The 576,716-nt window shown below is 44.5% G+C and overlaps 2 protein-coding genes, 2 long non-coding RNA genes and 1 pseudogene across 8 annotated transcripts; 4 read left to right on the top strand and 1 right to left on the bottom strand.

Annotated features, from left to right (window-relative positions):
• Positions 1-43,074: 43,074 nt before the first annotated feature.
• On the top strand, positions 43,075-54,849 carry LOC145539937 (uncharacterized). Its single transcript, XR_014078079.1, has 4 exons — positions 43,075-44,197; positions 44,857-44,989; positions 53,600-53,684; positions 54,548-54,849. It is a non-coding gene; the product is annotated as an uncharacterized LOC145539937 (long non-coding RNA).
• On the top strand, positions 45,854-46,793 carry LOC145539936 (CBY1-interacting BAR domain-containing protein 1 pseudogene; annotated as a pseudogene).
• A 93,018-nt stretch (positions 54,850-147,867) lies between the features above and the next one.
• LOC145539223 (uncharacterized) lies at positions 147,868-148,349 on the top strand. The gene is made up of 2 exons (XR_014077645.1): positions 147,868-148,156; positions 148,283-148,349. It is a non-coding gene; the product is annotated as an uncharacterized LOC145539223 (long non-coding RNA).
• Positions 148,350-211,260: 62,911 nt separating this feature from the next.
• GALNT2 (polypeptide N-acetylgalactosaminyltransferase 2) lies at positions 211,261-394,271 on the top strand. Of its 2 annotated transcripts, XR_014078078.1 has the most exons (17): positions 211,261-211,444; positions 306,289-306,382; positions 323,571-323,724; positions 352,082-352,180; positions 352,438-352,505; positions 352,751-352,816; positions 361,988-362,109; positions 363,347-363,434; positions 366,911-366,998; positions 368,023-368,126; positions 372,184-372,310; positions 379,547-379,639; positions 379,954-380,037; positions 382,053-382,179; positions 385,857-385,976; positions 391,754-392,514; positions 393,346-394,271. XR_014078078.1 is itself a non-coding variant. In XM_081574387.1 (16 exons), exons 1-16 carry the CDS (start codon positions 211,319-211,321, stop codon positions 391,907-391,909), a joined length of 1,716 nt encoding a protein of 571 aa, XP_081430513.1. In that variant the 5' UTR covers positions 211,261-211,318; the 3' UTR covers positions 391,910-394,271. The 2 variants fall into 2 exon arrangements, 1 of the variants encoding a protein (XP_081430513.1); XM_081574387.1 differs by having other exon boundaries at positions 391,754-394,271.
• A 5,641-nt stretch (positions 394,272-399,912) lies between these two features.
• Positions 399,913-524,346, bottom strand: PGBD5 (piggyBac transposable element derived 5). 4 transcript variants are annotated; one of them, XM_081574384.1, is made up of 8 exons: positions 523,666-523,999; positions 460,410-460,837; positions 455,189-455,323; positions 438,210-438,390; positions 435,015-435,212; positions 425,154-425,259; positions 423,595-423,814; positions 399,913-401,786 (listed from the first exon to the last, which is right to left on the bottom strand). In XM_081574384.1, the coding sequence occupies exons 1-7, from the start codon at positions 523,997-523,999 to the stop codon at positions 423,619-423,621; spliced, it is 1,578 nt and encodes a 525-aa protein (XP_081430510.1). In that variant the 3' UTR covers positions 399,913-401,786; positions 423,595-423,618. The 4 variants fall into 4 exon arrangements, with proteins under 4 accessions (XP_081430510.1, XP_081430511.1, XP_081430509.1 ...); XM_081574385.1 differs by lacking the exon at positions 399,913-401,786 and adding an exon at positions 524,336-524,346 and having other exon boundaries at positions 421,863-423,814; positions 523,666-523,859; XM_081574383.1 differs by lacking the exon at positions 399,913-401,786 and having other exon boundaries at positions 421,863-423,814.
• Positions 524,347-576,716: the final 52,370 nt, after the last annotated feature.

Here is a 576,716-nt window from a genome sequence, read left to right as displayed (position 1 = left end):
ATGCCTTGTATGGTTTAATAACCATAGATTGTAATTCACCCAGTCTACAGAATTAAAAAGGAAAGAAAAAAACACCACATAATAAGCTCAATAGATGCAGAAAAAACATTTGGCAAATTTCAACTTCTATTTGTGATTTAAACACTCAGAAAACTATGAATGGGCAAGAACTTCTTCAATCTGACAAAGAGAATCTATAAGATAACTATAGCTAACCTCATACATATTTAATGATGAAAGACTGAATACTTTACCCCTAAGACTGAACAAGGAAAGGATGTTTACTGTTACAGTCTTGTACTGGAGACCTTCGCCAGCACAATGGGTAAAGAATGTGAAACGAAAGAAAGAAAGAAGCCTATCTTTAATCACAGGCAACACTCTCTTTTATGTAGGAAGCTCAAAGAATCTAGAAAAAAAGCTGAAAATAATAAGTGGATTTTGCAAGTTCATAAGATAAAAAGTCAATATAAAAATAAATTTTGTTTCTGCATACTAGCAACAAACCATCAGAAATTGAAATTTAAAACATCATTTATAATAGCTTTAAACATATAACATTTAGGGGTAAATCTAACAAGATGGACAAAACTTGGATGCCAAAAATTATGAAACACTGCTGATAGAAATTAAAGAAAATCTAAATAAATGTATATAATATATACAAATGTATATAATAAAGGCATATCACATTTATGAAGAGGAAAATTCAATATTATCAGGATGTCAGTTCTCCCCAAATTGGTCTACATATTGAATGCAAACCCAATCAAAATTCCAGCAGACTTTTTTTTCTTCCCCTGTAGACATCGACAAGGAGATTGTAAAATATATTTGAAATACAGATGCTTTGAAAAAGAGCAACAAAGTTAGAGGATCCCCAACGTCTGATTTCAAGTTTTACTATGAAGGTACAGTAATCAAAAGAATGGAGTTTTGGCATAAGAATAGATATGTAGAAACAGAGTGCCTAGAAATAGACACACATATGTGGGCTGTTGTATTTTGACAAAGTTGCCAAGATAATTCAACGGAGAAATGATAGTCTTTTCCATAAACTTTTAAAAGATCTTGAGCACTTACAACATATACAAAAATTAACTCAAAGTCATAGAACTAAATGGAAGAGCTAAACTATAAAATTAATAGAAGAAAACTTAGGGAAACCTTTGTCACTTGGGTTAGGCAAAGTATTTTTAGACAAGACACTAAAAGTATGAACTATAAAAGGAGAAATGGCAAACTGGATTTCATCAAAATTTTAAATATCTGCTCTTTAACATGAAAAAACAAGCTATAGACTTAGAAAATATTTCTATAACACATAAAAACATAAAAGATATGTATACAAACTATATAAATGAATCTTCCAATTAAATTATAAGGAGGAAACTCTACAAAAACTGAGTATATCTGAATAGATACTTCACTAAAGAAGTTATAAGTATTACAAATAAGCACATGAAAATATACCTAGTATTATTTTTCAATAGAAGTGTGCATATTAAAACCCCTAATGGAGGAAAAGATAATTGGAAGTTTGGGATTGATACCTATACACTGCCACATTTAAAACAAGTAACTAACAAGGTCCATCTAGTCAAAATTATGGTTTTTCCTGTAGTCATGTATGGATGTGAGAGTTGAACCATAAAGAAGGCTGAGCGCTGAAGAATTGATGCTTTTGAATTGTGGTGTTGGAGAAGACTCTTGAGAGTCCCTTGGACTGCAAGGAGATCTAACCAGTCAATTCTAAAGGAAATCAATCCTGAATGTTCATTGGAAGGAATGATGCTGAAGCTCCAATACTTTGGCCACCTAATGCGAAGAGCCAACTCATTAGAAAAGACCCTGGTTCAGGGAAAGATTGAAGGCAGGAGGAGAAAGGGATAACAGAAGATGAGATGAGATGGTTGGATGGCATCACTGATTCAGTGGACATGAATTTGAGTAAACTCTGGGAGATGGTGATGGACAGGTAGGCCTGGCGTGCTGCAGTCCATGGGGTCACGGAGTCAGACACAGCTCAGCAACTGTACAACTATATATATATATAACTGAATCACTTTGCTGTATACCTGAAACTAACATAACATTGTAAATTGACTATAACATAAAATAAAACAATTTTAAATAAATAAAACTAATTAGCTGATAAAAAAAATAAAACCCCAAACTCAAATAGTTGTTTTTTTCCAAACCTACAATATCAAGTATTGAGGAGGATACTGATGACAATGTAAAATATTATAGCCTCTTTGGAAAAGTTTGGTTATTTCTTATAAAGTGAAACATACACTCCTCATATGACCCAGCAATCCCACTCCTAAGGATTTATAACCCCTCTCCAGGTATATACTCCTAGGTAAATTTACATAAAGACCTGTACACGAATGTTTTGAGTCACCTTTTCATAACAGCCCAAACCAGAAACAACTCAAATGACCATATACTGCTGACTGAATAAACAAAAGGGGATACTTTCGTTTGCCTGACCAGCAACACTCAGCAGTCAAGAGGAGCAAACTCCTGACAGAGGCCACAACCAGGTGAGTCTCGCAGGCATTGTGCTTGTCAAGGAGTCAGACTCAGAAGATTGTATGTTTATGACTGCATTGGTGTGGCATCCTGGAAAAGGTAAGTAACAGAGACAGAAAGCTGAGCAATAGTTGCCTGAAACTGGGATGAAGGGAGGGAATTGATGACAAAATGGAGAAGGGAACTTTCTAATATGATGGAAAGATTCTGTGTACTCATTCTGGTGGCAGCTTCACACTTAAGAAAACTTATTGAACTATACATACTTAAAAAATATACATATTAAAATACTTAAGAATATATATATATATTCTTAAACTTTATAAATTATACTGAAAAAATATTAGTATATCGGTAAAGATAACCCTGTATGCGAGACAGCAAAAGAGACACAGATATATAGAACAGTATTATGGACTCTATGGGAGAGGGCGAGGGCGGGATGCTATGGGAGAATGGCATGGAAGCATGTAAATTATCATATGTGAAATGAATCGCCAGTCCAGGTTCGATGCATGATACAGGGTGCTCGGGGCTGGTGCACCGGGATGACCTGGAGGGATGGGATGGGGAGGGAGGTGGGAGGGGGGTTCTGGAAGGTGAACACATGTGCACCCATGGTGTATTCATGTCAATGTATGGCAAAACCAATACATTATTGTACAGTTAAAAAATAGATAAATAAACTAATTAAAAAAAATACTTTAAAATATTCTTTCCACAAAGGAAATTGCAGTCCTGGATGACATCACTTTGCCGGATTTTACCTACTATCTAAGTAAAAGTAATGCCTATCTACAGAGAACAAAAACTTGCCAAAAATAATAGAAAAAGAGGAAACTTCTCTTAACTTGTTCTATCAGGCCAGTGTAACTTTGATCCCCAAACCCACAAAATGGTATATATATATATAGTTTTATATATAAATTAAAAAATATTTCTATATATATAATTTTTTACATATAAAAATCATATATATAAATATGTAGACTAATCTCACTCATGAATTGTCCAAAATTCCTAAATAAAATACCAGCAAATCTAATCCAACAGTACATATAAAAAAGATAACACATCATTAGCAAGTTTGGTTAATTCTAAGAATGCAAGACAAGCTTTACATTTGAAAACAAATCAATGTTATTCACTATGTAGAATAAAAAAGAAAAATCTTACATTTATCTCAATATATGCAGAAAAAGCACTTGATAGCATTCCGTATCCATTTATTTTTTAAAACTCTTCAGCAAACATTATACTTAACACTGAGATATGTAAAGCTTTCTTTCTGAGGTAAGGATAAGGATGTCTGCTATCACCACCAATATTTAACATTATATTAGTGATTCAAACCGATGCAATAAAGCAATGAAAATAAATATTGGGTATGAAAATTGGAAAGCAAACATTACAACTGTTTTTTCTCAAATAACATAATTGTGTATGCATAAAATTTTTAATTTACAAAATACATTATTGCAATAAATTGCCAGATACAGGGTCAATACAGAAAATTAAAAAAAATAATTGTATTCTTATACAGCAGCAATAAATATAAAATAAACTCTAAAATCAATATTATATATGTAGCATATTAAATCATATGGAACCAAATCTAATGAAAGATATTCAAGACAAGGAAACAATATTAAGGGAAACTAAAGACGATTTAGATAAAGGGAGGAAAGTACAATGATCATGAATAAAATAGACCAAACAATAGAAAAAATCAGAGAATGGAGAAAACTTGTAGAGATACTATACTCAGATTGATTGATAGATTCAATAAAATCCCAATAAAAATTCCCACCGATGTGTGGGTGTGTTTTTGTGTAGAAATCAACAAGCTGATTCTAAAATTTATGGGGAAATGCAGAAGTTATGATATTCTAAAGAAGCACAATGTAAAGGACTTACTTTATCATTCTTACTTATTATAGAGCTAGAATGAGTGATATTAGAGCAAGAACAGACAAATAAGCCAATGGGACAGAATATGAACTGAAAACAGATTCATAAATATGTGTGTGTAGAAGTAGCACTTGGAAACAGCAAGGGAAAAACAGAGTTTTAGTAAATGATGATGCATCAGTTAGGTATCCAGATGGGGATAAGATGAAACTTGACCCTTCTTACCACCTCACACCACATACAAAATTAAATTCCGAGTGAACTATAGATTTAACTGTGAAAAGATAAAACAGTAAATCTTCATGAACATACACAGGAGAATTTCTTTGTGACTCTGATGTAGGCAAGACGCAGAAACCACTAACCATATCAGAAGGGATGGTAACAGTACCCTCATGAAAATTAAGTGGAACTGGTTATTGACTTAGGTATGAGGAACAATTAACACCTGTGCAACTGTTATATATAAGCAGTGTAAAGATGAAGAGCATTGCCTTAAATCTAAACTACAGTGTGATACCACCTCACACCGGGGGCTTCCCAGTTGGTGCAGTGGTAAAGAATTCACCTGCCAGTGCAGGAGATGCAAAAGATGAGGGTTCAATCCCTGGGTCAGGAAGATCCCCTGGAGTGTCAACCCACTGCAATATTCTTGCCTGGAAAATTCCATGAACAGAGGAGGCTGGAGGGCTACTGTTCATGGGGTTGCAAAGAGTCAGAGATGACTGAGCGACTGAGCATCCATGCACCACCTCACACTGATCAGAATGGCCATCATCAAAAAGTCTACAAATAGAAAATGCTGGAGAGGGTGTGGAGAAAAGATAAACCTCCTATGTTCTTGGTGGGAATATAAATTGGTGAAGCTACTGTGGAGAACAGTATGGAAGTTCCTTAAAAATCTAAAAATAGACTTACCATATGATCCAGCAATCCCACACTTGGGCAAACATCCAGAGAAAACTCTAATTCAAAAAGATATATGCACACCAATGTTCATAGTAGCACTATCTATAATAGTCAAGACATGGAAACAATATAAGTGTCCATTGACAGATAAATGGGTAAAGAAGACATGGTATATACACACAATGGATACTACTGAACTATAGAAAAGAGTGAAATAATGCCATTTTGCAGCAACATGGATGACTTACAGATTATCATATTAAGTGAAGTAAGTTAGACAAAGAAAGGCAAATATCATATGATATCACTTACAGGTGGCATTTAAAAAAAAGATACTAATGAACTTATTTACAAAACAGAAATAGACTCAAAGAATTTATGGTTACCAAAGGGCAAATGAGGGGAGGGATAAATTAGGAGCTAAGATCAACATGTACACACTACTGTATATAAAATATATAACCAACAATGACCCACTGTATAGCACAGGAAACTCTACTCAATGTTTTACAATGACTCATAAGGGAAAATAATCTAAAAAAGGATATATATGTATGTATAACTGAATCACTGTGGTATATACTTGAAACTGAAACAACACTGTAAATTAACTATACCTCAATTACAATAAACTGTGGACGATTCTGAAAGAGATGGGAATACCAGACCACCTGACCTGCCTCTTGAGAAACCTGTATGCAGGTCAGGAAGCAACAGTTAGAACTGGACATGGAACAACAGACTGGTTCCAAATAGGAAAAGGAGTATGTCAAGGCTGTATATTGTCACCCTGCTTGTTTAACTTATATGCAGAGTACATAATGGGAAATGCTGGGCTGGAGGAAGCACAAGCTGGAATCAAGATTGCCGGGAGAAATATCAATAACCTCAGATATGCAGATGACACCACTCTTATGGCAGAAAGTGAAGAAGAACTAAACAGCCTATTGAAAGTGAAAGAGGAGAGTGAAAAAGTTGGCTTAAAGCTCAACATTCAGAAAACTAAAATCATGGCATCCAGTCCCATCACTTCATGGCAGATAGATGGGGGAAACAGTGGAAACAGTGGCTGACTTTATTTTTCTGGGCTCCAATATCACTGCTGATGGTGATTGCAGCCATGAAATTAAGACGCTTACTCCTTGGAAGGAAAGTTATGACCAACCTAGACAGCACATTAAAAAGCAGAGACATCACTTCGCCAACAAAGGTCTGTCTAGTCAAGGCTATGGTTTTTCCAGTGGTCATGTATGTATGTGAGAGTTAGACTATAAAGAAAGCTGAGGGCAGAAGAATTGATGCTTTTGAACTGTGGTGTTGGAGAAGACTCTTGAGAGTCCCTTGGACTGCAAGGAGATCCAACCAGTCCATTCTAAAGGAAATCAGTCCTGGGTATTCATTGGAAGGACTGATGTTCAAGCTGAAACTTCAATATTTGGGCCACCTGATGCGAAGAGCTGACTCATTTGAAAAGACCTTGATGTTGGGAGAGATTGAAGGCAAGAAGAAAAGGAGATGACAGAGGATGAGATGGTTAGATGGCATCACCAATTCAATGGACATGAGTTTGAGTAAACTCCAGGAGTTGGTGATGGACAGGGAGGCCTGGCGTGCTGCGGTTCATGGGGGTCGCGAAGAGTCGGACACAACTAAATGACTGAACTGAACTGATTGCCTTTTCAAAAAAAGTTGTCTGTAATTCAATTCTCACAAGGAAACAAGTAAGAAACATTTCCCAGACTTTAAGGACAAATGTAGGAGTGACAGGAGGTAGGGACATTTATCTCATCTGGGAAACTCAATTTTCCATAGTCTCCTGGGTCCAAGCTGAGATGCCTTTCCATAAACCTCTTCTCATCAAGCTTGCTCAGGGTTTCTGCTCCATGGTCATGGCCATGGGTCTCCCAAAAGAGCAAATGTTTTAAATACCAACCTGAACAAGTTGAAGACATAGAAGGGTGAGCTGGCAGTTAAGACTGAAGAAGCTGGGGCAAGGGCTGGGTGTCACACTTCAGTAAACTTACACAAAGCTTCAGCGCCCAGTCACTGAACTTGTGTAGCAAAAATAGCAAGTCGAATCGAGCCAGATTAGATCAATGAAGTCATTATCTAAACAACCTTGTGAGCATAAAAGGGGACATAAGACTTCAGGAGTGAAGTCCAGAAATTATCTCTAACTTCAGAGAGAGTGAATGGCTCTCACATCACTACCTTGACATATAACATTTCCAGAAAATTTTATTCCTGCCCCCCATATGCACACACTTTTTTTTCTTTCATCTCCTCGCTCGCTAACTCTATCTTCCTTTTGTCTCTGTTATATTTTATTTCTCATTTCCTCCCTATCTTTCTATCTCTTGACTCCTAATTCTTCCTACACTTCTAGCTCTTTCTCCTTAGAGTAATCATTTTCCATCTTTTTACTGTCTTTCTCTTCTACTCTGTCTAGGTATCTTTCCCCTTTGTTTTTCATTCATTTTCTATCCCTTACAAGCACTTCCTTTGTGCATCTCTGCTTCTCTGTCACCCTCCTTCCACTTCTTGTTCTGTCACATTCAGGGTAACATTAGGGGAGGTCACATCAGAACTGCCATCCACCTGGTTCTCACTTTGCTCACCTCTGCAGACACATGACCCTATAAACCTCCTATGACCCCTCTGGATCCTTTCCAGATATATATATCTGGAAGGATATATATAAGGTATAAAGGGGAGGGGGGTGGAGATGGGTGGGTGGGATGACAGCTTATCTACATCCAGGAGACCCGGCATCATCTAGCAGCTGGAGGGAGTTTGCTGTCAGGCTGTAAACCACCCCCCAGCACCATGTGGCTGGTAGATTTTATGCATGATCGTGATGGGCTCTCTCAGGTTTATCAACTTCTGAGTTACTGCATCTCCATGACACAGTCTTCAAGCAGAATGTGTGAGATGATGCAAGAGGGGAAGAAGAAGAAAGGAAAGAAATTCAGCTTTTGATTTGACTTTGCAACCCTGGGCCAAAGATTGCTGCCTTGCAGGTCTATTTTTCTGTCACACATTTCACTCCAGATCAGAACCTAAGTCGATTCACTTGATTTTTTTTTTTCATACATTTATGCACTTTTTTGTTATTGATAGAAAAATAAATAGTACAGAATCCAATTGCAGTGTGGTTCATTAAAACAATTTTAAAAATTGCTTAAGCAATTAGCCAAGAGATCTTTTGTGCTAAAGGCACGCCTGAACAATTTATGAGTTGGTGAAGTCTTCATTAAATCAGTTAATCAGGCGTCCATTGCTTTAGCTGTCAGGCCTGTCTTAGATGATTGCTGCTGTCATATGAAACTGTTGACAGTTTGCTCTGAGTCAGTCAGACGTGATTTATCATCTTGGTCAGAGACCCGCCTGCCCATTAGAGTAAGGAGCTCCTGGAAATGGGTTCAGAACCTGTTTGAGTGGGAGCAGAGTAGTCCATGAGAACAATGAACTGTCACCACAGAACTAGGACAGGCTCAGGTCAGACAGGCAGGGCCCAGGGAGCAGCAATGGTGGGATGGAGAAGAGGCAGCATAAGGGAGAGGGGAGGGAAAGACCAGCAACCTCACAGTTGCCATTTCTGTGAACCTGGTCCATACACCACCCACTCAGTCACACAGCTCAAAAGTCCTGAAGAGTGACTGCTAATATTCCCATTCCACGGGTGAGGAAACTGAGTTCCTAGAAGTTCACAGAGCATGAACCTCACAGTTTATATACTTCATGAATCTTATCTCTTGTAATCACCACAACCCTCTTTGAAGGCTTTTACAAATGGGAAAATGGAATAGCTTGCAGTTGTTTAAGAACTTGCCTAGGATCAAATAGCTGGACACTGCAGAGCATGGCTGAGCATAGCTGCAGACACTATCACACAGCCTTCCTTGCTTTCCTGGGAACAGAGGGTAGAGGCCAGTAGAGGGAAAACCTCACCCACCTTACAGTCTACCCAGTGTTATCCCTGATTCATGGCTACAAATTTATTGCTCAAGACCAGGCTTCCTTCAGTGGCTTCCTGGAGGTTTAGCTGTGATGAGGAATCTTGATGCTGATAAAGTTAAGTTTAAATTCTGCTTGTAGAATTTTCTGTCTTTTTGGCTTTGGGTGAGTCCCTTACCTTCCCTGAGCTTCAGTTTCCTCAAGATTGCAGCTTGGAGACTGCAAGTGGGGGTAGGGAGTGGAGGTGGGGGTTAAGAACTGGGAGAGGTCAAGCATCTAATCCGTGATAGAGTCTCAATCATGGGCTCATTTTATTATTGTAACTAGTGTATGGACTGAGCTGTATCCCCTCAAATTCTTAGGTCAAAGCCCTAACCCCAAGGACCTCAGAATGTGACTGTGTTTGGAGATGTAGCCTTTACAGAGTGATTAAGTTAAGATGGAATGGACCCTGATCCAATCTGACTGGTGTCCTTATAAGAGCAGATCAGGACACAGACATGCACAGAGGGAGGACAGTGTGAGGATACAGGGAGATGACCATCTCCAGGCCAAGGAAAGAACCCTCAGGAGGAACTGGCCCTGAAGACACCTTGATCTTGGGCTTCCACCCTCCAGAACCACGAGACAATAAACACCTTTGCTGAAGCCACTTTATCTGTAGTCCTGTGTCAAGGCAGTCCTAGCAAACTTACATAACTAGCAATACACAACTAGAGAGGTCTCCCAGATTCCCCAGTATCTTTTCCATAGGTGAATGCCTCTAGAGAGGCTTTATGTCATAACACACTAGTTTGGACCCCACCTCAATTACCCTCCAGCATCTTCCCCTTATTGGTGTCTTCCCCACTAGGAGACGGACTCCATGAAGGACCTTGCAGGTGTCTCCAAAGTTCACCCAGTTCCTGGCCCCAGGCAAGCTCTACCAAATAGATGGACTAATTTACTAATTCACCTCTTTAAAGCATTCAGAGAGCAAACATGAATGTGATTCCATCTGTCAAGATATTTTGAGGATCTGGCTTCTGCTGGTCAGTCTCTTTCTCATTCCTACAAGTGAAATACCCGTCACTCCCTATTTTGTGGAGTGTCCCTGAATAAAGGGCTGTCAACTCTGCAAAACACATCTCCTCTGACACACAGTGTGCAGCAGACTTAACACTTCAATTTGTCTCCTTCTAATAGTGATCCCTGTGAGTCCAGAGTATCACTGGAAATGTCACTTTCACACCATCTTCCCCATTGGAGCACCCAGAGGCTGTCTTTGTGTATCATAAGGACTGAGGAGCAGCAACAAGAGTGAGATATGAGACAGAACACCTGTGCAGTCCTCTTTCACTTATGAATTTCCCCTTTTGAAAAAAAATGTAGGAGGTTGTCCATAAGGACACAAGAAATAATTTTTAAATGTATTATGAGCTCATCTAAGTAGGAATTTCTCCTTATTTTAAGAAAAGTGTAGGAAGTTGTCCATAAAGAAACAACAGCTATTTTTAAATGTTTTATGAGGTCATGTAGGTAGTTGCAGAGAGGAAACAGTTTGTCTTAACTAAATCCTAGAGTGACACATATTTCTTCCTGTGCTCTTAGAGGTCTCTGTTTCAGGGGTCTTACCAATTAATGGAACTCATGATTTACTAGAGAAAAAGTGGGAGGGGAAGGTAAGTGGAAGCTCCTGCCCACACTTTGTACCCCAGTGCTCTCATTGCTCCTCCTCCCTTGATTGGCACTAACGTTGACCACAAAGATGCCTGCCATTCCTTTGGGCCACACCTCCACCTCTCTTCCCTTTGCAATCTGAGGCCCTAAGGGATGAGATCAAATATATTCCTTTATACACTCACCACCTATCTCAGTGCTCAGCACACCATAGGGTGCCATCTGTGGGCCGCTGAACTGAAATTCAGCAGATGTGAATGAATGCCCAGAGAGAATGAATTTTCTGGAGCCCTTTCAAGGTGAAGGAGTAAGTGAAGTGAGTGAAAGTCACTTGGTGGTATCTGACTCTTTGTGACCCCATGGACTATACAGTCCATGGAATTCTCCAGGCCAGAATACTGGAGTGGGTAGCCTTTCCCTTCTCCAGGGAATCTTCCCAACCCAGGGATAAAACCCAGGTCTCCCACATTGCAGGCGATTCTCTACCAGCTCAGTCACAAGGGAAGCCCAAGAATACTGGAGTGGGTAACCTATCCCTTCTCCAGGGGATCTTCCCGACCCAGGAATTGAAACAGGGTCTCCTGCATTGCAGGCGGATTCTTTACCAACTGAGCTTTGAGGGAGTAAAGGGATGACTTAAAGGCAGAATACTGGCAAGTGAAAAGGAGGTAAAGAGGGGATGGTCTGCAGGCTCCTGTCAGTGGTAAATGGTGAAATTGGTTCTTGTGGTATTATCCAAGTTTCATGCATGCTCAGTCACGTTTGACTCTTTGCAACCCCATGGACTGTAGCCCACCAGGCTCCTCTGTCCATGGAATTTCCCAGACAAGAATACTGGAATGGGTTGCCATTTCCTTCTCCAGGGGATCTTCCCCACCCAGGGATTGAACCTAGGTATCCTGCATTATCGTATGCTTTATTTTGCTTTCGTGGAATTTCACAGCTCATAGTCCAAATCATGAGTTTGGGACTTTCACAGGTATCAGAATTGATTTGATGCATGCTTTGGTTCTGATAAAAAAGGGAAGTCTAGAGAGAGGTAAGAGAACAAGAATTCAGTGCTACAATGATGAATGAATGTTTTATTGGGCCATGCCCCTCCCAAGTTGCTATGCACAAGCACATATAGCAAAAGCACATGCTGTGAATGCCAAAATAGAAATCTACTAAGGTCACTCTCATAAAACTGCCAAGATAGATGGAGCACCACTGGAATGGACAGGATTGTTTACAAATATGGGTAAACACAGTTGTAGCTAATAGATTTTTCCATCTCTGTGTGAGTATATGTCTGTGTTGTGTATGGTATGTATGTGTTTGTGAGTGTGCATGAGTGCAGATGTGTGTGTGATGCAAGAGACCAGAGTGGGAGAGTCTTGCGGGTGCTCAAACTTGCAGGTTTCTCAAATGTGATAATTAAGGATCTCAGGGAGAAAGATTCACAAGCCCACAGAGATAAAGTGCCATGCCCCAGACAGAGGCTACCCCACAGTTGCCCAAGTTTGGTTGCATGTGGAGACACATAGCCTACGAGATGCTCTCACCTTTCCCCATGAAAGCCACATCTGACTTCTCCATAAAAAACTCTGTCTGTTCAACGCTGTGGTTTCCACACAGGAGAGCATAGAAACAGTAGTGGGTGTCAATGGCATTATAAATCATTGTTATGAACTATCAGAAAAGCAATGTGAAAATATTTATCAAGAGCATTAAAAATGCTTCTACTATTTATTCTAGTCATTTCCCTCCTAGGTAATCTAACCTAGGAAAACAATCCAACATACAAATCAATACTTCATACAAGATTTTGACCAAAAATTCATTTATTATATGGAAAAATTATGAACAACCTAAATTTCCAATACAGTGCAACCACTGTGTGAAACATTGTGAGTTTCAAAAAGGATACTTAAAAAGACCTTTTATACATGTAAAATTCTTAAGAGACAGTTTGCTATAAGAAGGATGATTTTTAAAGCTATTATAGGATGACAAATATAGAAAAATACAAAGAAAAAATATAAAAGGAAATAATCAAAATGTGAGCAGTGATGGCTTCTAGTTGATGAGATACTGAAATTTCTACCTTTTCAAATTTTACTCTACACTTCTAATTTTCTGTAATGATCTTGTGTTATTTTGTAATCATACAAAAATAAATGTAAGTATTCATGGTCAGCTTGCTCTCCAAGAGAGCTCTTTTCTCTATTCAGGTCTCCTAAAGCTGTGTGATTGTGATTGGAACCTTGCCATCAATAGGGAGATAGCAACTTTGTTTTTGTCCTACATCTAATGCCTGAAGAAAAAAAAAAAACAAACCCTGAAAATAGTACAACAAAAATTGTACAGCTCAATAAATCACTACAAAGCGAACAGCAATGTAACCTGACACGGGTCAAGAAAAAGAACACTGCAGCATCCAGATTCAGTCTTCATGCATTTGCCTAATCATTGTATTTTCCCTCCAGCTCAAACCATTATATCACTTTTAACATTCTTTTTGTATTTCCTATTTGTTAAATTGTAGAAATAGAATCAGGAGAAGGCAATGGCACCCTGCTCCAGTACTCTTGCCTGGAAAATCCCATGGATGGAGGAGCCTGGTGGGCTGCGGTCCATGGGGTCGCTAAGAGTTGGACACGACTAAGCGACTTCACTTTCACTTTTCTCTTTCATGCATTGGAGAAGGAAATGGCAACCCATTCCAGTGTTCTTGCCTGGAGAATCCCAGGGACGGGAGAGCCTGGTGGGCTGCCGTCTATGGGGTCACACAGAGTCGAACACGACTGAAGCGACTTATCAGCAGCAGCAGCAGAAATAGAATCATATAGTTTTACTCTCTTGCATATGATTTCCTACACTCATTGTTTGTGAGATCGCTTCATGTCTCATATAGCCGTGGTTTGTTCTATTTCACTGCAGTACTATGAATTCATTTTATTATAGGAATATTCATCGATTCTATTATCTGTTCTTCTACCCTGCCCCTCACCTACTCTATTCATGTCAAATATAAGTATGGCCTGGCATGCTGCAATTCATGAGGTCGCAGAGTCGGACACGATTGAGCGACTGAACTGAACTGATACTCATACTTATATTATAAATATAAATATGACTATGAACATTTTAATGTAGTCTCTTGTGGTACCTGCGCATACATTTATATTGTGTATATAACTAGGAGTGGGTTGCCAGGTCAAAGGCTAAGCATATACTCCACTTGTATAGCTTATTATTTATTTTCAAAAGTTGTGCTGATTCACACTCACTAGAGGTGGTAGGGGTGACTAATGTGCCATATCCTCATCAGCATCAGGTGTTATCTCATTTAATTTTAGGCATTCTGAAGGGAGGGTGGTTGAAAATCTAATATCATACATTTCAATTGCATTTCCTTGATTATCAATGGGGTTGCAGACATGTTTATCAGTCATTCAGATATCCTCTTTGTGACTTGTCCTTTCAAGTCACTTGTCCATTTTTTCTATTGGGTTATATATCTTTTTCTCACTGATATATATAAATATTTCATGTCTTTTAGATATGCACCCTTCATTGGTTATTTCAAATGTTGAAACATCTCTTCACATTCTGTGGCTTGCATTTTCATTCTTTTTACAGTGCCTTCCAATGAACAGAAGCTCTTAAATGTAATGGAATCCAGTTTGTCAATATTTTCCTTTATGGCTAGTGATTTTGTGTCTTCTGTAAGTTTTCCCTATCATGAATTCATGAGGTTATCTTCATAGATCATTTTCTAAAAGCTTTGCTTTTTGTCTTTCACATTTAGAGCTTCCATCAAAGTGGAATTAATTTTTTTTACGTTTTATGGAAGAGGTCATTTTCCCAAATGGATATTCAATTATCTTGGCCCCATTTACAAAGACACTGTTCTTTTCCATCCCTCTGTGGTGCCAAAATAGTCATAAATCAAGTGTCCATATATACACTGGGAAGTTTCTGGGTTCTCTTTTCCATCACAGTGGACTATCTGTCTATCTTTGAGCCAAATCACACTTTATTAGTTACTATAGCTTTATGATACATCTTAACATCTGATGTAACAAGTTTATCTACCTTGTTTTGGCCATCTGAATTTTTTTATACACACTTTAATTATAACAGAATGGGGCAGCAAGGCTAGGGTGAGAGTACTGTAGAGATTTTGATTAGAATCTCATTGAATCTACTTATCTATTTGGGGATGATTCACTCTTGACAATATGGAATCTTTCAATCGATCCACTCTGTATTCTGTTCAACTAGGCCTCCTTTATTTTCTTGATTTTTGTTTCTGATAGCTTGTTATTTGTGTATAGAAACATCACAGATTTATGAGTATTAATTAAGCATCTTGCAACTTGACTGAATTCATTAATAGTTTCTGGTTGCATCTTTATGATTTTCTAGCATATCATCTGCAAGCAGTGACAGTTGTACTGTATTTTTTCCAATTTGGATTCCTTTTATTTATTTTTTGTGTTTCATTGCTGTGGCTGGGACCTCCAATACTATATTAAATACAAGTGGCAAGAGTTGGTATCCTTATCCTGTTCCTGATCTTAAAAAAAATCTTTCAGATTTTCCCATCAAATAGAATGTTGCCTGTGGGTTTTTCATATACAGTCTTCATTATGTTGAAGTATGTTCCCGCTATACCCACTTTGTTGAGGCCTAGTTTGTTTGAGCATTGAGTTTTATCAAAACCTTTTTCTGTATCAGATATTGAGATGGATAAATGGTTTTTACCTTTCAATCTATTAATGTGATGTATCATGTTTATTGATTTGTATTGTTGGACCATCCTTGCATCCTAGGGATAAATCCCACTTGATCACAGTGAAAATGTATTGTTGAATTCAGTTTGTTAATGTTTTGTTCAGAATTTTTTCATCTGTATTCATCAGGAACATTGTTCTTTAGTTTTGTTTTCTTGTAGTATTCTTATCTGGCGTGGTGTGAGGGAAATGCTGGCCTTGTAAAATGAACTGGGAAAAGTTCTCTTCTATGTTTTGAAAGAATTTGAGAAAGGTTGACGTTAATTCTTCTTTAAATACTTGATAGAATTCACCAGAAGACAATCTCATTCTGGATTTTTCTTTGTTGGGAGTTTCTTGATTATTGATTCAATCTTCTTACTCATTAATAAGAATTTCTGTTCTTTATTTAGTCTTGGTAGTTTGTATGTTTCTAGGGATATGCCCATAGGAAGCCTGTTAATAATACAGAGTACCCAATTTGTTGACATATTATTGTTCATAGGGATCTCTTATGATCTTTTGTATTTCTGTGGTTCAGTTATAATGTCACTTCTTTCCTTTTTTATTTTCTCATTTCTGATTTTATCTATTTGGATCTTTTTCTTTTTTTCTTACTATAGTTAAAGATTTGTCAATTTTGCTTATTTTTTTTAAAAAAAGGTTAGTTTCATTGATCTTTCCTACTGTGTTTCTGATCTCTATTTCATTTTTTCCTCACACACAGCTCTGTTTATATGCTCAGTCATGTCCAACTCTTGGTGACCCCATGCACTGTAGTCTGCCAGGCTCCTCTGTCCATGGATTCTCTCAGCAAGAATACTGGAGAGGGGTGCCATTTCCTTCTAAATGGCAGGATATCTTCCTGACTCTGGGATTGAACTCGAATCTCTTACATCTCCTGCTTTGACAGACAGAGCCTTTACTGCTAGCGCTCCCTGGGAAGCCCCTCGTTTGTTCTGCTCTAATCTTAATTATTTCCTTTTTTCTAACTTTGACTTTAGATTTGTCCTTGTTTTTCTAGTTCCTTGAAGTATATAGTTAGGTTGCTTATTGGAGATTGTTTTTTCAATGTAGGTTTTTATTGTAGTAAACTTCCCTATTAGGACTGTTTTTGCTGCATCCCATAAATTTTGGCATGTTTTATTTTCATTTTTATTTGTTTCAAGGTACTCTTACTTGTGATTTAACTTTCCATAGCTTCAGTTACCCTGGTCAAACATGGTTTGAAAATATTAAATGGAAAATTCCAGAAATAAATGATTCATAAGTTTTTAATTGTGTGCCATTTTGGTAGTGTGATGAAATTTTGCACTGTCCTGCTCTGTCTTGTCTGGGATGTAAATCATCCCTTTGTTCAGCATATCCTTCCCATTAGTCACTTAGCAACTATTTAGGTTAGCAGATCCACTGTTGTAGTATCGCAGGGTTTGTGACCAAGAAACCCTTGTTTTACTTAATAATGGCTCTGAAACACAAGAGCAGTGATACCATAAAGTGCTTCCTTTAATTGAAAAGGTGAAAGTTTTCAATAAGATAAGGAAAGAAAAAGAATTGTATATTGAAATTGTTAAGCTCTATGGAAGAATGAATTTCTATGGTGATACTGTAACAAAAGTAAAAGAAATTCCTTTTTGCCATCACACCTAAAACTGCAAAAACTAAGTGCCACAGTGCATGAAAACTGCTTAATTAGAGGGAAAAGGCATTAAACTTGTGCAATAAGATATTTTTAGAGAGATATATACCACATTCACATAACTTTTATTACAGTATTTTGTTATAGTTTTTCCATTTTATTATTAGTTATTGTTGTTAACCACTTACTGTGCCTAATTTATAAGTTAAGCTTTATCATAGGTATGTATATACTAGCAAAAACATAGTATATAAAGGGTCCAGTACTCTGTGGTTTCAGGCATCTACTGAGGGTCTTGGAAAGTATCTCTCATGAATGAAAGGGAATTACTGTATGTTTTACTTCCTTATTGATTTCTTTTTTTGACCCATTGGTTACTCAGAAGTGTGCTGTTGATTTGCACATATTAGTGAATTTCCCAATTTTCCTATTATTAATTTGTAGTTTCATATCACTGTGTTTGAAAAAGGCAGTTGGTATGATTTCAGTTTTCTTAAAATTGCTCAGACTTGCTTTGTGATCTAATATATGATCTATTCTGGGGAATGTTTCATGCACACTTGAGGAGAGTGTGTTTTCTGCTGCTGTTGTGTGGAATACTCTGTATATGTCTGTTAGGTTAATTTGATTTAAAGTACGGTTGAAGTCCAATATTCTTTGTTGATTTTCTGTCTGAATAATCTATCCATTGTTGAGAGTAAGGTAATGAAGTATTGTTGTATGGTTATCTATTTCTCCCTTCACACCTATTTTGTTGTTGTTCAGTCTCTAAGTTGTGTCTGACTCTTTGTGTCCCCATGGACTGCAGCATGCCAGGCTTCTCTGTCCTTCACTCTCTCCCTGTGTTTGCTCAAACTCATGTCCATTGAATAAGTGATGCCATCCAACCATCTCATCCTCTAACACCCCCTTCTCCTCTTGCCTTCATCTTGCCTTCAACCTTTCCAGCATCAGGGTCTTTTCCAATGAGTCAGCTCTTTGCAGCAGGTGGCCAAAGTATTGGAGCTTCAGCTATAGCATCAGTCCTTCCAATGAATATTCAGGACTGATTTCCTCTAGGATGGACTCGTTTGATCTCCTTGGAGTTCAAGGGACTCTCAAGAGTCTTCTCAAGCACCACAATGAAAGCATCAATTCTTCGGTGCTTAGCCTTCTTTATGGTCTAATTCTCTCATCTGTACATGACTACTGGAAAAACAATAGCTTTGACTGTATGGACCTTTATCAGCAAAATAGTATCTCTGCTTTTTAATAATGCTGTCTAGGTTTGTCTTAGCAAGCAACTTTTAATTTCATAGCTGCAGTCACCATCTGCAGTGACTTTGAAGCCCCCAAAAATAAAGTGTCACTATAGCCGTTGTTTCCCCATCTATTTGCCATGAAGTGATGGGACTGGATGCCATGATCTTAGTTTTTTTAATGTTGAATTTTAAACCAGGTTTTTCACTCTCCTCTTTCACCCTCATAAGAGGCTCTTTAGTTCCTTTTCGCTTTCTGCCATTAAAGTGGTATCATCTTTATGTCTGAGGTTGTTGATATTTCTCCCAGCAATCTTGATTCCAGTTTATGATTCATCTAGCCCAGCATTTAGCATGATGTACTCTGCATATAAGGGCTTCCCATGTGGTGCTAGTGGTAAAGAACCTGCCTGCCGATGCAGAAGACATAAGAGATGTGGGTTCGATCCCTGGGTTGGGAAGAGACTCTGGTGGAGGAAATGGCAACTCACTACAGTATTCTTGCTGGAGAATCCCATGGACAGAGGAGCCTGGTGGGCTACAGTCCGTAGGATCGCAGAGTCAGACATGACTGAAGTGACTTAGCACGCACTCTGAATATAAGTTAAACAAGCAGGGTGACAACATACAGGCTTGATGTAGTCCTTCCCCAATTTTGAACCTGTTAGTTGTTCCATGTCCAGTTCTAAGTGTTGCTTCTTGTCCTGCATACAGGTTTCTCAGGAGACAGGTAAGGTGCTCTGGTATTCCTAGGAGATAGGTAAGGTGATCTGGTATTCTCACACCTGTTAATATTTGCTCAATCTATTTATGTTCTCCAATGTTGAGTGTGTATATATTTTCAGTTGTTCTATCCTTTTGGTGAATTGACTGCTTTATCATTATATAATGACCTTCCCTGTCTCTTGTTACAGTTTTTTACTAAGAGTCTCTTTTGTGCAATATAATATAGCTATTTATATTCTCTTTTAGTTCCATTTGCATGTAATATTTTTCCATCCCCTTACTTTGGGTCTATTTGTTTTCTTAAAGCTGATATGACCCTCTTGTGGGCAGCATATAGTTGGATATTGCTTTTTTATCCATTCACTCTATTCCTTTTGATTCATTTATATTAAAATTATTATTGATAAGTAAGTACTTACTAATCCTCTCTTATTAACTATTTTATGGCTAATTTGTTGTTCCTTTCTTGTTTTCTTTCGTTGGGAACTGGTCATTTTTCATAGTGGTATGCTTTCATTCTCTTTATCTTTTTGTATCTACTGTAGATTTTTTGTTTACAGTTACTATAAAGCTTAAATAAAATATGTTATGGGTATAAAATTTCATTTTAAGCTGGCAATTCAACTTCAACTGTGTTCAAAACCTTACCCTTTTCCACCCTTTTGCACATTTCATATATTCTTATGCCATAATTTTCACAATATAAGAACTTGTGTGCTCATTATCAAATTAGCAATAGTCTGTAGCTATAATTCGGAGAAGGCAATGGCAACCCACTCCAGTACTCTTGCCTGGAAAATCCCATGGACAGAGGAGCCTGGTAGGCTGCAGTCCATGGGGTCGCGAAGAGTCGGACACGACTGAGCAGCTTCACTTTCACTTTTCACTTTCATGCATTGGAGAAGGAAATGGCAACCCACTCCAGTGTTCTTGCCTGGAGAATCCCATGGACGGCGGAGCCTGGTGGGCTGTTGTCTATGGGGTCGCCCAGAGTCGGACACGACTGAAGCGACTTAGCAGCAGCAGCAGTAGCTATAATTATAGCTATAATTATTTTTGATACTTTTATTCTTTAACGTTTAAACTAGAGTTAAGTGATTAATACACGATTATATAAAGTATTTCTATTTGACTATGTATTTATCTTTACCACTGTGTTTTATATTTTCATACACTTTCATGTTACTAATTGCATCCATTCATTTTAGCTTGAAGAACTACTTTGAGCATTTTTTATCAAGCTGGTTTAGTCATGATAAGCCACCTCAACTTTTGTTTTTCTAAGAAAGTTTTTCTCTCCCTTATTTCTAAAAGAAAACTTTGATGAGATATTCTTGATTGCCAGTTTTTCTTTCCAGCACTTTGACTATATCATCCCACTCTCTCCTGGCCTGCAGGGTTTCTTCTGAGAAATTCACTGTTAGAGTTCTGTTAGAGTTCTCTTGAATGTAAGGAAATATTTTTTTTCTTGTTGCTTAAAATTCTTTTTGTCTTTGATTTTAGACAATTTTGTTATAATGTGTCTGGGAGAAGAACATTTTGAGTTGAAATTTTAGGGGACTTAGAGACTTCATGAACTTGGATGTCTAAATCTCTTCCCAGATTTGCGAGGTCCTCAGTCTAACTCAATGAAACTAAGCCATGCTGTGTGGGGCCACCCAAGATGGACAGGTCATGGTGGAGAGGTCTGACAGAATGTGGTCCACTGGAGAAGGAAATGGCAAACCACTTCAGTATTCTTGCCTTGAGAACCCCATGAACAGTAGGAAAAGGCAAAAAGATAGGACACTGAAAGATGAACTCCCCAGGTCGGTAGGTGCCCAATGTGCTACTGGAGATCAGTGGAGAAATAACTACAGAAAGAATGATGGGAAGGGGCCAAAGCAAAAACAACACCCAGTTGTGAATGGGACTGGTGATAGAAGCAAGATTCAATGCTGTGAAGAGCAATATTGCATAGGAACCTGGAATGTTAGGTCCGTGAATCAGGGCAAATTGGAAGTGGTCAAACAGGAGATGACAAGAGTGAACATCGACATTCTAGGAATCAGTGAACTAAGATGGACTGGAATGGGTAAATTTAACTCAGATGACCATTATATCTACTACTGTGGGCAGGAATCCCTTAGAAGAAATGGAGTAGCCATCATAGTCAACAAAAGAGTCCAAAATGCAGTACTTGGATGCAATCTAGAGGAAAACAATAGAATGGGAAAGACTAGAGATCTCTTCAAGAAAATCAGAGATACCAAGAGAACATTTCATGCAAAGATGGGCTCAATAAAGGACAGAAATGGTAGGGACCTAACAGAAGCAGAAGACATTAAGAAGACCTGGCAAGAATACACAGAAGAATTGTACAAAAAAGTTCTTCACGACCCAGACAATCAAGATGGTGTGATCATTCACCTAGAGCCAGACATCCTGGAATGTGAAGTCAAGTGGGCCTTAGGAAGCATCACTACGAACAAAGCTAGTGGAGGTGATGGAATTCCAGTTGAGCTATTTCAAATCCTGAAAGATGACACTGTGAACGTGCTGCACGCAATATGCCAGCAAATCTGGAAAGCTCAGCAGTGGCCACAGGACTGGAAAATGTCAGTTTTCATTCCAATCCTAAAGAAAGGAAATGCCAAAGAATGCTCAAACTACCGCACAATTGCACTCATCTTACAAGCTAGTAAAGTAATGCTTAAAATTCTCCAAGCCAGGCTTCAGCAATACGTGAACCATGAACTTCCAGATGTTCAAGCTGGTTTTAAAAAAGGCAGAGGAACCAGAGATCAAATTGCCAACATCCACTGGATCATCGAAAAAGCAAGAGAGTTCCAGAAAAACATCTATTTCTGCTTTATTGACTATGCCAAAGCCTTTGACAGTGTAGATCACAATAAACTGTGGAAAATCCTGTAAGAGATGGGAATACCAGACGACCTGACCTACCTCTTGAGAAACCTGTATGCAGGTCAGGAAGCAACAGTTAGAACTGGACATGGAACAACAGACTGGTTCCAAATAGGAAAAGGAGTACGTCAAGGCTGTATATTGTCACCCTGCTTATTTAACTTATATGCAGAGTACATCATGAGAAACGCTGGGCTGAGGGAAGCACAAGCTGGAATCAAGATTGCTGAGAGAAATATCAATAACCTCAGATACGCAGATGGCACCACCCTTATGGCAGAAAGTGAAGAAGAACTAAAGAGCCTCTTGATGAAAGTGAAAGAGGAGAGTGAAAAAGTTGGCTTAAAGCTCAACATTCAGAAAACTAAAATCATGACATCCGGTCCCATCACTTCATGGCAGACAGATGGGGAAACAGTGGCTGACTTTATTTTTCTGGGCTCCAAAATCGCTGCAGATGATGACTGCAGCCATGAAATTAAAAGACGCTTACTCCTTGGAAGGAAAGTTATGACCAACCTAGATAGCATATTAAAAAGCAGAGACATTACTTTGCCAACAAAGGTCTGTCTAGTCAAGGCTATGGTTTTTCCAGTGGTCATGTATGGATGTGAGAGTTGGACTATAAAGAAAGCTGAGGTCAGAAGAATTGATGCTTTTGAACTGTGGTGTTGGAGAAGACTCTTGAGAGTCCCTTGGACTGCAAGGAGATCCAGCCAGTCCATCCTAAAGGAGACCAGTCCTGGGTGTTCATTGGAAGGACTGATGTTGAAGCTGAAACTCCAGTACTTTGGCCACCTGATGCGAAGAGCTGACTCATTGGAAAAGACCCTGATGCTGGGAAAGATTGAGGGCAGGAGGAGCGGGGGACGACAGAGGATGAGATGGCTGAATGGCATTATCGACTCAATGGACACGGGTTTGGGTGGACTCAGGGAGTTGGTGATGGACAAGGAGGCCTGGCGTGCTGGGGTTCATGGAGTCGCAAAGAGTCGGACATGACTGAGCAACTGAACTGAACTGAGCAGCCACTATTTGGACTTCCCAGGTGGTGTTAGTGGTAAAGAACATGCCTGCCAATGCAGGAGATGTAAGAGATACAGGTTTGATCCCTGGGTCAGGAAGATCCCCTGAAGGTGGGCATGACAACCCACTCCATTATTCTTGCCTGCAGAATCCCATGGACAGAGGAGCCTAGTAGACTACAGTCGATAGTGTTACAAAGAGTCTGACTTGACTGAAGTGACTTAGCAGCAGCAGCAGCAGCAGAAATCTTCAAGATTTCTGCCCCGTTCTCCCTCTCTTCTTCTTCTAAGAAACTAATAATGTGTAGATTGTTCTCTTAATAGTATTGCATAGTTCATGTAGGCTTTCTTTACTTCTTTTCACTCTTTTTTCTTTGTTTTCCTCTGACTGGATAATTCCAAATTGTCTGTCTTCAGAGATTCTTTCTTCTGCTTGATCCAATCTACTGCTGATGCTCTGTATTACATTTTTTTCATTTCATACATTGTTGTCTTCTGCTCCAGAATTTCTGTTTGATTCTTTCATGATTTCTACCTCTGTGTTAAACTTGTGTTGTTTGTGGATTTCATTGAATTGCCTTTCTGTGTTTTCTTGTAACTCATTGAGCTCTTCAGTATTCTTGCCTTGAGAACCCCATGAACAGTATGTGCTTCCTTAAGACTATATTAAACTCTTTGTTGGGAAAATTGGTGATCACCATTTCTTTGCGTCAGCCACCGGAAAGTTATTTTGTACCTCTGGTGGTGTCATTTTTCATTGAGTTTTCATGTTCCTTAACGTTTTGTATTGCTGTCTTCACATTTAAAGAAGCAGTCATCTCCTCCAGTCTTTACTGACTGGCCCCTTCAATAGATCCTAGCTCAGATTTTTTTTCTCCAACGGTGTGCTGAATCTTCTCCACTGACTCCCAGACTTCCTCAAAGGTACTCTCATCCTTAGATGACTGTTAGAAACAGTCTTCTTTCAGAAGAAGACAACAGGAAACTCTTATTCTGCCATTTTGATGACATCTGCCTTAAGCAGTGGCTTCAGGTCTTTAATCAGTTTTGGAGAATACTTAGCCTTTAACATTGTTTTGAAGATTGCTTTTGCACCATTCTCTATCTTTTCCACTTTTGAACTGGTAGGATTTCCTCTCTGTCCTGTGTTTTGTGTGGCCTTTATGCTCTGTTTTCTCAAAACAGTCATGGTTTATGTCTATTAATATTATGTGTCACCCTATTTAGCACTTTTTCCATATTTAATCAAGTATTTGTATTAATTATGTCAAAATGAGCCAGGACATATTTGACAAATCTCTATAGTTCAATTCCTGCCATAGACTTTTGAGAGATTCAAATGAATTTAAGAAAATTTTCACTTCCCTAGGTGGTTAAATTTGAAATAGGAACAGCAGCAACCTATTTTCTTGACACTTTTCCAGATGTGATTCAATACACCCCTTCCTTTTAAGAACAATATTCAGGGGAATCTGCATGGGAAAAAAAAGTGTGCTTTGTTCCAAGGAGCTAGGGTCAACTAACTCTCCTCACTTTCTAGAGGCAATGGTAAAAGTAGTTGGCATCCCTGTACTAGCTGATTACTTGTTGCATTGCCAGTAGAGCCATTTCCCATGATGTGCCCTCTTGAGGGTACAGAGCTGCCAGGACACTGTTAGAGGAGTTGGTGGGAATGTGGAAAATTACATATTGGATGTATGTTACAGATGTGTGCAGACTGAGCAGGCCAGTCATTAAGCAGTAGAGCATAATTTGAATGCTGTTACTACTGCTGTTTTGTCTTATTGTCTGGTGTAAGTTTAGAAGTGCTTATTTTATTGTATGGCAATGTTTTATTTTTATTTTATTTTACAATAAGCCCTTTTGTCAGCAATGAGTGAAAGTGTTAGTCACTTAGCCATGTCTGATTCTTTGTGACTGCATGGACTATAGCCCACCAGGCTCCTCTGTCCATGTAATTATCTAAGCAAGAATATTGGAGGGGGTAGTCATTCCATTCCCCAGGGGACCTTCCCGACCCAGGGATCAAACCTAGGTCTTCTGCATTGCAGGTGGATTCTTTACTGTCTGAGCCACAGGGAAGCCCTAAACAATAATAAGTGTATATTTAATAAAATTAAGTAGCAAACTTTTCATTTCTCAAGACAGTCGATGGCTTGTGTGACTCATGTATAATGTTTGTCATTAATATGCACTATAAGGGCTGTGGGCTTCCCTGGTGGCTCAGTGCTAAAGAATCCACCTGCCATTGCAGGAGTCACAGGTTTAATCTCTGGGTCGGGAAGATCTCCTGGAGAAAGAAATGGTAACCCACTTCAGTATTCCTGCCTGGGAAATCCCATGGACAAGGAACCCTGATGGGCTATAGTCTGTGTGGTCAAAAAGAGTCAGACAACTTAGCAACTAAACAGCAACAACAATAGGGGCTGTATCACTGACCACATGGAATTCAGGGGACGAAACATGCTGAAAGGGCACCAGCATCTACTTTGAAAGTTAATCACCACTTTAAGATGACTATGTCCTAAAATGACACTTTAATATTACATGAGCAGAAGTTTTGTTTACATGAACTGTATGAAGCAAGACTCATTTACCTCAAATAACTGACCTTCTAAATTAATTTTACTTTTTGGTTTGAAAAGTAAAATTACGTGATTCTTTTACTTTGGCAAAAGAGAAACTTTGAAAACAGATAAGTAATACCAGTAGTATAAGAGTGTCATCAGATTCTTCAAAAAGAAAATCTCAGCAATGATGTGTATTTCATACTCTTTCTTGCATCAAAGTAGAGCTTTTGGAAGTTTACTCCATCATGATGAAACATCTGACATCATTGTAAATGCTACTGTAACTCAGTAAAAAAAAAATTCCACATTAAAAAGAAAATCATTTGTATGGTGATTATACAGATATAAATTTTGACAAAACATGGTATTTTCTTATGAATGATTCTCTTACTAATTAAGAAACCATATTTGGCACTACTTGTGGCTCACAAATACTTCATAAATATATCTGTAAAAGCTATGCTATAGAGAAATGGTAAGCATCAAAAATTTTTAAATCATATTGTATAGAGTAACTAAACTAAAACACTTAGCTGTACAAAGCTGATGTAGATCCTTCAGCAGGGCTGTATGAACTTTCTCTCTTTACTGGCCATCACTAATCAGACATTAGAAAAAGCTAAACCTTTGAAGAATTAATTTGTAAATTTATCTGTGTATTTGGCAATGACACTGAAGTCTTTTTTAAGTCCTCTAAATTCGAAATGCAATTTTTCTTTTCAAAATTACTTGGAAATATTTGCTCTCAGAAATCAATGCATGGAGCACCAAAAGCTTCTGTTAAGAGTTTTTTATATTTTCAGAAAATTGCATTTATTCAAAATAATATCTGCAAATAAGAAGACAGTAAATATATCTCCCCAGAAGTGAGGGAGACCCTCAATAAATGAAACGATAAGAGCTCAAATAGTAAACAAGATTTAATTTTGAAATTGTTTTCTTGATCTTTGCAATATTCATCTCAATTGATGCAGAAAAAGCTTTTGACAAAATTCAACCACACCAGTGTATGATTAAAAACTCTCCAGAAAGTAAGTATGGAGGGAACATACCTCAACATAATAAAGGCCACATATGACAAACCTACAGGGCTTCCCAGGTGGTGCTAGTGGTTAAGAACCAGCCTGCCAATGTAGGAAACATAAGAAACATGGGTTCAATACCTGGGTTGGAAAGATTCCCTGGAGGAGGGCATGGCAACCCATTCCACTATTCTTGCCTAGAGAATCCCCATGGACAGAGTAGCCTGGCAGGCTACAGTCCATAGAGTCACAAAGAGTTGGCCACAACTGAAGTGACTTAGCACACACACATGCAGGACAAACCTACAGCCAATGTTATATTCAACCGTGAAAAGGTGAAAGCATTTCCTCTAAGATCAGGAACAATACAAGGATGTCCACTCTTACCACTTTTATTCAATATAGTTTTGGAAGTTCTAGCTAGGAAAATCAGAGAAGAAAAAAATAAAAATAAAAGGAATTCAAATTGGAAAGCAAGAAATTAAACTGTCACTGTTTGCAGATGATGTGATACTATACATAGAAAATCCTAAAGATGCTACCAGAAAACTGCTAGAGCTCATCAGTGAATTTGGTTAAGTTTCAGGTTACAAAATTAATACACAGAAATCTGTTTCATTTCTAAACACTAATGACAAACAGTCAGAAAGAGAAATTAAGGAAACAATCTTATTTATCAATGCATCAGAAAGAATAAAATACCTAGGAATAAACCTACCTAAGGAGACAAAAGATCTGTACTCCACAAACTATAAGACAGTGATGAGAGAGTCAATTCCTAGGCAGGTTGATAAGAAGTCCAGGGTCCCCGGGGAGGAGAAAGGGGTCTGGAATTCTCAAGGAGGAGGAAAAGACAACACTTTTTCTCCCTCTACATTCATTAGTCTTAGTCACATAAAGTGTTTTTTTTTCTTTAAGCCCGGAACTGATGATTACACAACAAACAACTTAGTTCAAACTCTGTATTAAGGATTATATAACAACAGTGTATCCTGCTTGAGGACAGTTTCTGCTTCTTGAAAACCTTCTGACTAATCCTGTTATTTTAGAATGCATATTATGGGAGTGGGTCTGGTAAGATCTTTCTATTGTTAGTTCTAATCCTGTCATTTAAAATGTAAATTATGGGAGTGGGTCTAGTAAGACCTTTACAACCTTGAGACATTCTTTTGATTTATTGTAATAACCAATTTAAAAAGTATACAACTCCATTGCTTAGACTAGCGAGGGGACACTCTCCACCCCCTTCTGAGTCTGTGTCAGAGGATTTTTCTGTCCCTTTTCTTACTTTAATAAAACTCTGCTGCACACAAGCTCTTGAGTGATCAAGCCTGGTCCCTGGTCCTGAATCTTCTTCTTATGAGATCATGAATCAGACACTCTGCACCATAAGCTATCAGTGATGAAAGTAATTGAAAATGACACAAACAATTGGAAAAATATACCTTGTTATTGTATTGGAAGAATCAATATTGTCAAAAGAGAAATATCATCTGATACTGATTATATGTGGAAACTTAAAAAAATGATACAAATGAACTTATTTACAGAACAGAGAATGAACCTATGGGAAAGTTGAGGCAAGGAGTGGGAATGGAGAGGGATAGTTAGAGAGTTTGGGGATGACAAGTACACACTGCTATATTTAAAATGGATAACCAACAAGGACCTACTTCACAGCACAGGGAACTCTGCTTAATAATATATAGCAACCTAAATGGGAAAAGAATTTGAAAAAGAATAGATACATGTATCTATAACTGAACCACTCTGCTGTGCACCTGAAACTAACACAACATTATTAATCAAGTATACTACAATATAAAATAAAACAGTTTAAAAATAATAGAATAAAATTTTGCTCCAGTGAATATCTTTTATTTTTAGCGAGAATTTTCCCCTAAAAGTGTTTTTCAAAATAATGTATATCCATCAATGTAAGAAACCAATTTTCAGTTCATAATTTTAATCATTACAATATACTCTCAAAATTGTATTGAATGTCGGACACGACTGAGCAACTGAACTGAACTGAAGTAGTTAAATTAAATGGTCACATATCTATAGTCTCTGATGCTTCCTCCTGCATTTTGCATCCTCAGCCTCTAGGGTTCTGAGCTCTATCCCCCTTCCTCTTCTGCCTCCTCATTGACACCTTGCTTCACAGACCTTTCAGGGATAGACTCATTTACACATGCTGGTATCAGAATATAGCTTTACATCTTTTTTTCCTTCTTACTCTCTGAGGTGTAGGAATCAATAGATTCATCGCCCACTCTTTGATTCATTCAATGATCCAGCTCCTGTATTCCAGGTGCAAAGAGAACTTAGGAAAGTGAGACGCAGGCCCTCCCTTTGAGGAATGTGCTCCGAGGTGCTGGGGGCAACTAAGGGTTTTTCCTGCTGCCCTGAAGCATGCATTTCTCTGCCTACAGCCAGGCCATCCCAGCAGACTGCAGGACAGGTGTCTCTATTGAAACATCACTGCAAATCACTCACCTACAGGAAAAAGAAAAACAATCACAGACAAACCCTCATCCACCTTTTCCTCAGGGTCACTGAAGTGGAGGAGTTGCACAATCTCATGGTGTCACCCCACCCCAGCACATCCTCTTGTCACCTGCCTTCCTGCCGCCTTGGCCTGCAGGGTCCTTTGTGCGGCAAGGTGTCACCTCTGGATGTGAAGAACACAAAGTCCTGGTCACAGGGCCATTCATTCACCTCCGCCCTTGGGCAGGGGTATTTCTCTCTAGCCTGAAGTTACAGCTGTCAGGGCCCTGGGTGAGCAGCAGACCCGGGAGCACACTCCCCATTCACTTCAAGTTGTGCTCATCCTCTGCTTTAGCTGAGCCTCCATAATGCCCATTCCCATTGTAACCAGACAACTTACCAGGTGACCCTCCTCCTCCCTGCTGGTCTGGACTCAGTGCCTGTCCAGGACCCCAAAACTTAGCTCTCATTTTTTTCCCTCCCGCACAGGCTGGGTAGTTGTTTCACAAGTTAGCTTTGGTTCCTGTGCACCGCCCCCCTCTTTTTTTAAAAGGCTCTGCTTTGTTTACTAAGGATGCTTGTCAATATCATAGTAAGAAGCATGAGAAAAAGTCCATGAAAAAGCCCCATAGCGCTATCAAAGAAAGTGAATTAAATGCATCAAAGTCTGTGTTTAGGAATTTTAAAAGGAAATAGTAGAACAGAGAACAAAAGTAAACAGACCCTACCCTTGAGGAAAATCCTGCACAGGAGAGTGAAAGAGCTACAGGTGATGGAGAGGGAGATAATCCCACAGCACCTGATCCCCACCCACACTGGTGCAGGTCCACAGGCAGCCTGACCCCAAGGCCACAGTCAAGCCTGAGGCAGCCCTGAGGCTCAGCAGTAAGGAGTTTTGGCTAAGGGTCCTTGGAGCCTCTGGGATTGTGTCTTGTTTTTATCCCCTTTTCCTTGCTTGTACATGTTTCCTGACTTCTGTACAGGAGACATATGCTCTCTGAAAAAAATGTAAAGTTATTTTCTAGAATGAACTTTCTTTTGATCTTATTTATATTGCTGGCCCCATTCCAATCACATTTCACATATTAAATTGCTCTTCAAAAGAGCACTATTCAGAGACTATGATTACTATTACCCCATTTTCAGATGGGGAAGATGAGGCACAGAGTGTCAGTGATTAGCACAAGGCCACACAGCTAGTAAGTGTCAGGGCCAGAAATATGAAGCAAGTGGTCTGGCTTGCTTGGTGAGTTCTTGCTTGGTGAAAAGGGTGGAAATGAGAAGAGAATATGGCAAAGTGAACTACTGTTTGCCAAGGAAAGGACAAGGATGAAAGGACCAGTTAAGATGTGAGCCTCAAAACAGTTGTGGTTGTGTTCAATAACCATCTGGCGGCTGTTGATTGCGAGAGAACATGATGGAAAAGAAGGGATAGAAAAGAGACAGTAATGATACTATGTAGGAGAAATAGATGGAAGCGTATCGAAAAACACTTTCTTTTACCTGGAAATTGTTTATAGTGAAACTCTACTTCTGAAGACCTTTATGATTAGACTGTAAGAATCACTGAGCTCACATTTCAGGGTCCCTCTAGCTGTCTAGAAAATGCTTGTGTCTCTACCAATCCTGGCTCAAAAGTGATGAAGCCAGAGGCATGTCCTTCTTTAACTCTTCCCATGAGAACAATGTCTGGTGTCTTAAAGTCCACTGTTGGGCCCCGCTGGGTGGAGAATCAGGATGCCCGCTAACATTCATAGGAACACATTTCTTGTGCTTCTGCCTCCACCCAGCATGAAGCATCATTCACAGCCACTGTGTTCTTCCCTCTCCCCTCCAGGCTCTGGTCACCACATAAACCACTAATTCTTTTCCAGAAGGAAATGAAAGTAATAGTCATTTCTTTATTTTCACTCACCAAAGGAAGTTATGCAAGGGTCAAATGAGGGCATCTACAATGTTTTTCTAATGCCTCCACCTAAGACTCACTTTTTTGTTGTTAACAAGTTATTGGTTTTTTTCTGGAGTTTTTCTTCCCTGCCTACTTCCATTTATTCCTTGTCATATTATAGCTGAGTTTGGGGACTTAGGTTATTCATATATATTTTTAAATCAATATGTGATTTTTTTTCTCTGAACAATATCAAAAAATAGATTTTTCTTTTGGCAAGAAGGAAGAATGTGATTTACTACTGGAGCTTGATCAGCTACATATATTTGACCATAAAGGATAGCATCTATGGTGTTCTAGACTAATAACTTGTCTCAAGTAGAATTCATAGCTTTTGATAAATTAATGATCTTGTTTGACAGTTTAATTAAGTTACCACCCTAAGCTCACAAAAAAGTGGGTTTAGCCTAATGCTTCTTGTATTCCTTTGTCATTCTTAGAAACCAACAATTTCCTTTTACTTTTTAAAGAAAAAAAGCAAATTCTTAGAGGAGGCAATAGATTGCTTTGTCCTGAATCCTGAGACCCTTACGCTTAAGAACAGAGTGGCTTGTGACTGAAAGACACAGGCTGGCTATAATGGTGAGTACATGGGATTGGTGGGAGTCTCTGCGATTCTATGAGCAGGTTAAGTCAGGAAGCCACTGCTGTTTCTATGTCTGATCCCTAGAAGAGGAAAAATAGAAGAGAATAACATCACAGAGACAAATACTCTATGATCATCTGGGTTAGTTCAACATTAAAAAAAATTTGTTTCAGTTGAAATATAGTTGATTTACAATGTTGTGTTAATTCCTATTGTATAGGAAAGTGATTCAGTTATACATGCTGAATATATATATATATATATGTGTGTGTGTGTATATATATATATATATTCCATTTTTAAAATATTATTTTCCAATGTGGTTTATCATAGGATACAGAATATAGTTCTCTGGGCTATACAGTAAGACCTTGTTTGCCCATTCTATATATAATAGCTTACATCTGCTAACCCCAACCTCCCACTCCATCCCTCCCCCAACCCCCTCCCCCTTGGCAACTTAGCTCTGTTCTCTATGTCCATGTTTCTGTTTCCTAGATAAATTCATTTGTGTCATATTTTAGATTCTACATATAAATGATATCCTATGGTATTAGTCTTTCACTTAGTATGATAATCTCTAGTTGCATCCATGTTGCTGTAAATGGCATTATTTGGTCCTTTTTATGGCTGAGTAACATTCCATTGTGTATACATGTGCCATATCTTCCTTATCCATTCCTCTGTCAATGGGCATTTAAGGTGTGTTCATGTTAGTCCAGCATTCACAGGTGGGTCTGGGGAGGATGCTTGAGACCTTTGTCATATTGAAGAGCAGGAAAGCAAACACATGCCCAGGAAGGCATCACATGGGTGTTTATCAGATGCTTTATTGGCACAGAACTGTTGTGACTGCCATCAGCACCCCCCAGCTCTCACCCTCAAGCATCACTGCAACCTAGAAACCCCAAAGGATAAAGAATCCACGAAAAGAGAGCCGCTGGCCTCTCCAGAAGGAATGCTTAGCTTAAAGGAATGGATTATACATAAATATTCAGGAAAGCCAGGGTGGCTGGGAATAATTAAGATTCTATTTAATTCAAGAAAAGACTATCTCACAGGACCCCTGCTACACACCAGGCAGTTGGTGGCTTGGATGAGGAACACAGATGCGTTTGCCCTCAAAATGATCACGATCTCCTCTGGCTGCCTGTCTGCTCCCCTTCTTCCCCATCAAAGGGGATCAGGGTTCCAGTCAGCATCCATCAGAGTTTCCCTGAGATTTCAGAGGGGCAAGGTCTCACTCCTTTATGACTCACAAAGTAATAATAAAGATGCAGGTGTCAGTGTTTGGATTTCCCAGCATGAGAAGACACATCTGTTCATGTAAAGCCCAAAGGAGTGGTGGAGGAAGTGAGGTGGGGGGTCAGCCTCTAGATTAAGCCTTTCCAAGCCTTTCTACACATCCTGGATTTGCCAGTCCCTTGAGCTAGTTTGAGTGGAATTTCTGGAAGTGTCATCAGCTGGGCCCTGGCTCTTGTTGCTTCTGAAGCTCGAGAGGCAGAGAAGAGCCCTGTGAACAACTTGGGGTCCAGAAGAGTGGAACCTGTGAAAATGCCTTGGGCTTTTTGGAGAGAGAGGAGAGCAGTGGGTCTCATCTGCAGGACAGTCAGCTCAGGAAAGAAAGACTAGACCAGGTGCAACCCCTGCCAATCCCACCTGAGACGCCAGTGCCCCCAGGCCCCTCCCTCAGACAGGAACACTCCCACCCCATGCTTCCACCTCATAATACTTCTGATCTTACATAAACTGAGATGCAAACTCTGACTCATGCTCCAGGATTCTGGTGACAATTTTGAAAAGTCTGGCCAGGGCTGCCAATATATGTGGCCAGATCTGACTGCTGTTTCAGTGGAAAAAAACATATTGGTGGTTTAACTAAGTTGACCTTTTGGTGATATGGCAAAGTTAATTATTGCTATGGACAATCCAATTACATGTATTGATAGAGCCTATAGTGAACTCTATTGTCTGCAAGTAAATAGAATTTTAAATAGGTCGCTCAACTTTTCTCAGCCCGACTTTTTTCCGTAGATCTTAAGGAGCAAATGGAAAATATCTGGCACAATCAGAAAAGTGTATAAGGATCCCCCTGTAGCACTTTGAATAATAGCAAAACATTGTTACATATGCATCCAAAGGTGTATCTATAGTACAGTCAGATACATCATTGAAAAAGATGTAGTCTGTACATTGGCATGGAAAGCTACTTATGATATATGTGTGAAATGGGAATAAAACTATGTTACATGATACTATGAGCCCTATATATACATATATATGTTTATAAATGAAGAAGAGGGCTCACCCACTTCTTCTGGTAAAAGTGGGGGAAGGGTGGAAAGAGGTTTACATATACTTCTGTATTGCTTTATTTCTGTTTTACAACCAGTTTGTGGGCTTTCTTTATAATTTAAAAAGCATGATAAATATATTTACATTTTAGAAAGAATAACTTACTCATTTTTTCATGTGAAGATAGTACACATAAAGCCTTTACACAGGCCTGGACCTTAGAAAGTGTCTCACTGATGGCACCCATTGCTGTCACTACTATACTGCCTTCCTTTGTGTTCCACTCGCTAAACTTCCATGTCTTTATGCAGACATTACCGTCTTAGTGAAGCTTTCCCTGAGCTCCCTATTTGAATGGCCAACTCTTTCACCACACACACACACACACACACACACACACACACTCTACACCTCTCCTCTGTTTGACTCTGTCCTTGGGACACCACTGCCTCATGTGCTCTTTTATTTACTTTTTGCTTTGTGTACTGTCTCTTTCCTCCTGTAGGAATGCTAGCTCTAAGAGAACAGGGTACTTGAGTCAACTTTGCTCAAGCCTGCTTCTCTAGTACTTAGAACAGGGCCAGCATGTCAGAAGCCCTGAAAAACTATTTGTAAAATGACTCACAATGCATGCCCTAGAATGCCATTGCAAACATGGGATTAGGTCATCTACATGCAATCAAAACTGTGCCAGAAGTGACATAAATATTAGAAAGGGCAGATAAGGACTTTAAAAGAGTCACTATAATTTTATTCCATATGCTTAAAGAGTTAAGCAGAGGTAAGAAAGATATTAAAAACATCAAATCAAACTTTATTGTATTTCTCAATAAGCTAAATCTCAGTGCAAGATAAATAAGAAAAATTACTACAATTGCCAAAAAACAGTAATAAAAAGAAAATCTTAGAAGCAGTCAAGTTATTAAAATAGAATTCTATACCCGGAAAAAGTAGCTTTCAAAAATAATAGCAAAACAGAGACTTTTTCAGAACTACAAAAGCCGAAAAAATTTATAACCAGCAGATCTGTATTACAAAAAATAGTAAAGGAGTCATTCAGGCTTAAAGTGATAATACCAAATGGAAATACAAACATGTGCACAGTTTGAAGAGCAGTGGAAATGGTAATATGAGTGATGACATAGGATTTTAAAATTATTTAAATGTCCTTAAAAGGTAAGCGATTGTTCGAAAGTAATGACAATGTAGCATGGGGTTTAAAACATATGACAAGGTGAAATACATGACAACAATCGCATAAAGACTGGGAGGAGAGATACAGGAGTATACTGCTTGCTATAAGATACTACAGGTAAATAGAATAAAATCACTTGAAGTGAAACTGTAATAAGCTATAAATATATACTTTGAACTCTAAATTCACCATTAAAATGAAGAGTAATTTTAAGTAAACCCAAAAAAAGAGCTAAAAAGGAATAATAAAACTATTCAATTAATTCAAAAGAAGGCAAGAAAAGAGAAAAGGAGGAAGAAAGAATCAGTGGGCCAAATAGAAAACAAATAGCAAGATGATGGATTTAAAGCTAACCATATAAATAATTACAGTAAATATAAAACAAATGTTCTTTTTAAAATTTTAATAGTATATTTTATTTAACTCAATATACCCCAAATATCTTAATTTCAGTATGTAATCAATGTAAAAATTACTAATGAGATAATTGATATTTTTGATACTAGGTCTTTAAAATACAATGCAAATGTTCTTAATACCCCCATTAAAAGGTAGAGATTGTCAGAATGACCTACTATATGCTGCCTACAAGAAAGTCACTTCAAATACTAACAACAATTAAGTTAAAATGATGGAAAAAGATTAATGGTTCTCACACTGATGGAAAGAAAGCAATTACTTATATTTATATCACACAAAGTAGATTTCAGGAGAAATAATATTAATTGGGGTAAAGGGGTTATTTCATAACGACAGAGGAAATCAGTTCATCAAGAGGAAATTACAATACGAAATATGTATGCACCTAATGAACGAGCTTTAAAATATATGAATCAAAGATTTATAGAACTACAAGGAGAAACAGATAAACACACAATGATAGAGATTTCAACATCCTATTCTTGATAACTGATAGAACTAGAAGAGAGAAAATTAGTAAGGACATGGAGGATTTTTAAAAATACTAGCAACCAATGAGGTAGTTGACATTTATAGAACACTCTATACAAGAACAGCAGAATATTCATTTTTTTCAAATGCACACAGAACATGAATCAAGACAAGTAAATGGGCCATAAAACAAATCTAAATTAATATTAAAGGATTTTCATACAAAAGGATTTTCTGATGATAGTGGAATTAAAACATAAATGAATTAACAAAAGATCACTGGCAAATCTCCAAATATCTGGAAACTAAGCAACATACTGCTAAATAAGCCAAGGGTCAAAGAAAAAATCATAAGAAAAATTAGAAAGCATTTTGAACTGAATTAAAATGAAAACATAAAATGCCCAAATGTGTAGGATATTGCTAAACAGTACTGAGAAAAAATTTTATTACACTAATCCAAAATACTAGAAGAGAAGAAAGGTCTCAAATCAATGACCTCTGATTTTACATTAAGAAACTCTATGGGGGGAAAGCAAACTAAACACATGGTAGTAGAAGAAAGGAAGTAATAAATATTAAAGTACAAATCAGTGGAAGAGAAAACAGGCAAGCAATAGAGAAAAACCAGTGGAATGAAAGTTGGTTCCTTGCAAAGATAAATGAAATTGATATATCTCAAAACAGAGTGCTTAGGAAAAATGAAAGAGGAGATATAAATTACTAACATCAGGAATGAGAGGGGGTGATATTCATACAGATTTCACAGATATTAAAAGGATAACAAAGGAATTGTTATTATATTCATTTCCTAGGGCTACCATAAAAAAGTATCATAAGCTGGACAGCTGAAAACAACAGAAATGCATTCTTTCATGGTTCTGGAAGCTAGAAGTCCAAAACCTAGGTATCAGCAGGACCATTTTCCCTCTGAGACTGAGTAGAATCCTTCCTGGACTCTCTTAGCTGCTGATGGTAGCCAGAGATTCTTGGCAGTCTTTGCCTTGCCGTGTTGTCACCCCAGACTTTGCCTGTGTCATCATGTGGCATTTCCCTTGTGTCCATGTATCCTTCTTCTTCCAAAAACTTTAATCATATTAGATTTAAGGATCACCCTAATCCAGTGTGACCTCTTCTTAGTTAATTCCATCTGCAAAGAATCCCATTTCCAAATAAGTTTACAGTGGACATGAATTTCAACCTAGTACAATCATGAACAACCTTGTGCCAATAAATTTAACAAGTTAGATGAGATGGTCAAATTCCTTAAAAGATACAAACTGTCAAATGTCACTGAAGAAGAAATAGATAACTTGAGTTGCCATATATTTATTAGAGAAATTAAAGTTGTAAACAACCCCTTTCCACCACCACCCCCCCAAAAAACAACAGAGAACAGAAAACAAAAATCTCCAGGACCAGATAGTTCATCAATAAATTCTATCAAACATTTTAGAAAGAAATAACACCAAATAGCTACAAATGCTTCCAGAATACCTACCAATTCTATAAATTGAAAAGGAAGGATTTCCTCCATTCATCCTGAAGCCAGTCTTGATACCATGCCCTATACTTAAACCAGGTAAAGAAAACTACCGACAAACATCTTTCATGAATACAGATGCTAATTTCTCAAGAAAATTTTAGTTAATTGAATCCAAAACACCTAGAAAGGATAATTCCTCTGACCACGATGATTATTTCGACTGTAAAATTAATTTAATATTGGAAAATCAACCCACATAATTCACCATACTAACAAACTAAAAAAGAAAATCCATATGGAAATACCTTGAATCTTAAATAGCCTAAACAGTGTTGACAAAGTAGAACAGATCTGTAATGGTGTGAAGATAGATAAATAGATGCCTGGACTAGAATAGAGAATCCAGAAATAGACCACATGTAGTAAACTGATTTTTGATCAAAATACAATGGCAATTCAGTAAAGTACTCTCTTTTCAACAAAAAGTGTCAGAACAATGGATACACATATGCAAAAAAATTCTTCAATCCATATTTTGTACTATATATAAAAATTAATGCAAAATACTTCATAAACCTAAATGCAAAGCCTATAACTATAAAAATTCTAAAAGACAACAGAGGAGAAACCTTTGACATCTAGGGTAAGGCAAAGATATTTTGGATGCAACACCAAAAACAGAGCACATAAAAAATTAAAGAACTGGACTTCATCAAAATCAAAAACTTCTGTTCTTCAAATGGTATCATAGACTGGAATAAAATATTTTCAAATAATATACATGATAAAGAACTAGTATGCACAATATATTAAGAATTCTCTTGGTCCTCTGTAATGACCTATATGGGAATGGAGTCTAGAAGAGAGTAGATATATGTATATGTGCGGCTGATTCACTGCTGTACAACAAAAAATAACACAACCTTGTAAATCCACTATACACCAATAAAATATTATTAAAAATAATTCTCAAAACTAAATAATAATAAAGCAAATAACATAAAACTTAAAATAGGAAGAAGATTTTAACATCAGTTCAGTTCAGTCGCTCAGTCATGTCCGACTCTTTGTGACCCCATAAATTGCAGCACGCCAGGCCTCTCTGTCCGTCACCAACTCCCGGAGTCTACCCAAACCCATGTCCATCGAGTCAGTGATGCCATCTAACCATTTCATCCTTGGTCGTCCCCTTCTCCTCCTGCCTCCAATCCTGTCCAGCACTAGGGTATTTTCCAATGAGTCAACTCTTCACATGAGGTGGCTAAAGTATTGGAGTTTCAGCTTCAGCATCAGTCCTTCCAATGAACACCCAGGATTGATCTCCTTTAGGATGGATTGATTGGATCTCCTTGCAGTCCAAGGGACTCTCAAGAGTCTTCTCCAACACCACAGTTCAAAAGCACCAATTCTGCGGCGCTCAGCTTTCTTCACCATCCAACTCTCACATCCATACATGACCACTGGAAAAACCATAGCCTTGACTAGACGGAACTTTGTTGGCAGAGTACTGTCTCTGCTTTTCAATATGCTATCTAGGTTGGGCATAACCTTCCTTCCAAGGAGTAAGTGTCTTTTAATTTCATGGCTGCAATCACCATCAGCAGTGATTTTGGAGGCCAAAAATATAAAGTCTGACACTGTTTGCACTGTTTCCCCATCTATTTCCCATGAGGTGATGGGACCAGATGCCATGATCTTAGTTTTCTGAATGTTGAGTATTAAGCCAACTTTTTCACTCTCCTCTTTCACCTTCATCAAGAGGCTCTTGAGTTCTTCTTCACTTTCTGCCATAAGGGTGGTGTCATCCGCATATCTGAGGTTATTGATGTTTCTCCTGGCAGTCTTCATTCTAGCTTGCATTTCTTCCAGCCCAGCAGTTCTCATGATGTACTCTGCATATAAGTTAAATAAGCAGGGTAACAATATACAGCCTTGACGTACTCCTCTTCCTATTTGGAACCAGTCTGTTGTTCCATGTACAGTTCTAGCTGTTGCTTTCTGACCTGCATACAGGTTTCTCACGAGACAGGTCAGATGGTCTGGTATTCCCATCACTTTCAGAATTTTCCACAGTTTATTGTGATCCACACAGTCAAAGGCTTTGGCATAGTCAATAAGGCCGAACTAGATATTTTTTTGGAACTCTCTTGCTTTTTCGATGATCCAGCGGATATTGGCAATTTGATCTCTGGTTCTTCTGCCTTTTCTAAAACCAGCTTGAACATCTGGAAGTTCACGGTTCACCTATTGCTGAAGCCTGGCTTGGAGAATTTTGAGCATTACTTTACTAGCATGTGAGATGAGTGCAATTGCGCCGTAGTTTGAGCATTCGTTGGCATTACCTTTCTTTGGGATTGGAATGAAAACTGACCTTTTCCAGTCCTGTGGCCACTGCTGAGTTTTCCAGATTTGCTGGCATATTGAGTGCAGCACTTTCACAGCATCATCTTTCAGGATTTGAGATAGCTCAACTGGAATTCCATCACCTCCACTAGCTTTGTTCATAGTGATGCTTTCTAAGGCCCACTTGATTTCACATTCCAGGATGTCTGGTTCTAGGTGAGTGATCACACCGTCGTGATTATCTGGGTCGTGAAGATATTTTTTGTACAGTGCTTCTGTGTATTCTTGCAACCTCTTCTTAATATCTTCTGCTTCTGTTAGGTCCCCACCATTTCTGTCCTTTATCGAGCCCATCTTTGCATAAAATGTTCACTTGGTGTCTCTAATTTTCTTGAAGAGATCTCTAGTCTTTCCCATTCTGTTGTTTTCCTCTCTTTCTTTGCATTGATCGCTGAGGAAGGCTTTCTTATCTCGTCTTGCTATTCTTTGGAACTCTACATTCAAATGGGAATCTCTTTCCTTTCCTCCTTTGCTTTTTGCTTCTCTTCTTTTCACAGCTACTTGTAAGGCCCCCTCAGACAGCCATTTTGCTTTTTTGCATTTCTTTTCCATGGGGATGGGCTTGATCCCTGTCTCCTGTACAATGTCACGAACCTCTGTCCATAGTTCATCAGGCACTCTGTCTATCAGGTCTAGTCCCTGAAATCTATTTGTCACTTCCACTGTATACTCATAAGGGATTTGATCTAAATCATACCTGAATGGTTTAGTGGTTTTCCCTACTTTCTTCAATTTAAGTCTGAATTTGGCAATAAGCAGTTCATGATCTGAGCCACAGTCTGCTCCTGGTCTTGTTTTTGCTGACTGTACAGAGCTTCTCCATCTTTGGCTGCAAAGAATATAATCAATCTGATTTCAGTGTTGACCATCTGGTGATATCCATGTGTAGAGTCTTCTCTTGTGTTGTTGGAAGAGGGTGTTTGCTATGACCAGTGCATCTTCTTGGCCAAACTCTTTTAGCCTTTCCCCTGCTTCATTCTGTACTCCAAGGCCAAATTTGCCTGTTACGCCAGGCATTTCCTGACTTCCTACTTTTGCATTCCAGTCCCCTATAATGAAAAGGACATCTTTTTTGGGTGTCAGTTCTAATAGGTCTTGTAGGTCTTCATAGAACCATTCAAGTTCAGCTTCTTCAGCATTACTGGTCAGGGCATAGACTTGGATTACTGTGATATTGAATGGTTTGCCTTGGAAACGAACAGAGATCATTCTGTCGTTTTTGAGACTGCATCCAAGTACTGCATTTCAGACTTTTTTGTTGATCATGATGGCTACTCCATTTCTTCTAAGGGATTCCTGCCCATGCTGCTGGTGCTGCTAAGTCGCTTCAGTCGTGTCCGACTCTGTGCGACCCCATAGACGGTAGCCCATCAGGCTCCGCCCTCCCTGGGATTCTCCAGGCAAGAATACTGGAGTGGATTGCCATTTCCTTCTCGAGTGCATGAAAGGGAAAAGTGAAAGTGAAGTTGCTCAGTCGTGTCCGACTCTTAGCGACCCCATGGACTGTAGCCTACCAGGCTCCTCCGTCCATGGGATTTTCCAGGCAAGAGTACTGGAGTGTTCCTGCCCATAGTAGTAGATATAATGGTCATCTGAGTTAAATTCACCCATCATTAGTCATTAGGAAAATGCAAATTGGAACCACAACGGGAAACCACTAAACACCCGTTAGGATGGTTAGCGATTGCACAAGCGTTGGTAAAAATGAGCAGGAACTCGGATTCTCATACCTTAATGTTGGAAATGTGAAATCCAACATCCATCTTTGAAATAAATTTTACAGTTTCTTAAAAAGTTCATCATTTGATCCAGCCATTCTCCTCTTACGTATTCACTCAAAAGAAATGCATGAATTCATACAGATATGTGTACAAAAAGGTTCTCAGAAGATTTATTTATAACCATCCCAAACTGGAAACATTCCAACTGTCCACCAACAGGTGAGAAGACAAAGTATGTCACTGAATACTCTTCAGCAGTGAGGAGGAATTAGGCATGACTCAAGTTATGTAAAATTATGTAAAATCGAAGAAAATGCAAACTAATGTGTAGTGCCCAAAAGCAAACCAGTGGGTGCCTGAGGCAGGGGAGGGGTGGGGAAGGAGTAAGGAAGGATGGGCATGGGAGGTGGATTGTCAAGAAGCATGAGAAAACTTGAGGGTGGCATATGTGCTCAACCTCTTGATGGTTGTCATGATTACATAGGTGTTTACATAGATCAAGACAATAAATTTTATCAGTTAAATATAGGTAGTTTATTTTGTCTATTATACCTCAATTAAGATGTTTTTAAAGTCTCAAAGGAGAAGGCAATGGCACCCCACCCCAGTACTCTTGCCTGGAAAATCCCATGGATGGAGGAGCCTGGTGGGCTTCAGTCCATGGGGTTGCTAAGAATCAGACACGACTGAGAAACTTCACTTTCACATTTCCCTTTCATGCACTGGAGAAGGAAATGGCAACCCACTCCAGTATTCTTGCCTGGAGAATCCCAGGGACGGGGGAGCCTGGTGGGCTGCCGTCTATGGGGTCACACAGAGTCGGACACGACTGAAGTGACTTAGCAAAGTCTCAAAACTTTGACCACATATTGTAAGCAATACAAATAATTATATATATTAATCCTAGCATGTATTATTTAAATCCTAGTTATTGTGTCATTAGTAGATACTGTTCTTCCACCATCTTTCTATTTATTTACCTCTTTGGGGGGAATTAACTAATATCATGTAAATTGCATAGATATTAAATGTATAATCCTTTCATGGATCACAGCCCTTGTCTTGGAAAAGGTGCTTGCACAACTCATTGAAGTTATAAGCCATGCCGTCAGGGCCACCCAAGATGGATGGGTCATAATGAAGGATTGTGACAAAACATGGTCCACTGGAGGAGGAAATGGCAACCCAGTATTCTTGCCTGGAGGTTACCATGGACAGTGTGAAAAGGCAAAAATAAATGGGACCAGAGGAGAGCCCTCTGGGTCAGAAAGCGTCCAATATGCTACTGGGGAAGAGCAGAGGGCAATTACTAATAGCTCTGGAAAGAATGAAATGACTGGACCAAAGCAGAAACAACTCTCAGTTGCGGATGTGTCTGGTGGTGAAAGCAAAGTCTAGTGCTGTAAAGAACAATATTGCATAGGAACCTGGAATGTTAGGTCCATGAATCACGGTAAATTGGGCATGGTCAAGCAGGAGATGGCAAGAGTGAGCATCGACATCTTAGGAATCAGTGAACAAAAATGGGTGGGAATAGGTCAATTCAATTCAGATGACCATTATATCTACTACTGTGAGCAAGAATCCCTTAGAAGAAATGGAGTAGCCCTCCTAGTCAATAAATGAGTCAGAAATGAAATACTTGGGTGCATTCTAAAAAATGACAGAATGATCTCAGTTGGCTTCCAAGGCAAACCATTCAACATCACAATTAATCCAAGTCTAGGCTCCAGATACTGATGGTGAAGAAGCTGAAGTTGACTTGCTATGTGAATATCTATAACACCATCTAGAACTAACACCAAAAAAGATGTCCTTGATACAAATGGCTAACAAACACATGAAAAGATGCTCAACATTGCTCATTATTAGAGAAATGCAAATCAAAACCACAGTGAGATATCACCTCACACACAGAATGGCCATCATCAAAAAGTCTACAAACTAAATGCTGGAGAGGGTGTGAAGAAAAGGGAATCCTATTGCACTGTTGGCGGGAATGTAAGTTGATACAGCCACTATGGAAGATGGTATGGAGATTCCTTAAAAAACTAGGAATAAAACCATCACATGACCCAGCAATACCACTCCTAGGCATATACCCTGAGGAAACCAAAATTGAAAGAGACACATGTATCCCATTCATTACAGCACTATTTGCAATAGCTAGAACATGGAAGCAACCTAGATGTCCATTGACAGATGAATGGATAAAGAAGTTTTGGTACCTATACTCAATGGAATATTACTCAGCCATAGAAAGGAATGCATGTGAATCAGTTCTAATGAGTTGGATGAACCTAGAGCCTATTATACAGAGTGAAGTAAGTCAGAAAGAGAAAGATAAATATATACTAATGCATATATATGGAATTTAGAAAGATGGTACCAAAGAATTTATTTGCAGGGCAGCAATAGAGAAACAGATGTAGAGAACAGACTTATGGACATGGGGAGAGGGGAGTAGAAGGTAGGATGTATGGACAGAGTAACACGGCAACTTACATTACCATATGTAAAATAGATAGCCAGCAGGAATTTGCTATATGTCTCAGGAAACTCAAACAGGGGCTCTGTATCAAACTAGAGGGGTGGGATAGGGAGGGAGATAGGAGGGAGGTTCAAAAAGGAGGGGATATTACATATACCTATGTCTGATTCATGTTGAGGTTTGACAGAAAACAACAAAATTCTGTGAAGCAATTATCCTTCAATTAAAAAATAAATAAATTTTTTTTAAAAAGATGTCCATTTCATCATAGGGGACTGGAATGCAAAAGTAGGAAGTCAAGAGATACCTGGAGTTAACAGGCAAATTTGGCCTTGGAGTACAAAATGAAGGGGGACAAAAGCTAACAGAGTTTTGTAAAGAGAACACCCTGGTCATAGCAAATACCCTCTTCCAATAACCCAAGAGATGACTTTACACATGGACATCCCCAGATGGTCAATACTGAAATCATATTGATTATGTTCTTTGCAGCCAAAGATAGAGAAGCTCTATACAGTCATCAAAAACAAGACCTGGAGTTGACTGTGGCTCAGATCATCAGCTCCTTATTGCAAGATTAAGAAGAAACATTGAAGAAAGTGGGGAAAACCACTAGACCGTTCAGGTATGACCTAAATCAGATCTCTTGTGATTATATAGTAGAGGTGACAAATAGATTCAAGCGATTAGATTTGATAGACTGCCTAAAGAACTATGGATGGAGGTTTGTAACATTGTACAGAAAGAAAGAAAGTGAAGTAGCTCAGTCGTGTCCAACTCTTTGCGACCCCATGGACTGTAGCCTGCCAGGCTCCTCTTCCATCCACGGAATTTTCCAAGCAAGAATACTGGAGTAGGTTGCCATTTCCTTCTCCAGGGGATTTTCCTGATCCAGGAATTGAACCCTGGTCTACCCGCATTATAGGCAGACGCCACCAGGGAAGGCAATGACCAAAACCATCTTCAACAAAAAGAAATGCAAAAAGGCAAAGTGGTTGTCTGAGGAGACTTTACAAATAGCTGAGGAAAGAAGAGAAGTGAAAGGCAAGGGAGAAAGGGAAAGATATGGTGAACTGAATGCAGGGCTCCAGAGATTTCAAGGAGAGATAAGAAGGCCTTCTTAAATGAACAATGAAAAGAAATAGAAGAAAACAATAGAATGGGAAAAGCCAGAGAGCTCTAAAAAACTGGAGATTTACCAAGAGAACATTTCATGTAAGGGTGGGCACGATAAAGGACAGAAACAGTAAGGGCCTAACAGAAGTAGAAGAGATTAAGAAGAGGTGGCAATACACAGAAGAACTATATAAGGAAGGTCTTAATGACCCGAGTAACCACAATGGTATGGTCACTTACCTACAGGCAAGCATCCTGGAGTGTGAAATCAAGTGGGCCTTAAGAAGGATCACTATGGGGAGGCGCGCGGGGCGAGCGCCGAGACCCTGTCGTTGGGCCTCAGCCCGGGGTCTCCAGCCGTGAGCAAGGCAGCATGTTGAGGTGCAGCTTGGAAAACCGGGATGCTCAGACCAGACAACTGCAAGATGCTGTCACCAATGTGGAGAAACATTTCGGAGAGCTGTGCCAGATCTTTGCTGCTTACGTGCGGAAAACCGTCCTACTGCGAGACAAAGCAGACCTCCTGGTGAACGAAATCAACGTGTATGCCTCTACGGAGACCCTGCACTTAAAGCAGGGCCTGAAAAACTGCGGACGAATTTGCCAAACCTCAGGATTATCAACAAGCCGAGATTGAAAAACCTGAAGGCAAAGTAGTTGAACCTTTGAAAGCCTGTGGAACCATTGTTGAAATGAAGCGAGATGATCTCAAAGCAACATTAACAGCAAGGAATCGAGAAGCTAAACAGTTAACTAAGTTAGAAAGAACACGTCAGAGAAACCCATCTGATCGACATGTTATTTCACAGGCAGAAACTGAATTACAAAGAGCTACAATGGATGCTACCCGAACACTCGTCATCTGGAGGAAACCATTGACAATTTTGAAAAGCAGAAAATAAAGGATATAAAGACTATATTTTCAGAATTTATCACTATTGAAATGTTATTTCACGGCAAAGCGTTAGAGGTCTACACTGCTGCCTACCAAAATATACAAAAGATTGATGAAGAAGAAGATTTAGATGTTTTCTGACTTTCTCTGTATCCGCAAGATCATTCATCCCGTTTAGATATTGTAAGAGCAAATTTGAAGTCACCTCTTCAAAGATCATTGTCAGCTAAGTGTGTATCTGGAACAGGACAGGTATTGACTTGTCAACTAAGAAAGGATCAGCAAACAGAAGATGATGATGAAGAGGATGAAGACTTAGATGTTACAGAAGAAGAAAATTAAATTTCTTAAGTAAACTTTGCATTTCCATTTTCATCTTAAATGACGTGGAATCCAGAATTACTAAAATTGCAAAACATAATACTGGCTTGATATGTTAAACCTCAAAATTAAATCCTATTGGAAATGTAGAAATTATTAAAGGAAATTTATGCCAACCAAAAATGGAAGAAAAAAAAAAAAGAAGGATCACTACGAACAAAGCTAGTGGAGGTGATGGAATTCCAGCTGAGCTACTTCAAACCCTAAAAGGTGATGCTGTTTAAGTGCTGCATTCGATATTTCAGCAAATTTGGAAAACTCAGCAGTGGCCACAGGGCTGGAAAAGGTCAATTTTCATTCCAATCCCAAAGAAGAGCAATGCAAAGGTTGTTCAAACTATTTTACAATTGCGCTCATTTCACATACTAACAAGGTTACACTCAAAATCCTTCAAGCTAGACTTCAGCAGTACATGAACCAAGAACTTCCAGCTCTACAAGCTGAATTTAGAAAAGGCAGAGGAACCAGGGATCAAACTGCCAGCATTCGTTGGATCATGGAGAAAGCAAGGGAGTTCCAGAAAAACATCTACGTCTGCTTCATTGACTATGCTAAAGCCTTTGACTGTATGGGTCACAACAAAGTGTGGAAAAATTCTTCAAAAGACAGAAGTACTAGACTACCTTCCCTGTCTCCTGAGAAACCTGTATGCAGATCAAGAACCAATAGTCAGAATAAGACATGGAACGATGGACTGGTTCAAAATTGGGAAAGGAATACAAGGCTGTATATTATCACCCTGCTTATTCAACTTTATGCTGAGTACATCATGTGAAATGCTGGGCAGGGTGAATTACAAGCTGGCAGAAAGTAAAGAGGAACTAAAGAGCCTCTTGATGCATGTAAAAGAGAAGAGTGAGAAAGCTGGCTTAAAACTCAACATTCAAAAAAATAAGTTCATGACATCTAGTCCCATCACTTCATGGCAAATAGAAGGGGGAAAGTAGAAGCAGTGACAGATTTTATTTTCTTGGGCTCTAAAATCACTGCAGATGGTGACTGCAGCCGTGAAATTAAAAAGACAATTGCTCCTTGGAAGAAAACCTATGACAAACCTAGACAGTGAATTAAAAAAGCAGAGACATTACTTTGCCAACAAAGGTCCATCTAGTCAAAGCTATGGTTTTTCCAGTAGTCATGTATGGATGTGAGATTTGGACCATATAGGAGGCTGAGTACCGAAGAATTGATGCTTTCAAAGTGTGATGCTGGAGAAGACCTTGAGAGTTCCTTGGACTACAAGCGTATCAAATCAGTCAATCCTAAAGGATATCAACCCTGAATATTCACTGGATGGACTAATGCTGAAACTGAAGCTACAATCCTTTGGCCACCTGAGGCAAAAGAGCCGACTCATTGGAAAAGACCCTGATGCTGGGGAAGATTGAAGGCAAAAAGAGAAGGGGGGCAGAGGACAAGATGGTTAGATAGCATCATGGACTCAATGGACAAAAATTTGAGTAGACTCTAGGAAATACTAGAGGACAGAGGAGCCTGGCCTATTGCAGTCATGAGGTCTCAAGGAGTTGGACACGACTTAGTGACTGAATGACAACATATAAATGTATAGCTTGATAACATTTTTGTTCATTTACAGAACCTGAAAAAGTTCCTTCATGTCCTTGCCCTGTTAATACTCCCCCCAGTACAACTAGCATGTTGAAATCTCACACCAGAGTTTAGTTTTGCCTGAGCTTCAAATAAGTGGAATCACAAGATGTACTTGTGTCAACCTTTTTTCATTCAACATTAGGACTGTGAGATTCATCCATGTTGTTACACAGTCATTATTAAATCTTTTTCCTCATTTTCTCATACTCCACTGTATGACTATACCACAGTTCATTTATCTATTCTGCTGGTGTACAGTTAGCTGATTTCCAGTTTGTCGCCATCCTGCTGTTGTGAATAATCTTATATGTGTTTTTTTTGTGACAAACCAAGCTTCTGCTTCCTCCCTTAAGTTCACATTTTCAGTTTCATGAGGAGGAGGTGGGCTCTGCTTCTCTCCAAGACTCATTAAGTGAGTGCTCCTCCAAGTCCAGGGTGTTCAGAGGCTGGGTAGCTGGAACCAATGGAAAACATTCCCTACCAGTCTCTTCGTGGCTTATTACAGCAGAATTTATAAGAAGCAATAATTAGAAGGATCCACACCATCCTAACTTCCAGATGTTCAAGCTGGTTTTAGAAAAGGCAGAGGAACCAGAGATCAAATTGCCAATATCCGCTGGATCATCGAAAAAGCAAGAGAATTCCAGAAAAACATCTATTTCTGCTTTATTGACTATGCCAAAGCCTTTGACTGTGTGGATCACAATAAACTGTGGAAAATTCTGAAAGAGATGGGAATACCAGACCATCTGACCTGTCTCTTGAGAAACCTGTATGCAGGTCAGGAAGCAACAGTTAGAACTGGACATGGAACAACAGACTGGTTCCAAATAGGAAAAGGAGTACGTCAAGGCTGTATATTGTCACCCTGCTTATTTAACTTATATGCAGAGTACATCATGAGAAACGCTGGGCTGGAAGAAACACAAGCTGGAATCAAGATTGCCGGGAGAAATATCAATAACCTCAGATATGCGGATGACACCACCCTTATGGCAGAAAGTGAAGAAGAACTAAAGAGCCTCTTGATGAAGGTGAAGGAGGAGAGTGAAAAAGTTGGCTTAAAGCTCAACGTTCAGAAAACTAAGATCATGGCATCTGGTCCCATCACTCCATGGGAAATAGATGGGGAAACAGTGGAAACAGTGTCAGACTTTACTTTTTTGGGCTCCAGAATCACTGCTGATGGTGACTGCAGCCATGAAATTAAAAGACGCTTACTCCTTGGAAGGAAGGTTATGGCCAACCTAGATAGCATATTTAAAAGCAGAGACATTACTTTGCCAACAAAAGTCCGTCTAGTCAAGGCTATGGTTTTTCCAGTGGTCATGTATGGATGTGAGAGTTGGACGGTGAAGAAAGCTGAGTGCCGCAGAATTGGTGCTTTTGAACTGTGGTGTTGGAGAAGACTCTTGAGAGTTTCTTGGACTGCAAGGAGATCCAATCAATCCATCCTAAAAGAGATCAATCCTGGGTGTTCATTGGAAGGTCTGATGTTGAAGCTGAAGCTCCAATACTTTGGCCACCTCATGCGAAGGGTTGACTCATTGGAAAAGACCCTAATGCTGGGTAGGATTGGGGGCGGGAGGAGAAGGGGACAACAGAGGATGAGATGATTGGATGGCATCACCGACTCGATGAACATGGGTTTGGGTAAACTCCGGGAGTTGGTGATGGACAGAGAGGCCTGGCGTGCTGCAATTCATGGGGCCGCAGAGAGTCGGACACGACTGAGCGACTGAACTGAACTGAACTGACACCATCCTATGGAGAAGGCAATGGCACCCCACCCCAGTACTCTTGCCTGGAAAATCCCATGGACGGAGGAGCCTGGTAGGCTGCAGTCCATGGGGTCACTGAGAGTCGGACACGATGGAGCAACTTCACTTTCACTTTTCACTTTCATGCATTGGAGAAGGAAATGGCAACCCACTCCAGTGTTCTTGCCTGGAGAATCCCAGGGATGAGGGAGCCAGGTGGGCTTCCATCTATGGGGTCGCACAGGGTCGGCCACGACTGAAGCAACTTAGAAGCAGTAGCAGCACACCATCCTAACATTCTGCCTACCTCCCTGCCTCCCTCATTAAGAATAATCAGCAAAATCAAGTCCTGAACCCTACCAAATCCAACTGCTGCAATGTTGCCTTCACTTGCATTCCCATATGGGTTCATCTCAAACTCTTCTTCTTGAAGAAGAAACACCCTCAAAGTCTGATAAATTTGGGACTAATGCATCTTCCAGCCCCCCATTGGAGATTCACAACCTACCTTAGCATATTAGGGATTCAGAGAAATCCCCCAGAACATAATCTGTTTTTTTCTAGCATTTCCCAAACAAATTTTCAGCCTGCAGTCACAGGTTTCTATGGAGGCGGCGTATCAGGTAACATGCTTTAGGAAATAGTTCTGTGATCCTGGATATGCTTTTTCATGCTCTTCTTCAGATGTTCTTCCTCACACATAATAGTGATCACCAGATCATCTCAGCAGTGCAGAGGGCATTCCACATGTGGAAAGTGAGAAATTTAGGAAAAGACTTTGCCCCAAATGCTTGGCATCTGAAGACCTACTTTCAAGGACTGGTCTGCTTTAAAAATCCACAGCTTTCAATCTGGAAGTTTTTCATAAAAATCAGTGTTTTATTTTCTATAGGGTATCTATTGAGTCTCAGTTCCATAGTTTTGAGACACTCTAGCAGGCAGAAGGAGAGTAAAGAATCCAGAGAGAGAAGATTTGAAAGAGAGGGAACATGGAGTGGGGGCAAACTACCCTTCCGAACTTAGGCATACTAGCCACAACAAAGAGGAGTAGAGCCCTTGGCATCCCTTGATCAGGCTCTGGGACCTGGAGTGGCCCAGGGAGAAGTGGTGGGAAAACCAGTCTGCAGAGGAACTTACTCACGGTGAGTGGAGCTGAAGAATTCTAGTCACAGGTGCATTTGCCATTGACCTGGGAGGCTGAAGCATCACAGTCCACACTTACCCTGACCTCTTCCAAGATCGGATGTAATTTATCATTGTCTGCAGTGCATTCTTTATCTTATAGAGGATACATACATTTTATTTTTACTATTTTATTCTTATTTTTATACTTTAAAAAATTTTATCAAAATATAGTTGATTTACAATGGGGTGTTAACTTCAAGTGTATGTCAAAGTGATTCAGATATATATATTTATATATATATATGTATATATATATACATATATATATTCTTTTTTAGATTCTTTTCCATTATAGGTTATTACAAGATAGTGACTATAGCTCCCTGTGTTATACAGTAGATTCCTGTTGGCTATGTATTTTATGTGTAGTAGTGCATGGGTGCATGCTAAGTCACTTCAGTCATGTCTGACTCTTCACGACACTATGGACTGCAGCCCACCAGGCTCCTTCATCCATGGCATTCTCCAAGCAGGAACACTGGATTGGGTTGCCATGTCTGCCTCCAGGGAATCTTCCCAACCCAGGGATCCAACCTGCATCTCCTATGTCTCCTGTGTTGGCAGGCGGGTTCTTTACCATTAACGCCACCTGGGAAATCCATGTGTAGTAGTGGGTGTATTTTACTCCTAAGTTCCTAATTTATCCCTCCCCCTCGCCCCCTTTGGGAGCCATAAGTTTGTTTTCTATATGAGTCTATTTCTGATTCGTAAATAAATTCACTTGTATCACATTTTTAGATTCCACGTAAAAGTGATATCATATGATATTTGTCTTTTCCACTCTCAATGATTGCACTTAGTATGATAAACTCTAGGTCTGCCCATGTTGCTGCAAATAGCATTATTTAAGTTTTTTAAATAACTGAGTAATATTTCATTGTATATATGTACCAGGTCTTCTTTACCCATTCCTCTGTCGATGGACATTTAGGTTGCTTCCATGTCTGGCTACTGTAAATAGTGCTACTATGAACATAAGGGTGTATGCATCTTTTCAAATTAGTTTTCTCTGGCTATATTCCCAGGAGTAGGATCAAGTTACAGTCATCAAAACAGTATGGTATTGGCACAAAAACAGACATATAGATCAATGGAACAGTATATATGACAAACAAACTTCAGATCCACCGCTCTCTGGGTTTTTGAACTGAAGACACTGTTTTCTTGAAAGATTCTTTCCTATATACATTTCCCTTTTCCTCCTTCCCTCTCTGACCTTTGTGTTCATATCCATTTGAGTAATGGTTGTGTGTTTGAGTGTATATGTGCACATGTGCATTTGTGTACTGAGATCATGGCATCTTATCCCATCACTTCATGGGAAATAGATGGGGAAACAGTGGAAACAGTGTCAGACTTTATTCTTTTGGGCTCCAAAATCACTGCTGATGGTGATTGCAGCCATGAAATTAAAAGACGCTTATTCCTTGGAAGGAAGGTTATGACCAACCTAGATAGCATATTTAAAAGCAGAGACATTACTTTGCCAACAAAAGTCCATTTAGTTAAGGCTATGGTTTTTCCAGTGGTCATGTATGGATGTGAGAGTTGGATGGTGAAGAAAGCTGAGTGCCGCAGAATTGATGCTTTTGAACTGTGGTGTTGGAGAAGACTCTTGAGAGTCCCTTAGACTGCAAGGAGATCCAACCAGTCCATCCTAAAGGAGATCAGTCCTGGGTGTTCATTGGAAGGACTGATGTTGAAGCTGAAACTCCAATACTTTGGCCACCTCATGCAAAGAGTTGACTTATTGGAAAAGACCCAAATGCTGGGAAGGATTGGGGGCAGGAGGAGAAGGGGATGACAGAGGATGAGACGGTTGGATGGCATCACTGACTCGATGGACATGTGTTTAGGTAAACTCTGGGAGTTGGTGATGGACAGGGAGGCCTGCTAGGCGTGCTGCGATTCATGGGGTCACAAAGAGTCGGACACGACTGAGCGACTGAACTGAACTGAAGTATGTGTGTGTACATATGTGCTCATATATGTTTTTGTGTGTTTACACAATGTGAACTCGTGTGTGTGGGGGGGGTGCAGCCATGCACATGTGTACTAGGACCAATAGAAGGTTTGTGTTTTCATTGAAATTGCCACACATTTTCAAGATTTCACAGTGTTGTTCTGAATGCATTTCTTCCAACTTGACAAAGTCTAGCCATACGGCACAAATCTCTCAGCCCATTTCCCCAGAACAATCCAAACTTATTTCAGTCTCCCTGAAAATGACTCTAAACATAATTAATCCACTTTTCCCTCAGCTCCCTGAACATTTTTCTGTTTCCAGATAATGTCTTGCAAATGGCCCAGAAGTTGGCAGAGTCATGAAGGGAACAGGATCTTTGGCATGGTCATATTTCAAAGATGCCTAGGTAGGTTTATTACCTCAAGAAGAAAAAGAAAGCAAGCCTGATTTCTACGGCTGCACCCCTCACATCTCCAGCCACTCCACTGAAAGTGTTATTCGCTCAGTTGTTTCCGACTCTTTGAGACCCTATGAACTGTAGTCCGCCAGGCTCCTCTGTCCATGGAATTCTCCAGGCAAGAATATTGGAGTGGATTGCCATTTCCTTCTCCAGGAGATTTTTCTGATCCAGGCATTGAACCCGGGTCTCTTGCACTGTAGGCAGATCCTTTGCTATCTGAGCTACCCAGAAAGGTATCTGCAAATCTGGAACGAATTCTGGGTCAACCCCAGGCAACCTCACATTCGTTTGAAGCAACATCTTAAATAAGATTTCATCCTGCAGCAAAGTTACCTGGCTTTTCCCGCCAGCTGAGCTATGCTTCATCCCAGGATATTTGCTAGCAAAGGGAAGTGTGTTCTGAGAGCTAATTAAGGGTGTTTCAAAATGGGAAATGAAAGTGTGTTTCTGTTTGGAGGGGCTAAGGTAATGGGAGCTCAGCCTCTCCACCCAGGATTAATTTGCCTGGTGTTTGGAGAGGGGCAGACAGCACAAGGAGTGGGAGGGGGGCACAGTTGGGAGGGCAGGGCCAAGAGGAGAGCAACGGGCTCCCTGCTATTTATTAATTTGCTCTGACTACTACCCAAAAGGATTTGAGAAGGTTTCAGTCACACGAGGCAACTTTTGCAAAACTAATGGATTAAATTATCCCCAAATCTACAACAGGGAAAGCTACCAAAGATAACAACAAACTTCAGCTCTGAGCTTCCAGAAGTTCTGGGGGTGGGGGATGGGGAGCATCCTGTATCAGAGATGTTCTTGCTTCCTAGGAAGCAGAGGGAGCAAGGTGCCTGCCTCCTGAGTCCCTGGCAGCCAGCACTATGCCCACACACAGTAAGTTCCTGCTAAGTATGTGTTGATTGAATACTTGGGCCAAGAATCCTGCAGGTTTTGCCTGTGGGGAGCTTGCTGAAATTGCTTTTTATGGCTGGTGAACAAAGCAATGTTTGGAATTCTTCCTTAAAAGGACTGCTTGCGGAATTTTAACTTGTATGATTTCTTTAAAAAAAAAAAAACAACTTTTTTTTTAAATTATGAAATAGAACATAGAAAAATAAAAGTGCACAAGATGTATGTGGACAATTTAATTAATAAATAAAAAGCAAACACTTGTAGCCACTGACTAGGGGAAGAAACAGAATATTACCACCCTCAGTCCCACGTGTCCCTCCTTTCCAGAGGAAATATACTATCTTATTTAGCCTAATAACTTCCGTACTTTTTTAAAAAATAGTTTTTGTTTAAAACCTTAAAAATGTGGTTCTATTTTGCCTGGGTTTCAGTGAATGGAATTACATGCCTGTATTCTTTGGGGTCCTCATTCTTTCTCTCAGTAGTACATTTGCAGGCTCTGCCATGTTTTCACAGCTGTAGTTTGGTCATTTGGTTGCTGCCTTGTGCAAGCCACACTTTATCCACACACTCTCTTGTCAAAGGACACTTGGGTTTTGTTCTGGTCCTTTGGCAGCCTGCCTGGGTTTTCAAGCCAACTCCAAACTCTCACTTCTGGCTGATACTTACTTGCTGAACCACCAGGTCGGAGCTGCTCCACGGAGAACATCGTTGGTTTCTGCCTAGCAGCTCTAGGGCTGTGGCCAGATTCTGTTGCCAGCCCAGTGCTCAGTCCCTTTGTTCTGGGCGCCAGTGACTAACCTGTGACCTCAGAGCTGAGGCTACCTTGCTGGCTTAGCACCTCAACTTTGACTCAAGTTTACTTGATTTTCTTATTCTAGTTTGGCTCTGCTCCCTGATTTCTAGCTCTTGGGCTAAAATCATCCAGCCCACCCTGTAACTGTGGCCAGGCCTGGCCTCCCATAATTGACACAAGGCATTCCAACCCTTTGTCTGTCCTGTCCCTGAGTCCCACTCTCTGCTTGGGCTCTTTGAATTGGATCACGTAGGTTTATTAATTCTGAGGACGTGAACTGGAAAATGATCAATTGACTAGCCTTGATCAACTCCAAAGTTAGAAGACAGAAATGAAAAAGTTTCCCATCATCTCATGCAGCCACCATCTCAATTATTTCATTAAACAAATTACAGATACTGTTTTATCTCTCATCAAGATTGAATAGCAAAGGATATTAGGTTCATTAATTAAGTCCAGCAACATCACTGCACATTTCACATGTCCCAGACACCGTTGTTAAATGCTTTGAATTTAATCATAAGTGAAGAAAAAAAAAAAAGCATATGTGAAGGGTAGTTTTTTTAAATCACAGGTCCTATATTCTAAGGGTGGTACTAGAATTTGTATTTGGAATATCCATTAAGTTGTCTTACTTCTGCTAAGGTATGGCAGGGGGTGACTGAGAGGGGTGCAGACCACTGAGCACACTCTACAGAGAGCCTGTCATCCAAGCGGGTGGGTGGCATGGTGACAGAAAAAGATCACAATGTCCAGAGCACCAGCAGAGGGAGGCTTTAACAGGGAGACTCTTGTATGGGCTAGAGTGTATCACAGGAAGCATGGCTGCCAGCCACAATTAAGAATATTGATGATTGGAGGAAAACTCCCAGAGACAGAGCCAGGTGGAGGACTTCAGGAGCATTGGTATCTGATCTTGAGAGGCTAGTTTTCTGCAGCTTTCTGTTCCTAGGTTTTTTATTAACCCAATGTTACCCTTGGCCTTTAATAGTGTTTCCTGAGACACCCTGACTTATTGTTAGCTGGGCTGTGCAGAAGCAAAGGCTGGGGATGGGTCAGAGGGAAAAAAGAGGCAGGGGGTCCACTGGTACCAACTCACTCAGAGCAGCAGCTGGAGCAGGAAGTAGACAGAGTTGGTAGGAGATGTTGAGCATCTGGGGGTCCTGCCTTCCTCCATGCATACTCAGTGGGGCCTGAGTTACAGCCATGTGACTTAAGAGTGTAGAGAACTTGGGCTTCTGGGCTAAACATAAATGAATATGGTGAAGTCCTGCCCTCAGGAGCTGAGTCAGGGTAGAGAAATCAACTTGAAAACAGGCAGAGTACAAAGAGCTGGGTAGGAGGCTGTGTGCTTGGAGCAGGGAGGACGGTGCACCTGGGAAGGCTTCCTGGAGGAAGCAATGCCTGGCAGGTGGTGTGCAGGTAGTAGTGAGTATGCCTGGGGTGATGGGCTCTGTGGGGAACAGCAGTAGCAGAGGAGAGGAAGTGGTCAATGTTTAAGTGATGAGGAAGCAGTCCTTTGATTCCATGGGTTCTGTGCGCTGTCTTCCTTTTCTATGGAGCTCCAAGGCTCTGGATGGTGCTTCCCTGGAGAATGGGCACAGGAAACCAAACTTGAATGCCTCATATCTGTGCCTTGTGCAGCTCTAGTAGGATGCTGAATGGTGCAAGAGGCTGACATCTTAGTCTCGGAGAGCTTTTTGATTGCTGGTGGGCCACATGTCTGTCTAACCCTTGACCTGGTGGCCATGAGGCTGCCCATGCACTCTGGGCATCACATGGTGCTGGCTACCCCAGAGCTTAACCTCTCACTTCTCTTTCCTCCCCCAACTCTCTCCCACCCCACCTTCCCAGGGTTTTCTGGAGGATGTCCCTGATGGTACGCCCTTTATGGCCACTGACCAGGCTCTGATCAAATCACCCAGTGAGATCCGAGCTCTGCATCACCTGCTGGGCTGGCTACCTACTTAGTGCTCCAGGGCCACTGCTTGAAGCTGCTCTTCCTGCAATTGGTGAATAATTTTCAGATGCCACACTAACTCATGCTTTATTACTTTCTTTTTTTTTTTTTTTTATAAATTTATTTATTTTAGTTGGGGGCTAATTACTTTACAATATTGTAATAGTTTTTGCCATACATTGACATGAATCAGCCATGGGTTTACATGTGTTCCCCTTCCCGGACCCCCCACCCACCTCCCTCCCCATCCCATCCTTCTGGATCATCCCATTGCCCCGGCCCTGAGCCCTTGTCACATGCATCGAACATGGAATGGTGCTCTGTTTCACATATGACAATACACATGTCTCAATGCCATTCTCCCAGAACGTCCCACCCTCACCTTCTCCCTCAGAGTCCATATAATTGTTCCATGCATCTGTGTCTCTTATTCTGTCTCGCATATAGGGTTATCGTTACCATCTTTCAAATTCCATATATATGCATTAGTATACTGTATTGTTGTTTTTCTTTCTGGCTTACTTCACTCTGTATAATGGGCTCCAGTTTCATCCATCTCAGTAGAACCGATTCAAATGTATTTTTTTTAATGGCTGAGTAATATTCCATTGTGTATATGTACCACAGCTTCCTTATCCATTCGTCTGCTGATGGACATCTAGGTTGCTTCCATGTCCCGGCTATTGTAAACAGTGCTGCGATGAACATTGGGGTACACGCGTCTCTTTCAATTCTGGTTTCCTCGGTGTATATGCCCAGCAGTGGGATTGCTGGGTCATATGGCAGTTCTATTCCCAGTTTTTTAAGGAATCTCCACACTGTTCTCCATAGTGGCTGTACTAGTTTGCATTCCCACCAACAGTGTAAGAGGGTTCCCTTTTCTCCACACCCTCTCCAGCATTTATTGCTTGTAGACTTTTGGATAGCAGCCATTCTGACTGGTGTGAAATGATACCTCATTGTGGTTTTGATTTGCATTTCTCTAATAATGAGTGATGTTGAGCATCTTTTCATGTGTTTGTTAGCCATCTGTATGTCTTCTTTGGAGAAATGTCTGTTTAGTTCTTTGGCCCATTTTTTGATCGGGTCGTTTATTTTTCGGGAATACAGCTGCAGAAGTTGCTTGTATATTTTTGAGATTAATTGTTTGTCTGTTGCTTCATTTGCTATTATTTTCTCCCATTCTGAAGGCTGTCTTTTCACTTTGTTTATAGTTTCCTTTGTTGTGCAAAAGCTTTTAATTTTAATTAGGTCCCATTTGTTTATTTTTGCTTTTATTTCCAATATTCTAGGAGGTGGGTCATGGAGGATCCTGCTGTGATTTATGTCGGAGAGTGTTTTGCCTATGTTTTCCTCTAGGAGTTTTATTGTTTCTGGTCTTACGTTTAGATCTTTAATCCATTTTGAGTTTATTTTTGTGTACGGTGTTAGGAAGTGTTCTAGTTTCATTCTTTTACAAGTGGTTGACCAGTTTTCCCAGCACCACTTGTTAAAGAGATTGTCTTTTCTCCATTGTATATTCTTGCCTCCTTTGTCGAAGATAAGGTGTCCATATGTGCGTGGGTTTATCTCTGGGCTTTCTATTTTGTTCCATTGATCTATATTTCTATCTTTGTGCCAATACCATACTGTCTTGATGACTGTGGCTTTGTAGTAGAGCCTGAAGTCAGGCAGGTTGATTCCTCCAGTTCCATTCTTCTTCCTCAAGATTGCTTTGGCTATTCGAGGTTTCTTATATTTCCATACAAATTGTGAGATGATTTGTTCTAGTTCTGTGAAAAATACCATTGGTAGCTTGATAGGGATTGCATTGAATCTGTAGATTGCTTTGGGTAGAATACTCATTTTCACTATATTAATTCTTCCAATCCATGAACACGGTATATTTCTCCATCTGTTTGTGTCCTTTTTGATTTCTTTCATCAGTGTTTTATAGTTTTCTATATATAAGTCTTTTGTTTCTTTAGGTAGATATATTCCTAAGTATTTTATTCTTTTTGATGCAGTGGTGAATGGTATTGTTTCCTTAATTTCTCTTTCTGTTTTCTCAATATTGGAGTATAGGAATGCAAGGGATTTCTGTGTGTTAATTTTATATCCTGCAACTTTACTATATTCATTGATCAACTCTAGTAATTTTCTAGTAGAGTCTTTAGGGTTTTCTATGTAGAGGATCATGTCATCTGCAAACAGTGAGAGTTTTACTTCTTCTTTTCCTATCTGTATTCCTTTTATTTCTTTTTCCGCTCTGATTGCTGTGGCCAAAACTTCCAAAACTATGTTGAATAGTAGTGGTGAAAGTGGGCCTCCTTGCCTTGTTCCTGACTTTAGGGGAAATGCTTTCAATTTTTCACCATTGAGGATAATGTTTGCTGTGGGTTTGTCATATATAGCTTTTATTATGTTGAGATATGTTCCTTCTATTCCTGCTTTCTGGAGGGTTTTAATCATAAATGGATGCTGAATTTTGTCAAAGGCTTTTTCTGCATCTATTGAGATAACCATATGGTTTTTTTCTTTCAATTTGTTAATGTGGTGTATTACATTGATTGATTTGCGGATGTTAAAAAAACCTTGCATTCCTGGGATAAAGCCCACTTGGTCATGATGTATGATCTTTTTAATATGATGTTGGATTCTGTTTGCTAGAATTTTATTAAGGATTTTTGCATCTATGTTCATCAGTGATATTGGCCTGTAGTTTTCCTTTTTTGTGACATCTTTGTCCGGTTTTGGAATTAGGGTGATGGTGGCCTCATAGAATGAGTTTGGAAGTTTACCATCTTCTGCAATTTTCTGGAAGAGTTTGAGTAGGATAGGTGTTAGCTCTTCTCTAAATTTTTGGTAGAATTCCGCTGTGAAGCCGTCTGGTCCTGGGCTTTTGTTTGCTGGAAGATTTCTGATTACAGTTTCGATTTCCGTGCTTGTGATGGGTCTGTTAAGATCTTCTATTTCTTCCTGGTTCAGTTTTGGAAAGTTATACTTTTCTAAGAATTTGTCCATTTCTTCCAAGTTGTCCATTTTATTGGCATATAGCTGTTGGTAGTAGTCTCTTATGATCCTTTGTATTTCTGTGGAGTCTGTTGTGATCTCTCCATTTTCATTTCTAATTTTGTTGATCTGATTCTTCTCCCTTTGTTTCTTGATGAGTCTGGCTAATGGCTTATCAATTTTGTTTATCTTCTCGAAAAACCAGCTTTTAGTTTTGTTGATTTTTGCTATGGTCTCTTTTGTTTCTTTTGCATTTATTTCTGCCCTAATTTTTAAGATTTCTTTCCTTCTACTGACCCTGGGGTTTTTCATTTCTTCCTTTTCTAGTTGCTTTAGGTGTAGAGTTAGTTGATTTATTTGATTTTTTTCTTGTTTCTTGAGGTACGCCTGTATTGCTATGAACCTTCCCCTTAGTATTGCTTTTACAGTGTCCCATAGGTTTTGGGTTGTTGTGCTTTCATTTTCATTCGTTTCTATGCATAATTTTATTTCTTTTTTGATTTCTTCTGTGATTTGTTGGTTATTCAGAAGCGTGTTGTTTAGCCTCCATATGTTGGAACTTTTAATAGTTTTTTTCCTGTAATTGAGGTCTAATCTTACTGCATTGTGGTCAGAGAAGATGGCTGGGATGATTTCAATTTTTTTGAATTTACCAAGGCTAGATTTATGGCCCAGGATGTGATCTATCCTGGAGAAAGTTCCATGTGCACTTGAGAAAAAGGTAAAATTGATTGTTTTGGGGTGGAAACTCCTGTAAATATCAATTAAACCTAATTTGTCTATTGTATCATTTAAAGTTTGTGTTTCCTTGTTAATTTTCTGTTTAGTTGATCTATCCATATGCGTGAGTGGAGTATTAAAGTCTCCCACTATTATTGTGTTGTTGTTAATTTCTCCTTTCATACTTGTTAGTATTTGCCTTATATATTGTGGTGCTCCTATGTTGGGTGCATATATATTTATGATTGTTACGTCTTCTTCTTGAATTGATCCTTTGATCTTTATGTAGTGTCCTTTTTTGTCCCTTTTCACATCCTTTATTTTAAAGTCTATTTTATCTGAAATGAGTATTGCGACTCCTGCTTTCTTTTGGTCTCCGTTTGCATGGAATATGTTTTTCCATCCTTTCACTTTCAGCCTGTGTGTGTCCCTAGTTTTGAGGTGGGTCTCTTGTAGACAGCATATATAGGGGTCTTGTTTTTGTATCCATTCAGCAACCCTTTGTCTTTTGGTTGGGGCATTCAACCCATTTACATTTAAGGTAATTATTGATAAGTATGATCCCGTTGCCATTTACTTTGTTGTTTTGAGTTCGTGTTGAAACATCCTTTCTGTGTTTCCTGTTTAGAGAAGATCCTTTAGCATTTGCTGGAGAGCTGGTTTGGTGGTGCTGAATTCCCTCAGCTCTTGCTTGTCTGTAAAGATTTTGAATTCTCCTTCATATCTGAATGAGATCCTTGCTGGGTACAGTAATCTGGGTTGTAGATTATTCTCTTTCATTACTTTAAGTATGTCCTGCCATTCCCTTCTAGCCTGAAGGGTTTCTATTGAAAGATCAGCTGTTATCCTTATGGGGATCCCCTTGTGTGTTATTTGTTGTTTTTCCCTTGCTGCTTTTAATATTTGTTCTTTGTGTTTGATCTTTGTTAATTTGATTAATATGTGTCTTGGGGTGTTTCGCCTTGGGTTTATCCTGTTTGGAACTCTCTGGGTTTCTTGGACTTCTGTGACTATTTCTTTCCTCAATTTAGGGAAATTCTCAACTATTATCTCCTCGAGTATTTTTTCATGGCCTTTCCTTTTATCTTCTTCTTCTGGGACTCCTATGATTCGAATGTTGGGGCGTTTCATATTGTCCCAGAGGTCCCGGAGGTTTTCCTCATTTCTTTTGATTCTTTTTTCTTTTTTCCTCTCTGCTTCGTTTATTTCCATCATTCTATCTTCTACCTCACTTATCCTATCTTCTGCCTCCGTTATTCTACTGTTGGTTCCCTCCAGAGTGTCTTTTATCTCCTTTATTTCATTATTCATTCTATATTGATTCCTTTTTATTTCTTCTAAGTCCCTGATAAACATTTCTTGCATCTTCTCAATCTTTGTCTCCAGGCTATTTATCTGTAACTCCATTTTGCTTTCAAGATTTTGGATCATTTTTATTATCCTTATTCTAAATTCTTTTTCAGATAGATTCCCTATCTCCTCCTCTTTTGTTTGGCTTTGTGGGCATTTCTCATTTTCCTTTACTTGCTGAGTATTTCTCTGCCTTTTCATCTTGTTTAGATTGCTGTGTTAGGCGTGGCCCTTCTGTATTCTGGTAGTATGAAGTTCCTCTTTGTTGTGGAGGTTCCTCACTGCGGCTGGGGTTGGACAGGTGGCTTGTCAAGGTTTCCTGGTTGGGGGAGCTTGTGTCGGTGTTCTGGTGGGTGGAGCTGGATTTCTGCTCTCTAGAGTGTAATTGAGTGACCAGTATTAATTTTTGAGATGTCTATGGATTTGGTGTGCCTCTGGGCAGCCTGTATATTGATGCTCAGGTCTATGTTCCTTCGTTGCTGGAGAATTTGTGTGGTATGTCTTGCTCTGGAACTTATTGTCTCTTGGGTGGAGCTTGGTTTCAGTGAATTTATGGAAGCTATTGGATGGTCTCTTATTAATTAATGTTTCCCCTGGCTTTCAGTCTTATTCTTGCAGTAGCCTTAAGACTTCTCCTTCCATACAGCCTCAATAATAAAACTTTTAGGTTAATGGTGAAAAGATTCTCCACAGTGAGGGATACCCAGAAAGGTTCACTGAGTTACATGGAGAGATGAGGTGGGGGGGGGGGTTGAGGTGACCAGGAGGGGAAGAGGGGAATTCAAATGTGGAGAGAGTAATCTAGCCAGTAAGCACTTCCCTCTGTGCTTTCCACAGTTTGGAACCCTCAGAGTGATTCACAGAGATACATAGAGAGGGGGGAGGAAGGTAATAGAGGTGAGCATGAGTAGAAAGGGAGGAATTAAGAGGGGAGAGAGAGATCTGGGCAGTATCTTGTTCCTGAAGTGTTCTCCGGTACCCAGAACACCCTCAGAGATTCACAGAATTGGGTTGAGAAGAGAAGGAGGAGAGTGGGAGATAGAGGTTCCCTGGGGGAGAAGAAAGAGCATCAATAGGGGGAGAGAGTGATCAGGCCAGTGATCACACTCCTGAGTAAAAATGGGTCCTAAAGATTGGGTTCTTAAATGTACAAAGTTGATATCAAATATGTAAAACAAAGATTAAAAATCTAGAGTAGAGGTTAGACTCTTATAAAACTTACAATCTAAAAAAAAAGAAAAAAGGAAACTGTAAAAAGAAAAAAAACAGTAAAACAGTAAAAAAAGAAACAGTAAAAAAATGTAGAACAGGAAAAAAAACATTAAAAAAAAGAAAACACAAAAGATATAAGATATATGTATGTAGTTTGCTTCAAAAATAGGGTTTTTTTTTTTTTTGCAAGTTAATAGTGGGTTATGAAAATGAAAGTTAAAGGTGTAATAGAGGACTCTTTTGAAGATAATGCGCAGTTTTTGTGAAAGCCTGACGTCCTCAGCCAGCCTTCAGAAGTAGTTTTGTGAAGTTTGGTCAGCGTTCAGATGTTCTTTCGATAAATTTGTAGAGGAGAGAGTGGTCTCTCCGTCCTATTCCTCTGCCATCTTAGCCCCGCCTCCGCTTTATTACTTTCTTGAAAGATGGACTCTCCTCTTGCCCATGGGCAGGGCTGTGCCATAACTGAGGCCCTTTTGAAGGAGACGACAGTGGAATACATTTTCAGGGTCATTAGACTTTGAAAGGAAATAAATGGAGCCCTTGAAGTTGGCAGTCCAGGCTGGGCTGAAATGGGGTGATGGAGTCTTGATCCCATTGACTCTTCTTTGTTTGACTTAGTTTTCCCGTTTATAAACTGGAGATAACAATGTAGTTCCCAGCCTCTACTTTCCTAAAAGGGTGTTAAAATCCAAACTTTTGGTAACCTCACCCCCAAAGTTCTCCATTTCTTAACATACAAATTTCTGACAATGATGCTCTGACTCTCCCAGGCACAAGCCTGAGTGCATTCTTGACTCTTTGCCATCTCCTGTTTCCAAGTTGTCAGCCTCTGAGCCCTGCCCACACTTCCCTGTGAGATCTGACCTCCATGCTGCCCACAGCAGTTCTGCCCCTGGGACACCAGCCACACTCACCCCTAGGCAGTCCCTGAATCTGCTTGCCCACCAGTCACCTCCTCAGTGGTTCTCTGCCAACCACCTCAGAGACAGGTGCCAGAGTCATCAGTCTGTTTTCACAGATTGTCCATTATACCCAATGGTCACCCTCACCCCCTAGGGAGATTCTGCCCCCAGGGGACATATGGCAATGTCTGGAGACATCTGTTGATGTCACAACTGGGGTGCTCAGCAAAGAATCATCTGGCCCCAAATGTCAGTAGTGCCAAAGTTGAGGAACACTGTTTTCATCTATGTGAAAAAACTTTAGTGGCTTCCTAAAATCTCTAAGAAAAAGTCCAAACTTACCCTGGCTTCAAGCGATTGGAAGGGGCATCAGGGCTATCTAGGCTACTCTCTTCACTGTGCACACTGGTTATATGGTATTTTCAGATTGTGATGATTCATTGAGCTGTTGTGCATTTTTCCAAGTGCATCTTTATTAACAGTAATTCCTATTTAGACTTTTTCTCAGACTGTCTCCTTAAAAGAATGGCCTGACTTACCTAAAGTCAGGAACTGCCAGTGGTCCTCTGAGTGGGCAAAGGAAACTAACATTTGGAACTTGTTGAACCAACGTAATGCTCAGTGGAGACTGCAGCTGCTCCTACAGCCTTGTAGTGAGTTGGTATGTCAACAGTTGTTTATTAAATGCTCTCCATTCTCATGAACTTTGGGTCCAGTCAGCGGTCAGACAGCAATCTAGCTAAGCAGCTGTGTAAAGGATTTTCAGTTGCTGAAGCCAGACAAGAAACTCAGAGCCTCTCCCTGACACTCTTTCGGGGGTTTCTCCTCCCCTCTCTATCTTGAGATGTACTCTGAGGTGATGGAGAATCTGTAAAAAGGAACAACTGAAGCAAAATATCTGGAGGAGAGGCAGGAGGCTAGAGAAGCACTCTTACAAGATTTCAGAGAGTAAAAGCAAGTGATTTATAAAGTAAGACTAAGAATGCTCAAATTACCGCACAATTGCACTCATCTCATATGCTAGTAAAGTAATGCTTAAAATTCTCCAAGCCAAGCTTCAGGAATACGTGAACCGTGAACTTCCAGATGTTCAAGCTGGTTTTAGAAAAGGCAGAGGAACCGGAGATCAAATTGCCAACATCCACTGGGTCATCGAAAAAGCAAGAGAGTTCCAGAAAAACATCTATTTTTGCTTTATTGACTATGCCAAAGCCTTTGACTGTGTGGATCACAATAAACTGTGGAAAATCCTGAAAGAGATGGGAATACCAGACCACTTGACCTACCTCTTGAGAAACCTGTATGCAGGTCAGGATGCAACAGTTAGAACTGGACATGGAACAACAGACTGGTTCCAAATAGGAAAAGGAGTACGTCAAGGCTGTATATTGTCACCCTGCTTATTTAACTTATATGCACAGTACATCATGAGAAACGCTGGGCTGGAAGAAACACAAGCTGGAATCAAGATTGCCAGGAGAAATATCAATAACCTCAGATATGCAGATGACACCACCCTTACGGCAGAAAGTGAAGAACTAAAGAGCCTCTTGATGAAAGTGAAAGAGGAGAGTGAGAAAGTTGGCTTAAAGCTCAACGTTCAGAAAACTAAGATCATGGCATCTGGTCCCACCACTTCATGGCAGATAGATGGGGAAACAGTGAGAGGCTTTATTTTTCTGGGCTCCAAAATCACTGCTGATGGTGATTGCAGCCATGAAATTAAAAGACGCTTACTCCTTGGAAGGAAAGTTATGACCAACCTAGATAGCATATTAAAAAGCAGAGACATGATTTTGCCAACAAAGGTCCATCTAGTCAAGGCTGTGGTTTTTCCAGTGGTCATGTATGGATGTGAGAGTTGGATGGTGAAGAAAGCCGAGCGTCAAAGAATTGATGCTTTTGAACTGTGGTGTTGGAGGAGACTCTTGAGAGTCCCTTGGACTGTAAGGATATCCTGCCAGTCCATCCTAAGGGAGATCAATCCTGGGTGTTCATTGGAAGGACCGATGTTGAAGCTGAAACTCTAATACTTTGGCCACCTGATGCGAAGAGCTGACTCATTGGAAAAGACCCTGATGCTGGGAAAGATGGAAAGGGAGGCCTGGCTTGCTGCAGTTCATGGGGTGGCAACGAGTAGGACATGACTGAACTGAACTGAACTTCAGATTGGCAGCAGATTTCTTGCATTGCTTGGAGACTAGAATATGGTAATTTAGCAACTATAGGCTATAAAAAGAACAAACTTGCAACCCAAGTATCCTCTTCTCAGCCAAGATATTATTAAGAAATATATTTTATAATATCCAAGAACTTGGAGTATATATACTCCCCCCACAACTTTGGCTGCTACATGGTACAGCTTCAATCAGCAAACTTTTATAAACTCCATCCAACAAGAAACACCTCAGAGTCCTGACCAAATAAAAACTAACTCAAAACAAAGACCTCAAAACAAACAAAAAACTCTGAAGTCCTCAGTTTTGGAAATACAAAGGCAAAAGTAAGCAAGATACACCAAGGTGTATCTTTTCTCACTTAGCCGCAATAGAATCATTAAATTAAAAAAAGAAAAAGTAGAAGCTTTACAAACTATATTATTTAGTCACAAGTCAATAAAGCTAGGAAAAAATAAGAAAAAGAAGGACATAAAAAACTTTATTATAAAATTAAGAGCCCACCTGTGGAGCAAAGAGGAAATCAAAAGTGAAATTATAAGTGATAAAGCAATGTAAAAAAGTATACTTCTGTCAAAATCTATGTACATAGCAAAAGTTATTTATGACTTTAAATGTCTTTTTTTGAAAGAAAAAATCTAAAAATGAATGTTGTGTTTTTCTATAAAAAAGAGGTTAAAATACAGCAAACTAATCTAAAATGGTAAGAAGTAATTAAATAGAAAACAAAAATAATTTTGAGAGAATAAATAGTTTCCAAAGCTGGTCTTTGAAAAGACGGAGGCATGGAGGGAGGAAGGAAAAACAGAAAAAGCACAAATAAATAATTCAAATAAATAATTCTAAGATAATAATCGGGCAACAAATTTAAATCTCCAAGCAGAATGGATGATTTTCAATGAAATATATATTAGCAAAATTAAGAAGAAATGGAAATCTTGAATAGACCAGTTACCATAGTTGAGATAGGAAAAGTGAATAAAAATCTTACCTCTAAAAATGTTACTGGGAACAAATGGCTTTTGAGTTTGATTCTAGCCAAACTTTAAAGAATAGATAATTCCAATAATGTATCATTCCAAGCTGTAGAAAAGATTAAAGGTCTTCACATTTATTTTATATGGTTAATACAGAAACTTAATATAGTACAGAAGGAAAAAAAAAAACTACAGCCTAATCTCATTCTGAATATAAAAACCAACATTTGTTTCAGTCGTGTCTGATTCTTTGAGACCCCATGGACTGTAGCCCGCCAGGCTCCTCTGTCCTTGGAATTCTCCAGGCAAAAATACTGGAGTGGGTTGCTGTACCTTCCTCCAGGGGATCTTCCTGATCCAAAGATCAAACCTTTGTTTCCTGTGTCTCCTGCATTGCATGTGGATTCTTTACCAGTGAGCCACCAGGAAAGCCCATTTGCTACAATATTGGCAAATAAAATAGCAATGCCTCAGAAGAAATATACTATGACCAAGTAAAATTTTTTGTGGAAATGCAGGCATGGTTCAAATTTCAGAAAATCTGTACACAAGATTGATTACAGCAACACATTAAAAGACAAAACCCAGAGTCATATAGACAGATGTTGAAAAGGCACTTAATACAAGTTCAGAAGTCATTTTTCAAAAGAATTTTAAATAAGATAAGAGAAAGAATCAACTTAAATATGTTACAGGCTGTTTACAGTTTCATCAGACAATAACATCCCAAATAGCAAATCACTAAAACCATTTCAATTACCATAAAAAAATAGACAGGATGCCAACTCTGTTATTTTTCTTGAACAGTGCCTTGGAGGTTTTAGCAAATGCAATTACAGAAGAAAATACAACTGGCACAAATATTAAGTAAGAAAAAATAAAATTTTCTTTTGCCGATGACATAATATTTTTTACCTAAGAAGCAAATTTAGCAAAGTAACTAGATATAAGAAAAATATACAAAAATTTATAGCTTTTCTCTCGGCTGCTTTTCATACAGAAAAAAGAAATTAATAAAATATACTCTGATTATAATTGTAACAAAACTATCAATGTAAAATTCATGTAAATAAATATGGTGAAAGTACAATAGCTATATAAAGAAAAAGTTAAAATATATTTGAAAGATATAAAATGAGTTCTAAATAATAGAAGATATATCTTTTTATGGATGGGAAGACCTAATATCATAAAGTTAATTCCCCTAAAGTTTTTATGTAAAGTTACTATAATTTCAATTGAAATGCTGACAAAATTTCTTCACTCTAAAATTAGATAAAATTATCTTAAAGTGCATTTGAAAGAACAAATAGGTGAAAGTAACCAAGTGAAATTTGGAAGAAAAATATGAGGACTTGTTTTTCTAAAGATCCAAACAGTTAAGTAACTGTACTCAAATCAATATTATATTGGCAGAGGAATAAGCACACAAATCTGTTAGAAAAAAATATGATCAAGAATTAGATCCTCATTTCAAATGAGAATTTCATATATGACAAAGTTTGTATGTCGGTGAGCATGGAGTCTTTTTGCTGTGTGACTCAGGGAACTCAAATAGGGACTCTATAACAACCTAGAGGGGTGGAATGTGGTGGAAGACAGGAGGGAGGGTCAGGAGAGAGGGGACATATGTATACCTATGGTTGATGCATGTTGATGTTTGGCAGAAACCAACAAAATTCTGTAAGGAATTATCCTTCAATTAAAAACTAAATTAATTAAAAAAATACTATTGAGTTGTTCACATGTGTTATCATTGGAGGGTGGGAGGGGACAGTACATTATGCAGTTGAAGAGGGGAAAACGAGAGAGAGGTGTGAGGCAAGCATATATAACAATGACAATAATAACAATAGTACTGATAGGGCTTTCTCGCTGTCAGACACTGTTCCATGGGTGTAGATAGACATAGATACGGTATAGAAGAAGGTAATCAAGGGTATAGATGATACAGATGCAGTAGATACACGTGTGTGCAAATCTTCCTTGATTTATGATGGGGTTCTGTCCTGATAAGCTCATAGGAAGGTGAAAATAGCCTAAGTTAATACTCTTGACCTATTGAACATCATGATTTAGCCCAGTTAACTCATGGGCTAAATCATACACATATCATATATTCGATCTTCTAAATTACATATATATGTATTTTTTGTAACACATGAATGGAGTAAATGCTATCAGCTTCTATTACTGACCCATTTTACCAGATGCTAAAACTGCAGCACAGAGGGTCAAGTTGCCCAAGTCTGTACCACAGTAGGGTCAGGACTCAAGTCTGGCAATCTGGTTCCAGAGTCTGTGCTCTTACCTACTCATATGTTGCCTCCTAAAAGTAAAAGGACTCCCCGAAGGACAAAAAGTATGATGCAACTTCACTCATCAGGCGTGACCCCCACATGAGCACCTCCCTCGATTTTGCTCCCTCGGCACTCGGCCTGACCCACCCCAGTTCCAGCCCTGCTGTTCACATAAACTTATTTATAGATGTACCTGTGCAGAAGAAATTTCAAAAAAAGAGTTGTGTCTATGTTTATGGACCTGTAGGGATATATATGATATTGACAAGTGAAAAGGACAAGTTATAGTAATTCAATTTTTCTGAAAACAAACATGTAACAAAATGTTAAATGAGGAGCTGTGTCATTTACTCTCAGATGATAGATATCAGAGCGCAAGAATCAGTTAAATGACAACCCCACAGGGAATAAATTTAAAAAGCTACAAAACTAGGAAGGATTACGAAGAAGGAGAGGATCTGTAAAGAGATTTCTTTGGAGAGAGCTGCTGCCCTTTTGTGATCACCCCTCCCCAAACCCGCCACCACCACTTTTCAAGGGGAGGGCATTGAGAGTGTCACCTTGCTCTCCCTCACCTAAAGAGAGCCAGCTTCAACAGAGCCTCAAGCGGGCCAGATCTCCTGCTCCCAGACATAGTGAAGCATAGGGAAACCAACCACAACACACCCCTGAGACAACAGACTGCTGGGTACAACAGCAGGGAACACTACTTCCATGGCATTTTTTTGGGCAGCAGCCCCTCTGCATGAGTTGGGTAGCACCCAGGCTACCCTGGACAGGGGTTAGGGTGCTAGAAGCCCAGGCACCAGATGGGGAGCCTGCAAAAGGAATAGCTCCTGGAGTTCAAAAGATGAGTGGCCTCTTGTTGCATAGTCTGTCGACGGATGGCCAACAAGCCTACACAACGGGGGAGGACAGCAGCTCACCCAGGAAAGAGAGAACAAGGAAGCCTTCCATGAACCTGACAAAATGCTCTAGGGAGAAAGAGAGCACTTTATGTATTTATTTTGATTTATACTGGGTGATTTTTTTATTGAATATAGTTGACTTACAATGTTATGTTAGACAAAGTGATTCAGTTATACACATATATACAATCTTTTAAAATATTTTTAATATTCTTTCCCATTATGGTTAATCACAGGATATTGAATATAGTTTTCTTGTGTTTATTCATCCTGTGTATAATAGCTTACATGTGCTAAACCCAACCCTATCCTTCCCTCAAACCATCCCCCTTGGCAACCACAAGTCTGCTCTCTATGTCTGTGGATCTGTTTCTGTTTCATAGGTAGGTTCATTTGTGTCATATTTTAGATTTCACATATAAGAAACACCAGCTTGAGCAAGAGTGCATGGGACCATCGGCACCAGCTCCAGCCAAGGAAGAACTTCTCCGCCCCGCTCTGTCCTCCTGCCTGTGGCCCTAGAAGAACGAATGTGGGGGGGGGGGGGTGCGGGTGGTGGGTAGCAGAATGAGTAGAAATCTGAACTTTGAATGAACAATGCATAACCCCCAAAAGATATAGCTATGTGTGTGTTTTGTGAACAAGAGGGGACCATGGGACCAGGCAAGGATGGTAAGACTGTGACCTTTGGGAGGATAGGGGATAGGAGGAGGAAGCAAGAGAGCTAGAGAGAGTGGGTGCTGAGGCCGGGGTGGGATGGACAGAGGGGCTGAGCATCCCAGCAGGCACATCAAAATGGCTGCACAATTTTGCCCAGGTCGTACCTGTCATATTTACTGAACTTCTGGCCGCCCTGAAGGCTTGTGGAGAAGCCAGAAGCCCCGAGGACTGTCCTCAGCTCCCCAGTCTCCATGGTCAGCCTCAGCCCAGGAGGACTCCTGGGCCCCGAATGGCTCAGCCTCTTTGGGTGGGCTGACTCTGCCAGACATGGTCACACTGGACCCTAGTCTTCCTATCTGTGTTGCAGAGCTAGTTAGAATCCTGGAAAGGGAGGACAGGGAAAGGTTTATCTGTGTGTCCTCCATACCCTTCAGTTCCTGATTCTATCACAGGCAGCACTTTCCATATTTTATTAAAATCTTATATCTTATGCCTGCTTATTAGAAGCAGAAAGTAAGTCCCTTAGGCAAAGGACAGTCATATTCATCTTTGCATATTCAATAGTTGACTCATAAGTACTAATAAATATTGTTTGTACTGAAACACAACCATACAGGTTTCTTGTTAGAAGATTCTGAACCAACTCAGTGATAGATGACAGCAGGAACACTTGTTTATGGTTGAGTTTTGTGGGGTCAGTGGCAAGCACACAGTGCTCTGCTCCACCAGGACGTCTGAGTATCCCAGGGCCACATGGGCACTGCCCAGGGCTAATGGTTCATCTCTCTCCTCCTCTAGAATCCAAGTTGACCAACATTGTCTGATTTGTCTCCTGCTGTCACCAGTATCCAGAAGGGTGTGTCATAGGATTAAGTGAATGAACAAATAAATGGATGGATTTTTTTTTTAGATGAACATTTATTCATCACTAGCCCTGACTACCCAATGGGCCCTTTTAATCCAGACTTTGCATTTTTCATTTCTCTATTTCAACAAGTCTATTTTCAAATCATTCTACTGAGTTTCCAATTTCTGGTACATTTGTTTTTGTTTGCTTGAAATTTTAGTTTTCTGATTGTTTGGAGGTTTGTGACGAGGGGTATTATTTTTGCTTCACAGTTTCAATATCTTCTCTAATATCTCTAAAGATATTAAAGATAACTTTTGGAGGGGTTAAAAATTGAGGCAAGCCTAATGAATTTTCTAACTTTCTATTTTATACTGAAGTATAGTTGATTAACAATGTTGTGTTAGTTTCAGGTTTACAGCAAAGTGATTCAGTTATACATATACATGTATCTAGTCTTTTTAAAATTCTTTTTCCATTTAGGTTGTTACATAATATTGAGCAAAATTCTCTGTGCTATACAGTAGGTCCTTATTGGTTATCCATTTTAAATATAGCAATGTGTACATGTCAATCCCAAACTTCCTAACTATCCCTCCCCACCAAATTTTCCCCAGTAACTATAAGTTGATTCTCTAAGTCTGTGAGTCTGTTTGCTTTATAAGTAAGTTCACTTGTATCATTTTAGATTCTACATATAAGAGAGGTCATATGATATTTCTCTTTCTCTGTCTGACCTACTTCAGTCTGTATGACACCCTGAAGAATCATTCACAAATTCTATCAGACATTTAGATAATATCATTCTTAATTTATAGAGCATTCCATCCAAAAGCAAGAGAATACACATTCTTCTCACGTGTGCATGGAACATTCTCCAGGATTGACCACATGCTGGGCCACAAAGCAAGCCTTGGGAAATTTAAGAAAACCAAAATTATAACAGGTATCTTTTCCGATCACAACGTTATGAGATTAGAAATAAACTACAAGAAAAAAAACTATAAAAAAAAAACACAAACACATGGCAGCTAAACAATATGCTACTAAACAACCAATGGATCACTGCAGAAATCAAAGAGGAAGTAAAAAAATACTTAGAGACAAATGAAAGCACAGTGATTCAAAACCTATGGGATGCAGCAAAGGCAGTTCCAAGAGGGAAGTTTACAGGAATATAATCTTTCTTTAGAAAACAAGAAAAATCTCAAATAAACAACCTAATCTTACACCTACAGCAACTACAGAAGGAACAAATTAAACCTAGAGTTAGTAAAAGGAAAGAAATCATAAATATCAGAGCAGAAATAATAATAGTTTACTGAAGATTTCCATTTCTTGAAGTTTGTCTTCTTTAAGATTCTTGTTTGCAAGTTTTCCCCAAGTGTCTGGTACTCCTTGACTGCTTGCTGGCATTTTTGAATGAGAACCACAAGTGTGATCAGCAGCTCTGAGCATGTGAGTGGGCTTTTCCATGGTGGGCTCACTATGGCTTAGTCATTTTGTTAGGAAAGACATTTCATTGGTGAATGAAACCCCTTGCTTTGTGATAGCACTGAAGAGGGCAGTTATCCGAATAATCAAAGTTAGAAAGGATATTTAGAACTCTAACTTCTTCTTAAAGATATACCCAGCCTCTACACCTTATTTTAGCATCCTGTGTTAGTCACACAACAGGGGGTACCTGGTGCCTCCAGTTCCAAGACTTTGAGGATTCTGCAATCTAAATGAATTATCTTCTCAGCTCTCCCCTTTGTTGATTTAAGAATTATTCTTTTCCAGACTTCTTTAAACATTTTATTCCTTTCAGCTTCCAAATTTTGCTGTCATTACTTTAACTACAGTATTATCCCTCCTTCTGGGAAGTATGCTTATTTTATAATTTCAAACTTCTAATTTCTAACTGTGGTTATCAAAAGAATGATCCCCAAATGTCCACATCCTAATCCCCCACAACCTATGAATATGTAGGTTATATAGCAAAGGGGAATTGTGTTGCAGATAGCATGATTTGCAAATCATCAGACCTTAAAATAGGAAAATTTTCCTGGATTACCCAGGGCCCCAATAATCACAAAAGTCCTACAAGATAGAAGAGGCAGATGCTGACAGAAGAGGAGGTCAGAGTGATGTGATGTGAGGGCGGATTCAACCTGCCATCTTGGGCTTTGAGGAAGGAGAATGGGGCCCAGAGGGAATACAGGTGGCCTCTAGAAAAAGCAAGAAAATGAATTCTTACCAGAGCTTCCTGGAAGAAATCCAAACTCGTTAACACCTTGATTTTTGTCCAATGAGACCCTTGAACTTCTAACCTACAGAACCGTTAGGATAATACTTTTGTGTTGTTATGTGTTTAAATCATAACTTTGTGGCATTAGTAATTTGTTACAGCAGGAGTAGGAAGCCAATACACAAACCATAAAAAATTAACTGCTATGTGGCTTGCCCTCTGTCCATAAATAACTAGGAAGTTGGACCAAATGTATGAAACAACTCTTTTTTAGACATTGGCAACAGTAGTGCCAGACTGATTCCCCAAGACGGGGAACTCAAAGTGAGCCTTTTGATTGTCCCGGCTTTCTGGCTGGAGGCCATTTGCAGACTACAGCACAGAGGGAAATCCAGCAAAGCTCAGCAGGCTCACAGAATTGAAGAGTCAGAGATCAGAGTTTAAGGAGGCGACAAGGAGGGACAGAGTACCAGGGAGCTTGGAAGTTACACAGAGAAAGAGACCTGGAGCCTGCATGGCAATCCCCCTGCAGCGCCTGTAAGAACACCAATCTGCACACAAGTGGGGCTGGCTTAACTCCATTAAGCTGTGCAAAACCAACTTGGGAAGAAAGAAAAATTCTGGGAAGCTGTCAATTGAGCAATTCCCAGAATTCATAATGGAATCACACAGGCAGAAAATCATTGAGTTCCCACAAGTGGAGAAACCTGAAAGAATACATGGGGCTCTGAAAATGAAATGCTTTACAAGGGAAACTAAACTAGACTTGGAATAAAAGATATCCTAGGCTGACTCAAAAATAAGACCTGAAAACAAGACTCAGAAGGATCAAGTACCTTACCTATGGGGCAGATCTAAGTCCAAAGCATAAAATTCACAAGGTACTACATCCAATAACAAACTATTGGATATATAAAAAAGCAGGAATGCATGACTTAAAACCAGGAGAAAAATCAGCCAGTAGAAACAGTCAACAGAAATGATGGGATGGAAACAGCAAAGATTTTAGTCACTTATTTACATGTTACAAATACATATAAGGATTAAAAAAAAAAACAGAATAAAGAGAGAATTTGAAGATGTAATAAGAATAGATTGAACTTTTAAAAGTAAAATGGAGTGTCTAAAATTAAAAAAAACTAATTAAATTCATGGCAAATTAGACACTGCAGAAAAAAATGATGAGTGAACTTGAAATCATAATAATAGAAGACTACCCAGTGAAATACAGAGGAAGAACTGAAAGCAAGGAACAAAGCATCAGTGGGAAATCAGTGTAACATACAAGTAGTTGGGGTCCCATTTAGGAAAAACTGCAGTTTTTCCGAGTCTAATGAAAGTTATAAACCCATAGGTCCAAAAGGGAAACAAGGCCCAAGCAAGATAATCACAAAAAAAAACACACCAAATCACATCATGATCAAATGGCTGAAGCTGGTGATAAATAGAAAACACTAAAAACATTCAGAGAAAATGACATATTGAGGAGTAAAGACGAATTATTTCAGACTTGTTAGAAATTATGCTATCAGAAGAAAATGAAATAACATGTGTAGAGTGATAAAAGAAAAACCATGTCAAACAGAATTCTCTACCCAGAAAACAAACGTTTAAAATTTATAGGAGAAGTAATTAAACAAAAGCAATTTAACAAAATCTGCAAGAATTCTTTGCCAGTAGACCTGCACAATAAGAAATGTAAAAGTCCTACAGGTAGAAAAAAATCTATACTATGTTAAAATTTGGATCAATACAAAAGAGAACAGGAGGGCGGCATTAAAAAGTGTCCTAAGGAAACTCTGGACTTTGAATGGTGATGGATATATCCATTTGATGGTGGTGATGGCTTTATGAGAGTGTGTGTTGTACATATATATATATATATATATATATACACATATCAAAACTCTTCTAATTATAATTTTAAATATGTGGAGCTTGGTGCATAGTAGTTATACCTCAATAAAGCTATAAACAATAGGCTTGGAGAAAGTATTTGTAACATAGACTTGGGAAAGTATTTATAACACATATATTTGAAAAAGAATTATATGATTTTTATGTATGTATATATATATATATATATATTTACAACTGAATAATAAGATGATCAAATAGCCCTTTGCAAATGGGCAAAAGTCAAACAGATATTTTACAAAAGAAGATACAGAGATGGCAAATAAGCATATGAAAAATATTCAACATCATTGATAGTTAAAGCCACAATGAGATGTCACTACACACCCATTGAAATTGAAGGGACTGGCCTTGCCAAGGGTTATTGATAATGCAGAGGAATTAGAATCCCTGAATAATGCTGATACGGCAAATTTGGAGAAACTGCTGTTCCTTTAAACATTAACATATACTTACCATATGACCCAGCATTTCTGCTCACTTGAGAATGAAAACAAATCCTCACAAATTCTTGTACTTAAATGTCTTAGTCATGAGAGCAAGGACTTCAACAACAGGTGAAGGGGTGAACAAGTTGTCGTCAATCCAAACTGTAATATATCACACAGTAATAAAAGACAAGAAACTACTGGTGCTTTCAACAACTTGTATGAATCTCAAAACATGCTGAGTGGAAGAAGCCAGGTCCAAAAGACTTCACACTGTATGATTCCTTTGATAGGAAATTCTCAAAAAGGCAACACTAACCTATAGTGACAGAGGCAGATTAGCGGTTCCCTGGGAACAGAGTTATTAGTGGGCTGCCTGTCAAAAGGCATAAGGGAGCTTTCTGAATGATATAAATATTCAATGTTTTGGTTGTGGTGGTGGTTACAGCAATATACACATTAATGAAAACTCATCTAACTTTATAAAAAAGAGGTGCATTTGATTGTATTTAAATTATACCTCAACAAGGTTTTCTTTTTTTTTTTTTTAATCCCTTTATTATCTCTTTGGACTTTCCTGGTGGCTCAGATGGTAAAGAATCCGCCTGCAATGTGGGAGACCTGGTTTAATCTCTGGTTTGAGAAGATCCCCTGGAGGAGAGCATGGCAACCCACTTCAGTAGTCTCACCTGGAGACTCCCCATGGACAGAGGAGCCTGGTGGGCTACAGTCCATAGGGTCACAAAGAGTAAGACATGACTGAGAGACTAAGCACACAATATATTATCTCTTTAGTAAGGTTTGAAGTGAGAAAGAAATTATATGTGTGTTTTAAATCTACTATTTTGACTAACAGTTTTTTGTTAATTTTTGAAACATCCTTATAGGGCTTGGCTGCATGTCTGATGTTCAAGTACTTACATAACTGCTAACATTTTTATACCACTTCATAGTTTACAAGGACTTTCTTCTTGTTATCTTCAAAAATACCTTAAGAGACTTGGCATTGACTTCTTGGATATGACACTAGAATCACAGAAACAAAAGTAAAATTGATAAACTGGACTACATGAAAATGAAAAGCTTTTGCACATCAAAGGACACAATCAACAGAATGAAAAGGCAAAGTTTGGAATACAAGAAAGTACTTTCAAATCACATGTCTGATAAGGGGTTAATTCCAGAATATATAAAGAACCCCTACAACTCAACAACAAGACAAATAACTTGATTAAAAAATGAGTAAAAGACTTGAATTAGACATTTGAATAGACTTGGATAGACATTTCTCCAAAGAAAATATACAAATAGACAAGCAGCATACCCATTCTCAACATGAACAATTATTAAGGAAGTTCAACTCAAAACCATACTCATCCATCCAAATGACTGCCAGAAATAAACGTTGGTGAAGTGCTGAAGAAACCTTATATGCTATTGGTAGGAATGTAAAGTGGTGCAACCACTATGGAAAATAGTATAGCAGGTCCACAAAAAATTAAAAGTAGAATTACCATAGGTTCCAGAAATTCCATCTTTGATATTTATCCAAAAGAATTGAAATCAGGGACTCTAACAGGTGTTTGTAAATCCAAGTTCATACTTGCATTATAGCCTAGAGGAGGGGCAACCTAGTGTTTATAGAAAGATGAGTGGATAGACAAAATTTGGTGCATCCATATGACAGAAAATCATTCAACCTTGAAACAAAAGGAAATTCTGACACATGCTGCAACATAGATGAACCTTGAGGACACTATGCTAAGAGAAGTAAGCCAGTCACAAAAGGACACATACTATATGATTCCACTTACCTGAGGTCCCTAAAGTAGTCAAATTCATTGAGGCAGAAAGTGGATTGGTGGCTGCCAGAGAGGAAGCATGGGGAGTCAGTATTTAATAGGTATGGATGATCAGTTTTATAAGATGAAAAATGTTCTGGAAATAGATAGTGGTGATGGCTGAACAAAAATGTGAATGTACTTAATGCCTCTGAACTGCTCACTTTAAAATGTTTAAGATGGTAAGTTTTATGTTATGTGTGTTTTACCATAATCTTTTTAAACCTCGGAAGACAGATTTTCACCTGCATTCTACTAATGAGAAATTGTGGTTCAGAGGGGTTAAATAGCTGCCAAAGGTCACACATCACACAGGTAGTGATGCCCAAATCTGAACCCAGATCTTAATTTGGACTCTGGCCTTTTTCACTTCCTGCTAAACCGGCATTTTTAAAAAACGTGCTTGATTAACTGCAGTGGAACATGAGCAGTGTTATGAATGTCATTTGGTGCAGGAAGGTCCGGAAGTCATGTCCCACCTGAGAAGGGGACATGAGGACACTGCAGCGTTCTCATGATCACAGGTAGGAAACCCAAGAGGAAGAGGGCAGAGCCCTGGGAAAGGAGAGCTAGCTGTGGTCCCTGGGAAGGCTGACTGGGCCAGTAGATGCCATCTTCCTTCCTGGGTAAGAAGAATCCAGTGGCTGTAGCATGAGTCATCCCACTAGGATAAGTCGGAATGTTTGCTTCTGTGGGAACCTCATTAAAAAGCCCTAAGGACACACTTCTTTGCCACAGAGATTCATCCAGTTCCAATTTGAGCCCCTCCCCCTGCATCCCGATGTGTACATCCCACAAGAGTCCCTGCCTTTCCAGCTTGGCCACCCCTGAGGGCTCCAAGCGATTGTTCTGACATCTGTGTAGCTGGGCACCCAGCTTCACTCTGGACCTTTCTGATTCTGCCAGCACCACTGTACTGTGCAAGCCAAGGACAAGCATAGGCGCTCTGTGCCCTCAACCACACCAACCTAGTCTGCAGGTCCCTGGGTTCTTCTTACCCAAGAAGGAAAACGGCATCTCCTGGCCCAGTCAGCCTTCCCAGGGATCACAGCCAGCTCTCCTTTCCCAGGGCTCCGCCCTCCTCCTCTTGGGTTTCCTACCAGTGCTCCTCTCTTAAGGATCTTAGAAAACAATAAGACCCTCTGAGGTAAGAAACAGATGGCCTCCAGGCTGGGCAGCTACAACCAGTCTCCTGCTGACGCTTCAAGATAAGATCCTAGCAGGAGCATCTGGCTCTGATTGGGTGGAAGACAAAACTTCATCATTCTTGTGATCAAGGGGATTTCCCAGCCCACTCATGCACAGAAAAGGCCCTCAGTCTGCGGAGGGACCAAAAGTGGGAGGGGGGCACCAGCCCATAATATGTCCTGCCAGCCCCCCAGAAACCTTAGTGATGAAATCCACCTTGGCTGAGAGATATGCACCCCCACCAGAAAGGACCCTGAGTCAGACCAGATATGGGCATAAGCAAGATGACTGGCCAGAGACAACCCAGAAGGCTGCCATTCCTACTGGGCACAACTCACTCTGTTTGCCCATGTGTTCTTCCACACATATTTTACTTCTAATGAACACTTAATCTGTTTCCCAATCTTGGTCTCTTTCTTCAAAGACAAGGAGAGAGGTTCCCTTTCTTCCCTCTCAGGACCACCTCATGCTTGTAAAGTGTTGATACACTTTCCCCAGCACTTAGCAACTCCCTGTTGCAACCTCAGTGATAGCACAGGATGCCACCCTGCTCTGTGTCAGAACACAGCTGCCTCCCACCCTGCCACCCGCTGGTGTGGGACCTGGTCAGAACCTCCCCTGACAGGCGCCTGCATAGCGGGCTTCACTCCTCTTCCCTCTGTCCCTACAACGACCACCCAAATGTGAGGGCTTAGGCCTAAACAACCAGGTCGCATTTCAGAAACATGCCAGTCTCCATCAGAAGAAAGAAGGAGAGAGACATTTCTATTACCATAGCACATATTTGAAGGGGGCTTTAAATAACTCACAGCAAATACCCAGCCAAACAGTGGTCACAGAGGCCTACGACAGGGCCTTGCCTGAGCAGCACTGGGCTACATCACCCACTCGAATCTGAGGACCCAGTGATAACTCAAAGCTCTTTGGAACAAATTTGGTTCCCCACCCAGAGTCCAAGCCTGCCAACCTGCTGTGTCTTCTGAAGGGAATTGTTATTCTTGTCCCCAGTGAGTCAATAACAAACTCTACCATCCCTTGGAAAATCAAAATTGGTAAACAGAGGAGATGCGGACTGGAAGCTGTAAAACCCTCCAGAGTTTCCCTGGCTCCAGGGATAGCGGATGGCACCAGTCACCGTCACTTCCTGTCATGGCTGCCATCCTGGCCCCACAGATCATGCAGGCTGGGCCTCTGCAGCCCTGGTTGGGACCCAAGGCTGCAGTCTCTGCACCTGTGCAGAAGCAGCACCCACACCACTGAGCGTGAGCCTTTGCTGTGCCCCTGATTAGGCTCCAACTCTTTCTTGTCCATTCAAAATAAGGAAGAAATCCAACATTACACCACACAGAGCCGGGCCTGGCTGCCTCCGCAGCTCCACAGCAGAATGGCAAAAGGAAGATTGTTTACTGGCCCTTGCCCCCCTCCCAAGCTCCCAGGATGGCTGGACAATCTGCAAATTCCCCTTGACAATGCCCCACCTCCCCCCATCCTCCAGTTCCCAGCCCTTCCCCCACCCAGCACTCATGATGCACTGCAATCAGGGCTCCACTATTCAGAACTGACTTTTCACAGTCCCCCCAAACTCAAAGCCACTGGAGCCCAGTGTGCACCACCTCCTGGGGCATCAGCAGCCTAACTCCAGAGAGACACCTGTCAGAAGGCTCCAAGCAGATGGCACTCTCCATTCAGGCTGTGGGCTATTGTGGTTTTTCTTTTCCAGAAGCAACACAAGATCATTTAAAATACACATTTTTAATATTCCAGTGCCTTGCTACAACACACAGAGCAACAGTTTCAAAATAACTCAGCATCTGTAATCCATAACTTATCATCCAAATTTGTTGTGTTCAATTATTCATATCTTGCAACAGTGTGTCCCCAAATAGGCAAACAAACTTGAAAGAAAACTCACAAAATGAAGAAAATGAAAAAACAACCCAAGCGTTGCCATGAAGTTTTCAGGATCCAGTGGGAGAGTACAGGTTGCTGGGTAGGGAAGCACAGGTTGTGGTCAGAAAAAATTTCATAGAAGACTTTTCTCCAAGGCCTGACAATGTTGTCTTCTGCTGTCCTATTCTCTTTGGGGGGCTGGGGCAGTGGTGGGCATATACCATTTTTTATTCTGTACAGATAGCACCAAATGTTTCTTCTAGCTATTTGGGGGCACCAAATTCAATCAACATTTATATAGATATTATTAAGCATTTGTGATGTACCAGGCACTATGCTTTGCATAAAAAGAGGAGTAAGATGCAGCTCTTGATTCTGAAGAACCTGCCTGATAGACAGGGACCAGAAGATGGAGAGGAATTTGATTCATTCTGAATCTCACGCTGCACTCAATATGCCAGCAAATTTGGAAAACTCAGCCGTGGCCACGGGACTGGAAAAGGTCAGTTTTCATTCCAATCCCAAAGAAAGCCAATGCCAAAGAATGCTCAAACTACTGCACAAATGCACTCATCTCACACACTAGCAAAGTAATGCTCAAAATTCTCCAAGCCAGGCTTCAACAATACGTCAACCATGAACTTCCAGGTGTTCAACCTGGATTTAGAAAAGGCAGAGGAACCAGAGATCAAATTGCCAACATCTGCTGGATCATCGAAAAAGCAAGAGAGTTCCAGAAAAACATCTATTTCTGTTTTATTGACTATGCCAAAGCCTTTGACTGTGTGGATCACAATAAACTGTGGAAAATTCTGAAAGAGATGGGCATACCAGAACACCTGACCTGCCTCTTGAGAAACCTGTATGTAGGTCAGGAAGCAACAGTTAGAACTGGGCATGGAACAATAGACTGGTTCCAAATAGGAAAAGGAGTATGTCAAGGTTGTATATTGTCATCCTGCTTATTTAACTTATATGCAGAGTACATCATGAGAAATGCTGGGCTGGCGGAAGCACAAGCTGGAATCAAGATTGCCGGGAGAAATATCAATAACCTCAGATATACAGATGACACCACCCTTATGGCAGAAAGTGAAGAACTGAAGAGCCTCTTGATGAAAGTGAAAGAAGAGAGTGAAAAATTTGGCTTAAACCTCAATATTCAGAAAACTAGGATCATGGCATCCAGTCCCGTCACTTCATGGCAAATAGATGGAGAAACAGTCGAAATAGTTTCAGACTTTATTTTTGGGGGCTCCAAAATCACTGCAGATGGTGATTGCAGCCATGAAATAAAAAGATGCTTACTCCTTGGAAGAAAAGTTATGACCAGCCTAGACAGCATATTAAAAAGCAGAGACATTACTTTGCCAACAAAGGTCCATCTAGTCAAGGCTATGGTTTTTCCAGCAGTCATGTATGGATGTGAGAATTGATGTATAAAGAAAGCTGAGTGCCAAAGAATTGATGCTTTTGAACTGTGGTGTTGGAGAAGACTCTTGAGAGTCCCTTGGACTGCAAGGAGATCCAACCAGTCCATCCTAAAGGAAATCAGTCCTGAATATTCATTGGAAGGACTGATGTTGAAGCTGAAACTCCAATACTTTGACCACCTGATGCGAAGAACTGACGCATTTGCAAAGACCCTGATGCTGGGAAAGATTGAAAGCGGGAAGAGAAGGGGACGACAGAGGAGAAGATGGTTGGATGGCATCATTGACTCGATGGACATGGGTTTGAGTGGACTCTGGGAGTTGGTGATGTACCGGGAGGCCTGGCATTCTGCAGTCCATGGGGTCACAAAGAGTTGAACATGAATGAGCGACTGAACTGAACTGAACTGAATCTCATGAAGAACTTTGGAAGGTTTCAAGCAAGAATATGACATATTATTAAGCTACTAAAAAATTCTTCTAAATACTGTTAGGAGATTTGATTGTCAAATACAAGCACAGAAAGATGGAGAGGAGTTTGGAAGTTGCCCTGGTGTCTGGGTGAGAGTTGGTGGTCTATGTGTGTGGTAGCGGGGTATAGGACAAGGAAGTTGCAAGGGTGGTAGCACGTGATCAGATGCAAGGTATGGAGTCTCCAGCATTTGCTGCTGGTGTGAATGTGGGGTATGAGAGGGACAGAGTTCAGCATGACTCTTAGATCTGGGCCCCAGCATTTCGGTGAATAATGAAGGTGCCATTTACTGAAAAGGAAACTGAGGGGGAGGGTTCATTTCAAGCGTGAAATGAAGAGGTCTGCTTTGGACGTCTTGGCTTGTGCTGCTTCTTAGTCATCCATAAGAAGGTGCTGAGGTGGCTGCTGTGTCTACAAAGCTGAAGCTCTAGAGAGAGAAACTGAAGTGGCCAATTTATAGATGACATTTAAAGTCCTGTGATTGGACAAGACTATCTGGGAATTAAACGTATTAGAGATGAGAAGAGATGTAAGGACCAACCCTTAGACATGCCCCGATGTATACAGGAAATAAAGAGCAGACAAACCCAGAAAGTCGTCAGCTCCCTTTAAAGATCTGGTGAAAGTGCCACTCAACAACTTACAGTTTACTCTCATTTGGGGTTATACTCAGCTGAGCCCATTGTTACTCTGAAGAATCAAGAAGGCACAGGGGGAGAATGCCTCCATCCCCAGCAAGACTCTGCACATCCCCATTCCCACCCATTTCCCCACATGTTTCTTGCCCAGGCAGAGCTGCCATGCCATACGAGGCAAGGGAAGAAAACAGTCCAAGAAGACTATCCAATGCTCCCCAGAGACAAGACCATGACAGACTATATCCAGTGACTGGCACACCAAGGAACTTCAGCTAGGGAATTATAGAAAGAAGAAAGAGAGATCGGGGAGGCGGAGGGAGAGGATCCAGGTAATCGAGTAATTTTCATAGATTTTCTAAGCAAAAGAACATAGGACCAGGAATCAGGGGACTGGAATGCACATACCAGCCACAGGCAGTCATCTGGTCAACCTGAGTCTCTGTTACCAGAGTGGAATATTTCTCATAAGTTTCTGCAGTAAAACAAGGACTCTGACACATTGCCAGTGACATTATGAATCCAACTGGGAAAGCAGTATATCGACGAATCAAGAGTCCACCAAAATATGCATATTTTAAATCAACTCTGAGTGTCTATTTTAAGAAAATAATTCCAAATATTCTCAAAAGTGTCTGTTTAAATATGAAAATAGCCTGGGTCCCTGATGACAGATACTGTGGGATAATAAAGCATTAATTTTTTAACCATTGTGGTCTGGTCACTATCACTAGCAGCTGGACACAGTTCCTACCTGAATCCCAGGCTGTGGAGTCTGGCTGATTTGGGATAATCTGGATGTCAGAGTGTGGTGACAGGGGGAAATAGGAAAATAGCATGTAATAAGTAATACAATTAGTCCTGCTGATCTTTTAGGGGAAAGTGAAATAAGCAGTTCTAATTTTAGTTTCCAGCATGCAAATGATACAGAGAGCCATGTGGTGTGGGGATATCGGGAAATGAATATCTTCCTTGGAATTGGGGTGCTTTAAAATGCTGCAAGAGCCACTGCTAAGGACTCTGTGGGGTGAAACTGTGACAGCAAAAGGCAAGTCTCTGTGTATAATATTCATTCTGATTATAACTATGCAGAAATATGTTGGAGATATTATAATGTTTTCTATTAAGTTATAATTTACACAAAGAAAAACTCACATGTTTAGTGAACAGCTCTAAGTTTTGTGACAAATGCATACAGTCATGTGACCATTACCACAATCAAAATATGGCACTGTTCCCTTATTCTGAAGATTCCCTTCATACACTATTGTAGTCAATTCTTTCCCCCAACCCCACAGACAAAGACTGACATGTTTTCTGTCTCTGTAACTTTTCTTTGTCCAGAACTTCATACAAATGGAATCACAAAACATATAGACTTTTGAGCCTGGCTTTTCCCACTTAGCATGAGGCTCACTCATGTTATCTTATGTTTGTTCCTTTTATTTCTGCGTTCACTGGATGGATGGACTACAGTTTATTCATCCATTTATCAGTTAAGATATTTGCATTGTTTCCAGTTTGGGCAGCAAATAAGGAATAAACGTTTGTGTGCAGGTTTTGTATTTGATAAGTGTATGTTTAAAGAAACTGCCAAGCGATTTTTCAGAGTGGCTAAACCATTTTGCATTGTCACCAGCAACTGAGAAGAGTTTCAGTTGCTCCACAGTATCACCAACACTTACTATTGCATTCTTGTTTTTGTTGTCGTTGTTTTAGCCATTCTAAAAACTGAGGGTGGTATCTCATTCAGTTTTAAATTGCTTTTCCTTAATAGCTAGATGTTGAGTATCTTTTCATGTGCTTATTTGTCATTTGCATATCTTCTGGGGTGCACTGTCTTTTTTTCCCTATTCCTTTCTTTCTTATTATTGAATTTTGAGTGTTCTCTATATATTCTATGTCCTATGCCTTTATCAGGCATGGAATTTGAAAACATGTTATCCCACTCTGTGGTTTGTCTATGGATATTTAAAAATCAGAGAAGAAAAATTCACATTATAAACCCTAGTCCTGGTCCCAGCTCTTCAGAATGAGCCTTCAGCTATAAATACTTTTACCACCATCCTACTCAAGGGAATCCAGGATAATGTCATCTTCCTCTCTTATCGGTGGCACTTGGAAGTAATCATGGCTCTCCTACACGCCACTCTTCAACAACAAACGTTTGTGGAGCTTCTGAGGCTCTGAATGTCTATAAGGGTTAGAGATGCTTCCTCCCTGGGTGTCCTGGGCTCCCAGGAGGTGCTTGGTCTCCTCGTCAACTCCCAGTCACAGGGCAAACCATAGGAGTCTGTACCCTGTGCTCAAGTTAATGAAACATTATCCTGAAGTTTCCTTAATCATTTCCTTGTTGTTATTCTTTTTTGAATCATATATATGTATGTGATTCACATACATATATACATGTATCCCTATGTAAATACATTGTGCTACTTTCGAATTGCTTATGTCTGGGATCACACTGTAACATTCTTTGTGATCTGCTCCTTCTACTCAAAATTATGTTTTCAAGACTCATCCTCAAGGACACAGCAACAATCTCGTGTTTTTGTTTTTTTTTTCACTTTTCCAATTCTGTAATGGTTCTTTTTGTAAAATAGCACTATTTGGTTATCCATTCTACTCTTGATAAATATATAATCTAATCTTTATGGGCAAACTTTATGTCCTTCTCCTTCAAGAATTTTGTCTTTTTATTTGCATAATCTTTTCTGTCTCTTTCTCTCTCTCAAGAACCTGAGTTTATGCATATCAAAAGTTTTAGCCTTCCAAGCTATTGAATTTGAAATTAGCTTCAGATGTCTGCTTTGGTAGTCACATTTTGTTGCTTTGTAACAATTCTGAATCTTCAGAGGCAATGGATGCCCCTGCACAAGGAGAAGGGCATTTATGAAGAAGTGCAAATAAGAAGAGTACATTCATATTATTTTGTCTTACTTCTAAAATTAAAACACAAATAAAATACGGCTTCTGGAGCATAAATCTTGAACCAGTACTGGAGGTGAAAAACCTGAACAGTAACTGATAAATGCCTGGAGGCTCAGTGTGGACCAATCTGAGAGTTAAAAGCTCTGGGGGACCCATTTTCTTTGGATGCAGTCACCACACTTTTGTGTTTTACATCCAGGAGCCTATGAGGTTCTCACATTGGTTATTGGGGGGAAACATCTCATGCTTCTGGCAAGGGGAAGAGAAAAGTAACCATTCTGAGATAGATAGAACCTTCTATTGTTCTTAAAAAAGCCTGTTCTCAAGAGAAACTACTTTATCAGAGCCTAAACTGCTCTGGAGAAGGAAATGGCAGCCCACTCCAGTACTCTTGCCTGGAAAATCCCATGGATGGAGGAGCCTGGTAGGCTACAGTCCACAGGGTCACAAAGACTTGGACATGACTGACTGACTTCATTTTCACTTTCAAACTGCTCTTAGGGTTTTATCAAACCCTAAGTAACCTGAGCAAAGACAGATACTCAACTCCAACCCCTACTACAGATTTCCATGTGGAAGAAGGGAAATACACAGCTCTAGCCCCTCTAGCCATTTTGTCTCATTGAAGGGTGGAGTGGGGGTGCTGAGAAGCACTTGAGAAGGACACAGACCAGGGACACGGAGGGAAGAGGAGAGGATTGGATGAAAGTGGTCAAAGAAGACAAACTTTCAGTTGTAACATAAGTACTGGTGATATAATGTACACCATGATAAATATAATTAACACTGTTGTTGTTCAGTCACTCAGTCATGTCCGACTCTTTGTGACCCCATGGACTGCAGCACTCCAGGCTTCCCTGTCCTTTACCACCTCTTGGAGTTTGCTCAAACTCATGTCCATTGAGCTGGTGATGCCATCCAACCATCTCATCCTCTGTTGTCCCCTTCTCCTCCTGCCTTCAATCTTTCCCAGCATCAGGGTCTTTTCCAATGAGTCAGTTCTTGGCATCAGGTGGCCAAATGATTAGAGCTTCAGCTTCAGCATCAATCCTTTCAATGAACATTCAGGGTTGATTTCCTTTAGGATGGACTGGTTGGATCTCCTTGCAGTCCAAGGGACTCTCAAGAGTCTTCTCCAACACCACAGTTCAAAAGCATCAGTTCTTCAGTGCTCAGCTTTCTGTATGGTTCAAATCTCACATTCCTACATGACAACTGGAAAAACAATAGTTTTGACTGAATGGATTTTTGTCAGCAAAGTGATGTCTCTGCTTTTTAATATGCTATCTAGGTTGGTCATAGCTTTTCTTCCAAGGGGCAAGTGTCCTTTAATTTCATGGCTGCAGTCACCATCTGCAGTTATTTTGGAGCCCAAGAAAATAAAGTTTCTCACTGTTTCCATTGTTTCCCCAACTATTTGCCATGAAGTGATGGGACTAGAAGCCATGATCTTCATTTTTTTAATGCTGAATTTTAATCCAGCTTTTTCACTCTCCTCTTTCACTTTCATCAAGAGGCTCTTTAGCTCCTCTTCGCTCTCTGCCATAAGGATGGTGTCATCTGCATATCTGAGGTTACTGATATTTTCCTGGCAATGTTGATTCCAGCTTGTGCTTCATCCAGCCTGGCATTTCTCATGAAATACTCTGCATTTAAGTTAAATGAGCAGGGTGACAATACACAGCCTTGACATACTCCTTTCCCAATTTGGAATCAGTCTGTTGTTCCATGCCCAGTTCTAACTGTTGCTTCTTGACCTGCTTACAGGTTTCTCAGGAGACAGATAAGGTGGTCTGGTATTCCATCTCTTCAAGAATTTTCCAGTTTGTTGTGATTCACACAGCCAAAAGTCTTAGCGTAGTCAATGAAGCAGAAGTAGATGCTTTTCTGGAATTCTCTTGCTTTCTCTATGACCCAACAGGTGTTGGCAGTTTGATCTCTGGTTCCTTTGCCTTTTTTAAATCCAGCTTGTACATCTATAAGTTCTTGGTTCATGTACTGTTGAAGCCTATCTTGAAGGATTTTGAGCATAATTAACACTGGTATATGTTATATATGAAAGTTCTTAACAGAGAGTGAATCCTAAGAGTTTTCATTACAAAGAAAATTTTTTCTATTTCCTTAACTTTGTAGCTATATGAGATGGTGGATGTACACTGAACTTGTGATAATCACTTCATGATGTAAGTCAAATCATTATGCTGTGCAACTTAAACTTATACAGTGCTGTATGTCAGTTACATCTTAGTGAAACTGGAAGAAAAAAGATTTAAAAAAAAACACATACAGAGACTGTCAAATGCTTTTAAAAAAAACAAATACATTAATATTTTGTCTGCAAAAATCCACTTTAAATATAAAACACAAATTTAAAATAGAAAGATGGAGAAAGATATATCATCAAAATAAAGTGGTAATAGCTGTATTAATTTCAGACTAGGCAGACTTTAGAGCAAAAAAATTATCAGAGATAAAGAGGGGAATTAAGTAATGATAAAAAGGTCAATCATCCAAGAAGACAAAATAATTATTAATGTTTATGCATTTAAAAACAGCTTCAAAATATGTTATGCAAAAACTGATAAAACTATAAAGGAAAATATACTATTATAATTGGAGATTTCAACATCTCTCTTTCATGAATATACCAATTCAGCCAGTGAAAAACCAATAGGATATAACTGAACTGAGCAACACCTTCAATCAATTGATTTAGTTGAAATATATAGAATATGTAGAAAATATAGAATATATCATCCAACAAAAGCATAGTACGTTCTTCTCAAACTAACACAGAACATTCACCAAAATAGGTCACAATCTGAGCCATAAAATACAACTTGTTATTTATTGTTTTAGTCAGTAAATCATGTCTGACTCCTTGCAACCCCACGGACTGGAGAGCCCATCAGGGAAATCTCAGGAAATCCATGAGATTTCCCAGGCAAGAATACTGGAGTAGATTGCCATTTCCTTCTCCAAAAGATCTTCAGAACCTAGAGATTGAACCCATGTCTCCTGCACTGGCAGGTGGATTCTTTACTGGCTAGCCACCAGGGAAGCCCCAAAACACACTGTAGTGAATTTTAAAGAATGGAAATTATATGAAGTATTCTCCCAAACCACAATGGAAGTAAGCTAGAAACTGATAACAGAAAGATAGCTTGAAAAACCAAAACTTCGAGATTACAATACATGTCCAAATAAATATGGATCAAGAATTCTCAAGAGAAATTTTAAATATTTCAAAATAAATAAAACAGAATGCAACTTAACAAGTTTTGTAGGATACAGTAAAAGCAGTCCTTAGTGGGATATTGGTAGCACTGAATACATATATTAGAAAGGGAAGCAAGATTTAAAGTTAATAATCAAAAGTTCCACCATAGGAAACTAGGAAGGGAAAAAAGAGAAGAGAAAATCAACTCCAAAAATCAATGAATTTGGAACAGGAATTTAGGAGAAAAAGTCAATAAATCAAAACTGATTTTTTTAAAAGATCAACAAAATTAATCTCTCTAGCCAGGCTGATAACCAAACAAATAAAAAAATGCAAAGACTCAAACTACTCTTAGAATTGAAAGATGGCCATTGTTACTCAACCCATTGATATTTAAAATAATTATTTAAAAATAATGAAAGAATAGTATGAATGGTATCAATTTTTTCATTAATTTATTTTTAATTGAAGGATAATTGCTTTACAGAATTTTGTTGTTTTCTGTCAAAGCTCGACATGAATCAGCCATAGGTATACATACATCCCTCCGTTTTGAAACTCCCTCACATCTCCCTGCCCATCCCAACCCTCTAGGTTGATATAGAGCCCCTGTTTGAGTTTCCTGAGCCATTCAGCAAATTCCCGTTGGCTATCTCTATTACATATGATAATGTAAGTTTCCATGATACTCTTTCCATACATCTCACCCTCTCTTCCACTCTCCCAATGTCCATAAGTCTATTCTCTCTGTCTGTTTCTCCATGGTTGCCCTGTAAACTAATTCTTCAGTACCATTTTTCTGGATTTTGTATATATATCCATTAGAATATGATATTTACCTATCTCTTTCAACTTACTTCACTCTGTATAATAGGCTCTAGGTTCATCCATCTCATTAGAACTGACTCAAATGCATTCCTTTTTATGGATGAGTAATATTCCATTGTGTATATGTATCACAGCTTCTTTGTCCATTAATCTGTCCATGGATACCTGGGTTGCTTCTATGTTCTAGCTATTGCAAATAGTGCTGCAAAGAACAATGGGATACATGTGTCTTTTTCAATTTTGGTTTCCTCAGGGTATATGCCTAGGAGTGGGATTGCTGGGTCATATGATGGTTTTATTCCCAGTTTTTTAAGGAATCTCCATAACATTTTCCATAGTGGTTGTATCAATTTACATTCCCACCAACAGTGCAAGAGTGTTCCCTTTTCTCCACACTCTCTCCAGCATTTAATGTTTGTAGACTTTTTGATAATGGCCGTTCTGTCCTGTGTGAGGTGATATCTCATTGTAGTTTGATTTGCGTTTCTCTAATAATGAGCAATGTTAAGCATCTTTTCATGTGTTTGTTACCCATCTATGTCTTCTTTGGAGAAATGTCTGTTTAGGTCTTTTCCCCACTTTTTGATTGGGTTGTTTGTTTTACTGGTATTGAGTTGTGTGAGCTGCTTCCACAGTAGTGGAAATTAATCCTTTGTCAGTTGTCAGTTGTTTCAGTTGCTATTATTTTCTCCCAGTCTGAGGGTTGTCTTTCACCTTGCTTATAGTTTCTTTTGCTATCCAAAATATTTTAAGTTTAATCAGGTCCCACTTGTTTACTTTTGGTTTTATTTCCATTACTCTAGGAGGTGGGTTGGAGAAGGCAATGGCACCCCACTCCAGTACTCTTGCCTGGAAAATCCCATGGACGGAGGAGCCTCGTGGGCTGCAGTCCATGGAGTTGCTACGAGTCGGACACGACTGAGCGACTTCACTTTAACTTTTCACTTTTGTGCATTGGAGAAGGAAATGGCAACCCACTCCAGTGTTCTTGCCTGGAGAATCCCAGGGACGGCAGAGCCTGGTGGGCTTCCATCTATGGGGTGGTACAGAGTTGGGCACGACTGAAGCGACTTAGCAGCAGCAGCAGCAGCAGCAGGAGATGGGTCATAGAGGATCTTGCTTTGATTTATGTCATCCAGTGTTCTGCCTATGTTTTCCTGTAAGAGTTTTATAGTTTCTGGTCTTACATTTAGGTCTTTAATCCATTTTGAGTTTATCTTTGTGTATGATGTTAGCAAATGTTCTAATTTCATTCATTTACATGGAGATGCCCAGTTTTCCCAGTAGCATTTATTGAGGAGACTATCTTTGTCCCATTGTATATTCTTGCCTCCTTTGTCAAAAATAAGATACCCATAGGTGCATGGGCTTATTTCTGGGCCTTCTATCTTGTTCCATTGGTCTATATTTCTGTTTTTGTGCCAGTACTATACTATCTTGATGACTGTAGCTTTGTAGTATAATCTGAAGTCAGGAAGGTTGATTCCTCCAGCTCCATTTTTCTCAAGACTGCTTTGGCTATTCGGGGTCTTTTGTGTTTCCATATGAATTGTGAAATTTTTGTTCTAGTCCTGTGAAAAATGCCACTGGTAATTTGGTAGGGATCACATTGAATCTGTAGATGGCATTGGGTAGTATAGTCATTTTCACAAAATTGATTCTTCCTACCTAGGAACATGGAATATATCTCCATCTGTTTATGTCATCTTTGATTTCTTTCATCGGTGTCTTATAATTTTGGGGGTACAGTTTTTTTGTCTTCTTAGCTAAGTTTATTCCTAGATATTTAATTATTTTTGTTGCAGTGGTGAATGGGATTGATTCCTTAATTTATCTTTCTGATTTTTCATTATTAGTATATAGAAATGAAAATGATTTCTGTGTATTGATATCATATCCTGAAACTTTGCTAAATTCACTGATTAGCTCTAGCAATTTTCTAATACTATCTTTAGGGTTTTCTGTGTACAGTATCATGTCATCTGCAGACTGTGACAGTTTTAATTCTTTTCCAATCTGGATTCCTTTTATTTCTTTTTCTTTTCTGATTGCTGTAGCTAGGACTTCCAGAGCTATGTTGAATAATAGTGGTGAAAGTGGACACCCTTGTCTTGCTCCTGATCTTAGGGGGAATGATTTCAGTTTTTCACCATTGAGAATAATGTTTTCTGTAGGCTTATCATATATGGCCTTTACTATGTTGAGGTAGGTTCTTTCTACATCCATTCTTTGAAGAATTTTAATCGTAAATGGGTGCTGAATGTTGTCAAAGGCTTTTTCTGTATCTATTGAGATGATCACATGGTTTTTATCTTTCAGTTTGTTAATATGGTGTATCACATTGATTGATTTGTGTATATTGAAGAATCCTTGCATCCCTAGAATAAATCCAACTTGATCATGGTGTATGAGCTTTTTGACATGTTGCTGAATTCTGTTTGCTAAAATTTTGTTGAGGATTTTTGCATCTATGATCATCAATGATATTGACCTGTAGTTTTCTTTTTTGTGTGTTGTCTCTGTCTGGTTTTGGTATCAGGGTGATAGTGGCCTTGAGGAATGAGTTTGGAAGTGCTCGTTCCTCTGCAATTTTTTGAAAGAGTTTTAGAAAGATAGGCACTAGGTCTTCTCTAAATGTTTGATAGAATTTTCCTGTGAAGCCATCTGGTCCTGGGCTCTTGTTTTGAGGAGATTTTTGATCACAGCTGCAATTTCAGTGCTTATAATTTGGTTGTTCATAATTTCTATTTCTTCCTGGTTCAGTCTTGAAGATTGAACTTTTCTAAGAATCTGTCCATTTCTTCCAGGTTATCCATTTTATTGCCATACAGTTGTTCATAATAGTCTCTTACAATCCTTTGTATTTCTGCTGAAGATTGAACTTTTCTAAGAATCTGTCCATTTCTTCCAGGTTATCCATTTTATTGCCATACAGTTGTTCATAATAGTCTCTTACAATCCTTTGTATTTCTGCATTGTCTGTTGTAACCTTTCCTTTATCATTTCTACTTTTGTTGATTTGATTCATCTCTTTTTTCCTTGATGAGTCTGGCTAAAGGGTTCTTCTCAAAGAACTAGCTTTTAGTTTTATTAATCTTTACTATTGTTTCTTTCATTTCTTTTTCATTTATTTCTGCTCGGATCTTTATGATTTCTTTCCTTCTGCTAATTTTGGGAATCTTTTATTTTTCCAGTTGTTCTAGGTGTAAAGTTAGGTTGTCTATTCGACGTTTTCCTTGTTTCTTGAGGAAGGATTGTATTGCTATAAATTTCCCTCTTAGAACTGCTTTTGCTGCATCCCATAGGTTTTGAGTTGTTGTGTTCTCATTGTCATTTGTCTCTAGAAATTTTTTGATTTCCCTTTTGATTTCTACAGTAACCTGTTGGTTATTTTGAAGCATATTGTTTAATCTCCATGTGTATGTGTTTCTTACAGTTTTTTTCCTCATAATTGATATCTAGTCTCATAGCGTTGTGGTCGGAGAAGATGCTTGATATGATTTCAATTTTATTAAATTTACTGAGGTTTGATTTGTGACCCAAAAGGTGGTCTATCCTGGAGAATGTTCCATGTGCACTTGAGAAGAAGGTGTATTCTTCTGCATTTGGATGGAATGTCCTGAAGATATCAATGAGATCCATCTCATCTTATGTGTCATTTAAGACTTGTGTTTCCTTATTGCTGTACTGTTTTGATCATCTGTCCATTGGAGTGAGTGGGGTGTTAAAATCTCCTACTATTATTGTGTTACTGTCAATTTCTCCTTTTATGTCTGTTAGTGTTTGTCTTATTTATTGAGGAGCTCCTATGTTGGGTGCATAGATATTTACAATTGTTATGTCTTTCCTCTTGGATTGTTCCCTTGATCATTACGTAGTATCCTTCCTTACCTCTTGTAATCTTCTTTACTTTAAGGTCTATTTTGTCTGATATGAGGATTGCTACTCCAGCTTCCTTTTGCTTCCCATTTGCATGGAATATATTTTTCCATTCTCTCACTTTCAATCTATATGTCTCTTTAGAGCTTCCCTTGTGGTTCAGATGGTAAAGCGTCTGCTTGCAATGCGGAAAACCCAGGTTTGATCCCTGGGTTGGGAAGATCTCTTGGAGAAGGAAATGGCAACCCACTCCAGTATTCTTGCCTGGAGAATCCCACGGATGGAGGAGCCTGGTAGGTTACAGTCCATGGGATCGCAAAGAGTCAGACACAACTGAGCGACTTCACTTTCACTTTAGGTCTGAAGTGGATTTCTTGTAAACAACATGTATATGGGCCTTGTTTTTTTCTCCATTCAGCCAGCCTGTGTCTTTTGGTTGGAGCATTTAATCCGTTTACATTTAAAGTAATTATTGATATCTATGTTCCTATTGCCATTTTCTTAATTGTTTGGGATTCATTTTGTATATCTTTTTCTTCTCTTGTATTTCTTGACTATGTAAGTCCATTTAACATTTGTTGTAAAGCTGATTTGGTGGTACTGAATTCGGTTAAATTTTGCTTGTCAGAAAAGCTTTTTATTTCTCTATCAATTTTGAATGAGATCCTTGCCAGGTACAGTAATCTTGGTTGTAGATTTTTCCCTTTCAGTACTTTAAATACATCCTGCCATTCCCTTCTGGCCTGCAGAGTTTCTGGTGAAAGATCAGCTGTTAAATGTATGGGGTTTCCCTTGTATGTTACCTGTTGCTTTTCTCCTGCTGCTTTTAATATTCTTTCTTTGTAGTTAGTTTTTGTCAGTTTGATTGGTATGTGTCTTGGCTTGGCGTGTTTCTCCTTGGGTTTGTCTTTATAGGACTCTTTGCACCTCTTGAACTTGATTGACTATTTCCTTTTCCATGTTGGGGAAATTTTCAACTATAATCTCTTCAAAAATTTTCTCATACCCTTTCTTTTTCTCTTCTTCTTCTGGAACCCCTATTATTCGAATGTTGCTGCATTTGATATTGTCCCAAAGGTCTCTGAGACTATCCTCAGTTCTTTTCATCCTTTTTACTTTATTCTGCTCTTCAGAGGTTTTTTTTCACCATTTTATCTTCCAGCGCACTGATTCGTTCTTCTGCTTCAGATATGCTGCTATTGATTCCTTCCAGAGTACTTTTAATTTCAGTAATTGTGTTGTTTGTCTCTGCATGTTTATTCTTTAATCCTTCTAGGTCTTTGTTAATGGATTCTTGCATTTTCTCTGTTCTGTTTTTAAGGTTTTTGATCATCTTTACTATCATTATTATGAATTCTTTTTCAGGTAGTTTGCCTATTTCCTCCTCATTTATTTTGACTTCTGTGTTTTTAGTTTGTTCCTTCATTTGTCTAGTATTTCTCTGTTTTTCCTTTTTTTTTTTTTAAGTTATTGTGTTTGAGGTCTCCTTTTCCCAGGCTTCAAGGTTGAATTCTTTTTGTCTTTTGGTTTCTGCCCACCTAAGGTTGGTGCAGTGGTTTATGTAAGCTTCCTATAGGGTGAGATTTGTGCTGAGTTTTTTTCTGTTTGTTTGTTTGTTTGTTTTTCCTCTGATGGGCAAGGCTGAGTGAAGTGGCAATCCTGTCTGCTGATAATTGGATTTGTATTTTTGTTTTGTTTGTTGTTTAGATTAGGTATCCTGCACAGGGTACTACTGGTGGTTGGGTGATATGGGTATGCTTCTTTGAGAGTAAAATTACTTGCAAATACTTGTTAGTATTTAAAAGTAAATACGGGTTATGTGAATGAGTGTGGAGGGTTGAGAACTGCTCCAAGAATTGATAAGAGAAAGGACACATGTAGAAAGATCTATTTCTCTCTCTCTCTTTTTGAAAACAAATATTCTAATGAATTAGTGTATGATTTTGTCCTGGATTACATAATTGGTTAGATGCAGATACATGTTCAGAACCCAAGTGCTCTGATTATTAGCCCAGGCCTTTTTCCATAAAACTTTTAAAATTAAACATTTAATCTTTGCTTAGGTCTTTAAAACCTAAACCTGTTCTTGGGATCAGAAGTTGCAAGAATTAGTGGTTGAACCTATAGGTTTCACATGCCTCACATCTTCTCACTTCAACAGTTTGAGGGCCATCTGAATGCTAGGAGGCCTGGTTTGGACTCAGTCAGAGGTCCTCCCCTGTACTGAAGATGCCAAATTTGCCACATCAGTGGCACCCATGTCTGCCACTGCACCACAAGGCCAGGGTCCCCACTGATTTGCAAGGCTATGTGAAATAGGATTCAACAAACTAAATCAGAAATAACTTCTGATATTTTTTTAGAGCCCTCAAGATGAATTCAGAGAAGTTGTGAAGAGGGACCAGACTGGGAAGAGGACAGTCCCTCCTCATCTCAACTCAGCCACTGTCTGGCTGTGGGCCTTGGACTTTGACATCAGAATCTAACTGAAGGACTCCATTTATGCTAACTCAAGAGCCATGTCCTTTCTCTGGGAAGGTCATTTTCTCCAACCAATATGTGTGGACACAATGCAAAGAGGGTGTTCACGGCAAAGTTAGACTAGCATGTTGTCTTCTAATCCAGTTTTGAAGATCCACTTAATTGTCCATTCTTTTGTTTACTAAATACTCACAGTGAACTGGGGATATGCTATATCTGAATTGGTGGGAAATTCTAAACAGTTCTCAAACATGTGTGGTAGAGATTAAAACCTTTGGTAATCATCCACAGCGTTGGCCCAGCATGAAGCCTGTTGTTGATCCCCCAAGAAGCAGCTGCTGAGTGGAAATCTCCATGCAGTCTGTGTCTTAAGGAACAGCCTCAGTACTGGCACTATGGATGAGAGGGTAGGGAAGCAGGAAACTGGATTCAGGCCCAACAACAGACTCAACCAACCCCGCAAGTAACTCTGCAACTAAACCCATCCTTCCTCAGATGCGTCACACCTTGGGCCAAGATGGCCAGGCCTTTATACCTCAAATCAGCCTCTGTGCTAAAAAGGAACCTGATATGGTGAGATGCCTCCTGCAGAAAGGCAGCCCTGAAGGTGACCATATCTGCTGACAGAACCCCCAGCAACTAGGTGGCAGAAATCGAATCTGGGTGCACATCTCGGTGCCTGCTACACAGGTGAATGTTGAAGGAATGACAAATACTTTGAAAATACTGTTATTTTATAATAATCAGAGCTTCCATAATTCAGAGTAATTTTCAATAAGCAGTCACTATGCTTGCCATCTACTGTCTATAAGAGAAACCCTTTTCTAACCCCAAAGATGTCTCCATCCTTCCTTAGCAGGAATGTCATGCCAACTCGATACACAGTTCTCTCTTTGTGTGCTATCTGCATAAAGAACAATGCACAAACCCACTACGTCAGCTGTCACACAACCTGCCCCTAAAGCCACATACTGTCTCTGCTTCTGACTCATTTACAAAAAAATCTGACCCCTAGTGATCAACTGGCAACATTTAGTTGATCTCTAGGCCTTATCTGTTTGACCTCCAAGCCAAATCTATTGTCAGTCCATTCCCTGGGTCCCCTGGGGATTCCCAAAGAGATGGAAGCAGAGTTGTAGTTGGAAACTGTTGGTCCCAGGGCCCCTTCCCTCCACTCTGCCCCTGGATAAAGGCTTTGGGAGATAGGGAGAACTCTCTGGAAGATTCTGAATGTTTGCCTGAATTGAGGTGGCTTTTGAAGGGGTAGTGGGATTTGTAGACCCAGTGATGAGGGTCAGGGGGATCTTTCCAAGCACAGGAAGAGCTTGAGCTAAGCTGGGAGGACAGAAGATATGGGGCAGGTTGGAAAAGTCAGCAGTTCTGCTGGCTCAGGGCATATGTGAAGTGGAGTGCATTTATGGAAGTAGAATTTTGAGTGCCATGCTGAGAACATTCATGCTGGAGGCAAATGGCACACACATGCCAGACAGCTGACGGGGCCCAGGGGCATGCCCCAGTGTCTGGCACACCACAAATTACTGTCTGCTCAGAGAGCACTTGGCAGTGAACTCCACAGGCAGCAAAGGCTGGGACTCCCTCTGGTAAAATGAGGGTAGAAAGTCAACAAGAAGATAAGCAAGCTTATTTTCTAAGCAGAAGGATTTATCAGTAGCAGAACAGATCAATATCAAGCCACAGAACCAGCTCTCTAGCCTGAACCACTAGCACCTCCCTCTCCTGGTCTCTATTTATATCTTTCCTCAGGAGAGCTGTCTGCCCTCCAAGATCTCTATGGCAGCTCGAGCCTCACCCTTGGGACTCCATCGGCTTCACCAGGCCAAGGCCGCCCTTTGCCAAGACCTCTGCCCCAGGACAAGCCCATCAGACGCTGGCCACGTGCCAGCGTTTCTTATCTCAGCTGAATGCACATCACCAAGAGCCTCTATCAGCTGCACAGTGAGCGCTGCCTCTCCCTGTGAATTCAACGTCTGCTTATTCTGTCTGTTGTCCTTGAGAGTGCTTTGCTCCCATGTCTTCAAATTGATTGGCGTAACTAATGCTTAGCAGAGGTCCGCCGTGCTGGGCACACTCCCCAAACCCTGCTGCGCGGGCCACTCAGCCCCCGCCCCCACCCCAGCACTCTACCTGCTCTCTGCCTCCTGCTGCTCATTCTTCTGGTCTCCTCATGACCCAACCTTCATTCTCGTCCCGTTCGCTCCACCTCACCTGACCCGGCTCGGGGATGGACAAGCAATTCAGAGCACAGTCCGATCTGGTCACCTGGAGCTGGATCACCAGCAGCTGGACTTGGGGAAGGAGCAGGAGACTCTATTCCCAAACCCGCCAGTGGGGGCGGTGTGGAGCCAGGTCACCAGGATGCCCAGACTGAGAACACCCCAAACTGAGAGCATCTCACAGCGGGGAGGCGGAGTCCGCATCATCACTGGAACAGCATCGTTGACTCACTCATTCATTCACTGACTTGAGCCCCACACAGCCAGGCCACAGACATGCCCTGCTGGCTCCCTGCCGACACAGCACCAGCCGGGAACGGCCTCGTGGCAGTCTTCATGACAGCAGCTCCACTGGGCCCCCACTCACCCCCAACCTCATTGGAGCTCAGTGGCCCCTCAGCCCGCTCCTAGTTCACACAGGCTGCTGACACCCTGCCTGGAACGCCTCTCCCACCCTCTTGGCAAATCCTTTCAAGACTGGGGTCAAGACCACCTTCTTGCAGGAAGTTTCCCTGACTGACTCCAGTAGCTCTCATCACCACCACAGTGGGCTGTGCGTGCTCACGTCCCCCTCCGGGGCTGCCCTGCTCCTGTGGCATCCCCTTCCACTCCCACCTATTCTCACATACCTGGACACACGCATGCACCCATCTAGAAGTCCTAGTTGAGCGTTTATTGTGTCAGAGACTTCTAAGGCTCTGCTCAGCACACTGCATGTGCTGGGGCTACTTGTAGATTCCTGCCTGTGAGACCAGGCCAGGCCGAGGCTGCACTGAGGGGAGAGCTGGGGAAGGCAGAGAGGGTGGGAGAGGGCCTCACATGCACTTGGCCCTTCCCACTTACTGCTTCACATGACCTGTCCTTCTGCCTGCTCCTGCAGGGCACCAGCTCCTCACAGGCAGTGTAATGACCATGTCTCACAAGTTATTGTATGCATTTGTAATAAACAGCATGGACCACGCACACAGTGGTTGGTAAATAATGTCTGTGGCATGCTTGGTTGTTATGACTCAAAAGCAGGCAGCATTATAGAATCACACATTGAAAATTCACCTTGCCCATCTTCTCACCTTCAAGCAGCTACACAAAGATGATTCACTTCGACCTTCAAGGAAGACACTCCATCATTCATCAGCACTCCATCTCCGCACGAGATGGAGACCCACAGACCTTCCTGAATGATTAGTGTAGCCCAGTATGTGCAACCTTCTGTCTCAAAATCAAGCATGCAGCCTCATGCTCTAACTTACTAAAAAATATGACACAAGTAATGCTTGATTGTTACAAACATATACCACTCCATAATTTCCTTCAATGCATACTGCAAACACAGATAGAAAGCACTTGGAATTGAACATTAAAGAAAATGTACATGCACTTTGTAAAATGTGCCTTCAGAGAGATTACACTTTAATAAAGAGATACAGGGTGAGTTTCAATACAGATTCCATTGCTAATTGGAAACTTCACATTTGGCAAGGTTATGAACTGCTTTTTCTTTACTTTCTTTTTAAAAATATTTATTTATTTGGCTGCATCAGATCTTAGTTGCAGCATGTGGACTTCTCTAGTTGCAGCTCATTGGCTACTCTCCAGTTGTGCTGAGCAGGCTTAGTTGCTCTGAGGCATGTGGGATCCTAGCTCCCCATCCAGAGATTGAACCCACGTCCTCTGCATTCAAGGCAGATTCTTAACCACTGGGCCATCAAGGAAATCCCTGCTCTTTCTTTATGTATGTATTAACTTCAGTTCAGTTCAGTTCAGTCGCTCAGTCGTCTCCGACTCTTTGCGGCCCCACGGACTGCAGCACACCAGGCTTCCCTGTCCATCACCAACTCCCAGAGCCTACTCAAACTCATGTCCATTGAGTCGGTGATGCCACAGAACCATCTCATCCTCTGTTGTCCCCTTCTCCTCCCGCCTTCAATCTTTCCCAGCATCAGGGTCTTTACCAATGAGTCAGTTCTTTGCATCAGGTGGCTGAAATTTGGAGTTTCAGTTTCAGCATCAGTTCTTCCAATGAACACTCAGCACTGATTTCCTTTGGGATGGACTGGTTGGATCTCCTTGCTGTCCAAGGGACTCTCAAGAGTCTTCTCCAACACCACAGTTCAAAAGCATCAATTCTTCAGCGCTCAGCTTTCTTTATAGCCCAACTCTCACATCCATACATGACTACTGGAAAAACCATAACTTTGACTAGATGGAGCTTTATTGGCAAAGTAATGTCTCTGCTTTTTAATATGCTGTCTAGGTTAGTCATAATTTTTCTTCCAAGGAGCAAGTGTCTTTTAATTTCATGGCTGCAGTTACCATCTGCAGTGACTTTGGAGCCCAAGAAAATAAAGTATCTCACTGTTTCCATTGTTTCCCCATCTATTTGCAATGAAGTGATGAGACCAGATGCCATGCTCTTCTTTTTCTGAATGTCGAGTTTTAAGCCAGCTTTTTCACTCTCCTCTTTCACTTTCATCAAGAGATTCTTTAGTTCTTCACTTTCTGCTATAAGAGTGGTGTCATCTGCATATCTGAGGTTATTGATATTTCTCCTGGCAATCCTGATTCCAGCGTGTGCTTCTTCCAGCCCAGTGTTTCTCATGATGTACTCTGCGTATAAGTTAAATAAGCAGGGTGACAATATACAGCCTTGACGTACTCCTTTTCCTATTTGGAACCAGTCTGTTGTTCCATGTCCAGTTCTAAATAATACTAGAAAGTATTAGCTAGCAAGTGGTAAATTCAGTTAACTTGGTATAATATTAAGAAACATTTTTTGATGCAAATCAAAACCACAACGAGGTACCATTTCACGCCAGTCAGAATGACTGCTATCCAAAAGACTACAAGCAATAAATGCTGGAGAGGGTGTGGAGAAAAGGGAACCCTCTTACACTGTTGGTGAGAATGCAAACTAGTACAGCCACTATGGAGAATAGTGTGGAGATTCCTCAAAAAACGGGAAATAGAACTGCCATATGACCCAGCAATCCCACTGCTGGGCATACACACCGAGGAAACCAGAATTGAAAGAGACAAATGTACCCCAATGTTCATCGCGGCACTGTTTATAATAGCCAGGACATGGAAGCAACCTAGATGCCCATCAGCAGACGAATGGATAAGGAAGCTGTGGTACATATACACAGTGGAATATTACTCAGCCATTAAAAAGAATACATTCGAATCAATTCTAATGAGGTGGATGAAACTGGAGCCTATTATACAGAGTGAAGTAAGCCAGAAAGAAAAACACCAATACAGTATACTAACACATATATATGGTATTTAGTCAATTGGTAAAGATAACCCTATATGCGAGACATCAAAAGAGACACAGATAAATACAACAGTATTATGGACTCTATGGGAGAGGGCGAGGGCGGGATGATATGGGAGAATGGCGTGGAAGCACGTAAATTATCATATGTGAAACGCATCACCAGTCCAGTTTCAATGCATGATACAGGGTGCTCGGGGCTGGTGCACCGGGATGACCCAGAGGGATGGGATGCGGAGGGAGGTGGAAGGGGGGTCCTGGAAGGGGAAAACATGTACACCCATGGTGGATTTATGTCAATGTATGGCAAAACATATAAAATTAATTAATTAATTAATTAATTTTAAAAAGAAACATTTTTTGGTAAAACAGAATGGTAAGTACCATCTTCTTTGTAAACCTTTTCCTTGTCAACCTGGTGGTACTTAAGATCACTTCCTGCTAATTTCTGTGACACTAGAGATCTTTCCTGTGTCTCCTTGTCCTTCATCTTAGGTTCATTCAACAAACACAAAGTGACTATCTGTTACTGCTCACCACTGTCCCAGGTGCTAGCCACATATCAGCGAGCAAGGCAGAGATTTCTGCCCTGCGGGGACTCACAACCCAGTGAAGGAGGCACATCAGAGACAGATACCAGAGGCTGTCTCCTCTGCCCCAGGGGACTACAAGCATCTTGAAGGAGGAACCACACCCTAAAGAAACCAAATAAGGAACAAAATAATAGAAAAACTTGTGAAAGTTCAGCTTCTACTACATGGGCTGCGTTCCTGGAATTTGCAGTTCAGCAGCTGAGGAGAACTGAGCCCGAAGCTGCAATACTCACCCCAGAACCCCAGGTCCCCAGGACTTGGGTTTCAGAGGCACTAGGCAGCCCAAGACCTTCCTGGAACATAGGCTGCTCCCTTGCCCTAAGATGGGAACAGGAGGCTGAATTAACAGGTCAGAGAAAAGGACCTTGGGAATGTAAATGTAAGCTGGTTCCTTGACCTATTATCTAAAATCTTCCTGTGATTTACATGAAAATAATTAAGGTTTGGGGTGAATATTAACAAGCTTGAAAGTCATTAAAAGGGTCTTCACCCCCTCTGTAGGCACCAGGAATAAGAGGGGCCTTCCCTTACCCACCCTACCTTTGTCAAATTTCCCTCTTCTAACCTCAAGAAGAATGGCAACTCACAGCCTTGTGAAAAAGATGGGAAGTGAAACAGGAGGGCAGGGTTGGGCTTTGCTTCCTAAATAGCCCCTTATGCTTTGTTGGGGGTCCTTTAATTCCTGAGCCCCTGATCTCCAGGGAAGGGAAGAAGCAGATGGATTGGGGGTGATTGCCCAGTGCAACACTCAGCCCCCTTGGACCTCCCAACTCGATGAGTCTCCTCTTCCTAGAGTGTGTATGTTAGTCACTCAACTGTGCCCAATTCTTTATGACCCCATGGACTGTAGCTCACCAGGCTCCTCTGTCCTTGGAATTCTCCAGGCAAGGATGCTGAAGTGGGTTGCTGTTCCCTTCTCCAGGGGATCTTCCTGACCCAGGGACTGAACCGGTGTCTCCTGCATTGCAGGCAAATTCTTTACCATCTGAGCCACCAGGGCTGGGTGCATTCTCTTTGGGATTCTCCCAGCCACCCTTCCTACCTGTAGAAATCATCTTGAATCCACCATCACCGAAGCCCTTTCACTGTCCAGGCAGACACTGTTCAAAAAGTTCTCAGAGGAGATCTTCTGCATGCACCACTCTTGGGGTGGTGAGCTCATCAGAGCCTTACGTCTCAAATACTCACCAATTTCTGGAGGGGGTTCTTGTTTTGTGAAATTTGAATGTTAAGTTTGGTATCCTTGAGCTGCTAAGTGTGTAGAAGTATTCTAGCACAGAAAAGGGTGTCATAAGTTTTTCACCTGGAGATCACCAAGGGACTGACAATTAAGAGCTGTTTTATCCTCTGACTTTCTCAATACTGTCTTCTATTTCCTGTAAACTTTAGCATCTGTTGTTGAAGATCTTAGAATCCAGTTTTCTAAATGTCTTCTTTTCTAGTTGACTGAAACCCCTAAGGTCCAAGACATTGTGATATATTATTTCATTTACAATTTTTTTTTTCCTCACCCTTGTCTGTATCCCAGGCTCAACTGGCAACAAGTTTGAGGCCTCAGATGGACTATCTTTTCTTTTAGACAGCATAAAATGTGGACTCTTCTCTGCTCAGGGCTTGTTCTGGAGAGAGTGTGGGTCTGCTTGCCTGCTGAGCAGTAAAGCCAGCCTACTGATGCTGGACTGTGGGGAAGGAAAGCACAGACAGCATTTGTTACAGGGTACGAAGCAAGGAGAACGGCAGCTCATGCTCAAAAGACCCAAACTCCCTTCTGGCTTGTGGTGAGGGGCTTTTAAAGGCAACATTTGGGGTGAGGGTTGGAAGGGGCATGAATTTCTTCTGATTGGCTGGTGGTGAGGGGATGGGATGGTGTTCCAAGAATTTTAATCATTAATCTTCTGGTTCCAACCAATCTAGGGTTTACAAGCTTGTGGTCACCATCCTCCAGCTGGGTGAGAGTCTTAGTTTCTGCCGAACAACTCAAAGATATGTGTCAGATTATTATGTATATTCCTGGAGGAGGAACTAGGTCTCTGTTTTGTCCCTGAACTACTGTTTTTTGACTGCTTTTTCTTAGTTTCTGCACTCTCGCTTCTCTAATTAGTAGCTGCTTAAGTCTGCTTACTGGAACTCAGGGAAGGCTGAAGAGACTGGAGCCTTTTCCTATGAATAGGAAATAGAGGACATAGAGGGAATTTTGTACTCAGGAAAGCTTACAGGATCCTTCCTAGTTTCAAGCTTCCTCCAGAAATTTCTAGAGCCAAATCCCTTCACAGAATATAGAACTCCAGCCATAAACACTGCTGTCTCTGGCCATCTGCCACTTTCCCATTGCCTTCAGGAAAACCCTGTGTTGCCTCAGTTGGCGTGTCTGTATAATAGAGACAATACTGTAGTATCTAACTTGTGGCTATGGTGGGAATTAAATGAGATGATTCATGTGAAGCTCTTGGTCAGAGCCTGACATAAGTTCTCAAAGAATGTTCACTGTTCACTTTTATTGCTGCTACTTGCTCATGAGTGGTGTTGACTTGGGGACATGCCACCTACATAGATTTGTTTCTGTGAAGCAAGGAGAAGCCAACAAAGGCTCTCAAGGTACTTGGTGTTCCCTGAAAAATATTTTTGAGTCTGACTTAGATAGTGCAAGCCATAAATGGAACACAGAGCTACATGTGCCTTTTGAATGGACATCATCTAGTTTCCTGGTAGATTTTCATGCATTCTTTTACTGAGATTTTTTATTTCCTCTTTTAAATTCTAAAAGAGGTGGATGTACAAACTATATTTTGAAATTCACATATCTGAAGAAATCCCATAATAACAAAGCATTCATTTTCTTAATTTTAATACAGATGTTAATAAAGGAAATAGCACTTGGCACTTATGCAACTGAGTTTCCCATCTTCAAAAGGATTTGCAAGTTTTTGTTTTAAATTAGTTTATTCATATATGTTTTAACTTTATAATATCGTATTTGTTTTGCCATACATTGACATGAATCCACCATGGGTGCACATGTGTTCCCCTTCCAGAACCCCCCTCCCACCACCCTCCCCATCCCATCCCTCCAGGTCATCCTGGTGCACCAGCCCTGAGCACCCTGTATCATGCATCAAACCTGGACTGGTGATTTGTTTCACATATAATTTACATGCTTCAATGCCATTCTCCCATATCATCCCGCCCTCACCCTCTCCCATAGAGTCCATAATACTGTTGTATTTATCTGTGTCTCTTTTGATGTCTCACATACAGGGTTATCTTTACTGATTAACTAAATACTATATATATGAGTTACTATACTGTATTGGTGTTATTCTTTCTGGCTTACTTCACTCTGTATAATAGGCTCTAGTTTCATCCACCTCATTAGAATTGATTTGAATGTATTCTTTTTAATGGCTGAGTAATATTCCATTGTGTATATGTACCATAGCTTCCCTATCCACTCGTCTGCCAGTGGGCATCTAGGTTGCTTCCATGTCCTGGCTATTATAAACAGTGCTGTGATGAATTTTGGGGTACACGTGTCTCTTTCAATTCTGGTTTCCTCGGTGTGTATGCCCAGCAGTGGGATTGCTGGGTCATATGGCAGTTCTATTTCCCGTTTTTTGAGGAATCTCCACACTGTTCTCCACAGTAGCTGTATCAGTTTGCATTCCCACCAAGAGTGTAAGAGGGTTCCCTTTTCTCCACACCCTCTCCAGCATTTATTGCTTGTAGTCTTTTGGATAGCAGCCATTCTGACTGGCATGAAATGGTACCTCATTGTGGTTTTGATTTGCATTTCTCTGATAATGAGTGATGTTGAGCATCTTTTCATGTGTTTGTTAGCCATCTGTATGTCTTCTTTGGAGAAGTGTCTGTTTAGTTCTTTGGCCCACTTTTTGATTGGGTCATTTATTTTTCTGGAATTGAGCTGCAGGAGTTGGATTTGCAAGTATTAACCAGTTCTTCCAAGCATTGTTTCCATAAAATAGGGAAAGCATGGTCTCTACTCCAATAGTCAAAATAAAAGAAACACCCACTAAGTGAACCTCAGGCTTTTTTGTTGTTCTTTTTGTTTGTTTGTTTGTAACAGGGAAGAAAGGGAGAAAGTTCCTTCTTGGCTTTGCATATATTCAATACTTAAATTTTGATTATTTTTAACTATTGAGTATCCCTACTAAAGAAATATCAACCAAAGCGTGAGTCAGAAAATTCTGCTTCTAGTGTCTTGCTCCTTTGTGTGTGGGAGGGAAGCAGGGGATGTTATGGTCTGTTTGTTTTCACACAAAAAGCACCAGGCAAAACTGAAGCAGAAGTGACCAGTAGAACTTTCCAAGTAGTGGAACCACTCCATAATCTGTAGTCTTGATTACAGCAGCCACCAGCCACACATGGCCCCTGAGCACTTAAAATGTGGCTGATGTGCCACTGAAGGACTGAATTTTTAATTTAGTTTCACATGAATTACCTTGAACTTAGGTTTAAATAGACACATGTGGCTACCACATCAGACTGCACGGCTCTAACACCATGGAAACAACCTCAATATCCAGAATCAGGTAAGTGGATAAAGAAAATGTGGTATGTATGGTATGTCAGTCTCTCCCATCAGGAAGCTTCCATAAGCCTCTTATCCTTCTCCATCAGAGGACTGACAGACTGAAAACCACAATAATAGATAACTAACCAGTCTGATCACATGGACCACAGCCTTGTCTAACTCAATGAAACTATGAGCCATGCAGTGTAAGGCCACCCAAGACAGACAGGTCATGGTGGAGAGTTCTGACAAAATGTGGTCCACTGGAGAAGGAAATGGCAAAACACTTCAGTATTTTTGCCTTGAGAACCCCATGAACAGTATGAAAAGGCAAAAAGATAAGACACTGAAAGATGAAATCCACAGGTCTGTGGTGCCCAATATGCCACTGGAGATCAGTGGAGAAACAATTCCAGAAAGAATGAAGAGACGGAGCCAAAGCAAAAACAACAACCAGTTGTGGTTGTGACTGGTGATTGAAGTAAAGTCTGAGGCTGTAAAGAGCAATATTGCATAGGAACCTGGAATGTTAGGTCCATGAATCAAGGCAAATTGGAAGTGGTCAAACAGGAGACGGCAAGAGTGAATGTTGACATTTTAGGAATCAACTAACTAAAAGGACTGGAATGGGTGAATTTAACTCAGATGGCCATTATATCTACTACTGTGGGCAGGAATCCCTTAGAAGAAATGGAGTTGCCATCACAGTCAACAAAAGAGTCCAAAATGCAGTACTTGGATGCAATCTCAAAAATGACAGGATGATCTCTACATGTTTCCAAGGCAAAGCATTCAGTATCACAGTAATCCAAGTCTATGCCCCAACCAGTAATGCTGAAGAAGCTGGAGTTGAATGGCCCTATGAAGATCTTCTAGAACTAACACCCAAAAAAGATGTCTTTTTCTTTTTAGGGGATTGGGATGCAAAAGTAGGAAGTCAAGAAATACCTGGCGTAACAGGCAAATTTAGCCTTGGAGTACAGAATGAAGCAGGGCAAAGGCTAATAGAGTTTTGCCAAGAGAACACACTGATCATAGCAAACACAAGAAAAGACTCTACACATGGACATCACCAGATGGTAAATACCGAAGTCAGATTGATTATACTCTTTGCAGCCAAAGATGGTGAAGCTCTACACAGTCAGGAAAAACAAGACTGGGAGCTGACTGTGGCTCAGATCATGAATTCCTTATTGCCAAATTCAGACTTAAATTGAAGAAAGTAGGGAAAACCACTGGACCTTTCAGGTATGACCTAAATAAAATCCCTTATGATTATCGAGTGGAAGTGACAAATAGATTCAAGGGATTAGATCTGATAGACAGAGTGCCTGAAGAATTATGGATGGAGATTCATGACATTGTACAGGAGGCAGGGATCAAGATCATCCCCAAGAAAAATAAATGCAAAATGGTTGCCTGAGGAGGTCTTACAAACAGCTGAGAAAAGAAAAGTGAAAGGCAAAGGAGAAAAGGAAAGATACACCATTTGAATGCAGAATTCCAAAGAATAGCAAGGAGAGATAAGAAAGCCTTCCTTAGTGATCAATGCAAAGAAATAGAGAAAAACAGTAGAATGAGAAAGATTAGACATGTCTTCAAGAAAATTAGAGATGCCAAGGGAACATTTCATCCAAAGATGGGCATCATAAAGGACAGAAACTGTATGGACCTAACAGAAGCAGAAGATATTAAGAAGTGACAAGAATACTCAGAACTATACAAAAAAGATCTTCATGACCCAGAAAATCATGACGATATGATCACTCACCTAGAGCCAAATATGCTGGAATGTGAAGTCAAGTGGGCCTTAAGAAGGATCACTACAAACAATGCTATTGGAGGTGATGGAATTCCAGTTGAGCTATTTCAAATCCTAAAAGATGATACTGTGAAAATGCTGCACTCAGTATGCCAGCAAATCTGGAAAACTCAGCAGTGGCCACAGGACTGGAAAAGGTCAGCTTTCATTCCAATCCCAAAGGAAGGCAATGCCAAAGAATGTTTAAACTACCACACAGCACTCATCACACACACTAGTAAAGTAATGCTTAAAATTCTCCAAACCAGGCTTCAACAATATGTGAGCCATGAACTTCCAGATGTTCAAGCTGGATTTAGAAAAGGCAGAGGAACCAGAGATCAAATTGTCAACATCTGTTGGATCACAGAAAAAGCAAGAGAGTTCCAGAAAAAATATCTACTTCTGCTTTATTGACTATGCCAAAGCCTTTGACTGTGTGGATCACAACAAACTGTGGAAAATTCTGAAAGAGATGGGAATACTAGACCACCTGACCTACCACTTGAAAAATCTGTATGCAGGTCAGGAAGCAACAGCTAGAACTGGACATGGAACAATAGACTGGTTCCAAATAGGAAAAGGAGTACGTCAAGCCTGTATATTGTCACCCTGCTTATCTAACTTATATGTAGAGTACATCATGAGAAACGCTGGGCTGGAGGAAGCACAAGCTGGAATCAAGATTGCCGGGAGAAATATCAATAACCTCACATATGCAGATGACACCACCCTTATGGCAGAAAGTGAAGAACTAAAGAGCCTTTTGATCAAAGTGAAAGAGAAGAGTGAAGAAGTTGGCTTAAAACTCAACATTCAGAAAACTAAGATCATGGCATCCAGTCCCATCACTTCATGGCAAATAGATGGGGAAACAATGGAAACAGTGAGAAATTTTATTTTCTTGGGTTCCAAAATCACTGCAGATGATGACTGCAGCCATGAAATTAAAAGACACTTGCTCCTTGGAAGAAAATTTATGACAGCATATTAAAATGCAGAGACATTACTTTGCCAACAAAGCTCCATCTACTCAAAGGTATAGTTTTTCCAGTAGTCATGTATGGATGTGAGAATCAGACTATGAAGAAAGCTGAGTGCTGAAGAATTGATGCTTTTGGACTGAGGTGTTGGAGAAGACTCTGGAGAGTCCCTTGGACTGCAAGGAGATCCAAACAGTCCATCCTAAAGGAGATCAGTCCTGAATATTCATTGGAAGAACTATGCTGAAGCTGAAACTCCAATACTTTGGCCACTTGATGCAAAGAACTGACTCATTGGAAAAGACCCTGATGCTGGGAAAAACTGAGGATCACAATAAACTGTGGAAAATTGTGAAAGAGATGGGAATACCAGACCATCTGACCTGTCTCTTGAGAAACCTATATGCAGATCAGGAAGCAACAGTTAGAACTGGACATGGAACAACAGACTGGTTCCAAATAGGAAAAGGAGTATGTCAAGGCTGTATATTGTCACCCTGCTTATTTAACTTATATGCAGAGTACATCATGAGAAACGCTGGGCTGGAGGAAACAGAAGCTGGAATCAATATTGCCGAGAGAAATATCAATAACCTCAGATATGCAGATGACACCACCCTTATGGCAGAAAGTGAAGAAGAACTAAAGAATCTCTTGATGAAAGTGAAAGAGGAGAGTGAAAAAGTTGGCTTAAAGCTCAACGTTCAGAAAACTAAGATCATGGCATCTGGTCCCATCACTTCATGAGAAATAGATGGGGAAACAGTGGAAACAGTGTCAGACTTTCTTTTTTTGGGCTCCAAAATCACTGCTGATGGTGATTGCAGCCATGAAATTAAAAGACACTTACTCCTTGGAAGGAGGGTTATGACCAACCTAGATAGCATATTTAAAAGCAGAGACATTACTTTGCCAACAAAAGTCCATCTAGTTAAGGCTATGGTTTTTCCAGTGGTCATGTATGGATGTGAGAGTTGGACGGTGAAGAAAGCTGAGTGCCGCAGAATTGATGCTTTTGGAACTGTGGTGTTGGAGGATACTCTTGAGAGTCCCTTGGACAGCAAGGAGATCCAACCAATCCATCCTAAAGGAGATCAATCCTGGGTGTTCATTGGAAGGACTGATGTTGAAGCTGACACTCCAATACTTTGGGCACCTCATGTGAAGAGTTGACTCGTTGGAAAAGACCCTAATGCTGAGTAGGATTGGGGGCAAGAGCAGAAGGGGACGACAGAGGATGAGATGATTGGATGGCATCACTGACTCGATGGACATGGGTTTGGGTAGACTCCGGGAGTTGGTGATGGACAGAGAGGCCTGGCGTGCTGCAATTCATGGGGTCGCAAAGAGTCGGACACGACTGAGCGACTGAACTGAACTGAACTGGAGGAGAAGGAGACGACAGAGGATGAGATGGTTCTATGGCATTACTGACTTGATGAACATGAGTTTGAGTAGGCTCCGGGAATCGGTGATGGACAGAGAGGCCTGGCGTGCTGCAGTCCGTGGGATCGCAAAGAGTTGAAAACGACTGAGCGACTGAACTGAACTGATGTATGCAAAATGGAAATTACCCATATAGGTAATAAAATAATGCCATTTGGAGCAACATAGGTGGAGCTAGAGATTAGCATCCTAAGTCAGGTAAGTCAGACAAAGAACAAATACCGTGTATCACTTTTATGTGGAATCTAAAATATGACACAAATGCACTTTTCTATGAAATAGAAAGACACTCGCAGACGCAGAGAACAGATTTATAGTTCGCCAAGAGGGTGGAGAGTGGGGAAGGATCGATTGGGAATTTGGGATTAGCAGATGCAAACTATCATATTTAGAATGGATAAACAAGGGATACTGCATACCACAGGAAACTATATTCAGTGTTCTGTGATAAACCTTAGTGAAAAGAATATTAAAAATGAATATATATGTATATACATGTATAACTGAATCACTTTTCTGTACAGCAGAAACTAACACAACATTGTAAATCAACTATATATTAATTTAAAAAAGGAAGTCCTCTATACATACGAAGGAGTTGTAGCCACAAGGAAAGGATTTGTCTGTCGCTGTTTTCAACTTCACTTTTAAAATGAGTTCTATCGCTTCTTGGCCTTTTGGCTAAGATCAAGTGTAAAATGAGCTCTGGATCATTAAAATACACAATTTTGGCCTCTCTGAAAAGTCCCTAGAAAAGTCAGGCTTGAAAACTCCTGGACCCCTGAAAAGGAGTCCATGCTCTGTTCAAAATGACACTGTATCCTGGTCACCTCCACATGCAGGGAGTGTATTTACTGACAAGCATTCTCACAGGCTGGCTAGGAACCTTTAGAGAACATTTCTTTTTTTCAGGCTCTTCCATAACTGTGTTGCTTCTTTAAACTCTAAACTGTGGCTGTAAATTAATAGCTTTCCTGACAAAAGAGCCTGCCAGAGCCAACTACTGATTTTCCATTCATTATCAATTTGTTGTTAAACTGTACTCGTGAGTATGAAATACTGAGGACGGCTCAGGGAAGAAAAGCCGAGACGGCGGGTCCTGCCCTGGAGAGACTATTTGGACAGAAACAAAGCAAAATACAATCTTTGTGCCTCTTGGAAGGGAAACAATCACAAGCAATTTGGGCCACCTCCAGAATGTAGAACTACTTGTACCAGAAATGCAATTCCATGGGGCAGAGGTCGGGAGCCCCCAGGAAGGGGGACACGATGGGTGGGCAACATCCTCTTCCAGCAACATCATCACAACCAAAGAGGCAAAGTGACGCCTGCTGTCAGGTCAGCAGGAATCAGGGTGGCAGTCCTGACTCCTGCCTCCTGAGATGGCAAAGTTTGCCAGCTTGGGAGCCAAGAATGAGATGTCACTCCCCATGCCACGTGAGGAGGGCAGGCAGGTACGTTATAATTTATTCTTAAAGCAAGAAGATGAGGCAACATGCTTTATGACCTTGTCTTGAAGTCATGCATGCTGCACCTACTGTGTTCCATCAGGTATGCAGGCAGCCCTGATTCACAGGAGGAGAGCATACAGCAGGGTGAGAACCATTGTGGAAACACAACATTACTACAACGAGAAATGTTTTTTTTTTTTTTTATAAATTTATTTATTTTAGTTGGGGGCTAATTACTTTACAATATTGTAATAGTTTTTGCCATACATTGACATGAATCAGCCATGGGTTTACATGTGCTCCCCTTCCTGGACCCCCCACCCACCTCCCTCCCCATCCCATCCCTCTGGGTCATCCCATTGCCCCGGCCCTGAGCCCTTGTCTCATGCATCGAACATGGAATGGTGTTCTGTTTCACATATGATAATATACATGTTTCAATGCTATTCTCCCAGAACGTCCCACCCTCACCTTCTCCCTCAGAGTCCATAAAATTGTTCTATGCATCTGTGTAGAAATGTGTTTTTAAAATAAAAGCATAATTGGTGACAACTTGAAAGTTTAATGAGATGCCATTTTTAATACTTCAGATATGCAAAATTAAAAAGAATAATGGCCCAATTAGGAAGGGAAGAGATTGGGGAGGGAGGGTCTTCTCCCTCAAGGTGATAAATTAGTACAGTCCACTTGGAGAACAAGGCAGACCCAAAATCTCTGTGTGTGTCCTTTCAGTCTTGCTGCTCTTCCGTTCCTAGCTGTTTGTCCTAGAGAAGGACTCAGGCCTGTGCACAGAGAGGTATAAACAAGAGTGTTTCTGCCACTTTTTTTCTTTGTAATAGTGACAGATTAGAAGTAAGTTGTTTCTTCATAGGTGATTGGTTGAAAGCTATGATACTGTGTGAAGATTGTACATCTCTAAATGCACTGCAAATCTTACCAATGCTAGGTGGTGGTATTTTATGGTATATGAATCATATCTCAATAAAACTGTTTAAAAAAAAAACTGGTGAATCGACAGAACTATACACAATGCATCTCTAAAAAAATTATTGAAGAAACTCTCTGAAACCTCGTAAGTGAAAAGATAAAACAGAGAGTGGTATGTTTACTATACTGCCTTTGATGCAAAAAGGGCAGAAAATAACAATATGTGTTCATATTTGTTTATACCTGCATGAGGAAGTGCTGTAAGGATTTGTAAGAGACAAAATGAAGTCAGGGCAGATGGCACAGAGACAGAGAGGGATGGGTTATAAAAAGGCCTCTTGATATGTTATATATTTGTTATATCATTTTTACTTTGAACCAAGTGTATGTATGACCTAATGAGAAACACAATAAAACAATGAAATATCATGAAATTCCTGCAATGTCTATTTCTGACTCAGATACTAGCTCTACAGTCTTAGAAATACCATTGTGCTTTTCTAATTTTCAGTTTTTTTCTTCTGTAAAATGGATTCACTGGTCTTTGTTGTCTGGGTTGCCACTACAAGTATTTCCTTCCTACATATACCTGGCAAAATCTTCGCTTGAGTGTCCCTCCAACCACACTCCACCTGTTACCTGGATCACAGGTTTGGTGTCTAAGAAACAAGGAAGCCCAAAGCACTCGATCCACAGAACAAGCTTACCATGTGACTATGGGGCCAAGGGACCTTGGTGACTAAGAGCAAGAGCCCATCTGGTCCTATAGGTAAAATCAGTAAAAACATAAATGGGAGGAAACACAACTTTGCAACAGCAGGAGGTGGCTAGAACAGGATGGGAACCGGGACGTCTGGGGTATTAGAGTGACAAGGCGGAGATGTCTCAGATTCAGGGTTGACTGTAGACCCCAAGAGGGTACCAAAGCTGCAGAGACCCTCCAAGGCCTTCCCTGAAGCCAATGCTTGCCCTTTCTGCACATCACCTGCATCCCCCACACCTCTCTGCACAGCAGCACCTACAGAATCTAGGCTGTGCTACCAGAAGGCTCCTGTTCACAGCAGATGAGTAGCCAAGCGACATGCTGATCTTATCTGCTGGCACTCTTTTTTAAATTAATTAATTAATTTTAATTGGAGGCTAATTACTTTACAATATTGTGGTTGTTTAAGTGCATCAGCACCATGACAGCAGAGCCTTTAGTTAGCACCAACATGGAAGGAAGCAGGGACCTGAGTGGAAAGGGGAAACAGGTATGGGGAGGTCTGGGGGCACCTCTGAGAGGCAGCTGAGAGACAGAAAGAAGGACCCAGTGCTCCAGGAGGAGCTTGGAGGGTGGCAAAAGTCTGCCTGATAGACATTTATTACTTGGAAGGCTGAGTTTTGTTTTCCAGAAGGCACACTGAGCTTATGGGAATCAGCAGGCGGAGGTGCAGGGGAAAGAGTTTTCTGCCAGGCCTGTGACATCAGACAGGCTGGCTCGTGGTCTAGGGGGCTTCCTGCCACTCGGCACAAGCACCCTGGGCGCCTGCCTTCTGTCACAGGTCACTGGCAGCAGTGTCCACCCCCGGAGGCCAGTCGGAATCACCCAAGGAACTCATCACACATCAGCTTCCCAAGCCTCGCCCCTGGGGGTACAAGGGACGTCCCCAGCAGGTCTCAGGGGGCCCAGAATGTGTGTGCTCAATAAGCACCCTGGAGGCTCTAGTGCAGCCAGGTGGGAGCTGGCATTCGGAAGAGACTCAGATAAATCATCTAAAAATGGTTCCTTTCAAGGTTTCATTTTTGCTAGAATTTGCCCTGCTCCATGGAGAGGTCAATTATAATAATCCTTTCTGTTTCGTTCAAGAAAGAAAAGGACTTGCTCCTGCCACCTTTGTTTGTTTGGGTGCTCTTTCTCGTTGGGTTCTGTGATTCACCCCGGCCCCTCAAGAGGACACAGGGCCCTCAAGCGCTCTTCAGAGGAGCCCTGCGGTCACCCGGGGCAGGCTCAGAAACGGTGCACGTGGCCCCAGTACAGCGGTGCCCTTACTGGAAAGGACACCTGTCCTCCTCCAAGGGAGCTTGTCACTGCCTCTGGCATCCAGACATGGTTCTGCGACCAGGAGACCAGGGCCTGCATCTTTTGTGACCCAGCTCTGGGTACATCACCATATTTTCCTGAGCCCTGTTTTCCAGTCGTTGTATGAGATAACTTTTTAGATAGATTTCAGTTAATTCTGAAACTATGTGCTGTGCTGTGCCTAGTCGCTCTTTGAGACCCCATGGACTGTAGCCCGCCAGCCTGCTCTGTCCATGGGATTCTCCAGGCAAGAATACTGAAGTGGGTTGCCATGCCCTCCTCAAGGGGACCTTCCCAACCCAGGGATCGAACTGGGGTTTCCTGCACTGCAGGTGGATTCTTTACCAGCTGAGATACCAGGAAGTCCTCTGAAACTATCAGTTCAGTCACTCAGTCGTGTCTGACTCTGTGACCCCATGGACTGCAGCACGCCAGGCTTCCCTGCCCATCATCAACTCCTGGAGCTTGCTCAAACTCATGTCTATCGAGTCGATGATGCCATAAAACATCTTATCCTTTGCCATCCCCTTCTCCTCCTGCCTTCAATCTTTCCCAACATAAATCTTTTTCAACATATCTGAAACTATAGTGACTATCATTTTTCTTTTTTCTTTTTTTTTATAAATTTATTTATTTTAGTTGGGGGCTAATTACTTTACAATATTGTAATAGTTTTTGCCACACATTGACATGAATCAGCCATGGGTTTACATGTGTTCCCCTTCCTGGACCCCCCACCCACCTCCCTCCCCATCCCATCCTTCTGGATCATCCCATTGCCCCGGCCCTGAGCCCTTGTCACATGCATCGAACATGGAATGGTGCTCTGTTTCACATATGACAATACACATGTCTCAATGCCATTCTCCCAGAACGTCCCACCCTCCTCCCTCAGAGTCCATAAAATTGTTCCATGCATCTGTGTCTCTTATTCTGTCTCGCATATAGGGTTATCGTTACCATCTTTCAAATTCCATATATATGCATTAGTATACTGTATTGTTTTTCTTTCTGGCTTACTTCACTCTGTATAATGGGCTCCAGTTTCATCCATCTCAGTAGAACCGATTCAAATGTATTTTTTTTAATGGCTGAGTAATATTCCATTGTGTATATGTACCACAGCTTCCTTATCCATTCGTCTGCTGATGGACATCTAGGTTGCTTCCATGTCCTGGCTATTGTAAACAGTGCTGCGATGAACATTGGGGTACACGCGTCTCTTTCAATTCTGGTTTCCTCGGTGTATATGCCCAGCAGTGGGATTGCTGGGTCATATGGCAGTTCTATTCCCAGTTTTTTAAGGAATCTCCACACTGTTCTCCATAGTGGCTGTACTAGTTTGCATTCCCACCAACAGTGTAAGAGGGTTCCCTTTTCTCCACACCCTCTCCAGCATTTATTGCTTGTAGACTTTTGGATAGCAGCCATTCTGACTGGTGTGAAATGATACCTCATTGTGGTTTTGATTTGCATTTCTCTAATAATGAGTGATGTTGAGCATCTTTTCATGTGTTTGTTAGCCATCTGTATGTCTTCTTTGGAGAAATGTCTGTTTAGTTCTTTGGCCCATTTTTTGATTGGGTCGTTTATTTTTCGGGAATTCAGCTGCAGAAGTTGCTTGTATATTTTTGAGATTAATTGTTTGTCTGTTGCTTCATTTGCTATTATTTTCTCCCATTCTGAAGGTTGTCTTTTCACCTTGTTTATAGTTTCCTTTGTTGTGCAAAAGCTTTTAATTTTAATTAGGTCCCATTTGTTTATTTTTGCTTTTATTTCCGATATTCTGGGAGGTGGGTCATGGAGGATCCTGCTGTGATTTATGTCGGAGAGTGTTTTGCCTATGTTTTCCTCTAGGAGTTTTATTGTTTCTGGTCTTACATTTAGATCTTTAATCCATTTTGAGTTTATTTTTGTGTACGGTGTTAGGAAGTGTTCTAATTTCATTCTTTTACAAGTGGTTGACCAGTTTTCCCAGCACCACTTGTTAAAGAGATTGTCTTTTCTCCATTGTATATTCTTGCCTCCTTTGTCGAAGATAAGGTGTCCATATGTGCGTGGGTTTATCTCTGGGCTTTCTATTTTGTTCCATTGATCTATATTTCTATCTTTGTGCCAGTACCATACTGTCTTGATGACTGTGGCTTTGTAGTAGAGCCTGAAGTCAGGCAGGTTGATTCCTCCAGTTCCATTCTTCTTCCTCAAGATTGCTTTGGCTATTCGAGGTTTCTTATATTTCCATACAAATTGTGAGATGATTTGTTCTAGTTCTGTGAAAAATACCATTGGTAGCTTGATAGGGATTGCATTGAATCTGTAGATTGCTTTGGGTAGAATACTCATTTTCACTATATTAATTCTTCCAATCCATGAACACGGTATATTTCTCCATCTGTTTGTGTCCTCTTTGATTTCTTTCATCAGTGTTTTATAGTTTTCTATATATAAGTCTTTTGTTTCTTTAGGTAGATATATTCCTAAGTATTTTATTCTTTTTGATGCAATGGTGAATGGTATTGTTTCCTTAATTTCTCTTTCTGTTTTCTCATTATTGGAGTATAGGAATGCAAGGGATTTCTGTGTGTTAATTTTATATCCTGCAACTTTACTATATTCATTGATCAACTCTAGTAATTTTCTAGTAGAGTCTTTAGGGTTTTCTATGTAGAGGATCATGTCATCTGCAAACAGTGAGAGTTTTACTTCTTCTTTTCCTATCTGTATTCCTTTTATTTCTTTTTCAGCTCTGATTGCTGTGGCCAAAACTTCCAAAACTATGTTGAATAGTAGTGGTGAAAGTGGGCATCCTTGCCTCGTTCCTGATTTTAGGGGAAATGCTTTCAATTTTTCACCATTGAGGATAATGTTTGCTGTGGGTTTGTCATATATAGCTTTTATTATGTTGAGATATGTTCCTTCTATTCCTGCTTTCTGGAGGGTTTTAATCATAAATGGATGCTGAATTTTGTCAAAGGCTTTTTCTGCATCTATTGAGATAACCATATGGTTTTTTTCTTTCAATTTGTTAATGTGGTGTATTACATTGATTGATTTGCGGATGTTAAAAAAAGCTTGCATTCCTGGGATAAAGCCCACTTGGTCATGATGTATGATCTTTTTAATATGATGTTGGATTCTGTTTGCTAGAATTTTATTAAGGATTTTTGCATCTATGTTCATCAGTGATATTGGCCTGTAGTTTTCCTTTTTTGTGACATCTTTGTCTGGTTTTGGAATTAGGGTGATGGTGGCCTCATAGAATGAGTTTGGAAGTTTACCATCTTCTGCAATTTTCTGGAAGAGTTTGAGTAGGATAGGTGTTAGCTCTTCTCTAAATTTTTGGTAGAATTCCGCTGTGAAGCCGTCTGGTCCTGGGCTTTTGTTTGCTGGAAGATTTCTGATGACAGTTTCGATTTCCGTGCTTGTGATGGGTCTGTTAAGATCTTCTATTTCTTCCTGGTTCAGTTTTGGAAAGTTATACTTTTCTAAGAATTTGTCCATTTCTTCCAAGTTGTCCATTTTATTGGCATATAGCTGTTGGTAGTAGTCTCTTATGATCCTTTGTATTTCTGTGGAGTCTGTTGTGATCTCTCCATTTTCATTTCTAATTTTGTTGATCTGATTCTTCTCCCTTTGTTTCTTGATGAGTCTGGCTAATGGCTTATCAATTTTGTTTATCTTCTCGAAAAACCAGCTTTTAGTTTTGTTGATTTTTGCTATGGTCTCTTTTGTTTCTTTTGCATTTATTTCTGCCCTAATTTTTAAGATTTCTTTCCTTCTACTGACCCTGGGGTTTTTCATTTCTTCCTTCTCTAGTTGCTTTAGGTGTAGAGTTAGTTGATTTATTTGATTTTTTTCTTGTTTCTTGAGGTACGCCTGTATTGCTATGAACCTTCCCCTTAGTATTGCTTTTACAGTGTCCCATAGGTTTTGGGTTGTTGTGTTTTCATTTTCATTCGTTTCTATGCATAATTTGATTTCTTTTTTGATTTCTTCTGTGATTTGTTGGTTATTCAGAAGCGTGTTGTTTAGTCTCCATATGTTGGAACTTTTAATAGTTTTTTTCCTGTAATTGAGGTCTAATCTTACTGCATTGTGGTCAGAGAAGATGGCTGGGATGATTTCAATTTTTTTGAATTTACCAAGGCTAGATTTATGGCCCAGGATGTGATCTATCCTGGAGAAAGTTCCATGTGCACTTGAGAAAAAGGTAAAATTGATTGTTTTGGGGTGGAAACTCCTGTAAATATCAATTAAACCTAATTTGTCTATTGTATCATTTAAAGTTTGTGTTTCCTTGTTAATTTTCTGTTTAGTTGATCTATCCATATGCGTGAGTGGAGTATTAAAGTCTCCCACTATTATTGTGTTATTGTTAATTTCCCCTTTCATACTTGTTAGTATTTGCCTTATATATTGTGGTGCTCCTATGTTGGGTGCATATATATTTATGATTGTTACGTCTTCTTCTTGAATTGATCCTTTGATCTTTATGTAGTGTCCTTCTTTGTCCCTTTTCACATCCTTTATTTTAAAGTCTATTTTATCTGAAATGAGTATTGCGACTCCTGCTTTCTTTTGGTCTCCGTTTGCATGGAATATGTTTTTCCATCCTTTCACTTTCAGCCTGTGTGTGTCCCTAGTTTTGAGGTGGGTCTCTTGTAGACAGCATATATAGGGGTCTTGTTTTTGTATCCATTCAGCAACCCTTTGCCTTTTGGTTGGGGCATTCAACCCATTTACATTTAAGGTAATTATTGATAAGTATGATCCCGTTGCCATTTACTTTGTTGTTTTGAGTTCGTGTTGAAACATCCTTTCTGTGTTTCCTGTTTAGAGAAGATCCTTTAGCATTTGCTGGAGAGCTGGTTTGGTGGTGCTGAATTCCCTCAGCTCTTGCTTGTCTGTAAAGCTTTTGAATTCTCCTTCATATCTGAATGAGATCCTTGCTGGGTACAGTAATCTGGGTTGTAGATTATTCTCTTTCATTACTTTAAGTATGTCCTGCCATTCCCTTCTAGCCTGAAGGGTTTCTATTGAAAGATCAGCTGTTATCCTTATGGGGATCCCCTTGTGTGTTATTTGTTGTTTTTCCCTTGCTGCTTTTAATATTTGTTCTTTGTGTTTGATCTTTGTTAATTTGATTAATATGTGTCTTGGGGTGTTTCGCCTTGGGTTTATCCTGTTTGGAACTCTCTGGGTTTCTTGGACTTCTGTGACTATTTCTTTCCTCAATTTAGGGAAATTCTCAACTATTATCTCCTCGAGTATTTTTTCATGGGCTTTCCTTTTATCTTCTTCTTCTGGGACTCCTATGATTCGAATGTTGGGGGCGTTTCATATTGTCCCAGAGGTCCCGGAGGTTTTCCTCATTTCTTTTGATTCTTTTTTCTTTTTTCCTCTCTGCTTCGTTTATTTCCATCATTCTATCTTCTACCTCACTTATCCTATCTTCTGCCTCCGTTATTCTACTGTTGGTTCCCTCCAGAGTGTCTTTTATCTCCTTTATTTCATTATTCATTCTATATTGATTCCTTTTTATTTCTTCTAAGTCCTTGATAAACATTTCTTGCATCTTCTCAATCTTTGTCTCCAGGCTATTTATCTGTAACTCCATTTTGCTTTCAAGATTTTGGATCATTTTTATTATCCTTATTCTAAATTCTTTTTCAGATAGATTCCCTATCTCCTCCTCTTTTGTTTGGCTTTGTGGGCATTTCTCATTTTCCTTTACTTGCTGAGTATTTCTCTGCCTTTTCATCTTGTTTAGATTGCTGTGTTAGGCGTGGCCCTTCTGTATTCTGGTAGTATGAAGTTCCTCTTTGTTGTGGAGGTTCCTCACTGCGGTTGGGGTTGGACAGGTGGCTTGTCAAGGTTTCCTGGTTGGGGGAGCTTGTGTCGGTGTTCTGGTGGGTGGAGCTGGATTTCTGCTCTCTAGAGTGCAATGGAGTGACCAGTATTAATTTTTGAGATGTCTATGGATTTGGTGTGCCTCTGGGCAGCCTGTATATTGATGCTCAGGTCTATGTTCCTGCGTTGCTGGAGAATTTGCGTGGTATGTCTTGCTCTGGAACTTATTGGCTCTTGGGTGGAGCTTGGTTTCAGTGAATTTATGGAGGCTATTGGATGGTCTCTTATTAATTAATGTTTCCCCTGGCTTTCAGTCTTATTCTTGCAGTAGCCTCAAGACTTCTCCTTCCATACAGCCTCAATAATAAAACTTTTAGGTTAATGGTGAAAAGATTGTCCACAGTGAGGGATACCCAGAAAGGTTCACTGAGTTACATGGAGAGATGAGGTGGGGGGGGTGGGTTGAGGTGACCAGGAGGGGAAGAGGGGAATTCAAATGTGGAGAGAGCAATCTAGCCAGTAAGCACTTCCCCCTGTGCTTTCCACAGTTTGGAACCCTCAGAGTGATTCACAGAGATACATAGAGAGGGGGGAGGAAGGTAACAGAGGTGAGCATGAGTAGAAAGGGAGGAATTAAGAGGGGAGAGAGAGATCTGGGCAGTATCCTGTTCCTGTAGTGTTCTCCGGTACCCAGAACACCCTCAGAGATTCACAGAATTGGGTTGAGAAGAGAAGGAGGAGGGTGGGAGATAGAGGTTCCCTGGGGGAGAAGAAAGAGCATCAATAGGGGGAGAGAGTGATCAGGCCAGTGATCACACTCCTGAGTAAAAATGGGTCCCAAAGATTGGGTTCTTAAATGTACAAAGTTGGTATCAAATATGTAAAACAAAGATTAAAAATCTAGAGTAGAGGTTAGACTCTTATAAAACTTACAATCTTAAAAAAAAAAAAAAAGAAAAAAGGGAACAGTGTAAAAAGAAAAAAAACAGTAAAACAGTAAAAAAAGAAACAGTAAAAAAATGTAGAACAGGCAAAAAACATTAAAAAAAAAGAAAACACAAAAGTTATAAGATATATGTATGTAGTTTGCTTCAAAAATAGGGGTTTTTTTTTTTTTTTTGCAAGTTAATAGTGGGTTATGAAAATGAAAGTTAAAGGTGTAATAGAGGACTTGAAGAAAAAGGAAAGAAGAGAAAAAAAAATTTTTTTTTAATTAAAAAAAAAAAAAAAAAAAATAATAGTAATAGTAAAAAATATATGTATCCCGGACTTTCTCTGGAGCTGTTGTGAGCAGTGTGGGATCTGCTCAGTTTTAGATAGATCCTTATTCCTGCTTATACTTTTCAAGATCTATAGGTCCTTTTTAATGCAGTCGGTATTAACTACAGGGATCTTAATCTGTTGGCCTGTCCCTTCCAAAGCGCTTCCCTCTGTTTATTTGGCTTCTGTTTGGAGATCTCTTCAGTATCTAATTTCCGCCCTGCAACAAAGCGGTGGAGGTGATCTCTTTAGGTTCGCTTGTTCAATCGTGCTGTGGGGAGGAAGGAACACTGCAAATCTGGCGTGTGTGTGGTAAGCTCGCAGTGTCTCGGCCGCACTGGGTTCGCCCCCGCTCACCGCGTGTGTGCTTTCCCCGTCTACCCTGCTCAGGCTTCAGGTTACTCGGCCGGGGAGCGGGCCCTGAGCTGCGTGCACTTCCCAGGTCTAAGCCGCTCAGGTTCAGGCTCCCGGTTACTCCACAAAGGCGCAGACTCGGTTTCGCCCGCGGCTTGTGCCGTTCCCGGTCGGAGCTGCCCAGGCGGCCAGGAGTTTGGCGAGGGCGCTGTCCCCTGTTGGGGCGGTGCGGCTTATCACCTCCCTGGTCCCCGCCTCGGTTTACGGGCTCGCCCGGCTCCGGTGTGCTTTGTGTCGGTTCTGGGGGGCTGGTCTCTGGCTGCGACCCTCCTGGCGGCTGTCGACCCTCCGGGATCTCAGGCAGTCTTTGCTTAGAAACTGGGAGCCTGTTTGCAGTTTGGTAGGGGGTGCCCTCTCTGGAGCCGAGTTTGCCCCTTTCCGGCTCTGGCGGGCCCCGCCTGCCCGCTGTGTCCGGCGGGGGATGGGGCGGTCTGCAGCCGGCTAGCTCTCCTCTGTTATCGCTCAGTCCTTTGTTCTGTGAGCGGGCCGGCAGTGCCTTAGAGTTGGGCTTTTCGCGGGATAGTTCTCTCTCTCTCGCTGTCCCACAGTTTAGGTTACTATCTCACGTTAGCTCCCTCAGATTGCCCTCGGGGCACTCGGGCCCGGTCCTTACCCTAGGCAATGCCGCCCGCTCCTCTCCGTTCAGCCCCCACTTGCTGGTGGCGGATGATGCGAGCGTCTGGGGTTCTTTGCTGGGAGTTGCTTTAGGCACGTAATCTGTGGATTTTATTTATTTTTTCCTCCCAGTTACGTTGCCCTCCGAGATAAAAAATCCTCCCCCACACCCGCCGGTGAGAGGGTTTCCTGGTGCTTGGAAATTCCTCCTCTTTTACGACTCCCTCCCCGGGACGGGTCTCCGTCCCTAACTCTTTTGTCTCTCTTTTTATCTTTTATAATTTCTCCTACCTCTTTTGAAGATAATGGGCAGTTTTTGTGAAAGCCTGACGTCCTCAGCCAGCCTTCAGAAGTAGTTTTGTGAAGTTTGGTCAGCGTTCAGATGTTCTTTCGATAAATTTGTGGAGGAGAGAGTGGTCTCCCCGTCCTATTCCTCCGCCATCTTAGCCCCGCCTCCCGTGACTATCATTTTTCAAGTACCTACCATGTACAAGGCACATGAGGCACACACAATATGTGTGTGTGAATATATTTATATGTAGGTGAGTTACACAATGTATATGCACATCCATTTGTGCATACACATATGTGCTGTGTGTATACATACCATATTTGGGTATATGCATACATGTAGATGCACAAACCTGTGTCTGTAAGTTGTTGTTTTTCAGTCACTAAGTTGAGTCTGACTCTTTTGTGACCCCATGGACTGCAGTATGCCAGGTTTCTCTGTCCTTCACAGTCTCCTGGAATTTGTTCAAATTCATGTCCATTGAGTCTGTGATGCCATCTAACCATCTCATCCTCTGCCGCCCCCTTCTCCTTTTTCTTTCAATCTTTTCCAGCATCATATATATTTTATTTATATATATATATAAGTATACATGCATATATGTGTGAAATAAAATTCGTATTTTATGACAAGAACAATTTAAACATAAAAAATCTTTCCTACACTTTGGTCTCCTCTCCCCACACTGTACATGTGTGTCTGCATCAGACATCCCCCAAATCTCCCCTGTGGACAGAAATACCTGCTCACCCATTAGGAGCAACATTCTCACAGCATCAACAAGACAGTTCCTTAAAGATAGCATTCCTTCTTGATCTCATAAGGGGCCACGATATCTCTTAGATCTGGATTGTGTAAACTGTCAATAATATGTCATTTGATGTCCAGCCTTCTGTCTCAAAAAACTGACATAACTGTGCCTGGACTGCTAACAGATGAGACAATTCTTGGTGCTTTCTGAGATGCTTTCCTCCATTTTTAAGCCTCAAATATGGCTCAAATAAAGTTTTCCGTTTCTTTCTTAGATCAATTGACATACACCTATGGATGTATATATATATATATATGTCTTTTTATTTCTCATTCTTACACTAGGCCCAAAGTTGTCATCATTCTTGTTTTCTGGCTCAGAAAGTGAAGGTCCAAGCCTGCAGTGCTCATGAGGCAAGTCTCACAGCTGGTGAACAACTGGGTCCAAACTGAGTTCATAGTCCAGGCTCTTTCTCCACTGCCCCTGAGCTTTGCACTGGCTGCTCCGATGGCCTGAGATTTGAGCACAGCTCAGAGTCAGCAATCCTCTGACCTGTTCCCAGCAGGGCAGGAGAGCCGGTACGGAAGCTGCCCAGAGGCTGCCTGGCTGGTTGGGCTGTAAGCTGCCCCTCCCCTGGGCTTCCTCCTGTCAGCTTTGTCCTGTCCCTTAGGGCCCTCAGTTCCCACCCTCTCATCCACTTTCCTCTCCTGGCTTGGCAGGACAAGGAGAGCATGAGGCTTCTGTTTCCCATCTTGAATGGACCCCATCCTCTCTGGGGCTGAGCTCTGGTTTGTTCAGAGTCACCTGCTTGGTAACTTCCCTTCCTTCCTTGCACTATCTTCCTTTCACAGCCAGGTCCAACCTTGGGGCTTCTTACAAAGCCCTGTCATCTGCACCTCACTGTCTCAGGAGCTCCTGGGCTCAGCTGCACAGACACACACTCTGCACCACATCCCCCAGTCTCTCACAGCCGGTTTAAGACTGTTCTGTCCTCCCGGGGCCCTCAAGGAGACAGCACAGGACCCCTCCTTTGTGCCCACCTGGTCTCAGGTTGCTGACTTTAGTCTCCCTTGGCTGGACATGTCCTGGCCCCAGGTCCCCCTGCCTGACCTTCCCTACCCATCTCTCACTGCACAGGAGGAGAAATTGAGTTGTCCCTCTAGCGTGTTTGATAGCAGCAGTCCCCAGGAGAGCTCTGGCACTTTCCATCAGGAACCTTTCCCCTCCCATAACTACTCCAGGTAGACCTAGAATCTAAATGGAAGCAGAGGTCTTGCTTCAGAACTGTAAGTTCAGTGCACTCTCCTGTATCTAACTGGGAAAGATCAGAGTTTGATTACATACTGAGTGGGTGAAGATATGGGAACAGTCCCTCATACATAGTTGGTGAGATTGCAAATTGGCTATATTTCCAAGGAGAGCAATTTGACAGGATCTATCAAAATGTCAGGTGCGAAAACCCTTTGAGCCAGTGATTCTATTTGTAGATATTCAGCAGTGCATTCCTTTCTGATAGCTTCTGTAATAGATGACCACAACTATGGTGTTGAAAATAACACAGATGTATCATCTCACAGTTCTGTAGCTCAGAAAGTCTGAAGGCTTCACTGATTTCTCTGCTCCAGGTCCCACAAGGCTGAAATCCAGGGGGTGGCAGCCTGGCCTCTTACACAGAGGTTCGCAGGGAGAACAGCACCAAGCTCACTCAGGTTGTTGGCAGAATTCAGTTCCATGCGATTGTGATGCTGAAATCCCTGCATCCTTGCTGGCTGTGGGCCAGGGTGCATTCTCAGCCTCTAGAGGCTGCCCACATTCCTTGGCTCATAGTCCCCACCACCTTCCAAGCCAGTAATAGTGGGCTGAGTCCTTCTCATGATTCACATCTCTCTGGCATCTCCTCATCTCTTCCACCTCCAGCTGAAAAAACTTCTGTGCTTTTAAGGGTTGATATGTTTCAACTGTGCACCCAGAAAATCCAGAACAGTCTCCCTTTGTTAAGGTCCAGACTGTAATTCCATCTGAAAGTCCCTATGTCATGTAAAGCAATATCCTCACAAGTATGAAGGATTAGAGCATGAACATTTAGGGGGTGGGCATGGACAGTCTGCCTGCCACAGCCTCGCTTGTGCAAAATGGTGTATCAACCAGAACATTCCTTGTAATTACAAAGTAACAGCAACAACCTAAATGTGAATCAGCAGGTGATAGTTTATATATTAAGGTTTATACAGTGGAATATACTATGCAGTTGTTAAAAAGAAAATGGATTGATATGGAAAGATCACTTTTTTGTATTTGGTGCAAGGAAGCTGTCAGGACCTCAAGGTGAAGGGCAAGCAGTGGGAGAGGGGTGTAGCGGGGAGGCAGCCTGAATTTCAACTCTATCCTTACTCCCTGAGTTTGGGAAGGTCATCTTTCTGTGTCTTAATCTCTTAACCTGTTCACTTCTAATCTTCATCTCTCTGGCCTCACGTCCTCCTCTGTAAGAGGGGGCTCTAGGGCTGTTGGAAGGCTTAGATGAATGAATGTATGCAAAGGGCCTGACACAGAGTAGAAGATGCCATGTGCATGTTTGTACTATGACCTGTTCGTATAAATAAATGAAGCGTAAAGGGTGGGGGGAGACATGGCTACACCCAGCAGCTTTTCTATGGAATTTTGGGTCCCCCTGCTGACGTGCCATTTCAGGGTGAGGCTCCGAGACAGAGGTGACTCACTGAAGTCACCAGGGGACAGAGGAGGGTGGGTTGTGGTGGGCTGGGCCGGGAGGGTCTCCTGGTTTTGGATCTTGTGGCTCACCCCCGACCCCTCTATCAGTAGTGAGAATAGGCACCCAAGAAGCAGTGAGCCTCTGCTCTGTCACGTCTCATCAACCAAGGCTTACCTGGGGTTTCAGCAACTGTAACAACAACTGTTAAGAGAGGACATGCCAACCTAAGGCCTTGCTCCTTCTCCTCCTCATTCATTCCTCTGAAAGCCTTCAGGTCTCAGGAGGTGCAGGCCAGACCTACTTGAAGGGGCCTTTCATCTCATTCTGTCTGGCTTTTCAGCCACACAAAGTGGTTGTGGATCCTCAGGAAGATCTGCACAGCCTGAGCCTGAGTCTCTTGGGTTCTGCACAGTTTTCTGAAGCTCTGAGAAATGGCTGCAAGGAAATATGAAACCCTTTTTAGAAGCAGTTATAACTGACTGCCAAGGAAAGGTCTGGGCCGTGATCCTTTAAGGGGGAAATCCAGACATTCTCATGATGAATCAAAAGGGAAGTAAGGGAAATGGAAATAAAGAATTTGTACTGTCTCTATACTTGGAGCAGACTCTTTAATCTTGGCAACTCTTCAGCCCTAGTTCTACGGAAGGAAAAAAAAAAAGAAATAACATGCTGAAAATTTTCTTCTCCTTTACTCTCTTTCTCCTGATTTCTCATTTTTGTCTTCTAAAGATCAAACATAGGGCTTCCCAGGTGGCACTAATGGTTAAAAAAAAAAAAAAAAAACCACCTGCCAATGCAAAAGACATAAGAGATTCCTAGGTCAGGGAGATCCCCTGGAGGAGAGCATGGCAACTCACTCTAGTATTCTTGCCTGGAGAATCTCATGGACAGAGGAGCCTGGTGGGCTACAGTCCATAGGATCACAAAGTGTCAGACACGTGCTAAAAATTTTCTTCTCCTTTCCTCTCTTGATTTCTTATTTTTTCTTCTAAAGGTCAAACATATCATCTTAGCCACCTCAAGAAATATTAATACCTGCCTTCTCCTCAGAAATTGACATGGCTTTGCTGAAAACGAGGCAACCTGGTGAAAGTGGGAAGACCTCAGCTGGTGAGCATCCTGGTGACCAGCCCATCAGGGATATCCACCCTCTGAGGCCTGGGGATAGTCCGCACAGAAGCAGATCCTGTCACCAAGTATGCAAGACCCTTCTCCATAGATTCCTCTCTTTTGAGAACACATTTTACTTCAACCTATTGCGAATTATTTATCTGGAGTGAATGCAGAAAAGTGAGGCTAATTAGGCACCTTGGAGGGCCCCGAGAAGGTAAACGGACACACCCCAGAGCACTCTTTCCAGCTGGGTAACAGAAGACATGAGTCTCTTTGTAAAATCTTACTGAAGCACAGGTACAGTCACGGATACTTGTGAAAGTGGGGCTTTTGTCACACTGCCAATATGTGGCAACAATCCACCAGGAGGTGCCCAAGCCTGGGGGACACACAGCATCCCAGTAGAAGAGAGGCTCAGGCTCTTCATCTGGGTGTGAGCTCCTCTTTGGCAGAACCAGCTTGATAGAGCAAAGAAAGGACCTGGAATTTGCCCATTTCCCACCATTTTGCAGTTCCAAACAGGACCTATCCCAGCACCTGCCCAGGTCAAGGACTCCGCCAGATGCCCACTGCTGGGGGGTCAAGTGCCCCAGAAAAACTCCATCCCAAATGGGTGAACACAACCTCCCCAAACTCACAAACCTCACCAGCAGTGAGAGTCACTGCTTCCATTTGAATGATGAGTAGCAGCCAATGCTAATTTTTGTCCCATTTCCAAGGTTTGCCCAACATGAGGTAAGTCACAGCTTTTCTTCTGAGGCTCTAAAATAAAACTTTATTTATTTTTATTTATTTAATTTTTGGCTGCCCTGGGTCTTCATTGCTTTGCAAGGGCTTTCTCTAGTTTTGGAGAACAAGGGCTACTCTTCATTGTGGGTGAGCCATGCAGTGCTTTCTCTCGTTGCAAAGCATGGACTCTAGGCAAGTGGGCTTTGGTAGTTGCAGCTCATGGGCTTAATTGTTTCATGGCATGTGGGATCTTCCCGGATCAGGGAATGAACCTGTATCCTTTGTACTAGCGGGCAGATTCTTATCCACTGCGCCTCCTGGGAAGTCCCTCTGCTGAGGTTTTGAGTTATTTTCTCTGGAAGCTCTGTGCTGTGTGCTGGATGGAAGGTGCTAGTGGATGGGTCTGGGGAGCGCCTCAGGGAATGCAGAGAGCTGAAGGGTGAGGCAGACAGCCCCAGAGAACCCCGTTCTTCTGCTCAGTGGCCAAATAGAAGTCCTGGCTGAGAGTTACATCCAGAGGGCAATCCACTTTTGTTTCTGTGTCTCACGGCCAGGAAGATGAGGTTTATGATGAAGAATATAGACTTGCCATAGAGTTTTTCTGGTTGCATTTATTCAGAATCAGACTACCTGTGTTTGAATCCCTGCTTGCATGTTTGCTAACTCTGTGGGCTTTAGCACTTAATGTACACAAACTCTTCAGACTTCATAGCAGGTGCTAGAAGTATCCCCATTGTACAGACTGAACAATGAAAGCTTAGAAAAGGTAGATGACTTGCTCAGGATCACAAAGTTAGTGAAGGACTGGACCTCAGGCAATCTGATTCTAAAAAGAATGTAACCAGAATGGGTTCTGGAATAGTTGCAGTTGCAGACACCCCTGTCTCAGTCCTCCAGGCTGCCATAACCATATACCACAACTGGGGGGCTTAAACAGTAGAAATTTATTGCTCTGGAGACTGTAAGTCCAAGGTCAGGGTGTCAGCAGAACAGTTCCTCCCGAGGCCTCTATCCTGGATACGCACACGGCTGCCACCTGGCTGTGTCCTCACATGACTTTCCCTCTGCAGGCACACTTCCTTGATGGCTTTTTGTATATTTAAATTTCCTCTTCTTATAAGGACACCAGTCAGCTTGGTTAGGACCCACCCTAATTGGCCTCATTTTAACTTAATCATTTCTTTGAAACACGGTCTCCAAATACAGTCCCATCCTGAGACACTGGGGGTTATGGCTTCAACATGAATTTTGGAAAGACATAACAAAACACCCCCATTTCTCAGATGAGAAAACCAAGGATCAGATCAGTTAGATCACATTGAGAGCAGTGGTAGGACCAGTATTTGGCTGCAGGCAGAGCAGTTCCAGGGTCCCACTGTTATCACCACACCAACCTCTCGTGCTGAGTCAGGCCATTCCTTTCCATCTTTGGTGCCATGACACTGGATGTTAGAAGAAGAGGATGCTGGGATTAAGAGGGTTGGGTATTGGTACTCTATATGCAAGGAAAAAAGTAAAAGATGCCTCAGGAAAGTAGATTTTTGATCTAAGTTCCTACAATAAAGTCTACAGAGAGAAAAGAGGGTTCTAGAAAGCAAGCCCTTTGGGTCAGCTTCTTTCAAGTAGCCCAGGTATCCAGACCCTAAAGCCTGGTTCTATTAAGAGCTCAGGCCAGACTCTGACAGAGCGTTTCTAAGGGCCCCCCGCAAGCTGCTTGAGCATTTGGTGAGGAAGACACATAAAGTTGATGATGAGTATGACCTGAGATGATGATGCCCCACATGCAGCGGGCTGCTGACTGTAGTGAGTTCTACGAGCCCATCTCCCAGGTCCCCTTCCTGTGCAGCAGGAGGTGCTGGGAGGGTGGTGGTGCCCAGACTGTGAGGAAGTGACTTCGGGCTGCAGCCTCGAGCCTTGATCTGAATCACAGCCTCCCGGGTGCAAGGACCTGGGAGGATGACTCTCCTGCTCCCAGGGGCTGCAGGCTGGGCCAGATCTGCTGAGAAGCTTGAATTCCAGATGGCTCTCTTTCTTCCCTCCAGTGGTTTGCAAAAGCTGTGAGTTTAAAAAGAAATAAACTCAAGCTCTGAGTGTGAGAGGGGGCAGTGGTCCATGAGAGGGGGACGTGTGAGGACATTGATGGAAGTTTCCCAGCTAAGACTAGGGTGGCTCAGGCGGCGTCTTGCTTTTACTGCTGCTGTGGGGGACTGCAAGGTGGCCTTGGCCTGGAGCCTGGCTTACCCTGGTTTCCTGCCTCAGGATCTCAGGGGGCTAGAACAAGATGTTGGTCCATGGGAGAGAAAGAGGAGCCCCAGGAAACCTGTCCGCAAGGGCTGTGAGTTGTGATGGGACTTCCCTGTTCCCCAGACACAACAGAAGGCTTCCTGCCAGGGTTCTGGGTGGAGCAGGTTCTCCAGTCAATTGCCCTGTGGCCCAGGGGAGGCCTTTATCTCCTTCCCCAGAGGTACCCCTCCTGGTCCAGGAAGCCAGGCTGACGCCTCCTGACTCTAGGTGTTCTAAATAAGATCAAGTGAGTACAAAGACTTATGAAAATAACAAAAAGGTGCCCCACAGACTCCAAGATGTTCCTGTCATCTGGCATTTGGGCATCCTCCAACAAAGCTGCCCAGCCATCTGGGACTCCCCACACCCAAGCTACAGGGCTCTAAACGGTTTATGTTGCCTGAAATAGTCAGAAAATACAATTGTCATGAGCTCAGGGCAGGGTGTTCTCCTTTATTCTCTCCCATAGGAAGTTGGTAAGAATAATGACAAAAAATAAGATTATTATAATCACAAGCTCCATCAAGTTAACACTTTACCAACATTCACTGAGAAGCAACAAGATGTAAGACCATGCTGGTTACTGCAGAGGAGTCTGGAGTAGAGGTGGCTTCTGCTATACCCATTTGTCTACTCTTCCTTTATTCAGTCCATAAGCATCTATTTAGTACTTACGCCAAGTTCTGGCGGTTCATGCACTATCAAACAAACATATGTGAACATGATAAATGGTTTGATAGAGCAAAAAAGTACCAAGAGAAGCACACAGAAGGGAGTTAATTCTGACTTAGGAAATCGGAGAAAACTTCCTAGAGAAGGCAACACTTGAGCTGGTCTTAAGTGATGCTGGTCTTTTATTTAGCACTTAGAGCTGGAGAAGAGCTGTGTGGACAGAGGGAAATATGAACATAAGCAATGAGTCAGGGGGCCCCCAGTGCCTGTCATGGAGTAGCAGAAGCTGAGACAAGAGCTCAGAGTCCTCAGTTAGCCTCAGCTCCTCATCCTCCAGCTCCACCCTGCACCCTCCTTCTCTCTTTCCCCAGATTCCAGCCACAGGCAAGCAATAAAGGGAATCTTTAACCCCACTACCGCTGCCCTCCACCCATCACCTCTGCTTCCTTTAAGGACCTGGGACAGACCCTCCTGCTGGGTGTCTTCATAGGCCCCCACCCGACGTTGCATCACTGCCTCCTAGGAAAGTGAGGGGCCACGTGGGTGCCCTTGTCTCCCTGGCCTGTCCCAGCTCTTGGGATGCCCCAGTGCTGGGCCTGCCTGGGTCCACTTTGCTTCTCTCTCTCCCCCTCCTTCAGACATCTCAGAGTGGAGTAGGTGTGCACCCACTGTGCCCCTCCTTGGAACACAGTCCTAGGACAGCATTATACTAACAGGGGAGCAATTTCTTTCCTCTCTTTTGTCAAAACCTCCCACAAGGGGCAGGTGGAGGAATAAAATCCAGCTCACCACACATGCCGTGCTGATTCCAGCCCAGGTTGAGAGCGTCTCATATACAGCACTCAGGGGGTGCTGAGGGGATCTGGGCTGCGCAGCTGCGCTTTCTGAAGGTGACTCAAAGTCCAGGGCCAAAGGATCGGGGGTTGGCAGCAAGGAAGTCTGGAGGCCTCTGCATTGTCAAAAGGGGACAAGGTGAAGACCTGGCCTCTGGAAAAGCTAAATGAAATGGAAAGAAATGAAGACATGAGAGAAGCAGCCTGTAGTTGGCAGATTCAGAGGGTGCAAAACTCACAGATTACGCTGAGGTTTCTGAAGCTGGAGGATGCTTGTGCTGCTGAGTAAAGAAAGAAGGGGAAGGAGGACAGCCTGAGTGTGTGTGTGGCAGGGAGAGGGCCAAGAAGGCAGGCAAGTTGGTTGGGGCCTAGCTGAGGTGGAGCAGGTCTCAGCCATGCTCTGAAAGAGGCTGACAAGTTGGATGGCCACCGGGGGCCATAGGTTCTCCACACTCCATACAAGATCCAGCCACAGGCTGGGGAGGGACGATGGAGGAGGCCAAGCTTGCAGGCTTCAGCACTGGAGGTCCAATGTCCCCGCCCTCTGTCTACCACTCAGAGGGGACTCCCAGCAAAGTCTGGCGTCAGAGGAGGCAGTGCTCTGTAACTTCTGCGCATCATGGATGTCTGTCCTGCAGAATCACCTTCAGCACTCCAGGATTTTCCTATGAACTCCAGTGTGAAACTATAATTCTAAAGAATGAAATATCTTCAGGGAGACTCTTTGGAAAAGTAGTGAATCATCATAAAGGTTTTTCCACATGGCAAGAGAACCGAAATTCATCAGAAAATCCAAAAAGAAGGCAGGTTGGAGGCAGAAAAAACAAGTTTTGCCCAAAGTGGGCTGGATGTGACTAGAGTTCCCATTTCTTCTCAGGGCTGGTTGTCACCCGCAGTGTTTGTCATGTTGGCCTCAGAGAGCAGTGAGTCGCCTGAACTTCCTGCTCTCAGCAGGAGAAGATTGCCTGAGGGAGGTGGGAGGAGCCTAGCTTTCCTCTAGATGGGTGGGTGTTCAGTCAATGAGACAGAGGAGGCAAACTTTCTCCCCACCCCCTGGCCTGGCTGGAAACAGCCTGGTCCTGACTGTCCCCCTGGACTGCTTGCTTCGTGGGTTACCAAGCCCAAGCAGTCTGCCCCATGGTCCCAGCCTCCCAGGTGTGGCTTCTGTCCTCCTGTGTACTCTACCGTGGTCCACACCCCTTGTATTGTTAGTCAGCTCAGGCAACAGGGAAGAACACATCTGACTCCATATTGGATGTCTCTTTTACTTTAACCTTTGTATTCTGTTGCTTTTGCTACAAGAATGTCGGCTGTAGTCTGAAATAGACAGAGAGCCCATTGTCAGCTCTCTGACCTTTAAGGGTATAACATTTTTCCATTCGTATAGAGATAAAAAGCTGCAGAACAGAGAACAACATTTGCCTTGTTGGAGCTTTCCAGGAACATTATGACCTGACCTACATGGACAGCTGCAAGAACAAAGGTTTCCCGCACCAAAGTTTGCACCAACCAGCCACACCCCCTTCCCGTTTCGGTGTAAAAGAAGGCTGAATTCTGACTCAGGAAAGATGGTTCTTTGGGACACTAGTCTGCCATGTTCTCTGACTGCTGTCTTTCCAAATAAAGTCTCTATTCCTTTCCCCCAGCAATTTGTCTCCTGATTCATTGGCCTGTCATGTGGTGAGCAGTACAAGCCTGGACTCTGTAACACTAGAGCTATGGTAACAGGGAACCACAGACTGGGTGACAGCAGAAATTGACTGGCACATAGAAGTCAGAGACCAAGATGACAATGGCGTTGGTTTCTCTCAAGAGTGGAGGGGAAAATCTGTGCCAGGACTCTCCTCTAGTTTCTGAGGTTTTGTTGGCAATCTTTGGTGATCCTTGGCTATAGTGGCATCACCCTGACATCTGCCTTTATCGTCATGTGCTGTTTTCTCCATTTGTGTGCCTGTGTCCAAATTTCCCCATTTTATAAGAACGCCAGTCATACTGGATTAAGGATCCAGTCTCATCTTAATGAAGTACATCTGCAACAGCCTTATTTCTGATTAAAGTCACATTCTGAGGTACTGGGGACTTCAACATGTGGATCTGGGTAGCACAATTCAACCTATAACATCTCTCCTCCTTCTCTTTCAAAACCTTTTCTCAAAGCCCTCATTCCAAGCAGGAATAAAGGGTTGCTAACAGCCACAGTACCCCATGCCCTGCCAGTATTTGCACTCTAAAGGAGGATCAGAACCTTCCAGCTACTGGAGAAAGCTCCAGGCTAGAAAACTAGGCATCTGTCAGGGTTTATCTGAGCTTTAACCTTTGGGGAGCACCTGAAAATTTAATGCACCAGGGTGTTGCCAGCCCAGCTGTGTTTCCCTTCTCTGGACACTGTAGAGGCAGGACTCACATCCAGGATTATTTCCCCTGAGAGAATCTGAGTCAATCCTGGGTTCAGCTGTTTGCTTGTCTATCCACTTAAAACATCCCTCTGAATAAATATTATTCAAAGAATACTTGGAGCCTTGATCAGTGAAAAAGAATAAATAATCTGTTCCTGGCATTTTCTGCTAATAAAATTCTTTCCCCTTGTTTTTCCAAACTCCCCTCCTACTTGCACCTTTCTCAGACCCCTCATCTATGAGATTTTGGAAGGATCCCCTGTGGTTTAGGGTAAGGAATTTGCAAGGAGCAGCAGCTCTCATCTTAGATTCAGGGGGCCGTCTGCAGAGACATGGCTTGTGTGATGCCTGTAGAGATCCCAGCCCCAGGAAAATCAGGCCAGGTGTGTGTGACGTTGGCAGGCAGGGAGCCACCCCCACAGGACCACCTCCGCCCTATTGGCCTCAGCCCAGAAGGCTTGCCCCCTCAGCCTTGTTGCTGCTGCTGCTGCTGCTGCTAAGTCGCTTCAGTCGTGTCTGACTCTGTGCGACCCCATAGACGGCAGCCCACCAGGCTCTGCTGGCCCTGGGATTCTCCAGGCAAGAACACTGGAGTAGTGCCGGAGTCCAGCTCCAGCAGGTCCAGAATTCCCTCAGGATGGACGGTGTCGGTGATGCGAATGAGAAGACACAGCAAGTCTCGGTGTTTCCAACTGTCTATCCACTTTATTGTTTTTTAAGACAGCTTTTATATTTTTAGTGGTACATAGAAACAAATGTAAAGTATAGAGTCATACCAACTCAGCTTAGTGGGCATACCAATTCAACTTAATGGGCAAACCAATTCAGCTTAATGGGCAAACCAATTCAGCCGAATGGGCAAACCAATTCAGCCTAATGGGCCAGCAGTTTTGACCCTCATCGAAACCGTTTGCATGTCTTTAGTTACCAAAAGCCTCATTTTGTTTACATCATCTTCTGCCCTGGTGGCCTGCTAACATCTCATGACTCTCCATTGACAAGGGTTGATCGGTCAGAACATTTTTGCATCAGGCACAGCAGGAAAGAATTCATCAATAGAAAGTTTTAAGGTAAAACCTGTTTTTGGCAATTTATTCTACTCCTTGAGCTTAACAGAAAAGAATGTGGTTCCATAAAGTCATAGAACAGCAAGCTGAAGCTCAACTCTAAGTAAGAATCACCAGTTAAATCAACAATTGTCTTATTGTTTGTATTAAAGCTAAACTTTTATTTATATAAATTTTTAACTATTATGCTTTCATTATATAGGCTAAATACGCTAAGAGTAAAAACATAGTGAGTAAATATAGACTAAGTAACAGTTTCATAAAGCAATATTTTTTATATTTCCTAACAAGCCTTTTTTCCTGCGAAGGGTTTTGTGCCCATAGGGGCTTTCTGTGTGGAGGCTCTCAGTATTGTTTAGTGTTAAGAAGCAGTCATGCACACTAGCTCCAAAGGCACAGGTACATTTACTAAACAAACCAATATGCTAGCAAAAGGAATTTAGATTAGCATACTCTATATCCCAGATAATTTTATTAGGGTGCTACCATTCAGGGGCCTTGTTGATTTGAGGTTTCAGAATGATCTATTTTAGAAGGAAATCAGGAAAGGCCTTTTGCCTAAGTCATAGAAAATAAGAAGAGGTTTATTATAGTAAACATCAGAAAGACAGATATCATCTTTAAGGTGAGCGCTGAGGCAGCCTTCCGAGAATCCTTGAGGCCTGAGAAGCCTTGCTCGATCAGTCCTTCTCCTCATGACCCTGTCATGGGTGGGATCTCATGAGCTGGCTCCCGGAAGAGTAGGTTGCCATTTTCTTCTCCAATGCATTAAAGTGAAAAGTGAAAGTGAAGTTGCTCAGTCGTGTCCGACTCTTAGCGACCTCATGAACTGCAGCCCACCAGGCTCCTCTGTCCATTGGATTTTCCAGGAAAGAGTACTAGAGTGGATTGCCAGTGTCTTTTCCTCTGAACAGAGCAAGACCAGTTTGCTGAGCACCCCACCCCCACCCCATCTCTAAAGGAAGCTCCAAATTATCATTGGGGAGGGGAGATAAGAGGTGGCATCAGGGCTGGAGGCAGAGTAAGGGATTTATCTTGAAGCTACATTTGCAAACACAGTGGTTTTGCTTGCCAAATAGTCTTCTTTATCTGACAGGTGATTAAGGCAGGAGTTCAAGTCCACAAGAGCTTTGGCAGAGCTGTAGTGGTTGTTATTGTTGTTTAGTTGCTTAGGCGTGTCCAAATCTTTTGGGACCCCTAGGACTATAGCCCATCAGGATCCTCTGTCAATGGGATTTCCCCAGCCATTTCCTTCTCTGAAGGATATTCCCAACCCACAGATCAAACCCACGTCTCTTACATCTCCTGCATTGGTTGGCAGATTCTTTACCACTAACCCACCAGTAAAGTCCAGCGGAGATGTGAACCCCTCCTCAAACTGTGATCTTGTTCTCAGGCTCCAGTTTTTCTCTGAAAGCCCAATACCCAGAGTAACAGCTGCTGGTGGTCAGGCTGACTAACTGTTCCCACGCCATGTTCCACTCTTTTTGCAGACCATACCCAGGCCCATGCCTAATGATGTGGACATAGTGTAGAGGGGTGATTCCCTGGACCCCCACTGAAGCATTCCTCCAGAGTTTGCCTTTCTCCTTCCTGAGATGAAATGCTTTCTCTATCTTCACCCTTCAGTTCCCAACTGCTTGACTCTAGCATTTTAAACTGGTTTTTCCCAGTTTAGATTTGCTAATCAGCCTCTTATCTCTGCTGAGTGGGAGCCCCACAGGACGTGACCTGTGAGCCCCTTACTGTACAAGCAAGAGCCCAAGGAGCATGAGCTGGCCCATCTAAAGCTAGGGGGGCTGCTCCTCATCCACCTCAGCTTTCTGAGACTCGGTAAACTCAGTTACCCCAGTTTTCTCGAGTGTAAAATGAAGATCAGACTAGCATACACCTCACAGGTCGATGGGGATTTCCCAGGTATCACTAGAGGTAAAGGACCTGCCTACCTACGCAGGAGACCTAAGAGACATGGGTTCGATCCCTGGGTCAGAAACATCCCCTGGAGGAGGGCATGGCAACTCACTCAAGTATTCCTGCCTGGAGAATCCCCATGGACAGAGGATCCTGGCAGGCTACAGTCAATAGCATTGCAAAGAGTCAGACACGACTGAAGAGACTGAGCGCACACACACACACACGCACTCATGCATACATGCACAGGCGGATGGAATGATGAAATGAGGTGGTCCTGGAGAGCTCCTGGTGGAGGGCCTACCACGATGCTGAATCTTGGTCATTGAACATCACAGTGTTGTCAGTGGTGCTATAGCAGAAACTGAAGCATCCCATTTTGTTAGCTCCTTATCCAGCCCTTGTTCTATCTACCTATTTAACCCACAGATGTTTGCTCTCCCTCTCTTTCTTGCTTAATTGCACTCTGAAAATGATTGCCCTCTAGATATACCTGATGTTTACCCCTGCAAGACAACACTGCCTAACACTCATTTCCTCTGGGAGCATTCTCCATTCCAGAAAGAATGTCACCCGACAGTGACCTCAAGAGCCACCAGAACCTGTCCTGGAATCACGTGATATCAGCTCTCAGGATCTCAATGCTCCCAGGAGGAGGAGAAGAATGCAAGACCACATCAGCCCTGATCCTTATCTTCAGCCTCAGTTTTCCATCCTAAAACTATAAGACCTCTTCCAACTTCCTAGGAAGGGGGGCACAGTCTTGAAAGTGTTAGCTTGTTATTGTCCCCCTTTGCCTGGCAAAGTAATGAAGATACTCCCTCCTGCTCCTTCAAAACTGTCTCCATGTTTATATTCTGCATTGGTGAACAGAGGCCAGTTTTTTGGCAGCATGCTCTCAACACGGCCTCGCCAGAGCCCTAAGAAAAGGACCTCCAAGGGTGTGAAGTTCTGACAGGGTTCCCTGCAAGGCAGACTCTCAGCCAGCTTCCCGAGCGCAGTGGTTTATTTAGGTGTCTACCTAGAGCATGGGTGCAGGAGGGAAGAGAGAAGGTGGTGGGCCCCTCTGAGAAGAGCACGGAGCCTTTCCTTGAGCTGAGGCTCCACCCACCCGGTTCCCATCAACGCTGCTCTTGGGGCTTTGAGTCCCTCAGACCTCAGACTCAGGACACCTGTCAGGGTCTGGGGTGGAAAGCAGAAAGACACAGGCCTGTGGCGAGTGCTCCCTGCTGGAGGTGAGTCTGACTTCACTGTGGAAATATGTAGGGTGGGCCCGTGTCAGCTCCAGAGACAGCGGCTGCAGGGGGAGAGACCCCAGAATGAGGCCACCATTCTCACAGCCGCTGCATATGTTTACAGCTGAGCTTTTACTTCCCTTACTTTGGTTTAATTCCCTTATTTTGTTTTATAAAAGTAATATATGCTCATGGTAAAATTCAAATCATTTATAAGATTGTCAAATGAAAACTAAATAAAAAATGCCTCTCTTATCAAAATCTTATTCCCATTCTCTAAAAACTTTACTTTACAGTTTCTTACATTCCTTTCTCAGTGTTCTGTGCACATATAAACACAAATACCTATTTCTACCCACTTTGGTTTTACCCAAAATGAATTCCAGCCATATATATTGCTTTTTTGTGTGTGTGAAATAGCATCTCCAGACCCTGTTCCATGTCAGCATATATAGATCAGAGTCATTCTTTCTTTTTCTTTTTATTTTTTGAGTCATTCTTCTTAACAGTTGAATTGTTATTGTCTGTTCTGTGGTTCTGCCACCTATTAAAGGACATTTAGGTCATTTCCAGATCTTGCTATGATAAACAATGCTGCAAGGACCATTTTTATGCATATATGTTTGACTTGCTTCCTCAAATACCTGTGTATTTGAGTAAAACCCTTGGAATCATTTCATGAAAACTGCCTGTGCCTGTTAAGTCACTTTAATTGTGTCTGACTCTATGAAACTCTATGGACTGTGCCTACAAGGCTTCTCTGTCCTTGGGATTCTTCAGGCAAGAATACTGGAGGGGGTTGCCATTTCCCCCTCCAGGGGATCTTCCCAACCCAGGGATCGAACTTGCATCTCTCATGTCTCCTGCTTTGGCAGGCAAGTTCTTTACCACTAGTGCCACCTGGGAAACCCCAAGGCTTCATGAAAGCTACATTTACTTTAAAATTTGACTTTCATTTAAAAGCTCCCTAAACAGGTGGCATCATTTACGGTTCCACCAACAGAGTGCAAGAGTGTGGGTCTTGCCATATCCTCCCACACTAACAACAATCCAATGTTTCCATCTTTGCCAATTTGTTGTGTAGAAACAATTGCATCTGGTTGCTTCTTTAGTAGTAAGGATGAACATCTTTCCAAGTAAGTATTGACCGTTTGTGTTTTTTAAAATAAAACGGCCTTGTCCATATTTCCATGTGATTGCCATATTTTCCATATTGATTTGGAAGAGTGCTTTCTGTGCCAATATAATTCTGATGAATGAATTGCCAGTGTGAGACTTCCTGTTGGATTCCACATATCATGCTTTCCTTGACCAGGCTTATCATCTGAATCACCAAGGAAATTTGATAAAACACACGATCCTGGACTCTGCCAGAATCTCTGATCTGGTGTTTCTGGGGTGGGGCCAATATCTGCCTGTTTTCTTCAGGCTCCCCAGGTGGTGCTGGTGATCAGATTCCTCAGGATTTGGCTCCAGGACAGCAGAAAGTGCTCATTCCAGTTTCCGTTTTTGTCACACAAACTCCTGTCTCCTTGAGTCAGATACAAGCCTTGGGTTTCAAGATCCAAGTCCCCAGCTCCATCTATGGTGGCCCTTCCCAGATGTGTTCTTACAAGAGCTCAGAGGACACAGAGAACTGAGCCTGAGCACAGTCCCCACCCCGACTCACACTCCACCCATCATGTAAACTCCCAGAGGAGAGCTTGCCCCTCGGGATGCAGGGGTGCCCACCTCCCAGCGCTCCTTCTCCTCCAGGATGTTGCGTGCACCCCACTCCCTCCTACAGGAGGCAGAACCCATTGAAGTTGCTTCCAGGGTAAAATTAGGATGTGACTGACCTCTTTTGTTTGGCTTACCCCCTCGGTGGTAAGAGTGATTCATTCTCCTTGGCATGACTGGAATGAGCTTCTTCCCCTCCCCAACCTGGAGGGGTCCAGCTCTTCAAGAAAACGCTGAGAAATCTGGGGGTTGCGATCATAGCAATTCCCTCAATGAAGCTATGAATCGTCCGCCTTGATCATCTGTCATTGTCATCTGATTTTGCATCTCTCTCATGTGGGTATGAATTGCAAAAATTAATTGAATTCAGCTGTTTGTAACTCAGAGTTTGTTTTCTCTTGGAGACACTATTTGGACCATTTCTCACACAGAGTGGTGGAGGTCAGTTCCAAGGAGCCTCATGGGCAGGGCAATGCTGTACTCCCTCTGTCCCTGGCTCTGGGGCATCAGCTGAGACTGGGAAGTGCTCCCCACCTGGCTGAGCACAGTAGGACCTGCACAGGGAGGGAAGTGCCCAGAAGTGTGTCAGAGGAACGGTGCCTGTATCCTAGAAAACCGTTCATAAATATTGTTTATAAATTAGACAAATTCGAACTTTACAAGTTGGAGAACTCTGATATTGCACAATTGTTCTGCTTCACAGTTTGAGTCACACAAGGCAATCTCAGCCTATTTGATGGAAAGGAACAGGAAGAAAATAGATCAAGCTTAAGTTCATAAATAAAACTGATTTATAGATTGTAAAATCCACTTTTCAAAACTCTGGCATTAAAACAGGTTTACAACTGGCCACAACCCACAAAATCTCTTACTCACTTTCCCTCAGAAGAGTTTGATTTAAACATTCTTCTTCCCAAACTCTTCCAAATGCTAAATTCTAATATCTCTCCAACTTACCAGGACCCTCTCAGTCCTGTGGGCTTCTGCCCAATTAAGTTGTTGCATTTTCCTTAAAGTTGGGAAGAACCGGATTGGCTGTAGACAACCTCCACTGCCAAACTGTCTGAGGGTCACTGTGTTTACCTCCCATGGCTTTGCCACTTGCACTAATCTTCACAGATTGTCCCTTTAGAAGGAGGTTGGAGAAGGGCATGGCAACCCACTCCAGTATTCTTGCCTGGAGAATCCCATGGGTAGAGGAGCCTGGTGGGCTATAGTCCATGGGGTCTCAAAGAGCCAGACATGACTGAAACGACTTAGCACACACGCACAAGGGTGGCTGCTCATAGTGTCCTTTTTCTTTTTTTTAAGTCACTTTGGATGAGAAAAAAAAAAAGTGATCTTGCCTCTAAGAAGATGAACGCAGAGACAGGAACAAAGTATCTTACCCTCAGCCTCCAGTTGGCTTATTATCCTTTGAGTTGACTGGACTTCAAGGTGAGGATGGAGCTTTGTTTATCCCTGTCCCCCTTCCCCCTCCCTGACTTAATTTTTCACTATTGCATGTATCCCCCTGCAGCATGCTAAGTATTTTATCTATTTATTTATAATTCTCACGAGGATAGGCATTTTTGGTCTTTTTTATTCATCATTATTTTACTAACACTTAAAAGAGTTGCTGGCACATTTTACACAGTCAATAAATATTTATTGAATGAGCAAATGTTGAGAATATTGCTCAAGCTCTATCTGTGTTTGTTGTACATGGAGTGTTTCTGTAGATTCGCTTCTTTGTTGATAGATCTCCTTCTTTCCTCCTTTGCTCACTCTTTCCTTGTGGATTCAGCTTCTTTACTCCTGAAACATATACTCAGTCATTCTTTCAGTGAGGGTCTGCTAGCAGAAAATCATTTTAATCCTTGTTTGTCTGGAAATATCTTTGTTTTCCCCTGATTCTTGAATGATGTTTATATTGACATAGATTTCTAGGATATCAGCTATTTTCTCTTAGTACTTGAAATGAAATTCCACTGTATTCAATCGTCTGTTGCTGCTATCAAGAATTGTATTGTCAATCTAATAGTATTTACTTTTTATTCTCTCTTTTTTTCTGTGGTTGTTTCTAAGATGTTTATGGTGGGATTTCTGTGGGTTCTGTATGCTGGGTCGACATGCGAATTTCTCTTGATCTTGCTTGGGACACATTATACTCAGTGAATCTGAAAACATGTGTCTTAAATCGATTCTAGAAAATTCTCAGCCACTTTGGACATCAATTTTCCCCTATTCTCTCTTGAAACTCCTATTAGATACACTTGATTCCTGTTGTTTGTGGTAGTCACCTTCTGAAAAGTTGAGAATCACTGAATCACTGAATACTGAACTACTGTTCCCAGGGGAACTACAGTTAGATTCCTATAAGCCTCTGGTCACAGTATTTTCATCAGCTGATCAACACATAATTGTTCTCTTCCCTTGTTCTCTTTATGTGTGTTTAAGGATACTTTAAAAAATAGTATTGTGGATTCACTAACATTGAATTTACAACCAACAATCCTGTAACTCATAGGGTTGAATGAATGAAGCTATTTGAAACATATATTTTCTCTATAAGGCACAACATACCTCTCTTAAACTTAGCAACACCAGATTGCACTTCAGCACTACATTTGGGGGCCATTTTAAACAGTGAAAGCAACGACACAAAGGACTTACATGTGAAAATGTAGCACTAAGCAGCCTGTGGAAAGGGCACCTGTCTAGTGTGAGAGCTGAGATGAGAGTACCACCTTGACCAACCTCAGCTGGACATGCACACAGAGTGACTCACATTTTTCTGTGGCTCTGTACACATGGCATCTGGTCCCATTACCTCATGGCAAAAAGAGGGGGAAACAATGGAAATAGTGAGAGACTTTATTTTCTTGGGCTCCAAAATCACTGCAGATGGTGAGTGCAGCCATGAAATTAAAAGACACTTACCCCTTGGAAGAAAAACTATGACCAGCCTAGACAGCATATTAAAAAACATTACTTTGCCAACAAAGGTCCATCTAGTCAAAGCTATGGTTTTTCCAGTAGTCACGTATGGATGTGAGAGTTGGACTATAAAGAAAACCGAGCACCGAAGAATTGATGCATTTGAACTGTGGTGTTAGAAAAGACTCTTGAGAGTCCCTTAGACTGCAAGGAAATCAAAGCAGTTAATCCTAAAGGAAATCAACCCTGGATATTCATTGGAAGGACTGATGCTGAAGCTGAAACTCCAATACTTTGGCCACCTGATGCAAAGAACTGACTCATTGGAAAAGACCCTGGTGATGGGAAAGATTGAAGGCAGGAGGAGAAGTGGACAACAGAGGATGAGATGCTTGGATGGCATCACCGACTCGATGGGCGTGTATTTGAGTAAGCTCTGGGAGTTGGTGATGGACAGGGAGGCCTGACGTGCTGTAGTCCATGGGGTCACAGAGTCGGACAGGACTGAGTGACTGAACTGAACTGAACTGAACACATCTGCAAATGACTATGAAGGCTCCCCAGGTATTGATTTGGGAGTTACAAATAAATTCTGTAATTAAGCTATTTACCAAATACAGAATTCACGAATAAAGAAGATCAACTGTAACTATTTGGTTTTGTCCCTGGGAAGACTCCTTACTTTCTTGAAATCTCAATTAATCATCTCAATAAACAGTGTGTCACTGAACGAGACTTGGGTCCACTCGCCTGTACAAAGTAAAGCCCATCAACTGACACCAGTTTGCAATGAAGGAAAATGCATTTATTGCAGGTGCCAAAAAGAAGTGTTGGCAGCTAATGCTTAAAGAACCCTAACTCCCCAGTGGGTTTCAGGGAAGGTCTTTTCAGGTCATGTGAGGGCGGGGCTTCAGGGTGTGTGATCAGCTCATGCATGACCCTTTGGTTATCAGAGAGGTGACAAGGTGGTGTCACAAGGGTTAACATCATCAGTCTCAGGCTCCAGCAGTTACCTTCTTCCATCTGGTGGGGGGTTTAGCATCTGTAAAATAACTAAGAAATGTGCATCAGGCACTGCTACCCATGTCCTCCAAGGAGGAACTAAAAAGTCTATGACTGCTGTACAGCTGATCTGTCTATTGTTTAAATTGTCATTGTTTCTTGTGGTCCAACTGCTATTTTTTGTTTTTGTTGCTGCTACATGTTCTCATTAATTCTTGAGTCAGGTTTTGTGACTCAGGGGAGGTCTGGAAAACTAGAGCTTTTCTACAAACAAGAGACAGGCAGAGGACATGGGGGGGTCTCTGTCTCGGGAAGACCCCATAGGGTCCCATTCACTTACAGTTGTAACATTTTGATCATTATTTGCAGGTGCTCTATAAGCAGGAAAATCTTCAAGTTGTCTAATCTGGCATATTACCAGAAAAGAAAGTCTTTGCTATCACAAGTGAGTGATGAACAAATGAAATGGTGTCATCCAGGTTGGAGCACCTTGGTTTCACTGTATTTGAACAAGCAGCACAGGAAAGTGTCTTGCAAGTCAAGTGGGCCCACTTGTGAAATAATCCAGATGGTCTACCCATCCCGTCTGCAGGCTGCATGCATTCATTCACCACATGACAGTACATGTTCACTGAGCACCTACTATATGCCAGACTCTGAGCTAATAACTAGGAAAAAAGGAAATGCTCTGCATCCTCAGGGTCCTCGCAGCCTAGCTATGAACATATTGTGGAGACAAGAGTGAATCAGTCACTTGGGGAACACACAGCTGTGCAAATCACTCTAGAAGTTGAACTTGGAATTGCAAACCTGGGTTCAGCACCTACTTCCCTCCAGGCACTATGCTGGGCCTGGCAACAAGGTATAAATCAGGCAGACGCAGTCTCTGCCTGGAAGATGTTTCTGGTCTAGATGGGGACCTAGGTCAGATGTAGCTCCAGACCTCTCTGTTCCAACACCCCCTGGACCTTCCATGGACAGACCAGTAAACTGCCGTTGGAATGCCAGCCCTCTCTCTGGGCTCAGAGTTGATGTCTTCTCTTGCCACTTCCAGACTTGAGTTAAAAATACCACCACACTGGTCGGAAGGTCCAGCACCACGTTGTCAGATCAGGCAGCCCAGAATGTGAAGGAGCACTGACCCATGGAGTGAGAACAGGAGGGGAGAGCCTGCCTTCCCTTGTCTCCATGCAGTCTGTCTGGCAGCTGTGTGCTGGGAGTGGAACAGGGGCTCCTGCTGAGTGGCCGCCTGCAGCCCCCAGAAGCTGCCCCAGCAGAGCAGTATGTCTTCACTGGGCAGATGACGCCTCCCTCTCTACCTCGCTTCCCTTCTCTCTCTCACTGCCTCAACTCTTCCCTCCCAAATAGAATATTGCCACTAAATCTTTGCCTCACTCTGTTTTCCAGGAACTGCAGCTAAGGCAATAATCTTAACTCATGCTGACTTCTTTGAAAGAAATAAAAGGAAAAGCCTTCCCTGCCCATTGTCTCCTTTAAGGAGGTAGGTTTTTAGGCTGAATCTGGAAGGAGGAGAAGGTGGAGCTAAGAGGACCAAAGGTGTGTTAATCATGATTTTTATTTTTTGTTTTCTGATGTGTTGACATCTGGGCCTTCTGACCCTGGAGGCACTGCCCCTTCCTCGGCTTCCCTGTTCCCACAGAGTGGACAGCTCTCCTAGACAGCACCTTTCAAATGCAAACCAACCACCCAGAGCCCACAGCCCACCACCTCTGTGGTTCTCACTCTCGAGAACCACTATCAATCTGACCTCATTGCCCAGGGCAGGTACCAGGCAACCAGGGAGTCCCTATGCCCCAGAGCCCGGAAATGATCCAAACCAGCCAGTCCTGAGCCCACTGACCCTGCGCTGCCTGTTCCTTCCCCTAGAAACCACAGTAAATGTTCTTGCCCACATTTCCCCTTCCCTCTGTCACCTTGAGCACCCTGGAGCTTTCCCCATGTGTCTCCCACCCACCCATGGCATGGTGTACCCCCTCCTCTAGGGATCTGTGAGTGCTATTATCTGAGCATATCTATCTTGAGGCTGTTATAACAAAATACCACACAGACTAGGTGGCTCATAAATAAGAGACATTTATTTCTTTTTTTAATCATTTTTATTATTTATTGATTTTTGGCTGCCCTGGGTCTTCAGTGCTGCGTGTGGGCTTTCTCTGGTTGTAACCAGCAGGGGCTACTTTTTGTTGCAGTGAGCAGCCTTCTCATGGCAGGGGCTTCCCTGGTTGTGGAGCACAAGCTCTAGGCACTCAGGCTTCAGCAGTTGTGGCTCACAGGCTCTAGAACACAAGCTCAGTAGTTGTGGTGCATGAGCTTAGTTGCCCCATGGCATGTGGAATCTTCCTAGACCAGGGATCAAACTCATGTCCCCTGCATTGGCAGATGGATTCTTATCCACTGTACCACCAAGGAAGTCCAAGAGACATTTATTTCTCACAGTTCTGGGGACTGGAAGTCTAAGATCAGCTGCCAATAGATTCAGTGTCCGGTGAAACCCACTTCCTGGTTCTTCTCACTGTATCCTCGGGTAGAGAAGGGGGAGGGAGCTCTCAAGGGTCTCTTTTTTCAGGGCATCTAATGACATTCTTGGGGGCTCCACCCTTATGACCTGATCACCTCCTAGTAGCCCCATCTCCTAACACCTTCAAATTGGGCATTAGGTTTTCAACCTAGGAGTTGAAGGAGAGACACAAATGTTCAGTCCACAGCAATAATAGACTCTTTCCAACAACAGTCATCTCCTGATCTGTTGGTCTCACCACACATGAATACTGATGAAACCTAAAATAAAGGGAGGAAAGCACTCCTGACACCTGGAGCACTAAGATCAAAGAACCTGGGGTAGTCCAGAAACTGTCAAGCCCAGTGCAGCTGCAATAGAGAGAGGCCAGTCCCTGGAGCACTGGGAACGCTCCAGCTGAGATGAGACCAGGGACCCCTCTTCTTATCTTTCTACATCAACTCTACCAAATTCCACTACTTCCCAGACTCCATTGATTTTATGTTTTCAGAGGTTTTTTGTTCTTGGCCCTCACTAAGCCTGTCGCAGGCTGGATCCTGGAATCATGCCCTGTTACGGGTCTTCCTCTTCCCCGACCCACTTCTTCTTCCCCTAGAAAAGTCTGTGATCTTTGTCCCCACAAGTCTATCATAAATTTCTAGGGTGACTTCATCCAGTCTTAATTTATTGTTGGACACCACTGGGTTATTGGCACATTGCTGGTCCGGTAGACACATTTATCCTTCCTTTCAAAGACTATATTAACATTTTAATTAAACACATACTGTAGGAGGGCCATATCACACAGTTACAAGAGGGCATTCCAGAAAGAAAATAAAACATAAAAACAAAAAACACCTGCATTCAAAACAGTGACCCTAATTGGAGAAGAATAGCAGATGCTTTGGGAGTAGACGCCTAAATACACAAAGGATCTGCCCTGCATGCCATTCTCCACTGCTCACAATGTTCCCAGGAGGCTCACTCATCCTCTGGTCCTTGTGAATCCTCTGTATCTCTACTTGTCTCCTTATTTAAAAAACAAACCCACCCTCATCAAAAAATCTCAAACAATACACTCTGGAGAGGGTCTGGAGAAAAGGGAACACTCCTATACTGTTGATGGGAATGTAAATTGGTGCAGCCACTATGGAGAACACATACTGTAGGAGGTTCCTTATAAAAGTAAAAGTAGAGCTACCTTATGACCCAGCAACCTCACTACTGGGCATATATCCAGAGAAAACCGTAATTTGAAAAGATACATGTACCCCAGTGTTTGTTGCAGCACTATTTACAAAGGCCAGAACTTGGAAGCAACCTAAATGTCCATCAACAGAGCAATGTATAAAGAAGATGTGGTGTGTGTATATACAATGGAATATTATTCAGTCACTAAAAAGAATGAGCTCTCAAGATGGCAGAGTAGAAGGACATGCATTCATCTTCTGCAAGAACTCCAAAATTACAACTCACTGCTGAACAACCATCAACAGGAGAATGTTGGATCCCACCAAAAAAAGATATCCCACATCCAAGGGCAAAGGAGAAGCCCCAGTAAGATGGTAGGAGGGGCAAAATTGCGTTTAGAATCAAACCCCATACCCGCCAGAGATGCTCAGAGGGCTCAAACAAAACCTTGTGTGCACCAGGACCCAGAGACCCCACAGAGACTGAGGCAGACCTGTGTTTGAGCAGGTATTCTGGGGACAGCTACCTGGGTCACACAGCCTGTGGCATAAGCCCTCTTGGAGGACGTCACCATTAACCCTACCATAGAGCTGCCGAGCAGATGACTCACAAACTGCAGAACAATTATACCAAAGAAATTCTCCCACTGTTAAGAGAGTTCTAGGACCCACAACAGATTTCTCAACCCGAGGATCTGGCAAACGGACTGAAAACCTCCAGAGAATTTGACTTTGGAGACCCATGAGATTTGGTTATGGAACTCACAAGACTGGGGAAACAGACTCTTGGAGGGCACAAACTAAACCTTGTGCGCACCAGAACCCAGGAGAAAGAAGCAACGACCCCACAAGAGACTGACCCAGACTTGCCTGTGAGAGGCAGGAGTCTCTGGCGGAAGTGTGGGTCAGCGGTGGCCTGCTGCAGGGTTGGGGGCACTGAGTGCAGCAGTGCATCCACAAGACCTTTTGAAGGAGGTCGCCTTTATCTTCATTACCACCACAATGAAAGAACGAAAACCACAAGCACAGGAAACTAATCAAACTGATCACAAGGACCACAGCCTTTTCTAACTCAATGAAACTATGAGCCATGCCGTGTAGGGCCACCCATAATAGATGAGTCTTGGTGGAGAGTTCTGACAAAACATGGTCCACTGGAGAAGGGAATAGCAAAACACTTCAGTATTCTTGCCTTGAAAACCCCATGAACAGTATGAAAAGGCAAAAAGATAGGACACTAAAAGATGAAACCCACAGGTCAGTAGATGCCCTATAATATTCTGCTGGAGAAGAGTGGAGAAATAACTCCAGAAAGAATGAAGAGATGGAGGCAAAGCCAAAACAATACCCAGTTGTGGATGTGACTGGTGATGGAAGTAACGTCCGATGCTGTAAAGACCAATATTGCATAGGAACCTGGAATATTAGGTCCATGAATAAAGGTAAATTAGAAGTGGTCAAACAGGAGATGGCAAGAGTGAACGTTGACATTTTAGGAATCAGTGAGCTAAAATGGACTGGAATGGGCGAATTTAACTCAGATGACCATTATATCTACTACTGTGGGAAAAAATCCCTTAGAAGAAATGGAGTAGCCTCATGGTCAACAAAAGAGTCTGAAATGCAGTACTTGGGTGCAATCTCAAAAATGACAGAATGATCTCTGTTCATTTCCAAGGCAAATCATTCAATATCACAATAATCCACGTCTATTCCCCAACCAGTAATGCTGAAGAAGCTTAAGTTGAATGGTTCTATGAACACCTACAACACCTTCTAGAACTAGCAGCAAAAAAAAGGTGTCCTTTTCATCATGGGGGACTGGAATGCAAAAGTAGGAAGTCAAGAGATACCTGGAATAACAGACAAATTTGGCCTTGGAAAACAAAATGAAGGAAGGCAAAGGCTAACAGAGTTTTGCCAAGAGAACACACTGGTCATAGCAAACACCCTCTTCCAGCAACGCAAGAGAAGACTCTACACATGGACATCACCAGATGGTCAATACTGAAATCAGACTGACTATATTCTTTGCAGCAAAAGATGAAGAAGCTCTATACAGTCAGCAAAAACAAGACCGAGAACTGACTGTAACTCAGATCATGAACTCCTTATTGCCAAATTCAGACTTAAATTGAAGAAAGTAGGGAAAACTACTAGACCTTTCAGGTATAACTTAAATCAAATCCCTTATGATTATACAGAGGAAGTGACAAATAGATTCAAGGGATTAGATCTGATAGACAGAATGCCTGAAGAACTAGGACAGAGGTTCATGACATTGTACAGGAGGCAGGGATCAAAACAATCCCCAAGAAAAAGAAATGCAAAAAGGCAAAATGGTTGTCTGAGGAGGCCTTACATATAGCTGAGAAAGAAGAGAAGCAAAAGGCAAAGGAGAAAAGATATACCCATTTGAATGCAGAGTTCCAAAGAGTAACAAGGAGAGAAAAGAAGGCCTTCCTCGGTGATCAATGCAAAGAAATACAGGAAAACAATAGAATGCGAAAGACTAGAGATCTCTTCAAGAAAATTAGAGATACCAGGGGAATATTTCATGCAAAGATGGGTACAATAAAGGACAGAAACAGTGTGGACCTAAGAGAAGCAGAAGATATTAAGAAAAGGTGACAAGAATACACAGAATAACTGTACAAAAAAGATCTTCACGACCCAGATAATCACGATGGTGTGATCACTCACCTAGAGCCAGACATCCTGGAATGTGAAGTCAAGTGAGCCTTAGGAAGCATCACTATGAGCAAAGCTAGTGGAGGTGATGGAATTCCAGATGAGCTATTTCAAATCCTAAAAGGTGATGCTGTTAAAGTGCCGCACTTAGTTCAGTTCAGTTCAGTTCAGTCGCTCAGTCGTGTCTGACTCTCTGCGACCCCATGAATTGCAGCACGCCAGGCCTCTCTGTCCATCACCAACTCCCGGAGTCTACCCAAACCCATGTTCATCGAGTCGGTGATGCCATCCAACCATCTCATCCTCTGTCGTCCCTTTCTCCTCCCGCCCCCAATCCTACCCAGCATTAGGGTCTTTTCCAATGAGTCAACCCCTCGCATGAGGTGGCCAAAGTATTGGAGCTTCAGCTTCAACATCAGACCTTCCAATGAACACCCAGGATTGATCTCTTTTAGGATGGATTGATTGGATCTCCTTGCAGTCCAAGGGACTCTCAAGTCATCAGCTGCACTTAATATGCCAGCAAATTTGGAAAACTCAGCATTGGCCACAGGACTGGAAAAGGTCAGTTTTCATCCCAATCTCAAAGAAAGGCAATGTCAAAGAATGTTCAAACTACTGCACAATTGCACTCATCTCACACACTAGAAAAGTAATGCTCAAAATTCTCCAAGCCAGGTTTCAACAGTACATGAACCGTGAACTTCCAGATGTTCAAGCTTGATTTAGAAAAGGTAGAGGAACCAGAGATCAAATCGCCAACATCCATTGGATCATCAAAAAAGCAAGAGAATTCCAGAAAAACATCTACTTCTGCTTTATTGACTATGCCAAAGCCTTTGACTGTGTAGATCATAACAAACTGTGGAAAATTCTTAAAGAGACGGGAATACCAGACCACCTGACCTGCCTCCTGAGAAATCTGTATGCAGCTCAAGAAGCAACAGTTTGTACTGGACATGGAACAATGGACTGGTTCCAAACTGGGAAAGGAGTACGTCAAGGCTATATGTTGTCACCTTGCTTATTTAACTTATATGCAGAGTACATCATGAGAAACTCTGGGCTGGATGAAGCACAAGCTGGATACAAGACTGCCAGGAGAAATATCAATAACCTCAGATATGCAGGTGACACCACCCTTATGGCAGAAAGTGAAGAAGAACTAAAGAGCCTCTTGATGAAAGTGAAAGAGAAGAGTGAAAAGGTTGGCTTAAATCTCAACATTCAGAAAACTAAGATCATGGCATCCAGTCCCATCACTTCATGGCAAATAGATGGGGAAACAATGGAAACAGTGAGAGATTTTATTTTCTTGGTCTTCAATATCACTGCAGATGGTGACTGCAGCCATGAAATTAAAAGACACTTGCTCTTTGGAAGAAAAGCTATGATCAGCCTAGACAGCATATTAAAAAGCAGAGACATTATTTTGCCAACAAAGTCTGTCTAGTCAAAGCTATAATTTTTTCTAGTAGTCATGTATGGATGTGAGAGTTGGACTATAAAGAAAGCTGAGCACTGAAGAATTGAAGCTTTTGAACTGTGGTGTTGGAGAAGACTCTTGAGAGTCCCTTGGACTGCAAGGAGATCAAACCAGTCCATCCTAAAGGAAATTAGTGCTGAATATTCATTGGAAGGACTGATGTGGAAGCTGAAACTCCAATACTTTGACTACCTGATGTGAAGAACTGACTCATTGGACAAGACCTTGATGCTGGGAAAGATCGAAGGCAGGAGGAGAAGGGGATGACAGAGGATGAGATGTTTGGATAGCATCACCGGCTCAATGGACATGAATTTGAGCAGGCTCTGGGAGTTTGCAATGGACAGGGAGGCCTGGCGTGCAGCGGTTCATGGGGTCGCAAAGAGTCGAACATAACTGAGCGACTGAAATGACTGACTGACTGAGAAGGAATGAAATAATGTCATTTGCAGTGATGTGGGTGGACCTAGAGACTGTCATACTGAGTTAAGCAAGTCAGATAGACTATGACAAATGTTATATAATATCACTTACATGTGGAATCTTAATAAAAGGGTACAATAAACTTATTTACAAAACAGAGATAGAGTTGTTGATGTAGAACAGAAACTTTTGGTTACCAGGGAGAAAGGAGGAGGGATAAGTTGGGAAATTGGGATTGACACATACGCGCTACTATATACAAAATATATTACAAATAAGAATATCCTGTATAGCACAGGGAGCTACTCAATATTCTGAAATGGCCTATGTAGGAAAAGAATCTTAAAAAGAGTGGATATATGTATATGTATAACTGATTCTGTGCTGTACAGCAGAAACTAACACAATATTGTAAATCAACTATCCGCAGATAATTTTTTTAGTTAAAAATCAATCAATCAGTAAAAAGCAAATTCAAACTCTTTACACTGACTGTTGCCCCAGACAACATGCATCAGAGGGCGCTGTCGAGCTTGGATACCACTGGGTCTCTTGCAGTCTTACATTATTCAAATGAGAAGAGCCTCTTACCCCTAAGGTTTGGGTTTCAGATCTACAGGAGTCAATAGGAAGCTATGGAAGGGTTTAAACTCCAGGAGTAGCTTCAGGGATTTCATGCCGGCAGCACCGCAGAGCATCCTGGAGGAGAGTGACGAGGCCTCAGAGAAGGCTTGTGTGGCGAATGAAGAGGAGGTGGCCAGGCAGAAGCTGAATGCAGGTGATAAATGGTCACGAACAATCATGGCATTCATTAAAAGAGAAAAATGTGCTGCAAGATTTAGAAAAAACAGCAACAAATTCAATCTGGGGCAGATTGAGCTCGAAATGCCTGGTGGCCATTTTGTAGATTTACAGGTACTGAGCTTTGGGGGCCTTAAATTCCATGGGGAGGTTCTGGGTCTCACACTGAGGTTTGAAAATTGTAAGAAAATGGAAGGCAGCTAGAATTCAGAGAGCAGACAAGAAATACTGTCATCTAAGAGGCAGAGAATTTGGGAAGGAACAGCCTATGGCTTAGAGAAAAGCAAGGATTGCTTCTGCCTCAGGAGCCTGAAGTGGCAAATGAAAAAGAATTTAAGCTCTGCATTGGATGTAGCAACTGGAGGGCAGTGAGGACTTGGGGAGGGCTATTTCAGAGGAAGGTATTGTGGGCAGCGAGTGGGAGTGAGAGTGAGCAAGGGGCTAAGGATGCTGATGAGATGCAGGGAATTTCCAGCTTTTCCAGGTGGGAATGATGGGGAGAAGGGAGGTCAGAGGGCAGGCTGAGGGCAGCAGGAAAAAGTTCAGAGGACTGTTCTTCTGGGGCACCGAGAGCATTTCCTTCTAATGGGGAGTTTTCTTCCCCCTTACTCTGCCCTGGAGATGCATTCATCCCTCCCTCGTGCCAAAGAAGGAAAGTGAAAAGAGTTTGATCAAAGAGAGAAAAAGACAGTCTCACTGAACAGAATCACACTGAGAATATTAAGAGATCATGGTTTGCATCATGTCTGCTTCATCTGGGGGCTAGACCACACTGGGCATTCCCCCCCACTTCCTTCCACCCTCAGGACTCAGAACTATGGAGCCTCCTCCAGCTTGTGTGAGAGAGTAGGTGGCTCCATGGAGCCAGCACCAGGGCCTTGGGCCCAGAGCAAGGGCCTGCAGGACCTGAGGGCTGAGGGCTGGAGGGAGGGGCCACAGCCAGAGGAGGGGCCGGATGGAGGGGCCAGAGGGGTCCTGTCAAGGTGGGCTTCCTCTGCTCAAGGGGACTGGAGGTGGTGGACGAGGCTGCCCTGCCTTGTGGTTGCAGGTCTCTGATCTCCAGACATAGAGCTTTCCCTGTTAGCACACAGTTTAAATTTCTTTAAATTTCCATGGGCCGTGTACTCCTGAGCTGAAGGGGCTGAGGCAGTTGAAGGAGGGAGTCCAGAGTGCAAGCCCTGAGGCTGGAGGGCTAGACATCTGGAGGGGTCGGGCACAGTGGGGCCCTGGTTGGTCTGGGGAGCAGGGCGGTCGAGAGAATGTTGCTTCTAGATGAGCCCTGCCTTCTCTGTGGAGTAAGAGGCCAGGCTGCTCTGTGCAGAAGACATAGGGAGGTTTGAGGAAAGGGATGAAGGCTGGGAAGCTTGATGGGAAGGGGTGAGAGAAAGAACTGGACTAGGTGAGTAGGGCCCTGGGGACCTGGCTAGGGGCCCACTGTCTTGGGAGCCAGGGGAGGGCAGGAAGGACAGGCAAAGAAGACAGCCCAGCCATGGGACTGTGTGGGGAGGGAGGAGGCAGAGGCCAGAAGGGTGGATCCCACACTGCAGAGGTTGTGGAAGCTGGAACCAAAGCCAGAGAGGAGGCTGGGTTTGAAATTGTCCCCGCCAACTCCAAGAAGGCTTGCGAGTTGTCACTCCCTAGGTTGGTGCCAAGTTGGGGAGGGGGCGGTGTGAATTTTCAGTTTAGTGTCAGGGCTACCAATCAATTTAATTGTTTCAATTATAACTTTGTGATGTTTTGAAATTTGGAGATTAATGGTTTGTTTTCAGCATCCTCGCAGATTGAAGATTCAACTGTTTCCTGGAAAACGTCACTTTTTTATTGATTTCTTCTTTTGGAGACAGGAAGATCAATTCTACTGTACTTGCCTTAGGAGTGATAATGATCAGTTGTGAGACGGTCTGGAGTTTAAAAAGTTAACATGGGTTTTATGGCAGCAGGGTGAGGTGACATGTTACCTGGGGCCCCAACTTCCTCACCTTCATCCAGCCAACACCCTTCCAGCAGAGTCCACACCCACCTATCCCACCTTCCTCCAAGGGGCGGACTCTGCATCCCTCCACCACCACCTTCCAGGTGAGGACCACAGCTCTAAGCCAACACCTCCCATTTACAAACAAGTAAACTGAGGCCCAGAAGGACAAGGCAACTTCCCACGGTCATAAGCCCAGCCAATCAGGGAGCAGTGAGGGACTCCAGGCCTCCTGATCCTCCAGCCTCTGGTCTTCACAATGTACCAATTCAGCCACCAGTGAAAACCCTCCCTTACTTCCACCCAGTGCTTTTGGGGGATGGAGGAACACATGGGGAATGGAGGAACAGCTTGGGTTGTTCCCATCGTATTTTCAGACCAAGCTCACATTGGGAGCAAGAAGGTTTGAGCCTCTCTGCCCATTCTTGGGCTGTTGGTGCCACTCACTTGCCTACCTAGGCCACCAGGACCTCGATTTTACCTCAATGGCAAGGTGTCACCTCTCAAAAGATGTGAAAGAGGATTCCTTGTATCCTCTCCATCCTAAGCCAAGTAGTCAATGCTTCAGGTGCTGGGACCAGGACTTCCGCTATGTCAAGGATCATAGAATTAGGTCCCAGGCTTGAGCCAGCCATGTGGTGTGTGTGTGTGCACGTGTGTGTGTGTGTGTGTGTGTGTGTGAGACAGAGAGAGAGATCCAGCTGCCTGGCAGCTGAACTGGCCCAGAACCTCTCCTGGGTTCTGTCTGGGAACCCTCAGAAGCGCCTCTGCTCCAGGCACCCTGCTGCTCAACTGCCTCCAAATCCACTGCCTGAATCAGCCCCGTCAGCGAGGTGAGCATCCACCAAAACAGAGGGAAGACTTATTCATTCTCCTTGGGTCTGTCTTCAAGGGCAGCGGCTCTGAACCTCTGAATCAAAGCCAGGCACACAGGCAGACTCCTTGATCCACTACAACCTGCCTGCTCTCTCCCTCTCTCCCCTCTCTCTCCTCATGTTCCCATAGCTCTATTCAGAGGCTCCCAGCATGCGCTGCACGGCTTTGCCTCGCGGCTTTGCTCCTCTGCCTAATCTAGATCAAACACACAATAGACATTTGTTGAGCAAATAATTTTTTAAATGAAGGAGTGAATCCTGAGCTCCTTCCTCATCCTTGCAGATTTAAACTCCTCACTCTGCCCAGACATCATCTCAGCACTCATCGACACCCACTGCCCAAACTTATCCTGCGACCTATTTCCAAAAGGGCTGTGCACACTGTGGCATGAGCCCTCGGGTGTCCTGTGTCCCTGAGCTCTGACAATGCGAGGTGTCCCACATCAACTGTTGATCAATTGATGCATCTGCTTTCTATGATTGTTTACTGCATAAACACTCTCCTTTGATTAAAAATAATAATAATAACTAGCACCTGCAGAGTGCTTTTGTGCTTATGACCAGCTTGGGCTGTGACCCAGGTGGTGCCCATAACTACCATGATGGGTAGGGAAGGGTCCCCACTGGCCAGATAAGAGAACTGAGGCTCCCACAGGGAGTCATCAATGATGAGACAGACCTTCCACGGCAAAATTAACTGCCTTTTCCGCTGAACCAGGACTGACTATCAGAGGAGCCTGTTAGGATCCCATATGGACACCCAAACCTATTCTCAGTGTCCTTGCCAGGGTGTCACCAGCTCTTCTCTCTGCCTGTGTCAGGGGTTCTGGTCAGCAAGTAGATACCTCATCATCCCCCAGCAGCAGGTAATCCATCACATACATGATCTTCCCCCAAGTTTTTCCCTATGCTGTAAAGTGTTGTTCCCTAATTATTCTGGTAAACACATTTTTCTTGTTTGTACACTATGCAGAGGAAATCATGGATTTCCATATTGTGTTGATTGCTTCACCTGATTAAGTTTTAAATTAGATTAAATTTTGCACTAGTCAGATGGAAGGCAGAAATAAATTGACTGGCTAATGAGGGAGTTCAAACTTAACTGCTGATTGGAGGGGAGGAAGAATAGGACATAAAAATGGTATCCATTTATATCAGCTTTAGTTGAGCCACTCAAAAAAGGGGACTCTCAGTCATTTTTATTTGGAATCATCTTGGGCTATATGGAAGTGGATCAGCAGCTGAGGAAGCCTAGTAAACCCCAAGAGTCTGGGAGGCTGAGGGAGATCTCCTTCTCCCAGATAAGTCTTCGGTTTGATGGTTTAAGACAGTAAAATGCAAAGTCTCAGGAGTAGCAACACCTAAGGGTGTTATCAGTCATCCTCTGGCCTTGGTGGGATTTAGGGATGGGGCACAGGGCCCCCAGTTTTGTACCACCAGTCCAGTTCGGTGTACATCCTTTCTTAGGTACCTAACCTGCACCTTACAAAGGTAAAGAATTAGGCCTTGGTTAAATTTAATATTTTTCCTCCAATGGTCTCATTTTTTGAAGCCAATGGAGGTGAGAAGGATGTCAGCATTGTGGTTACTTCTCTTCCAAAAGCAATTTTAAAAAGAGTTAGGCTTCCTGACGGTCTTCGCTGGTATCTTCCTGACCCTTTGTTGGCAAGTCTCAATATATACTCTACCCCTCTGGAGAAAGCCCACTTCTTAGAAGATTCCATATTTATTCATTGCATTCTATTAACTGTCTGCTCCCTGGAGTTTCAAATGCCCCCAGAATGGGATGGGGAACAGAGAGAAAAGTCTGATTCTTCCATGTTCTGGATGTCTCAGGAGGGCTGAGTATTCTGTTAGCATGTGGATAGGGATCTCCTTGACATTCTAGAGCACTGGGTCTGTAAACCTGAGTCTCGGTGTCCACAAGTCTGTGCCCAGCACTGGGGACAAGCTGTCTTTCTCACCTGGCCACTCAACAGCTTAGTTCTCTCAGTAAACCTCATACCACGTTGATTTAAGGAAATCTCACTGTGACATATCAACCAATAGAAGAAGCAGAACCCAGTCCTCCTAAGATCACCTCAAGGCTGAGCTCTCCTCTGACCCCCTGTCAGCTTACTCTGTGCTCCACATTTTATCTTAGGAGTAAGCACTGTGCAAAACGAATTACCTTCTTTCTTGCTCTGGTATTTTCTGTTTGCTAATATCTGGTCCTGATCTCAGTTCCCCTGATGTGATGATGACCAGCCTGGTACAAGCACAAGTGTTATATTCTCACAATCTTCTTGTGAGCAGGGCACCCTCCAACAGCTGTTACCTCATCCTAGAGAGCACAGTTTTAACTGCAAAGAGTCACCAGTAAGCTGGGAAACCCCCAAACAATCCCCAGGGAAGACTTGTGTTGCTTAAGTCTTTTATCAGCCAGATCTCCCCACTCCCAGTTTTATTGAGATATGACTGACATATAACATTGTATTCATCAAAGGGGTACAGTGTAAGGTTTTGATATATTTATGTAACATGAAATAATTACCACAATAAATTTAGTTAACATATATCATCGAGTTAAAAATTGACTTTTCTTGTTATGAGAACTTTTAAGATCTCTTAACAACTTTCAAATATATAATATAGTATTGTTAACTATAGTTATCATGCTGTATGTTACATCCCCAGAACTTATTTCTCCTAAAACTGAAAATTTGTACCTTTTGATCACTATTCCAGCCCCTGCTGCCCCAAACACCTGCCCTGGAAATCAGCAGTATGTTCTCTGTAGCTATGAGCTCAATTTCTTAAGGTTCCACATGTAAATGAGATCATATTAGTATTTGTCTTTCTCTGATGGCATTTCATTTAGCATAATGCCCTCAAAATCCATCCATGTTGTTGCAGATGACAAGATTTCCTTCTTTTTATGGCTCAATAATATTCCATTGTATGTATGCAACATTTTCTTTATTCATTCTTCCATCAATAGAAACATTGTTTCCAAGTCTTGGCTATTGTAAATAATGCTGCAAAGAATATAGGGGTTCAGATGTCTTTTTGAGATAATGATTTCATTTCCTTCATATAAATACCCAGATGTTGAATTGCTGGATCATGTGACAGTTCTACATTTATTTTTTTGAGGAACCTCCACACTGTTTTCTGTACTGCCCGAAACCAGTTTACATTCCCAACAGCGCACAAGGGTTCCCTTTTCTCCTCATCCTCCTCACCAATGTTTATGATCTCTCAACTTTTTGATAAAAGTTATTCAAACAGGTGAGAGGTAATACCTCACTGTGGTCTTGATTTGTATTTCCCTGATATTTAGTGGTGTTGAGAGTCTTTTCATGTTATCAATTGATCATTTGATTGTTTTCTTCAGAAAATTGTCTGTTCAGTTCCTCTGCTTACTTTTTTATTGGATTATTTGTTTTATTGCTATTGAATTGTATAGATTCTTCAACTTTTTAGATATTAACCCCTTTATTAGATACACAATTTGCAAATATTTTCTTCCATTCAGTAGGTTACCTTTTCATTTCCTTGATAGTTTCCTTTGCTATGCAGAAGTATTTTAATTTGATGTAGTCTCACTTGTTTATTTTTGCTTTTGTTGCCTTTGCTTTTGGTGTCAAATCCAAAGAAAGAAAGAAAGAAAGAAAGAAAGAAAAACCATTGTCAAGACCAATGTCTAGGAAATTACCCCTAGAAGTGTTTTCTTCTAGAAGTGTTATGATTTTAGGTCTTTATGTTCAGGTTTTTAACCCATTTTGAGTTCATTTTTGTGTATGGTGTAAGATAGAGATCCAGTCTCATTCTTTTGCATGTGGCTGTCCAGTTTTCCCAACACCATTTATGGAAGAGACTATCCCTTCCCCCAGCATATTTGTGGCTCTTTTGTTATAAATTAATTGACCATATATGTGTAGGTTCACTTCTGGGCTCTCTATTCTGACCCATTCATTTATGTGTCTATTTTACACCAATACCACACCTTTTTGTTGAGAGGTTTTATATTGAATGGGTGATGAATTTTGTTGAATATTTTTTCTGTATCTGCTGAGATGATCATATGATCTTTATCCCTCATTTGGTTAATGTGGTATATCACACTGACTGATTTGCAGGTATTGAACCATCCTTGCATCCCTGGAATAAACCCCACTTGATCATGGTACCTGATCTTCTTAATATATTGTTGAATTTGATTTTCTAATATTTGGTTGAAGATTTTTGCATCTATGTTCATCAGGTATATTGGCCTATAACTTTCATTTCTTTGTGATGTTTTTGTCTGCTTTTGGTATCAGGGTAATGCTGACTTCATAAATTGAGTTTGGAAGTGTTCCCTCCTATTCTATCTTTTGGAAGAGTTTGAGAAGTTATTAAGTTTTCTTTAAATGTTTGGTAGAATTCACTAGTGAAGTCATCTCATCCTAGACTTTTGTTTGTTGGAAGGTTTTTGGTTTCTGATTCAATCTCCTTACAAATTAGTCTTTTCAGATTTTCTATTTCTTCATCATTCAATCTTGGTAGGTTATATGTTTCTAGCAGATACCTCTGATTACTCTCAGATCTGATCTCTGATTTCTACTTGACTCCTAAAAGACCTCAAGGCTCATTTGCCCCTCTGCACCTAAGCATTGCCTCAGAGCTCTGGCTATTACTAACTGATATGGACGTATGGAAACCTGTTTTCCTTCTTTGAAATAACCTCTTTAATGACGAGAAGCACTCAGTCATCATAGCCAGAGAAATGTATTTTAGTATCGTGCAGCATAACAGTAATTTTTGCAGAGAGGCAGTATGTTAACCAGAAGAAAGGTAAAGGTATAGATTAACATTGCGTGTGTGCTAAGTCACTTCAGTCATATCCAACTGTGTGCGACCCTGTGGACTGTACCCTGCCAGGCTCCTCTGTCCATGGGATTCTCCAGGCAAGAATACTGGAGTGGTTTGCCATGCCCTCCTCCAGGGAATCTTCCCAACCCAGGGATAGAACTCACATCTCCTGTGGTTCCTGCACTGCATATGGATTCTTTACTGCTGAGCTGCCAGGGAAGCCCCAAGATTAACATTAACTTATGATAAATTGAGAACATACATTATGATTCCAAGGGTAGCCACTAAAAGAATAAAAACAGACTGCATAACATCCCGACTAAGAAGAAAATTGTGAAAGCCTGAGAGCTGGCAACTGAGCTCAAATTTAATAAGAGGTCAGAAATCAAAGGTCAGAACAAATTGCTGATGTTCTGATCTCTTATCAAATTTGACCTCAGTCCAGCTTTCAGGTCCATCTAGCCAAAGCTATAGTTTTTCCAGTAGTCATGTATGGATGTAAGAGTTGGACTATAAAGAAAGCTGAGCACCGAAGAATTGATGCTTTTGAACTATGGTTTTGGAGAAGACTCTTGAGAGTCCCTGGACTGCAAGGAGAACCAGACAGTCCATCCTAAAGGAAATAAGTCCTGAATGTTCATTGGAAGGGCTGATGCTGAAGCTGAAACTCCAATACTTTGGCCACCTGATGCGAAGAACTGAATCATTGGAAAAGACCTTGATGCTGGGAAAGATTGAAGGCAGGAGAAGAAGGGGACAGCAGGGGATGAGATGGTTGGATGGCATCACTGACTCAACGAACATGAGTTTGAGTAAACTCTGGGAGTTGGTGATAGACAGGGAAGCCCGACTGAACTGAACTGAACTGATGGGATGGATGGCAGCCATATTGCCCTTTGGGATGGGAACAGAAGTTCCAGGGAAACAAGAAGTGTAACTGGACAGCAGCAGTTTCCCTGGTTTTACTTATACCTGGCCACCCCTCTGGATGTAACACTAACAGCCAAACAGGTCTATTCTTGTGGCCTCAAGATGCCTTCAGCAAAGTGTTTGTTGTTGGCCTCAGTGTTTCTCACAAACAGTTTGACTTTTGGAGAAATTTTAAAGGGCCATTTTCCAGGAGTTGTTTTCTCCTTTATTTTTATAAGATTTATCTGTATCTGTACTTTTTGACCCAGAGCTTAGAGTTCAATAATCACTACTACTACCCTCACCCATTAGCACCACCAATGAGAAGACTAATCTTACGAAATTATTCCTGATTGTACCAAATAACATCCAGAGAGAGTCCACACAGCTTTTCACTCAGATATCAAAGAGGGGACAGTTAAGCAAATGTCTAGTGACTAATTGTGATTCGTAAGTGTTGGCATTCACTTAAGTAATGCTCAGTGGCTATCATGTAAAATTAGAAAAACTAGCATTTTTTGAGCATTTGCTTTGCTCCAGACACAATTCCAAACACATTACATATATTGATGCATTTGATCCCCCAACAAATCTACGAATAGGTCTTATTACCATGTCCACTTTACGATGAAAAACTGGGTTGCAGAGAACTTAACAAAGGGGCGGGGCTGGGATTAAACAGGGGCTCTCTGGCATTGTCTTTGCAGTGTCCTTCACACTGTGTGCGTGACAGTTCTCAGGACAGTCTCTTCCCTCAGCAAGCTTTTGGTTTAGTAAGGAAGTCAGCAAGTATACACAAACTCTGAAATAAGACAGACAGGATGAAAAATATAAAAGAGTTACAGGTAGTGTAGTAGAAAGGAAGAGATCATGAACAATAAGGAAGAGAATGGCTTTGGGAGGATAAGGAGGATTTATTTCACCAGCATCGCCAATAAATATTAGCCATAAAGTCAACTGTATGAAGATGGAGCAAGCATGCCAAGTGTAGAAAACAGTGTGAGCAGAACAGATCAATGACGAACCTGTGTTTGGAAAATGGCCAGTAATGCTGGTTTGCCTGGAATGTAATAGCAGAAACAATGACAATGATGACAAGTGCAATTAATATTTCCAATGCCCCAGGCACAAGTCTAAGCATTAACTAATCTAGCTCACTGCACATCCCTGTGGGTACTGTTCTTATCCGTATTTTGTAAATGAAGAAGCAAATACCAACAAGGACAATATTTGTATGAAGTCACAAGGCTAGACATAACGATGGGCTCCAATCTAGACAGGCCAGCTCCTGCAGCACAATGCGCGTCCCTCTTCTGGAGTGTGGGTGGAGCCTTAGTGAGAGTCATTTAGGAAAAGAACACACGCTTCACTAACCTGGATCCAAAGTCCCATCTATTAGTGTTTATGACCTTGGGTAAGGGATTGTATCTCTCTCAATTTCCATACTTATAACTTGAAAACAATAGCATCTGCCTTGGTCCTCTGTAAGGACTGGTAGAGAGCCCAATACATAACTAGAAGGCAGGTCCTAGAATGCCAGCTTTGAGAATAAACACCTAATTCTTAAGACTTTTGCAAACAATGGGATTGCGACTGGGCTCTAAGAAGAATCATTGGAGAGTTTATTAAATGCACAGGGTCTTAACTGGCAAGTCCTAGATCTTCAGGGGCATTTCAGAATCCTAGGTTTATCTTACCAAAAATTATAGTGTATCATCCAAGAATTCATCCTGTGGAAATAGAGATATATTAAAATAAATATACAAGCATGTATTATTTATAAGCAAATAAATAGAAACAACTGAAACATTAAAAAAAATAAGATCTGTGTTATATAAATGATACAAGGCATATAATGGAATGCTATAAAGACATTAAAAATACTATATGATCACTAAATGCTCACAGTGAATTATTAAATGAAATAGATTATAGAACAGTATATATTGTATGACCTCATAAACATGCAAATCTGTGTGCATGTCCATTAAAAAAACTGAATAGCTATAAAATAATATTTGCAGTGATTCTTCACCAGTGTAATTATAGGTATTGCAGTTTTCTTCTTCATATATTTTCTATTTTCCAAATTTTCAGAGGGAATGTTTATTACTGTTTATATTTTTAAAAGTTTATATATTTTTAATGTAATAAAACCTTGGATATGAGACTTCCCTGGCAGTCCAGTGCTTAAGACTCTGAGATTCCACTGCAGGGGGCACGGGTTCAATCCCTGGTGCTACACAGCTCCCCCACACCCAAACAACAACAAAACCCTTGGATATATTGCTTTAATTGGGAAAATTTTAGTGACAATAATAAACCCACAAGAGGGAAAGTAATTCTGGAGTATCTATCCGGTCAGTGTGGCAGGATATTAGGTGCTTAGTTTTGCTTTTATCTTGTTACTTTTGTATTTAGGTTAAGGATTCAGAATTTGAAAAAAAAACACTATATAAGTTAGTTAGGTCAAATGCAAATACTGAAATCTTTTTTCTTTGCTAAACCTTTCAAGAACTGGGCCTTTCATCCTGATCAGCCTGGAGGAGATGGGCATCCCAAATCAGTGCCCTGATATGAAGAAACTTTACACAGAGAAGTATCTTAAAGGTGGCAAAAGAGACAATAGTTCTGCTGCCATGAAAATGGGGTAGACGTAGGCTTCATCTTACTGTGGACTTTCTGTTTCTGTCACAGCAGAAAAAACGTTAAATTATTAAAGCCTGTGCTTCAGAAGCTGAGGAGAGGTGTTTTATGAATACCACTGTGACCACTAAATCCATTTTACTGTGGACAGTGATTTTATTTTCTTAAATTCATAGTGACTTGCTCCTTTGACTCACATAGGGTAGCAGGCACATTGCTTTATGAGGTAGTTCCCGGGTCTGCAAAGCACCCTGGATCCAAAAGGATATTGAATAGTAAAGGGAGGCTTGCTCATCTGGGAAAATGTCTCAGTGGGCAGGTTGCCTCATGATCAGCTCTGCACATGTGCCAAAGACTGAGCTGAAGAAGGGGTGGAGCCATCATGGGGACAGAGCAGTGGTTGCAAGGAACATTAATGCTCTCATATGATGGAAGGTGGGGTGGTCTCCTCTGTGTGGCTGTAAAGCTTGGGCTGGATTAGATTGGGAGATGGTGATTATAAACTTCCGTTGGACTTGCAACACTAGTGTTCATTTGATTTTTACTCTAACCATGTATTTCTCACACATCCCTTCTACTTGTGTGATACAGATTGGGTTTAAATTAAAGCAAATTTAAACTTCTTTCTCTTCAGGTTTTCTTATAGCCCTTGACAGTGTAAGACCCCCTGGGCTGCCAAGACTAGATTGGGCCTGGATTGTTATATTTGGAAGTGATGAGTGAGATTCTGTAGGGGGTAGGATAACATGCCCAGCACTCACTAAGGACAGAACCAAAGCAAGAAACATCCTGGTAGAGGCCCACGTCTAAGGGGTGAAGGAGGAGAGGCTTGGAAAGAAAACCAAAAGGGAGAAGTCAAAAAGGTGAGAGCAGTGCAGAAGAGAGGGAGATTGCATGAGCCAGCAAAGAGCACACACCAAGAAGAAGGAAGAGATTGAAAATGTGAAATGTTACGGCAAGGTGAACCTGACCAAGACTGAAGCTAGAGGCAACCTGCAGGAGTCTCATAGAAAGGTGGAGCAAAACACATGGCTGTTTGTGCTGAACTGTGGGGGAGGAAGGAGAAACAGGGGTTGTGTTTCTCGCTCTGTGTTTATTTCATTTGTTTAATTTATGTAGTGATAATTGCCACAAAGAAATAATGCAGGGTAAAAATTAGGCTTCCCTGGTAGCTCAGCAGTAGAATACACCTGCAATGGAGGAGACGTGGGTTCTATCCCTGGGTTAGACACCTGGATCAGTAAGATCCCCTGGAGAAGGCAATGATAACCCACTCTAGTATTCTTGCCTGAGAAATCTCATGGACAGAGGAGCCTGGAAGGCTACAGTCTCTGGGGTCACAAGAGTCAGCTATGACATAGCAACTCAACAACAAAAGAGCAACAAAAGATAGATAAAGCAGAGGTGCTATCTATCTATCTGTGTATATATTTGGCTACCATGCAGCATGCAGGATCTTAGTTCCCCCAAGAGGAATCCCACATCTGATTCAGTGGAGGGGCAGAGTCCTAACCACTGGACCACCTGGGAAGTCCTAGGGGTTCTATTTTTAAGAGAGGGGACAGAGAAGGCCCCCAGGACAGGTGGAGCTTGTGCAGGGAGCTGACTGCAGTGAGGGAGTGTGCCACACAGATTTCTGTGAGAAGGTCCAGAGTGAACTTTAAGTTCAAAGGCCCCAAGAAGGGACCTCTGTTGTATGTGTTTTTAAGTCAACCTTGTTGTGTGTGTGTTTTTAAGTCTGTCTTGTTGAGGCATAATTTTAAAACTAATTAAACCCACTAATTTTACATGTACATGTTGATGACTTTTGAAAAATGTATATATACAATCATCCCTCAGGATCCTTGGAGGATTGATTCCAGACCCTTCCCCACCCCACACCCTGATCCTTCCTTTCAGATTCTCAAGTCCCTTAAATAAAATGATGTAGAATGGCACATAACCTCCACAGCCTCTGAATACTTTAAATCATTTCTAGATTACTTTTAATACCTAATACAATGTAAACAACATGTAATTAGTGTGAGGCAAAGCTTAACTTTCTAGAAGTTTATGTAATTTTTCTTTGCAAATATTTTGGATCCACAGTTGATTGGAATCCAAGGATGCAGAACCTGTGGATATGAAGGGTTGACTGTAGTTGTATAACTGCCACTATAATCATGTTACAGAGCACTTTATTTTTCCAAAAAGTTCCCTTGTGCTCTTTTCAGTCAAACCTCTGTTTCCATCCCAGGGCCCTAGCAACTGATCTATTTTCTGTCACTATAGTTTGGCCTTTTCTAGAATTTCATGTAAATGGAATCATGTTTTCTGTTTTGTTTTTTTTTTCTAATTTTCTCCACTTAGCATAATGCTGTAGAGATACATTCATGTTGTTGTGTTTCAGCAGTCTGCTCCTTTTTCTTGCTGAATAGTATTCCTTAGCATGAATATACTAGAAAGTGTTAACCCTTTCAAGACATTTCATTGTTACCAGTTTGGGGCAATTGTGAATAAAACTGCTAGATATAAATGAGAACATGTAGACATTTTTTTTTCATTTCTCTTAAACACTTAGTAAAAAGATTTCTAGAAATAAAGCAGAGTTACATAAAACTTTATAAGAAATTGCCAAACTGTATTCACCAAAGTGACTGCATCATTTTACATACTCAACAGCAATGGGTGTGAGTTCCACCAAAAACACCAAGCTTTGACAAAGTTGCCACACATCTTTGCTAAAAATTGACATTGACAATCTCTTTAATTTAGCTCTTCAAATGGGATATGTAGTAGACTATCACTGAGATTTTAATTCACATCCCCTAATGATAGATAATCTGAACATTTTTCCATAGGCTTATTATATATCTAATTTGGTAATGTGTCAATAAAAATTTTACCCACTTTTTCATTGAGTTGTAAAAGTTCTTTGTATATTCTAGATTCAAACTCTTTATCAAATATATGCTTACAAATATTCTTTCCCAGGCTGTGATTTGCCTTTTTGTTTTCTTATAAGCATTTTTTAAGTTTTATGATGCTTGACATAACAATTTATTCTTTCATGGTTCATGCTTTTTCCCTTCTAGGAGATTCCTCTATAGTTTTATTATTTATTTATTTATTTATTTGGCTGGTCGAATCTTAGTTTCAGCACATGGGAACTTTCATTGCAGTGTATAGATTCTCTAGTTGTGGTGCTCAGGCTCAGTAGTTGCAGTGCATGGACTCAGTTCCTCCACGGCATGTGGGATCTTAGTTCCCTGACCAGGGATGGAACCAATGTTCCCTGCATTGGAAGGTGGATTCTTAACCACTGGACCACCAGGGAAGTTCCTATAATTTTACACCTTAAGTTCAGGTTTATTATCCAACTTGAATTAATTTTGAATATGATCTAAGAGTCATTTTTTATGATGTTCTAATATTTGTTAAAGAGACAATCTACTCCCCCATTGAATTGATACCTTTGCTAAAATTCAATTCAGCATATTCCAGTGATTATATTTCTGGTCTTAATTTTTTCCATTTGATCTAATTATTGATTTCTGCAGTTGTACTTTAAATCAATTGAGGAAAAAATTAATTAAAAATACATTTGTATAGTCTTTTATATCTACCATTACTGGAGCTCCTTGTTTCTTCATGTTGCTTTGAATCACTGTTAAGTGTCCTTTATTTCAGCTTGAAAGGTTCCCTTCAGTAGCTCTTGGAGGGTAGATTGGCTAGAAACAAATTCCCTCAAGTTTTGTTGTATGATTATGTCTTATTTTTCCTTTATTTTTGAAGAATTGCTTTGTTAGTTGTAGACTTCTTGATTAAAAATCTTTTGCTTTGTTATGGGACTCTATGTGTATGTTGGGAATACATTCAACACTCAGCCAGTCAGTCTACATTTCTGCTTTGGCCTTTACTTGCTGTTTTCACACAGCCTCAAGATCAACCCGAAGGGAGCCTCCTCAAGTTTTTCCTGAGGATGCACATAGCTCTGAGCATGCATACAGCCCTACATGGACATGTGACCTTATAGATTCCCAGAAATATGCCAGAGCTTTTCAAAGCCTCCCATAGACATCTCATTATCCAGCTTTTACTTTAATGCTTCTGGAGAACACACTCTTTACCCTAAATGCTAAACCAGTTCTTCAGATAGTTGCAATATTAGACAATTGCCTCTGACTGTCTCCAACAAACATTCCTGGGCAAAGGTTTTTTGCACTAGGCAAGCTCCTAGTCAGGTCAAATGAAGAAGAATTTTGTGACTGGTCTCTTAGAGAACCACCAAATGGGTCAGATAATGACAGTTCTCTGGGAATGAGGTTTCAAATAAGTTCCATCTCCATTCTGCCCTCTCTGATCACTGCCAGGCTGCTGGTTTTCACTGTGAATGTGGGCTTGTTTGTTTTCAAAGCTACTTCACAATTGGGGAAATGGGTATGGAAATTGGGTAATGCGTTCTTACAAAGATTCAGCTATTTTTCTTGAATAGACTCCTCAATTTGCTGCAAGTCCTTGGATGATTTCCAGAAATAGGAAAAAGTTGAATCTGACAATTTTCCCAGTGGTCTCATTGCCCTTAAAGACGAGTTTTGGAGGTTCTTACTCTGCCATTCTTGCTTACATTGTGTCTCTGTGATCTATACATTTATCTAAATAGAAATGTCACATTCTCTTGAATACTGTATCTTTACAGTAAATCTTAAAATATGTGTGGGTATTCCAGTTTGGTTCTTACTTTTCAAAATTGTTTTGGCTATTTTAGGTCATTTACATTTACATATAAATATTAGATGTGACTTGTAAATGTTTACCCAATGAGCAGCTACAAATTTGATTATGATTCTCTAAATCTATAAATAAATTTTGGCAAAAGTGACATTAAAAAATATTGAGTCTCCAATTCATGAGCATGATGTTCTCTCCATTTATTTAGATTTCCTTTAATTTTTCTCAACACTATTTTATAGTCTTCAGTGTACAGATCTTGCATGTATTTTCTGAAATTTATCACTAAATATTGATGTAATTGTAAATGACATTATATTTTAAATTTAATTGTTCATTGCTAGTATACATAAATACAATTGCTTTTTAATACCAATATTTCTAAATTCACCTAAAAGGTTAGCTACCACTTTTGTAAATTCAGTAGTATTTATACATGGTCAATCATGTCACATCATCCATGAATATAATCTTTTATTTTTTTTCTTTTGATGTCTACACATTTGACTTGTTTTTTCTGGAGAAAAGAAGTGCTCATTGGTTCACTTTTACTGAACCAATGAGCACTTCCAGTACAAAGTAAAATGGAGAAAGCAAGAGCAGATAATCCTGTTTTACTCTAAATATTAGGGGTGAAATTAGGGGTGATGCATTCAGTTTTTCATCACCAAGTATAATAGTTAGATGTATCCGGCTGAGGAAATTCTCTTCCTTTCCTGCTTTCCATTCCACTTCATTTGTTGCTGAGTTTTTCTAAATCATGTTGTCATTCAGTCGCTAAGTCATGTCTGACTCATTTCCAAATCATAAATGAATACTAAATTTTTGTCAAGTGCTTTTTCAGCATCTATTGAGATGATCATATGATTTTTCTTTTTAAATCTGTTAACATGGTGAATTCCATTGATTTTTACATGGTAACTAAGCTTTGCATTCCTGGCATAAACCCTACTTGGTAATGATGTATTCTGGACCATGCTTTTGCTAAATTTTTGCTAAGAAATTTTCCTATGTTCCTGAAAGATATTAATCTGCAAATTCTTTTCTTGTAATGTCTTTGTATTGTTTTATTATCAGGACAACATTGGCCTCATAGAATAATTTGGAGAATGTTCCTTCCTCTTTTGTTTTCTTGAAGAGATTGTAAATTGGTGTTATTCCTTTTCTAAATGGTTATTAGAATTCATCAGCGAAGGCCTCTGGGCCTGGAGTTTTCTTTGTGTGTTTTTTTTAAACACCCTTTTTATTTTAGAATAGTTTTAGATTTATAGAAAAGCTATGAAGATAGTACAGAGAGTTTCCATATACTCTACATCAAATTTACCTAATTAACATTTTGCATTAATATGGTACATTTATCATAATTATTAGCTGATACTGATACACTATTATTAACTAAAGTTCATAATCTATTCATATTTAAATTTTTTTCTTAATGTCCTTTTTTTGTTCCAAGATCACATAGGGCACCATGATACTGCTAGTTTTTGTGTCACTTTAAAATCTTGTTGGATTTGCTGTATGTCTCAGGAAACTCAAATAGGGGCTCTGTATCTACCTAGAGGGGTGGGGTGGGGAGGGAGATGGGAGAGAGTCTCAAAAGGGAGGGGATATATGTATACCTATGGCTGATTCATGTTGAGGTTTGACAGAAAACAACAAAATTCTGTAAACCAATTATTCTTCTATTTAAATAAATTAAAAAAAAATCTTGTTGGCTAAGACAGTTTCTAAGATCTTCCTTCTTTTGATCATCTTGAAGGTTTTGAGGAATACTGCTCAAGGTATTTTATTGAATGTCCCTAAACTGGGGCTTGTTTTATGATTTTTTCATGATTAGATCTGGATGATGAGTTTTGGGGAGGAAGACCACAGAGTTAAAACTATTATTTTCGTCTCATTATACTAAGGGCACATGCTATTAACATATATTATCGCTATTGATACTAATTTTGATTACCTACCTGAGATAATGTTTTTCAGATTTCTTCACTGTAAATTTACTCTTTCATTCTCAGGAATGTTTAAACTATAAATTTAATTTCATTAGTAGTTACAGGGCTATTAATAAATTATTTCTTCATAAGTTATGTTTCTGTTTTTCAAGAACTTTGTCCATTTTATTTAATTTGTTGATTTATAGATATAAATTGTTTATACTATTCCTTTATATTCTCTTCATCTTTGTAGAATCTGAAATACTGCTCCTTTTTCATTCCTAATATTAGTAATTTGCATCTTTTTGCTTTTTAATTTTTTTCTCTATCTTTTCTTATTCTTTTTATGTCTTATTTATCAGTCAGGCTGAGGGGGTTATAGATTTTATACTTCTCACAGAATTAGCTTTTGGTCTCATTGGTTATGCTCTATTGTTATATTTTCCACTCAATTCATTTCATTTCATTACTATTTATTTTCTTTTTTCTGATTAGTTTGACTCTTCCTTTTATAGTCTCTTCAGAAGGAAGCCTAGGGTTCATTGATTTTGGAGAGCTATCTATATCATATAAGCATATAATGCTATATATTTCCCTCTAAGCACTGTTTTAACTGAAACCAACAAATTTTGATGTGTTATATTTCCTTTTATTTCCTCAGATATCTTCTAATTTCCTTTGTGATTTCTTCATTGACCTATGGACTATTTAGAAATATGTTATTTAATATCTAAATGTTTCTGCATTCTTCATTCCTTTGTCTTGCTTCAACTTTTCATCTGGAACCGTTTTCTTCCTAAAGAATTAACTTCCTGTAATATCTTTTATTACAAGAAACTAAGATCATGGCATCTGGTCCCATCACTTCATAGCAAATAGATGGGGAAACAATGGAAACAGTGGCTGACTTTATTTTCTTGGGTTCCAAAATCACTGCAGATGGTCACTGCAGCCATTAAATTAAAAGACACTTGCTCCTTGGAAGAAAAGCTATGCCCAATCTAGAGAGCATATTAAGAAGCAGAGACATTACTTTGCCAACAAAGCTCCATCTAGTCAAAGCTATGATTTTTTCAGTAGTCATGTATGGATGTGAGAGTTGGACTATAAAGAAAGCTGAGCCCCAAAGAATTGATGCTTTTGACCTGTGGTGTTGGAGAAGACTCTTGGACTGCAAGGAGATCCAACCAATCTATCCTAAAGGAAATCAGTCCTGAATATTCATCGGAAGGGCTGATGCTGAAACTGAAACTCCAATACTTTGGCCACCTAATGCGAAGAACTGACTCGCTGGAAAAGACCCTGTTGCTGGGAAAGATTGAAGGCAGGAGGAGAGTGAGATTGTTGGATGGCATCACTGACTCGATGGACATGAGTTTGAGCAAGCTTCAGAAGTTAGACAGGGAAGCCTGGCATGCTTCAGTCCATGGGGTCTCCAAGAGTTGAACACAAGTGAGCAAATGAACTGAACTGAATATCTCTTATGGTGCAGGTTTGATGGTGATAAATAGTTCAGAGTTTGTTTATCTGAAAAAGTGTTTATTTCTATTTCACTTCTGAAGCTATTTTTCCTGCATATGATATTCCAGATTAACAGTTTTCTTTTTTCAGTGTTTTAAATATGTCATTCCAGTGTCATCTGGCTGACATAGTTTCTACCAAGAATTCTTCTGACATTCTTATTTTTCTTTCTCTGTGTCTTTTTCTTTTAGTTGTTTGAAAAAAATCCCCTCTATTTCTGGATCTCAGCAATTTTGTTATTACCCTTCATGTAATTTTGTTTCTTCTGTTTGAGTTTTATTGAGATTCTTGAATCTCTGGTTTATAGATTTCATCAAGTTTCGAAAAACTTTGACCATTATTTCTTTATTTTTCTCTCTCCCTCTCTTTTCCACAACTTCTGGGACCCCAGATAGATATTTTCTCACACATTATTGATATTCTGACTTTTTCCCCAAAACTTTTTTTCTTTGGGTACTTGATTTTGAAGGGTTTCTGTTGCCATGTCTTTATTAACATTCATTAACATTTCTTCCTGATATATCTAATCTCCTGTTAATTCTACTGTGTTTCTAAATTTTGGATATTGTATTCCTCATCTTTAGATGTTCCATTCAGATATTCTTATACTTTCCATTTATTTTCTCATCACATTTGTCTTTTCCTGTATTTTATTAAACAATGAAGCATAATTATAATTCTTAATATCCTTGTCTGCTATTCCTATCATATCTATCATTTCTAGGTATGTTTCTACTGATTATTATTCCTTCTAACAATAGTTCGTATTTTTCCCATTTTTGCATGCCTAGTAATTTTTGGTTAGATAGTGGATATTGTGATTTTTACATTTTGAGAGTACTAGATTTTTTTGTGTTGCTTTAAAATTGTAGGACTTAGTTATAAAAGGCTGTTAAGTTCCCTGGAATATCTTTGCTCCTTTTATGCTTTGCTGCTAAGTTTTCTTAGGGCTGGTCTCAAGCAGTCTTTAGTCTAGATCTAATTTATCCCAACTACTAAGGTATATCTTCCTAAGGATTGTACCTGATATTCTGCATATTACAAAGTCTTTCCGGTCTCAGTGTTGGAAACATAACTTATTCTTACCCACATGTGAACTCTAAGAATGTTTAGCCTTCTGTTTGCAGGATTCTTTTCTCAGATTCAGGTAACTCCCTTTTCATACAGAGGCAGATCAGTATCCATCTAGACACTTGAGTGGTTCCTTCTACAGATATCCTGAACTCTTTTTCTGTTAAGCTCTTATTTTTTCCCTTCAGTATTCTGTCCCACAAATTCTAGTCATCTTGGCCCCCCCGCCCAATTTTGACCTCTTTATCCTGAACTCAGCATGATCATCAGACTGTTTGGGACCCCTTCCCTCCAAAACATCCTGAAAATTGTCTCCAGGCACTAAGTTGGGGCAATATCTGGTTTGATTCCCTTCTCTCAGCAATATCAATCATGTATTGCTTGTTGTCTAAAGTCTAAAAAATATTAAAAAAATAATTTTGTACAATTTTCTATGATATTTTGCTTAAGACTTGAGAGTAAATCCAGTCCCTATATTCTATCATGGGATGAAGTAGAAGTCTATGATATTCTTTTAAGAAATTTTGTGCTGAGAGAGAGAGAAGGAGAAATAGGAGCTTAAAATTTTGACTGAAGCAAGGGAAAATTTTTCTTTCTGTCGAATAACATATTTCCTTCTGCAGGCAAGAGAGAATGAACAAAGGATAAACACGGTTAGAGCAAACGTTTGCAAGGAAAACAAAAAAAACTGTTTTTCTCTACTCCCACAGTACTTCTGACACCATGTGTGTGGGGAGAAAGGGGAACATTTCCTTATATTAGACAATTCTTACACTAACTACCTGTCTGGGTTAGCACACCCCACAGGTTAAGGGCTCAACCCCACAAAGCTGCTCCCACATTAGACATCAATTGTGAGGTCTAGGTTGTGACCTGTACTTCTGGCCAAGGAGCTGTAAATCAGAGCTTCCACAATTATTTCCTTGGGTTCAATAATTTGCTAGAAAAGTTCACAGAACTCAGGGAGACATTTACTTATGTATGTATTTTACATATTATAAAGGCTACAACTTGGGAACAGTCAGTGGATGAGATGCATAGGGCTAGTCTGGGAGTCAAGATACACAGAACTTGCACACCATTTCCAGGTGCACCACTCTCCAGGTCAGGAACCTGGAAGCAACTCCCTGAACCCCTTCAGTTAGGGTTTTATGGAGGCTTCATGATGTAACACAACTGATTAAATCATTGGCTATCAGTGATCAATCAATTCAACCTCCTGCCCCTCTCCCCTCCCTTTCAGGTGGGGCTGAAAGTTCCCACCTTCTAATCATATGCTGGTTGCAAATAGTCCCCCATCCTCAGAGACCAGCCAAAAGTCACCTCATTAGCATAAACTCAGGCATGGTTGAAAGGGGCTCCTTTCACTTTTATCACTCCACTCCAAATATTACAACAAAAGATGCAAGAGCATATTTTCACTTAGGAGATTATATGGGTTTTAGGAGCTCTGGCCAGGAGCCAGGGACAAAGACCAAAATGCACACTTCTTATTATATCACAATATCACAGCAATACTGGGCAGAAAGTTCCAAGATGCCCATTTCTGGTGACATTTATTTTCTCTGTGATGTGGGATGTACAGTAATCCAGTAAAAATGGTATAAGACGTAAGGTTTAAAGAGCAGTTGGGAGAGGCAAGGGGTACGAAGAATACAGGGAGCACCAACAAAAGCTTCCAGGATGGCCTCATCCACCAGACATCCAAGAAAGGTCAGTGCACCATTTGTGGAAGGGCTGCATTCCCAGCCCCATTCCCAGATCCGGCTATAAAGCTTTCTCAAGATTCTTGGCTGCTGTTACTCTATTAAAAATAGAAAAGAGTTCATACATGGTCAGACGTTGAGGTCAGAACCATGCCTTTAACTCATGGGAAAGAGCCCCTACTGGGAGGTGGGGGTGTGGAGCTTTCAGAGAGACACCATGTGGGGAGCCTGGCTGGCTTCACCTGGATGACATGAGGCCTTCTCTCTGGGCCTTGTTCACCTGGCGGTCTCCACCAGCTCTCTCTTTGGATTTGCCTATATTCTCAGCTTTTACACAAGATTTGTCCAAATTTCATATAAGGTGTCTGAATGTCCCCAACCAGGTCCCCATTCTTCCCTTCACAAGCTAAGGTCTGATGTCCCATCAGAGCCTCTTCCAGATTTTCCATGAGTTAGTAAAAAGCGCCCCTTTTCATAAGTGTGCACAGCCCCTCTATGAGGGCCTCTATCTTCACAAGTGGAACTTAGCCTAGATCTGAGTCCCTGCCCGCCTCCTTGGCCGGGCACCCTGGCACAGTGTATGACCCACACACCTGTGCATGGCTGCTATGTGCCTGTGATCTTCTTACCTTGTTTTCCTGACTTCTTTCTTGCTATTAACAATTAATAGCAGCTTTGCCTTATGAGGCAGACTCTGGCCTCTTAATTTGCTGGTTGTTGTAAATCAGTATAGCTGACCCCCTAGGTTGGCCCCAACCCCACCCAGGTGTACAAATGATACCTGCAGTCTATCTGTTTTGCACTGCTAATCCTTGAGCCAGTGATGGTCAGGACAAGGATTACCTTAGGAGAAACCACCTCTCTACTGGGAGTATGAATCTTGAGGTGACCTGAGTTCCTGCGACCCCTTACAGGAACTGGGCTTCTACTTCCCCACTCATCCCACAACAGGCTGTCAGTCCAAACAACCAGCCAGGCCTTCCACCCTTCCATGTTCCTACTAGTCATTTCCATCTCCAAAAGGGCCTGAGCCATGCCCTTCAAACACACACTGGTCAGCAGGCCTTGTTCTGACACCTCTCCAGATGCTGTCAGACCTCCCCTGACCCTGAGCCTGCCCTGCGGTGTCTCTGTGGGAGGACTTCATGGCGGGTGGAGTCTGGGCTTTTCCTGACCCTACTGTGTACTTTGGGATCCTCCTCTGCTCCTCAGAGCCACCTTAGAACCTGGTGTGGTTCATTGAGAAAGTGTTGGTAGGAGAAGAGTCTGAAGCTAACAGTCAAAAATGAGGCCTGGGAATGGGCCAACGCAGTATTTCTCAGTTGCGTCCTATTAATGAGAAAGTTGATAAGTAGTCAATATAAGAAAGAAATAAGACAGTTTTAATTTTATTTGAGCCAACCTGAGGATTGTAACCCGGGAGACAGTCTTTCAGAAGTTCTGAGGTCTATTCTGCCTGCTAGAGGTCAAAGTACAGCTATAGTTTTTGAGACAAACGGTTATATATCAAATGACATATTGACAGTTTATATGATCCATATCTGCATATAAAATGAGTAGCAGGACATTGTGTGCCCCTACAGGATTAAGAAGGAAGATCATATCCTAAGGAGGTCTGGTTAATATACACTAAAGGGGAGAGAGGAGGCCAAAACAGGCAAAGAAAAATTCAGTGCTTAAATTAAAATTCTACATTTAGATTTTTCTTGTCCTGTCATAAAATATGAATTTTACTTTGTTAGTCCTATGAAACACCGGTTCCATGGGGCATTTTACAAATAAAAAAAAATCCATCTGGTCAAATATTGCCTTCTCAAGCCTACCATAACAATGTTGTTCTTGAAATATGCTAATACTTCCCTTCGAAACAACTAGCCTACTCATTTCAAAATGATATGTTTTCTCCTTCAGTCCTTTTATTGAGCACTTTGATTAAAGGTGTCTTTAAAATAAGTCCTCTTCTCAGTTCTCATCCCAAATCACCAGTGAAAGAACACGTTGGGGAGGAGCTTTCAAATACTGAGTCTTCACTTCCACACCAGACCATGTGCTCAGCTGATTCTACTGGAGACTACTTTCACAGCAAAACAGGTCTCCTGCCCTGTATCACTCTGTATGTAATAAGCAGGTGAAGGCTTGGCATCCTGGGATGAAGATGCTCCATGTGACTGACCTCTAAGGAGAAGAGTATTTGGAGAAATTTGGAGGACTGAGTCCTCAGAACCATGCAATGGACTTAAAAAAGAAACACACAAAAAGTTGAGATGTGCATATTTTCATAGTGAAGGTTCTCACAAAACAGAGTTCTTAGTAGACCAGGCTTCAGACACCCAGGTGGGGCTGGAATCAGGAACTTGGAGGGGCTGGGTGTTTAGTAGACCCCTCTGCTATCAGTGCCCTGTAGTCTGCAGGACAGGGCTGCAGAAACATGTAAGGTGGGGCCCTGGCCTCTTCCAACAGTACAACCAGGGAGATGAATAGGTCCAGGCATAGGTACATAGAGTAACATATAAGCTATATGTGAGCATGCTATGCCCAGTAGGCAGAATAGATCTCAGAGGAGAAAGAGCTCCATGGAGACATAGAGGATAGATTGCTAGTTGCCAAGGGGCAGGGGGGCTGGGAGAAGGCTGGAGTGGGAGTTTGGGATTAACAGATACAAGCTACTATATAGAGAGAAGATAAACAGCAAGGTCTTACTGTATAGCATAAGGAACTATATTCAATATTTTGTGATTAAACCATAATGGAAAAGCATATGAAGAAAGAATGTATATATGTGTATAACTGAGTCACTTTGCTGTACAGCAGAAATGAACACAACATTGTGAAATAACTATACTCCAATTAAAAAGCAAAAAGAAAGAAAGAAAGGGCCCCCTTGGTTGGGTCTGCAGCAGGGCTTATGCTGGAGACCATGTTTGAGCTGAATTTCAGGTTTCATGAGCAGCAAAGGCAAAGGCCACATGTCAAGATACTTCTTGGCACCTTCCCTGCCCCATTTCCCTCACATTTCCGCTCATTAACAGAAAACCAACTTAATTCTGACATCTGCCTCTTGCCAACACAGTCCATGTGCTTTGGGAAAATTTGACTCTTCTTAAGCCAATGAGCACCTTCCATTCCTCTGGCCATATCATCTGGTGGGGAGTATAGTCTATGTAGGTCCAATCAGGCTAAATTTCTAGGTTGCTTGGGCTTCTGGGCAGAAGCACTGCTTCTCCCTCTGGATGCTAGTGAGGAAATTCTGCAGTCTTTTTGCACCTGTGAGCCATCCAGCAGCCACAGGGGAGCCCCGTAAGCTGGAGGGCTAATTGGAGAAATGGAAATAGTCTCCAAGGCCGCTCCTGAGCCTCTGATGAACCTGAAGTCCCTCTCTCTGGTCAGAGCTCCCTCTAGCTAATTTACAGGAAGTGATACCTTAGAGAATATTCAGAAGCCCAGAAAATGTTGGGAAATTTACAGACACAACTCCAGCACTCACTCCTCTGCAGCTCTGGGTTGAAAGGTGGCTGCTACTACCATCAACCCAGGTTGCCTCTACCCAGGCCAGCAAAGTGGGTGCCCAGCCCAGCCTGCTCCACACACAGGAAGCTATAAATAGGGACCAGATCAGCCAGGTTGCTGAGGACTTCACCGATTTCAGCACTGAAAGCCTCACATACAATCAGTGCCAGGGAAAACAGAATAACTGGTCATCTACCATCCAATAGAATCTTCAGGAGAGCACAGCTGATTGGCAGAACCCAAGCCACCCAGCAGCAAGGGGGTGGTGGGGCCTTTGGGTTGCAAAGGTGGGAATCACTGCAGGACCAACAATCAAAATGTGGGGAGGATGGGAGAACAAGATGGCAGAGGAGTAGGTGGATGTAGGGTACATCTCTCTCCATGGATACATCAGGAATACATCTTCAGACACAGAAGTCCATGCAGAACACCAGCTGAGAGCGGACAGGAGTACTTGACCAGTAGAAAAGAATATAGAGAACCATGCAAAACTCAGTAGGACAAAGGAACTAGGGGGAAAATCAGGAGTGTTAGCAGGACTAGATCTGCCTGCAGCAGCTAGGGGAACTGAAGCAGGGGTCCAATCCCCACAGTGGGGCAATTGTCTGAGTCAGAGGAGAAACATTTAAGGCTGAGAGTGAAACAGCTGATCTGTGGCAGCCTAAATGGAATGAGAATCAGACAGTCCTTGACACAGCCATATATACACCGGGCAGGAACGTGGATCTCCTGGAAGGGGCAGCAGCTGGGAGCTGGAGTTTAGGAAATCCCAGGACGAGGGCTGCTGTTGACTGCAGAGAGATGGATAGAGGGGATGTGAGGGAGGAGATCGTGGTGGGAAATGCCTGTGGAGGAAAGCCAGGCAGCCGTGGAAGCAAGGCGATAGTGCTGAGTCACGTGTAGGGGGTGGAGCCACCACCATAGCCTCTCTCTCTCTACATGCCAGCATCGGCAGCTGAACAATAGAGAGGCTGGCCCATCAAATGCCTGACACACTGAACTACAGAGTAGGACCCCAGCCAGGGTGCTCCTTTCAGTGACTGATGCGCTGATCTAAAGTGTAGGACCCCAGTCAGGGTGGCTCCTCTTTGTGCCTGACGCACATGGAACAAAAGAGAAGGACTCCAGGCAAGGGAGCCCTCTAAGTGCCTGAACCGATGGAGCTATGGAGAAAGCCTGGCCAAAGAGGCCTGATTGCCAGCTATAAGAAGCTCGAGAAAAGATTCTGATGGGACCATAACTCCTGTCGTGGAGACAGTCTGTGTCAGTGCACACTTGGCACCGCCAGGGTCCCTGCAAGCCAGGCAGCTGCACCACTTTCATGCTCAACTCTCACCGGGGCAGAGCTGCCACAGGAAAAAAAAAAAAAAGTCTTGTGTTTATGCGCACAGGTTCGCTTCGGTCCTGTCTGACTCTTTGCAACCCTGTAGACTGTGGCCTGCCAGGCTTCTCTGTCAGGGGGTTCTCCAGGCAAGAATACTGGAGCGTATCAGCCAATACTGGTTGCTATACCCTTCTAGAGCACTATGTTTCCTACTACCCTAGCCGCCAACCCCCCTGAGTACCTGGTAATGCCAGAACCCCTGCGACCCAAGCAGCTGCACCACCTCCACACCTGGCCTTACAGGGGCAAACCCAAGCCCTCCAGGGCAGCCTCAGGAGAAAACCCCAGTGGATGATCCACATGCAGAGGTGGAAATAAAACCACAATTGGAACCTGGGGGCAGTGTGGCTAAGGAAGAAGACCCAAAACCCTGCAACCAACTGCACAAGCTGCAGATTAAATCCACATGATCAACTAGGCAGACTCTGTGTCTAGGAATATATAAAAGGACATTGAGAGCTCCCACAAAAGAAAACGCACTAACTCTGATAGCTGTGGACATTGGAGGCAAGAACACACAGGAGTAGGACCAGATTAGAATCTGAGCAGCCCCCAGAGCAGGTCCAGAGACCAGTACAGTGCTGGAGGGCATCCTAGGGAGGTAAGGTGGACTGTGATTCCCAGCGAGGGAAAGGACTCTGACAGCCGTGACTCAAGGAAAACATTTATTATTCTTATTTTTTGACTTGTTCTGTAGATTCTTTTTTTTTTTTTCTTTTTCCTCCCCCCCCACTCTGTTGTAGTTATTGATTTTATTGGCACTAAGAAATCCAATTAAGCTTTTGAGCTTTTTTTTTCTTTTTCCTCAGTCACGTTTTTTACTGTTGTCATAAACCTCTGCCTCTGTGTTGGGCCTTTGCAGTTCTGTGGAGTCTTCCTCTTTTTTTTTTCCCCTCTTTTTTTAATTTTAATTTTTTAAACCTACTATTTTTTTTCTACATTTATTCCTTTGTTTGCTTTTCCTACTGTTCTTTTCCCCTTGCAGTTAATCTTTAATGTATATAAATCTTCTTTATCTATCTGTATTTAACTTTGCATATCTATTCTTTCTTTTCTTTCTTTCCTTTCCTCTCAACATATTTGTTAGTTTTGTTTCATTGCTTTATTCCTCACTTGGCACCTTGGTTTAGTTTTGTTTTCCAGTTTGTGCTTAAGTTAGTTTTGTTCTTAACTGGTAAATACAATTTTTTATTTCCTTTGTTCGCCAGGTCAATCTACTGTACTTTATTTTTGTTGGACTATTTTCACTTGGCTCATGGGTATATATGTATATGTGTATATTTCATTATTTTAATTATTATTTGTCTGATTTTGTAACTGCTGTTTGTCTGGGGTTCATCTTTGGTTTCTCATTATTGGATATTTATTTTCCTCTCCCTTAATGCCATAATAAACCACTTGTGGAATCTTCATTCCTGACCAGAGATCAAACCCTGAGCATTTGGAGTGGGAGCACTGACTCCAAGACCCTAGACTACCAGAAAACTAACCCTAGGAAACATCAAATGGTGAGGACTCACACAAATGAAGCCACTTGAATACAAGACCCGGCATCACCCGACCATCAGTAGTACCCCGTGTGGGAAGCCTCATCTAAATAACAAACAAAACAAAAATACAAACCTAATCATCAGCAGACAGGAATACCACCTCACTCAGCTTTGCACATCAGAGGAAAAACAAACAAACAAACAAAAACTCAGCACAAATCTCACCCTATACAAAGCTCATACACACCACTGGACCAACCTTAGCAGGGCAGAAACCAAAATGAAGAAAGAATTCAACTTTCCTTGAAGCCTGGGAAAAGGAGACTGCAAACACAATAACTTAAAAAAAAAAAAGTAAAGGCAGAGAAATACTGCACAAGTGAAGGAACAAACTAGAAACACAGAAGTCCAAATAAATGAAGAGGAAGTGGGAAAATTACCTGAAAAAGAATTCGGAATAATGATAGTAAATATGATTAAAAAAAAAAACCAAAAAACCTTGAAAACAGAATGGAGAAAATGCAAGAATCAATTAACAAAGACATAGAAGAATTAAAGAAAGGATCAATCCAAGAAGAAGACGTAACAATCATAAATATATATGCACCCAACATAGGAGCACCACAATATATAAGGCAAATACTAACAAGTATGAAAGGGGAAATTAACAATAACACAATAATAGTGGGAGACTTTAATACTCCACTCACGCATATGGATAGATCAACTAAACAGAAAATTAACAAGGAAACACAAACTTTAAATGATACAATAGACAAATTAGATTTAATTGATATTTACAGGACTTTCCACCCCAAAACAATCAATTTTACCTTTTTCTCAAGTGCACATGGAACTTTCTCCAGGATAGATCACATCCTGGGCCATAAATCTAGCCTTGGTAAATTCAAAAAAATTGAAATCATCCCAGCCATCTTCTCTGACCAGAATGCAGTAAGATTAGACCTCAATTACAGGAAAAAAACTATTAAAAATTCCAACATATGGAGGCTAAACAACACGCTTCTGAATAACCAACAAATCACAGAAGAAATCAAAAAAGAAATCAAATTATGCATAGAAACGAATGAAAATGAAAACACAACAACCCAAAACCTATGGGACACTGTAAAAGCAATACTAAAGGGAAGGTTCATAGCAATATAGGCGTACCTCAAGAAACAAGAAAAAAATCAAATAAATCAACTAACTCTACACCTAAAGCAACTAGAGAAGGAAGAAATGAAGAACCCCAGGGTCAGTAGAAGGAAAGAAATCTTAAAAATTAGGGGAGAAATAAACGCAAAAGAAACAAAAGAGACCATAGCAAAAATCAACAAAACTAAAAGCTGGTTTTTCGAGAAGATAAACAAAATTGACAAGCCATTAGACAGACTCATCAAGAAACAAAGAGAGAAGAATCAGATCAACAAAATTAGAAATGAAAATGGAGAGATCACAACAGACTCCACAGAAATACAAAGGATCATAAGAGACTACTACCAACAGCTATATGCCAATAAAATGGACAACTTGGAAGAAATGGACAAATTCTTAGAAAGTATAACTTTCCAAAACTGAACCAGGAAGAAATAGAAGATCTTAACAGACCCATCACAAGCACGGAAATCGAAACTGTAATCAGAATATGCCAATAAAATGGACAACTTGGAAGAAATGGACAAATTCTTAGAAAAGTATAACTTTCCAAAACTGAACCAGGAAGAAATAGAAGATCTTAACAGACCCATCACAAGCACGGAAATCGAAACTGTAATCAGAAATCTTCCAGCAAACAAAAGCCCAGGACCAGACGGCTTCACAGCGCAATTCTACCAAAAATTTAGAGAAGAGCTAACACGTATCCTACTCAAACTCTTCCAGAAAATTGCAGAAGATGGTAAACTTCCAAACTCATTCTATGAGGCCACAATCACCCTAATTCCAAAACCAGACAAAGATGTCACAAAAAAGGAAAACTACAGACCAATATCACTGATGAACATAGATGCAAAAATCCTTAATAAAATTCTAGCAAACAGAATCCAACATCATATTAAAAAGATCATACATCATGACCAAGTGGGCTTTATCCCAGGAATGCAAGGTTTTTTTAACATCCGCAAATCAATCAATGTAATACACCACATTAACAAATTGAAAGAAAAAAACCATATGGTTATCTCAATAGATGCAGAAAAAGCCTTTGAAAAAATTCAGCATCCATTTATGATAAAAACCCTCCAGAAAGCAGGAATAGAAGGAACATATCTCAACATAATAAAAGCTATATATGACAAACCCACAGCAAACATTATCCTCAATGGTGAAAAATTGAAAGCATTTCCCCTAAAGTCAGGAACAAGGCAAGGATGCCCACTTTCACCACTACTATTCAACATAGTTTTGGAAGTTTTGGCCATAGCAATCAGAGCGGAAAAAGAAATAAAAGGAATACAGATAGGAAAAGAAGAAGTAAAACTCTCACTGTTTGCAGATGACATGATCCTCTACACAGAAAACCCTAAAGACTCTACTAGAAAATTACTAGAGTTAATCAATGAATATAGTAAAGTTGCAGGATATAAAATTAACACAGAGAAATCCCTTGCATTCCTATACTCCAATAATGAGAAAACAGAAAGAGAAATTAAGGAAACAATACCATTCCCCATTGCAACAAAAAGAATAAAATACTTAGGAATATATCTACCTAAAGAAACAAAAGACTTATATATAGAAAACTACAAAACACTGATGAAAGAAATCAAAGAAGACACAAACAGATGGAGAAATATACCGTGTTCATGGATTGGAAGAATTAATATAGTGAAAATGAGTATACTACCCAAAGCAATCTATAGATTCAATGCAATCCCTATCAAGCTACCAATGGTATTTTTCACAGAACTAGAACAAATCATCTCACAATTTTTATGGAAATATAAGAAACCTTGAATAGCCAAAGCAATCTTGAGGAAGAAGAATGGAACTGGAGGAATCAACCTGCCTGACTTCAGGCTCTACTACAAAGCCACAGTCATCAAGACAGTATGGTACTGGCACAAAGATAGAAATATAGATCAATGGAACAAAATAGAAAGCCCAGAGATAAACCCACGCACCTATGGACACCTTATCTTCAACAAAGGAGGCAAGAATATACAATGGAGAAAAGACAATCTCTTTAACCAGTGGTGCTGGGAAAACTGGTCAACCACTTATAAAAGAATGAAACTAGAACACTTCCTAACACCATACACAAAAATAAACTCAAAATGGATTAAAGATCTAAACGTAAGACCAGAAACTATAAAACTCCTAGAGGAAAACATAGGCAAAACACTCTCCGACATAAATCACAGCAGGATCCTCCATGACCCACCTCCCAGAATATTGGAAATAAAAGCAAAAATAAACAAATGGGACCTAATTAAAATTAAAAGCTTTTGCACAACAAAGGAATCTATAAGCAAGGTGAAAAGACAGCCTTCAGAATGGGAGAAAATAATAGCAAACGAAGCAACAGACAAACAATTAAACTCAAAAATATACAAGCAACTTCTGCAGCTGAATTCCATAAAAATAAACGACCCAATCAAGAAATGGGCCAAAGAACTAAACAGACATTTCTCCAAAGAAGACATACAGATGGCTAACAAACACATGAAAAGATGCTCAACATCACTCATTATTAGAGAAATGCAAATCAAAACCACAATGAGGTATCATTTCACACCAGTCAGAATGGCTGCTATCCAAAAGTCTACAAGCAATAAATGCTGGAGGGGGTGTGGAGAAAAGGGAACCCTCTTACACTGTTGGTGGGAATGCAAACTAGTACAGCCACTATGGAGAACAGTGTGGAGATTCCTTAAAAAACTGGGAATAGAACTGCCATATCACCCAGCAATCCCACTGCTGGGCATATACACCGAGGAAACCAGAATTATAAGAGACACATGTAACCCAATGTTCATCGCAGCACTGTTTACAATAGCCAGGACATGGAAGCAACCTAGATGTCCATCAGCAGACGAATGGATAAGGAAGCTGTGGTACATATACACAATGGAATATTACTCAGCCATTAAAAAAATACATTTGAATCGGTTCTACTGAGATGGATGAAACTGGAGCCCATTATACAGAGTGAAGTAAGCCAGAAAGAAAAACAACAATACAGTATACTGATGCATATATATGGAATTTGAAAGATGGTAACGATAACCCTATATGCGAGACAGAATAAGAGACACAGATGCATAGAACAATTTTATGGACTCTGAGGGAGAAGGTGAGGGTGGGACGTTCTGGGAGAATAGCATTGAAACATGTATATTATCATATGTGAAACAGAACACCATTCCATGTTCGATGCATGAGACAAGGGCTCAGGGCTGGGGCAATGGGATGACCCAGAGGGATGGGATGGGGAGGGAGGTGGGTGGGGGGTCCAGGAAGGGGAACACATGTAAACCCATGGCTGATTCATGTCAATGTATGGCAAAAACTATTACAATATTGTAAAGTAATTAGCCCCCAAATAAAATAAATAAATTTATAAAAAAAAAAAAGAATTCGGAATAATGATAGTAAATATGATTAAAAAAAAAACACCTTGAAAACAGTATGGAGAAAATGCAAGAATCAATTAACAAAGACATAGAAGAATTAAAGAATAAGCATACAGAGACAAACAACACAATTACTGAAATTAAAAATACTCTGGAAAGAATCAATATCAGAATATCTGAACAAGAAGAAAGAATCAGTGAGCCAGAAGATGAAATGGTGGAAATAACTTCTGAAGAGCAGAATAAAGTAAAAAGAATGAAGAGTTGATAACAGTCTCAGAGACCTCTGGGACCATATCAAATGCATCAACATTCAAATTATAGGGGTCCCAGAAGAAGAAGAGAAAAAGAATGGGTATGAGAAAATTTTTGAAGAGATTATAGTTGAAAATTTCCCCAACATGGAAAAGGAAATAGCCAATCAAGTCCAAGACGCACAACGAGTCCCATACAGGATAAACCCAAGGAGAAACATACTAACATGCCAAGACACATACTAATCAAACTAACAATAACTAAACACAAAGAAAGAATATTAAAAGCAGCAAGGGAGAAGCAACAAGTAACATACAAAGGAAACCCCATACACTTACAGCAGATCTTTAAGCAGAAACTCTGCAGGCCAGAAGGGAATGGCAGGATATATTTAAAGTACTGAAAGGGAAAAATCTACAAGATGACTTTACCCAGCAAGAATCTCATTCAAAATTGATGGAGAAATAAAAAGCTTTACAGACAAGCAAAAGTTAAGAGAATTCAGTACCACTGAAAGAGCTTTACAACAAATGTTAAATGGACTTGTATAGTCAAGAAATACAACAGCAGAAAAAAGATCTACAAAATCAGCCCCAAACAATTACAAAATGTCAATAGGAACATATATATCAATAATCACTTTAAATGTAAATGGATTAAATGCTCCAACCAAAAGACACAGAGTGGCTGAATGGATAAAAAAAACAATGCCTATATACATGCTGTCCACAAGAAACTCACTTCAGACCTCAAGACACATAGACTGAAAGTGAGAGAATGGAAAAATATATTCCATGCAAATGGGAAGCAAAAGGAAGCTGGAGTAGCAATCCTCATATCAGACAAAATAGTCCTTAAAGTAAAGAAGATTATAAGCGATAAGGAAGGGCACTACATAATGATCAAGGGATCAATCCAAGAGGAAGACATAACAATTGTAAATATTGATGCACCCAACATAGGAGCATCTCAATACCTAAGACAAACACTAACAGACATAAAAGGAGAAATTGACAGTAACACAATAATAGTAGGAGATTTTAACACCCCACTCACTCCAATGGACTGATCACCAAAACAGAACAGTAATAAGGAAACACAAGTCTTAAATGAAACATTAGATGAGATGGATCTCACTGATATCTTCAGTACACTCAATCCAAATGCAAAATAATGCACCATCTTTTCAAGTGCACATGGAACATTCTCCAGAATAGACTACATCTTGAGTCACAAGTCAAACCTCAGTAAATTTAAGAAAATTGAAATCATATCAAGCATCTTCTCTGACCAACTATGAGACTAGCTATCAAAAACTGCAAGAAACACAAGCTCATGGAGATTACAAAACACGTTTCTAAATAACCAACAGGTTAATGAAAAATTAAAAGGGAAATCAAACAATTTATAGAAACAATTGACAATGAGAACACGACAACTCAAAACCTATGGGATGCAGCAAAAGTAGCTCTAAGAGGGAAGTTTCTAGCAATACAATCCCAGCTCAAGAAACAAGAAAAACATCGAATAGACAACCTAACTTTACACGTAAAGCATCTGGAAAAGAAGAAGAAAAAACCCCCAAAATTAGTAGAAGGAAAGAAATCATAAAGATCCAAGCAGAAATAAATGAAAAACAAATGAAAGAAGCAATAGTAAAGAATAATAAAACTAAAAGCTGATACTTTGAGAAGAAAAACATATTTGACAAACCCTTGGCCAGACTCATCAAGAAAAAAAGAGAGAAGAATCAAATCAACAAAAGTAGAAATGATAAAGGAGAGGTTACAACAGACAACACAGAAATACAAAGGATTATAAGAGACTATCATGAACAAGTATGTGGCAATAAAATAGATAACCTGGAAAAAAAATGGACAGATTCTTAGAAAAGTTCAATCTGCCAAGACTGAACCAGGAAGAAATAGAAATTATGACCAACCAAATTACAAGCACTGAAATTGCAGCTGTGATCAAAAATCTCCCCAAAACAAAAGCCCAGGACCAGATGGCTTCACAGGAAAATTCTATCAAACATTTAGAGAAGAGCTAATGCCTATGCTTATAAAACTCTTTCAAAAAATTGCAGAGGAAAGACCCCTTCCAAATTCATTCTATGAGGGCACCATCACCCTGATACCAAAACCAGACAAAGACAAGACACAAAAAAAGAAAACTACAGGCCAATATCACTGATGAACATAGATGCAAAAATCCTCAAAAAAATTTTAGCAAACAGAATTCAGCAACACATCAAAAAGCTCATACACCATGATCAAGTTGGGTTTATTCTAGGGATGCAAGGATTCTTCAATATGTACAAATCAATCAATGTGATACACCATATTAACAAACTGAAAGATAAAAACCATATGATCATCTCAATAGATACAGAAAAAGCCTTTGACAACATTCTGCACCTATTTATGATTAAAACTCTTCAAAGAATGGGCATAGAAGGAACCTACCTCAACATAGTAAAGGCCATATATGATAAGCCTACAGCAAACATTTTTCTCAATGGTGAAAAACGGAACGCATTCCCCCTAAGATCATGAACAAGAAAAGGGTGTCAATTTTCACCACTATTATTCAACATAGTTCTGGAAGTCCTAGCTACAGCAATCAGAGAAGAAAAAGAAATAAAAGAAATCCATATTGGAAAAGAAAAAGTAAACCCCTCAATGTTTGCAGATGACATGATACTGTACATAGAAAACCCTAAAGATAGTATCAGAAAATTACTAGAGCTAATCAGTGAATTTAGCAAAGTTGCAGGATACAAAATCAATACACAGAAATCACTTGCATTTCTACATACTAACAATGAAAAATCAGAGCAATTAAGGAATCAATCCCATTAACTACTGCAACAAAAAGAATAAAATATCTAGGAATAAATTTACCCAAGGAGTCAAAAGAACTGTATATAGAAAATTATAAGAAACTAATGAAAGAAATTAAAGATGACATAAATAGATGGAGAGATATTCCATGTTCCTGGGTAGGAAGAATCAATATTGTGAAAATGACTATACTACCAAATGTAATCTACAGATCCAATGTGATCCCTATCAAATTACCAATGGCATTTTTCACAGAACTAGAACAAAAAATTTCACAATTCATATGGAAACACAAAATACCCCGAACAGCCAAAGCAGTCTTGAGAAAGAAGAATGGAGTTGGAGAAATCAACCTTCCTGACTTCAGATTATACTACAAAGCTACAGTCAAGACATTATGGTACTGGCTCAAAAACAGAAATATAGACCAATGGAACAAGATAGAAAGCCCAGAAATAAACCCATGCACCTATGGGTACCTTATTTTTGACAAAGGAGGCAAGAATATACAATGGGGCAAAGACAGCCTCTTCAGTAAATGGTGCTGGGAAAACTGTACAGCTACATGTAAAAGAATGAAATTAGAACACTTCCTAACACCATACACAAAGATAAACTCAAGATGGATTAAAGACCTAAATGTAAGACCAGAAACTGTAAAACTCTTAGAGGAAAACATAGGCAGAACATTCAATGACATAAATCAAAGCAAGATCCTCTATGACCACCGCCTAGAATAACAGATTTAAAAAAAAAAGTAAACAAGTGTGACCTGATTAAACCTAAAAGCTTTTTCACAGCAAAGGAAACTACAAGCAAGGTGAAAAGAAAAGCCTCAGAATGGGAGAAAATAATAGCAAATGAAACAACTGACAAAGGATTAATTTTCAAAATATACAAGCAGCTCATATAACTCAATACCAGAAAAACAAACAACCCAATCAAAAAGCGGGAAAAAGACCTAAACAGACATTTCTCCAAGGAAGACATAGATGGCTAACAAACACATGAAAATATGCTCAACATCACTCATTGTTAGAGAAATGCAAATCAAAACTACAATGAGATATCACCTCACACCAGTCCGAATGGCCCTCATCAAAAAGTCTACAAACGATAAATGCTGGAGAGGGTGTGGAGAAAAGGGAACCCTCTTGCACTGTTGGTGGGAATGTAAATTGATACAGCCACTATGGAAGATGGTATGGAGATTCCTTTAAAAACTAGGAATAAAACCACCATATGACTCAGCAATCCCACTCCTAGGCATATACCCTGAGGAATCCAAAATTGAAAAAGACGTATGTATCCCATTGTTCATTGAAGAACTATTTACAATAGCTAGAACATGGAAGCAATGTAGATGTCCGTCGACAGATGAATGGATAAAGAAGTTGTGGTATATATACATGATGGAATATTACTCAGCTATAAAAAGGAATGCATTTGAGTCAATTCTAATGAGGTGGATGAACCTGGACCCTATTATACAGAGTTAAATGAGTCAGAAAAAGAAAGGTAAATACCATATTTTAACACACATATAGGGAATCTAGAAAAATGATACTGAAGAATTTATTTACTGGGCAAAAGTGGATAAATAGATGCAGAGAATAGACTTATGGACATGGGGCAAGGGGAGGAGAGGGTGAGATGTATGGACAGAGTAACATGGAAACTTACATTACCATATGTAAAATAGATAGCCAATGGGAATTTGCTGTATGGCTCAGGAATCTCAAACAGGGGCTCTGTACCAACCTAGAAGGGTGGGGTGGGGAGGGAGATGGGAGGGAGGTTCGTAAGGGAGGGGATATATGTATACCTATGGCTGATTCATGTTGAGGTTTGACAGAAAACAGCAAAATTCTATAGCGCAATTATCCTTCAATAAAAAATAAATTATTTTTTAAAAATGTGGGGAGGATGTTTGAGTGATTTTGAGCAGCTAAGAATGACTGCTGCTAAGTCACTTCAGTCGTGTCCGACTCTGTGCGACCCCATAGACGGCAGCCCACCAGGCTCCCCCGTCCCTGGGATTCTCCAGGCAAGAACACTGGAGTGGGTTGCCATTTCCTTCTCCAATGCATGAACGTGAAAAGTGAAAGTGAAGAATGACTAAAGGAAAGTAAAACCCCATTGGCAGATTTCAGTATCCTTTGCCACTTCTAAATGGCCTCACAGCCAGAGTCAGGTGGTGCCTCCCAAGCTTCCTACCTGAGCCAGGAGGCTTTCTGGCAGCTTGGGCTGATGTGGGAGTGGTCGCCCCAGTAGTATCACCAGGGGGTGGGTCACATGGTTTTTCTCATGAGACTGCACATCTAACATCTTGTACCTTGGGGAGCTGGGACAAAAGATTGAAAATAGTTGAACTGATGGAAAGGGAGAGTGACACAATTTATTTATTAAATGAGAAAATGTTTAAAGGTCCAGGTGAAGAAGAAATAAACTAGGTGACCTTGAACACAAATCTACATGAACCAGTGGGTGAATGGAGGAGGGGCACAGGAGGCAGGGTCTCACTGTGCATTGATCATGTGAAGCAGGCCTGTTGGCATCACTTACAGTTGCTGCTGAAATATACTTGACAGGACAAGTCCCCTGCAGGTCTGGGCAGGCAGCTGGCGGGCCTGCAGTGCAGGAGCACCTGATGTAAAACCCCCTTTGGGGACAACACAGGCTTCCTCCCTACCACCTGCTACCACCTCCCACAGCCACTGGGGAATGTCACCCACCAACCCTCAGGAACAGACAGGCTGAGGGATAGATGAACTCTGTTATTTGCAAAATTCTTCCACACACTCTCCGGTGAGCCCAGGTGAGTCTCTGGTAGCCTGGTGAGGCAGCAGAATAAGTAGTATGATACCCATTTTAGAGACAGATAAACTAAGGTTCCAAGAGAGTGTGACTCACTCAGCATCATCCTACAGCGAGTAAGACAAGGCCCAGTGAGAAAAGATATGTCATGGTGACTCTCTGGTTTAGTCGCTAAGTCATGTCCGACTCTTTGAGACCTTATGGATTGTATCCCTCCAGGCTCCTCTGTCCATGGGATTTCCCAGGCAAGAATACTGGAGTGGATTGCCATTTCCTTCTCCAGAGGATCTTCCTGACCCAGGAATTGAACCCAGGTCTCCTGCATTGCAGGCAGATTCTTTACGAATTGAACTACGAGGGAATACCTTTCACAGGTTAGAGGCAAAGAAAAGAGGCAAAACTTATCTGTTCAATTTCAATCATCAAAAGCAAAGTTGTGATTTGTCGCTCAGTCATGTCCGACTCTTTATGGCCCTGTGAACTATAGCCCGCCAGGCTCCTCTGTCCATGGGGATTTTCCAGGCAAGAATAGAAGTGTGTTGCCATTACCTTCTCCAGAGGGTCTTCCCAACCCAGGGATCGAAGCCAGGTCTCCTGGATTGCGGGTGCATTCTTTTACCACTGAGCCACCAGGGAAGCCCAAAAGCAGAGTTAATCATTCCTAAATGTTGAATATTTCCAAATTCCCTTTCCTTGGGCAGATTCAATTCACATAGTGAATTGATTACTACTTTAGGGGCAATCTACTTGATAACCCATACTCTGTGGCATTTTTGTCTTATACTCCACATAGAAAGTTCCCTGAAGTTGCCCCACGTATTCTAAGCACAGGAAAGGAACAACACCTGATCTACTCACTTGAATCAGTCCATTGTAAGTGTCTGGGGCCCCTCATTCCCTGTCATTCTGCCTCATGATATGCACTCACATTCCCTGGAACGCTACCTGGCCTAAACTGTCTTGTCAACAGAAGTTTCACTGTCTTTTTTGTATGTTTTTAGATCTCACCCTCCCGAAGCCATTCAGACCTGTCTTTGCTTCCCTCACCTCTTGTTGACTCCTGTCTGCTCTGCACAGGGGCTCTTCCTGGCTCCCTTCCAGCACTCAGTTCTGACTCCTCTCACCTCGCCTAACCCATCCCTTACCCTCCCTGTCAGGCTCCTCACTGAGGGCATCCCAGGGTGGACCCTTCAGCCATACTTGTATTCTGTGCTTCTAACTGTTTGGGAAAGGGGATGAATTTTACTTAATCCAGCCAATTGGATTTTTAGTTCCTAGGAATCTGGAATTGAGCCTCAATGTGTGTATCTCTCTGTGTGTGTGTGTGTGTGTGTGTTCAATCACTCAGTTGTGTCCAATTCTTTGTGACCCCATAGTCTATAGCCCACCAGGCTCCTCTGTCTATGGAATTTTCTAGGCAAGAATACCAGAGAGAATTGCCATTTGCTTCTTTAGGGAATCTTCCCGACCTAGGGATCAAACTTGCATCTCTTGCATCTCCTGCATTGGCATGCAGATTCTTTACCACTAGAGCCACCAGACCATCCCTGAAATCTGCTAGGTGGTAGGGCGGGGCCTGGGAGGGTCATAGCTGGCTCGTGAGCCTAGAGGTAGAGGAAGCAGGTACTTTAGAGAAGTGTGAAGGGCAGAGCAGACCTGGGAGGCTCTGAGGGGTGGCAGAAAGCCAGGCTCATGGGAGCTCTCTCCTGAGATCAGCCTGGCCACAGGTCCTACGTTTGCCCTTGTCTGCTTACACTGGGGGATTTCTATGTCTCATACCGTAACCCTTGCTGCTCTTCACCTCACTCTTGATTTGGTGGGAGGATTTAGCAGACAGCAATTACCCCCATCTTAACCACAGCTTTATTCTGATTCCAGTTTTGCCATCTCAGGAAGAAATCTGATCTAATTTGATCTGTAGTGTTATGGGTTAAATTATGTTCCCCAAATTCATATATTGAATTGGTTCCTCAGAACGTAACTATATTTGGAAACAGGACCTTTAAAGAGGTAATTGTGTTAAAATGAGGTCATAGTTTGGGCCCTAACCCAATGTGATTGGTGTCCAAGACGGCCCTCTACACACCAAGGAGAGAGGCCTCCAGAGAAACCGGTCCTGCAGACACCATGATCTTGGACTTCCAACCTCCAGAGCTATGAACTAATAGCTGTGTGCCTACTGTGTATGGCTTCCACCTTCTCCTGCCCTACAGACCCCACCAGTGGCCTCAGCGGTACAATGCTCTTCTCAGTGGGGCACAACACTGTTAACCTTGACTGACATACCCATTGAGAGGACATTCCACCCACTCCCCTTACAAACACCCCTCATCAAACAGTGTGTTTGGATCCCTAACTCGCCTATCACCCCATTTCCTTGTGGTTCTTTGCAACAAAACTCCAGAGTTCATTGAATTCTCTCCCTCACTTCCCCTCCTCCTTCCCCCTATTTTTATTTGATATTAGACTTTCAGTTGTATTTTACTGTATTTAACTTTTAGGGAACTTTAGAGCCCAGAGCTCAGTCCTCATCACCTGTCCCCAACCTCACTGCACCTTTGGTGTCTTCAGTCACCCCTCCATGGCCAGGGACCCACACATCCATCTCAGCCCTTGCCTCCCTCCCAAACTCCAGACACTCCTGTCCACAGCTTCGCGATGTCTCAGAGAGTCTGTGGGACACCTTGTACTCAACGCTTGTCCCTTCCCCAGGAACCAGCCCTATCTCCTGTCTTGCTGCCTCTGCTGAGGGCAGCTCTGGGCAGAGTCCCCTTAAGCTACATTAACCTTAACTTCTTTCTCTCTCCCAGACCCAACTTACCACCTGCAGGAAGCCTCGTTGGTTCTACCCTCAAGATAGAAGAGACAGACCCTTCTTGCCTGCTCCGCTATACCCCCATCTGAGCTACCACCACATCTCAGTGACCTCATTTCCTTTCTGAAGATCTTCCTGCTGCTGCTCTCCATGTGTGCTGCCAACGCAGCAGCCAGCATCCACCTCATCTCCTCTGCCCACAAATCCCCCAAGGCATTCATCTCATTCAGAGCAGGGTCCACGTCCTCTGGCAGCCCATGGGGCCCCATGTCCCCAGCTGGCTCTGACCTTTGAGCCATCTCTAATCTCCTTCCCTTCACTCTCCTTTTGATCCACCAACACTGGCCTCCCCTGTTGACCCCGCAGGCCAGACAAGCTCCCGCCTCAGAACATGCACTGGCTACTCTGGCTCCTGCCTGGAAGCCCTTCCCCAGGGATTTGTTGGTAAATCCTCTCACCCGCACCAGTCTGGGCTCCACAGGGCCTGCCAGGCCTCCCCTTTAACGCTGCAGCCTGACCACCCCTCTGTGCCCCTCCCCTTCTGTCCAGCGCCTTTGGAGGCGCCTTCTGCCTCCAAACACATTGTTCACTTTCCTTACTTGTTATGTGTAATCTCATCACTTGTCTCATCCCCGTGCTGGAATGTAAGCCCCAGAAGGAACCCAGACCACTTTGTTCCCTGATGTTACCCAAGTTCCCAAGACAGTGCCCAGCACCAAGCATGTGCCCAGTAATACTGGTTGAACAAGTGAGCAGAGCTCCTAACTGAGTCCACCTGCCACTGTCCTCCTGCTTCCTGGAGCTGAGCCTCCTGCCTTGTGGAAATCCTCAGGGGAGGAGCTCCTCACCCAAGGGGACCAGTTGCTGTTTCTACACAGTCTGCCCTGACACCCCTGCCTGGGAGCACCTATCTGAGTTCAGATCCACCCCAGCCCCATGTCGATGGCACTAACAGGCGTGTAACTGCAGTATATTCTGAGTCATCTACTAATCTTTTGAAAAACCCTACAACTCTGCTTTTAGTTTACTTCATTCCCCTCGCCCCCATGCCTGGTGTATCAAGTTCAGATGTACAGGTCTGTGAGCCCGCTTCCAGCTGGGGGCCGCCTGGACCACAGCTGTCTGCACACCTCCATTGCTGCCATCTCCCTGCCTGTCACCTGTCCCACTTCCGTCCCCTCACCCAGTCCTCCTCCCAGAATGATCACATTTTGGACTAAACTATACTCATCCTTGAAAGCCTATCTCAAGCCCTCCCCCACAACCCTTCCAGCACTCTGGCCCACATGTACCTGCCTTTTTTTTTTTTTTTTTTGAAATGTCATAATTACAACTGGGGGCTTCCCTGCTGGCTCTGTCAGTAAAGAATCCGCCTGCAATGCGAGAGACTTGGGTTTGATCCCTGGGTTGGGAAGATCCCAACCCAGGGGGAGGGCATGGCAACCACTCCAGTATTCTTGCCTGGAGAACCTCCACGCACAGAGGAGCCTGGTGGGTTGCAGTCCATGGGGTTATAAAGAGTCAGACACGACTGAGCGACTGAGCACAGCTCAGCACAACTACAATTGACGACTGCTTCTGATTTAAAGCCAGATCAATGCAGTGGGAGATTAAGGACAGTAAACCTTTTTTTCTTTTGGAAACCCAAAAGAGACTAAGATAGAATCCTGGCTTGCTCTATACTACATATATTGCATTTTAAATTTCCTGTTGACCTAATAATTGTCCACCCCAGAATTTTGACACTTTATTTATTGCCTTCCTGTCTATTCTTTGTTTGTGTGCTCTGTCTTTCAAACAAGGCAATAAGTTTCTTGAGGATAAAGGCTGTTTTATAGAGCAACACCTTGATTAGAAATTCCTTAGGAGCATGGTTCATTTATTCAAAGTCAACTATGTGCAAAAACAAAAACAAAACATCTTCATAAATCATTCTAAGCAGAGCTTCCTGGTTACAGCTGCATGTCAGAAATAACGTCAGTGCGGTTTCTGCTTCTCTCTACCCATTCTGGAGTCAGTGCGGCTGGCTTGCTTAGGGGATGTGGGAGTCTGGCAAATTCCTGTAGACACGTGGAGCCTCTTGGTGCTCATCCTTAGCCTCTGCAGCGCCCTCTTCAGGCCTCTCGGGCTAACCTCTGGGACTCGCCTCCAGCTCCCCACCCCACAACGAAGTCTGGAGCAGAAGATCCAAATGCATTGAAACCCATTTCCTCCACCTTGTGTACATTATACTAGAAAGTGTGAGATATTTTCTTTTTCTTGAAAGCAGAGGTTTTTCTCTGTGTTCTTCATCAGTGTTTCCTGTAATCTATAATAGAGCTTGAAAAAAGTATATACTCAAATAAGTCTTTGCCAAGTGGGTGTGACTCAGCTTACTGGAGATTTATACTTTGGACTCTTTATTCCCAATTACTCAATGAAATGCTCAGGAATGATCAATTATCTTCATGGGTAGAAAAGTTCTCCCTCCCATTACCTCCTTATGCAAAAATAGCTCAGAAATGACCCCTAGGCCTGCTCACCTGATTCTGCAGCTGGCCTAAAGGAGCTGATTCCCAGATACTTCCTCACAGTCACCTTCCCAGCTCACTGCCCCATCCTCGAAGCAGGACAAGCTGTGACTGTGTCCCCTTCTCATCACCAACCTTATCAGGCTCATCAGGCCCTCTCTCTCAAGCCCTTTTCTCTCCAAGGCTCTCCATCCCTCATCCCTACAGAGGTCAAAACTTTCTTCTGTTCTTTCATGCTTAACATTGCTCCAGCTCTGCACTCATTTCCTTCCTAGGACCTCCAGACACAGTGCATCTTGTGTCCAGCACATTGGCCCCCTTGGTATCGAATGCAGGAATTTTTCTTAGTATAATCTCTCTTTTCTGACATTCTAGAACATCCTGGATTCTCTTCCTGGTTAAGAAGTTTCTAAAAAGACATTCTTTCTGAGAATGAAGCATCTTTGCTAACAGAGGTATGGATTATTTAGGTGCTTTTTTAGAACTTCCCAAGAGATTAGATCCAGATCAAAAAAAATTCTGTGGAGCTGAGCTTAATCCTTAGCAGTTTTGAGGACAGAAACCACATAGTGTACATTTTTGTGTCCCTTTCACTTTTTAGAGAAGTTCTAAACCCAACAGAGATCTGTAATAAACACGTGTTGAATAACTGATTGACTGACAGCAGGCCGAGAATGCTGGATGTTTCTGTCTGGCTACAAGGTCTGGGTTTTTTTTGTTTGGTTTTTTTTTTTAGGAAAAATTGTGATTATTTTCACTGCAATTATCCTGCAAATTTCCCTCATTTTTTCTTTATTGTTTTTTTCTCCCAACTTTTCAGCTTGAAAAATTTTAAATATAGACAAAGTTGAAAGAATAGGATAGTAATCTCATTATGGTCTCCACCTGGATTCAATAATTAATATTCTTCCATATGTGTTTTCTCTCTATATATTTATGCCTGTGGCCAGCTCAGTCACTCAGTCGTGTCTGACTCTTTGTGACCCCATGGACTGTAGCCTGGCAGGCTCTTCTGTCCATGGGATTCTCCAGGCAAGATACTGGAGTGGGTTACCATGCCCGTCTCAGAGAATCTTCCTAAAAGAGGGATCGAACCCATATTTTCCTGTGGCTTCTGCACAGCAGGCAGATTTTTTACCGCTGAGCCACCAGGGGAAGATACATATTTATACCTCTCTCTATAAAATAACTCTCTTTATAAATATAAATACTTCTTTGCTGGCTCATTTGAAAGTAAGTTGCAGACATCATGACACTTCACCCCTTAAGTATTTCAGCCTGCATCTGCTAAGAATGAGAACATTTGTCTACATAAGTACTACAGCATTATTAGAACAAAAAATTAATAATCATGTCAAAATATAATCTAATATTCCTTCATTTATTCTTAAATTGGAGATGCTTGCCTTTTGATTACACAATGACTTTGTTTTCATAAATCAAATTTCAATGCTTTTTCCCTACAAGCCCACTAGAATTTATAGGGATAGGAAAGACCTATAGTTCATAGAAAACCACTGATGTCTCTGGTTCTGGGATGATAAAGCATTAGTCAGGCTCAAAAGGTGAGTTGTGTTTAGAACAGGCCACATCTGTTCTTAAGCAGGATCTGGGGAAGTGTTGCTTTGGGCCCGTGAGGGCTGCCCAGGCCCATGGGGTTGTCAGAGACTCTGAGCCCTACAGCTGTGCAATGTAGAACCTGTTTTCACTTCAGTCTGCTTCTAGTGTCCTTTACATACTTGCCTTACAGAATTTAAACACAGTTAACGAGCCGCTCCCCTCTTGCCAATTCTGACTCAGTAGGTGTGGGGTGGGAATCTCAGGAAATTGTATTTTTACTAAGTTCGCCAGGATTAGAAATCTGGCAGGGGGAGGGGGAAATGGAAAATCCCTCATGACACTGTCTGCCTACACAACACTTCTCTCCATATCTTATGGGTATGTATTTGTGGATTTTATAAGATGAGTCCAATTATCTTTGAATGTGAGTGGTGTATAAACTATAAATAAATGAGTGACTTCCCCAGCACACCCATGCACATGTTCCCATCTTGGGACTCTGCAGCTAAGGGAAGAGGGGGTGTTGCTGTGAGCCTAGAGTGAATGGCCTGGGTCTTCACTTGGCCCTGCTATATCCTAGTTGCATGGATGGTTTGGAAAACCTACCTGAATTCTCTGAGCCTCAGGAAGTCCTCTGAGATGAACAGAGTGATAACTCATGAGTACTCAGTGAACTGTGCCTGTGTAAGCACTCTGTGAGATAATGCAGCAGGAGTCCAGTTGAGTTGGGAGTCTGTTCACCCAGAGTCCAGGTCTATATAAGGGGCTGCCAGGGCAAGTGCACCAGGGGTTTATGTATCTTGGGAACTGAGAGGTCTCCCAGGAGAAGCCCATTGTAAAACAAGGCAGCCACCATGGGCTGGAGGAGAGGAGGGGAAGAGGACTTCTGAGGTTAGGGGAGCAGCTACCGGTCCTCAGAAGGTTCTCTTCCCCACCCAGGATGTGCAATACAAGAGTGGACAACAACGATTGCCATCTCTGAGGAGTGTGAACAAGACAAAGGTCCTCAGCAGCTCTGGGGCAGCTTGCCCCAAGCTGGCAACAGCAGAGATTGCCCTTGGGGCACCCCTCCCCTGGAATGGGTTTCCTGGGACTCCTGGGTGAAAGGGTTCACACAGGCAGGAGGCGAATCACAAGCCCATGCTTAGTTGACAACAGGACGGTCATAGGGATGTCCTCCTTGTCCCAGGCACTCATGGGGAAAGAACCATCCAGAATGAAAGGGCTATTGTGCCAGCTCCCAGCTCTAGTCTGGAGCTCCTGTCCAAGAGAGGCTGGGGGTGGGCCCTGGCACAACGATGGACAATGAAGAGCAGGAAGGAGGTGTGTGAGCCCCTGGGCAGCTGGCCCTTCATCCCCCATGGCCTGCCGTTCCCCTAATGTGGGGCAAGAAGGCTATGCAGACACTTCTGGGCTGCTCTGTTCTCTGTTGGGCGGATTACCAGGGCTGGCAAGGAAGGAAAGACAGTGGTGTTGAGGGGGTTCTGGATAGAGGCTGATGAGCCAGGCTGAGTTTCACTGAGGCTTTAGACATCAAAAAAGAGTCAGCGATTCCTCCTCTTTTCTGATTGTTTAACTGAAGCATAACTTGCATATAGAAAATGCATCTAGCATAGCTTTCCAGTCCATTGGACTTTTTCAGAAACTCAATGCCTCTCATAGCCAGCACCCAGATCCAAAGCCAAAAGGTCCTCAATTTCCCCAAAGTCTCTCTTTCTTGCTGAGCTGCCTTGGGCAGGTAACACAACAGCACTGGGCCTCATTGTAAAACTGGAATAATCATAGCATTTGCTTCATCAGGCTGTTCTGAAGATTAATAATAATCATGGAAAATAATATACAAATAGCACTTGAACAATGCCTGGTGTGTAATAAGCACATTGTTAATGTTTATATTTCCAGGGCAATTGTATTCTTTAACCTAAATCACAATGATGAATAATTTCTCAGCCTCAATTCAAGTCAGGAAATTTCTGGGAAGATTATGGGAGGTGGTCAACATGTGTATCCACTGGGTATGGGAGAACAGTAGTCCTCGACTCACCACAGATGGGACTGTTATACTTTCAAGTGTCCCCTCCCATTAAAGCCAGCTCATGGTAGGACACGGGCAGCAGGCTTTAATGTCTGCTTTTTACAATGTGTGTTAGTTGCTCAGTCGTGTCCAACTTTTTGTAACCCCACAGACTGTAGCCCGCCAGGATCCTCTGTCTATGGGATTCTCCAGGCAAGAATATTGGAGTGGATTGCCATTCCCTTCTCCAGAGGATCTTCCCAACCCAGGGATCGAACCCTGGTCTCCTGCATTGCAGGCAGATTCTTTACCATTTGAGCTACAGGGAAGAATTTTTTATAGGCATCTCAATATCCATGGACAGGGGAGCCTGGCGGGCTGCAGTCCATAGGGTTGCAAACAGTGGGACATGACTGAAGCAACTTAGCACACACTGTATAAACGCACTTCAAATTTTTGAGGTAAAGAGTTCTTGTTATTCAATGTCAGTGTATACTATTCTGGTCCCATCTAAGCAGTTAAATTTTTGTTTTTCTATTCTTTTCTAATTGGATGTTTTTCCCCTACTAAAATAGTTTAGGAAAAGGAAAATTGAACAATCAGATGATAAAAAAAAAGGTCTGTTGCATAAAGACACAATATTTCAGCAAACTGTACAGGGCTCCTGACACCTCTGCCAACAGCAACTGGGACAGTGAACGGCTGCAGAAATACCTCTGTTTCACTGATGTGTTGCTGCAAGTAGGCACTGTTCCTGCTATACTGAACACTCAAGAAAAGTGCCCTAAGGGCTTCCAGCAGGAGAAGATGACCCGGAAGAATGACTACCGCAGAGCCGCCTAGGCTTAGCCAAGGACAAATCAGCACTTAAGGAGAGTTTGCACTCGGCTCATTACCCAGAGAAACACAGGATGTATGTACAAGCAGGTGTGGGTGCAGGTGTGGCAGGAAAGTAGACACAGGTGAAAGGAAGGGAAAGGAGAGTTCTGCCTGTGCGAGCTGCCTCAGGAACCAAGATACAGTGAAATTTAGAGGCTTGAACTAGGTAGCTTTACTCAAATGGTTTCAGGGTTCTGCATCTTTCTTCATTTGCAAAATGCAGCAGATCATCAGGCTCTATCACACTGTCAGTTAAATCATTTTTTAAGGAAAATAAATCAAGCTTACAGAAAAGTTGCCAAAATAATTCTCATGTGCTCTTTACCTAGACTTATCACCTCCAAATATTGAATATTTTGCTACAGCTGTTTTATTATCCTGCATCTATACTTTTCCTGAGCTTTTGAGGGTAGCTTGTGTTTATCAGGCCACTTTAACCTTTGATACTTCAGTTGCTATTTCCTAAGAAGAAGACTTTCCTATGTAGTCATACTATAGCTCTCACAACCAGGAGATATCACCCTCCACACATGCTGGTAGTGCTGTATGGTTGAGTGATGCTGCTGCCTATTCTGCATCCCTCATCCACTTTCATTAATTGTTCTTGTCACATTCTTAGCCCTTCATAGAGGATCATGGGATCAAGTAGTCATCCAGTCTGTTTCCTTAGGTCCACTAGTCTGGACCAGCTCCTCACCCTTTCCTTGTCTTGCATAATAGTGACATTTCTGAAGAACACAAATCAATTATTTTACAGACTGTTCTTCAATTTTGTTTCTTTCAATATTTATTCACTATGAGATTCAGGTTGTGTATCCTTGGCCAGAATACTAAAATGGTGTTTTGTGTCTTTCTCGGCATATTTCTGCAGACACAGGATATCCACCTGACCCTCGTGAGTGAGTCATCTGATCACCGGGGTAAGGTGTTGCCAGATCTCTCCACTGTACAGTTAGTAGTCTTTTCTGTAACTAATGAGTATTCTGACGAAAGACATTATAAATATCCTCCTTCTCATCCAACTTCCCTGCTCCTCCCACCCCCACCACACACACTTGAATATCTACTAATGAGTCTTCTCCAACCAATCATTACAATGATGGTTGCAAAACAGTGACTTTTAATGTCACTTTCCTTTCACTTTTATCAGCTGACATTCTATGGAAAGAAAGAGCCCTCCCATCTCCTCCATTTGTTTATCTATTAATTACCAGCATGTGCTCTTAGATTTCCATTTTATTTAGCATTTATTTTGACACATATATGTCCTAGATTTAGACAATGGGCCCTACAAGCTGGCTCCTATGACCTTTTACCCCCATCTCCCCAAACTGAAACTCTGTACCTTACTTTCTATTACCAGATGTTCTAAGCTCATCTAGTACCATATAGGCTCCAGTCTAGATGTGGAAAATTCTTCAAGAGATGGGAATATCAGACCACCTTATCTGCCTCCTGAGAAATCTGTATGCAGGTCAAGAAGCAACAGTTAAAACTGGACATGGAACAACAGACTGGTTCCAAACTGGGGAAGGAGTACGTCAAAGCTGTATATTGTCATCCTGCTTATTTCACTTACATGTAGAGTACACCATACAAAGTGCCAGGCTGGATGAAGCACAAGCTGGAATCAAGACTGCCGGGAGAAATATGAATAGTTTCAGATATGCAGATGACACTAGTCTTATGGCAGAAAGTGAAGAAGAAGTAAAGAGCCTCTTGATGAAAGTGAAAGAGGAAAGTGAAAAAGCTGGCTTAAAACTCAACATTCAGAAAACTAAAATCCCATCTGGTCCCATCACTTCATGGCAAATATATGGGGAAACAGTGGAAATAGTGACAGACTTTATTTTGGGGGGGCTCCCAAATCACTGCAGATGGTATTGCAGCCATGAAATTAAAAGACGCTTGCTCCTTAGAAGAAAAACTATGACCAACCTAGACAGCATATTAAAAAGCAGAGACATTATTCTGCCAACAAATATCTGCCTAGTCAAAGCTATGGTTTTTCCAGTAGTCATGTATGGATATGAGTGTTGGACCATTTCTTCATGGTCAGCTTTCTTTAGCTGATCACCGAAGAACTGATGCTTTTGAATTGTGGTGTTGGAGAAGACTCTTGAGAGTCCCTTGGACTGCAAGGAAATCAAGCCAGTTCATCCTAAAGGAGATCAGTCCTGAATATTCATTGGAAGGATTGATGCTAAAACTGGAGCTCCAAACTCTGGCCACCTGATGCGAAGAACTGACTCATTGGAAAAGACCCTGATGCTGGGAAAGATTGAGGGCGGGAGGAGAAGGGGGTGACAGAAGATGAGATGGTTAGATGGCACCACCGGCTTTGCGGACATGAGCTTGAGTAAGCTCCAGGAGTTGGTGATGGACAGGGAAGCCTGGAGTGCTGTGGTCCATGGGGTCACAAAGAATCAGATATGACTCAGCAACTGAACTGAACTGATCATGTTGTGACTTATGTCAAAATTTCCTTTCTTTTAAAAGTCAAATAATATTCCACTGTATGTCACATTTCATTTGTACATTCATTGATGGACACCGGGTTGCTTCCATGTTCTGGCTATTGTGAATAATAGTGCCATGAACACAGGAGCATATGTTAGAGTCCTTGTTCTCACTTCTTTTAGGTGTGCACCCAGAAGTGTAATTGCTGAATCATATGGTAATTCTAGGTTTAATTTTTTAAGGAACAGCCAAACTGTTTTCCACAGCAGCTGTACCATTTTTCATTCCCACCAGCAACACACAGGAGTTCCAATTTCTCCACATCCTTTTCAATATTTGTTATGTTGTTGGATTTTTGTTGCTGTTTAAAAAGGATAGCCATACTAATGGATGTGAAGTGATATCTCATTGTGGAGTTTGTTTTGTTTTTTGCATAATTGGTGTTGGAGGTAGATTCCCATTTGCCCTCATGGATTTTAGTTGTTGTCATAAGGTCTGTTTTATCTTTGCAGTTTCTTTGTCTTTAGACTTCCCCACATCACATCCAGCCTTTCTTCTGACTTCATATCTGCAAACTACAGTGCCTTCAGACCCACTGCCATGCACAATGGAGTTGAAGCTTTGGCCCTAAAAAGAGTTGGACAATGGAGTTGAAGCTTTAGCCCTAAAAAGAGAGTGAGAAACTAACACTGAGTTATCTCTTGTTTGGGGGAAGCTCATTCTCCAAGAAAGGCATACTTTTTGTAGTCAGTTCTCATCTACTTGCCTATAGCCTGGATGCTTGAGAGCTGGACACAAAAATCCTTGGCTGGTGCTTTCTTTCCTTGAGTGTCTTGTAAATACTATTCTACTGTTGCCTTGCCTAAATATTTATTTCTATAAGTAATTTAATCTTTTGCCTTTAAAATCTAATAGTTTTAATAAAATATGTTTTGGAGTTGATTATCCCACTCAGTTCTCCAAGGTATATATTTGTTGTTGTTTAGTTTCATGTCTGACTCTTTTGTGATCCCATGGACTATACCCGCCTGGCTCCTCTGCCCATGGGATTTCCCAGGCAAGAATACTGGAGTGGGTTGGCATTTCCTTCTCCAGGGGATCTTCCCGACTCAGGGATTAAACCTGTGTTTGCTGCACTGCAGATGGATTCTTTACTGCTAAGCCACCAGGAAGCCCCTTCCACGGTATATGGAAGTTGATATAAAATTTTTTCTCTTATTTCTGGATTGTTTTCTGGGATTATAGTTTTCCTCCAAGTTTTATTGAGAAATGATTGACATATAGCATTGTGCACAGAATAATGGTTTGACTAACATATATTGTATGAGTACTACAATGTTTAGTTAATATCCATCATCTCATTTAGATACAAAAAAAGGAAAGAAAGAAAAAATGTTTTTTCCTTGTGATGAGAACTCTTAGGAGGCACTCTTAACAACCTTCAAAAATACCACATAGCAGTGGTAACAATAGTCATCATGCTGCAGATTACATCTGAAATGATTATGTTAATATTAATTCTGCTTCACTGTTTGGTGTTTCAACTTTAGAGGCCCCAGTGCCATGTAGTATTTTGGTTCTTCTTTCCTGGCTTTCATCTCAACCACTTATCTCTGAAAGCTTTTTTACTTCTTTATTTATCTTATTTTCAATTTCTTGATGATTTTATTGCCATTATTCAGTGTTCTTTTACATAACTTGATATAGTAACTTGATATATTTGATAATTTGATATATTATCTCTTGTGTGTCTTACAATTACTTGTTTCTGGGATAGTTTTGTCTTTATTTTTAATTTCTTTCCTGAATCTGATCAACTTCTACTGTAATTCATCCTAATTTTTATATAATATGTTCTTAGGTTTTGAATTTCTGATTCTAGTGGTATGTAAAACTGTGTATGTGTGTCTCTCTCTCTGTGTATCCAAATATACAAAACTTTGTTCAGCTTGAGAGTTTGACATACGGTGTTACAATTTTTCTCTGCTTTGTGGTTTTATTGATGGGGGATTTTCATCAGCTGAAATGTTATGATTCATCTTATTTATTTATTTATTTATATTTATTTATTTATGATTCATCTTATAAGAAATATATTTTTTTCTTTGCAGTAGCTTTTTATGCAGCTATTTTGATGTTTTAGTGTTACTAGTCATCCTGATGCAGGGTTCATGGTTCTAGAATGCCCTCTTCTCTGCACTGCTGTTGTTTAGTCACTAAGTCATGCCCGATTCTTTGGTAACTCCATAGACTGTAGCCTGCCAGGCTCCTCTATCCATGGGATTCCCCAGGCAAGAATACTGGCATGAGTTGCCATTTTCTTCTCCAGGGTATCCTCCCGACCCTGGGATAGAACCTGTGTCTCTTGCATTGGCAGGAGGTTTCTTTACCACTGAGTCACTTGGGAAGCTCCTTTTTTCTGCATACTAAAGTGCAGTTTTTAATAGATAACCACTCTGAGGGAGGGATTAGTTGTCATTTATTTCTGTGGGATCCTTAATTTTCCTTTTTCAGTTCTTTCTTTTCCTTCACTACCAGATCCCCAAAGGGCACTGCCATTTCTCTATTTATCTGACACTTCCCAGAAGCAAGGTTTCCTCAAGCCTGCCACATCCTGTCCCATTCTCTTTCAGAACTCTTCCCTTGTCCAGTCAAGTACCCAACCTGTGTTCAGTGTTTAGTTCTTGGGGTTGGACTTGCTCTTCATAGAAGGATTTAAGCCTGGGTTACACTTAAACTTAAGTCACAGGGAGGCCTGGCATGCTGCAATTCATGGGGTCGCAGAGAGTCGGACACGACTGAGCGACTGAACTGAACTGAACTGAACTACACTTAAGTCCTTGGCAACAGTGGAGGGAGCTCTGTTGGAATTTGATGTCTTTTCTTTTTTCTACTTAAGAAGTAATCTGAAGGTCAGTTCATGGCATTCACTGTCATAGTAGAGCTGAAGGCTTGTTTGTTTGTGTTTGTGTTTTATTGAGGATGTGAGTAGAGATTCAGATGCAGACAGCTGCCTGTATCCTCTGAACTGGGCAGCTCCTGGAATCCCTTTTAAAATATCAAGCGCTAAGTAACATTTTTCTTTCCTAGGAACACTGGAAACTTTGCTGTTACAAGGGCATTGTCAAGGTTACTCAGATTCTATTACAAGACAGATTTGTCTTCTTGCATCTTTAAAGCTGTTACGTGTGCCGCCTCTTCTTTCTTAAGATCGAAACAGCCGCAAAGAAACGATTTGAAAAATACGTGTTGCCTTCCTTTTTCCTCATTTCGTGTTTACTTAAAAACGAAAAAGAAAACCCTGCTATTAAGCGCTCTGAAAAAACACCTCTCGGTTTCTACCGCTAGGCCCCCACCTCTGCGTAAAGAAATAAATAAAATAGACACCTGGGGATTAGGGATTTTTTGCTGCAAGATTGGTAAGAAAACTGCAGCGAGCAGCAGCCAAGTCGGGTCCTGGAGAGGGGATTTGCACCAAAAAACTCAGCTCGGTCGGCCAATAAGAGGAAGCCTGCCAGGGGTCTGGGGTGGTCCCAAAGACTGAGGACCGAGGAGGTAGTGCTTTCAGCCGGGCAGCGCGAGGAAGCAGTGACCCGCTGTCCCCAGTGTGGGCGCCTGTGTGTGTGCGCACGTGTGCGCTTCTTCCCTGGGGACCCGGCGACCACCTGTCACTCACAGAGGTGGCCGGGCGGCGGCCGGCGGAGGCACTCCCCGTGGGGATCCGAGCCGCCGCCGTGGAGACGCGGTAATCCCCTCCTCCGCCCGCGCCGGGCCCCCGCAGCCGCCGCCGATTGGTCGCCCTTTGCTCCCTGACCCCCTGGCCGCCTCCGCGGCTGCCGCTTCCTGCTCGGGCGCCGCGCGGAGCTCCCGGCCGGGGCGGAGCTCAGGCGCTGGGCGCGCGCCGCCCTCGCCGCCAGCCGCGCCGGAGGAGGAGCCGCCGCGCCCTTCCCCTTCCTCCGCTCCTCCCCGGCCCGCGCCCGCCGCGGCCCCAGGCAGACTCGCGAGCAGCGGCCGCGGCCGGCGGCCGAGTCGGGAGGATGCGGCGGCGCTCGCGGATGCTGCTCTGCTTCGCCTTCCTGTGGGTGCTGGGCATCGCCTACTACATGTACTCGGGGGGCGGCTCCGCACTGGCCGCGGGCGCGGGCGGCGGCGCCGGCAGGAAGGTGAGTGGGGTGCCTGCCCGCGGCCCGGCCCCCGGAACCCCTGGCGCCCATGCGCCCGGGCCCCGCCGCCGAGGCCCCTCGCTCGGACGCATCGCCGGGCACTGAGGGAGTTCCTGGTCCCTCCTGCCCTTCTCCGCCCGGATCTCGGCTCTGGCCATCCGCCCCCGCCTTGGGCCTCGCGACTGAGTCCCTGGTGCTGGGGGCGCCGCCGGCCGCTCTGTGCTCTCCGTGCTCGGGAGAGGGCGACCCCGCGCAGCTCCCGGGGCTGGGGTCGCTGACGCCTCTAGTCGCCCCCTGTCCCCGCTCTCTGCCTCTCTTAATTTGAGTATCATCTGGCCGCCGGGAGCCCAGTCCCCTGCGGTGAGAAGTTTGGGGGTGAGAGTATTGGGAAGCACAAAAGGGAGTGGGGGGAAGGGAGAGAGGCGGCTGCCTTTCCGACGTGTCACGTACCTTGGGAGAGAGGAGTCCAAGTTTCTTTTCAGCCCTTTGAAACCAGCCACTGCAGCCCCCCACCTCCCCCTCGTCGCCGCGCCGCGGGGAGGGGGCAGTTCTGGGTCTCGGTCCGCTGCCCCTGGGGGCGGGGACGCAGCCAGCCCCGCGCCCGACGGAACCGACAGCCCTGGCGGTGCAGACGGAAGGCCCCGGCGCCCCGGGTGAGGCCGGCCGCCCACACCCCCGACCGTGCCCTCCCTGCCCCGGTGCTCGCCCTGACCGGCTCGGCCGGCCCTTCAGCGCGGCCCCCGGCGTCCGCCTTTCCCAGCCCCTCGCTCCTGTTCAGTGGGGTGGTCCCTCTGCTGAGTGTGTTCTAGATGGGTTCCAAGGGCCGAGGGGTTGGGCCGTGGGGACCGCGTGAGCCGCTCTGGACGGCCAGCCGCTCTAGGAAGGAAATGGAGCGCCTAGGGCGCCTAGCCTTGCGATCCTGCCGGGAGAGCGGGGCTCTGGGCGGTGCGCGTGCCGCCAGCGGTGTTTGTCGTGTTTGGTAACTACCAGGCTTTGAAAGTGACCCCACACCGTGTAACCCCTATACTGTGACGTTTACTGTCAGCCTAAATCCAGGAAATTCTGAGTTAATGAAGGTGGACCATGGGTTGAACCAGAGAATGGTATCCTGGAACAAGAAAGACGCTAGTAACTGGATGAAAAGACTTTAGCCCTAAAGTCAGACCGTAAATGTCAACGCTGAGGTCTGGCTACTTCAGAGGTTTCCTTCCGTCCGTCCTTTCCTTCATTCTCAGCTGAAGGTATTAGATGGAGACAGATGTCTTATTTGATTCATGGTGAATTTGTTAGGCTATATCTAGAGGGGCAAAAAGGAAAAGTCTTCTCATGTACAGAATTGGCCTAGCTTGTTTCTGAGCTGACAGATTCTCTTAGCTCTATCTTTTCCCTATTTTAATCCAAGGAACTGTTATTCAGGTACATGGAGTTTGTTCATCCTTGAACAGTAAAAAGTGGTGCACCCAGTGCACGCAGTGCAGCCCTTTGAAAACTGTGGTCATATTAAACTGGAATTATTTCAAAAGCTTTGCTTCCCAGCAGACAGTGCCTTCGCAGGTCCGTGTAGCCTGGTGTGCTGGTGAGACCTGGCAAAGCTTCCTGCCTTTCATGTGAAAGAAAACCAAATACACAAGCCATGCTTTGTGATCCCTTTTCCTTGGTCTGCAGCGGAGAAGGCAATGGCAACCCACTCCAGTACTCTTGCCTGGAAAATCCCATGGACGGAGGAGCCTGGTAGGCTGCAGTCCATGGGGTCGCTAAGAGTCGGACACGACTGAGCAACTTCACTTTCACTTTTCACTTTCATGCATTGGAGAAGGCAATGGCAACCCACTCCAGTGTTCTTGCCTGGAGAATCCCAGGGATGGGGGAGCCTGGTGGGCTACCGTCTATGGGGTCGCACAGAGTCGGACACGACTGAAGCGACTTAGCAGCAGCAGCTTTCATTAGCATGTGTGATTGGAAACAGCAACAGGGTGGCATTACCATCTGGAGAGGTTGACTTCTCCCTGGTGGGCTTCAGCTGGTGGATGGTTTTTGAAGGGTCTTCCAGTTGATCCTTAGTTAAAAAAAAAAGAAAGTAATAGTCCTAGAACTTGTGGCCAGGTGGCAATAGGAAGATTCAGAGACCACACAGAAAAAAATGTGGAAAGTGAACAATTGTACATGGATTGGTGATTTGGGGATTCTATTCTTTTTGTCAGTGAACCATAGGATTTAATCCTAGCCCTTAGAATGGTTTGACAGTTCGTCAGTTGAAGAAGAGTTGTGTACATGCAATAGCTTTTGAAACTGGAGAAGACTCGTTAACATGGCTTGGACCCTTATATTAAAGAGAATATGAGGTCTTAGTGTTCTAAGACCGTTTCTGGAGGAGTCAATAGAACCTGTGTCCGGAATTTCTTAGTCTAGAATATAAAACTGCATGGTCTTTTCTTCCTGCTGAGTTGTTTCCATGGATTCAGAGACTAGAAAGTCTCTTCAAATTTAGTTCATCCTCGCGATAAAAGGAAATGTATCGATTTTCTGGCTTGTGAAAATATGGGCATAAAAATGCTAACGTAGTATGTGTGTATAGGCAGAACTTAAATACTAGCTATAGTTTTTTAGGTGCAAGTGGACTTATATTTCTTCTCTCATTTTGTACCATTCAAGTCAAGGGTCTAATTCCACATTTAGTCAATTTCACTTCACCTTGACATTTTTCACACGGTACCAGGCTTCAGTATTAGGCTTTGGGGGATTGTTTGTCTGATGGGAGCCTGACTAGAGTTTCTGCTGCTTCAGCACCCAGCCCAGGCTTGTCACTGTGTGCCCTGCCTGTTGAATAACTCCTCTGAGGACAGTTATTCTCCATCTGGTGAAACCCAGAGAACCCACTCACCTCACAATGCGGGTTTAATCAACTCAATAGGAGCAGCTGCTGCTGCTAAGTCGCTTCAGTCATGTCTGACTCTGTGCGACCCTATAGACGGCAGCCCACCAGGCTCCCCCGTCCCTGGGATTCTCCAGGCAAGAATACTGGAGTGGGTTGCCATTTCCTTCTCCAATCCATGAAAGTGAAAAGTGAAAGGGAAGTCGCTCAGTCGTGTCTGACTCTTCACGACCCCATGGACTGCAGCCTACCAGGCTCCTCTGTCCATCAGGACTCAATGCTGGAGTTCAGGTTGTATGGTCAATACAACCTGACCATATGCACAAACCTGACCTTTGTGCATATTATTGCTTGAAATTATTTACTTTTGCATAGAGCCTTCCCTCCCCCATATTTCTCTCTTTCCCCCAAATTGATGATTTGAGCTTCAAGGATGCCTTGCCTTTGAGCATCTTAAATACTTTAAAATTTTAATCATGTTAAGCCTCCTCTGGGCCTTGGTATCTTAGCATGATGGAGCTGCAGAGAAAGGAAAGGATTTCTGCTGAAATGAATGTGCCTCTGGGTGAAGTGTGGCTCTTTTGGTTGGAGAGGGAAGAGTTTTCTAGTATGTGAAGAACGGTCTCTCCTGAGAGAGAGTGTGTGTAGCCCAGGACCCATTGTCTGTGCTCCCACACCCTTGGGAGGCAGGGAAAGCATTCTTGTAGGGCATGACCAGGGCCTGTCCTTCTGATCACTTCCCCTTGCCCTTCCTCTGTGAGCGGGTGCTGCAGTCCCTGCCCTGGGGTCCAAGCTGGGCGCCTTTGGGTAAGGTATGGAGGGAGTTTCTGGGGAGGGGCTCACCTCTCCTTAAGAGTACTGAGGGGCCTCACTTGGCTGGAGTGAATATGTTTGTAGGGGAATATGAGAATGTACAATTGACAGAGTTTGGGACTAAATCATAAAGGGCCTTGAATGCCAAGCTGAGCTGACTTGTTGGTTCTTAGTTTGATTGTCCATAGGGAACCACTGGTGTTTCTTGAGCTGGGCGGGAGACATTTAAGGAGAATGGCACGGATCCATTTATTGGCACTAAGACTAGACTAGCTTTCTACCTCTTTCTGCTTAGTGACCTTTACTAATTTACCAAACCTCTCTGACCCTCAGTTTCCTCATCTTTAGAATAGGGATAGTTCTTATGGCTAAAGACTAGATGCTGTTAGTAGGTGTTGGCAAATAGTAGGTGCTGAGTAGATGGTGTCTAGGGTGGGGTGCGGGGAGGGAAAAAGCCTAGAATCTTCTTGAAAATATATTGAACTAGGAAAATATATTGAACTGTCATCTTCTTGTTCTTTAGAGGTTTTTTTTTTTCAGTCCTTCATCCATTCCTCCCAGGTTGATTTGGTTGGTTCATTTGGGCCGGTACCATGACTCTGAGTGACATCAAAGACTACCTTTTAGAAAAGTGGTCTGGACAACATGCCAGCTCTCTTGTCTCCAGCTGTGGTGTCAGAGTGGGGCTCCTGTCTGTGGGAAGCCACCAGGAGAGTGGGTGCAGGACATATCTTTCTTTGGTGGTTTAAACCATTGGAGTGTCACTGATCGTGTCCCTAAGTGGGGTTCCTGTGGTGAGGAGGCCAATCCACCCCCCACAACCAGGCTCTAGGTGCCCCACTCACCCTCCGCCTGCTGGCTTGCTCCTCCTGGCAGGAGGGGAGGTGCCTGTCATCACCCACATGTGGGAGGTGAGGCGGAGCACAGTGGCTGCTATGTGCTTTCATGGACATCAGCAGATCTGTGAGCATGTCCATAAGGGGTTGAGGAGGGGACCTAGGCCACACCCTGCCAGCTAGTCAGTTAAATTCCACTTGAAAGGAGGGTTTGAAGTTGAGATCAGGCATGCAGGAGCTGGGGAAAGCCATTGTACAGCCAGAGAATCTGACAAATGGCAAATCTGACAAAGTTTCTCTAGGGAAAATTTTTTCTAAAGAAAATACAAGTGTCACTCCACTGGAGTACCATGGGGCTCACACATGACAGGAGCAGGCTGTGACCGATGGCAAGAGCTGAGGGGCTCTTTTCTCAGCCCCCTGATGAGAGTAAAAGAGCCCACCATCCCCAGCATGGAGCAGGCTAGCTTGCCTGGGCTCCATCCGGCCCCCGGGGTGGGCTCGGGGCACCTGGGGAGCTGTTAGTGTTGTGTGCAGGCTTCAGGCCCCTTTTGAGTCTCCCATCCCAACTCCTATTGGGTCTTCTGTTTGTATCAGGGGAAGAGGTATTTGAGAGGAGGTCAGAAGAACAATTGGGGTGGGGCAAGGGGAGACATGTATATAATTATGTATATGAAACTATATATTGTTTATAATTATGTGATTTTATAGATATACACACACACAGACACACACACACTCACAATTTATTGTTGCTGCTATTCATGTTTCTGAGATCTCGAGGGAGAGAGAAGTCACTTTGGGAAGATACTGATTTCAAGACAGGCAGTGCTCTGCTGCCTAAACCTCTAGCAAATCCAGTGGCATTTGGCTTAGTGGAGGGAGGTGGTAGGCTGCCTGGGGCAGAGACCAGGTACACACAGAAGCTGACTGCCAGATTCTGGCCAAGATCCAGAGAAGAAGGCAAGGTGTTCCTGGGAGAAATCTGTGAAGTCTCCTAGTGGCTCAGCAGAAATCATGGGGTGAGAAAACAACCCAAACTGGCCAAACCCACGCCCCCTTTTTGTTCTTCCTCTTTTCTCCCCATGAACCCTGTCCTAGAAGCTCTTGTTTGTGTAGGTGATGCTGAGACATGTGAGGCAGACGGATGTCGAGGTGGCAGCACACCCACGGCCATGTCACACAGCTCATGATGCTGAGAGCCTTCCATGTGGATGTTAAATGAATGCCCCTCTCTGGAGCCCCTCCGCCCCCACCTGCCCGGCTCTTCCCTTGGGACTCCTGCTCTCTGATCCGCCCCCACTGCAGGGCCTCCCGGACCCGGCCTCTGTGCCCTTGCCACAGTTGTCCTTAGATACACTGAGCGTGGCTCCTGGAGAGACACTGCTTCAATCAGAGCAGGTGTTGGCTTGGCCTTACTGCCCTGACCTGAAAGGTGGCCTCCCCTTGAGCCTTTGATTCCAGGTTGCTGCTGGGGATGCCTGTTCTACCACCTTGGCCTTGGACCCTCACCACCATGCTGCCTTATGATGTGGTTCCTACGGGAGGACCTCCCAGCACTTCCACAAGCACACCGCCTGGGTGGGACCTGGCACAGGCCAAGTCTGCTGAGGAGCTGCCATGGAGAGAGTTACATCGAGTGTGTTGGTGCCAGCCTCCTACAGACACTCCTGCTCTCCAAGTAGAATTGACCTTGTTTTCCTAACCGGTGTGAGGATGCTCTGACCTTTGGCTACATACTTGACCTGAAGGATGAACCCTCAGTGTGGAGGTTCTAGTAAAACTTGTCCAGTTTATCTGTCCAGTCAGGAGAGCCTCTCCCACAGGCTTAAAGAGCCAGCAAGTCATTCCCTGAGGAGCACTGCCCTCTCTACCTCCGTGCCCAGGTGGGTGGGTCTGGGCTCCCGCTTGCATCTGCCTCCTACAGGGCAGACTGAGGCACTGGGCGTTTCTGCATTTAGTCATGACCAGTATTATAGGCCCAGGAAGCAAGTGTCATTTTGTACAGATTGGGTTTCTTAGCATGCTAGGACGAAGATGGCAGTGATTCATTGTGGCTGGATTTGAAAAAAACAAATCCGTCACATAGACTCTTACTCCTGGCCTTACATTTAAATAGCTTTTCTCGGCTCTGGAAGTCCTGTGCCCCTGTCCCCACTCTCACAGGGGCTACCTGATCACTTGTGACTTGGCCTGCCCTTGGTCTGCCCACCTGGCCTCCCAGCCCCTCCCGCTGACTACCTGGTCCTGCCTAGTGACTGTTTGGGAGGAGGGATGGGCTGGACTCCAGGGAGAGAGTTGCTGAATTCCCAGAGCCCAAATCAGGACCAGCATTTTGGCAGGGACGAGGGCGCCTGGGGGCAGTGGTCACTCTAGCGCAGGGCCCCTCAGCCTTGAAACAGTTGACATTTTGAACCAGATAACATTTGTTGGGGGCAGGGGTTCTGACCTGTGCACTGTCGATATTTGGCAGCTTCTGCTGGATGCTAGTGGTACCACCCTTTTCAGCTGTGACCATGTGTACAGGCCTCGCCAGGCATCCCGGGAGACAGGATTGCCCTCACTTAAGAACCACTGCTGTGGTCAGCATGAGTTTGATTTCTTTTTTCTCCCTGTGGGATGGGGCCCTCGCTTTGCAGGCTTCCCAGGTTCCTTCCATGCGCTGCCAGTGCCCAAACCCTCTGACGGTGGTGGGATGCTCCCAGAAGGTGCTCTAGAGAGGATGCACCCACAGGAATACTCCATGGGAGGTCACTACGTTGAGCTCCTTTCTCCATCCTTACCATTTGCTGTGTGAAATGTTTCCCGTGTTCTTGTCCTCAGGCCTCTGTCTGTCCTGCAGTCTCTGCTGCCTGCTGGCAGGAGCAGACACGAAAACAGGCTGCGGGCCCTTTCATCGATTCTTCTGATTCGTATTGCTTGAGACTTGCTGTGTGCCAGGCACTCCTCGGTATTTGGGCTACAGCAGTGATTAGAACAGAGACATCATCTCAACCCCTGGGGAACTTTCACCCTGGGGGCAGTGGGACCAAACACGGTGATAGGTAGTGACAAGATAGGTGGTGAAAAGACGTAGTGTGAGAAGGGGCTGAGTGCAGAGGAGAGAGGGGTGCCACGGAGGGGTCAGGAGTCAGGGAGGGCCAGGTTACAGTAAACAGAGGGGCTGGTGCCTGCGAGGTGCAGATTGAGCAGGTTTGAGCCAAGACCCAGAGCAGGAGCAACTCCAGCTTCAGAGTGTCTGACCTGTTGGGTGCTCTTTCTATGCCTTGATTTCCTTTGCTAAATATTGAGCCAGTTTTCTTTCTGGGAATCTGTTGCCTCTGGTCTGTCAGTGGTGGAGTTTCCTCTATACTGTGGCGAGGTCAGGTCTTTCATTCTTTTTTAAAAAGTTTATTTATTTTTCATTGAAGGATAATTGCTTTACAGTATTACAATGGTTTCTACCAAACATCAACATGAATCATCCTTAGGTTTGTTTACTCATGTCCCCTCCTGCTTGAACATCCCTCCACCTCTTTCCCCATCCCACCCCTCTAGGTTGTTAGGGAGCTGGTTTGAGTTTCCTCAGTCATACAGCAAATTCCCATTGGCTGTCTATTTCACATATGGTAATGTAAGTTTCCAGGTTACTCTCTCCATATCTCCCACCCTCTCCTTCTTCCCCCAGCTGGGCCCACAAGTCTGTTCTCAATGTCTGTGTCTCCATTGCTGCTCTGCAAATACCCAGTGCCATCCTTCTAGGTTCCATATATATGTGTTAGTATTTGATAATTGTTTTTCTCTTTCTTGGGCCTTCATTCTTGTTCCTCAAGGAGTCCTGGGTGAGGAGTGTTCTTCTCCTGGTTAACACAGAATGCATGCTCCCAGGTCACCCTCTCCCGCCTTGGGCTGGGGACCACGTTAGGTGCTGCAGGTTAATTTGTTGCTTGACTTTGTGGCCTGTGCTCATGCAACAGCCTTCGTGGTGTGATTTCTGAGCTGGTCTCTGCAGGGCTGGCTGAACTGGGTGGACATTGTTCCCCGTCCACTGTCAGGCTCACCGTTCAATCACACGGCTCATTTGTAGAGTGCTTTCCACATATCACCGTTTAATGAGAAGTCCCGCTGGTCCCTGTGCACCTGCTCCTGTATGGAGTTTCCACTGGGATATTGTCTCTGTGAGTTGCTGTGGGTGGGGAGGCTTGTGGTTTTCTCATCTGCAGGAAATAGGAGGTTAGGGGCCTGCCTAGTCCCCGGGTTTTGGAGAGGTTGTTCTTGGCAATGGGGTTGTGTTAAAGCACTGTGATCTGTGATATTTGTGGGAAATAAAGTAGACATGTGATTTCATTGCCTGCAGCTTCTTTAGGTAGAGTTCTCAAGCAAGAGCATCAGCCGCTTTTCATAGTAGTTATTGGCATTCATGAGGGGTCTTTAGATGCCTTGTTGGGGTGTGATGTGTGCTGTGCCGCCAACGTGTTTCTGGATAAAAAACCAGAACATGGACGTGGCTGCAAAGGAAAGGTCATTTTAAAGACTTCTGACTCGGGAGCCACCATTCAAGGTTTCTTCATCTCTGCATCAGGGGCTTGTCCAGAAAGGAAGCATGTCTCCTCCTGAAGGGTCCTGCTCCTGAAGGGGGACACACTTCAGACGAGTTACCCTATGGGAACTTTGGAGTCAAGGCCTGTGTTTTAGCGACGCCCCTAAATTAACGCTAACTCTTGTGTTTGAAGATGTGTGACCATCCTGGAGGCTGAGCCGGTTGGCCTGGTGTGGGAGGCCATTGCCCTGGTCCTTCTTACCTCAGGGGCTACCCCACTGACCTAGACTGTGAGCTCTTGCTCTGTGACCTTCAAGACTTGTCGCCTTTCTCCAATCCCTCCTCCCACTCTCCCACCCCCATTCCCCTGCACAGTAAGTGATGCACTTGTTTTCCTTCCTGTCTTACTTTTGGTGACTACTGATGTGTCCCTGTGTCTGGAATATACCATTTTTTGTCAAATCTAAGATGCTCTTATTTGTAAAACCATTATCTTATGTACCACTAGGAAAGAAAAAACAGTTTCCATTGAACTGTGACATGGTGGTTTCTTATCAGTTAACATTTTTATTTTCTAATGATTTAAAGAACTCTTTTAGACTTAATTAGACATCAGTTTTTCCATTTATCACTCTTGTGCATAGATAAAAAGGAAAATATATGTGAAATCTTCCATTGTATGCTTTTTGCCTCAGAGATGTTTGTGTCTGTTTATTTGAGACAAGAGTCTTCTTCCTCTGTACCTCCAAGCTCTGGTGGATGCAGTGTTTCCTGAGGGCCCTGGGCTCTCACCATTGCTTGGCATCATGTAGAGTTGGCTGACTTTTGACTCTTTCTGGGAATTTTGCCTAACTTCCCAGTTCACCCTCCACTTCTGTCCCACTTGATTTTGTGTCTGGAGATTACATTGCTTTAGTATTGCTTCTGAAATTTTCTTCCAAGGCACTGACCTACATCCTGCAGACTCTGCTGTGGGTGTGTTTTGTGTTTGAGCAAGTGCTGGTCATGATGGTGTTTTACAGCCCAGGCCATGATAGTTCTTTACCTACAAGAACTATCCCCATTCTACAGATGAGGAAGCTGAGAGTCAGAGAGGCTTGGTAAATTAGTAAAGGTCACTAAACAGAAAGAGGTAGAAAGCTATAGAGGTAGACATAAGATATTGATCACTGAGGTACACCTCAATCTCATGTCAGACTATGGAAGTAAAGTGCATCCAAGAATTCATGATTAGAGCCTTTCTTTTTCTCATGTGTCAGTTACCTTCTTCTATGAGATCCCAGCTCCAGGCCCTGACCTTAATGAGGGGAAATGGTAGCCTCATCAAAATGTGTGCATTTACGTCTGTTCATCCCCAGTCCCCAGAATCCTTGTAAACTGAAGAACTTCCTGCTTTTTATTTTTTGAGAGATGCACAGTTGATGAGCACCTTTGAAAGGTTTTTGAGCATTTCTGGCTGCGAGGTACCCTGTTGAGTGCTGAAGTCTGTAGATGTGAACATGGTGTTCTGCCACCCTTTAAGAAGTTCACAGTTGCTCACCCAAATAACTAGAGAAAGAGCTAAGAAATAATAATTAGGGGTAAGTTGAATAGGGACTGGATAGTAGGTGAAATTTAAGGCATCATTATTAATTTTATTTAGTGGCAGTAATGGCCTTGTGTTTATGTTTTTTGAAAATCCTTACCTTTTATAGACATAAACTGAAGTATTTATGGACACGGTGACACCACCACTGTTGGAAAATTGTGAGGGAACAAGATTGACTGAGTGTGCTGTTGAATGACTGATGGGCACCTGGGGTTCATAATACTACTTTATTTTTGCCTACTTAGAAAATTTTATTTAAAAAGTTTAAAAATTGTATAGGTATATGTAACCTAAATTAGCAAACCAGCAGAAAACTAGTATTTTTTAAAAAGCAAATTAAGACTTTGTAATACAGTCAGTGAAAGGTTTCTACTCCCAGTTTCCAGTAACTTTGTGGGGGTGGGGGGTGGGGGGAGGGGGGTGTGAGCTTCCACTCAACAGCCAGTCAGTGTCCAGACACCAGCTGAATGTCCTGCCTTTCAACCCAGTTCTGACACAGTCCATCTGGAAATACATCAGGTCCTATAGGCAAGGGCGCAGTCCTACAGACTCCCCACCCCCCGACACTGCCCGCCCTCAGATGCCAATTGCAAGCCCAAATTGTCACCTGTGTTTCTGACCAACATGCTATAAATCAGAGGTTCCCATGAACCCCTTCTTGGGCTCAGTTAATTAGCTAGAGTAGAAAACCCATTTATTTACTAGATTACTGAATTGTTACAAACGATATTCAAGGATCCAAGTTAACAGTCAGGTGAAGAGATATGTAGCAGCCACTGTAAGGTCCCAAACAAAGGTACTTCTCCTCCTGGTACTTGGGGCCCAGCGTGGTGGCACATGGACACATTCCAGTTCCCCGACCTGGAAGCTCTCCAGACTCTGTCCTTTTGGGTTTACAGAGGCTTCACTCCATAGACACGATTGATCAAGCCATTGGCCATTGGTGACTGAGTTAAACTCTAGCCCCTCTCCCTCGAGGAAATCACGGGGTGAGATTGAAGGTTGCACTCCTCTATTCATGGTTGGTTCCCCTGGCAACCAGCCCCCATCTGCAGGCACTTCCAAAAGCCTCCTCACTGACATCAGCCCAGCAGTGGTGGAAAGGGCTTGTTGTGAGTAACAGGACACCCATTTCACCTTGTGGATCAGAGGACAAAAGCCCAAGCGTAACAAAAGATGCTTCTGTGTCTCTTACTGCTTAGAAAATCCCGAGGGTTTGGGGAGCTGTGAGTCAGAAACAGGGACAAAGACCAAATATATATGAGAAATATATTTTTGTCATCTGAATGACCAAAATATATTTCTCATAAATTACAATAGCATAGTCAGTTAAAATGTACATAAGCCTCTATATATCTTTCTGTAATTTAGGAATATCTAGTGATGATTCTTTTTAAAAGAATGCTTCAGAGGTTGCCTAAGATCCTGAATTGTCGCCTGTATCACCAAGAAACTATTCTTATGCTTGGTACCGTTTCTTCTCTAAGAATTAACTAAATTCTCTGGAAATTGCTACTTTTTGTGAACCTTTTGATGGTAGAGTAGCAATTTAGGTAGTTTGGGAGATCGCCTACTTTTGGCCAGATTGCTCACTGTCCCAGAGACGCTGTTGCTCAGCAGTGTTTGGCGTGGATGTTTTATTACACTGCCGATCCCTTCTTGTGTGACAGGCACCCGGAGGGCAGAACACATGCCTGTACGTTCACTTATCGCAGGCAGTTTGCCTGCTGTCACACGTGCTCCATTTGAGCTGTGGTTGATTTGGGAAGCCACGTGGGAGACCTTTAATAAATATATATTATTCCTTTTTGTTTCCCCCACAGGATATTATTGTAAAAGCCTCATGCTTTTCATTGTACTTGTATATGAGAGACTTTTGACAAATATATGCTGCTGCATGTTTTCTTTGAAGTATAATTCCTGGTGCTGCACATTTGTATCAGTGCTGTGGCTGAGAAGCCTGAAGCATTTTTAGCTGCGGCTCATCAGTTTTTCCTCCCCTCCTGCTTGCATGCCTCCTGCCCTAACAGGCAGTGTTCTGCGGATCCCGAGGTTATTAACTTGCCCCACCAGTCATGACGTAGCATGGCTGGGGCTGGAATGTTAGTATTCCCAAAACTGCCTGAGATTTGGCTCTAGAGAAGGTCGGCTGCAGCCATCCTGGTCTCAGAACCGCAGTCCTGAGTCACCAATAGGTTACATACAAATGGCAGGTTTCTGTCTCGCTGCTGCAGAGCTGCTGCTTCAGCCTGGAAGGTGCTGATTGCCTAGGCTGGTGATCACTCTTTAACCTTTACATTGCAAAGTGCTGATGTCACGAGCCAGCCCAGGCTGTTCTTGGGTGGTATGAGTTCCGGGCCTAAGGCTGGGCATCAGGAAAAAGGCATAGCTTGGCTGTCCAAACCTCATAGACAAGCCTGTGGAGGCAGGTGAGGCCTCGTGAGGCCTCCTTGTGCAGAGGCTGTTGAGGCTTGTCTTCCGTCTGTGCTTGGTGACTTACGAGGCCCCCCATCAGTCGGTGTCAAGAAGATGTTACTTGGGTGTCTCTTGTTTTCCAAAGAAGCAGAATGTAGGTAAAGTATCCCCTCCATAGGCATGACTCCGATTTGGCATCTAAGTGTTTATACTTAAGATAGAGTTTTCAGCTTAAAGAGTTTTTCTGCCTCACTGGTGGGGAATGCATGGTGGCATATTGCTCCAGAGGGATTTTCTGATTCCTGTTGGCCTGACATTCCTTCCTGTTATCTCAGGGGTGTTTGAAAGCCAAGCTTTCCTAGTCCTGAGAGAGTTTAGCTGAGGCTTCTATGGGGAGGGAGGCTGCTGTGTGTGTGGGTCTGGACTGCCTGTGGGATGAATCTGGTGCCCCAGGCCCCCACATGCTGGGTTGGAGGGGGTGGCTCTGCCCACTTAGCTGGCCGAGTTCCTGTGCCAGTGTCCAGGTCTCTGTGGGCAGCTGGGCAGCTGGACATACCTACACTGGGCAGTTGGAGAGCATCCAGATCATCCTGGCTCAGGCCAGGGGTTGGGGGGAGTCTGCAGGGAAGAGCACAGGGCGATACCGCCATCAAGCTGTTGGCTGGGTGGGTGGCTGACTTGAGCTAAAATGCTGAGAGGGCACACAGGATGTGTTGCCCAGGGGCCACCGCCTGGGTTTGAATTCTGGCTTCTCTAGTTGGTTCTGTAAACTCAGGCAGGTTACTCAGCCGCTCTGTACCTTGGTTTCTTCATATACCATCTCTCTTTGCTGTTCAATTAGAGCGGGTCCTGGTAGCCACATCGTAAACGTGGATGTGAAGTCTCATGGTGTCAGGGTGGGAGGGGCTCGTGCCCTTGGCTGGCTGGGCCATCCTCTGGTTGGCATCACCAGCCCCAGGCATCTGTGCCCACTGAGCCAGGCTACCCCCCCCCACACACACACAACACACACTGTGTTTAAGCCAAGAGCCTACTTTCCAGGAAGCACCTCCGTCTGCATGGACCTCGTATAGGGCCTTCTTCCTGGCAGGGTGGTCAGGATGGAGGGTCTGCACCCTTGCCCCTCTAGTGAGGAGACAGCCCCAGAGAGGGCAGCTGAGTGCCTGCTGGGCCCCAAGTCTGCTGGAGGGAGAGGCAGGAAGCTGTGGGCCAGAACTTTCCCACCCCCCGCCCCCACCAGGACATTGTTTCCCAATTTTATCCCTTAGTCTCATGTCTTTGAAAAGTATACAAGGATGTGGTTTTTAACTACATGAGTGTATAATTAATTTTTAAAAACTCTTAATTGGCAATTATTTTTTTTCTACATCTTGAGCTGTTATTATCTGAATACAGCTGTATTTGAAAACTTTCCCACAAGGTTTTAATTAGTAAACATTCTTTTAGTTTCATTAGTTCAGTTTCTGACTTGCTTTTGAAACTGTAGGTGAGTGACAAGTGGGTGACGAGTCAATAATCTCAGCAGATCACCCCTGTGAGGGCAGGACTAGTTCTGTCAGTTAGAACAGTGTTCATGTGGTTTCTCTGATGCCTCTGATTAAGGTAACTTAGAACTAGACTGCAGATTAATAGATATGCTGTGTGATGATTTCAAGACGAGTAATCCACCTGGAAACCTGAACTTCGGTTATGGTAATCGAAGGAGGCTGGCTGTGACGTCAGACCTGGGTTCGAATCCTGATGGTACTGCCTATTACCCTTGCTGTGTTTGTGGGGAGGGAGCTGATGCAAATTAGTGAGTTGGTGGGGACGATGCTGGTGCAGATTAATGAGGGTTCCTTTAATTTCACTTGCACGCGTACTCACTGTTGTTTTTCACAGATGCTTCGGGGACATCTCTGGGCTCCTCTGAGGGGCAGGGGCCTTGCTGGGAGCAGACACCCAGGTGGAGGGTAACTTCATGGTGTGAATTGATGACTAGGATATAAATCAGGGCAGAACCCCAGGAAAGAAGCTCTCTGCCCTCTGTATTCTGTCTCCCTCTCTTGGGCCTGTGGAATCGCTGTGGACTTGGCATGCTTCATTTTTGCTCAGGTTGAAGTTTTGGTGCTGAGTGGGGCCAGAAATGTCACATTTGGGTTACATTTTAAGATAGATATTGTAATTGGCCAAAGTGTAGTATATGTTCCCAGGGGCACCAAGAGCAAAGCAGACCTAATGGATTAATGGGCTTGATGGAGGAGCTGATGGGATGGTAATTTCATGGGTGTCTGGCTTCAAGTCCTGCCTTTTCAGTCCACAGACGTTCTGGCAAGCTAGCTCCTCCTGAGGCCTTGGAGCTGACTCTCCCTGTGGGGTCCCCTTGCTCCATGCCCCACCCCCTCAGTGTGAGCTGGGGTACAGTCTGGCTCTGATACCTTCTGTATTTCCTGTGTTACCTAATTATTCTAGGAAGGGAGTGTTGGAGCTGTAAGAAGGAAGGTGTAGTTTCAGGTCTGTACATGTAGATACAGTGGACGAAACCTAGAAACTTAGCCATTGCCCAAGCTGACAGCTGGGAAACCACACACACAAATCATGCACATTTAAAGTACCAATTAGGGAGCCAGGATGGGAGAGCCGGGAGCCAGGCTAAGAGGTGACTAAAGATCACTTGCAACCCTCAGATGCTTGCAGAACATTGAATGTTTTGAGATTTAAAATCCCATTTTAAGACTCTGGTCTTTCCTTGAAAAAGCTGTCTTAGCTGTTAAATGATACCCAGAGAATATAGATGAAGGTGGTTGGCATTCAGCATGTGGTTTCCTCTGAGTGATGTCTGTGTGCATGCTGAGTGTTTGCTTGGTGACTCTGGGATGTTTGGGAGCAGCTATAACTACATGTGCTTGAAGATCCCCATGACATCTCTCAGCCCTTCCCCTTTGCAGGGCCCCGCTGTCCCATCCTCTGATCTGTCTGTGACAAGACGGAAGCAGTGCCTGAGATAGACGAGGAGAGGAGCCAGCGCGTGGGTGGGCCTGATCTCTGCTCGAATAGCCCTTGAATATTGGGACACGTGTGTGGAGTGGAGGGTCTGTATCTCCAGGATCTTGCTGATCCAGCAGAGAATGGGGCTTACAGCCCTCCATCATCCCATGTCCCTCACCAGGTGCCCCTGTTGAGACCAGAACTCCCCAGCCAGCTGCACCCCTGCATCCAGTAGACCAGCGGTCACCAAACTTTTTGACACCAGGGACCAGTTTTGTGGAAGACAGCTTTTCCACAGATCTGGGGGATGCTAGCAGTGGGGAGAAGCTGTAAATATAGGTGAAGCTTCTCTCATTTGCCCATTGCTGTGTGACTCAGTTCCTCATAGACCAGGGACCAGTGCTGGTCTGTGTCCTGGGGTTTGAGGACGCCTGTGGTAGACTGAGCATCTTGAGGGCCAGCACCTGCTCAGCTCCTCCCCTTCCAGCCCTCCTTCTTTACAGACATTCATCAATAGCCATGGTGTACTCGCCCAAGGGAGGCCACAGGGAGTGAGGCAAATGAAGGTCTGGGAACATGCATTCTTGGCGGGACTAGGGTTGGGGGCCACCAAGGCAGGATCAGATAGCTCTTTGGGGAGCTCCACAGAAGCTCATCAGAAAGGACTGAAGAGGGCATATTTGAGGGAGAACTAACATCTAGAAGGGTATGCTGGAAGACTGTCCAGGCATGGAGAACATCATGAGCAAAGGTCCTGGGGCCAGATGAACTTGATGTGCTTGTACAGTCTAAAGCAAAAGGGTCAGCAAATGGAAGTATGGTGGACAAGGGCCCCACAAGGTCAGAGAGTGCTCAGGGCATGGCTGCATTTTCAGGGATTTATCTGTGCCAGTCACCGTATTCCCTGCATGTGGCCTGGCACCCAGCAAGGGGTGGTATTTTGCCAGCCTTAAGATGAGACTGAGACTGGTGGCGTCCTGGTGACGACAAGGGCCTTGAGCCTGGGCTCAGTGAAGGGTCTGCTGCCCTGTGTGAGATAGCCTGGCCCCTGCTTCCCTCTCCCTGGACTTTGCTTCTTCTAGGTGACCCAGCCTGGGGTTAGCAAGTCACTGTGCCACTTTCATGCTGAGTCTCCCACCTGTGACAGCCGTGGTCTGGCAGAAGTGCTCAGGGTAGGGAGTTGCCATCATCTCTGGGTGCAGATCTGGCTTTTCCTCACTTGTAGTGTGAACATAGACTTGGAGGCGACCATGGCATCTGCCTTTCCCTCCGGAGATGCTGCACTGCTGCTGCAGCTGAACAGGTTCAGCGGTATTTGTAAGTCAAGTTCTTAAATCATTGCCCCTTAATTGGTGTTGGTGCTGCTTCACTGCGTCTGAGAAGGTGGGGGCTGTGTAGGGACATGGGGACAGGAGAGAGGTCGTGGGGCATAGGACTGTCAATTGTGTTTAAGCAGCCTAGTCCCTTCCAGCTGTGTTTAGAAAAAAGTTTCTCATTATTAACCCTCCTTCCACCAATTTATCATCATAAAATGCTTCTGCATGTAGCCAGTGATCTCTGGACAAGATACCTGATTACAGGGGTTTCTGGGCAGCCTAGCCTGGGGCTCGGCCTCTGATGTTCTTGTATTCATTGCGTTCCTGATGTTTGGAGCTACCCCTGACATGTCACTGTAATGCTCTGTGCCTTGGATGAGCGCTTGTGAAACAATACACCACTAGTGTGGAGATGGTTGGAGACATGGGGCGTGAGACAGACAAGATGGAGGTGGGTTTACATTTGTAAATGTTGGGGTACCTCTAGGCGACACTTGGAGTCCCAGGGGTGGGCATGCAGTCTGTCCACACTGCAGGCAATGCTCCAAAAGTCATTTGCCAAAGGGAGCAAGATCATTGGTAGCATCTGTTGAAACACATGATGCGACCTGAGAAGGGTTTGAAGTCGGCCTCCTAAATTCAGGGAGGAGATGGGTGCCCCAGATATGTGCTGAGTGACCAGTGAGGTTTGTCCACCTTTGTGGGTTGTAGAGAACCAGTGATAGGATTTATTCCAGGGCTTGGTGTTCTGAGGATGTGATAGAAGAGAAAATTATATCCTCAATTATTTGGGGAGTTTGGAGGCACTGATGGCATCTAGAGTCATTGGAACAAGAATTCAGTGAGAGTGGATGCCTATCACTGCCCTGTGTTCAGCAGTGGTTAAGTCAGCAGTGGTTATTCTCCTAGTGCATTGGTGGTGGTAGTGGGGGGCGGAAGGCACAAATCAAGGGGAAGGTAGGGAGGGCAGCAGAGGAGGCACAGAAGGGGGAAAACTTTCTGCAGCAGAGCAACTCATCCGATGGACATTGGGCTTTCTGTTTCTTACATTTTGGGGGGTTTTTCTTATTGGTCAGGGAGGAAAAAGAGTTGTGAAATGAGTAGGTTTCTTTGTGTGCTAAGAGATTTATTTTCCTTTCACCCTTGTTCCTCCTCCTTCATTTCACCCCTGCACAGAACAGACTTTTGCAGAAATGAAGATTCATTTGAAGCCTGGCTCACTGGGCAGGATCTCTAGGAGTGGTTCATAACTTGTCGTTAGTAAGGGCTGTTTGGCACACAGCCGTTTTCCCAGCTAAGTGTCTGCCCCTGCAGTGCCTGGTGGAGCTGGAGCCTGGTTCCCTGGATCCTGTCTTAGCTCTCCTTCCTGCTATGTCTGCACACAGGTGTCTTTTCAAGGCTCTGTCATCCTCATCTGTGAGGTGGAGACAGAAGGAGGCTTTCGGGGCTGTTACAAGGGTTAGATGAGGTGTTGCCTCTCAGGCACTTATTACCCTGTGCCCATCAGTAGAAAGTGTTCCGTACATTGTGTGGGGTGTGTGTGTGTGTGTGTGTGTGTGTGTGTGTGTGTGTGTGTGTGTGTGTGTGTGTGTGTGTGTGTGTGTGTGTGTGTGTGTGTGTGTGTGTGTGTGTGTGTGTGTGTGTGTGTGTGTGTGTGTGTGTGTGTGTGTGTGTGTGTGTGTGTGTGTGTGTGCTTGTGCCTTAACTCAGCTGCTGGAAAATCATTTTATGTCTGCAGCTACACACACATACATTTGTGCACACACATGCATGCACACACACTCAGACATGTGCACGCATCTTTCCTTCTTCCTGGCCAAAAAAGTTGTACCTGGCACACTTCATTAGAAATTGAAGTTGTTTTGTGGAGCTCAGCACATTTCCTTCCATCTCAGGGAGCAAGGTGTTTCACCTGTGAAGCTGCTGGCGGAGGTGGAGGTGGTGTTACAGCTGGGCCCAGCTTGCGTGCTCTTCTTTCACATGTTGAGCCCTGAGCAGGCCGCTTTGAACCGAGCCCTCCCTGCCCTGGTGAGCAGGGGCCCGCCTGTTGGAGCATGCTTAGTGTTCATGTTTTACTACTGAATCTCACAAATGAAGTATCCGCAGGGTGAAGGGGTTTGCTTGTAGATTGCACTTGACTTGCTGCATTAAAGAGAAATCTCAAGGATTGCCATTTACAATAAAAGTAATGATCAGCATATATGGCAATGACTTGTTTGAAGCTTAAAGGAAATGCAGCCTCCTTCTTGGACTGAGTATATATCAGGAGTGGCCTGAGGTTTTCGGTAGGGATTTTATTTTCCTATCTTAGTTTAATCTGGGTGGGGTTGGTTTGTTTTCACTGTTGTTTTGAGGGAGGAGGTGTGATCCCATGTGTGAGGGTCAGTGACCATGTGGATGTAATTCTCAAGGAAAACTCTGATCAAGTACCAGCTGATCAAAAGCATCAGGAACTTTTTCATTATTAGAGGACACTGATTGTCAGCCACTCGAGGGAAATGAACAAAGCCATCCCTTCCAGTCTGCTGTGGCATTGGTGAGTGATGCTCAGCACCCTGCACAACACCCTGTCTGTTCCCCCACAGCCCTGCATGTGCCCATTTGAGTGTGGGCAGAGGCTACCCAGCAGGGACCATTGCCCAGTAACCGAGACCCTCGGAGAGGGTCAGGTGGTGCAGGCTGGGACGCAGGAGTTGGGGGGGTGCCTGTGCTTCCGAGGTTCCTGGACTTAGGCTGATTCCTCTGTTGGGGAATAATAAACTGCATCGAGTTTACAGATGCTGAAAGTGGGTTCTCCAGGGTGAAGTTGATGTTTTGTGTCTGTTTTCTTTACTTCTATACAATTATGTGTATCTAACACATTTGTAGAAACCTTTGAGGCTTATATGATTATTTTCTTCAAAAGCCCTGGTCAGTTTTTCAGGCCAGTGAGCTATTTCAGGTAGAACTTTGATGGAGAATCACCCTGGGTTTCAGGGTTTCATAGGTTTGGAAACTCAATGTTATTAGTTCACCTAGGAGGTTATCCATCAAAGTCTGGGGTTTCCATAAACCAGAGCTGTAAACGGTTGGTAAATAAGGACAGCAATTCATGAATTACTAATGGGAGCTGAGCCTGGGTGAGAAGGCACATGTGTTGGGTGACAACTGTGTTCTCGTAGGTGACCTTCCCTCCCTCTGTGGAAGTTTGAGTAATTGGCCTTCACCCTTCTGGGAATATTTCTGTGCATGGAATCAATACCCTTTCCCTAGGGTGCTGAAGAGATTCATTTTTCAAAAAACTCAGTGTGCAATGTATTCAACTATTGTCTCAGCTCCAAGGCCTTGTAGACTCTGCTCTGTGCCACCAGAGTTAGGACTTTGCACAGCACATTTGTGCCCTGGGGGAGGCGTGGTCCAGGGGGCAGCAGAATGGGAGGCAGAGAAGGGGCTTGGTCCTTCCTGTGGCTCCCTGTTCCAGAGCAGCCCTATGAACCCATCTCTGTTTCTGCTGCCACGAAGACTCTGGTGTGTCCTTTCCCAGCATGGACAGAAACAGCCTCACTGCGCCCCACCCATTCTAGGTGCCCATCACCAGCTGAGCAGCCCTCTTGCTCAGGGGTGGCCTCAGGCCCCTCCCTTGTGAGTTTGTAAGGCTCACTAATTCCGCTTCTTCTCTGGTTCCCTGCATCCCGGGGTGGTGGCTGCTTTCTACACTTCCACCTGACTGATGCCTTAGAGTTTTCTTTGTGCGCTATCAGTTCCCTGGTCAACAACCTGATAAAGCCTTTATGTAAAAGCTTGTCTGGTGTCTGAATTCTAGAAATTGGATCCTGACTGTTGCACCTGACTTTCTTCTCAACATTCTTCAGTAATCAGTCAACAGAACTGTTTCCCCCCAAATGTATTTTGCTGAATTATATCATAACCTGTTTTACATTCCTTGGATTTTTTGTTCCAGTTTCTCAGTGAATCTGTGGTGCTGTCTTCTCATCAGCTGCATTTGTAAGTCGTTGCCAGCTATGGTGAGCGATTTCCTAGAAAGATTGCCACACATGGCTCGTGTCATTCATTCTGTTGGTTCTTTTTGGCTTTATTTTGGGAGGGTGACATTTTACAACCTTACCTCCAGATTCTGTGTCCAGCTTTGAAATTTCCTTCCACTTTTAGATGATGGCTGTTGTGTGCTTAAGCTATGTATACTTTTGAAAAGATTCGAGGCACCTTATGTGAAAAAGCATATTATGTATAAACAGATTTGTTAAAGAGTTTAAAAATGTAAGGCCATATGATGGGGGAGGGGGAGGGCAGGGAGAAGCAGGGGAAGAGGATGAAGAAGGAAGTGTGAAGGGTGCCAGCTCCTAGTTTCATCCCCCAGCGAGTCCTGGGGGATGTTCCCGTCTGTGTGAATCTGCTCTTCAGTGTAACCCTATGTAATCCCAGTGGGGATTGTCATCCCATTGACAGCAGAGCCCCAGCCCCAAAGAGCTGCCAGGCAGAGCTCCAGTGCGCGTGCTTCTCAGCAGGTCTGCGTCTTGGTAGCCGAAGCAAATGGAAACTGTGGTGGGTTGCATAGCTCTCATTTTGCAATAAAATGAAGCATTTCTTGTGAAAAATTGATATGTCCTTAGCACACAGACTTGATAAGACTCTCATAGACTTCAAAACACTCAAAGACTTCAAATCTCAAAGACTTTCCAATGAGAACTGACTCATTGGGAAAGACCCTGATGCTGGGAAAGATTGAAGGTGGGAGGAGAAGGGGATGACAGAGGATGAGATGGTTGGATGGCATCACCGACTCAATGGACGTGAGTTTGAGCAAGCTCTGGGAGTTGGTGATGGACAGGGAAGCCTGGCATGCTGCAGTCCAGTTTCAAAGAGTTGGACATAACTGAGAGACTGAACTGAACTGTGACTTCAAAGATCATTGAGCATCGTAATGGATAGTGTCTGTTGTGGGAAAAATTGTCAAATACTAGATGCTGGGATGCAGATGTGGCCTTTTATTTAGATCAGTTCCTGAAGCGGAGGTGGGAGCCCCAGGGTGTCGCCGTGTGAAGGCCTGTCTGAGGAGGGGACTTGGTGCCCTGTCCATGACCAGACCTGCAGCTCTGACCTGGTCAAGGGCGTGTGGGCTATGTCCCTCAGCCTCCAGATCACCTCACTCGGCAAGGACAGCATGATGTGTCGCCAAGAGGTCAGGCTTTTGAGAAGTGGATTTGAATCTGCCCTGCACCATTTTCTGGCCATATGAGGTACTTAAACTCTCTAACCTTAGCTTCTCCACTTATTGAATGGGAGCAGTCGCAGACTTACTGTACTGAGGATGGAATACATGTGCTTCCCTCAGAACATCTAGAGAGTTTGGCTTAAAGGAGTTTGTATGGTGAACTAAAGCTATCAGAAGAGGAGCAGTCAGAGCCAGACAGCTTAGTGAAGGGAGATGAGAGGGGGTGGTGAGGCTGACCCTGAATGTGGGTGGGTGTCTGGCTCTTGTTTCCACAGGTCTACACAAGGCTGCTGCTTCCCGCTTTATAGATAGGAAAAAGGCTGAGACATACACAGCCTGCCCTGCGTCAGGTGTGCTCGCATCCGTCAGCCTTCTGGAGGTATCCTTGCCCAGTAGCCTTGGGGGTGTGACCCCAGGCTGGCGCGGCCCTGCCCTGAGAGGCCTGGCAGCTGCCCTTCACTCTCCTTGGAGCCCAGCTGCTGGGCTGTGAGATGTCCAGATCACTCTGCTAGAGAAGGGAACCTTGGAGCTGCTGGGGCTGGGGGGGTGGGGCAGGCTGTGGTGGGGGAGACTGGGCGAGAAGGGCCCTGCACCCACCAGCTGCCCACCCTGTAGGCCTGAGAGGCACTAAACCACTGCTGTGTTAGACTCTGGCTTCTTGCAGGAACGTAGCTGGCATGGCCACGTGTTGGAAGGTATTTGCCTTAGTGCCTCATGTCACTGAGCTGAGCCAGCTCCTGCCCAGCTCGCTTTCCATCTTAAGAAGACTATATGTCAGTCTGCATGTGTGGTGTCTTCTCATTCTGGAAAATAGTGCTGTCGCTAAGTCGTGTCTGATTCTTTTGTGTCCCCATGGACTGTAGCCCACCAGGCTCCTCTGTTCATGGATTTTCCCAGCAAGGATACTGAGTGGGTTGTCATTTCCTTCTCTAGGGGGTCTCCCCCCAACCAGGGATCGAACCTGTGTCTCTTGTGTTGCAGGCAGATTCTTTACCGCTAGCCACCGGGGAAGCCCCTAGGATGTGCCAAGGTAGGTTGATCCGTGGCAGAAAATTTTGCCTTTTAAGAGAATTTTAATTACTGAACCAAACGTGTTAAAGATGTACTATGTGTTATAATTATGACTAAAGAACTCGTGTTCATTGCAGATCAGTCATTTGCTTAAGTGATTTCTATGTGGTGTTTGTTAATCGGCGAATCTTGTCACTGGAGGGTTCTGAGGAGCAGGTAATGGCTGCTTATTGCCAAGGGCAAAGGTGGCACCCAGGCCTCTAGTCCTCTCCCTCCCTCCCTCCTCTTGCCAGGACCTCTTTAATGTTTCTACATTTGACCCTCAGCTTACTTGAATTTTTTTTCCATTAGGCAAATTAGTCCTTATTAATTCCCAATTAACTCCATTTTTCTAGCCCCGGGGGGTGCCTGGTTGAGAATTGCTGTCCATGCTGAGTCTCCTTAATACCCCTTCATTTATTTCTTCTCAAAGATAGAATCGATTTGGTCTGAAGTATGTGCAGTCACAGAATCAAAGAGACTTGAAACCTCGAAGGCATCTTTTCTTTTGGGGTTTAATTCACGCAGAGGTCCTCCGATTCAGTAAAGATGTTCCTTTAGCAACAGATGGTAAACAGATTCTGCAGAATGAGTAATTCCTTCATTTCTGTCTGAATGGTTTGTTTAGAAGCAAACAAAATGATTCCCTCTTCCTATTAAACTTGTGAGAACATCAGAATCATACTAAGTTACTGTCCAAAGCTGTGGCTGGTAACAGGGAGGGAAAGGAACCAAAAATGAAATGGCTTGTCTGGCATGTCACAACTCAGACTGGGGTCACGGGAGACTGTATACAGCAAACTCTTAATTTAATGAAACATTAATCCAAATTGTTAAAACACTATGTGTTTTACTTGGTAGATACAATTTTTTATCATATTGACATTATCAGTTTTCAGTGAACCAAGTAGACTTCCTTACTTTTTGTATTTTCTTTAAAAAATTTTTAAATTGTGGTAAAATATACCTAACATAAAATATTCCATCTTAACTATTTTTAAGTGTCCAATTCAGTGGCATTAAGTACATCACATTGTTTTGCAGCCATCACCACCATCCATCTCCAGAGCTTCCTCATTTTGTAAAACTGAAACTCTGTCCCCTTTAAATACTAATTCTACACCAACCCGGTCCCTGGCAACCACCGCTCTACTTTCTGTTTCTATGAATTTGACTATTAAAGGGACCTCATATAAGTGGAATCATAGAATATTTGTCCTTTTGTGATCGATTTACTTCATTTAGCACAACATCTTCAAGGTTTGTGATGTAGTGTGTGTTAGAATTTCCTTTTTAAGACTGAATAATATTTCATTGTATGTATCCATTCATCATCTATTGATGGACAGTTGTATTAACTCCACCTTCTAGCTATTGTGAATGTTGCTATTTCTTATATTTAACATGAAGATGAAACATCATTTAATATATCCTTGGTATCAGCAAAATGTAAAACATCTTTTAATAGTAGAGAGTAACATGTACCAAATATACATTGTATCATTAATACTTAACCGGTTGGCAGTTTAGGGCAACTTTTTCATTTCTGAGTCTTTAGGTTTGGCATCAATAAAATAGATAATAATACTAATTCATCTGAGGTTTCAGGGATCAAAAATGAGTTAATATGTATGAGTGTATATTATAAAAAAGAGTATGTAATTCTTAGTAGTTAATACCAGAATAACTTCTGAATTTTCTTGTTTGCATTCTGGTAAGTAGATGTTTTTAGTAGAGATTTGGCATAACTTCATTCTTCCGGAAACTTTACACTCTTTTTAGCACAAACTTGAACTATATGGGGTAATTCGTGGGATTGAGGATTTGCAGGCATATCTAGATTCTCTGGAGTCAGTGTGCTCCCACAGAATCTGTGTCCCATTGGGAATGGCCTTCTTTCTCCCCTGTCTCTTGGTCTGTCTGCTCCTTCCGGGTGTGGGGTCCCCAGTATAGGACAGCATCGCTTTAGACTGTGTGCACATGAATTGTGTAGCTTGTGGATTTGCTGTGTCCATTTTCAGGATATACTTATTGAGCACTGACTGTGTGCTGGGGGTGGCCTGAGATGTGGCAGGAGGCATGGTGGTGGTGGGGACATTCACCCCAAAGATGGGCCTAGGTCGGGGGGGCGGCGGGAATGCTAACTGAAGTGGTGTCTACACCCAGTTGTTCAGTGACTCTGCCCGCCATACCCTGGCTTAGATGCTCCCAGACTGTAGAATCGCCTGCCCGGGGAGGAGAGGAGTTTGCGATTTCCTCTGACCGCATGCCTGCTTTCTTTCTTGGGATAGTTGCACTCCTTTTGCCCCGGATCCACCAGTGTGCGTTGATGCTGGCTCTTCCACAGAGCACAGGCTGCCACTGCGTGCTGGGGAGTAGGGGCTGCTGTGGACTGCTGCAGTCTCGGCGCCCAGATCTACTCGCCCGATTCCTCATCCCTGTGAGCAGGCAGGTGCCCAGGCTGGCTGTGGTCCCCAGAAGCAAGTCCTGGCCACCCGGAGCAGAGCCATGGTGGGAGGGGATGTGTGTCCGGGGCTCAGCAGGTGGGGGCCACCGTCCCTGGTTGTCTCTGGCAGTCAAGAGCATAGTACGTTCATTGCTGTGAGTTTCTCGAGATCATTAACACTCCATTGTGTTTCTGGAGCGTCCAGTGAGTCCACACAGCTCGGTTGCCGGGGCCACCCAGCATTTCTTTTTACCGTTAACCATCCTGTGAGGTATAGGTATTACTGACCTGATTCTGCCAATGAATAGGTACAAATGCTGAATAACTTTCTCAGGGTCAGATGTTCCTAAGTCAGAGAAGTGTGATTAAAATGCAAGGCTGCCTCACTTCACAACCTGTGTGTATATACACATATGCATAGGCATGTATATCTACACATTCAGAAAGTGTCTGGGGAAGTATGCATGTATACACAAACCTACACACACCCCATCTGGTGTGTGACACATTTAGGAAGTGTGGGGGGAGAAGTATACATGTACAGTGTATGCAGGTGTGTACGTATATACACATACATATGTATGTGTATGTGTGTATATATGTATGTTTCCCCGACACTTCTTAAATGTGCAATACATAAATATGTGTGTATGTATATATATGTGTGTGTATGTATGTACGTATGTGTATGTTGTGAAAGTCGCTCAGTTGTGTCCGACTCTTTGCGATCTCATAGACTATACAGCCCATGGAATTCTCCAGGCCAGAATACTGGAGTGAGTAGCCTTTCCCTTCTCCAGGGGATCTTCCCAATCCATGGATTGAACCCAGGTCTCCTGCATTGCAGGCGGATTCTTTACCAGCTCAGCCACAAGAGAAACCCACATATGTATATATATGTGTATATATAACCCACCTCCCACTTCCTAAATGTGTCACACACCAGGGGTGCCTCATTGCAATTCTGGCTTTTGCAGTAAATGTTAAATGAGCATCCTCCCTGTCTTTCGCTTCCTTGGAGGGGCCGGGATGCTTGGTCAATTCCATCAGAGCTCCCTGGAGGCTGGCCACTTTCACATGCACCTCCCCACTCTTGATATGTCAGATGCCAATGTGTTTGTTGAGCTGAAAATTTTAAACCTTCAGAATATACTCTCAGTTTGTCAAGACAGATGCAACATGCCTTTTTTAGACTACTTAAAGGATCCTTGACATCTTGATGGTGTTTTAACAAGTGTTCAGGTCCTGGTCAGCAAAGCTCAGGACCACGAATAAAGATTTAATAAACAACATAAGGGCGATGGAAGAAAAATGTGTCGTAAGTGGAACTGTGGGTTCTGTAAATCTGTGATGGGTTATCATTCCTGCTGTTTTGTGTGTGATGATTCCAGTTCCTCCTGAGAATTTTCATCTCCTCCCTCATGTAACTCTGTAATGTGGACCCCTTTCCTGGGCCTTTGGAGTGGAGTGTGCTGGAACCAAGGATTGAAGTCTGTAGAAGAGACTTAGGGGCAGCTTCCTCATCTACTGTTCTGCCCCTTTGCCAGACAGAAGTACACAGTGGACGGAGTGAGACACTGCTCCTAAGATGCACCTTCCTTGTTGCTCCCCGCCTGCATGCTTGGTTGGCAGGCACAGTTCCCCCTTCCTGTGAGCCGTCTGCATTGTGTAAAGTGCGAAGACACATCGTCTCTCTGAGGAGCTGATTTTAGGTGCTAGTACACTTTAAGGGCTTACAGGGCTCACAATTTTTTATTCTCTTAGAATCTCTTTCTCCTGGAAAAACAAGCTCAACTCTTTCTTTTAAAGTAAGGAAAGGGGAGATGAGCTGAAACCCCGTGGGGACAGGTATGTCGTGTTTTGTGTTGAGTCTCTGGAGCCCAACAGGTCCTTGGCACACTGGGCACCCCAGCCCTTGGCTGGAGGCCAGATTTTCCATGCTATACATGCAGGCGGGGAGCTCCTGCTTGAGACAGTGACTGCAGCTTCACAATACATGCTGTAGTTTTGGTCTTAAAGTGAAGTTGTGTCTCTCAGAAATTATAAGCCCAAATGGATGATTTTCTGTGTTAGAAACCCGAGTTTATTTTCTGAAAGAGTTTCCAGCAGATGTGGTTCTGTGAGGCAAGTTTATACCTCAGGGGTTCCCAGTTTGGGGTCTTTGAAGTATTAGTATTTGCAAAAGCCAGGTGAAGGTTGCTTATTGATCTGACATAAGGCTGTACAGGCTTTGTGATAACTGCCTCTACGTCTGGTTGGAATGACCTTCACTAAGTGTGATGACTCAGGGCACCTTGTAGCTTTTTTTCCCATCGGGAGAGCAAACTAAGTCACTCCCTGATTTTTTTCCTAGGTGTTGATGAAAAGAGTCCATAGGGGAGACTACAAAGAGGGTCTTGAGTAGTGGAGAGGTTGGAAACCTTCTGGGTACTGTGACTGTGGCGGGCTGGGGACGGGTGGCCACAGGAGGAACGTGGACAAGATGTCATCGAGGACTCCCTCTGGAGCTGGGAGAAGTGATCTTTTGCTTTGATGCATTTTACTGAGGCTGAGACCCGTGTATGTTGGTCTTTCTGAGACAATGTTTAGAACATAGCACTTTATATTAGGGATTCTTACTTTTTAAAAAAACATTTTTAATATAATTTTTAAAGATTAGTTAATTTTTGGCTGCATTGGGTCTTCATTGCTGCACAAAGGCTTTCTCTAGTTGCTGTGTGTGGACTTACTGCAGTGGCCTCTCTTGTTGCAGAGCACAGGCCTGAGGGTCTTCAGTTGTTACGGTGTGTGGGCTTAATTGCCCTGCAGCATGTGGAGTCTTCCCTGACCAGGGATCAAACCCATGTCCCCTGCATTGGCAGGTGGATTCTCAACTACTGGACCACCAGGGAAGTCTTGACTTTAGGGATTCTTATAATCCTACTCATTGGCTTGGCAGAATTTATAACCTTAACTTCCTCCTACGTGAAGCTATCCAGAAAAACAGTTGCTAGAAAGATTTACAGAGGTAGAGAGAGAGTTGTGGTCCTTTAATATTCTTTCCTAGATTTCACAGAGGCCAAAATCCCTTTAATAGATTTTAATGACATTTGTGGAATCTCGGTTTGTGCTGCAGAGACCTTTAGTGTGGCTTTTACTCTCTTTCCTGTGGTTCACTTTGCATCCATGAGCGACCATGGCTCTTTTGTGAAGATGACTATTTTTATTCAGCAAGGATTGACACAGGGGTGAGCGTGGAGATGCTTTCCCGCAGCTGCTGTCTTTTCATCTGGACAAACATCCATGGCCACGGACATGTTTCCACCCTCAGCCTCAGAGTTGGCAAGAAGTGCTGGTCAGCGCTCCTGTTCGGTTTGGGGCAGGTGTCGGTGGGCTGCAGGCTGCCTGCATCAGTGGGACTGTCCGAGGATGCATTTCTGCTTCCAGGAAAGTGCTTCCTGCAGGATCCTGTGTGTGGCTCTAAGGAAAGGAGTTGTGGCTTTAAAAACACCAAAAATGAAAAGAAGAAAAAAAAGCAAGATTATCATGTCGGCCCTGTTGCAGTTAACCCTGATTTTGGCCTCAATTCTAGAATGAGTCAGCCGATGTAGACAAACCCCTTATTAGGTAAGGGCTAGTTATTTATTCCCTCCCTTCCCCTAGTCATTTACTTGGAGAGAGTTGCTTCCACCTGATTTACTGCAGTGACGATTTCTTCCTCCAGCAGAATTCCCTGCTCAGGGTGGAGGTGCTTTTCCCCCTAGGTCATGGATTTGGTGTCATTAAATAATTGCGTCACTCAGTGCTTGCTATGCAGTCACCATGCTGGACACACACCCTGCCCCTGCTCGCTAACCAGCAGCCTTTCCCTCTGACTCCCAGGCATCCTTATAAGCTCCTTAAGTTCTTTCAAGATGTAGGATGTTGGACCTGCATGGGCCGGTGGCTCTGGGCCTGGGAGGTGCTGCAGGAGTCGGTGGGGGAGAGGGGCTCTTTCTCGCAGGGTCGGCCCCACTTCCTTGTCTAAAACTTAATGGAACCACTATCTAAAAAGGCTGAAATCCTCTTTTCTAGGGATTTGGGCTAGGGAATCCTTTCCTATCATGGTAAAATCAGTCATCAGAAGCAGCTAGTGCACTTCAGAGAGCAGGGGCTGTCCCTGTGACCTGCTTGTCTGGCATTCAGCCCCCAGCTCTCCAGCATCAGAAACGGGAAGCTTTAAAACCCCTGCCTTGTTGGATGCCTTGAGTCATAAAGTAGATGTGACACACTGAATGGGGGTGGGAGGAGGGAGACAGGTGGCTGGAGCTACATCTTCACGTAGGCTGTCCTTAATAGGCTTTAGAAATCCTGGAATGTGTAATTCACCAGCTACAGAGCTCCACCAGTGTCCCCAAGCTGGGAGGAAGGAGCTGCGTGCCTGTTCTTCCTCTTAAGTCCCAGGAGACGCTGGCGAATGTGCAGTGAGCAGTGATCGGCCTGTGATTACTGGTTCTTGATGCTTACTAAACTAATCAAAGGGCAGAAGGAGGCCGCTGTAAAGGCCCTTGGGGCTTTGCCAGGCTGAGTCACAGCTGACTTGGGGAAATGCCGCCCAGGACGCCTCCGGCCCCCATTCTAATTGGAAGTCTGCAGCCGCACACTCCAGATGACTCAGAGTCGGCGAAAGTGTGCGGGAGACTCACCAGGAGTGAGGTGTGGGAGAAACACAAGCAGGGCTGGGTCAGGCCCACACCTCTGTGCTCCTGGGCCTTTCCTCCCCACAGGGGTGTCCTGATGCTGGAGGCCCGGCGGGGAAGGGGCACCTCGGGGAGGGCAGATCCTTTCTGTTGGCCTCACCAGTCTCCGTGCTGTGACTGACACACACATCTTCACACTTTCTCAGCCCAGGGCATGGCAGTGGGCAGGGCGTGCAAGGGCTGACTGGTGGGCAGCAGCAATCCTCTACCATCTGCCCCTTCCAGAGTGTGTTGTATTCCCTGCCTAGATCTACTGAATCAGAACAGGGAGCCTGGAATTCAAACAAGGTCCCAAGGGTTATTGAAGAGCAGCCCCCACTGGACACCACTGCTCTGTGGGCTCAGACTGGCCTTGGACATTGTCCGGTCAGGACAAGACCCGAGCTCCAGGGCCCCTGGGGTTCTTCTCACACTATGTCTCATTGATTCTAAAATGCACATTTTCCCCCTCACATTTTAACATCTCTAAAATGAGTTTGCATCTTGTAATGGATGGTGTTCCATGGTTTCATTGATAACACTTTTCCTCTTGAGTGTTAGGTGGAGTTAATGGCCTTGCAGTTGCTGGGTCTTGGATTTGATGACCTCTGTGGCTCTTGCCTATGCTCTGGTGGGGGCGTGTTCTCTCTGACCCACCTCATCCACATGGTGGTTGGTTGTGGATGAAGGGTGGCAGGTACACAGAGAGCAGCATACAAAAGCAAGGACTCCTGTGGGTATCTTTGCAGCCTGGCTCCTCAGGACACTGACATCTGCTTTGGTGTTAGTGACCTGTGGGCTCGTGGGGACGATCACCCCCCTTTTACACATTGGGCTGCAGGCACCAGGCTTGTTTGTGACATAGCTAGTAAGTGACAGAGGCCAGGCTCCAAGGTCCAGGCCCTGCCCCCTGTCAGCACACCCTTTATCTTTCCCACTCACCTTTATTCTCAGCCCTGTTGGTGTTTCAGAGGCCATCATAGTGGATGCAGTAAAGATGATTCATTTCTTTAGGCTCTGATGTCTCAGAGGCTGGTCTTGTGCGATAGTTGCGTATTAACCATGTGATAAGTCTGTGTCAGCTCTCTTTGCTCAAGTCTGCCCACTGCACAGTGACCAGGCATTGTCCTCTGTCTCCTGGACACTTGATGATAGCACAGTTCTGTGCTCTCCACATGAATAAGCCATGGATCTCTGGGCAGTGAGTTTATTCCTCTGTGAGCCTGGCTGTGCCTTGCAGGGAGGGGCATTTCATCGCCCAGAGAGTTGAGTGTGAGAAGGGGCGCCAGCAGGAGATGACAGCAGGGAGCCTGCCTCTGGGAGCTGGAGCACCCTGGACACCTGAGGCTCTCTGCCCCTGCAGTTTGCTGAAACCACTGATCATTTGGCCACTGCTTTTAAACCCACCCGCTCCTGGAGATGCTTCAGTTTTTTTGTTTTGTGTTTGGCTTTAGTGCCTGTTCATTTCACTTGACATCAGAGATTCATGGGGGTTGAGGTGGGACAGGATGATGTCATTAGAATGAGTGATTAGTGAGCATTTCCTGTGCATTTGCTCATACTCCTGTATGTATGAGGATACTCACCCTCTTCTGTCCTCAGTCCTCATTGAGTAGTGGCTCTTGCCAAGCACTGTGCCAAGTCCTTGGTCAGCGGGTGGGCCGTACACACTGGTGTCTGGGGACAGCCCTGGGAGGGTTCACATGCTCCCTTTCACCCTCACAGGTGTTCCATAACACCTTGAAGAGGCAGTATTTTCAGTGATAAAGCAGAGATAGTCTTGAGGCATGTGGTGGGCACATCGCAGCAGTGCAGGTGCCATCCTGATGGGTAGGTGATCTGAGCCCTGGGCCCCATGCTCAGAGCTGAACCAAAGGAGCCGGTTCCAGAAACTTGACTGTAGAACCCGGAAGGCAGGCTGCCCAGCGTTCCCCCGGAAGGTGGCATCCTGTCAGCAGGATGTAAGATCTCAAACACACAGGGAGGTTATTCATGGGTGATGGTGAGAAATGGCTGTGGCTCAGAGGCTGACTGAGGGATGCAGTGAGTTGCCTTCTCCTTGTTGGGGGACCGGCTGCTCTTGACAGGTGGAGAGGGACTCGTTCGAGGAAATGCGAGTCGTTGTCTCTTCTCACAGACCGAGTGTATGTGTGGTTTAAGCTGTTGATTAAAGAAAAGCGAGCAATGGGGCTCTTTAAACTTCCAAGTGGGTTTTTGATGACTAAAAATGGTTTATGTATCTCTGTGGGAGCAGGAGTTTTGGAGGGTGGTTTATGTGAGTAATTAAAACAAGAAAATCTTCCTAGAAGATGTTCATTAGACTTGAGACATTAAAAATCAGAATCAGAGCTTGAGGAAGAGGGAAGCAGCACCCAGTAGTTCCTGGGGCTGAGGCTGCCTGTTGGAGGTGGTTGTGTGGGAACCTGGGGTCCTGGATTCGGCTCCCTGTGTGTTTCCTCCCATCCCTTCTGCAGGTGTGGACAGATGTCCTCTGTATAAACTGTAGAGTGCTGTGAGAGGTGCTGAGGTTTGGACAAGCTCACTCAGAGGATCCAGAAGACTGCATAGGACAGGGCACTGGGTTAGGGTGGAGGCAACAGGAAGAGGTAGGCTCACTGCACCCAAGAGCTCCTACTCAAGGCCACGAGAGATCATCCACCTGTGAAGCAATGTGGATGATCCTGAAAGAGCAGTTCTGGTCAAACGTATAAATGAGCTCAAAATAAGATAATCTAGGAAGAGGTTTTCTAATTGTTTTGAAGGTGAAATCTATCCATCCATCCACCCATCCTTACCCTTTCTGGATGTGCTGAATATCCTTTTTTATTTTACCCTGTCTCATGAAAAATGTGTGGATTCACCCCACTACACTGATCTCTCACTCTGCGGATGGGCCTTCCCTGAGATGCCTGTCTCCCTAAGAGATGTGGGGACAGAAGACCGGTAAGAGGGCCTAGATGCTTAAGGAGGTTTTGGGTGAATTTTCATTGCTGTGAACTGATAAGCGGGGCTGGGAAGGAGGAGCAGGTGGGTGCTGTGCTCCCTTGGGGAGTGGGCCAGGGCCCCGAGCGTCCTGTAGGACCACCAAGCCAATGGAAGGCAGCCCTGCCACATGCACGGGTTTGTATGGTCAGTCCCTCTGACATCTGTCTGTGTCTGGAATCACCAACAACTCCTGGATTCTCTGGCCCAGCCAGGGCTGGCTGCCCTGTGTGTATTATGGCATGGTTACCATTTAGGCACGACTCAGGCTGCAACATTATGAAGTCCCAGCATCTGTAAAGGTTAGATCTGCAGATAATTGGAGACCCTGGTGAAATAGGGCAGGTGGAAGCCACCCAGCTCTGACACTAAATGGTTAATGATGGAAATATAAGTGGACCTTGCTTATGAAGTTTCTTTTAGGGATATGCATTTGATGAGAAGATTGTTCATCTGGAATCATCAGAAACCAACCAGTGTTTATTCAGAGACTGTGCTGGGTTCTGTGGGAGGTGCAGCAGAAATGTAAGCCATGCCAAGCCCATGTCCACCGTGAGGAGCAGGGAGTGACCCGGAGGCTTGTTCTGTGCATGGCTGATACCTGGGCATGGGCGGCCCCCGCTCAGGCTCAGTCTCGGTCTCTTGGAGGCAGGGGGCAGGCATCAGCAGCCAAGGTTAAGAACCATTGTCCTAAACAGATCACCACTTTGCTGCAGCCAGGCCTCTTTCCTGCATCTCTTATGATACTTGGTTACTTTTCCCTGCCATAGTCATTGACCCATTTATTTTTCACCCCAGGAGTTTGTAAGTTGAGGACACACTGTCTGTCAACAAAATTAGACCCCGGCCTTGAAGGATGGTGGCGAGGGGCAACTTCCACTTGGGCATGGACAGCAGGGCGGGAGGCCCCAAGTGACCCAGGTTTACTCCTCCTTGTGGCCCCCTACCCTGACCTGAGGGCCAGGGGGCTCACCTTGAATTCTGCACAGACATCAGCACACATCTTGCGCTCTGAAGTCTTGTAGCATAGCCAGGCCCACCTGGGTATTTGGATGGAGAGCTGTGCAGTGAGATGAGCTGGGGCAGCTTGTCTAGATCTTCCCGCTTTTCACATGTAGACTTGCCTCCGCCGAGCCTCCTCCACGCCATGCGGCCGTCCTGCTCACAGTGGGTGTTCATCTCTCTGAGCCTTCATTCTCTTACTTGTGATGGGAGGGAAAGACACACCTGTCCCGGATGCTGCTCACAGAGGCATTGCTCGTGTGGACACTGACCCGGCGCAGGGTATGTCTCTTGTTTCTCTTGATGCCCCCCGAAGGCCTCCAAGACCCCGGAGTCCTAGACCCTGCAGAGCCAGAGGAGAGGCAGAAGGATGCTGGCTCCCCACATCCCTGTCCTGTCCTGTCTTCATGATGACTCATTTCTCCCTGGATGACCCCACCCCCAGCAGAGGAGCCCAGGTGCAGTGATGGGTATGGGGGATCTCCTGTTCTCCACGGAGCTTCCACGGCCAGCACCTGCATCTGGCATGGGGTGGTGGCCCAGTGAGTGCTCTCACTGCTAGAGACTCTTACTGCTTCATGTGTGAAGGTGATGAGAGGCCTGTGAGTGCCCCCACTGGTTGTGGCCAGAGCAGGGGCAGAAGGGGGACTGCTGGACCAGCAGGAAAAGGAAGACGGTGTTGACTGGAGACCAGGAGCTGGTTTTGGAAGGGGTGGTGGAGAGTTCTGCCAGCCACAAGCTCTGGCCCAAGTGTCCTGGGGTGTAGGTGTTGAAAATTGTGTCCCAAATGCCTCCACAGGCTGCTCGAGCTATTGTCTACTGGTGACATTTGATGTCTTTGGGAATCCAGTGAGGGTTACACTGAAACTTTGCTTCTTGGCTCCCAGGCCCAGTCTGGCCCTGGTAGAAAGGATTTGATGACCAGTTAAATCATCTCTCGGAAGAGCGATCAAGAGCACTTCCCTGGGCAGAGAGTGGCAAGTGGGCAAGCTGTGCTGTTCACAGGGGCTGGGTGGCTGGAAGCGGTGGAGGGGCCCGGCTCTCATGGGAGGGGGCCTCGGATGTAGCAGGAGAGGCTGTGGAGGCTGCAGGGCTGATGGAGAGGTGGGAGCAGTGGGGAGGAGTCCCTGAGAGGGGTCAGTTTGTGAAACAGAAAGACAGGGAGGAGGGGATGGGAGAGGGGCAGTTACCGGGGGAGCAGGCCGAGAGCCCTGCAAGTCTGGAGACCCAACACATTCATCTCACAAGTTGGCCACCCTCTGGGTCTTTGCACATGGTCGGTGTCCATGGGCAGGCTTGTTTCTGGTTCCTGCAGCGGGGGTCGCTGGTCACATGTAGCGTGTGGTGCTGGATGATTGCCTTGTGGGCGGGGCTCTGGGGGACCAGTGTCCTCCCACCTGCACCCCTGTGCTGGCAACCGTTACATCCTGACTGAGGATAAGAGTCCTTGGTCTCAGTGGAGTGGCCCTGGGCCCCGCCCTGCCCCACCCAGCCCCTATCTGGCTTGCTAGCTTGTGGTCCTGGTACTGTGGGCCTTCAGTTTTGTGGTGCCTCCTTCACCCCGATTTTTGCATCTTTCTGTGTGGGAGGCATGTTTCAGGGAAGAAGGGGCCTCTGTCTCTGCCCAGAGGACGGGACAGATAATGTTTTCAGCTATCCTTGTCTGAGTCACAAATTCTGGGGCCGGGGTGCCCCCAAGTCCCACAGGCCAGGAGGTGAAGTGGCTGAAGTGTGGCTCCTTGTGGGGGCCCAGCCAGGCCATGAGGGCTAGACACTGTCACCTGGGTTCCAGCTCCCACTTCTGAGGAGGGAGCTTCCGCGGCACACAGAGGCTGGGCGAGGGAGAGACGGGGTGTCTAGTGACACCGTACAGGCTCCTTGCTGTGCCTCTACAGTGTCTACTGGTTTCTAGCTTCTTTGCCTAAGCTCTGAGGGTCCCTGTCAGCTGTGCTTTCCTGGGTTTTATTTTTTCTCCAACATATTTGTCCAGGGACTTTCCTGGTTAAGCTGAAACTGGGAATGAGGGTGTGTGAGCGTGAGCTGAGAGGGTTTGGGCGTTAGCCCACCTTTCTGGAGAACTGGGGTGAGGGGCTGCAGTGGGTCAGGGAGCAGAGATGCAGAACAGGCCCACACACATAGGACCTGCCCCTCCAGGCGAGCTCTGCACAGAGCAGGAGAGCAGGTCCCTGGGAGACCCTGCAACCTCGGGGAAATTCACGCTGTCCTCTCCCAAGTGCTGGAAGCACACTAGCCGGCAGAAGATGAAAAGGATGAGTTGAAGGTGTTGGTCATCCTTGACTTGTGGGAATATGTGTGTGTTGGGGGGGAGGCGGGAGGGGATGTATGTGTGTATATGTACCTATGTGTGTGTCTAGAGTCTAGAGTTTAGGACTTGAAATCTGGGAACAAAATGTTTATTGCCCTTGTGCTATATCACCTGAGTGGTGGTCACCAGATTCACACACCAGTAGCCTCTTTTTTGTTCTTTGATTTTTGATGTGTTTTCTTTTAAAAGATCTTATTGGTTACAAGTAAAAGCAGCCTGTTGAAGGACTTCCCTGGTGGTCCAGTGGCTAAGACTCCACTCTCCCATTGCAGGGGGCCCAGGTTTGATCACTGGTTAGGGAACTCGACCCCACATGCCTTGACTAAAGATCCTGCAGACCTGGTGCAGCCAAATAAATCAATAATTTTTTTTCTAAAGTAGGGAAAACAACTAGTCCATTCAGGTATGACCTAGATCAAATCCCTTATGAGTATACAGTAGAAGTGACAAATAGATTTAAAGGACTAGATCTGATAGACAGAGTGCCTGATGAACTATGGACAGAGGTTTGTGATATTGTACAGCAGACAGAGATAAAGACAATCCCCATGGAAAAGAAATGCAAAAAAGCAAAATGGCTGTCTGAGGAGGCCTTACAGATAGCTGGGAAGAGAAGAGAAGCGAAAAGCAAAGGAGATAAGGAAAGGTATTCCCATCTGAATGCAGAGTTCCAAAGAATAGCAGGGAGAGATAAGAAAGCCTTCCTCAGCAGATCAGTGCAAAGAAATAGAGGAAAACAACAGATTGGGAAAGACTAGAGATCTCTTCAAGAAAATTAGAGATACCAAAGGAACATTTCATGCAAGGGTAGGCTCGATAAAGGACAGAAATGATATGGACCTAACAGAAGCAGAAGATATTAAGAAGAGGTGGCAAGAATACACAGAAGAACTGTACAAAAAAGATCTTCACGACCCAGATAGTCACGATGGTGTGATCACTCATCTAGAGCCAGACATCCTGGAATGTGAAGTCAAGTGGGTCTTAGAAAGCATCACTACGAACAAAGCTAGTGGAGGTGATGGAATTCCAGTTGAGCTATTTCAAATCCTCAAAGGTGATGCTGTGAAAGTGCTGCACTCGATATGCCAGCAAATTTGGAACACTCAGCAGTGGCCACAGGACTGGAAAAGGTCAGTTTTCGTTCCAATCCCAAAGAAAGGCAATGCCAAAGAATGCTCAAACTACCGCACAATTGCACTCATCTCACATGCTAGTAAAGTAATGCTCAAAATTCTCCAAGCCAGGCTTCAGCAATACGTGAACCGTGAACTTCCAGATGTTCAAGCTGGTTTTAGAAAAGGCAGAGAAACCAGAGATCAAATGCCAATATGCGCTGGATCATCGAAAAAGCAAGAGTTCCAGAAAAGCATCCATTTCTGCTTTATTGACTATGCCAAAGCCTTTGACTGTGTGGATCACAATAACCTGTGGAAAATTCTGAAAGAGATGGGAATACCAGACCATCTGACCTGCCTCTTGAGAAACCTGTATGCTGGTCAGGAAGCAACAGTTAGAACTGGACATGGAACAACAGACTGGTTCCAAATAGGAAAAGGAGTACGTCGAGGCTGTATATTGTCACCCTGCTTATTTAACTTATATGCAGAGTACATCATGAGAAACTCTGGGCTGGAAGAAACACAAGCTGGAATCAAGATTGCTGGGAGAAATATCAATAACCTCAGATATGCGGATGACACTACCCTTATGGCAGAAAGTGAAGAAGAACTAAAGAGCCTCTTGATGAAAGTGAAAGAGGAGAGTGAAAAAGTTGGCTTAAAGCTCAACGTTCAGAAAACTAAGATCATGGCATCTGGTCCCATCACTTGATGGGAAATAGATGGAGAAACAGTGGAAACAGTGTCAGACTTTATTTTTTTGGGCTCCAAAATCACTGCTGATGGTGATTGCAGCCATGAAATTAAAAGACGCTTACTCCTTGGAAGGAAGGTTATGGCCAACCTAGATAGCATATTTAAAAGCAGAGACATTACTTTGCCAACAAAAGTCTGTCTAGTCAAGGCTATGGTTTTTCCAGTGGTCATGTATGGATGTGAGAGCTGGACGGTGAAGAAAGCTGAGTGCCGCAGAATTGATGCTTTTGAACTGTGGTGTTGGAGAAGACTCTTGAGAGTCCCTTGGACTGCAAGAAGATCCAATCAATCCATCCTAAAAGAGATCAATCCTGGGTGTTCATTGGAAGGACTGATGTTGAAGCTGAAACTCCAATACTTTGGCCACCTCATGCAAAGAGTTGACTCATTGGAAAAGACCCTAATGCTGGGTAGGATTTGGGGCTGGAGGGGAAGGGGACGACAGAGGATGAGATGGTTGGATGGCATCACTGACTCGATGGACATGGGTTTGGGTAGACTCCGGGAGTTGGTGATGGACAGAGAGGCCTGGCGTGCTGCAGTTCATGAGATCGCAAAGAGTCGGACACGACTGAGTGACTGAACTGAACTGAACTGATTGAAGACTATTTTAAGCAGAGCAGGGAGTTTACCCTGGGGATATGGTGATATCTTATGGTACTGAGAGTAGCAAGGCTCTCTGGCCTCAGAAAGCCATGTGAGCACTAGGACATGGGAACAGTGCAGACAGACCTCAGACTGGGCTACAACATGGGCCTTGGTGACCTTGTCGGGTCCCAGCTCCACTCTTCCAACCTTGCTAGCTCTGCTTTCTCCGTGCTTGAAGCAGTGTCTGCAACCTACAGTTGCTGTTGTTGTCTGAAGTCCTTTGCTTCTGTCATTGGGTGTGAGGGTGGTGCAGGGATGAGAGGCGGGATGGGCGGGCTGGGAGGGGACTCTGTCGGACTCCCTGAGCTGCAGGCTGCTGTGCAGCCTCGCCCGGCAGCAGGCAGCACTCGAGGAACACACCGGGCAGCACTGGGCTGGACTTTCAGCTGGGGCAGAAGCTTACACCAGACAGGTGTCTCTCCCGGGTAACAGTGCCTTCACATACTTCCTGATGACTCGAAGTGAGACACAGCCTCAGGAGACTGTGTGAGTGTGTGTTTGTGTGTTCCTGAGTGAGGGGCTTCCCTCCAATGCTGCTGGCCTTGTGAGGAGCTCTGCACCCACATGGTTCAGGTTGGACAGACACCCACACAGCCCTTTCCCTGCTGGGTTTGAAAGCTGAGTGTGAGGAGATCACTGACTCATGAGTTTGAGCAGGCTCTGGGAGTTGGTGATGGACAGGGAAGTCTTGCATGCTGCTGTCCATGTAGTCACAAAGAGTCGGACACGACTGAGTGACTGAACTGAACTGAACTGAGGAGGTCGCTGCGTGGGGCCTGGCCTCTGGTGGGAGAGAGCCTGAGAGCTGTAGGATGGCCTGACCCAGGCCCCTCACTTGACACCTGGGCCTCTGCCTGGGGCTTCGATGGTCCAACTGGGGGTCCTGGGAGGGTGAGCCCTGCCCTCCTTTGGGCCTCAGCCATCTCTATGCAGCTGCTTCTTCTCTCTCTTCTCCGCCCTCATCTAACATCCAATCTGCCTTCCTCTGTGTCCAGTCTATATTTGAAGGCAAATGGCGCAGCCCCTCTGACCGGGAGCCCTGGGAGGGAATGTGGATCCCCTCCCTCCAAGACAAGAAGCCTGCGCAGAGCAGCTGGAGACCATCTCCGGGCAAGAGCTGAGCACTCGTGAAGATGGGCAGCATCCCTTGCTAAGTGCAGAAGGGCCGAGGGTGGGTCATTGCCACGCTGTTTGGGAGCTGAAGGTGCCCATGGGACTTTCCCCAGCACAGACAATGGTGGGTTTCAGGTGCTCCTCTAGTTTCCTTCAGAAGCGTAAGTGCTGTCCAAGTCTTTGTGCCTGATGAGATAGGAGTCCACATTCTCCGAGGAGCTTCTGGGGGAGGGGCTGGTGTGCTGGGCTTGCAGATGGGGGGCTGATTTGGGATCTGGGGCCTCTCTTCCCCATGCTGCTGGGACTCTTCACCGTGGTGAAGGGCTGGTCACTGAGTTTTTTTTTTGCAGAGTAATGTTGGTGTGTGCTGTGCAGCTGACACCCATGGGAGGCAGTGGATGGAGGGCTTACTCTCTGTGCAGCACTGGATGTGACAGCTCAGAGGCCATTGTGTACAAGCCTTGGGCGTCAGTGTCCTTCTGAGGGAAGCTGGTTTTGTCCTCTGTCTCCTTTGAGTTCAGAGCTGGCTTCAGCTGGAGTTGGAGGTCCCCACACACTGAGCTGCATCCCTGGTAATCTGAGGAGTTTGAAATGGGCCGCAGTGATTCCGTCTACCATAGTGAATATCGGGTTTTCAGTTGAATTTCCTGTTGTTTTCACATCTCATTCCAGTGAAAGATTTAGTCCTTCTTGCCCTTTCTCTGCCTTTACCTGGTAGCCTCAAACTCTTGTGAAGAAATTTTCCAGGTGAATGGTTCATTGGTGAAGTTCAGGAAGGCATGTGAGGTTAGTAAATTGATGGACATTTTCCATGCTATCACCTCTGCAAAACAATTATTTTTGAGTGGTGGTGAGGTAGAGGTAACCCACTACCTCTCCTCTCACTTAGCCAGAGGCTGGTGAGTGCGTTCATGAGGCAGCGTGACGGCCTGGACACTGGTGGTGGTGGGGGCGGGGGTTGGGCCACCCCCGTGGGCAGGGAGCTCCCAAGCTGGTGGTCCTGGATCGGGCGGTGAGCTGGCCTGCTGAGGTGCAGTGTGCACCTGACCCGGGGAACGTGTCCTCCGCTCATTTTTCTGTCTGGTGCAGAACCCAGGATTGTGCCCTTAGTCTCTGCAGTGTGCAGCGTACGAGTGGTGTGGAGTTAATCACAGCAATGAGAACGGGTGACCATCTCCAACGTGCAGGCCAGAGGTGGATGAGGGGCATTAGCTACACATAAGTGACCAGGCCTCCATCTGCCGACCTGCGACATTTGAATCATAAGTATGGCCGGTCTCCCCATCACGGAGTCCCAGCTTGACGGCGTGAAAGGAAGGGCCCTCTGGGACCATGTTTTCTCCCACCCGTCCCCAGCCTTAGCGTGGCCCCCCTTCCGTCCTGTGAGGAACATGTCTTAGTCTCTTCAGGTTGCTGTAACACAACACTGCAAACCAGGTAAACAGCACACATTGATTTCTTAGGGTTCTGGGGGCTGGAAGGCTGAGACCAGGCCCAAGGGCCAGGGGATGGTTTCTGTGAGGTCCTCTTGCAGGATGCAGACTTCTGTGTCCTCACAGGGCAGAGGGAACAGGGGTCCCTCCTTTATAAGGTCCCATTCACACTGGCTCCTCCCTCATGACATGATCAGCTCCCAAAGGCCCACCTCCTAACATACTCAGCATTAGGCTTTCCATCTGTGAATTTGGGAACACAGATGTGCAGACCACGGCGGGCAGGCTGGTGGTTCTCCTCTTGTGTCATCGCCTCCTGCCCTGTGCTCCCACCAGCTCTGTGAGGATGTTACCCCAGCCTGCAGGGCTTGGTCCAGATCTCACCTTCTCTGGGAGGACCTAGCTCTTAGCCCAGCCTGCCCCCCCCTTTTTTTTTTCTATTTTTAAAAAAGGTATGGAGAAGTTGAAATACACGTAAGTAGACAGAATGGTATTATGAGCCCCACACACGCATCGCCCTACTGCAGCCATAAGCAGCCTGTGGTCAGCCCTGCCCCTGCCCTGGTTCCTTCCAAGCAGAGCCCAGAAATGTTTCTTTTTTCATCTATAAATATTTTACTACATATCTCTCAGATATAAGGACTTTTAAACAAACCTAATAAGGTGTGGATCATACCCCTAAATGAACAAATTGCTTAATAGCATCAAATATTTGTTATTCACATTTCCAGTTAGTTCATAAATGTCATAAATTTATTTCATAGTTTTTCCTAAATTCAAAATTGAGATAGAGTTACTCTTTATTATTTAATTGTCTGTTTTTTTAAGTCACAATTTCCTCTTTTATCTCTCCTGTGTTTTGATCTTATTTCTTGGTTTGTTTTCGTAATGCATTTGTTCAGGGGGCTGGGCTTTGCCTACAGTTTTCCACAGTCTGAATTAGGCAGGTGCATCCCTAGGGTGGAGTTTAGCTAGTTCCTTGGTGCTCCTTTATGTCTGCGAATTGGAGGTTGGATATGAAGTAGGGTCAGATTCAGGTTTGGGTTTTATTTTGGTTTTTGGAGAGGTGGGCTAGTCGCTCTCGTGGGAGGCTGGAATCTCCAGTTGAGCAGCTGTTAGCAGCTGTTGACATCTGTGCCTACATCCCCTGGCACCTGGGTTACAACACCCCATTCATCAGCCGCTTTTACTTCCTGGTTAGAAGATTTTTGGAAAGGACAGCTCTGCCTTGTCCGACTGTCTGCTCACCTTGGGATTCTGCCCGTGTGGGAAAGCCCACACACTTCCATATTCTTTCTCTTTTATTTCTCAGTTTTCAGTCAGTGGTGACCAAGTGGGAGTTGTATTTGCTTTGGATTTAAATCATTATGAACTCAGGGATTTTGTGTTTTGGTGTATTGCTGTTACTATTCTTATTAATGTTAAACTTGTCCCAGCTTTGGTCAGTGGAAGAGTCTTTAGTGGCTCTCGGGTCCTTTTGGTGTGATCTTCCTGGCTTGCTAGCTCGCATGATAAGATTTCCAGGGTCACATTGTGTGTGTCCTGCCCAGACCTAGAATTGGCCTTTTTCCCAGAGAGCCTAGTTCCTTCTATTAGCAAGTGGTGTGTCTGGGTTTTCTCACCATGCTCTCTGCCTCCGGCTGAAACTTCTGGGTACTGTCGGTATAACCATGACAACCTCTTACCCTCATGTCCCTTCCTGAGATGTACGGGTCCGGACTCAGCATCAGGTTGGTCCACCTTTGGGTTCTTGGCCATTTCGGTGCCATCACACAGAACGTTGGAGCTTCTCCAGGCCTGCCCCCTAGCCTGTGTTCTACTGAGGTCTCCCCATCTCTTCCCACAGTCCCATCCATTGTCCTGGGAGCTGCTCATGAGCAGCCTGTGAGGTTGTTGGGTCTCAGGTCTCATTGTGGATGCCTGCGCCCATATCAGCCCTGCCAGGACTCTTCCTGAGAAGGATGTGGTTCCTGCCAAGGGTGTGTCTCTGGAGCTGCCAGGCTGCAAATCGTCCTGGTGCCTGAGCCCCATCCGTGTGTCTCCCTGAGTCTTTGTTCTTTGGAATGTCAGACCCATCTGTGTGACCCCCCACGTCTTTGCTGTGTGGTGCACTAGGTTCTGTGTTAAACGGAGCCTGTGCACCTCTCCCCTCTGGCATCACCAGGCCAGCTGGACACACCGGTTAGGCCCTTGTGGCTCAGAGCCAGACACAGAGCTGCTCCTCAGCCCTTCCCTCCACAGGACTCTGTCCTGAGCTTTCCTCCCTTCCTTCTTCTCTGGCACACACTCTCACACCCTCTGGTGTGTTTCTTCCCAGTGGCCATGCCCCTGATCATCACACATCAGACATGGCGAGGCTGTAGTGGCACATCTTTTTCTCTATGGTTGAAATAAAATTTCCAGTTATTTCCTTACTTTTTGATAGGCTGAGTGCCTCATCAGCAAACCTTGATGTAGGCGTCAGGCTAGATGTTGATTAACCTTGGTTTACGATGTCTCACCTTTCTCCACATTTATCAGAAGCTCCATAGGATGGGTGCAGAGCAGGTGCCTCTCCATGACACTGTGTTGTGCTGGCCACTCAGTCCCCATCTAGGAGAGACCTTACAGCAGCTGCAACTGGTGTCCCATGAGATGGAGCTGCTTCCCTGTCCACCCCAGGATCTGAGCATCCGCTCTGGCTCATCCCTTTTGTCTGCTGGGGCCGTGGTCCTCTGTGTGAGGATGTGAGGGGAACCGGATCCCCCTGGAGGAGCGCTGTCTCTGCCCCAGCTGGGGAGGCACCCAGCGCTAGAAGAAGCACAGCAGGGCTTTCACGCTTGGACAACTCTGTTTCGTTTTCTGTCCTTTCCTCTTCATTTTCCTGATTCCCCCTCCTGTTCTGCTTCTGTTGCAAGCCAAACTTCACTCTCTAGATCTCTCCTTCTTTTGTTCATTAGTCTTCCGATTGGCTGCATCACTGACAAGGAAGAGTTTTAGTGTTGTTCCTAAATCCTGAGATGGGGATTGAAGAAAAGAGGCTTAGACAGATGTGCAGTTAGGCGGTTTGTGAGGCATATGTGTGTGTGTTGCAGGGGAGTACCAGCATCTGTCTTAGTTCTGGGCAGAGATCCTCTTGTTGATCCTCTCAGAGATGGGCGATCTGACCTTTGGAATCAGTAGTGCTGTGTGTCTCCTGGGAGGTGGGCCACGCTGGAGAGACTTGCAACATAATTATAAGAAAGATTAGCTGGCTGTATCCCAGCTGTTTCTTTTCTTGGAAAAGAAAGTGGCATAACCTTCCCTTGAGAAAATCTACTGTCTGTTGGATCCAGATTTAGCAAATCTGAGTCCCAAGACTTGAGGCTCCCAGATCAGTGACTCCTCACCACCCAGTGAAATGTACACATTTTCATGTTGAGAAGCATGTGTTCCAGGGACGTACTGCATTAATGTTTGTGTTTGTATTTTATCTCATGTTTTTTAGTTGCACCTTTTTAATGCAAATTTTTTCTTCCAATTGTAGAGAAACCAGAAAACCACAGCCAGTCAGTCATTCTGGAGGGATGTGAAAGGTGGAGTGGTGTGTGTTTTCCTTCAGAGGATTTTAAAGGTCTCGGCTATTATTAACACTGAATTTATTATCTATATTTAGGACAAACCCACTAAAGATGATTGGGATGAGCTGTAAGTCTGTGCAGTGTGTGTATGTTTATCTGCCCCCTGAGTGGAATGCATATTGTGTTTACACACGCTGCTGGGGGCTGGCTATACCCATGTGGTGCTGGCATCTCTGCAGGGCTGTGCTTCCTGGTTTGCATTAGCAATAAAGTGTGCAGTGTCCTCTCAGTAATAACAACTTGTTAGGGGCTGCATCAAGTTGGGGATGCGCAGGAGTGATTATCATGAATGACTGTAAACCAGAGGGCTGGATTTCACAGACTCATCGGAATGTGTGTGTGCAGAGAAGGGGCGATCGTCCCAGATCCTGTTTGGGGTGAGGCCCCCCTCATATCCCTGCACAGAGCGCGGTTGGAGGACTGCCCTCAGCATCACCACCACAGTTGGGTTACATGCCATCTGAGAATATGCACTGGTTGTTTTCAGCCCACTGTGAGTTTCTGACCATGAATGAAATTACCAAGCTTAGTCACCCACCCTGTTCATGACTCTTGGCTCTGAGTGGTTGTTAGCTATTTCCAAAAAACAAGCCTTAAAGGATGAAAATTATGCTGTGGGCTCTGAGGGTGCCATCCATAGGAGTTCCAGAAATGTTTTGCATCATGGCAGCATCGTGGATGTGCCCAGGGTCTGCCCTGGGTCTACCCCGGGACTGTGTGGGGGGCAGCTCATGCCACAGGCATAAGAGTACCAGTATCTGAGCACAGCCCAGCTGTACTGACTCTGAGGTATGTGTGTGTGGCCCCCACAGTTAAATTCAAGCCTCGGAGCCTCCCCGGCCCCTGCAGGCTCTCCCGTCTCCCCACTGTCCCATCTAGTCTTTCACTCTGTTCCCATTGGGGAGTGTCCCAGCTGAGACCTTGCTGGGACAGATCTTTACCTCATGTTTGGAGGTCTTGTTTGCTTCCTCGCTTTCTGATGACATGGAGGGTGGGGGGATGTATACCATCTATAAGGCAGCAAGTGTCCTTATGCCCTTCTCCTATGTTATGGGAAATAGGATGTTCTAATTGCCTTCTTTTGTCTCCTTTAGCCCCATGATCATAACCTTTGTTTCTCAGCATCTGCAGTTTTAAAATGACCTTAGCAAATGTGATATAGAAACCAAACCCCAAAACCACACTGTGCGAGCACTCTGACTGTGTGAGAACACCATAGTATTGGTTTCTTAGACTTTTCTGTTCACTTGGTGAACTTTGGAGAACCCAAAGCTTGGCTCCGGCCCTGTAATTAAATGTGCAGATGGTGGCTTATGGGTGATCTGAGATGCTGGTCCCTGCTTCTGGACTTCAGCAGCACTTAAACTAACCATGTGCCCAGCTAAAATCTGAAAAGAAAGGAAGATATTGTCATGAGATCTATACAGTATTAGCCAGCATAGATTTAGATGGAATTAAATTAACTCATACTATTGACAGGTACTTTCTTGGAATTGATTTGATTATTTTCTTCTCTTTAATTTTGCTGCAAACTTGGAGGGCGGGAGAGGGAACGATACCAGCTCTGAAGAATACAGTGTGATGCTGTGCTGGTGGTCATTGCTAAAAGGGCTGTTCTGCCACTGGAAGAGCCCTTCTGAGCCAAGCTGTGGTTATACAGGCTGGCGTGTCCCCTTATCACCAATGTTATTAAGTGCCATTAAAAGAACAAAGAAAATATAGTTAGGAATTCTCCTCAAATCTGCCCACAGGATGAAAAATTTCCCTGGTTGCACTGTGTCTGGAAGTAGTTGAGGTGTCACATACGGGGGTTTAATTTCAGGTCTCTGGGTACTTCGTGGGGGCGGGTTGCAGTTCTCGTTAAAGAGACTGGAAGGGACTTGTAGTATTCCTGAACACACTGGATTCCTTCAGGTCTTCAGAGAAATAAAACCCAGGGCCGTGGAACCTCTACTTGCCTTTAGTTGGAGCCCTTCCCATGAATCCAGCAACAAAAATGGGGGCCACAGGGACAGGTGAGACCTATGCTCATAGCCCTGCCCAGGTCCCCTCATGGCGGGTAAGGGTCCATTTTGTTTGGGAATATGGTCTTTCCCTCCAGAACCCACCTGTGTGGCTGTGAAGTCCCGGTTACTGCACTCAGTGGTCTAATTTCTGGAAGATCGCAGCTTGTCCGTACCACCTCTGTTTCCTTCTTTACCAGGCAGACCACCTTCTCCCTTCAGATTTGGCTTTATTTGTTGAAGAATCTGAAAAAACTTGAGTCATCATGTAATCTGATTTCTACCAAGTCCTTCCTTTTTCTTCTTGTCCAGTGTGAAGGCTTCTTGAGCCTGGCTTAAAGTCATTAGACGTCAAGAGAAGATAACCAAGCTTCTAAAGGTGTGATGCCCCATTGCAGGATCACAGTGTAGGCTCCCTTCCCCAAGTCACATGAACTGAGATGGGGCTAAGGAAGCTGTACAGGGTGAGGAGGGGGCGTGGAGGAAGAGAGAACAGCTGTGGGAAGGTCCCTGTGTTTTTCAGATCCTGCAGTTTGCTGGATGCCCCCAAACCCCACCCTGAGGAGTATCACTCCAGACTGGGCTGGAGTTTGAGAGCATCATGAGTTTTAAATTAAAGTCAGATTGAATAATGGGAGATGAAAGGTTGACTTACTGTGTTTGGATTATAAGCCTTTCAGCCAAGATTATGTCTTAAATTTTGTGTCTATTGCACATATGGAAATATCAGTAGTATTGAAACTATCCCAAGTTGTATAGCGGAGAGTGGGGGTCACAGATTTTGGTGGCAGGAGAGCTGTGCCTGAGGGGTTGGTCACTGCCTCAAGGCACTGAGAAATTATATTGGGGTGCAGAGGATAACAGGCCAGTTTGTGTTAGGTGAACAAGTTCTGAGGGTTTTCAACACTGATACTCCCGTTTCCTTTTCAGTGAAAAACTAAGCTCGTTTTAACCTTCTTGTCATGCTTCATATCATCTTTTCTTTAGAATTGAAGTACACGTGTGCCCAGCCCTTCCAGAAAGGATTTTCGTCAGAGTTCAGGTTTCCCCTCCTGCTCCTCAATTCCATGTTTCCATGACCAGAACTTGTCAGACAGTGGGGAGGGTGGTGGCTTCCCCAAGTGCCCAGAGATTGGTGGAGGCTGCACATAAATAAAGGGACCCATGAGGTGCTGCCCCGATGAGGCGCATCACCCAGATGGCAGGTGGAGACAAGATGGTCCTGGTTCATGGGACAGCCCAGGCGAGACCCTGAGATGGAGAACCTCCCTGGGCAAGGTGCCTGGGGAGGAGAGGGCGCTGGGGTCACGGTGAGAGCTAGATGGGGGAGGCAGGTACCCTGTGCTGTGCCTGGTGCACAGATGGACCTGGTGAAGAGTGTAGTCCAGAGGGGTCAGCTGTCCAGTGGCTTTGGGGCTCCCTGGGGTGCTGTGAAGGAGAGGGTATGAGTGAGATGTGGAGCCTGCAACACAGGGAACTGTGTGACTATTGGATGAAAAGGGGGCTGCAGTTGAGGATGAATGGAGCTGATGCTTTGAGAAGATTGGGGTGAGGATGAGACCCCCCATCCCACCCCACGATAGGAAGAAATCTGCTGGAGAACGGGAGTGAGAAACGTGGCCCAGGGTCTGCACCCTCAGGTGGGCTAACTCGTCACCTCACGGCCACAGGTAGCCTCTTGGTGCCCTCTCCTGAGGGCAGAAGAGGAGTTAAGGGGTGATGACACCCAGCAGGGAGTGAACAGTGCCCAGGACAGCCCTCCCTCAGCGTCGGGAGGGAGACCTCAGACCTCAGTCCTGCATTCCTGCAGACTCACAGCCTCCCGCCCCTGGGCTGCCACATTCCTGGTGGCTGGCTGTGGGTGTGCCCAGAGTGTCTCCTGCTCTCAGGATGGATATTGATGTCTGCACAGCACGAGACCCAGAAAACGTGCATCCCTCCCTGTGGGCTGGCAGCACCTCATTTGGGAAGAGGGCCAGGCGGAACCTGCCCCAAAGTCCTCTTTGTGGCTCGCCCAGTCACCTGCTTTGGAGGCCTGTCTTAGTGTTTAAAATTCATTTTGAAAGTTGCCTTTGAAGAGAATGAGTCATGGTCCCCTTTGCTGTGTGCTCTCCTCACCAGCAGCTGTCCACACCATCTGCTCATCAGCACCCTCCAGCCGGCTGGAGTGGGGGTCCTCGTGGCCAGCACGGATGCTGCTTCCGAGGTGTGCAGCATGGCACTCTTCACAGGTGAAGACAGGATGTCCCCAGGGTCATGCTCTGAAAGCGTCACCATGACCTCAGTGCCCCTGTAGGGTCCCCTGACCCCTGACAGCTTCTGTGGCTGTGCTGGGAGTGGGAGAACAAATGGGACCCAGCATCCGCCTCAGATGCGATTTTTTTCACCTTCCGCAGAGTGTCTCATCTTTGCAGGGACGGTCACCGAGTCCTCCAGGGCTGCGGAGGTGGGGCTGTCGCCCCCATTCACCACAGACAGTGTCCCATGTGCCCTGGTACCCAAGTGGGGTCTCCACAGGGCCTTCCATCATTCCAGCGATAATGAGGTTCGAGGCTCCTCACTGGCCCTGAACACTGGAGATCAGTGCCTCGCTGCCCATAGGGTCCCTCCACTGACAGCATGGAACCCAGTGCCCCCGACTGTGGAATAAAGGTGTCCAGTTGGTTCTTGTGTCCTGAGGTTGGAACCACTGGGCTCCAGTTTGTCTCTAGAAAGTCACCATCTCTTGGGTGGGAGGATGGAGAGAAAAGCAGAAACTGTCCGGGAGCAGAGAAGGGAGTTTGCCAGGGATGTTTATGTGGGACTTTGCTCTTTTCCGGGTGTGTCTCTCTGACTGGTCAGAGTACTTGAGCTTTGGCCAGGAAGCCACTTCCTTCCAGACTCTTGGATGCTCAAGTTCCAGTCTCCCCTCCTCTGGAACGCCCTTTTCCCTCTGCCGGAGTGCTCCCCCATGGGCCCCACTCAGGAGAGCCTTCTGGAACCCTAATCTTTCCAAGTCTGGGCTGACGCCCAAAGGCGGTGCAGGGCATCCTGTGCTCTCCTGTCTCCCTGAGCCTGTCAGGGTTGCTCAGCCTGGTTGTCCCGGGCTCATGGGGGTCAGTGATTCGGGAGGAACTTTGCAGAGGACCAGCACTACTTCTGCACCCTTTCTCCTGGGCCCCAGGACACCAGTCACTCGGTGGCCGTGTGGCACTGTTCGCAGCACATAAGTGACAGGCATATTTTGGGCGCTCTTGTAATTTGTGATGAGTTTGCTATTCGTTTGTAGTCTGTTTCTAATCTGGCTCATTGGGAATTAGCTAACTTGTCTCGTGCTCAAAATAGATTATGTTGCTAGGGTTTAAAGCCAAATTCTGACTGCAGATATGCTGTGAGTTTTTCTATTTCTTAATTCTTCTCTTTTCTCCTATAGCCTATGTGCTATTTGGGGAGAAAACCCACGAATCTAAATCTTGCGGAGGGGACAGTGCTCCCGAGTGTCTTTCAGGAGTGACCACACGCCTGGTTGCTCCCTCGGTACTTATTCAGTCAGCGTCAGAGCATTAGCTCTGCAAGCTTCCACAGCTGGGCCCTAGTGCAGGTATTTACCCTTGGTTCCCGAGGACTCTCCTGCTGGAACATTCTGAGTGGGCAGGACCACAGCTGGTACCATCCAGGTTGTGTGGAAGATCTGTGTGACCTCGGTCTCCTCGCTGGTAACGTGCAGAGTTTGGTCGACAGCCCTGAAGCCCTTGGTGTCTCTGAAGCTCCTGGTTGGCTGACATCCACCACTGTGCGACTTTCTGGTCTTAATGCGTTCTTCATGTGAAAGTCTCCTGAATATCTGAAAGGCACTCTCACACCACCTTCTACTGCCACCCAGGTTTTCCCGCTGTACGCTGAACCTCTAATCCCTTCACATCTTAGGGTTTTGAGGAGTGCTGCAGCTCCTGCTCCACAGCCCCCTGTGTGCGCACTCCTGGCAGCTTCTGAGCTGGGGCTGTAGCCTTTTGTATGTGAGCCCAGTGTCCACACACAGCTCAGGCACAACTGCCTTGCTTGTGGAGTACATTAAGTGGCCTCGGAGAAGCACTCACCACAGGGCCTGGCAGCCGGAAAGCACTCATTAAATGCTTGTTTCTGGCTGCTGCTGTGCATGAACTGAGTGAAGGATGTGCTGTGCTGCAAGCCCGACTGGAAGCGGTCTGGACACTTTGTGTGGACCCCCATGACTTGGGGGGGAGTGTCTCAAGGAGCACCCATGGGACACAGGCCAGAAAGCTTGGGGTCTGCTGGGGAGGCAGCCAGCTCCAGGGTTTGGAGCACGATGGGCTTCCCTGGCCCTGGCTCCTTCCTTGTGTGGGCACTCCTGTCTGCCTCTCCCTGGGGGACCTCTGCAGACGAACTGTCTGGAATTTCCGCTTAGCTGGGTTTGGAGGTCTGAGCTCTCTGTGTTTAGCTGAGCTTGGCTGACAGTGGCCGACCCACTTTGACAAGTTTGTGGACCACCAGTGGAGCAGCACCCTGGGCCAGGATGGTAGCTGGAGGGATGGAGGCTAAAGCAGCAGAGGGGCTGGTCCCTCGCCCCCCACCCTGCGACCCCTGCCACCTGACTGCTCTCTGTTTTTCAGGGGAGCAGAAGGCTAGAGGGTGAGTCCCAGAGAGATAAGGAGGGGCTTGGCTGGGCCAGGTACAAATAGCCCCAAAGGAGACAGAAATGGGGGATGCCAGGTCTTCCAACCCAAGAACCGGGGGCTTCTGGGGAAAGAACATACTAACTCCTCTCCCTCAAGGGGCCCAGTGGCCATCTCTCTGGCTGATACTGGGGTGGGCTCCCTGGTGTGCAGTGAAGCTCCTGGAACCCAAGGGAAGACCCTCCAGCTCACCCCTGGTGGACTGGAAAGTTGCCTGCCAGCTGTTCCTGCCCCCACCTCTGGTTTTGCTGCAAGGCTGGGTCTTGCAGATAAATGTGAAAATAGGAGAGTTAAAGAAGGGACTGGGCAAGCCTGGTGACTTGCGAGTTGTTTTGGTGCTTACTTGAGGGAAAGAAGGAATGGATGACAGTACTTCTATGAAAAGGGGCGATCCCTGCATTTCTTGACGCAGGTGGAGCCAGTGGTTGAAAGAATTAAAGCAGTGATTAAAAAATGTTTTGAGTAGTTTGCTGCAGAATAAAGAACTACTGTGTTAGATTTTCTTTTCTTTCTGAATGCCACTAAAAATATTCTAATGTCTGTTGTGATGGCCTCCTTTTGCCTTGGATGAGAAGGTAAGGGTAGTCACCTGTTACCCTCCCCCCTTATAGAATGAATGTATATTAAATATAAAAATATAGAAGAACATCATAGGAAGCAGAAAGAACTAACATATAATCCATACTTCAAAAGCATCACTGCTGCATCCCTTCTAAGTTTTATTCTCTTTGTTTTTTTAATATCCTTGAGATAAAAACAGGTACAGTTTTTTCTCTGTTTTGAAAGTTTTAACACTGAATCATAAGTAAATTTTCATAATCTGAAAGCTTTTAGTAACAACGTGAAGTTGTGTCCCTATCTACCTAGCTATTAATAATTCTCTGTCGGTCATTTAATTTACAGTGAACACCTTTGTACACAGATCTTGGCTGCATTTTTTACTGTTTCCTTAAGAATAAATTCCTCAGAACAGAATTACAGGGTCAGAGAGTTTGAACATTTCTGAGATAGATGTCACCTCCTTTTCAGAAAGGTTGTAACAGTTCATACTTGCACCAGAAGACTCTTTTGTGCCTTTGCCACAATAAACATTAATATTTGCAAATAAAATCTTTGTTCATCGTGTAGGTGGTAGTTGACATTGCCATTTTCAGTCCTTTAATTCTGCTGAATGGAACAGCTTCTCACTTATATTAACTTTTTCTCATGACTTTGTATTTGCTGTTTACTAAATATTACAAATGACAATTGTTTGCCTATTTCTGGGGGTTAATAGTTCGACAGGGTTTTTTTGTTTTTTCTTTTTAAGTTGAGACTTGAGTTTGTGTAGTTAAATTCTCATTCTCTTCGTTTGTGGTGTTTTCGTTGCTTTTAAGCTCAGAAATGCCTTTCTCACCTAGAAATCAGATATAACTTATATTTACTTACACAGTGTTCTGATGTTTGGTTTGTGTGCTTGGTTTCCATATTTAACTCTTCGTCCCCCTGAATTTGTTTGGTACTATGGGAAGGGGAGCTCTAAGTCGACCCCCCTCCAATAGCTGCTGCGTTGTCCACACACAACAGCCAATTGCTCTATTTCAGGGCCTCTTTCTAATCTTTCCTCCCCTGCTGGTCTGGGGCCAGGTGGAGGGCATCCCAGGCTCAGTGGGGAGGACTGGTTTCCTTGATTCAGCCTCTTTTAAGGCCAGTGATGCTCTGTGTTTACAAAGATCTTCCCTCGAGTCAGCTCATCTTGAGGCTTTGATCTTCAGATGAGCGCCAAGTCGTGGAACACAGTGTGCAGGGGGGGCTGGTCCACCTGCATTGACCTGTCGCTTCTACCTGGACTTCTAGGCTCCTCCCCACAGGCCCAGCTCAAAAAGTTCCAGTCCAGTGTTGGTGTTGCCACTTGTTTAAAGAAATCCCCGAGCAATGTGCCTCCGTTTCTCTACTTTTATTTAAGAACAGTGGGAATTTAAAAACCTATTTGACTTGCGTCTGAGACAGGTGAAGTTCCTATGAGACAGAATATTTGAGAGTATTTTGAAGCATCTAGAAATGTTATGTAATTTCAGAGCATTATAAAATATAAATTCCAGTCTAAGGTGTGAGGTGTGTAAGATACACTGTCATACTGTTATCGCTAAGAGAAAGACCAGGATAGGATGTCCCACTGTCAGTTTTCGGGCTCACCTCCATTTCGGAGGGGTCGACATGGGGACAGTCCTGCATCCAGGAGCAGGTGACGCTGGGTGTGTGGACCTGCCTCTGCCGAGGAGAGAGCCCTGCGGAGATGCCGTCCCGGCTGCAGGCGTGGTGTGGGTGCTCATGGAAGGATTGCTGAGGAGGACGGTCCCTGATAAACCCAGGCTTTAGTCTCCAACACAGAATCTTCATGTTTGTGCAGATTCCTGAGGCTCCTTTCTCTTGGTGATTCTACTTGGTGGCGCTTGTTTGAGAGAAGAATCCGTTCTCCACTTTTCTTCACCTCACTTCCATTGTGCTGACAGAACCTGTGAATTCAGCCCAGGTGCCTTCCACTTTTCTTTCTTGGAACTGTCAGGCATAGACAGCCACATCAAACTGCCTTACCCTGAAAGGTGGTGTCGGAAGGTGGTGTCTCTTAATGATCTCGGTGACCTAGCCTTCATCCTGCCCCCTGCAGAGAATGGGGTGGGGATGTGAGGAGGCCTCTTGAGCCTGGTGAGCTTGGGTGTGAATGTGAAATCTGTCTCTGCTGTTTGTTGCTTGAGGGGTCTGAGACAAGTGCCATGTTTCTGACCCTCAGTTTACTGTAAAATGAGGATAAAAAGATTTCCTCAGGAGCCTTGTCAGGATAGTGAAGTGAGCTGAAGTGTGTGAAGCCCTGGATGTGCTGTGGACACTAGATACACATCACTTTCCTTCTCACTTGTCTCAGGAGTTTGGGGCGCCACAGGGGAGAGCAGGAGATGTAAGTCCCACTCTTTTGACGGGGTATCAGGTAACTGCTGGTGACCCCAAATCAGAACATGCCTGATACGTTTGCTCCTTGTCCTACTGTCCAGGTGTGTCTGGCCATCCGCTATCTTCAGGTGACCCTGCCATTGAGCTCTGAGGGAGGTGAGGTCCACTCCTTATTGGTGAGGTGTCAAGTCACATCTTCCCATTTATCCTAGCATTTCAGACATGCTGTGTGCCTAAGGCCTGTGTGTCCCAGGTGCCTGCCTGCTGTGATTTCTAGCATATGGTGTGGCCTTCTGACCGCCCCCTGGCCCAGAGCCACAGCCTCCCCTCCCTGGGGGAGTATGTCCACCCCGAAAAGGGGGGGTCACATCACAGACTTGGGGCCCTTCTCCTCCTGGAGGCCTGGGCGCGAGAGTCCCTTGCACTGATGCTGTTCTTAGGCTCTTCCAAGCACCACTGGTTTCGATCCTCCCAGGGCTTGGAGCGGAGGAGTGGGAGGAGGTTCCTGGTCGTGCCCTTTACAGGAAACGAGAATGTCAGTATCTGGTCCAAGGTCATCCCGCAAGAACATGTAGAAACCACCCTGAGACCAAGAGCTTTTCCCGCACTCAGTCGGCTCCCCCACCACCTTCCCTGGCTTCTCACTGGTCCCCAGCGTGGCAGGAGAAGCAGCTGGGATGCTGTCGGTCCTTTCTGAGTTGAGATTCTTTCTTGCAGGTAGAAGTCTGGTCCTGCCACCAGGGCTTCTGCTTCCCCACTTCCCTCCGAGGGCAGAGCTCCCCGGAATGTGGGCCTCCCCTGTGCTCCTACTGGGAGCAATGAGGCCAGACGCTTGTACAGAGGAGCTGCTGTCTGTCTCGCTGCTCCGGGCCCAGCTGGAAGGTGGTGTAGCTGGGTCCCTGCTGTGCAGGGCTGGCCAGCATAGAAGGAGGATTTCACTGGAGTCAGTCCAGTTCTGACTCGTGCTGTGGTCAGGCAGGTGTCACCGCACACTGTCACCCAGAAGGTGCACTTAGGTATTAAGGCTGGGATGCGGGCCTTGCACCTCCTCACCTGCTGCTTGCTGCTGGAGTGGGTGCTTCCTGGACCCTCAGCTGGGCAGCCCAATGCCACAGTTCCGAAAATCAGGAACGAATCACTGCCTCTCCCAAGGCTGAGGGGTATATGTGAATTACTTAATTATTTGAAGAGAGGCCATTGCTTTCTAATTAAATTCTCCTGACTCTGGGGCTCTCCCTGGCCAGAGTATCAGGAGCCCACTGCTTCAGACCCGGTGTCCTGACACAGCCAAGGGGATTTGCCAGCCCTCCTCAAGGTGTGCAGCTTGGATTGCAACCCAGTTAACTAAACACACTGAAAGGAGAGAGAAAAAAATAGGATTGACTCAGGATTGATGTTGTACAGGGTTCAACTTTTATTTTCTTTCATGAATGAAAATGGAACACTTTCTCCTTTGATTTCTGTTGATTTTATGGAGATGAAGATTTCCTTCAAGTCTTTCAACACACCATCATCGTTGTCCCCTGGTATTTTAATTGTGATTTGTTTTACTGGTGGTTGTAACTTACTCTAGTCCTTGACTCATCCCTTTTACCTTTTTTTCCTGGGTCTTTGTTCAGTGATGGCTTGATCGAAATCCCTTGTCACTGCTGACACCTTTCCTAAGTCCTCTGGCTACAGCCCCCTAACCATATCCCCATGATTCCATCAGATGTCAGACATCCCGAGGGATGTCTCCCGGCATCCTCTCTCCAGGGACTGTGGTCCAATGAGACCAGCTCGGAGCCTCCAGCTTTTTCTGGCTTTTTCTCACCTTGGACTGCTGACAGCCCTCACACTTCCTTGGTCCCTTTCCTCACTGTGTGAGATGGGGACTCATCCCCGTCTCCATATATTTAAAGAAGGAAATTTAGGTGAGAACACTGAGGCCTCTTTGCTGCACCTGAAGAATGTGAGTTAGCATTGGAACCCAAGCACTTTCTCCTGTGCATCCTACTCATGATGCGAGGTGCTTCCGTCTGTGTCCACTGTGCCGACCTCTGAGCTGTACGGCCCTACAGAGAGAAGCCTGCTCTACAGAGATCCTGCCCCACCCCAGCAGTGCTCACCCTCCTGCCCTGTGAGGGGAGGATAGTGGATTCTGTACATGGAGGAGATTCATGCCTTAGCGCCACTCCCTGGGTGGCCTGGAAGCAGGTGTGAAAATTAGCATCAGAGAGAACTGGACAAACAAAAGGACCATGTGCACAGTGGGCTTCCCTTTTCACCAAAACAAGAGGATTTGCAACATGCACTTTGGGCTGTGAGGTGGTGTGGAGGGTGTGGGTGGCTGGTCTTCCACCCCTGAATTGCTGGTGGGTGCGCTGCTAGGTTACACAGAGGGATCTCGCCCCCTCCTCTGCAGTGTCTACAGGAAAGAGAGTAGAAGCCCTGCTCTTGGTGGATTGGCGGCAGAGGCTCCTCCCTTTCCTCAGAGTAAAGCAGTCATTGGTGCTGTGGAACAGGTGTGCTTCACACCTGCTCATCATTGCTGCTGTGAGACCGTGCTGCACACTGGTGACACTGATGCTGTGAGACAAGTGTGCTGCACACCTGCTGACATCATTGATACTGTGAGACAGGTATGCGGTACACCTGCTGACCATTTTCCCTGTCGTGGGACAGGTGTGTGAACACCTGGCCTCCAAGCAGTGCTTGTGCTGCCCCGAGTGGCTGATTCTACCTGCACGCTGTCCTTTTCTTTCTGATAAGCTGAGACCTCTCTAACCTACCAGTCAGCCCAGAGCTGGTAGGATCATGAGAAAATGGCCACCAACAAAAAGAACAATATAACAGGAGTTCTGCTTTTTTGTTTTTTAAATACCATTCTAGGGGAGAAAAAGCAAAGCACTGCGCTCAGTAATTTGCCAGTGCATGGACTAGGGAGTAAAGATGGGATTCCATATGCTGTTAAAGGAAATCTGATCTCGTTACTGCCTGTGAAGATTGCCCAGCTTCCTGGAGAATCATTTTGCTTTGGGGTTATAACTGGGAGTGGAGCTCCTTAAGCTCCAGGACGCCTTTCACAGTGCTGTGGGCTGGTCGTTCAGGTTGTGTTCACAAACTCAGGGTTGCACAGCATTGGGAGGGGTAGCAAAGGTGAATTGGTCCAACCTTCTCGGGCCGCCGTGGGACAGCCCAGGCACCGAGAGGCTCTGCTTGCCCAGATGTCTGTGTCCCTGCCCAGCCAGACTAGAGCCTGTTCCAGGGTGCCCTCCACGCAGGGCCTTGCTCTGCTCTCCAGGTCTGCCTTCTCCCATTGCTAGAGCTTTGGGTTTGGGCACATGGAATAGTTTGTCCTTGCCTTGCCTGTGCCTCATATTTGGGAACAGCTAAAGAGTTAACTGCACCATGGGTTCCTGCCAGGGATGTTTGGCAGAGAACTTGTGTTCAGTTTCTGCCCCTGCAGCTCCCTGTTTTGGCCACCCAGGCCCAGTTTCCCTCCCCTCCACCATAGTTTGTGTCCTACAGTGCCTGGGTGGACATACCACGGCCTCTGGATACCCACAGAGGGGCAGGGGTAGGAAGACACTGTGGCTTGTAAAGTCTCTTTGAAGCCTACTGCCTGTTGCTATAGAAATTCAGAATCCTAGCTGGGATTGATGCGGTGGTGCTAGGAAGCTTATCATTTCTGCAGGCTGCATTTCCTGGGCTGGCTCGCTCCTGGTCCTGCTGCAGGAGGCTTTTTTTGTAAATGTATTACGGGTTGATTCTTAGCCCTCCTACACCTAATCCTGTCTGAGGTGTTTAAGATACCCTCTTGTTTAGGAACCTCCCCTCAGTGCCCCCCTGCCCTGTTTGTTCTTCCAGGAGAGGCTTGTGTATTGCTTGTGGTGAGTGAATTGTCTAAGTCGTTTAGTGTAATGTACAGTGAATGAGGTGGCTCTCAGAGGTATGTGTCTTTGTACAACCCACTTACACAGTATTTAAATTTACCCAGAGGATCTCCTATCTGTTTACCAAATGTTGGTGTTAAAAGGAAGAAAAATTAAGATTTCTGCTTTCCTAGGTTGTAAACGAGCTGTATCCTGATTTCTCTGGTTTTGTGTCATCATGGAAAAATCTCAGCATTCATTCCTTGCAAATGTGTATGTTTTGGAACAAACCACAAACTAAGCAGGAGTGTATAGCTATGTGGATAAAGATTCTTACCAACATTCTAGGTAATATGTTTTTTAAAGGGGTTGTTAGTGGTGTGAATTAGGTCTGACAAGAAGATAGTAGGAGCTGATTGATTTTGGAAACTGTGTCATGGAGTCTTGATGTTACAGCTGAAAGGAGAGACCTGCCCATCATTTAAGATAGCCTCTGCTCTGGGGCTACATACTGGGTTCAGCAGACCCTGGTTATGCCCTTTACTTTGCTTTAAAATATTTTTTTTTTATTTTGGTAAAGTATTTATAACAAAATTTACCATCTTAACCTTTTCTAAGTGTACCATTGACATTAAAAACATTCACATTTTTGTCCAACCAGCACCACCATCCACCTCCAGAACATTTTCATCTTTCTAAATTAAAACCCTGTCTCCATTAAACAGTAACTTGTCATTCCCCCTTCCCCCAGGCCTGGCGACCACCCTTCTGCTTCCTGTCTCTATGAATTTGGCCAATTTGGTACCTCATATTAATGGAGTCATACAGTATTATGACTCATATTAAGGGAATCTTACAGTGTTGGTACCTCATATTAATGGAGTTATACAGTATTGGTGCCTCATATTAAGGGAATCTTACATTATTGGTACATCATATTAAGAGAATCTTACAGTATTGGTACCTCATATTAAGGGAATCTTACAGTATTGGTACCTCATATTAAGGGAATCTTACAGTGTTGGTACCTCAAATTAATGGAGTCATGCAGTATTTGTACCTCATATTAAGGGAATCACAGTGTTGGTACCTCATATTAATGGAGTTATACAGTATTGGTACCTCATATTAAGGAAATCTTACAGTATTGGTACCACATATTAAGGGAATCTTACAGTATTGGTACCTCATATTAAGGGAATCTTACAGTATTGGTACCTCATATTAATGGAGTCATACAGTATTGGTACCTTATATTAAGGGAATCTTACAGTATTGGTCCTTTTGTGACTAGCTTGTTTCACTGACCATCATGTCCACAAGTTTATCCTTGTTATAGCATGTGTCAGAATTTCCTCCCATTTTAAACGCTGAATAACATTCTATTGTGTGGCTATATCACACTTGTTTTTTCATTCCTCCATCAGAGAACATATGTTGCTTCTGTCTTTAGGGTGTTGTGAATAATACTGCTGTGAACTTGAGTATGCAGATCTCTGCTTTCATTTCTTTTGAGTATATTCCAAGGAGAGGGGTGGCTGGATCATATGGCAATTCTACTTTTAACTTTTTGAGGAACATCCATACTGTTTTCCACAGCAGCTGCACCATTTACATTGCCACCAATGGTGCGCAGGGATCCCGATTTCTCCATATCATCCCCAGCACTTGCTATTTTCTGGGGGTTTTGGTAGGCTTACTTTGATTTTTGACCTTGGGTTGTTGAGGGAATTAAATGTCAGCACATGTAAAGGGCTCAAAGCCTGGTCAACACTCCAAAGCCTTGCTGAGCAGTTTGTGTCAAGTTTCAGCTTGTGGACAGGGATGCCGAGGAGAGACCCTGGCCACAACCGATGTACCCTTCCTCAAGGCTGCCCACTGAGGGCCCATGACTGCACTGCCATCACTCCGGGGCTACATCCTGATGGTGGGTGGAATGCATCTTCTCTGTCCCACATTTCCCCGTGGGGTAATAGGCTCTCTCTCCTTGTTTTTGGCAAGTGATTTCAAAGGGTCTGTAAAGGGTTTTCACTTTTCTGTGAGTTAGTTGTTCAGAACTTGGAGAATCATTGTACTTGGTGTTGGTGTCAATTGGTCCATCCAGAAAAGCCATGCACTGCTTAGCGTGAGATGGGACTGTGTTTCAGGACCAGGAAGCCTAGCAGAGACCAAAGCCAGGGGAGGCAGAGGCCTGTGGGGGTGAGGGGGGACTGCAGACAGGCCGGGGCTGTGGCCAGGAGCCTTCCCCACTATCTGCCAGGCAGCGTGGGGCCGGTCAGTCTCTTTCCCATACCTGTGGAAACTCCAGGTGTTTCTAAAAGCAGCACTTAGGTTCACGGCCAGGGTCTGGAGCCAGAGGTTGAGTTTACATTCCACCCCCAGGCAGGAGGCCTAACCTCTCTGTGCCTCTGTCTTGCTGAGTGAAAGGACTAACGCAGTCCGCAGTCCTGCTCGTGGGGGTATTGAGGCCCACCTGAGTAGGTTTAGCACAGGAAACATCACATGAGCAGAGACCATGCTGTGGGTGAAGATGCTCTGACTTCTGGTGTGTCTGGGAGTCTGAAATTTAACTTCTTAAGCAGAGCATGGCCTAGTCTGTTCACTTCCTTAATAAAATACATTCGCTTATTTGCTGTGCTGTCTTTGTAGTTACTGCTCAGCGATTTTTCTCCCTTCTGCCTTACCTGGGGGCCTGTGTACACTGGTTTTCATGGGTTTTCCAGAGTACTCACTTACCAATTATCCTTTTAGTGTTCATAGTGGGGTCAGCCTGAGTGTGCACCCGAGGGGGTGCTGTGCCCTGGCGAGAGGTAGCCCCCCACGCTGGAGGTGCAGGCTGCACAGCTGCCTGTGTGAAGTGGTTGCGTGGCTCCAGTGCTGCTGGAGCCTGGTCCAGAAGCAGGACCCCCAGGGCTTTCTGAGCAGTGGGCGCCGGGAGTCGGGGACTGGGAGAGGGGTGGCCAGGCCACTCTGATTTGTCGCCAGGGAGCCTTATGACCTGTGTAAGGTCCCCACTCCAGCTCTTGGTTTCTGCGGCTGAAAGCTCCAGGGGAGAGACCACCCACAGGCTCTGTAGTTACCTCCTGGTTGGTGATGGATTTGAGGGGCCCCCTGCCTAGGGGTGGCAGTGGGGTGTGGGGAGTGAGGATGAAATGCACAGAACGGAGTTCAGGACGTGTGGGTATGCGAGGAGAGTGGTTCCCACCCTTCAGGCCCCCCCCGCCCCAGAAGCCCTGCTTGGGGCCCATGCCACTGTTGCTTTGTACAGGGTGTGACGGATGCAGAGGGGACCCGGGAGGAAGCATCATCCAGCGGCTGCGCTTGCTGTTTCCTCTCCCCGCCCTTTGCCTGGCTGCAGCTCCGGTTCCTCAGCCTCCGGTGCACTCTCATCCTTCAGAGTGTGTCGTGCCCGCCTTCACCTGTGACACTACAGGGAGGATGTCCATGGGACACCCAGACTTTCCAGCTGTGATGACTGTTCATGTCTGTTTGTTCGGGTGCTGCTTGCCTGGCATCGAGTTCGGCAGTACCTAGCTCATTTTCTTTTTCCCAGGTGGTGGTGGTCTTCCTGTCATTTAGGCATTTGTCAGTTACCGAGAGTTTTGTTTTTAGTGGCTTTAATTGCTAACCTTTACATCTTCATCATATTAAAAGCAGCATCCTTCTGAACAGAGATGGTGCTTTGTAAAACTTTCAGAAATCTGAGTGCTCTGAAAGCTGTTGAAATGTATTCAGTTTAAAAAGCATAACCTGACAATGCTTTGCAACCTGACGCCTGTGGGGAGCCATGTGTGAGCGCAGACCTGCGCCAGCATTAACCGGGATCATGATGTAGAGCAGGTCAGAGGTGAGGCGGTTACTGTACTGCTTTGGGGCTACATTTCAAAAATGACCCTGGAGTGACCGTGATTCAGTGTCCAGCCAAGTGCTTCTGAATGTGGAGGCCAAGGGTTGATAATTACATGAGGATAGCAGCTGGAGGCTGGGACAGTGTGGGTCACTGGTCTGTGACCAAATGACCACAGATCCAGTGGCCTCCATTCCCTGCCTAGTGTTATAATTATGATTGTAAGAAATACATAGACTCCTAGCATTTTATCTTAAAAAAATTTTTATTATGGAAAATCCATAGGAGTAGATGCTATAAACTCCTGTATACCTGCCACCCCCACTTCAATGGCCATCAGAATTTTTCTGTGCTTGGTTTGCCTTTTCTGGTATATGCTTTTTACCCCTCTTTGGCTGGTGTATTTTCAAGCAAATCCCAGGCATTGTTTTTCTTCTGTGATGTTCCTGCATCATGAATCTGTGTCTGAGTCTTGTGTGGGGCAAGAAGAGCAGAGGGATTAGTGAGAGGCCAGAGCTCTATTTATAAGATACAAGAAACCTGTGAGAAGAGGTGGCTGGTTTGGTGCAAAGGGTACAGTGAGCGTTTCTGAAATGGTTGCTTCCACACTGACTGTGGAGACAATGTGACTCTGAGTTAATCTTCCACAGTTTTCAGATACTTGCTGGCAGGCCTTTGGGAAAGATCTTGGAGTTAAGTCAGGCTCCTCTTGTTTGGTAACCTATGAAATCAAGGAGAAAAGGGGCTGAGGTCCAGTGATCTCGGGTGGCCTTGGCCTGCAGTGACTGGAAGCAGATTTTGGTTCCTGAGGTCGGGCTGCAGCAGGGAGAACGCTGAATCTTAGCTGCTAGACCAGTGGCTAGTGACAAGGCCCTGGCCCCTCAGCTGTGTAGAAATAAATTTCCACATAGAGATAGAAGGTAGTGAAACAAGTGAAGTGTTTATTAGAAAAAGGGTATGTGTGGATAGATACATAGGTGGGCTCATGGTAGTTTGAACACTTTTATGGGGGATTTCTTCTGGCTTTCCAGCATGCCAGGCTTCTCTGTCCTTCACTCTGTCCTGGAGTTTGCTCACATTCATGTCCGTTGAGTCAGTGATGCTATCTAATCAGCAGGGCTCAGCTCCGCCGCCTCTTCATCTTGGAGTATCTGTCCGCAGGGAACAGACTCCAGCTGTTCAGCCTGGGGCCCGTCTATCTCCTGCCTCACCAGCAACTCCTGGCAGCCCCCCAGCGCCAGGTGGCTGCTCGATGATGTCCACAGACTCGCTGGTCATCCTCCTCCTCCTTCCCTCTTGGCATCGAGGTTGTCCTGGGACCACTGTTCCACAGACTGTGCCCCCTGTGTTGCCTGAGAAGAGGCAGATCCCAACCTAGTCTCTGGCGATCAGAATCTCTGGAGATGGGCGCAGAAACCTGCATTTGGAGCTCTCTCTGTGCACCCAAAGCTTAGAGTCCGGCTCAGGCCCGGGCCTTCCATGGTGGTTTGTTCTGGGAATCTGGCCTTTTCTTCTGCACCTTGTGGTCCCCTGTGTGTCTGGTATTTGAAGTCGGTTTCCAGCTCCTGCTTTGTCTTGTGTTTAGAACATTTTGGTGCTGGGTGAGAAACGCCAGCCAAGCAGAATCCACTGGGGGCCCTTGGACTCAGCTGTTCCATGGCAGGACTGGGGCTGGGGCGTTGGCAAGTAGATTCTGATCCACAGCTGGTGGGGCTTTGCTGTGTGGCCCGGGGGGAGTGGGTGGTGTCTCCAGGCCCAAGCAAGATGCTCCACAAGAGCATTAGCTGTCATCCTGGTGGCGGTGAGTCCGTCTGGAGGTGGAAAGGCACCATTTGAAATAAGAGTGGGGTGTGTGAGAAACTTAATCACAGGGAAAGTGGCCCACACCACCTACCCCTCTGAGCAGGGTGTGTTTCCCAGAAGCTCCCAAGGCTCACGGTTCAGGGATGAGCTGAGCTGAGAGCCAGCACCCTACCTGTCCTGCTGCTTCAGGCCACATTCCCAGTGCTGTGTGCCACCGTTTGCTGTGGCCCCGACCTCTGGTGGGTCCTTTCTCCTCCTTGGCCCTCACCGAGCTGTGGAAGCCTGCCTAAAATAAGCGCTCTTTTCCTTCCTCCTTCTGGGCTTGGAATGAAAAAGCCAGTCGTCGTGCTTCCGCTGTCTGGAATGGGAAAGGAGAAGCCTAGAAACTGAAGACTGACCAGTGATTCCCCTTCCGTGCACTCTGTGGGGGCCCCCCACCCTCTGGGCAGGGCTGGGAGTCCTGAGTCCCCTCTCCACCCTCTAGCCTGAGCACCAGCTCCCGCCAGGCCAGGGCCCTTAACCACCACCCCTCCTTCTCCAGTAGTTCTTGTTAATAACTAAATCATGTTTCTGATTCTTCACGTTTTCTGAGAAAACTTTTTCTCTGAAGTGTGGATTGGGGCCCCTCCTTTCCTGCCGGGTTGGAGAGAAGCGGTCAGACCCTGGAAGCGGAAGGCCTCTGTGGGAGCACCTGTGGCCAGAGGGGTGGTCTGTTCCCTGGGAGGGGCAGGAGGGGAGGGGTCATGCATGTCTGTTGGCAGGTCACTTATAAGCTGGCAAATGCTGGAGGTTTGTGTGTGGGGTGCTTGGAAACGGAACTGGTGGGAAGGTGGAGGTGAGAATGGTGGGGGCCCTGAGTGTGGATGGTGCTGTGCAGCGTTCCCTCTGATGCCCTGGAGGGGGGTGTCAGGGAAGCCAGCCTAGGGGTAGAAATAGGAAGCAGAGTCCGTACAACTGGACAGGTGGTGAGGCCTGGGGTCTGGGCCTGGGGGTGGGTGGGGGTGTCACGGAGGAGGGGGTGTGGTAGGGATGATCCCACTTGATGTTCTAAGACTTGACACCATTGTCGGTTTGGAGGAATTGCTTTTGTGCTCCTTGCAGGATGTCACCCCTGGATGATTAATACAGCAGTTAAAGCGAATACCCCCAAAACCTTTCTTCTGGCATTTTGTTTCCTAGTTTAACTGACCATGAGTTATAATGATCTCATTTTATTAAACATTCATTATGGTGAAAACAGTTCACAGGGCACCACCTACTTCAAGGTGAAGGTGTGGTTTTGCCTGTGGGCTCACTTTGCGGGTCCTTGACTCCTGGCAGAAATGACTGGAGAGCTGGTCAAATGGGGACAGCTGTGGTCTGAGGATGATGAGTGCCTCTCCTCCAAAGGAGGGAGAGATCAAGGGCTGCTTCTGCAGCGTGTGTCTCCTTCCGTGGCCCTGCCAGACCACATCCACTCTCTCCCCTCCCCACTTCCATTCCCTTTGAAAGTCTCAGGCAGATCTTGGGTGTTGCTGACCTGGCTCCTGTTAGGGGGTTGAGGCTGCCATCCTCTCCCTGCTCTGCTGCCTTCCTCCTGTCCTTGGTGGGCTTCTGTCTCCTGGCAGATGTCTCAGCCTTGCCTGGTGGGTGTGCACTATTGGGGAGCTGACAGAGAGCCATGCTCTGAGGTTCCATTGCATCTCACAGTGGCTCCCAAATAGGTGCTCAGGAGTCTTAGTGGCAAGCACCACCCCCTCCCCGCCCCAGTGCTCCTGAAAGTGTCCGCACCCACTGACCCCAGGATAAGGTTGACAGTAATAAATACAGGTATGACCTCTTAGACACCTGGACGGTATGCCCAGCCCAGCAGACACAGGCTTCCCTCTCTCTCCATTTTCTGACTTCAGGTCTTTTATTTGGCTGCTCTGGGTCTTCGTTGTGGCCCAGGGGCTTCTCATTGCAGAGCACAGGCTCTCGAGCATAGGCTCAGTAGTTGGAGCATGCAGGTTTAGTTGCCCCGAGCCCTGCAGGATCTTAGCTCCCTAACCAAGGATTGAACCTGCGTACCCTGCATTGCAAGGTGTATGCGTAACCACTGGACCCCCCAAGGAAGTCCATGGCTTCAAGCTTCAAAGACAGAGATGCTGCCCAACAGAGATGGGTCATTGGACGGCAGGAAGGCCACCCACCAGGAGAGAGATCACTGGGAAGCTGAGTGCCCTGCATGCTCTGGGGAAGCCAGATGCTCTTGGGGGCCTTTCTTCTAGATGCCACAGGGCCCTTCTTCAGCCCCAGACATTTCAGCACAGTCTCTGTGACTGTGGAATCCTCTTCTAAGTCTGTGAGCAGGGTAGTGGGTCCTGAGGCCCCACAGGACTGGCCAGGCCCTTGTCTAGCAGGCTTTGCTGCCCCCCTACCCCACCCTCCTTGCTGCAGAGGCCTCATCCTGAAGATGCCCCCTCCCTCCAAGCCAGCATTCAGTGCTCAGCCTCTTACAGGGGCTCCTATCTGATTCTTGGCCACCTGAATGCAAACGCTGCTGCTCTTTAACTAGACCTCATCTCTCCTGTGGGGAACAGTGCAGGACCTCCTAGGGTATAGAAGCATCAGTCAGGGTGGCCACCAAGTCACCAGCTTACAAGGTGCTATTTCATCGGCTGCCTGCAGCGTGTGCAGTTTGGGTCTGGGGGAGGGAGGTTTTCCCCTCCTCCCAGCGGTCCTGGATGGGCCCGGGACTCCTTTGGTGCTCGGGACTCTGCAGAAGGTTGAGGACCCTTGTATTAAGAGGAGTGAGGAAACCACTCTTGTGTGTGTGTGTGTCCTGCACAGTGCGCTGCCTAAGTCAGCTTAATGAGGTAGGTAGTGGGCTTTGTTATTGTTTGTTTGTTTTATGTCTCAGCCATATAAATATAAATATAAATAGACAGATACATTGAATGATTCTGTGTCCCAGGCAGGAAGTTGCAGCTACACACCCTTCATTCAGAATGGCGCAGTGGGATGGAGCCCCCGGGACACCGCCTTCAGCTGTGCCCGCTCCTGAGGACTTCCTCTCTGGATCAGCGGCCCCTGGCAGATCACTGGACAAGCTCAGCAGAGCTTCTCTGGGGCCTTCGGGGCCATTGATCCTGACCTGCCGGGGCCTGTTCGGGCCTCCCACCCTTGATTTAATCTGTAGAGACAATTTGTATCCCCCCAGTGTCCTCCCTGATTGTGTCCCCATGTGGAGTGACAGTGCACTATGTTACAGCCCCAGGTGAGGGTGGCGGCCCCCCCAGAGCCCTGCAGGCTGCTCCATCTTGGGCTCTGGAGTTGGGGAGCCGGCCGCTCATTTGGTGATTTGCCACATGGATAGCTGCCCACCTCTCTGTGCCTCTGTCTTTCTTTCCTCTTGATCTCACATGGAGGCCCAAGAGAGGACACCCAGAAGTGACCTTGCAGGCATATTTCATACATCTCCCAGGGGGCAGGTTTGCTTCTAGAAATTTGTGTTTGGATAAAACAATCGGAAATCCTCCCCCCCTTTTTAAAATTTTAAACCTATTTCTGAAAGCTGCTTTCAGAAGATACACAAAAACAGCCTTAGTTTTCTCTGTCCTGATGCTTCGTTTTTGTCAGCAGCCTTCTCAGAAGAGAATGTCTCCACTGGAGTTTGAATTTGTGGTTGGGAGGGGATGTGCATCTTATTTTATTCTGGAAGTAAAGTCTCCTCTCCTCTGTGGATGAATCTTCTTATAGATTCTCTTTTCCCTTTATAGTAGTTTCAAAGTTCTTCTGGGGTTTTGTCTTGTTTTGAGACTTTAAACTCCACTGACTGTCTTGTCTAGCATGCCTCTGTAGAGCTGCTGTGGTGTCTGGCCATCCAAGAGGGGAGGTTCTGGGACATCCAGCCCTCCGCTTGCCCTTTTGAGGTGGCAGGAGGCACAGAGCAGCCTCTCTCCCATCCAGGCGGTCAGCCTCCTGACCTGGGACTCTGCAGCTCACCTCTGACTGTGCCACTTGGGATGGAAGCCCACTCTCCCCTGAGCACAGAGGAAGCCATCTTTGCTTTTCCTTCTCTGGGGAATCTGTCCTTGTGGCCTCAAAGGACCTCACAGACCCCTAGGTGGGGCCGCTGCTTGCAACTCTGAGGACCAGGCTGGTGCTGCGGCAGTGCTGTGTGCCTCTGTGTACTTCTACTCAGCTTTCCTCCGGTTAAGTTACACTATCCGAGTTGCTTCTGGAAACAGTATATTGTTTCTCTTGCGCAATTATGTTCAGGATTTTGTGTGGCCTCCTGGCCTAGACTTTGCTCTCTGTCAGCATAATGATTACAGGGCTGTTGGTGACCACCCCTGTCCTCTCTCTGCTCCTCCCATCACTGGAGCTCGTAGGGCTCCAGGATGTCCCCCTACAGGAACAAGCACTGAGGGGTGTGTCAGTAGAACCTCACTCCTGCATCTCTTGTTCTGATGGCTGTTTTCATTCAAACATAGGGCTGCACATTTAGATCCAGGTTGTGTGTGTGTGCGTGCGTGTGCAGTCAGTCATGTCTGACTCTTTGTGACCCCATGGACTGTAGCCCGCCGGGTTTCTCTGTCCATGGGATTCTCTAGGCAAGAATACTGGAGTGGGTTGCCATGTCCTTCTCCAGGGGATCTTCTTGACCCAGGGATTGAACCAGCATCTCTTGTGTCTCCTGAATTGGCAGGTGAATTCTTTACCACCTGAGCCACCGGGGAGCCCAGATCCAGGTCAAAGAGAATAAAGGTGATAAACGGTCTAATCGTCCATCCAGGTACCTCCATGAAGCCAGGAATGATGGCCCTGCCAGAAATGTAAACTGCCTTCAGAGCACAGGATGCCATAGCGGAGGTAATTCGAGGTCCATGTTTCCTTAATGAAAGTACTAAGACCCTGACCTCTGTTCTCCACAACGCACCCCAGGAGAAGGACTTCCTGTTCTCTGATTAGCTCAGACTTGCCTCCCCTGGCACATCCTCTCTGCTCAGCCAGGGTCCTAGTGGGCAGACCTGAGGACAGGCTGCACAGTTCCTGGAGCTCATCGATGATCTTAGCTCCAGGGAACAAAAAGAAGACCCCCCACAGCTGAGACCAGTGACGACTTCTACCTCTTTGCCTCAGGTGTGTGTGTGGACAGGCTGGAACCTCGAACATGACTCTTCCAAAGACGAGGGCAAGTCTCCAGTTTTAAATCTCAACCACTAAGTAGATAATTAAACTAACTTAAAAGTATTCAAAAAAAAAATAGAAAATACTAGCACATAACACATAGTGAATGTAGATAGTATTTTATGAAACTTTATGTGTGCATATATGTATTATGTATATATATTATATGAAATGTATGCTGCCTCTCTGCATCAAATTTCTCTCTTACTGTGGATTTTGGCAAAAAAGTTTGACAGCTGCTGGGCTGCTGGCATGTGAAGGAACCAGCTCATCCCGTTGTTTGTTGCATGTGACGAGTGTCACACTCCTTCCCAGCCTCTGTCCACACACAGATGACCCCCAAGACCTGCCTATCTTCGCAGGACAGGGTCTGCCTCTTGGTCCCTGGCTCCCAGGTGCGCTTGGAGAAGGACACCTCCCCATCTGCCTTAAGGTCTCAGGCTCCACTTCTTCCTGTTACCTGTTCTGTTGCCGTCTTCTGACTTCTGGCTTCTGAAAATCACTCCCGTCTTCCATGCCTTAAGGGATTTTGTCTATCGCTATCAATAAAACTTAATACTTGACTAAATGCATTCAGTCCTTTTAAATATATTTAAATGAGATAAACAAACTAATTGAACCACATATGCCTGGTGCCATGCCTCAAACTGCAGATACTCACTGATGGTCTAGACTGTTTTTCTTACAGTCTTTCTGTAAAGAGTATTTGTGTATTCAGATTTGACAAATATCCTGAAACAGTAATTTATGAGGCTCATCCTTGAACAACTTAGAGATTTTTCTGTCTATGTTTTTTTAAATCACAGCCAGTACACTTTAATTCTGTTAGGGGAAAAATACCCATAATACTTTCTACATAGAAACAGGCATTACAATGACCTTGGTGTAATTTACCCAGTCCTTTCAAAAAATAATTCGCAGAGAATGTCCAATTTTGTCTGAGGACACCTTCTAAGCCTTCTAATTCACCAATCATCAGCCCTTCACGGTGCCCTCCCGGCTCCCACCCCTGCTGTCTTTTCATAATTGTAGCCCAAAGGTCTCGGTTGTGAAAAGTGTCTTTTGTCAGACACTGTGAGCTCGGCCATCTCCTGCGCCCTGCTCCTCACTCTGTGAGATGGATTGCAGCCTTTGTCCTGGGCCCAGCCCTCCTGTCAGGCCAGCAGCAGCGAAGGGGGCCGCAGGGCTGGGGCCTCCTATCATTCACTCACTTCCCTTCATCAGGGGCTGGTGGAACTGATGCCTTCATAAAAACTACTGGTGCCCAGCCCTCTTACCAACTTTTATGCAGATTGATTGTGCAGGCCTCTCTGCCTGGGGGTCGGTCTCATAAAGACTCAGCAATGGTTTCTTTTTTCACCCATTATTTGGAGAGAATAATAAGTCTCTGTCAGATTAGCTTCTTGGAGGCTAGAAGCTTTCTGAAAAGAGCTTGCATAATCAGAGTGTCTGCTGAGCTGCTCCCCAAAACTTATCCCTGTTGTGCAATAAGAATGTATATTTTGCATGTTTTAAGTTTTTGACTGTTCCTTCCCATCAGAAATCATGCAGTTGTACATCCAGTACTTGGCAGTAAGCTGAGGCCCAAGTCACACAGGCAGGTGATGACGTTTTCCTCCAGATGGGATGCTTCCTTAATAGAGAAGGACCACAAGCCCATTCGCACACTGGCCACTCCCACTTCCCTGGGAGGTTCAGAGCCTGTGACACCTGTGTTTTTAAGAAACAGTCTTGATCAGATGGTCCTTGAACAAATAGCCCAGATCAGTGGTAAAGCCAAGGGTTGAGTGTGAGGGGTATAGCCCTTCTTTCACATGCTCTGCTCCTGTGAACTGTCTGGGAGACAGTATTATGTGTCCCCCCCAAAAAACAAAGATATGGTCCTAGCCCCAGGACCTCAGAATGTGACTTTTTTGTAGGGAGGTCTTTACAGAGATAATCAAGTTACAGTGAGGTCATTAGAGAGGACCCTGCTTCATTAGGACTGATGTCCTTATAAAAAGGGGACATTCAGACTGAGATACAGAAACACAGAGGGAAGACCATGTGAAGACACAGGGAGAAGATGACCATTGGCATGCCAGGGAGTGAGGCCTGTAGCCCACACCTTAACTTTGCACTTCTCACTTCCAGAATTGAGATAATAAATTTCTGTGTTTAAGTCCCCCAGTCTGTGGTACGTTGTTATGGCAGCCCCACCAAACTCATTCAGGTAGCGTTTGTCAGTTTATCGTAAATCACCTTTATAGAAGGTTTTCCCGTTGGGCATGCCAGTCCAAGACCCCTTGCAGTTATGGTATTTCAACAGTAGTACTTAAAAGACTTTCTGTGACCTCACAGGATCTTTGCCAGGAAGGGCCTTGATCTGGGGCTTTGCTTCGCACACATCAGGGCCCCCCAGATAGGGCTGGCCCTCTTCTCTGTTTTGAGTACCTAATTCAGCTTAGGTATGCAGCCTCTGCTGTGCTCTATTTGGTTTTCTGCAGAAGCATTTCGCCTTCTCCCTGAGTTCCTGCCTAAGAGTGTCACCACATGTACAGAGCAGGATGCAGAGGGCAGTGCCCACACCCCCACCCACCCCCAGAGCTCAGCCTGAGGCTTGGGAAGCTGTGCTGAGAAGTCAGGCTCTGCTGTTGCCTCTGACCTCTAGGAGAGCGGTCACCGCCACCATCCCATCGCAGCTCACCTCTGACTCTCAAACAGTGCTCCAGCCAGGCTGTCCATGGACCAGTAATTGGATACAACTCCACCAGGAGCTTTGTTTAGAACAGCCACTAACTCAGAAATCTAAAATAAAATTTAATTTATTCTGGGACCTTCAAGGAGCTGGGATGTGTTGGGAGAGGTCATTTAGTCCCTTCCCTCCAAGCCTTAGGATGGGTGAAGGGGCTGATGACCAAACAGGGTCTCAACCCTGGGGCTGGGGGGGGCAGCATAGGACTCTCGACACAGCTCCCCAACACACACACACACACACACACAGCCAGGCTGTGGGGGCCGCAGCACATGTCATCTAAAGACTGTTCCTGAGAGAGTGTGGTTATAAACCCAAACTGGGATTCCCAAGTGAGCAGTCAGATAAAGGAACTCAAAGATGAGGAATCCCCCAGCCTGACCAGAGGAGAGAGATTAGATAAGGGGCCTAGTCAGGAGAAGGCCCCTAAGGTTACAGAGAAATGATGCCTCAGTGTGAGGAAGGTTGGTTGTAGGGTCCGAGCAGAGGTGAGAGTGTTCCTTCAAAGGGTTGGGTTCCCTAGTGGCTCGCTAGAGAGAGGAGGGAATGATTGAGATGGGTCAGGACTGCAGTGCATTGGCCTATGAGGGTGGCCAGAGGAGCATGAGGGAACCCGTGGTAGCCCCTGTGGGATGTAGGTCCCTGATGGGGCAGGAGTGGAGGGTGGAGGTAAGGGAGACAGGGGGCTTCCATGGGTGATGATGGACAGATAAGGCTTTTTTTTTTTCTTTCAATTGTGGGATGGAGCATGTGTTTGGGGTCACTGCTCTAAAATGCCGAAGAGAACAGTAAGTAGGCTTTGCTTTAGAGAGGTGACAGCATGGGGCTGGGCTTGGAGAAGGTGAGAGGCAGAGTCTAGAGCAGTGGATGTGGAGCGCAGCCCTGTGTCCTGCATCCTGGGAGAGGAGTGACCTTGTGGGGACAGCACGTGAGGAGTGACTGCATGCACGACAGGGCTCCCAGTGGGGCTGCTTTCCAGATCTCCAGGGACGAGGCTGAGGTCACCTGTGTGGTCAGGACTGCTTCTGGCTTTAGCCTTGGTTTCCACTGTCACCTTGGGACATCTCCTCATCCCTGGGAGGATGGTAATTGGTTCGTTAACTCTAAGAGGCTTATATGTCTTTTGAGTTTAATATGAGTTTCTAAAACTCTTGATTCTTTCCATGTGTTGTCAATAGCTGCTTTACCCTGCTTCCTAGACACTGGATATTTTATTACCATTTGTCATGGATCAGTTTATGAGGTTTTTGGTGTGTGGGGCAGGGTTTTACCTTGACCCCCAAAGCTACCACCTTTTCTGCAGCTCAACTGCCCTAGCTGCCTGATGCCCCTGGCAGGGCAGATGAACCTGTAGGTTGTGGGGCCCTGGGGCGCAAGTAGGTAGCATTCTCTAGAGCACACCTTAGTCCTTGGTTTCCACACACCTACATATTCTGATGCATTTCTGTCCATGCCTGAAATATACAAGGTGGAATGGTAATGGAGAGAGAGAGAGGCTCTGGCCCCAAGAAGAAGCATCTTGGTTGGGAGATAAGAAGCATGAGCTATTTTGAGAATACTTTGATGCTCTATCTAGAGATCAATGAAATAGTTAAGGAACTGATGAAGTGCAAGAAAGGCCAGGCTGGGCTGTATTGTGTTATGATTTGGAGAAACTATTACACGGGAGGTCAAGAATGAGCCAGGGCCTGAAGGAACATGGAGACCCCATGAAGGGGTAAGGAAAGTCTTCATGGGAGATCTTATTGGAAGCCATGGATTTTGTAGTCATTTGACCCTGGATCAGGGTCACTTCAGTGTCCTCATTTGAAAGCACTGATGGTATAGAGCTGAAGTCAGCCTTAATTGAGGAGTGTGTGAGCCATCGAGCATGATACCTGGTATGTACTGAGCATATTTATTGCAAATAAGGAAACGGCATTATGGCACATACACCTGTTAGGATGACTTAATAAAACCCAAAATGGTAACAGCACTACAGTAAGGACGTAGAATGACTAGAGCTCACGCCTGCTGTGGGGATGCAAACCAGCACAGGGTTTAGAGGACAGCTGGCATTTCTTAGAGTTAGACATGCTCCCAGGCCACCCAGCAAGCCCACTTAGATATTTATCTGAGGGAAATGGAAATTTATATGCTCACAGAATTCAGAACCTTTTATTTGTATTTGCCCCAAACTGGAAACTCCTTCACTGGCCCTCCTCTGGGGAGTGGATGACCTAGCCGTGGGCGCCCGTATGTGGGATGTGGCAGCTGGCAGTGGAGACAGCCCCCCTGCATGAGGGAGCAATACACACAATGGATCCCAGGGAGTCATGTGAGAGGAGGAAGCCAGAGTCAAAGGTCACATACTGCCTGATTCAGTCTATATGACCTTCTAGAAAAGGCAGCATTGCAGACAGAACACAGATCAGGTTCCCTGGGAGTGGGGATGAAGGTGCATGGAGTAGTTTTCTGGGTAGTGAGCTGCTGTGTCTTGCTTGTGTTGATGGTTACATGGCTGTGAACAATTGTCAGAACTCAGAGCTGTACACTGGAGTGAATTTTATTATTATCTATTTTATACCTTACTTTAAAAATGAAAGCTTGAGCCCAGCCCAGCCAAGGAAGTGAGAATGATCATGGTGTCTATGGGAACCTGGGGGAGCAGACCTGAATGAGCACTGAGGGTTCAGTAAGAGATCAGCTTGAGTGTGTGGGGTGGGGTCTAGCTGCAGCAGCATTGAAGGAGTGTTTTTGCCTGCCTGATGGGCTGTGAAACGGTGAGCCCTTGGGACTGCCTGGGCAGTGGCGGGCAGGATAAGGGTGGCATTTTGTGTTGTGGGAGGATGGATAAGGCCCAGCCTGGGGCCAGCACATTTCCCCACCACGTGAACGAGGCCTGAACCCAGTGTATGTGGGAGGGAGCCGGAGGGAGGCTTGACGCTGTCGCTGATGTAAGCTGCCTTCCTTAAAGACACCAAAGAGCAGAAGGGGTCAGCTGGGGCTGCAGAGCCTTAACTCCTAATGGACGGGCCGCCTGGCCTCCTGCAGAGGTTCCTATAACTCCTGCCTTTGCATATATCACGTCAGATTGTGAGTGGACAGACTGTGGTGCCCATTCGCTTCTCTTCCTCAGGAGTGCTTGTGTTTTCTGTCACCATCGCAGGTGAAGGTCTTGGACTATTAGCCTCCAAGTTAGTTGGACAAATGCTGTCTGAAGGGCTTGTCCATATGTCTGCACAATGCTGTGAGCCTCTGGTGACAAAGAGTGTTTCTGAGTAGCATCCCAGACCCAGCTGTTCACGACTGCACAGCCGGACGGGAGTTTGTTTGCTCTGACGTCAGATGTTTGAAGTGGGTGAAGGGGCAGCCTTTGTATCTGGTGAGGCTCCGACACTGCTTTTGGCAGAGATGAGGAGGAACGGTTGACATAGAACTCCGCATGAAGCACCCTTTCTGACCCGCAGTCTGTCACCCTGGTTTGCGGTGGCCCAGCCCCGGGAAGCACACCATCCACCCTGCACTTGGTCGCTGTGGATGTGCTCTGTTATTTACCACAAGAACCTTCTTTTCTCTTACTTCCTCCACAGAAGCGTATGTCACATAGTGAAAGTTGCTCAGTCGTGTCCGACTCTTTGCAGTCCCATGAACTGTAGTCCATGGAATTCTCCAGGTCAGAATACTGGAGTGGGTAGCCTTTCCTTTCTCCAGGGGATCTTCCTAACCCAGGGATCGAACCCAGGTCTCCAGCATTGCAGGCAGATTCTTTATCAGCCGAGCCACAAGGGAAGCCCGTGATGTCGCATAAGTTTCCTTAAATGTGCCCATGATGCTACTAAGTCCCTTGATTGCTTTTCTCTCAAAATGTTCGGTGTTCCTTTCAGTTTAAGAAGGATCTCAAAACCCTCAACGTGAGGTCAGCCAGAGAATTTCCCCTAATTCCAAGTCTTTATTTGGATCCATGCTTTGCATTTCGCCCTGGTTTGAAGAAGACACTGAAAACTAGTCTAGTTGGGGAGCAGGTGTGCCCGACTTTCCTCAGTGCAGAGGGAAAGGTTCTTTGCTCGTGTCTGGCCCCAGGGCTGCACGCCGCCCAGAACCCCACATAGAGTCTGCAGGGACCTTGGGGTGTACTCTGGCCTCCGGGCGCCAGGTCACCCAGACCCTCTTGTTTGTGCCTGGGTGGGCGGCTCCACTGACCTGTGGTGAGGCCTGTGTCGGGGGAAGGCCGTCTGTCGTGGACAGGGCCCACTGAGCCCTGGTCAGCGCAGAGGGACACAGTCCACACACCCCCTCCCCCAGACTGGCCGCCTCTAGCCACAGTGGCTCTGCTCTTTCTTAATCCCTCTCTCACTGGGGACCTGCAGGACTGAGACACTGCTGGGGAATTGTAGTCCTGGGACCCCACCAGCTTTCCCAGGGCCCTGGCCCTGCTTGCCAGAGTTTGCTCCCAGCCTGGAGGACTTGGTGAGTGGGCTTACCATCCTTGCTTTTTGACCTGAAATGATGCTGCGAGTTTTGAGGGAGCAGGTGGGCAAGGAGGCTGTGTTCTCAATCCAGGAGCTGCCCCACCCAGTTGCTCCCTCTCTAGTTCATGGGCCAGGGTTCTAGTCTCTGCTCCCTCATCAGACCTTCCCCCTCTGTTTCTCCAGGAGGACCACAGTCCTTTCCTAACAGCCCCTTCTCACATTCCCTCTCCCCATGTCCTCCCTCCTACAACTTCTCCAGGCCATCTTTGAGCCACAGCACAATGATAACACCATTAGTGTAGAGATTTTACTTGACACTAGTATCAAGTAGTACTAGTACTACTAGTATCAATATCAATGCTAGTGTTAATGAACATGTAGCATGTGTCAGACACTGTACCAGGAGCCCGCAGAGATTCTGTGCAGTGACCATTAACCACTGTCCCCAGGGAGGGCACAGATCACAAATCATGTGTCCAACACTCTTGAGGGCAGGACCTGATGGTGTACAATTATCTCTTCATCTCTACCTCCTGGGAAAGGACCTGGCCTAAAAGTAAACATTCAAACAAATAGCTGTTAAATGAATAAATTGGTTTTATCAGGAATGGCTTCTAAAACTCAAAAGGTCTCTCACTCTTATCTCTCTCTCTCTTTTTTTTTTGTACAGACTCTCTCAGATCCTTTTATACTTTCTGAGGGGAATATAATATTCAAAATGCAGGCTGTTGCTCCAGCTGTGTGGATGACACTGGTTTTGCTTCATTTGGAACCCTTTGCCTGAATTGTCCTTGCATATCTTACCCCAAGGTGTTGTGAGCAGCTGCCATGCAACAGCAGCTTCCTGATGCCGTGGAGCTGTTGTTGGAAATTTCTTGTGGGGGTCTGTTCTGCATCCGTGTTTCCCTTGTCTGCTGCTGCCTAGGCCACCACCCTGAAACAGGGGTGGTTTCTCACTTCCTGCAGCCCTCAGGTCGACCGGGCTCCCCGTAGGTTGTGTGTATTCATTCGGTCAAGTGACAGCTGGGTTGCCGGTTGGCCAAGCTGGCCCCACCTGCCCGACCCCAGGCCTTGCTGGCTGCTTTCTGGGGCGCCTTGGCTTTCCAGGACCCCGGGCCTGCTTCCTTATGTGTGCGGGCCATAGGGCCGAGTTTGGAGGGGGCGGCCAGAGAACAGTATGACGAGCCTATCTTTGACTCCAGGTTTCTGCCGCCCAGTGAGCTACAGTAAGTCCCAGGGCCAGGGTCCAGGCGGCTTGGGGCCAGGCACTCCAGCACCCTGGAGAGGAGCAGCAAAGAAATGCGGACACTTTAACCCACGACCACCCGTGACTCCAAATCCATTTCTTTCATGACAAATTTTAGGATTTTCCACCAGAAATGCAGTCTGTGTTAAGACACTTAGGGCTTCATGAGGGGTAGGAGTGTCTGATCTGAACTGGGTTCTTACCTGGTCATGTCCTGTTCACCTTGGGCAGGTTCCTCACCTTTGACCACTTCTCATCACATCTTAATTCTTCTTTCTGTTACTTTGTTTACTTTTGTCTTTGGAAAGCTCAAGATGAGAATTCAAATATGCTTCCTATTTCCTCAGTCTTGATGTTCCATTTCTTTGGTGTTTCCATTTAGATTTTTTATTTTAAGCTACCCACTCCCTTTTGTAAGATATGGGGTATATAAACTTTTGGAGATGCTCACCAGCAGAATTTCTTTAAAAACAAACCCTGGCACTCCCCAGTCATGGGTTTGGCTGGCGAGATCGGGGATTATAGGGCTGTTGCCTAGGCCTCTGTGCACGTGAATCAGAGTGAGTTTGCATGTTCTGCTTGATTTGCTTCAAGTAAACTCTCCTGTGTTTCACACTCATGTAAGGCCCACTGACTTCTAATGAGTTCTTTCTGGTGCTTAATTCATCTGGTCCAACACATCCTCAAGGTGTTAACTCTACTGTATTCAAAGTATTTCACATTTACTTTCTTTAAACCTCTCAAAGTCCAGCATTCTGGATATATGCTCCTGAGAATTACAAAGATTGATTATTAAGTTCTGGAACGTGGATTTGAATCTAGTTTTTCTAGTTTCAAAGCCAATGGACACATGAATCTTTGGGCTGTAGAGAGTAAATTAATAGATAAACTGGCTCTTTGAAACTCAACATTAAATTAAAATCTTAATTAGAAATAAACATATCAGAAGAGGTGGTTAAATTCTCAGACTTTAACATGTATTAGTGATGAGAGGCAAGCACTGCTTAAACAAATTCCATGTGGTTGGCATATCCTGGTGGTGATTCTTGAATTCTATAGACTCTGCGGGTCTGCAATGGATAGAAGTCTCATGACTTTTATAACTGGGGGATCTTGGATAATTTTTGTGTGTGTGCTTCACTTTGCTCTGCTCTAAATGCCTTAAACTTCTAGGGCTGTGATGTGGGATGGGGGCTCACATATTGAGAGCCTATAGTATGTCAGACTTTAGCGTCCATTACATGTGTCTCACTTCATTCCTGCAGTGTCCCCGTGGGTAGAGTCATGATTCCTGCTGAGTGAACTCCAGAGCAGGAATCTGAATTTGCCTGTGAAGACTGAGTTCCATGCAGCAAATCACCTTGATACCATTTTTCTCCTTATAATTAAGCAAGATAAAATGTGTGGGCAAGAAAAGCAGCCTTGGAAAAAAAAAATTAGTGTAAAACGATAATTTTTTGAAGTTGAATAAGGGAAGACGAGGGTGGGTTGCCCCAAGTTATTGTCTGTCCAGTCTCAGGCCAGATCAGTTAGTCAGGCAGCTGAACCAGGCTTAGTTATTATAACCTCCCAGAAGGGCAGGGTACGGTCAGACCACCCAGGGCTGGCCTGGCCTTATGGACAGAGTGTGAACTCTGGTGCCCTCACTGCCCATTGGCTACATGCTCTTGATTTCAGTCTCTTTGGTTCTCAGTTTTCTTGCTTTTCACCGTGGACGTTAACTCTGCTCCTCAAGGGTGTGTGAAGAGTGACTGGGACACATGCACACAGCTGCCCTAGGACGCGTGACCTGGGATCTCTCAGCAGCAGCTCTGTGGGGGTGGCGTCTCTGTCGTGATTCCCGCCCCTATGTCCTCTGTCAGGACAGTCAGTGATGGGCCTGGAAGAACAGTGGGCTGTGATCTCTGCATGTAGTTGCCAGGGAACTCATGAGAAGGTCCAGTTACCCCTTTGTTTGACAGATCAGTGCCAGCTGTGGCCGCAAGCACACAGGATCAGTTCAGTCTTTTGTTGACCAGTTTCTTGAGAAAAAACACTCAGAGGGAAAGGGCTGGACCCAGAGGAGCTGGGCCCTCAGCAGGCCTGTGGGAGCAGAGTCTGGCCGCACCGCGCCCTGCCCAGGCCAGCGCGCCCTCTCAGTCTTCCCCAACTCTAAGGCAGGTGCAGCCTTCGTGGGCTCCAGAGTAGTGCCTTAACCACACACCGTGAACGCAGGGCCAGGCGCACACCTGTTTCTGGAAGCAGCTCCTGTGCTATCTTGGGTGGCTTTTGTAGCCTCAGGCCAGGTGTGAGCCTGATGAGTTATTGATATGAAATATTGGGTAGGTTTGAAGTTCCAACCTAAACATGCCTGTGTTAAAATTTATTATTCATGAAAGTAATTTAAAAATATGACAGAAAGTTTAAGACATGGAGACAACACTCATCATTCTCCACTCTCAACACAACCATGTTTATTTTAGTGCATTTCATTCCAGGCTTATCTATATGGATCCTTTTTTTAATAGTTTGTTTCATTGTATACATAAAATTTTGTCTCCTGCATTTTCATTTAATGTATTATATGCATTTTGCATATAACTGGGTGGTCTTTATAATTCTTAATGGTTGCCTAGTATTCTTTTGAGGGGCTGTGACATAATTTAACCAACCTTTCGGTGAATGTTTTAAGTTTCTTCTTTTTTTCTTTTATGAACAATGCTGCAACATCCATGCATAAAATTTGTTCCTTATTTTTGGTTAGTTCATGAGGATAAATTCACAGAAACGAGATTTCTCAGCTTAACGGTTCTGTGTCTTTCCAGTTCTTGATATATGGCACCAAATTACTTTCCAGTCAAGTTCAACTAATTTACACTCAATCCTTTTCCTTTTAAATAAGATAGTGAGACATTTGTAGCCCATGTTGTAATAACACATACTGGAATCGTGTGGAAGACATCCTAGGCAGAAAATGGACGTGTAAATAAGTGTGCCTGAGATAAAGAACCCAGCTGCCTGTCCCTGGCAGAGGCTGTGCACCTTGCCCCATGCAGAACATAGTGGGAGAGGCACACAGCAGGCACCCCTGGAACCTGCCCACAAGCTGGCTTCCCTGCTCCTCTTGGGGTGGGTCTCTCTGCACAGAGTCCTACTACAGCTGATGCACATTAGGGGCACTCCATCTGGATTCTGTAACATGGTCTAAATCATCTTGGAGAAAAAGAGCTTGGAGCTGTGGCAAAACCAACATTTTACAATGGGTTCAGATGGAATTCAGACTCCAGAGTACCGCATGAACCCCCTTTTCCAGAGTCACTTCTCTGTGAAGTGGGCTAACGAGACATGAGTGTGCTGTTGGCACAAATTCATTCTAAAAGAGGAATTTGAAATGAATAAAGACCTTTTGAGAAAAATAGATTTAGGACAACCCTTCTGGAGTTTTTGGGTAATCGGTCGCTCAGTCGTGTCCAACTCTTTGGGTAATACTCACATGGCAATTAGCCATTGAACTATAAATCAAGAGAAGGTTAATGAGAACATGTAAATTTTAAATTAATAAAAATGCTGTACTGTTCCCATTTACTGTTGCTCATTTGCTAGAAACTTCAGCAAATGTCTCCCCACCATCTCACTGAGATGCTCATGAGTTTATTTCTTGGTTGCATATGACATACATCTTTCGAGGTGTGCCTCCTACATGGTATTTCTGGTCCTCTAGCCACATTCAGTGGTTTTATTTTTTAAAAAAATCCATGTGGTCACCTTCATTTTACCTGCCAACCTTGATATGAATTATCAGATATTCTTCAAAAACCTCCTCCTTCCACCTTCAGGTTGCTCGACCTGGCCTGGCCATGGGCGTGTGTTGGGTGCCCCTCCCTCTCCTCTCCCAGGGCAGCTCTGGAAAGGTTCCCTCCCCTTCCCCGACTGTCCCACACTTGCCCTTTTCCCCACGTCTAGGTCTCTGATAGTCATTGTCACAGAAGAGAAGTGGATCAATATACACATTGTCCTTGAACTAGGACTCTCCCCCAAGTCCCTGTATCCACCTTAGCGGGCATTTGTGTGTTCCTGTGGGGTGGTCGTCCATGAATGATACCCAGACAGTCGGTGCCCCCATGCTTATTGCCAGGAATTTCTGACTCTGTGATATTTGTGATTATAGAAGGGGGGAAAATTAATTAGAAATTCTAACCCTGGGTTCCTTTGGAGTCCTTCACATAACATTTTCCCCTGCAGACGCTCTTGAAAACAGACCCAAGATTTGGAGTCCATGGAGGGTCTCACCCATCCCTCCATGGAGCCAGTTCTGACTCAGGTGGTTCCCTGGAACTGAGCGGACCGGGACCCCTGGGGTGAGGACCAGTGGTGGGGATGAAGTGCGGGCTTGCGACACCTACTGGTTACAAGGTGGTGTTGCAGCCAGTTCTAGGCGCCCTCATCCACCTGGGAGCCCGAGCAAGTGGGCAAGCAGCTTTGCCTGTAGAGCATTGACCCTGAGGCTGGGTGCCGTAGTGGGGGAGGTGTCCTGGAGGCGGTGAGGATGCAGGAAAGCGGTGGCATGGTGTGGCCTCTGGAGGTGGCGGGGAGCGGGCAGTGATCTGAGGCCTCTGAGGGTGTCCCCACTTCTCACTGTAATGCTGCTCAGTGCTAGCCAGGTAGTTGCTTGTGTAACTTCTCTCCTGCCACTTTTCCCCTCATCTGTTGGGAATTATTTTTTAACATTAAAAAAAAAAACAATTGACTTTTATGTAAGTCATGAGGGAAAATCTTTCTAAAACCCATTTTTTTTTTTTTTTTGTAAAAAGACATGTTTGAGTCAAGTTTGCTGTTTCAGCTAACGTTAAGAATCCCAGAACAGGAAGAGGAGCAGCAGTTAAGAAGGGGCTGTGTGCAGACTCCTAACAGGAGAAGCCATTTCTCTGCTTACAGGAAGAAAGAGGTGGAATCAGCCCACTTGATAGAGAATGAGGCTGTAAATGGCAGGCACTCAGCTCACCTGTAGGCTCTGCTCCATCATCCTCTCCATGGATGTTTAGGACCTGGCCCAGGAGCTGTCTTGCATCATAAACTCCTTCGAGGAATAAGGAATGTTAATAGTCCTACTTGTGCTCTCTCTGCTCTGGGCCACCTGCTGCTTTGGGAGTGGGGAGGGGTTTAGGGTGAATTGATTGCTCTTGGAAGAGGATTGTAGTGTGAAATAGATTGCTCCTAGGTGTGTGTCTCGTTACAAAATTGGCTTTAAAATCAGGAAATGCTGACTCACACCTTAGTTCCCTGAAGGATGTGGAGAGGGCTTAACATTGCCATTAAAAATGGACAGATGCCCTAGAAATACATGATTGATAAATACAGGAGTGTTTAATGTGATTATTTTCCTTTTATGTAGGTGTAAGATCTATGCACCCACTTTATTTTTAGAACAATTCTAGATTTACAGAAAAAATGGGAGCATAGTACAGAGTTCCCATGCCAACTATAACCAGTTTCCCTTATTATTAAAGAACCACTATTGATAATGTTATTATTAACTAATTTGATTACCTGAATTTCCCTTTAATGTCCTTTTTCTGTTTCAACAGCCTGTCCAGGTACCAATTTCATTTAGTCATTGTATCTCCTTTGGCTCCTCTGGGCTGTAATGGTTTCCTGCCTTCCTTGTTTTGATGATTTTGATAGTTTTGAGGAGGCCTGGTCAGAGATTTTGTAGAATATCCCTCATTTGGGGTTTGTCTGATGTTTTTCTCATGATTAAGCTGAAGTTACATGTTTAAGGGGGCTTCCCTGGTGGCTCAGTGGTAAAGAATCCACCTGCCAATGCAGGAAACAAGGGTTCAATCCCTGGGTCAGGAAGATCCCCTGGAGGAGGAAATGGCAACCCACTCCAGTGTTCTTGCCTGGGAAATCCCATGAGATTGAGGAGCCTGGTGGGCTATATAGTTGTTCGTGGGATCGCAAAAGAGTCAGACACGACTTAGCGACTAAACATCAACCACAGGTTTGGGAGTATAACATACGAGACATAACATATGTCATAACATAACATAACATATGAATAACATACGAATATATTTTGACAAGTCCGAGAATGAGCTCGTTATGGGCAGAAAGGAGGAAGTTTAGTGGTTGGAGTAGGATAATTAAAAGAGGAGTAAAGACTGGGTCTTCATAATGGAAGAAGGAGGTTAAATGTTGTCAGTGAACATGGACGCAGAGTTTAAATGCTGTAACAATTTGCTGGGGCCCTGCCAGTTATGTCATTTCAGGGGCTGGGATAGAGGTGTTTCCACGTTGCATATTGGGTCTGAGTCCCAGAGAGGCACCCTGGGCAGCCTTGGGTGCTGGAACTGGGCTGGGACTGACTTGCCAGGCCAGCGCGTTTCCAGACCTTGCCTCTTGTGCTTCAGGCGTCAAGCTTCCAGGCTGAGCAGGCTGCAGCACTGATAGACGTTCATCTCTATCGCCTCAGGGATTCAAACAGGAAGATTTTCACCAAATTAAGACAACTGATGGACTATGTGTGGAGTGAGTGTGCAGGGTGAGGCAATAGGTGCTCTGCTTGTTAGAGAGGTTAGATAGCAGGGGATGAGTTGTGGTGTTACTGCAGCTCATGACTTTAGTTAGTACAAGTGATTGTTCCAGCTGCCAAATATGAAATGACAGCGTCTCTCACAGCCTACTTTTCTCTGAGGGACACACAGTGAAAAAATGAAGAGATGACCTTTATCGTAACAGATGGCTTACTTATGAGCAAGTGATTCTGTATGAAGCAGTGTGTGACTTTGAACCCGCAGCAGAAACTTGCCCCTCTCCCATTGAGTTTCATGGGCCAGGTTGGAGTAAGGAGTGTGAAACTTTGAGTGCGTCAGTCAAGCCAGGGGTTCTCAACTCTGTGTATTAGAGCTTCCTGGGAACCTTCTGGAAAACACCCAAGACTAGACCCCAAGCCTGGAGGCTGTGATGAAGCAGGTGAGGGCAGGACTGGCCTCTGGGAGACTGGCCTTGCCGTCTCATTCCCCAGGTCTTTGGCCGTGCAGGTCCTTATTCTTTTACTCTCACTGCTGTTGACTGTCATTTGAGTAAAGGTTGGGTGATTGCTGTTGGAAGCTCGGCTGCGCTGTTCCTCCAGTGGAACAGCTTGTTCTACTAGCGGGTCCCTGAGTGGGGAATCTGGCCAACCTGAGGCAGGGCCCATCGCTGCTGCACTCAGGATGCATGTTCAGACGTGGCGGGTGCCTGGGCCCAGCGCTGATCTGGTTTGTACACTATTTGGTATTCCCCTTCCTCCTCCAGTGATGACCAGGAGGGAAGCGAACATTCTTCCTCTTAAACCATTCCAGTGGGGACTCTGATTTAGAAACAGAAGCCACTCTCTTTTACAAATGCAGAGATGTCAGTGTCAGCCTGAATACAGGCTTCTAGTTTTAAGAGAGCCTAGCCCAGCTGAGGGGCCCTGCCCAAGTGTTCCTGCCTTCTTTCCTCAGGACCCTTTCTCAATGAGTTAAAACTCCCTTTGTCACCTTGTCAGTGGGTTACACGCCCTAGGTAGAACGTATAGATACATTTCCTTGTATCAGCGGCTTCTTCATCCTCTGGTGAGAAGACCTGATTGTTCCCCGCAACACCTGGTGGGCCGCCGCCTGAAGAGTTAGAGGACTCTGCAGTTAACGCTGTAATCACTCTGGAGGGAGAGTTCTGGGGGTAGGGGTCTAGGTCTTCAACAGAAGACTACATCCACTCTTTAAAATTTGCTTTCAAGCAAACTGCTTAGCAGTTTTCTGTTCTCAGCTTGGCAGTGTGCTCTTAAGAAATGGGCTGCGGAAATAGAAATTATCACGTCTTTTTAACACATCTGGCAACCTGGCTTTTTTTTCCCCCAAACTAGAATGTTGTTCCTGGTGATGGCAATTACTGAACAGTCATTAAATAACAGTGAAAAGTAGACATTTGATGAGAAAAGATTCAAGAAGTCATTCAGATGGTATTCTTGGTAACCTGATCTGTCTCCGAGCATACGGTCTAGTCAGCTGAAGGAATTTAATGGTGACAAAATGTATTTCAGTAAGCAGGGAGTGAAAACAACCTGTTTATTTTCTTTTTTTCCTCCCCAGTGATATTTTTACCTTTGCTAACAAATATTGCATTAGGCATTTAAACTTTATGAAGGCAGCCTTTGATGGTTTAGCCATATTCATTTATTCTTTGTTATCTGGTTTTATATGTGTAGGCATGTTTATTTTGGTGGTGGTTCATAATTCACACATGTTACCATAGGGGGGAATAGTCTTTGTGTTGGGTGGTGGTGGTTAAGAGGTCAGTGTGAGGTGGAGTGACACTTCACTGCACAGAGTTGCACATGTGAGTAGCCGCTGGGGTGCTCCAGTGTTCTGTCAGTCTGTGGGATGCTGGCCTTGTCTATGCCTGCCTCCTCTCAGAAGGGGTCTGGGCCCCTCCTCTCGAGTGAGGATTGAGCTGGTGACTTACCTCTCCTGGATGATCAGGAGCTGTGACCACATGTGGTTCCCAGGGCTGGGCTGGGGGTCCCCCTCTCCCCCGACCCCCCTCTCCCGCCCCTCTCCCCTCTCAGGTCACTGACTGGAAGCAGCCCTGGGCCCCATCTGACCTTCAGATGGCCACAGCCCCAGCTGCCATGTTGGTTCGTGAGACACTGTGGGCCAGAACCAGACAGATCCTTGGCTTTCTGAAGGTGTGTGAGGTATTAAGTGTTTTTTGTTCTAAGTTACCAAGTTTTGAGGGGATCTGTTTGACAGCCGCTAGTAACAACAAGAACTCACCCAACCCTTCTGGCTCTCCCCTCACCCTGGACGTGAGGGCTGACCTAGTGCCCTTAGCAAGTTGGTGACTGTCTGCTGAGCCTCAGGGTCGCCCTGACAATGGCTGTGCCCCCCGACCCCAACGGTTGCTTCCCACCTCTATCCAAGCCCCCCTTCCCCGCTTCCTCTTGGCCCAGTCCTCCACCACCAAGAATGATGTTTTGTCTCAGGCAAATACCAAGCCCACGTTTTATTTATTTCCTCTTATTTTGAAACAGAGACAGATCTCATTGGAAATATAGTGCAGAAAGTTATTTTAATAACTAAGCCTATTTACCCTTAATTTTCATAACTATTCAACAAACCAGCCTATTGGATTTACTGTTTCTGAAACTAATGTCATTTTGTTAAAACTCATTGCTCCTTTATCTGCTTAGAAACAGGATGGATTTTGGCTGCCATGCTCTTTAATTATGGTAGATAAATAGACATTTTTCGGTTGTTTATTTTCATTTGATCTTATTCATAGCCTGATTTAATTCCACTTGTGCTTCAGGTAGTAGACTGCTTCTGCTGTATGCATTTGTAAGAGTAATGCGTACCTTGAGCTTTTGGACTGAAAACTAGCCAAATTCAAGTATCTAATAATAATAACTGCCTGCCAGGTAAGTCAGTGAGTAGGAGGGCAGGAGTTAGTGTATGCAGTATCTGGCCAAATGCCATCTGAAAAGGGAGAGAGTCTCAGTTCCCTGGTCAATGCTTCTTCATCTTTCTGAGGCTGCATGTGAGTGTATCCAAGGCTGTAGTCCGAACGATGAAGTCATGCAGGGCCAGTGGCATCCCCTCAGTCTGGTCAGCAGAGAATCCTAGTCCTTACATTTCCTGACAGAATGTAGCTTTCATTTAGAACAATCAAGCCCTCCTTGTGAGCATTTATCTGTAGCTTCTTCCATGTGTGGGTGGGTCATTATGTAGTCAGTGTCAGCCTCCCTCTTTGGGCAGGAGGAGCAAAGCAGAGAAGGATCTGCATCCTGGGAAATAAAAGCAGACTTATGGATTGGATCACAGGCTTTGGATTCTCTGCAACTTTTGACCCAGCCAGCATCAAACCACATTATTACTCCACTAATCTGAGCAGTTTATGATTGTCATTGAAGACTTAAATTGAAGAAAGTAGGGAAAACCACTAGTCCATTCAGGTATGACCTAGATCAAATCCCTTATGAGTATACAGTAGAAGTGACAAATAGATTTAAGGGACTAGATCTGATAGACAGAGTGCCTGATGAACTATGGACAGAGGTTCGTGACACTGTACAGGAGACAGGGATCAAGACCATCCCCATGGAAAAGAAATGCAAAAAAGCAAAATGGCTGTCTGAGGAGGCCTTAAAGATAGCTGGGAAGAGAAGAGAAGCGAAAAGCAAAGGAGAAAAGGAAAGGTATTCCCATCTGAATGCAGAGTTCCAAAGACTAGCAAGGAGAGATAAGAAAGCTTTCCTCAGGGATCAATGCAAAGAAATAGAGGAAAACAACAGATTGGGAAAGACTAGAGATCTCTTCAAGAAAATTAGAGATACCAAAGGAACATTTCATGCAAAGGTAGGCTCGATAAAGGACAGAAATGATATGGACCTAACAGAAGCAGAAGATATTAAGAAGAGGTGGCAAGAATACACAGAAGAACTGTACAAAAAAGATCTGCACGACCCAGATAATCACGATGGTGTGATCACTCACCTAGAGCCAGACATCCTGGAATGTGAAGTCAAGCGGGCCTTAGAAAGCATCACTCTGAACAAAGCTAGTGGAGGTGATGGAATTCCAACTGAGCTATTTCAAATCCTCAAAGATGATGCTGTGAAAGTGCTGCACTCAATATGCCAGCAAATCTGGAAAACTCAGCAGTGGCCACAGGACTGGAAAAGGTCAGTTTTCATTCTAATTCCAAAGAAAGGCAATGCCAAAGAATGCTCAAACTACCGCACAATTGCACTCATCTCACATGCTAGTAAAGTCATGCTGAAAATTCTCCAAGCCAGGCTTCAGCAATACGTGAACCATGAACTTCCAGATGTTCAAGCTGGTTTTAGAAAAGGCAGAGAAACCAGAGATCAAATTGCCAATATCTGCTGGATCATCGAAAAAGCAAGAGAGTTCCAGAAAAACATCTATTTCTGCTTTATTGACTATGCCAAAGCCTTTGACTGTGTGGATCACAATAACCTGTGGAAAATTCTGAAAGAGATGGGAATACCAGACCATCTGACCTGTCTGTTGAGAAATCTATATGCAGGTCAGGAAGCAACAGTTAGAACTGGACATGGAACAACAGACTGGTTCCAAATAGGAAAAGGAGTACGTCAAGGCTGTATATTGTCACCCTGCTTATTTAACTTATATGCAGAATACATCATGAGAAACGCTGGGCTGGAAGAAACACAAGCTGGAATCAAGATTGCCGGGAGAAATATCAATAACCTCAGATATGTGGATGACACTACCCTTATGGCAGAAAGTGAAGAAGAACTAAAGAGCCTCTTGATGAAAGTGAAAGAGGAGAGTGAAAAAGTTGGCTTAAAGCTCAACATTCAGAAAACTAAGATCATGGCATCTGGTCCCATCACTTCATGGGAAATAGATGGGGAAACAGTGGAAACAGTGTCAGACTTTATTTTTTGGGGCTCCAAAATCACTGCTGATGGTGATTGCAGCCATGAAATTAAAAGACGCTTACTCCTTGGAAGGAAGGTTATGGCCAACCTAGATAGCATATTTAAAAGCAGAGACATTACTTTGCCAACAAAGGTCTGTCTAGTCAAGGCTATGGTTTTTCCAGTGGTCATGTATGGATGTGAGAGTTGGACGGTGAAGAAAGCTGAATGCCGCAGAATTGATGCTTTTAAACTGTGGTGTTGGAGAAGACTCTTGAGAGTCCCTTGGACTGCAAGGAGATCCAATCAGTCCATCCTAAAGGAGATCAATCCTGGGTGTTCATTGGAAGGTCTGATGTTGAAGCTGAAACTCCAATACTTTGGCCACCTCATGCGAAGAGTTGACTCAATGGAAAAGACCCTAATGCTGGGAAGGATTGGGGGCAGGAGGAGAAGGGGATGACAGAGGATGAGATGGCTGGATGACATCACCCACTCGATGGACATGGGTTTGGGTAGACTCCGGGAGTTGGTGATGGACAGAGAGGCCTGGCGTGCTGCAATTCATGGGGTTGCAGAGAGTCGGACACGACTGAGCGACTGAACTGAACTGAAAAGAGAATCTGTCTGTCCCTGCATCATTTTCTCTTAACACCGAGAAAACAGATCACCTGTGGCACATCCTGGATACCAGCAGATACTGGGTGAAGGAATCACTCCATATGATTATATTCAGTGTATTTTCATTTTCAAATGGAGCCTCCACTGATGTGTGTATGTTTTACAATATGTGTAAATGTATGGGACGGGATGGTTGTAGTGAAAAGTTTCCTCTGCAAAGTGGGCCAAAGCCAATAAAATTAATCTGAGTAAATAGAGTGAGGATTTTTTTCGATTGCATTTATTATTGAGCAGTTACCCTAAGACCACCACCATGCTGGGTGCTATGGGTACAAAACAAATGTGCCGGAGAACACCCCCATCCTCTGCCTTGAAAGGACCTGTGTTGCTTTTAGATATTGACCGTTAGTGGATTATAGGCAGGACATGTAATCAAGTGCTCATACCTGGATCTGTTCCCTGGGACTCCCAGGGACCCTCCAGTGCCTTAGCCCCACATCCCCATTTTCGAGAAGGCTGGCCACTTACTCAGACCCCACCACCAGCAAAGCAAAACCGTGGCCAGAACCTGGGGCTCCGGCTCCCAGGCCAGGCCTCATCTCAGCATGCCATGTGTCTTGCCTGTCCCTGGAACGCCAGCCCCTCCTGCCACCCTGGACCATGTGCTCACTCTGGTCGCCTTCCTCCCATCGTGTTTCCTGCTTGTGGCATCTCGGGGTAGCCCAGCATTTCCAGAGCAGGCTCCTCTTACTTCCTAGCGCCACCCCTGCCCTACTCTAATGACTTCCCCACATGTCTTGTGGATGACCACCCCCCATGCCACTTCCCTCCCACCTGTTGCCCCCCAGCAGCACCCCCACTCTAGCCGCCTCACCTTCCGGCCTCCTGGCCCGTCTCCTGCCCCCTCCAATTCCTCCCTCACCACAGCCAGAGTGACGTCTCCACAACACAAGTCTCAAATCTCCCTGTCATTTTCTTTCATCATTTTTCTTGTGGGGTCTGGTCTGGACTCTGCTGAGGGGCAGTGGCCCTAGGCACGGGTCATGATGTCCCAGGGTGGGTGTCATCTGCACCCTCGTGCTGTGTATGCTAAGTCACTCAGTCGTGTCCGACTCTCTGCGACCCCATGGACTGTAGCCCACCAGTCTCCTCTGTCCCTGGGCTTCTCCAGGCAAGAATACTGGAGTGGGTTGCCCTCAGCCCTTCCCAAATGTCTAGCAACAACATGGGGTGGTGACAAGCAATGAATGGGCTGACCTCTAGTAGACAGTTGTGTAGGCATCATCTCAGCCAGTGGCTCTGATAGGCCAGCCCAACCTAGAGGAATCTACAGTGCCCTGTCATGTCCTGAGGGGAATAGGAAATGCACTGTTTTTCTCTAGTTTTGACTGTTGTGGTGGTGGAGGGGAGCTGTCTTCTCTAAGGGTGGGGTACGGGGAGGTTTGGGACTCTGAGCTCTGGGCTAGACTCCAGCCTTACAATATGCTCTGACTCAGTGGTGCCTCAGCCTTCTCATCAGTAGAATGGGACAGTACTAGCATTGTCAGGAGGATGGACACATGGGCAGGGTCTAGGATGGAGTTCAGCCCCTAGCAAGTGCCCTGTGAATGTCAGCGGCTGAAATGCTCCTCCTCCCTTCCCCTCTCCCTCCTCTTTGTCCCCTCCTCCTCCTCCCCACCCTCCTCTAGGAGCAGGTAGTGAATGTGGTGATTTGCACTTTTTGACTTTGAGTGCAGGACTAAACAGGCCTTTGTGGATGACTCCCTAGAAACGTATTCTTGGATTTTTGTGACATTGTGAGAATCAGGCTGTTGTAACTTGGTTCAAACTGGGCCCTGGCCAGCCATCCCCATCCTCATTTATAAAGGGCCAACTTGAGCTGCTTGCCCGCTGTGTAACCTGGACAATTTGCTTAACCTCTCTGATCTTCTGTGTCCCTGTTGTTAGACAGGACTAATTAAATTGCAGGCTTGTTGCCAGGATGAAAAAGTATCTTCGTACAGTGCTTGGTGCGTAGGTGTTCATCAGTGGTGCTTAGCATCCCGTTACCTGCTGGGACTTTGCAGTGTCCTTGTTATATAGTAGGCCCTCATCTTTGGCCTTAAGTTTTATGGTGGGCTCAGTTCGTTGCCACATGGCCGGGGTGGGGCGGGGAAGTGTAGAGACAGGTCAGGGAGTTTTACATACAGACTGGTCAATCTCATTTGTGCAAAGAAGATGACATTTATTTTCTAAGAAAATATTGATGGTTGACTTACAAATGTTGATTTGGTGAACATTACAGTGTGGTGGCCCCACCAGCACCGATTCACCTTTTGTTGTTGTTCACTTTTGATTTTATTCAAGTACAAGGTTAAATGGTGTGATTGGTTAGCCAGTGTGTGTAGTAGGCCAGATGCCTGTGGGAAAAAGTTATTAGCCACAAAATGTTACCAGCAGGCTACAAAACAAAATTTAATAAAGCTTAATTAATTAAAAGTCTACACAGTATGATTCTGGTAGCTTCATTACTTGCTGGATTTAGTATTCATATGTCTCCTTATATTGTGAAGGCAGAGAGAGGTCAGATTCTCTCTCTCCCTGGCGGTTGCCAAGATGGTCTTAAAATCTTTGCCAATAGTAAATTGAAAGTTTATTTATAACCAAGTAATCTCAAAAGTCAAATTATAAATGTCCTTCAAAAATTTTTTTGCAGCAAAAACTATTTAAATGGAGTATGTGCTGTGCATGCATGCTAACTGGCTTCAGTCATGTCCAACTCTTTGCAATCCTATGGACTGTAGCCCACCAGGCTCCTCTGTCCATGGGATTCTCCAGACAAGAATACTGAAGTGGGTTGCCATGCCCTCCTCCAGGGGATCTGCCTGACCCAGGGATCAATCCCTCTTCTCTTAGTCTCTTATATCCCCTGCGTTGGCAGGTGCGTTCTTTACCACTAGCACCACCTGGGAAGCCCAGATGGGGTCCAGATGCATTTTAATTCATTCGTTACAGTATAGGCTGAAGTGAAGTGAAGTGAAGTGAAAGTCACTCAGTCGTGTCTGACTCTGCGACCCCATGGACTATACAGTCCATGGAATTCTCCAGGCCAGAATACTGGAGTGGGTAGCCTTTCCCTTCTCCAGGGGATCTTCCCAACCCAGGTTTCCCACATTGCAAGCAGATTCTTTACCAGCTGAGCCACAAGGGAAGCTAGGATCTTCAAAAGTCATAGCACTTGGAGGCCTGAGAAGGCCTTGTGATAAGTGGGTGGGACGTGCCTCCCATAATCCCTCCCTTGCTGGGATAAACCAGCTTCATTTCACCTCAAAAGCAACTGAAGGACAAGCTGGCCTCCAGAGGAGGAGGCTTAGGCCCAATTACTCTGTAACTATTCTACCTTTTGAGTAAAAATGCAGCTTACTGGCAGAGCAAGTTGCATTTAGGGAAACCATGTCTGATTTGGCCCAGCCTCTAAGAATTACTGTTTATGCAGATCTCACTTTACATTGTTTAGAGCCAAAATGTGTGTAGCAGTCACACAGCCCTTGCTGGCTAGAGGAATGCTGGCTGAACAAATCCAAGCAAGACTGGCTGGGTTTCCCCTGAGGGAGGCGGCATCCTAATAGCACCTGCTGGGGAAATGGCCAGTTGATGATGCTTGGCCCACAGATGTGTGTCTGTGTGGCAGGATTACAAGCCATGGTAATGGGTATTGCTGATTTGGGGGTATATACAGAAGCCTTTCTTATTGTGTTCACAGAAATCAGATCCCAAGTGGTTGAAAAATATATTTAGCTCTGTGGTCATGAGGTTGTTATTTAGTTTGATTAATGTTGATAGGTTAGAGTAAATTGTTTGCACAGATGAGTTGAATAAATTCTGCCAGAGCTTCTATCATCTGGTTTTACATTAAGCCCTTAATTTGTAGCCCTATTAGCTGGAAGGAAAGCTTGGCCATCCTTTCCCCTTCCTCCACTATTATTCAGTAGGACTACAGAAGTCATTTAACCACCTCTGAGCCTGGTTCAATTGCCTGAGGGAGACTCCGGTCCTCTGGTACCCTTAAGCCGTAGAGGGCATCCCGAGAGCTACCCTGATTTTAATGGCTTTGATTTAGCCACTGTTGAATTCTCTTATGTAGTCTGGTTTCCCTGTCTCCCTTCTCCACCTTCCCTAAGTCTCCGGAGTATTTCTTTCCATACATAAGTGTTATACATAGAAAATGGAGAAAGAAAAGCAGGTTCCACACTTCTGTCCTTGTGTCTCCACCACTGAGCAAGTCTGGGGTGTGATCCTATAGATGGGAGATGTCATCATGCTGTGTCCCCAGGGTCCGCTTGCCCAGAAAGACTCACTGTTTATTGACCTAATGAATGGAAGTGTGCTCCAGGAACCTGTCAACTCATTTGGTATCTTTTCTCCCCCAGGAGGACTGGAATGACATTGACCCAGTTAAAAAGAAAGACCTTCATCACAGCAACGGGGATGAGAGAGTACAAAGCATGGAGACCCTCCCTCCAGGTACTGCAGCTGTCTCCAGGGCCAGGCCAGCCTTGGGCTGCTGGTGGTGGCGGTGGGGACCTGTCTCGCCCATTGTGAAATGAGCTGAATGTGGCCTTTGGAGCAAGTCTCCTGTTGGCTAGAGAATGGATTTCACAAGGCAGTGGAGATACTGCCCTAGGGCAGCATTCTACTGCCTTCCTTCAAGCCCTAAGTGCCTTGTGAAATGACTTTACTGGAAGGTGACCAAAATTTCTTGAAATAAAAAATAGAATTAAAAAAAATACATGATGGTATGTATCAGTTCACTGATTTTTTTTTAACAGACTTTATTTTTTTAGAGCAGTTTTAGATTCTCAGCAAAACTGAGCAGAGTGTACAGAGGTTTCCATATACTCCCTGCCCCCGTACACAGGCACTCCCACTATCAACATCCCCCACCAGATGGGACATTTGTTACAATCAATGAACCAACACTGATACATCAGAATCACTCAAAGTCCATAGTTTATGTTAGGACTCACTCATGGTATTCTATATTCAGTGACATGAATGCACCATTACAGGATCATATAGAGTAGTTTCACTGCCCTAACAATCCTCTCTGCTCTGCCTGTTCATCCTTCCTTCCCCCAACCCCTGGCAACCACTGATCCTTTTACTGTCTCCATGATTTTTGCCTTTTCCAGAATGTCATAGCTGGAATCAAATAGTATGTAGCCTTTTCACACTGACTTCTTTCACTTAGTAACGTGCATTGAGCGTTTATCTATGTCTTTTCCAGGCTTGATAACCCTTTTGTTTTTATTGTGAATAGTATTCTGTTGTCTGGATATATCAATTTATTTATGCATTCAGCTAGGAAGGACATTCAGAAGGACATTGTGGTTGCTTCCAAGTTCGGCAGTTATGAATGAAGCTGCTATAAACATCTGTGTTCAATTTTTTTTGTGTGTACATAAGTTTTCAATTCATTTGGGTAAATACAAGGATCATATAGCAGGAGTGCACTTAAGAAACTGCCAAACTATCTTCCAAAGTGTCTGTACCATTTTGCACTCCCAGCAGCAGTGAATGAGAGTTCCTGTTACTCCACATCTTCACCAGCAATTGGTATTGTCACTGTTTTCTAGTTTGGCCCTTCTAATAGGTTGGAAGTGATAGCTTATTGGCAAGTGGGTTCTTTACCACTAGAGCCACCATATGTTTATTTGTCATATGTACAACTTCATTGTGGAAATGTCTGTTCAGGTCTTCTGCCCACATTGTAACTGGGTTGTTCATTTTCTTATTGTTGACTTTTAAGAGTTCTTTGTGTATTTTGGATAATTGTCCTTTATTGGATATATAATATGCAAACACTTTGTCTGTGTCTTGTCTTCTTATTCTCTTGACAGTGTCTCTCTCAGAGCAGAAAGATTTAAGTTAATGAAGTTTAGCTTTATCAGTTCCTTCATAGATTATACCTTCAATATATCTAAAAAGTCATTGCCGTATTCAAAGTTACGTAGATTTTTTTTTTCTGTGTTATCTTCTAGGATTTTTATTATTTTGTGTTCCATATTTAGGCCTGTGATCCATTTTGAGTTAATTTTTGAGAAAAGTTTAAGTTTGTAGGGTCTTGTAGGGTCTGTGCCTAGATTTTTATTCCTTTCATATGGATATCCAGTTGTTCCAGTATTAGTTATTGAATAGGCCATCATTGTTTTGTTGTTGCCTTTATTCCTTTGTCAAAAATCAGTTGACTGTATTTTTGTGGGTCTGTTTCTGGGCTGTCTCCTCTGTTCCAAAGATCTATCTGTTTATTCTTTCCAATACTACTTTCCCTTTAGATTTAATCTTGAAGTTGGGTAATGTTAGTCCTCCAGTTTTGTTCTTTCCCTTTAATATTGTGTTGGGCTTTCTGGTTTTTTGTTTTGCCTTTTCATATAAACTTTAGAATTAGTTTGTTGGTACTCACAAAGTAACTTGCTGGGATTTTGATTTGGTTTGTGTTGAGTCTACAGATCAAGTTAGTAAGAACTGACATTTTGACAATATTGACTCTTCCAATCCATGAACATGGAATATCTATCCATTTATTTAGTTCTTTTTAAATTTTTTTAATTAGAGTTTTATGGTTTTGGTCATATAAATTTTTGTTTCTATTTTGTTAAACTTGTACCAAAGTATTTCTATTTTGAGGGTGCTAATGTAAATGGTATTGTGCTTTTAATTTTAAATTCCGCTTGTTCATTTAATATGGGAAAGCAATTGACTTTTGTGTATTTATTGTATATCATAATTACTTAATAGTTCCAGGAATTTTTTGTTGTTGTTGATTCTTTCTGTTTTTCTACATAGACAATCATGTCACCTGCAAACAAAGACAGTTTTATTTCTTCCTTCTCAATCTGTATTATATCTTTCGTTCTGTTTTCTTGTCTTACTGCATTAGCTGGGACTTCTGCTACTGCTGCTAAGTCACCTCAGTCGTGTCCGACTCTGTGCGACCCCATAGATGGCAGCCCAGCAGGCTCCACCGTCCCTGGGATTCTCCAGGCAAGAACACTGGAGTGGGTTGCCATTTCCTTCTCCGATGCATGAAAGTGAAAAGTGAAAGTGAAGTCACTCAGTCGTGTCCGACTCTTAGCGACCCCATGGACTGCAGCCTACCAGGCTCCTCCATTCTAGTATGATATTAAAAGGGAGTGATGAGAGGAGACATTCTTGCGCTGTTCCTGATCTTAGAAGGAAAGCTTTTAGTTTCTCACCACTAAATATGTTAGATGAAGGTTTTTTTAGATGTTCTTTATCAAGTTGAGGAAGTTTCCCCTCTGTTCCTAGTTTGCTGAGAATTTTTATCATGAACAAGTGTTGAATTTGATCACATGCTTTTTCTGCATTTGTAACTATGATCATGGGATTTTCCTTCTGCAACTTCTTAATGTGGTAGATTACATTAACTGATTTTCATATATTGAACCAGACTTGCATAACTAGGATAAATCATATTTGGTCATTGTGTACAGTTCTTTTTTACACATTGTTGGGTTCAACTTGCCAATATTTTGTTGAAGATTTTGGCATTTATATTCATAAGAGGTATTGGTTTAAAAATTTTTTTTTCTTGTAATGCCTTTGTCTGGTTTTGTTGTTAGGGTTAACACTCGCCTCATAAAATAAAGTAGGAAGTATTCACTCTGCTTCTATCTTCTGGAAGAGATTATAGAGAATTAGTATAATTTCTTCCTTAAATGTTTGGCAGAATTCATCAATGAATGCAGCTGGGTCTAGTGCCATTTGTTATAGGAGGTTAGTAACTATTGATTCAATTTTTAAGATAGACATAGGCCTGTTGAAATTGCCTATTTTTTCTTGTCTTAGTTTTGGAGATTGCGTCTTTCAAGAAATTGGTCCATTCATCTAGGTTATCAAATTTGCAGGCATAGAGGTGTTCATAGTATTCCTTTATTCTCCTTTTAATATCCACAGGATCTGTATACTGATGTACCCTCTTTCATTTCTGACATTCTAATTTGTGTCTTCTCTCATTTGTTCATAGGTAGCCTGACTAGAGGATTATTGATTTTATTGATCTTTTCAAAGAACCAGTTTTTAGAATTCTTTCCCATTTCTTAGCTTTGTAATTTTTATTGTTTATTTTCTCTTGTTTACTTAAGATTTATTCTACTTTTCTAGTTTTCTGAGGTAGAAGCTTAGATGATTAATTTCAAATCTTTCTTCTTTTCCATATTGTATTCAATGCTGTCATTTTCTTGCCATGCACTGATTTCACTCCATTACACAGATTTTGGTAACTTGTATTTTCATTCTTATTTGGTTCGGAATATTTTTTAATTTCACTAAGATTTGTTCTTTGACCTATGTATTCTGTTCCTCCTTGCAGGTTTCTTAGTTTCTGTATCACGTGTTTTAATGCTCTTGTTAGGCACATACACGTTAAGGATTATGATGTCATCTTGGCAGATTGATGCCTTTATCATTATGTATTGCCCTTCTTTATTCCTGGTAACTTCTCTTGGTGTGAAGTTTGTTCTGTTTGAGCTAATACACTCCTCCTGCCATCTTTTGATTAGTATTGGAATGGTATCTTTTTCTCCATCCCTTTACTTTTTATCTATATGTGTCTCTATATTTAAAGTAGATTTCTTGTACGCAACATGTAGGAAGTTAGGGCTTGTTTTTTTGATCCATTCTGACAGTCTTGTCTTTTAATTGGTGTATTTAGATCATGACAATGTAAAGTAATTATTATAGAGTTGTATCAATGTCTGTCATGTTTGTTATTCTTGTCTATTCCTTGCCCTTGTTCTTTGTTCTGTGTCCTTTTGTCTTCCACTCTTTGCCTGCCTTTTGTAGTTTTAATTAAGCTTTTATATGATTCCACTTTCTCCCTTTTTTACATTTTTTTTACAGATAATCCAAGTTTAATTTCAGACAACAATATCGTGCTTCACAGCACAGGTATCTAACAGCAAAATGTTATGAATCTCTTCCCCTATTCTTTGTGTTATTACTATCATTCATTTCACACATGTCAGTCATATACATAAATTCATATATAAGCATACAGAATCAAATATATGGTTGCTATTATTATTTTTGAGCAAACGTATCTGTTAGATCAATTAAGAAGAAGAGAAGAAGAATTAAAGTTGTAATTTTACCTTCACTTATTCCTTCTCTGATTCTCTTCCTTTCTTTATGGAGATCTGCATTTCTGACATAAATCATTTTCCTTCTCTCTGAAGAGCTTCTTCTAACACTTCATGCAAGGCAGGTCTACTGGCAACAGATCCCCTCAGTTTTTGTGATTTGAGAAAGTCTTTATTTCCCCTTCACTTTTGGAGATTTCACAGGGTCCAGAATTCTAGGTTGATGATTTTTTTTCTCTCAACCCTTTAAATAGTTCATTGCACTCTCTTCTTGCTTGCATGGTTTCTGAGGAGAAGTTGGATGTAATTCATATGTTTGTTCTGTAAAGCTAATTTTCCCCCTCTATCTTCTTTCAAGGTTTTTTCTTTATAATTAATTTTCTACAGTTTGAGTATGCTTGGGTGTAGTTTTTTGTATTTATCCTGCATGGTGTTCTCTGAGCTTGCTGAATCTGTGGTTTGGTGTTGTAGTTAACATGAGGAAATTTTCAGTCATTATTGCTTCAAATATTTCTTCTATTCCTTTCTCTCTTTTTTCTGTAAGTGAAACCACTTATACCTCTTACACCTTTTGTAGTTATCCAACAGTTTTTAGGTATTCTGTGTTGCTTTGGGGTTTTTTTTTTTTTTTCCTAGTATTGTTTTTTATCTTCGATTTTTATTTTGGAAGTTTCTGTTGTCATATCCTCAAGCCCTGAGGTCGTCTCATCAGCTATGTCCAGTCCCCTCAAAGTCATTCTTCATTTCTGTTAGTATTTTTGATCTCTATCATTATTTTATAATTCTTTCTTCAATTTTTAATCTCTTTGCCTACGTTATTCATTTTTTATTTCATTTTGTCTACTTTTCTTGTTAGAGCTCTTAGCATATTAATTATATTTGCTTTAAATTCCTGGCCTGATAATTCCAACATCCTGCCATATGTGAGTCTGATTTTGGTGCTTGCTTTGTCTCTTCAAGCATTCCTTTTCCTTTTCAGTGTGTCTTGTGATTTTTTTCCTTAAAAGCCAGATATGATGTCCTGGGTAAGAAGAACTCCCATAACCCAGCCTTTGATGACATGGTGGGCAGGTCTCAGTCTCCTAGTGAGCCTGTGCCCCTGACATCCCTTCACAAACGCATCTCAGCTTTCCTCCCACTCAGGTGGGATGGGATAGTTAGAGTCTCTGGAGTTGGGTATTTCCCTTCCTTTAGATTGATTAGGCTCTGATAACAGCCCAGTTGGTCAGGTTCTCGAGGACAAGCCTTACTAACAACAGATGGTGGTTTAGTTAAATCATGTCCAACTCTTCCAGCCCAAATGGATTGAAGCCCATCTGGCTTCTCTGTCCATGGGATTTCCCTGGCAAGAATACTGGAGTGGGTTGCCATTTCCCACTCCAGGGGATCTTCCTGACTCAGGGAAGGAACCCACATCTGCATCACAGATGGATTCTTTACTGCTGAGCCAGCAGAGTGCTCCTTCTCTTTCAGAACAGCTCCTTCCCCTCCCCTCCTGGAGGCATGAGGGGTTGTCTCCAGTGGTCACTCTGGGAAACCTGGTTAAGCTCCTGGAGATAAAACTCACAGAAGTGTGGGGGCCCCTGACCTTACCACTCAGGCTCATCCACAGCGAGCCTCCAGCTGTTCATCCTGCAGCTCACGTTTCCTCCTCAGGCTCTGCCTCCCACAGGGTTGCTGCTCTGGGAAGTTGTGATTCTCTGTATTCACCAGCTGGTCTCCCCAGTTTTGGGAGCAGCAGTTTGCCCTGTGACCTCATTTCTGTGAGCAATCTGAGAAGACTTGTTGGCTTTTCAGCTTGTTGGGTTGGAGTAATAACTTACAAACTCCTGAAAACAGGAAGTTAGTGCATGAAATTTTGCTTTAATGGTGACAGAGTTTGATTGTTAGTGTTTCTTTCTGGGACACTGTCAGTCCAGGGAGTCCGGCCTGTGTAACACCCAGCACAGGTTCCAGCTGCACTAGACTTGGGAGCGTGTGTGTGCGTTAGACATCTGTATTAGATCTGCTCCTTCCCTCCCCACTGACTCGGAAGCCCCAAATCACAGCTCCTTCCTATATGAGACAGGCATTACCCGTGTAGTGGGGAGCATCTGAATGGAACAGTTAGCTAATAAGTGTTTCTTTATTATAATAATAGGATGTACTTCTGCTGTGTGGATTAATGAGAGATTTCCTGTGGGTTGTCTTATATTAATAAAACCAAGTGTTCTCTTGGACTTGAAGGCATATTGGAGAGAGAGGGAGAAGCTATCTTCAGGACATGTCCTACGTGTAACTACTTGCAACAGTCAGACCCAGTAGTTAGAATTGATGTGGCACTGGCCTGGGCTTTCATGTTCTTAACTGTTATACAGTTGATTTATTTATCTTTAAAGAGATAGGAATGTACTGATTTTCCTCCTTTTTGAAATATTATTACTAATAATTTTTGATGCATGCACCAAATCCTTTTATTTTGCCTTTAAAGGACTTTATCTTCTTTTCTTATTTATAACGTTTTTTCTTACTTATCCATTATATGCGTGATTTTTTCCTTTAGAAACTATTTTGTTATGGTTAAGAAGTATATTTTCTCCAAGAATGATGGGCACAGACAGAATTCTGTGGTCTGCAAGGAACCACTGGTCCCAGCACTTCCCACTCTGTGAGTAGGTTGTTTGGGAATGCTGTGGCTTCTTGTGTTCTAGGTGTTGGATGTCTGGCAGATGGGAGGAAGGAGGTGGCACACAACCTGGTGACTCTCAGCCTGGCCACAAAACCCACTGACAGATGCAGGAACCAGATGTAAGATAGCAGTGATGCCCCCAGGCAATGGCCTCCAGTGATTTTTAACCACACACCCTGGAAGCAAAAGCATTTCAGGTCCAGGATGGAGGACTTTTGCCCTTAGATTCTGTGACCATTGTTTCTACTTCATCATCATGTTTTCCAGCTGGAACCACTGAATTTCTTTTTTTCAAATACTGATTTTCAAAGTATTTCAAATAGAGTATTTATCCATCAGTTTTTTGTTTTTTGAAAATCTGTCTAATGGAGATAAGTTTTATCTTTTTTCCCTGGGTGCATAAAAAGCTTTTGGGTTTGAAAAATCAGTTTCTCTTTGTAATTCTCCCTCCTGTATCTCCTTCTCTTGTCTCCTCAGCATCTCTGATTGATTGGTGAGACTGGTTGGCAGGGTAGCAGGTGACACAGAGGGAACAGGCCAGTTGCATTTGAAGGGCCAACATCTGGCTTTGAGGATGGCTTTTGGTGGAGGTTCTTGCCCAGGAGCTCCCATTCTTAGAAGACGTGCCCTCTGAGAGCAGATTTTCTTCTTGCTTTTACAAGACCTCAGTGTCACTCTTGTGTTCACTGGGAACCTCGTGTGAGGGGGTGAACCTTGCAGAATGGGTAGGGAGAGGATGAGGAAAGGAGAGTCCTGGTTAGGTTTTGGGGTATCTAGGAGGTCCTTCCCATCCTTGGCTGGAACTTCACCCCACCCCTCTCACCTGCTGCTGGTTCATCACCAGAGATACTTGATGTCAAAAAGCAGAAATTATGTTCATGTAAAGATGAATGAAATGGGAATGGCAAAGTGTGTAGCAGGTCTTAAGTCCTGGGTATGCATTGCCACTGATGCTCACAATGTTTAGTGGTTCTGCCTCCCAGGGAAGACAAGTGAGGTGAACCAACTGTGTGTGTATTTGGCGCATAGGATAAACTCGACTTGAACTGGGATTTTTCAGATTGGTTAGATGACCTTGAATAGAATTGGCCAGAATGTCCTGTGTACATTTTCTCAAACAGCTTTTACAATACTATGCTTCAGGGTCAGGGGGACTACTCCCCTGACCTCTCCCCCTTCTGAGGGATTTCATGGGTTCCAGCATTGTGCTTTTTTTAAAAAATCATGGTAAAATATATATAACATAAAATTTACCATTTTAACCATTTTGAAGTACAGAGGTCAGTGGCAAGTAAGTACATTCACCTTGTCTGCCACTGTCACTTCCATCCACCTCCAGAACTTTCTCATCTCCTCAAACTGAGACTCTGTCCCCCATTAAACACTGACTCCCCATCCCCTCTCCAGCCCCTGGTACCCACCCCTCTACTTTCTTTCTCCATGAACTTGATTCTTTCAGGCACCTCATACGTGGAGTCATGTGGTATTTTTTCTCCTGTGACAGGCTCGTTTCCCTTGCTGTAGCATCCCTGTGGCAGATAGCGTGTGTCAGCGTCTCCCTCATTCTCTCAAGGTTGGACACTCCTCCACTGCACCTCTGCACCTGGACGCCATGAGCCACATCCTCTGGTAGCACGTGCAGCAGCCAGGGGACAGCTAACACCACGCGGCTCCTGCGACCCAGGCCTGAGGCCCCAGGGTCTGCCCAGTGTCCTCGTCAGGAAAGGAAGTAGCTCTGAGTATCCCTAGAGAAACATTTTAAAAGCAAATAACCTCAGTGGCTCAATGGTAAAGAATCTGCCTGTACTGCAGGAGATGCGAGTTCGATCTCTGGGTCTGGAAGATTCCCTGGAGATGGAAATGCCACCCCACTCCAGTATTCTTGCCTGGAAAATTCCATGGACAGAGGAGCCTGACAGGCTGCCAGGAGCATGGGATCATGGAGTTAGTTGGACACAACTTAGCAACTAAACAACAATGATGTTGTTGCTTTTAGAAATTTTAAGAAATTCAGAGAAGCAAAAATAAGAGCATTGTATTCACATATAATTCCACCACCTCTTAATGACTGCGGTTCTCCCACTGCATGTTCCCCAGTCTTGCACTGGGCATACACCTGGATGCACTCACCCCCGTGGCTGAGGTGAGCGGTCTCTGCAGCCTCTCATGTGCGCCAAGCCCAGCACGGGAGGCCTGAGCCCCAGACACACAGATCTCTGAGTCAGACACCATCTCCTGGGCCTTTGGGCCCCTCTGTCCACACATCCACATTGTGCCACGTTCCAAGTTCAGACTTTTCATGAATCCTTAAAAAAAAAAATCCAAGTCATCTACTAGATGGATGACACTGCCCAAGATCTTGGAGCAGTCTACCCACATATACCCCTCTCTCCCAGCAACAGCACCTTGAGGTTCTCGCCAGGTCTCCGAGAGGGGCCCCTTCCTCCATCTTCCCCCTGAAATAGCTCAGGGTGGGTGACAGGCAGCCCCGACTATCTGCTTACATCCAAATTCTTACAGATATGGTACTACACTGTTCTTGCCTATTTCTTACTAAGGCAATATGTCATAAATACCTCCTCATGTCCTTAAATAACTCCTGCATTTTAAATGACAACATGCATCCATTACTATAAGCTTATTGAGTTTTTCCTATGTTATAGGACATGCACAAGGTTTCCAGCCAGTATCTTTATATGTAAGTCTTATAAATCTGTGTGTTCCTAATTATTTTCTTGAAATGAATTCCTTAAAGTGAAATTGCAGGGTCAGTAGCAACACATGCGTTTAAGGATTTTTTTTTTTATATTAATGGCCAAGTTGTCTTCTAGAGGGTGCCTATACCTTGCCCCCTAGCCAACATTAAAAACAAATCTTCTGTTGTCCTCCCCCCTTCCAATGAGTAAGAAAGCAAAACCAAGGACTTAGGTCAGGTCAGTAGCCAGAATAGGAGTGGAGCTCTTAAAGCAGCATGACTCTGAGCTGTGTTAGTAGAAATGTAATGCCCAAAACAATTCCAATAGCATCCAGTGCCCTCCATGCTGTTGCCCACTCCTCAAGTATTTCATTCTGTTCTGGGCACAGGGTGTTCAGAGATGCTTATAAATTCAAGTAGGTCCAGATGATGATGACTCAGATGGGGAGGAGGCTGGAAACAACATCTGATGAGGAGCACTTAAATGGATGTTTTTACAAAGGGGTGAGAAGGGCAAAATGGGATCATGATGCCCAAATATTTGAAAAGGTGCCACAGAGAAGAGGCTGAGGCTAATTTTTCTTCTTTTTGAGACTCCAGAGAGTGGAAGTTGCAGAGAGAAGCAGTGTTGTTGTAGAAGGAAGTGCAGGCCGGCAGCTTTGGCTGGCTGCGTGTTGGGGGTTTAATGAAGAGTCCTTCACATCTGCATCCCTGGTAGCTTCTGACTTCAACACATGATGTCAGCCTCCAGGAGAGGCCCACCACCTGCACTCAGACTCCAGTGTGCCAGGACGGGGCGGGGGAGGCTGGTGCCCTCTGGAAGGAAGGAATGGACCTGCACTGCGGGGATGCTTTTTGGTGCTTGGTTACAATTTCACCCACCTCAGAGTGAGTTGTCAGCCACAGTGGAAGGAACACAACTTTGAGAAGAGAGAGACCCAGGTTCCATTTTATAGTTTAACTTCTGCATCTCAGTTGCCCAGTTAGTACAATAGAAACTGTAGTGACGTCCCTGGTGGCTCAAGGGTAAAGAATATGCCTGCAATGCAGGAGACTTGCAGGAGACAGAGTTCAATCCCTGGATTGAGAATATCCCCTGAAGGAGGAAATGACAACCTGCTCCAATAATCTTGCCTGGAAATCCCCGTGGACAGAGGAGCCTGGTGGGCTACAGTCCATGGGATTGCAAAGAGTTGAACACGACTGAGCAACTAAACAACAAACAAACTGTAGTGACGGCACATGCTTTGCAGGGTCCTTGTGTGCTGGGCAGGGTCTGTGCGGAGCTGCTGTCCTGTGGGTGCTGGTTGGTGAGCCCTTCTTTCTCTCCTCCTGTCTTTCAAGTATCAGCCCCAATTCTGAGTAGGAGGTTCACTTTGATATTTTCACTAATATTCGGGATAAAAATCATATACAACGAGCTAAATTTATTGTGTTTAGACACTATTACTCATAGAGGGGGAAGGAGGAATTTCTATTTACAGTTTGGAAAAGAAATATGTATATGAAGATTCCTTGATTTCAAGCCAGGTATAGACTTCATAATGCAAATCACAGTGTTTCACAGTAGGTTTTAGTTATTTTGGCAGTACAAAGAATTGTAAATAAATTTAGAGTATTTACCCTTACAGCATCTGATTTTTTTCTTATATGGTCTTCTAACTAGCTTTTAATCACTCTTTGAATTATCTATTTTTTCATCCTTAAAAATGAATTGTGTAGGATCCCTTATTTCAGGAGACAGTGTCTCATAGGTGGAAAAGCCTGTCACACAAATAATAAAGACAAATAATAGTATTATTTACATATCTTTGTCATTTAAATGGACACATTTGTTTGTAATTCTGGGCTTGCCCTGGTCTTCTCTTTCCTGGCACAACATTATGACCTTCTAGAGGAAGAATATGAGGAATTTTTTCCTTTTAAGCATAGTAAAATTACATTCAATCTGAGATCAACTGAGAGGTTAAAATAAATTGGAGAGCTTTGTCCTTTGATTTAAAATTCATTCTATTTCCCTTCTTGGCTGCTTTCCCAGAAGAGGCTCGCTGTTTCACACAGGCTAGCTTTCAGTTTGTTTAAGCTGTCCTTCCCGGGGAGAATTGAGTGAAGATTTGCTGTGTGGCTGTGTTGCCAGAGCAGAATCCAGACATCTCCCGCCACCCCCGACCCCTGGCGGGCAGGGCTGCACCAGCAGGGCCTGTCACCTCCCCTCTTGCATCTGCTGATGAAGATGATGAGGCTGCCCTGGGGTGTGTGTCAGAGGGTCCTGATCTACCACAGGACTGTCACACCTGAGAGAGCTCTAATCTGAAGACCATGTATGTTTTGGTGTTGCCAAGTGCCTTTGAGCACTCATTTTCATAGATTTACATCATTGTTTCTTTAAATATAGAGTTTAGTAAAAATAAAAATTTTGAGGGAAAAATGACAGTGTTTGGAAGTGTAGTAACATTTTAAAATTAATCGAACACATCATCCAAAGGCAAGCAATTTCCTGAATATAAAAGCATCTTTTCTAAACGATAATTTGAGGATTGGTTATTTGGAGCCTAGAATGTGCATTCCCATGACAGTGATGTCCTGAGAGGCACTTGGGACCGTGCGTGAGCCAGTCTTGCCCAGACCCCACAGGGCACAGACCTGGGACCCCCCTGCCCTCCGCATCCTATGCAGGCACTGTGGACCATGCATGTTATGATCCCCAGCTAGCCTCTGCTCCAAGGATGCTGTGCTGTTCTCCAGTCTAGAGAGGATGGGTGGGAAGGCAAATTCCAAAACTCAACTAGGAAGAAAAAGATTCTGGAGAGACAATGTAACTTAAGGCCTGATGGGTGGATAAGGGGAAGAGAGAAGAAACTCTGGATTCCAGGATGTATCAACTGCAAAGACTTGTGAGGGACAGTGGATGTGACAGAGAATGTTAGTGGTGGGTTTGCCTAGTAAGTCAGAGATGGGAAAGGAAGAAGAGAAGGAATTGCTGGGCCAGGGAGCAGCGTGTGGTAACAACAGGGCGGCCAGTGGATGGTGTGTCTGGCAGAGTGGCCCAGTGGTAGGAGCGGCAGGAGGTCCTCACCTTAGGACCGCTTATTCCTGTCTTCTCCATCTGGACCTTGATGTCCAGACTGGAAAGAGGTACAAAGATGCTGTTAGGAGGATACTGAATGCTTTAAATGACTGTGTCTCCGAGTCCAGACCATATAGAGACAGGGCACAGGGTTCCTGGGGACCCCTGAGCCAGCAAGGTGCCAGCAGAGCAGGGCAAACAGCAGTTAGAGGTGGGCAGACTTGAGCTGTGCCTTGGCAGAACTTTGAGTTGGTTATTAGATGAAGGAGTGGTAAAAACTGTGAGGCCCTCTGACAATAGGTGTGTGAGAAAGCCATTTTCAGGATGGAGCTGTGAGTGAGGAAGGCCCTGGGGAGGAACTGCAGTTGAGGATACCAGAGGGGCTTCCTGGAGGAGGTGGCCACCCTGGGAGGCAGCTGGGCAGCCGGCAGGCTGGAGTAAATGAATTAAAACGGAACAGCCCTGCCTTCTAGTATCACAGTTTCTCGTGTGTGAGCATACTCAGCTTGGGTTCTGTCTGGCCAGTAGGGGGTGGTCTGTGGTTTAGTAAGAGTTTACAGGTCACCATGGAGGGCCATGGAACAAGGCTGACCAGAATGGTGATCTGGTAATTAATGTTAGCAGAGGCAGAGATGCTGCCCCTGAGGCCTGGCTTCTGGGACTCCTTGTTGAGGGGATGGAAGAATGGCTTGAGAGGGCACCATTTAGAGAAAGCCTGCAAACCAGTGGAAGGAGGTCTCAAGCCACCGTCCATCATGTTTAAGAACAGTCCTCAGGTCAGGTGTCAGCAGCGGGAGACCACCTGCGGGAGCCAGGCCTTCTTCTGAGTGACTCAGGCCTCTCTTGGCGCTTCCCCAGTACCATCCTGGGCTGGGGTCAAGGTAGAGGGCTGATCCATGCCCCCCAGGAGCCCGTTCCTAACCCCGGGAGAAATGGTGTGGCAGGGACACCAGGAGATGCGCTTGGTCTTGAAGGGTGGGGAGGACTTGAGTGCCTGCCTGAGTCCACAAAAGGGGCTGGAGGCTGCTTGAGGGTGGGAGTGGGGGAAGCCTGGGGAAACCATCAGGAAGCCTCACCTTGTATGGAACCAGCAGTGTCAACACTCGGAGTCACACGGTTCCTCCTTTAGTTTTGAAGATCTGTCTTCTAGAAATGAATCTCCTCATCGAGATCTTTAGAACCCCATGTAACAAGCGAGCAGTTTCCACAGCCCTTCTCAGGGTGAACGTCCTTTTCTTCCCTCCTGCTGTTTCAGTGCCTGTTCTGTTTTCCTGTTGTCTCGGTGATGAAGCTAGTGTCTTCTCCTTTCTCCTGAAAGTTTTGTATCTATGGGGTGTTTTCCATCCACTGCTTCTGCTTAGCCAAATCCATTTCACTAAATTTTCATGTAATTTTTTGAAACTCTTATTCTAACGCTCTTTCTAAGATTTTAAAAAGGTGATAAACATACAAGATGATTTATAAGTGTCGTTTTTTATGTCAGTATATTCAGACACGGTATCTGTAGTTTTGATTCTCTCCAGCCTCTGACTTAGCCACCCAGTCCCAAGTTACCTCCACATCTGCTTCTTGCGTTACTGCCTGGGGTTGCACCCGGGCGTGTGTTCCCTCTAGGAACACTGCTTTCACTGCCTTTTCCTGCTCCAGCCCTGGCAATTCTGTGTAATCCAGAAATAACTGGTCCTTTAGCCCACATTCTTAGAGTGTGGAGCCATGTGTGCTTAGTTGCTTTTCAACCCTTTGGACTGTAGCCCACCAGGCTCCTCTGCTGTGGGATTCTCCAGGCAAGAATACTGGAGTGGGTTGCCATTCTCTTCTCCAGGGGATCTTCCCAGCTCTGGGATCAAACCCACATCTCCTGTGTCTCCTGCATTGCAGGTGGATTCTTTACCCACTGACTCATCGGGAAAAACCTTGATGCTGGGAAAGATTGAAGGCAAGAGGAGAAGGGGGTGGCAGAGGATAAGATGATTAGATAGCATCACCGACTCAATGGACATGAATTTGAGCAAATTCTGGAAGATAGTGAAGGACAGGGAAGCCTGGCACGCTGCAATCTGTGGCGTTGTGAAGAGTCAGTAGTAACTGAACAACAATAGGAAGAATGTGGAGCTGGTTTTGTGAGTCACACCCACATGAAACAATAGAATGTATGTGTTCACAGGTAGCAAGGAAGGAAATCTTCATTTCAACTCTTATGTGTTTACAGCATGATGTCCAGGCCATGATGTGAACTGTATGTCATAGTGAAATATGTTTGAAAGTCCCTGAAGTACTTTAATATACTGCTAAGCTTTTATGAAAGAAAGGTCATTTATCATCTGTCTCCAGTAAAATGATGTGTGCCTTGGGAAACTGGCTGTCACCAGGCCAGGCAGGGCCCCTAGGAGTGCTGTAAAGGCTTGTCAGAGGGCAGGGGTCACTGAGGAGAGCCTCTGAGTGGGTCATACCATCTTTGGAGGCTAAAGAAAGGTAGGTTTCTGTGACAGCTTCTCTTCCACTGCTCTGTGGTCCCTCAGATCTCAGTTTAAATGCTCCTTCTCCAGGGGGCCTCCCCTGGCCCCTCTTCACATCTAGACCAGGCTCCTCTGTTAGATACCTCCATAGAACTACAGTCCTCACCATCTGAGGACTTAGCTCAGGTTTCAATGCTGCAGTTGCTAGCATGGTCATTATTTTCTTGTCTCTACCCACCACCCTGCCACCAGTCTCCCAGAGCATGACTTTCACAGGCAGGCATCAGCTCTGTTTTTGTTGATGTACCTGCAGGAGCCAATGAGATCCCTAGCACAGAGTCAACACCTGGTACACAGCGATGGCGTGAGGCCAAGACAGGGACACCCCCAGCCCCAGAGCTGATCCACATGAATCATCCATAAAGCCCTCTGCTGCCTTATTGCAGAAAGGGTTAGGGGGTCTCATGGCACAGGGGAATTGAAGGACCAGGAACTCAGCAGGGGCCTTGATCCCAACCCCTATGCACAGGACATCCCCCCCCCCCAACCAGGCCACTTCCTGCTGAGCCTAGTTCTCCAGGCAAGAAGCAGAACTAGAGACAGCATCTCGTGGGTGATGGTCCTTTCTCCGGCTTGGAATGGGGCACTGTACTTCCAAGTTCCTTGTGCAGTGAAGAGTTTTCAGGCCATTAAACAAGTTAGTTTAATGGGAACCAGCCTATTTGCATTCTGGGTCAGTGCTGCTGGGGTAGATTTTGGCAGGGCTTCTGATTCGTGTAGCCTGGGAGAGGTGAGCTCATGTGATGAGGAGGAGGGGCTGGAGTGCTGGAGCCCAGGGTGAATGCAGAAGTGGGGAGAGTGGAGGATCCATAGGTACTTCTAGGGTTGTCAGCATGGAAAACATGTGCTAGAAACATTTTATCTTAGGCTGAAGAGAATGCAGGCAGGTGGGCTGGCTCCCGTAACCAGATGTTTATCAGAGACTGAGAATTGCTCACGGTCTGGGATCTCATGGGTTTGGAATTGCTTTCCCATTTGAGAGGCCAGACCTCTGTGACCTCCCCAGCATCATTTCCATGGCTACCAGCTGAGATGAGATGGGGCTTTTGACCTTGCAGGACAATTGTAACAGGAAGCGGATGGGCTTTTATATAGAAAATTTACTCTACCACCTGGAACAAATCACATATAACTGCATCTCAGTTTCCTCATCTCTGCAGTAGAGAAAGGAACAAGCATTCTTTTGATGGTGTTTGGAGGACACCTGATGTCACATGATGGGATACCTTACTTTCATTTGTTCAGAAACTTTGTCACCATGTCTGAGGTGCTTTTGGTGTTACCGTGATCCCTGGAAGGGTGGGACAAGCATAGTATTTCTTTTTGTATAAAGTGTAAGTGGTGCCATTCTCCTGGATGCTTGGGCATAGAATTCTGTTCACTGGACAGATGCTTGAAATCTGGGTTTTAACTTTCACATTGCAGACTGTAACAGTTCAGTTATTGCTGCTTGTTTGGGCCATTCTCGGGTAGCCTGTTGGTTCAAATTGCCATCAGCTGCAGCCCTGGCTCTCCTCCTTGGAGTCACGCTGATGCGCGGCCCATGTGCCAAGCTCTCTGTTCCCTCATGCCCGCATCCCACAATCTCTGCTCTGCTCCTTGCAGGGAAAGTGCGATGGCGGGACTTTAACCAGGAGGCTTACGTTGGCGGGACAATGGTCCGCTCTGGGCAGGACCCCTATGCACGCAACAAGTTCAACCAAGTGGAGAGCGATAAGCTGCGGATGGACAGAGCAGTTCCTGACACCAGACATGACCAGTAAGTGTCAGTCCACGGCTGGGCGCCACCTTGACCACTTCCTGTCCGACAGTGAGTAACTTCTGCTGGGATGCTTCTTTCTTCTGTTAACTCTTCAAAACAGTGTGTGCCGTGTCTTCACAGGGTCAGAAAACTAGGAACAGTTTGAGGCATGTTGCAATGACACTTCACCTGCAAGAAGTGAAAGAGCTGCTTGAGGTCAAGTTCTAGTCCTCCTTACCCCCACTGGCTGCTGGTCAGAGCATGAGAGTCACCAAGAGAAATGTGTTGCTGCCCTCGTGTGCACTGGTCACTCATTTTTAAAATCCATTCACAAAACAATTTTCTGTTGTTCACAACCTTTCTGGGAAAAAAGTCTTGCTCACTGGGAAGCTTAAAGTTGGGGATGTTCTAGAGACCAGTAAAGAGAAGGAAACAACACCTCAGGGTTGAAGTTAAATTGAGAATCAACTTGGAGCAGGGTCCCAGGGCCATCTCCCCACCCCAAGTGCTTGGGGCTCAGGCTGTGCTCTGCCTCTGCCCCTTGATGCTCAACGACTGAGGGGTCCTCAGGCACAGCACGGGAAGCCTCCAGATCCCTGAGTGTGCGTCTGTCACCACTGACCGGGGTGGTGACAACATGGCCCTCATTGCTACCCTGTGCCTTTGAGCCTTTCTGGCAACTGTGTCTCATGGGAAGGCTGTTCACATTGGGGGTTAGCCTTAGAGGGTTAATCTGGTTTTATTATAAAATAAGGAGCTGGTTTTGGAGGGTAGCTGTTTCCCTGGATGCTGCTAGGCCTTCCTGCCCACCAGGTTTCTTTTAGAGTCGTCCATCCATTATGTAAAGGTACATGGCTGCCACATCCACTGTGATGCAGACACCGTGCTTGGATCCTGGGGTTCCAGCAGAGAAACCTCTCCTGCTCTGCCCGGTGGAGAGGACAGGAGGTGAGGCAGGAGGAGGTGTGTGGCAGCGTGCCCTTGGGCAGTCTACTCCAGACCAGTGAGTTCAGGACACTCATGCAATGAACGTCTAGGAGAGTCTTGAACTGTAGGCATCCAGGCAAGAGGCCAGTGACCAGCTCTGACAGACAGCTCTGGGCCTGCAGAGGGCCAGCTGGGGTTCCATGTCTCTGGCTGCCGGTTCTGGGGACTGAAGGGCCAGTGAGCTGGAGAGACAAGAGCCACCAGGCTCCACATGAACACATGTTAATGCTTTTCCTCTTCTTTCCTGATTTCAGGGGAGTTTTGTAACCATTTGCGTACCAGTTAGTCACACAGATGCACTCTCCCTGCTCTTACAAGCTGTTTTTCTTGGGGGTGGGGTGGGGTTGTAGTCAACTCTGTATACCCAGAGCAGCTCACAAGTGTGTACAATTACAGTTCTTTCAGACTCGGGAAGTTGTGTGTGTGTCTGTGTTCGTGTGTGTGAGAGAGATAATATATGAAACATATGATCAGTATATAAACATATGTATTGTACATGAGACTAAGAATCTCATCATTTTTCTAAATTTAGCCTAGAAGATTGTCTTTGCTTAGTATTTCTTATAACCTATTAATTTATGTTTAAGGCAGCTTTACTAAGCCCCTGTGAAGCGCTGCTTGTTGGAGTCAGCATGGGTAACTGGTAAGCACCCTATCTAGAATATAAGTTCCTGAGCTAGGATTCAAAGACCCGCAGTCTCTGGGTACAAGGCCCCGAAGCTGGTGCGTGACCAGGTGGTGCTGCCTGCATGTCTGGGGAGGCTCACAGGGGCATGCATCCCCACCACTCTCACCCCTGGGCTCACTGAGCCCTCTGGACCCGGCCTGTGCCAGTTGCTCCTGTAGCTCATGGCTCAGGACATGAAGGTTGTCCTCACTGTACAGAGAGCAATGTTTATAACGTGCCCTGTGCTGGCAGCAGTGGCTGAGGCCAGAAGGAGTTAGCATGGCTTTTACTTAGGAGACAGTCTGGGATTTGGCCTAAACTCAGGAGAGAGTTTCAACTTCTAGCAGAATCTAGCTCAAAAATTGTTCCTGGTGACTGGAATCCACCACTTAGAATGATATCTCTGTGAGGTGGTGTGAGTTTTCTTTTACTTTTTGGTTTAAGAGCAGTTTTCCTGTGTGACCTTTCCTCACAGCTGAGAGAAAATGCTGTTCTTTCTGGTGCTCAACAGTGCGCAGACTGGAGTTCTGTCTCCACCTCAAGTCCCTTAAATATTCCCAAAACTATAGCTATTTTTTCAGTTTTTGAAATATGAGTTTGTCCAAACAGATGTTTGAATATTCATCCTGCAATGGGCTGTGTTTTAGGTGGCTTTAATTTTAGTTCCAGCTACTGTGTCATGTTCATCTGCATGTGCGAAAGAAGCAGCTGGGATGCCTGCCACGTTTGTTGGATTTGGGCTAAATTAAAATCTCCCCAAAGTCAATTTGATGCCTGGAATTGAGCCAACGTCCAGTCTGCAAAGGCTCAGCTTTAGAACAGCCAGTATTATTGAATGTCAGGCTAAGGAGATTAAGTTACTGATTTGAATCCCACCCCTAACCCATATCTAATAGAAGGCTGTTAAGCATTTGACATTCCTGTATAAATACCATATTTTTGGCTCTGCAGCATCTCCCTTTGTGTAAACTGATGGAAATGGTTGCCCTGTGGAATTCAGTCTTTACTTATGATAAATCTGAAAGCAGTGCAGGTAGAGGTTAAGAACAAGGGTTTGGGAGTCATAGAGACCTTGTTCAAAATCACATTTCTCCAATTCCTAATCCGGTGGCATTTGTCGCTTATGAAATACTGTGACATTATAACGTTATGATCTGGTTACTGTGAGGGTTAAAGGAAATGTTCCCAAAGGCTGGCTCCTCCTCCCCTGAGATTTTTGTTCCAGACCCGCCTCCTTTGACCTCCTACCCTGGGAGTGAGGTCCCAGCCTCTCCCTGCAGCATCCCCACCCACTTCTCTGGTTGATTCTTCTCCATGATCTTCATCACCACCTACACCATGTGTCTCACCTATTTATATGTTGATCTGAATGTACTCATTAAGATAGTGGGCTATTCAGTTCAATTCTGTTCAGTAGCTCAGTCATGTCCAACTCTTTGTGACCCCATAAACCACAGCACGCCAGGCTTCCCTGTCCATCACCAACTCCCGGAGTTTGCTCAAACTCACGTCCATTGAGTCAGTGATGCCATCCAGCCATCTCATCCTCTGTTGTCTCCTCCTCCTGCCTTCAATCTTTCCTAGCATCAGGGTCTTTTCCAATGAGTCAGTTCTTCACATCAGGTGGCCAAAGTATTGGAGTTTCAGCTTCAGCATCAGTCCTTCCAGTGAATATTCAGGACTGATTTACTTTGGGATTGACTGGTTGGATCTCCTTGCAGTCCAAGAGACTCTCAAGAGTCTTCAACACCACAGTTCAAAAGCATCAGTTCTTCGTCACTCAGCTTTCTTTATAGTCCAACTCTCACATCCATACATGACTACTGGAAAAACCATAGCTTTGACTAGATGGACCTTTGTTGGCAAAGTAATGTCTCTGCTTTTTAATATGCTATCTAGGTTGGTCATAACTTTTCTTCCAAGGAGCAAGCGTCTTCTAATTTCATGGCTGCAGTCACCATCTGCAGTGATTTGGGAGCCCAGGAAAATAAAGTCTGTCATTGTTTCCTCATCTATTTGCCATGAAGTGATGGGCCCGGATGCCATGATCTTAGTTTTCTGAATGTTGAGCTTTAAGCCAACTTTTTCACTCTCCTCTTTCACTTTCATCAAGAGGCTGTTTAGTTCTTCTTCACTTTCTGACATAAGGGTGGTGTCGTTAGCGTATCTGAAATTATTGATATTTCTCCTGGCAATCTTGATTCTGGCTTGTGCTTCATCCAGCCTGGCATTTCACATGATATACTCTGCATATAAGTTAAATAAGCAGGGTGACAATAAACAACTTTGACATACTCCTTTCCCTATTTGGAACCAATCCATTGTTTCATGTCCTGTTCTAACTGTTGCTTCTTGACCTGCACACAGATTCTCAGGAGGCAGGTCAGGTGGTGTGGTATTCCTATCTCTTTAAGAAGAAGGACCTGTTTTTCTGGAACTTTCTTGCTTTTTATATGATCCAACAGATGTTGGCAATTTGATCTCTGGTTCCTCTGCCTTTTCTAAATCCAGCTTGAACATCTGAAGTTCACAGTTCACGTACTGTTGAAGCCTGGCTTGGAGAATTTTGAGCATTACTCTGCTAGCATATGAGATGAGTGCAATTGTGCAGTAGTTTGAACATTCTTTGGCATTAACCTTCTTTGGGATTGGAGTGAAAACTGACCTTTTCCAGTCCTGTGGCCACTGCTGAATTTTCCAAATTTGCTGGCATACTAAGTGCTACACTTTAACAGCATTATCTTTTAGGATTTGAAATAGCTCAACTAGAATTCCATCACCTCCACTAGTTTGGTTCATAATGGTGCTTCCTAAGGCCCACTTGGCTGTGTCTGGGGTTATTATTCAGACATCTCACGGCACTCGTTAAACTTAATATTTGTTGAATGAGTGAATTGCCTGGTTCAGTGGCAGGCATACAGTGAGTACCCAGTAAATTTAATATGAAGAGTCATAAAAGAACAAAGGTAGATGAAAGGGAGATTTTTAAGTAGTAAGGAAGAGCTGGTGAACTGCTGATGACTCTTGTGTTGTAGGTTCTCCCAAGACTGGAAAGTGATGTACTTACAACCTACCCCTTATTCACTGTGTTCTGGGGTAGAGCCAAGAAATCAAGTTCAGAACCTTGCAAACAAACAAAAAACCTATACTTTGTGGTTATGTTTTAGTTACCATTTTAAATGTGTAACAAATACTATGCCAAGAAAAAATATTTATATGAAAGGAAGTGTAGAAAAGCCTACTCTGAGTGAAATACTGGATATGACATACTGGAACTCTTAGACTCACTTAGAAATTAGAAAGATGGTAGCCTGTCCCAGTCTTGAAAGTACAGTTTCTCAGTTAAAAAAAAAAAAAAAAAAGATTTTCTACCTCAATTAATGTTATTTGAAATTTCAAATAACTTATGAAGACTTAGCAAATTAAACCACTGGGAATTTTTTAGATGCCTTTTCAAATGACTTGTTTCTTCCCTCCTCACCTTTGGAAGCTGTTTTTCCTCTCTTGACAAAAGATCATGGGAAGCAGCATTGAAGGTGGTGAGAGGCAGTCAGTTCTGGGCATATTCTGAAGGGAGAGTCAATAGGATGGGCTGATGGATGGATAGGCAAGGTGGCTCAGGCTGAAGCCCCTCATGAGATGGAGGAACTGTGAGTGGTACAGGTCTAGGGGACATGTCAGAGGGTAAAATTCAGACAGGTTAAATCCAAGATGCATTGAGCATCTAAGGTAGACAGACTTGTTCTGTAGGTGTTTGGACATGTGTAGGAGAAAATTCTTAGCGGGAATGTCGGTTTGGGAATGTTGAGTGCACTGATGATATTTTAAACCATAAGCTGGGGTGTCATCCCCCAGACATTGAACATGCACAAGAAGAGAGGCCCAGGACCCTCTCTGGATGATCTAACACTGAGAGCAGATTTAAAACCCAGGCTGACCAGAGTCCAGTCCAAGCACTTTAGGGGCTCAAACCTCATGCAGTGCCAAGACCACAGCGGAGATGCTCTGCTACCATCTTTAGAACAGAGCTCTTGTGAGGAGAGGGTTGCCCCTGCGAAAGCCTTTCCAGAATCTGGCTCAGAAAGGCTTTGTGTTGTGTTCTCTTTTCTGGTGTTTGTCCAGAGCTGCATATGATGGGGAAGTGAGGTATAGAAGTGGACTGGAGCCTGGGACATTTATGGAACATCATTCTGTCTGCTGGGGAGAGCTCTGGATGGTTTACTTTAAAATTGTTTATATAAGTAAAATCAAATAAACCCTTTGGGGAGAAACATTATCTTGTTTTCTTCTCTCCTGCATCAGCCAGTACTGAGCCTTTTATTTATTTATGTAGTAAGTCTCTTAAAAGGGAGAACCACTTAGTTGAGGAACAGATTCCTTCAGGTTTCAAAAGTGTAAATCATTAGAGACTTCCTTCTGTGTTGACACCTTTCCCTTTTATCATTAAATTAAAAATGAAGGGTTTTAAGGCATTTTTGTATCTAAAACTGAAGTATTGCTCCTGAGAGCAGAGCAGCCTAACCATGACCCCATGAGGGTCCTTCTCTAGGAGAGAATTTCATCCACGTCACACACCTGATGGGTTTTCTGGCAGCCTTTCCATCAAGGACAAAGTATGTTGACTCAATTTATAAATTACAGTTGTAAGCTTTTGTTTCATTTAAGAATCACTAAAGGACTTTGTTTTTCGGTCTTTAAAGAACTCTGTTTTGACCACTTTTAAAATGTCTGGCGTTAATGCAGCCCAAACAGAGATCAGAGCTCCTGAGAGGCTATTTTTTTTAGAAAATTTCAACCAGTGGGCTAGCACTACAGTAATGGGCTGTGCTCATTGCCCTGGTGGCATGTCAGGGTTAAGATCAGTTGTCTTAGGAGAGTGACTAATCAGGATTAAGGGCTGTGGGAGGGATACCCTCCAGACTTCTCATTGTTACTTGGGAAGAGTAAACATTGTTGAAGCCAGGGAAGGGTTCTCAAGGTAAACTCAGCAGCTTGGCATGAAGCTCTGAAGGCAGTTATTGTGAGATTCAGTCTTATTTTTAGGAGGCAAGAGGTCTGGGGAAACAAGAGGAAGCCCAGCTCTGAAGGGCATTTCTGCTCCTTGTCAGTTGATGTGGGAGGGTCTCTCATTTCCGGGGCCCAAGGCTTTGTTTCATATCACATTTTTCTTGTGAAAGTGGCATTTTATAAGCATACACGACCAAGCCTCTGGCATGGCTGCTGCCCCACCTGCTCTCCATTCAAAGGGTCAGCCAGGGGCCCGGTGGACCCCCTCTGACCCTGTGGGTCCCTGGGGTCAGGGTCCTGGTGGATAGGGCTGGCTTCTCAGAGCTGGGCCCACTGCATGCTCTGGGTTTCAGCGACATCATTGGCATTTGTGACTGGCGGGGCTGGGTGTGGTGTCACAGTGAGAGTTAAAAGACTGTTGGACAATAACCATAACACATTGTTGGACATTGTGTGGGTATCCTGGCCTGTCCCCAGCCTTTTACATGTTTCGTCTTACTTAGTCTGTGGAGACTCCTCCAGAGTAACCAGATGTTACCTTCTCCAGGTAACTTCATATGCAAGTCCCTGAGACCCCTGTCCAGGCACCCGCTGTCTAGAGCCCTTCCCCTGCAAGTCCTGAATGTTACAATTATTGTGTCGTGTCATTTATCCCAGTCCCTGCAGCAGGTGGGAGAGCTGGCCACTGCTGTGGGACAGGATCACCTGCCTGACGTCACACATGGCGGACAAGGGGCAGGCAGTGAGGGGAAGGGATAGAGCTCTGGGTGCCCAGGTTCCTGTGCACAGTCCCATAGTCTAGACTCGGTGCCTCACCATCTGCCCTGCACAGTTGTCTTTTCTGCTGCCAGTTTTTAGGTGTGAGTCTTTAGCATGAGGGCTGAATGCACCCAAAACACAGGAAGAACTGGGTGTTGGTAGCTTGCAGCCGAAGTCCTGAGACATCGTGTTTCTAGCTGGACACATACTGACAGAATCCTGAAAAATTGAGAAAAACCAAGGTTTTTGATCCTCTTTTTCCAGCCTCAGGTTCTCAGGGCAGTGTAATGGCAGAATGCACTGTTTCCGTTCCCCTGAAACGTTCTTGCACACTGGGGGCGGTGAGGCTGCTGCCTGTGTGCTGTCGGTGTGACTTCCCTGCCCCAGCACGAGAGGCGGGCAGGAGCAGAAGCCGAGCAGCCGGGCAGCGGGAGGAGGCCAGCTATGAGGGGCTTTGCTTTAACCCCCACCCACAACTCCTCATATGGCCTGACTTGCACCTTGAATGCCAAATTCCGACCAAAGCCATGCCATTCTTCATCATCTGTCCCTTTGCTTTCTGTTTGTTTTTATTTTTAGTGTTTTCATAAAACCAACTCCAAGTTTTCACCACCAGGACCACTCTCTTTTTCCCTCTATATGTTCTTCCTTTTGGACCATTTCAAGCCTTATCTGTATCTCAATTAAAGAATACTCTGGGCCTGAGGAAACATTTCTCAACATAATAAAAGCCATTTATGATAAACACGCCACAACCAATATATTATTCACCTATGAAAAGTTGAGAAAGCCTTCTTGCTGAAATCTGGAACAAGACTAGGATGCCCACTCTCATCACTTCTAATCAACATAGTACTAGAAGTCCTAGCCACAGCAGTTAGACAAGAAAAAGGAATAAAAGCTATCCAAATTGGAAGGGAAGAGGTAAAATTGTCATTTATATTCAGATGACATGGTACTGTATATAGAAAATCCTAAAGACTCCACACAAAAACTACTGGAACTAATAAATACAACAAAGGAGCAAGATACAAGATTAACATATAGAAGTCAGTTGCATTTCTTTACACTAACAGTGTTCTATCAGAAAGGAAATGTTAAAAAAAAAAAAATCCCCTTTAAAATCATATCCCAAAAAAATAAAATACCTAGGAATAAACCTGACCCAAAAGACATATGCTGAGAACTACAAAACATTATTAAAGGAAATGGAAGATGATTCAAAGAAATGGGAAGATATCCCAAGCTCTTTGATTGAAAGAGTTAATATTGTTATTAATAAAATGACTTTCCTACACAAAGCAATCTACATATTTAATGTGATCCAAACCAAATTACCTATGACATTTTTCATAAAACAAGAACAAATCTAAAATGTGTATGGAATCATAAAAGACCCAGAAATTCTAGAAAAAACAAAGCAGGAGGCATAACCCTCCCAGACTTCAGGCATAACTATAAAGCCACAGTAATCAAAACAATGTGGTACTGGCACAAAAAGAAACGTGGATCAATGGAACAGAATAGAGACCCCAGAAATAAACCCATACACCTGTAGTCAATTAATCTTTGGCAAGAGGAGGTAAGAATATACAGTGGGAAAATATAGTCTCTTCAGCAAGTGGTATTGGGAAAGCTGGACAGCCACATGTAAATCAGTGAAGTTTTAACACACCCTCACACCATACACAAGAAGAAACTCAAAATGTTTTAAGACATGACACCATAACATTCCTAGAAGAAAACATAGGCAAAACATTCTCTGACATAAATCGTACCAATGTTTTCTTAGGTCAGTTTCTCAAGGCAATAGAAACAAAAGCAAAAATAAACAAATGGGACCTAATCAAACTTAGAAGCTTCTCTACAGTAAAGGAAACCATAAACAAAAAGACAACCAAAGAGTAGTAGAAAAATATTTGCAAATAAGGTAACCGACAAGGGCTTAATTTCCAAAATATGCAAACAGCTCATACAGCTCAACAACAAAAACCCAAAGGATCCAATCAAAAAATGGGCAGAAAACTTGAATAGACCATTTCTTCAGAAAAGATATACAGATGGCCAACAGATACATGAAAATAAACTCAATGTCACTAATTATTAGAGAAATGCAAATCAAAAGTACAATGAAGTACCACCTCACACAGGTCAAATTGGCCGTCATAAAAACTCTACAAATAACAAATGCTGGAGAGGGTGCGGAGAAAAGGGAACTCTCCTTCATTGTTGGTGGGAATGTAAGTTTGTGTGGCTCCTATGGAAAATAGCACAGAATTTTCTCAAAAAACTAAAATACAGTTGCCATATGATCCAGCAATCCCACTCATGGGCATATATCTGGACAAAACTATAACTAAAAAAAAAAATACATGCACCCGTATATTCATAGCAAAACTGTTCATAATAGCCAAGACATGGAAAAAACCTAAAGATGCATCAAAAGATGAATGGATAAAGAAGATGTGGCATGTGTGTGTGTATATATGTATATAATGGAATATTATTTACTCAGCCATTAAAAAAAGAATGAAATAATGCCATTTGCAGCAACACAGATGGACCTGTGTTGGACCTTAGAGACTGCTATACTAAGTGAAATGAATTAGCAAGAGAAAGACAAATGTATTATATCACTTATATGTGGAATCTAAAATAAATCTAAAATATTTATGAAACAGAAGCAGTCAGACATAGAGGACAGACCTGTGGTTGCTAGGGGTGAGTGGGGGAGGGATGGAGTGGGAGTTTGGGATTAGCAGATGCAACCTATTTTATATGGGATGGATAAACCTACTGTATAGCCCAGGAAACTATAATCCATGTCCTGTGATAAACCATAATGGAAACAAATGTATATGTATGTATACCTGAATCACTTTGTACAGCAGAAATGAATACAACATTGTAAATCATTGCAGTTTATTAGGGAGAAGGCAATGGCACCCCACTCCAGTACTCTTGCCTGGGAAACCCCATGGACGGAGGAGCCTGGTAGGCTACAGCCCATGGGGTCGCGAAGAGTCAGACATGACTGAGCGACTTCACTTTCACTTTTCACTTTCATGCACTGAAGAAGGAAATGGCAACCCATTCCAATATTCTTGCCTGGAGAATCCCAGGGACGAAGGAGCCTGGTGGGCTGCCGTCTATGGGGTCGCACAGAGTCGGACACGACTAAAGCGACTTAGCAGCAGCAGCAGCAGCAGTTTATTAGAAAAAATAAAAATAAAAAAAAAGATTGCTGTGGGCCTGGAAGGGAGTCTATGTCTAAGGCCACACTTGTGGCCTGGTTTCCCAGTTATATCTCTGGGTTATCTTTGGGGCAGAAATGGTCAGGTGATTCTAAAAGAGTGATATAATCTTTTTTCTTTATCTTTGGTTCCCCTTTCCACATCACCCTGGGGTTCCAGCGATGACAGGAGTGTCATCTGTGTCCTCCAGGAGATGGCCATGCAGGGGAAGAGGCAGGAGATGTGACCAGCCCCCTCTGCACTAGGCTTCCTGGAGCTCTCCCTAGTCTTTGCATTTAGTCCTGTTGGTGTTTCTGTTGTGTTCTTGGTAACTGACCCTTTGTCATTACAAAGCACCCTGTTTATCACTAGTAACGCTTTTTGTCTTGCAGCATCAATTCAGCTACTCCACCTTGCTTTAATTCAGTGTTTTTGCAACTTCCAACCATTTCGTGTCCTTATATTTAAAGTGTATCTCCTATACATAGCAGATAGTTGGATTTTGGATTTTTATGCCGCTGACAACCTTGTCTTTTAATTGGAGTCTTTAATTGCCACCATTAACTTGGCAATCAGAATCGAATAAAAATGAATACTCTCATTTCCTCCTGGACAAAGCACAGACCACTTCCTCTCCACTCCCTTTTATGCATTATTGCCATTTGGTTTAATTCCTTGTTTGTATGCAAACCCTACTGGATATCTTATATTGGTTTTTTACAGTAAATATCGTTTAGGTTTATCTGCATATTGATATTTCCATTTTCCCTCATTTCTTATCTTTTCATTTTCCCACCTAGTACTGTTTCCCCAGTTCTCACAGCTTCTATGAGTATTTCTCTCTGTGCCAATTTGCTGGCAATGAAATCTGTCCTTTCATTTTATCTGAAAAAGTCTGTATTTCATTTTCATTTTTGAAGAGTGTTTTCACTGAATAGAGATGCCCAGGTTGACAGTTACTTTCTGAACTTTTACATCACCATTCACTTGTCTTCTGGCCTCCATTCTTCCTGGTGGAATGTCAGTTGTTAGTCTTACTGTTGCTTTTTGAAGGCATCTTGACTGTGTTCTCCAGCTGCCTTAAGGATATTTATCTTTGGTTTCAGCGGTCTCATTAGACTGCGCCTGACACTGTCATTGTGTTGAACGTGGCTGGAGTTTCTGCTCATCCCTGAATCTTACAGCTCTGTATTGTGTCAGTTTTTCTTGTGCCACATCTTCTCTCCCCACTCCCTCTGGGCCCTAATTACATCTTTGTTAGATATTTCCACATGTCCTGTGTCCCTCTTATGCTATTTTCCATATTTTTTATTCTTTTTCAATCCTTGAGCTTCAGTCTGGACATAATTCTATTGGCCTGCCTTCCAGCTCCCTAATTCTTTCCCCTGCTTTGGAAATCTATTCTGCTTTCAAACCCACCTATTTAATTTTAATTTCAGTTATTATATTTTCTTGTGTGTGAACAGATATGGAGATATTTACAGTCTGTAGCTGATGTTTTCTTCCTCTGAAGAGGATCTAGTTTTGCTCTCTGGCAGGCACTTAGAATAGGGCAGATTGCCTTGAGTCTGGAATTGAACTGAAACAGTGCTGGGGTTTGATCTTTTGTGAGAGAGCTGGTGAGCATCCAGATCTCTGTGCTCCTGGGCAGCAGCCCACTGGGATTCTCCCTGGGAGTCCGGGCTGTGTATCAGAGGCCCCCCAGCCCCATGCCACCTGCAGCACCATCGCTCCTCCTGGCTCGGTCAGCCTCTTGGCTCCACACTGCCTGGGGGAGGAAGATCAGAGAGTGTTGGACTTATTCCCAGGACTCCTCTTCCTTCTGAGAACCTGGCCCTACAGCACCTGGCTAGATCGAGAACCCAGATGCCTTTTTGATCTCCAGTGCCTTCACATCAATGTTTTTGATGTGTTTCATCCAGAATTTCTAGTTGCTTTCAGTGGGTAGGTTCATCTGCAACAAGCAACTTTTTACTATCACTGAGAGCAAGAAAAAGCTGAATGTTCTATTTGGAACTAAATTCAGTGGGAAGTTCACAGTTCATAAATTTTGTTTTAAGCAGCAATGTCTGTCTGAAAAGAGAGTACATAAAAATAGAGTGGACTTGAAGTTGGGAGGTGTAGCTTCTGTTAATGCGGTACCACTTATTCTCAGAATAAGGTTGAAATAATCTCTTTAAACCCTGCATTTCTTAGCTACAAAACCATAATGCAGGCCCTGCCCATCACACATATTTTTCTTAGGCTCAGACGTCTATGAAAGGATTTCATAAACTGCAAACAGCAATACGAATACAGAATATTATGTTGTTGTTGTTTGTGCCTAGTAGCATGTGAGTGTGTGAAGCTGGCTTCGAGTGCTCCCAACGTGAGTGTGGCATGGAGGGCAGATGTTCAGGTTCCCACATATGACACTGAGGGGCACCTGGGTCTTCTCACTGCAGCATGACATTGAAGTGTTTCATTATTGACCAAAAGCAATTGGAGAAACCACTTTGAAACAGCAATCCCACCTGTTTCAGAAGAAATCAGGGCAATTAAAATGGAGTCAGCAGAGTGTTGCTTTGTAAACGAGATGAATCGGTGGGTCTGAGCAAACTATCCTGTTTCAGCCACACTTTTAAATGAGTTGCTTCACCATCACCATGGAACCATGAAACAACTAGAAAAAAAGTCCTTTTCAATGGAAGTCTTTTGAATATTTTAGGAAATAACCCAAACATTTTAAAATGTGTTATAACTTTGTCAGTCATTTAGGCTGCAGATTTCAGGGATTCTTTTAACTTTTCTGATGAGCTTGAAAGCAGCAGTGTTGTCAGTGGATGTACCCACCCACTGACCCCCAAACATCTGCCTGCTTGCTCTTGGAATTGACCCATCCACACCTAACTCTGGCTGTTAAGTGCTAGTGATGGAATCTGCGAGAACCCAGCTCCCCTTTCAATCTGTAAAAATAAAAGTACAGACTTAGAATAATATTCATCTTAAGTATATTGGATCAACCATGATTTCCCCCATCTGACAATGATGAGAGAAAAAGAGAGAAAAATTCATGTCTGTGAAAATTCAAGCCTATTGAAAGAAGAAAATATGCCAGTAGGAATATTGTACTTAGATTCAAATTTTTATACTACTCATTGTTGATTTATTTTGACTCTTGCATTTCTGCATTCATTCAGTAAGGATTTGAGTGCTTGCCTTGTGACAGGTTACCAGGGAAAGAGCAATGAACAAAACTGATAAAAATTTTTTTGCCTTCTTAGAGCTTACGTCAAGGGAGTGAAAATAGAAAAGAGTAAAATAAATGATCAGGTTATATGGACTAAGACAGTGTCAAATGCAATAGTGAGAAAATAAATATGGGGATCAGAAGTGTAGGGGTCAAGGTCGAGGGTTCAGTAATAAACGGGTGGTTAATACAGCAAAAGGAACAACCAGTAAAGTGAAAGGACAGCCTACAGAATGGGAGGACTTATTAGCAAATCATATCTGATAAGGAATTAATATCCAGCATATATAAAGAACCCATATAAATAGCAGAAATAATAATGATAGTCCTATTAAAAAGCAAGCAAAGGACTGGAATAGGAATAGACATTTTTCCAAAGAAGGTGAATGTACCTGTTTCATGTTCCTGTTGGTAGAATGGCCAACAGGTACATGAAAATGTGCTCAGCATCATTAATCATCAGGGAAATGCCAGTCAAACCACAGTGAGATAATCACTTCACACCTGTTAGATTGACTATCATGGAAAAGGTAACAGATAACAAGAGTTGGTGAGGATGTGGAGAAGAGGGAACCCTTGTGCACTATTGGTGGGAAAGTAAATTGGTTTAGCCACTGTGGAAAATGTGTGGAGGTTCCTCAAAAAATTAAAAATGAAACTATTGATACCATACCACCCAGCAATTTCACTCCTGGGTATATCTCCAAAGGAAATGAAATCACTATCTCAGAGATAATCTGCACTTCTGTGTTCACTGCAGCATTATTTATAATAGCCAAGACATGGAAAGCCCCCTGGTGGCTCAGATAGTATAATCTGCCTGTAATGCAGGAGACCTGGGTTTGATCCCTGGATTGGGAGGATCCCCTGGAGAAGAAAATGGCAACCACTCCAGTATTTTTCACTTCACTTCACTTTCAGTATTCTTACCTAGAGAATTCCATGCACAGAGGAGCTTGGCGGACTACAAGCTCAGTCCATGGGGTCTCGCAGAATTGGACATGACTGAATGACTAACGGAGAAGGCAATGGCACCCCACTCCAGTACTCTTGCCTGGAAAATCCCATGGACAGAGGAGCCTGGTAGGCTACAGTCCATGGGGTCGCTCAGAGTCGGACATGACTGAGCGACTTCACTTTCACTTTTCCCTTTCATGCACTGGAGAAGGAAATGGCAACCCACTCCAGTATTCTTGCCTGGAGAATCCTAGGGACGGCGGAGCCTGGTGGGCTGCCGTCTATGGGGTCGCACAGAGTCGGACACGACTGAAGCGACTTAGCCACAGCAGCAGCAGAATGACCAACATTTTCTTTGTAAGACATATAAGTAACCTCAGTGTCCACTGATGGATGAATGGATGTTACATACTTGCACACACATACATGTACAATGGAAAGTTATTTAGCCATGAAAAAGAAGGAAATCCTGCCGTTTGTGACTACACGGATGGATCTTGAAGGCATTTTGCTAAGTGAGCTAATTCAGATGAAGAGAAATAAATACTGTATGATCTCACTCACATGTGAACTAAAATACTCATCAGATTCGGTTACCAGAGGCAGAGGTATAAGGTGGAGGAATTGGGTAAAGGTAATCACAAGTTACAAACTTCCAGTTATAGGATAAACAAATTCTGGGGATGTGATGTACAGCATGGTGACCATAGTTAACACTGTCAGGTGGTATATTTGAAAGTTGCTAAGAGATCCTTCCTGACATGTCTCCTATATCTTCCAGTAGTTAGATGCATACCATTTTGTATAACCTATATGATACTGCAGTTGCTATTGGGCAGTTTACTTTTTTCACTCAGTGATACATAGAAAACATTTTAAATCTAGTGTTCATTTTAAATGGCTTTATATATTCCATTTTCTGTTTATCTAGTTCTCTGGTGATGGGAGTGAAGTTTGTTTTTTTGCTTCTTTAATGCTAACAGTATTGGAGTGAGTATTTTTTTATAACCTCTTTGCCCATTCATTTGAAAGGAAGTATTATTTTAAAAGTCAGTACATTATTTAGTTCTGAGAGTCTACCAGAATTTTTTCAGTAAATTGCTGAGTTTGGTTGGTATTTTATTTGGGGTCTTGAATTAAGATTCCTAACTGAAATTATCCATGGTCTCCTCCCTCCCTTCCCGTCCCTCTTCCTCCCTTCGTCTGGCTTTGGCTTTACACTTATGCTAACTTTATAAAATGAATTTAGAACAAATGTGTAAAAAAAAAAAAAAGATTCTTAAGAAAAACTTATTTATAAAGGAACTGTTTCTTGAAATTCACCTGTAAAAATCATCTAAACCTAGAGCTGTTTTTGTTTGAATCAGTGTAATCCTTGCATAACTTAAAATTTCTATATGGATATTGACACATGGTAAATTTTCCTGTGCTTCACTTGAATTAATTTTGATAATTTATGGCTTGTTATAAATGCCACTTGGTTTTCAAGTATATTGGTATAATATCATATTCATATGCACTTAAATCCTTTTTCTTGTTTAGAAACACCAGTGATTTGTCTGTCTGCTTTTTTTTTTTGGTTTTTCTGCCTCATCTTTTTTGCCTTGTATGGTTGCAGGAAAGCTGCCATAGCTCCATGCATCATAATTACTTTCAAGGCAGGAAGCAAAGGGGTCCGAAATAGTCTTTTTTTAAGGGACTGTCTGCTTTTATCAGCAAAGTACATCTTTTCTGGAATCCCCCCAGCAGACTTTCTGTTACTATTCATTAGCCAGAACTAAGTCATGGTTATTGGTGACCATGGTGGAGGCTAGGGAAAGGAGTTTGTCTTTGGCCAAGCAGAACTCATCTCTAGGGCTTGGCAGTTTACCCAAAACAAGCTCTGTAAGAAGGGAGCAAGAGGCGTATGACTTTTGTGTTAGCAAGATAGTTGTGCCCTTTTTCAGGTGTACACAAAAGAAACTCCACAACATTATAGTCAGAAGCACTGAACATAAATGCAGTAACCGTCAGTGTCAGGAAGCATGTATCAGGTAACTTCCTCATCCTTGACCATAACATACCATCATTCTGCCATTAATTAGAAGTTATTTTTTTTCCCCCAAGATTCCAAAAGGATGCTGTTACACTTGACATGAGCAAGGCCTAAGGGAACAAGATACCACCCTAGCTTTGGTTGGAGAGGGTGGGAACAGGTCATCTCAAGCCAAGTGCTGGGTATTCGTTTGGTTATTTGTGTGAAACCCTGATGGGCTGGGGCCAAGGAGGGTTCTGCTTCCAGTTTACATCCTTGTCCTTATCCATTGACAAAACTCTGTTTGCCTTTCATCCTTGTGAGGAAGTGGGTAAAAATTTTATCTTTGTACAACAAGCAAAAACATAGAGTTAACTGTCTTTGAGAAGTACCCAAAAGCATCTTCCTTGACACCATCAGTGTCCTTAAAAGTCAGAACCACAGCAAGGTCTGTGCACTTGAACCTGCCATCCCTCCAGTTCCAGGGATTATTTGACCCACATTTGGGGGGAAGATTGAAAGAGAAGGATGCAGGACAGAGAAGAAAGCCTGTTGTCTGACTAAAGCCAAGAGGGGCTCTCATGATCAACCCCAAGACAGCAGGGAGCAGGTCTCTTCACAGAGCAGTGCAAAGGGAAACGTGGAAGCCCGAGTTCATGGTCCGGGAGGAAGGTGGAGGTGCCCTGTGTCTGTGGACCAGGTGGGGACCCACGGCTCTCACTCTCTGATAAATGGTCCCTGTATCAGAAAGGGTAAGAAGTTCAAGCCCTGCTTTCTCTCTGCTCTGACTTCCCCAGCCATGAACAGGAGGTCCTGCCTGAAGTGCACTTGGAAGGATGGGAACCTCAAATGGCTTCATCCAGGGCTGTCATTTTCTCAACATTCAGTAGCTCTTCACTCTTGAAAAAGTTCTCAGTTAAAATTCAGTGTCTGTAAAACTGGAGGCAGTAAAGGTCAGGTGATACTCTTTGAATGAGAAAATAGTTTGCTTTCACCAAAAGGCCCTGGCTGAAAGCAGCAAGTAGAAACCTGACACCCTGAGGACCCTGTGTGTTCTGGGCAGCGTGTGTTCTCCAGAGCTCTGCCGCAGTGTCTTCGGAGTGAGGAGTTTGTACTCGTGGACCGTCTGCTACCCTTTCACCTCTGGAGTGCTTGGCTTTTCCAGGGGATCAGAGGACTTCAAAGGGAGAGTGGTAAACACAACAGACTCCAGTTTCTGGTATCTCGAGAAGGGATTGAGGCACCTTCTTGTTCTTGGTATAACAACACACTCCTGTGGTCAGACGCAGCGCGAGGTATGAGAGCACTAAGATGAAGCACTGGGGTGCTTCAGACTGAAAACTTCAGAGTGAGACAGACCTGCTGTGATCTGGGGCTAATTCAGATCCCCTGCCAACTGGATTTTTAAGAAGCTTAATTTCAGATGGATCCTGTAGAGGTTTTAAAATATCTTCGGATTTGATTCTCTTCCATTTTAAAAGACCTCTATAGAATAAGCTCTCTAGCTATTAGGACTGATCAGAAATTAGTTGATTAGGTGGAATATCATGTCATTATCACTGTTTGAAGTATTAAGAGTATATTTTAATTAAATGAACATTATGCAACAGCTGTTAGACTTCTTTTTTACCTTCCTGCTTTTTTAAATTCCATTTCCAACTCCCATTTCATCCCCTGGCCTCCCTAGCCCCTCCAGAGCAAACGCGCCACAGAGATGGCAGTATGAGGCTGACCCCTTGTTCGGGTTGTGTTGAAGTCGAAATCCCTGGGATTGAGGCTCTAAGGCCTCTCCCTGCCCTAGGGCTGGAGGGAGGGCCAATCTGAGTTCAGGGTGCCCTGCTGTGAATCCAGGTTCCAGCTATGGCTCCCATCTTCTTCCAAAGGGCCCAGGGCGATGGGGCCTTAGGCCCAACTCTCTTGATGCAGTGCTTCACAGCCATGAGAGGGCTTGAAGACTTCAGCACCAGGAGGGAGCTTCTAAAACTCAAGATTCCCAGGCATCACCCAGACCTACTTGTGTGGGCAGAGCCAAGGTGTCTGCATGTTAATGACCTGCTTTTGGGAGAGTCTGGCACTCACTTCCTGTGAGTGATGACCATGAGACCATGCCAGGACAGCTACCCGGCCCCCAGGGCACAGGGAGTCCCCGATGAGCGTGCCCAGCCCATGGTTGGCTCCAGATGGGGTGGGTGAGTGGCTTCAGCTGCACAGCTTGTATTGAAAGTTCTAACTCCCTTGGGGACAGCTGTGTCCACTAGCAGGACACAGTCAACTCAAACAGCAGACCTGCCTCTTTCTTCCTTTGAACAGAAAACGTGTTCCCTGTGGGTGAGGGCAAAGCACAAAAGATTCGGGGCCTCACCTGGGTCACCTGCTATTCAGAGCCTGCATCCCAGGCTCTGTGTGGTAGGACCCCCCACACACACACCTCCACATACAAGCAGAGGCAGGGGGCCTGGGAACTGACAATATATTTTGATTGGTTCTTTTGTTTTTTGAAACCTCCTGGCCCTGACACCTTAGCTTGACCCCGACACAGTCTCTCTTGGCTTGTCTCACCTGGACCAAGGGTGAACGTGGAGACTGGCACCTTTTCAGGAGCTCTTTCTGCTGGAGAGACCATGCTCAGAGCAGCCCAGTGCTGTGTTTGCTGTCCATTTCCCAGGCACCACTCTACCTGTATACCTTGGCACAGGACCAAGGCAGGTGCCACATCACTCTTTCAGCATTAGAGCTAGTCATTACACCTACAGGCACCTCTTCCTCTTTCACCCCACCCTCCTCTCAGTCGTGTACAGAACTGCCTTTGTTTTTCCAGTGATAGTTTGCTTGGACTTTTAAACTGTAAGGCAGATCTGTGACTCAAAAAGGCAAACACACACACAAAAAAGATGGAGTAAACCTCAAAATAGAAGAAAGGAAATAATGAAGGAAAAAGAAAACTTTAATAAACTGGAAAAATAAGAAACAGAGGATTATATAAAGCTTGATTTTCAAAAATTAGAAATCTCTAAGAATACTGATAAATGTAAAAACAATGATTAAATAATGTTAGGAATAAAAGAGCAGAGCAGTTATAACTATAGACAGAGTAGAGTTTGTAAAGATTAAAAGAAAACTGTGGGTACACTTTTATGCAAATTTGAAAATTTAATGGAATGCTTAGTTTTCTAGGAACGTGGAAATTAAAGAGTCATTCAAGAAATAGAAAAATATGAATACAAGCCATGAAAGATCTTTTCAACAGGAAGAAGTTTATCTTCCCTGAATTCTTCCCACTAGAGCCACAGGGCTCTAGTAAGTTTGCATAGAACACAGACTATTTTAGAGAATTTCTAGAAAAAGAGTGAAAGCTACCTTGTTTGCTTCTTTAGGGCAGGAATACCTTCCTGTGAAACTGGAAAAAGAAAGTAGAAGAACAGAACATTGTAGACCAGCTACTATTATGATTATAGAGTCAAAAAATTGGAAACCAAGTATTATTGTATCTAATATTGCTCTATTTAAAAAAAATCACAGCCAAGTGGAGTTTCATTTAGGAATACAAAAATGATAGAACAACATGAGATATATTAATATAATATTCCTTCTCAAAGGATTAAGGAGGAAAGCTATATGATCTTCTTAATAGATGCAAGGGAAAAAAATCATAAACTTTATTTGACACTTGGAATTTCCCTAATCTGATTAAATTCAGTTCAGTCACTCAGTCGTGTCTGACTGTTTGTGACCCCATGGACTGCAGCAGACCAGGCTTCCTTGTCCATCACCAACTCCCAGAGTATACCCAAACTCATGTCCATTGCGTTGGTGATGCCATCCAACCATCTCATCCTCTGTTGTCCACTTCTCCTCCTACCTTCAATCTTTCCCAGCATCAGGGCCTTTTCCAGTGAGTCAGTTCTTCACGTCAGGTGCCCAAAGTATTGGAGTTTCAGCTTCAACATCAGTCCTTCCAGTGAACACCCAGGACTGATCTCCTTTAGGATGGACTGGTTGGATCTCCTTGTAGTCCAAGGGACTCTCAGGAGTCTTTTTCCAACACCACAGTTCAAAAGCTTCAATTCTTCAGTGCTCAGCTTTCTTTATAGGCCAACTTCCTATCCATACATGACTATTGGAAAAACCAGAGCCTTGACTAGATGGACCTTTGTTGGCAAAGAAATGTCTCTGCTTTTTAATATGCTATCTAGGTTGGTCATAACTTTTCTTCCAAGGAGTAAGCATCTTTTAATTTCATGGCTGCTGTCACCATCTGCAGTGATTTTGGAGCCCCAAAAAATAAAGTCAGCTACTGTTTCTACTGTTTCCCCATCTATTTGCCATGAAGTGATGGGACCAGATGCCATGATCTTAGTTTTCTGAATGTTGAGCTTTAAGCCAACTTTTTCACTCTCCTCTTTCACTTTCATCAAGAGGCTCTTTAGTTCTTCACTTTCTGCCATAAGGGTGGTGTCATCTGCATATCTGAGGTTCTTGATATTTCTCCCAGCAATCTTAATTCCAGCTTGTGCTTCATCCAGCCCAGTGTTTCTCATGATGTACTCTGCATATAAGTTAAATAAGCAGGGTGACAATATACAGCCTACATGTACTCCTTTTCCTATTTAGAGCCAGTCTGTTGTTCCATGTCCAGTTCTAACTGTTGCTTGCTGACCTGCATACAGGTTTCTCAAGAGGCAGGTCAGGTGGTCTGGTATTCCCATCTCTTTCAGAATTTTCCACAGGTTATTGTGATCCACACAGTCAAAGGCTTTGGCATAGTCAATAAAGCAAAAATAGATGTTTTTCTGGAAGTTCCTTGCTTTTTCGATGATCCAGCAGATGTTGGCAATTTGATCTCTGGTTCCTCTGCCTTTTCTAAATCTAGCTTGAACATCTGGAAGTTCATAGTACACATATTGCTGAAGCCTGCCTTGGAGAATTTTGAGCATTTCTTTACTAGATTAAAGGTATCTGTAAAACATCTATGGTAAACATCATGCTTTATGAGAATTGAATTGCATTCACTTTGAAAATGAGATGTTCTCTACTACCTTTTTTATTACATATTGCGTTGCAGGCCATAAACAGTGCCTTATTGAGACAAGAGCTGTAAATGTAGAAGTGGTGTAAAGAAAAGGACAAAATGTGGATGAATCAATGTGTGGAAAATCCAAGAGAATCAACAGATTCTCTGGAATAAGAGAGCTCAGTGAGGTTGCTGAGTACACAGTCCATGGACACCAGCCATGGCCAGCAGTGGCCTGTGAGCTGATTAGATTGTTTCTTCTGTTAAATGGTGCTCATACTCTTTGTCCACTATTTGTTAGGTTTTTACCTCGTTATTATTCGATGATAGGAATTTATATATTTTGGATAGTATCCTCTATCAGCCATAAGTACTGCAAAAATATTCTGCAAGTCTGTGGCAGATCCTGTTATTTTGTTTAAGATGTAGTTTGTCAAGTATACTTTTTAATTTTGATTTTTCAAACTGTGGCTCTGGGATAATATTTTAGAAAGGGGTCTTTAATAATCAGCTCATAAGCATATGAAAAGATGTGTTCCCTCTCTAGTAAACAGGGAAATGAAAATTAGAATACTAAGAGGCTATTTCATACCTATCTGGTGGGCAAAATGTCAAAATTTGATGGTATCAGGGGATGGTGAGAATTTGGAGCACTGTGAATGCTGCCCTTGTGGGTGGAGTGAAGCTGGGAACAGCCTTCGAAGATCAGCTTGGTGAATAGCATAAATCTGTGACTAGGAGTGTCTGCGGGCAAATGATGCAGAGAAACTTTTTCACATATGCAAAAAGACAGTATCCACACTGCATTATTCCTAGCAGAGAGATTGACTGTCAGCAAAAAGGGATTGGATGTGGTGTGTTCCTACAAGGGACAACTGTGCAGTTGTGGGTGTGAATGAAACAGAGCCATGTGTGTCAAAGCAGGTACATTCCCCAAAGTGGAGAAAGCAAGCCACAATGCAGTGTCAGCCATACACAAAACAATACTCCATTCTATTTATGAAGTGGCTCAGACGGTAAAGAATCTGCCTGGAATGTGGGAGACCTGGGTTTGATCCCTGGGTTGGAAAGATCCCTTGGAGAAGGAAATGGCAACCCACTCCAGTATTCTTGCCTGGAGAATCCTATGCACAGAGGAGCCTGGTGGGCTACAGTCCATGGAGTCACAAAGAGTTGGACACAACTGAGCAACTAACACACACACACACACACGCACACACAAACACACACCCGTGGTTTGTTGAAGATGTACTGAGGAATACTGATGAACCAAACTTAGGATAGTGTTACCATTGGAGAAGATGGGATTTGAGGTAGGAAAGACGTACCAGGACTTTAACTATTATATGTCGAGTTTTACTTCATTTAAAAAATCTTAATCAGGTACCAGTTTTGCAAAGTATTAAGATTTGAAAAAGTGGAATGGAGGGTGCTTAGGTGCTTGTATAACATCTTCTAGATTTTATGTTTGCAATACCTTGCACACATAATCATGATGATGGTGGTGGTGACAACCTGGGAAAAACCTGGCCTGCTGCCTCTCTCCCCAATAGGCCACAGGATACTCATTACCACGCCTGAGTTGATCATGGTCCAAGACTTGATCTTTAGCTTTGCTAATTTGTTTTTCACAACAAACTGTGGAAAATTCTTAAAGAGATGGGGATACCAGACCACCTGATGTACCTGCTGAGAAATCTGTATGCAGGTCAAGAAGCAACAGTTAGAAATGGACATGAAACAACAGACTGGTTCCAAATCGGGAAAGGAGAAGTACATCAAGGCTGTATATTGTCGCCCTGCTTCTTTAACTTACATGCAGAGTATATCATACGAAATGCTGGGCTGGATGAAGCACAAGCTAGAATCAAGATTGCTGGGAGAAATATCAATAACTTTAGATATGCAGATGACACCACCCTTATGGCAGAAAGTGAAGAAGAACTAAAGAGCCTCTTGATGAAAGTGAAAGAGGAGAGTGAAAAAGTTGGCTTAAAACTCAATATTTGGAAAACTAAGATCATGGCATCTGGTTCCATCACTTCATAGCAAACAGATGGGGAAACACTGGCTGACTTTATTTTGGGGGCTCCAAAATCACTGCAGATGGTGACTGCAGCCATGGAATTAAAAAACGCTTGCTCCTTGGAAGAAAAGCTATGACCTACCTAGACAGCATATTAAAAAGCAGAGACATTACTTTGCCAACAAAGGTACATCTAGTCAAGGCTATGGTTTTTCCAGTAGTCATATATGGATGTGAGAATTGGAATATGAAGAAAGCTGAGTGCCGGAGAATTGATGCTTCTGAACTGTGATGTTGGAGGAGACTCTTGAGAGTCCCTTGGACTGCAAGGAGATCCAACCAGTCCATCCTGAAGAAAATCAGTCCTGTATATTGTTTGGAAGGACTGATGCTGAAGCTGAAACTCCAATACTTTGGGCACCTGATGTGAAAAAATGACTCATTGGAAAAGACCCTGATGCTGGGAAAGATTGAAGGCAGGAGAAGAAGGGAACGGCAGAGGATGAGATGGTTGGATGGTATCACCAACTCGATGGACATGAGCTTGAATAAGCTCCGGGATTTGGTGATGGACAGGGAGGCCTGGCATACTGCAGTCCATGGGGTCACAAAGAATTGGACATGATTGAGTGACTGAATTGAACTGAATTTGTTTTTACTTGTTTATTTTTCTCCCCATGCTTTGCTTTGTTTTGTTGTCAGCAAATCAAAGCTAGATTTGTCTCTCAGGGGCAGACTCAAGTTAAAATCACAGACAGAATAAATCCAAAATTTATTTCTAAAATTTATTTAGGTCAACAATTTCTGAAGAGAAATACACATGACAGCAACCAGAACCTTGAAATACTGTGAATGATCCTGGTATTTCCCCTCCAGGTGTTTCATGGGAAGCTGAGACCCAGCCAGCAGGCCCACTGTGGACACACAGCAAGAATCCGCTGCCATGGAGACTGACATCCAGGGTCCCCATTTGCTGGAAATTTACCCCTACGTGGGACCCCAGGGTGTGATTAGAGCACGGGCTGGTGTTGAATGCTTAGGGTTGTGGGGTCTTCACTTCCCTCTCCAGGGACCCTGCTGGTGTCAGAGAGGGGTTGAGCCCCAGGTACTTGGTAACAGGAACATGCCTGGGTAGATGCCTGTTGATACATAGCAGCCAAGTACATATGATAACCCTTATTAGGATGACAGCAACCTTTCCAGTATTCAGAGTGCTTCTTTGTTACTTGATTGTCCCATTAACCATGTAAAATTGTAAGGGCCGGTTTCACAGATGAAGAAGGATGTAGTGCCTCAGATCACTCAGTTACCAAGGTTACCACAGGCCAGAACATCAGTGGGACTGGAAGGTAGGTTGAGGGCATGGGGTAGACAGCATATTTCTGTACCCCTCTCCACACCATGGGGCAGCCTTCCATGTTATTAAACGGAGCCCCTAGCTTCCCAGTCTGAGGACATGTGGTATTTGAATATTTCATCAATGTCTCAACCAAACCTACGTATAATATTTGCATCCGAGACAAGCCTCCCCAGAGACAGGTTCACTCTGCACCCTGAGGGCTCAGGTGCTCAGTGCACTAGACATCAGCTGATTGAGAGATCAGATACCATGGCCGTCTCACAGAAATTTAAAGCTCAATAAGATATTTTTAAAAATCTTTGTGTGTCCAGTTTTTTAAAGTACTGGACAGGAAATTACCAGAATGACCCATGGAAACTCAAGTGCACTTGACTCACAGCTACCCTCCACATCACACTGCTTCAGCTGCGTTGTCTTGGAGGGAGAACAGAACTGACTGCAGACTCTCCATGCTGCTGATGCCAAATAAGCTCCGGCTTCTACTCAGGTCTCAGAGATGCTCCAGCATGAAGCTGCCCCCGACAGCTAGCCCCCTAGTGGGTTTCTATATCAGGCAGGTGTTCTTTCACCAGCTCTGAAGCAGAGAAGGCTGCTTGGCAGTGACAGAGCTCTTTAGGTGCAAGATTTATTCTGTTTCTTTTTAAAGAAATTCTTCAAACAGCCCCTCCTTTTTCTTGGCTCAGTATGAAGACTTAGGATCTGAATTCATATACATACATATAACACTCTTAAACTCACGAGGTATGAGTTATTTCTCAGTTTTTACTTGTCATCCCTGTTTATCTTAGAAATAGGATATACCTCTTAAATTTCCTAATTGCCAATTCCTAGCAAAACTTGGTGCCTTGTGACTGGAGAGGAATTTTAATAAAATGATGTGAATGCTGCGTTCTGAAAAAAATGTGTCCAAAGCCCCTTGAGAATTCAAAATGCTCATGGAAGACGAGGCTTCCTGCAGAGAGACAGAAAACGAGGGACTAGGACATGATTGCATCGGCTGAGTTTACTATGATTTGAGCCTGAAGAATGCTCCCTTCTCTCCTTTTGATTTTTCACGTGGCTGCATCAGACAGAGTTCAGCAAATCTGCTCAGCCAGCAAAGCGCCCGCCTCAACTGTGTGGAGTGGAGTCTGATTGCAGAGAGTATTGGCTCCTATCCTGGGGTTCTTATTTCATTAGCGTTGCAGATTGGGTTCTTGGGAATGACATTTGTTGGTTATTTGTTTACAGTTGAACCTTGCAGATTCTTACTTCCTTAATCTAACAATTGACAAATTCTTAAAACTGAAAAAAACAAAAAGAACACCCTAGCCTATCAATCTACTTGTCATTAAAGACTTGACATTAATTCCAGAATGCATTCTTTTCCCCGACAGCGACTGGTATAGTATGTCGTTTTCTCACAGTTAATTAAAATCCAGCTATCCATGTAACTAAAATAAACAGAAGAAGCCCATTTTGTGATCTGACCTAATTGCTTTTTAATTGTACTGCTTTTCTTGCTCATTTTCAAAATTTGCTCTCTGCAATAGTTTTCCCAGTTCTGAGGGAAAATCTGTGTCAACCATTTTCCTTTATGGCGCTGCTGAGCTCCAAATATATTAATCTTTCTCCTTTTCCTACTCATTTCTCATCATTAAGATGAATAGTTTTAATTCTGGGAGCAGATCACTTGCAGCTGTGGTCAATTACATTAAGAGCTAAAGAGTAAAGCAAGTTCTTCAAAAAATATTTGTTTGGCTGTACTGGGGTCTTTGTTGTGGCATGAGAACTCTTAGTTGTGGCATGTGGAATCTAGTGCCCTGACCCAGGATTGAATCCAGACTCCCTGCGTTGAGAGCACTTAGCCACTTAGCCCCTGCACCACCAGGAAAGTCCCAAGAGTAAAACAAACTCTTGAAAATACATTGGCCCAATGGAAAGTGTTCCACCTTCTTTGATACCAGTGCAGGGGTCCCAGATGGTGAACACAGTGTGGAGGGACCACATCCCTAATGGCTGACTGATGGTCCCCACCCTACTGCAGGCAAGATCATCGCTGTCTCCACCTTGGGTCAAGAGCTGCTTCCAGAGGCCAGAGAGGCTTTAGCTGTCTGTCCTCACCCCTTTTCCCAGCTAGCATCAGTAGTACCACCAGCCTGATAACTCCCTGAATGCCCTCATGCCACACTTTGTTCGCAGCAGTCCTCAAGAGCTATAAGCCTGCCCGGGGGTCTTGTTCTCTCAGGATTCTCTGGAGCATCACCTCTCTGCTGGCATGTTCTTCAAGGTCATGGAGTTTTTGAGGGACTTGCAGTGTCCCTTATGTTGTACCTGCTGAGTCCAGTCTCCTTTTGCTGGTCCTTTCTGTTGCCTAGTGGGTGATGGCTCAGCATCTTCAGCCCAGGGCTCTAGAGTCCTGTGTTTTGAAACAGCTGTTGGGGCCCTCACAGCCTTGTGTCTGTCTGCAGGGAACAGACTTGAAAAGTGCCTGTTGTAATCTGCCCACAATTTGCAGGGACTTGGTTCAGCATGGTCCAGGTTCTTTCAGTGCTGCTGGAAGTGGAAGGGGAGCTGATGGGCTCAAGGGCCCAACCATCCTTCCCTCCCCCACAGCAGCCTGCACCACTGGCACCTAGGATGACACGGTCTAGCAAGGTGAGGGGCATGTGCCCTGCGATCCAGGACTGGGGTAGAGCCAGATACCAAATACAACTCGGCTAAGAATCCCAGCAATCCACATGCTTGCTGCAGGCAAAGTAGGAGAGAAGAAAAGAGCAGCATCACACAGCTGATTGCACCCCTCAGAAGTAACCACTGTGAATTGTGAAAAGCACATCTATATAGGTGTATCAGCATGTGCGACTAAATGGGAATTCACTGTTTCAAAACACATTTTTTTTTTAACACGTTAGAAAGATGTTCTCAGTATGTTACTTTTTGCTGAATTTTAAATTGTTGCTTTGGTTGTATTTTTCTGTTTCCTGATGTACCATTGTCACTGTATCTCAGAATAGACCAGTGCCTCCTACAAACAACAGGTTCACCCCAAGTGCTGTCCCGCAAGGCGAGCTGCCCACGCTGTCAGGGGGCTCGCTAGGGTTGGTCTCAGCTCATGGCTGAGGTCACTCTTTCTCTTCCTGTAGGTGTCAGCGGAAGCAGTGGCGGGTAGATCTGCCAGCCACCAGTGTGGTCATCACATTTCACAATGAAGCCAGGTCGGCTTTGCTGAGGACAGTGGTCAGGTGAGGCCCGCAGCTGCCACCCGTTCCCACCCACTGCAGCTTAGAGGGGCATCCCTGGCAGGGATGCAGGACAAGAGCCAAGTGCCCAGCACAGCCAGGCAAGGGCTGTCTTTGGGGGAGCAGACAGGGCCCCTGACTGTGCAGCGCAGGAGTGGCTGGTGGCTCCTCCTTCCAGGACTGGGGCCAGGGGATGAGAATTTCCCACCCCCGTCACACCCCTGAAAGGCCTGCAACTTTATCTTTCTGCCTTTCCTCAGTGTCCTTAAGAAAAGCCCGCCCCACCTGATAAAAGAAATCATCTTGGTGGATGACTACAGCAATGACCGTAAGTAGAGACCAATCCCCCACCCCCTCCTTCTGGTCCTTCTCCTGGGCACCAGCCTTTCTGGGCTGTGGGTGCTCAGGACAAGTTTCAAAAAAAGGCCTCAAGAAGTGCGAGGGGCAAAAAGAGAGCCTCTCTGATGCCCCAAGGGGCTCATCAGCCCGTAGGTGATGGAGAATCACCATCCATGCCCCCCAAGCCCTTCATAAACTTGAGATTCAAAAGCTTTGCTTCTTTTCTTTTCCCAGCTGAAGATGGGGCTCTCTTGGGAAAAATTGAGAAAGTGCGTGTACTCCGAAATGATCGGCGAGAAGGTAAGACTTCTCTTAATTCAATATCAAAACAGTTGAATTCTGATTTTTCCTGAACCAGTAATAACGTGAAGAAATGTTTCAGCTACAGGAACAATTAACTGTCTCGTCTTTTGTCTGCCTCACTCCAGCACAGCCTCTTGGGAGCCTCTCCCAGCAAACATAGGAAGGACATTAAAAGCTTACCTAATTGAAATTGTGCACTACGGCTAGAGTTCAAATTACATTGTTATTTATGTATTAGAAAACTGGCTTCTCTCTTTCACAACCTAGGAAATCTTATCAAGTCCCTTGAGTGCTAGAATTAAGAAGAAAAACAGAGATTTAGTAATGAGAACTTTAATGACTCCATGCTTCAGGCATCTGATAAAATAACTGGGATTCAAGTTTGACAGCCTGCCCAAGGTGAACCATCCAAAAAGGGGAAAGAGCACTGTTATTACATGCTTATTGGATTTGCAAATGCCAGCCTTGAAACCTGCTGTCAGTCTTATCTTTGCTGGAGCTGGGCTCATGGAGTCCACTTTATTGGCAGTTATAAGAGAGACTCCAGAGGGGAAAGCATTACTTTGAAGTGTCTGGAAAGGAAACTGAAATCACAGTGTAATTAACATCCAGGGCATCCATGCTGGTAGAGAGCTGATGGCTGGATTCTTGGCTCTTCCAGGGTCCTGAGAATCTTTCTGTAGGGAAAGTGGCAGAGCTTTAAAATATGTGCTGTTTTTGCTATTTGAGGATGACTGTTGATCCTGGAGTGGTGGCTGTGCCCTTTGATCAGTGAACATTGTCTTTCATCTGGTCCCCTGTGCGCTCCAGCTGGAGTCAGTTTTTCTTAGCAAGAATCTAATCAGACAATAAAGTGGGTGAGCCTGTTAGGGCAATGTCATCAACATCATATTTTAACCAACAAAGATCACCAATCCAGATGTTCAAGATGCATAAACAATGGGGTCAGCCTTGCCCCTAACCAAACTGTTTGCTGGACTTACATCTGTCTCCCAAGCTTAGAGTAAACCAAAATCTTGCACTGTATTTGCCCCCAAAGAAGTTACATAATAACTTGTTGAATTCAAAACTAAAGTGTCTCTAGCATGGGGAAAAAAAGAAGATGAGGAGGAAAAAAAAGGAAAGAAATTATCTTTCATGTTGGCCGTTATAACTGGCAAACCGCATGTTAGCCTTATCAGAGAGTGCCTTTAACCTGCTTAGAAATCAAAAACAGTGTTTCTAAAAGAAACTTGCCATTTGCTTCAAGTTAGGCTGTTCATGTGGAGAGCACACATTATTTTGAGAAGGAATGAAGAGGAGCAGCTGTGGGAAGCCAGATTGTGGTAGACCTATGTGGAACACATGAAGAATGAGATAGTTGAGTCAAAAAATACACAAATGTGTGTGTGCGTGTATCCCACATAGTTAAACATATACAGAAGTGCTCATAGCAATGCTGCTAGATCACAGAGCAAGCCAATTGCATGAAATCTTATAGTGAAGGAGCAACCTTGGGGTCATTTAGTGCTGGGAGTTAATTGTGCCAGTGTTCCTTACCTGGCTATTTATTATAATCACCTAGGGAACCTAAAAGAAGACCATTCCTTGATGCTACCCACAATTGAATTAGAATTTTTAGATGTCTAGAGGTGGGTCCTGGACATCTGCATTTTGATAATACTGATGTACTTTGAAAGTTTGAAAACCTAGTTGTTGTTTTACAGATGGAAACATTAAAGTTGAAAGAAGTTAAGTGGCTTTTTCAAGATCATCCAGCTATTTAATGACAGTGGGGCCAAAACCATATTCATAAGCCAAGTTCTCAATTTGTCCCATGTACTTTTTGTTCCTTTGTTTCTACTGTCCTGCCTGATTAATTGCTTTTTTCCAGATTATTGATATATAATTGACATAAAATATTGTATTCATTTGAGGTATACAATGTAGTGATTTGATATATGTATATATTGTGAAGTGATCACCACAGTAACCTTAGTTAACACCCTTCACCTCACACAGCTGCAAGTTCTTTTTCTTGTGATGAGAACTTTCAGGATCTACTCTCTTAGCAACTTTCAAATATACAATACACTATTATTAACTATGGTAACCATGCTGTACATCACATGCCCAGAACTTTTATCTCATTAACTGGAAATTTGTACTTTTTGACCACATTCACCCATCCCCCTTCCCTCTAGCAACCATCAATCTGTTCTCTTTGAGTTAATTTTTTTAGATTCCCATATTAGTGAGCTCACAGAGTGTTTGTATTTTTCTCTGTTTGACTTATTTCATGTAGCATTTTGCCATCAAGATCCGTCCATATTGTTACTGCAAATGGCAGTGTGTGTGTGTGTGTGTGTGTGTGTGTGATATTTTCTTTATCCATTCATCTATCAGTGGACATTTAGTTTGCTTCAGTGTCTTGGCTATTGTGAATAATGCTGCAGTAAACATGGGGATGCATATAGTAATTTTTATTTCCTTGGAATTGCTAGATCATACGGTAGTTCTACTTTTAATTTTTGAAGACTGTCCATACTGTTTTCCACAGTGAATAGACGTATTTACATTCCTACAAACATTGCACAAGGGTTCCCTTTTCTCCACATCCTTACCAACACTTGATATCTCTTGTCTTTTTGATGACAGACATTCTGTGAAGTGTGAGGTGTTTTGGTTTGAATCCCCAGATGATTATGATTATAATTATGATTATATAATCACATAATTATATAAAATTATATGATTATATGAATATCATAAAATATATATCACATAATTATATGATATGAGTTATATGATTATATAGTTATATGATAAAAATGTGATTATAATTATATAATTATAATTATGATTATACTCCTCTTTATGTTGAGCACCTTTTCATGTACCTGTTGTCCATTTATATGTCTTCATTGGAAAAATGTCTTTTCAATTCTTCTGCCCATTTTTAATCATATTATTTTGTTTTTGCTATTGAGTTGTGTGAGTTCTTTATATATTTTGGACTCTAATCTCTTATCAGTTATGTGATTTCCAAATACTTTTTCTCTTTCTATAGATTGCCTTCTCATTTTATGAATAGTTTGTGTGTGTGTGTGTGTGTGTGTGTGTGTGTGTACGTGCACGTGCTCTGCAGAAGCTTTTTAGTTTGATGTAATCCCATTGTTTATTTTTGCTTTTGCTGCCTTTGCTTTGGTGTCAAATTTTAAAAAAAGATTATTGCCACCACTAATGTTAAGAAGCTTACCTGTATTTTCCTCTAGAAGCTTTATGGCTTCAAGTCTTAATTTTCAGATCTTTAATCCATTTTGAGTTGATTTTTGTGTATGATGTAAGATAAGGGTCCAGTTTCTTTCTTTTGCATGTGGCTGTCCAGTTCCCCAACACCATTTATTAAAGAGAGATCCTTTCCCCATATGTATTCTTAGTTCCTTTGTTGTAAATTAATAGCAATATGTGTGTGTATGTTTATTTCTGGGCTCTCCATTCTGTCTCATTGACCTATATACCTATTTTTATGCCAAGGCCATACTGTTTTGATTACTATAGCTTGGTAATGTAGTTTGAAGTAATTTTTGTTTATTTTAGTGTTCCATTTTCATATTTTTTGTAGCTTTTTAGCTACAGACTTCTTATAGTGGTTGCTCTGAGTGTTACAACATACATTTTTAACTTGCAACAGTCTATTTAGAGTCAATTACAACTTTATGTAAAACCTTAAAACAATTAATTCCATTTCTATCCCTTGTCTGTATATTGTTGTTGTCATATATCTTCCTTCATTTGCTGTTATGATATGGTTTAAACCCCAAAATACAGTGTTAAAACGTTTGCTTTAAATAATCAGTTATCTTATAAAGAAATTAGAATATATAAATAGACTGTAAAATTTATCCTCGTATTTTTTGTTTCTAGTATCTTCATTTCTTTCCACAGATTCAGCTTTCTGTCTAATATCATTTCCCTTCAGCCCAGAGAACCTTTAAAACTTCATTTTTCTTGTAGGCAATAAAATCTCTCAATTTCTAATTGTCTGAAAAGTCTTTCTTTTTTCTTTGAATAGAATTCTGAGTTGACCATTGGTTTTTCTTTCAGCACTGTGAAAATGTCACTCCACTGTCTCTGGCCTCTGTTTCTCTGTTTCAAATGTAGTCATCTGTACTGCTGATTCCTCATATGCTGTAAGCTGTTTCTTCTCGCTGATTCCAGATTGTCTCTTTATCTTTGGTTTTTAGCAGTTTGACTGTGACCTGGTTATTTTGGATTTGCCTCTTATTTATCCTGCTCCAGATTTGCTGATCCCTTTGAATTTGTAGGTTGAAGTTTTCACCGAATTTGGGAAATCTTTGCCCTTCTATTTCTTCACATGTTGTTTTATGCCTCATTCTTGGCCTCTAGGTGCACATATGTTATACCACTTGATATTGTCCATGGGTTGCTTCAGCTTTTTTTCTCTTTCAATATTTTTCTCTGTATTCACCAGATAGATCAGTTTTTATTGATCCATTTTCAAATTCACTGATATCTTTAATCTACTATTTAGCCCAGTCAGTCAATTTTTTATTTCAGATAATTGCAGTTTTCAGTTCTGGAATATCCATTTAATTCTTGTAGTTTTCATTTCTCTGCTGAGATTTCCCATGTTTGCTCATTCCAATCATCATTTCCTTGGAGTTCTTGGATATAGTTATTATAATAGCATCTTTAAAATCCTCATCTGTTGATTTCAACATCTGAATCATCTCAGGATGAGTTTCTATTGACTTTTTTTCTCTTGGATATGGAATACATTTTTCTCTTCTCATGTCTGCTAATTTTTTTATTTTATATTGGAAGTGATGAATAGTATGTTGTAGAGACACTAGATTCTGTTATCTTTCTCTAGAGTGTTGATCTTTGTTATATATGGTTAATTAAATGACTAGCTTATGACCTTGAACTTGTGTAGGCTTGTCTTTATACTTCACAAGGATGAGTATATCTTAGGTGAAACCCTTATTCCTGAGACATAGTGTATATTCCTAATGTGTCCTTGCTGGAGTTTCTGTAGAACTGAGATGTTTACCAAACCCTTCTAACTTGGCAGAACTCGAGTGCCAAAAATTGATTCCAGCAGAAATCTTCGTTCTTTCTGTCTTCTACTTGTTTATCTTCATGGGCTCTTCAGGATCTCCTCTGTGCCTGCAGGTCAGGAGTCAGCCAAGGATTTCAGGGCAGTTATCACCAGATTTGGGATACACCAGATCCCTCACAGGATCTCCTCCTCCTGTTTCAGCCACTCTAGAAACCCCAGGCTCTACCCTCTGACACTTCAGCCCCAAACGGCTGCATTGCAGTAGACTGGAGAGTAACACTGGGGGGAAATACAATGTAAAGAGAGATTCACTCAGTGTGACTTTATTATTATTATTATTATTATTATTATTATTATTATTATTGTTTGGCTGCACTGGGTCTTCACTGTGGTCCTTAGGCGTTCTCTAGTTACAGCTCTCAAGAGCTTCTCTCTAGTCTCAGCACATGGACTTCTCTTGTTGGGTCACATGGACTTAGTTGTCCCCACCATGTGGGATCTTATTTCCCCAGTTAGGGGTCAAACCCAGATCCTCTGCACTGGAAGGTGGATTCTTAACCATTGGACCACCAGGGAAATCCCTAATTCTCTTCATTTAGGGGTTGGATGCCCTCTAGTTTCTGGCTACTCTCAGTTCAGTTCAGTTCAGTTCAGTCGCTCAGTTGTGTCCGACTCTTTGCAACCCCATGAATTGCAGCACGCCAGGCCTCTCTGTCCATCACTAACTCCCGGAGTCTACCCAAACCCATGTCCATCAAGTCAGTGATGCCATCCAACCATCTCATGCTCTGTCGTCCCCTTCTCCTCCTGCCCCCAATCCTACCCAGCATTAGGATCTCTTCCAATGAGTCAACTCTTCACATGAGGTGGCCAAAGTATTGGAGTTTCAGCTTCAACATCAGACCTTCCAATGAACACCCAGGACTGATCTCCTTTAGGATGGATTGATTGGATCTCCTTGCAGTCCAAGGGACTCTCAAGAGTCTTCTCCAACACCATAGTTCCAAAGCATCAATTCTGCGGCACTCAGCTTCACCGTCCAACTCTCACATCAATACATGACCACTGCAAAAACCATAGCCTTGACTAGACGGACTTTTGTTGGCAAAGTAACATCTCTGCTTTTAAATATGCTATCTAGGTTGGCCATAAGCTTCCTTCCAAGGAGTAAGCGTCTTTTAATTTCATGGCTGCAATCACCATCAGCAGTGATTTTGGAGCCCCCAAAAATAAAGTCTGACACTGTTTCCACTGTTTCCCCATCTATTTCCCATGAAGTGATGGGACCAGATGCCATGATCTTAGTTTTCTGAACGTTGAGCTTTAAGCCAACTTTTCACTCTCCTCTTTCACTTTCATCAAGAGGCTCTTTAGTTCTTCTTCACTTTCTGCCATAAGGGTGGTGTCATCCGCATATCTGAGGTTATTGATATTTCTCCCGGCAATCTTGATTCCAGCTTGTGTTTCTTCCAGCCCAGTGTTTCTCATGATGTACTCTGCATATAAGTTAAATAAGCAGGGTGACAATATACAGCCTTGACGTACTCCTTTTCCTATTTGGAACCAGTCTGTTGTCCCATGTCCAGTTCTAACTGTTGCTTCCTGACCTGCTTACAGGTTTCTCAACAGACAGGTCAGATGGTCTGGTATGCCCATCTCTTTCAGAATTTTCCACAGTTTATTGTGATCCACCGGAGAAGGCAATGGCACCCCACTCCAGTACTCTTGCCTGGAAAATCCCATGGATGGAGAAGCCTGGTAGGCTACAGTCCATGGGGTCGCTCAGAGTCGGACATGACTGAGCGACTTCACTTTCACTTTTCCCTTTCATGCACTGGAGAAGGAAATGGCAACCCACTCCAGTATTCTTGCCTGGAGAATCCCAGGGACGGTGGAGCCTGGTGGGCTGCCATCTATGGGGTCGCACAGAGTCGGACATGACTGAAGTGACTTAGCAGCAGCAGCATTGTGATCCACACAGTTAAAGGCTTTGGCGTAGTCAATAAAGCAGAAATAGATGTTTTTCTGGAACTCTCTTGCTTTTTCGATGATCCAGCGGATGTTGGCAATTTGATCTCTGGTTCCTCTGCCTTTTCTAAACCCAGCTTGAACATCTGGAAGTTCACGGTTCATGTATTGCTGAAGCCTGGCTTGGAGAATTTTGAGCATTACTTTACTAGCATGTGAGATGAGTGCAATTGTGCGGTAGTTTGAGCATTTTTTGGCATTGCCTTTCTTTGGGATTGGAATGAAAACTGACCTTTTCCAGTCCTGTGGCCACTGCTGAGTTGTCCAAATTTGCTGGCATATCGAGTGCAGCACTTTCACAGCATCATCTTTCAGGATTTGAAATAGCTCAACTGGAATTCCGTCACCTCCACTAGCTTTGTTCGTAGTGATGCTTTCTAAGGCCCACTTGACTTCACATTCCAGGATGTCTGGCTCTAGGTGAGTGATCACACCATCGTGATTATCTGGGTCGTGAAGATCTTTTTTGTACAGTTCTTCTGTGTATCCTTGCCACCTCTTCTTAATATCTTCTGCTTCTGTTAGGTCCATACCATTTCTGTCCTTTATCGAGCCTATCTTTGAAAGAAATGTTCCCTTGGTATCTCTAATTTTCTTGAAGAGATCTCTAGTCTTTCCCAATCTGTTGTTTTCCTCTACTTCTTTGCACTGATCGCTGAGGAAGGCTTTCTTATCTCTCCTTGCTATTCTTTGGAACTCGTCATTCAGATGGGAATATCTTTCCTTTTCTTCTTTGATTTTAGCTTCTCTTCTCTTCCCAGCTATTTGTAAGGCCTCCTCAGACAGCCGTTTTACTTTTGCATTTCTTTTTCTTGGGGATGGTCTTGATCCCTGTCTCCTGTACAATGTCACGAACCTCTACCCGTAGTTCATCAGGTACTCTGTTGATCAGATCTAGTCTCTTAAATCTATTTGTCACTTCTACTGTATACTCATAAGGGATTTGATCTAGGTCATACCTGAATGGACTAGTGGTTTTCCCTACTTTCTTCAATTTAAGTCTGAATTTGGCAATAAGCAGTTCATGATCTGAGCCACAGTCTGCTCCCGGTCTTGTTTTTGCTAACTGTATAGAGCTTCTCCATCTTTGGCTGCAAAGAATATAATCAATCTGATTTCTGTGTTGACCATCTGGTGATGTCCACGTGTAGAGTCTTCTTTTGTGTTGTTGGAAGAGGGTGTTTGCTATTACCAGTGCGTTCTCTTGCTAGCCCTTTCCCAAATTGGATTTTCCATTTTGCTCAGAGTTTATACTTGTTCTCTGAAACATGGTTTGCCTGTTACAAGCCACTTTGTAATACCAGACCCAGAAATTGTTTGCCCATTCTTCCTGCTCTAGCATGCAGCTCTTTAAGAATCATTGAAAACCCTTTTTGACTGCTGTACTGTGTAAAGAACATACAACGGTGTACTGTCCTCAACTGGTTGTGAATATTCTCATCATCTCCATGTATAAAGCCCAGCATAAGCCAGTTATGACCACACCATCTAGTGATGAATATACTATTTATGAGAAGACTTTGTGTGATAATAAAAGGTGTATATTGTTAGCAGATCACAAGTATATAAATTTTTTAATTTGACCAAATAATATAACTAATTTTGTGTAAAAGTCAGACAGCTGGGCTTTATCATTTATGTTAATTTGGCTTGTGATAAGTCTTCAAAGACAAAGACATTTATAACACTATTATCATTAAATTATTGCCATTAAAATTGGCCCCCTTAGCACTTGAAGTGTCTAGGTGACACATTCCTTACCCTAGTTAATTAGAAAACTCTGTTGCCATAAAAGTAGTTTCAGAAGTTACACATTTCAGTTGCTTGGTAAAGACTTCAATTATGTAAAAGCCTTCTTTAGAAGGCAGTAGTCTCAAGTTGTTTTCTCAATGATCCAATGAGCTTTAAAAAAAAAAAAAAAAGTCCTAACTTGGGTAACCTCCGGACAGTACTGATCCCTCCGCGAACGTTCGCGGTAAGGTCTGTGCCAGTGAGCGGGCTGCGCGCGGAGGTGCAGGTGTGGGTGCTGGGTCCCCTCGGTGTCTCCCCTGACGCACTTTGCTGTCACTCCGCAGGCCTGATGCGGTCGCGGGTGCGGGGCGCCGACGCCGCGCAGGCCAAGGTCTTGACCTTCCTGGACAGCCACTGCGAGTGCAACGAGCGCTGGTTGGAGCCCCTCCTGGAGAGGGTGGCTGAGGTGAGGCTGTGGGCGTTTTGTCCACTGTGCGAATCTGTCAATAGGGGAAGACCGCTTGGCAGGTACAGGGGAGGGTGAGCAGAGGCTGCTGAGAGCCTGGGTCGTCTAAGACAGCCCTCCCCCTCGGAGGGCCTTCCTTTCTTGCCCGAAGCTTTGCACCGGTTCGAGCTCAGAGCAGGTAGAGCGCTGAGGACAGAGGCCGCAGGGCCCCCAGCCTGGCCTTGCCACCCTGAAACCTAGGCTGCGGCTAGTGGGCAGGGGCAGCCCCAACCACACAGGGACGCATGAGGTCGCCAGGTGATCGGGGACTGTGCACGTTTGCCTCCTAGAAACACTATCTCTAGTGTTATGTTGGCATCCCACTCCAGTACTCTTGCCTGGAAAATCCCATGGATGGAGGAGCCTGGTAGGCTACAGTCCATGGGGTCGCTAAGAGTCGGATATGACTGAGTGACTTCACTTTCACTTTTCCCTTTCATGCACTGGAGAAGGAAATGGCAACCCACTCCAGTATTCTTGCCTGGAGAATCCCAGGGACGGTGGAGCCTGGTGGGCTGCCGTCTATGGGGTCGCACAGAGTCGGACACGACTGAAGCGACCTAGCAGCAGCAGCAGCAGTGTTATGTTTGGCCTCTTGTAATATCTCTGTTGCTATCTGCTTGTTTTATTGACTTTCTTTTTTTCCTACTAAGAAAGAGCTTCTTTGGGACAATAAAGCAAATGTAATGAAAGTGCTAGAGAAATGTTAAAGGAACAAGTCATTCTTTTTGTACCATAGCCAGGAATACTGATGAGCAACAAATCATGAAACATGAAATAACTCAAATGACGTGTTGTAATCCTCACTACATAGTCTCATGCTAATGCTTGCTGAGATGCTATCAGCCACTTTTAATTTCTTCTTTGGGATTAATAAAAATTGACATTTTTTCTTGGCTATTAGGGAAAAAAAAAAACAAACAAACCAGGAACAGTCCCAGGAGGTAGTTTTTTCTCCACCAGTGAACATGTGCAGGGCTGCCCCACGCCCTCTGGCACCTCCTCTGGGGAAGCGTCCTCTGTGCCCCGACCCCCAGTACAGCACAGGGCTGTGGGTGCCAAGCCAGGGGGCAAACCCCAGGGTGTGGGGTGGCAGGCGTTGGGGGTGGGGGTCTCCCTCTGAGCACTGACACTCAGGCCTCCCCCATGCAGATCCTGGTTGGTCCTGACACCTGCTCTTGCCTCCCCTGCATTTCAGGATAGGACCCGCGTCGTGTCCCCCATCATTGATGTCATCAACATGGACAACTTTCAGTATGTGGGCGCGTCTGCGGACTTAAAAGGCGGTAGGTGCTGCTTGGGGCCCAGCCTGTGTGCAGCTCAGCACTGCTCCATCTCGGGTCAGAGGGGCAGCGATAGCACCTGCATGCGGCCCTGCAGGGTCCCCACCAAGAACGCACCTGTGCTCAAGCTGCAGGGCTCATAAGGGGACAGAAGCAGCCTGGCCTCCCTGAGACTGCAGCTACGGTTCGCATCCTTATCTGCTGGACTTACATTGCCTCAGTGACGTGTGGCTTGGTGTACAGAGCCATCCCCATGGGAGCTGATGGAGAGACTCCAGGCTGACGGGGTCTATCCTCTACACCCCACCATCCCCCTGTGGCCTCCATCTCCTGCTGGAAACCCATCTGCCTGGCTCTTCCCTGATTTCTGGGCCCCAAGGCCTGCATAGCCCACCCCTCCTGTGGCCTGACTGGCAGCCCCTGCTCCCCACTAGCCAACCACATCCCACCTCCTTCTGGCGTCCCTTTTGTCTGAGTGATGCCACTAGTTTCCCAAGGGTCCTTATGTCTTGAGTGTGACCCATAAAACCCACCCTCCACGAAGCACCACAGTGATGTGTCTGTTGCTGCTGCTGCTGCTGCTGCTGCTGCTGCGTCGCTTCAATCATGTCCGACTCTGTGCGACCCCACAGACGGCAGCCCACCAGGCTCCCCCGTCCCTGGGATTCTCCAGGCAAGAATACTGGAGTGGGTTGCCATGTCCTTCTCCAATGCATGAAAGTGAAAAGTGAATGTGAAGTTGCTCAGTTGTGTCCAACCCTTAGCAATCCCATGGACTGCAGCCTACCAGGCTCCTCCGTCCATCGGATTTTCCAGGCAAGAGTACTAGAGTGGGTTGCCATTGCCTTCTCCGAGTGATGTGTCTGCTGCTGCTGCTGCTGCTAAGTCTCTCAGTTGTGTCCAACTCTTCGCGACCCCATGGACTGCAGCCCACCAGGCTCCTCCGTCCACGAGATTCTCCAGGCAAAAGTACTGGAGTGGGATGCCATTGCCTTCTCCTGAGTGATGTATCTAATCTTGTCTTTATTGTGCTCAGTCGTGTCTGATTCTTCAAGACCCCATGGACTGCAGCCTTCTAGGGTTCTCTGTCAGTGGGATTACCCTCACAAGAATACTGGAGTGGGTTGCCATTTCCTCCTCCAAAGGATATTCACGACCCAAGACTCGAACCTGTGTCTCCTGTGGCTCCTGCATTGGCAGTTCTTCCATCTTGAAAATTATCGAAGGCCCCAAAGATTCGTTCACGTGGGCTGTACTGATGAGCATTTGCTGTGTTAGAAAGTAGGCTGATGGTGAGAACAGGGAGTGATGCAGGCACACCTGTGCTGCCCGTGTGCACTGATGCCTCCTATCCTGAAGCTTCCAGAAAACTTCCTGCACTTTGGAAAAATGAGATCGAAAGGGGCCTGTAAAGCCTTAATATAAATATGAAAGGAGTTTCAATATCACAGACCTCCAGAAAGGACCTGAGGACCCCAGGGACTCCTGGACTCCACCTGGAGAGCTGCTGTTTTCATGAGGAGCTTCACAAAGCTGATGGGTACATAGGAATCATGCTAGCTGGCCCTGAGGAGCTGACCCTATTATCCCTGTGACCCAGGACTGTGTGTCTGTGTGGGTGACCTGGGGCCCACAGGCTCTCCTGTGACCCAGGACTGTCTGTGGGGTGACCTGGGGCCCGCAGGCTCTCCTGTGACCCAGGACTGTCTGTGGGGTGACCTGGGGCCCGCAGGCTCTCCTGTGATCCAGGACTGTCTGTGGGGGTAACCTGGGGCCCGCAGGCTCTCCTATGACCCCAGGACTGTCTGTGGGGTGACCTGGGGCCTGCAGGCTCTCCTGTGACCCCAGGACTGTGTGTCTGTGGGGTGACCTGGGGCCCGCAGGCTCTCCTGTGACCCCAGGACTGTGTGTCTATGGGGTGACCTGGGGCCTGCAGGCTCTCCTGTGACCCATAACTGTCTGTGGGGTGACCTGGGGCCTGCAGGCTCTCCTGTGACCCAGGACTGTCTGTGAGGGTGACCTGGGGCCTGCAGGCTCTTCTGTGACCCCAGGACTGTGTGTCTGTGGGGTGACCTTGGGCCCGCAGGCTCTCCTGTGACCCAGGACTGTCTGTGGGGGTGACCTGAGGCATGCAGGCTCCTGCATAGCCCAGTGGTAAATGCTTCAAGTTCTGAAACTCAGCTGGTTGGCAGCCTGTTCTCTCAGAACTCAGCTAAGAGCCAAGAACTCAGCAAAGCCTGCTGTAAAGAGAGAAACAAAAGAGATGTCAGAACTTTTGCCTTCCGTGTGTGCGATTTATTCACTCTTGATTCTTCACACCTCAGATGAGTGAACTCTTCTTCCGATGGCCCAGCACCCCAGTTTCTTTATGTAAGCTGAGGGGCTTCTTTTCCATCTCTAACATTTTGAACTGATTAGAAGATGGACTATTCCATACAGACACACAACTGAGGGTCAACTGACAGTAAAAAAAGAAGACAGTAACACTGACATTGGATGGAACCTTAGAAAGCAGAACACTGGGCCCCGCCAGGGAGCCCTGGGCTCTGGTGCCTCTTTCAGGCCGTGCTGTCCTGGGCAGGCCATGTCCCCTCTGCCCCTCAGCATCCCTGCCTGAGAAAAGGGGTGATGATAGTGCAGCCACATGGGGTGGCTGGAGGAGGACAGTGCCATGATTGGGTAGCTCCCACCCAATGCCTCGACTGGGGACACTTAGGTTGGGAGACAAGATTCCGGAGAGTCTTAGTAAACGGTGAGCGTGTTTGGGGCTTTCCAGTTCAGCCCTTGGCTGTCACTGTCACCCTTGGTGTCCAGTTTGTCTTACCCCTCAAGAATTTTCAGGAGCTGATGTGTGACAGGCTCTCCTCCTGCAGCAGCTGTCTATGGTGGAGCAGGTGTGGATGCTGAGGTGACCTGCATGGATGCAGCCCCATGCTGCCCCAGGGCTCAGCCAGGTCCATTCCGAGAGGATTTTATGAAATCCCACCCCATGTGGCTCAGCTGCAATCAGGAGAGACTGAAGGGACCAAGTTTGTGGCCCAGGAACCCGTACTCTCATCCCTCTCTGCTCTCTCTCCCCTCCCCTGGGACCTTGTTGGGGGCACCTGGCAGATTTTTTAATCTATCAGTCTTCTTTCTCACCTCCTTACAGCCCTTGGATACTGCCTCACAGACTCCAGTTTCCTTATTTCACACTTATGCTTATACTTTTTGGTTTTAGGAAAAACTGCCCCACAGCTTCTGGGTTGGATAAGCTTCTTGGGGAAGGATTTCAATGTGTGCCCACCCCACTGGTATCCCTGTCCCACTCTACCCCCCAGTCTCTCTCTCTCTTCCTTCTGCATCTTTTCTGTTTGTTTTCCCTTTGGTTTTCAGTGAATCCATCCAAATGTCTTTAAGCTACAAGGGATAGAAGCACCAGGAGCAGGCAGCCCATACTAACAGCATCCTGTGTTTCTTTTCTCTTCTGTGACCCGCAGGTTTTGACTGGAACCTGGTGTTCAAATGGGATTACATGACACCTGAGCAGAGACGATCCCGGCAGGGGAACCCTGTCGCTCCCATAAAGTAAGTGCCAGGTGTCCTTCAGGCTGAACATCAGGCTCCAACCTCATGTTCCCTGGGGACCTAGTCGAGCTCTTATCTCCAGCCACAGCCCCACTTGCCCTCATCTTCACCCAAGGGAGAGTCTCAGCCAGCAGCTTGTGGAATAAAGTGCTTTGAGATTTATTTTCTTGTGCTTACATATATCAAATCTGCCAGTTCCTTGTCCTTTGTGCTGATAATGTAGAGCATTTTCCACACAGGATGGGGTCTCAGGCTGCCTTCAGGGTCTGGGCAGAGAGGTGGGCAGCCAGGGTGAGCCCCACCGCTGCCCCCGGTCAGCTCGCCTTATTCACCAGATTCTGCCCTCCTCTTTGCACACAGAGGAGGCACCTGTATCACTGCCAGCTGGGTGGGGTCCCCAGGTGTGGTGAGGATGCCTGTCCAGGGACACCTAGTTCAAGGGATCCCTGCGGACACTGTCACTGTCTACATTGTAGCGTTTGTCCCCCGTCAGCAGTGAGCTCCAGCATCATGGGGCCTGGACTTCTCACAGTGACTCCATGGAGACAGAGCTGGGGCTCTGCTGTTGGCCTGTCCCCAGGCTGAGGGGAAACGAGAAGATGATGGTTCATCCAACAGAGGAAGAAGCTGTCCTGTGATGAGGATAAGAATAAGGGCAGCTAGTGTCATTGAGCATTTCCTACGTGCGCTGGGTGCTTTACGCCTGTTATTGTTTGTAATCCTCCAAGGAAACTGGCACAGAAAAGCCGAGTACTGGCCTAGGGTACACCAGCAAGCGTCCCAGCCCAGCAACTGCTCTCACATGGGGAGGCTCCCTGCAGCCCCACGCACTTGGGAGCGTCTGAGCAGGGTGCTGAAGCCAGCAGGGGTCAAGCTGAGAGGGGCCCCTAGAGCTCTGAGCTAAGGACCAGGCTGTGCTGTTGTTTTTAAGTCTGGTTTTCAGGCTTGACCTTGGCATTACAATGCTGGTTATCTAACCTTGACCTTCGACCTCTCTTCTCTTCTACCCTCTCTGCCTCTGTAGAACCCCTATGATTGCTGGAGGGTTGTTCGTGATGGATAAGTTCTATTTTGAAGAGCTGGGGAAGTATGACATGATGATGGATGTGTGGGGAGGAGAAAACCTGGGTACGTATGAGCCTTGTGTCTTTGGACACCAAACTGTTTCCAATTCTGCTGAAACCATGGTCTTTTCCTGCCAACCAAGGGGTGGAAATGAAAAATGGAAGTTTTGGAGAAATTATTAAGTGAAAGTTTATAGTATGCAGGTGCCAGTTGGAAAAGGTTTGTAAAGACATTAAAGTGACCATGTAACAGACATAATTAGTCCCCTTACAAAGAATAAATAGCACCCTTTTTACTCTTAAAAGTGTCTTGGGTTGGGCATTAGAATGTGTTTTCCTTAAGAATGGAGGATGCTAGATACAGAGTCTTTGAAGGAAATTTCATACTTTTTAATGTCATCTGAATCCAAGAGTTTGGAAAACAAACTGACAAAAATTAGGGGAACACTTCAGGCTCTAAGACTCATTTTTAGACACACAGGATGGAAAATGAGTCCCAGCGAAGCCTGTTAGACTGGCTGAATTATAATCATGGGGCAGGGATGGTTCTATTTTGTTTTTGTTTGTAGTGCATACAAATCATTTTTATCCATGATTAGGGACAATTAAATTGTATAGAGTTTGGTCTTTATTGGTAGTTGCATAATATTTACTGCATAAATATAGAAGGACTCTTGTTTTATGTTATTTTTTTGTTTAGGGGGTTTTGTTTGTTTCACTTGAAGTTTTTGAGCTGAGTCTCATCGCCTTTGAATGCTGCTAACTTACTTTCTCCCCTGTAGAAGGAGAGAAGGATGCTGCTATCACTTGTAGTAGTTTTTACTTATAAAAGACTTTGATTTTTGGTTTGTTTAAAAGAAGAGACTAGGTTAGACAAGCCTGTTATTTTTCTCTCATTTTATGGTATTAATGTTAGTGATAATGTCTCATTTGTGGAGAGAGGTTATCACCTTGGTAGATTTTGAAAGCTTCTTTAGATTCAGTAACTACACCCGGAGGAAGGACCTGAGTCAGATGTCTTTTGTTTTTTTTTAATGATACACTGACAGTGAGGCAGGACTTGATTGAAATCTTCTGAGCACAGAAGGCTTCAGAAGGATTGTTAATCTCCTGAAGGGAATTCTGAGTCACCCTTGCCCTGCTGGCACCCCTGGGGCAGCCTAGCCAGCCAGGATCACCACTCGGTAGCAAAATAGAGTGGGGTTTGCTGTGTGCCATTAGGTTAAGGTGGATGGAGGCAGCCAGCCTTTTAAAGCATCAGAGTGTAGAAAGAGTATTGATTTAAATGTCAAGGGAGACTTTGCACCCAGAGACCAACAGGAGGGGAGATAATCTTTCCCATTACCTGGTTTATTGTTGGTTTGGTTTGTATGTTTAAGTATCTGTGCCATGTGAGGTTCCCTAGAAGGGCTCGAAGGGTTCAGGTGGGGTGACACATGGTGGACAGGGAAGAAGGCCTAGGGTCATGTGACCTGGTGCTGCTGGCACTGTGGCACCTCCTCCCATGATGGGCTCTCACATGGCCACTCTGGAGGGTCTTCTCCCATCAGGATTAAACAGGCACGGGGTTTCAGTAGGAAGAGCTTGCGATGAGTCTTTCTCTCATCTTGGCACTGCTCAGACTTGATTTTCTGGGTGCTGCGTGCACACCCACAGTGGTTGTCCAGCCTGAGGGCTGGTGTGGGTACCTATTAGGAGAGTCAGGGAGTGGGGATGCCCGAGTCAAATCCACACACCCTCTCTTGGGATGCCCCACCAAATCTACTAGTGCTCCCAGACTTCCTGACCTACAGTGTAAATCTAATTAAAGCAATTAAAAAAGACAGAGGGAATTCCTTGGTGGTCCAGTGGTTAGCACTCAGCACTTTCATTGCTGTGGCACCAGGTTCATTCTCTGGTTGGGGAACTAAGATCCCACAAGCCTTGCATTGTGGCCAAAAAAGGAAGAAAAAATTTTTTTAATAAATAAAAAGGACAAAGAACGCTATCCCTGGCCCCTGTGAGATGTGGGGGTAAGACTCCTTAGGAATGTTATTTGTGCTTTTCAACCCATCCTCGCAGCCTTAGGAAGGATGCTGACCACCCCTAGTGCATCATCTCGTTTCATGCTTTCTGGAAGGGACTGAGGTCTTGCTTGAGGTCTCAGAACTTGTTGTTAGTAGAGCCAAGATACAGACACAGACTGCCTGATTAAAAAGCCACCATGTTTTCCTGAGTAATATCCCTCACTGGAGCCCAGTGAAATCAGTTGAACATAACTGTAGTTGTTCGTGGCCTTAAAACTCTCCCACCAGGTGTCTGAATGGCTCCCTTACTGGTTTAACAGGCTCCCCATACAGGAGCCAGGGAGTCTTCGTGGCCCCCAGTTTTGAATTTTCCAGACAGGCAACTATATCTTTGAATTGTATTTCCTTAGATACAGAGAGCCTCCTAGTCAAGTTTTGTTCAACACTCCGTGTAGGCGTGGTGGTTATGACCACACATTTCTAATATGATAAGGGAAGTGGTCATTAAAATCCCCAAACTGCTACATGGGGAGGTGCTTGGGGCTTTCGTTCACCGGTCCGCATAGAGATTCCTGCTGCTCTGCTCTCGCACGGCTGTCACATGCCTTTGGCCACAGCCTGGGCGCCTGCTGCCACGTGAGGCCTTGTGCTCCACGGGAACCCACCTGGCTCTGAACCGTCTGCGCTGGCAGCAGTGACTGTGACTGTGCCATTCTGTCTCACTCCCCGCATGTTGTCAGGGAGGCAGAGTGATTCTGAGGAAAGACCCTTTCATACCAACCTCAGGAAGTCTTTCAGAAAAACGAAGTCTAACCCTCCATCATATTACATCTTGATTTTCCTGTGTAGCCTATTGCTCGAGTTCAGCCACGCCTCTGCTCCAAGTGGGTAGTGATCAGGACAGGAGCCCAGCCGGCTCCCTGTGTGTGCAGGCTGCTCCCAAGCGTGGTGCTCTGGGCCACATGTGTGTGCACATGTCATGACCAGCGCCTGCTCGCCCAGGTCCTGAGTCCTTGGGTAGATTCTGTGTTGACTTGGGTGAAGAGCAGCCTTTGCTGGCCTGGTAGCTACTGGCTGCTGAAAGCCGGGGTGGCTGCCAGGTCTGGTTGTTCTTTGGGCGTCATTAGTCACTGGCCTTGGCCAGCTGGCTGCTCACCTGCTGGTGCACAGGGATGAGGTAAGTTTTGTGATTTAAGGGGAGATACTGTTTTTGTCCCAGATGGAGAAAGATCAGGTGTAGGTGGATACTCTGAGCACCTAAGTTTTAGAGGAAGGTGGTGTACACAGTTGCCTCTTACATCTACATTAGGGCTGATGTGAGCATTTCATGCCTTTTGATCATGGCCATTCATGCACTGTTGGTTGCCTTTTCTAACTTGGTGCTGATCCTTAGGAGGCATGGTAATACTCCACTATGGAGAACCAGTCAGAGAGGAGTTCTGGGCTGAGTCTCATCCACAGTGTTGGTGATGTTACAGGGATGCATGGTCTGCTGCCAGGAGCCTTCTGTTCGCAATGGGTCCGGGAATCACTCTTGTCCTAGGGTTTCTAGTCTGAATCTGAAAAATATTTCCTCAAGTGTGCTCTTACTTTTTTTAAAATTTGGAATAGACTTCTTTCTTAAAAACAAGGAATTTGGTGACACAGATAGAGCTGGCATCTGTAATCCTGCTCACTACTAAAATCTAAGATAGTAAATATCCCAGTGTGGGTAGTTTGTTGGGCATAAATTATTCACTTTATCTACACTACTTTATATTGTCTGTATAATAACACTGCTGTGCAGACACCCTCTTAGTGAACTGAAGTAGGATATTTCATTCAATCTTTTTTTTCTCCATCTTTATTGAGGTTTAACTGATGATTTAAAATTGTGTATATTTAAGGTATACAGCAGGATGATTCGATATGCATTTGCATCCCTCCACACACATACTTCCTCGATTGTGCCCTGGAGTCTAGAAACCAGTGTCAGATGTGCCCCCGGGGGACATTCAAGGACCTGCTGGGAACAGGGTCCTCCCTTTTGGCATTGCCTCAGGCCCTGGAGGTGGGGTGGGTGTCTGCACCCGTGGGTGGCCCAGGCCCTCGGTCACCCATGTCTCCCCACCTCAGAGATCTCGTTCCGCGTGTGGCAGTGTGGCGGCAGCCTGGAGATCATCCCCTGCAGCCGCGTGGGACACGTGTTCAGGAAGCAGCACCCCTACACCTTCCCGGGAGGCAGCGGCACTGTCTTCGCCCGGTAAGTGGCTGAGAGGCCAAGCAGGGCCCCGAGCACTGCTGACTGGCCCCTCACAGGCCTGACTGTGGACTGTATGGAAACATGTCCTGCAAGGGGCCACCCCTCGGCGATGACAGGGGCAGCTATAGGCTCTGAGGACAGCGCATTGCACTGTCTGATGCAGGAACAGGGAGTGCCTGTGGGTTTTAAGCAGCTAATAGACTCCTTTGTTTTGGACTTTAGAAGGGTTCTTCTGGCCCCTGGCCAGAGGATGGCAAGGATGACACCAAGAGGAAATGATGGTGTGGTGGCATGTTCCCCCCTCCACTAGAGTGCGGGGGCCAGGCAGGCGTGTTTCCTGGTGAACGGGAGAGAGCAAGCGGGGACTCGTTGGTGACACCCATGTTGGCAATCACACACTTGGCTGACGGGGTGCCCCTACAGACACAGGAAGCCTCAGAGCAGGGTGGGCACGCATAAGGTGGGGGATGACTAGTTTATCTTTCATGTGGCATTTTAAAACATGTATTAAGTACAGATTGCACAGTATTCCTGTATCATACAGAAACTAGATTTCTTAACAGAGAGAATCTACATTCAGGGAAACTTTAACCGAAGCCAAATATCATATAATGCTTCTTACCAAATTGCCTTCTCCCCAAAAGTATATCATTTCCCGGATGTTTTCTAAACTTCATTTCTCTTTGTTAGAAACAAAAATATGTTCTTTTTTTTTTTTTTTTTCGAAAATATGTTCTTACATGACAACCTCTACAAAATCAAACAGTGATAATGTACGTTTTCCTCTGGGGCACTGTGAGACTCTTCTCAGAAACCTCTTGTAGAGACAGATCTAACACTTCAAATCAAAGCCTGGGGTTTCAGAAAACAGTCTTTTAAAATACACAAGACATTGCTTTATATGCTTTTTTAAAGGGAAAAAAAAAACCCACTGTTTTTTAGAAGGGAAACTTTTCCATTGTATTTTACAGCCCAGGAGTCCTTATGCTGGAGATGTAGGGAGGAAACGGACCCGTGGTTCAGAACTGGGGGCAGCATGGATCGTCAGGCCTTCAGCAAAGCCCTTGCTGCCCCCTCTTGGTTGACTCGCCTAAAAGATAGGGAGGTGGAATGTGTTAGTTTTGAAGTCCAGTTCTCTTTAATTTCTTCTAATATGTGACATTCAGGGCATAAGTATTTCACCATCTAAAAGTTGGGACTTGACAACAATAGCTAATATTTATAAAGTGTTTCATATGTGCTAGGCTGTTGGATGCTTTATGAATATTCACATACTCTCCATGTGTATGAGTATGAGGAGTACATACTCTTCATAAAGCCTTATAAATTATGTATTATTATTTCTGGGCTTTCCTGGTGGCTCAGTGGTAAAGAATCTCCCTGTCATGTTGGAGACTGCCTGGCGTGCAGGAGACACAGATTCGATCCCTGGGTGGGGAAGATCCCCTGAAGAAGGAAATGGCAACCCACTCCAATATTCTTGCCATGGATTCTTGCCATTCTTGCCATGGAAAAATCCTGTGGACAGGGGAGCTTGGTGGGCTACAGTCTATGGGGTCATAAGAGTCAGACACAACTTGGCGACCTAAACCATCACCACCATTTCCACTTTAGGGGTAAGAGAAACTGAGGCACAAAAAGGTTCCGTTCCTTTGTCTAAGTTCATGCAGCTGGAAAGTGGGATTCAATCTTGGCCACTTGGCTCCGGAGTCCATGTTACTTTTTATCCAAATCTCTAAGTACAGTTAGTGCTTGAGGCTGCTAGATTTCATCGTTGAGTTACAGACTCTAAAGTGGGTTCTAGGGTGGCAGGTAGAGGACCATCTCATTTGTGCAGGTCACTGTGTGAGGAAGGGAAGGAGGCAGGCAGGCAGGACGATGGGAGGAATGCATGGAGAAATGGCTCCTGGGTTCCTGCCTTATTCTGCCACATGTGTGCCCTGTTGCTTTAGAGAGAGCAATGTGATGCCACACCTGCAAGCTCTTACATCATGTCACAGCCCTGGATGCCCATTGAGTGAGAACCCTTGAGCAGTTCCTTCTCTTTTTCTTACAGCTTTGTTTCCAGTTAGCCTCTTACAAGCCTCTTAAGAGACTGGAGAGTGCTGCTGATGTGCTTGCATGTGGATGTGGATTAGAGTTTACCAAAAGGCCAAGGAAGCTCCCAGTCAGAATAGCCATGGGAGAGCAGGGCAGGTGCCTTAGAAGATATTTGGGTTTACTTTTAGTAGCTAATGGTGAGACTTATTCATGGTGAGGGTAACTACGATTAAATTAAATACAGAAAGCAGCACTTTAAACTTACTCTCTTACCAAACTTTTTCCTGTTTAGTGTGTGTGACTGGGTGTATGACTGGCCAGTCCCACCCTCTCTCTCCTGCCTGCTTCCTGGCAGAACTTTACCTGCGGGGCCGGGCAGGGAGGGGAGCAAAGGCAAGGTGCCCTGTACTTACAGCTCCTAGAAGACTGCTTGCTATATAGGCACCTGAGAAGTATTTGAATCAGTGAACTTAAACTAGTGCTGAGCAGGACATGAAGCTCATTCTTTGAGGCTACCTATGTATCTTTGTTTATTAAGTAGACAGAAAAGGGGGCTTCACATTTAGGAGTTGAGAAATGACTTAATCACTTAATGACTTAGGTGATTTAAAACCGCTGTGTGATTACACTTCCTAAAACCTTTTAATTTGGTGAAAACATCCTCCAATCTCCCTCTCCCCCATCCCCCTCCTCCCCACTCTTCTTCTCCCGTGAGACATATCTACCATGTGCTGTTCTGCTACTACTGTATTCTCATCCATCAAGTCAGGGACATCTTCCCATGGCAACATGTGAAACGAACACCTGTATCTTTCATGGCCTCAGAGGAGTCCATGTGTTTGACCACTTTACTGTTGATGGTCGTATAGTTTCTGTTTTTTTTTTGCCATTGTAAACAGTGCTAAATTGAGCATGTTTTCATTCCTGGTTGATTATTTTCTTGAGGTAAATTTCTAGATATGGGAATTGCTAGATCAGAGGACAGGTACATTTAAATTATCTTGTCTGGCTCTTACAGGGTCTTCTAAACAACGATCCATCTAGACACATATATCACTTGATAAGAAGGATCAGTTGAGTTCAGTTCAGTCGCTCAGTCGTGTCTGACTCTTTGCGACCCCATGACTGCAGCACACCAGGCCTCCCTGTCCATCACCAACTCCCAGAGCCCACCCAAACTCATGTCCATTGAGTCGGTGATGCCATCGCACCATCTCATCCTCTGTCGTCCCCTTCTCCTCCTGCCTTCAATCTTTCCCAGCATCAGGGTCTTTCCAAATGAGTCAGCTCTTCGCATAAGGTGGCCAAAGTATTGGAGTTTCAGCTTCAGCATCAGACCTTCCAATGAATGTTCAGGACTGATTTCCTTTAGGATGGACTGGTTGGATCTCCTTGCAGTCCAACGGACTCTCAAGAGTCTTTTCCAATACCACAGTTCAAAAGCATCAATTCTTCGGTGCTCAGCTTTCTTTACAGTCCAACTCTCACATCCATACATAACTACTGGAAAAACCATAGCCTTGACTAGACGGACCTTTGTTGGCAAAGAAATGTCTCTGCTTTTTAATATGCTGTCTAGGTTGGTCATAACTTTTCTTCCAAGGAGTAAGCGTCTTTTAATTTCATGGCTGCAGTCACCATCTGCAGTGATTTTGGAGCCCCCAAAATAAAGTCAGCCACCATTTCCACTGTTTCCGCATCTATTTGCCATGAAGTGATGCGACCGGATGCCATGATCTTAGTTTTCTGAATGTTGAGCTTTAAGCCAACTTTTTCACTCTCCTCTTTCACTTTCATCAAGAGGCTGTTTAGTTCTTCTTCACTTTCTGCCATAAGGGAACGGTATCATCTCCATATCTGAAGTTATTGATATTTCTCCCAGCAATCTTAATTCCAGCTTGTGCTTCATCCAGCCCAGCATTTCTCATGATGTACTCTGAATATAAGTTAAATAAGCACGGTGACAATATACAGCCTTGACGTACTCCTTTTCCTATTTGGAACCAGTCTGTTGTTCCATGTCCAGTTCTAACTGTTGTTTCTTGACCTGCCTACAGATTTCTCAAGAGGCAGGTCAGGTGGTCTGGTATTCCCGTCTCTATCAGAACTTTCCACAGTTTATTGTGATCCACAGTCAAAGGCTTTGGCGTAGTCAATAAAGCAGAAATAGATGTTTTTCTGGAACTCTCTTGCTTTTTCAGTGATCCAGTGAATGTTGTCAATTTGAACTTTGGTTCCTCTGCCTTTTCTAAAACCAGTTTGAACATCTGGAAGTTCACGGTTCACGTATTGCTGAAGCCTGGCTTGGAGAATTTTGAGCATTACTTTACTAGCGTGTGATATGAGTGCAATTGTGTGGTACTTTGAGCATTCTTTGGCATTTCCTTTCTTTGGGATTGGAATGAAAACTGACCTTTTCCAGTCCTGTGGCCACGGCTGAGTTTTCCAAATTTGCTGACATATTGAGTGCAGCACTTTCACAGCAGCATCTTTTAGGATTTGAAATAACTCAACTGGAATTCCATCACCTCCACTAGCTTTGTAGTGATGCTTCCTAAGGCCCACTTGACTTCACATTCCAGGATGTCTGGCTCTAGGTAAGTGATCACACCATCGTGATTCACTGGGTCATGAAGATATTTTTTGTACAGTTCTTCTGTGTATTCTTGCCATACCGGAGATGGAAAAGTGAACGTCAACATTCTAGGAATCAGAGAACTAAAATGGACTGGAATGGGTGAATTTAACTCAGATGACCATTATATCCACTAAGGGCAGGAATCCCTTAGAAGAAGTGGAGTAGCCATCATAGTCAACAGGAGTCCAAAATGCAGTACTTGGATGCAATCTAAAAAATGACAGAATGATCTCTGTTCGTTTCCAAGGCAAACCATTCAATATCATGGTAATCCAAGTCTATGCCCCGACCAATAATACTGAAGAAGAAGTTGAACAATTCTATGAAGACCTACAGGACCTTCTAGAACTAACACCCAAAAAAGATGTCCTTTCCATTATAGGGGACTGGAATGCAAAAGTAGAAAGTCAAGAAACATCTGGCGTAACAGGCAAATTTGGCTTTGGAGTACAGAATGAAGCAAGGCAAAAGCTAATAGAGTTTTGCCAAGAGAACACACTGGTCATAGCAAACACCCTCTTCCAACAACACAGCAGAAGACTCTACACATGGACATCACCAGATGGCCAACACTGAAATCGGATTGATTATATTCTTTGCAGCCAAAGATGGAGAAGCTCTATACAGTCAGCAAGAACAAGACTGGGAGCGGACTGTGGCTCAGATCATGAACTCCTTATTGCCAGGCTTAAATTGAAGAAAGTGGGAAAACCACTAGACCATTCAGGTACAACCTAAATCAAATCCCTTATGATTATACAGTGGAAGTGAGAAATAGATTTAAGCGACTGTATCTGATAGACAGAGTGCCTGATGAACTATGGACAGAGGTTCATGACATTGTACAGGAGACAGGGATCAAGACCATCCCCAAGATAAAGAAATGCAAAAAAGCAAAATGGCTGTCTGAGGAGGCCTTACAAATAGCTGTAAAAAGAAGAGAAGCGAAAAGGAAAGATATTCCCATCTGAATGCAGAGTTCCAAAGAATAGCAAGGAGAGAGAAGAAAGCCTTCCTCAGTGATCAATGCAAAGAAATAGAGGAAAACAATAGAATGGGAAAGACTACAGGTCTCTTCAAGAAAATTAGAGATACCAAGGGAACATTTCATGCAAAGATGAGCACAATAAAGGACAGAAATGGTATGGACCTGACAGAAGCAGAAGATATTAAGAAGAGGTGCCAAGAAGGATATAGGCCCCAAACAAATTATTTTAGTAATTGTAACTCAGATGATTTGAAAGGCTCCTCACCTATAGCTCAGTTGGTAAAGAATCCACCTTGCAATGCAGGAGACACCAGTTCGATTCCTGGGTCTGGAAGATCCCCTGGAGAAGGGATAGGCTACCCACTCCAGGATTCATGGGCTTCCCTTGTGGCTCAGCTGGTAAAGAATCTGCCTGTAATGTGGGAGACCTCAGTTCGATCCCTGGGTTGGGAAGATCCCCTGGAGAAGGGAAAGGCTACCCACTCCAGTATTCTTGCCTGGAGAATTCCATGGACTGTATAGTCCATGGGGTCCCTAAGAGTCAGACACAACTGAGCGACTTTCACTTTCTTTCACTTTCCACTTTAAAAAGACCTTTCTAATAGGGGAACAATACCTATTGTAGAAGATGAATATTGTCTCCGTAATGTATTTATCTTAGAAGCATGGTGTGCCTTTATATGTGTTCTTAAAGAGAACTGACTCTCAGCCCAAAATGTGAGTCTACTTTGGAGCAGAGTCCAGGGATACTGGAGCAGAGACGTTCCCTGTCTTAGTGCTGCTCCACAGATGCTCTAAGGAGAAAGCTGGCAGGAGAAGATGCTGGTGCCGTGTATGTCACACATTCCAAGGTAGCTTGTCCCACTGGCTTTATTGATCGTACGTTATTTCTCTCCATGATTCTGAGATGTAAATGTGGGGTCTTCTGGCCTTCTAGAGAAGCCTGTTCTGCCTGGACCCCTCCAGCACAAGGCAGTAGGAACACCAAATGTGGGGCATATACTACTGTCCCTCACTATTCCTGGTCCAAACAGGATGCTCTCAGCTCAGCTCTGCCCAAAGCAATTTAATAGTAACTGTGATTTGCTCTCAACTTCTCCCAGAGCTGTTTAGTTATACCTCTCCATCACAGGCATGATGAGAAAGGCCAGAGAGAAGAGGTCAAGGATTCTTGGCTTTGCTCCCTGACACCAGCCTTCTGGGCTACACAGTAAGAGTTACTGAGAGTAATTCTCTTTAGTCCTTCTTGGTGGTACAGCCACAGTCCCCATTTTAAAATACCTCCCTATGCTGTCATTCTAACTTTGACTTTTCCTCTTTGATGCTCTGTGTTCTATGAAAGATGAGGAGGTTGTTCCTATTGTTCAGTGATAGCTGCTAAATGCTAGCCACCTGCAGACACCTGGGGGTGGGGGACAGCCTGCTCTCTGCTCCATGTGGGCACCTATCAGGCCGCCAGCCTCCCAGAGGCCTGACCCTGAAGCCTCTGCAGCATTTGCTCAGTGCAGACAGAGCACCACCAATGGAAAGAAGGCAGCTCACAGCTCAAGCAGACTTGTTTTGTTTCTAGTAACACCCGCCGGGCAGCAGAGGTCTGGATGGACGAGTACAAGAACTTCTACTACGCAGCAGTGCCTTCTGCCAGAAATGTCCCTTATGGAAAGTAAGTGTGACCCATGGCTTCTTGCTGTTTTGCTGAGATCCTCTGTGTGTGTGTGTGTGTGCACGCGGGCATGCGCGCGTACACAACAAGGGCAGGGGCAGCCCACACCCTAAGCAGATCAGGTGTCAAAGAGGGGACTCTGCTGAAGGATCGCAAGGGTGCTCTCGGGAGGCGCGGAGAACAGAGTCCAAACAGCAGTGTGAACGATCCAGTCCCCACTGCCTGCCCCAACTCTTTTCTCATCAGCAGATTTCCAGGTTTGATGTAGAGCCCATCTGTTTTTTAAATTTATAAAGGAATCTTGTCTCCTCCAGTATTCAGAGCCGACTGGAGCTCAGGAAGAAACTTAACTGCAAGCCTTTCAAATGGTACCTGGAAAATGTCTACCCAGAGCTAAGGTGAGGCCCCGGGGCCGGGTTCTGCTTCAGAAGGACTTGGAGGCAGCCAGCGCCCACCAGAGGCAGGGCTTGGGGGTGGAAGGAAGGTCCTGTTTGGGTGAGAGGCCAGGAGCTGTGCCCTGCTGCCATCCTCAGGCTCCCCAAGGGGGCGCTCTTGCCCACAGCCCGCAGGCTCCCCCTGCCTGGGACTCCCCCTCGCTCTTTTGCCCTCTGCAGTTGTGTAGGGACTGAGACCCCAGGCTTGGCCAGCAGGGGACAGTGCCCAGCAGAGGCTCAAAGGAGGGCCCCACCTGCAGACCCCTCCTCCAGGCTGGTTTTGACCTCGTGTGTCGCAGGAATAACCACAGTGGCCCCATCTGCCCCAGCCTATTGTTTTAATGCCTGCCTGCCCACTTGCATGCTGAGGCACAGTGGGAGACCTGTGGGCTTCAGACTGCTTCTGGACTTCATCTTCTTAAAGGAGTCAGCAGACAGGTCTTGCCTCCATGGGGCACACTCCTTTTTCTGACTTTTCCCAGTGCATTTTATAGCAGGTCACATGTCTCCACATAGAGGCTGTGACTGAGGAGTCACCACCACCCACTTTTGTGCTGAGGGGCCCTCAGAGCCCTGGCTACAGAGCTTCGTCTGAGGTCACACGGCCTCTCTGCTGCTGTTTACTCACCTCGCTGTTGGGGTCCCTCTGCCTTGTTTCCCACGGCCCAGGGGAAGGGGAAGAACAGAAGTCCTCTCCCTGCCCGCTCTGGGAAGGCCATCAGCAGTGGAATGTCCCAGGCGTTGCCTCTCCCTCAGCAGACCAGGGGCTCACAGCAGTGGACCATAGCCCCTACTGGTGCTTTTGTGTCACTGTGGCCTGTGCCTGGTGAGCAGATGCAGTGACATTACAGCAGTTTTGACCCGAGATCCCCTGTGATTTGGGGTGACAGTGGGCCCTGCGCCACCTGGGATCACGTGTGTAAAGCATTCACACCATAGCCCCATGGGTATATCTGCTGCCCTGACTGTGCCCAGCAAGCGGGACACCAGCCTGATGTTTGTGCCGCAGCAGCGACAGTCTTTGCCTTCCCTGCATGCTTCCTGTAGGCCCAGCCATGCTGAGAGCTGCGGGCAGGATGCTCCGTGGACCCTGCAGCAACCCCACTGAGGAGGAGAGTGCACAGGAGTGCACAAGGTGGTGCACGCAGCCAAGGCAGGCTTGGGGCCAGCTCTGACCCTACAGCCAGCTGCCCCGCCACGGTGCTCTCTTGCTCCATTTGCACCAAGACACCTGGCTGACCCACCTGTGTTCTCCCCTCTCTTAGGTAAAGGTTAGTTCTCAGTCTACTGGAAAGTTCCAAGCAGCAGGATCTGACCACATTAATTGCTTTTCTAAGTGACTTTCAACAACTAACACTGAAAAGGGGCATTTTCTTTCCAGAAAAATTTCTCTGGTACAAAACAAAAAGAATACTTCAACCTAAAATTCTGTCTTTAGGGTTCAGTTCAGTCGCTCAGTCACGTCTGACTCTTTGCGACCCCATGAATCGCAGCACTCCAGGCCTCCCTGTCCATCACCAACTCCCGGAGTTTACCCAAACTCATGTCCATCGAGTCAATGAAGCCATCCAGCCATCTCATCCTCTGTCGGCCCCTTCTCCTCCTGCCCCCAATCCTTCCCAACATCAGGGTCTTTTCCAGTGAGTCAACTCTTCACATGAGGTGGCCAAAGTACTAGAGTTTCAGCTTCAACATCAGTCCTTCCAATGAACACCCAGGACTGATCTCCTTTAGGATGGACTGGTTGGATCTCCTTGCAGTCCAAGGGACTCTCAAGAGTCTAGGGTTAGGGATTGAGAATCTTGAAGCCAAGCTGTCTCAGTGCACAGCTGGGCCTGTGTTGGGGGCGCTTGACCTGAGAGTGGCCTTGCTCTCTCACTGCTTGGCTCCCTTCTGAGGGCTCTGAGTACAGGCTGGGGGTGGGCAGACATGGAGCCAGCAACCCTGAGTCCAGCGAGTGACTCTCTTCTTGATTTCAGGGTTCCTGACCATCAGGATATAGCTTTTGGGGCCTTGCAGCAGGGCACCAACTGCCTGGACACTTTGGGCCACTTTGCTGATGGTGTTGTTGGTGTTTACGAGTGTCACAATGCTGGGGGCAACCAGGTACGTGCATGGGGGCACCGGGGAAGGTGAGGGGCCTGAGGCCACACTTCCTTTTTGCGCCCTCCTCCTGAAAGGCCACCTGCTCACAGCTGGCCTCGGGGTCAGAGGGGAGGAATCCTGGAGCTGTGGTCCACCTTGGGTGGGCGACCTGGGTCTCCCCTCCTCATTGTCCTCCTCTCTGCACTGCCTGCCCCGGGCCGTGTACTCATCCCAGGGCACTTGTCTGCATCTATGCCTGCCCATGTCTCTGCTTGCAGGCACTTACCCATGGCTTCTAGTGCTGCCCTTTAGATGATAACAACTTAGATGTGAACACTCACAGCTCTGTCCTCGTGGGAAAGGAGGGAGGTGAGTGAGGACTTGACAGGCCCAGCTGAGGCCTGTCTCCCAGAGGACAGTGTTCTAGAAGGTGGTTTTCCTGTGAGTTGATAACAGGTATGTGGTAAAACGAGGGCTTTGGACACACAAATGGCTGGGCAGTGCTGAGTGCTGTCATCTACTCTTAGGGGGCCTGCCATTGGAAAAAAAAGTCACTTTAGCTCAGTATATCCCAGAGTCTTCTTTAAATGGAACTATTTTCAAAAGAGGGTGCCTGCCTTTGTGTAAAGTTGGCTGTGCCCCATCCTCTTGAGAAATGTCTAGACAGATGGCAGCGTCCGGTTCCTGGCCTCCTGTCTCCTCTGGGTGGTGTCATCTCTGTGGTTGTCCACACCTGTGACAGGCAGGACGTGGGGAGCAGACAGCCCCCAGCTGGCTCCAGCTCATATCCCAAGGCAGGCCACCTCCCTGGCTCTCAGCAGAAGAGCCCAGAAATGTTGGGAAAGCATGGATCCCGGGTCCCACGCACAGAAAGCCTGATTTCATGAATCTGGGATTAGAGCATCAGGGTATTTGGAAGCCCTGCAGGGTGGGTGACCCTCCATGAGTGCTGGGCAAGGAGGGTTTCCCAGCAGAAAGGATGCAAAGGGGCAGGTAACAGCAAGGTGATACGACACTTCCATCCCCAGTAAGGGAGCACCATCCTCTGTGGACCAACCTGGACCCAGTGAACCCCTTTCCAGATCAGACCACCCTGTAGTCCTCTGTGTGCTGATGAGAAGGTTCTAGATCTGCACCACTCAGCACAGCAACCACTGGCCACATGTGGATGCCCAGCACTGGGACCGTGGTAAGGGTAGCAGGGTGTCAAGTTCTCACTTTATTTCACTGTAGTTCACCTAGCCATGCGAGAATTAAATAGCATGTCCTTATGGAAAACTGGACCCGGCTCTGAAAGAGTAAGATGTGTCATCTGGTTTCTGACTGGGCCTCAGCAGACACCTACGAAATGGGAAAATTTAAGAGTGGCAGCTTGAGAAAGTACTTCTTAAATATTCATGAACTTTATTTGCAAATTCAGATCACTAACATGCAACAGAAGAAGGAAATGGCAACTATCTCTGCTGTTTGCGTAGCTGAATTAGTTTTTCTGGGATTTAGTGTAAAGTCTGTTTTAAAATAATGAAGCACACGGTGGCAGGAAGATTGTAGAAATATTCAGATGTGAGCTTTCCATGGAGGTCAGCAAAGCCCCCAACAGCTTCCAAGAACAATTGAAAACCCCTCCCCGTACAGAGTGGTCCTCCCATCGCTCCTCTTACTGAACGGAGAGGCAGCTCCGTGCTCCGTGTCCGTGTTTTACACAGACACCTAGGAGAAAGGAAGGTGCAGACTCGGCCCCCTCCTGGCACCTCTGTGGTACTGGGTGCTGCTTTGAGGCACCCTACTCCCCCCACTTGCCCGGGAAGGAAAGCCTCCTGGAAGATTGGAACCACCCTCACGGCCCAGCATGCGGCCCTTCTGAGAATGCTCTGCATGCTCAGAACCAAGAGGCCCTTGGGACAGGTGGGCACGCGGCTCTGGGCTTCCATGGAAGACAGGCCACGCAGGTTCTTCTCCTCTAGGACTTTTCAGAGCCTCTCATAGGCTACTGGTAAATTTGCAAGAGTGACACATGGTCCAAATTCAGTGTTTCCCAAATTTACTTGACCTGGAAGAAACTTTTCGTAGAATTCCTACTGGAGTTTGCTTTGAGAAACACTAATTAGAAAGTAAGAAAGTTGAAGCTGAGAGATCCGAGGGGGCTGCCTGGTATGAACCACTGTCAGGGGACAAGGAAGCCCCCCGTGGCCTAGGGGCTCTCCCTTCCTTTCCTGGATGGGGCCCAAGCCTCTGCCCCCACACCTACCCCCTGAGCTGGACTCATGCCTCACTGTTGAGTGGGTTGTGGGTGAATGTGTGGCCCCCAGATGTTAACACTGTCCTGATAACAGACCATCTGCTCCGAGGTGATTTAGGTGAGAAGCAATGAGCCTTCTTTAAAAGATTCTTCATCCTTCCCTTAGCTCTGTTCCCTGAGAGCAGAGAAAAGGAAAACAATCTCTGCATAGCACTTAATTGTGCCTCATGTTACACAACACAAGCACAACACAACCCACTCTCCCCACAAGGGACAGATCCTCTGGGGAGCAAGACCTGGCTTGTGTGTTCCCTGCCATGGGTCCAGCCCCCAGAGAGCACCTGATCACTGCAGGCACTCAGTGGACAGTCACTGGATGGATGAGTGGACAGATGAATAGACAGAAGAAGCAGGGAGAGCACCTCCTGAGGGATTCTGACTTAGAGGAGGGTCTAGATCCTGGGGGCTCATGTGGGTTTTATCCTTTTGCAAGCAACAAGTCCTAGAGGGAAGATCAGAAGCCTTGTCCTCCTGCCTCCACTGTGGCCCTGCCCAGAGGCTCCCTACCTCCTCTCCTGTCTGTGGTCATACTCACCCATTGCGTCCCCTTCTCAGCCTCCTACCCTTTCACATGCTCTTGTTTGGTGTTCAGAATAAAGGGTTCTACTCTCAGCTCTTAAGGCGGGAGGGGGTGTCTGTGTGTGTGTGTGTGTGTGTGTGTGTGTGTGTGTGTGCGCACACGTGTGCACATGTATGTCTATTCTTTAAGATCATAGGCAAGTTATTTCAGCACTTTCTGGCTCAGTTTTCTCATCTGTAAAATGGGGTTACTAATAGCCTCTTGTGGGACTATTGTATAAAGGGCTTAGAACAGTGCCAGGCACATTCTAGGCACCCAGGGCTGGCTGTGCCATGTGAGGGCAAAGACCTAGATCCATTCGTAGGGAGCTCACAGAGCTTCACAAGCATCAATAGCCTTGCTTAGTGGTTGGTGGTGAGGCTAAATATGCTATATGTGGTTTATAATTTCACAAAGGACAGCCACAGTCATAAATACTGTTTCCAAACTGTACCTGTGTCAGGTCAGAGCCCTTGGGTCAGGTCAGAGTCATTCCAAGGAAACGTTGGCCCTAACTGTCCACCCGTGGGTGACAAGCTGGGGCTGCAGTGTTCACAGCTCACAGTTAATGATGGAAGATGGGGTGTGGAGCACTAGCCTGTGTTTGGGCTGAAGTACTTACTGGCATTGGCCTCGTGCTCAGAGATGAAGCTCCTGACACTCCTGTTGGAGACTTGCTCTTGCACACAAAGTCCTTTGCTGGCCCTGAGCAGGCTCTCCCAGCTCCTCTGGGGCTCCTGAAGCCTGTCCCCTGCATGCCTCCCTTCTGGGGCCCTTCCTCGCTGCATCCTCACCCCGCAGCCTCATGGGCCGAGCCCTGACCTCGGGTTTGTGTTGCAGGAATGGGCCCTTACCAAGGAAAAGTCGGTGAAGCACATGGACTTGTGCCTGACCGTGGTGGACCGGGCACCTGGCTCCCTCATAAAGCTGCAGGGCTGCCGGGAGAACGACAGCAGGCAGGTAGGTGCCAGTAGGGACGAGCTGACCCAGTGCCCCCCTGCCCCAGGGCCTGGGTCACCGGGGCTGGGTGTTCACTGGTGGCACCTGTGACTTGTGCTGTCTTGTGTCCCCACCTGGAGCCCCTGACAAGCTGTGAACACCCAGAAAATCCTGCACTGGGATCACTGTGAGGAGCATGGGATGGGTGTCACACAGGCTAGTCCATCTGCTGTGGGGCTGCTTCTGCCAGAGTTCACCATCCTAGTTATTTCTCCCATCACCTCTGGATTCATCTGTTTATGCTGAGCCTCCCCTTTAATAGGCTGCAGAGGCAGGGCTGTGCTTTGCAGCTATGTGTTCAACTCCTGTGCAGGTCTACAAGGGCTGGGCACTGGGGTGGGAGTCCCAGCACCAGAGGTGGTTCCCCCTCCCCCTGGTGGCCAGATGAGCTAGGCAGGGCCCTCCCTCAGACAGGCCTTCTGCGCCAGGGAAGACTGTGTCTGGTGATGCCTGGGAGCACCCGAGGCATGGGGGTACTGGTGGCCGGTGTGTGTGGATTGTAGCTCCTTGCCACTGACCCTGCCTGGAGGCACAGGCCCCTGGCCGAAGAGCAGGGAGTGACCTGGCCGCTGGCTTCTCTGCAGCACCAGGGCGGCCCAGGGCAGCCTGCCAGGAATGAGGCTGGCCAAACCAGTGGAGTTCAGTTTTGCTTTAAAGATGAGAGTTTATGACTTTACTCATGAGAAGTTAGTAAGACACTGACCTACAAACCAGCCTAGAAAAGATAGTGAAGTTCATGATAACGTCACTTCAGAGGAGGTGTTTCACTTCCCTTGCTGATGAACCCCCAACCCTGAAAGGAAAGACCTGTATTTTATAAAACAGTATCTATAAAGAGCCCTTTATTTCTGAAGCCAGAGGCCTAATGTGGCTTATTCTTCTCCCCACACCACTGGACGTTGTTTTTTTGGCTGCACCGGTTATCATTGTGTTTGGAACTAGGGCTGATTGTCATCCTTGTGACAGGTAGCAGCTCTTCTAAGCCAGTATAACTATTCCCTCTTCAGTTTTTTTAGCTTTTGAGCTTAAGTACTTTTGAAGACTCGCATTTTAAGAATTGTGAAAATTTTGCTACCAAAAGTCTTCTTCACTATGGTATGTTCTTAAACTACTATTAATTTCTGAGTTTGGGGGTTTTATGGATTTTTTTTTCCTTTCTTTTTCCTTTCTTGTCATTTACTGTGAATGCTGCATATCCATATTATGTATTAGGACATTGGTTATTTTTATGCCTCCTTGGTTATAGCTGTTAGCAGAGTGCCAAGACTGTCACCTACTGTTTGCTCACCTGCAAATCAACTACTTGTAACTTCCAGTTAAGGCAGTTGTTTTTAGTTTTGGCTATTTTCTTTCTACCCATTACAGTCTTTGGAATAAAAATTCAATTTAAACACACACACACCTCCTTTGGAGACATTATCATGAACCTTGCTGTCTTTTCTAGGCTGGTTTGTAGGTCAGTATTTCACTAACTACTCATGAGTAAAGTCATAAACTCATTTTTATTTTTTTAATATATATATATGATAGGTATATATAAAAGTTTTTTGATTTTTTCTTTTTTTTCTTTTAAACTCTTAATTTTCTCCCATGCTTTATACATTTAAAAATGAATAACCCCAGTCCCTCCCCTCATTGACACTATTATTGATAAACTATCTTTCAGTATCTCTCATACCTTTTTTCCAGACAAATTTTAAAATCATTTAATTTAAAATAATATTTGGATTACAGTTGAAATGGTGCTAATTTTATAATAAAATTGGGAATACTAAACATTTTAAATAATAGTTAACTGAAATATACAGGTGCATGGCTTGTCTCCATCACGTCAGCCTTTTTATTTATCCCAACAAAATGTCACAGTTTCCTTTGCAAATATCTAGTATAATTCTTATTCAGTGAGGCACTAATTAGTATAGGTAATTTAGGTCTATTATGAATGGAACTTCTCATAAATTTCTAGTTAATTGTTACTGATTTAATGAGATGATTTTATCTGTGATCAGTCTATTTTGTTTTGGCTTCTTTATTAAACTCTTAATATAAGAATGTTCCCAGCATCTGTACCAAAACTATGCAAAACTGGAAACAGCTCAAATGTACAGCAAAAGAGGAACAGATAATTAAATGCAGTATATTTACACAATGAAAAAATTCAGTTAAAATACAGAATTAACTAGTGACCCATCAATCTCATGCTAAGACAAAGATGCCGGACCAAAAAGAGCAGATCCTGTGTGATTCTATTTACATGAAGTTCAAGAACACAGAAAACTAATCTAGCATGATTGAAATCAAGTCAACAGAGAAGGAACAAGAGGGAACTTCTGAGTTGATGAAAATGTTTTATATCTTGATTTGGATTGTGGTTACATATATACTATATATATGTATATATGTATACACATGTACATATATATAAATGTTATATATATTTTTGTTCATTTTTATATGTCTGAATTATACCTCACTAAAACAAACACACATCTTAAAGGCAAAACCTAACCTAATGAACATAAAATTCAAAAGAGGGTGACACTGGGAAAGAACATACAAGAAATTTGTCAGGTGGTGAAAGTGTTCTATATCTTGGTCTAGATAGTAGATATGTGAGCATAAATATAGGCAAAAATTCATCAAGCTAGAAAAGGAAAATTCTGAGAACTTTGTGTACGTTTTATCTCAGTGAAAAAGAATCTGAAACTAACAACTTATTTTTTCACCTAATTTTTTGAATTATAATTTTTTTAAATTTTCTTAGTATGCAATAATAATATTCTGCCTTATTTTCTCTGCTGCCACTGCAGCTAAATCGCTTCAGCCGTGTCTGACTCTGTGCGACCCTATGGACGGCAGCCCACCAGGCTCTGCCATCCCTGGGATTCTCCAAGCAAGAGCACTGGAGTGGGTTGCCATTTCCTTCTCCAATGCATGAAAGTGAAAAGTGAAAGTGAAGTCACTCAGTTATGTCCAACTCTTTGCAACCCCATGGACTGCAGCCTACCAGGCTCCTCCGTCCATGGGATTTTCCAGGCAAGAGTACTGGAGTGGGGTGCCATTGCCTTCTCCCATAAACTCATTTTTAAAGCAAAGCTGAAGTTCAGCTGGTTCAGTCGGCCTCATTACTGGTGGGGTGCCCTGGCTGGGCCGCATGCAGGATCTCAGTTCCCCGACCAGGGATGGACTCGTGCCCCCTGCAGCGGAAGCACAGAGTCCTAACCACTGGACCACCAGGGGAGGCCCCCACCACTGGACATTTTGAAAGAGAAATTCTACGTTTTTGTTTATTCATTAAATATTTTTCCTTTTTAAATTTATAAATTGTAAACGATTAAGGTACAAATAGATATGTTACACACACACACACACACACACACACACACACACACACACACACTCAAGTTACCTTTTTCAAACCCTTCAGAATGTACATTTATGGTTTTTAGCTGGTGTTCTCTGATCTGCACCCTGGTGCTGCCTTGGGGGCAAAGCCTTTTTTGAGCCCAGGCGAAGTGGCTAGGGCAACCCCTAAATGACTTTCCCATGTGCCCACAGGGAGCCTGGGCTTATTCTCTTCTGTCCCTCCTCATGAGACAGGCAGGTCTAGGGAAACTGAGGCCTGGGGCCAGCTGGAGCCAGGACCCCATGCGGGTTTCCTACCCACCACTCACTTCATACAGGGGTCCGCGGGACACCACGGCCCAGACCAGGCCCCTTGCTTGGATCCCAGGTGCCCGGAAACACTTGCAAAGGGCCATCTCTCCTCTGTCCCTCCCGCCTGGTTCTGGGTGCCCTCACACCCTGCTCTGCGGAACCCCAGAAGGTCCTTAAATGTCTGTTTTGATGTCTGTGGCACCCAAGTGAGAAGGAGGGACTGTTAAACAAGGGAGTCCCTACCCCGACCTCCTGGGACCTGCCAGTCAGATCAGGAGAACATGAGTCAGGTCAGGTGTGCTGCCTGGGTGTCAGGGCAGGGGCGTCTGTGCATAGAGGAGGGATAAAGTGATGACTTTATCTGAACTCCAAGTCTTTGTTACAGACATACAGATGCTCCATCTCTGGAGGAGTCTCCTATAGTGAGAGCTTGCCTGTTAGAGAAGATATGTCCCTTCAGTGGACCCTCAGCATCTGGGAAGTCTGCCCGTCCCACCACAGCCCTCTGGGTCCAGTGCTTGAGGTCACCTTCTGCTGATGGAGCTGGGGTCTCAGCATTTTTTAAGCCCTCCATCTGGCTGACGCTGTGACACAGGCAGAGCTCACAGAGAATAGTCACTGTCCATCCACCCCACATTCTTTGTCAAACGCGTCCTGGCCATTCAGAGTGACACACGGATGTTGGCAGTACAAACACACTTCACATGATGGCAGGAAAATAGCAGGAGGAGGGACAGCGAAAGGGAGCAGGAGTGAAGGGGGAGGTGATGGGCAGGTAGCGGTCACCTCCCCCGCTCATCAGATTACACTGCATTTCATTGTTGGCAAAACTCCCAGCCAGCAGGCTGGATCAGCAGGCACCCCAGGTCCCCACAAGCGTTTCCATGCAGGGCCCTGTGTAGCCAGTCCCAGTGGAGAGCTCCTCCCCACTGTGTTTTGCCTCTTTCCCACCTTAGTCACTTGCCCTTTGAGAGGAGGCTCCTCAGAGAGTTCCGTCTCCAAGCTGCACTGTCTTGCTAGTTGAAACATTTGGTTTCCAGGCACATCTGTGTGTGTGTGTTACGACTCTGGAGAAAGGAAAGCCAGAGTAAGAAAATTGAATTCTGTGGTGTCCAAAGGATTTGCAAAACTACCGACAGCAAGGAGCCTCAGTGCACACAGGGTAAAAAATTAATTAGAATCACAGCCTGCATTAATGAAGGGAGAGCTTTTGAAAGAAAAAAGCATGTTACTTTTTTTTTAAGAACAAACATTAGAGATTTTTACATGGGGATGAACAACAGGGTGAGGGGCACTCAGGATTCCCATAGGTGGGCTGTGGGCTTGTTTTCTGGTTTACCTGGTGGGCTGGTCTGGGTTTAGTGGGGGCACAGGTGTGTACACACAGGAGTATGGTGTTACACCCTGGACAGTACATATGGAACTTGGCAAGCTGTACCTGGGGACTCGGGGTGGCTGAGATGGGCTTCTCACGCCCACCAAGATGGAAAGCGTGAGACCACAGATGGTGGAGAGGTAGGCTCCCCAGCACAGCGTTCCATCCACACCGACATCCCCTTCCCTCTCATTTGGCCTCTCCCCATCCCTCTGGTACAGCACGAGGCCCTGTGTGTAAGTGGGCACACGGAGGTGACCGACCCCAGCCTGGGCAGAGCTGCCTTCAACAGCCGGGGCAGCCTGGGCCCTCCTGGAGCCAGCCTGGTTCCTGTGGCCCCTTCCTCTGGGGAGATACCCTCAGATGAGGCCCTTCTTGTGAATGAACACAAAGTCCCTCCCGGATATCCTCCTGAGGAGGAACCAGGACCCGGAGCCCGGGGCTTGGATGAGGAGACGCCTGAAGAGGGGGAAGGATGGGGCAGGAAAGTGGTCTCCAGAGAAGAGGTTTTGAGCTGCAAACCAAGTGGAGAGCGCTGGTCTCTTCTTGGCCTTCAGAGACATCTGTTTTGTCCCAGTGCTGCTGTGACCTGTCCACTGTAGTCAGGGACCTTGTCTTGAGCGGAGCCAGCAGACCCGGAGAGCAGACCCCCTGTGTCCTCCCCTGTTGGCACCCCTGTTGTAAGGTGTCCTCCTGTCTTTTGCAGAAATGGGAGCAGATCGAGGGCAATTCCAAACTGCGGCATGTGGGCAGCAACCTGTGCCTGGACAGCCGCGCAGCCAAGACAGGCGGCCTGAGCGTGGAGGTGTGCGGCCCGGCGCTGTCGCAGCAGTGGAAGTTTTCGCTCAACCTGCAGCCGTAGTGGAGCCTCCCGCGTCTGCCCGCGCCCAGCCACCTAGCGAAGAGCACGTCATCAATTCTGTTTCTTAAACTTTCGGAGAAACTATATACCTCAGTATTCCATCATGGTCTGAAGGTCGGGAGACCTCAACGCGGTGCGGGCGGCGCCAGAGCCGTGAGGAGAAGGAGCTGCCCCGCCCTCCCTGGCCCTGCGCCCCGCCCGCCCAGCGCCGCTGCGCACGGTGCCCGCGGACCGAGGACCGGGAGAGAAGGGGCGCCGCGGCCGCACAGCGAGGGGGCCTCTCCAAGCTCCACCCGGATCCAGACATCCTGTACGCGGTCCACCCCGATCACGATCACGGCCACGGCGTTTCCCCCGCCCTGCCTCTCAACCACCGTCTTACCAGCGCAGACCCCTTCCACGTGGTGTACCTGCTCTCTTTGGATATGAATTTTTCTACGGTGGGACACTAAACCCAGATACATATGAGGAGAGAATGTACGGTCAGTTCCTATGGTTTCTGTAAGTCATCCTCATCTTGTAAATTCTCCACAAAGCCGATCATAGCCGTGCGGAGGAGGGGCTAGCAGGAGGAAGGGGCTCCCGTTGCCCCTAGAGCCTTACAGGTGAGTTGGTGCCGCTGTGCCCGCTGCCCGACCCCCACCCCACCCCCACCCCGGAGGCTAGCGCTGCTCGGGGCCCCGCCCCGGCATCTGGTTTGGCTTCAGCTGGAAGTCATGCTGTGTGTTGAAATCCACTTTTTGTGCCCTTGGTGTCTGTAAACCCTGGATGGGTTACTTATTTTGACAGATATTGCTTTGGGTCTTTGTAAATTAAATTTCTTTTCTCTAAGGATAAAGTGAGTAAAAAAACAATCTCCCAGCTCCCAGTGATGGTGGGAAGCTGTCACAGGCAGCATGGGGCGCCGTGTGAGGGCCCAGGTGCGCTAGCAACACTGTCAAAGTCACCTGGGCCCTGTCCCGCCTGCCTCAGGGGCTTTGGGTCAAGAATTAGGGAAACTGAACACTTGCTCGTTGACACTGAGAATTCAGGGTACAAACAGGAGCTTTGTGGCTTAGGAAGGAGGCTTGTGTCAGCATAAAACATGAGACAGTCGTAAACTAGAAGTAAAGCAGGAAGAGGCTTGAGCACTGCCCCGACCCCTGGCCTGTCCCTGCAGAGCCCTCCTGGCTTGAGGGGCTCACACGCAGTGGTGGCCCAGCTGCAGCGCCCACAGGAGGGCATCCCAGTCACTCCCAGGATCACTGCCCTCCTCTCTTCCTGCACCCCCTGGCCCAACACTTCAGTGCACAGGTGCCCAGACTTGATGAGGCGTCACACGGGCACATGTCCTGGCCCCTCTGGAGGGACTGGGTGGTCACAGAGAAGTGGCCCCAAAGGGTTCTGCCAGGTAGACAGTTTGCCAAGTGCAGCTCTTTCCTGCCTGTTTCTTCTAGGAAAGGGGATGTTGGTCTGCCTCCACTGCAAAAGCCCCACGTGGGTTTGCTTCATGACAGTGTGTTCAGGCCTGGAGGCCTGGATGGGTGACTGTCCTGCGCGTTTTTGCCCACTGCCAACCAACCAGGTGTATTTTCAGCGGACAGGGAGGCCATAGTTGGATTAACTCTGCACACCTCTATCTTCAGAGGCTGATCTTGACCACGAATAAGCTCTTGGTGTGAATCCCGGATACCTGTGCAAGGCTGCTGAATGCAGGCAGCCAGGAAGCAGTCATCCAACCCTTGGGATCCATGGTCAGGCTACTAGTACTGTTAGGAAAAAAAAAGAAATCCCATGGATGGAAATTAAATTTGGCTTTCAAGTGAAGCAAATTTTCATCAGATTCTTGACAAATCTTTTGCCCACACACCTCCACACCACCCAGAAGTCTAACATCAAGATGGGTCCCCCTTGGTCCCTGGGGGGCAACTCCCCATCCCTGAGCTGGTGGGGTGGTAGTCTTGGGTGGTGTGGGCATTGTGAGCAGAGGTGGGCTGGGAGGGCTCTCTAAAGTGAGCTATGTTTACATGACACAGTGTGCCAAAGTGACTTACTGTGGCTGCATTGCTTTTTAGTCATTGGGACTGCCCCACCCTCCCACTCCTGTTTTTACAAGTAAAGTTTCTTTCCTAAGAGCCCTTTGAGCAAAGCGTGGCAAAATTAGTTGTCTTCTCTGTGCTGGTCTTTGTTATGTCTTCATAAAAGCTAAAATGATGGTATCTGTGAGTATGTTTTGCAGATTCAAAATATAGTTTGGTAATTTTTTTTCCAGTTGATTTTTAAAAAGAACTGCTGTACAGAGCTTGTACTTTGTCCATTTTATAGGTGGAAACCATCCTTGAAAATTGTTTAACTTAAATAAAGAGAAGATACTTTATAGATACGCCCTGCTGGCGGCTGCAGTCACTCTTGGTCTTTATCGGATGGATGTGACTGATGTTTGGGGACTATGCTTATGGTCTGTCTTGGGTGGAGTGGGGGGCTGCTCAATTACCATTGCTTATCACACTCTTAAAATTCATTCACCTTTTACTGCTGCACCTTTTGACATTTATTCTTATTTGTAACAATAACCGTTACCATTTGTGTGCCTGGCCCCATGTGGAGCACTGAAATACACCCTCATTGTCTCCTCAGTCACCTGGGGGGATAGCATTGTGGGCTGCATTTTACAGTTGGTTTGGGAAGCTGATTCTTGAAGCTGTTAGCCTGCTCACGGTCACAGGCTAATCTGCTCAAGGTCATACCACTCTTCAGTACTCACTGGTCAGCCTCGGGCACTGAGACCCAGAGCCTGCCCTCTACACGAGGGCAGGGGAGGGGTAAGGGGCTGATGTCATCACAGCTTTTAGAGTATTTTAAATCCTTATACTATTCACCAGTTATCTGATCTCTCCACTTCCATCCCAGGCCGGCTGAGTTCTTCCCCCTCATCCTCAGCCTTTGAACAACCCCACAGGTGTGTCAGGGAAACACAACATTGCCAGTTCTTTAGCAATTTGCAGTGAGATTGGGGAGGCTGAAACGGCAACCCACTCCAGTATTCTTGCCTAGAGAATCCCGTGGACAGAGGAGCCTGGTGGGCTGCTGTCCATAGCGTCGCACAGTCGGACACGACTGAAGCGACTTAGCATGCATGCATGCATGCATGGGGAGGCTGAAAAGATTCGCCAGTGAGTGTTTTGAACTTTCTGAAGGCCCCATTCTGCATCCTCCTTCTCCATTAATTGAGGCAACCAAAATTTGCTCCCCTGACATCTGAGAAACAAAAAGAGCTCTCTTAGCATAATTGTGCAGTATACATTAGGGGCCTTTAGGCATCATGCGTGTGTGTGTGTGTTTGTATGTGTGTTTCCTGCTTTTGCTGCAGGTAAAAGTTCATTCATCCAGTAAATATCTTCTGAGAAACTATGTTGCACTGATACCCTGAAGACCTAGGAGGTGAGGAAACGTTAAATGCCAGAAATAGAGAATGAGCAGAGTGTCCAGCAGGCTCCAGGTAGGGTATTTACAGACAAGATTGGGTTGGTCTGGTCAGCGGTAGAGGCCATTTCTGGGGAGAGGGGAGCTAATATGAGCCATGGACTGGAGCAGGGAGGGTCAGATTTACAAAAATAGAGTAAAATACTTATCCCAACTCAGCAATTAGATTCTACAATATATTTCACATTCTTAAAAACATTCAGCCAGAAAAATAAAATGTTCACATGCTCTCTTCTGTCCATGGACTCTCCTAAAAGGAGAAAATTCTCTTTGTAGATGTTCTTATATAATCCTGAGCAACTTACTGATGATGCAGTATATATGTATTTGATTTATGTATTATGTGTACCTGGATATGATAAACATCCTATTTACAAATGTCATTGCATCTGTGGGGTCCCAAAGATGTAGTGAGAAATATTCACCCGGCATCTCCTGCCTGAGCACCTGTGGGCCCAGCCCTTGATGCTGGGCAGAGGCTGCGGAAAAGACCATCATTGGTCCCCGCCCCAGGTTATATCCATAGGGCAGTCATATTTTGAACCAGACTGAACACAGTTATGGAAATAGATTGAGTCTTAGAAAGGCCCTGGCCTCCTGAATGTAATGGAAAGAATCTTTGGAGTGGTTAGGGGGAGGGTCCTCCATCGAGGGCCAAGACATGGGAACTCAGAGTGGTGCAGGGTTGCTGAAGAACTTCCAGAAATTAACTGTCCATGGTGCTCTTGAATTGTACAGAATTCTCTATTGAAGCACTTTCCATTAAGAATGTCAGAAATCCCAACTAAATGCAATGTAAATTAAGAAACATTTATTATCTGTTAAAACAGGAAGGCCCAGGGTGACAGAGTTCCAAGTTGATCCTGGGACTTGACTTGATTGTGAACTAATTGTTTTCTGCCTGACCACCCACTGCCTGCTCCCACCTAGATGCAGAAAGACACTCAGTGAAAAGGAAGTGTTTCCTGCTGCCCCGTGCATCTTTCTCCTTCTTTCCTCCTCCTCCTAGGGCAGACACACCTTTCCCAGTGGCCGCCCCCACTCCCTGCACAGACCTCTCAGGCCCCATCACCCAGAACTGGGTGCTCAGGTGCCTGGGCAGTGGGCAGCGGTCACCTCCCAGCACCACCATCCTCACTCCTGGGCAGATCTGCTGGCCAGGAGGACAGGGAAGGACAGTCACTCAGGCAAGCACAGCGCCCACTACACTCATCATTCCTAAAAGAATTCTGGAAGCAGCTGGATGGACAAGGTGGCCACACAGTCACAGGTTCCTGCATCCTTCATGAGAGGAGGCTTCACCCTGGTCCTCTGGTGTCTGCTGGCAGTGTGGGGCCCCTTTGTTTTCAAGTGAGTGAGACTCATGTCTTGAGATCACCAAGACAACTAATGATACTAAGACGGTTATCAAAATATTTTTATAGTACGTATTTCTTAATGTGTTAAATAGTGCAGCCTCATGTCTGATAATTGCTGTAAATTCAAAGTAGTGGTGAGCATAAACAGTAGTGTGAAAAATCTACAATTAATGTGATGTGAAGATATCTGATTTGTGTGTGTATGTGTGACGAAGTTCCCAGTTTAATTGGCTTACCCCTAATTCAGTTAGGGGTAAATATGCTGCTGCTACTGCTAAGTCGCTTCAGTCGTGTCCGACTCTGTGCGACCCCATAGACGGCAGCCCACCAGGCTCTGCCGTCCCTGGGATTCTCCAGGCAAGAACACTAGAGTGGGTTGCCATTTCCTTCTCCAATGCATGAAAGGGAAAAGCGAAAGTGAAGTCGCTCAGTCGTGTCTGACTCTTAGCGACCCCATGGACTGCAGCCCACCAGGCTCCTCCGTCCATGGGATTCTCCAGGCAAAAGTACTGGAGTGGGGTGCCATTGCCTTCTCCGAGGGGTAAATATAGCTGTCGTTTTTTTCCCTTCAAAGTTTCTGGGCCTCCTAAATGCTAAGCATCTCAGAGTAGATGCCACCTGTGAACCACAGTTGTGCTCTGGGACCAGCTCTGTGCCTCAGCAGCCATGTCTTCTCACTGTAGGACAATTGGAGACGGGGCAGCAGGAAGCAGAGGAGAACCTCAGGGCTGTCAGGAGCCCTGCAGGACCCCCAGTGACCTTGACCCTGACCTTGGCTCCAGCCTTGATTCTGAGGGCCGGGTGGGACAAGCCTCTTGCCCAGTTTAGCCACAGTGAGACTGTCCTCCTTCTGGTCCAGCGAGAGGGCAAGGAGCCCCGGGCAGAGTGAGGTAGGGAGAGGCAGGCGGGCTGGAACCACTCCCAGGAAACTGGAGGGAGGCCTGGGGCGCATAGCAAGTTCAGATAGGCCCTCACTGCAGGCTCCTGCCTCCCAGCCCTGGCTTACCTTAGGAAAGTCGGGTCTGAGAGGGGGCAGTCTGCTCGCCTCCCGAGGTCATGGTCATGATGAGAGGTGAGATGTGACAACATCCCTGGCCGGGGCGTCCTCACGCGGGCAGTGGCACTTGTGAGCATCCAGGGAGGGACCTGGAACAGGGCCTGGGGAAAGGCTTGTTACAGGTGCTGAGTTTTCAGTCAGCAGGTTCTCGACATGTGATGCTAAAGCTTGATGCCGAGAAAAAACCCCGCTGTTGACTTCTTTTTCTGATTGAAGTTCAGAGGGTGGAAGGGGGCTTCAATCCCTGAGTCTCCCAGGAGCTCAGCCACCAGTCAGTGGTCCCCCAGCACCTCCCTCTCCCCAGGCTTTCCCCCACCTCAGAGGAAGGAGGGGAGGAGGCCGGCGGGGCTTCCAGACCCAGTGTCAATCCCTGGGTTGGGGAAATGACAACCCACTCCAGTACTCTTGCCTGAAAAATCCCATGGACAGAGGAGCCTGGCAGGCTATAGTCCATGGGGTCGCAAAGAATCGGACATGACTGAAGCTACTAATACTTTCACTTTTCACTTCCCTTCCAAGGAGCAAGTGTCTTTTAATTTCATGGCTGCAGTTGCCATCCACAGTGATTTTGGAGCCTAAGAAAATAAAATCTTTCACTGTTTCCATTTTTTCCCCATCTATTTGCCATGATGGGGCTGCGTGCCATCATCTTAGTTTTTTGAATGTTGAGTTTTAAGCCAGCTTTTTCACTCTCCTCTTTCACCCTCATCAAGAAGCTGTTTAGTTCCTCTTCACTTTCTGCCATTAAAGTAGTATCATCTGCATATCCGAGGTTGTTGATATTTCTCCTGGCAATCTTGATTCCAGCTTGTGATTCACCCAGTCCAGCATTTCACATGATGTACTCTGCATATAAGTTAAATACGCTACTTTGATGAACTCCTCTCTCAATTTTGAATCAGTTTGTTAATTCATGTCCGGTTCTAACTGTTGCTTCTTGACCTGCGTATGAATTTCTCAGAGACAGATATGGTAGTCTGGTACTCCTATCTCTTTAAGAATTTTCCACAGGTCTTTGTAATCCACCCAAAGGCTTTAGCATAGTCAATGAAGCAGGAGTAAAATTTCATTCTTTTTTATAGCTGAGTAGTATTCTATATAGAACCACATTTTCTTTGTCCATTCTTCTGTTGATGGACACTTAGGTTGGTTCCATATCTTGGTGTGTGTGTGTGCTCATTGCTAAGTCGTGTCCAATTTTTTGTGACCGCATGGACTGTAGTCCACCAGGCTCTTCTGCCCATGGGATTTTCTAGGCAAGAATACTCTAGTTGGTTGCCACTTCCTTCTCCAAGTTCATATCTTGGTAATTATAAATAATTCTGCTATGAACACTGGGTACTTGTATCTTTTTGAGTTAGTGTTTTTGTTTTTTCCAGACATATACCCAGGAGCTAGATTGCTAGATTATATGGTAGTTCTATTTTTGTTTTTTGAGGAAACTCCATTCTGCTTTCCCATAGTGGTTGCATCAGTTTACAGTCCCACCAACAGTGTACTAAAGTTCCCTTTTCTCATTTGTTTAATCAAGTTAGTTTTGTTTTGTTTTTGATACTGAGTTGTATGAGCTGTTTATATATTAACTTCTTATCGGTGATATCATTTGCAAATATTCTCTCCCATTTGGTAGGTTGTCTTTTCATTTTGTCAATGGTTTCCTTTGCTGGGGAAAAATTTTTAAGTTTAATTAGGTCACATTTGTTTATTTTTGCTTTTGTTTCCTTTGCCTAAGGAGACAGATCCTTAAAAATATTGTCACAATTTCTGTCAAAGAGTGTTCTGCATATGTTTTCTTCTAGGAGTTTTATAGTTTCCAGTCTTACATTTAGGTCTTTAGCACATGTTCAGTTTATTTTTTTATATGGTATGAGAAAATTATTCTAATTTCATTCTTTTAGATGTAGCTGTCCAGTTTTCCCAACACCATGTATTGAAGAGACTATTATTTTCTTCATTGTATATTCTTGCCTTCTTTGTCATAGATTAACTGACCGTAAGTGCATGGGTTTATTTCTGGGCTCTCTATTCCATTGATCTATGTGTCTGTGTTTGTGCCGGTAGCATACTGTTTTGATTGCTGTAGCTTTGTAGTATAGTCTGAAGTCAGGGAATGTGATAAGTCCAGCTTTGTTGTTTTTTTTTTTTTTTTCTCAAGTTTGCTTTGGTTATTCAGGGTTTTAAAGTTTCTGTATAAATTTTAGAATTATTCATTGTGTTTATGTGAAAAATGTAATGGGTACTTTGATATGGATTGCATTACATCTGTGGATTGCTTTGGGTAGAATGGACATTTCAACAATATTAATTCTTCCAATCCAAGAATATGGGATACTTTTGCCATTTCTTTGTATCATTCAATTTCATTCATCAATATTTTATACTTTACAGAGTATAGGTCTTTCACTTCCTTGGTTAAATTTATCTCTTTGTATTCTATTCTTTTTGCTGCAATTGTAAATGTGATTGCTTTCTTGAATTCCTTTTCTGATAGTTCATTATTAATGTATAGGAAAGCAACAGATTTCTATATGTTACTCCTTGTATCCTGCAACTTTACTGAATTGATTTATTAGCTCAAAATTTTTTTTGGTGAAGCCTTTAGTGTTTTCTATATATAGTATCATATCATCTGCAAATAGTGACAGATTTACTTCTTCCTTTCCAATTTGGATACCTTTTTTTTTTTCTTTCTTTTCTCATTGCTGTGGCTAGGATTTTTGATGCTATGCATCATAGAAGTGGCAAGAGTGGGCATCCTATCTTATTTCTAATTTTAGAGGAAAGGCTTTCAGCTTTTCACTGATGAGTATAATGTTAACTGTGGGTTTGTCATAGGTGACTTTTATGATGTTGAGATATGGGGCTTTCCTGGTGGCTCGGTGCTAAAGAATCTTCACCCAGTTTCAATCCCTGGGTCGGGAAGATCCCCCAGAGAAGGGAATGGGAACCCACTCTGCAGTATTCTTGCCTGGGAAATCCCATGGACAGAGGAGTCCATGAGGTTGCAAAAGAGTCAGACACAACTTATAGATGTTCCCTCTATACCAACTGCGATGAGAGTTTTTATCTTGAATGATGTTGAATTTTGTCAAATGTTTTTTCTGTGTCTATTGAGATAATCATGTGATTTTTATCCTTGCTTTTGTTAATGTGGTATATGAATCACAATGATTAATTTGAGGATATTGAATCATCCTTGCATCTCTAGGATAAATTCCACTTGACCATGGTGTATGATCTCTTTTATATATTGTTGAACTTGTTAATATTTTGTTGAGGATTTTTGCATCTATATTTATCAAAGATGTTGGCCTGTAATTTTCTTTCTTTGTAGTATCAAAGAGGATTGTTCTCAACCCTTATAATCTAATGGAATTTGTCCTTCTAATGGAAGGTTTCAGGCTTCCTTTGGACTGTTAGCCCTTTCTTCTTTCCAATTTCTCCCTTTTGGAAAGGGAATGTCTATCCTATGCCTTCCCCACCACTCTTCTTTGTTATAGCAGCTCTGGAAGACTAATACAGGCTTTTGCCCTCATGAATTCCCAAACCCATATACACAGCTCAGACTGGCCTCCTGCCAGTTCCAAACCAGATGTCCTAGAGTACACACATCTGCAGGGTCAACCCTCAGCACTGGACAACTTCTTTAAAGTCATAACCCATGATGAACCCCCAGCATCCCAGCTCACCTTCCAATACTCTCAGTGTGCTCAAGCACCAGTTGGGGAACATGGGGAGGCTGCTGATTGAAAGATGGGGCCTGTGGGTGGCCAGCAACCGTGCTCACTGCCTTATGAGAGATCTTCAGTCCTCACTTCTACCCACCCCAGAGCAGATGAGCAAAGTGGAACACTGAATGTTTAAGAGCTGAGTCATGTAGCGGTCACTCAGTGATCAGCAGAGCAATCATTTGAGCCCAGTTCTCAGACTTCAAAATCCTGCCCTTTGTATGACATGTATAATTCTCAAATCTTGCTGCATATTTCAGTTCCTTTGGGAGCTGAAAAACAAACAAACAAACAAAAAATGGATGTCACACCAATCCAAGACCAGTTGGGGCAAGCATTGCTGTGTCTGCAGAGTTTCCTAAGGAAGGATCACTGGCTGGCTTGTGAACTGGACCAGCTTTTCAAACCTCAGGGCATTGGAATCTCCTGGGCCCCCCATGTCCCAAACTGCTAATTCAGTGAGAATCTGCATTTCCAACAAACTCCCCAGTGGTTCCCAGGACCACACCCTTGGTTCAGACCATGACTAGCTTGCAGCCCTTGTCAGATGGTGGGACGTCCCACACTTCTTCATGTAAATGCTGGCTGCTGCATCCTCTGGTGGCCTTGTGGAATGGTTGAAGGTGGTGTTTAGATTGTGGATTCTGGAGCCAGACTGCTGTATGGCCAGCTTCATGGGCTCCAGCTTGAGCACTGATTATATGATCTTGGTGTTTTAATCTCGGCTCTGTTTTCTCATCAGGAAAATGGGGAGAGGATAGGACAGTGTGATTCTCCTGCTGTGCCTTTACTCCAGTCTGCTTCATAGGAAACCACTTTCCTCATCTGGGACTCAGAGGGACTTCATATTCATAGGTCTGCATTTTGTGATTTCAATTTAGAATTCTTAGGGTCAGAGGCTTTGAGTGACAGAACTTATGCTAAAGATCAAAGTAGGTGATAAATTGAATAAGACTTGCAAAAAGTATTCAAACATGGACAGCTAGCTTCTTGGGGGCAAAAAACAGCTTGATCCAAGCAGGGGCTGAAGAATCCAGTCCCATGTGGCTCCTAGGCTTTGGTTTGAGGCTAATACGGTTCCTGGACTTGGGAGATCTGTATGTGCCTTTAACCCTCTAACCAGCCCTGCTCTTTCTCTCCTGGATCAGGGAGTTCGGTGATAAATAAACTAACATGGGCCCACTTCCACCACCTTCCTGGAAAGAGGATGGACTAGAACTGAGAGATGTGTTTAAAGAAAGCACTTGAGTGCAGATTCTTCCTTTGGTCTCTGCTGATTGCTGAATTGGTTTTTGGTATCAGCACCTTAAGTAACTGTATGGGCTTTGGGCCAGTTCTTTAGGGGAAGCAGTGAGGATCCAACTGGAATGCTGGCTGCTCTGACAAGCCCTGCAGCTAGAGCTCCCCACATGTCCCTCTGTCCCTGTATAAAGGCCTCCTTTACCCCCGTGCTCTGGGCTGCAAGGAGTATGTGGGGAAGGGAAGGAGGAGGGTTCCTGAGGCCCTGGGCTTGTTGGCCAACCTGACCCCTCCCTCTAGGAAACACCCACCATGTCCCCTTCTTCCTGGGACAGCAGGGCTCCTGAGAGGGTGATGGCTTCCATCCAGGGAGGGCAAGGGGCAGAGCTGCCAGAGTGAGAAACGCTCTTGTCTGTTAAGTCTCTTTTCATAATGATAGTTTTGGGGAAAGAGCTGCTCAGACCTGCAGCTTGAGTCTCACATACCTGAACTGAATTTTAGTAGCTGCATCTCTCTCAATAAAAACTCAGACTTTTCCTCCCTAACATGGTCTTTCATCACTGCTTCCTTTTATTTTAACTAAGTTAGCCCAAGAGACAGAGGATCTAGATGGTGAGGGCCTTCTCTACATTTAGAAGCCTGTGGTGGCAGGGAGGGTCTCCAATATGCCTGTGATCACACCATTGATGAAGGACCAGGTGGCAAGGTCTATGTCTGCATTCCAGTGATCAGGGTCCAAAGTCAGCTCTTGGGTGAGAGGTTGCCTGGTGACGGGACTGAGAGATTGCAAAAGATCCCTTCACCTCAGACTATCACTGCCCATCAGTCTGTCACACCACCTGCAGTGTTAGCATGAAAATCCATCTCTCGATGGATATAAGAATCTTACAGAAGGGAAGACCACAGTGCTTTTTAACTTGAGCATCAACTACTTACTCACCAAGCTCCCTTGATAACCAATGACAGCCTCATAGGCAGCCAGAGTGGGCAGACTCCTGCAGAAGAGCCAGACCTCTATTCAATAACAAGATGGGCTGTGGGGGTCCTTAGAGACGCTGCCTATACCCCAATGCCTGGCCCAGGGCTCTTCTTTGAGTCACCCGTCACTGTGGAAATGAAGAGCCCTTACATCCAGGAGGCTACTGAATGCTTCTTCCTAAGACATTTGTTATTAAGGCATTTTCCCACTAGGAAAACACACAGATTCTCATTGCACATGGGATAAGCCAGACACCATGCTTGAATCCAGATTAGGCCCTGGGCTCTGAGGACATAGACAGATGAGTTCTGAGGAGTCACCCAGAAGAGGCTAAGGGGACACTGGGCAGCACAAAGACACCTGGAGAGAAATCTAGAGAGGAGGGAAGCTGAGCAGAGGGGACTGGGAACACTAACGTGGGGCAGAGCTCCAGTCACACCTGTGGACTCTGGACATCAGGTGTCCCAGTAGCTGAACAGAAGGAGATGGATCTGTGATTGGGAAGAGGGCCCACTGTTCCCAGGAACGTTCACACCATGAGGCCACATCCCAACCTGCCTCTTTCCTGCTCTGCAGGGACTTGGTTGGCTCCTTCCAAGGAACCGTGGGAAGTGAGGGGGACATTGTGGACAGGACCCCCCAAGAGGAATCTGTGGGATTCCTCCTGGGATAGCCCCCTCTCTGGGGGCCAAGGTGATGGAAGAGCTCAGACTTGGTGGCAGGGCTGGGCACCTAGCGGTCACTTCCCTCTGCAAACCAATTTGCCTTACAGGTTGCTATGAACCAACAGGTGGCCACTTGAGGAGAAGAGAGTACCTCCTCCCCACCCTGCTCCTCAGAATCCAAGGGGACCTGCAGAGGGCTGGGGTGGTTGCATTTGCTGAGGCCTTTGCACAGGATGGGAAAAAAAAAAAAACAACCCAGCATGGGTGGCTGTCCCCAAGCTGACTCCCAGGCCAGAGAGGAAAAAGGAAAAAATTTAGTTCAGTGAGGCCCAGGCAGCCTGCATGATGATCATCAGTCAGGATTGTCTACTACTAAGATATAAATTGTGCTAAAATATATTCTAACACACTCTTATGAAAAATACACTTTGATACAATAATATCAACTGACACCAGCATGGTACTAGCAGCAGAGTCTATAATAACCACTACAGCCAAACCACCCTGAACATGCCCAAACTTAGCTGATCTCAGAAGCTAAGCAGGGTCAAGCCTGGTTAGTACTTGGATGGGAGACTGCCTGGGAATACTGGGTGCTGTAGGCTTTTAGACTTCCCTGGTGGCTCAGACAGTAAAGAATCTTCCTACAATGCAGGAGACCTTGGTTCAATCTCTGAGTCAGGAAGATCCCTTGGAGAAGGGAATAGCAACCCACTCCAGTATTCTTGCCTGGAGAATCCCACAGACAGAGCAGCCTGGCGGGATACAGTCTATGGGATCTCAAAGAGTCGGGCATGAATGAGCAACTAACACTTTCACTTTCTTTCAAAGATAATAGATCCTAATCCCTGGTGTCTGAGCCATGGAGCAGAGGATGGAACCTCAAGCCCCGAGGACTACTCTCAGATCTTGACCCTAATGGAAGCTTCTCTGCTGAGTTTCCAAAGGACTTTGGATTGATGGCCCCCTTTCCCACCTTTTGGAATGAGAATTTCTATAACTATTGTTCTGTGCCTGTCCCACCATTTGTATTTTGGGAATCAGTAATTTATTTTCTAGTTTCACAGGTCCAGAGGAGGAGAGGTATTTTCCCCCAGGATGGTTCATATCCATAGTCTTACCAATATCTGATTTAGATGTTTTAATTGAAGACTTTTGAGCTGATATGATTTAAATGAGATTTTCAACTTGAATTGATACTGAATGGGTTGAGACTTTGGGGGATGTTGGAACAAGGTGAATATGTTTCGCAGTTGGGATGGACATGAATCTTTAGGGACCAGAGGATGGACTGTCGTAGGCTGGCCACCCAAAGATATTAGGTCTCAATTCCCAATTTCTGGAGCCTGTAAATGTTACCTCATAAAGAAAAGAGGTCTCTGCAGTTGTGATTAACTTAAGGATCATGATACGGAGAGATGACCCTAGATTGTCCAAGAGGGCCCTAAATCCAATAACAAATGTCCTTATAAAAGAGAAGCAGGAGATTCCCTTGTGACCTAGTAGTAAAGAATCCACCTGCCAATGCAGGGTACATGGGTTCGATCCCTCGTCTGGGTAGATCCCACATGCTTGCAGAACAACAAAGCCTGTGCACCACAACTGCTGCACATGTGCTCTGGACCCCACTCACTGCAACTAGAGCATGGCCCCTGCTTGCTGCAAGCCTGCACACAGCAATGGAGACCCAGTGCAGTCAAAAATAAATTAATTAAATAGTAGTAGTTTAGTCACTAAGTCGTGTCCGACTCTTGCGACCCCATGGACTGTAGCCTGCCAGGCTCCTTTGTCCATGGGATTCTCCAGGCAAGAATACTGGAGTGGGTTGCCATTTCCTTCTCCGGGGGATCTTCCCAACCCAAGAATTGAACCTGGTCTCTTGCACTGCAGGCAGATTCTTTAACAACTGAGCTACAAGGAAAGCCAATATATATATATATATGTGTGTGTATATATATATATATATATATATATACATATATATATATATATATATAAGACTTTGTCAACAATTGTTTTTAAAAATGAGAGAGGCAGGGGAGTGTTGACACACATGGAAGAAAAGGTAAAATGAAGGCAGAGGCAGAACTGAGTGTTGTGACCACCAGCCAAGGGCCGCCAGCCACCAACAGCAGTTAGAAGAGGCAAAGAACAGACTCTCCTCAGAATCCCTGGAGGGAGTGTGGCTCTGCCAACATCTTGACTTCAGTCCTGTGGCCTCCAGAATTGTGAGTGAATACATTTCTGTCATTTTAAGCCACCCATATTTTAGTAATTTGCTACAGCAGCCCCAGGAGAAGAACACAGTACTTTCCAGAGCATTTCCCTAGACCCTCTCCTGTTTGATAATGCAGATCAAGAGTCTGGCAGGGGCTGGCACCAGGGGCTGGCACTCAGCTAGTTGTTGGGTGTCGTGACAAGACCCTTACAGTCACACTGTGAGGTGGTTCATCATCTTTCCATAAAAGATGATGAACTGAGGGGTCAAGGAGGATCCATAATTTATTTGCAAATGCAGTAAACAACAGAGCTTGGCTTCAGTTCAAAGGTCCTGGCTCCAAGGCCAAGTTTTCTCTTACCCCATGAGAACCACTTCGTCTTGCAGGCATATGGCTTGTCAACATAACGCCAGGCCCTGCCTCCACCTCCCTAAATGCAGGGTCAGCCTAGGGGAAATGGTGTAGGGTTGGAAAGACAGGAGGGCCCTGAGCCAGGTGGTTCAAAACCTGGAGAGAGATCCATCTTCCAGGCTCTTCCAAACTGCCATCTGTGTCTCCAGCTTGGCATGAGCCTCTGTTCCAGCAGGCTGCATTTTAAGGTCAGGGCTCTTCCTATACCAGATCACAGGTCACTTGTCCTGTGCCACCATCTTTCTTTGTTTAGGTGACAGATAAACTCAGATGGGCTAAGTCCAAAGGCTTCACCTGAGACAATATCCATGTCATGTAGCTTTACCACCTGCACAGTTCTGTTTAAACGTCACTTTGCTCACTCTCCTCCCAACCACAAGGAGAAGTTGGAGCTTGCGTTGCTGAACTGGAAGCACAGAAGGCAGTGCCCATGCTGACCTGTGTGTATCTGGAGACTACAAAGCTAGATGCCCTCAAGTGACCCATCCCCCGATTCCAGCTTTTTCCATTCAAACCTGCTTGTTCTGCTCTTCCGAGAGGCCACAGAAATAATGTGCTGAACACCTGTCAAAGCCATATTTATTGCATGCATGCATGCTAAGTTACTTCAGTCATGGTTGACTCTTTGTGACCCTATGGGCTGTAGCCCAACAGGCTCCTCTGTCCATGTTATTCTCCAGGCAAGAATACTGGAGTGGGTTGTCCAGGGGATCTTCCCAACCCAGGTATCAAACCCAGGTCTCTTAGGTCTCCTGCATTGACAGGAGGCTCTTTACCACTGGCACTACCTGGGAAGCCCCCCATATTTATTGAGAAAACCCCAAATGTCCCAACTGCCCTCAAAAGCACTCTCGGCCTGAAGTCCCCACTCTAGTAGTTTCCTGTTGTTGCTGTAACAAATTCCCTCCAGCTAGGTGGCTTAGATGATACAGACATTCTGTTTTCCTATCCTGGTGCAGAAGTCTGGTGCAGGTCTCACTGCGCTAAAACCAAGGTGTCTGTGGGGTCAGTTTCCTTTCTGGAGGCTCTGGTGGAAGATTCCATTTTCATGCCTTCCCCAGCTTCTTCCTGGAGCTTGTCTATATTCTGTCATTTTTGATCACTTCCATCTTCAAAGCCAGCAGCAGTTCCTCTCACAGTCTTGCATAGTTGTATACTCCTCTGTGAATGCACTTGGAAAAGACTCCTGTGATTACACCACCCCACCCAGATGACCCAGGACAGTCTCACCATCTCAAGGTCGGCTGACTAGCAACCTTAACTCTACCTGCTACTGTAAGTTCTATCTGCCATGAAAGGTGACATACACACAAGTCCCAGGAAATCCTTGAGGGGGTGACCACCTCCCATGAGTCTCCCTGCTGCCCCTTCCATGAGGACCCAGTCTAATAGGCTGTTACTAGTGAGTGTGTTCCCTGGGAGGGTGACCCAGCAACACCCACTAGTCCACCAGTCCCCAGAGGGGTGCTGGCCACAGTTTGATCGTGGTCTTGGAAGGACCCGTGGAGGGCCAGCAGCAGGCAAGGGGGCTCCTTGCTGCTAGTGAGTGGATGCAAATTTAGGAAGAGAAATGAACAGCCTCTGTGCTTGGAGAGGTTTGGATTCCATGTAAGGGAAGTTGGGGTGCAGGGGGGATCCCAGGGCCCCCTGTTCAAGAGATGCCTGAAAAGGGTGCAAGTGAATGTGTTCTCAAATTAGTTGTTCTAAGCAATAAAGCATCAGTTCCAGCCAATTGAGTCTGTATTAATAGACCCCATCCCCAGGGTCAGGAAGCCCCACTGGCCTCCTGCCCTCCTTCCTCTGAGGTGTGGGAAAGCCCGGGGACAAGGAAGTGCTGGAGGACCACTGACTGGTGGCTGAGCTCCTGGGAGACTCAGGGATTGAAGCCCCCCTTCCACCCTCTGAACTTCAATCAGAAAAAAAAAAGTAAAATGTGGGGTTTTTTCTCAGTATCAAGCTTGAGCATCATGTGTTGTGAAGAAAGCTCGTGTGCAGGTCCCAGGGCGTCAGGAACGAGGGTGCTAGGGGCTGCGTGCCATGATGGGTCTGAACCCTTCCACCCTGCCCCAGGCTGTGGGGAACTGCTCTCCTATAAGTGGAGTCTGTCTTGCTGTGTCTGGCTCATGTCACTAAGCATTTTTGTTATTGTTCAGTCACTAAGTCATGTCCAACTCTTTGTGACCCCATGGACTGCAGCATGCCAGGCTTCCCTGTTCTTCACCATCTCCCAGAGTTTGTTCAAACTCATGTCCATTATGTTGGTGATGCCATTCAGCCATCTCATCCTCTGTCACCCCCTTCTCCTACTGCTCCTCAATCTTTCCTAGCATCGGGGTCTTTTCCAATGAGTTGGCTGTTTGCATCAGGTGGCCAACGTATTGGAGCTTCAACTTCAGCATCAGTCCTTCCAATGAATATTCAGGGTTGATTTCCTTTAGGATTGACTGGTTTGAACTCTCAAGAGTCTTCTCCAGCACCACAATTCAAAAGCATCAATTCTTTGGGGCCCAGCCTTCTTTATAGTCCAACTGTCATATCTGTACATGACTACTGGAAAAGCCATAGCTTTGACTAGATGGACCCTTGTTGGCGAAGTAATGTCTCTGCTTTTTAATACACTGTCTACGTTGGTCATAGTTGTTCTTCTGAGGAGCAAGCATCTTTTAATTTCATGGCTACAGTCACCATCTTCAGTGATTTTGGAGCCCAAGAAAAGAAAATCTGTCACTGCTTCCACTTTTCCTCTTCTATTTGCCATGAAGTGATGGGACCAGATGCCATGATCTTAGTTTTCTGAATATTGAGTTTTAAGCCAACTTTTTCACTCTCCTCTTTCACTTTCATCAAGAGGCTGTTTAGTTCTTCTTCACTTTCTGCCATAAGGGTGGTATCATCTCCATATCTGAAGTTACTGATACTTCTCCCGGCAATCTTGATTCCAGCTTGTGCTTCATCCAGCCCAGCGTTTCTCATGATGTACTCTGCATAAATAAGCAGGGTGACAATATACAGCCTTGACGTACTCCTTTCCCAATTTTGAACAAGTCTGTTGTTCCATGTCCAGTTCTAACTGTTGTTTCTTGACCTGCATACAGATTTCTCCGGAGGCAGGTAAGGTGGTCTGATATTCCCATCTCTTTAAGAATTTTCCATAGTTTGTTGTGACCCACACATTCAAAGGGTTTTAGCATAGTCAATGAAGTAGAAGTAGATGTTTTTCTGGAATTCCCTTGCTTTTTCTATGATCTAGTGGTTGTTGGCAATTCGATCTCTGGTTCCTCTACTTTTTCTAAACCCAGCTTGTACATCTGGAAGTTCTCAGTTCATGTACTGTTGAAGCCTAGCTTGAAGGATTTTGAGCATTACCTTGCTAGCATGTGAGATGAGCCCAGTTGTATGATAGTTTGAACATTCTTTGGCATTGCCCTTCTTTGGGACTGGAATAAAAACTGACCTTTTCTACTAAGCATAAGGTCCTCAAAATTCAGCCACATTTGCACTATTGCAGAATATCCTTCTTTTCAAACACTAACATTCCATCTTCTGTTGATGAAACAAAAATTATTTTGAAAGCAGGACAAGAAAAAATTTAAACATAAAATTCTCACTCTTCTCAACTGGGCCCTCAGCCTCTCTAGCATGCATGGTGCATCTGCATTATTCATTAACCACATCCTTTAGAAGCTTGCTTGCCAAGAAAAAGCAATTTCCTCCTGACACCACCAGGGTCAGTCTTCAGGAGATAACATCAATCCTGTAAGGAATCACGATGACCTGCGCTCACCTGGTTGGACTATGTCAACCGTCCATATATTACCATGACATGTGATCCTTTGTCTCAAAAATGTGTACAACTATGTTCCCCTCTAACAGGGGGAACAGTCCTCAGAGCTCTCTGAAAGACTGTCTCCTGGGTTATAATCCTCATGTTGGTTTGAATAAAAATCTCCATTTCTTTCTTAGATTAACCATTGATTCATTTTTCATCAACAATGTATAGTCCACATTGTCTTTATCCAATCATCTGTCAGTGGACATTAGGTTGTTTCAACATCTTGGCTGTTGTGAACAGTGCTACAATCATCATGGGAGTGTTAATGTCATTTCAAGATCTTCATTTCAATTCTTTTGGATAAATACCCAGAAGTAAAATTGCTGGATCATATGGTAGTTCTATTTTGAATTTCTCCAAAGAAGACATACAGATAGCCAACAGGTACGGGGCGACTGTAGCTCAGATGGTAAAGAATCAGCTTGCAATGCAGGATACCTGGGTTTGATCCCTGGGTTGGGAAGAGTCCCTGGAGAAGGGAATAGCAACCCACTCCAGTATTCTTGCCTGGAGAATTTCATGGACAGACCATGGGGTTGCAAAGAATCGGACCGACTGAGCATCTTTCCTTCATTTATTCATGGGGGGAAGGGTAAGGGGAGGAAGCTAACATAGCAATCATCAGCAAAATGCAAATTAAAACCACAATGAGACTTCACACCTGTTGGAATCATTACTATCAAAAAGACAAAGACAGCAAGTGTTGTCAAAGATGTGGAGAAACTGGACCCCTCGGGCATCTTCTGTGAGATGCACAATGGTGCAGCTGCCAGGGGAAGCACCCTGGAGACTCCTGTTTTCTACTGTGGATTCTGGTGGTAGCTAGTGAGGAGAACTCAGTCCTAATACCAAGTGAAAGCCTTTTGGAGGCAGTCCCTCTTCTGAAAGCACCTGCACATCCACAGTTGGCTTTGGGCTGCCTGGGCATCCTCTATCCACCTCCATGTTTTGAGCACCTTCTCTTGTGCCCTGAGATGTGCACACAAGTGAATCTTTTAGTAGCAAGTGTTCCCTGTTACTAAAAGGAAGGGGGTACTCCACAACCAGGGTTGTCTGGTGAAACATACAGATTTAGAAGAAAGGAACCCCTGCAGAGCTGGGGGTGGGGCACTCCGGGCTGGTTTCCTAAACCTGTTCTGCTCCTAAGATAGGGATCCCCATGTACAGGGGCTCTGCCCCTGGATGTCATCCCCCTCCCCACATCCCTTAGAGCTGTAATCCCTTGGCTCCCTTCACCCCACTTGGAGCTGGACTGTCTGTCTCCACTGGGTTCTGCTGCTGCTTGGAGGTGGGGTGCATGACTTGGAAAAAGAGGGAACATGGGATCCCTCATGGCCAGGATCTCATCTTTTAGGGGGTCTCAATTTTCACACTGGAAAGATCAGCCTCTTCCTGGAACACGTCCTGCATGTTCCATCCTTTTCTTGGCCTTCTGCTTCCAGGGAGGTTGACACATACCGGGCCTCAGGACTGAGAGCAGGAGGCCTGGAACAGGGCTGACCTCCATTGTTACTGGAATCGTCCCTCAGCCGACCAAGCCCAGGGTCATTAACAGGGGCAGCAGTGCCTGGGTGTCACACCCTGATGTCATCATGGTGATCTCTGTAAAGAAGTCAGCCAGGTCCTTTATTCCCAGAAACTGAGGCCCAGAGAGGCACTGGGCACATTCAGGGTGGAGCATGTGCCCAGCCTGCAGCCTCACAGCCTCAGAATACATCCCCCCTGCAGAGCCCACTGCCATGGATCACCCTGCACAGGACCCCCAGGACCCCTCGGCGGGATCCAGGGTTCATAAGAAACACCTTCCTTCTCACTTCCCCAGGGCCTCCCTGTGGTCGGGTCTCTCTGGCCAGGACAGCCAGGCCCTGCAGCATCCTGTCTTCTGTTCCTGCTCCACCATGGTCACTGCGGCGGGGAGGCTGCAGGGACACACAGGGGACACCCAGAGAACTCTGGGCAGCCGTCTGGAAACTTCCAAAGGGTGTTGGGGTCCCCTGCTGAGCCAAACAGCTCCACAGGGTCAGTATGCTATGCTGTCCTTGGCCTCTTGGGGCTGTGGCCAAGATGAAAGCAGGAGTCGTCTCATTTTCACATCCTGCTAAGTCCCAGTCAGAAATCAAGCCTTGCCTTGGTCCCTGGGAGAATCACAGAGGAGGGAAGGATTCTGAAAGCTGAGACCACCTGCGGGACCGTGGCAGCTTGTTTGAGAGGTCCCCACAGCCCGGCTTCCCTCTCCCGCCCCACCTTCCGTCTCAGCCCCTCCCTCTTTCCCCCACATCCGGGAACCACTTTGCCTCTTGCTCTCTGGGGCCTGGTAGCCCTCCGCCAACGACTCGACTAGTTCTGCTCCAACACCCTCAGCTTTCCCAGAGGGCACCTTCCCTGTTCTGCTGGGCTGGCCTCCTCTCTGGGCCCCCATCCCTCCACCACAGCCTGTTCCGCCCAAGACCCCTACTCTTCCCGAAGGGCCCAGGTGCAGCTGCTCTAGACCAGCTGCCCCCCGTGACCTCAGCAGAGTCTGGCAGAGGATGGGACTTTCGGGGCCCTGGAGCTGCTGCGCCGACCCTCCCCTGGGACCTGCTCCAAACAGACCCCCCCGTCAGCCTAGCCTTAGCACCCATCACACCCGAACTTTCCTGTTGTCTGTAGAACTAAGTATCCGTACAAACACTATACAAGCACTTTTTGGTTTACTGGGTCCAACCCTTTCCCCCCACTTCAGGAGGGCAGGAGTCTTTATCGTGTCACCTGTCTCCACAAGGGCCTGGGCCTGGTAAGCACCTGGCACACATTTGCAGAGGATAAGTGTGGAATTCTGTACCGAGTTCCTTTTCCATCCCTGTCCCCAGGAAGTCATCTGTGGGTGTGACTTGCTTATTGCTCTCTCTCCTGGCGCTGGATCAGTAGAGACTTGCTTATTGCTCTCTCTCCTGGCGCTGGATCAGTAGAGACCTTGTGTGTCTCTCTTACTGCGGCATTCACTGGGCCTAGAACCCTGTGCGACCCTAACTCAGCACAGCCAGGGGACCAGTGCGCTGTGCGCTGAGGCGGCGGAAGCGCACGCGGCGTCCTCTGCTGCCCTCTGCTGGTCGGACATGGAGAGGCTCAGGAGAGGTGGGCAGATTGTGGGAAGGCAGCGTTGTTATTTTTCATTCTAACACTCTTGGAAACAGACAAAGCTGCCCACCCTTCCCGGCGCTTATACAGTCTACAGCAGGACAACAATCTTTCTGGGTTTTTAAATATTTCATTCTGTTATCCTCATGAACCCACTTATCTGGCTGGCAGTGAGTCTCCATTTGTGGGGTTGTTTCCTCGTGGTCTGTAGACATTCTGACTTGGTGGATGGTGACTGGATAGAAAGCCACTGCTACCATCTGGCTTGAAGCTGCTAGGGGCTGGAGAAGCCTTGAGAGAGGGCAGATCTCACCCAACCTTTTTCCAGTTCCTGGGATGAGGAGGGAGGAGGCCCGGGTTGGTGGATCAGCTGCTGCCCCCGGACAGGATCTGTCTGGAGGAGACCCTGTGTCCAGCTGCCTGGCTTCCTCGGGAGCAGCTTACTTCCTCCAGATGGACCGTCTCTCCTTGGAGCACAAACTTGAACATGGATGCATTTCACCTGCCCTGTAGTGTCAGCGTGGTTAAACAGGCAGAACTGTTGGACTTTGACCTGCTGACCCCAAGGCTCTCCCAGTGGCAAATCCCAGAGCCTTTGGCCCAAGATGGGCCCATGTCACAGAGGTTTGTTTCAAGAAGCAAGCCGGTTCATTTTGTGAAGTAGTATCCACACCTGACCTCTCTCTGATCCCCCATTAACAATTCCTTCAAAAACATTCTGCCCTATTTGTGAGTGAGAAAATATGGTCACTGTTCCGTTTGTTTTTTACATACTATTATTACTCTGGTCACACGAGATCTCCGTGTGTGTCTCCCGCAGCTTGACAGTCCTGATGAGAAAGGCTGTCCTTGCTTACGTCCCCAGTGCCTGATTCACAAGGGCTCAATACAAGTTTATTTAATGAATGACTTTTAGTCCACTTTCCCTCTGCTGTCCTATCTTTCAAATCAGAAAGTGTCTGTTTGACTTTCCAAGTATTCCTGTGAACCTCAAAGAGAGCCACACCACCAGGGGACACGATGAAAGTTCAGGAAATATGGCCTGGAAGGTGGGGCCCCTAGGATTAGTCAATTAAATCCTGATATCCCTTCTCAACTATAAAGGGTTTTTTGTTTCCTCTGTGTTGAAGCCAAACCTCTTTCTGGGGTGTCTCTACCCTCACAATGTCTTCGATACAAACGGTCATATCTCCTACCCCTTCTACTATTGAATCTCAATGATTCCTACAGTGTGGTGATGATAGATTTACGAGGGAGGGACAAGACTGGCCCCTCTGAATCTGGAGAGGACAGTCAGGGAGCGATTCCAGGGCTCACCAAAGGAATGTGGAGAGGGAGGTGGGGAGATAAAAGGAGGGGGAGAAAAAGGAGAGGAGATGCATACAGAGGGAGGAGTAAGAGGCAGTTATGTGGAAAGGAAAATTGGAAGGAAGATACAAAGTTGATGGGGGAGGGAAGTCACCAATAACAGAAAATGATCACAAGAGAGGTCAACAAAACAATTTAGCAAAGGTAATGAAAGATGTGGCAAGCAAAGATATGATATCATGGAAAGTTTAAAATTGTGTTTAAAAGTTCGTTTGGGCTTATGAAAGAACTTAAAACATTGCCACAGTGTGCTGTAAAAAGTTTTAATTCTTAAGTTGAAAAACACCTGCTCCTCAAAATCTTTATCCTCCTCTAATGAAGTATAAAAAGAACCTTGGAAAGTGGCATCCAACCCCTCATAAAGATTTTCTATATTACTGGAAACAATGCCACCCCTTGGCTCCTAGATCACCACCCAAGCCACAGTTCACTCTGTTGATGCTGCACACATGCCTGCTCCACCTGTGGGCACTTTCCTCCCCTCTCTCTCTTTGCTCACAGGGACCTGCCTTCTGGCAGTAAATGCCCATCCCAGTTGTATGCCTGACTCCAGAACCTTCTGAGGAAGGGGAGGACAGGGCAGTGCTGATGGCAGCAGTAGACCCTGCAGGCTGCACAGTTCAACCTCTGATGGTGGGGGCTCCTGTGCTCCCCACAGGCAAAAGATGAGAGGTGAGAGAAAGGAGGACCCCAGGAGTCTCTGACCACCCCCAGGAACAGCAGCGGTTAAGAAGGCTCAGGTGGTAGAATGTGCTTGTGGCCCCCCGGGTCCCCTTACCTGCCATCCCTCTTCACCTTCAGGAGAATCTCTGGGGTTCCCCAGGCTCTGCCTAACCTCTGCTATTATTTACTTCTGGCAACAGACCCCACATACAATCCCTGATTTCCTTTGTTCTACCATCCCCTTCCTCCTGCACCAGCCCTCCCCCGAAAAGAAAGCACCAGAGAGAAACAAATGCAATGTATCTTACTATATTTCAAAGTTGCTGAGTGTAATCACTTTGTTGAAGAAATAAAAAACATGATTAGATATCTGAATTAAATAATAATTTGGGGGGGTCATACTTACTATTTTAGAACTCAGAATTAGCTCATTTCATTTGTAAAAAAGGTGTTGCAAGCGTGCTTTGTGTAAAATCAAAATCTTGATTTTTAAAATCAAAAGGGTCTGCTTTACTGTCACAAAAGGGATGGGGAAGAAGTTGTGTGATGTCAACCAAGGGCTATGCATGCAGTTTCCAGGAAGATTAAAGATTTTCTACTAAAGATTATTAACTGAAAATTGTAGAAAACACAAGATACTGTTAATGGTGGCAACAACAACCAAAACATGTCAAACAGCAACCTTTCCAGATTCTTTGACACAGATGTCCCTGTCACAAACTCTGTGGAAGTGGGCACCATCACAGGAAGAGGAAGGGGCTGGGGGGAGGGTAAGCCCTCCTCTGGACACAGCAGTTTCATTCTGGTTACAGCACTGCCAGGGGCCAGGCCCTGAGACCAGAGCCTTGATCCCTGGCCATTTTCTGCTCTTCCTTAATCAAGATCAGAGCTGCAACAAGAGTGTCCTGCCCAATGCCGCCCCCTGCCCACCAAGATGTTTAGCAGTAGGCAGTGTCCCCTGCTTTTGAAGGTGTCCTGTGTCCATTCTGGGCAGCTCTATCTGGTGCTAGAAATCCCCTCCACTGAGGCGAGGAGCCTGCTGGTGATGTGCGCCATGCCCAGAAGGGGTGAGGAGGACCAGAGACCACTGCCACGGCCCCTGCCCTGGGCCAGCGCTACATCACATTCACTACCCCGTTTCCCCAACTCCCCTTTCTGTCATTCAGTTTGAATGTGGACCCACTGTCTTTGCCTCCTAGACCCCTGACTGGTTGATGCCTCCTGCTGTAGGGAGCAGCCAGGACTGGACACGTGGCTTCACTGGTACTGGAGCTGGCAGACCACCATCTGTCCCACTTTGGACACTGTACTTCTATTGATAAGTAGTGATAAGTATCAATAAGGATCACATCATACTGTGCCATTATGTCGAAATGGATGAAAGTTACCCCAAAATGCCTCAATCAAAAATCCCACAACTCCAGTTCTAAAATTTACACCTAAGAATGTATACAACTGTTTTGAGTCCATCTTTTTAAACCTACTAACATCACAGAAACCCCATCCCCTCCTTCTGTGTACTACTTACAGGAAGTTCCCAACTGTGAAGCTAGATGTATTTTTTTTTAAAAGCTAAGTCTAGGGGAAGAGCTAATTAAAAAGCTAAAATATCATCTGTCCAATTAATTATTTTTTCCACCACTCACTGTTGCCTGAACTGCAGCCCTTTCTTAGTGGAGGAAGGTGGGGAAAGAGGTGGGCACACTTCCTAGGGGGAAACAGAGCCAGCTACAAGCTTGTGGGGGAGTGAAAGGAAGTCAAGTGTCTTAATTTAATACGAGTAATGGATGAGACGAAAACTTTTCCTGTGCCTCTTGAGTGGCTGAGACCACTTCTTGCTCTGTTGCTGTACGTGAAGCCATGCTCTCCAAAGACAGTTACATACAAACCAGCTGGTCTTGGTCAGAGGCAGTTTCATTCCAGCCTCCCGAGAGGCTCAGATCCTGTCTTTCTAGGGGTGTGCAAGCAGGCACGTCTGCTGCCTGCCGAGGTGAAATGCCCCACATTTTGGAGGGGGTGTACTGTGCCCCAGCAATACTGACAGCCACCTCCACCACATGGGGCTTGCCCCTCATGGGAACCTCCTTTGGGTGGATCTCAGGCTCTGTGGAGCACGCACATATGTGCACCCCAGAGCCCTCAAGGCACAGAACATGCCGTTTGCCAGCTGGGTGCCTGGCTCTTCGCACCATCCCTGCCGGAAGACTGAGCCGCCCACAGTGGGGGCGGTGGTGGCAGTGACTGAGGTCCACCCAGCGCCTCCACATGGGGGCCCGCTGGAGCCCCCACGGGCGTGAAGCATCAGTTTCGCCACTCAAGGAGGAGGAGTAGTGATGGGCCTGGCTCACAGGCAGTCCTGAGGATTAAATGGAGTCACCGGCAGAGCCGAGAACCAGGCCTGGGTGTAATAAATACTCATTACTTTGGATCACAGTTTGGCTTTGATATAGCCTTGTCTGAGGAATGTGTAAAAGGATGAACAACAGATTAAAGAGAGAGATCGAACAGGGAGGTGCTCTACCCTCGGGGTCCTCCAGCTGGGAGGTGCGGTGTCTCAGGCGTGCTCCACTGTCACCCTTCACCCTCCTGAGGGACACCCAAGCCCTCACACCTGAGCCTGAGCCCAGCACCCACCCCCATCACCTCCTTCCCCTCACAGGTCCCCACAGATTTCAGGGGCCTCTCCTCCACCTCAGCCTTCATCTCCAAATATGGACACAAAAGGCCACGCTTCCAAGTAACGTAGGAAAAAAGCCCTCCATCTGCAGCACAGTAGCTGATGAAGAAGAAAAGACAAAGCCAAGTGTCTCCTCTCCTTTAAGGAGACCCAGTCGTGGCTGTGCGCAGGTGCAGGAATGCTCTTCACTCCCACGGGCAGCGTCTCCAGCAGTGGCCACAGCCGGGAGGGTCTGGACGGTGGAGAAAAGGGGCGTGCTTTGGGCAGGGGGAAAGACCCAGGCCCAACACACATGACACATCTTCACTTCCCGCTCACATATTCGAGCAACACTCCAAGTGCCCCCTTGGTACTGATACCCATTTGTACTTTTTAATGGGAGAGAAGGACAGATTCAGAAAGGAGCTTTAAAAATCCTTTTAAAAGTGAGCCACACAGAGAAGCCACATGGAATAAAGGCTTAGGTAATGGAGTCTCAGCACTCTTCCTAATAAAGACAGAAGGTGTTTAGGGTGACAATCAAGGGTACAGAACCACAAGGCCATTCGGCAGAGCTCCCTTCCAGAGCAGGCTGTGGAGCCCCTTGGGCAGGGCTGAGGCACTTCCTGGGATCTGTGTTGTGATCTTTTAGGGGTTCCCTTTCCTTTGGAGCCCTTGGCTTTCTACACCCAAGACTGCTGATGAGCCTTTGCCCATCATGGGGACAGAACAAGACACAGACACAAGCTGGTGAGTGGGTAGCCAGCACCTGGGGAAAGGGATCACGATGTTCTGGAGACCTACCCTCCACCCCTAGCCCCTGGTCCACAGGACGGCCAGCAGGCACCTGGGGAGAGATTCCAGGGCCACCCCTTCCCCTTCATCTCCCCTTGTGCCACCTGGTGAGAGGTCAGCTGGCTCAGCACAGGGCTGGCTGCAGCCTAGGGTCCTTTTCCAGCCAAACACCACCCAGACCTCAGCTCACCACCAGGTCAACCTGGGCTGCATCAGGCCTTCAGACAAAAACTCCCACCTGGATCCAGGGCAACAAAGGAATGCACCTGAGAGAATGATGCAGGGAGGGTGTGCACCTTGAGTGTCTGCAGTATTTCAGATCAGAAGAGATATAAAGCCTCAGACAGGAGAAAGTTCCCTATAAAGGCATTACATAAACTGGGGCTAAAGCCACCAGCTCTCCTGGTGAATCCAGGGAGCAGTTTGTGCAGTGGTTTAGATCGTGGCCTCAGCATCAGGTCCACCGGCTCACCTGGGCAAGCAGTAAAACGTCCCCCTTGCCAATGCCTACCTGCAAGCTGGGGACGCAGGTGTCCAGGCCTACCTTGTGCGGAGCGTGGGTGGAGAACTGGGGCACAGGGAGCTCTCTGGACCCATGGACGTGGCCCTGTCTGTCTGCACATGGTTGCCTGTGGTACAGGTCAGTGAACCCTTTCTCTCTCCCTCCCATCAGTCTGTCACTGAGTTGTTCTCCTCCCCCTCAAGGGCCTGCTGTGGGGGATGCCTTTTCCCTTCAACACAGGCTGGAGGGGGCATTTCTCACTGGTGGTGGCGAGTCTGCCTCACCCCCTCGTCAGGGGCCCTCTCAATGCAGATGCTGAGGCAAGGTTCCTCAGGGTGACGGTGGTGCCAGCCACACACCCAGGTCCTCCCCGTCCATCTGAGATCTTATCTCTGCCACACCTGCAGAGTTAATCTGTTTTTGGCGGCCAGGTCTTATCTAATGCAGTCAATAAACTGGATATCTTTGCCCAGGATGGTCCAGACGCCAAGTTTCTATGTCACTCACCTGAGTTTTAAAATACTCATGTAACGTTCCAGTGACCAAAGTAAAATATTGTTCAAAATTGAGGCTTTGGAGGGGAAGCAGAGTGTGGGGAGAAAAGACAAATACAGACCCTGCTAAAGAAGGTACCAAATCCAAACAGAAAATCATTCAAATTAGATTCTCCTAAGAATTACCCTGGTGGTGTTGGTGGTTCAGTTGCTTGGTAGAGTCCGACTCTTGTGACCCCATGGACTATAGCCTGTCAGGCTCCTCTGTCCATGGTGTTCTACAGGCAAGAATACTGGAGTGGGTTGCCATTGTCTCCTCCGAGGGATCTTCCCAATTCAGGGATCGAACCTGAGTCTCCTGCACTGCAGGCAGTCTCCTGCATTGCAAGTGGATTTTTTACCTCTGAGCCACCAGGGAAGCCCAAGTATTACCTTACCTACCTCCAAAGACAGCTGAGGTCATGTGACACATCACAAACTGTGTGGAGCCCAATAGGTTGCCTTGCATTCAGCTACTAGATGCTCTTTGGAGAAGCTTAGAAGTCCTGCTGGTGCTTTGTTTCAAACAGGGTTGGGAGCTCACTGTCCGCCCTTCCTTTCTAGACCCTGCAGCAAAGACCTCCCACAGGACTGGTTTGCCACAGAATGCAGGGGCCCACCTACCTCCCAGCCTCTTCCAGGGCCCTGCTGGCAGCCTCTCCCCTGAGAACCTCTAGCTGGGCCCCTTCCTGGTCAAGAACAATGGCCAGCTTCTCAGTGAGCCTGTCCAGTGTGGACCTGCCAGCCTACAGACCCAAGGAGGTATGCAGTCTGGTGACTTTTGACCAGTCACCCCACATCCCATCCATGGGTGCAGTCCAGATCCCTGCAGGCTTTCTAGTCAGTGCTGCCTGGCACTTTGTCCTCCTAGAAAGAGAAGAGAAATCCCTTTGAACCTGAGAGCTGGTGCTGTTGCCACAGACTCCACCAGAAACCCAGCTAACCTGATGGTGTCTCAATTATTTATCAGAAACCAGGTGGCCACCATCTTAAAACCAGAGCGCTAATATGGTGTAATTATTCTATAATTACTTGATAATGTGAAATCACCCACTATCGGTCACAGCAGCACCTCTGGTGTTGAATCAGAATGACACACAGCCTAGCAGAGGACAGGCCTGGGTGCAGGCAGGCATGATGTATCTAATGGCAGAGGCATCTATCAATACAACTAAGCAGTCACAGGACAGGGCATCATGTGCATTTCTACCCGTCAACAGTCAACTGGATTTTTCTTCTAAACTGCTCATTGGTTCATGATATTAGAGAGACAGGATCATATATACTGGATTATACAAGAAATCAAGACTCGGAGTAGCCTGGAGTTTTGTCCTTGACCTTTTAAACAAACTCACGTATTAACAAAGAGTCAACATCTAAATAGACTTTTATTTTTTCTTTTACTTACTTGGACAGAAAAGAAAATTCATCAGCTTCCATTAGAGTCTCCCTAAGTGTTGGAAACGCATTAAACTCAGAAATAGTGGACCTTGTAGAAAAGCATCACAAATTAAAAATAGATTTCTCCATGTGGTAAAAGTGCTTTCAATCCAATTAAAGGACATGGCAAAGGTTTTTTGAAACACAATTTAAAATTTGGCCTACAATCCGTGGCATCCAATTAAAACCACAGGGCGAGGTGACCATAATGAACTAGGTACAGATACGATGTTATTTGGGAGCATGCTGCCAGCAACACTTGTAATTAACTGAGTGACAACAAGTAAGAACATCCCAAAGCCTGAGTAGAGTAGGTTTGCATTTGTAAAAATAAGGGGGCGACATAAATTGGGTTGAAGGGAGATCATGTAACTTCAGAAATTACTTGTTTCTTATCTGTGGGGACAGCCAGACCAGCCGACCACCCTAGCGGAGGTCTCCCAGGGAGATGTGTGAACCTTGGTTCAGAGAAGGCCCAGGTGTTCTGAGAAGTAAGTAGAGCCCTTGCTGCCAGCTGCTCATCATGTAGGCCTTTCAGGCTGGTGGTGAGCAGACCCCAGGCCCTGGGAATCACACCCAGCCACACTGTACAGGTGGGTCTGCCAATGCCCGCCACACCATTACGAGGCGTGCAGTAAAGCCGGCCAGCACTGCCCAGTGACCACATGAGGGAGAGAGCGAGTAGTCATTCACAGAGACAATCTATTGTCTCATCCGTGCTGTGTATTTTCCAAAACAAGTAATTCTGCCAAGGACGGCATCTGTGCAAAGCTCAAGGCCCACAGGCCCCCATGGTCTGATGGACGCAAAGTACCCTTTCTGGCCCAGGTTCAGGCCCAGGCCCATGATCATGCAAGGAGCCACGACAGGGTGGGGTGAGAGGGTGAGGACAGAAGAGAGACATTTCCTTTTACAGAGGATCTTGAGCAACAGTGAGAAAATAACCTGAAGGTATATCTAAAAATAAAAAACAGCATCACACTTCACTGCCATTCTGTCACCGTCTTTCTCCCCATACACCAGCCACTCCGGGACAGGCAGGAGTGCCTCGTGCACACATCAGAGTGGCCCTACTCCCCATGCCAACACTGCCTTTCAGTGATGCCAGGTTGTGTTTCTTCTGCTACGAGCCCTGTTCTGAGCTGCCCATTCAAGGCAAACACTCGAAAACCCTCTGGGCTCCTACACACCTCCAAACAATCCCAGCTGCACAGGGCCCAGCTGGCTCCCTTCCCATCACCTTCAGACACTGTGTGACCTGAACCCTGTTGTGGACGTCTTTCATCTTCACCAGCTCATTCCATCCCTGGCGCCCATGATGGCAGCAGCCCTCCCAGGTCCCCTGTGCTGAACGGGCTCCCCCTTGGCCTCCAGGGGGATTGTGAGGGTGCCCTGCCCTGCACTGGTGGCACAGAAGGTCTGGCTCAGGGCCACACCTGCAAGGTGCTCACTCCAAGGTGGTGGCCACTCTCCGGAGGGAAGCCGTGCTCTTCTCTGTGTGGAAACCACGGAGGTGCCACCCTCTGTCCAGGTCCGTGCTGGCCCCTCCAGAGGCCCTGAGCACCCTGCCTGGATTGTAGCCACACACAGGGCGTCTCCGGGTCTCTGGCCAGCAGGTCAGACATCAGGGTCCCCCTTCCCTCCCTGGACCTGGTCCTTACCTAACCTGGGCCATGCCCAGAACGTCAGAGGCTTGGAGAGGTATCCTCCAGGCCCAGCAGCTCTTGCACGAGTCTCTCACCGAACTGGGCCCGGCTGTACCTCTTCATGTGATAGGCGTCCGACATCTTGTACAGAATGTAGGCATTATTAATCGCGATGCTGATGGCAAACCAGAACACCTGTTGCCAGGTCTTGTTTGGTTTATGAGAAATGAAATACCTAAGAGGACAGAAGGGTAAGAAAGGCTGACTCAGATGGTGCCTGGGTGCCCAGTGCAGGAGAGATTCCCAAAGCCTCGTCGGGCTCAGCAGGATGCTGCAGGGAGTGTGGGGGTGGGAATCAGGCTGGGGAGGGAGGAACAGGGATGGGGAGGGCAGCTCTCACTGAGGCTCAGGCGCGTGAACTTTACTTAAGATGAAAACAATCCCTAGGAAAAGATCAGGTGGGAGGAGGCAGGTCACTGCAGGGGACACGGAAACCGGGAGCCAGGCCTCTGTGGTGCGGCTGGAGCTCGGGAGCACACAGGGCTGCGGGCTTCCCTGCACAACCGCGGCGCGTCCTGAGCCCCTCCTGCCATGACCACCCTCAGCTCCTCACTCTTCTCTTCACCACCCTACCTTCCCTCAGACGGAGGACAGCTCTCACCTCAGGACAGCCTTCTCTGCTGGGGATCCCCGCCTCAGGACCCACCCTTGTGCCACTGTCCTCTGCATGCATGTGTGTCTCTGCACCCCAAATGCCAGGTGTTGGAGGGTCGGCAACCTCAGCACCATTGAAACGCCCAGCCAGGGCAGCCTGCGATGTCTGCTCAATCACACAGACTCCCCTGTGAGCACCTCCCAGGCCAGTGAGCCGCCAGGCAGGCCAGGGCTCCAGGAAGACAGTGCAGTGACTCTGAGGGAGTGGGGCACCCTCTACACCTGGGCTTTTCCAGGAGGCCCAGGTTCCTGCACTGCCCTTCCCACCAAGAGGCAGCCTGGGAGATGTCAATGACCCTCAAGGAGGGCTGAGAAAACGCCCACCACCCTCTGGGTTAGTCTCACCTTGTTTTAGACTGTGAGGTTCAGGCCCAGTAGTTAACAGGCCAAGGTTCAACAGCTACCGATGTGGGCATGAGAGCTGCCTGGGCGTGTACACGTACATGCACATGTGTGTGGTCCACACCATGTGTGCACTCATGATGATACCGTGCCTGAGTCCACATTCACATGTGAAATGACTAAGTAACCACGGCTCAGCCCAGTGACATGAGGGCCTGTGCCCCATGGTCTGCGGAGGGGACACCGGGCAGGGCCTCAGGGATAATAGCGGGCGGGGTCGGGCCAGATGGCAGATGTGGAAGAGGGGGAACAGACAGGGTTGCAGTGCAGGCGGCCAGGCGGTGGGAGGTGGGGGTGGCCGTGTGGCTGCACCCTCGGGGGACGCCAGGCTGAGGGCTCAGGATTTTCTCTCTCAGGGTCTTCATTTGTCAACTCTGAAAAGGGCAGCTGATCACCCGGTAGCCCCCTGCTCTCGGCAGTGAAGCCTCTGCGACGCTCCCCAGCGCCGGCTCACTTACTTGCTGTACTTGTCGTCATACTTGCAGATGTAGCTGAGGTGGGCAGCGAAGGCCTCCACGGCCAGGGGGCAGGGGATCTCTCCGCTCCTCCTCTTGATGATCACTCCTGTAGAGACAGGCGGGACATCCCCTCTGAGCCTCCCCTGCAGACCCCCATTCAGATCATGTTCTTCTCCATCCTGCCTGCTTGTCAAAACAGACAGCAGGGGAGGAGATGGAGAAAAACCACTATCAATACCATCACTGAAGCTCAGGGGAGCTGAGGAAAACAAGGTCAGGTGAATGAAGAACATGGGGCCCCAGCACAGGCCAGGGCAGGGCCCGTGGCTCAGATGACGGCACAAAGGCGGCTGTGAGTGGAGTAGGGCTGTAGCTCTGATGGGGCCCTGAGAGCAGAGCGGAGGTCAGGACTCGCCGGCCCCCTCCTCCCTTCCCCAGGCTCCCACTCCTTCTGCCAGCTCTGAGAGCGGTGGGAGGAGGTGACCACCAACGTCAAGGGGCCAGGGGGGCTGTCCACCTGCTCTGCTCAAGGCAGGGTTCAGAAGAACCAGGAGCCGCCTGACACCAGGCTCCTCCACGCCTCCCCTGTGGACAGAACCCTTTAACCTTCACTGATCCTCAAACGCACTCTCTCACATGCCTTCAAACACCTTATCCTCCTTAACACAAACAGAACTGAGTCCCAGGGCCATGACCAAATTCATGGCAACAGTGAAACATCCCACCGACCAGGAGTGAGAAGCAGAGAGAGATCAGTCAGCCCTCTTCAGCCTGCTGCCCAACGACCTGACTTCCAAGACCTGCCCTGACTAGGGGGGCCGTCCACTGCATCCCTAGAGGTGATGTGCGGACTGGAAGGACGGTCAAGCATGGTTAGGGTTACACAGCATTTCCTCTGAGCAGCCTCCCCTGCAGCAGCACCATGTGATAGAGAAGAGCGCCACTGTTTTCAGGGATTAGTTCAAAGGACTGTGAAATTTTAGCACTGCTTAAATATGTGTGAGTAGTGAAAGTCGCTCAGTCGTGTCCGACTCTTTGCGACCCCTTGGACTATACAGTCCATGGAATTCTCCAGGCCAGAATACTGGAGTGGGTAGCCTTCCCTTCTCCAGTAGTTGAAGTAAAAATAGCTCGTCAACCCCTCCCCACTGAGGGACGGGCGGGAGACAAGAGTCACACAGGTCCATTTGCTGAGACTCAGCCCTAAACCAGGATAGTTTTTTTGTCTCCCATCCCTGCTCCCTAAATACTGACTTTCTGCACTGATGAAGTGCCTGGAGATCTTATGAGAGGATGAGAAGCCAGCTCTGGAGGTCTGGGGACACTGGGGCAGCACCCAGGCAACACACTTTCTAAAGCTTCAAGAGCTCAAAGGAACACGGTGCCCATCCAGGGCCTCCTCCTGGTCAGAGGCTCCTGGGCCCTGGATCCTGAGAGATCCTGTCTCCACACAGACACTCTACTGTCAGATGCTGCGGCCACACGCAGGTCCTCCAAGGCTGGGCTCTCCGCCTCCAAGGGGGGCTGTCTCTCTACAGCACCCTTCCTGTGGGGACCTGCCCTGGTGCCTCTGCTCACCACCCAACCCCAAATACAAGGGAGCAAACACCCCCACTTCACATCCGGCCTGGGTGCACGGCCTGGGAAGGCTTCCCATCTTCAGCTCTATTTTAATTTGCCTGACTTTCAACTACAGCCTCCTCCGGGACTTAAGAGGCACCCTTAGAGCTTCCCAAATCCATGTGGATATAAGTAGGTCAGACCGTCTGATAAAATCCCCTCCCTTCTCTCTTCCCAGAGGCAGAGGATGCCTCGCTCTGAGTCAGCAGGGTCCCAGAGGGTCAGGCCCGCTCTCCAGGGATGAGGGCTTGGTGCTGGCCAGGGCCCTGCGGTCCCCAACTGCTGCCCTCAGTACCGGCAGGGCAGTAGTTCAGGGCTGCTCACCTAGGTGTGGGAGGCCTGCTTCCCTCCTCTCAGGGGAAGAAGTTTCCTCCCTATCCCTTCACACTTTTGAACTTAAATGAGGATTATAGCTGGAAATAGGAGATTGGCTTCAAAATCCAGGTTTCTGTCAGTCTCTTTGAGCATTTCCCCAAGGTTATATACCAGTCCAGCCTCCTCCCTGGTGATACCTTAGATTTAAGATACTACTCAAGATGAAAAGGGTAAGACTGCTGTCCTACTAATATCCTTTTCTGAGGACTGAAAAGCTTTAGACATTGGAAATACTGACAAGAGGTTATGTGATATTTATTGTCTCTGCTGACGTCATAGCCAGGGATGATGTGTTCTCCCTGGGTGCACCCTTGTGTGTCTGTGGCTGGGTGTGACCCTCTGCACATCTACATTCTAAGCGTCAACCTCTGTGACACTGTAGGTTCACGTGGGCCTATGAGAGAACTACCTGTCTTCCTGTTGCAGGGAGTCTGTCGCTCCACCTCCTGCAGGTTTTTTCTGGCTGGGCTGATGTCCTTTCTGCCCTTCTGTAAGTCTGAACGAATGAGTCAAGACCTGACACACAGACCCAATGTCTGATATGCAGACATTCCACACCCACATCTGCCTCATGGACTCTGAACTCTATGGGCAAAGAGGAAGATGGAAGACCCGAAAAGGATTTGGTTCTTCATGAGGATGACCCTGAGTAAATGACAGCAAGAAACTTAAAGAACCTGCATACCCTCACACTGAAGACTGAGTGCTGAAGAATTGATGTTTTTGAACTGTGGTGTTGGAAAAGACTCTTGAGAATCCCTTGGACTGCAAGGAGACCAAACCAGTCCATCCTAAAGGAAATCAATCCAGAATATTTGCTGGAAGGACTGATGCTGAAGCTCCAATACTTTGGCCACCTGATACAAAGAGCCAAACCATTAGAAAAGACCCTGATGCTGGGAAAGACTGAAGGCAGGAGGAGAAGGGGACGACAGAGGACGAGAGGGTTGGATGGCATGACTGACGCAATGGACTTGAGTTTGAGCAAGCTCAGGGAGATGGTGAAGGACAGGGAAGTCTGGAATGCTGAAGTCCATGGGGTTGCAATGAATTGGACACAACTGAGTAACTGAACAATGACAGGGCTCACACTTTCTGAAAGAGGGCTCATTCTCCCTTAGAATCTGGAGTAAAGAATAATAAATCAATCCCTAAAATGTTCAGTATGAAAAGGCAAAAAGATGTGACACTGAAAGATGAACTCCCCAGGTTGGTAGGTGGCCAATATGCTACCAGAGAAGAGCAGAAAAATAGTTCCAGAAGGAAAGAAGAGGCTGAGCCAAAGTGGAAACAATGCTCAGTTGCAGATATGTCTGGTGATGACAGTAACGTCTGATGCTGTAAAGAGCAATATTGCATAGGAACCTGGAACGTTAGATCCATGAAAAAAGGTAAATTGGAAGTGGTCAAACAGGAGATGGCAAGAGTAAACATCAACATTTTAGGAATCAGAGAACTAAAATAGACCCGAATGGGTGAATTTAATTCAGAGGACTATTGTATCTACTACTGTGGGCAAGAATCCCTTAGAAGAAATGGAGTAGCCTTCATAGTCAACAAGAGTCTGAAATGCAGTACTTGGGTGTAATCTCAAAAGTGACAGAATGACTTCTGTTCGTCTCCAAGGCAAACCATTAAATACCACAGTAATCCAAGTCTATGTTCCAACCACTAATGCTGAAAAAGCTGAACAGTTCTATGAAGACCTACAAGAACTTCTAGAACTAACACCAAAAAAAGATGTCCTTTTCATCATAGGGGACTGGAATGCAAAAGTAGGAAGTCAAGAGACACCTTAAGTAACAGGCAAGTTTGGCCCTGGAGTACAAAATGAAGCAGGGCAAAGGCTAACAGAGTTTTGCCAAGAGAACGCACTGGTCATAGCAAACACCCTCTTCCAACAACAGAAGAGAAGACTCTACACATGGACATCACCAGATGGTCAATACTGAAATCAGATTGATTATATTCTTTGCAGCTGAGATAGAGAAGCTCTATACAGTCAGCAAAAACAAGACCAGGAGCTGACTGTGGCTCAGGTCATGAACTCCTTAGTGAAAAATTCAGACTTAAATTGAAGAAAGTAGGGAAAGCCACTAGAGCATTCTTCAGGTATGACTTAAATCAAATCCCTTACGATTATACACTGGAAGTGACAAATATATTCAAGGGATTAGACCTGATAGACAGAGTGCCTGAAAAAATATGCACGGAAGTTCATAACACTGTACAGAAGCAGTGAGCAAAAGCATCCCCAAGAAAAAGCAATGCAAAAAGGCAAAATGGTTGTCTGAGGAGGCCTTACAAACAACTGAGAAAAGAAGAGAAGCAAAAGACAAGGGAGAAAAGGAAAGATATACCCATCTGAATGCAGAGTTCCAAAGAATAGCAAGGAGAGATAAGAAAGCCTTCCTAAGTGATCAATGCAAAATAGAGGTCAACAATAGAATGGGAAAGACTAGAGTTCTCTTCAAGAAAATTAGAGATACCAAGGGAATATTTCATGCAAAGATGGGCTCAATAAAGGATAGAAATGGTATGGGCCTAACAGAAGCAGAAGATATTAAGAAGAGGTGGCAAGAAAACACAGAAGAACTATACAAAAAAGATCATAATGACCCAGATAACCACGATGGTGTGATCACTAACCTAGAGCCAGACATCCTGGAATGCGAAGTCAAGTGGGCCTTAGGAAGCATCACTACAAACAAAGCTAGTAGAGGTGATGGAATTCCAGCTGAGCTATTTCAAATCGTAAAAGATGATGCTGTAAAAGTGCTGCACTCAATATTCCAGCAAATTTGGAAAACTCAGCAGTGGCTACAGGACTGGAAAAGGTCAGTTTTCATTCCAATCCCAAAGAAGGGCAATGCCAAGGAATGTTCAAACTACTGTACAATTGCACTCATTTCACACGGCAGCAAAGTACTGCTCAAAGTTCTCCAAGCCAAGTTTCAACAGTACATGAACTGAGAACTTCGAGATGTTTAAGCTGGATTTAGAAAAGGCAGAGGAACCAGAGATCAAACTGCCAACATCCTCTGGATCATAGAAAAAGCAAGAGAATTAAAAAAAAAATCTACTTCTGCTTCACTGACTACGCTAAAGGCTTTGACTGTGTGGATCACACAAACTGTGGAAAATTCTTCAAGAAATGGGAATACCAGACTACCTTACCTGCCTCCTGTGAAACCTGTATGCAGGTCAAGAAGCAACAGTTAGAATGGGGCATATACAACAGACTGGTTCCAAATCAGGAAAGGAGTAAGTCAAGGCTGTATATTGTCATCCTGCTTATTCAACTTATATACAGAGTACAACACACAAAATGCTGGGCTGGATGAAGCACAAGCTGGAATCAAGATTGCCGAGAGAAATGTCAGTAACCTCAGATTCCCTGGTGGCTCAGGTGGTAAAGCGTCTGCCTGCAATATGGGAAACTCGGGTTCAACTGCTGGGTCGAGAAGATCCTCTGGAGAAGGAAATGACCACCCACTCCAGTACTCTTGCTTGGAAAATTCCACGGATGGAGGAGCCTGGTAGGCTACAGTCCATGGGGTGTCAAAGAGATGGACACGACTTACTGACTTCACTTTCTTCTTTCACTTCAGATATGCAGATGACACCACTCTTACGACAGAATGCGAAAAGGAACAAAAGAGCCTCTTGATGAAGGTGAAAGAAGAGAGTGAAAAAGCTGACTTAAAACTCAACATTCAAAAAAAAGAAGATCATGGCATCTGGTCCCATCACTTCATCACAAATAGATAGGGAAACAATGGAAACAATGACAGAGTTTATCTTTTAGGGCTCCAAAATCACTGCAGATGGTGACTGCAGCCATGAAATTAAAAGACGCTTGCTCCTTGGAAGAAAAGCTATGACCAACCTAGACAGTGTATTAAAAAGCAGAGAGATTACTTTGCCGACAAAGGTCAAAGCTATGGTTTTTCCAGTCATCATGTATGGATGTGAGAACTGGACTACAAACAAGGCTGAGAGCTGAAGAATTGGTGCTTTTGAACTGAGGTGTTGGAGAAGACTCTGAGAGTCCTTTGACTGCATGAAGATCCAGCCAGTCAATCCTAAACGAAATCAACCCTGAATATTCATTGGAAGGAGTGGTGCTGAAGCTGAAACTCCAATACTTTGGCCACCTGATGCAAAGAGCTGACTCATTAGAAAAGACCCTGATGTTGGGAAAGATTGAAGGCAGGAGGAGAAGGTGATGACAGAGGATGAGATGGTTGGATGGCAACACTAACTCAATGGACTTGACTTTGAGCAAGCTCAGAGAGATGGTGAAGGACAGAGAAGCCTGGCGTGCTGCAGTCCATGTGGTCACAAAGATTCAAACTTGACTGAGTGACTAAACGACAATAAAATGTTCATAAGTAGTTACATGTTCTCTGAAATGGGAAATTCTGCTCACCTTTTAGAAGAGCATATATGGTCATAATAGAAGACAGTATAAAGCTGGCAAGCAGTCTTTGGAACATAGGAGACTCTGTCATCTGGGTGATATTTAAAATAAGTAGAAAAAAAATATCTGATCAATGGTTCGGGAACAGAGGTGGGGCTGCTTGGTCAACCAATCTTTGCCACTTATCAAAAAAATAGTAGCACCCTGACTGATGCCACATACCAAAATAAATTCCAAGTGCAAAGAGCACAACATCACATTATAAAACAGCCAGGTGAACTATTTACTTATCTGGCCTTGGGACAGAGCAGGGGTTTTTTTAAGCATGAGAACAAATAACATGATTAACAGCAGTGCGTGCCTGCTAAGTCTGATTCTGTGCAACCCTATGGACTATAGCCCGCTAGGCTCCTCTGTCCATGGGATTTTCCTGGCAAAAACTGGAGTGGCTTGCCATGCCCTCCTCCATGGGTCTTCCCAACTCAGGGATCAAACCCCAGACTCTTACGTCTCCCATATTGGTAAGCAAGTTCTTTACCATTAGTGCCCCCTAGGAAGCTCCTCAACAGCTGTGCCTATGTGGAAATGAAAACCCTTTGTATGTTAAAAATACTGACCATAAATAAAAGCAAGAGGAAAACAAATGCATAAAAATACCTGCTATAGGCATAAAATCTTTCATAAAATGTCAAGTTCCTAAGACAAGTACTTCAAGTGAAAAATTTAAAAGAACATGACAAAATCATTGAAAATCAGCTAATAAACACATGAAGAGATGTTCAACCTCACCAACAGTCATGGCAATTTATAGTTAAAATTTTATAGCATTTTCAGCCATCTTATTGACAAACTTAGAAAAGAAAACAAATACAGTGTTGGTATAGCAGGAGAAATCTCAGTCTTTTGTAACCCACTGCAGTGGTAATAAGTACAGCCTTTTGGCAGCTCAGCATCAGAGTCTTAAAACCATTCAGATCCTTCAGCGCAACCGTTTAACTTTTAGATTTATCCTGAGGAAGCGATCAAAGATGTACCTGAAGATTTATCTATGAAAATCTTCACTATATCACTCTTCATATTGTGAAAAAAATGATCATTAATAGGGAGCAAGATAAAGAATTATGATACAATCTAAGGATGAAATACTAGGTAGTTTTAAAAAATCATGTTCTTGAAGCACAGCAGAAGGACAATCACACCAGAACTATCTCCATTAAGAAGCAAGGCCCTTGGATGGAACCAGGAAAAGGACTCCAAGTGGGGAGCACGCCCTCAGAGCCTCTACTCTGCGAGCCCCCCGGCCATACCCAGGGTCTCCTCTCTCCCAGATGGGCTCACAGTGTCCACAGACACTGACGGGGCAGGGAGGGCTCAGGGGCTTGGAGGTGGGGGTCAGTCTGTGGCCAGGTTGTGGACACACACCTCAAGATTTTTGAGGGTGTCTAGGATTTGGAACTTCATGATTAGTAACAGAGTGCTGCTGCTGCTGCTGCTGCTAAGTCGCTTCAGTCGTGTCCGACTCTGTGTGACCCCATAGACGGCAGCCCACCGGGCTCCCCCGTCCCTGGGATTCTCCAGGCAAGAATACTGGAGTGGGCTGCCATTTCCTTCTCCAATGCATGAAAGTGAAACGTGAAAGTGAAGCCGCTCAGTCGTGTCCGACCCCTAGCGACCCCATAGACTGCAGCCTACTAGGCTCCTCCGTCCATGGGATTTTCCAGGCAAGAGTACTGGAGTGGGGTGCCATTGCCTTCTCCGTAACAGAGTGCACACTTTAGAAAAGGAAAGTATCACTAAATTGAACACGAATACTAGTTTCAGCTTATTTAAAAATCAACCCTCCTAATTTTACTGTCTTTGCCTCTTAACAGCCTCCTGCCTCCTTCCCTTGGTGTCTGATTAAAGGGCCCTAGTCCTTGAGACTGGGGTTTTCGACCCTATTGCAGGCTTTTCCTAACGTTCCCAGATGCAGTCTTTTCTCTGCTACCTCACTGCACCAGTTCAGACATGGGCAATCTCCTGCTTTGGGACATGTTTTCAGAGGCCATCACTTAAAATAATTTGGTGGGAAGCAACTCCAACACCCCAGACCCACACCTTCCAAATTACTTCCAGGAGATACCTTCCAAGAGATCCTCTGGTCCTGCCCGGAGGCCCGAGGAGAAAGAGAGCAGAAGTCCGGTGCAATCTGGCCTTCAGCTGACAAGGTCAATTCCAAACCTCTCCTCTATGTGCCCTTGATATAGCATCTGATGGGGGTGGCTTTCGCCACCCCCATCCCCACACCCCTGAGTGGGATAACAACACCCATGTGCCTTGATTGTAACCTGCACTGAAATGTTACACAAGGTATGTGTGGAGGTGAGGGATGGCGATAAATGAATGAGAGATGCTAAATACCACACACACAACATACATACACACATACCACACACATGCATACATGCATAGCAATACACACACTACACACACACCCCTCAGTTCCTTGGAAGTGTTCTTTTAATAGTAAAGACTGTGCCATGCTAAGTCGCTTCAGTTGTGGCCGAATCTGTGCAACCTTATGGACTGTAGCCCATCAGGCTCCTCTGTCCATGGGATTCTCCAGGCAAGAATACTGGAGTGGATTGCCATTCCCTTCTCCAGGGGTATCTTCCTGACCCACCAATCCAACTGGCGTCTCTTAACACCTCCGGTTAAGGCGTCTCTTAACCTGCATTGGCAGGCAGGTTCTTTACCACTAGCACCACCTGGGAAGGCCAGTAGTAAAGACAAACATGCCCTAGTGTAAAGGAATCCAAGGGACTTTTCAAATACACTGAAAGTGAAAGGCACTCAGTTGTGTCTGACTCCTTGCAACCCCATGGACTATTCCTTTGTTCATGGAATTCTCCAGGCCAGAATACTGGAGTGCGTAGCTGTTCCCTTCTCCAGGAGATTTTCCAAACCCAGGTCTCCTGCAGTGCAGGTGGATTCTTTACCATCTGAGCCACCAGGGAAGCTGTAAATACTTTTGTAAAGGGTCCCTTTGTCATTGCAATTTCCTTTTCTGCTATTTAATAATGTTTGAGCTGTGGGTTCCCTTAAATACAAACATTGAAAAGATAAGAATGGTTGACTTTTTTCCTCCTCCCATGAGACTAGATTTTTCACAGAATCCTAAATGATGAAGCAATTATGTAAATGCTGTTCAACAGAGCCAGTTATCACACTATGTATGACCTAGGGACCAATGGGGCAAACTGCTCAAGTCATCTGCAAAGGCCAGCCTCACAGCTTCTCCTGATGGCTGACAAGTCCCAGGGAGCTGCCAGCCTGTGGGCCCAGGCGGGCTCACCTCCATGTAAGAGGCAGCAGGCGTTACCCAGCCTACGGCCTAGAGCTAAAGAGGGGCAGGGGTCAAGCCCAGCCCCCAGAGCCCCACCCGGGGCCCCCAGCATGCCCACCTTGCTGCATGGGCGAGTAGGCGTTGGTCAGGAAGCGGAAGTGCCCCTTGTTGTACCAGCAGATCAGGGACATGCTCCCCTTCATCCGGATGCTGTGCTGGCCCCGGGCAGGTGGTGTGGCTGGGCTGCTTAGCATGGAGGGTGGCAGGCCGGTGCAGTCACTCTTCCTGGAGCTGAGCAGGCCACAGCAGTAGATCCCTGTGGGTACAGGGACCGTACAGCCTCAGGGTGGCTCCCCCCGCTTCCCCAGGAGAGACGGGAAGTTTGGGAGTTTTCATCCCAGACGTGCTGCCTCCCCCACACTTCTGTATGTATCTAAGATCACATAGAAGACCTAACGCAAGCAGAGCATCGGCAGTAAGACAGCAGTTCTTACGGCCAGAGGCCTTGCGACCTGCCAGTACAGGGCTGAACCTGTGGACCCACCCTCCCATCTGCTTCTAGAAACTTCTGAGCTCACGTGATGCATAGGAACTTCAGGCTCTCGGTTGGGTGGGCAGAGATAGGCATCATTAAGCCCAAACCAGCTATGCACCCTACCCTTCTCACCAAGACTTGCCATCTGCAGGGCACTTCGGGAAGCTCCGCCTGTGTGCAGCCAAGTGAAAGGCAGAGAGGGGAGTCATCACATGACACGTGCTTTGTGGGGGCTGTGAGTGGCAGAGTTTTCTGGGGGAAGAGCTTGAGCAGGGCCTCTGAAGCCTAGAATGTTGCCTGCAGCAGGAGGCCCTGCAAGCAGAGACCAACTAAAATAAGGAGGCTTCTCCAAATTCTTCCAGGACTCGAGGTCTTTCCCAGTCCTCACTGCTCATTGGCCCCCCTGGGTAGGGGGTCACATTGACTTCCACAGGGAAGCCCACTTCTCCCCATGCCCAGAGGAGATGTGAAGGGGCATTCTGACTGGAGACCGGGGAATGGTCTCTCCAATGTCATGGGCATGAATTCCTGGTCACCTTCCATGGTGGAAGGACTCTGATGATCTCCTGTCCTTCCACCACCTCAGTCAGACCCTTGGGGGGGGGGTCACGCCCAGTCTTGCTGCCCAAAAGAAGAGGGCTCCCCACGGCTCCCACCACTATGGATCCAAATACCCAGGCTCCAAGATTTAAAAACAAGAATCTGTCTTCAAAACAAGAAGAGAATTTAGATGAATGAGGATAATATTTAAAACTGCCCACCAGGCTTGATGAACACAACCACCCAAAGAGCAGCTGCATTTTTCTAACAGGGAAAGAAGAGAATCTAGCAGTGCACAAGTTTATTTATGAAAATAGTGATTCTCATGTGAATATTGTTACAAAGCAGTCTCCATGCACCCAGGAGGCGTAGCCAGGCTCTCGGTTATGACTTCAACCCTGGCTGCCCGTCAGAATTTCCTGGGGTCACCAGACCAGAGAACGCAGAGTCCCTGAGGGTGGGGGCAGCCATCCATGGGCAACACGGAGACCACCTCCCCGCATGTCAGGCATTGCAGGGGAAGCCCAGGAGGTCATATAGGAGGGTTCACAGCCTCAGACGCTTCTAACAGGTAACGAAATCTTTGCTCTTGGTAAAACTCAAATTCCATGTCTAATTATATTTTTCCACTAAAAGATTCTCCTCCATCCTCTAGTTCCCTGAGTGGGGAGTGCCGTCTTCTTCCCAGAACACAGGCAAGCAGCCCAGCTCGACTCAGGGCAGCCTTTGGTGTCCTCACTCTGTACCTACCAGTCCCACCAGTCCCACGTTATGAGAGCGTCCTAACAATACCATGTGACTCTCGGTCCAGGTGGCGAGGTGGTATGAGGCAGCATCAGGCCTGCAGGGCCCACAAAAACTGTTAGGGCAGTTCTGGGAACCCTGGGGGTTTCATGCCATGCACATGACACTCACCCTGGGACCCGAGCAGGCAAGTGGACATGGCAGCCCTAGTGCTCACCACAGGCTCTTACATGGGGACCCATGGTACTGGGTTCATGCACATTAGGGCCAGTTTTCTCCAACTTGACTTCCACAGCCCTGCTTCACATAGTTTGATCTGTCCACACTGAATTCTCTCAACAGTTAAACCAAGAGCCCTGCTAGAACCAGAGTAGTGAGGTACAGCCCAGGTCAGCAGAAGCAAAGGGCCCAGGGGCTACTTCATTACAGTTGCTGAGGCCATGGGTCGGTAGCTGTGGGCTCCCCATTACTTGAGAGGGTTTGGTTTTAAGGCCAGACTTCATATCTGTTGCTAAGCAACAGGTCTTCAACTTCAGTGTCTGGAGGAGCTGAGTGGGGGTGTTCTAGGTTTCTCCTGAGTGCACAGAAGATAAATCCCAAATGCAGGACCAAGTGAAGACAGATGCAGCCTGCCACGGGGCTCCCTGACTCAGCCAGGGTCTGTTTCTATAGCCCCAATTCTTCCAGAGCCATGAAAGGCTTGCCCAATCTTTTCAACAAATGAACCAGGCATCTTAGCACTGAGGGGAGCTAACACCTTTCTGAGGCCCACTGTACAGCTGCTTGTATTAAACCACACAATTTTCTGTCCAACTGGAAGGGGGGCCACTACAGCTCGCAGGATGGGGAGTTCAGACTTCCTAAGAGCCTTAGGAGAAGCTGTGCCTTGATGCTGTGGATTTCATATTTGTGCCCCACTCCCAATTCCTACATCGAAAACCTAATGCCTGAGGTGAGGTGATGGTATCTGGAAGTGGGCCTTCAGGAGGTGGTTAGGTCAGGAGGGTGGAGCCCTCATGGATGGGATTGATGCCTTTATAAGAGGCCCCACAGAGTTCCCTCACCCCTTTCCCCACGTGAGGACACAGGGAGAAGTGTGCAGCCTCATCTAGCCATGCTGGCACCCCATCCTGGACGTCCAGCCTCTGCAACTGTGAGCAATAAATCCCTGTTGTCGATGAGCCACCTACTCTGTAGCACTTTGTTATGGCAGCCCATAAAACACTAGCAAAACTCCTTGGATGGCCATGGCCTCATCACAAAGGACACAAAGAGGTGCATGCAGAAAACCTGTACTGACTTGTCCCCTAGACCACAAGCTTGAGACAAGCCCCATCCATGTCCCCGGGGCCCAGCAGGGCGGGCAGACAGCAGGCCCTCAGGCTCAGGCGTTCTGGGCTCTGTGCTGCCCACCATACACCCATACCCCCAGCCCCACCTCCACACTTCTCCAGGGGGAAGGGCCTCATTCAACCTGGTCCCCACTTGACAAACCTTGCTTTTCAAACTCTTCAAACAGGGTCAGGCTGGTGATGCTGGGCCCAGTGAAGATGATGTAGTTCTTCCCAGCAGCATTCCGGCACAGGCTCCTGGCCACCATGCTGTGCAGCTGTGGCTTGTTCTTCAGTGCATCCAGCCCATCAGGGCCACTGCCTTCCTTCAAGTGGACATAAATCTGCATCAGAAACACACAGGGGTCAGTGAGCATACAGCAGGACCAGGCTGGGGTCCAATCATTCAGGAAGCACAGGCTTTTGTCACCAGGCCAGGCATGTGGGAAAGTCACCCCGTTTCAGGCCACCTGTTCCACAGCCCCCACTAGCCCCACCATCTCTGTGGTCCACAGAGACCGGTCACTTCCTGGCTGCCCTGCAGCCCAGTGCCTCAGCCCATGGCTCTGCAGTTTGGACCTGTCAGAGTAGAGAAGGGAATAGGTCAAATAGTTACAAGTAATGCACCTGGCAGCTGAGATCAAATGCAAACACATCCACCTGTTCTGAAGCACAGAAGTCATGTTCACAGTAAACAGAAATACAGGCTACTTCTCCTATAAGAACAGATCTGTGCACTTTCTGTTTGCCTACAGCTTTTTCATTTACAAAGCATGTCCACAATAACAGTAATCACCAGGTGGGTAGAAGGGGCAGCATTCACTTCATATTGCAGATGAAGAGATGGGATTTAAAACCCACGTGACATCCTAGGACCAGCAAAGAGGATGTGTTGGAATTACTACACAATAATTTTAAACCATGTCCCATGACCATCTTCTGAAGACATCATCTAAGACATAGATGCAGGAAGTGGGAAGGGAGTTAGGAAGTGAGTGGTCCTCCCTACAGTTGACTGAACCGTGAAGAATCACCACAATGGGTATTAACTACTCTCCTCCTTTCTGGGTGCTCATGGTGCTCACTGTCCCTGTCACACAGCCCAGGGAACACACCCAGCAGCTGATGGGCAGGGAGGCTCACTCTGACTATCCCCTGAGGCACAGAACTGCTGAACGCAGGCCCGGCTATGCAGACTGAGAATAGTCGAGATGGGACACAGGGAGGACTGGCAGGTCCACGGCGCTGCCCTTGGCCAAGTGACCACAATCGATCTCTTGCAAAATACAGCATCTGATGTTCCTGAGGCAGAGGAACAGCAGGTGGTGTGGGTCTGACTTTAAAAGCAGCTTATCCTTAAGGAATCATCAGGGAGGACTTGGCTTCCCCTCAGCCTGGGGGGTTCACGTGGCAGGACTCAACACTTCATTTTGGGGTTTTTATACCTTTCCCACCTAAATTCCCAGAAGGAACCTCTCTGACAGACAGTAAGACACTGAGGTGAAGAAGCTAGTCATCTCTGCCAAGCATCATGTGTGGCTGTGGCTAAGCAAGGACATTTCCTCAGAACCTGTCTTCTCTCCTTCAGCAAAGCCCAATTCTGCAGCTACCGCCATAGGTTTCTGCACCAGTTCTGACTCACAGGATATCCTGACACAATCTCACTGGGCACTCTGTCCCCAAACTCACGTCAGTTCATTTCAGTCACTCAGCCATGTCTGACTCTTTGTGACCCCACGGACTGCAGCATGATAGGCCTCCCTGTCCATCACCAACTCCCAGAGTTTACTCAAACTCATGTCCATTGAGTCGGTGATGCCATCCAACCATCTCATCCTCTGTTGTCCCCTTCTCTTCCTGCCTTCAACCTTTCCCAGCATCAGGATCTTTTCAAAGGAGTCTGCTCTTTGCATCAGGTGGCCAAAGTATTGGAGTTTCAGCTTCAGCATCATTCCTTCCAATGAATACTCAGGACTGCCTTCCTTTAGGATGGACTGGCTGGATCTCCTTGCAGTCCAAGGGACTCTCAAGAGTCTCCTCCAACACCACAGTTCAAAAGCATCAATTCTTCAGCACTCAGCTTTCTTTATAGTCCAACTCTCATATCCATACATGACTACTGGAAAAACCACAGCTTTGACTTTCTTGGCAAAGTAATCTCTTTGCTTTGTAATATGCTGTCTAGGTTGGTCATAACTTTTCTTCCAAAGAGCAAGCGTCTTTTAATTTCATGGCTGCAGTCACCATCTGCAGTGATTTTGGAGTCCAAAAAAATAAAGTCTGTCACTATTTCCATTGTTTCTCCATCTATTTGCCATGAAGTGATGAGACCAGATGCCATGATCTTAGTTTTCTGAATGCTGAGTTTTAAGCCACTTTTTCACTCTGCTCTTTCACTTTCATCAAGAGGCTCTTTAGTTATTCTTTACTTTCTGCCATAAGGATGGTGTCATCCGCATATCTGAGGTTTTTGATATTTCTCCCGGCAATCTTGATTCCAGCTTGTGATTCATCCAGCTCAGCATTTCTCATGATGTACTCTGCATACAGGTTAAAAAAAACAGGGTGACAATATACAGCCTTGACGTACTCCTTTCCCGATTTGGAACCAGTCTGTTGTTCCATGTCCAGTTCTAACTGTTGCTTCCTGACCTGCACACAGATTTCTCAGGAGGCAGGTCATGTGGTCTGGTATTCCCATCTCTTTAAGAATTTTCCAGTTTGTTGTGATCCACACAGTCAAAGGCTTTGACATAGTCAGTAAAGCAGAAATAGATGCTTTTCTGGAACTCTCTTGCTTTTTTGATGATCCAGTGGATGTTGGCAATTTGATCTCTGGTTCCTCTGCCTTTTCTAAATCCAGCTTGAACACCTGGAAGTTCACAGTTCACGTACTGTTGAAGCCTGGCTTGGAGAATTTTGAGCATCACTTTGCTAGAGTGTGAGATGAGTGCAGTTGTGCGGTAGTTTGAACACTCTGCCTCAGGACAGTAGTTTTGTCCCACTTGCCCCTTGAAAGGAGACCTTCCCTCCACACACACCCAGGATTCTCAACAGGGTATGGAAGGTGCATGCTGGAATCCCTCAGGCCCAACCCTCATGACAACCCACCTGGTTTCCAAAGTTCCCTGGAGAGACGAGCAGTCCCTGGCACACTCTGCCTGAAGCAGGCAACATTTAATAGGATTTAATGCAAAATCCTGTAACCAAGCTAAAAAAATTAACTGCATCTAGTATGGGATGCAAGAAATATGACTCAGCAAGAATATTAAAACAAGCGAAATACTAAACACTTGGAGATGGATGACTGCAGGTCTCAGATACCATGACGGGCCTAAGTGAATGTATCTTGACCCCCATTAAAAATCAAGGTGGTGACCATCTCATTCTTCCCTGGTCACATCATAGTTGGTTCTCTGCGATGCCACACTTGCTAAGGTGTAAAGAGAAGGGTGGTGGTTGCCATATTAGTTTTCTAGGGCTGCCATAACAAAGAACCACAGAGAGGTACACAGAGGACTCCAAGAGCTCCTCTCTGGCTTCAGAGCTGTGCTGTGGAATGATGATTACGATCTTTCTAGGGCAGAACCAAGATGAATATAAACAAACAGGTGGATAACAGATCTGCTTGAATCAGAGCCCTTACTAATACTCAGAGCTATTCAAACACTGAATGGGTGGCCTCAGATATGCTTCAGGACAAGTCAGCGGCTGCTTGGAAGGTCTGAGCTTCTCGTGCAGGGGTGTATGTCAGTGTCAAAGGATGGTTCAGAACCACACAGATGCCAAGTTCAGAGGCCTCAATAAAGTGGACATAAGACATCACTCCTCCTGATGAACCCACAACCCTTAATTCATGAGAGGATGCCTGGAGTGGGCAGGGGTAAACGTGGCCATCAGGGCGACCAACACCAGCAGAATAAACTTACCCTGCTTAAGTCCTAACAGCAAAGGGAACATTGCTTCTCACCTGAAGCTAATGACAACCTGGAAAGAATCACATCTTTCTCACCAGCAGCTTTCCCAGCTGAGGCACTGGGTGAGCCAGAGCCTTACAAACTTGTCTCCAGAAATAAAGTCAGTGTTTTGGAAGGCAGGATATCCAGGTTCTCAGATGTGAGATACCTGCCAATGTCACCCTCTGATTTCCAGACCAGACTCAGCTGCACAGACTAGTGTCCTGCCTTCCACCCCAACATTCTCTCTGCCCTCTTTGGAAGCGTGGATGTCCTCGGGGTTGGGAGTGGGAAAGGGCTGGCATGCAGAGGCTGTTGGCACAGATGCCCCAGTTCTTGTGGGGACAATGCTGGGAAGGGAACTGAGCATCTGGCCAGGGAACAGTGGATCCCTCCAGCCCGAGGGACTGGCCACTTCTGTTCATCGCAAACACCAAGGCGTGTCAGCAAGGAACTGAAGGTAAGGAGGATGTCCTCACTCAGACTCGCCTATCAGGGCAGAAGAGGGCCCTTGCCAGAGCTGCATGATGTCCACTGAGGTCAGGTCACAAAGTACCGCCCTGCTTCCTGTGCCATAGGCACAGCAACACATGGCACCGTCAGCGCAAACACCACCATCCTGCAAACAAGGCGAGGGCAGGGCCGTGTTGTGACTTTCATGGGCCTTTTTGCTCCCATGGGCCTCGTCCTCTGTGAAAAAGTATTTAAAATTATATTTTATAACTGCAGTGGCATAAATATATTATTATTATATATTAAAGCACTTTCTTTGACTTACAAGTTTTTATTTTCTTCCCCTTCTGATTTTGAGAGAAACAAAAGCATTATCAGCCCCTAAAATGTTATGGCCCCCAGCACTGGTCCTGCAGTGCTGTGGAGCCATCGGCCCAGGCAGTGGGGGGAGGCAAGGAACAGATGAGGGGCGCCTGAGCCCAGCTGTGACGGTGCTGAGCCTGAGGTGTGGAGGGCCATCCAAACAAGCCACAGCAAGAGGAAGATGTAAACTGGAGGTCAGGGAGGAGGTTACAGGGGAAGGGTTAGCATGTGTGGGTGAGCAGAGCTGAGCCCCGGCACTTGGGGGCCTCCCATGGAGGAGGCACTCACAGAGACATGCAGGGGAAGGAGGGCAAGGAAACCGCCCCGGATGGGGAAGTATCAGCAAAGTCCAACAGCCTGGCTGGAAAGCAGTGGCGGTAGTGGGGTGGGTACAGCCTGTAGACACTGGTGACTCCTCCAAGGTCATGGTGCTCAAGGCAGAACTAGAACAGAAATTGGTTTCTAACTACACATTACTTATATATATATAAATGTTATATACAGATTATATATGTAGATTATATGTTTATATATATAATATATAATTATTTATATAAATCCAGCCTAACAGATGATTTCTACTTTCACACACACACAGCTGTCCTCTCCTCACACAACTTATTTGATGTTTCTGGACAGATATACACACTCAAATTTAGATACATTGTACACTTGCTGCTTTTTCACTGTGTAATGAGTCATCACAAGCCTAGGGGTTCACACAGCACCCACTTAAACCTGGCTCTGCAGGGCATGGGTGAGATTCTGTTCAGGATACCACAAGGCTGGAATCAGTCAGCATTGCTGGCTATGTGTGCACAATTCCCTGCTGGCATGAACTGGGGGAGGGGTCTCTCAGTCCCTAGAGGTCACTGCCCTCCCCTCCTGGGTCCCTTCCAGCCTCAAAGCTGGCAGTGGAGACTCTTCCTTGAGTTGAATCCCTCCTGTGCTTCCAATCTCTTTACCAGGAAGAGGTTGCTCCTTTTAAAGGCTCGCCTCATTATGTCAGGTCCACCCAGGATCATTTCCTTTTTAAAATCAATGGATTTAGGACCACAGTTATATCCAGAGAATCATATTCCCTCCATAGCAACACCTAGGTCAGTGTCTGAGTGAAGCACCGGGTGAGGCACTCCACATGGGGGCAGGATCTGTGGGCACCTTCAAGTTCCACCTCCACCCACGGGGCTCACTGCTCAACAACTGCGTGCCTGTGACCCAAAGGGACCAAACACCATGGCTTATGAAGGGCACACTTCCCCACCTCATTATTATTAGTAAAAGCAGCAGAGTGGTGGTGACATCAACTTTATTCTCTGGCAAATAGATTGATTTCAATGTACAAGGATGCACATAAACCAGCAGAGATTCTCCTTACCCAAACACCCCACACTGTGAAGGCTTGGAAGTGTTCATTACTGCCGGGAACTCTGCTATGGTATAATCTTTCTGTGTGTGTATGTGTATGTGTGTGTGTGTGTGTGTGTGTGTGTGTAGATACGCTGTGTGTAGATATTCTTAAATGGCTCTTTTTATATGTTGGAATTACAGATATTTTGAGATTTTTATGTTTTTGATGTTAAACACACAATCCAATTTAATCAAAAGAGACAAACTAAATATAACCATAGAAGAAGCCCCTCCGCCCCATCAGAACTACCCAAGCATAGGCCCATGTGGAACTCAAGTCTGTTCCTAAGACAGCCCCCACCTCAGTTAGTACTTATTAACATGCTGTGCATTAAGATCACGCCCAGAGGTGATGACAGCCCCCACTTCCCCTGGAAATAACACACTTCTCCAGAAGCCATGATGCACAGGACCATCTCAGATGACTTAGCTTTGTTTGTCCATAAAGGCAAGTCCGAACACTGGCGATTTCCCAGATTTCCACCAGCCTCTTTCCAAGGAGCACGAAACTGCTCCATCAGGAGATGCGGGGAGGTGCGGGGTCAGACATCTTCCTGTCCCTATTAGGGGACGTGGGAGAGGACTGAGACTGAAAACTGGCATCAGTGTGAGCCCAAGGAGGGTCTTGAACTGTGGCACTCAGTACTAGAAGATAACGAGTTTATTTTTAAAATGAATATAAAACAGGATCTATATTTAAATAAGTAACAAAAATAGTAATGTCAAAAGTCTCAGCTGAGGGGCAGGGTTTTCAATGAACTGTCAAATGGGCAGTCAAAAAGCCACAAAACAACTCAACCTGCCTGACAAGTGCCACTGGGTCAGCTTGGTCCAGCTCCTGCTAGCCTGAGTTTGCTCTGGCTGAATAACTTTAGCTAGTCTAAGATGTGAACCTGTATCCCTGAATGGGATGAATGAAAAAAATCATAACCTTCCATGGATTCTTATACCTACCACACGACATTTCTCTGACTGGGGAAGACAGGCAACTGATTGTGTGCAAACTTGAGAGCGTCCCTTAAAGAATCTTGTCAGACCCCAAGGAAGGCAGCAGTGAGCACCACACCCCTCCACACACAGCGCTGGGGGCCCCCAAAAGGAGCGCTCACCACACCCCTCCACACACAGCTCTGGGGGCCCCCAAAAGACAGCACCCACCACACACCTCCACACACGGCGCTGGGGGCCCCCAAAAGACAGCGCCCACCACACACCTCCACACACGGTGCTGGGGGCTCCCAAAAGACAGCGCCCAGGACACAGCACTCATTTAGATGTCTCACTGCTGCCTCTCCATCCACATATGTGCTACATATACATATAGTGTATATGCGCTACATATACACTACAACAGTTCCACAGGACAGCTTCCACCATTGTGCAAAACGGAATTTTCAGTAGAGACTTTTACTATCTGAGCTACAGCTTGTTTGGCAAGTGTATTTAGAACAGAAAAATGTATTTTTCAGTTGCCAAGCTTTTCACTTTTCCTAAAAAAAAGTTTTTCTGGCTCCTATGATTGTTAACTTTTTCATATACACATTTAGAAAGAGAGAGAAGAAAATTATTAATACATGGTATTACATTTTGCCCCAGGATAGTATCACTGATATTGTGTAGTTTTTATTGACATCGTAACAAGAAGAATCTCAGGAAACATGGATTACAGTGGTAATAGCTTGGGAGATGCCCACACCACATGTCTGGCTATCTTAGCCCTATTTCTGAAACGTTCCAAGACCTCGCGAGACAGGACCCAGTTCATCACTTTTCCCAAAAGAACACTGGTTAGAGCTGTGATCACTGATGGTCTCAAGGGTCATGAAGATGTAACAGCGGAAAATTCCACTGAGCTGTCACTGGGCTTTGCTGATCTTGACCACTGGTCCTACTTCTCCTAGAGAACAGAAGAGAACTGGGCTTCTTCACTGCTGGTGAGGGGCATATCTGGGGATGGGGAAGTCAGCATTAGGGACAGTAACCCTTTGCTTAAATTTTTTATTCATTAGTGATGCAGAGCAAGTGGAGGGTGTAATCCCAGAAATGGGGAAATGGTACAAGAATGCAGCATTAGCACACCTGTAGACCACACAGAATGGGCACATGGAGATGGGTAGGGCTGTCACCTGTGGAGGGATGGCCACGCAAGAGAACCATCGAGTTTAAAGGGTGCTCACGCACCACAAGGGGAATGGAGTCTGTCCAGGAGACTGGTGAGGGCACAGCCCTGGATTCAAGGGGCAAAGGCTCGGCCATGTACTGGCTCGTGTGATTAGGGGAGAGTTAACTGCTCTGAGCCTGCAGCACTACACACCCTTACAAGAACTTTGCTTTTGTTTTATCCCAAAGCTCAGATAATAGGTGATTCTGACTTTCAAAATGATAGATTGAGGAGACACTCTAATTCGAAAAGATAGACACATCCCCATGTTCATAGCAGCACTATTTACAATACCCAAGACATGGAAGCAACCTAACCGCCCACCGACAGATGAACGGATAATGTGGTATACATGTACAATGGAATATTGCTCAGTCATAAAAAAGAATGAAATAAGGCTATTTGCAGCAAGATGGATGGACCTAGAGATTATCATACTAAGTGAAGTCAGTCAGAAAAAGAAAGACAAATACCATAAGGTATCACTTCTATGTGGAATCTAAAAATTTGATGCAAATGAACTTATTTACAAAACAGAAACAGACTCATAGACATAAACTTATGGTCACCAAAGGTGGGGAGAAGGATAAATTAGGAATTTGGGATTAACAAATAAACACTATTATATATAAAATAGATAAACAATTAGGACCTACTGAACAGCACATGGAACTGTACTCAATATCTTATAATAAACCATAACTGAAAAGAATATGAAAAAGAATATATATATATATATTTAAATGAATCACTTTGTTGTTTACCTGAAACTAACACAAAATTGCAAATCAACTACATATCAGTAAAACAACTGGAAGAGGGACAGGTGGGCTCTTTGTACCCTTCTGAATACAGTTCCTTGGGGAGAGAGCCAGGGTGTAATCTGATCCAGTTAGTGTCTGATTCACTTACATAGCACTTGATAAATTCTTTCTTGTCTCTGCTTCCCTATATGGTAAGGAGGGCTAGGCAAACTAACCCATTCAACAAACTGAGGAAATATTAGTGCTAAGCCACGTGCTCATGGACACTGAGGTCTGTGACAGATGTACTGTGCCACAGCCAATTTCATCCTGGGACATAACCACATCTGACCCGCACCAGATTGAAACTGGCATCCCAGCCACTGCACAGTTAAACAGATGGGTAAATGTCCCACCCAGTTTCTGACTCCACAAGCAAACTTCACTTTAGTTAATCAATTTCATTCTAAGCCTCATTTTCCAAGTTAATCCAGTTAGTTTTAGGTCAGGAGTAACTCACTAGTACATAAAAAAATTAGAAGTTACATAAGAAAAAGAAAAAAAAAAAACCTTCAGTACAAATTCCTCAAATTCTTTCAACATGAAAAGTATGTCTCAAAACAAGGGCGATCAGTCATAACTGATGTCAGAACATCAATCACACAACAATGAAGCTGGATAAGAAACAGACAGCTTGTGTCTAAATCTGGGGTCCCAATCTCTGGGTCACAGACTAGTACCTCCTGTCAGATCAGTGGTGGCACTAGATCAGAAATAAAGTGCATAATAAATGTAATACACTTGAATCAACATGAAACCATCTCCCCAACCCCTGGTCCCTGGAAAAATTATCTTCCGTGAAATCAGTCCCTGGTACCAAAAAGGTTGGGGACCCCTGGTCTAAAAGGAGAAGAGTTCTCTTCCTGGGAACAGATCATGGCTCGGTGGTCCGGAGGGTGGGCTCCAGGGTTGGGAAGGTGGGGTTTAAATTCCAGGTCTGCCCCTTGAGGCTGAGACTTCAGACGAGGCAGCAAATCTCTCCGGGTCTTGGTCTCCTCATCATGAAATAGGGGCAGGTGGTTATGAAAATGAGGGGTGCATGTAGTGTGCCTGAGTGTGGGGCCTGGCTGGAGGTGAACACTCCACGTATGCAAACTGTACTTTTCTGAACTGCAGAAGCAGCTCATAAACCACAGGTTAGGCTGAAGGGAGGAGAGGGCTCCCAGAGCAGCCACACAAGGTGTGGGGCCCCTCACGGATATTCCCAGGGGCCCCCTGGACGCACCTGGTGGTGTGTATGGGGAAGGTGGCAGGGTCTACTGGCCTGAGGTCTCCGTTTTGATTTCTGGCTTCTGAAGTTTAGCTCCTCTGGGGCAGGTGCACTCAATGAGTGAGAGACCATGTTTGTCCAGAATGGTTCTACCCTACTTGGTACCCAGCACCCAACCCTCCAGAGACTGGCCGTTCTCTGCAAGTGGAGCACTGGCCCCTAATTAAAGCTCCATGTGGGGCCCCCCAACCTCAGCCACACCCACCTCTGCCCAGCGCCCTTCCTCTCACCACGTCCCTCGAAAGGGACCCTGGGTCTCAACTGTCGAGGCAGGAGGCCTAGTTCAACACATTCAAATGGGAGAAATCGGCCTTTCTGATCATATCAGTTTTTGCTTTTGTTTTTTTTAATCAGGAGACTCTTTTCCCCCCAAAGAGTCTCAGGGCTAAACAAATCCCCATAGGTCAGCACAGCATTAACTACACGGTGGGTTGGTTTTTCCCACTGTGTTCTCAATCTTTTTGACACTACAGACAGAACAATAGTCTCTACAGAGATGGTCTTCTTTTGCGCCCACAGAAGGGTCACAAGGCTTCCAAGTGAGTGACCTCAGTGTCTCAGACCGAGGACCCCAGCCACCTGTTGACATGGCTCCCCTGCACTGGATATGCACCCTTCTGTATAACCCTCTCCTTCACCCTCAGCTCACTGGGAGTGCAGATGAAGGCACTCACGGGGGCCTGCTGGGCCAGGCAGCTCCCAGCAGGCCTGCGACACAAAGACACTCTGCAGTGCCCCACACACTTCTGATCTGAAAATGGCAGCACTTTTGCAAAAAGAAGGCATCAGCTGTAGTCTCAGAGCACAGAGTACTTGTGCTTAGGGAGCAAGGCCATCTCAGGATTGTCAGAGCCTCATGTCACAAACGATTTTCCACATACTTGTTCCACTGCTGTCAAAACATGGAGTCAAACAGCCTAAAGCTCCTCCCTGGGATCCGTGATGAGTACCCCAGGGTGTGGGCGCCTCAGAGGATGAAGGGCCTCGAGGATTCTCCACTGCAGACAGAAACACACTGTGGGTCACCTCGTTTTCCTGAAATGGACACTTCAAAGGCATGGAAATCCTCTTCGTGGATGTCAGAGACGTCAGCCATGTTTAAGATGCTGCATTCACACACCCTGGCCCCAAGCTGGGGTGTTGGGTGCCTCCTCCCCCCTCTCTGAGGGGCTCCTGGGAGCCAGCCAGCATGAGCTCACATTCCTGCCCCCGCCTATCAGCCTTGAGATTTGGGATAAAAGACTCAGTCTCTTAGGTGTTGTCAGGTATAAACAAGGACAGAAAGATACTGGTCAAGGCTGCATCCTGCTTGGAGGCCATGCTCAGGGCTGGCCTGCAGTCAGGAACCCTGGCTCCTGCCTGTCCCATTATGGCACCACATGCCCTGGTCTCTGCTCCCCAGGAGCCTTTCTTAGCCCCACAGATGCCCTCCAAGAGCCTCACAACATTCCACACACCCCTCCAGGATTGCATCATTCACACTGTACTTAGGAATATTTTTTTAACTGATTTTTTAAGTATAGCTGAATTACAATGTTGTGTTAATTTCTACTGTAGAGCAAAGTCACTCACACACATTCTTTTCCATTTTCTTTTCCATTACAGTTTATCGCAGGATACTGAATATAGTTTCCTGTGCTATACAGCAGGACCTTGTTGTTTATCCATCCTATAACAGCTTGCACCTGCTAATCGCAAGCTCCCAATCCTGCCCCTTCCTACCCTTCTCCCCCTTGGCAACCACAAGTCTGTCTTATGTGCTGTGAGTCCATTTCTGTTTCATAGATAAGTTTATTTGTATCATATTTTAGATTCCACATGTAAGCAATATCATATACTTGTTTTTCTCTGTCTGGCTTACTTCACTTAGTATGATCATCTCTAGGTCCATCCATGTTGCTGCAAATGGCATTATTTCATTCTTTTTTATAGCTGTGTAGTATTCCATTGCCTTTATTACTCATGAATATTTTTCATCTTCTGTCTCCTACGGGAGAGGCCATGAGGGTTCCATTCACCTCCAGGCCTTCAGTGCCCAGCACAACACTAACTCCATAAAGTGTGGTTAGAAAACAATCTGCACTTAGGTTTTCCTTCATAGAGGTCTTGTTTTCCTGTCTATACTGTAAGCTTTTTGATAACAGGGATGTCTTTGACTCCAGAAGAAAAAAAAAAAAAAAGCTGGCAAACTCCTTAGGCTGTAGAGAGGCAAGGTTCAAGAAGCCATCATGGTCCCTGCCCTCCGTGAGTTCAGAATCCAGGGGACCTGAAACACACACGGGCTGTGTGAGTCAGTGGCTAGGAGAAATCCCTCTGCAATGGAAATGATAGGATGGAGACAAAGATGTATTGAGAGAGTCCTATCCATCTATCAAGAGATATAGGTATTTATTTCAAGAAACTGATTGTTTGATTATGGAGGTTTGTTAAGTCCAAAATCTCAAGACAGCCTGGCAGGCTGGAGACCCAGGTTAGAGCTGCAGTTCACATTCAAGGCCGTGTTGCTGGCAAAATTTCCTCTCCTTTTGGTGAGGCCAGGTTTTTTCTATTTATGCCTTCAACTGATTTGATGAGGCCCACCCACATGATGGAGGGCAATCTGTTTCACTCAAAGTCAACTGATCTAATTGTTAATCTCATCTATAAACACCTCCACTGGGGCATCCAGAATAGTGTTTGACCAACTATCTGGGGACTGTGACCCAGCCAAATTGGCACAAAGTTACCCATCACACCCTCTGAGCCCTGCTCCTGCCAGGAGGTAAAACCAGAAAGGCCAGGTTAGGAAAGAGGTGAAGAGGAACAGGCACTCATGGGTATCCTGTGACACCAGAGCTGTCTGATGCAGACTTCCTGGGAATGCTACAGGTGACCAAAAGCACTTCTCTTGCATGGAATGCGGGTGATGATGCTGGGACCAAGGGCCAAGTACATACACTATCCTGGCCACTCACCTCCCGTTACTAGGAGTCCCACAGGCACAGCACACAGAGAAGCCTGACTGGGGGAATGTGACCAGTGCTGAACATTCAACCAGACCATGGTGCTAGGTGACCCCTCCTCCGAGCTGCAGCAGCATCCATGGTGCATCTGAAAGGTGCCTTTGCTCGCAGGGAACTCACTCTTTCTGTGTGACAGTGTATCGTTCCCTTACTAAGAGAGGTGCTCCCAGCTGTTCTGGAGGATGACGAAGTTCTGGAAATGGATGGTGGTGATGACTGCACAACACAGTGAGTGTACTTAATGCCACCTAATGGTCAATTTTATGTTTATTTTATCACAGTAAAAAAAAGATATGCTCATTCAGAATAGGCCCACATGTACCACACAAATTTCACCCTCCCCACTCATATGACAATTTGCCAGATTATCAGAAACCCAAGGGCCCACTCCTACAGGCAGTGGTCTGCTGCGCAGGGTGAAGTGGATGGCCTCATGTGGTTGTTCCTCAGCCTGAGCACTGCAGGCTGGCATTGTCACATGCTGATTTATTTTCCAGTGTTTGGTACATGGTGAGACACCAAGATAGACATCTTGGAGCCAAGCACTTTACAGTGAGCAGGCCTACAGGGAAAGTCTACAAATGTCAGGTGGGGGAGCAGGCCCACCACAAGTCAGACCCCATGTGCAAGGCTTTTGGAAGGAGGGCTAGAGGGGAAATCTGAGGATAGATGAGGCAGCACCACCTCACTGAGTGGGACGGCATCTCCATGAGGGTCTAAGTCTGTCTCTGAAGTGACCACATCTTCTCCGATGCCTTCTTTCTCCTGGGAACGTTTTACTACCTGCCTCTTACACTCCCAGAAGTGAAAGATATTAACTCGTTAATTTTCAGGATAATATAATTCATTTCATCTCTTCTCCCACACACCTCCCTACAGTCTCTTCATTAGTTACATTGCATAGGACTTTTAACTTAACACTTTCATATGATTTCCCTTCAAATGAACTCAAGAGCAGTAGACATATAAGGTATTGAAAACACTGGGGTTCTTCTTGGTACCCTCCCTTTCAGCAGCACTGTCTGGCTAGCTGTTCACTTCTCTCCTTATGCAGGTGCCCTGTGGGGACGCACTCACTTATCTGAGGGTCGGGGCTCCCAGTCAGCTCTCCCGCTGACCTTTACTGGGACCACTTCAGAAATCACTGACCAATTTGGAATATTTTTCTCATTTAACCCTTGGTCTGGAATCTTTCAAGTGGAGCTAATCACCTGGATCTACCTCAGAAACATGCAGTCCAGTCAGCACACCTTTCAGTCTTGGCTGAATGACACTATAAAGCTGAAGCCAGGCCTTGATCTGCCCAGAAATACACCTGTAAACCCCCATCCCTTCCAGGTATCAGCTGAGTCCATGACAGGTAAAAATAAGAAAGTTATCTGGTAAGCTCTGCAGACCCTAACTGGCAGGCCCCAAGATAGTTCTGTTACTGTGTAACAAACAACCACATTGCTCAGGGGCATGTGATACATTGTTTCACACTGTTTCCCAACTCGGTGATCCAGCCTGGACATCTGCTGGAGGTCAGGCCAGAGAGGCCAGAGGAGAACCACACGCACCCTCTTTCCAGCCCCTTCAGGTACCACGTCTGCTGCATCCCATCGGCCAGCCTCAGATCTGCTACCAGTGAGAGGACAGCAGGGGGCAGAGGGCCATTCGGGCGGCAGGCTGGCCACAGTCTCTTTAGGTTTTGCTGCTTGGATTCTCCAGTGGATAAAGTCATTTAGAAGAATTTATTTGACAAATTAAAATGAAGAAAACATGCTTGCCTACGTTACCCCATACATAATGCTAATAAAGATAAGAATCACAGAACTCTGCAGTGGGAGGGGCCTCACCGATCAAGTTACCCCGACCCTTCCCTCTACAGATAAGGACACTGATATCCAGGGCAACTAGGAGTCAGCTCAGTTCACACAGAAAGCAGAAGATCTGGGCCTCAGGACCTAGGAGGGGCTTCTGGACAGAGCAGCACTGAGCCACCTCATCTGGGAAATGTAGCGGGTGTAAGAACAGAGGAGATGCAAGTATTAAGGCTCGGGGTGGGGAGGCGCCCCCTGCCCCTCGCACCACGGCTGATCTTCCCAGGCTACTGCCTAACCAGGATTAGGGCCTGGGGAACCAAGACAGGGGTCAGGATGCTAAAAGACCACTGTCCCCAGGCCACATGGGTCCTTTGCAGGCAGAGGTATCCCTCCCTGCTTTGCTGCTACCACAGGCGCCTTCATCTGGACCAGAGAATTGGGGAGGCCAAGAAAGTCCTCACTCCACCTGCCATGAGACAGCCTGAAACCAAGGGTAGGTACCCCTTCAGCACCTGTGCAAATGGGGCTTCCTGTATGGGCCTCAGCCATAGTGGAGGCAAGACTGAGAACAGGAGCTGCAAGCTTCAATTCTGGCTTCTAAATTCAAACCCTCAAGCTGCACAAAGGTCCTGGAACCAGAGAGTTTTAGAAGTAAAAGGAAACTTCAAGGTACCAATCCAAACCCTTTATTTTATAGATGGGAATTTTATAGATTTCATAGAAACTAGAAGGAAACTGCACACACAGAGAGAAGGAGACCTGCGGCCTAGCAAGGAATGGTCCTGACTCCTCGATACTCATTAAATTTACAGTAAAAAGGAAACGGCAGCAGAGGCACATGGAACCCACATGTGAACATTCCATCAGAGGCCACACAGGCAGACTCCTGAGAAGGCAGAGCCGTGATTTCACATCCCACTGTCTGGCCTGATGCTGCAGGCAACAGCACTCAGTAAGTATTTATTCAAAGAATGACTGACTGTCATACATACAGTGAAACGGACTCCCCGCTCCCCAGAGCAGTGTCACCACAGAGGATACTACAGAGTTGGCAGGTGCTGTGCGGGAACGGAGGGCCCAGGCGGTACGTCCAGAGTGGTTTCCACTCTGAGGTGGGTCCATGTGACAACAGGCTGCAGCCTGTAGGTAAGGCCAGCTGGAGACCCCAGGCCCAGCCTCACCTGAGGCCCTGAAGCCCGAGGGGAAGGTGGGCCGCTGCGGGGCACACGCACAGGGGCACATCCGGAGGAGACGCTCAGCTTAACCTTCCTATGACTCCTTCCCTGATGGGGCATGAGGTATGCAAACCCCTCGTGCCTTGTGCCTGGTGCTGCGGCCTGGCAGGGCAGTGAGGTGGGGTCTGCTTTGCCAGTCCCACTTCTTCCTTCTATGTGCTCTGCACCCTGCCTGCTCCAGTAGCTCAATATCTGACGCTGTTACTGCAGCAGAGCTTGGCCATCTCTTCCAAAATGGAAGAGTGGAGCAGGGAACAGGCAGCATGGCCGGCGCAGAGAGCCGAGCTGCTGACACCACTGGCAGCCTTGAACAGGTGTCCTCGGGACTGGAAGGGAGGATAGAGACTCGGTGGGGGTTGGGGTCTTTCTGGGACATTACATGGGGTGCTCTCAAGAGTCACAGCAGCCACCTCTGTGCCCACTGTTCTGGTGAAGCCGCTGGCTTACACTGCAGGTACTGAGTCCCGATCTGTGTTTACAGCTGTTATTTGATCAGAGGGGCTGGGGTGGGCAGAAGGAACATGCAGGGGACAGTGCCAGCTACCCCCATTCCCCCGCAAGGAAGAGAGCAGCCTAACCCAGCCTCAGCTGCAGCATCCAGTGAAGCGCAGTGAAAAGGATAAGTAAGCAAGCTCACTGGTTACCAAATCCGCCCTTGCCCTCCGGGGCCGGCCCAGGGGTTACCTGGATGATGAAGCCAGTGGAAGAGCACTGCCGGACCCAGAGGCTAAATTTCCGCTTTTTCCTCTTCCGCAGCTCCCTCTCCGTGCACGTTGCAATGAACACGGGGTCCTCATCAATCAGGGGTTCATGTAGCACCTGCCAGGAAAGGCAAAGCAGAGACTTCAGAAGGCAGCAAAAGCTCAGGGGGTCATCAGATCTGGGCTCAAATCTAGTCTTTGCCTTTGGTCAGCTGTGTGACCTTGGCTAAGTTACTTTATTTCTCTGATCCTGAGTGTCCCTGAGTCTCCTCAGTTGTCTACACCAGTGTTTGGGGGAGGATTAAGTAAGAAACTGTACACAAAGCACTTAGCAAGTACTTAGCAAATGGAAATCATCATGATACTTAGTTACTGGTGTAAGGTCCTCAGTCCAAACTCTCACTTGGGAGAGGGACCTCCCAGCTAAACATGCCCATGGAGGGCAGCTACTTCCTTTCAAGGAAGACCTTTCCACTGATGGACTTTCCAATCACTCACTGACTGAAAGCTGATCTACATCTAACCTAAACCTACTGACCTGAGTTCTCCCCTGTGAGAAATGGAGACAAACACATGATTTCTTTAGGTTTTCTGAATAGCTCTCACATTAGCCCCTGACCTTCTTTTTCCCAAGTCAAATATTCTCTTTTTAAAAACCATTCCTGAAATGATCCAGTTCCCTCATTGCCATGACCCAGGCTCTGGCTCTCCCCCAGGTCATCATGTCTTTTCTGACATGGGACTCCCCAGGCAATATTTAAACTCACTTCACCTCTTCCTGCTTTTTGATGGCATGATAATAGGACTTTTTCTTTTCAATTATAAGACAATGAAGTAAAAAGAAACGGCACAGCAAAAACAGGTTCCAGAGGTGTTTCAAGTTTTGTTTTTGCAAGCTAAAGCTTTGGGGGAGACTTTTGGGTAAATTTTAGGAACCTGCTACACTTCCCTTCCAATCCAATTTTAAGCATACTTACAAACTGGTACATATGTGTGTGGTTGACTAAAATGTATTGACAGAATGCTAGAAACACTATGAGTCCAAGAACTCTCCACAACTCTCTGGATCAGGGGCTGGCAAACTGCAGCCCAGCCCACTCCCTGCTGTTAATCAAGTTTTATTGGAACCCACCGTGCCCTTCACTAATGTATTGTCAGTAGCTGCTTTCAGGCTACAAGGTCCGAACACAGACCACATGGCCCTCCAAGTCTAAAACACCTGGCCACTGTGTGCCAATGCCACTCTCCATCAGGGCTTTTCAACTTGAATGAACAAACTAGTCACCTGGGAATCTTACTGAAATGTGGCTTCTGTTCCAGTAAGTTTGGGGCAGAGCCTGAATTTCTGCATTTCCAACAAGCTCCCAGGTGATGTCAGAACGTGGCCTGATGACGGCAGAACAGAGGTTAACACTCACATATTGTGACATGGGCAGTAGCCTTCCATTCTCCTATTAATGTTAACTCGAATTCCACTTGAGAAATAACTGCCCTGCAGTGTTGGGTCTCAGGCGTGCACACCAGCCCCTGCAGTTTTCTGTTGTTGGAAGCAGGAGCCATTGAACAAGGCCTGCCTTGCCTTGAACTCATGAAGGGGAGGCTGGAGAAGCTGACCCATGCTCAGCTCCACGCGGCTCATCAAATATTCAAAGCCCATTTGGATCCACTCTAGAAGGATGGCCGAAAGTCCCACACATGGGCTGGGAGAGTGGTGGATGGAGCAGAGTAGGGAAGATGCGGCCCTCTCCCAGCTCTTCAGAAAGCCGATGCCCTCTATTCCACCTGCATTTACCACAGCGCAGAATCCATTCAAATTTATATTTCATAAGACATTTCACCAAAGCAAGAGAGTCAGCAGTAGCTCCTGGCCTCCATGGCTTCTCCTCTTTCCCACCCTCCTTGCAGGAATGTGGAGCAGTCACAGTGCAGGGCAGGGCACTCTACAGAGCTCCAAAAACTGCCTCTTCCTTGCCAGGCTGCAGAGGACCAGCACCACCTCACCCAGTGCTGTGTCCTCAGGCCCTCCTCGTGTGACACGCTCGGGTGAGGGGCAGGCACTGGGCAGGGGAGACAAGGCAGTTGTGTACTTTCATAAGCCCTCCCCAGATCCTCCTCTAACTAACCTGCCCCCAGGCTTGAGAAGATGTGTTCAGTCTCCCCATTCAGTATCTGTGTATGAATACTTGTGCGTGGGCACATACCACAGTTTGGGTTACAGGTCGATTCTGGGGACCCTCTGAAGACCATATAAACTCACCCAAAGGGTCACATTTGCTGGAATAAAAAGGAGACTGCAGGGCAGAGGATGTGTGTGAGGGTGCTGTGTGCTGAGGTGGGGTGTGTGTACGGTGGGGATGCAGAGCCACTCCTGGGACTCGGGAACACAGCAGCCACATGTCTCATGGGGATGGAACAGGGGCTGTTCCCACTGGTCTCACAGGCAGAATGAAGTCCCGTCAACAGAGCCCTGAGGCCTCAGGGGAGGTGGGCGGCCACTCACAAACACACCTTCTCCTTGAATGGAATGTTTCAAAGCCAACTGGAAAGTCAGGAAAGCTTGAAAGTTTCCTTTGTTTCACTTAACAAAGACACATGTGATGCTGATGTTTCTGTGTGTAAGGATGAGGCAGCCTTCATGGCAGAGAGGCTGAGCGTGTGCCCAGAGCCACCACCTCAACAGCTCATGTTGGCAGGACCCCAACTCACAGAAAGGCCCAAGGTGCTCCACACACTGCAAGCACACTTTCTGGTCTCATCCCCTTTATCTGATCCTGCTCCAGCCTCCTGACAGAGCTGGCTCAATGAGGGCCCAGAGTTGGGAAGAAGAGGAAATTCCAGGTGGTCATCAGCACATTGGAAAGCTGACCCCAGGGATTCTGACTTCCCCTCTGCCTCAAGTTCTGTCTGTTGGGTGGTCTGTACTAGGTACTGTTTGCCCCCTAGACTCCCTTTCCACCTTCCCACCCTGCACTGGGGTCTGGAGGCCAACCTCTTATAAACCACATCCCAGGACCCTGCCCCCAGTGCCTGCCTTTTGTGGCTACAAGAGAGGGATGAACAAGAGACTGGGGCCCTGCCTGCCTGTGCCATCCACCCCGTCAGGCTGAAGCCATCTCTCCCCCTCCTCAGCACAGCAGCTTCCCGCTGTTGCCAGCCCAGGGGATTGCCACCTTGATGATCCGCCTAAACCCTGAATGTCCACAGTCCCTGCTTCCAGTTCTCTGTAACTGCCCTTCTAGAACACAGCATTTGCTTCCTGCTGGGATCCTGACCACCACATAGAGCATGAGATGGAAAATGGTAGCAACAAGAACAAATACATTTGCAAGTACAAAGGCAAAAAACTAAATAAAATTTAAAAAAAGAAAAAAGCAAAGGGAGGGAAAAAAAAAGAACCTAACATGACCAGAGAGCCACTCCCCAACCTAAAGCTCATGTCAGTCCCTCTTTTTTCAGTTTCATCAACTGGATCCAAAGAAAAGATGAGGGCAGCAAGAATAAAGTGACCATCTCTCCAGGGTCTCTCTTCATAGCCATTTGAGGGCATAGGAGGGCAAGACCCAGGAGGGCAGAGCTGCCCCCATCCCAGCACTCCTTTCTGGGGTGGGAAGGGGTGAGTCAACATAGCTCAGAATTTGCTAGTGGGTGCTGCAGTGTGCCCACTGGCTAAACAGACCCCAGGGACACACATGCAGGTGGCCGTGGGGATCACCTGGGATATAGGTCTCAGTGTCTGCTGCTGCTGCTCCAGAAGGATCAGACAGCACGTGGTTGGTACCTGGCAGGCACACAACAAACATGGGTATAATCACAGGTACAGCTCATCTAGGGGCTGGAAGGGCCTTCGGCAGCCTCACCTTCAGGCTGTTAAATACCAGTCACCTAAGGAGCTGGTTGGTTAATTCTTGAAAGACACTTAAGCTTAGCGAGCACTCAGACCTCTCCAGTAGCTCTTCTAATGTTTGACTCCAGTATGGTCAGAATATGGTTTTTTCCCCTTGCGTCCCAGCCAATGTGTCTCTGGTTTGGCTCATTTTCAACCAAGCAAATATTCAGTGAAACAAACAAACAAAAAACCCATGCCCAGCCCTGTACTTGGTCCTGTAGGGCCTGTTATATAAGGCTGAGGTTGTGTCCCCTAAGACCCCATGTCTTGGTAAGAAGGAAAGTGAGGGCCAAGATCAAACAGCACTTGCTGCCCTGTAAATAGTGGCAGGATTTGGGAAACTGGGAATCACAGGGGCTCCTGGAGCTGGGAAGCCTGCACAGGCAGAGAGGGCATTATCTTTCCCACAGAAACCCCATGCTTTAAAGCTGTGCAGTAAAGATAGGATAGGAAATTTGGAGGGTATCTCTAAGAGAACCACAAAAAGAGCTTGAGGCTCATTACAAAGGCCCTTAAAGAAAAGCATAAGGAAAAGTGGGTGGGTAGGTAGATCTTTAAATGTACAAATGAAAGAGAAGTAAGATTTTTCTCTCCATATAGAACAAGTCAGAGGGAATTTGGCTCACTTAGGCCAGGAACCTCCTGATGATCTGGTTAGAGCAATCTCTGGGAAGAGTCACCTTGTCAATTTACCAGACCAGCAGAGCAACTTTGAGGATGACTTCTGGAACTTTGTCACCACAGCCAAATGAGACTGCCATAGTCCACCAGAGGCCAGGGCTGAGAGCCAGGAGCTGAGAGCAAACACAGCCCCATTTAGGTAGTGAGGAAGGTGAGGGTCAGGGCTGACAGCTGGCTGCAACTCCCTCAAAGGCACTCACTCTCCATGCATGCCGAGTACCCAGCACTTGAGCCACTCCCCTGGCCTGAGAACGCTGGACCCCAGCCTCCTTCCCTGTACCCCTAGAAGGCCACTTGCTTTCCTTCACCACCAGCAGGTGAGCACGGTACTCAGAGAAGACAAGAAAATGAACATTACCCTGAGCAAACCATAGCTGAGAAAGAAAGGATAATTAATGGAGAGGGAGGACAAGGAGAAAAGAGGAGGGAAACCATCTCGGAGCAGAATGCTAAATGTGGTTTGGGGCGTTCTTCCATCACCTTCCTCTGATCAGATGGGGATGGGATGGGCTGTGGCCGCGCAGGGATTCCCCGGAAGTGACCTCGGGGTATAGGCGTGATGGAGGAAGCCACGGTCACCACTGCCTCCCTTACCGCTGCCACCCCGGGAGGCCCGGCCCGGGGCCCACGGCCTCACCTGGGTTTGGGAAGGCCTGAAAGCAGAATCGAAGCCACTCTGCAGGGAGTCCAGGAAGGGCTGGACCTTGTAGAGGCCGTGTGTGGTCTGGCTGGAGCGGAAGGCCACGACGTGGAAGTACTTGAGGATCTTCTCGAAGCGGGCCTGGCTCATGACCAGCGCGAGGCTGCAGTTGCTATAGAAGCCGCCGCTCCAGATGCTGAGGACCGACTCGCAGTGGGAGGTGCTGGTGGAGATGACGTAGCCCAGGAACGCCTTCATCTCCGGCAGCGTCACGTCCATCCAGGCCCCGTCGCTCCCGAACCGCTCCTGGAACTTCTTGGCGTACAGGTTGGTCTGCACCACCATGTTCTTGAGGACGTTGTCAGGGACGAAGAGCTGGAAGAAGTCCATGGCGCTGGCGCTGGGGGGCATCTTCCGGGTGGGACCTGGACAGGCAGGCCAAGCGCTACTGCTACGGCCACCGCGTCCCCAAACTGGGCCTCCGCCCGAGGGCAACCGCCCCACCCCCATGCCCTCCCGGGAGGACCCAGATACCCATCCGGAAGCCGTCCTGCCCACCCTCCAGACAGGACACCCCGCTGCTGCTCTCTGGGCCCCTTGTCCCCACTAAATCCTGCACACGCCTCCCCATCCCACCCCCACAGACCCGGCAAACCCAGAAACATGATCAGAAGAGAAAGACGCACAGGGGAGGGCAGTGGAGACCCAAAGACACTGAATTCTGAACAAAGAGCTCGGCATGTCTTTCTGGCTCTCATTTCCTTGTAAATTAAGGTGACTTTGGAATGCTTTTTACCACTTGGGGCCTGAAAGATTCCATTCAGGTGAGAGCAATTTATCAGGCACTCTCTACCTGGTGACTCTAAATTTATTAGTAAATAAATCTGAAGGGGCTTATTTAGATAATTTCACCAATGCAATAAAAATAGTTTTTACAAATGCAGGGACAGTCTTTAGAAATACACACACACATACATACATCCTTAAGAAACATCACTTTCAATTCCAGGTAAACCAGGCTAACAGTATGTAGAGACTTAAAGGAGACAAGTTTTGCTTCTGTTGCATCTGTATGTGCTATGCTGTGCTTAGTCACTCAGTTGTGTCTGACTCTGCGATCTCGTGGACTGTAGCCCGCCAGGCTCCCCTGTCTATGGGGATTCTCCAGGGGATCTTCCCAACCCAGGGATCGAACCTAGGTCTCCCACATTGCAGGCAGATTCTTTACCATCTGAGCCACCAGGGAAGCCCTAATGATTTATAATAAAAGCTGTGCAAATTCTTCAGAACTTTAACCCCAGCCCCACCCCAAACTTTCTCTACTACTGATTTAGACAGTCTCTGAAAAACAACTTTTCTACAGCAAAATTAAGACTGACAATGTACAGGAGACATACTAGGTCTTAACAATAAGTTCAGATGGGCAGATTTGGGAGGTGAAATCCTAAATTTACTTCTCACTGACTGCACAGTCTTGGGCAGATTTATCTCTCCTGTTTGTAAAATGGGCACAGTGAGAGCAGCCTCCCTGGGCTGTCTGTGGGTCAGGATGACTGGGGGATGCAGGGAACACACCCAACACAGTGCCTGGCCCTACAGAGGTACCTATGACTCGGTAACCTCTACTGAGACACTATCCACAGGAAGCCAGGGATGGTGGGCTGAGGGCTAGAGAGTGCTTTAGTTGCCCTTGTTTTACAGAAGAAGAAACCAAGGCCCACAGAGCAAAGTGGCCACCATATCTTCTTTCACCAGTCATTTCTTAGAAGGGCTCCAGACAGTCCTGGTGCAACAGGCACCGGCCCAGGCTGACTGGACAACGAGGCTGGGAAGACGGCCTCTGCTCCACAGCCACCCTGATTGAAATAATTTTATTTCAGCGAACCTTGTAGCCGCTGGTGGGTGAAGTCATAAATTATTCAGGGGTAGCTCTCAAAAAGGAGGAAAACCAGCATTTTAATTGCTACATCATGCTGAGTAAGCAGAATGAAATTTTCTCTTCCAAAAGTTATGTTTAAAGTCATTTTGCCTCCCAGGCCATTTCAAAATGAATTCACACAACAGACCCAGGCCTGGCCAACTGCTTAATGAAGAAACTAGGAAGTAGCAGATACGCTCTTAACTATTTAATTTGATTTACAAGCAGCCTCTATGGCTTCCTTCAGTAGTTGTGATTCTTCACATGTGAAGTGTTGTTATGGGCAGTCACTGGAGGGGAGGGAGGGCAAGGAAAGTGGGTCCCTGCCATCAACTAACAGAGCCCTGAAGGTGGGCAGATCCTCAGCCAAGGTGAGACTCCCTCATTTTTGATTCACTGACCAAGAGTTTTTCCAGGGATTAACTGTGCAGTCCTCCCATCAGCCCATTCTGCAGGTGAGGAAACAGGAGCTCAGGAGTGTGAGGACAAGTCCAAGGCCGCCCACCACTAAGTCCTTACAGCGGTGACCTTTGACCCACAGAGCCCAGAGCCAGCCCAGTAGCCTGCTGCTGCCTATAGTTACAAACCCCATCACCCTCTCATCCAACGGGGATGTGGCTGTCTGCACACAGCAAGCACACAACTCAAGCCAGGTGCTTAGTCCTCACACCACAGGACCTCCCTCCACCTCTGCAGTGGGCCAAGAAGGGTCCCAGAGCACAGCCAGGAGCAACTCTGGAGGAAAAGGAGACTCTACCTTGCAAAAAGGTAAAAGGCGCATGGAGATGGGGGAGGGAGCAGGGAGTCTGTGGATTGGGGCGAAGAGCAGTGCCTGCCCAGGTTGTTCCTGGTGTTCAGCTAATACACTCACACAGTCCTCTCCCCCTACCACTCCCACCCCTCCATGGTGTCACCATGCCATTCCTTCAAGGTCCATCACCACCACAAATCTGGTTTCCTCACCCTCCAGGGGATCAAATCCAGGACCCCACAGGCCCACAGACCAGGGGCACTGACAGTCACTCAGCAAAGCTCCATCCCCCAGAGAGACACCCCATCCCACCCCCAGCAAGGAAAACAACCCCAGCAGCAACTAGAAAAGCAGATGCCCCATTTGTAAAGGAGACTGTCATTCGAGGGTGGCAGGGAATATCACACTAGGGTGTCGTGGTCCCCTCAGCAATAGAATGGAGTAAGAGTGGTATTTGGTCCCCAGAAGTTCTCGATGTGGTGAGGGGAGCAGGCAGCAGAGAGTGACCAGGTGATGTCTGGCTGCGAGAGGCTGTGCCCACAAGACAACCCTGAATCCAGATCCTGGGACAGGTCTGGGAGGCTCCCTGAAGGGGCCATGTGGGATAGGCTATATGGGTGGAGAGGCATCAGCCTAGAGGGCTGGGGGTGGGGATGTCAGAGTCTTTCAGGCAGAGAGACCATATCGTGCACAGACCCTGTGCCCAGAGCCAACGGCTCACATTTGGTGGACTGTGCAGGAGGGCGAGCAGCTGGAGGTGTCAAGGGGCACAGGGCCTGGGCTGGCCCCAGGGCTGGGCCAGTGAAGCACTGTGAGCACGTGGACCGCACTTGAGGGGGTCCCTTGCTGCACATGGAGTGGGTGAGGTCTGGGGCTACTCCTGAAGTCACCAACTCAGTAGGGACCTGGCAGAGCAGGTGGGCGGCCAAGGCACGCCCCTCTGTTGGCTCCTCACCCAGTGTCCTCCAGGTGTGCTGGGCACAGCCAAGGACTACAGGTGAGTGAGGCTGTGGGGGGCCTGAGCCCGGGGTTGGAGGCCTCCTTCCAACAGCAGCCACAGTCACTTCTCACTTTCATTTGTAGACGATAGGCAACGAAGGTTCATCCCTTAAATTGTGCCTGGACTGAAATCCAAGGTTCCCACTATCCCTCCCCTTTGCTCCTCCCTGCCAGTCCCCCAGTTATCTCAGTCAGAAACCTGAACCACCATGAACCCGTGGTCTCCTGCACCCCTTATCTCCCCCACAGCATGTTCTGCCCCATCTCCACACTGTGCAACCAACCAGCCCCTGCAGCTCCCCTACGCACGTGGCTGCCGCCTCTGGCCTGAACAATGAAAACAGCCTCCCCCAAGGGCATGCCCCCTCCCCAAATAATTGATGGCAACAGGGAAATTATTTTAAAAACACAAACTGAACCACAATACTCCCCTGCTTAATGAAAATACCCTTATGCTTTCTCACTGCACTAAAAGCAAGTCCACATTCCTTGCAAAGTCTTTAGGGTCTGGGGCCCTGCGTGCCCTACCCCCAGACTCATCCTGGACCACTCTCCATGCCGAGCAGGCACAGAGCTCACAAGCAGAGCTGGTGCCAGGCCTGGGTCCTGGCATCTCCTTCCACTGCAGGGCCTGTATCCCCTTGGCCTCTAGATTCATTACGTATCCCTTCCTGTTGGCTTTCCTGCCCACCCAATGGGGATTCTCAGTCTCAGCCCTCACTGGGTCTCCCTTCTTGTGTGTATCAGCCTATGAGTGTTTTGTTAGAAACTCACCCTTGCTTTGTCTGCTCTGCTGTCCCGCCCTCAGAGGTCAAGGCTGTCATGTCACCTTGCATCCTCGGAGCCTGCTACATGGTATGTTCAACACATCTCTGCTGAGGGTGGATGGAAAGTAAGTGGTGGAGGAAGGAGCCACACTCACCAGGGAGGAGAAGCTTCAGTGCTGCGCCCCCTGGGCAGGGTCTGGTGTCAGGACAACAGCCCCCCCCGTGCTGATGTGCCTGGTGGACAGGTCAGGTCAGCCAGGAGCTCCTATGTGTAAGAGAAGACCTGAATGGGTGGGCAGGACAGGATGGGGCTAGCACACCACTGGCCACACCTCCTGGAGGACACCAAGGCAGGGTGGCCAGGTGAGCCCTGGGTGGGAGACGCTTGGTCACGGGCATGATGTGGGAGGGGGTGCATGACAGACACCCACCAGGTGCCCAGCTCGGGTGAGTTGGCTTGGGGTCTTGTTGGGTTTGATTTCCTCACTCCCTGAACTGAAAGAAACTGCTGGAGAACTCCTCCTGGCCCTTCTGCATTTTCTCATGTCTTTTTTCCCCCTCCCTGTCACAGCTGCTGGCTGTGTGACCTTAGGCATGCCAGACAACCTCTCTGTGTCTTAAACTGGAGTAAGAACCACCCTAGAGTGAGGAGAAGTCAGACAATAGCCTGTCTTGCCCAGTCTGCCCTGAGGCCTACTGAGATGCAGGTCCCAGTGCCAAGGAAGCCACTCCTGCTGCTCTCTCCCTCCACCCACTACACCAAGCAGACCCAAGGCCAGTGGGCACCCCACATGTGGCACTGACCCCCACCTCTGCTCCATCTGGAAGAAAAGGCTGGCTTTGTGTGCTTTTGAAAGCACAACCTTTTAGAGACTGATGCTTTCATTTTAAGATGAGATTCGCATTTTGCACACACTGGCACTTTTTGGTACAACTCGTCAGCAGTGTGGCAACATATATGAAAAACACAATATTTTGAATTAATGATTTAAAAATAATAAAATAACTTCTCTCCAGGCCAAATCAAACAGACATAAAAATATAACTGGAATGTCCTGCATTGTCACAAAAGTATTCCTCTTGTCTGAGACATGAAAAAAAACTTAAGGCATGGGACTTCCCTGGTGGTCCAGTGGCTAAGACTCCATGCTCCCAATGCAGGGGACCTGGGTTCCATCCCTGGTCAGGGAACTAAGACCCCATATGCCACAACCAAGGCCTGGTACTGCCAAACAGGCAAGTTTTGCCTGGAGTACACAATGAAGCAGGGCAAAGGCTGACAGAGTTTTGCCAAGAAAACGCACTGCTCATAGCAAACACCCTCTTCCGACAACACAGGAGAAGACTCTAGACATGGACATCACCAGATGGTCAATACTGAAATCAGATTGATTATATTCTTTGCAGCTGAAGATGAAGAAGCTCTATACAGTCAGCAAAAACAAGACCAGGAGCGGACTGTGGCTCAGATCATGAACTCCTTGTTGCCAAATTCAGACTTCAACTGAAGAAAGTAGGGAAAACCACGAGACCGTTTAGGTATGACCTAAATCAAATCACTTACAATTATACAGTTGAAGTGACAAATAGATTCAAGGGATCAGATCTGATGGACAGAGTGCCTAAAGAACTATAGACGGAGGTTTGTAACATTGTACAGGAGGCTGTGATCACCTATGTGATTCTTTTTCATGTCCCAAGAAAAGAAATGCAAAAAGGTAAAAAGGTTGTCTGAGGAGGCCTTACAGATAGCTGAGAAAAGAGAAACAAAAGGCGAAGGAGAAAAGGAAAGATATACCCATTTGAATGCAGTTCCAAAGAATAGCAAGGAGAGATAAGAAAGCCTTCCTCAGTGACCAATGCAAAGAAATACAGGAAAACAATAGAGTGGGAAAGGCTAGAGATCCCTTCAAGAAAATTAGAGATACCAAGGAAACATTTCATGCAAACATGAGCTCAATAAAGGAGAGAAATGGTATGGACCTAACAGAAGCAGAAGATATTAAGAAGAGGTGGCAAGAAAACACAGAAGAACTATACAAAAAAGATCTTCATGACCCAGATAACCATGATGGTGTGATCACTAACCTAGAGTCAGACATCCTGGAGTGCAAAGTCAAATGGGCCTCAGGAACCATCACTACAAACAAAGCTAGTGGACGTGATGGAATTCCAGCTGAATTATTTCAAATCCTAGAAGATGATGCTGTAAAAGAGCTGCACTCAATATTCCAGCAAAGTTGGAAAACTCTGCAGTGGCCACAGGATTAGAAAAGGTCACTCTTCATTCCAATCCCAAAGAAAGGTAATGCCAAAGAATGTTCAAACTACTGCACAATTGCACTCATCTCACACACTAGTAAAGTAATGATCAGAATTCTCCAAGCTAGGCTTCAACAGTACGTGAACTGTGAAATTCCAGATGTTCAAGCTGGATTTAGAAAAGGCAGATGAATCAGAGATCAAATTGCCAACATCTGTTGGATCTTCGAAAAAGCAAGAGAGTTCCAGAAAAACATCTATTTCCACTTCATTGCCTATGCCAAAGCCTTTGACCGTGTGGATCACAACAAAATGTGGAAAATTCTGAAAGAGATGGGAATACCAGATCACCTGACCTGCCTCCAGAGAAATCTGTATGCAGGTCAAGAAGCAACATTTAGAACCGGACATGGAACAATGGACTGGTTCCAAATCGGGAAAGGAGTACATCAAGGCTGTATATTGTCAGCCTGCTTATTTAACTTATATGCAGAGTACATCATCTGAAATACTGGGCTGGATGAAGCACAAGCTGGAATCAAGATTGCCGGGAGAAACGTCAATAACCTCAGATATGCAGATGATACCACCCTTATGGCAGAAAGTGAAGAAGAACTAAAGAGCCTCTTGATGAAAGTGAAAGAGGAGAGTGAAAAAGTGGCTTAAAACTCAGCATTCAGAAAACTAAGATCATGGCATCTGGTCCCATCACTTCATGGCAAATAGATGGGGAAACAATGGAAACAGTGACAGACTTTATTTTCTTGGGCTCCAAAATCACTGCAGATGGTGACTGCAGCCACAAAATTAAAAGACACTTGCTCTTTGGGAGGAAAGCTATGACAAACCTAGATAGCAGATTAAAAAGCAGAGCCATTACTTTGCCGACAAAGGTGTATATAGTCAGAGCTATGGTTTTTTCAGTAGTCATGTATGGATGTGAGAGTTGGACCATAAAGAAAGCTGAGCGCCAAAGAACTGATGCTTTTGAACTGTGGTATTGGAGAAGACTCTTGAGAGTCCCTTGGACGGCAAGGAAATCAAACCAGTCCACCCTAAAGGCAATCAGTCCTGAATATTCATTGGAAGAACTGATGCTGAAGCTGAAGCTGCAATACTTTGACCATTTGATGCAAAGCGCCAATTCACTGGAAAAGACCCTGATGCGGGGAAAGGCTGAAGGCAGTAGGAGAAGGGGACGAGAGAGGATGAGATGGTTGGATGGCATCACCAACTTGATGGACATGAGTTTGAGCAAGCTCTGGAACTGGTGATGGGACAGGGAAGCCTGGCGTGCTGCAGTCCATGGTAAAGAGTTGGACACGACTGAGCAACTGAAGTGAACTGAATAAGTAAAAAGAATTAAAAAAACAATCTAGAGGCCTAACAGTCCATAAATGGGTGACACAGAAAACAGGCAGACCTAGTGTTCTCACTGCCAGCTACAGCTACAACTGGTCTTCATCTTCAGCGGAAGTAATCATCCTGTCTCTGGCATTCTTCTTTCCTTCTCCTGGTGGCCGATGTGCAGGGCAAGCCAGCTATTTGACAAACACCTGAAGTCCAAGTTTCACCTGCAGAATGCAGTCAGACGCCACTGGAGAGTGCTAAAGCCTCCTGCCTTGGGGAACTTTTGTTCACCGCTAAGTGACAGGTAACAAATGCAATTCACAGCTGGATTCAGGGGTCTCCATGCAGGGGTAGGGGTCTTGGGTGGGAGTCCTGGTCATGCTCCCAACATCCCTGGATGTGTGGGTGGGGGTGGGAGCATAACCTGCCCCATGCTAGTGGGCAACTGTGGGCACCAAGCCTCCCCCTTCTGTTTAGCTCTGATCTGCAAAGCTTACCAACACATGAAATGAGCTCAGATCACTGCTGGTGCCCTCTAAATGGTGCCTTCCAAAAGAGGACTGTCAATGCTAACCATCCTCCACAGCCATCAGAAAACCTCAGAAATCTGGCCGGAAAACCCCAAGTATAGCATCAGTCATGTAATGTTATCAGCTGCAGGGCTTCCTTCAGGGACACATAACAGTAGACTCTGTGCATGCCTGTGTGAGCGCATGTGTATGCATGTGTGTGCAGTCTTCCTCGAGCTAATGTGGCACAGTGGCTGGCCAAGAAGTTGATAACAAAGAAAACAGTTTTGGAATCAGGCACCCGAGTCAATGATGCCTATAGGAAATAGGTCATAGAATAGCAGTGTGCAGTCCCTATAGAAAGAGGCTAACTTGTGGACTAGTAGAGACACTGAATCCATAACCTTGACCAGAAATCATATGACAAAGCACTGGTACAAAGAGAAGGGATGACATGCTACCTTCAGAAACATTCACTGTTTAAGGCACATACACACATGTAAGAAATTGCCTATCCCACAGAAAACAAGATTTACGTGTGATAGCTAACACCAGTGTATTGACTTCAGAGCAGTCAACCTGCTCTGAAGCATCTCCTGGGTGTTCACTGCTGGGCAGAGGTGCCGTGATCACCTCCACGTGCGCTGAGCTGAGGCAGCCACTGGGGGAGAAAGGACGGCAGCCCCCTCCCCTGGGTGCCCTCCTGCGGCTCCCCTAGGTCCAAGGACCCACTGTGTCCTCTCTGTCTGGAGCAGTGGCTTTCTACAGTCAAGCTCATGTGCACAGACCATTCTTCAGACTCAGTGGAAAGAGATCAGGTCAGACATATTTGTACAGGCAGAACAAGGAACTCTGACTCCTCTGACCAGATCTGGTTCTTGACATAAGTAGTAAGGTAATAACAACTCAGGAAAGGTTGTAAACTGTGTGCCTGGCACAGTGTTGCCACACAGCAGACTCAGATGTCAGACAGATGTCACTGTAACTGCAGTCCCTTACTGGCAGTAACCCAAAGGCCAGGAGATGACAAGGCTATTCTGTGACAGTTCCTGTGTCTGTGAGTCCTGCCATAGACACTACTGAGAAAGCGTGGCCCTGGCTCCCTTCCCCACCCTCAACCAGGCCCACTCTGCCCCTTCATACCAGGCTCATTCTCACCATCTCCCCCCCCCCCGCCCCGGGGCCTGGACCAGGCTCATCTCACTGAGATCTTCTTCCACCAAACCCACAGCTTTCCCTTTTCCTTCGAGCTGAGGAGGGAGGCATGTGTTAAGGATGGGCTTGTTTACAGCTGGGGCTGGGGTGGGGAGCTGTCCTGCTCTGGATTCTGTGTCTACCTGAACCTCCGGGAAACTGCTGTTTCTCTGGCTTGCAGTTTTTCATTGGTAACTTGCCTCATCTCCCTTCCAAGACTAATGCAACAATAAGAGAATGGTGTAAGTAATTTTGAGGAATATAAATAATCGTATTAGTGAGTCTCATATCGTGATTCTGAAATAGCTGCCGTCTAGCAAAGTTGAGGCCCTGGACTGGCCCCAGCTCCATGACTCGCCAGGTGAGTGACCTTGGGCCCATTCCTTAACCTCTTTGTCTTGGTCTGTTTGGGATTCTAGAACAGAATACCACCTGCTAGGTGGCTCAGACAACAAAATTTTACTTCTCACAGTTCTGGAATCCAGAAGAGCGGGTCAGATCATGTGCAGGCAGATTCAGTGTCTGGTGAGGGCCACCTCCTGGTTCGCAGGGGGTGTCTCCCTGCTGAGACCCCTGGGCCTCTTTTATTTTTTTTTTTTCATAAAACAACATATATTTAATTTGAAGGAATATCCTTTACTCTGAAAATTTTGTACTTTACTATTTAAAAAATGTAGTATGAAAAATTTCAGAAAAACAGAGCAATATAGAGGATAATATAATGAATTTACATAAACATATTTGACATACACTACAATTATCAAGATTTTGCCACTCGTTTGTATATCCATTTTTCTTCTCTTACTAAATTTGAATATTTTAAACTCCTAAATATTATATCATTTTACCCCTTTATACTTCATGCTTCAGTCTGAATTTTTTTTTTTTATACATTGATTTATTTTAGTTGGGGGCTAATTACTTTACAATATTGTAATAGTTTTTGCCATACTTTGACATGAATCAGCCATGGGTTTACATGTGGTCCCCTTCCTGGACCCCCCACCCACCTCCCTCCCCATCCCATCCTTCTGGATCATCCCATTGCCCCGGCCCTGAGCCCTTGTCACATGCATCGAACATGGAATGGTGTTCTGTTTCACATATGATAATATACATGTTTCAATGCTATTCTCCCAGAACGTCCCACCCTCACCTTCTCCCTCAGAGTCCATAAAATTGTTCCATGCATCTGTGTCTCTTATTCTGTCTCGCATATAGGGTTATCGTTACCATCTTTCAAATTCCATATATATGCATTAGTATACTGTATTGTTGTTTTTCTTTCTGGCTTACTTCACTCTGTATAATGGGCTCCAGTTTCATCCATCTCAGTAGAACCGATTCAAATGTTTTTTTTTTTAATGGCTGAGTAATATTCCATTGTGTATATGTGCCACAGCTTCCTTATCCATTCGTCTGCTGATGGACATCTAGGTTGCTTCCATGTCCTGGCTATTGTAAACAGTGCTGCGATGAACATTGGGGTACACGTGTCTCTTTCAATTCTGGTTTCCTCGGTGTATATGCCCAGCAGTGGGATTGCTGGGTCATATGGCAGTTCTATTCCCAGTTTTTTAAGGAATCTCCACACTGTTCTCCATAGTGGCTGTACTAGTTTGCATTCCCACCAACAGTGTAAGAGGGTTCCCTTTTCTCCACACCCTCTCCAGCATTTATTGCTTGTAGACTTTTGGATAGCAGCCATTCTGACTGGTGTGAAATGATACCTCATTGTGGTTTTGATTTGCATTTCTCTAATAATGAGTGATGTTGAGCATCTTTTCATGTGTTTGTTAGCCATCTGCATGTCCTCTTTGGAGAAATGTCTGTTTAGTTCTTTGGCCCATTTTTTGATCGGGTCGTTTATTTTTCGGGAATTCAGCTGCAGAAGTTGCTTGTATATTTTTGAGATTAATTGTTTGTCTGTTGCTTCATTTGCTATTATTTTCTCCCATTCTGAAGGCTGTCTTTTCACCTTGCTTATAGTTTCCTTTGTTGTGCAAAAAGCTTTTAATTTTAATTAGGTCCCATTTGTTTATTTTTGCTTTTATTTCCAATATTCTGGGAGGTGGGTCATGGAGAATCCTGCTGTGATTTATGTCGGAGAGTGTTTTGCCTATGTTTTCCTCTAGGAGTTTTATTGTTTCTGGTCTTACGTTTAGATCTTTAATCCATTTTGAGTTTATTTTGGTGTACGGTGTTAGTAAGTGTTCTAGTTTCATTCTTCTACAAGTGGTTGACCAGTTTTCCCAGCACCACTTGTTAAAGAGATTGTCTTTTCTCCATTGTATATTCTTGCCTCCTTTGTCGAAGATAAGGTGTCCATATGTGCGTGGGTTTATCTCTGGGCTTTCTATTTTGTTCCATTGATCTATATTTCTATCTTTGTGCCAGTACCATACTGTCTTGATGACTGTGGCTTTGTAGTAGAGCCTGAAGTCAGGCAGGTTGATTCCTCCAGTTCCATTCTTCTTCCTCAAGATTGCTTTGGCTATTCGAGGTTTCTTATATTTCCATACAAATTGTGAGATGATTTGTTCTAGTTCTGTGAAAAATACCATTGGTAGCTTGATAGGGATTGCATTGAATCTATAGATTGCTTTGGGTAGTATACTCATTTTCACTATATTAATTCTTCCAATCCATGAACACGGTATATTTCTCCATCTGTGTGTGTCCTCTTTGATTTCTTTCATCAGTGTTTTATAATTTTCTATATATAAGTCTTTTGTTTCTTTAGGTAGATATATTCCTAAGTATTTTATTCTTTTTGATGCAATGGTGAATGGTATTGTTTCCTTAATTTCTCTTTCTGTTTTCTCAATATTGGAGTATAGGAATGCAAGGGATTTCTCTGTGTTAACTTTATATCCTGCAACTTTACTATATTCATTGATCAACTCTAGTAATTTTCTAGTAGAGTCTTTAGGGTTTTCTATGTAGAGGATCATGTCATCTGCAAACAGTGAGAGTTTTACTTCTTCTTTTCCTATCTGTATTCCTTTTATTTCTTTTTCAGCTCTGATTGCTGTGGCCAAAACTTCCAAAACTATGTTGAATAGTAGTGGTGAAAGTGGGCATCCTTGCCTTGTTCCTGACTTTAGGGGAAATGCTTTCAATTTTTCACCATTGAGGATAATGTTTGCTGTGGGTTTGTCATATATAGCTTTTATTATGTTGAGATATGTTCCTTCTATTCCTGCTTTCTGGAGGGTTTTAATCATAAATGGATGCTGAATTTTGTCAAAGGCTTTTTCTGCATCTATTGAGATAACCATATGGTTTTTTTCTTTCAATTTGTTAATGTGGTGTATTACATTGATTGATTTGCGGATGTTAAAAAAACCTTGCATTCCTGGGATAAAGCCCACTTGGTCATGATGTATGATCTTTTTAATATGATGTTGGATTCTGTTTGCTAGAATTTTATTAAGGATTTTTGCATCTATGTTCATCAGTGATATTGGCCTGTAGTTTTCCTTTTTTGTGACATCTTTGTCTGGTTTTGGAGTTAGGGTGATGGTGGCCTCATAGAATGAGTTTGGAAGTTTACCATCTTCTGCAATTTTCTGGAAGAGTTTGAGTAGGATAGGTGTTAGCTCTTCTCTAAATTTTTGGTAGAATTCCGCTGTGAAGCCGTCTGGTCCTGGGCTTTTGTTTGCTGGAAGATTTCTGATTACAGTTTCGATTTCCGTGCTTGTGATGGGTCTGTTAAGATCTTCTATTTCTTCACGGTTCAGTTTTGGAAGGTTATACTTTTCTAAGAATTTGTCCATTTCTTCCAAGTTGTCCATTTTATTGGCATATAGCTGTTGGTAGTAGTCTCTTATGATCCTTTGTATTTCTGTGGAGTCTGTTGTGATCTCTCCATTTTCATTTCTAATTTTGTTGATCTGATTCTTCTCCCTTTGTTTCTTGATGAGTCTGGCTAATGGCTTATCAATTTTGTTTATCTTCTCGAAAAACCAGCTTTTTGTTTTGTTGATTTTTGCTATGGTCTCTTTTGTTTCTTTTGCATTTATTTCTGCCCTAATTTTTAAGATTTCTTTCCTTCTACTGACCCTGGGGTTTTTCATTTCTTCCTTCTCTAGTTGCTTTAGGTGTAGAGTTAGTTGATTTATTTGATTTTTTTCTTGTTTCTTGAGGTACGCCTGTATTGCTATGAACCTTCCCCTTAGTATTGCTTTTACAGTGTCCCATAGGTTTTGGGTTGTTGTGTTTTCATTTTCATTCATTTCTATGCATAATTTTATTTCTTTTTTGATTTCTTCTGTGATTTGTTGGTTATTTAGAAGCGTGTTGTTTAGCCTCCATATGTTGGAACTTTTAATAGTTTTTTTCCTGTAATTGAGGTCTAATCTTACTGCATTGTGGTCAGAGAAGATGGCTGGGATGATTTCAATTTTTTTGAATTTACCAAGGCTAGATTTATGGCCCAGGATGTGATCTATCCTGGAGAAAGTTCCATGTGCACTTGAGAAAAAGGTAAAATTGATTGTTTTGGGGTGGAAAGTCCTGTAAATATCAATTAAATCTAATTTGTCTATTGTATCATTTAAAGTTTGTGTTTCCTTATTAATTTTCTGTTTAGTTGATCTATCCATATGCATGAGTGGAGTATTAAAGTCTCCCACTATTATTGTGTTATTGTTAATTTCCCCTTTCATACTTGTTAGTATTTGCCTTATATATTGTGGTGCTCCTATGTTGGGTGCATATATATTTATGATTGTTACGTCTTCTTCTTGAATTGATCCTTTGATCTTTATGTAGTGTCCTTCTTTGTCCCTTTTCACATCCTTTATTTTAAAGTCTATTTTATCTGAAATGAGTATTGCGACTCCTGCTTTCTTTTGGTCTCCGTTTGCATGGAATATGTTTTTCCATCCTTTCACTTTCAGCCTGTGTGTGTCTCTAGTTTTGAGGTGGGTCTCTTGTAGACAGCATATATAGGGGTCTTGTTTTTGTATCCATTCAGCAAGCCTTTGTCTTTTGGTTGGGGCATTCAACCCATTTACATTTAAGGTAATTATTGATAAGTATGATCCCGTTGCCATTTACTTTGTTGTTTTGAGTTCGTGTTGAAACATCCTTTCTGTGTTTCCTGTTTAGAGAAGATCCTTTAGCATTTGCTGGAGAGCTGGTTTGGTGGTGCTGAATTCCCTCAGCTCTTGCTTGTCTGTAAAGCTTTTGAATTCTCCTTCATATCTGAATGAGATCCTTGCTGGGTACAGTAATCTGGGTTGTAGATTATTCTCTTTCATTACTTTAAGTATGTCCTGCCATTCCCTTCTAGCCTGAAGGGTTTCTATTGAAAGATCAGCTGTTATCCTTATGGGGATCCCCTTGTGTGTTATTTGTTGTTTTTCCCTTGCTGCTTTTAATATTTGTTCTTTGTGTTTGATCTTTGTTAATTTGATTAATATGTGTCTTGGGGTGTTTCGCCTTGGGTTTATCCTGTTTGGAACTCTCTGGGTTTCTTGGACTTCAGTGACTATTTCTTTCCTCAATTTAGGGAAATTCTCAACTATTATCTCCTCGAGTATTTTTTCATGGCCTTTCCTTTTATCTTCTTCTTCTGGGACTCCTATGATTCGAATGTTGGGGCGTTTCATATTGTCCCAGAGGTCCCGGAGGTTTTCCTCATTTCTTTTGATTCTTTTTTCTTTTTTCCTCTCTGCTTCGTTTATTTCCATCATTCTATCTTCTACCTCACTTATCCTATCTTCTGCCTCCGTTATTCTACTGTTGGTTCCCTCCAGAGTGTCTTTTATCTCCTTTATTTCATTATTCATTCCATATTGATTCCTTTTTATTTCTTCTAAGTCCTTAATAAACATTTCTTGCATCTTCTCAATCTTTGTCTCCAGGCTATTTATCTGTAACTCCATTTTGCTTTCAAGATTTTGGATCATTTTTATTATCCTTATTCTAAATTCTTTTTCAGATAGATTCCCTATCTCCTCCTCTTTTGTTTGGCTTTGTGGGCATTTCTCATTTTCCTTTACTTGCTGAGTATTTCTCTGCCTTTTCATCTTGTTTAGATTGCTGTGTTAGGCGTGGCCCTTCCGTATTCTGGTAGTATGAAGTTCCTCTTTGTTGTGGAGGTTCCTCACTGCGGTTGGGGTTGGACAGGTGGCTTGTCAAGGCTTCCTGGTTGGGGGAGCTTGTGTCGGTGTTCTGGTGGGTGGAGCTGGATTTCTGCTCTCTAGAGTGCAATGGAGTGACCAGTATTAATTTTTGAGATGTCTATGGATTTGGTGTGCCTCTGGGCAGCCTGTATATTGACGCTCAGGTCTATGTTCCTGCGTTGCTGGAGAATTTGCGTGGTATGTCTTGCTCTGGAACTTATTGTCTCTTGGGTGGAGCTTGGTTTCAGTGAATTTATGGAGGCTATTGGATGGTCTCTTATTAATTAATGTTTCCCCTGGCTTTCAGTCTTATTCTTGCAGTAGCCTGAAGACTTCTCCTTCCATACAGCCTCAATAATAAAACTTTTAGGTTAATGGTGAAAAGATTCTCCACAGTGAGGGATACCCAGAAAGGTTCACTGAGTTATATGGAGAGATGAGGTGGGGGGGGGGGGGTTGAGGTGACCAGGAGAGGAAGAGGGGAATTCAAATGTGGAGAGAGCAATCTAGCCAGTAAGCACTTCCCTCTGTGCTTTCCACAGTTTGGAACCCTCAGAGTGATTCACAGAGATATATAGAGAGGGGGAAGGAAGGTAACAGAGGTGAGCATGAGTAGAAAGGGAGGAATTAAGAGGGGAGAGAGAGATCTGGGCAGTATCCTGTTCCTGAAGTGTTCTCCGGTACCCAGAACACCCTCAGAGATTCACAGAATTGGGTTGAGAAGAGAAGGAGGAGGGTGGGAGATAGAGGTTCCCTGAGGGAGAAGAAAGAGCATCAATAGGGGGAGAGAGTGATCAGGCCAGTGATCACACTCCTGAGTAAAAATGGGTCCTAAAGATTGGGTTCTTAAATGTACAAAGTTGATATCAAATATGTAAAACAAAGATTAAAAATCTAGAGTAGAGGTTAGACTCTTATAAAACTTACATTCTAAAAAAAAAAAAAGAAAAGAAAAAAGGAAACAGTGTAAAAAGAAAAAAAAAACAGTAAAACAGTAAAAAAAAGAAACAGTAAAAAAATGTAGAACAGGAAAAAAACATTAAAAAAAAGAAAACACAAAAGGTATAAGATATATGTATGTAGTTTGCTTCAAAAATAGGGTTTTTTTTTTTGCAAGTTAATAGTGGGTTATGAAAATGAAAGTTAAAGGTGTAATAGAGGACTTGTAGAAAAAGGAAAGAAGAGAAAAAAAAATTTTTTTTTAATTAAAAAAAAAAATTAAAAAAAAAAAATAGTAAAAAAAATATATATCCCGGACTTTCTCTGGAGCTGTTGTGAGCAGTGTGGGATCTGCTCAGTTTTAGATAGATCCTTATTCCTGCTTATACTTTTCAAGATCAATAGGTCCTTTTCAATGCAGTCGGTATTAACTACAGGGATCTTAATCTGTTGGCCTGTCCCTTCCAAAGCGCTTCCCTCTGTTTATTTGGCTTCTGTTTGGAGATCTCTTCAGTATCTAATTTCTGCCCTGCAACAAAGCGGTGGAGGTGATCTCTTTAGGTTCGCTTGTTCAATCGTGCTGTGGGGAGGAAGGAACACTGCAATTCTGGCGTGTGTGTGGTAAGCTCGCAGTGTCTCGGCCGCACTGGGTTCGCCCCCCGCTCACGGCCTGTGTGCTTTCCCCGTCTACCCTGCTCAGGCTTCAGGTTACTCGGCCGGGGAGTGGGCCCTGATCTGCGTGCACTTCCCAGGTCTAAGCCGCTCAGGTTCAGGCTCCACAAAGGCGCAGACTCGGTTTCGCCCGCGGCTTGTGCCGTTCCCGGTCGGAGCTGCCCAGGCGGCCAGGAGTTTGGCGAACGCGCTCTCCCCTGTTGGGGCGGTGCGGCTTATCACCTCCCTGGTCCCCGCCTCGGTTTACGGGCGCGCCCGGCTCCGGTGTGCTTTGTGTCGGTTCTGGGGAGCTGGTCTCTGGCTGCGACCCTCCCGGCGGCTGTCGACCCTCCGGGATCTCAGGCAGTCTTTGCTTAGAAACTGGGAGCCTGTTTGCAGTTTGGTAGGGGGTGCCCTCTCTGGAGCCGAGTTTGCCCCTTTCCGGCTCTGGCGGGCCCCGCCTGCACGCTGTGTCCGGCGGGGGATGGGGCGGTCCGCAGCCGGCTAGCTCTCCTCTGGTATCGCTCAGTCCTTTGTTCTGTGAGCGGGCCGGCAGTGCCTTAGAGTTGGGCTTTTCGCGGGATAGTTCTCTCTCTCTCTCGCTGTCCCACAGTTTAGGTTACTATCTCACGTTAGCTCCCTCAGATTGCCCTCGGGGCACTCGGGCCCGGTCCTTACCCTAGGCAATGCCGCCCGCTCCTCTCCGTTCAGCCCCCACTTGCTGGTGGCGGATGATGCGAGCGTCTGGGGTTCTTTGCTGGGAGTTGCTTTAGGCACGTAATCTGTGGATTTTATTTATTTTTTCCTCCCAGTTACGTTGCCCTCCGAGATAAAAAATCCTCCCCCACACCCGCCGGTGAGAGGGTTTCCTGGTGCTTGGAAATTCCTCCTCTTTTACGACTCCCTCCCCGGGACGGGTCTCCATCCCTAACTCTTTTGTCTCTCTTTTTATCTTTTATAATTTCTCCTACCTCTTTTGAAGATAATGCGCAGTTTTTGTGGAAGCCTGACGTCCTCAGCCAGCCTTCAGAAGTAGTTTTGTGAAGTTTGGTCAGCGTTCAGATGTTCTTTCGATAAATTTGTGGAGGAGAGAGTGGTCTCCCCGTCCTATTCCTCCGCCATCTTAGCCAAAACCCCTGGGCCTCTTTTATAAGACATGCATTCTGACGTGGGGGCTCCCCCCAAGCACATTCCAAAGTCCCACTTCCTCACAGCATCACATGGCAGGGATTAGGTTTCAGCACATGAATTTGGGGGCACAAGCATTCAGTCTACAGCACTCTTTGGACTGCAGTCTCTGTGTCGGCAAAGGGAAGATAATAGTAGTATGAAATTCAGAGTTGGGGTGAAGATGAAGTGGGGCAACGTATGTCAAGAGCTTCAGGTGCCTCTCATACACCTGACACCCAGAAACTGTGCATCATCACCTGCGGACAGCATCCCTGAACCCTGCATCCTGGCTCCTGTCCCTCTTCCTGGAGTTCACTTACCGGACGGCTGTCACAAAACAGCAGCCTTGGTGACCACATTCTGTATTTCACTTAGACACTGTCTATTTTTCATAGGAGGCTCTATTTTTAAAGCTCTGCTTGGGTACAGAAAGGACAGAAGTGTTTTTCCCCACTTGGGGAGAACCTTGTGGGGAGGAGCCAACCAGGGCCCATCACCTCCAGTCCCAGTTCATATAGGACAGCTGGTGAGGATGGGCCCCCAGAGGCTGTGTCAACTTCTTCCATCACTCCCCACCTTTCCCTGCCACCACCACACCCACCGCAGCTCTTCATCTCCAGTCACACCAGGTTTGGGCCCGATCTCCATCCACCTGGGGCACCGTTTCCTCCTCAGACTCCTTCCCCAGACCTATCTCCTCTGTTCATGAGGACTCTGAGGTCCCCAACTTGCCACCAGCCCTGGCCAGTTCCAGCTAGCATGGCACCCCCGCCCCTGGAGCATTCCAGTCCCTCCTCCATGAAAGGAGACAGGAAGGGACCGTGCCATCACGTGCTGGGGGAGGAGCAATGAAAAGAATGTCACCATCCCAGGCTTCAAGTGCACCCTTGACAAGACAGAAAACCCTGACGTGCTGCTGGAGGGTCTCCTTGGCATCAGGCACCACAACTAATGTGCAACTGACCACACTGACCCTGAAACAGCCAACGAAGGAGGTGCTGGAACGCCCGTTTCACAGCTGCAGGAGCTTGGGCTTAGGGGAAGAAACCACTCACCCAGTCTGGGGAAGAAGCAGCGCCCCGCCCCTCCACCCCCACACATGGAACTAAGACTTCATATATGGGGGGGGGGGGGTCCCTCTAGTTGTGTGGTTGCTCATGATCCTCCACATACACGATGAAGTTCTGACTATGAGGATGGCTTTGAGGCGGGGCTGAGGCAGGAGGAAGGAGAGAAAACTGAAAGCTGACCATTGACAGATAACGTGGGCTTGGCAGGTCTTCTTTTGGCTGAAGGAAATTCTTAGAACTGAGTGTGCTGCTCAGGTGAAATGGCCCTTCCATGAAAGCTGTGCAGGTGGTGGGGGCCTGAATGAGCGTAGCCAGAGGTCTGGCTGCTGATGTACACAGAGGAAATCATGGATGCTGTTAGGACACTGTCAGGGAAGTTAGGATGATTTTGCCACTTACAGTGACTCTCGGGGGAGACATTAACAGGAGTGTATGTAGAGTCTGCAGGCAGGGATCTCTGTTCCCCGTTGCACCTTTACCATCTAGAACATTGCTCACAGGAGGTGCTCAGCAGACACGATGAATGAGGAAATGAAAATGGAAATGGATCTTTAGGATTTGAGGGCAGTAAACAGAGAAGGTCAAAAGCATCCAGGGTTAGGGTTAGGGTACCCAGCAAGTAGATCAAACCAGTCCATCCTAAAGGAAATCAACCCTGAATATTCATTAGAAGGACTGATGCTGAAGCTGACACTCCAATACTTTGGCCACCTGATGTGAAGAGACGACTCACTGGAAAAGACCCTGATGCTGGGAAAGATTGAAGGCAGGAGGAAAAGGGGATGACAGAGGATGAGATGGTTGGATGGCATCACTGACTCAATGGACATGAGTTTGAACAAACTGTGGGAGGTGGTGAAAGATAGGGAGCCTGGCATGCTGCAGTCCATGGGGTCACAAAGAATCAGACATGACTAATCAACTGAACAACAACCTAACGAGGGAGACAGAAGACAAAGGGGCAGGTCCTGGAGCCAGGGACCCCTTTCAGGCACCTGTGTGTGTGTGTGTGTGTGTGTGTGTGCATGTGTCTGCATATATGTCTGAAGAGGTGGGTGACCCACACTGCCCAGACTGCACATTTCTCAGGATCCTAGATGTGGGCCTTTGTGCTTACCTTCAGATGAGATTAAACACTGTTACAGGATACACATATTTTGTAAAGGTCACATGGCAGCCTGTCCCCAGATGGTGGTTCAGAAGGTCAGATCTGGACTTCTGCTCCAAGGCCCAGCCCGACCTGAGCAGCAATATCAACGGTGTGTGTGGACATGACAGTCATTACATCAGTGATGGAAATGACACTGGGCCTGTAGGCAGGGGCGGGTGGGGACTGCTGGTCTGCATGCTGCTGACTGCTCCCTCCCCAGCAGGCAGCGGGCTCCGCCTGGTCCTTGCATGTAATGATGGGGAAGTGAGTGGTGCTGGACTCCCTCCCCATGTCAGGACATGGGTGATAGCCCCCCACCCTGACTCTCTTGGGCACAAACTCTGCTTCCCCCTGCACCCCGCTCTCCTGGCTTAGAATCACTGGTGCAATCCATTACCTCCTTTTAGAGACTTGCTGGTCACCTAAGGCCACACAGCCCAGGTCTGCGACCCCCACACAGTCCTCTTCCTTTCCCATCAGCAGCCACTCTGGATTTACTCGAGTGTCCGTGTGCTCTGGGGACAGGGCGGGGAGCTGCAGTGTAGGGAGCAGCAAGAGCACAGGGGTATAGTTTCTACTACCCTGGGACCCCATGGCGCACCAGGCAGACAGTCAGACAGATGGCAGGGGCCGGTCTCTGCACAACTGGCTTAGGACACAAAAAGGCACAAGGAGTCACCTCGTCCTGGCCCATCCAGTTCTCTGCACACCCGCCCACACTGATGGGAGGAAGAGATAAGGAAAGGGGAACTGAGATGGGCAAACAGACACCAGGGTGGTGGGAAGAAATAGAAAGTCTGGGCAGGGAGTGACGAACACAGCCAGGGTTCCTGCTTCTTGGTGTGGAGGCTGGATAGGCATGGGCCAGGTCCTACAGTGCAAACACAGGAGGGCAGACGGGGGCACCAGGGCGCCTTGGGCACAGGCTGACCCCAACTCGCTGGTCATCCCTTCCCGCAGTGTACCCCATCTCCAGGATACAGAGCACACCCACCTCACTTTCCCGCGAGGGAACAAGGACCAGAGAAGGTTCCTGTCACAGTGAGTGACCAGGGATGACTCTGGCCTCAAGCTTCCCGGCAGTCTCTCAGGCCACAGTCAAGAGCTCAGCTGCACAAAAGCTGCCTGGGGGAACATTTATCAGTAAACAGAGATAAATCATGTTTATTCCACTTAACAAAGACACGAGCCTGATGTTTCTGTGTGTGAGAAGGAGGTGGCCTCCATATGGAGTAAAGCTAAGAGAGCATGTGCACGTGCCCAAAGTTGCCCCCATGACAGCCATGTTGGCGGGACCCCAGTTGCGGTGCGGGGGTGACCTTTCTGAAGGCTTGCCACTGGGTCCCCAGGACCTCCCTTCCCTTCGGGTCCAGATGGGGCCGGGCATCTGCAGACCTTGACCTGGGCCTGAGCTCACCCACTTCACAGGAGTTCTACCATCCCCTGAGCAAACTCACTTTCCAGCACCACTGCCCCGCTGACCCCACAGCACGAGCTCAGACACATGTCTGCTTTTTTAAACCGCAGTTTGTTTTCTAACACAAATGTTATTCTTGTCGGCCATCCTGTGGCAATGTTATTTTTTCCTCAGTTTTAAATCATGCAGTTTCAGGATCAGTTCTGAAGAAAATGCAGTCATTGGTAGGATGAAGTACCCAGATGAGACCCACTCTAGAAACGTAACTGCCTGGCATCATGGGCCCCTCTGCCCAGCTGCTGGCACCTACTCGGTTTCTGGCCACTGGAAAGACAGCTATCTAGGGCCTGAATTCTAAACGATTCAGGGATAGTTAAGAAAATACTTACTCCCTGAGGAACCAAAGGCACAAACGTGCCGCCACCTAGCCTATGCATCACAGAACTTGAGAAAAGAAACCCAGAGTGATTTGCTAATTCCACAATGTACCTAAGTTTGAGGTGTCCAGTATAGGGAGGGTACACTAACCTTAATTTAGAGCCGGTGATGTGCCTGGAGTGGCACCAGGGACTCATGTGTGTCACCACCACATTTCTAAGGAAGTTTTATGGGTAAGGAAGGAAAAGCATAGATCCAGGACCAATTGTTCAGTCATAGCCCAAGAATGAGCCCAAGTGGCCTCCTGACCCCATGGTACTGCCCTGTCACAATGGCATGCTGCTGCTGGGTACCACGTACCAATCAAGGCTGGGCACCAGCTCCTGGGGCCTGAGGATGAGGATGCTGATGGTGGGGTGGGAGGCAGTAAAAGGTCCCACTGCAGGGCAGCCAACCCAGCCAAGGTGGTGACCTCTATCACCTCAGCATCTCCTAACAAGTGAGCAGGGCTTCCAGGCAGAAGGACTCAGGGTGCACAGCACCTGTACATCTAATGAGAAGCCCAGAAGAGCTCTCAGCTCAGCACACCTGTGTCATGTCACATCCTCCCCTACTACCCCCAGTGAGACGATGCCCTGACATGTTCACACAGCAGTTTTGGAGCCACTGAGTTCTTTAGATTTCTTTCCTGGTAAAGGGTGCTGCCAACCCATGAGTAATGAATGGTTGCTGTGAGTCCAGGTGGCCAGATGCAGGGCCACCATTATAAGTGATCTCCATTTTTAATACTTTTCTGAATATGATTTCTAGAACTGGTGGGTATAACTAAATATATGGCCTTTAAAATTAGAAAAAGAACAGCAAATGATATTTTAAAGAATGGGCACTTGAGGTCCTGATGTCCTTCCAACTGTTCTTTCAAGGCAAAGGGTTGGTTTCATTTGCAGAACTAGAGTGTGATTAAGGGGTTTCCTAGAATTCTTTCTACAATGATATTCTGTGCATCACAGCCTATCTGCCTGAAGCACCAACATCCACTTCTTTGACAGGAAGTTACATGAGTAGGAGTGAGGTTGAGGCCCAGGCCCCCTTTCTAAAGCCTGCAGCTCCCATGCCATGGCTAGCTGCCTTACAACACCCCCATAGGGCAGCGAGGGCAGAGGGCACTGGGGCAAAAGCCCTTCAGGTTTCCAAAGGCTTCCAGCCCCTTTCTCTTTGGGATTTCACTTCTCCTGATCTAAGTTTCTAAGAAAGAATAAGAGAGCAGATAAGCCAAAACACCCACCTTACGGAAACTGAATGCAGTCCAGACCTCGGGGATCAGGGGTTAAATTTTTAATGAGGCTGGAAAAAATATAAGAAACCCCCCAACTGCCAATATAGTAGTCGAATATTTGCTTGTGTTTTCCTTTGGTTATAAATATTCCTCTTTGTAACCAAGGGTGTTGTTTGTCAAGACTTGGGGAAGAAAAGGCAGCCTGAGCAGATGTTGGCAAAATGCAAGCAAGAGCCCCAGCAGAAGGGGGTTATACCAATGAAGGAAGAGGTGTGGAAGCTCTCCCACCCTATAGCCTCATCTTCCAATCAGCTGTGAGCTGCTCCCAAACTCAGGTTTGACATTTAAGCGAGGTTGACATCTCTGTCCTGGATGCTACAGATGCACCAAGGAGAAAACTCTCCATCCTCCCAACCACTTACATGTGAGAAAGACCGATGGTCAGGCTTTGAGTTTTCATCTGAGCTTTCCCTTCCTGTTTGTCTGTTCTGTAAAAAGTATGGACAAAGAAGCCCACAACGAAATGGCGAAATATCCAGGAGGATGTGGGGAGACCTAAGAGCATCTCTCTTCCCTTTCCCAAACATGCACCAGTGTCAGAAGCTATTGTGGGCACTTCTACGTGAGATGTTTCTCATCCTCTCATGACCACCAGGGTTGACAGTGCCCTTCTGGTACCAGCAGCGTGGGTGTGCATCTGCCACTTGTCAGCTGTGTGACCATGAATGAGATGCCTCCTCTGTGTGCCTCAGGCTACCTACCTCATTGAGGATTAAAGGAGTCACGACTTACCAGGATGCATTCAGGAACCAAGGGTCATTCCTATTCTTGCTGTTGCTATTATTTTCATTGTCAAGCCATGGCCTCTTCATGTGATGTGGAATTAACGAGAGCAGAGTGAGGGCAGAGCGCCATGAAATGTCCAAGCTGGAATGTGCAGACTCCTTCCTTTCTAAGGAGGTACAGTTCCCAGGAACACTTTACAGAGGAGGAGCTTTATGTAGTTTCATGAGCACAGTTCACTAGAGAGAGCTTCCCACACCATCAGGGAGGCCAGCAGCTCCCTGCTCCCACCACGCCCTGGAGTAGTCCTGAGCATCTATGAGAGGCCGCACCTTCCTGCACTCAGCTCCATCCACCCACCAGGATTTTTACATTTTGAAGTTCTGGGTGACTCAGAAAATATAATCATATCCAAACCAGCAGCTCCATTTACAAGCGGGCAAACTGAAGGCGTGGGCCCTGGTTTCCCCTCTGGCAGCCTCTGGGTTCTGCAGAGTTGCCCCAGGGCTGTCACTGTCATCATTCAATGGTCTGTTCACATTCCTGTTAGTCAGAATTCTTATTTTAACCCCAAGGATCACTTTCAGCACACACTGCAGGGCAGGGCCTGCTGGCTGGGGTGGGCACCGGGGTGGGGGGAACTCTGACACCAGGGGGCAAAGCAGAAGGAGGGGGCTGCACATGGAGATGAATGGCCTTTGGCTGGCTTCACTACCTAAGAGCAGCTGGATGCTGGGCAAATATTCGTCTGCAGAATAAAGGGGTTGGACTAAGACCATCTAAGGTTCTTTCTGTCTCTTTAAAAACAGCTGTTGTCCACAGTCAAGAAGCAAGCCCTGTGAGATCTACAGCATGTTGATCATTGGCTCCTTGGGGTGTGGGGGTGAGGAGTATGCAGGTGTAGGGGAGTGGCAGCCAACAGATAAGGTGCTTCTTTTTGAGATGATGAAAATATTCTAAAATTGATTGTGATGATGGTTTTACCTATCTATGAATATCCTAAAAACCATTGAATTGTACACTTGAAATGGCTGAATCATATGGTAAGTAAATTACATCTCAATAAAGCTGTTATCCCTCAGGAAAAAAAAGAAGCAGGCCCTGACTTCATTGTTACTGCTCCTACTTTAACAAGGGAACATCCCCTCTCACTCACAGGACTGTCAGACAGTATCTAAACAGTTCTGAGCACAGTGCCTGGTGCAACCCACATGCTCAATGAACAGCAGCCAGTAAGGAAGGCGCTTCTCCCAGGGAAATCTTAGAAGCGAGCAGGAGCTGCCCTGCCCCCAGTATAAGGGCAATCCCCCCCAGCTAGGCTGACGTTTCCTAACCGCAGATGCACACAGCCGCCTGCAGTGGGAGGAGAGTCTAAGTGCACAGATGCAAGGTCCTGGCTTGGATTCCCATAAAGCAAATTTCTTGAGATAAACTGGGTGAAGTTTGCCTCCAACAGCAGAGAGGGACAAAAGTTCTGCAGAGGACTCAGTCTTGATTCTAAAGCTATGTGCTGCTGGGGCTTGTGGAATCAGAGAGGCAAGCGGTGACTGCAGAAGCAGAGACAGGAAGAAGCAATGGCAATCTGTGTGAAATGCTACCACTGGTGATGCCAGGCACATGACGAGAAGCAGCTGTGATGCTGATGATGTCAACGACACAAGGAGGATAACCTGGTTCTGAGAGATGTAAAGCCCTCACGGGAGCAGCTCTGCCTGGGAGTGGATCTCGATCACAGACCCTGGCCAAGCACTGAGTTGACCAATTCTGCTCCTGGCCCTGCAAAGTGTCCGAGAATGCACTCTAGGAACAGAACACAGGGGCTGCAGTCAGGCAGATCTGACCATCAAACAGAGCCTTGGGCAGGGTACATAACCCTTCACAGCCTTAGTTTCCCCATCTGTAAAATGGGGATGATTAGAGTATCTGCCTCCAAGAGTAGCCACGAGGATAAAATTAAACACTGTGCTGAAAGCACAGCCCAGCAGCTGGTACACACTAAATTTGGAAACAGCATCAGCTACTGCTGTCAATGCTGCCTGCCAAATGCTGCCCTAGGGCACGTGCCTCCTGATGTGGTGACGAGACTCTAGGCTCTTTCCTAAAGACCAGTGAGGCCAAATGAGGATGCATCACCACTCGACCAGAGTCTGAGGAGGAGCGAAGCTACATCCAGAGACTAAAAATAAAAAATGTAGACTCCTTATCAGGGCCTCATTTTGGCTGTTCATCCCAAGTCCAAGGCCAAGAACGCATCAGGAGAGCACATCACAGGATTACCAACACTTTCACTTTGGGGATCAAGAGCAACAGAAGCTATTTTGGGGACACATTGTTCGGGCACATCGATTTCTGATTATGATTTTAAAGCACCACATGGGAAATGGTATCTGACTGCTTCTTACCTCCCACTGCCTCTCTGTAGGGATAGGGTCTAATATAGCACTAAGGAATCATATCACCTCCTGTGCCAGGATTGTAAGAAAACGGTCATCAGGTGGTTCTTTCACTGACCACTGACGAGATTTACAGTTAGGTTGATGCTGAGCGCACAGGGAGTAAAACACTGCCACCCCTGTCCCCCATGGTCATACCTATCATCCCCTTTCTCTTGGCATTCAAGACCCTCCCAGCCACCGGGAGCCACACGGCTAGTTCATATCTGCTCACCTACGTCTCTGAAACATGCTTCGTGGGAGTCTGGGAAGAAATGGCTCAGGGGCCCCACCTGGAGTCAGGAAAGCTGGAGAATGTCCTGATGGTGTGTGGTTCTCTGTAGAAAGGTGCTTCTCTCTTAACCTCTCTTTGAACACCCCTTGCTCCTCACCTGCTCTATACAAACCCCGGGGGACAAATGTCCCCATAAAGCTTCACCTGAGCTGTGGCCTGCCCTGAGCACAAGGCTTTCCTGCAGCCGCCAAATCTCAGCATGGCCACTGTCCTGAACGGGTTCAAGGCCATGGTGTCCATGTGGCATGAGGCCCACACACCTCTCCTTGGTCATCCTGAGCTAGGGCCAATTTTGTCCTCCTTTATGGCTGAGAGTCAACCCAAGGAGATGCCCAAGTTCCTCTGTGACAGCCCCCCAAAGATAGGAAGGCCCTGCCTGCCAGGTTTCCTGAGGACCAGCTGGGGGCAGGAACTCAGTGGGCAGCCCTGGCCCCACAGCCTCCAACACTCAGCCCAGCTTCCCACCCCTGCTCGGGGCTGACACCTCCACGGTGCCTCAGGCCCAGGCTGCTTGACCCCGGCTCCTGCCGACGGCCTCCACCTGTGTGCAGCACCCCCAACTGGTGCTCGGGTGGTCATTCTGGCCACCCGAGCTCTCCATCCAGCCCTGCCTCTCCCCAGGCAGGCCCTTACCTTTCCCCAGCTCCACACCATGAATGCCTGCTCCGCTGGCGCCTGTGCAGCCCCCAGGCCGAGGCCACGGCCACTCATCAGTCTCCCAGCTCCTCCTCTCTGCAGTCACCCCACACCACAGCCCGACACGAACTGCCTACAGAGGACAGGTAACAAACCCCCCATGGAACCTTTCCTATTGTCTTCACCTCCAAAAACATCACTGTTTCCTCTGAATTCTCAGGCAGTTTGTATCTGTCTCATACACAGCTCTGCGCTGTGGCCTCCTGCTGGAGATGAGACAGCGTCAGCCTCGGCCCTGCCTGGTGTGTCCCGTGAGCCCCAGGCCCATCACCAGGAACGCTCCTCAGCCCTGTGTGTTTCAGTGCAGAGTCACCTCTGCTGGTCAAGAAGGTGCTAGAAGTCCCCTCTTCATGCCCCCCCTCGGGAACTCTGAATCTAAACCATACCAGTTCCTTACTAAGTAACTGAATCAGGGTCAAGAGAGGAAGGTACTCTCAGTAAGATGAGTTTATTATTGGCTCAGAAATAATGAATCCTGGAAATGAGGTTACAAGTAAGGTCACTTCAAAATATGACTGTCGCTTTTTTTGTCTATGCCTCTACTCCTTTCCATTTAAAAATTTTAAAATATTATATAAAGGACACTGTATATACACACAAATATATATACTACCTGTCTGCTAGGCTACAAGTTTTACTTAAAAACTAAAAGTTCTTCCAGTTCCATGTTCTAAAAAAACCCAGCATCAAAAAATAGAAGAAAATAGTAAATGCATGTTTCCAAAGTTTGGTGAGGTTCTTCTGGGCCATGAAAGTAGCAGGGACACATAGTCTTGGCCTAGAGTTGGTCAGTCATAACTTTGAACTTCTTCTAAAGCAATGATTTTTATGCGAGTTTAAGGACAAAAGGCTCTAGAATTATGCTGAACATTCTCCCAACTCAGGATTCCTCTCTGAAGATTCCTTCCTGCATTTGCAACATAATCCAATAATGAGACAAAACACCATATCAGAAATCGGAACTACATTTGTAACATATTTCAGAGAGATAATACAAAGAGTTCTTACCAAACTAGGAAGAAAAATGACAACCACCTCAAAGGAAGACCCACAAAGAACCGAACAATTTACATAAGCAAAATAAAATAATCATTTACTTTTTACAAAAATAAGTAAATGAATTCATGTTTAACTACACAAGTAATCAGACAAATTAACCACTAGTGATGAGGTACTGTTGATTTTTCTCAAAAAATAATTTTTTTATTTCTACTTTTTAATTTATTTTATCTTTTATATTTTTACCATTTATTTTATATTTTTATCAAACTAGAAAACATTTTTTTAAAAAGGATAACTGTCCAATTCTGCATGGGAAAATGGGCATGCATACTTCTGACAGGAGTGAAATTTGGCAACTTTCATCAAAGATTTTAAGGCGGGCCTTCTCCTCCACTGATGTGTCCCAGGTATCAGACAGGGAGACAAAGACATTTCGTATACAAGTGCTGATTATAAAAGTGGAAATCTGTACAAACCCTATACGTTCAGATAATAAGAGACTAGATATGTAAATTACAGCACATTTATGAAACGGAATATTAGGCAGCCATTTAACATAGGTAGTTCAGCATATCTTTAAAGTGCATTTTAAAAAAATCACTGAGGATCTTGTGAAAATGCTGCTTCTGGCGAGAATCTGCATTTCCAACAAGCTCCCAGGCTGCTCCAGGGACCACAGTTTTAGGAGGGAGGATATAGACATAATTACTGAAAAACGCTTGTTTACCATCCATGTTAAATGGTAGGAAATCAGGATATTAAAAAAAGAGAGAGTATAAGCTCATCTTTAAATTAAAAATGCACACATACATCCAGGTATTTGGAAAGATACTTACCAAAATGTGGGAAGGCTGGGTATTTGTCCTTTTGCTTATTTGTAGTTTTTAACTTTCCCTACAACAACCAAGCCCCACTTGTGCACTCTAAAAGGGGTGGGTCAGAAATTGGCTCTGACTTGACACATGGTGCCCATTGGAGATGCCCTGGACAATCGTCAACCTTTCTCATCCTGTCATCACTTCAGTGGAGGTCAAGTTTCCTTTTCCAAAATCCATTTTGCATCAGGAAGGGAGGTAGACATATTTTAAGGATTCATTTCATTTTTCTGCCATGTAAAAGCTGAGGGTCTGGCCCTTTAAAATACTGCTTAATATTCTCCCTTAAAAAACAAGGTGATTACTTGACAATCCCCTGCTGTAGGAAGGAAACCTTGTAATTACCCAGCACCTGTCTCTCAAATCAAAGTCAAGTCTCCATAGCCAGAAGACACTATGATTCAGCAAACAGGAGGGAGGGAGCTGTGGGAATATCTACATCTGAATCCAGAAATACCACGTGCTGAAGACTAAAACTTCAAACCTGAGGCTGGGCATAATAGGTGAGAAAGAATGAAAGAAAGCAGGTCTCTTTCACTTGGCACACTAGCCTGATGGGCAAAATAAAAGGCACAATTTTAACTGCCAACTTTGCAAAGAGCAAAGCTGAGTTCAGTGACTAAAATCGGGCTTACTCAACAACAGTCCTTTAACCAGAATAGGGAGGAGTGAGTAAGCCCTGATGCCTAAAGAGTCAGCCAAGCTCTGGACTAGCACTGCTATTTCTGCAAACAGCTTTTCAGAGCAACGACTAAGCACTAAAAGGAGGAAGGAAGATAGGGAAGCACTTGTGGGTACAGAGACATGTGTTAGGACATGAAACATTATTTCCTATAACCACAAGAAGGCCCATTTTTTGAGATGAGGAAACAGAGGTGAATCAGCTCCATGGCACAATGCGAATCCAGAGGACCTGAGATCCTGAGCTAAGGTCCTAGGTAACCTTGCATGAGTCACTTGTAGCCTCTCCCTTTCCATTTCTTTATTTGTAAAATGTGAACAATAAAACTGCTTCCCATTTTTGTGAAGCTGAATAGAGGGCACATATGGCAATTTTCTAGCAGAGTGCCCAGCACACGGTGGGTGCTCAGCAGATGGAAAGCGCTAGCAGGAGGGTTTACACTTGGCCCAGGACTCCAGCCCTACATGCCAGAGGGCGGATATGAACCTGGTCCTTCTCTCCTCAGAATCCCTATACACAGTCTCACTGCACTGAGCCTAGTTTCCAAAATATACATCCCTCAAACCCCTTCTCCCTCCCAGTCTCCCACACCTCTTACGAAACCTATATCTCACCAAACCATTCAGTCAAAACATCAAAAGTACTAACACATGTTCCCTCTTTGATTGCTTTGTTTTCTTGTTGCATTAATGATATTCAATAATAATCTCAAACTGAATATAAATGGTTGTATGATTCAACATTTCTCCAACTGTCATTTGCATTTCCCAGATCCTCTTTCCAAAAAGTATTACCCCCCCAAATCAGGAATATTTCTGTCCACACAGCAAACTGGTTTCTTCTAAGTCAAGAAGTTTTTCAACAGCTTGACTGGACATGAAAATATTTTTGCCTGGATGGACAAGAATGCCACCATTTTCCCAGGTCCTGTCACCACTGTTGCTTGTTCCTAAAATTACAGGGGCTGAGCCTCACCTGCCATCATAACCTTGCTGTCCTCATGCCTGGGTTTCCGCTCCCACCACTGCTCACCCAGGCAGCTCATGTGGCCTTTGATCCCCAAGGCACAAGCACACCTCCTGGTGCCTCCCACAGAAACGTGTTTCATCCCGGAAGCCAAAAACGGAGGAAAAAGCCAGATAAATCCAGCTAATGGCCAGGAGCGTGCAGGCTGCCAGGCTCTGAGCAGTGAGCTTGCAAACATCCACAGAGTTCAGCCCCTTCAAAGGTAGACCAGTCCCAGATACGGGCTCTGTGTTGCCCTCAAACTCACGCATGTGGGTCTCTCAACAGATGGTGAGATGGCACAGGACAACTGGCCCAAAAGCTGCCCCCCAGATTCCGGTCAGAGGAAGTTTAAATACAGGGCCAGCATCCTTGCAGCGAAGCAGTGTCAGTATCTGGCATTTAAAGAGTGCTTACCACCTGCATGTCCTTTCAAAACAGACTCATCTCCTCTGATGATGAACCATCTAGTTTCCCCAGAATTGTCCTAGTTTTAGTGCTAAAAAGTCCTGGGCCCTAGGAAATATCTCAGTCTCATGTAAACTTGGATGGCTTGTCACCCTGTGATCGTCAAGACAGCAAATGAATGAACCAACTTCGTGAGGTTGGGATGCTAGATCCCAGCAGCCACAGCTCCAGCAGCCATCACCAGCACAGCCTGTTCAGTGCAGAATAAGCGCTCACAGTGGGTAACCTGTGGGCCTGGCACTCACAGCTCTTCTCTTTACTTTATTACAATGAAAAATCTCTCACTTGTGGAAAATCTTGAAATTCCATCACTCAGACTTCATTGCTTTGGGTCAAGACCTTTGCGTCTTGATAAAAACTAAGATGTTTAATACTTCAAAATGTTCAGGAAGGGAAAGAAGTCATTAGCATTAACATTAGACATAAAGATCCTACCAGATCTTTCTTAAATGTCTTTTAACAGGCAGAAAGGAGGAGGGGAAAGCAATGTTTATAAGATGCTCAAGGTCACATGGGACCTGGCTCCTACATGCATCCCGGGTATCTCAGAGCGTTGCAGTTTCCCTCAGCAGCAGCCTGAAGTGGAGCCTAAACTCCATTTAGTTTATACCTGCTCTCTGATCTTGAAGCAGTGCCAGGAGACATTCTGGACAGCAGTGCCTATTTCCCCACGTTCCTCTGCTCCTCAGATGGGTTTACTGCACTGAGTACAGAAATGTGTGCAGAACAGCCACTAAGCTTGAACACGCTAGACACCTCAGGCACATGGCATGCTGCGGGTCAGGGGTCTGGGGACTGGACCCGCATTTCTACCAGCTCCCAGGCGGTGCCCAGCCTGGGAGACGCCAGGCCATGGGTTAGGGAGCAGACAGGAAACAGGGCTCTTCTGCCCCATGAATCACCTCTACCTGAAGCCTAAAATGATGGCAAATGACCAAACATTTCCCCAATTCTATTCAAACGAGGAGCGATTCAGGTTTGGGAATTTAGGTGACTTCAGTTGCAGTGACCAAGTTCAGGGAATACAATGTGCACGATGTGCACTGCATTCTCTGGGGGTGACAGATGTTCCCCAAGGAATCTGTGAGACGGGAGCCAACAGACCACAGGCAGAAATGAAAAGACAGACAATATGTCCCCACATGTCACCAGACCAACCCCTCAGCAGGTATCTCAGGAATGAGACACACAGTGGAGAACAGGTCCTTGAAAAGAGAACGTCAAAGTCATTTATAACAACACTGACATCTGCTGACTTTTCTTCCAAAACAGTCCTGGGGCTACCTATGTGCAGGGTGGCGGCCTTCCCCACCAAGGGAATGCCAGGGAGGAGCTGCAGCCTCCCCCTAGGCATCAGTGAGTCAGGTTCCCCAGTGGGAACAAGAGGAGTCCTGGCTGGAGATAGGAACAGATGGAGCAGGGGCACCTCGGGCCAGGCCGCCTGTTCACCCCACCACCTAGGGGGACCAGGAGGACACGGGCCCGACGTGTGGGCACAGGTGCAGGGAGTGTGGCTGCATGGGCCTGGTCCTCCAGCTGTGCATCCTCCCCACACATCGGTACTGAAAGCTCCATAGCTCCAGGGCTTCAGGCAGGATTTCTGCTGCAGTATGACCCCTTGGAGATTCTACAAGAGTGATGAAAACTCTCCTCATCAATATACACATGCACACTTACACATAAAATGTTCCATAAAATGTGCAGGGTTCAAGGACGCCCCATACCCCATCTATGGACCTGTGGGCTCAGGGTGTCCCACATCTCTGCAGGCAGATAAGTGGGCCGCTTCCTTTCCTGGGCACTGCAGACACAGCGCCTTCAGAAGGGCTGTGGAAATGCTCAAGCTCTGCAAAAGGTTTTACTGACTCCGTAACACAGAAGGAGGACTGAAAAGCCCAACTAATAAATGGTTAGTTAAAACCCACAAAGTGTGGTCTTGTGTCAACTGGTTAACACCAACTCGACTTATATTACTTAGAATTCCCAGGTGATGTGATGTGGAGAATACTACTGGGACCTGAGAATACTTCTATGTCCCAAAGTGAGCTTACCTGGGTAGGAAGGTATCACCAACCTCTTTCATAAACAAGGATAGTGGGTTCCAGGGGAGGGGTTGCTGCAAAAAATCAAGCACAGCCCTGGAGTTCACAATGACTGCCAGGCTGGGATATTTTCAACTGAACATAAACAAGGCCCCAGAACAGACAAGTGGGACATGCAGAGGGACCGTCTGCACCATAAATAACTGAATGTCCCTGGCTCCATCCATCACGGTGGCCACTGTTGCTTCATGCTGCCAACCCAGCCTATGATAATCTTCCACCTTCTACAAAAAGATGATCAAGATGCTCTATCACTGATGCGTTTGGACATCCCCTAGTTTAGAACTGGCCATGGGGTGGTGTTCTAAATCCGCCTTAGAGTCCACCCAGGGGAAGCCCAGACCCTATGCTGAGCCCTCCCAGTGCCTCATCCTTCTCTCACTCTCTTTTGCTCTCTCTCTGCGGCAAATGACATCAACCTACATTTGTTAGCGAGTGGCACTCCTAGCTGTCTCTTCCAGTGGTCTCTGACAGGGGAGGGCCAATCTAGCCTGAGGCTGGGTGTCCCACCCAGAAAGGCTCAGCATCAGAACTGTGGACATGTTCCTACACTGTCCACCCTCCCTGCACTCAGGAAGTTGGGCTTGCTCACAGCTCAGTCACCAGGGGCCTGCTCGTCGGTACCTGGTAGCAGGGCTCAGGACCCGTCTCTCCACCCCCATTTCATACTGACGGGTTGGTGACTGGGCGCATCCATCAGGAAAGCCCGAGGCACATCGCTGAGGATGGAGTCTGTCCGAGTATGTAACTGAGGGCGAGGGTGGAGCTGCTGCCAACCTGCCAAAGTCACTGACAGGAGACATCTGGAACAAAGCAGAAGGCGGTTCATTACCACAGCTCAAAGTGAGGGTACAAGACAGCATCCAGACTCACATATTTAGTCATCAAAACATTTAAGAAGGATTCAGAAACTGCACATGGTACTACAGTTTAGTAATTTTCCAATTTTGCCCCTTCATTTCTTCCCCAGGAAAAAATATGTTTGCTCTCTCCTTCCCTATGTGACAGACACCTTACAGCTAGAGAACTTCTCAGATAGCAGCATTATAAAATGGTACATGCTATGGGGTAACTGACATATGATGCTGGTATCAGCAAAAAGTATAACATGCTACACAAATGTAACACCAACTCCTCCCCATCATCAACACCTGACGGGCGAAATCACAACACGCTTTTTGCCTTGTACCAGGACCGAACTGTGTGATGCTCAGAGGACAAAGAATAGTATTTGGTCATCCATAAAACACAGCTCCTGCAGTATCTGTGGAGCAATTAAGAGATCGTGCTATTTCCAAGAGAAACAAACCTCATCCTCACCATTTCTAATAGACAATAAATAGAACAGGCTTTACAATTATTAAGAAGCCCCAAATGCCTGGCAGTAATCTCATTACACTATTAGACAAAACGAAGTCACGAATGGCAGGCCTTTTTCTTCCAGGCTCCTCAGCAGCCTCAGGGAAGAGGTTGCAGGGAACTAGACACAGGTGTCCTGCTGGGCATTTGCTCATTTAATGATGTGGTTAGAAAGAGGCAGAAGATGAAATGAACTTTTCACAGGAAAATGCAGGATTGATGCTTACTGGGACTGTGAAACTTCATTCCCAGATCTCAAGACCAAATGAAAATCTGACCTGGTTTGAATTTTCTCTTTTAAAGTGGCCGGGTGAGCTCCCATGGTGCTGAGTGCATAGGAGCAGCTGGCCCTCCCCAGGTCTTAGTGCAGAAGTGGGGGCAGGAGGCAAGCGCTGGCTGCTGGGAGCAGGTGGGCGATCTGGTCCAGATTCTAGGACAGCTGCCCACAGGTTTTTCAACTTCATGTACATCAGCAACAATTTGAAAAACAGGAGGGTACTTACAGAGTCCCAAAGTTATTTTGCCATAAGCTCCCTCTCTCCTCAGGAAAAAAAAAAAAAAAAAACTCAACCATTTTAACATTAAAGAAAAAGGATAGAGAATAAACTCTCAATCGAGGACACATTAGCTTCAAGAAATTATGACCCTGATGTTGAAGCTGAAACTCCAATACTTTGGCCACCTGTTGCAAAGAGCTGACTCACTTGAAAAGACCCTGATGCTGGGAAAGATCGAGGGCAGGAGAAGGGGATGACAGAGGATGAGATGGTTGGATGGCATCATTGACTCGATGGACGTGGGTTTGGGTGGACTCTGGGAGTTGGTGATGGACAGGGAGGCCTGGTGTGCTGCGGTTCATGGGGTCGCAAAGAGTCGGACACGACTGAGCATCTGAACTGAACTGAACTGATAGATTCTTCCTCTATACACTGTGGACCAATGGTAACTTCCCCATGGACCAGCAGTGGTTTACAAGCTGGTACTTGGGAGTCCCCAGTGTTAGCAACAGACCCTGCTTCCTGCCACCTTGAGTGGCCTTCCAGGCAGTTAGGGCACACCCACACACTGCCCTGCAGTAAGTTGCGTGGCCAAATCCAGCTCTTCACCCAATGCTTAACTTCCCTGAGCCTCTGTGCTCTTATCTGTAAAATGAGGGATTTCTAATACAACAAATGCTCAACACCCAACTCTGGGCCCAGCACAGGCAACAGCTCCTCTGCCCTTGGTTGTATCCAAGTCAGCTGCATTTAACACCACGGAATGTGTGGTGGGGCCCCAGCTGGCCCCAGAGAGTCAATCAACGATGACTATTTTGAGTAAAGAGAATCCTATCTGCAGCAACATCAAAGCCGTTTCTGCAATGGCATCCTGCCTCCCCTCACACGCCCTGGGTCCTGAAAGCAGGGAGAAGGCAATAGCCACTTACAACTGCTGGGGTCTCCCACCAAAGGGCTCAAGGCATCACTACAAAACACTACATCAGTAGAAAAAACTGTTCCTGTGGTGTCTGCTGACTGCTGCAAGGTGTAGGGAGGAGAGGACTCAGGAAGGAAGGTAAACCCTGGACTTGGTCGCAACCTGACCAAACCCCCATTCCGCAGGCTCTGCCCTGAGACAGGCTGGGGGGGCAGAGCAGGTGTCCACGAGGGTCAGCCCCGAGGAGCAAGCCCTGCAGGCTCCCACCTCTGCCCACACCCCGACCTCAGGGTGGGAGCGGCCCAGCCAATGAGGCAGGAGGCTCTGATGACACGGTGTCATCTGAGCCTATTTCAACTTCAAGCTTCAAGTGTTGTTTAATTCCAGTTAGCTCTTTTCCCCTCCAAAGTCAGTGAGAAAGCACCCAGAGATCTGTCACTTGCACTCACATGAGCCCTGAAGGGCCATGTCACAGGGAAGGAGGAGGCACGCGGGGTTCTTAGGGGACGTAGGAGGGTCTGGTCACAGGCCCAGACTGTCTGCTCCCAGCATCCGCCACATACTGGGAACTGAGCTCGGAAGAGAGGAGCTACCCTCCAGGGGCCCACTCAGCCCGCTCTGCTTAGAGACCCAGGTGTGCTGCCCCCAGCCGTGGGCTCCCACCCCGGCCGGCACCCAGAGCCCCAGGCTTCTAGCCTCCTTTCTCTCTCATTCATTCAGTCTCCCCAGCTGGGCTGTGGATCCTCCATAATCCATGACTTCTCTTATTCGGATCCTACATACGGCTCCCAAAAGAACCAGGCCACATCCTTCACCCAGGTTTTCAACAAAACATGCTATTATGTTTTATCTCCCTGGAGACCACTCACCCCTTGATCAGGACTATTCCTAAAGCACAAAGGTAAGGTGCCCTTTCTGTCTGTAAACCAGGGCAGGTCAATCGCCCTCACCTGCTCCACTGTGGTTTTCCTTAAAACTTCCACAGGCCCCAGCCCAACCCTGTCCTCCCCTGCATTCAGCAGCAGTGTTTCTTAGCAAGGGGGCGGGATGGAGGCGCTTCTTTTCACCATTCCTTCTGCCTTCCCCTATCTTCTGTCCACTGGCCTCTCCCTCTGAGGCCTCCCTCCCATTCACTGCCCCTCCCCAAGCACCTCTGCTCTCCTCACCCTCCTCTCCTCTCACCTCACTTCTCCCAGCTCCCTGAGCTCCCACCCTCGGCAGGCTCTCTATCTTAGCAACTTGCAGGCCTGTGTCTCCCTTGGAGTGCTGCTGTGACTTCACAGCAGGGGCAGGTTTGGGGCACCCCCAAGAGCACAAACAGACCCCATACTTGCCCCGTTCCTCTTGGACGGGTAACTTCCACAGGGACTCCAGGAAGCCCCGTGGATGCTCAGGTCAGCATAGCTGAGGGGCATCATAGGAAGGCCCTGGGTGCACCTGGCCCTCCACCTTTTAAACTAGGAGAGAGCCCACCTGTGGGGTCATATGAGGACCAGAGGGTTAGTGTAAGCATTAATAAGGTACTACATATAAAACCATCATTCAAGTTTTAAAATCAGAAGGGTGCCTTGAAACGTCACATACCTGTGGGCCACAGAGGTTTGGAGCCACACCTCGGTGTCCTTCCTAAGATGGCACCTGAGAGGCACACTGCTGCCACAAAGAGGGAGCTCCATTTGGTTTAGGCCAAATCATCAGCTCTCTGTGGCCCAATTGCAGGAGCTGGGAATAGATACTCTCCTGAGATCTACAGCTACCCATACACACCAGTGCACTCACCCAAAACCTTCAGCCCCGCTGCCATCCCAGCTCTGGAAACTGTAGGGAAGGAGGGGAAGCTCAGCTTTCAAGTTGCTAACCTCACAGGCTAACTTGTCCAATTTAAGGTCAGGACACTGTTTTCCTAACTGTGGAATCTAAGCAAAAACTTGCCAACTGCATTTACAAAGAAAAAGTTAAAAATGTACAACATGAAGTTCTAAAGCAAAACAAAACAAATCATTTAGAATGAAGTTCTGCTCTTACTCCCTCAAATTAATCGAGGCTTCAAACTCTTAGCTTTTTACATTGGAGGTGACATTTTTACAAAAGAAGATGAATCCTCAAATGGCAAACTAAGCAACAGAGGATTAAAGAATATTTACCAGATTCATTCCTAACAATAATGATTTAAAAATAATTTTAATTACCCAGAGATGTCACTGCCATAAAAATAGCTCTAAGAGAATATTCTTTCAAAACCTCCTCCAGAACACATGGGTATATGCACACACAGAACTCAGTGGAGCCGTGGCTCTTCTGTTACGTGCTACAGAGTTAAGTGACAACTAAGACACGCAGAGAAGCTCAGGGTCCTCAAGGAAGAGCCACAGTTGCCTAGCTTCAGAGCTGGGTGATACTTTCCTTACGTGACCTGTCTTCTGCAGAGCTAAACCACAAGACACTGTCAGGAAGGGGCCAGCTCTAAGGCTGTGAGCACATGAAAACACAGAGCTGGTCCTGGGGGCAGCCCGGCGACTGGGCTCCTCTTCAGAAACCAGTGCCTGCCCAGAAGCCCTCCCGAGGCCAGGGCTGCTCTGGAGAGGGAGTCCCCGTTTCCCACAGTCACCTTCATGCCGGAAAGGGCACATCTTGTCCCAGGGACTCCCACAGGCCCCCGAGCACAGTCCCAGCTGGCAGAGAGCTGGGTGGACACAGTGAGACACCGCATCTCACCCCTGGGAGTGCAGCCCCCCTGCCTTGCTTTCTCATCTGCCTTTCATGCCGCCTTGCTGATGATCTGGTCAAACAAACAAAACAAAGTACCACAGCCTAGGAGCCTTCCACAACAGGAGTTTACTGTCTCTTAGTTGTAGGAGCTAAAAGTCCAAAGTCAAGGTGCCTGCAGGGGTGGTTTCTCCTGAGGCCTCTCTCCTTGGCCCCCGGCAGCCTTGTCCCTGTGTCCCGATCTCTTCCCAGAAGCGCCAGTCACACTGGATGAGGGTCCAGCCTAATGATCTCACTTAAATGAAAGCACTTTTTAAAAGACTCTATCTCTGAATACAGTCACATTCTGAGGCACTAAGACGTCAACATACAAGTTTTGGGAGGGAACATAATCAGCCCATAACAGAGGGAGGTGGGACCTAGCAGAGCAGGTGCTCAAGACAGGACTGGAATCAGACGTCTCCCAGGAGAACAGACCATAAGCCCTCAGAGGGCAGAGCCAGCATATGACCTTTGCGCCCCAGCACCCAACTCCACTCCCAGGACACCCAGTCCTGGATTTCCTGGGGCTGAAGACCTCGTGCCCCAGTCATGAGCACAGCCCCAGCCAGGAGAATTTAACACCCAGCAGTGGGCCACCAGGGAGTCCCCTGGCACCAATCCGTTGCAGAAACAGAAGAGGAACGGCAGGCTGCACAGGGCTCTGATGAAAGCTTGAGATGAGGCCTGATTCTCTGCTAGACGATGGGGAAAGACCGACCCAGGAACACACAGAACCTTCTCCCCACAAAATTAAATGACTCTTCCAAAGTCAAGTCTGTTACTTGGCAACCCTGACAGGTTACGAAGGTGCACTTCACTAATTAGCAAGGACACACCAAGAGAGGGTAGACAGATTTAGCAGATTTAAATACAGGATGCCTAGTTCACTCTGAATTTCAGATAAAACACAGTAATTTTTTCATACAAGTATGGCCCATGCAATAGTTGGGGCAAATCGCCACTAAAAAATTAATAACTATGTATCTGAAATTCAAGTTGAATTGGCCTCCTGTGTTCTGTCTGGCAATCCTCTGAGAGGACAGCCCTCCCAGCTTTGCTGATGCCCACTCAGCATGTTCTCAGGTGCCAACTACTCAGAGCAGGAGGTCCTGCGGGGGATGCCTGGGGGCCCAGTCTTCTCAGGAGGGGGGCCCAGCAGGGAGAAACCCTCACTCTGGCCCCTCTCCCACAGCCCCTCCCATGGGCCCAGCAATGCTGACATATGGCTCATCTAATAGAGGAAATGGTTAAGCCCACCTCCTTGCCACCTAGAAACTCAACCATAACAGCCAACAAACACCAGGCCTTGTACTCTGATCCTCAGATGGCTGTTATGAACGCCATCGCCAGTAACAACAATGTTAACAATGACCCACAGGAGGCAGAGGGGACACGACTGAAGGACGCCAGGAGACCCTGCTTATGGCAGCTGCACTGGGCACCAAGGCAAGTTTGGGGGAATGATCTCTCTTCTGTCAACACTGCTGGTGATTCCTCCAACACTCAGCCCCCAAGGTCAGATCATTCAATCCAACAAGGCACAAAGCCGGTTCTAACTTCCAGACACATCCAGAATCTGAATAGCGCCCGGCCTCCACTCCTCCACCACCTCTTGTCAGTTTCCCACGTGGCCAGATCCTACACCTGCCCCAAAGCATCTCTTTGAAAGTAATGCTGGGCCAGGCTTCTCTGCTAAAAACACCCCAAAGGCTCCCGGTCTCACTCACAGTTAGAGCCCCTGTGAAGGCCAGTGAGTGCCCCTGTGATCCATCTCCATACCTTCCCTCTGGAACTGTCCCCCAACTTGCTCTCAGCTCCTGGGCCTCCTCCCCTGCAGGCACACTTCAACCTTGGGCCTTACACTGGCCACTCCCCTCCTCCATGGGAAGGGTATCCTTCCCCCTCACCTCTGCTCAGAGCTCAACTTCTCAATGGGGCCTTTCTTTTCCACCCTGTGCAGCAGACCCCTGCCCCCTCTCCAGTACCCCCAAGTCACCTAATCTTATCCACTTTATCTTTCCCAATGCCTTCATTATAGCATGCTATATATTTGTCCTGATTATTGCTAATTGTCTGTATCCCCCTCAAGAATGTGTATCTCACACAGACAGGAATCTGTCTTGTTCACTGATGAATTCCAAAGAGCCTACAACAGTGACTGAGGCAGAAATGTGCTCAATAAATACTTGCTTACTTCATCGTCCACCGCATGGCCACAGGAGACCAAGAGCAGGAAAAAGGCCAACACTTCCCGGTACCCTGTACACCCAGGCACCATGGAAGGGGCCTTCCAAACGCTGTACACGCCAGGCAGGCTGACGGGCCTCCACTGCATACATGGAGGGGTCAATTGGCTACCAAGTGCTAAGGTTGGGGTTCTGCAGACATGGAAGCCAGGCAATTCCATCATCACCTGAGAGGTGTGGGTCAGCTGCAGTCACCTGGGAAGCACACTGTCCCCTTCAGTACTCACTCTGGCCCTCCCACCTGATACCTAACATTTACCAGCACCAATGGCCCCATTCAGACTGCTGGGCAGGAATGTGCGGCATCCACCTTCGGGGATGTCGTGTGGTGTGAGCAAACGATGCTGGCCTAGGCCCCCGGGTCACAGGCCACCCTCGGCTCTAGCCCACCCCCACTGCAGGGTGCAGGCAAGCCCACGAGACATGGCCCCGCTCACAGCCTGAGGGGTATGAGAACACACAGGTCCTCAGCACGCAGTAGGAGCTAAGTGATGGCTTGCTGGCATTGAGGTGGCTCTTCTCACAGGGAACTCCCGACTGGTCATGTGCAGGACCTCAATGCCCCCGACCTGGGGAGAGAAGGAAGAGCAGCAGACCCTGTACAGGCCAAGATCAAAGGCAGAGAGGGGCCGTGGGGGTGGGAGAGGCTCCCCGGAGCCAGGGGCTGCCACAGTCAGGCCAGGGGGCTGCCCGGATTCGGCACTGGGTATTTTCCTTCTGAATGTGGAGATAACAGCCAGACCCAGAAGGAAAAGTTTATGAAGTTTTCACCCTCCCCTGACTTCCTGGGGGTTAAAGAAACACTGAAAACAGGCCAGCATAAGTAACCAGGTTTCATGCTTCCTCATCTTCTGATCCAGGGTTTCTGCTGCCCCAGTGTCTCCCGAACTAGAGGTGACTGGCTGCACTCCCTCCCTCCAGCCGCTGCCTGTCCCCCCAGCTTCACAGGCCCCTGGGTGGCACCCACAGAGCTGTGCTTGTGTCACTCCCGCTGCTCACGTAGCAGTGTCCAGGAAGCAAATGGTGCTAACACCTTGAGGCAGGAGAGGCAACCTGGACAGGAGCGTGATACAGAGAGGGCTGGGGAAGAAGGGACCAAGAACCGGAACTGTAAGAGAGCAGGACCCCTGTCACCAGAGTGCTTGTTAGGAGCGATGGAGGTGGAGGTGTCTGCTTCTGGGTTCAGCCGAAACCTTTGAATCCTCAGACATTCCCAGTCTTTTCTGAAAAAAGAAATGGCTGTGCCAAATACTCCTAAATATATTCTACAACCACACTTCTCGTGAGCAATACAGTCCAGGTAAACTGATTCTAAGTGAAACTGACATCCACGTGCACACGAGTAGTTGCCCCAAAGGAAGTGAGCCTGGGGGGGCCCACAAAAGCTGTCCATGTGGCCCAGCGTTTCTCCTCTTTGTCCATAAGAAAGGCCCGGGAAGGGTTCAGGGGTCAGAGGGTGAGGGTAGGAGGGACTAACACTGTCAGAGGACTTGCTAAGGGTGAGACACAGACACTTTACAAACATGTTATCCCTTTCTAGGAGGCTCTAAGGATCTACTGTGTCTCCATTTCACAGATTAGAAAACTGAGGCTCAGATTAATTTAGGTTGCCAAGTGAATTACTGGAGGCGAGAAGTCTGAGAATTCGAAAATTTGGCTGGACTCAAAGCAAACTTGGGAATTTTGACTCAAAAATTCTTTACACTTTCAAACTTCAACCAATATTAAACCAGAAACTGCTTAGGCATCTGATAAGCCACGTGATAGATGCTGACACACAGTCTGGCTGAAGGTCACTGAAACCAACCAAGCCAGGACCAGAAAACCGTGGCTACCTCCTCCTGACTCTGAGGAGCTGATCTTTTAATCTCCACATAGAAAGTATGGAAAATAGGTCAAAATAATTTTAAGCTATCCTAAAAGTCCAAAACTAAAAGCCTTTTATGCCAGCAAGAACAACATTAGTGATGTTCTTCAGGGAGACTCCTCCCCATAATGGTTTCTTATCTTCATCCAAGCGAATACCAGACCAAGTCCCTGTGAGAGTTTGAGGAATGGAAGCTCTGAACATGTATCTCATGGGAAAGCCACCCATCTTTCCACTGTTTCCCCCAAAGCACCCGCAGGTTTATAACTGTGAGGACGCAGAGCAGTGCAGGACAGGAAGAGCCAATATTCCAGCGCGTGCTCACTGCAGCCCAGGCCTGCTCTAGAGGAAAGAGACCGAGTGGCCAAGTGAAACCCTGCTTCCAGCACTGTTGCTTCTGGGGTAAGTAACTTAAACTCCCAAAGCCAGTTTCATCTGTATAGTGGGGATAACAATACTTATCCAAGCGTGTAAGAAAATAATTTAAATGCTACCCAGGGAATTTTTAGTCTTTTCTTTGAGATAGTCTTCCATGTTTCTCTTTGAAAGGAGATGGTGTAACTCCAACTCTGCCCTTCCTGTCCCCACTCTGCCTCTCCCTCACAGAGAACAACAGGCTCCTAGTGGAGGCGGGCCTGCCTCCTCCTTTTTCTTTCTTAAGCTGGAAAGACCACCCCAGAGTCCCAGGTACGAGGCCTGAGAACATCTGTGGACCCAGGAGGAAGGTCAGCCTTGCCTGTGTGCTCATCTAGATTCTCAGCCTCCAGAGGTAGAGAAACAGCTGGAAAGCAGGTGACGCTGCCTGACCCTGAGCCTGACAGAACAAGTAGGAGGTACTACGGGTATCAGCTGTGGACATGGTGGGGCTGCCTTCTCTCCACCACCCAGGCCTGCCAGCTCCTCAGGGACTCCACACACCCAGGCCCACAAGCCCACAGAGAAAGACAACCCTCTTCCAAGGGTCTCAGCACAGGGAGTACAGTGGTTCAGAATAAACAGAATACTCACCCAGGGAGACAGAGCTGCTGGAAGATGTAGATGCCAACTTGAATTTTAATTAAAATGGTAATAACAGCCCTCAATGAGATGCAACAGCAACACACACAGGGGAGAAAAAAGATTTCCTATAAAACAAGATTTCCCACCTAAATAACTCATCAAAGAGAAGAAGGTGGTCACAGATAGTTCTTGAATCATTCTCGAGTCACTGATTCAGAAGATCAAGTCCAAGAAATAAAGCAGAGAGCATAAGCAGGAAGAAATGAAGAGCATAGGGGACAAGCTGTAAGACTTCCAAGCTATATCCTAAGACAGAGAGAGAGAGAAAAGGACAGATGAAGGACGGGCAGTATAGGGCACCCAGCTCTGGACACAAGTCATAAGACAAGAGCCACATGCTAGCAAAGTTTCTGAATCGAAGGATAAAGAAAAAGAAAAAAGATTATTCTTTGGGCAGAACCAACTCGTACCTAAAAAGGAAACAGAATATGGAGATGGACACAGACTGGCCGTGGACATCAGAGCAGCCTGGATGGTGAGACAACGTCTGGGCACCATAGGACTTGAAAACAGGTCCCCAGGCATCAAGATAGAGGCTCCTCAGCTACTGAGATAAAATAAAAGGTCTTTGAAGATAAGAATTCAGAGTATATACTGCCAGGCGCCACATACCACATTAGAGAAACACAAGGAAGGAAAAGTTCTAACAACAACTGGACCAGAACCAAGATTCCATGACGTGAAAAAGAGAGAAAACTGATGACTAATGAGCTAAATGCTCTTGGCCTTGGCAAGGCTGAAGCCTGCTTCAATATCATTTCTGACACCTCTGAGGTAATGAGTGGTCAAGATCATTTAGTTGTATGTATAGATTCTCATCATGCCTAAGCAGTGTAATCATCTCAGTCACATGCACAGGACATGCAATTCAGATTTGTTATTAATGTCTGAGCCACTTTTACTACAATTAAGCATTCTAGATGTAACTCAGATTGAAAATATAAACTTATGTGTTTTCTATAGTGAAATTCTATAAGTTAAAGTATAAATGTAAATTATTAGTACAAGAGTAAAGTGCTGTAATAATTAAAGATTGGAATAGCTGACAATTTTATAATCAAAATGTAGTAAGATTAAGAGCTTTCAAATACTTAAATCAAGGAACAGAATGACAGTTAACACAAATATTACAAGTATGTAGTCTTGATAACTTAGAAAAAAATTTTTATCCTTTAGAACTAATACTCATATAGTTGAAGTATGATGGAAGGCAGAAAAGGTTTGGATTATATCATAATCTTTGTAGAATTATTTCATGCATTAGCTTTCATAAGACTAAAGCAAACAGCCCTTACAAATTTAACGTAATTTTATAATCATTCAATTTCATTCAGGCTATGAATATTCCAAGAAAAACTCTTATTTGGGAATTTCTCACCTAATGAAGATGTATTAAAATCACAAAGTGAACTCTGACAGCTTAAAAATTCAGGAACAATCCTTAATTAAAAATTCCACAATCTTTCAGGACAACATCCACAATAAATCACTTTCAATCTATTAAAAACAATACAGTACTAAGAAAAGAAAATGGTACAGAAAAATTTTGTTTCTATCAGTCAAGTTTTAAAATTACCTTACAACAATGCCATTTAAGAGAACAATTTCTTGCAGTTTTAAGTCTATGGAAACTAATGCTACACTCAAAGTGGCTGTGAAATGATTACCATGTGGTAACTACCATTTTGAGTAGTTATTAAGAGAAGATAAAGAACTGTTGAATCCCGAACTATGAATCCTAGTTGTGAAGTTCCTCCTGGAAAATATGATACTCAAGATTTTTACCCCTGTATTTATGTGTGGCAAGTGTTCCTTTCATGATACAAATCATTTCTTTAGGAAGATGCCAAAATCCATGCTCACATCCATCCTCACATATGAAAATCTGAAGTGCAGACAGAAATTAAGAAATGATTTTCTTATCATGAAAAAAACCACACTGGTCCACTGCCACATTCCTAGTTTTTCCTCAAGTGACCGCTGGAAGTAGTAGCAACTACAGTCAGAAATAATAGAAGTAAAAATTACAAGTGAGGCAAAACCTGAAGTTTACTCCTAAAAAATACTCAAGAGAATACCTCTAAGCAGCAAACTAAGGGTTTAGTTCACGAGGTTTTGTCAACGACATCACATCATCTCAGTGACTGACCAAGTCCTTAAGTCCAGGAGATGGAACAGAAGGTAGTATGTCTTTACCTTCAAGAGCTACTATTAATACAAGGCACTGTCATGACGTAAGTCCCTGTGCTGGAGACACAACCACTCTGCCACTTCCCTAGCTCAACAGGAAGCAAACGTCTCTTCATTTCACAAGTGTTGAGGGGCACAGCTTCAGGTACAGGAGAGCCGCCCAGAATATAAAGTTACTATCCCTATACTACACTGTCAACCTCCAGTATCTTGACACCTAAAATTTTTAACAAAATATAAATGCTTTGTTTTAAAAAACAAAACTTCAGACTGAATCTTTATCCTAGAAGTTCATTCTACAATTGGCTTCAATCCTGCCTTAGGCAAATGTTTAGCCATTTGGACAAAATGGGCAAAAAACGTGAACAAACGTTTCTCCAACACACAAATGCATAAACAGCAGTAAGCATATGAAAAGATGCTCAACATCACCAATCATCAGGGAAAAGCAAATCAAAACCACAATGAAATACCACCTCCCATTCATTAGCATGGCTACTACCAAAAACCAAAAAAACAAATGCTGATGAGAATGTGGAGAAATTGAAACCCATATACATTGTTAACAGGTACCCACCTTGTAAAACATTTTGTCAGTTCCTCAGAAAGTTAAACAGAGAGTTATCATGCAACCCAGCAATTCCACTCCTAGAGACGTACCCAAGAAAAATGAAAACTATGTCCACACTAAAACTTATACATGAAGGTTTTGGCTTTATTCATAATAGCAAACAACCACAATTGATCTCACTTCACATGCTAGCAAAGTAATGCTCAAAATCCTTCAAGCTAGGGTTCAACAGTACATGAACTGAGAACTTCCAGATGTATAAGCTGGATTTAGAAAAAGCAGAGGAACCAGAGAAAATTGCCAACATCCGCTGGATCACAGAAAAAGCAAGAGAGTTCCAAAGAAACATCTACTTCTGCTTCATTGACTACACTAAAGCCTTTGACTGTGTGGATCAAACAACCTGTGGAAAATTCTTCAAGAGATGGGAATACTGGACCACCTTACCTGCCTCCTGAGAAACCTGATTGCAAGTCAAGAAGCAACAGAACTGGACATGAACAATGAACTGGTTCAAAATTTGGAAAGGAGTGAGTCAAGGCTATATATTGTCACTCTGCTTGTTTAACTTATATCAGAGTACATTATAAGAAATGCCAGGCTAGATGAAGCACAAGCTGGAATCAAGATTGTCGGGATATGCAGATGACACCACCCTAATGGCAGAAAGCCAAGAGGAACTAAAGAGCCTCTTGTTGAATGTGAAAGAGAGTGAAAAAGTTGGCTTAAAACTCAACATTCAGAAACAAAGATCATGGCATCTGGACCCATCACTTCATGGCAAATAGATGGGGGAACAATGGAAACAGTGACAGACTTTATTTTCTTGGGCTCCAAAATCACTGTGGATGGTGACTACAGCCATGAAATTAAAAGACGCTTGCTCCTTGGAAGGAAAGCTATGACAAACCTAGACAGCATATTAAAAAGCAGACATCACTTTGCTGACAAAGGTCCATAAAGTCAAAGCTATGGTTTTTCCAGTAGTTATGTATGTATGTGAGAGTTGGACTATAAAGAAGGCTGAGCACCGAAGAACTGATGCTTTCAAATTGTGGTGCTTGAGAAGACTCTTGAGAATTCCTTAGACAGCAGGGCTTCCCTGGTGGCTCAGACAGTAAAGAATCCGCCTGCAATGCGGGAGACTTGGGTTCGAGCCCTGGGTTGAGAAGATTTCCTGGAGAAGGGAATGGCTACCCACTTCAGTACTTTTGCCTGAAGAATTCCATGGACAGAGGAGCATGGCAGACTACAGTCCATGGGGTTGCAAAGAGTCAGACACGACTGAGCAACTTTCACTTTCATTTAGACAGCAAGGAAATCAAATCAGTCAATCCTAAAGGAAAACAATCCTGAATATTCATTGAAAGGAGCTGATGCTGAAGCTGAAACTCCAATACTTTGGCCACCTGATGCAAAAAGCCAACTCATTGGAAAAGATCCTGATGCTTGGAAAGATGGAGGGCAAGAGGAGAAGGTGGCAACAGAGGATGAGATGGTTGGATGACACCATTGACTCAATGGACATGAGTTTGAGCATACTCCAGGAGATAGTGAAGGACAGGGAAGCCTGGTGTGTTGCAGTCCATGGGGTTGCAAAGAGTCAGACATGACTGAGCAATTGAACATAATAGCACAACAACATAATAGCAAAAGAGTGAAAACAGCCCATATGATCAACTGATAAATAAACATTAGAAACATTATGCTAATTGAAAGAAACCAGTCACAAATCACATACTGTATGATTTCATTTATATGCAATTTCCAGAAGAGGCAAATTCCAGAGACAGAAAGTAAATTCGTAATTGCCTAACGCCAGGTTTCCTTTGGGGATGATTCAAATGTTCTAAAACTGACTGTTTATACAAATTGGGAATATATGAAGATCCACTAAACTGTACACATAAAAACGGGTAAATGGTATGACCTGTGAATTTACCTCAGTAAAGCTCTTATCCCCAAAATGGAAAGAATTTCCATATCTAATGCATAAAAAAATAAACAACTTGATCAAAACACCAAACATAAGGAAAAGAGAAAGAAAAAAGTCAACTGAATAATATTGAAGGAATGAAAGTGATGCTTGTTTGTCATGATTTAAGTGTGTACAGACTGATTTCTCCAACTAAAGAGTCTATCATGTTGTGTCAAAATATATGTCCTATATGCTGTTCATGAAACACAGGCAGATGGGGTTGGGAAGAACACACCAGGCAAGGAAGACAGCAGGCAATATGCCAAGGAGGAGAAAACAGGAAAGACAAAACTAATAGCAAACAATCTGGATTTAAAATTAAAGTAAGAGCAAGAGGGGTATTATTAAAGGCATAGTTTGGTGGGAGATATAAAAGGTGTTAAGTAAACAAGCACCAAATAACATGGCAGATAAAGACTTAAAAATGCAAGCACCTGGTAAAAATTTAGCTCTTCACATGGGAATATCTACTTGACAGAAAAAAAGAAAAAGAAACAAAACACAGATGACAGGGAAACAGACAGACACCCTTATTTCCCTCAAATAAAAAACATACATTTTTTTTATTACCTCTGTATGCCACATTTGTAAAGATTAATTTGATATTTGGCAAGAAAGAAAACCTTTACAAACCTTTCAAATTAAAGATTTAAAGGACAGTTCTTTGACCACAATTCAATAAGATTAGAATTAAATGATCAGGTAACAAAAACGCTTGACTACTAATAAATTAAGAAATATACACTTAGATCCAAGAGAAATTAAAAGGAGAACTTGAACAAAACCTTGAAAGCAACAGAAAGACAATACATCAACCAAAACTTACAGAATACACCAGAAGGTACATTCTAAGGAGATTTTAGTGTCAAATGCCTTCAACACTAGAGATTTTTTTAAATGAGAAGAAACCACCTAAACCAATTATAAAACGACAGTTCAATAAATGAAAAGAAAGAAGTTATAACAAAGGTCAATTTTTAAATTAAAAAAATAACAGGGACAACTCAAAAGCTATTTTATTTTTTTTCCACACTCTGCAGCATTTGGGATGTTAGTTCTCCAACCAAGGATAGAACTTGGGCCCTCAGCAGTGGAAGCACAAGAGTCCTAACCACTGGACCACCAGGGAATTCCCTCAAAGCTAATTCTTTGAAAAGACCAGTAATATAGAAAGACACCTCACATGCCCAATTAAGGGTAAGACAGAGAAGATGGGTGACAGGGGAGAGAAAAGGTGGAGAAATTTAAGGAAAGGGCGGAAGGAGAGGAGGAGCTAGGTGAGAGAGGATGTGCAGATCCAGAAGACCAGACTGAGAACAGACACATAAAAGCAAGTACAGATTATAAAAGCAAATCAAAAAGAACCATTTTGCAAAATTGCATGGAATTTTGCATTTAAGACTAGGAAAAATAGACAATTTCCTAGGAAAACATAAATCATCAAAATGATTCAAGATGCGGTAAGTTCAGAAGTAGGAGGACCAGACAGGTTCACAGCTGAGCTGTATCTGACACATAATTCCACCGTTTAATGGCAGCAAGCAATTAAACAATAAACCAATTCATTTTATGAAGCTGAAGATAATTTTAATACCCAGACCTGAGAGAGATGGGAGGGGAAACAATTAACAAATCTGGCTTATGATGGGTTAGTTACAGAAACTCTGAACTAACACCAGCAAACAAGAGAATTCAGCCATCCATCAGAGAGACCAACTTGGATGTATTCCAGGGAAGTAAGGGAATCTTAGTAACAGGAAATCAATGAAATCTACCTCATCAATAAATTAAATGCAGAAAAAAAAAAAAAACAGAACCACACCAGTAAATGCATTTGATAAAAATAAAGGCATCGGATAAAAGTTTAGCAGCTATTCCTTTTAAAATTAAGTAAGCTCAAAAAAGAAGGAAGTTATTGATGAAGTATTCTTAAATGAGAAGAGCATTAATAGAAAGGTATATAAAACGACCCTGTATTTGTTAAGCAATGACCCCTAAAGCTCCTACACATGATGTACATTCACAAATGTGTTTGTGTATGAGCAATAAGGGCTTCCCAGATGGCTCAGTGAGTAAAGAATCCCCCTGCAATGCAGGAGATGTGGGTCCCACCCCTTGGGTTACACGGCAACACACTTCAGAATTCTTGCCTGGAGAATCTCATGGACAGGGGAGCCTGGCAGACTATTGTCCATAGGGTCACAAAGAGTCACAACCGAAGTGACTGAACACCCCCCCACACACATGAGCAAGAAGTTGTCAACATGGATTGCACAGAGGCAGGCAGTGATTCTAAAAAAAATTTAGAATTCTAAAAAATTCCTTAAAAAGGGGGTAAAATAGGATTGCAGTTAAAACAAAATTAGACTGTTCATGTGTATAATTTTTAAAAGACTCTACAGTACTAAAACTATCAAGAAAAGAAGTGTTCCTTTTGTTTTTAACTCCACAAGTATCACTGGCTTTTTTTATTCCCAGTAACAAGTTTAGATACTCTCTTGTCAATATCACTTTTAACTGGACTCTCTAATGGAAATATGTATTGGCTGCAGGTCAGAACTTAGGCACAGCCATGGCTCTTCTATCTAGAGTGACTCCTTCTTGCCCAACTCCTGATCCTATCTCTGAGGGAGACATTGTGGATCAGGGATCTGAACAAACCACCCTTGGCTTTCCTTGGTGCCATTCCCTGGTCACGTTTACTACAGCTCTGCAGAAGAGCTGCTCCCAGCTGCTCCCTCAGCACCAGACACCCTTCACTAGACACCCTTCTTAAAACAGCACCTATCACTCAGGCCCCAAGTATTTGAGCACCTCTCATCTTCATCATTGGAGAAGGCAATGGCACCCCACTCCAGTACTCTTGCCTGGAAAATCCCATGGACGTTGGAGCCTGGTAGGTGGCAGTCCTTGGGGTCGCACAGAGTAGGACACAATGAAGCAACTTAGCAGCAGCAGCAGCATCTTCAGCATTGGGCTCCAAGCTTTCTGTACCCACTTCTCAAGCCCCAGCTGCTAACACAGTGCCTGGCCCATTACAGGCCAGGTGAATTAAGTGTATTCAAAACAAGATATGAAATCTGAACTCAAGAACTTTTCTTTGGGAGGCTGTTCTGCTTTAGATTCCCAGCCAATTTTACTTAACCATTTTCCAGCCCTGCTGCCAATAACCTGCTGGAGTGAAAGAATGTCAGCACATCTCAGGGGCACATGGCTTTGGTTGGTCCTTTGGCAGCAAGGACAATGGGAACTGCTCTCAGGAGCCCAACAAGACAACAGGGACAGTAGTTTGCTGAGTGCAAAGACCAGATAGGATCTCATAATTGGGTGCCTGGAGCTGCCCTGAGGGAGGTGGCACTTTGAATGCCGAGCTGGGACAGGTCCCCACTCCCTCCCAGCAAAACAAATCATCCCACACACCACCCTCAGGAGTCTGGGCTGTACCCTGGCAGCCACTCCAACTTTCCTCATGTAATCTGCCATCTCCCTGAATGTACTTACATCTTTTCAAAATCTATTTCTTCTCTGCCAAAGTTCCTGAAGATAAAAAGTGTCTGTAAATGTAAGATACACAGTGTGGATTTACACTTGGTGATATTTACCTAAAATTCACCTCTTTCAATCTTAAAAGACTTCTCACTGTAGTTATCCCCAATTTCCAATTAAGTATACTTTTCCAGGGCTTCCCTAGGGGCTCAGACAGTAAAGATCCTGCCTGCAATTCAGGAGACCCAGGTTCGATCCCGGGTCGGGAAGAACTCCTGGAGAGGGAAATGGCAACCCACTCCAGTATTCTTGCCTGGAGAATTCCATGGACAGAAAAGCCTGGCAGGCTACAGTACATGGCGTCACAGAGTCAGATACGACTGAGCAACTAACACGTTCGCTTTCATACTTTTCCAGAGTCCACTGGAATTCAGCATGCATGTTTCCTCGGATGCCATAATTATGGTCCATTTCCCCAGCTAGCCAAGGAAGTCAGGTTGGAGATTTTGCTGAAATACATAAGTATTAAGAACAAACCAAAAGAAGCATTTTTATTTACTTCAAATGCTGGGGGCCAGGGAAGTAGGCATCATTACCGGCAGATGAAGAAGGCGTAGATGTTTTTTAATGTGAATTCTGAAGTGAAGGTCTGCTCACCACAGAACCTAAGAACCATTACTCAGCACACCTCACTAACTCAGCAGGGGTCCCAGGGATGCTGATTTAAGATGTGGATTCTCCAGTTCCCCAAATGTAGGAGCTCAAATAAGCAAGCCCTTCACTAACCATTCTTGAAATGATTCCACTTATTTATATTTTTTTCTTCCAGAAAATCATCCTTTATCCCCATCCCTTATATTCTCTGTATAAGTCTATTTTCTAAACTTGAGAAAACAGGTCTCCTCCTCTTCCAGTTCTTCTAAAGTCATTAAATTTTTAATTGCCTTTGCCACAGAAGCCTTTTGGAGTTTCTGAAATATCAATATTGTATCCACCTACTGGCTTCCTAGCCACCATCTCGGAGAGGATGGAGCCCAGTAGATACAAGAGCAGTAACTGCTTCTCCACTGATGTCTGTCACCTGCCTATCTGAGTCTCCCTCCATTCACCCTGGGCCCCAGCTGAAGGCCCTTGATAGACAGAAGAGGGGTCCTGGGGCACTCACAGGGTGCTGCACACACAGGGCTTCCAGGGAGGGCGGGGAGACCAGCTGGACAGGTTCTGAGGCCTCTCACTCCAGCTTCAAAGGAAGCCCCCCTGGGTTTGTCCTGAGGTTCCTGGTTGCTAAAAAGTTTTGAAAATCTAAGCAGTACAATATCCATCATGTCCATTTTGGCTACATAGGAAAAAGAGTAGTTTAAAGGAATGAAAATCAGCTACCTGGAAGCACCAGCTTTGTGCTCACCCGTGTGTCTTTACCAATTCACAGTGCTGGGCTCCACTGGGCCCCCTGCCCAAGATTGCAGAGTGAGCACTCAGCAGAGACTGGGTCTTTTACCCTGGGCGTGCTCGTTCTCCACCAGAAGCTGACCACCAAGCCTCTTTCCAATCCCTTACTGCTTCAAAACATCAAATGTGTAATTAATAACTGAGTCTAGAATGTCCAGTGCACACAGATTACCTGCATTATTTCACCTGATCCAAAGTTACAATGGGAACTTCACTGAGAGAATGCAAAGAACTCATTTTTTTCTCTAGGTTTTTTTCTCATAATTTCTCCTTATGAATCCTTGTACAATCAACAAGAGCCCTACTGATTTGAATTTGCTTTTCCCCATCTATCTCTTTCCTTTAGCATCTGTGCAAATAGGATTCTGCTGGCTGCTGTAACCACCCACTCCCCCAGCCCCTGCCAAATGCATGATGGAGCAAACGAGAGAAGCTCATTTCTTCATAAATTTAGTCCATGGCAGATATGACTGATTCATGGGTGGCTTTGCTCCAAATGGTGATTCAGACACAAGGTTCTTTCACTTGGTGGCCCCAGTATCTCTGACACATCACAGGTCACCCTCCAGCTTCCCTTTTCAACCCACTCCCCAGTCCAGAGTCCTGGTCTTCAATTTCTAGCTCCCTGCACAAAGTCAGGGAACAGTCGCTCTTTGTTCTATCCTGCAGGGCAAAAAAATCATCACAGTTTTCTGCGGGTATAGTGATGATGGTGGTGATAAAGAAGACGATGATGATGATAACAATGAAGATCATGATGATGATAGTGATGGTAGAGGGAGGCCCAGAGGAGCTCCCCTCCTGACCAGGCCTGAGAGTGGGGTCCACACTTGGCCTCATCTATCATTGCCCAGAACCTAGGCAGCTGCCCCTTTCACTGCAGGGGGGCTGGGAAATCAAGTGCAGCCAATGTCTGGGATAAAAGTCAACAGGTGAAACAGATCTGGAGAATGACAACGACCTTCAACTCAGAGCCTCCTACAAGAGACTTATTTTTAATTAGTTGGTCTGACTGGCATAAATCATGGTGTACATGATGTTTGCTTATACCCTAATCAAAAGGACCAGTCCACCCTATGTCACTTAACCTCTCTGTGACTCAGTTTCCATAAGTTAAAGATAGGAAAAATAATAGTACTAACCTCACATTGTTGTTTTGAGGATTATATAGGCTAGAAAGTGCTCAGGACACTATCTGAAACATAGTAAGTGATACACAAGCGTTTGTTAAACAATTAATGGAGCACGAGTAGCTGGCTACCCCACAAATTCCTAAGAGAGTCCTGGCTTAAAGGTTAATTAGGAAGTGGGCAGGGTGTAGAAGCCCAAGGGTTGGAGAGTTCCCTAGTTGTCCATCCTGGAGGGAAATCCCTATAAAACACACCCCAGACTTGCTTTGGTGACGTTCTGGGAAGAAACTCACTCCCTGTGAGTCAACCTATCCACACTTCCACAATTTGGATGTTAAAAAATGCACAGGTCCTTGTAAACATTTATTCACTGATGCCAATTTCCACGCCATTTAAAAAAATCTACTTCTGCATCCATCTATTCTTTTTTCATCCAACAAAACTTGAGGAACTACCGTGACCAAAACATCCAACGTCTCAGACCTGGGAGAAAAATTAGCTTAAATGGATACTAAAAGGCACCTTAGGGAAGAAGGTAATTTTAGATTTTTGGAGGCAGTGACATTTGAACCAAGATCAGACCAGCAAGCAAGGGTTGCTATTCAAGTATTGAGGGGAAGAACATTCCAGGTGAGAGTCAGGCAGGCACAAAGGCTCTAAGATGGGCAGATTAAGTGGCTGGAGAGTGTTGCAGGACAAGGGTCCAAAGGCATGTGGGAAAGGAAGGTGGCTAGGAGGCCCTGTGCAGGACTCGGGAATTACCTTTGGCTTGAAGTTGAAGCCACTGAAAAGTTTTAAGCAGAGAAGAGGGTGGACAAGCTCAGGTTTGTAAAGATCACTCTTCTTCCACAGACAATGGGAAGGGAGATAGAAGCAGGGGGCGGGGCATCAACAAAACTGGAATCTGGGAACCCCAGCTCACAGAGGATCCAATGTCCAGATGGATGAGGGATGTCTCAGTTCTAAGCTGGAAGCAATGGCAAAGATATGAGAAGCAAAAGGATTTTTTTTTCTAATTGTTTTAAAAAATTAATTAAATATACATTAATACTTAGTAGGCATTTAATAAATTGAAAAAAGTATGGCCAGATAGTCATACTTCTGTAATAATTCTTCTTGGAATTCACAAACAAGCGGAAGAAAGTTCTTTACACCATGTGCCAATCTAGGCAGCATTTCCCTTTACATAACATGAAATTTTAGGTTTTCTACTGTTCTTAAAACATGACATGCTCCCCCTCACTGGAAGCTAATACCATACTTTCCTTACCAATAAAGGTTTTACCACATTAACTGTGGTTGTCATATTCCCTCTTCCTTTCTTAAAAAGACTCCAGTGCTTCTCCATGGATTCCGCCCTCTCTGAGCACCTATTTCTTGCCAAACCTGCTAAATTCCACTCCCTACAGGATCCAGCAACTATGCCTGAACTTAGTATTCAGATTCTAGCTATAGCTACTTGCAGTGGTAACAATTACAAACATCAAATTTCAAGACTTTGTCACCAAGGCTGCTCAGCTCACCGGAGAATGGGGCTGCCCTCAGGCAAAGACGGCTCACCATCTACCACCCCATCCAGCCTTTGCCCAGGTCGTCCCTTGTTCAAGATGCCTGTTTCCTTCCTTTTCACCTGATTCATTTTTATTCTTTAGACTGCAGCTCAGGGGTCACCTCTGCCAGAGGCACCTCCTCTTCCCCAGCCCAGATGGATTAGGTGAGGCACCTCTAGAATCCCATCTAAATCCATGTTTACCTTGATCACAGACTCTTATCTCATTTTCTTCACTTTGTCTCTCCTACTGGACCCCAGGAGACATGCCTTACTTACCGTTTTATCCCAGCAGGGTTCAATATGCCTGCTGAATTAATACACGGCACATTTCATACACTGCTGGTGGGTGTATAAACTGGAAAACCATCTGGCAGTATCTGCTACAGCAGTGGTTCTCAACTGCAGATGACTGTGCTCCCCACCAGACACTTGACAATGCCTGGCGATATGTGTATCTGTCATGACTAGAGGAAGGTGTGCCGTTGCCCTTCGATGAGCAGAGGCCAGGAGTACTGCTGAGCATACTTCAATGCACAAGATAGCCTCCGCAACAAAGGGACCCCCAGCCCACAGTGTCCACAGTGCTGAGGCTGAAACATGCGTCTACTCTGACAGCAATCCTACTCCTAGCTACGTACACCCCAGGGAAATCATGTATATGTCCATGAAAAACAAGCACAAGAACCCTGGTGGCAGCTGTATTCATAAAAGTCCCAAAATGAAAACAGTCCAAAAGTCCACTGATAGGATAATGGATAACAAACTGTAGTATTTATACAACGGAATGCTACACAGCAAAATAAAAATAGATTGTTACATAAGTTTCAGATATAATGATGAACTAAGGACCCAGACTGAAATAACAGGAAAATTAATTGATGGTGACAGAAATCAGAACATGGCTATCCCTGTGGCAGAGAGGTATTGCCTGGAAAGGCACGGAGGGATCCTCTTTACCTGGGCCTGGGGAGCTGTAGAGTTGTGCTGTGCATGACTCGTGCACTGTGTTTATCACACCTCAGTGAGCTTTATCACAGGGAACACTCACTCAGGACCACACTGCCAGCAGGAATTACACACTGATTTGCTGCCTTAGAAGCCAGACTTTCTGGTACACTGCTGACCAGAGTCTAAATAGGTGCATATCCAGAAGGCTGTTTCACAAATATAAAAAAAAAGTTAAAATGTACAAAATCCTCATTCAATTCTGTTTTGATCATTTTATGCTGAGTAATATATTAAAAATGTGCACACAAACTTAAACTTCAAGCATATTTATCACAGCATAAAAAATATAAATAAATATTGGTAAACACAAGGGAGAGGAGGCAATAAGCCCAATACCTACCCAAAGGGAACAGATTCTTTAAAAAAGACATTTTATGATTTAAATGGAAAATGTTTACAATATATTACTTAGAATTAAAAAGCAGGTCACCCAATAATATGTGACTTAAGATATATGAAGGATACATTCAAAGTGATAACTGTGATTATCTCTGAGTAATAGGAGATTATGGGATTTTTTAAAATTTTATCATTTTTTTCGTTTCTTCCTAAAATGAACATATATTACATATAAAAAGAAAAAAAATACACAATCACAGCTCTTTAAAAATAAAGGTGAGTTTTAGACTGTAAGACTTAGTAGACCACAGTACACTCCCAGGGGGCTGGTGTGTCCAAAGCCCTGCTCCCTGCAGAGGAGCTCTGACCTCCCTTGACAATGGCTCAGGCGAGCAGGGGTTAAATTAGAAGTGAGATAAAATCCTAGGTCTTCTGTTTCATTCCTCAATGGTGGGACTGGTTACACAAATCCATACCTGCATTAAGCCTCATAGAGCTATATATGCTTCCAAAAAAGTAAATAGTACATCCATGTATAAACATGAAAATAAATATAAATATTTTTTACTGGAAAAAAGTCTAGATTAAAAACAAAACAACTCACTACCTTTCCTGAATTATCAAGTCTGAGTACTTAGATGGTGCTGATCACTTAGCCAAGGTAATCTCATTACCCCCAAGACTCTGGCAGAAAAGACCAACCTCTTTCTCTGTAAAGTGCAGAAGAGAACTTCTCCCACAGAGAGTACCAGTGACGATTCAGTGCGATAATGCATGATAAAGCAAGTTATAGATGCACACTGTGTGTTATTATCCTCATCGTGAGCTCAAGTTTCCCCATCAAAGGAAAAGACTCCTGGAAAAAGAACAAAACATCTCTCCCACGAAGCTCCCTTCTCTGAATTCTGTGACTGAGAACACATTTCAGTATCAGGTAGGACTGCATGTGATTTATCTCACAGCTCACCATGATCTGAGCTCCTCCTGGAGCTACAGAGCTAAAGGTGGGAGCAGCTGCTTACCTGACAGTGGAGAGAGGGGTCCAGGATCTTAGCTCACAAATTCCATTACAGTAGAAGGTATTGGTTTAATTCTGGTTTTAAGAAAAAGATGCTTCTCTTCCTTGCTAGTCAAAAAGATTCTAAACCAAATAAACCAACAACAAACTCGAGATATAAGACATTTCATAGTGTTGATTTTCAAAGCAATATGTTCCTCCCTAGCTTCTCAAGGTCATACCTCCCCACTGAATGATGACTGATGGTGGCTGACACGGTACTCGGGAAGAAAACTCCCGTAAAGTCCAACCTCTTATGGAAAGAGCAACAGCTCAGACCCCAGCCTGCCACAACAAAGGACCCACAAAGCTGAACAGAAGGGTCCTGGGCATCTGTGGATCTGCCCATTCCTCTGCCTCGTCAGAGAGAATGAATCACCAGACTGCTCAGAAAGGGCAGGAGCCCCAAAGCAGCTGAATTTCACACTGCTTCCTAAGAGTGAGTTTTCCTGCTGCATTGGTTGTTTCCACAGTAGGCAGATGAGGCTCAGAGCCTGACGGGGGCTGTCTTAGGGGGGTGCCCTGCAAGGATAGAGTTCTGGGCCCTGAGCCCCCAGTAGCCACTTTCTGCTCCCAGGCTGACCTTCCATCCACACAGGGGTTAAAAGCCTGTCAGCCAGCCAGCGCAGCAAACAGAGGGAGTCCTTGTATTTAAATCATCCCAGGGGGATCCAGGAAGAGGAGAAAGAAGGGGAGGGGGTGTGAGGGAGAGGACCTCCCCTCCCATAAGTGCCAGCTGCACTTCTAGGGAGCCTGAGCCAGGAAGCTAAATACACTGGGTAAAAAACAGAAGGAAGAGGCTGAGGAAACCAGAACAGCTTGAAGGGCAGTTAGAAGTCTCAACCTTAACAACACAATGCTCCCACCACCTCCCCACTCTGCCACCTCAGTCTCCCTACTGTGTGCTCTCCTCCCATGGGGCCAAAGGCAGCTCTGAATGCAGATGAAAAGCACAATGGTGCCCAGTATCTCTCTCCTACACAGGGACTCTCTGAAAAGGGTTCCAGGTTATTAAGAGAGTCCCCAGACATCGGTCATAATTTCCTTCTGATAGAAGAAACCACACTCAGCACAAGCAATATACATTTACAATTAAGACAATCACATGCATATATGCTATCTCCATACATGTATTGTTTGTTTTTATAGCAGGAGGCAAGCAGGAAACCTGTTCCATAAGTCTAGAATCCTTTGCTTTCCTCATCTGAGTCTAGCAACAACAGCAATTTCTATTAGGGGTTTTCCCTGATGAGTGCTGATTACAAATCAAAATGTCACCTTCTTGCTTGGTCCTCTTCCCACCAGATCAGCCCAGTGAGACCCATCAATAAACTGGGAAACAAAGATGGAGGGAAAGGCAGCTTGCATTCCCGGAACTGGGTAACACACTTTGGCTGGAGGGTCTTATCTACTGGACTTAGTAAACTTCACAGGTTGACCCTCTTTGCTCTCAGGGTGACCTGGGTGCAGCTCTCAAGCCTCTTAACACACATCTGTCTCCATACCACTAAGACACAGGGATTTTTTCTGACCAGCAGCATATTTCTGCATCTATTTCAGCCCCCATCAATCATTTCCATTGTTTTAGGGAACCTGAATTCTTACATAATAAACCATCAACCTCATCCTTCTACCACCACCCAAATTTCCCTCAAGGAGAAGTGCTGCAAAGAGGAAGAAAATTCTTAATTAGAGCTGTGCTCCTACACAAAATAGGAAAACAAAACTAGGTATAAATAGCATCAAATAACCACTAATGTCTGCTTAAAGTGCTTGACTGTGATTCTCAGATCTAGTTGTGAACTCAGTAGACATCTGAAGGAAGCAGAATTTAAACCTAACACCAACTGACATATGATACTGCTCTTCATGACCGTTTAACTGCTGCAGTGGTAAACTGCTCTGCTGCAGAATTTCTCCCATTTATAGGTTACTAAGAAACATAATATTGCTTTAAAAATGTTAACCTTTTCAAACCAGCACACTCATAAATCTTATTCATAACCAGGCTTAACCTAACACAACTTCCCTATTTTTCCCGATACAGAATGCTGTATCCACCCAAGCAGACATACATCTCAGGTGTTCCAAGATCAAAAACTGGATCACAGACATTACCGCATAAGGCCTGCCAAACCAGGGCTCTGGGCAAGTACAATTCTTAAGAGCCAATAGGAAATCAGTTGTCTGGGGCTGGAAGGTCGTATGACATTTTGGAAAATATAGGGGTGGAAAAGGATTATACAGAGTGATGTGACTGAAAACTCCCAAACTCATAATCAAAGCCCAAATAAGAAGATGCTTTTAAACTGACCCACCCCAAACACTGTACAGCTAACTTGGACTCTGGAAGCCCAGCTGTAGCTTAGTACATTCACCCTGCAGCCAGCCTGCTTGAGGTTTGCAGACCACTCCCTGCTGAGAAGCCAGCCAGCCCTACCAGCAGGCTGCAGAGTGATGTCCTGATCCCAGTCCAGGACCAGCCGGGAGTCCCTCGAGCCTGTCCTCCTATGTGCTGTGTTCCCCACTGGTTGAACAATCATCAAGGAAAGTGGCAGGAAAAGTTGCATAACGCCCAGCATCAAGCCCACTGTGGCCACTCCCTGGTCGTCAACATTACCAGCTGCACGCAAGTCCATCCATGAAAACAGTGTGCAGAAACAAGGGACTGCCACAGAAGACCAAGAAGGCCGCAGAGCAAGGAACAAAAGCATCAGAGGACAAGTGAGGACGGCGGGCCTCCACCTCCCAGAGAGGACAGAGGCTGCTGAGCTTCTGAAGGGAAAGTGGAGATATTTTAAAACCAACTCCCCAAAAGGTGGCAGCAAAGAGGATCTCAGGCAGCGGAGCTGCCAGCCTTTCTCCCACCTTCTCCAGCTGGTCTATGACCATAGCAATAAGCAGGACACACGTGAAAGCTCCTTCTGTTGAAGCAAGCGCCTTGACGCTGCTAAACTGATCCTTTCACTCTTCCCTGTTTTTCACAAGAGATTCTGAAGGGCACGACACGGAAAGTTTCTCAGATTAACTGGAGAAAACTAAAGTCCAGTGAAGACGCCACTGGTAACCTTTCAGCCTCGCTCCAACGGCTACCTGCCCCACACCTAGCATCTGGGTAAGCTTGCTCTGGAGCCAGCAATACAAAATGACTCCCCCAGTCCCAAGACACGTAAGGTTTCCAGTATTCCTTCAACTAGTAAAGTCTAACTCATCCCTAAGGAGAGACCCTACAGGTGTGACTGGCTTCCGTTGCAGGACGCGGGGACACTCCTAGCAAGTGAGGGAAGCACCGCCCCACCCACGTCCTCGCCAGCGGCAAAGTGGTGCCGCGGCCTCGCCTCATCCTGTCCACCCACGAAGAGACGGCGGAGCCCCCGGACGCAGCCTCGCTCGCACTTTAGAGCCCCCCTCCTGCAGCCTCGTTTGTTTCCTGAAACGCACAGCTGCCGCCTGCAAGCCGGCCGGCGGAGCATCTGGAATTCTCGCGCCGGGGCAGCCTGGCCTCCCCCGGGCCTCGCCTTACCGCCAGTGTCTTCGAAGCGCGGGGGCGGGCGGTCCTGCAGTGTGGAGCTCCAGCTCGCGCCAGCCTCGTCCTCCTCCGACTCCTGCGCGGCGGGGGCGCCAGGCGCCGGGGAGCCGGGGCCCCGCGTGGGGCCGGGGCGCTCGGGTTCGTCGTCCGAGGAGGCGGCCGAGGAGGAGCGCGAGGCGGCCGACGTGCTGTAGAAGGGATTCCCGCCGCTGTCAGGGCCCGATTCGCCAAACACGTCGTCCGAGATGTGCAGGCTCTCGTAGCGCGCGCGGGCCGCCTCGAGCAGCGCCGGCGCCCTCCTCCGCGCGCCCCCGCCGCCCTCGGCCATGGCCCCGGCCGCCGCCCGCGCGCCAGCCCCCCACAGAGCCTCCCAGCCGCACGCGCCGGGCCCCGGGCCCGCGCCGCGGCCCGCCGTCCCCCACCACCGCAGCCCGCAGCACAGTGCCCGCCGCCCCGCGCCCGGCCGGCCCGCCGTCTTGGCCGCCGCGGGCCCAGCGCCCGGGGAAACGCCTGGGAGCTCGGGCGCCGCGGACTGCGGGCCGCGGCGGGAGGCAGGGGTTGCGGCCCGAACCAAGCGCCGCTGCTCCGACCGCCGCTGCGTCTCCTAGGCGCCCGCCGCGTACCCGCGCGCCCTCCCAGCGGCACCCCGCGCTCCCCTGCCGACCTTCCCGGGCGCGAGCCGCCAGAGGCGGGCCCCGCCTCCTCGCACTTCCAGCCTGCCGGCCAATCGGGAGCCAGGCCCGGGCGGGGAGGGAGGGGCTGGGCGGGTCTTGCGCCAGGGACGCCCTCCCGTCCTCCCCGCCGGGGCTGGGCGAGGCGTTGCGATCTGGCAAGGCTGGCGGCAGAGGCGGCGAGCCGGGGGAGGACTGCCGTGGCTCTGGCCGGTCCCCTCGCTGGTAGGGACTCGCCTCCCGGGACAGCCACCGCAGGCCTCTCGCTGCCCTCTGAGGGGGAGGGAGGAACCAAATAGGTGTGAGAGAGACGCAGTTTGCTCTTCCGCCGTCCAATCCCGCTGACGGTGCACGAACCCTCCACGCTCTTGTTCCCTTCCGCAGTCCGCGCCCTGAGCCGGGCGCTGGGGAGCTGTCCGTCCCGTTGGTTCTGAATCAGGCGCTACGGAAACGCTCCAGGTAGGCGAAGGGTCACAGCTGCTGCCCATGGGTCACGGCGGACTGCGCCGCTTACTCCTGTAAATACAGGGCTGTCTGGCTTCAGGGAACCTTGTTCCAATTAGGACAGCCTCACCGGTCCATTTATGAGGTCACATGCTAACTCAGTCTCCCTTTAACACCCCTGTAATTTGAGAGTGGCAGCATCTGGAGTTAGGTAGACAGTCATTCGTCATCGTTCTTCACATTTGACATCTTTTAAATCAAAATAACCAACATATTGATTATTTTAACAACACTATTTCAGTATCTTCTTCACTCATGCATTTGAAACACACTCATCTGTTAGAATATAGCACAATCACCTGGACTTAAGTGCTCTGATAAATAGAACAGAAAGGTTCCAACTGCTCCTCTTCCTTGGGCAGGAGTGTGTGGCTGTCATCCTGTTGATGGTGGTGCATATGATCAGTCTGTCTTGTCTTCTTGCTCCCCTCTCCCTCCCACAAATAGTGCAATAAGTCACAATGATGGTAATCGGGCCATAAAGTCACTATTGCTCTGAAATAGAATAAACCCATGGCAATGTGAGGGCTTACAAATCCAACTGGGTATTAACTAAATAATTACACAAAATGGAAAGGTATGTTGCTATTTATAAGCATGCATAAAGAATGAAAATGTGGGGACCATTCTGAAACCAACTGAGGTCAATTCTGTCAGGCAGGCAATTCCATTCTTGACCTCTCATCCAAGTCCCCAAGATTCCTCTTCCCAAACCAGAGCCACTGTATAGGCAGAAATTAATGATAATCACCAAAAGACAATATATAAAAGAGGAAGGGATTCACATCACATTGTTTGCTACTTGATTGACTGATTCTTCCAACTTCCTTAGAAGAATTATGCCACAGAAAAGAAATAATTTCCAGCATATCTACATACTGTGCCAACCAGCCAAAAAGTTTGAAGAGGGTATGTACAGGTTCTCATGCTTACCACAAAGGGTCATGTGAAACATAGATTGAAGGCGCAGGGAGCAAAATAAGACTCCATACCATAAGTGAAAATTCTGAAATTAGAAATTGTCTAAGACTCCTGTAAGATTTCATGTTATCTGTTAAAAATAATAGAATGGGATCCAGAGAGTTGGATTCTATAAGGAAGACTTTCTTCTCTTCTTCAGGGCTTCTCTAGTGGCTCAGACAGTTAAGAATCTGCCTGCAATGCGGGAGACCTGGGTTGGATCCCTGGGTTGGGAAGATCCCCTTGAGGAGGGCATGACAACCCACTCCAGTGTTCTTGCCTGGAGAATCCCTATGGACAGCGGAACCTGGTGGGCTACAGTCCATGGGGTCACAAAGAGTCAAACACGACTGAGCAATTAAGCACAGCACAGTTAAAAATAATTGAATGGAATCCAGAGAGGCATATTCTATAGGAAAGAGTTTCTTCTCTTCTTCAGGTAGTCAATGAAAAAGTCAGCAGCCAAGGTAACTTGTGTGTTTTTAACAGGTTGCTTTGCTGCCCATAGGAAGCACAAAACTGAGCAATGACAGTTACAAGCATGGACACAGTCTTTTACTGTCCTTAATCAGCATTTGTATGGTACTAATCCCAAGGAGCCTTTGTGCTTCCTAAGCTCAAAGTGCTTGTAGCTCACACAACACATAACAATGGAAGAGGATTATATGGTCACAAAAGACTGGGAAATCAAATTGTTACCCCAAAGCTTGTCAGATAAAAATTAAATGACTATTCCAGTTTAGAATCACTGTTTAACATGTTACATTGTTTAACTCAGTTAAGTAAAAACCAAGAAAAGTAAAAATATTCCAACCTTTTAAGACAGGTGGCTGCTTCTCATTGTGGAGGGAAGAGAGGAAATGGAGGAAAACAACTGGAAAATAAAAGGCAAAAAAGCTTCCCCATCTACCTGGCAACTTCCCACTTGATGCTACCATGATGATTCCACATCATTAACTTTTATAATTAATGTATTTGTGAGGATAATTACAAAACCAATATTACACTAAGATCTTTTAATTTTGAGTCATTTGAAAACCCCTTCCAAGTAATATAGCTTCATAATATAATTAAGTAATTTTAGGTTAATATTGAGCTTTTGGTTTATAGTCTTCTCAATGAGCTCCAAATTGCAAAAGCAATTCATTTGTGTAATAGATTCCTTAGGGTTTGATTTGTTAAACCAGGGGTTTGTACTTTTAGGCACCTGGGGCTAATAGCTGTATTTCTCCTTTTATGGCACAGTACACTTTTGTTGTATGTATCTCTACAAAAGAAAAAAATACTACCATTTAAACTATGATACAGTGTTTCCTTTTCCCTGATAATTTAAATTTAAACATATTGAAAAAAATAGATGACAATTGTTTAGATTATCAAATCTAAACACAGATATGATACAGATTTTTATCATGTATCACTGTAATGAACACATAAAAATATGGTAAAATAATTGATTAACATTTTCCTAAAACTTCATCTTGCTAGGGACTTCCCTTGTAGCTCAGCTGGTAAAGAATCTGCCTGCAATGCGGGAGACCTGGGTTCAGTCCCTGGGTTGGGAAGATCCCCTGGAGATGGGAAAGTCTACCCACTCCAGTATTCTGGCCTGGAGAATTCCATGGAAATTCCATGGACAGAGGAGCCTGGTGGGCTACAGTCCATGTGGTTACAAAGTCAGACACAACTTAGCAACTAACACACACACTCCAGTATTCTTGCCTGGAAAATTCCATGAACAGAGAAGCCTAGTGGGCTACAGTCCATGGCGTCTCACAGACTCAGACATGACTGAGAGACTAACCTGCACACACACACACACACACACATTGGGTTGGCCAAAAAGTTTGTACATTCAAATAGAAGGGAAGAAGGGAAACAAATAAACATGTAATATATCACCTGTTGATAAAGTAGAGCGACAGTCATTATGGTGATTGTGATGATGGTGGTGAAATTGTGTGTGTGTGTGTGTGGTCAGAGGACGTTGCTCTGATAAGAAGACATTGGGGCAGATCCTTAAGAGCAAGCCCAGTGCATTCAGGAAGAGGATACAAGTGCAAACCCCCAAGGTGGATGCACACTAGCTATACTCAATTAACACTAAGGAGGCTGGTGCAGCTGAGACAGAGTGTAGGAGATGAAATCGGAGAGGAAGTTGGCTGTTAAATCTTGTTAAGACTGGATTTTATTTTGAGTGAAGTGGAGAGCCACTAGAGATCTGAAAGCAAAGAAATAACAAGATCTGACTTGTGTTTTAGATAGATCACTCTAGCTGCTGAGTGGAAATAAACAGGAGCAGAGCAAAGATGGAATCCCAAAGACCAGTAGAAAGGGGTGTTTTGGACCAGAATGGTAGCGATGGAGGTGATGAGAACTGATCAGGATGAGAATATATTTTAGAGGTAGAACCCACAACTTTTACAGAAGAGTCAAAGTGGACAATGAAAGAGATGAGTCAAGAATGATTCCACAGTTTTTTGCTTGAGCTACTGCAAGAGCACCAGGATTAGAGAGAAAAAAAAAAATAAGAACTTGGTTGTGAACATGTTGGATTTAACATATCTAAGTGGATCTGGAAAGTGGGCGGTTTAAGAGAGGAATCTGGAGTTCAAGGATCAGGTCTGAATTGGAGGTAAATGTTGGCATCATCAGCAGGTAGATGGTAGATGGACATGATCACCCAAGGATTAGAAAGTCTGAGAGCACACTCATATTTAGACATGAGGGAAATGAGAAGAAACCATCAAAGGAGACTGAGAATTCAGAAAACTGAGACACAGCAAAGTTTGAGAGTCTAAACATGTATTCCAAAGAAGAAATAATGATCAAATGCTGCTGAGAGATCTAATAAGATGAAGACTGAGAATTAACCACTGGGTTTGACAATGGGGGGGGGGGTGAAACTGTGATTGGAGTGGATTTCAGAAAATGGGAAAAGAAATTTGTATATTGAATAAAGACCAATTTTGAGGAGGAATTTTACTTCAGAGAAAAGAGAAGTGACAGAGGTGGCTTTTGGGGACTGGAGAAGAGATTTCTTAAAATCAAGAGATGTTTGAATAGTGGTGGGCATGATTCAGCAGAAAGAATACAAGAGAGATGCTGGCGAGAGAGGGAGCGATAACAAACAAGGCCCTAGTTGGCTTGAATGATGACGGGCTGCAATGAAGAAGCAGAGGGGTTGGTCTTAGATTAGAATGGAGTGGAGTAAAGGCCCCATGCAGGTAGATGTGGTGGGAGTTTGATTTTCTCAGTGCAGTCATCAGAAGGGTGATTAGCTGTGTCTGAAGAAGCAGTTGATCTTCAATCCTGATTGTACATGAGAGTCACTTGGAGATTTTTAAAAGCACGTTCATATCCAGGTCCCCTGTTCTACACAATTAGAATCTCTGGAGGTGGGGCATGGGTACTGATGCATTTTATAGGGTTCCAGGTGATTCAAAAGTGTGGCCAGAGGTAAGGATCCCTGGGTGAGGGGTTTGAGGAAAGAGGTGTGAAACAGTTCTCTAGAAGAGTGGGGACTCAGTCAACTAGAGAAATACACTTGGATTTGTGGTATAGAATTTAATGTGAAACCTGCCAGCATGGTTGTATTTTTCTCCAACTGTGTTCAGCTGCCAAGGAGAGACACGGGGTGAAACAACTATTGGGTTTTACCCAGGTGGGATTTTGCAAGGTGTGTACAGTGACAGCACAAGGGAATGATTTTAATGATAGACCTGGAATCTATCAAGTGAGAATTTGGAGAAAGATTAAAGGACATTAAAAATGGGTTAGTTAAATGGCTTTTTAATTATAGGAATTTTTTTCTCTTCTAAGTGGTTTAGATAATTAATATTTCCACAAAATAACTCAAGGCAGCTAAACCCCTGAAAAGCATCACAAACAACTCTGATTAGTATTTCAGCCTCCCTTTTATTTGAAATAAATTTTTTCATCAAATGAACACATGAGACATTTAGAATAAAGAAAAAAAAAAATACACACTGGAAGTTAATGAAAGGTTGTTGCTGAACCATGAAAGACGCCAGGATTCTTGGCCTCTGGAGGAGAAGAATTCAACTGGGGGCCAGAGACGAAGCTTGATCTCTCAGAACTTCTGTGTAATCAAGTTTTATTAAAGTATAAAAAGGATAGAGAAAGCTTCTGACATAGACATCAGAAGAGAGCAGAAAGAGTACCCCCCTTGCTAGTGTTAGCATTGGCGTTATATACCTTTTAATTAGTTATTACAATGAATCAAAAGAATGTCTGGAGGTTGTAAAGATCTTACTAGACCCACTCCCATAATATACATTTTAAGATAACAGGATTATCCAGAAGGTTTTCAGGAAGGAGAAACTGTCCTCAAGCAGGATACATTGTTGTTGTATAATCCCTAGTACAGAGTTTAAACAGAGTTGTGTAATTGACTAAGGAATGTAGAGAAAAAAAAAAAAATTTTTGTCCTTTTCTTCTCCTTGAGAATTCCAGACCCCTATCTCCACTTTAAGAGCCCCAGACCCCTTTTTCCTCCTTGGAGACCCTGGACTTCTTATCAATCTGCCTAGAAATTGACTCTCTCATTAACTTTTCATGTTCTTAGAAAATAGTGTCGCTTATAGAGTCAGGGTTGAGTCTGAAGCCCATTCCACAGTTTTGCGCTTTTGTCTAGTGTCCTTTCCCTTCTCCCTTGGTGACATTTTCCCTCTTTTAGCACATCCAACACCCCACCCCACCCCTACAAACACACACACCTGTTCTACCAAAGAAAGAGATCTGATATGAAGACCGTGCCTAAAATTCATTTGCTTAAAAGTGGTGAAAAGAGGAGAAACTGTAGTGAGAGATTGGTGTTTAAAAAAAGATAATAGATCACTTAGTACTAGAAACTCAGATATGCTGAGAAACAGGGAAAGATGATCCTTGCAAGAGAGCGGACCTTCTCAGTGTTGCTAAATTCACAAACCTATAGCTGGCACTGACGCAACTCAAAGTGTAAATTGGAATTTTGGGGTCAGATTCTGTCTGGATTATTGAAGTGATACTTTGTTGTAGACTTGGATTACTGTGATATTGAATGATATGCCTTGGAAATGAACAGAGATCATTCTGTCATTTTTGAGATTGCATCCGAGTACTGCATTTTGGACCCTTTTGTTGACTATGATGGCTACTCCATTTCTTCTAAGATATTCTTGCCCACAGTAGTAGATATAATGGTCATATGAGTTAAATTCACCCATTCCAGTCTATTTTAGTTTGCTGATTCCTAAAATGTTGACATTCACTCTTGCCATCTCCTATTTGACCACTTCCAATTTGCCTTGATTCATGGACCTAACATTCCAAGTTCCTATGCCATATTGCTCTTTACAGCATCAGACCTTGCTTCCATCACCAGTCACATCTACAACTGGGTGTTGTTTTTGCTTTGGCTCTGTCTCTTCATTCTTTCTGGAGTTACTCTCCACTGATCTCCAGTAGCATATTGGGCACCTACCAACCTGGGGAGTTCATCTTTCAGTGTCCTATCTTTTTGCCTTTTCATACTGTTCATGGGGTTCTCAAGGCAAGAATACTGAAGTGGTTTGCCATTCCCTTCTCCAGTGGACCTCATTTTGTCAGAACTATCCACCATTACCCGTCCATCTTGGGTGGCCCTACATGGCATGGCTCATAGTTTCATTGAGTTAGATAAGGCTGTGGCCCATGTGATTAGGTTGGTTACTTTTCTGTGATAGTGGTTTCATGCTGTATGCTCTCTGATGCCCTCTCCTAGCACCTACCTTCTTATTGGGGTTTCTCTGACCTTGGACATGGCATATCTCCTCTTCGCTGCTGGCCACTCCAGCACCAAGCAGCCACTGCTCCACTGCTTCAGCACCTGGAATCAAGATTGCCGGGAGAAATATCAATAACCTCAGATATGCAGATGACACCACCCTTATGGCAGAAAGTGAAGAACTACAGAGCCTCTTGATGAAGGTGAAAGAGGAGAGTGAAAAAGTTGGCTTAAAACTCAATATTTGGAAAACTAAGATAATGGCATCTGGTTCCATCACTTCATGGCAAATAGATGGAGAAACAGTGGAAGACTTTATTTTGGGGGGCTCCAAAATCACTGAAGGTGGTGACTGCAGCCATGAAATTAAAAGATGCACTTGCTCCTTGGAAGAAAATCTATGACCAACCTAGACAGCATATTAAAAAGCAGAGACATTACTTTGCCAACAAAGGTCCTTCTAGTCAAGGCTATGGTTTTTCCAGTAGTCATGTATGGATGTGGGAGTTGGACTATAAAGAAAACTGAGCACTGAAGAATTGATGCTTCTGAACTGTGGTATTGGAGAAGACTCTTGAGAGTTCCTTGGACTGCAAGGAGATCAAACCAGTCCATCCTAAAGGAGATCAGTCCTAAGTGTTCATTGGAAGAACTGATCTTGAAGCTGAAACTCCAATACTTTGGCCACCTGATATGAAGAGCTGACTCATTGGAAAAGACCCTGATGCTGGGAAAGATTGAAGGCAGGAGGAGAAGGGGACAACAGAAGATGAGATGGTTGGATGGCATCACCGACTCCACAGAGATGAGTTTGAGTAAACTCCGGGAGTTGGTGAAGGACAGGGGGGCCTGGCATGCTGCATCCTTTGGGTCACAAAGAGTCAGACACGACTGAGCAACTGAACTGAACTGATGTTGTCGTAGACTTGGTGTTAAAGCACCTCTGTCCCTCAGGCTTCTTACAGTGAAAAGGATCAGAGGACGGTTCTTACGAGGCTGTCTGTAAAAGGCCAGGCACCTGGAAAACCATTCAGCTGACCTGAACCTAAGTAGGATGTCAGCTGCATTCTAATTGTAGGAGAAAGAGAAGAGAATTACAAGAGGAAACACACTTGCCAGGGGCCCCTTTGAATTTTCTGCAACTTCCCATTACTTCTCCATCTGCATTTGCAGTAATCTTTTGTAAGCATTAATGTCAAAATTAGTAATGCCCTTGGTTACAGTGAACGATTCAATTATCAAAAATACTTTAACATTTCTTCTAATTGCTATAGCAGAAGAACTAACAAAATTTAGATTTTCAACAAGTTTTACACAAAAAGGATTTTTTACTTCATTCTAATTAGGTCAACACAGATATCACTTTCCCATAGCATCCGAAGCCGTTGATATTTTTCAGAGATAACTTTTGGTTCTTTTAGAAGGCTAAAGAAAATGGAGGTCCATAAAAATGATAATCAACTCTGATGTGTGCCTTTTGTAAGCCAGTAACTCTGCTAAGGGGTTTGCCTGAGGATCTAATTTAATCCTCAGGACAAACCCTGTGAGGTCACTATTTTCATTTTTTATTAAAAAAAAATAATAGTTTACCCTTTAATGTACATTTAATGTAAATTTATATGTACATTCCAGTTTATTAGCACAAAATAAGGCTTTCTTTAGATGTTCAGCAATCTTTAACGTGGCACATTATTTCTATTGTTCTTACAAAATATCAGTACAGAGTGTTTCTTTGAGTCACAAAATAATTTCTGTTTTATCAGAAAAGACATACTGAATATATACAATGGAATATTATTCAACCATATAAAGAAGGAAATCTTACCACTTGTAACAACATGAATGGATCCTGAAGGCACAGTCCTAACTGAAATAAGTCATACTGAGAAAGACAAATACTGTATGATCTCACTTATATGTGGAATCCTAAAAGACAAGCAAGAAACAAAAAAAGCAAAAAAACAAAAACAGTAGCACCTGAATTTATAGATACAGAGAACAGAGGCAGGGGGTTGGGAGTGGGTGAAACAGGTGAAGATGGAAGGTGGTCAAAAAACACAAACTTCCATTTATAAAGTAAATAATTTCTGGGGATGTGATGTACGGCATGGTGGCAATAGTTAATAATACTATATTGTATATTTGAAAGTTTCCAAGAGAATAGATCTTAAAATTTCTTGTAAAAATATTGTACTATGGAAGACACAGCTGATGCTAAGAGAGATGATTTTCCACGGCCATACAAGTAGTCTATCTATGATGGAATCAGAATTAGAACTCAGACCATCCAATTCCAGACCAAACTAAGTTTTTTGACTGTCCCCTCCTTGAACCCCACTTCCATTTGGGGATAAGCAGCAGTATCTAAACCATAGTGGCTGTGCATGAAGGGGTGACTGCTGACTTCAATTATTTATATCCAGGGCTGCCTCATATGTTCTACTCAGCTCCTTTCTCTGCCCAGGAAAGTATCCATTCTCCGAACCATCAGTATCACTGTTCAGAAATGAATTAAGGTTTAGGGTCACACACAGTGTACTGTGTCATCCATATTTCTTTCAGAAAACTTGAATAGTGTTTACTGTCAACAACAGGAGTGATGAGAGGCAGGGAATGTTAAAAAGGACTACTAGAGGGCTACCCTAGTGGTCCAGTGACTAAGACTCCATGATCCCAATGCAGGGGGCCCTGGTTCGATCCCTCATTGGTAAACTAGATCCCACATGTCTCAACTAAGACCCCACACAGCCAAATAAATAAATAAGATTTTAATAGAAGCACTCCCAGAAGTATTTCTGTACCAGTAAGTGATCACTAGCCCTTATGCTATTCTTGCAGTCATTTTACTGCTTCTTGAAATATATTAATTTGCCCTAAGATCACTTGGCCCCTCATAATAAAAGCTCTCAAGATGGATCAACATGTTAGCCCATATGCTGTGTTTCTGCAGCTTGAATGTATTTCTCAGGCCCTTTCCTGAATATACTGTTGTAAGAGTGACAAGTGGGCAAACATGTGACAGTATCAGATGGGAGGGAAACTACGACACTGGCAGGAAGGAGAAGCCAGTGCTCCCTACCAACTTGAGCTCTTCCTAGGAACGCCTGCACCCTGCATGGCTGAGACCTCTGCTCTCAGACTCCTGACCAGCCAGGACCAACAGGGCTCTTTCTAAGGACCCTAAGTTTGGCCCAAGAAGAAATACCAGTCAAGACTTCCCCTCCCTTCATCTTTTGGCTTTGTCTCCCTGGCCAGAGACTCACCCCAAGCACCCATCTGCACTTCTAGACTGAAGCAAGAAGCCATACACAGAGTGTATCATGTTAGGCAAGTGATTGGACTTCACTGAACCTTGACTGTAACATCTGAAAGGTGGGGATGTATAAGGACTAATTAAGACAATGTCAAATTGTTATCATGGAGTTGAGAAAGATCTCTGGAATGCAGTGCATTCCATCTTATCAAAATGGAGGGAAAAATCATATTTTAAATGGAGCTTCCTGATGACTCAAGTGGTAAAGAATCTGCCTACAATTCAGGAGATGCAGGAGATGTGGGTTCAATCCTTGGGTTGGGAAGATCCTCTGGAGGAGGAAATGGCAACCCATTTCAGTATTCTTGCCTGGAAAATCCCTTCAACAGAGGAGCCTGGCAGGTTACAGTCCATAGGGTCACAAATAGTCAGACACGACTGAACACACACATATTTTAAATAATATTTGTATTTTATACTTGTATATGTAAATGCTGAAATATGTATGGGGCTTCCCAGGTGGCCTAGGTGGTAAAGAATCTGTCTGACAGTGTAGGAAACACAAGAGGCATGGGTTCAATCCCTGGGTAGGGAAGATCCCCTGGAGGAGGAAATGGCAACCCACTCCAGTGTTCTTGGCTGGAAAATCCCAAGGACAGGGGAGCCTGCTGAGTTACAGCCCATGGGGTCGCAAAGAGTCAGACACAACTGAGCGTGCACATACCATAGTACTGTGTATATACGTGAATGAACATGTAAATACATTATATATATATATATTTACCTTGAGATGCAGCACTACCCTCTTGAGCAAGAGGGGCAGGTTTTTGTGGTGATTCACCAAACAGTTTGACTCAATAGAAAGCCAGCCTTACACCACATTATAGGGGAAAGCCTGGGGGTTGGGAGGGCACTGAAAACGCTGAGTGAAGAGAGTCAATGTGTTGGAAAAACACCACCGTAGCAGTAAAGCATTAGGAAAACATTAGAAAAATACCAACCCACCAAAGCAGTAAAACATATTTCTTTAGTTCTGACTCTAGTCTCCAAAGCCTGAAGGTCTTTGGGGAGGGGCAACAGAAAAGAGGCAGCCTAGAATTCACAGTGGGCAATACTTGCAATTGCACACGGCCCCACCTCCCAAAGACCCTATCCCCAGAAGGGCCCACCCTTGGAAGGCCAACCCTTGGAAGGGGCCTACACTAGACTCAGTGCTCTGCTGTCCCTTGAAGTTATTAGTAATTTTATTTTTGAACTTGTATTTTGTGAGTGAAGTGGATGGGACAGCAGAGCACATGCGTGAGCCACTGCCCTTGTTCTTGTCAGCGGTTACCTCATTAGCACAGAGTGGTCACCCTGCCTGTGAGCACAGCATTGAAGTGGACGTGCCATGCTCAGTGAAACTCAAAGTGAGTCATGTCTATGAACACCCACGCTTTCCCTACCCTTACCCTGCAAACCGGAACTTTAAACACAGAAAAGAGACAGAGGCCTTCTTTGAACAACCAAGCACACTTCTCACTAGTGATATTCCTCAGGTGTTTGTGTTAGCCGCACAGTCTTGTTAGACTCTTTGAGACCCTATGGACAAGCCTGCCAGGCTCCTCTGCCCATGGAATTCCCCAGGCAAGAGTACTGAAATGGGTAGCCATTCCCTTCTCCAGGGGATCTTTCCAACCCAGGGTTTGAACCCGTGTTGCCCATGTTGCAGGCATATTCTTTACCGTTTGAGCCACCAGGGAAGCCTCAAGAATACTGGAGTGGGTAGCCACTATGGTAAGCAACCACTAAAGCTGAAAACAGTGACATGGTAGGAAAAGAAAAGAAAAGCAACCCCCTGTTCCTGACCATTCAGCTGTTCCTTATTCATCAGAAAGCTGAAGGTAGGAAGGTTGGCAGCAGATGGGTGTATCAAATGAAAACAATGGAGCTAGTCTTGTGCAGAATTTCCACAGTTCTGAGAACAAGATACTTGTGCACCTACCAGGTATGAGATAGGAACTATAAGTCCACATGCAAATTATTTAAAACTGGCATTACCCAATATAAAGATAAATAGTCAAACTCATGCTAATAATTAAATTTTTATTTATTTAGAATGACATTAAATAGCAAGAAACACCATCCACAACAAGTCAAGGAGAGACCATGAAGGACTGGAGCTTTATATTTTAGTAGTAGTACCTTTAACCAAAATCACTTCAGGTGGTGACTGCAGCCATGAAATTAAAAGACGCTTGCTCCTTGGAAGAAAAGTTATGACCAACCTAGAGAGCATATTAAAAAGAAGAGACATTACTTTGCCAACAAAGGTCCATCTAGTCAAAGCTATGGTTTTTCCAGTAGTCATGTATGGATGTGAGAGTTGGACCATAAAGAAAGCTGAGCACCGAAGAACTGATGCTTTTGAACTGTGGTGTTGGAGAAGACTCTTGAGAGTCCCTTGGACTGCAAGGAGATCAAACTATTCCATCCTAAAGGAAATCAGTCCTGAATATTCATTGGAAGGACTGATGCTGAAACTGAAGCTCCAATACTTTGTCCACTTGATGCAAAGAACTGACTCACTGGAAAAGACCCTGATGCTGGGAAAGACTGAAGGCGAGGAGGAGAAGGGGACGACAGAGGATGAGATGGCTGGATGGCATCAACAACTCAACAGACATGAGTTTGAGCAGACTCTGGGAGTTGATGATGGGCTCGGAGGCCTGCTGTGCTGCAGTCCATGGGGTCGCAAAGAGTCGGACACGACTAAGTGACTGAACTGAACTGAACCTTTAACCAACCTTTGTTTATGCTTTTGAATGAAAGGGCCAATATTTTCACGATGTGCTGTGTCTGCAAATTATGTAGTCAGCCTTGGGAACAACTGTGCAGTGTCTCTAAAGGCACAGTGTGGAAATGTCATGAACCCCCTGCTCTGACACAAGCTCCCCAAAACTGAAGCCAAGTTTTAGCGTAGGAAGGGGGAATCCTCAAATTGAAAGAGACTATTTCTGAAACACAGCTGTATTTGTTTGCTCTGGCTCCCATAACAAAGACCAGAGACTGGGTGGCTTAGACATTTGTTTTCTCATAGCTCTGGAGGCCAGAATTCTAAGATGAAGGTGTGAGTAGGATTAATTTCTTCTGAGGTTGCTCTCCTTGGCTGTTCCATGGCCATCCTCTTGCTGTGCTATCAGATAACTGTCCTGTGTTCTATATTATCTGTATCCTAATATCTTCTTATCATATTGGATTAGGACCCACCCTAATGACTCCATTTTACATTAATCACCTCTTTAAAGGCCCTGTCTCCAAATTCAGTCACATTCTGAGCTCCTGGGGTTAAGGCTTCAAACATATGAAAGTGGGGTGACACAGCTGAACCCATGGCAACTGGCAAAATTGGATTTAAAACAGAAATTTACACTTTTAAAAAGAAGCAAATCATATTTTTTGTGCTCCTCGATTGATGGACTGAGATGTATTTGCAGCCTTGCAGAGTTCATCCTTTGGATTGAACAGTAGAGCTTTGATGTAATTCCACACATCTACAGTCGAACGGGACCCAGAGGCTTCCTAATTTGGCATTTGTCCTCTTTCTGTTCAGTGGCAACAGAGACCTGGGGCTTTTCTTTTGTTCTAGCAGAAAATCAACAGGAAGAGGAATCGAGCACTGGTGTTTGTTTTTAATCAAACTCTCTTCAGCCGTCCAAACCTAATTAAGCTCTAGGGATGACATGTCATTGGTCACAATGTGGTTTTTTACTACTTGTGTTATTTTTAGACATAAGAGACAAGATTTATCTTAGCTCAGATTGGGTAGGTTAAACAACACACATCTATTGCTGATAGTTCTGGAGACTGGGAAGTCCAAGATCAAGGTAGCAGCAGATTCTACGTCTGTCTGAAGGCTCGCAGCTGGTTCATAGTGGCCATCTCCTTGCTGTAACCTCACCTGGTGGAAAAGGTGAGGGATATTTCTGGATTCTTTTTTATGAACACACTAATCCTTTGCAGGCAGGCTACACCCTCATGACACAAGCACCCCGCAAAAGTCCCCCCTCCTAACACCATCACCTTGGGTGTTAGGTTTCAACTTAGGAATTCTAGGGGGACACAAGCATTCAATCTATAGAAGGATTCATACTACCTCATACTCTCTTAAAGAGAGAGCATTTCTCTACTTTGTCTTCCTTGAGAACGTTTTTTCCAGGGAAAATCCTGAAAAATTTAGAAAGGATTCAGAAGAAACCCACTGACAACTGGCTGAATTTATCCTAAAACAGATTCATCTTGGGTATCTGGGCAGTAAGACTTTGTTTTAAAGTCATCTCAAATTATATTTTGTCATTGTGAGTAATAACTGTTGTTGTTTTTGTTTAGTTGCTCAGTTGTGTCTAGCTGTTTTGCGACTCCATGGACTGTGTAGCCCTCCAGGGTCCTCTGTCCATGGAACTTTTCAGGCAAGAACACTGGAGTAGGTTGTCATTTCCTTCTCCAGTGGATCTTCCCCACCCAGGGAACCCATGGTCTTTTGCACTGCAGGTGGATTCTTTACTGCTGAGCCAGCAGGGAAGCCCAATAATGACTATAGTAGCAATACGGTGCACCAGAGCCACACAGTCTCAGCATCTTCATGGCAGCCCAGTGATGGTCTAAGTGTTCTCATCTCCAGGCTAAGGACGAACTCTAAGTCCTGGGAGAAGTCACATGACTCTCCCTAAATCACATCCCTACCAAGGGACCTGCACTCACTTTAATTCCAGAGCCTGTGTAAAGGGGGACAGCAAACCAGCAGGGCCACCCTTTTCCCCACACCCTGGCCATGAGTGCCTGAGTTAGGGATGAGGTCTGGATATGGCATCAGGAGTGTTTCAGGGAACAAATGTGGTGGCAAAGGGGCTCAAATGACTCCAGAATGAACATAGGGAGCCAGGACTTCTACTGCTGCACTAAATTACTATGTGCATTATAAATAATATACAAAAGATAAACATTTTAAAGGATAACATGAAAATTAAGCACAAAATTAAAAAAACTTCTAATATTTTCTTCCTGCTCTGTACTAAGCTATCTTTCAAACCTCACTTTGGAGAACACTTTTTAAAAGAGAGATAGGGCACTTTCATTTTTACCATAAAATCCCAGGATTAATACTGAAAGTCTGAAAAGAGCTTGCTTTTTAAAGAAACACACTGGTTGAATGTAGAGGGAAGCCAGTCAGTTCCCGGCCTGCCATCCGTGATGCAGCATCCATCAGAGTCTCAAAGCTGCAGTTCTCTGACCAGACCTCTCCCCACTGACTTGCCAACTCAAAGCTTTAAAAACTTATTTCACTTAAAATCAATATCATCACAAAATTCTTTTAGCCGTAAGTGCGTCCAATATCAAAGTAAATGTTTTTGGGCTCCTTCCAACAAACAAAACTGACAAACCAACCTTCAGTAATTTTACATTACTTTATAAAATTAAAACACTGTTAATATTAGATACTGGCTAAATTTAATGTTTTGAAGTTGATTTGTTGTTCATAGCTTCTAGAATTGGTTTGCAAAAAACAGAATGGTATTTTGAGGTCCCAGTTTAAATCTATAAGTATTTTTGTTGTACAACAAATAACTTTTAATAGCTAGTATTCATTATAATTAATAAGTCCCAAAATACTGCTTAAAAATAAGAAATTATTACCAAATGGTCCACTAATTGTATTATAGCAGTTACTTTCAATGGTATGGAAATTTTGTTGGCCTATAAAGTGCCTATTTTTTACATATATTATTACTTCAATTATATTTACTTATTGCTTTAAAGTTTTATAACTGTAAGTTAACATACTACCAAACACTTACAAAAGCCAAACCTAGGAAAAAATAATTTGAGCCAGGAATGCAACTATGCTGCAAATGTGCATGGAAAACGCAATAATTTAAGGAAGCATACTTAAAATGTATTCTGGTACATTGCATATCCCTTCTGTACCTTATTTTTATTTTGAAACAGTAAAAAAACTCAGCTAGTCCATTTTCCCTAAACCATTTAAGAATTCATTGATGTACCATCAGTCTTGATGTATCATCACTTCTGAATACTTTATTGTGTATTTCCTATAAATGAGAATATTGTCCCCCACAGCCACCACAAAAGCATCAAATTCAGGAAATTCATATGGATAAAAGACTACCATTTCATCCACAGACGCCATTCATGCGTATGTGCTCAGTCACTTCAGTCGTGTTCAACTCTTTGCAACCCTATGGACCATAGCCCACCACACTCCTCTGTCCATGGGATTCTCCAGGCAAGAAGACTGGAGTGCGCTGCCATGCCCTCCTCCAGGGGATCTTCCTGACCTAGGGATCGAACCTTCATCTCCTGCATCAATCGTCCTGATAACCCATGACAGGATGCAGGTAGATGTCAGTCTGTTTCCTTCACGCTGAAACAGTCCTCAGTCTTTCCTTCACTTTCAGGACCTTGATACTTCTGAAGATTACAGGTCAGTTATGTCCTTGAACGTTCCTCATTTTGGGTTTGTCTGATGTTTCCTCAAGATTGGATCCAGGTTATGTGTCTTTGGCAGGAATAACACAGAAGTGATGCTGTGCTTTTCTCCCTGCATCCTAGAAGGTGGCATAGGATTTTGACTTGCCCCATTACAGGTAATATCATCTTTGATCACTTGATTAAAGTAGAGCATACATTTTCCCCCTTTGGAATTCAGAATTATTTTAATATGATGAAAATATCTCATTCCTCATCAAGCATTTAATTTATTGTTTATTTTTTGTATTTGTATGGATGCACATTTTCCTGTTTGTTTAGTGGAATGCAATCTGTTACTATCATTATTTATTTTGATGTTCATGTTGTCCCCAATATGACCAGTGGGGGGACCCTTCAAGCTGACTTCGGTGTTCTTTTGACATGTCCCATTATTCTTGCAGCATTTCTACACAGCAGCGTGTCCCAGGTTTTTACTTTCCCTGCCCAGTCTTAGAATCAGTTAACTTCTTCTGGAACCTTTAAATGGAGAAAGCAATAGAATAGAAGCCAAGATCTGCACCCTAGATGTGCTTGTTGATATTGAGATGTCATTGTTTCTGAGCAATTTAGTGAACAGTATATATGAAAGTGTTAGTCACTCTGTCATGTGCAACTCTTTGCAACCCCATGGACTAGAGCCCTCCAGGCTCCTCTGTCCATGGAATTCTCCATGCAAGAATACTGGAGTGGGTTGCCATTTCCTTCTCCAAGGGATCTTCCCAACCTAGGGATCGAACTCAGATCTCCTGCATTGCAGGCAGACTCTTTACCATCTGAGCCACAGGGGGTTCTGCTATGTACCTATACACATGTAAGTATGTCAGTGTATGACGTACTTATGTATGTCTGAACACGCATAAACATTTCCATTTGTATTTACTTCTATATAGCTATACATTTTGAACTTGAGTTCATATAGTTCTTTCAATCCTGATTCAATACACAGGTTTAATTATAGGTCTTTTTCCCTTTCTGTATTTGTAACTACCTTCTCCAAATCTGAGAAATCTGAATTCCATTATTCTTAATATACTAACATGGTTTGATCAGTTCCCCTGTTAAGAGCCAATATTGCATCTCCCCTGCCTGACATCCTCCTCACCTCATGGTGGCTCATGTTCTCTGGGCTGTGCCACCTCACTCACGTGGACATCCTCTTTGGCCTGTTCAGGCTCTGAGAGCAGCCAGGCTTCCCTCCAAGGGGACTGTCTCTTTCCCTCGTGCACTGGGCTGCTACCCTGATAAACACCATGTGGGTCAGAGGCCCCACGCCAGGTTGCCTCAACAGAGGGACACTGTCTTCACTCTGTTTGGGCTGCAATACCTCATGTCAGGTTGTCTACATTCTTTAAACTTGGTAGGAAATGCACATTTACCAAACATAAATTTGAAATATTGGATACGTGGTGGGAAAGTTGAGCTGATGCCTTTATGCCATGAAAAGTCAATTAGAAACTGTACATAATTTTGTTTTAGAAATTCTCAATATCCAATAAAGACTTAAACTCTGGATTTTAGCCAAAGGTATACTTTTTCAAACTACTTGTAAATGTATTTGTTTAAGACTAATTTGGTGTGGTGTCTGAAGAAAAATTAATGTAATTAGCATAGAGTTATAGGAACTAAAATTCCATGTACATTATGATCCTGAAAGCATTGCAGAAATTTAGAAATATTTTGAATAAAAATGAAGAGGTGGCATTTATACATTTTTTTGAAGTATAGCTGATTTATGATTTACAATTTAGCAAGTTTATTCATATTTATGTATGTATACACACACATAGATGCATATACTTTCCATTACATATACATGGATATATACATATATCATATATATATTATTTCCATTCCATATTCTTTCCCATTATGCTTTATTATAAGATATTGAATATAGTTCCCTGTGCTATATGGTAAGACCTTATTGCTTATCTCTTTTATATATGGTGGAGTGTATCTGCTAATCCCAAACTCCTAATTTATCTCTCCCCCACCCCTTTTCCCCTTTGGTAGTCATAAGTTTTTTTTATGTCTGTGAGTCTGTTTCATAAATATCAATAACTTATCTGTTTATCTGTTTCATAAATATCAATAACTTCATCTGTGTCATAGGTTATATTCTACATATAAATAATATCATTTTTTACTTAATAAAAATAATATTATTTTTTATTTAATATCAGTTTTCATTTTTCTTTTCTTTTTTTTTTTTATTTATATTTCTCCTGGCTATCTTGATTCCAGCTTGTGCTTCATCCAGTCTGGCATTTCGCATGATGTACTCTGCATATAAGTTTAAACAGGGTGATGATATACACCTTTTTTTTTTTTTTTATAAATTTATTTATTTTAGTTGGGGGCTAATTACTTTACAATATTGTAATAGTTTTTGCCATACATTGACATGAATCAGCCATGGGTTTACACGTGTTCATTTTTCTCTTAGTATGATATCTCTTGGTCCATCAATGTTGTTATAAATGGCTTTTTGATGGCTGAGTAGTATTCCGTTGTATATATGTACCACATCTTTTTTATTCACTCATCTGTCAATGGGCATTAGGATTGCCTCCATGTTTGGCTGTTGTAAATAGTGCTGCTATGAACATATATCTTTTTGAAGTGTAGTTTTGTAGTTTTGTTTGGATATATGCCCAGGAGCAGAATTGCTGGATCATATGCAGCTCTATTTTTAGCTTTTTTGGGAACCTCCATACTGCTTTCCAAAGTGATTACACCAATTTACATTCCCACCAACAGTGTAGGAGGATTCCTTTCTCTCCACACCCTCCCCAGCATTTATTATTTGTAGACTTTTTGATGATGGCCATTCTGACTGATGTGAAGTGGTACCTCATTGTAGTCTTGATTTGCATTTATCTAATAATTAGTGATGTTGAACATCTTTTCATGTACCTATTGGCCACCTGTATATCTTCTTTGGAGAATGTCTACTTAGGTTTTCTGCCAATTTTTTTATTTGGTTGTTTGGTTTTTCTTTCTTGTTGTTATTGAATCATATGAGATGTTTGTATATTTTGGAGATTAAGCCCTTGTCAGTCACATCATTTGGAAATATTTTCTCCCAGTCTGTAGGTTGTTTTTTCATTTTGTTTTTGGTTCCCTTTGCTGTGCAGAAGTTTATAAGTTTGATTAGGTCCTACTTGTTTATTTTTTTTGCTTCTATTTCCGTTGCCTTGGGAGACTGACCTAAGAAAACTTTGGTATGATTTATGTTGGAGAATGTTTAGCCTGTGCTTTCCTCTAAGAGTTTTATGGTGTCATGTTTTTAAGCCATTTTTAGTTTGTTTTTGTGCATGGTGTTAGGGTGTGTTCTAACTTCTTTGATTTACACGCAGCTGTCCAGCTTTTCCAGCACCACGTGCTGAAGAGGCTGTGTTATCTGCATTGTATATTCTTGCCTCCTTTGTCAAAGATTAATTGTCCATAGGTGTGTAGGTGTATTTCTGAACTTTCTCTTCTGATCCATTGATCCACGTGTATGTTTTTGGGCCAGTACCACAGTGTTTTGATTACTGTAGCTTTGTAGCATTGTCTGAATTCTGCAAGGGTTATGCCTTCAATTTTGTTCATTTCCCTCAGGACTGCTTTGACAGTTTTGGGTCTTTCATAGCTCCTTGTAAAGTTTAGGACTATTTGTTCTTGTTCTGTGAAAGATGTCATGGGTAATTTGGAACAGATAGCATTATATCTGTAGGTTGCTTCGGAGAGTATTGTCATTTTAACAATATTATTTCTTCCAATCCAATAGCATGGGATATCTTTTCATTTCTTTGAATCATTTTCAATTTCCTTTATCAATGTTTTATGGTTCTCAGCATAAGGAGGTTTTCACCTCCTTGATAAGGTTTATTCCTCAGTATTTTTAATGTGATTTTAAGAGAAATTGTTTTTTCACTTTCTCTTTCCGATATTTCATTGTTAAGTGTAAAGAAATGCAACTGATTTCTGAATGTTAATCTTATATATTGTTACCTTGCTGAATTCATTTATCAGTTCTAGTAATTTTTGTATGGAGTCTTTAGGGTTTTCTATATATAATATGATATCATCTGCATAGAATACAATTTTACTTCAAAGAAATAGTATTTATAAAATATATATTATTGATGCTAAACAAGTTACAGATCCCCTACACTGATGAAAGAAACATTAGAAAGGGTATAGTGAAAACTCATTTAATCACCAAATCCTGTGATCATCCCAACTATCAGTTCAGTTCAGTCGCTCAGTCATGTCCAATTCTTTGCGACCCCATGGACTGCAGCATACCAGGCCTCCCTGTCCATCACCAACTGCTGAAGTCTACCCAAACCCATGCCATCCAACTATCTCATCCTCTGTCGTCCCCTTCTCCTCCTGCCTTCAATCTTTCCCATCAACAGGGTCTTTTCAAATGAGTCAGTTCTTCGCATAAGGTGGCCAAAGTATTGGAGTTTCAGTTTCAACATCAGTCCTTTCAATGAACACTCAAGACTGATCTCCTTTAGGATGGACTGGTTGGATCTCCATGCAGTCCAAGGGACTCTCAAGAGTCTCAACTATATTATTCCCAACTATAATCCAAAATTAATTTGAAAGTGAAATTCTTTTTTCCTATATTTACTACAACAGTGCTATCTTTCAAACACAGGTTTACAACATTCAGTATCATGACCTTCTCAGTGATTCAGATGCCATGTATTTGAGAATGATAATGACCGTGTAGTACTGTACTATGTAATTTATGAAAAAATATGTTAGACATATATAAGCAATATGATATTGATGAATATCAACAAAAGAGCAGCTAAAAGCTTCAGGTTACTTTCTAAAATCTATATGGCATCTTTTAGTATATTTTAATATATTTGCAGCAATAGCTTATCAGATGCCTTTCTGCATGCTTCTGTAGCTTTCAGGATATATTTAACTCTGCCATTACAGTTTCTCAGAATTAAAGCTTATTTTAAAAGACTCAAAGCCTAAAATGTCACAAGACAGGCAGGAAAGTGTACAACAATTTCCCCAGGTAACAAGGTATTGGGACAAGTAAGCATTACCATGAAAGCAAGATATTGACTGTAATCATTTTATGGTCTGGTGACTTTGAGTTTCTAATCAACTATGATTACATTTTCCATAATTTTATATTCAATAAGTGAATTTACAACAACCGTATAGGTTGACATTATTTCAATAATTATTAATACTGAGAAACTTATTTAAGAATTAGAAGTTTCTACCTATGAAAGAAGCTCTTTTCTGATTTACTGAGAGGTGTCATAAGAGCCCACATCAGTCTGGTGGACCCCAGCTCTGGATAGTGTGACCTCCTCAGGAGAGAGGGAGCCTCCACTTCACCTCTTACTATCTTTAGGTCAGAGAGAGCTATATTTTGACCCCTGAGTTTCAGTTTTCCCTCAGGTTGTAGAAATTTCCCTCACCCACCTTAGCCTGGAAAATTACTGCTTAACCTGTGGGTCATGGATTCATGTGCTTCCCTTAGTGTCCTCCAAGACTTGGAGGCCAGTCTACAGGTCTTGGTCTCTGCTCCCAGACCACCCTGTGTTAGTTAGCAACTATAGGAGAACATTCCCTAAATGTGCTCCAGGTCAGGGCTGTGGCCTGATACTTCTGAGGGCTGCTCAGTTACATCTGAATTTCAGAAATGGAATATAGTTATACTAACACACTCTTAATTGTGTATGTGAAATTCCAGTCTAACTAGGCTTCCTCTTGTGTTGTTGCTGGTGTTTTTATTGTTGTTTTTTGCTAAATCTGGTGACTGGATTCTCCACAGCAGAGAGTAGTGTATGAGTGGCAGGGAGGCTTTGGAGATTCTTGATAAACTTGCTAGAACCTGCTAAACCTGCTAGAACCTTGCTAAACTTGAGAGAATCTGCCTGAAAGATGGAAAAAAAGATATGGAAATAATAAGGTGGTTTTCCCCCAACTCCTTGTAACAGGAAGCCTACTGTAATTTAGATGAAACCACTTTTAAATTAGTTTGGAGAGACCCCACTTGTTTTCTTCAGCCCTTAGTTTCTTCATGTGTAAAATCAGGGAATTTGTGCACTGTGGACCTCTCTCCACACACATGCACATAACAAAAACTAGGTACATTTTCAGTGGGTCACACTCCCTGCTTGAAGGCCTTCCTTGGCCCCTGGTCAGGGCTTCCCAGAACATCTGGACTAAACTCTATGAGCCTTCCAGCCATGAGATCATCATTTTGTGTCTCTCATCCTCCTTAAGGAATAAGAAACCAATGTGCAAAAACAGAAACCCATGAAGCTCCTTGCAGATGCCATCCTGGAATACTTTTGTCAGATGATGTCAAAGGTCTCACTAATGTTGACCTATTAGTTCCTGCACCTTTCCCCCTCTGATAGGTCAAAAGTAGTTCTGTGTATGCTGCTTACAGACAAAACAGAGTCATCAGAGGAGAGGAGGACCTGTCGGGACTTCAAAAGAATTCTCTAAGCATCATATCCTACTGGACCCCTGTTTCCATCTCTTTTGAAGGGATATGAGACCTAAGACAAGGCAAGATTCCCTGACACAGTGGGCTCAGAAGTGTCTGGGCAAAACTCCCTGGGAGAAAACTTGGCTGAGACATCCAACATGATATTGAAACTGGGAGAAAACACTGCCTGGGGACTCTCAGTAGGAGAGAGCAAGGTTGTGTGAAGTTGTTATGAGAGTAATGACACAGAGCAATATTTGCTGCTTGTTGAGCACTTGCTCTGAAGGCAATGTGCCAGGTGCTAGCTACATTTTTTCATTCAGTGAAGAAGACAACCTATCCTCACTGCCATTTGATGGAAGAGGAAGCTAAGGCTTAGAAAGAAAAACCTTTTTCAAGGCCACAGAGGCTTCATAATATTCACTTAAATCCATAAAATACTATATGTGGCACTGATGGGATGGAGAGAAATTAGGGTCCTGTATCTCTATTCTTTAATTCCAATAAGATTCCGTGATACCAAACCCCCAGGAAAACTTGAAGGCAGAAGGCAGATCTGGGGACCTGTTAGTTTCTGCAGGAGAGGGGACTCATCTCACAGCCTGAGGCAGAGCTGCCATCCCACTAACCTGGCTGTGTCACCACACCTCTCAGGGAAATGAGTTAAGCAAGCCACATCAAAGATGTCTCAGCTACACAGGATCCCTGGAGCAGTTCCCACTTCAGAGTGACAGAAATCATTACACAGGTCAATAATGCAGAATCAACCAAAAATTACTTTCATTTTTGAAAATAATAAAATGACAGCACCAACAAATTGCAAACCTTTAACAGACATTTACTTTGAAAATCAAAATGACAGTTTTTAAAGGCTTTTGTCAATGAGCAACTTCTATCAATCACTGTTTTTAAAAAAAAAAATCTTGTCAATGTATGGCAAAAACTATTACAATATTGTAAAGTAATTAGCCCCCAAGTAAAATAAATAAATTTATAAAAAAAAAAAAATCTAAAGTTTAGGGAACATATTTCAGAAATTACTTTTAACCATTATCTAAATCGATTTAATTTGACCCAGTTTTCCTTTGTGTCAAGGTCAAAAGCACTTGTGGTCTTATAGACTGAATTTTTCCATCTCTATTTTTCCTTCTGAACAGAGGTATGTCCAGAAAATTGCCAACAGACATAAAAGATGGCCAAAACCTTGCATGAGTTGGACCAAAGCAATTGGGATGAAGAATTGTCTTATTTTTCATAGCAAGACAGAGAACTAAGATGCTCAGAATATTATATATTCTATCATACTTAATCTTGACAGAACTTTTGTCAGACAACCACTATGTTCTCTATATTGTGTGTTTTTTAAAAAAATTTTTTTTAAAAACAAACATCTCCAAATTGTTTTACCATTGGATGAATATCAAGGCTCAATCAACAAATATTTATCAAGGACTAGGCAATGGCACCCCACTCCAGTACTCTTGCCTGGGAAATCCCATGGACGGAGGAGCCTGGTAGGCTGCAGCCCATGGGGTTGCGAAGAGTCGGACACAACTGAGCGACTTCACTTTTACTTTTCACTTTCATGCACTGGAGGAGGAAATGGCAACCCACTCCAGTGTTCTTGCCTGGAGAATCCCAGGGACGGAGGAGCCTGGTGGGCTGCCGTCTATGGGGTCACACAGAGTCGGACACAACTGAAGTGACTTAGCAGCTTAGCAGAACTAAATAGAACAAAAATCTCTGCTGTTAGGGACAACTAGTTGGGGAAGACATAATAAACCAATCAATAAGTTAAATGCAAGATGTCAAATGGTGATAAGAGCTGTAAAGAAAAATTAAGTTCCAAGGAGGGTTAAGAGCATCTGGCTTGTGCACAATTAATATTAACTAGTCTCAATAAAATAAAAAAAAAGCAACTGGGTTCTACTTCTTTTGTGACTCAGAAGGCAGCTCTATGGATTTTGTAACAGGGATATGGTTTAGTGACCTCAACAATAAGTCGAGTTTCAATATCAGTGAATCACAGACCTCTTAGTTGTGAGTCATTCTGGCCAGTGGACATAGAAAAAGTGTTATCAACCATCCCAGATGAGCTTTGGATTCTGGAGTCAGACAGTCTGGGCTTTGATTCTGGCTTGTCCCTTCCTGAGTGCCCTTGGATAAGTTATTATTTTCCAGTATCAATTTTCTTATTTGCAAGTAAAGATGAGTGCTATCCTCATAGAATTATAAGGACAAAGGAGACAATTCTTGTCAGTTGCTTGATACAAGACTGAGACATGGTAAACATTCAGTTAACGTTGGTTGCCATTCATTTTAAAGAAGGAGCATTTTTGTTTCTTATGTACCTACTTGAGAATTTGATCATCATATCCTATATTTCTCTAAAATGTCCAAATGTTCCCTGAAATTTGTATTTCTGTGTTCATGACTGGCTTTGAATCACTTTCTCTGTAGTGATTTGAGATTACTTGTTTTACCTCTTATGGTGTGTTTCTCTTCTCTGTGCTGACTCAGATGTGGAATGCAGCCCCCATTTCTGGATTTCCCTCCCAAATCTTGATTTCACACAAAGCAATTAGGAATAGCAGATATAACTATTAGGATAGAAAAATGAAGGGAGTCAATATATTTGCTAGCACCCAAAAGCCTTGAAATGGCCCAGACCCCATGGAATTAGATATTTGGCTCTAGAGCATAGTCCTTCTGATGCATGCCATCTGCTCTGTCTTCTGTTTTGTATTCCTTCCATTACTCTCCTCCCCTTTGCTCTTAGCATCCCTCCACCCCAAATCTCTGTTCATCTCTCCACGGAGAAGTTTGATTGTCTCATTTGTTTTCTGTTCTCTGAAACCCAGTCTCTGCCACCAAGCAGCTTTTAGACAGAGACTTTTCCCTCAAAAGAAAGTTTTGTGGAAGTTGCTCTTGGTAAACAACATTTGGCTAAAGGTATTTCATTCATCCTAGTTATCCTCAAGTGTGAGATGAGGTGTCTAGTTTGCAACAGGGATTGGAACTTCCCCAGTCTGTTTGAGAGCCTGTGCTTTCTCAGAAGAGGTGACATCTCAGACCCTTGACTTGGCTTTCTGACCAGTGGAAGAGAGATTTAGGGTCTGCCGGGCCACACATGTGCCTTTTCTTCCCTCCGTCTCCTCTCGCCTGGCCAGAGGCCATTCTCAGGGCATGGTGCAGGGCAGATGGTAAGGGCCCTACTGGCTGTGCAGTCTGCTCTGCAGAAAGCTGCTCCAGCCCTGAACTGTGTTCTTGGGCTCTCCTTGTAAATCTCAGCTTCTTTCCTGCATGTTCCCTTCAAAGGAAGACTTTGGGATTTTTTCATGCCTTTTAGAAAATTGTATTCTGTTCTTTTGGTATTTTATAATTGGAATTATGCCTTCCAGCTTAATTGTTCTTCTCTTACTTTACTTCTCTGTAATTGCCATAATTTCTAATTTTATTTTATTTTTTTAAATTCTCTCCTCAGCACCTCCCCCCCAAAAAAAAGCCTTAGTCACAAATCTAACAAAATATGTACAAGATCTATATGAGGGAAGCTACAAAGCTCTGATAAAAGAAGTCAAAGAATAACTAAATAAATGGAGAGACTCCATGTAAGGTAACAAGGTGTCAATTCTTCCCAAGTTGGTCTAGGCTCAATGCAATTCCAGTAAAAATTCCAGTAGGTTACTTTGTGGAAATCAACAAACTGATACTAAAGTTTAAAATTTACATGGAAAGGCAAACACTGAAAACAGCCAACACAGTATTAAAGGGGAGGAACAAAGTTGGAGGATTGACATTATTTGACTTCAAAACTCACTATAAGCTACAGTAGCCAAGACAGTATAGTACTGGCAAAAGAATAGACAAATGGATCAGTGGAACAGAAAAAATAGCACAGAAATAGATCCACACAGGGATAGTCATTGATCTTTGACAAAAGAACAAAGACAATTCAACAGATAAAGGGTCATCTTTTCAACTAATGGTGCTGGAATAACAGGATATATACATGGAAATAAATGATTTTAAACACAGATCTTACACCTTTCACAAAAATTAACTCAAAATGGATCACAGATTTAAATGTAAAATGAAAAACTATGAAAGTCACAGAAGATAACACAGGAAAAAATGCAGTTGACTTTGGGCTTGGCAATGGTTTTTAATATAAAAAAGCCCTGTTATGAATCAGTGAACTCAAATGGACTGGAATGGGCAAATTTAATTCAGATGACAATTATATCTACTACTGTGGGCAAGAATCCCTTAGAAGAAATGGAATAGCTCTCATAGTCAACAAGAGTCTGAAATGAAGTACTTGGGTGCAGCCTCAAAATGACAGAATGATCTCTATTCATTTCCAAGGCAAACCTTTCAATATCACAGTAATCCAAGTGTATACCCCAACTGCTAATGCTGAAGAAGCTGAAGTTGAATGGTTCTATGATGATGTACAAGACCTTTGAGAACTAACACCCAAAAAAGGTGTCCTTTTCGTCATAGGAATGCAAAAGTAGGAAGTCAAGAGATACCTGGAGTAACAGGGAAGTTTGGGCTTGGAGTACAGAATGAAGCAGGGCAAAGGCTAACAGAGTTTTGCCAAGAGAATACACTGGTCACAGCAAACACCCTCTTCCAACAACAGAAGAGAAGACTCTACACATGGACATCACCAGATGGTCAATACCGAAATCAGATTGATTATATTTTTTGCAGCTGAAGATGGAGAAGCTCTATACAGTCAGCAAAAAAAAAAAAAAAGACTGGGAGCTGACTGTGGCTCACATCATGAACTTTTTATTGCCAAATACAGACTGAAATTGAAGAAACTAGGGAAAACCACTAGACCATTCAAGTATGACCTAAATCGAATTCCTTATGATTATACAGTGGAAATGACAAATAGATTCAAGGGATTATATCTGATAGAGTGCCTGAGGAACTATTGATAGAAGTTCGAGACATTGTACAGGAGGCAGTGATCAAGACCATCCCCAAGAGAAAGAAATGCAAAAAGACAAAATGGTTGTCTGATGAGACCTTATAAATAGCTGAGAAAAGAGAGAAGCTAAAGGCAAAGGAAAATAAGGAAAGATATACCCATTTGAATGACAAGTTCCAAAGAATAGCAAGGAGAGAGAAGAAAGCTTTCCTAAATGATCAATGCAAAGAAATAGAGGAAAACAATAGAAAGGGAAAGACCAGAAATCTCTTCAAGAAAATTAGAGATACCACGGGAAGATTTCATGCAAAGCTGAGCACAATAAAGGACAGAAACAGTATGACCTAACAGAAGCACACAATATTAAGAAAAGGCAGCAAGAATACACAGAAGAACTATACAAAAAAGATCATAATGACCCAGATAAACATGATGGTGTCATCATTAACCTAGAGACAGACATCTTGGAGTGCAAAGTCAAGTGGGCCTTAGGAAGCATCACTACAAACAAAGCTAGTGGAGGTGATGGAATTCCAGCTGAGCTATTTCAAATCGTAAAACATGATGCCATAAAAGTGCTGCACTCAATATGCCAGCAAATTTGGAAAACTCTGCAGTGGCCACAGGACTGGAAAAGGTCATTTTTCATTCCAATCCCAAAGAAAGGCAATGCCAAAGAATGCTCAAACTATCACACAATTGAACTCATCTCACATACTAACAAAGTATTGCTCAAAACTCTTCAAGCAAGGCTTCAACAGTACATGAACCGAGAAATTCCTGATGTTCAAGGTGGTTTTTAAAAAGGCAGAGGAACCAGAGATCAAGTTGCCAGCATCCATTGGATCATTGAAAAAGCAAGAGAGTTCCAGAGAAACATCTACCTCTGCCTTATTGAATACACCTAAACGTTTGATTGGGTAGATCACAACAAACTGTGGAAAATTCTTTTTTTTTTTTAATTTTTAAATTTTGAGTGGAGGCTAATTACTTTGCAGTATTGTGGTGGTTTTTTGCCATACATTCATATGAATCAGCCATGGGTGTATATGTGTTCCCCATCCTGAACCCCCCTCCCACCTACGTCCCCATGCCATTCCTCTAGGTCATCCCATTGCCCCAGCCCTGAGCACCCTGTCTCATTCATTGAACCAGGACTGGCAATCTATTTCACATATGATAATATACATGTTTCAATGCTATTCTCTCAGATCATCCCAACCTCGCCTTTTCCCACAGAGTCCAAAAGTCTCTTCTTTACGTCTGTATCTCTTTTGCTGTCTCGCATATAGGGTCCTTGTTACCATCTTTCTAAATTCCATATATATGTGTTAATATACTGTATTGGTGTTTTTCTTGCTGACTTCCTGCACTCTGTATAATAGGCTACAGTTTGATCCACCTCATTAGAACTGATTCAAATGCATTCTTTTAAATAGCTGAGTAATATTCCATTATGTATATGTACCACAGCTTTCTTATCCATTCATCTGCCCATGGACATCTAGGTTGCTTCCATGTCCTGGCTATTTTCAACAGTGCTGCAATGAACATTGGGGTACATGTGTCTCTCTCAATTCTGGTTTCCTCAGTGTGTATGCCCAGCAATGGGATTGCTGGGTCATATGGCAGTTCTATTTCCAGGTTTTAAGAAATCTCCACACTGTTCTGCATAGTGGTTGTACTAGTTTGAATTCCCACCAACAGTGTAAGAGGGTTCCTTTTCCTCCACACCCTCTCCAGCATTCATTGTTTGTAGACTTTTGAATAGCGACCATTCTGACTGGCAAGATATGGTACCTCATTTTGCTTTTGATTTGCATTTCTCTGATAATGAGTGATGTTAAGCATCTTTTCATGTGTTTGTTAGCCATCTGTATGTCTTCTTTGGAGAAATGTCTGTTTAGTTCTTTGGCCCATTTTTTGATTGGGTCGTTTATTTTTCTGGAATTGAGCTGCAGGGGTTGCTTGTATATTTTTGAGATTAATTCTTTGTCTGTTGTTTCATTTGCTATTATTTTCTCCCATTCTGAAGGCTGTCTTTTCACCTTGCTTATAGTTTCCTTCGTTGTGCAAAAGCTTTTAAGTTTAATTAGGTCCCATTTGTTTATTTTTACTTTTATTTCTATTACTTTGGGAGGTGAGTCATAGAGGATCCTGCTATGATTTACGTCAGAGACTGTCTTGCCTATGTTTTCCTCCAGGAGTTTTATAGTTTCTGGTCTTACGTTTAGATCTTTAATCTATTTTGAGTTTATTTTTGTGTATGGTGTTACAAAGTGTTTCTAGTTTCATTCCTTTGCAGGTGGTTGACTAGTTTTCCCAGCACCACTTGTTAAAGAGATTGTCTTTTCTCCATTGTATATTCTTGCCTCCTTTATCAAAGATAAGGTGTCTATAGGTGCATGGATTTATCTCTGGGCTTTCTATTTTATTCCATTGATCTGTGTTTCTGTTTTTGTGGCAGTACCATACTGTCTTGATAACTGTAGCTTTTTAGTATAGCCTGAAGTCAGGCAGGTTGATTCCTCCAGTTCCATTCTTCTTTCTCAAGATTGCTTTGGCTCTTCGAGGTTTTTTGTATTTCCATACAAATTGTGAAATTATTTGTTCTAGTTCTCTGAAAAATACCATTGGTAGCTTGATAGGGATAGCATTGAATCTATAGATTGCTTTCAGTAGTATACTCATTTTCATATATTGATTCTTCTGGTCCATGAACATGGTATATTTCTCTATCTATTTATGTCATCTTTGATTTCTTTCATCAGTGTTTTATAGTTTTCTATATATAGGTCTTTTGTTTCTTAGGTAGATTTATTCCTTAGTATTTTATTCTTTTCGTTGCAGTGGTGAATGGAATTGAGTCCCTAATTTCTCTTTCTGTTTTCTCATTATTAGTGTATAGGAATGCAAGGGATTTCTGTGTCTTAATTTTATATCCTGCAACTTTTCTATATTCATTGATTAGCTCTAGTAATTTTCTGGTAGAATCTTTAGGGTTTTCTATGTCGAGGATCATGGCATCTGCAAACAGTGAGAGTTTTACTTCTTCTTTTCCAAGTTGGATTCCTTTTATTTCTTTTTCTGCTCTGATTGCTGTGGCCAAAACTTCCAGAACTATGTTGAATAGTATGGTGATAGCGGGCATGTTTGTCTTGTTCCTGACTTTAGGGGAAATGCTTTCAATTTTTCACCATCAAGGATAATGTTTGCTGTGGGTTTGTCATATATAGCTTTTATTATGTTGATGTATGTTCCTTCTTATGCTTGCTTTTTGGAGGGTTTTTATCATAAATGGATGTTGAATTTTGTCAAAGGCTTTCTCTGCATCTATTGAGATAATCATATGGTTATTATCTTTCAATTAGTTAATGTGATGTATTACGTTGATTGATTTGTGGATATTGAAGAATCCTCGCATCCCTGGGATAAAGCCCACTTGGTCATGATGTATGATGTTTTTAATATGTTGTTGGATTCTGTTTGCTAGAATTTTGTTAAGGATTTTTGCATCTATATTCATCAGTAATATTGGCCTATAGTTTTCTTTTTTTGTTGCATCTCTGTTTGTCTGGTTTTGGTATTAGGGTGATGGTGGCCTCATAGAATTAGTTTTGAAGTTTACCTTCCTTTGCAATTTTCTGGAAGAGTTTGAATAAGATAGGTGTTAGCTCTCCTCTAAATTTTCGGTAGAATTCAGCTGTGAAGTTATCTGATCCTGGGTTTTTGCTTGTTGGAAGATTTCTGATTACAGTTTCGATTTCTGTGCTTGTGATGGGTCTGTCAAGATTTTCTATTTCTTCCTGGTTCAGTTTTGGAAAGTTATACTTTTCTAAGAGTTTGTCCACTTCTTCCAAGTTGACCATATCATTGGCATATAGTTGCTGATAGTAGTCTCTTATTATCCTCTGTATTTCTGTGTTGTCTGTTGTGATTTGTCCATTTTCATTTCTTATTTTGTTGATTTGATTCTTCTCCCTTTGTTTCTTGATGAGTCTGGCTAATGGTTTGTCAATATTATTTATCTTCTCAAAGAACCAGCTTTTAGCTTTGTTGATTTTGGGTATGGTCTCCTTTGTTTCTTTTGCATTTATTTCTGCCCTAATTTTTATGATTTCTTTCCTTCTACTAACCCTGGGGTGCTTCATTTCTTCTTTTTCTGGTTGCTTTAGATGTAGAGTTAGGTTATTTATTTGCGTTCTCTCCTGTTTCTTGAGGTAGGCTTGTATTGCTATGAACTTCCCCTTAGCACTGCTTTTACTGAATCCCACAGATTTTGGGTTGTTGTGTTTTAATTTTCATTCTTTTGTATGCATATTTTGATTTCTTTCTTGATTTCTTCTGTGATTTTTTGGTTATTCAGTAGTGTGTTGCTTAGCCTCCACATGTTTGTATTTTTAATAGTTTTTTTTCCTGTTGTTGACATCTAATCTTACCACATTGTGATCAGAAAAGGTGCTTCAGATGATTTCAATTTTTTGAATTTACCAAGGCTAGATTTATGGCCAAGGATGTGATTTATCCTGAGGAAGGTTCCGTTTGCACTTGAGAAAATGGTGAAACTCATTGTTTTATGGTTAAATATCCTATAGATATCAGTTAGGTCTAGCTGTTCCATTGTATCATTTAAAGTTTGTGTTTCCTTTCAAATTTTCTGTTTAGCTGATCTATCCATAGGTGTGAGTGGGGTATTAAAGTCTTCCAGTATTATTGTGTTACTGTTAATTTCCCCTTTCATACTTGTTAGCATTTGCCTTACATATTGCGGTGCTCCTATGTTGGATGCATATATATTTATCATTGTTATATCCTTTCCTTGGATTGATCCTTTGTTCATTATGTAGTGTCCTTCTTTTTCTCTTTTCACAGCCTTTATTTTAGTCTACTTTATCTGATATGAATATTGCTACTCCTGCTTTCTTTTGGTCTCCATTTGCGTGAAATATCTTTTTCCAGCCATTCACTTTCAGTCTCTTTGTGTCCCTAGGTTTGAGGTGGGCCTCTTGTAGACAGCATATATAGGGGTCTTGCTTCTGTATCCATTCAGCCAGTCTTTGTCTTTTGGTTGGGGCATTCAACCCATTTACATTTAAGGTAATTATTGATAAGCATGATTCCATTGCCATTTACTTTGTTGTTTTGGGTTTGAGTTTATACACCATTTCTGTGTTTCCTGCCTAGAGAAGATCCTTTAGCATTTGTTGAAGAGCTTGTTTGGTGGTGCTGAATTCTCTCAGCTTTTGCGTGTCTGTAAAGCTTTTGATTTCTCCTTCATATTTGAATGAGATCCTTACTGGGAACAGTAATATGGGTTGTAGGTTTTTCTCTTTCATCACTTTAAGTGTGTCCTGCCATTCCTTTCTGGCTTGGGGGGTTTCTATTGAAAGATCAGCTGTTATCCTTATGGGGATCCCCTTGTGAGTTATTTGTTGTTTTTCCCTTGCTGCTTTTCATATTTGTCCTTTGTGCTTGATCTTTGTTAATTTGATTAATATGTGTCTTGGGGTGTTTTGCCTTGGGTTTTTTCCTGTTTGAGACTCTCTCAGATTTTTGGACTTCGGTGGCTATTTCCTTCCCCAGTTTAGGGAAGTTTTCGACTATTATCTCCTCAAGTATTTTCTCATTGCCTTTCTTTTTGTCTTCTTTTTCTGGGACTCCTATGATTCGAATGTTGGGGCACTTAACATTGTCCCAGAGTTCTCTGAGGTTGTCCTCATTTCTTTTAATTCTTTTTTCTTTTTTCCTATCTGCTGCATTTATTTCTACCATTCTATCTTCCACCTCACTTATCCTATTTTCTACCTCAGTTATTCTACTGTTGGTTCCCTCCAGCGTGCTTTTGATCTCATTTATTGCATTATTCATTATTGACTGACTCTTTTTTATTTCTTCTAGGCCCTTGTTAAACCTTTCTTGTATCTTCTCAATCCTTGTCTCCAGACTATTTATCTGTAATTCCATTTTGTTTTCAAGATTTTGGATCATTTTTACTATCATTATTCTGAATTCTTTTTCAGGTATACCCCCTATCTCCTCCTCTTTTGTTTGGTTTTATGGGATTTTATCGTGTTCCTTTACCTGCTGAATACCTCTCTGCCTTTTCGTCTTGTTTAGGTTGCTATGTTTGGAGTAGCCTTTCTGTATGCTGAAGGTTTTTGGTTCCTCTTTATTGTGGAGGTTCCTCCTTGTGGATGGGGTTGGACGAGTGGCTTGTCAAGGTTTCCTGGTTAGGGGAGCTTGCATTGGTGTTCTGGTGGGTGGAAGTGGATCTCTTCTCTTTAGAGTGCAATGATGCTTCCAGTAGTGAGTTTTGAGGTGTCTGTGGGTTTGGTGTGACTTTTGGCAGCCTGTATTTTTGTGCTCAGGGTTATGTTCCTGTGTTGTTGGAGAATTAGCTTGGTATGTCTTGCTCTTAAACTTGTTGGCTCTTGAGTGGTGCTTGGTTTCAGTGTAGGTATGGAGGCTTTTGGATGAGCTCTTGTCGATTAATGTTTGCTGGAGTCAGGAGTTTTCTGGTGGTCTCAAGTTTTGGATTTAAGCCTCCTGCCTCTGGCTTTCAGTCTTATTCTTACAGTAGACTCAAGAATTCTCCATCCATACAGCACTGATTATAAAACTCTAGGTTAATGGTGAAAAGATTCTCCACAATGGGGGACACCCAGAGAGGTTCATAGAGTTACATGGCGAAGACAAGAGGGAGGAGGGAGATAGAGGTGACCAGGAGGAGCAGAGGGGGAATCAAAAGGAGCGATAGCAATCCAGCCAGTAATAAATTCCCTATTTGCTCTTCCCAATCTTGAAAACTCAGTGAGGTTCATGGAGTTCCATGGGGAAGAGAAGACGGAGGAAGTAGATAGAGGTGACCAGGAGGAGAGGAGGGGAGTCAAAAAGAGAGAAACCAATCTTTCCTGTGATCAGTTCTCTAAGTATTCTCCACAGCTGGAACACCCAAAGAGATTCACAGAGATAAGTAGGGAAGAGAAGAGGGAGGGAGGAGATAGAGGTGACCTGGGGTGGAAAAAGGAGGGTCAAAAGGGGAGAGAGAAATCAAGCCAGTAATCACACTCCTAAGTAAAAATGGGCACTGAAGATTGGATTTTTAATGGTACAAATTTGATATCAAATACAAAAAAGCAAAGATTAAAATCTAGAGTAGAGGTCACACTGTCAAAAATACAATATTAAAAAAAATCACAAAAGTTATTTAAAAATATATGAAGTTTGCTTCAAAAATAGGGTCTTTTTTTTTTGCAAGGTATTAGTAGGTTTTAAAAATGAAAATTAAAGGAATAGTAAAAAACTTAAAAATTAAAAAATTATAATGGTACAATATATCTAGGAATCTCTCTGGAGTTGTTGAGGGCAGTGTGATGTCAGTTCAGTTTCAGATAGTTCCTTGTTCCAGCTTATACTTCTTCTCAAGGTCTATAGGTCCATTCCAATGTAACCAATGCTAACTACAGGTTTTTAATCTGTTGCACCTGTCACTTCCAAAGCAGTTCCCTTGTCTTTGTTTATTTTGGTTTCCTCTGTTTGCAAGTCTCTTTAGTATCTAATTTCAGCCCTGACACAAGGGGGTGAAGGTGGTCATTTATTTAGGCTCACTTGTTCAATTGTGCTGTGGGGAGGGAAGAACACTGCAAACAAATATCACTGGTGTGTGTGAGGAGTGCTCACAGTGTCTGGGCCACACTGGGTTTGCCCCCTCTCACGGCGTGTGTGCTTTCCCATTGTACATTGCTCAGGCTCCAGGTTGCTCTGCAGGGGAACTGTCTAAGGCAGACCCTGGGTTGCGTGCACTTCCCAGGTCTAAGCCACTCAGGTTCAGGTTATTGGATACTCCACAAAGGCACAGACTTGGTTATGCCTGCGTTTTGTGCCCTTCCCAGGTCCGAGCAGCTCAGGCCACCAGGTGCTTGGGAGTGCACTCTCCCCAGGCGGGGAAGTGCGTCTTATCACCTCCCCCATCTCAGCTGCTCAGTTTCCTGGGTGTGCAGCAGGCGTGCCATCTCAGGTGTGACAAGTGTCTCCTCTGGGGAGCTGATCTCTGGCTGAGACCCTCCTGCTGGATGTCAACCATCCAGGATCCCAGGAAGACTTGTCTAGCAACTGGGAGCCTTCTCGCAGTTTGGTAGAGGATGCCATCTCTGGGGCCGAATTTGCCCCTTGCCTTCCAGCTCTGGCTGTTGCCCACATGCCTCCCTGCCTCTGGTGGGGGATGGGCCGGTCCAAGGGCAACTAGGTCTCCTCTGATATTCGCTCAGTCCTTTATTCTGTGAGTGGGCCTTGCAGTGCCTCAGGTTAGAGCTTTTGCCGGGAACGTTTTTTCTCTCTCTCTCTCTCTTTCCTCATTTTTTTTTCTCTCTCTCTGTCTATCCCCCGGGTTGGGTTGCTCTCTCATGTTAGCTCCCTCAGATTGCCCTCAGGGCATTCAGGCCTGGTCCTTACCCTACGCAATGCAGCCCGCTCCTCCGTGTTCAGCCCCTGCTTGCTGGTGGCAGACTCAACCATCTGCGCTACTTCTCTGCTGGGAGTTGCAGTTAGGCTTGTAATCTGTGGGTTTTATTTATTTATTTTTCCTCCTGGTTATGTTGCCCTCTGAGATTCCAAAACTCCCCACAGACCCGCCAGTGAGAAGCTTTCCTGGTGTTTGGAAACTTCTCCTCTTTTAGGAGTCCCTCCTCGTGATGGGTCTCCATCCCTAACTCTTTTGTCTCTCTTTAAATCTTTTTTATTTTGCCCTACCTCCTTTCAAAGACAATGGGCTGCCTTTCTGGGTGCCTGGTGTCCTCCACCAGTGTTCAGAAGTTGTTTTGTGGAATTTGCTCAGTGTTCAAATGATCTTTCAATGAATTTGTCAGGGAGAAAGTGGTCTCCTCATCCTATTCCTCCACCATCTTAGGACCACCACCCTTGTGGAAAATTCTTAAGGACATGGGAATACCAGAGCACCTTACCTGCCTCCTGAGAAATCTGTGTGCAGGTCAAGAAGCTACAGTTAGAACTGGACATGGAACAACAGATTGGTTCCAAATTGGGAAAGGAGTGCATCAAGGATGTATATTGTCACCCTGTTTGTTTAACTTACATGCAGAGTGCATCATGAGAATACCAGACTGGTTGAAGCACAAGCTGGAATCAAGATTGCAGGAGAAATATAAAAAACCTCAGATATGCAGATGACACTGCCCTTATGGCAGAAAGTGAAGAAGAACTAAAGAGCCTCTTGATGAAAGTGAAAGAAGAGAGTGAAAAAGTTGGCTTACAACTCAACATTCAGAAATCTCAGATAATGGCATCTGGTCCCATCAATTCTTGGCAAATAGATGAGGAAACAATGGGAACAGTGACAGACTTTATTTTCTTGGGCTCCAAAATCACTGCAGATGGTGACAGAAGCCATGAAATTAAAAGACGCTTACTCCTTGGAAGAAAAGCTATGACCATCCTAGACAGTATATTAAAAAGCAGAGACATTACTTTGCCAACAAAGGTCCATCTAGTCAAGCTATGGCTCCTCCAGTAGTCATGTATGGGTGTGAGAGTTGAACTGTAAAGAGGGCTGAGCACCGAGGAATTGATACTTTTGAACTGTGGTGTTGGAGAAGACTCTTGAGAGTCCCTTGGACAGCAAGGAGATCCAACCACTCCATCCTAATGGAAATCAGTCCTGAATATTCACTGGAAGGCCCGATGTTGAAGCTGAAACTCCAATATTTTGGCCACCTGATGCGAAGAACCTACTCATTTGAAAAGACCCTGATCCTGGGAAAGATTGAAGGCAGGAGAAGGGGATGACAGAAGATGAGATGGTTGGATCGCATCACCGACTCAATGGACATGAGTTTGAGTAAACTCTGGAAGTTGGTCATGGACAGGGAGGCTTGGCATGCTGCAGTCCATGGGGTTGCAAAGAGTCAGTCATGACTGAGCAACTGAGCTGAACTGAATACAGGTACTGGGGACATCCACTTGTCTTTTTAGGGGATACAATCAAACTGTAACATACTCTAAGAATAAAGTATGTTTATTTCTAAAAAATCCTCTTACCTCCTATGGATGCAAGGAAGATAGGGAACGTGGAACCTTAAAATAATACAAATGAACTGATTTACAAATGAATACAAATGGACTCACAGACATAAAGAACAAACTTACAATTGCCAAAAGGGAAAGGCTAGGGTTAAATTGGGAGTTTGGGATTATCAGATTGTTGTTGTTGTTTGTTCACTAAGTTGTGTCCAACTCTTTACAATGCTATGGAGCCCCCCAGCCTTCTCCATCAATAGTATTTTCCAGCAAGAATACTGGAGTGGGTAGCCATTTCCTTCTCCAGGGGATTTTCCCCACCCATGGAGATGGAGGGATCAAACCTGCATCTTCTGCATTGCAGGCAGATTCTTTACCATCTGAGCCTCCAGGGAAGCCCCATATATAAAACAGATAAACAACAGTGACCTAATGTGTAGCACAAGGTCCTATATTCAATATCTTGTAATAGTCTGTGATGGGAAAAGAATCTGAAAAAAAAAATATGTATAACTGAATCACTTTGCTATACATCTGAAGCTATCACAACATTGTAAATCTACTATACTCCAATTTAAAAAAAATGAAGATAAAAAGAGACATGAAGAAATAACATTCCCTGCTTTAGCTTAATTCCCTGGCATAGATGTTTAACTAGTAACAATTTGACTATAAATTGTAAGGCTTGATGACATTAATACTATGATTTTACACCATCCTCAATATTCTGTCAAAGTAGAGAGAAAATATTTAAACCAAAAGAAAAAGCATCTCAATCTTTTTTTGTATAGCATATTTAAAAATAAAAAATCCAAATAAGGCTAAAATGCATATCAATGTCTAAAAAATAGCAAATTAAACTTGAATAGTTTTAGAAATATTGTTGTATATTCAGTGGCATTAGGGCAACAAAGTTAAGATTGAGGGAAGAGAGAAATACAGTTTATGACTGTGTACATTACTATGCACTAAACTAGCTAGTTAGCCATGTTAGTTAGAATACAGTGCTAATGAGGACATAGACTTAGATTTCCTTACAAGTCGGAACTGTCCTCTGTTCCAAGCCTCGGGCTGTGATCTGGACCCCAACCATCTCTCTGTCTCATCAGATCAAGAAGGATTTCTAGGGCAATGAGTACAAATCTGTCTGTTGAGTAACTGCCTGTTGTTCAGCATCCACTCTGCCCTCTTCTTGCCTACCTCACCCTGATGTTGTTCAGGATAATAATGCCAGTTAAGAATAGCCATCTCCCTAGATTCCAGGAGACCTCATGTTGTTTGAGCCACTGTTGGATGTTCCAGAAAAGGGCTCTCAAGAATTTGGGCCTTTCCTCCTCTTCCTTCCTGGATATAGATACAGTATCTGGCAGTTTTGCAGCCAACTTTTTTCCATCACTAGATCAGTGCAAAAAAATAGAGGAAAACAACAGATTGGGAAAGACTAGAGATCTCTTCAAGAAAATTAGAGATACCAAAGGAACATTTCATGCAAAGATAGGCTCGATAAAGAACAGAAATGGTATGGACCTAACAGAGGCAGAAGATATTAAGAAGAGGTGGCAAGAATACACAGAAGAACTGTACAAAAAAGATCTTCATGACCCAGATAATCACGATGGTGTGATCACTCACCTAGAGCCAGACATCCTGGAATGTGAAGTCCAGTGGGCCTTAGAAAGCATCACTACGAACAAAGCTAGTGGAGGTGATGGAATTCCAGTTGAGCTATTTCAAATCCTCAAAGGTGATGCTGTGAAAGTGCTGCACTCGATATGCCAGCAAATTTGGAAAACTCAGCAGTGGCCACAGGACTGGAAAAGGTCAGTTTTCGTTCCAATCCCAAAGAAAGGCAATGCCAAAGAATGCTCAAACTATCGCAGAATTCCACTCATCTCACATGCTAGTAAAGTAATGCTCAAAATTCTCCAACCCAGTCTTAAGCAATACGTGAACCGTGAACTTCCAGATGTTCAAGCTGGTTTTAGAAAAGGCAGAGGAACCAGAGATCAAATTGCCAATATCCACTGGATCATCAAAAAAACAAGAGAGTTCCAGAAAAACATCTATTTCTGCTTTATTGACTATGCCAAAGCCTTTGACTGTGTGGATCACAATAAGCTGTGGAAAATTCTGAAAGAGATGGGAATACCAGACCATCTGACCTGTCTCTTGAGAAACCTGTATGCAGGCCAGGAAGCAACAGTTAGAACTGGACATGGAACAACAGACTGGTTCCAAATAGGAAAAGGAGTACGTCAAGGCTGCATATTGTCACCCTGCTCATTTAACTTATATGCAGAGTACATCATGAGAAACACTGGGCTGGAAGAAACACAAGCTGGAATCAAGATTGCCGGGAGAAATATCAATAACCTCAGATATGCGGATGACACCACCCTTATGGCAGAAAGTGAAGAAGAACTAAAGAGCCTCTTGATGAAGGTGAAGGAGGAGAGTGGAAAAGTTGGCTTAAAGCTCAACGTTCAGAAAACTAAGATCATGGCATCTGGTCCCATCACTCCATGGGAAATAGATGGGGAAACAGTGGAAACAGTGTCAGACTTTCTTTTTTGGGGCTCCAGAATCACTGCTGATGGGGACTGTAGCCATGAAATTAAAAGATGCTTACTCCTTGGAAGGAAGGTTAGTATGGATGTGAGAGTTGGACGGTGAAGAAAGCTGAGCACCGAAGAATTGATGCTTTTGAACTGTGGTGTTGGAGACGACTCTTAAGAGTCCCTTGGACTGCAAGGAGATCCAATCAATCCATCTTAAAAGAGATCAATCCTGGGTGTTCATTGGAAGGTCTGATGTTGAAGCTGAAACTCCAATACTTTGGCCACCTCATGCGAAGGGTTGACTCATCGGAAAAGACCCTAATGCTGGGTAGGATTGGGGGCGGGAGGAGAAGGGGACGACAGAGGATGAGATGGTTGGATGGCATCACCGACTCGATGAACATGGGTTTGGGTAGACTCCGGGAGTTGGTGATGGACAGAGAGACCTGGCGTGCTGCAGTTCTTGGGGTCGCAAAGAGTCGGACTGAGGACTGAACTGAGGCAGGCCTCACTCTCATGAAGGGGAACAGATAGAGGAAATCTGGGACCTTGATCAAACCATGGGGCTGCTGCTCCCACATTCTCTCTTCTTCTCCTCCTTCACCATTTCTTGCGTTTTATTTGTTAAAGAAACTAGGTCATTTGGCCTTTACGATTCACCACTGTTCGGATGTTGCTAATTGCGTCTGTGCGCTATCAGTATGTGCTTCCCACCCTCCCTGTATTCTGTAAACTGATAGCTCTCAAGGCCTGCTCTGATTCAAGCTGAATTCTTTGGCAGTGTGAGAGGAATAACTTCACAGACACTTCCATGGGTCATGAGACATGTAATATCTAGTTATCTGTTTGTGACGTTAGCAACCACTGATATTCATTGGGAGTTCCAAATATATGATAATCGATTTTTCATTTTCTTTCATTTATAGACAATGATAAAGAGAGACTTTTTTTCACCAACTATTTGGCTGCTTTGAGGAACAAAAAAAAGATAATAGAGAAAAGATACAATAAACTTTAGATTCTTTTCCTTTATTCTCTGCTTTCCAAAATAATGGGTTACTTTCCTAGTATCCTTAAAAACCACCAATAAAGAGATTTTTTAAATGCTCATTTGTTTGTTTGTTTGATTATTAATTATTTCTAGACTGAAATATATGTGAGTGTTTAAATCCATACCTGTTATTATTTTTAGCAATGCTCAAACCGTCCTACCACTGATCCACTAGAGTCTCTTCAAGAGGCTTCTGGGCCCACGTTATACAAGCTCAGCAGTCTTTGATAGCATCCTTGTTGCCTGGTCTCACAAGATGTTAGAGTCCCATCTTGTATGTCTCCTGGGACCAGATGTTTCTCCAAGGAGACTTGGCTCCTGTTAGTAGGAAATGGTATTTAAGAACCTCAATCTTGTGCTTGTGATACTTATTGCTACTGGGTTTGTCATTGTTCAAGACTTTTTCCAATTTTTCAGTGGACAGACGAGAGACATGCATTTTAAAAAGATTAACTACATTATGAGTTTGTGAACTTCTGTGATTCTATATTTAACATTGAAAGCTTACTTCCTAATCACATTGACATAATTATTTACTTTGTTTTACTCTCATCCAACTGTCTTAGTTTCAGAATTCCAATAGCAGTATTATTACTAACAATATGTTTACATATTTTAGATACATCTTAAGTTATGTTTCTTTGGAAATGCAATATCAAATTACTCTGTTTTTTTTTTCTTTTTTCTTTATTTATTTTAATTGGAGGTTAATTACTTTACAATATTGTAGTGGTTTTTGCCATACACTGGCATAAATCAGCCATGGGTGTACATGTGTTCCCCATTCTAAACCGCCCTCCCACCTACCTCCCCATCCCATCCCTCTAGGCCATCCCAGTGCACCAGCCCTGAGCACCCTGTCTCATGCATCGAACCTGGACTGGCAGTCTGTTTCACATATGATAATATACATGTTTCAATGCTATTCTCTCAGATCATCCCACCCTCGCCCTCTCCCACAGAGTCCAATAGACTGTTCTATACATCTGTGTCTTCTTTGCTGTCTGGCTTATAGGGTTATCATTACCGTATTCCTAAATTCCATATATATGCATTAGTATACTGTATTGGTGTTTATCTTTCTGACTTACTTCACTCTGCATAATACGCTCCAGTTTTAACCACCTCATTAGAAATGATTCAAAAGTTATCCTTTTAACGGCTGAGTAATATTCCATTATGTATATATACCACAGCTTTCTTATCCGTTCGTTTACTGATGGACGTTTAGGTTGCCTCCATGACTTGGCTATTATAAAAAGTGCTGCGATGAACATTGGGGTACACGTGTCTCTTTCAATTCTAGTTTCCTCAGTGTTTATCCCCAGTAGTGGGATTGCTGGATCATATGGCGGTTTCTATTTTCAGTTTTTTTAAGGAGTCTCCACACTGTTCTCCATAGTGGATGTACTAGTTTGCATTCCCACCAACAGTGTAAGAGGGTTCCCTTTCCTCCACACCCTCTCCACCAGTTATTGTTTGTAGATTTTTGGATAGCAGCCATTCTGACCAGCATGAGATGGTACCTCATTGTGGTTTTAATTTGCATTTCTCAGATAAAGAGTGATGTTGAGCATCTTTTCATGTGTTTGGTAGCCATCTGTATGACTTCCTTGAAGAAATGTCTGTTTACTTTTTGGCCCACTTTTTGATTGGGTCATTTATTTTTCTGGAATTGGGCTGCAGGAATTGCTTGTATATTTTTAAGATTAATTCTTTGTCACTTGCTTCATTTGCTATTATTTTCTCCCATTCTGAAGGCTGTCTTTTCACCTTGCTTATAGTTTCCTTCGTTGTGCAAAAGCTTTTAAGTTTAATTAGGTCCCATTTATTTTTGCTTTTATTTCCATTACTCTGGGAGGTGGCTCATAGAGAATCCTGCTGTGATTTATTTCAGAGAGTGTTTTGCCTATGTTTTCCTCTAGGGGTTTTATAGTTTCTGGTCTTACATTTAGATCTTTAATCCATTTTGAGTTTATTTTTGTGTATGGTGTTACAAAGTGTTCTAGTTTCATTCTTTTACAAGTGGTTGACCAGTTTTCCCAGCACCACTTGTTAAAGAGATTGTCTTTTCTCCATTGTATATTCTTGCCTCCTTTGTCAAAGATAAGATGTCCATAGGTGTGTGGATTTATCTCTGGGCTTTCTATTTTGTTCCATTGATCTATATTTCTGTCCTTGTGCCAGTACTGTTTTGATGACTGTAGCTTTGTAGTATAGCCTGAAGTCAGGCGGGTTGATTCCTTCAGTTCCATTCTTCTTTCTCAAGATCGCTTTTGCTATTCAAGTTTTTCAGTGTTTCCATACAAATTGTTAAATTATTTGTTCTAGTTCTTTGAAAAATACCGTTGGTAGCTTGATAAGGATTGCATTGAATCTATTGATTGCTTTGGATAGTATACTCATTTTCACTATATTGATTCTTCTGATCCATGAAATTGGTATATTTCTCGATGTATTTGTGTCCTCTTTGATTTCTTTCATCAGTGTTTTATAGTTTTCTATATATAAGTCTTTTGTTTCTTTAGGTAGATATATTCCTAAGTATTTTATTCTTTTCGTTGCAATGATGAATGGAATTATTTCCTTAATTTCTCTTTCTGTTTTCTCATTGTTAGTGTATAGGAATTTTATATCCTGCAACTTTTCTATATTCATTGATTAGCTCTAGTAATTATCTGGTGGAGCCTTTAGGGTTTTCTATGTAGAGGATCATGTCATCTGCAAAGAGTGAGAGTTTTACTTCTTCTTTTCCAACCTGGATTCCTTGTTTTTCTGTTTCTGCTCTGATTGCTGTGGCCAAAACTTCCAGAACTATGTTGAATAGTACTGGTGAGAGTGGGCATGCTTGCCTTGTTCCTAACTTTAAGGGAAATGCTTTCAATTTTTCACCATTGAGAATAATGCTTGCTGTGGGTTAGTCATATATAGCTTTAATTATGTTGATGTATGTTGCTTCTATGCCTGCTTTTTGGAGGTTTTTTTGATCATAAATGGATGTTGAATTTTGTCAAAGTCTTTCTCTGCATCTATTGAGATAATCATACGGTTATTATCTTTCAATTAGTTAATATGGTGTATTACATTGATTGATTTGTGAATATTGAAGAATCCTTGCATCCCTGGGATAAAGCCCACGTGGTCATGATGTACGATCTTTTTAATATGTTGTTGGATTCTGTTTGCTAGAATTTTGTTAAGGGTTTTTGCATCTATATTTATCAGTGATATTGGCCTGTAGTTTTCTTTTTTTGTGGCATCTTTGTCTGGTTTTGGTATTAGGGTGATGGTGGCCTCATGGAATGAGTTTGGAAATTTAACTTCCTCTGCAGTTTTCTGGAAGAGTTTGAGTACGATAGGTGTTAGCTCTTCTCTAAATTTTTGGTAGAATTCAGCTGTGAAGCCGTCTGGTTCTGAGCTTTTGTTTGTTGGAAGATTTATGATTACAGTTTCGGTTTCTGTGCTTGTGATAGGTCTGTTTAGATTTTCTATTTCTTCCTGGTTGAGTTTTGGAAAGTTATACTTTTCTAAGAATTTGTCCATTTCTTCCAATTGTCCTTTTTATTGGCATATGGTTGCTGACAATAGTCTCTTATTATCCTTTGTATTTCTGTGCTGTCTGTTGTGATTTGTCCATTTTCATTTCTAATTTTGTTGATTTGATTCTTCTCCCTTTGTTTCTTGATTCGTCTGGATAATGGTTTCTCTATTTTATTTATCTTCTCAAAAAACCAGCTTTTAGCTTTGTTGATTTTTGCTGTGGTCTCTTTCATTTCTTTTGCATTTATTTCTTCCCTAATCCCTTAGAAGAAATGGAGTAGCCATCATGTTCAACAAAAGAGTCCGAAATGCAGTACTTGGATGCAATCTCAAAAACTATAGAATGATCTCTGTTCGTTTCCAAGGCAAACCATTCAATATCAAGGTAATCCAAGTCTATGCCCCAATCAGTTATGCTGAAGAAGCTGAAGTTGAACGATTCTATAAAAACCTACAAGACCTTTTAGAACTAACACCCAAAAAAGATGTCCTTTTCATTATAGGGGACTGGAATGCAAAAGTAGGAAGTCAAGAAACACCTGGCGTAACAGGCAAATTTGGCCTTGGAGTACAGAATGAAACAGGGCAAAGGCTAATAGAGTTTTGTCAAGAGAACGCACTGGTAATAGCAAACACCCTATTCCAACAACACAAGAGAAGACTCTACACGTGGACATCACCAGATGGTCAACACCGAAATCAGATTGATTATATTCTTTGCAACCAAAGATGGAGAAGCTCTATACAGTCAGCAAAAACAAGACCGGGAGCTGTCTATGGCTCAGATCATGAACTGCTTATTGCCAAATTCAGACTTAAATTGAAGAAAGTAGGGAAAACCACTAGGCCATTCAGATATGACCTAGATCAAATCCCTTATGAGTATACAGTGGAAGTGACAAATGGATTTAAGAGACTAGACCTGATAGACAGAGTGCCTGATGAACTATGGACAGAGATTCGTGACATTGTACAGGAGACAGGGATCAAGAAAATCCCCATGAAAAAGAAATGCAAAAAAAAACAAAATGGCTGTCTGAGGAGGCCTTACAGATAGCTGGGAAGAGAAGAGAAGCGAAAAGCAAAGGAGAAAAGGAACGATATTTCCATCTGAATGCAGAGTTCCAAAGAATAGCAGGGAGAGATAAGAAAGCCTTCCTCAGTGATCAGTGCAAAGAAATAGAGGAAAACAACAGATTGGGAAAGACTAGAGATCTCTTCAAGAAAATTAGAGATACCAAAGGAACATTTCATGCAAAGATAGGCTCGATAAAGGACAGAAATAGAATGGACCTAACAGAAGCAGAAGATATTAAGAAGAGGTGGCAAGAATACACAGAAGAACTGTACAAAAAAGATCTCCACAACCCAGATAATCATGATGGTGTGATCACTCACCTAGAACTAGACATCCTGGAATGTGAAGTCAAGTCGGCCTTAGAAAGCATCACTACGAACAAAGCTAGTGGAGGTGATGGAATTCCAGTTGAGCTATTTCAAATCCTCAAAGGTGATGCTGTGAAAGTGCTGCACTCGATATGCCAGCAAATTTGGAAAACTCAGCAGTGGCCACAGGGCTGGAAGAGGCCAGTCTTCGTTCCAATCCCAAATAAAGGCAATTCCAAAGAATGGTCAAACTACCGCACAATTGCACTCATGTCACATGCTAGTAAAGTCATGCTGAAAATTCTCCAAGCCAGGCTTCAGCAATACGTGAACCGTGAACTTCCAGATGTTCAAGCTGGTTTTAGAAAAGGGAGAGGAACCAGAGATCAAATTGCCAACATCCGCTGGATCATCAAAAAAGCAAGAGAGTTCCAGAAAAACATCCATTTCTGCTTTATTGACTATGCCAAAGCCTTTGAATGTGTGGATCACAATAAACTGTGGAAAATTCTGAAAGAGATGGGAATACCAGACCATCTGACCTGTCTCTTGAGAAACCTGTATGTAGGTCAGGAAGCAACAGTTACAACTGGACATGGAACAACAGACTGGTTCCAAATAGGAAAAGGAGTACATCAAGGCTGTATCTTGTCACCCTGCTTATTTAACTTATATGCCGAGTACACCATGAGAAACGCTGGGCTGGAAGAAACACAAGCTGGAATCAAGATTGCCAGGAGAAATATCTATAACCTCAGATACGTGGATGACACCACCCTTATGGCAGAGAGTGAAGAAGAACTAAAGAGCCTCTTGATGAAGGTGAAAGAGGAGAGTGAAAAAGTTGGCTTAAAGCTCAACGTTCAGAAAACTAAGATCATGGCATCTGGTCCCATCACTTCATGGGAAATAGATGGGTAAACAGTGGAAACAGTGTCAGACTTTATTTTTGGGGGCTCCAGAATCACTACTGATGGTGATTACAGCCATGAAATTAAAAGACGCTTACTCCTTGGAAGGAAGGTTATGGCCAACCTAGATAGCATATTGAAAAGCAGAGACATTAGTTTGCCAACAAATGTCCGTCTAGTTAAGGCTATGGTTTTTCCAATGGTCATGTATGGATGTGAGAGTTGGACGGTGAAGAAAGCTGAGTGCCGAAGAATTGATGCTTTTGGACTGTGGTGTTAGAGAAGACTCTTGAGAGTCGCTTGGACTGCAAGGAGATCCAATCAATCATCCTAAAAGAGATCAATCCTGGGTGTTCATTGGAAGGTCTGATGTTGAAGCTGAAAGTCCAATACTTTGGGCACCTCATGCGAAGGGTTGACTCTTTGGAAAAGACCCTAGTGCTGGGTAGGATTGGGGGCGGGAGGAGAAGGGGATGACAGAGGATGAGATGGTTGGATGGCATCACCGACTCGATGGACGTGGGTTTGGGTGGACTCCGGGAGTTGGTGATGGACAGGGAGGCCTGGCGTGCTGCAATTCATGAGGTCGCAAAGAGCCGGAAACGACTGAGCGACTGAACTGAACTGAAGCATTGTGATCAGAAAAGATACTTGAAATGATTTGAATATTTTTGAATTTTCCAAGAGTAGATTTGTGGCCCAGGATGCGATCTGTCCTACAGAAGGTTCCTTGTGCCCTTGAGAAAAAGGTGAAATTCATTGTTTTGGGGTAACATGTCCTATAGATAACAATTAGGTCATGCTGTTCCATTGTATCATTTCAAGTTTGTGTTTCCTTTCAAATTTTCTGTTTAGTTGACCTATACATAGGTGTGAGTGGGGTATTAAAGTCTCCCCATATTATTGTGTTGCAGTTAATTTCCCCTTTCATACTTGTTAGCATTTTCCTTACATATTGTGGTACTCCTATGTTGGGTACGTATATATTTATCATCGTTATGTCCTTTTCTTGGATTGATCCTTTGATCATTATGTAGTGTCCTTCTTTGTCTCTTTTCACAGCCTTTATTTTAGTCTACTTTATCTGATATGAGTATTGCTACTTCTGCTTTTTTTTTTTTTGGTGTCCATTTGCGTGAAATATCTTTTTCCTGCCCTTCACTTTCAGTCTGCATGTGTCACTTGTTTTGAGGGGGGTCTCTTGTAGACACTGTATATAGGGGTCTTGTTTTTTTTTTTATCCATTCAGCCAGTCTTTGTCTTTTGGTTGGGGCATTCTACCCATTTACATTTAAGGCAATTATTGATAAGTATGATCCCATTGCCATTTACTTTGTTGTTTTGGGTTCGAGTTTATACACCCTTTCTGTTTCCTACCTAGAGAATATCCTTTAGCATTTGTTGAAGAGCTTGTTTGGTGGTGCTGAATTCTCTCAGCTTTTGCGTGTCTGTAAACCTTTTTTTTTTTTTTTTTTGTAGTACATTCTTTATTTTATTTTATTTTTTTTATAAATTTATTTATTTTAGTTGGGGGCTAATTACTTTACAATATTGTATTAGTTTTTGCCATACATTGACATGAATCAGCCATGGTTTTACATGTGTTCCCCTTCCTGGACCCCCCACCCACCTCCCTCCCCATCCCATCCTTCTGGGTCATCCCATTGCCCCGGCCCTGAGCCCTTGTCACATGCATCGAACATGGAATGGTGTTCTGTTTCACATATGATAATATACATGTTTCAATGCTATTCTCCCAGAACATCCCACCCTCACCTTCTCCCTCAGAGTCCATAAAATTGTTCCATGCATCTGTGTCTCTTATTCTGTCTCGCATATAGGGTTATCGTTACCATCTTTCAAATTCCATATATATGCATTAGTATACTGTATTGTTGTTTTTCTTTCTGGCTTACTTCACTCTGTATAATGGGCTCCAGTTTCATCCATCTCAGTAGAACCGATTCAAATGTATTTTTTTTAATGGCTGAGTAATATTGCATTGTGTATATGTACCACAGCTTCCTTATCCATTCGTCTGCTGATGGACATCTAGGTTGCTTCCATGTCCTGGCTATTGTAAACAGTGCTGCGATGAACATTGGGGTACACGTGTCTCTTTCAATTCTGGTTTCCTCGGTGTATATGCCCAGCAGTGGGATTGCTGGGTCATATGGCAGTTCTATTCCCAGTTTTTTAAGGAATCTCCACACTGTTCTCCATAGTGGCTGTACTAGTTTGCATTCCCACCAACAGTGTAAGAGGGTTCCCTTTTCTCCACACCCTCTCCAGCATTTATTGCTTGTAGACTTTTGGATAGCAGCCATTCTGACTGGTGTGAAATGATACCTCATTGTGGTTTTGATTTGCATTTCTCTAATAATGAGTGATGTTGAGCATCTTTTCATGTGTTTGTTAGCCATCTGTATGTCTTCTTTGGAGAAATGTCTGTTTAGTTCTTTCGTGCATTTTTTGATTGGGTCGTTTATTTTTCTGGAATTCAGCTGCAGAAGTAGCTTGTATATTTTTGAGATTAATTGTTTGTCTGTTGCTTCATTTGCTATTATTTTCTCCCATTCTGAAGGCTGTCTTTTCACCTTGCTTATAGTTTCCTTTGTTGTGCAAAAGCTTTTAATTTTAATTAGGTCCCATTTGTTTATTTTTGCTTTTGTTTCCAATATTCTGGGAGGTGGGTCATGGAAGATCCTGCTGTGATTTATGTCGGAGAGTGTTTTGCCTATGTTTTCCTCTAGGAGTTTTATAGTTTCTGGTCTTACGTTTAGATCTTTAATCCATTTTGAGTTTATTTTTGTGTACGGTGTTAGGAAGTGTTCTAGTTTCATTCTTTTACAAGTGGTTGACCAGTTTTCCCAGCACCACTTGTTAAAGAGATTGTCTTTTCTCCATTGTATATTCTTGCCTCCTTTGTCGAAGATAAGGTGTCCATATGTGTGTGGGTTTATCTCTGGGCTTTCTATTTTGTTCCATTGATCTATATTTCTATCTTTGTGCCAGTACCATACTGTCTTGATGACTGTGGCTTTGTAGTAGAGCCTGAAGTCAGGCAGGTTGATTCCTCCAGTTCCATTCTTCTTCCTCAAGATTGCTTTGGCTATTCGAGGTTTCTTATATTTCCATACAAATTGTGAGATGATTTGTTCTAGTTCTGTGAAAAATACCGTTGGTAGCTTGATAGGGATAGCATTGAATCTATAGATTGCTTTGGGTAGTATACTCATTTTCACTATATTAATTCTTCCAATCCATGAACACGGTATATTTCTCCATCTGTTTGTGTCCTCTTTGATTTCCTTCATCAGTGTTTTATAGTTTTCTATATATAAGTCTTTTGCTTCTTTAGGTAGATATATTCCTAAGTATTTTATTCTTTTTGTTGCAATGGTGAATGGTATTGTTTACTTAATTTCTCTTTCTGTTTTCTCAATATTGGAGTATAGGAATGCAAGGGATTTCTGTGTGTTAATTTTATATCCTGCAACTTTACTATATTCATTGATCAACTCTAGTAATTTTCTAGTAGAGTCTTTAGGGTTTTCTATGTAGAGGATCATGTCATCTGCAAACAGTGAGAGTTTTACTTCTTCTTTTCCTATCTGTATTCCTTTTATTTCTTTTTCAGCTCTGATTGCTGTGGCCAAAACTTCCAAAACTATGTTGAATAGTAGTGGTGAGAGTGCGCATCCTTGCCTTGTTCCTGACTTTAGGGGAAATGCTTTCAATTTTTCACCATTGAGGATAATGTTTGCTGTGGGTTTGTCATATATAGCTTTTATTATGTTGAGATATGTTCCTTCTATTCCTGCTTTCTGGAGGGTTTTAATCATAAATGGATGCTGAATTTTGTCAAAGGCTTTTTTTGCATCTATTGAGATAACCATATGGTTTTTTTCTTTCAATTTGTTAATGTGGTGTATTACATTGATTGATTTGCGGATGTTAAAAAAACCTTGCATTCCTGGGATAAAACCCACTTGGTCATGATGTATGATCTTTTTAATATGATGTTGGATTCTGTTTGCTAGAATTTTATTAAGGATTTTTGCATCTATGTTCATCAGTGATATTGGCCTGTAGTTTTCCTTTTTTGTGACATCTTTGTCTGGTTTTGGAATTAGGGTGGTGGTGGCCACATAGAATGAGTTTGGAAGTTTACCGTCTTCTGCAATTTTCTGGAAGAGTTTGAGTAGGATAGGTGTTAGCTCTTCTCTAAATTTTTGGTAGAATTCCGCTGTGAAGCCGTCTGGTCCTGGGCTTTTGTTTGCTGGAAGATTTCTGATTACAGTTTCGATTTCCGTGCTTGTGATGGGTCTGTTAAGATCTTCTATTTCTTCCTGGTTCAGTTTTGGAAAGTTATACTTTTCTAAGAATTTGTCCATTTCTTCCAAGTTGTCCATTTTATTGGCATATAGTTGTTGGTAGTAGTCTCTTATGATCCTTTGTATTTCTGTG

The sequence above is a fragment of the Giraffa tippelskirchi genome, chromosome 2 (assembly GCF_054371585.1).
Source record: "Giraffa tippelskirchi isolate mGirTip1 chromosome 2, T2T-mGirTip1v1.2.pri, whole genome shotgun sequence".
NCBI classification, from domain to species: domain Eukaryota; kingdom Metazoa; phylum Chordata; class Mammalia; order Artiodactyla; family Giraffidae; genus Giraffa; species Giraffa tippelskirchi.
Note: the sequence above shows the minus strand (reverse complement) of the source record. Positions and strands in the feature narration are given on the sequence as shown.

What these genes read in the sequence shown, in the direction of transcription:
- GALNT2 (XM_081574387.1), top strand. Translation starts at nt 211,319, where the DNA reads ATGCGGCGGCGCTCGCGGATGCTGCTCTGCTTCGCCTTCCTGTGGGTG. An exon ending in CCTGACACCAGACATGACCA is followed by an intron (nt 323,725 to 352,081) that starts GTAAGTGTCAGT and finishes CTCTTCCTGTAG; the next exon opens with GTGTCAGCGGAAGCAGTGGC. An exon ending in AGCGGCACTGTCTTCGCCCG is followed by an intron (nt 372,311 to 379,546) that starts GTAAGTGGCTGA and finishes TTTTGTTTCTAG; the next exon opens with TAACACCCGCCGGGCAGCAG.
- PGBD5 (XM_081574384.1), bottom strand. Translation starts at nt 523,999, where the DNA reads ATGGCCGAGGGCGGCGGGGGCGCGCGGAGGAGGGCGCCGGCGCTGCTC. An exon ending in TCAGGCCTTCCCAAACCCAG is followed by an intron (nt 455,324 to 460,409) that starts GTGAGGCCGTGG and finishes CTTTCCTGGCAG; the next exon opens with GTGCTACATGAACCCCTGAT. An exon ending in CTACTCGCCCATGCAGCAAG is followed by an intron (nt 425,260 to 435,014) that starts GTGGGCATGCTG and finishes CTGTCTCTACAG; the next exon opens with GAGTGATCATCAAGAGGAGG.